This window comes from Eptesicus fuscus, chromosome 4 (assembly GCF_027574615.1).
Source record: "Eptesicus fuscus isolate TK198812 chromosome 4, DD_ASM_mEF_20220401, whole genome shotgun sequence".
NCBI classification, from domain to species: Eukaryota; Metazoa; Chordata; class Mammalia; order Chiroptera; family Vespertilionidae; genus Eptesicus; species Eptesicus fuscus.
This window is the reverse complement of record NC_072476.1, coordinates 49,424,030-49,988,871: the sequence shown is the minus strand read 5'-3', so window position 1 is coordinate 49,988,871 and position 564,842 is coordinate 49,424,030. Positions and strand designations below refer to the sequence as shown.

Below are 564,842 nucleotides of genomic sequence, written 5' to 3'. Positions count from 1 at the left end.
TAATCGAGTGGTAAACTTACAAGCAATGGAAGTTACAAATAATGATGAAGACTTGGCTAAACCGCACCTCGCATTTCATAGGACGCCCAGTAATATTTTTTTTCATTTTAAGGTATTTCACAATTTTTCCTGACAGTCTTCACTCCTGTTAATAATAATAATTTCAAAGATTATTCTTAATAACACACAAAAAAAGGCAGGTTTGGTTAAGTTTGGCCTTGATTGTTTACAGAGGTGAAGCAAGGGGAGGGGCCAATTTTAGCTCCATGCCTGTGTTTTGTACCTCCCGTGAGTAAGAATAGTTTTTACACTTTTACATGGTTAAAAAGCACCCAAAGATGAGTAATTTTTGTATGACACATAAACTCAAATTTCAATCTTCATAATTCAAGGTTTATTGGAATTCAGCTATTCATTAACCTATTGTTTTGGGCTGCTTTGTTACTAGGCAGAGTTGAGGTGTCACAGAGCACGTGGCCCCCAAAACAAAGCCAGGACCAGGGTGAGGCAACTGAAGTACTTGCCTCCACACAAGATTTAAGGGAGAACTAAAAACTGATCAATGAATAACAAGTGACTAATAGTTTGATGCAATGTTTTTGAAAATCAAAAAGGAATGCAAATAAGTGAACAAAATGTCAAAAATTTAAACAAAGACAGGATCAGTATTACTGATTTGTCCTTTTGCTTCAGGCTCCAAAAAGTCTTTTCGTAACACTGCTGCATCTCACTCGCCTCCCCTGGCCCCGATGAAAGCCTTAAACTTTTACTACTGGCTCCTAGAGAGGAGGTTCTGAGCAGCAGTGTTAGCCAGCCTTAGAAGCTTCCTTGAGTTTGCTACTCAAACTTAAGCACTAGGCACTAAGGCCACAAAATCAAGTTCTGATTGGGAGATTTCGTAAGGAAGCTTGGTTGGACATCTTAAAAACTCCTATTATTTGCTATCCTGAGGGTAAGAAATCAAGGAGCAAAACTTCTCTTCACCAGATTTCTTGGTGCGGTACCTATAAATTTAATGATTTCCTTTCTTTTTGAGGCCCTCAAAATTGGCTAAGTTTCCTGGCTTGCCTAAGTGAACTTCCTCTCATCATTTGTTAGCTTGGGATCCTGGAAGCCAATTTTCCTGGGTGGGCTTATTGGTTCCAGATGTAGAGTCAACCTTTGTTTTCGATAAAAATACCTGTCATAGCTTATTAAAAAGCATCATTCTCAAATCACATATTCCAAGCAATTTTGTCCAGTTATATCCTGGTATAAAGGGAGATCGATTCTTATTGAATATGTGTATATAACTATATTGTCATGAACAGCAGTAAGACTTAGTAAAAAGTTTGTGAATTTGGGGCATCAGTGAGAATCAAATGCCATGTAAAAATGTTTTATTTCAGCTTCAAAGGCAGTTACTAAATTATTATGGGTTAGGTTGCTTAAGAAGAAAGAAATAGCTTCCTCATATACCCAAGACATCCTATCTAATAAAAGAGTACTATGCAAATTAATCATCACTCTGCTACACCCACAAGCCACACCCACCAGCCAATCAGGAGCGAGTATGCAAATTAACCTCAACCAAGATGGCTGCAGCCACGGACCAAGCAGGAGGCTTGGGTTTCCCTGGCAATGGAGGAAGCCAAGCTTTCCACACACCCTGGCAGGCCCAGGCCTCCACTCAAGGCTACAAAGTTTCAGTTATAGAAGATAAATAAATTCCAGATACCAGGGCCTCCACTTGGGTTGCCAGGGGACGTGGCTGGCCTGAAAACCACCACAGGCCCCTTGCCCAGGCCGCCCCACACCCCAAGGGAACCCCCACCCTGATCCAGGACACCCTTCAGGGCAAACCAGCTGGCCCCCACCTGTGCACCAGGAACTCTATCCTATCTAATAAAAGAGTAATATGCAAATTGACTGTCACTCCAACACACAAGATGGCTGCCCCCATGTGGACACAAGATGGCTGCCACAAGATGGCCAGCAGGGGAGGGCAGTTGGGAGGGACCAGGTCTGCAAGGGAGGGCAGTTGGGGGCGATCAAGCCTGCAGGGGAGGGCAGTTAGGGGTGACCAGGCTGGCAGAGGAGGGAAGTTGGGGGCGACCGGGCCTGCAGGAAAGGGCAGTTGGAGGGGACCCAGGCCTGCAGGGGAGAGCAGTTGGGGGGGACCAGGCCTGCAGGGAAGGGCAGTTAGGGGGAAACAGGCTGGCAGGGGAGCAGTTAGGCATCAATCAGGCCAGCAGGGGAGCGGTTAGGGGGTGATCAGGCTGGCAGGCATAAGTGGTTAGGGGCAATCAGGAAGGCAGGCAGGCGAGCAGTTGGGAGCCAGCAACTGGCATTAAGGCCACAAAAGGACCCCAGGGGAAAAAAATCACAATGATTTGGTGTTTCATGTTATAAAAAGAGAGATGCTAGAAATAAATAGATTTGTTTTCGATATTCCTATTGTGAGAATTAGATGGGAAGAAGAGATGCTTGCCGTTTCTTAGGATCCTGGAAGTCAATTTTCCTGGTTGGGCTTATTGGTTCCATATGTAGAGTCAACCTCCCAATAGAGAGACTGGTGGAAATTCACAAACTGCCCCAAATTCACAAACTTTTTACTAAGTCTTACTGCTGTTCATGACAATATAGTTATATACACATCCTAGCCTTACTGCTGTTCATGACAATATAGTTATATACACATCCATTATCTTCTATTAGATAGGATGTCTTGGCTAGGATGTCTGGATTGTGAGAGGGATGTCCAACTGCCTGTTTAGGCCCGATCCTGGATCCCTCGAGGGGTCCCAGATTGGAGAGGGTGCAGGCTGGGCTGAGGGACACCCTCTCCCCCGTGCACGAATTTCATGCACCGGGCCTCTAGTACAACAATAACACATCAACAGTATTCCAAACAAGTAACCACAATAAAATTTCCCTCATTTCCCACGCAGTCCTCTCTAAATAACTTTTGCTGTGCTCGAAAATGCTCTTATAAAGACCTGAGTCTCTGGACTGAAAAGAGTTTTGGAAATTGGGACTCAGTTCATTGGTAAGGTCTGAAAGTTACTTAAGTGATATCACCTTGGAAGTCTGAGCAAGATCTGTTGTTTGAAATGCTGATAGTTTGAAATGCCTGGTATAGTTTTTTTCCACCAGTCTTTCAGACTGTCCTTATTTGTTGAAGAAATAAACCCTGGGCTGTAACTTAAGGAGTTACAGAGTCCTGAGGAGGCAAGTATCAGAATAAAAATTAAAAAAATAAATAACCTATCTGTAGATTATAAAGACTCAAAGGCTATGGTTCAATTCTTACTGCAACCAAATATATCACAATGAAAGAAAATAAAATTCTCTATTGGGGTGCAACACATCACTATTTCATGAGTTTGGATCCAATTTCCCATGAAAGTAAAAACATATTGTAGACAGCAAGGGTACTGGCAGACCACTAGGGAGGTCCCATAACACATCCAATCTCTGAAAATTTATCTTGACATTTGTGAATACAAACCCATCCTAAAAAACGGTGAGCATCTCTTCTTCCCATCTAATTCTCACAATAGGAACATTGAAAACAAATCTATTTATTTCTAGCATCTCTCTTTTTATAACATGAAACACCAAATCTTTGTGATTTTTTTCCCCCTGAGGTCCTTTTGAAAATCTTAAGATGTAAAACAGTGATTTAAAACATGCAATACCTGGCTATTTAGTCAGGGACACTGACCTATTTTCCCTTAGGTTATCAAGGAAAAACATGACAACACAACAATAGCCATCCAGTATGGATGAATCAAAATTATACCTTCTTTTTTTCTTTTCTTTGTCAGAGAAATATATATATATATTGGTGTGTTGCCGAATTTTAGTAATTAGTTTATGTGTGCCATGAAATGAAAAAGGTTGAAAATTGCTAGTGTAAAAGATATTTTTAAATTCTTATTTTCTTTTTTCTAAATTTAAGCTTCTGGTATCAGGTAGACAATTTCAAAAGAATTGTCAGACTATATGTGAATATTTAATTAAGGTAGGCTCACAAGTTACTAAGAAACAATACTTGGTTACTTATTTAATCAAAATGTCAATAAAAGACTTTCAAGGTCAACATTGAAGGTAACATGATTGTAAAGAAACCTAGCTCTTTCAAAAAAAAAAGACTTGGTTCTTTAAAAAAAAAGTATATTAAAATCAACATAAAGCACAAACAACACTATTCTGATAAGCCACAGAATCTCTGCTATGCAGGGAGATAATATGAAAGCAAAAGAGACTGAGCTTTCATATTATAAATGAAGGTTATTAATCAGTGAACCAAGCAAGTAAGCTATTAAAACTGAATAATCTTTGGTAAAAATTTAACATATTTTATAGCCTTTTTTCAAACTCAAGTATTACAAAAGCAAAGAAAATATAATTCACTTTTCAAATTTTCTTCACTATCCTATTTTATTTTATTGATTTTTGTTAAATATATTTTTATTGATTTCAGAGAGGAAGGGAGAGAGACAGAAACATCAATGATGAGAGAGAATCATTGATCGGCTGCCTCCCACATGCCCCTCACTGGGGATCCAGCCCACAACCTGGGGATGTGCCCTTGACAGGAATGGAACATGGGACCCTTCAGTCCACAGGCCAACGCTCTATCCACTGAGCCAAACCAGCTAGCGCTTCTCTATTCTATTTTATAATCTAGAATAAACTGACCCTTTTCTTAAGGACTGTCTTAGTTCTTTTGGGCTGCCACAGCTAAATACCATAGTCGGGCAGTTTAAACAAGCATTTGTTTCTCATAGTTCTGCAAGCTAGCAAATCCAAGGTCAAGGCACTGGCAGATTCAGTGTCTGGTGAGGGCCCACTTCCTGGTTCGTGGATAGCTAACTTTAGCTGTGTTTGCACATGCCCTGAAAGGGGTCAGGGAGCAGTGTGAGGTCTACTTTATAAAAGTACTAATCCCGTTTATGAGACCTCTATCCTTATGACCTGATCACCTCCCCAAAGCCCCACCCCCTAATCCCATCACATTGGGAACTAGGTTTCAATCTTTGAATTGGGTGGGACACAAACATTCAGTCTATGGCAAAGATGGAGGGTGGTCTCTGGACCTCTAAGGCTCCTGAAACTCTTTCGGGGGATGCACAAACAGAAAACCATTTGTATAATAGTACCAAGAAGTTATTTGCCCATTTCATTCTAGTTCTCTCACAAGTGTATAGCACAGAGGCTATCACAACCGATTAAATGCAAAAGCAGACATGAGAACCCAGCTATTTGCTAATAAGTCAAACACTTCTAAGATTTTCCAAAATCTAAAACAATGCCATTCTTCTCATATTTTCAGTTTCAGAAAATGTAGTTTATTTATTTTTTATTTATTTATTTATTTTTTAAAAAATATATTTTATTGACTTTTTACAGAGAGGAAGAGAGAGGGATAGAGAGTCAGAAACATCGATGAGAGAGAAACACCGATCAGCTGCCTCTTGCACACCCCCCACTGGGGATGTGCCCGCAACCAAGGTACATGCCCTTGACCGGAATCGAACCTGGGACCCTTGAGTCCGCAGGCCGACGCTCTATCCACTGAGCCAAACCGGTTTCGGCCAGTAGTTTATTTTTTACAAAAATGCTGTTTACCATGTTAATATGCAATGGATTTATATGCTATTGCTCTTTTCTAATAATTCAAAAAATAAGTGTTTTTCACATTTCTCAAACAAACAAAAACTCTTTGGAGTCCTCCCAAATTTTGAAGTGTAAAGGAGTTCAGAGATTTGAATATATATATTTTTTAATTTTAGGGGAAAAATACTACTTGAAAGCACATGCACAATTTATTTCTTTGTCACTCTTGCTCCTATCATAGTCTCAACCACCTCTAATAATTATAAATTGTTAAAATTTAACTTTTTTAAGAGGGAAAATCATAGCAGTCAATCAAATGCAAAACACGTATCAAAGGTGTTTTTTTTAAAACTAATTAATTAATGAGGGCACCAAGAAGGTGTTAAAACCCAGGTCAAAGGAGATATCTAAGAGCAGACAAAGATACAGGCAATCAGATATGCTGACATGAATTTGCTACCAGATGTTAAACTGGTCAATATTCACAGGGCAAGGAGCCATATTTTGGGGTAGTGTGTCCTGAACCCCATCATATTATTGTTTACTGCAGCTAACAGAATGGTAAGATAGCTCGAGATGACAAGGAGAAAATTTTGAGATGTTCTAAATTAAATTATAGCAGGACAGAGGGTGGAAGAGACAAAAAGGGGTCAATTAGTTGGGTAAAAAAGACAATACCTCCACCAGTTGTCCCAGAGTTTTGCAAGTGTTTTTCTACATAAAATATGGGAGAGAAAGAAAAATGTAAGCTGTTCTGAAAAGATTTCCACTAGCAATAGACAAAGGGAGTGGGAGAAGGGGAATGGGGGCTGGTTCTGGGATAGATACAGAGTCCATAAAGCTCTTGTATAAACTTGAATCAGGGGCTCCTGAGGTTCCACACCCTCTGGCTATGCTCTCTCTTTACATCATCTTGAACATAGTCTACTGGAAGTGAAGTAAAAATTCTTTAGACAGTTTGTAGGGAATGGGTTTTGATGTGGGACTAACACTTGGGCAGTCCAACCTGACTCTTCTTGATCTTCAGAATTTCTGACGTCACAGAGCTCATAGCAAAACTCCTAAGAGCTCCAATGGTCAGGGATATATTGAAAGGGCTAGCTGGCTAGCTTAATTAGGAAGGCTTAGGGAATAAAGAGGGTTCACGGGGGAGAAATGCATAGATGGGGACTTGAAGATGCCAGGGTGCTTATCTTACTTGTACAGAGGATAGAGAAATGCCTTAGGAGGGAGGGATTCAGGCAGAGGGAAACATTTCTGGCCTGAGCAATTCAAATAGCCATAAACCAAGGACAGAGGTATCTCTGGCCTGAGCAATTAAAATGACCATAAGTTAAATCAAAAGCAGCCCTGACCAAGCAGCTGGGAGAGCTATAAGATAAAAACATCCCCAGACTAGCACAATTGGGTGAAAGCTCTAAGATAAAATCAAAAATGACTCCAACTTAAACAGATAAGATGACCAAGTGGATGTGGGGGGCAGTGGGAGCTGATTCCAGGGCTAAAGTCCCACAGCAGAGAAGGAGGGTCTCCATCCTATTTAATGCCTCCAGACAAAGAAAGCAGTCTTCACCCTTCTTAGAGGGCCTTCAGTCTTAGGATAAGGAACTTAGAGGACACCTTTCTTAGGTGACCCCTCTGCCCCCCTGTGCCAAGGGGAGCAGAGTCTTAGGCTTAGAATTTAGAAGTGAGGTTTTAGAGGTAGTATTTGCTTGCAATAAAGTTTCTGTACTTTTTACCTACCACCTTTTGTCTATGGCTTCATTCTCGAATCCATCTGGACAAGAACCTGGGAAAGAAATCATCCAGCTCAATAAAACAACCTGAATCAGTATGATCAGGTTTCTCCTTCTCCATCACCCCCTAGAAGGTGTCTGATTGTTGTAGTGTACCCCCATCTTACAAAGGATGCCTCAAGAAGTCGAATTATGGAGTCATTTATTAAAAGCCGGCGGCATACGAGGGAGCAATTCAGTACTCCAAATCTCGCAGCCCTGAATAGCTTGCCACATCTGGCTTATATTGGCAGAATATCACAAAGGTATCGATTACATCTTTGGGTCTGGAATGAGGAACCTGTTTCGTGCAAAGTATTTACAGAAGCAAAATTGAGCAAGTTAGTTATCTAAAGTATCTACAAATCACTGAATCAACAGAAACACATTATCTGGGACCACCGGGGCAATTTAGAATAATTGTGCTGTCTAGATTCTGGGACCACTGAGTCAACAGGAATGCATTATCTGTAACTACTGAGGCAATTTAGGGTCTGTTCAGATTCCGGGACCACTGAGTCAACCAAAACTCGTTATCTGTAGCTGTTGCAGAAGACGGAAGAAAACCAAGGACGCTTCTGAGAAAAAAAGGAGGGACACTGTTTAATACGCCAGCGGACTCAGGGAACAGCCTACCAAATCTGAGTGTTGGAACACGAATGGGGCTTTCCTTTATACCTCCCTCCCTGTGATCTTTGTCCCACAAACATGGATTATGCTTCCAGTCCTTTTCGAGGGCCTTGCAAGAAGGCCCCCAGGTGTTGGGGGTCTCCAGGCCATATCTGATGCGTTAATAACCCTCCCTCCGGGGCAGTGCACTGTTCACAGTAAGAGGTTCTGCAAGACCAGTATCTGGGAAGGAGAGAGGGACTTAATTATAGGTTATCAGGAATGTACACTGAGCTTGCTTGCTTGGATTCAGGTCACTAGCCCCAAATATCAGGGTTACATTGGAATTAGTCCTTTTAGCCTTCTCATAGCTACTGAGACAATTTAGGATAAATTGAGCTGTCCTGGTTCCCAGAAGAATGTGCTTCGATGACCAGTGAGATCACAATCAATGGGATATTCAAACCATCATCAATGGACTATTGGGATAGCATACATAAGTTCAGAAAATCAAAATAACTTTCTATTGTTTTAGCAAACAAATAAATACAGAAGCCAAACAGCAGTTTCTACCTGATTGCTACCATACTTCATGATCACCCTGACCTGTTGGGTTGATTTAGCTAAAATCTCCCTGACCTTGATGTTTCCTCTTAGTAATTTTCCAGTCATTGATATAGCAACGCCCACCTGCCTCTTCCACCTTGGCTATAAATTCCCATTTGTCAATTCTGTATTCCTACTATAAAATGTCTTTGCAGTGGTCTCGATACCTAACCTGATTGATGGTCCCAAGTAAGTCTGCCTTACCCATCTTTAACAAATTCCATAGAATTTTTTTTTCTTTACCAGTGGCTTAGAGAAAAACTGAGGGAAATTATGTAAATGCTTTTCATTAATTAAGGGAATACAAGAAAAGAAGTGATGTGATGACAGAGGAATCTCATTATTCTTATTTTTTTAGAGAAAGCAATCAATAAAAATTTGTATTCCTCTTATCAGCTCTTCTATCCCAACTTTTATGGCAGTATTTTTCAAACAGCTAGAATAGACACTTTTCTTTATCAAAGCTGAATTTTTAAGACTATTTTGAGAAAGTACCGAAGATATATATCAAAGCATAGCATAGTACCTTTTCATCATTTTACAATTATTTTCTTCTTAACAGGAATGAATGACTTACCCTGGTTGTGCCAACAAGTCATAAACATTGTACACCACCACCCAAATCCTTTAAATGTTCCTCGTATCTTGTAAGACACCACTTACAGCTTAGAAAAATATAAATGTGTTTACTCTTTATAAATCTGGTAGAAATCTTAAGAGATACATAACAAATTTTGAAGTTGAATACAAGATTCCCTACCTTGAGGAGCTAACAATGGGGGATGGGATGTGAATAAACAAATAACTGGGAAATGAGGCGGAATTAAGAGTGCTGAGGAAAGCAGTAAGGCTGGAACAAAGCATCAGTGAATCTTCAAGTGGGAGGGTGAAAGGTCTTTTGGGAAGCCTTCACAGAATAGGGCAGATGAGTTGGTTTTTAAAGGATTACGATGACAATGATATTCATTAACATTTGTTAGTTAGATGCACTTCAGTGCTGCAGGTTGGTGGCCTGGAATAAAAGAGGATTTTGGAAAGGCAATTTGAATCCAGGGAAGGTCAAGTATTGAATTACACCCAGGAAACCAGCAACAGATATGCATACTGTTAGGTTTGATCGAGCAATTAAATTGATAGCCCTCCCCCCGGGAACTGGCTTTTCAGGTCATTTCACTATGGATATTGCCTTTGCTGAGGCCACATTTCACTTGCTGCGACTACATTCCATTGTTCCCCCTCCGAGTATGCATACAGAAGTCTCTGCCCAGAAAAAGCCCGCCGAAAGTCCTTTAAAAGCCGCTGGCTCCCATCACTGGGTGCTGGAGCCATCCAGACTCAGCCACCTGGTGTGCGGATGATCGAATGAATTCGTAATCCTTCACCACTCTCGTCTCGTGCGTTCCTCCTTCGGCGACCTAACACACACCTTAGCAGAGATTGACTGGCAAAAATAACAAACAAAAACCAGTGTTCTTACCAATATCCCATATTCCTCAATTCTTCTCAGCCTCGTATTTTCACACTCTCTCAGTTGCTTTAAGCAGCCACATCTTTCCAGTGAGTTTAGTTCTTCAAAAAACTCATTTTCACGAGTAGTAGTAAAAAAATACACAATAGTCTAACTATATCAACCTCACACTTTTACTTACATAAAAGTAGGGAAAGGGTTTTTGTTTTTGAGGTTGTTGTTGGTGGTTGTCTCAATTTCCTAGGGGAGGTTTCAGTTACCTCTGAGAAAAATGTTAATAGTTTTGTTTGTTTTCTGTGTGTGTTTTGTTGTTTGTGTTTTTTTGCCCCAAACTCACCTTCGCTCCGCCTTTTTCTTCAAAAAATTCCTATTTTGATTCCATCTTCAGTCAGTATTTCAGTCATTGGGTACTTCCCCCTCTACCCCAACACACACACACACACACACACACACACACACACACCCTCTTCTGATGGTAACTGTGCATTTAATTGGCCCAAAGTCAGCTATTCAAATCCCTCAGGTGAGTCATTAATGTCTCAATGACTGTCATCTCTTATCTAAACCTTTCCTGCAACACAAGAGGAAAGTCTACTTAGATCCGATAATTCTTTGATAGAGTCTCCTCCCAATCATTTATAAAGATGCTAAGTAAGATGGATTCCACCACTAATTCTTAGGAAATCAACCCTTCACACTTCTCATTAATTTCTTCCATTTGCTTTCTACCTCCAGGACAAGTTTCAGTTTTAGACAAATCCCACCTATTTCATTTTCCTGTCTTATTTCCATAGTGAATTGTTAGGAAGAACTATAATGTCAGCCCTTAGTCCTCTTTGTCCACATTTCCTGTTTCACAGAAATTCAATAAAGTATAATTTCATTTTGCAAATCACCACTAATGTACTATGTTTGGTAATCTAAACACTTCATTAATCCACTAGCTTAGTTGCATATGAAAGTGAGAGAAGGTTAAGGCAAATTACTTCACTGGGAGCCAATTTCCTTGTCTGTACTAAGGCCAGCATTACAAGCCTCTTAAATGGGTAATGAGCAATTATGAGTGAAAGGCCTAGCACACAGCCTGCGGGTTCATAATCACTGCTGTTCTATCTCAGCCCAGCTCGGAAACCCCACCTCTTCCTCACAGGCTTCTGAGTGTCCACAGCTATCACAGGTCAACAGTCTGGCCAATGGTGGTTCAATTTTATCTGCAAATGTGTCCACATTTTTTGTTGTTGAGATTTTCTGGTATTCTTTTTTTTCCCAATTTCTTTATTGATTAAGGTGTTACATGTGTGTCCTTATTCCCCCATTACCCCCGCACCCCCCATCCCCCCACTCATACCCTCACCCCCCTGTTGTCCGAGTCCATTGGTTAGGCTTATATGCATGCATGCAAGTCCTTTGGTTGATCTCTCCTCCTTACCCCCACCCTCCCCTACCTTCCTTCTGAGGTTTGACAGTCTGATCGATGTTTCTCTGTCTCTGGATCTGTTCCTGTTCATCAGTTTATGTTGTTCATTATATTCCACAAATGAATGAGATCATGTGGTATTTATCTTTCTCTGACTGCCTTATTTCACTTAGCATAATGCTCTCCAGTTCCATCCATGCTGTTGCAAATGGTTAGAATCCCTTCTTTTTTACCGCAGCATAGTATTCCATTGTGTAGATGTACCACAGTTTTTTAATCCACTCATCTGCTGATGGGCACTTAGGCTGTTTCCAAATCTTAGCTATGGTAAATTTTGTTGCTATGAACATAGGGGTGCATATATTCTTTCTAATTGGTGTTTCTAGTTTCTTGGGATATATTCCTAGAAGTGGGATCACTGGGTCACATGGGAGTTCTATTTTTAGTTTTTTAAGGAAACTCCATACTGTTCTCCACAGTGGCTGCACCAGTCTGCATTCCCACCAGCAGTGCACAAGGGTTCCTTTTTCTCCACATCCTCGCCAGCACTTGTCGTTTGTTGATTTGTTGATGATAGCCATTCTGACAGGTGTGTCCACATTTTTATTTACTACCCTCCACCTTAAATCTTTTCATTAAACAAAGCAGGATATGTATGTGCATGCATATATTTTATCAACAAAACTTGCAGCATTTTAAACACAAATTTCTCTTTAATAAATTAACTCACATATATCCATTTTTAAGGATTATTTATTCATCTAATCAACAAATACCTTTGAGTATCTACTCTGAACCAAACACTTCTAAAATATAATGTTGAATAAAACTTTCTTTTTTTATAAAAAAAAATATTTTTATTGATTTCAGGGAGGAAGGGAGAGGGAGAGAAAGAAACATCAATGATGAGAGAGAATCATCGATCAGCTGCCTCCTATACATCCCACAGTGAGGATCAAGCCTGCAACCCAGGCATGTGCCTGGACTGGGAATCGAACCATGACCTCCTGGTTCATAGCTTGAGGCTCAACCACTGAACCACACTGGCCGGGCTTATAAAACTTTCGTAAAGTGCTTGAGTCAGGAGGCTTACATTCTAGAAAACAGAATTTGTGTTTTGGAGGCTGGGGACTATTTTACATAAGGTGGTTAAGAAAAACCTCCAGATGAGGTAACATTTGAACAAGAAGGTTATGCTGGTGTGTGTGTGTGTGTGTGTGTGTGTGTGTGTGTGTGTGTGTGTGATGCAGTAAATGCATAAGTCCAGAGGTTGGAGTCCCAGAACAGCAACTGAATCAGAGTGACTGAGGCAGAGCAGAAGTTACAGAAGTAAGAGCAATATCAAGAATGACCTTGGCCCTGGCTGGGTAGCTCAGTTGGTTAGAGCATTATCCCAATATGCCAAGATTTCGGGTTCTATCCCAGTCTGGGTACATATAAAAATCAACCAATGAATAATTGGAACAATAAACTGATGTTTCTCTCTCTCTCTCATCCATAAATTTAAAAATTAAAAAAAAAAAGAAAAGTATGACCTTTTTTTATCATGATAATGACTTCATTCCGGACTTTACTTGGAATGATTTGGAAAACCACTAGCCAGAATTCCATTACAAATTGAGTTTCTCTATGAAGGAGTTCAAAACAAATCTCCCCAGATGTGCTACTTTGGCATGTGGATTATTTTGAACTAAAGACAATTAAGGCCCAAAAGACTCATGAAGAACTTTTTACCACCCTATTGATTGCCTGAAAGAATTTAGATAGAGGGCCATGTTTAGGAAGAAAGGTATCAGCAGAGATAACTGCAAAGAGTCTGGGCTAAGTGTGGTGAGCTGGGCAGAGCCTGTTTGTTCAGTCTTATCTATGTCCCATTGTTTCTTCATGGTGATGCCATTGTAATAAGCTGGTTATTGTTTAACAGGAAATGAGTGAAAGGGGAGACCAGATAACATAGGCATGCCATTTATACAGCTCTGCCAAAAGATGCATTTAACAGTTCCCCGCTCATTGGTGGAGAAAGGGACTGGATAAATGCAGTTTAGACCAATGCCTGGTACAGTTCTTGGTGATGTGGGAAGGTGCTTGCCTGTCAATCACACCTGGAAGCAGGTAATTGGCCAGGATGGACGAGGCCACAGCAAGCTTGAGAAACCTAAATATATAAACTTATTCTAGACAAAGGAGCCACCCTCTCTTGGCTCCAGGGTGCCTGGCTCCTGTGGCTCATGGCCATCTGGGGCTCCACACATCAAGTAATGGACTTTAATTAGCTTGGAAGCTAAAGCACACTTGGCTGCAACATAGAGTGGAAACTCTGGACACTGACCTTGTTTCTGGCTTGCTAAACTCCCAGCTGCCCCTCGCAGGCCCTCGCAGCCCCAGCTTTGTTTGGAAGATCGTCCAGACGGTCGTCTGGAAGGATGTCCAGATGGTCGTTCTGCTGTTTGGTCTAATTAGCATATTAGCCCTTTATTATATAGGACTAAGGCCCAGTGCATAAAAGTCTGAAATTCGTGCAAGGGGTTTGGGGTAGGGGGGCGAGCACGGTTCAGCCCAGCCTGCACCCTCTCGCAATTCAGTACCGCTTGGGAGTTTAGGCCCGATCCCTCAGGGATTCCTGCAGGATCGGGCCTAAACCAGCAGTTGGACATCTCTCTCACAATCTGGGACCACTGGCTCCTAACTGCTCACCTGCCTGCCTGCCTGATCGCCCCTAACCACTCTGCATGCCTGCCTTGATCACCCCTAACCACCTCTGCCTTGGCCACCACCACCGCGGCTTCGTCCAGAAGGATGTCCAGAATGGTGTCTGGAAGGTCGTTTGGCTGTCCAGTCTAATTAGCATATTACACTTTTATTATTATAGAGTATCTGATGCAGAGATTGGCAAACATTTTCTGTAAAGGACCATACAGTAAATATTTTAGACATTTGGGTCTATGTAGTTTCTGGTACAATTACTCAACTCTGCATTGTAGCACATAAGCAGCCATGGGCAAAAGGATATGGCTGTGTTCCAATGAAACATTATTTATGGACAATGAAATTTGAACTTCACGTAATTTTTAAATATCATAAAATATTGTTTAACCCCATTTGAAATTTCTCAAGTAATGTATTCACTTATATATTAAGACAAACATATACACATACATTAAAATGTACTGAAATCTTCTTAAATGAATATAATTTTAAGACCGTAAGACCAAAAAAGAAATATGGTCATGTATAAAATACAGAAAGAAAAAATAGATTTTGCAAGTAATCTGAAAAAGACAGTTATATATTTTTTCCCTTTCCATTTGCATGGAAAAATTTTTCCCATCCTTTCACTCTCATCCTGTGTGTGTCTTTTGTTCTGAGGTAGGTCTCTTGTAGACAGCATATAGTTGGGTCATGTTTTCCTATCCATTTAGCTACCCTATGCCTTTTGATTGGAGCATTTAATCCATTTATGTTTTAAGGTTATTATTGATAGGCACGTATTTATTGCCATTTTAATTCTGTATATCTAGGTTTCTCTCTCTATTTTTTCTTCTCACTACAGCAGCCCTTTTAGCATTTCTTGTAATGCTGGTTTGGTGGTGATGTACTCCTTTAGCCTTTTTTTTTTTTGTCTGGGAAGCTGTTTATTTGACTGTCTATTTTGAATGATAGCCTTGATGGATATAGTAATCTTCGTTTTAGATTCTTGCTTTCTGTTACTTTGAGTACTTCATGCCATTCCCTTCTGGCCTGTAGGGTTTCTGATGAGAAATCAGGTGTCAGCCTTACTGGAAGGACATCTATATTTTAATAGCTCAGAAATAAAATAGAAAGTAAATTTAGAAATAAAGCTTTAAAAATGATTTTCTCAAGAATCTAAAACTACAGTAGACTTTACTTCTACGCAATAGATGACCACTATCACTGAGTAATTCCAGGGCACTGGACAATTCCTAGCACCTCCAAATTCGCTCACCACCAGGTTTATGATACCTAAAGTTTCTTTAAATAGTATGAATCCTTTTAGTCCATAAATACAAAGTTTTAAATAGAGTTAAGATTTAAAAGATTACAATACATATGCACACCCATGGTGACACCTGAAAACTTTCCAACATGAATAGCCACATGAATAGTTTTAAGGGATGTCAACATCCTTATATACCCTTTCCTAAAATTGATCTTCCTGAAATGTCTGAGTCCCCATTGGTATGAGAGAATGGCATACCCATCTCCCACCCCCATCCCAAATCTCCCATAGTGCTAGGCTCTGGAATATAAACACTTCTGAGGAGCCAGAGAAATATCAAAGTTTTTTGTTCAAGGAAACCTCTTGCAATGATAAATTAAAACATACGTACTTTTAGGGGGTTCTTTTGTTTGTTTTTAAATATATTTTTATTGATTTCAGAGAGGAAGGGAGAGGAAGAGAGAGATAGAAATATCAATGCTGAGAGAGAATCATTGATCGGCTGCCTCCTGCATGCCCCCCACTGGGGATCAAGCCCACAACCCAGCCATGTGCCCCCAACTGGAATCAAACCTGGGACCCTTCAGTCAGCAGGCCAACGCTCTATCCACTGAGCCAAATCAGCTAGGCCCTAGCTGCTAGGGCAAGCATACATACTTTGTACAAATTTCTGTTAAGGGTGAAGGCTATCCTGAGAAACAGGGTGTTTGACCCATTTTGGGACACCGAATTCATGAGAGGACACGAAGAATGGATAATGATGCCTGTTCCTTTCAATGCAAATGAAATGTTTTGGTAGGCTACCAAAAACTTGAGGGATATTGGATAAAATCACCAGATATAAATGTAACATCACTTCTTTAGGTGGAATATGTTTATTATTCAAAAAGGTAGTTAGACCTGTTTCATCAAATTCTATCTGGAGACAGTGATTTCAATTATAATCAACTATCCTATTTCATCTTGTAAAATATTATTTTGTACTTTTTATTAAGAAGAAATAGACTTGTTTAAATATGTAATACAATGTTAGTTCACTTAAACATGTGCATGAAGGTGCACAGATTTTTCTATTTATTGTAAGGGATAATTGGGAAAAAGTGTTTAAAGACAATTGCCCTAGAGAAGTGGGTGGGGCACTGGTTCCTGTGGGGAGAATGAGAAGGCAGAGAAGGGGAGAGGCCTTGTGAAATTTGGGGAACAGCACACAAAAAATGTTGGTGGAAAATCCAAACACACATCTACTTTGCGAATTTTCCAAAGAGCAGCCCTAATACTATCTACTAAACCTACCTTCTTCCCCCTCTCCTCCACTTGAGACTGGCCAAGACAAAAAGGAAGAGAAATCAGCTGTACTGAGGTTTCTGCTGTGGGCAGGGTACCAGTTTAGGATGGGCTACTTTGAATAATTTCAGTGGACCTTAAGCTATAGGGTGGTCTCTAGTTGTCTGGTACCTGGCCCTGGGATGAGTTAAGGCATGGGAAATATTGGCTTGATGTGTAAGAATTAGACAAGGAGGTGGTTGGGGCTACAGATTTGGGAGTGATCAGTTTGCATATGAAAGATATGCTCCCAGCCTAGTCTTTGCCATCTCTAGGAACTGGTTAGCCCTGGGAGAGGCAGTCTCTCCACAGCCAGCAAGCTTTGTAAGATGTCAAAACATCAGGAAATGAGGCACTGGGTGGGAGCTCAGTTGGTTAGAGCATTGTCCCAATAAGCCGAGGCTGTGGGTTTGATCCCCCGCTCAGGGCACATACAAGAATCAACCAATGAATACATACATAAGTGGAACAACAAATCGATGTTTCTCTAAAAAGTCAATAAAAAAATCATGAAATGCAGAAATTAACAAAAAAAGATTAAAACAAATTATCTATACATATCTTTTGCCCACTTTTAAAATTGCTTGTCTTATTGTCTTTATAAATTCTGAATAATAACCCTTTATCAGATTTGTGTTTTGCAAGAATTTTCTCCCAGTATGTGGCATGTTTTTTATTTTTTTTGTTAATGATTAGACCATTTTTCTTAAAGTTATTATGATATCTTTTCTTAGTATAAAATTGTTTAGTTCAGAGATTTTCAATCCTTACCTAGACATTAGAACCACCTGAGAAACAAATGTCTTTGCCTGCCCCCCCCCCCCCATTCTGATTTCATTTGTCGCTGTACTGTACCCTCTGCTTTGATACTTTTGTAAAGTTCCCAAGCAATCCGAATGTGTAGCCAGGACCGAAACCCACCTTGTCAAGGAAAGCGCATAACAAGACTGTCGGAGGCCTGGTCTAGGACGGTCAAAGAGTGGGGCTTGTTGGACATTCTGTTCCCACCAACCAATAGTCTAGCCCCATGGCCCACTCTCTTGGATGCCATCACCTGGTTGCTTCTCTTCTGAATGCTTCCTACAGGCCAAGTCCCGTGTTTCACATGTTTATGTACACTATCGAATTTAATTCTCTCAACAACTCTATAGGAGTAGATCTGATTGCCTCTTCGGAGATAAAGGAAATAAGCTAGAGAAAGACCAAGCAAATCACCTACCAAAAACACCCAGGTGGGAGCCCCTTCCATGTCCCATGTGGTTCAGGGTTCCGTGTTCTGGAGAAGGCCGCACACAAATGAAAAGAGACTGGAAAAGAGTTAATTTGGGAAAGACTGGAAAGAGTTAATTTGGGTGTCAGGCGGGAGTCCACCTCTAGGGGGAGGACTTACTACTGCTCTGGCCTTTGCTATCCCTTTTTATTGAGGTTCTGAGATACACCCATATCCTTTAGGCAGGAAATTACAATAATAGACAATCAGCAAGAATTTACATATGATTAACAGGTGGAGGTTGCTTTAACTACCAATGTCTCAACTAAACAATGAGTGATTTTAGTTCAGACCATTCAGAGCAATTAAGGTTGACCAGCCTTCCGGATTCCCTTTTCACATTTCTCTGTTAAGTGACAATGTTCGGTTTCTGGCACACCCCAAAACGTGAACTCTGTATTCTGACTCTAAAACTCATGTTATTTCATCTCCACCTCAATTTCCCAGCCACGAGGCAGCACCAGGTTGAGTCTACATTGGTCATTATATAGCATCCTTCTTCACCAGGGAACAGCATCTCGTGTACAGCTGCAGAGAGAGCACAGGAAACTAAAGTGGAAAGAAAACTACAGCTTCATGCAAACTTCCTCAATAATTAATCCCCCAGTGCCTTTCAGATTTGCTAAAGCAGATGTCCTGCAAGAAGCCAGCAATGCTGAAGGTGAAAGAGAAGAAATGAGTTCCAGAACGTTTTCACGTTTAAGAAATTCACCCTGACTTTTAAAGGAGGGAGGCCTTCATGAAAAATAGCCCTTTCTAGCCGAGAGGGGTGAGAGGAAAACCTCTGTTAAGTAGAAGATATATTCTAACAGCCTCCTGATATATTCTCTGAATCTCATATGAAAGTTTTAGCTTCTGACTTTACACTCAGCCTGTCAAGAAAGAAAATAGAGAGGAAGGGGGGTGGGGGCGGAAATCAAACCACGTTGAAGGCTGTTATTTAGAAAAAGTCACTAAGATATTTAAGAAAGAAAGTTGGTGAAGAAAGAATTATTTTTTTAAATTCTCCTAACTAATTTCCCAGAACTCCTAAAATCTTCACAAAGACACGTTTGGACCGTTAAAGCTCAAACGAAGAAAATGGTACAACTTATTTAAAAGTGCGCAGTCTTAGATCTTTAAGACTGAGGAAATAGAATGTTTCTTGGGGAAAAATAGAGAAGCTCTGTGAAAACTCATTAAGAAGGAAAAAGGAGGCCTGGCTGCAAAATAAACAAAGAAATAAAGACAACACAAAGAGAATACTGTTAATGGGGTAAAATGAGTAAATTTATGTAAAAATCTTAGATACTTGAGGATATGAATTAGACCAACCTGACACTTTTAGATAGGCTGCTGGAAGGGTAAGAGGCACCAGAGTTGGTGTGACAACAGGAAAGCGTTCACAAAAGTAGTTACATAAATTGAAGGAAAGAAAACAAAAGAAAAAAGGGACAAAGAAAAGAAGAAGAAAGCCCTTTGTGCAAGATCTCCTAAATAATGAATTTCCTAGGGCCTTTAATAATTAAGATAAACTGCTTCTGAGAGGGGGCAGGAATGATATTAGGGAAAGAATACATACTGCAGGTTTGTCATTTCAATTACACCTTTGCCAATTCTCTAAATTCCTATGCCCTTTATCTTTCTGCCACGTCTGGCAAAACCCTTACCTGGATAAGCCCACCTGTGTGCTCTGATGATGGCTGCAAAAGCACAGCGGCGTGTGGGTGACAGAAGCCACATGGCAGGGAGGATTGGCCCCACTACAAACCCAGGACCCTCAGACACGCTGGCTTTACCCAGGCAGCTCGCGGTCTTGTCTCCATGAGGCCATTTCCTCCAACTTCCAGCCGTCCCTCAGTATGCCCGAACCTTTGCTCTAAGTAATCACCGCATGCCCTATGACACAAAGGAAATACTAGAAGCAATGGGGACACTCCCTTACCTTCCACTTCCAAATACGCAGACTCACCTCCGAAGTGTGAGCACCCTCCTGTCCCCCAGGCACAGGACTTCAGACCTGGGCAGTGCTCTCCATGCATGATGCTCAAGCAGTTTAGCAATCTAGTGAACTGGGTCTTAGCATTTCCTTTTCTAACTTTTTTTTTTTTTAAATTACAAAAGTAAAACCTAGGCCCTACCTGTGTCATCCTAGAATGAGTGGTCGGCAAACTCATTAGTCAACAGAGCCAAATATCAACAGTACAACGATTGAAATTTCTTTTGAGAGCCAATTTTTTAAAACTTAAACTTCTTCTAACGCCACTTCTTCAAAATAGACTCACCCAGGCCGTGGTATTTTGTGGAAGAGCCACACTCAAGGGGCCAAAGAGCCGCATGTGGCTCGCGAGCTGCAGTTTGCCAACCACGGCCCTAGATGAATTAGGAGTGGTGCTGTGTCAAGGAATAAAGCAATCTGCACTCGGCCACTCATTTATCTCACCCCTGACCCCTAGCCCAGGCCTACTTCTCAGGGAATGGGAGCTGCCTCTCTCTCTCTCTCTTTTTTTTTTTAATTAAGGTATTATGTGTGTACATATCTTACCATTGCCCCACCCCCCCCACACCCATACATGGCCATCAGAATTCTTGGGTATCTGTGAGAGGATAGACATTCAAAAGGGAGATACTTAATTTCCTACTAGTTAAGCATTTGGGACACTGAATAATTAAATTGAATAAAGAAGATATTAAATGTAAGTAAATACACTTATACATGATTTTGTGGAGCAGTTGATTATTATTATTATTTTTAAAATGTTTATTGTATTACACATGTCCCCTTTTTTCCCATTGACCCCATCTTGCCCACCCCCCACCCCCCAGGCCTTCACTACACTATTGTCTGTGTCCATGGGTTGTGCATGTATGCATACAAGTCCTTTGGTTGAGCTCTTTCCCCCACACACCCACTCCTTCCCTCTGAGATTCGACAGTCTGTTGCAGAGCAGTTGATTACTTTTTAAATGTAATACAGTGATCCATTTAAACCTGTAGATTTAGGTATGCCTCCGGTTTTTAAAAGTTTTAAAAATTGTGTTCCCTAAGGCCTATCCTCTTATTCATACCAATTATTTATATTTTGGCTTTCAATTGTCTTTCTTTTTGTATCTATTATCTTTTTTTCTAAATCAGCTTCATCATTTTGTCTTCTTGTTCCTTTTTACTGTAGGGTAAATTTTGTAAATTCTGTAGAGTAAAACAAAAACAGTTGTTTTTACCTAAAACAACTTTTGAAGTTCATAAAATATGAAAGTACTCATTTAAAAAAGTTTTTTTTTAATATATATTTTTATTGATTTCAGAGAGAGAGAGAAACATCAATAATGAGAGAAATTCATTGATTGGCTGCCTCCTGCACGCCCCCTACTGGAGATCGAGCCGCAACCCAGGCATGTGCCCTTGATCGGAATCAAACCCGGGACCCTTCAGTCTGCAGGCCGTCGCTTTATCCGCTGAGCCAACCCAGCTAGGGCAAAAAAGTTTTTTATTTTTATGAAAAGGAGCCTTAAAACACAAATGACCTAATTCCAAGTGCATAGTTGAATGTGATGAACTTGTATGACCACCAGATGTCACTCTTGCTTCATGCTATAAGTACTGTGCTGTTGATTTTCAAGTGGTGAAATATTTTTATCAGCAGGGAAGCATTACATCCTCTGATAAAGCAATAAAACATAAAAGAACGTTAATCTTGATAACAGAAAGATAAAAAAATTAATTGGCTTTAATTACCAAAAGAAAGGTAATTCTTTAAAAACATGTGTCACCAAAAAATGAAGGAATTATCCCATGGAGCTTAGCTTGCTATTATGTACTGGCTTTATTAAAATGACATGCACAACGATCAACTCATAGCTTATTTTATGACAGTACAATTATGATGAAAATTTAAACTACCATTTTCTTCTAAGTTTGGCAGAACTGATGAAGTTTAATATAAGTAGAAAGTAGAAATTATTATATATGTTTTGAATTTTCCTGTTAAAGAAACAGTGTTAACTTTTTTTAAAAAATATTTTATTGATATTTTACAGAGAGGAAGGGAGAGGGATAGAGGGTCAGAAACATCGATGAAAGAGAAACATCGATCAGCTGCCTCCTGCACACACCCCACTGGGGATGTGCCCACAACCAAGGCACATGCCCTTGACCGGAATCGAACCTGGGACCCCCCAGTCCACAGGCCGACGCTCTATCCACTGAGCCAAACCGGTTTCGTCAGTGTTCTTTTTTGAAGGACATTTTGTTCAATGATATGTAAGGTGACTTAATTTCATAAGTATATACAAAAGTTATCTTAAGGATTTTCACATTGAAAAAAATGTAATGTCAATATGTTAAATTGCTTTTCAATTCTCATTCTTAAAACTTACTGTGCACTTACTAGATACCTGGCACTATTCAAAGCACTTTATATGCTTTCACTCATTTAATCTTCTCAATAAGCTTAGAGTTGAACATACTAAGTCTCAGAAGAGTTTAATAAACTACGCAAGACCTGGTTTTCAAACCAATGAAGTCTGGTGCCAGGCCCTACTGCTATGTCATCCAATAAACTTTTATATGCCAATAAACTTAAAAATTTGTAAAAGTTAAACTACCATAGGATATACAGTAGTTAGGTATTTTAGAGTAGTTTTACAAGCGTAAAACTAGACTAGATTATTTTTGTGTCTGTCTTACCTACTCACTTTCAGAGGCTAAGGTTTCCAGCAGGAACAAACTTAAATACTGCTCAGCAGCTAGAAATATATACAAAACAAAACAATGAAGACTTCGAGGTTAAGGTGCTGACTGGCGTATGATGGTGCATCTGATTTTATTCCTTCCCAAACCATACTAAAACTACAGATAGGTTTTTTCTTCTTACAGTTTTATTGATATGTAATTGACATATAACATTGTAGTAGTTCAAGGTGTACAACATAATGATTTGGTATATGTATAGATTGCAAAATGATCATCACAGTAAGTTTTGGAAACATCAATCTCCTTACATGGTTACAAAATTTTTCTCTTGTGATGAGAAATTTTAAGATCTACTTTCTTAGCAACTTTCAAATATTATACAACACACTATTATTAACTGTAGCCACCATGCTGTACATTACATTCCATGACTTATTCATCTTATAACTGGAAGTTTGCACCTTTTGACCAGAGACAAGGTATATTTTAAACATTCAAAAACTCTCAACATGTTGAAAGGAGAAAACAGCAACCAGCTTGGAAGGTTGAAAGCAGAAGGCTGAGAGCAAACGGACTGCAAGAGCAGACCTCAAGCCAACAGCCAGGAACGCTGAGAGGGAACACAGAGCGCAGCTGACTCCAGAGCTGGGAGAAGGCTCAGGCCTGTGGGCTCCATGCCTGTGGAGCTGGTGGTGAAGTGTGTCTGTGTATGGGAGTGTGTGCTGGGGTCATACTATAATAAAGGGTGTGGGGCAAATGTTGTTTGAGAAGTGGTTAGATTGTAAAATTTCCTCCTCTGTCCAGTGTCCATTCAGGCAGAAGGCTGGAAGTTCATCTCTGGAGAAAGTAACACAGAATCTCTGCCTGGGGGCGGAGGCGGGGGTGGGGTGGGGGGAGCGGGTAACAGGGAAAGGAATTCCACCCACAGTTGAGGGAACTTGGGTGCAGTGCCAAGAATGGGGGTGGGGGGTGGTGAATGACCATATATTTAACTGAATGTTGAAGCAGAGATCCCCACCCTTCCTCCTTCATTTAGCTTCTAGAACACAGTCAACCAGACTCTTGCCCTTCAGTCAGTGTCAGAAGACTCTTGGAAATATGATCAGACCGAGAGGAGTACCTAATATATGACTATTATAGCTGTCCCAACAAATGGCCATCTTCTTTTAAGAGAAGCTCTGGGTGGATAAGCCTTCTTCACATGCTTTTTAGTCCCCTACTCTTTACCAAAGGCAGGAAGCTGAGGATTTTCAGGTACGTGAGGAAAGTTCGTAGAAGGGCAAACACAAACAAAACAGAAACTTGGAGGAAACAGAAACTAACCAGATAGAAGAAAACTTAAAAAAAAAACAACCACTGTTTTAAATATCCTCAGAGAGATAAAATGTTACTATGAAGCAAGAAGAGAATGCTAAAAAAAAATTATAAAGAACAAAAAGAAGTTTTAGAAATTAAAAACATGTTAGCATTGGGGGAAAACTCAGTAGAATGTTGGAAGATAAAATTGAAAAACCTCCCTATAAGCAAGGCAAATAGAAATAGATGGAAAGTAGGAATAAAAAGATAAGGAAGTTAGAAAACTAGTTCAGAGAATTCAATGCTCAAATAGGAATGCCAAGAGGAGGAACAGAGAGACCTGAAGTATTCAGCTCTTGAAGGAGGTGAGCTTCCAGACTAGCGGGGCCCAGGAAGTGTCCAGCACCCAATGGCCGCAGATAGACAGAAAGACCTGGAGAGCAATGAGAGGACTGGCTAAAAGGCTCCCACTGTCGGTCCTCTGGGCAATGAGCTGAGACCCAGCTTACTTTCTCTGCCCAGTGGAAAGGCTGCACCCAGGTTCAGCTTCCCATGGGATCAATGACTTCTGCTCCATGGGAGAGAGGGCGCTGTGCCTCCCCACAGACTACGATCTCCGGGTGCGCACAGCTAGTATTCTCATACAATTCCTACGAACGTTGGCACCTCCAAACCAGACTAGGTAGTCCCCTCCCCCTGGATCTAGGCTGGCTTAAGAGACCTGCTTAATTAATGGAATGCAGTAGACACGACATTCGGAGACTCCAAGGCAAAACCCTAAGATGCAGGAGCTTCCACGTAGGTCTTTTGGAGCACTTGTTTTGGAACCCAGCTGGATACTGAAAAGAGGCCCAAGCAGCCCCCTGGAAGGGAACTGAGGTGCCCCTAGAAATTTTGGCTGGGCTTCTAGATAACAGCTAGTATCTATCCACTTGCTTGTAAGTGAGTTTACCTTGGAAGTTGAATTCTCAGCCCCAGTGGAACCACCCCAACAAAACCAGTGCGGAGCAGAGAGGGACTATTTTTACCAAGTCCTGTCCAAATTACAGGTTCATGAGCAAAACAAAGATTTGGTGTTGCTGTGTTTTGCCCTGTTTAACCTGTTAATGTAGCAAATTGCATTAGTAGATTTTATGATGCTGAACTCCATGTGTTCTTGAAATATACCCTTTTCAATCTTGATGTGCTTCCACAATGTGGACCCATATGAGCATAACCATCACCATCTATGAAAAAAGTAAACTTACTAAGCAAATTAATAATGTTAAAAGAATGCATGAAAAAATGTTTCACCTATTTCAGACATATGGGTAGGATATGATTACGTGGTCCAGAAGGACTCCTTGAGCAATGCTGTAAAAAACAGTTTTCTCCCTTCCTTCTTTCCTTCCTTCCTTCCTTCCTTCCTTCCTTCCTTCCTTCCTTTCCTTCCTTCTTTCTTTCTTCCTTTCCTCCTTTCTTCCTTTCTTTTTCTTTCCTTTCCTTTTTAAAAAACATAATTGGACTTTTATTTAATTTGGAAGACTTAATCCAAATAAGCTAATTTTCCCTACATTTTTTTTTTTTGGCTATTTTCAAGGTTGCATTTGAAGTTCAGTTTTGTATTTTTTATGATTCAACTTAAGGACTTGATTAATGGCATCCATTTAAAAAATAACTGAAGCTTCACTAATCTGAAAGAATCAGAGGCGGAATTTTGTCTCTCACTCCTCTCTTTCCCTCTCTGTCTTTCGTATCACAATGAATGTTTCATTTAATGAGTGTAATCAACTGTTTATGTAGAAATGGAGAAACACAATGAGCCTTGAAAAGCTTTTGAAAATGAAAAGTAAGGGGGAAAAAGTAACAAGACAGCCTAGAGGCTTGAGACTGCTCTAGTTTGAAAAATTTATCAAATGAAAAGATGTTTTTCTACTTTTCAGATACAACAATATTTAGGATAGAGAATACACCCCCCCACTCTCCAATGCCCATAACACACACACACACACACACACACACACACACACACACACACACTCCCCTATACCTTCCCATCCTTTTTAAGGTGATATTCTTTTTTTTAAAAAAATATATTTTAATTGATTTCAGGGAGGAAAGGAGAGGGAGAGATAGGAACATCAATTATGAGAGAGAATCATTGATTGGTTGTTTCCTGCATAACCCCTACTAGAGATTGAGCCCACAATCCGGGCATGTGCTCTTGACCGGAATTTAACCTGGGACCCTTCATTCTGCATGCTGACACTCTGTCCATTGAGCCAAACCGGCTAGGACTAAGGTGATATTCTTTGAACAAATTCCGCAATGCGCCCGTTCTTTCTAAGGTGGAACGGATGAACCCTCCCCTTCCTCTACTATCCTACCACCACCACCGTAAGAAACTTACTTTCAAGAAACTTACATTCTAGGAAAAAGTGAAGCGAGAGCAAGAGACCTAGAAGCATCAACAAATTCCTTTTGGGTGCATTTCCATTTCTAAAGTTTTTTAATAATAATTTCCTCCAATAGACTGCCTGATTGGAAACGTTTATTGAAGGCCCAAGCAGTGAGAGCCCAGCATTCATCTCTGAGTGACACTGGCAGACAGGAGAGCTTCCAGCTGGGAGGTTGTCATTATGTAAATGTGCCCCAACGACAGCCCTCCTAGGAGGACAAATGATGCAGTGACTTCTTAATCAGCTTGTCTCTAGCAATAATAATCTAATCAGTGGTCACCTAATGAAAAATGAAAGAGATGAGTGCCTTTTCCAAGCACTGAGCTTCTAGAATCTCAGGTTACAGACTGTCATTAAGCAGGAAGCTGTCCGCTGGTTGCACGTCACTTCTCAAAGAGGCAGACCTTTGGGAGATGCTCCATGCTCAGGTCGATGATTTGATTCCTCCTGCCATTATTCAGTTAATGCATTGGTCTGGATGATTTGCTGCTATGGGGCCCTGGCCAGTTACTCATTCATTCACCATTTCTTCCACAAGCACTTATTGCAGGTCACTGTATGTTAGTCACCTATCCTGGGGATATAAATATGAATAGGACATTTTCCAGTATTTAGAAGCTCTCACTGAGGGGGGTGGGGGGGTGGGGGAATGCAAATATAAAAACATTTAACTATGATACAATTATCCCAAGCTGTAATAGAGATAACAAATATACATGTGTATTGCATATTATTGAAAATGGCGGCCCATTGGTCAAAACCAGTTCACGGAATTTGAAATGCTTTTATTTGGGGTACGTGCTCCTCAGGTTACCAAAGATTTCACCATACCTTATTCTTTTAAACTTAAGTCTGTTTTATTCATTTATGTTACCTTTCTGGTTCTAGTTAAAGCACTTGAGTTTGAGATCCTGGTATACAGACATGTCTAAGGAGCAGACACCTACTATGAGATACCATATTATCATTTGATTTAATTACTGTTCTTTTTATTTAGTTTTATTGAATTGTGTGTGGTGTGTTAAAAATTCTTAATCACACTCCTTTTAGGTATGAAAAAATACCTCACCAGCCACCGGTGCTATATAGCAGGAAAAGTAAACAAATTATAAACTTGCCCATCAATAGTATCTCAATCTGTTTCCATTTTAATTATCTTTTGGGGGATGTTCATAATCTTTGGCCTGAGTATTCAGTCTCTTTGTCTTCATTCTGACCTGCTTCTCTCCAGGGAGTGTTAGGTGTGTGTGTGTGGTGAGACTCTGAGTTGGTGGCCAGAGAAGTGTTCTCTGAGTCATTGCTGGCCCTACAACCCCTGGGCTGGTGACTACACAGGGCAGATATTCTATGGCCTTTTGTGAACTATTTGGCACAGACATCACTGATTAGTCCATGATCAAAGTCATTTGTCCCTCGCTCAGGCATCTGTACTGATTGCAGTCTTTTTCTCCTGACCCTAAGCTTCTGCTCATGTACAGCAGCCCTCTTAGTGTTTGACCAAAACCTGGGATACCATGGCCTCGCCAATTTGTCACAAAAATTAATCATCACAGGAACCATAAAGAGAAGTGAGTTTATTGAATACTTTTAAGTTCAAATAGTACTACTTAGATGACCTCTCCCAGAAAAGTTGCATGTATTATCCAGTGTTGTAGCAGGTAACTATGAAGCCAGAAAAAACTATTCATTATGATAAATGAGAGAGAATGTCCTACAGAAAACAATTAGAAATATAATCAGATGTGATTAGTAACTTCGAATTCATTATTATTGTTTGCACTAGAGGCCAGGTGCATGAAATTCGTGCACGGGTGTGTGTGTGTGTGTGTGGGTGTGTGTGTGTGTGTCCCTCAGCCCAGCTGCACCCTCTCCAATCTGGGACCCCTCGAGGGGTGTCCAACTGCCTGTTTAGGCCCAATCCCGGTGGCATAGGGCCTAAACAGGCAGTTGGACATCCCTCTCACCATCCAGGACTGCTGGCTCCCAACCGCTCGCCTGCCTGCTTGCCTGCCTGATCACCCCCAACCACTCCTCTGCCAGCCTGATCAACACCTAACTGCTCCCCTGCTGGCCTGGTCGCCCCCAACTGCCCTCCCCTGCTGGCCTAGTTACCCCTAACTGCCCTCCCCTGCAGGCCTGATCTCCCCCAACTGCTCTCCTCTGCAGGCCTGGTCCCCCTTCCCCCCAACTGCCCTCCCCTGCAGGCCTGGTCCCCCCAACTGTCCACCCCTGCAGGCCTGATTGCCCCCAACTGCCTCCCTTGCAGGCCTGGTCCCTCCCAACTGCCCTCCCCTGCAGGCCTGATCATCCCTAACTGCCCTCCCCTGCAGGGCTGGTCCCACCCAACTGCCCTCCCCTGCCAGCCATCTTATGGCAGCCATCTTGTGTCCACATGGGGGTGGCCATCTTTGACCACATGGGGGTGGCCATCTTGTGTGTTGGAGTGATGGTCAATTTGCATATTATCTCTTTATTATATAGGATGGTTAAAGAAAGCTCACTCTTGCAAAGAATTTGCTATGTAATAAAATTAAGCCAGATTTATAAGAACCAAGAGCTCTGGGAGGAAAAATAAAAAGAATGTGCACATCAGCAACATTCATTTAAGGTTAAAAGGTTTTGACTATTATTAATCAAGGATTTAAATGCATTACCCCTAAGATATAATACAATTTTGCTCAGGACAAGATAGATGTCCTATTCATAGCCCAGATGAAAAGTACGCATATAAAAAGAAGGAAAGGAGGACGTTGTCGCTAGTATGCATTGATCTGGATTAATGGTTGCTGTGTGCAATGTTGTAAATTCAACTTCTCTTGCGGTTTGTGCATTAAAGGGTACTCAACTGGCCTGAACAAAATTAATGCAACTTCTAAAAGTAGGCCAACTAATTTATAGGCAATATCTTACATTCCAGGAAAACTGGATCAATAAGGAATGCTATATTTATTTCCAAGAAACCTAGCAATATTTTTCTCACTGAAAAGTGAGTACAGATGAAGTCAATTGGAAAATGCTTTTTTTTTCCCCCCTGAAGGTGGGATGAGCATGAGGAAAGAGAAATATAAAACGACAAACAGCCAAGGAGCCGAAGAGGAACAAGAAGAGGAAGAGAAGGAGCATGTGGCAGGAAAAATCTGATGGACCTTCAGCCTGGCAGAAGGAAGATGCAAAATCTAAGAACATGGGTCAAAATTAAGGCCAACACCAGGAAAGGAAAACCAATCTTCTCTGGCATTATCATTTCTAGAACCCTATTCATCCCTGCTTTTACTCATTCATGTCTCAATCCTCTCTTTATTCAATTGTAGTTTATGAAGCACTTACCAGGTGCCAGAGCCTGATCTTGGAACAGATGCTGGGGATCAAGTCCGCAACCCAGGCACGTGCCCTGATGTTCTTGCACAGCCCACGTCCACTTAGTCTTCTCGGGAGGTTGCCTGCACACAGTTCCTACTTGGGGCAATGTCACTCAAGTTTCTCTGCTGATGGTGTTCTCTAGGCCTGGGCCTGTGCTCAGAGCTTCATTAACACCTCTGAAGGGCTCCTTAACCAATGAGGCCCAGGGGATGTTTGATAAATGCCCAGCCTCCTCACCCTTGAAGGGCTGAGGCCCCGTTTGGTCTTAGTGGTGACCTGCTCATTTTATTGGCTTTCCTTCTTTCCCTCTCTCCTCTGCTCCTTCCTTCTCAGTGCTGCCTGGGTTACCAACCTCAAACACCAAATCTTTTTTTTCTTTTTTGGGGGGTAAACCAAGCAAAGACAGCCGGGAACAAGGCAGATAAGTTCCTGTTCTTGTGGAGAGAGAGGCAATAAACGAGTGAAAGAAAGGAATACACAAAATAATTTATTCTGATGATCATCAGAACCCAAAGGCGATAACCACCAGGATTCTAGAGGGGTTCGAGGGGAGGGGGTCTTGTCAAGGTGAGCATGCACGGCCCCAGGGTGGAGGTGACCTATGAGCTGAGGCCTGAGAGGAAGCAGTCAGGTATGTAAAGAGCTAGGGGGGAAATCCCATTCCCACAAGCTCTTTCTTTCCTCCTCCGGATCCCAGGGTTCGTGGGTCCACCTATACCTGGCTGTGGCCGCAGCCTGAAAGCTGGGCTGTATCCACTGAGAAGGAAGGGGTCTTGTAGGACAGGATGGGCCTTGCTGCTCTGGGCTCAGGCGCTATCTGCGTAATCCTGCCCCCCTGAGACCACTGCCTAAATCCCTGGCTCTGTGGTAGGTGGCCTTTGCTGCAGTCTTTCCCTTCCCGCACAGCCAGCAGTCTCACTCCCACCCTTTCCAGTCCTCAGAAGGCTCCAGTGGAGGGGGGGAGACCCAATGTCTGCAACTGCTAGGGTTTCCACTCCTCCTCCTCCTCCTCCTCCCCCCCCTCCTCCTCCTCTCCCTCCCCCTCCCCCAATGTTTCTATTGATGTGAGAGAGAGAGGAAGGGAGGAGGAGGGGAGAGAAACATCCTTGAAAGAGAAACATCAACATCGATTGGCTGCTCCTGAACGCCCCCTGCTGGGGATCAAGTCTGCAACCCAGGCACGTGCCCTGACTCTGAATCGGACCAGCGACCTCTTGGTGCCTGGGTCCACGCTCAACCAGTGAGCCACAGGGGCTGGGCCACTCCTTCGTTAGGCTGCCGCTGTGGGCCGCTCTGGATGAGAAAGAACTTGTGAAGCCAGAGGACAGGGGTTTCCTTAAACCAGGCCTTTCCTCTGTTCTTCTCCCATCGGAGGGGAAAGACTCAGGTTCTCCTCTGTGTAGGATCTGGGCATCTTCCTGCCCTGCCTCCCTGCGGGGAATTGGATTACCTCCTGGTAATAGAGGTTGGGAGGTGGGGGATCAGAACACTCCACCGAATTTGTTAGTAAGGACATCATTTTGTAAGAAAATGCTGTTTGATTCCTTTGATAAAATCACATCTTCGACCTGTAGTGATTGTGGTGAGGACGGCAGACCTGGGAAAGATCTTTCTTCTTCTTTTTTTTTTTTTAAAAATATATTTTATTGATTTTTTACAGAGAGAAAGGAAGAGAGAGTTAGAAGCATCGATGAGAGAGAAACACCAATCAGCTGCCTCCTGCACACCCCCTACTGGGGATGTGCCCGCAACCAAGGTACATGCCCTTGACGGGAATCGAACCCGGGACCCTTCAGTCCGCAGGCCCACGCTCTGTCCACTGAGCCAAACTAGCTAGGGCAAGATCTTTTTTCTTTAAACTCACAGCCTGCCTGCCATCTCTTTCTCCTTCCAGGGGCAGCTCCTGCAACCTAAAACATCCGGGTCCTAAGAGCAAAGCCAGGGCCTAGGCAGCAGGTGTTTGCAGTTTCTTCTGTGCCCGCCCTCCGCCTCCTGCCCCTGCAGAGTTCCGGTTCCTGCCTGGAGGTGGAGGCCTCCCTCTGTCCCAGTGACGAGCAGCCGCTCCCCAGCTCCCAGGACCCTGCGTCTCCGCAGGACCCACAGCACCTCCCTCAGAGCCCAGCACCCGAGCTCAGAGGTCCCCAGGTCGGTACCAGGTTTGGAGCCGGTGCGGGGGTGGGGGGTTGTCCGCTGTCCATGCTCACCTCTGAGAGAAAAATTTCAGCATGGATATTGCCTTGGAAATGAGCTTAGGGTGTGTTAGGAAGAATTGGGCAGAGAGGACATAGAAACAGAATAAAAACAATGTTCTTTGAGATCTTGGGCCATATTTTGAAAAGGGAAAGAAAAAAAAAAGAGAAGAATGGGAACTGGAGGAAACCACAGGGTGAAGGATTTATTTTTAAAAATCAAGATGAGGGGTACTTGGGAATTTAAAAAGGAGAGGTGCTGGAAGAGACGGAGAGAATGTGTGAGGGGGACTTCTCAGTGCCACACACCGGGTCTCATCCACGTTGTACAGCCTCCAACGTTGACAACAGTCTCATCCACTTTCTCCTCCTCTGGGTCCTTCCCTCCTCCTCTTTCTCCCTTTCATTGACTTAATATTTTATGCTGACTCTGTTTAGAGAGAAGAGGATGGTAAAGGGAAAGGTCTCGGACTCTGCTCCCAACCCGGAGATAACTACTGCTGGCAACAGTTTGGTGAATGTGTCTACCATTTTTTTTTTAATGTGCATATAAACACAAATGACTACTTTTGCTATAATTCACTTTTACAAATATTAGGTCATCTTATCACATGTTAGAAATTCACTTTTCCTTCTATAATGACATATTTCCAAATTGTAATATATCTATTACATCTGTGCTAAGAGGCAGTATTGCCTAGTGGAGGAGAGGAAGCGTTCTGGTGTTAGACTGCCTGAGTTGGAATTCTAGCTAAGCCACGGTCCTTTCTTTGCAGGTCCTTAAAATCCTCCAGCAATAAGAGAAAGTAAAACGATATAATACCAATGATTAAAATTAATTTATATAAAAAAATAGGTAGATGAGAGACTAAAACTTTTACAAAAGAATATCATATGCACCTCTATGGCAATGAATTTGACAATCTGGGGAAAGTTGATGTTTCCTAGAAGAATATAATTTATAAAAATTGAATAAACAAAAAACCTGAATAGGTCAATGATCATAAAAGGGATGCAGAAGATTTACCATTTGAAAAGGTACCAGGTCTAGTGTTAGTTGCTATAGAGGGGGGAAATCCCCCCAAACAAAAACCTACCTCTGTTTGTAATGAATTTACACCCCAGTAAAACAGAAAGTTTTCAAAAGCAACTGTAAAAAGTTCCACTTAATAGAGCACAGGTTGGGCAAAACAAAGCAAGGGAGTGAGGTTGGTTAGGCTTACTTCTTGTTTCTGTTACTATAAAGGCATTCTAGAATCAAATACCTTGCATATAGACGTGTCAAACAGACATTGTTTTTTGCCTTAGTTCTGTACTCTGGAAACCTCAAGATGGCAGTATTTTACTTTGGAAGAAGGCCTGCAGTGCCTGCAGTACCCGTTCTACTTTGCTATTCCTAACAGCTCCCAGGAGTCAGGCTGTTGCTAGGGGGAGGGGAGGGGAGACAAGGTGGTAGATGTGTCTCAAAATATTCTGACTTTTTACCAGGACACTCTTCTCTAGTTTACCATCCACAAAGAACTTCTGTAAATTGGCAGTTTGTGTGAGCAATTTCTCTACAGTCATTATAGAAACAGGTATTTTATTCTAGCTGCATCTGTACCACTTCAGCTAAATAGCTTTTTTTTTTTCCTGTTCCCAACACACCACTTGCACAGAAACAGTTTTTCTTTTTCATCTTGGAAATTAGGCAGTGAAGAGTCAATATTATAACCTGAAATGGCTGACTTTTTTCCTATCTCCTTAGCGCCTCTTCTCCACACTGCACATCATGTCACTCTTTATTCCCAGCCACCCACTGGCGTCACTTTGAAACTATAGTAAACCTAAACTCCTTACCGTGACCTGCATGCCCTACAGGTTCAGCCTTCTCCACTTCTACGGCCTCATCTTCTATCATTCTCCCTCTTGACTGCTTACTAGTCTTAGCCACGAGAGTGTTGCTGCTCCTTGAACACAGTGAGCTTATTCTACCTCAGGGCCTTTGCACTTCCTGATCATCTCTGTTTTTGTATGGCTCATTTCCTCATTCAAGTCTCTTCTCAAGTGTCACTTCTTGAGATAGGTCTTGTCTGATCCCCAACCCCCTCTCTCCCACCTTATCCTTACCCTGCTTCATTTTTCATCATTAAGAAAATAAGTCTACGTATTCATTTGTCTGTCTTTCTCAAGCAGAATGTAAGTTCCATGGAGGATTGGGGCTTTGTTTTGTTTACTCCTGTTTTCCAAGAACCTAGAAACCTGCCTGACACATATTAAGTGGTTTTTGAATGAATGAAAGAATGAAGGAAATTTCAGTCAATCTGATGTCTCTATTTATCTCTTTTTGTGTGTGGCAACGTGCCAGATACTTGGAAAGTAGCAGTTCAAACCCTAATGAGGCAGTTTTATTGGCACTAACTCATTGAAGTTTTTTTTTTTTTTTTTTAAAGTATATTTTTAATACTTTTTTTAAAAAATATATTTTATTGACTTTTTACAGAGAGGAAGAGAGAGGGACAGAGAGCTAGAAACGTTGATGAGAGAGAAACATCGACCAGCTGCCTCCCGCACACCCCTCACCGGGGATGTGCCCGCAACCAAGGTACATGCCCCTGACCGGAATCGAACCTGGGACCCTTCAGTCCGCAGGCCGACGCTCTATCCACTGAGCCAAACCGGTTTCGGCTCATTGAAGTTTTTAAACACCCATGATTCTCTACGTTTATTTTTTTAATAGACATTTAATTTTTAAAAGTCTCCCCAAAACTGTCACTAAAGTAAAAGGGGTCAGATAAATGAGATCAGTTAGATATCTTTAGCATTTATATAATTTAAAAAAATCAAAATTAGCATCAGATTATTCTATAATACATATGTGGAGTTAATTCTTAAATAAAGTTAATATTACTGATAAATTATGCAAGTTACCAAAAAGTACTTGTCACCTATGTCAAAAGAGTGTCTGCATTACTAATCCTGGATGATATTTTGTTTGCAAACAGCTCCCAGGAATAGAATATTCAGGTTGCAAAGAGAAAAGTGTAAATAATTAGGATGGAAATTCATTTATGGCTGTGTCTTTTTGGGGGGGGGGTAATAGCAATGTACTATGTTCTCAATTTATAAATGGAATTGCATCTGGATGTAAGCATGTGGAAGGAGAAATTCTGAAAAGTTCTTGGTAAATGAAAAGCAATTCATTAAATATGAGTCTCATGCCTATGGATCTAGTTATATTTACAAAATTTGAGTTTTTCAACTACACAGAATACCAAAATTAAATTACAATGTAACAACTTAAACATATTCTATTCTAAAAATGTATTAAGGTAATTTCCTAAATTCTTTTTTAGTGAAAATAAACAATTTAAGCTGAAATATATTAAATTCAAATTGTTTGAAGTAGAATTAGGAATTAAAACAAACAGGGCTTGTTTTTTTCATAGTAACTTACCGAGTGACCCTGTCAGTCATTTTTCTAAATGCTCATTACCTTAATTCTTATTTGTTATTTTAAAAGTCATTTTTATGATTTTGTTTATGCTTTTATCATATTATAACAAATAGTAATAGCTATAATCTATAAGATTACAATGTGCTAGGCACTTTACCCAGCTCATTCAAATTGCTTGATTAATACTTTGGCTAGCCTTGGAATCCAGTCACTATTTATAATAAATTTTCAATGGGAAAATGGACTCCAACTTTAAAAACACTAACTTACAAATGAAATTTCTTAACGATATATTTACAAGAATAGAATTGCCTGCATTGGGTGACTGCAACTTCAAATGAATGGAAACCTATGTAGCATGACAAATTGAATTAAATTAGAAAAGCTTCTGTGTGTAGGAGAATATTGAGGCTCCATCATGTTTTATTTCCAAGTAGCATTCTTAGCATTTAAAGATATTACTGTGGACAATATTGCTTTCTGCAAATTTGTAAAGCTACAAAGTCTGATGCATACATAACATGCAATTACTTTCATAATAAGCATTAGCTATCTGAATTTGATCTGTTGACTGTGGTGTGGCAAAGTACTTTAGTAGCAATGCCTCTCTAGTCACTAAAGAAAAAGTTGCCTTTGTCCAAATAACCACAACATCTCTGATTGCCACCATCAGCTAAGTTTTCTGCTATTGCTGTATCTGCATTGCCATGATTCAGTGAAATTTTGTTAATATTCTTTGACTCACTTTATTTAAAAAACATTTTTTTTTTTGTTAATCCTCACTGAAGGATATTTTTCCATTGATTTTTTTAAAAACAAAAATAGATCCAAAAACATAGAAGCACTGAACAAGCTGCCAAACCTCAGAGGGAAGGCAGGGGAGGGTGAGTGGGTGGGAAGAGATCAATCAATGAACTTGTATGCGTATATGTATAACCCAGGAACACAGACAATAGGGTGGTGAAGGCCTGGGGTGGAGAGCAGGGGTGGGCTGGGAGAGGTCCATTGACTTTTAGAGAGAGTAGACTGGAGGGGGAGGAGACAGAGAGAGAGAAACATCGATGTGAGAGAGACACATCAGTTGGCTGCCTTCCGCACGCCTGGCCAGGGCCAGGGACTGAGCCCACAACCAGGGTACATGCCCTTGACTGGAATCAAACTTGGGACCTTTCAGTCTGCAGGCTCTATCCACGGAGCCAAACTGGCTAGGGCTTCTTTGACTCACTTTTGTTTTGACTCACCACCGGTTAATTCATTTTGGGAAGTCAGTTTGACAGAGAACCCCAGATCTCCAAGTGATATGACAAGATGGCAATTTATTCCTCTGGCATGATAGATATAAGGGACGATGAGGTTTATCCCTGCTCAGCATCCATTTACCTATATTGAGGGGAAACCATCTTCCTTTGGGGAAACCCTTTCTTCCACTGATTCAGCTGCCTGTGACTCAGCTGCGTTGAACCTCTCTCTGGAGCCGGTGGTTTCTACATGGCAGATGAGAGCATTACATGTCTTGCCACAGAGATTATTAGTTCAGAAGTAGGCCTGTGACTCAAACAGGCTAGTCTCAGCAATAAACTCCAGAGTAGGGCTTTCTGCTGAAATCAGTGGGAAACAGAAACTCTCTTTTGTCTTCTGAGATGGCTAAGCCTGGACCTTCTGATAGCCATTTGCCACCAACTGAGGCCATCCTGAGAATGAAAGCAACACGGGGTAAGCCGTGTTTGCAGACCACATCTAGCTTCACCTGAAACCAATAATAAACCCTTAATTTTACTTTGGCTCAAGTTATATTAGCTTAAATTGCTTGAGTTGGTTTTATCCCTTTGCACATAAAAGAATCCTGAATAACATCCTGGGAATGACTACAAACCAAATCTCAAGAGCAGTTATATTGCGGTATTTGCCTTTCCAAGGAAGTAAACAGTCATATTGAGGACTTCTGTTAATATCAAGAAGGGGGGGGGGGAATCCACAAAATCAACTGTTGACATGTTCCTGGACATCAGCAAGTGCGCTGCAGGTTGCTGTAGCTGTGTTTTAGAATTCTGCTCTGCTGTCCTTTACCCTTTTCATAAAGCTGGAGTGGCAGAGAGCAATAATTAGGGAGATGCTGTATCACCTTGTCAACTCTATAATGTTAAAACAAATCTTGTAGTATTTGTTTGAAAGGTATAGTAATTCATATATAGAAGGGGAAATCCCATTTGAGATACTGAAGAGTTTCCGAGTGATGGACATGCTTTTGAATTTAGGCTCTAATTTACAGCTTTGTGATCATGGTTAAGTTACTTAACCTCTCAGCCATAGCTGCCATATGTTTAGAATAGGAAAAATAATAATCGTGCCTAATAGAGATTCTTGTTTTTTAAAAAACATTTTAAATGAGTTAATTTAGGGGGCAACTTAGTGCCTGGGCATAATGAGTACTCAAAATGTATTGGTTATGATTATTATTATCTTAATTTTAGGTATCATAACATATGGCCCCAGAAAGGAACTCCAGATTCCCACACCATGATACCATTCTCATCTGCTCTTCCAGACACACTTGGACAAGAGTCTGGCAGCCCAAGGTAAAAACACATGACTCCAGGATAAATCTTAGCATGTTTTTAGTTTCTTGTGGGTTAATGATTAATACAGAAAAGCAACGACGTATGACTGCTATATCGGGATTGTATTCAGCCTTGAAGCAATTTCCATTTTTATGTATTCACTTAGACCAGTTTATATGATAAGAAATCAATGAGAAGAAAACTGTGTTGGCAAGAACTCTGTCTAGTAAAAAAAAAAAAAAAAAAGATGTTTTCTTGGACCACATATGCCTTTAAACATTGTTATTTAAAAATTTGTTATTTCCCTGCAAAGATGTGATTACAGCATTACAAGGAGGATATTGTAGTCACACAATAGTCTTCGTTCAGCTCTCTTGAAGCAAATGTTATAGATGTCAAGTGTAAGTACAACCACATGTCATAATGGGAAACTAAATAAAAGATGTAGCATCTGTAATTGGCCAGAAAATGAGAGAAAGTTGGCTTTTTTGCATATTTTAAGCTATTCTTTTTTGGCTTGAATTACACAATATGAGCTTCTGTTACAAGATCAAAGTTACTACAGAGCTTAAAGGAAGCATTAAAATAATTGAATGAAGATATTTTACTGAGGTAATTTGACCTGAGTTTCAAGTAAATAACTACTGAAATCTTTCAACTTATGGCTGATTTTAATACCTTTTCTACCTCCTTCTTCATTGTCAAACTGTCACCTATCAAATATTACAATTGTCAGAATGCCTGAGTCTAGAAGCAACCCATTTTAATTTCTTGCTTCTAATCTGCAATGGAGAGGGGAGTTGGATTTTCTATAAAATAAGAATGAATGGGCTCTGAGCAAGAGTCACTTTTTTAATGGCAAATTGGGTGACCTTGATGTATGAGTTTGTGATCCTCCTCCCCGGGATAGTCAAAGACTTCTGATGCTTACATTTAGTTTTCTCAACCATGTGCAGATGAGGATGCAACCTTGGTTAAGTGAAGTGCTTTTATAACAAATTTAAAACTTCAGGGAATTTTTATATAGCTAAGCTCTGCACTTATGTATAATTTATTTTCCCTTTCCTCTTGACATCCAAATGGGGGCATTTAATCTCAAGAGGAACAAATCCAGATTCTATTATTTTATACCAGTTGTTCTTCCAAATTGACCTTCTCTGCCTTCTCTAGCGAATCCAAACAATCATTGGCCTCATCATTGTTTCCTAATTATACCTTGCTTGCTGTTGCCTATATGCATTATTTAAATTGTTGCTTCGAGTTTAGCCACATCTCCTACCTCTTTTAATCTTCTCATGTTTCTGAAGTCATCTCACCAACTAATGTTTCTATGACTCTAACTCTGGCCCACATGAATCACTCCCCATTCTAATTGCTTATAGCTGCACAGTCTTTCCCATACTTTGGGGAACTGATCAAATGTTATCACTTATTGTTCTCTATTTGGGAGTATATAAGCTTATTATTTCTAAGTAAATATGTGATTATCTGCTCTGAGTATATGTATGTTCTTTTCTTCAGTAGTATCTTTTATATTCTTCCCATCATCTTTTATTATCTTGGGCAGAAAGGAAATGACATCTATTCAGTCAAGGATTACAGAGCAGCACAGGAAGGCTAGTGATTTCAGCAAAATTGTTTGCTCTTCTTAGTACATATCTTTGTTTCTCCCAGCAAAAGCCTTTTTTGGATAAAGTTGTCTGGATGTTGTCATGCTACAATGGAGTGGGTAGGAAAAAGCGATTCTTTGCTTACTCATGTACATCTGTGTAAGGCTTTAAAGAAATCTTGGGCCCTGTCTAGTGTGATTCAATTAGTTGGAGCATCGTCCTGTGCACCAAAAGGTTGAAGGTTTGATTCCCAGTCAAGGCACATGCCTAGGTTGTGGGATTGATCCCCTGGTCAAGATGTGTGTGGGAGGCAACCTATCAATGTTTCTCTCACATCCATATTTCTCTCTCTCTCTCTCTCTGGCTCTCTCTCTCTCTCTCTCTCTCTCTCTCTCTCTCTCTCCTCGTCTCCCTTCCCCTTTCTCTAAAAATCAGTAAACATGTATGTCTTCAGGTGAACATTTTAAAAAAAAAGGCAAAAGAAAAAATGGGCTCAAAGTATCAAGTTACATACACAAAAGGTGAGGTATCACATCCACCTATAGACGTAAGATGGTTTCACGCATTTTTTTCAGATAGAGAATTTTTGTCTCAAGCATATGATCCAGATGTATGACTAACATAGCTTTCTAATCATGGATTCTTCATATTTTCAAATATAGAAGAACATCTCTTTATAATTCTGTCATTCCCATCTTAATCTTTATGTTTTGTCAAAGGGAATCTTTTCCAGTATGTTTCTTCTTTGTTTTGAAACCACTCTAATGGAAAATTTACTCTATTTAATTTTTACAAATTCTGAATGAAGGTTATTTTACTCTTATTCTAACCACTTGTTAATGAGTCACATCAATCCCTTGAGTTTTTCTGACCCAAATTCCAAGTGTTTTTTTTTAAATCGTCACAAGATGGTTAATACTTATAAGAAATGAATAAAATCCTTCTTGAAAATAAAATGTATATCATTAATTGGGCAAGCCATCAGAGTCTCCACTAAATAAATCATGAAACTCAGCAAAGGACTCAAAGGTATCTGGGTTATTTGGTTACAATAGAACACTAATAACAGTGAGGTCAAAAGAGCCTCATTTCAACCCAATTATTTTTATGCTGATGAAATTTCATTTTCTAAATATATCTACTATTCTTTTAGTGTAAGCAGATATCTCAGTGATCTATCTGCTCTGTTAGGAAGGAAGAAAACTGAGTGGCAGCCTCATCCCTGAGGGTGAAGTTTCAAAGTGAAGAGCCCACACATTGTGACCACATATCAATGAAAGCTCTCTTGTGGAAAATGTGTGCTTTGTTAAAAAAAAAAAAAAGATTTATTTGCATAAGATTATTCTGTCAATTTTGGGTGTCCTGTTGATATTAATTATTCCATTTCAAAAATTCAAAACATTTATTTTAAAATGAGCAATACATGCACATACGAAAATTTTTAAGAGTTAAAAAACATATGTACAGTGAAAAGTAAGCCTCCTTCTTTACTTGTTTCTAGCACAACCACTATTATCAACATTTTTGTATCCTTCTAGAGCTATCATATGCATATACATGCACATAAAAAAATCCATCTACTTTTATACAAAATGCCAGCATAATATATTACATTTTTACATTTTGCTCTTTCATATAATAATATATCTTGGTGATATCTTCATATTCAGCTATTTTATTGGCTTTTATGGTAGTATAATATTCCATTACAATTCTTTTTTAAAAAATTATTTATTAATTAATTTTAGAGAGAGGAAGTGGGGAGGGAGAGAGAAAGAGAGAGAAAGAGACATCAGCCCTAACCGGTTTGGCTCAGTGGATGGAACATCAGCCTGCGGACTGAGGGGTCCCAGGTTTGATTCCGGTCAAGGGCATGTACCTCGGTTGCGGGCACATCCCCAGTGGGGTTGTGCAGAAGGCAGCTGATCGATGTTTCTCTCTCATCGATGTTTCCGACTCTCTATCCCTCTCCCTTCCTCTCTGTTAAAAAATCAATAAAATATATATTAAAAAAAAATAAAAAATAAAAAAATAAAAAAAAGAGAAAGAGACATCAATTTGTGGTTCCACTTATTCATGCATCATTGGTAGATTCTTGTATGTGCCCTGAACGGGGATCATACTAGAAACCTTGGCATGTCGGGACAATGCTCTAACCAACAGAGCTACCATTACAATTCTTAAATACACAAAGGGCCTCTGACCTTTTAAGACATATTTAAGATGAAAATACATTTCCTTTCCTGATAATCAGAATACATGGTATTTTATCTTCCTATTCTTATTTAGAAGATTTTTGTGTAAGAAACTCAACATGTTTGTTTATGCAAATATAATATGATTTCTCTTACTGACACTTTCTGGCTAGGTGACTTTGGACATGTTACTTAAACTCTCCCAGTGAATTTTTTCATTTATAAAATGGGGTAGTACAACTCAAAGGATTGTTGGGAAGATTAAATAAACTAGTGAATGTGACACAGTTTAGCTCAATATGTGGCACATAGTGCTATATCTGGTAGGCAAGGGTGACACAATGAGAGTGAGATGCAGTCCCTGTCCCTAAGGAACTCACAGTCTGATAAGGTAGAATGACATGTAAACAAATGTTTTCCAGATAGGGTAGAGGAAGAATACCAAGAGTGTAGCCCAGGGTCACTCTATCGTCTATGTCATGCTGTTTTCTACTTGAAAGCTATATAATTTTATTAACCAATAACACCCCAATAAATTAAGAGTTTTCAGCCATAAAAGAGAATACTTAAAATTTTTCACTATAGGTAGCTTTCTGGAAAGACTAGATGGGGCCGATACCTCTGAACAAAAAAAGATTAGAAGGGAGAGTGTTAGAGAATATGGAGAGGAACCAGGCCAGATTCAGGGAGAGTGGGAAGCCTTGAAGCAAGGTTAGGCCCTGGGATCTTTCTTTGTATTGTAGGACCTGGTCAAATTTGCTTTGTGTGAGGGCTGGAGGACAGATCTACAAATGGTAACTTCAGAAGGTATAAAATCTGGTATCATCAGTTCTGGGGTAGCTAAAGTACTCTAAAGAAATACAGTTTGAATAATGAAATAGGTAAAAATCTGTGGAAGACTCAGGGAGATGAAAACTTACCTGAATCTCAAATTATTCATGCTCCACTGGAGAACAATGAGGCAGAACTTTGGCTTTTATTATTGCTCTGATACAAAATAATTAGTTTTAATTTTAGATGATTTCACATGCTTATGTAACACACTAAATTCTATTTGGATATTAACATTTTTTGTTTTGACCAACGCAATTTGAGATAATTTACTTGAGGTTATGGAATTGTTCCTTTATATATGAATGCATTGAATTTAATATTAAGATATATAGAAGACTTCTTCCCAGTCCTCATAATTAATCAAATAAAGTAATTTTTCTCTCTGATGCAGAAGCAGAGATGAATGGAACTTTGAACTAAAATTAGATTAAACTGATACAGTCATTGAAGAACAGAAATATAATTACCCTTTGTTAATGTTTATTATAGGAGAACATTCTTTTTTCCTGATATTGATCATAGAGGTGCTGGCTACACATGACAGTTAAATTGAACTTAAGTCACAAGTTGAGTCTCTAAAATTGCAAAAGTGGTTCAGTTGTTTCCCTACAACTAAGAATATTGGCTATGTAGTAGTAAATAGAAACAACTTAATATCAGAGTTGTTGACCATATCAATCACATGAGGTTAGCCATAGATAACCTGTTCAATTTTTGCTGATCAATAGTTACCACAGGGGTTTCAAATCCAGAATTTCTTTGGTTATCTTGCATGTTCTGCTTGTTTTCAGGCTACTAGCAGAAGTGATTATGGATCTCTTATAAAGCTCATGGATCTCTTATAAAATTCTTGGCACTTTTATGTATATTTAATAGACTAATTTAATTATTGTTTTACAGCCCTAAAAAAAAAGTTGACTAAAGCAGAGAAAATAACCATTCCTCCTGTGATATCGTAAGTTCTATTGCTATAGGGAGTCAAAAGAATGCCTGTAATAATTTCAAAGACAACTAGGTCATTATTTTTTACTTAACCAAAAGGTATCAATATACTTTTAACATTAAAAACCTTGATTTTAGCATTCAGGTGATGAGAACCAAGACTTTAGGTTCTGAGGCAATTAGAAAATAATAGCTCTAAATGCCTTTAGTCTCCAGTGATCACAGACTATGCAAACCTTCCTCAGAAAGAAATGAGTTTTACGATGTGTTTTTTTCAAGCGTTCTTGTGATAAACAGGATCTGAAGAAAAGTTTTAGCTTCCCCATGAAAAGTGGAAATATTTAAAACATCACAGAAAATTATTTTTTTCACTTTGACATTATACATTTTGAATTAAAATGTATATCTAGGTTGAATAGTGGTAGTAGAAATAATTATATATTCAAACTGTGACCACCTATTAAATAATTATATATCTTGTCTACACTGTGACCACCTATTAAATTGTCTACCTTTTCCCCCCTGAAATAACAGGATACCCAGACTCTAATATTTGGAGATAATTGTCAAGACTTACTTGTATTTTTAATGTGAGTAGAGATAAAATTGATTTAGGATGTCTGAGATATATATTCTCTCCCAAATTGTAAGGATGAAAGTTCATGCTGACAAACTCTATCAAGTGACATTTCTTTAAAAAACCCTTCTTGATATAGGACAAGAGGCAAGAATCTATATTTTCATAGCTGAGAGTGACACAGGACCAGGTTTTAGTTGCCTTCAATCTGGCTGTAGCCATCAATGGCATGCCTTCTGCTGTGTTTTTTTTTTTGTTTGTTTTGTTTTGTTTTTGTGTGTGTGTGTTTTTGTACTTGTTTATCTCACTGTTTCAAGAACATTTTGTCATAGCACTAAGTGGAATGCTGTCCCCTCCTTCCTGTCTCAAGAGTTACTGTGGTAATATCCCTTCCCTGTGCTTCATGAGAAGCAATGGCTTTCCCCAACATAGTGAAAGAGATGAAGATCTACCACTGCTTAGCCCCATCTAAATGAGCTGGCCTTATTCTCACACACTGGAAACCTAAGCCCACCTGAAGATGAATGACTATTAGGCTATTGATTCTAAAAGGTTGATGGCACTTTCTTGAGAGATTTAGATTTGATCAGATCATCCCATGGTTCTTTTCTTTATCTTTGACATATTTTGCTTTCCCTTCTCATTTCTCACTTCCATCAAGTGAGAAGAGATTCACTGGTAACTAACATCTAGTTCCTCTCATAGTCATTTCTAAGAATACTGCTTTTGTTTACTTGCTACTTGAGGATTCCTGAAAGAAAAGTGCTATATGCTTGTAAAAAATATGAAACATATTTTTTTAGTATTTGTAAAGATATTTACCAAATTGAAAGAATCAGAATGAAATTGAACAACTCTTTGCCTGGAGAAGTAAACCAGGAAAATGTCAGAAAGCACTGTATTCCTTTGAAGCTTTAAAAACTCATGTGAATTGCCCAGCCCAGTTGGCTCAGTTGGTTGCAACATCATCCCCTATACCGAAAAGTACAGTTCCATTCCAGGTCAGGACACATACCTAGGTTGTGGGTTCGATCCCTGGTCAGGGTGCACATGGGAGGCAGCTGATTGATGTTTCTCACATCAATATCTCTCTCTCTCTCTCTCTCTCTCTCTCTCTCTCTCTCTCTCTCTCTCTCTCCCTCATCCTCTCTCTCTAAAATCAAGAAAAACATATCCTTAGGTGGGGATTTAAAAACAACAACATTCACTGTGAGTTCAATTTAAGGTTTTAGAGAGAGTAAAAACTAGAGTGAAAAAATGTGGTTGTGTTCAGTGGACTTCACTGAAGTTACTTTTTTTCTAATATCATTTTGGGAGAAATCTTTCTTGCCTAGTTGGAGGAGTTTTCATAGTGACAATAAATCTATAATCTGTGGTGTCTGAAAACATGCAAAGGGCTCATAAGGAATCAAATGGCTTTGATATCTTGAGATGTCTACTAAAAAGAGGCACTAGGAGGATCTGACAATTCATGGAAGTGGTCACACTCTAAGAACTACTTTAGGGAGAAATACCACTAGTATGTCCTCTTCTTACTCTGGAAACAATTCTCAAGTTTGAAATTTGGGATAGCAAATAAAACCACAGGAAGAGGAACACCTATGTCTTATATAGAGTACAGCCTGCTTGTGATGGACACACTTCACTCACTCATTCATTCATTCATTCATTCAGTGAACATTTATTGAACATCTAGTGTTATGTGCCAAACATTGTTAATTCATAAATAATTAAGTCTTTATTTCTCTCAAAGAAAGATTCAGGTGAAGGAAGATGGATATGTAATCAAATAATTATTCTACTAGGTGATAACTGCTTATATGAGCTGTTCAGAGAACAAAGTGACAAATGTTTGATAGATATTGCCATATGCAATTCTATAACAAGTCACACTCTACAGACCTTACTGGTCTATCCTTCCTGTATGCCTAATAGAGATAATACAGTGTACTTCCTGACAAGGCTGTTGCAAAGGACCATAGACTACAGTGAGCATTCTATGCCCTGGAGACAAGCAGTGCACCACCTACATGTGACCCTGCCTAGCACATGCCGGACCCTCCACTTGTGTAAAAGAAGAGGTGAGTGGATGTTCATGTAGAGGGATGGCTTAAAGAGTATACAACTCAGGTAGAAGAAGAAAGAGAGGGAACTATAGAGGTGAGGCAAATTCATTTCAAAGCAAAGTCCTCTACATAATGATAGAGAATACCCCCACTTATAACTGCAGCAAATATTTAAGAATAAAGTGAAGAAATTTCTAAAACCTATACAAGGTAAACCTTGAAACACTCCTGAAAGACACAAAGACTTGAACAAATGCAAAGTATATTCTCTGTTCTTGAAGAGGAAAACTCATGACATTTTCTTTAAGTAAAATTATTAATGTGGTGTCACCCTAATGAAAACACAAACAAGCTTTAATATGGGGTTAGGAAAGTTGCTCATAAAGTTTGCATGGAAAAACAAACATGCAAGAAATATCCGGAAAAACACACACTAAAACAATAACAAAGCCCTTATAATTAAAGCAGTGTGGTAGTAGTATATACATAGACAGACTATTATAAAACTGAACAGACTAGAAAGCCCAAACAGAAACCCACTTCATAGAGAAATCCATTATATGATAAGGGTGGCATCTTGAATCCCTGAGGCAAAGATGGACTTGGATAGCCATTTGGGAAAAGGTTTAAAATTAGATCTCACAATATACACAAGAATAAATTTCAGGTTTATCTGAGATCTAAGGTTAAGATTCTGACAGTTTAAATACCAATGAAAAATGAGTGAAAACCTCTCTAAGCTTAGTGTGGGAAAGGCTTTGTAATTATGGCTCAAAACCCGAGACAAAAAAAAAAAAAAAAAAAAGAGAGAGAGAGTGGTAAATTGGTAAATTTAACCACAAAAATAAAATTTTTCCACCACTTCTGTGATATTCCTGCCAAAGACACTTAATCTGAATCTAAACATAAGGAAATATTAGACAAACCTAAGTTGTGGACAAAGTAACTGGTCTATCGTGTTTTAAAGTGCCAAGATCATGAAAGTCACAGAAGGAATGTCTCCTTCCACACTGAGGGAGACTGAAGGTATGTGATAACTGAATGGAGCACATGACTCTGAACTAGATCTTTTTGCTTGAAAGGACATTATTGATACAAGTGGTGAAACCTAAATAGGGGTTTGATGATTAGATGATAATAATATGTCAATGTTAGTTTCCTGAATTTGATGCTTATATTTTAAATAGAAAGGAGACTTTCCTTATTTGTAGGAAAACGATATTAATGTTTGGGATCATGGTGCATCAAGTCAATACGCCACTCAAAGGTTTTGGCGGGGGGAAACCATTTTTTACTGTATTTTTTCTGTGTTTCAGATTTTATATAAATATGCACACATATGTAATACATAAGATATTGAAAATTACCTCAATAAAAGTAATGCCATAGGAAAAATTAAATTACCAAAATTGATATCAGAAGAGATTTAACAATACAAACAGACATTATCAGAGAAGAAACATGGAATGTGTCAAAATAAAATCCCCAAAACATCATCAGGCCCAGATATTTTCACAGGAGAATTTTATTTAGCTTCTAAAAGACAGTCCTAATGCTATATAAATTGTTACAGTATATAGGAAAAGAACTAAAGCTTCCAAATCCTTTTCATAAAATGAGAAAACATTGATACCAGAGCCCAAATATGGCAGGATAGAGAAAAAGACAGATCAAACTTTCTTATGAATATCCATGTAATAAATCTAAATAAAACATCAGCAAACAAAACTCAGCAACACATTAAAATGATAATAAACCATGACCAAGTGGCATTTTATTAAGGAGTGCAGGAATAATTCAACATCAGAAAAAACTATTAATATAATTTACCATATTAATAAATCAAAGTAGAAAAATTATGGTCATCTTCATAGATGCTGAGAATGAATTTAATAATGCTCAGCATCCATTCTTTATAAATAATCTATAAATAAAACAGGAGTCAATATATATCTTTTATCATGTTAAAGAAGAATCCATCTCTACCCTCAAATGACATTATGCTAATTTAAGGTTATAATCTGGAAGTGGTCCATAAAGTGATGAGCAAGACAGGCTACTTAACATTGTTCCAGAAATTCTGGTCAACACAACTAAATAAAACCAAGAACCCAAATGAATAAACATTACTAAAAAGGAGGTAAAAGTATTGTCATTTCAAGGTTATATGATTATATATATGGAAAACACAAGAGAATTAACTGAATAACAATGTAAACACTGGGAGACTTCAGTAAGGCATCAGGGTATAAAATTATAGGGAAATAAATACCCGATGTAGATAAAGAAACAAACAGTGTTGAGAAGCCCAACTAGTAGTGGGCTTCAGTATTTTCAGTAATACCTTTGGAATTTTTTCTAGAATTATTATGTAGATACACATCAGAGATGAATGACCTGAGCCCATTTTTGTTCTTTTATAGGTAGTATGACTTTTCCCTCGGTAACTTTTAGGATTTTCTCTGTGATTTTGATACTCTCGGTTTCACTCTGATGTGGTTAGATGTGCATTGGTTTTACTTTCTTCAGGACTTGGTGTGTCCCCTTCCACTTCAGCCCTCATGTCTCTTTAAAGATGGAAAATAGAAACCATTTTTATTTAAATATTGCCTCTTCCCATTCTCTCTATTCTTTATATCTGAAATTTCAATTACTTACATGTTGGACCTGATCTTGCTATCCCTCATGTCTCTTAATATCTCTCACATTTTCTGTCTTGCTCAGTGGGTTTTGTACATCTATCTCCCAATTCAGTACTTCATTTTTGGCTGTGCAGAAGTCCCCCCTTATCTGCGGGGGTATACATTTCAAGACCCCCCCCCAGTGGATGCTTGAAACCATAGATAGTAGGGAACTTATATATGTACTGCTTTTTCCCCATACATAAACACTGTGATAAAGTTTAATTTGTAAATTAGGCACAGTAAGAGATTAACAAAATGGAAACGTTATAGCAATATACTGTAGTAAAAATTATCTTATTGTACTGTACTACTCTTCTTCTTGTTGTGATTCATTGGTGGAGCCATTCCATAAACATGGTGGCCACCACCCACACTTTCTGATTATGTTGCCAGAACACTGGCAGATACATTTTTTTTTTTTGCAGATAAATTTTATTTTTATTTTTGAGAGTTATTCACTCTGTACAATACCCTGGCTTTATCATATGCCCTATAGCATTGCCGCATGGCACCAGAGTTAATCTGTTCTTGCATGTTTTATGCCCTGGTGATTCTTTGCACTTTATGAGTGTACATACTATTGGGCATCTTCAAGAAGAGCCCAGTTTCATCACTATTGAAGATTTGCTTTGGATGATATCTTTCTCCTTAATCACCTTCCTCAACTCTGCCAGAAATGTGAAAGCAGCTTCTTCATTGGCAGACACAGCCTCTCCAGGAATTTTTATATTTTTCAGTTCAAACCTGTTCCTGAGTCTGTGTAACCATCCCTTACATGCAGTAAATGGCTTGGTGTCAATTATTTAAGGGGATCCCTTGCTGAAGTCTTTGAGGCTCAATGCTTTCTAGTGCAACACATTGCCATCAATGGGAACACGTTTTCTGGTCATGCCTTCCACCCACAAATCTAATGCTTTTTCCATATTAACTGAGCACTTACCAAGCATTGTGGCTGTAACTTTTGCAGTTTGAGTTGTGACAGCAAAACTAGCACAACTTTCTTTTTCCTTCTTCACAATTCATGGATAGAAGATGCGTTTTTATATCTTGGCAACCTCAGCATAGGATTCTTTTTTCTTATTAAATTGAGAACTTTCACCTTTTCACTTAAAGGGAGCACTTTGGCATATATGAGTTGCTAATATCACTATTCTTGCACTTTGATACAGTAACAGTTGATCTGATAGCCCAGAGGGGCTGCTAAGTGACCACTGTGGGGAGTATACATAGCGTGGAGAGGCTGGACAAAGGGGTGATTCATGTCCTGGGCAGGATGGCGCAAGATTTCATCACCCTATCCAGAATGGCGCACAATTTAAAAATTATAAATTGCTTGTTTGTGGAATTTCCCATGTAATATTTTGGATCATGGAATCACAGGTAGCAAACCTTGGAAAGTGAAACGGAGGGTAAGGGGGGAGACTACTGTATTTTTGGTCTAACTGTTCAACTTATACATTGAGGCTTTAAAAAATATTAAGCTAATTTATAGATTACATTTTTTTCAAATTAGATTTTAATGTATTTGAGGCAGAGGAGGAATATTTCACATAGTTCAAAGTGTCATATTGACCAGATGATTACTGCATTGGTTTCAAATTTTGCTAATGTAAATAATTTTGAAATGAATATCTTTATGCACAAGAAAGGTGTGTGTTTTTTTCCATTTTAGATTACTATCTTTAGAACTATTGACCCCAACGTATGCATGATTTTAACATTCTCAAGCTTATTGTCAAAATGTCCCTTAAAGGTCTGAGCCAATTAAAATGTGATTGGCAGCCTATATTAGCATGATGGACTCTGACACTTCAGCAGCATTAGCTATTTTTATTTTTTTGTTTGTTTGTTTATTTATTTTGTGCTGTTGTAAAGTTTGAAACAATATCTTCTTTTTAAAATTTGCATTTATTGGATTACTGTTAGGACCAAACATTTCTCCACATTTGTTTACTAGCTGCATTTACTCTTTTGAGGATTGTCTCTTATATGCACTTTGTACTTCATTTATTAGAGACTTACTGTTGTTCTTATTGATGTGTATGACTCCTTTCATAATGCTGATATAAACCCGTTGTCATATTTGTGGCAGTTTTCCTCCCAGCCTGTGGTTTAATTAATCTATAAATCGCTGTGAATGCATTTACTCTCCTTGAAGCAAAACCAACCTTCTGTTCATTTTAGTCAGCTTAAAGCCGAGGAACACATTTTCTTCATGGAGATAGAGAAACTGCAGCTCTGTTTTCAGCTTGCTGTGATTCAGAGTGGCCTGAGATGCTGTCCCTCTGAGGAATGGAGATTACAGTGGAGATGGCCCCAAGATAAAGCTGCATTGCTGCAGTGTGGACAAGTGGGGGCTGTCCAACCGAAAGAATTATGGCCAATATATTGTGGAGTTATTACAAGATCAGCACACAAATCTAAGCTAGCTTGAGTAACCCACTTCTGACATATATTCACAAAACCAAGAAAAATTCCCAAAGGAATGATTGGACATGCCAAATAATCTGTCCATAGTTAGGTTTCAAAATGTAAGCGATGGAAACACATATATATTTTAAGGCTGGGTCATTTTCTCTCTTCAAGTAATATGGGCTGAATTATGAACTAAGCAGTTCGTCTGGTTTTATTTTAAGAATGGCTGTGAAGACCTGCAGATATGGGAGATATATTTAAGTAGGCATTATAAAATTTGTGAATATAAATAGTGCAAGAGATTAAACAGGGAACATGATTAGGAGAGCCATATCATATGTAAGAATCAGTATTACTCAATTTGGAGCTAATTGGCTCCCAAAGAGACAAACCTGAATCAGTGCCAAATGGCTTACATTGAAATGGCTGTGCCAACATCGCTAATGTTATTAGTAAAGCCCGAAGCAGAAGAGCCCTCTCCCTGAATGGGATGAAAGGATGAAAGTTACATCTTAAAAGTAGGTTCCACTTCCTCTGCCCCAGTAGAATTGCTTAGGTTTGCCCTCAACAGTAGGATTTTTTTTTTTTGAAACTGTAAATATAGGCTGGAGGGGGTCAATGGGGGAAAGAGGGGAACATACTAGTACATAATACTTCCAACAATAAAGAATTATTTAAAAAAGAAAAGAAACTGTAAATGTAAATCCAATTGTCTTTGGGGCTCTAGTCTTTCTGCCCAGCACAAGGTGACTCAGAACAAGTCTTTGCTGCCCTACAAGAGCCTCCGCTGTCCAAGGTTTCTCCCCTCTGCGCGGTAGTCCCAGTGACCCTCCCCAGGGAAGCACCTCTCAGACCTCACTGTCTCCCTGTCTGCTTGCACAGACAATCGTTATCAAGAGAAACCAGAGCCCCCTCTTCCTCCTTTTTATTTCTGAAAGCTAACTGGAGTGATGAATTTTATTTCCGACTTCCTACACAGAGCCACAAGATTTATCCTCCACTGCTTGGCTTCTACTTCTCGATAAAAGCAGTTATGCTAACCATGGTAATCAGTTCTTTTCACTGGCAATAAAGCACAAATATCACAGGTTTGAGTTCATTTTTATAAGAAGCACAATTTTAAAACCTTTAGAAAGTTGAAGCCTAGAGCTGGGTGGTATAATGACCTTTCCTTTCAAACCAACATTAGACCCAGATTGTATTTCCAAGTGAAAGGGCTGCTGGGCCAGAGAAAGTGACCTTTGGCTGAATGACTACTTGTTACCTTGTCAACTTCGGTGCTGCCTAGACATTAGGAAGAACTACCAAGTAATAAACTATTTACAGTCGGCACTTATCTATTCCCTGCAGGGCACTGTGTGAGGAGGGAAAAAAGGCAATTGATTTTCTCTATTCGATCGTCATCATTTCTATACTTAGTTCATCTAACTGCCTAATGCTGCTTATGATCAATTCTCAGGGTGCCTGATATAACAAGGATGGTGGATTTTTTTTTTTTGGGGGGGGGACAGATTTTAGAAGCATAGTGCTTTTGTACAACATAAAATAATACCTAGAGCCATAAACAAATGAAGTACAGAGACAAGAAAGACCAAAAGGTTTTCCTATTTTATAGGATCTCATCTGAAGCAAGCTATAAGAGGAATGTCTAAATTCTTTTTCCATCCATGTCAAACATTTTTATTCTGACAAATTAAGAATTATCTTGAACTCTGAAAAATTTTTTGAAAAAGTGTTTAAAAATGTTTACTTAATCTCTCCAAATCTTGGTTGTCACCTCTGAGATTGTTTAATTTTAAGAAGTAAACTGAATAACATGTAGCAAGAAACTGATTTTTTTTCTAGTTAGTTTATGTGGTGGAACAGGCTTTTAGACAAGGAAGTCATCAGGATACTTAAAAAAATAGAAATAAAATGCATGTAAGTGTTTCAAACAGGTATTTTTAAAAATAAGTTTTTATTGATTTCAGAGAGAGGAAGGGAGAATGAGAGAGCGATAGAAACATCCATGATGAGTGAGAATTGCACATTGGCTGCCTCTTGCACACCTCCTACCAGGGATCAAGCCCATAACCCGGTATATGCCCTGCCTGGGAATTGAACTGTGACCTCTTGGTTTATGGGTTGATGCTCAACCACTGAAGAACACTGGCCGGGCTCAACAGGTGTGTGTGTGTGTTTTTTTAAGATCTCATGTTCATCAGCAAAAGGACTGTCTGGGCACCATAGATCACAAGAAGCCTAAGACATGGTCCTGTCTTCAGGGATCTTGCCGAAAGCAGCAGCCCCTGCCTTGAGTTTTCCAAACAAGTGTGAGCCCCTGGGACAGTGTTTTACCGGAATCTTTATGTTTAGTCTTTAGACGTCCTTGCTTAAAGGACACTGCAGATGCGCGTGTCTTCTCAAGGATACTTACCCTGCTGATAGTATCTAAAAGTTAATTTTAGTTCAAGCTGTTGCTACAATAAAATTCTAAGGAGGCAAGCGAATGGGGCTGTTTGGTTTCTCAAGCCAAGCAGTCCCTTAGCCCTCTCTTTCACAGAAACATGTGTCAGAGTAATCATTCATCCATCACTCAGGGTCTGCCGGTCAGCCCTGGCAATATGGTACATGTCTTTCTCTGACAGGCTAACATCACTTAGCATAATACTCTCCAAGTTCATCCATGTTGTTGTAAAAGGTAAGATTTCCCTCTTTTTTATGTCTGAGTAGTGTTCCATTGTCATATAATTTTCCAAGTACAGGTCTTTTACATCTTGGTTTTTATCCCCTCATCTACTGATGTGCACTTGGGCTGTGTCCAGATCTTGGCTATTGTAAATAATGCTGCAGTGAACATAGGGGTGCATATGTTCTTTTGAATTAGTGTTTATAGTTTCTTTGGATTTATTTCCACTGGGTCATAAAGCAGTTACATTTTTAATTTTTAAAAAAACCTTTATTGTTGAAAGTATTACATATGTCCTCTCATTTCCCCATTGACCTCTCCCAGCTTTCCTCTGTTCCCCACCCAGGCCTTCGCCACCCTATTGTCTGTGTTCCTGGGTTATGCATATATGAAAGTTCATTGGTTGATCTCTTCCCACCTGCCCACTCTCCCCTACCTTTCCTCTGAGCGTTTGACAGTCTGTTTGATTCTTCTATGTCTTTGGATCTATTTTTGTTCATCAGTTTATATGGTTCATTATATTCCACATATGAGTGAGATCATGTGGTACTTATCTTTCTACGTCTGACTGGTGTAATGCTCTCCAGGTCCATCCATGCTGTTGCAAGTGATAAGAGTTCTTTCTTTTTTACAGTTGTGTAGTATTCCATTGTGTAGATGTACCACAGTTTTTTAATCCACTCATTTGCTGATGGGCACTTAGGCTGTTTCCAAATCCTAGCTACTGTAAATTTCACTGCTTTGAACACAGGGGTGCACATATTCTTTTTAGTTGGTGTTTCTGATTTCTAGGGATATATTCCTAGAAGTGGGATCACTGGGTCAAATGGGAGTTCCATTTTTAATTTTTTGAGGAAACTCCATACTGTTTTCCACAGTGGCTACACCAGTCTGCATTCCCACCAGCAGTGAATGAGGGTTCCTTTTTCTCCACAACCTTGCCAACACTTGTTTGTTTATTTATTACTAATAGCCATTCTGACAGGCATGAGGTAATATCTCATTGTGATTTTAATTTGCATTTATCTGATGATTAGTGATATTGAGCATCTTTTCATAATAGGACAGATAAATGAATTCAGTAAAGAAGCAGGATACAAAATAAATATCAGTTGCATTTTTATACCTGATTATGAGCTATCAGAAAGGGAAACTAAGAAAACAATCCCATTTCCAATTACATAAAATAATAAAATACCTAGGAATAAATTTAACCAAGGATGTAAAAGACCTGTACTTGGAAAATTATACGACACTGAAGAAAGAAATAGAAGAAGATACAAATATGTGGAAGCGTATACTGTGTTCATGGGTAGGAAGAATCAACATAATTAAAATGCCCATACTACCCCAAATAATCTATAGAGTCCATTCAATTCCTATCAAAATACCAGTGATGAATTTCACAAAACTAGAACAAATATTCCAAAAATTATATGGAACCACAAAAGATGCCAAATAGCTACAGCAATTTTGAGAAAGAAGAACAAAGTTGGAAGAATCATGCTACCTGTTATCAAATATACTGAAGGCCATATCAGCAAAATAGCATAGTAGTGGCATAAAACCGGACACCTAGATCAATGGAATAGAATAGAGAGCCCAGAAATAAACCCACATCTATATGGTCAATTAATACTTGACACAGGAGGCAAGAACATACAATGGGGTAAAGATAGTCTATTCAATAAGTGGTATTGGGAAAATTGGACAGATACATGCAAAAAAATGAAACTAGACCATCTTCTTACACCATACACAAGAATGAACTCAAAATGGATTAAAGACTTAAATGTTAGACAAAACCATAAAAATCCTGGAAGAAAACATAGGCAGTAAAATTTCTCCTCCATTGAAATACTATGAGTTTATTCCTTTATTATTGTACTAGAAGCCCGGTGAACGAAATTCGTGCACGGTGGGGGGTTGTCCCTCAGCCCAGCCTGTACCCTCTCCAATCTGGGACTCCTGGAGGGATGTCTGACTGCCCGTTTAGGCCCGATCCTGCTGAGATCGGGCCTAAACGGGCAGTCGGACATCCCTCTCACAATCCAGGACTGCTGGCTCCCAACTGCTTGCCTGCCTGCCTTCCTGATTGCCCCTAACCGCTTCTGCCTGCCAGCCTGATCACCCCCTAACCACTCTGCTGCCAGCCTGGTTGATGCTTAACTGCTCCCCTGCCAGCCTGTTTGCCCCCAACTTCCTTCCTCTGCCAGCCTGGTCACCCCTAACTGTCCTCTCCTGCAGGGTTGATCACCTCCAACTGCCCTCCCTTGCAGGCCTGGTCCCTCACAACTGCCCTCTCCTGCTGGCAATCTTGTAGTGGCCATCTGTGTCCACATGGGGACAGGATCTTTGATCACATGGGGGCAGCTATATTGTGTGTTGCAGTGATGATCAATCTGTATATTACTCTTTTATTAGATAAGATAGAGGCCTGGTGCACAGGTGGGGGCCAGCTGGTTTGCCCTGAAGGGTGTCCTGGATCAGGGTGGGGTTCCCTTGGGGCGTGGGGCGGCCTGAGCGAGGGGCCTGTGGTGGTTTGCAGGCAGGCCACGCCCCCTGGCAATCCAAACAGAGGCCCTGGTATCTGGAATTTATTTTCCTTCTACAATTGAAACTTTGTACCCTGGAGCGGAGCCAAGCCTGCTGCTCTCTCCAGGGCAGCAGCCATTTGTGTTGGGGTTATAATTGAAACTATGTTGCCTTAAGCGGGTGAGCCCGGCCAGGGTGTGAGGAAAGCTTTGCTTCCCCTGTTGCCGGCGGCAACCCTGGCCTGCTCTCTCAAGCTCCATTCTGCCGCCATTTGTTTGAATTTGTTTACCTTCTATAATTGAAACTTTGTAGCTTGAGTGGAGGCTTAGGCCTGCAACGGCTATGGAAAGCTTGGCTTGCTCTGTTACCAGGGAAACCTTGCTCTCTGTGGCTGTAGCCATCTTGGTTTGGGTTAATTTGCATACTCGCCCTGATTGGCTGGTGGGCGTGGCTTATGTAGCAGAGTGATGGTTAATTTGCATATTACCATTTTATTAGAGAGGATTTTTGGGGGTTTGGGAGAGGATTTCTAAATTTGCTACTTGAACCAGAAATCCCAAATTGTATCTTGAAATATATAATAAATGTATCATATTTGCATAGAATGTTAACTGCGTGAATAAGAGATGTTGAATATTTTACTAACTGACATTGTCATGTAGGCTGGGAAATTTTGGCCTAAAATAGAATTTCTTGTACTAAACTCAAGCTGAGAAAATCATATTGTATAACCTTCACTGGCCTAATCTTTTTGGTAAAATTTTAAATATGGCATTCAGATAAATGCCTCCTATAAAATATAAAATGCAGACTAAGCACACAACTGTAAAACACTCATCAAACCCAGTTTCAGATAAAATGCAAAACTTCATAGGGAGCAAAATGATAGAAGGAGAAGATGGAAAAGGGCAACGGATTCATGAATCAGCTAATAGAACTTCCTGTATCAGAAAACTGAACACCACATTTTCCATAAACACTTAACATTTCCATATTTCCATTTGAACATCGTTACTGGGTTTACTATAATTACCTCTTTAGGCAAATGGTTCCACTTTCTGACTGTAATTAGCTCCAGGAATATTTTCCCAATTTCAGTTTGAGTTTGCCCTTTGCTCTTGCTTTACTGTTCTTCAGACCTATTCAATCTAAAGTTGTTTTTCTCTTAAGTCAGACACTATTTCTAAGTTTTGTTCATCTTTTTTTTTTTACCTGAAATGTCATTTTTAAAATAGAAATAAGTCAGATCTCTTGACCTCTACTTGGTAGTTTTCTTTTCATATCGGCATTTTTTTTGTTTCTAGAATTTAAAGTTTCTGTTAACATATTTTCTCTAAAATTCAATTTTCACATACATATAAGTGAATCTTTTATCCAAATACAAAATAGCACCCTAACTATTAGGTGGTGAAAATTCTTGTATCACCTTTTAAATTACAATTGGGTTGACCTTTCTTTAATAAATTCACATACATATTGTATTTAATGTGCTTTTAGATATGTCTCTTGGGATGGACTCCTAAGACAGTCTTCAAAATCATGTGCTACTCACTGTCTTATGTAAACTCTTTTTGTGCTATCTACCCATAGTCTTCAAGTCTTATTTTAGCAACTGATCAGACCCACAGCAATTCATGCAAACTCTGAACCCAATCGTTCTTTCATTGGCCACTATTTATGTGCCACACACTATGCTAAGCACTATGAACCAATAGTGAATTAAATGCAAACTTGGCCCTGCTCTCAAATTTGGAATCTGAAAGGGAGAAAATGGTAAATGCTATGAAGCAACAGAATGGAGTTAACTGTGATGGGATGAGAGGTATTTAGGAAAGCTTGATGGAAATCAGAAATGCAATGTACAAATATACTTATTTCTGTGTATGTATAAGTGATACTTAAGAAGTATCTGAGGGCCCGGCTGGTGTGGTTCAGTGGTTGAGTGTCGACATATGAACCCATACATGCCCTGGTTGCGGGCTCAATTCCCAGTGTAGGGAGTGCAGGAGGCAGCCAATCAATGAGTCTCTCTCATCATTGGTGTTGCTATCTCTCTCTCCCTCTCCCTTCCTCTCTGAACAATAAAATATATAATATATATATATATTTTTTAAAAAGAAGTGTCTGGGGCTTCAACAGCAATAGCTTTTTAAAATAGCAGCTTTATTGAAATATAATTCACATAATACACAATTCACCCATTTAAAGTATACAATTCAATGTTTTTTGTATGTTACTTTATTAATTTTTAAAAATTGTGGTAAAATATATATAACATAACATTTGCCAATTTAACTATAATATTTTTATAAAGAATAGTTTTATTGATCTTTAGAAGGAGAAGGGAAGGGAGAGGGACAGAGAAAGAGAAACATTAATGTGAGAGTGCAACATCGATTGCCTGCCTCCTGCACACCCTCTTCTGGGGATTGGGGATCAAGCCTGTAACCTGGGCATGTGCCCTGACTGGGAATCGAACTAGCAACCTCCTGGTGCATAGCACAATGCCCAACCAACCAAGCCACCTGGGTCAGTGCCATTTTAACTATTTTTAATTGTACAATTCAGTGATATTATTCATAATATTATACAACCATTACCACTATTTCCAAACTTTTCACCACCCCAAATCAAAACTCTGTACGTATTAGTAATAATTTCTAATTCTCCTTCCCCCAACCCCTAGTAATCTTTAATTTACTTTTTGTCTTTATGAATTTGCCTATTTTGGGGTACCTCTTATAGTGGAATCTTTTCAGGTGCGGCTTATTTCACTTAGATGTATTCAAAATTCATCAATATTGAAGCATGTATCAGAACTTCATTTTTATAGCTGTATAATATTCTACTGTGTGTATATATACACACCACATATTATTTATCAGCTCATCTGTTGATGGATACGGGTCATTTCCACCTTTTGGGTATTGTGAATAATACTGCAGTGCATGGTGATATATGAATATCTGTTTAGTCCCTGCTTCCAGCTATTTTGAGTATACCTAGGATTGGAATTGCTGGATCATATATTAATATTATGTCTAATTTTCTGAAGTACCTCAGACTGTTTTCCACAGTGGCTGCACTGTTTTACATTTCTATCTGTGACATATGCGTGGTCCAATTTCTCTACATCCTCACCAACATTTGTTATTATCATCTTTTAAAAATTATAGTCATTGTAGTAGGTATGAAATGGTGTTCTATTTCTAACTTTTGAAGAAAATTCAGACTATTTTCCAAAGTCTGTGAGGGTGATATGGCTGTGACAACTGTCACCCCATTGATCGCCAGGGTTGATTCAGCTGATCTGGCTGGCTAGGCGGGTGTCCCTTCCTCCGTCTCTGATCCATGTGCGTCCCCCCAAAGCTGCCCGTGGGCACTCAGTTGAAGAGGACGACCTTCCCCCCAGAGGAGAGGACTGGTTTTCAGTCAAGTGTATACGAGTAGCTGCGCTCCCCTGCTAGAACCTCCAAACAAGCTCTCCAAGTGGCTATGCCTTTTTACATTCCCCAGCATGCATGAAAGTTTTAAATTCTCCATATTCTCACCAATACTTGTTATTATCTGACTTTTTTATTTTAGCCATCCTAGTGGGTATGAAATGGTATTTCTTTCTTTTTATTAATTTTTTTCTTTATTGATTAAGGTATTACATATGTGTCCTTATCCTCCTATTGCCCCCCACCCTCTCACTCATGCCCTCACCGCACTGGTGTCTGTGTCCTTTGGTTAGGCTTATATGCATGCATACAAGTCCTTTGGTTGAAATGGTATTTCATTGTGATTGGAATCTGCATTTCCTTAGTGACTAAGGGTATTGAGTATATTTTCATGTGCTTATTGGTCATTTGTATATCTTCTTCGGAGAAATGTCTAGCCAAATCCTTTGCCCATTTTTCATTGTCTTACTTGTCTTTTTATTACTGAGTTGTAAGGGTCCTAATAGTTCTAATAGTTTTATTTCCAAGTTACTGGGCATTATAAGAGGGGCACTTTTTTATCCTAATATAAAAGATGCCTGTTTATAACCACTGAGGTGTTTTTATGAATCTTCCAATACTGCAAGAATTTATAGTGTATAGTTATTTCCCTTATTTCATTCCACTCAATTCTAAAAAAGAAGAGAAAATATCTTTAAACCAAAGCAGTGGTCAAATAGTCAAATCTTATTGTTTTCCCTTATAATTTTACTATTTCCCTGTACAACAATTTTTCTTGGCTTTTAAATATTGTCTTGGATTATTGTTTATTTCCAAAATACTTACATCTATTTACATTAGTCATTCCTTCCTATTTGGTTAGAAGCATTGAGTTTATAATTACATCATTTATACCACAAAATTATCATGGGAAATTTTGATTCATGTCAAATGTATTCAGTTATTAATGAGAAATTGTACATGGGATTTATAAAGCAATTCCTACATACAAAGCACTCTTCAGACAGTAACTAATTGTATTTTACAATTTACCTGAAAAATAGATTTATTATTAATAAATTTGTCCTAATGTCAAGCTTCATGCCACAAATGTCTAATGTGATATAAGTTAATTGAAAAGAACCTCTGCTTTTCAACCTGAAGGCAACTGTTTCTCCAGATGTCATATCACTAATCTCTTGGCACATGGTTTTTTCAAAAGCAATACATCAAAATGTTACTAAAACTTGATATATTATACCTTGTCTTAGTAGAAGAAGCATGAATAAAAATCTGTCCTGTAGTATTTGATTTCAAGATAAAAGGAAGATAAAATGATTTTATTTTATTTTTTTTAGTTTGAAAGGTAAATGCTTTGAGAAATGATTAACCAATTTAAAGCAGTTTGAATTTCAAGTGGGTTATTTGAATGCATAAAAGTGGGACAAGTTCAATGATTACTTAGGATGAAAGGAAGATTCAGAACCACAAAAACACACAGTTATTTCACTTATACAGCCATGGGGCCACAATAGTTCAGTTCCACAAATGATAGATAGTCGTCTGAATACAGTCCTAATTACCAATTGTTTGGCCCACAGCATATATACATTTTTTAATTTGAACTAGTTTCCAACATTTAAAAAAATGGCAGATTGCACATACAAATTCAGATTTCTAACTTCTTTGGAAAAAAATCAGTGATCTGGTAAGTGGTCCATGTCCTTGAGTGACATTTGTTTGGAGGTGAGTAGCTGCTTTCCCTGCTAAACAAAGCATGACAGTGTACTTTGCCAGACCTGGCTCAGGTTATTCATGTATGTCACCTCCCCAGCTTCTGTAGTCACTGGAGTGTGTTACAACAACAAAAAAGTAGAATATTTTAGTTTTTCTCTAACATATCTGTGGTGTCTGTAGCAGAATTCTAAGATGGCCCTTAAGATTCTTAGGCCCTTTGTACAACCTCTGTATAATCCCCTCTCTTGAGTGTGTCTGAACCTGTGAATACGATGAAAATCACTCTCATGATTATATTACGGTATATGACAAGAGACATTATAGATGGAATTAAGGTATCTGATGGTTGACTCTAACTTAAAAGGGAGATGGTCTTGGATGGACCAGACCTAATCAGGTTAGCTCAGAAAGAGACAACAAGCAACAGCAAATACTTTTCTGTTAATCTCAAGGAAAAGGAAACCATTATGTTGTAAACTATAATGCTATCCTAATAAAAATTTTAACAATTTGTTAATGGAGCTAAACAGGTTGATTGCAAAGTTCATATGAGAAAATAAAAACAAAAGAATACGTAGGAAGACATTGAAAAGTAACATTTCTGAGAGAGGACAAGCACTGTCAGACATAAGAACATACTATGAAGCTTTTATCATTAAAACAGTGTGGCTCTGATACAGTGATGAACAGACAGATCAATTGAATAAAACAAAGTCTATATATAGAATCAAATATATAAAAATCTAGTATGTGATTAAGGCAGTATTTCAAATCACTGTGAGAGACATCTATAATAATAAAAGCACAATTGCTAATTAGACCGGATGTCCTTCCGGAGGCTTCTGAAAGGCCTGGTGCACCAGTGGACAGGCACCCAGCTCCACCGCGAAAAGCGAAAGCGTGTAGGGGACCCTACACGTGCATGATTCAATCATGCACTGGGCCTCTAGTCTATATATATAAAAGCCTAAGTGACCAAATGACAGGTCGATCGGTTGCTATGGCGTGAACTGACCACCAGGGGGCACACACTCAACACAGGAGCTGTCCTCTGGTAGTCAGTGCACTCCCACAGCCAACCTCCCACGGCCCCTCCCCCTGGTCGGCCAACCTCTTGCAGCCCCTATAGGCCTGATCACCATCCAGGCCAAGGGACCCCACCCATGCATGAATTCGTACACTGGGCCAATAGTCAATATATAAAGAACATTAGAAACTTCTTTTAATAAGAAATCTTCACACCCATCCTGGATTTTAGGAATACTCAATGTTATAGCAGCTTGATGGCCCATAAAAATCACAAACAAGGAACAAATAAGCTCCAAAGTCAGGCATTCTAGGCAAGTGGTAGAAGTATAGCATGTTCCAGCCTAAATTTAATCAGTTCTGATTTTTGGCTTTGGCTGAATGCCTGGGGAATCATAAAGAAAATGTATTAATTCTGCAAATTTCGCGGGGGGGGGGGGGCTGGGGGGCGCGTGTTGGCCTGATTTACATAGCAAACACAACAAAGACTCGTTTCTTGCATTATTTTAAACCGTCATTATGAGTGATGTCCTTTGTGTAGTAAGACTACCCTGAAGGTATCATGAATCAGAAAATCAAGGGTACAGAGATTTAGAGAATAACTAGAAGCCACTACGTCTATGAGAATTTGTACTGATGAGAAAAGAACTTCGCCTGCTGTGGGAGAATTTCACCTCTTTGTAACAAGCAGAAAGTGAAATAGCAGGAGCCAGAAATCCCCTGTTCGACCCCAGGACAAGAATAGCATTGTCCTCACAGTAGATATTCACACAGTATGTGCTCTGTATCTGTGCTCTGAAAAGCTTGGGGCATCTTGCAGACTTCGGAAGGAATGGAGCACACATCAGCTTTTTTGAGGCTAGTTCAGTATTTTGAAAACCCCAACTCATTTCTTTAGGTCAAATTTGATCAAAGCCTAGGTCTCAGCAAAATTCAAAAACAGGCAATGCTTTTTATCCTAATCTTTCTTCTGTGTACTCTTTCCCACATTGTTATCATTCGCAACCCAGCCCAAAGCATTGAGAATCCTTGGCCCACTTCTATCAAAACACCTGCTCTTGACTTCATCAGGAAATAGTAATAGGATGAAGAAACAGTGAATACTTTTTCTTATATCTCCATTTTACAGCCACTACATCATCCAGTTATACAAGCTGGAAACCTGGAAATAATCTTCATTATCTCCTCATCTAACCCATGACAAATACTGATAGTCTCTCTTGGGCAATTGATAAAGTCTCCTAAGTGATCTAATATATTTATTCTGGCTTCCTTACTATTATTTTTTTTATTACAGCCAGAAAAATCTTTTTAAGAAATATATCTGATCATGTTAGATCAATTGTTTCTTTACCTATCTCTTTCGTCTCATCTCACACCAAAATTGAAAAACTCTATCAAAGAGGGTTCTAGCCAGAATTACGTGTTATAATCAAGTTGGATAATTGTAGAATAACTTAATAAGGGCAGTGTTATGGTCTCTGGGCTAATAGTAATGAGGTACCAGGATCACCCAATGCCTGAGGGCAAGAGGGGGAAGAATTATCATAATCAGGGGTTGTAAACTATATGGAAATATTGGCTGACAAGTGCTGTGGCCTTAGGTAGAGCGATGCAGATAATGCATGACTAATTGTCAGGGAAGGTGCTGGGAAATAAGTAAACCAACCCATTCCCAGGACCTCTCATTGTTTGAATTCAACTGAAAGTCAGAGTCTAGGAGAGACCATCCTGACTGTTCATCAGCTTCCAGGGGCCAGAGCAGGGCAGAGAAGGCTAGACAATGGGGGAGGGGCAAAGGGAAGATAGCCAGGATATTTACTTTCTAAATCAGGAAGAATTCCCTTTATTCTTCCTTTTTTCTCCTTTTCATTAAATTTATTAGGCTGACAAGCAAGAATTTTCTAATATAGAAAGAGCACCAAACCAAAATAAAAGTCACCTCATACAACCAATAAAAGATAATCATAATCACAAAACTTGAACATCAGATGAAATAATAGTCTACTTGATCTGCTGTGTGGAGTTTTAGAACAAGACTTCCCAGGTTTATACAGAGCTTCTTTTTTCATTGGCCATAATCAAGAGTTATATTTGTTTATACTGTTATCACTAAAACCTTCTTTACTGGACAATGGGCCCTCGACATATCTGTGTTAGTCAACCCAATTCAGAAATATTCTCTCTCATTAAACCTGGCTTAACCACTATGGAGATTGTTCTCGACTAATTACCTCTGAAAGATTTCACTGTGATTTTATCCTAATGAATGAAACATCTATTAGTTTTTTTCACCTATTTGGCATCTGTTGTTATTCTCTATTTAAAAACTATAAAAACATATGTAAACAGAAATGATTATATAAACACATTAACATTGAAGCAGAGTGAGTTGCTTAGATGAAATTGACATGCCTAAAAAAACACACACAACAGCAACTCTAGCAGGTGTTCTATAAACATCTTTCAGCCATTTAAATTGTGAGGTTTTTCCTATGGGAAATAACTATGTCTGTGCTGACTATAATATATTTAGAATATGTAGGAAATATTTTCAAGACTTTTACTTTTAAACCTTCAGCAGATAAGATATTCTGAAAATCTCTTCTCCTGCCGAAAGGTAAGATACTTGGGAGTGAGACCGAGTGATGGCTTTTCAGGTTCAGAACTAGATGCCATGTACTAGCACATGGTTTGAGGCAATATAGTGCCAGTGATGTTCAATTCACTTAGTGTGGCTCTCCTCACGTACCTTCCCCACCAACCCCTGCCATGTAACCGTTATAGTTGATTTGGTGTTGATCAACCTCATATAGTATTTCTTTATACTTATATGAATATGTATCTTTAAGTACCAATACTATTGTGCTGCATATTTTACGTTGGGGGGCAGCTTGTGTGACCCAGTAAAAGCTAACGGCCAGGTATTCGTGGTGGAGATGGAAACAATAGATGGATTCAGGAGATATTTAGGAGGCAACCTTGACAGGGCTTGGAGATTGATTGTAAGGGATACAGAGGGAAAAGGCCTCAAAGGTGAGTTCTAGGTTTCTGAAAACTGGGACCCACTGTCATTCTCAGCCTGCCTCGTCCCCCAACATCGGACAGAATATTTAGTTCATTATTTTCACTCATCTCAGCTTGCTTTTGAGAATGAGGCTTCTATGTCACCATGTGGCTTCTATAAATGTTACCAGCAGTGAGCCCAGAAATGTTCAAAGACACTAAATATATTTTCAAAGTGCCTTTCAATTCACAATGGGAAAAAAGAGGGGAAGTGCCTTCCTAACCCTTTCCCTGTCAGCAGATTTAGCCTCGCCAAGTAACACAGGCTTTCCCTGTGTGCGTGCCACCGTGTGCCTTTGAACAGTAGCTACCCTGCTGGTGAAAATAAAGTCTAGGGACTCTGGGAGCTCGGTGGGCGAGGCTGACTCGCTCCCCCTGCCTGCCTCAGAAAGAGCTCTGGGTTCCGCACTTCCCGCCACGTGGGCCTTTCCTTCGGATTTGTTTTCCTCAGACGAAGGGACATTGAGTGATAACAGCTCCAGCTTTGTGCCATCATGACCAACCTTAATCAATCACAGCCTCAGACATGGGGCCAAACAAGATGCCAGAAGCAAATCTGAGTGAGAATTATGTTCTAGGCAAACCTTTCCAACTCTTCAGATTGCAGTTTATCACTCCAGTCTGAGTGGAAGGTGAGTTTGGACACCGGAATAAAAAAGTCGTTTATTGCTGTGAGGAGTTGCGGACAGGCATACCCCCGAAGACGGAGCAGTGGAGGGAAATAAATGTGCTCCGTCAGCCAGACGTGGCGGTCTCTGGCAAGGAAACGCGGTAGATTCCAATTTGCAGGCCCTGCTTGGTTTCACTGCTCAGCTGGTTGTTCATCTCTCTTGTGTAAAAAATTCCAGGCTCATGTGAGAAACTTATACAACTAAATCAAAGGATCAGAATAAAATCACGTTGGTATTGAAAACTCTGTGATCCTTACCTCTGACAAATAAATTTTGCTTCAGCTGAACTGCTTCCTTGGCTCTTCACACTCAACGATATGCGATGCTCAAGTTGGAGCAAGGTATTTAGAATTATTTCTAAATCAGTCTTAAATGTGCACGCAGTGCCGTCTGCTCTACCTGTACCAGGCTAATGGTTCTAAGGTCTCAAATGTACAGATTAAAATACCTTCCATTCAGAGCCACTGAGTGGGGCGGCCCCAGCAGACACTGCCCCCCTGGCCTTCCCTTTGAGTCCTGTCCTCTGGGTAGAGGGAAGGGGTGCCCTTCAGATGCCCCTTCAAGTGTGGAATGAGGCCTCCTCTTTGCTGACCTGTGAACCAGCCTCATGAACCCATTAAATGCACCCTTCTCACCTGTAGCACGGTCTGTGGTACCTGGGGTGGTACCGAGGATGGCCTCTAATTTATCAGACTGCAGACCTTTCCCCTTCACCTTGGTTGTGTAAACTGTTTGTAACTTGGATTTTACTTTTGTTTCTTAAAGTATTTTTGTCCTTGTGGTACCAGAACCCCGCCCCAAGCCCTGCCCACTACTTTTCATTCTCTTCTAGGGGACCCAAATCTGTTCCTTGGACCCACCCCTTAGATTCTACACCAACACTTGGCTAACGTCTTGTCCCACCCAGCTAAGTTTGTCTCCTTCTACTCCAGAAATTCTTTCTGGCAAACTTCACCTGCCAGATCCAACTCAGATCAAGCCCAGGTGTGCTTGACCCCCTAAAACATTGTGAGTTGTCCTGCTGTGAAATCATACCCAGCCTGATGCTGGCATGTTGGGCTTATTCCCTTTTTGCAGGATAACTTTTCAGGGTCTAGTGGACAACACAATAGATGACATTATCTACATATATAAAAGGCTAATATGCTAAGTGTCCTTCCCTCCATCCAGGTAATGATGTCACATAGCAACACCCAGCTTCCTCTCCCTAGCGACTACTAGCCTCCTTGCAGTTTCTTCAGCCCAGGAGCACAACTTGCTTTATAGTCAGGTGGAAACACTTTACACTGTAACCAAATATCTGTGAAGCGTTTCCCCATGCCTCATCTCATTTGGTCCTCACAGAAATCCTGGAGTAGGTAGATAGGAGACTTGGTGGAATCCTATTTTCTTTTCATTAGCCGGAAAATGGAGATTTAGAAAGTTTAGAAACTTGACATGACTGAAAAGAAGTAAGAAATGGTGGACCTTGAAAATGACTTTAGGTTTTCTCACTGGGCAGAATATAGTCAAACACTGCTGCAGTTAAATATTTTGCCCTTTGTTCTCCCTGCGTGATCTATAATAATAATCTGCTTTGTGTTGATATTTAAAGCTGTGTTGCTGACAATTACCTGAAAGAGAAGTTGGGGTGCTTCACTGGGCTGGAAAAAGTTTAGCTAAATCAGAAAGCAGGTCTAATTAAGCAAGTTTATTCTATATCTATAAAAGGGTAAGTTGAATCATGCATGCGCGATACATATAAAGCTCTCGCTGGCGCCAATTGCATGCGTGTGTTTCGATCTGTCATTGTCGTTGTGAATTTGGTTGACACTTCTATTATAGAGAAAGGGTGAATAGTGATATTAAAATATTTCTTCTAATTAATTTCCTTTCAATATGCATGAATTCATGCACTGGGCCACTAGTCCTATTATAAGTCCATATGTTTGGATACTTAAGTGTAGGCCAAGTTTTAAATTACTTCAAGAGCCTCTGGCAGCAAAGTTTTAAATTTAATTAGTGAAACATGTTAATAAATACCTCATTCTTTCTATCTTTGTTGTATATGAAAAGATCAAAATGTTTGGAAGATCAATTCCCAAACATTGGACCTTCTTACATTGTGTTGGCTGGTGACATAAACTTTCTCATCCTGCACTGTCATTCTCTCCTTTCTGTCCAAACTCCAGTATCTTTTTGCCCCCAGGGAACCCTGAGGAATTTGGACAAAAGGAGGAAGTTAGATATCTGAGATGCAAGCCATAGGATTCAGTGGTTGTTTTTCTTTGTGGTGGATAGGATGAGATCAGCCCTTACCTTCCTAAAGGGACTCATAAAGCTCTGGATATAATGAATTCTATTCTGGGAAATAAACCAAAAATTCAAATTTGGATTTTTTTTAGTGCTGCACTCCAGTGATCCAAAGAAAATAATGAGTTGAATATTTGCAAATATTATAATGGGGCTGACTCCATTGTAATCTGAACACAGATTTAAGACACATGAAATCCCTGTGCTCCCTGGTGGCCCCCCAGGGGTGACATCACTTGCTATGAGGTTGAGAGGGAGTAGCTTAAAGAATGTAATGGAGAAATCCCAAATGCATATGTAATTGGTTATGAATTTCAAAAAGTTCACTGTGTTTATACCAGGAAGACTGACTGCATCTTTTAGGAATCAGGAGTCTCATTGCCATTACCACAAACCCACAAACTGTCCGTGGAAGATCCTCTTCTTCTTCCTGTGCACCCAGATATTATTGGTTAGGAACCCAGACCTAAACATAAGGACCTTCAGCCACTGCTTTTTTTTGCAGGACTGGGGTATCCAGGGACAGGGGTAAAATATCATTCCTTGTCTCTAAAAATCTCCTCCCATTTTCAGAGTGAGAGGATTTGGGTAAGTGGCCTAAGTGTTACCCCAGTTCTGTGCAGAGGACACATGTCCCAGATGTCACCCAGCACCGTGGAAAGATCCCTGCTTTGGCGTTGGAGTCCCTGGCCTGGGCTTAACACCCTGACTATTCCTAGCTGAGTGGCCCTGGATAAGTGCCATAATCTCCCTGAGTCTGTTTCTTCATATGCCAGAATTTTTGTAAGTATTGAAGATAATATTATTTTCATGTTTCCCACACAGTAGAAATTCATAGGCAATAATAGCTATTGTAATTATTATTATCTTACCATCTTCCTCTCCTATCACTTCCTCCTACTCATTATTTCTTTAAATGGTGGGTCAAATAATATTGATATTTGCAGATTAAAGGTAATTTAGTCACAGTCAGTTTAACATTTAGTCTCTCGGTTAGTTATGTTTAGTTCAGGATTTAGAGTAACACAGTGTAAAGTTCATAGCCTTTCCTTGCATCCCCCAATAATACTGGGGTACAGGGGAATGTAGGGACATTACAGTGTTGGGGCAGCGTTTGTGGTCTGCAGGCTGGCCTCAGCTCTTGGCTGCCCTCCACTGGCTCTTTAGGGATTGGCCTCTGTAGCACTGCATCTGCGGCTGATGTACCTGGCCACACCTGGCTGGCGGCTTGGACAGAAATATGATGCTGATGTTTGTCATTCTGCCAGAGCCTCTGGTGGCCTGCTCCATGTCTTCTGCATCTCCCCTCCCCCCCCCCCAGCCCCCACCGACTGGGATGTCTTTTAGTCCTCTGGCCCTTCTGGTCCTTCTGAGTTGCCGTACAGGGGAGGCATGAACGTATGGATGGCCCCCAAATTGTGCTCAGGTCTCTCTGCCCAAACATACCTCCCATCCTTCCTCCCCTACTCCATCCACCCTGGACAGTTCCAGCACAAGAAGAGGACTCTCCTTTCCCATTTCCAGACAGGAAGTGGGGCAGAAACCTCTCCCACATTCAGCTTACTCCCGAACCACCTGGGGTGTCCCTTAGGTTGAGGCCCAGGGAATGGGGACCTTGCTGGTTGCTGTTCTGAGCGCGCTTCCTCTCCGTAAATGTAGCCCACTTTTGTTCAAAGTACCAATGTCATTAGTATTCACATTCACATTCTTAGACTTCCTTTTGCTAGGGATGGGCAGTAAGATATAAATGGAAGTTACTGGGTAGGCTTCTCAAAAGCTACTGTTCCCATGACTTAAAAACCACAAAACCTGATATGTACCTTTTGCCTTTCTTGCTGATTGGAATGCATATGTGCTGCCAGGAGCTAGAGCAGCCATCTTTTTAAAAAATATATATTTTATTGATTCTTTACAGAGAGGAAAGGAGAGGGACAGAGAGCTAGAAACATTGATGAGAGAGAAACATCGACCAGCTGCCTCCTGCACAACCCCCACCGGGGATGTGCCCGCAACCAATGCACATGCCCTTGACTGGAATCGAACCTGGGACCCTTCAGTCCGCAGACCGATGCTCTATCCACTGAGCCAAACCGGTTTCGGCTAGAGCAGCCATCTTGTAAGAGCAGGCCCTATACCAACGTGGCAGTAGGAAGCTTGGAGTCTGGATCCTTGATAACTTGAGGACAGACCTGAGCTCCTTATCTTTTTGTTAGCAAATAAATTCCTGTTTGCTTATGCCACTGTGATCAGGTCACTTGTACACGCAGCTAAAAGCAATAAAAATGGATTAACTTGGGCACCAGATTTATCCTAGGCTTGCTGCCCTTAAATATATGTAGCTTCCCAACCTCCATCTGTACCCCCAGTGTAGCAGGTATTTTTATTGTCATCCTACATGTCAGGAGACCACTGTTACATTATTTCAGGGAAATAAAACTTCCCCAGACTCCTCGGTGCTCCTGTAAAAAGCCCGAGGACTCCTGAGACACAGAAATGTAAACATCATCAAGATAGAGAATGTTAGCTTTCACTTCCCCTGGACACATTTTCACATACCATAAGGATTAGATCTGTAGCCATTTGTTTCCCTAATGATGTAGCTAACTGCTCTGATCCAAAAGGATAATATAACTTCTGTTATCTCCCCAAAGCCAAACATCCTGCCATAGCTCCTAGGTTAGCTCCTAGGAATTTATATATAAAAAGAGATGAAACCAGACCTCTCTAGGTTGGAACTGTGGGCTATCCGACTCTTGGAGAGATTTTATTTACAATCAAATGGTTAGGGTCCTTCCCATCCCATCTCAAGGCAACAAAAGTTGTGTGTGTGTGTGTGTGTGTGTGTGTGTGTGTTTGCCTTTTCTTCTCTTATTCTGGGAGGGGAATGAAGGCAGCTGCTTCTCTCCTCTGAAGAAATAGAAAAAATCCATTATTCTTCACCTCCCACCACTTGAGTTAAAAGATTCCACATTCTCATCAAGAAGCCTGCGGGACTCGGTGTGGGGGACCCGTGTGCAGCACCACTCCGGTTGTTGACTTGGTTATATCAATAAAGAACTCTCTTCTGGCCCAGACACCTCATGTCTCAGCAGTATCCTATATAATAAAAGAATAATATGCAAATTGACCATCACTCCAACACACAAGATGGCCGCCCCCATGTGGTCAAAGATGGCCGCCCCCAAGTGGACACAAGATAGCCACCACAAGATGGCCGGCAGGGGAGGGCAGTTAGAGGCAACCAGGCTGGCAGGGGAGGGCAGTTAGGGGTTACCTGGCCTGCAGGGGAGGTCAGTTAGGGGCAATCCGGCCGGCATGGGAGCAGTTAGGCGTCGATCAGGCTGGCAGGGGAATGGTTAGGGAGTGATCAGGCTGGCAGGCAGAAGTGGTTAGGGGCAATCAGGCAGGCAGGCAGGCAAACATTTGGGAGCCAGCAGTCCTGGATTGTGAGAGGGATGTCCGACTGCCCATTTAGGCCTGATCCCATCATGGGATGGGATCAGGCCTAAACGAGCAGTCAGACATCTCCTGAGGGGTCCCAGATTGGAGAGCGTGCAAGCTGGGCTGAGGAACACCCCCCTCCCCCCTGCACAAATTTCGTGCACCGGGCCTCTAGTTCACATATAAAAGGTAGATAACTGTTTATGTGACGTAACACATCCCCGTTCTTGACAAAACAATTGTATCTTTATCCTCCCTATCCTGTGTGATACATTTTATAAACTCAGAATTTTTATTACCCTAAATTCTGGCTCATTTGAAACTGCAAGTCCTCCTTGCTCTAAACTCCCTGGCTTTTCCACAGTCTTGCGTGCAATGCTGCGTGAGCTTAACTTGGAAGTCCAAGCGGGAACATTTCATGTCTTGCCTTTGCTATGTTCTTTCCTCACTCTGAAGAGGGCCTTTGGAGGAAGAAACTTACAGGAATAAAATATGCATTGTACAATATTTTAAAATATTAGCTCGTTGTACTTTTTCTGTCTGAGCTAGCATGACATTGTCATGTTACATGATGCTGTAATCTTTGATGATGTAAACTTACCCCCTTGTCAGGCTTCTGCAGTGCTGCATAGCAGTCCCTCTGCTGACCTTGTTCATCTTACACTGTGCATTCCCCTCTGTCTCTTTCCACAGTCTCTTTCCTGTATGGACATGGTACTTTGAATCTTGGGGTGGTACAATGTGTGTCCATCAACCCACTCATCTTCTTTATTTTCTCCAAATCTAGTTGGTGAAATGGCCACAAGTTCTACGATCTTTTTCCCATTGAGCAGTGAGGTCTCTTTTCCTTCCCTCAGAATCTGTGCACCATCTGTGATTAACAGAATACAGGAGAAATGACACTGCACATGTTTTTGAGCCAACACGCTAAGAAACCGACTCCTTCGCTTTATGGGAAACATTCTTGCCATCAAGTAACCAGTCCAGTTACTCTGCAGAAAAGATGAGATGAAGGGACAAGGAGTCCAGCCATGCCTAGGCTCCTAATTCTGTTGTCAAAGCATTGAGCACAGGAAGGGGGTCATCTTGAACCTTCCAGGCCAGGTCATCCTTCAGCTGAATCCCTGAGTGCCTGGTAGATGATGCCTGAAGCAGAAGAATTGCCCAGATAAACCCTACCTGAATTCCTGTCCCCCAAAATGATGAGAAATAATTAAACTGGCTATTGTTTTGAGCTGCTAATTTTGAGGGGAGTTTATTCCACAGCACTTGATAACAGAACATTCTGGCTCATTGTTGTCCTTCCTCTTTGTCACTTCTCTTTGTCGCTAGCATCTGTTTTTCCCCTTCTCCCAAGCAATCTCCTTCATTGGTTTTACCCAAATGCTATCTATTATGATAAGAGTGGTTTAAGATACCATATAGAGAGTTAATTGCCAGGCAAATTGCTTAATAGCCTAGAATGTGAATTGTAATTATTATATTGGATATCTTCAGGATTTAGGTCTGTCCTCTGTGTGGTGAGACAAGGTATTCACTCAGAAGTAGATTTTTAAAAAGCCCTAATCAACATTATCATTACTTATATTGACGGACACATTGCTATTAATAAACCCTAAGCAGCCTCAGGGTTTGAACTCCTTCTCCATTTAGATCTTTCAGGATTCATGAAACACAACTTTGATTAATGCAAAGAAATACATCCATGCAATCATGTAATTAGTGTTCGAATGCTTAGGGGAAAAATAACATTTTAAAAATGCTCAAAGCAGTATCAAAATTAAATTCCTATGCTTCTCAGGGGGATCTAGAAAGATGAAAAAGAAAGGGGTGAAGAGACTGCAATATGTTTGCATAGTCATACCTTTTTGATTTTTCCTCTAAAATTTTAGCACTTTCCTTCCTTCAAAGTTTTTTTTTTCTCACTTGAGCCTATATCCATGTTGCATGGGAGACAAAACTGAGGTCCCTGGCCCCTCCAGCAGTGGGTATGAACACTAGCAAACCCAAGCTCCCCTTTATTCTCTTGAAATGAAATTCTTAGGTAACATAACCCATCTCCACAAATATTTTGAACATAATGGATAATGCCCTCATTTTAATGTAAAATAGAAATAAAAGGAAAGTAATTTATAATACTACTAGAGGCCCGGTGCACGAAATTCGTGCATGGGGGCAGGGGGGTGTCCCTCAGCCCAGTCTGCACCCTCTCCAATCTGGGACCCCTCGAGGGATGTCCGACTGCATGGGATCGGGCCTAAACAGGCAGTCGGACATCCCTCTCACAATCCAGGACTGCTGGCTCCCAACTGCTTGCCTGCCTGCCTTCCTGATTGCCCCTAACCGCTTCTGCCTGCCAGCCTGATCACCCCCTAATCACTCCCATGCCAGCCTGATTGATGTCTAACTACTCCCCTGCCAGCCTGTTTGCCCCCAACTTCCCTCCTCTGCCAGCCTGGTCACCCCTAACTGCCCTCCCCTGCAGGGTTGACGTCTCCAACTGCCCTCCCTTGCAGGCCTGGTGCCTCCCAACTGCCCTCCCCTGCAGGCCATCTTGTGGTGGCCATCTTGTGTCCACATGGGGGCAGGATCTTTGGCCACATGGGGGCAGCTATATTGTGTGTTGGAGTGATGGTCAATCTGCATATTACTCTTTTATTAGATAGGATAGAGGCCTGGTGCATGGGTGGGGGCCAGCTGGTTTGCCCTGAAGGGTGTCCCGGATCAGGGTGGGGGTTCCCTTGGGGCGTGGGGTGGCCTGAGAGAGGGGCCTGTGGTGGTTTGCAGGCCAACCATGCCCCCTGGCGACCCAAGCGGAGGCCCTGGTATCTGGGATTTATTTACCTTCTACAATTGAAACTTTGTATCCTGGAGCGGAGCCAAGCCTCTTGTTCGCTCCATGGCTGGCAGCCATTTCTGTTTGGATTTGTTTACCTTCTATAATTGAAACTTTATAGCCTTGAGTGGAGGCTTAGGCCAGCCAGGGTGTGTGGAAAGCTTTGCTTCTTCTATCGCCTTGGAAACCCAAGCCTCCCTCCTACTTTCTCCGTGGCTGTAGCCATCTTTGTTTGGTTAATTTGCATACTCACTCTGATTGGCTGGTGGGCGTGGCTCGTGGGTGTAGCAGAGTTAGGGTCAATTTGCATATTACTCTTTTATTAGGTAGGATATTTTAATATGAAAGAACTTGGGGTCAAGAATACTACAAGAAAAATGAAGAATCAGGGGCTTGCACACACACAGGAATCACTGTGATGGTGACAGCTACAGATGATTCAGGAGTGGTATACTGGCGACTCATACCACAAGCCTTGTGGCCACAAGTAACATGGTTTTCAGGAATGATGAACAGCTGTTGGTAACATGCTGAACAAAAAAAAAAAGTAAAATCACCCCTTAATTTAAAAAGTTGGTGCATTCTAATTTTTATTATTCCATTGCATATTAAATCATTACACATTAAAACTATCTAACTTTGTCTTTATGAGTGTCCAGTGGGATATGCAAAAGTCATATGGCTATTGGACAATTCCCTATTGTATAAACATGCACAATATAGCACTGTGATGACAAAATTCCCTCCACAAATTATGAAGTGGCTCCCTAGAGTAGGACTGTTAGATTAAATACAGGATGCTTTGTTATATTGAAATTTCAGAGAAACAACAAAATTTTTCAGCATAAATATCTCCTGTGCAGTATTCAGGACATACTTTCACTAAAATTTTTTTTGTTTCTCTGAAATTCATATTTAACTACACATCCTGTATTTTTATTTGCTAAATCTGGCAACCATACCCTAGAAAAGAGGTGGGGAATGTCCTGCCCGTGGGCCGTATAAGGCCTGTGAAATCATTTAGTCTGGCTCTGTCAAGGCAACCACAGGCAGGACTCGAAATTCAATAAATCTAGGAGCTTTTTTCATAGCAACATCAATTTATGTTAAGTGAATAACATTAAGTGAATGATGTTATAAATATCCAAATGGCCCTTGGCAGAAAAAAAAGTTCCCCACCCCTGCCCTAGAGGAAGGTACCAATCTCTTACCACACTGCTCAGTAGGTTCAAGATGTCAAACCGAATTTCCAGCATCTGGAACCATGACCCTGAGGAACACTGGGGCATCATCAAGAGAGACAGGCTCCAGGGTGTGAGGGCACAGCCACTTGCCCTTTGTGTCATCCATTGCCCACAATGTGCAGAAGTTCTCTAATACTAGAAGCTGTTTTTGGGGGGGTTGCATCCAAAGTTGCCTATGAAATTGCATTTTCTTGTCATTCAGTTCTCTATGCTAGTTTTAATTTAAAGGAAGTCACAAAGAGATACCAAGTCCAGATTTTTCTAAGAAACCATTTAAAATATTTCCTTTACAAGGAGAAAGGGACAGTTAACCTCTCATTGATTTTCATGTTGGCTTATCATCTCTCTGGAGATAATGAAGATGAATAGAGAAATAACAGAGCACTTTATTGCATCTTTTGCTGCACATATTTCTTCTGAATACCAAAGCCATACATGGGTAAGATTGAGAGAGAGAAACAAAGATGTGCATGTCTGTGTCCCCTACATGACTGAGAACTCTTCTGAGGAGCGGTGTCATGATTCTTTCTCATATGTCTCCCCAAAGTTGCCTAGAATAGCCCCTCATTTCGTGGAAACTCAGTCTCTCCTTAATGTAACAGAAAGAATCAAAGGCACCGGAGTAAAGTAGATGTCACATTAAATTATATCATGACATTTGTGAGTGAGAAATCAGTAAGTTATTTTTACAAGATCTAAACAAATATTTTGGAGCAAATTTCCTCAATTTTAAAGATGAGGAAGATAATAAGATTCAAAGAGGTTTTAGCTTCTTTGAATAATATGCTGGAGCTGGAAGCCAGGCCTCCTGAAGTGGCTCCAGATTTCATTTATTTTCCAAAATATTTCTTGAGAGGATTGGTTTTAGAAAGTTATCTAGGGGGCAAAAATTTTTTTAATAACGTGAGATAGGAGGATGTTGCATACCACCTTCCCTACCCCAATTTACAATGTACATTATCCTATTAAAATTTTTGAAAAGTCCTACAGCAACTTATTTTACTGTGATTAAGCCAGCATTTCCCAAACATATTTGATCATGGGTCCAGCATGATACTTAGGAACTTTAAGAAATAATGCCCTACATCATGATGCCCCAGGAGGGCTAGAAACATGTAAGGATGATAGAGGACTTGGCAAGCAAAGGCCAAAGGCTCTAGGGAAGTGGCCTACCCTAGCGATCCCAAGTACTGGCCTGTGGGTATAGATGCATCAAAATCACCAAAGAAGCTAATGAACATGCAGCTTTTTAAAGTCCATATCCCGAAAATGCATATTCCCTAGATCTACACAGGCCCCGGAATGTGTGATGGTGAAGTTCTGTAAGTCGGCCAACTACTGCCTTCCAGAACTCAGTCTGGATGACTTCATCAAATACAACTGGTGTCTTAACAAGGGCAAATTTGGACACAGAAAGTCACATAAGGAGAGCGCCATGTGAAGATGAAGGCAGAGCTCCAGGTGATACTTCTACAAGCCAAGGAATGCCAGAGATTGCCAGCCAGCCATGGGCAGCCAGGGGAGAAGCATGGCACTGAATCTTCCTCACAACCTTCAGGAGGAACCAACCCTGCTGACATCTTGAACTCAGACTTCTAAACTCCAGAGCTGTGAGACTACAGAGCTCTATTGGTTAAGCCACTTGATTTGTGGTACTTTATTATTACAGCCCTAGCAAACTAATACATATGGCGTAAGTTACCATAGGTGATAAGGTTGTCTTTCTGTTCTTACGTCTCCACCTCCTCCAAAGCTCCCACCCTCGACCCCTTTGACCCTCCTACCTCCACGGCTTCAGTAGCATCCATCCGTGAGGTTCTGGGTAGTTTTGTTGTAAACATCTTTGCCACAAGCAATTTCACTGCAAACGTTTTTACTATGTAACTGTCAGCAAGGCAATTTCACAGAAAAAGATAAAAGAACAAAAATAAAAGAGAGGGATATTAAAAAGGACATAGTGAATCATGAAAGAATTAATATCAAAATTAAAGGCTTTATTGCAACAAACGAAAATACATTCTTTCTGAACTCTCTTGTTCATAGTATTATAAAATATTTTTTTGGTTGTTGATTCATCTCATTCGGCATCACACTTTTTTTCTTGTTCACTAGTTTCTTCCTACATCAAGAGAAGTATCAATTTCCAACTAAAGAATCAATAATTAATGCTTGAAGACTATTGTGAATCAGTAGCTGTCTCTCTTCTATTTGCCATAGCATGGTAAAGTTTGGGTTTTAACGGTTGGGAAGGTTGGCTGTGCTCACTGACGGATTTGCAAACTGATGTGTTACTTTCTAGTATAGTATGCAATCTAGTTTTATACATAGTTGTTATCATCCACTATTTTTAGACCACCACATTGCTTTGTCACTGTAATGAACATTATGAGAGTTAAGATTTGCATAATATAAAAATGAGAATACTGTGAGAACTTCTTCGTCAATGGAGAAATGAAACTGACAAAATACATTAAGTCTGCCGAGTGTAAACCAAACTGTCAACCACTTATTTTATCTTTTACAGCAGGGGTCCTCAAACTACGGCCCGAGGGCCACATTTATCCGGCCCCCCGGGTGTTTTTGCCGCTGCTGCCTGTCCTGCTTAGCAGCTGACTTAGCAGTGTGCATAGGAATTTGTTCATAGTTTTTTTTTAAACTATAGCCCGGCCCTCCAACAGTCTGAGGGACAGTGAACAGGCCCCCTATTTAAAAAGTTTGAGGACCCCTGTTTTACAGCAAAATTGCCTGACAGCCAATTCGATACACAGCAAAAATGCTTGTGACAAAGATATTTACAAGACACAGCAGATATGTGTCTGTGATGGAAAAGTCAAGAACATTGTTGGTAATGATAATGAACTGCCCACTCTGCTCCAGTCCCCTAGTGCAGTGGTTGGCAAACTGCGGCTCGTGAGCCACATGCGGCTCTTTGGCCCCTTGAGTGTGGCTCTTCCACAAAATACCACGGCCTGGGCGAGTCTATTTTGAAGAAGTGGCGTTAGAAGAAGTTTAAGTTTAAAAAATTTGGCTCTCAAAAGAAATTTCAATCGTTGTACTGTTGATATTTGGCTTTGTTGACTAATGAGTTTGCCAACCACTGGCCTACCCCAACTGCGTTGTAATGCAGTCTTTTGCTCTCCCTGCCTGGCTACCACATGATTGAACAAAGGAAAAATCCAACTACTACAGTCACCTTGAGTTATGCAGAGAACAGAATTTTGCATGGAGCCAAACTTGGTTAAAAAACTAATATTCAGCTATAATAATTTCTGTCTTTCTCTGCTCCTGGTTTTAAAATGTGACCTCATCAAAGACCTATTCAAACATCATCTTTGACATGCAAATATCCTAACACAAAGGTACTGATATTCTGAATAGTCGCCTCAAAATCTAAAACTGCTAGTTGTATCCTTGTTGAAAATAACAACAGCCCAGCATCCCACTCTAGTTCGGTGATTTGCCTTTCTGACATTTTGCGTTTAGCAGGAGGTTAATTAGACACAATTGCTGCTCTGCTGTGCTGCCCTGCGGCACAACACAGAGGGCCAATTTGGAGACAACCGTATCTCAGAAGCGCTAGGAGTCACCAGCTTGATATTTCCAGCAGGTTTAAAACAGAATCTTCTTTACAAATTGAGTAGCTTTTTTGGAACCTTAGGTCTGTGGCATATGTCTTAATTGGACTAAAGTTTCCATTGCAATGCTATGCTCAAGGACATAATGAAAAGTCAACTCTCTGATGTGTTTGTCTACTTCTTGGCTCCTGGGCACAATTGGAAATGCTAATATCCAGATGCCCTTCTACAAAAAGAAATTGAGGGCTTTTAATTTGAATTACAGAATGCAGGTTTTTCTGCCCTCCAAATTAACTCATATAATTAGACCACCAGTGAAACAGAGAGCAAATGCAAACGTGAAAAGTGAGCATGGGAGAGACAACTAACTGCTTAGCTCTTTGCACGTCTTAAGAAAAGGAAAAAAATAATCACCCCCTGGGATTGAGGCTCCCGCCTTCCAGTCCTTCATGCCCTTCAGACCTGACGCAGAAGGCCCTTGTTCTTCCCTTGGCCAAATGCTCTTTTCTCTAAAACTCGGCTCAGTGTAGTCACTTCTCCCACAAAAGCCTAATTGGCCCACTGTGCTCAAGTCCTTGGAGAAGACAGGCCTGGCCTCCGGTCCCAACCCCTCATTTACTAGTTGCATGAATTTAAGCAGATTGCTTTACATCTCTAAGCTTCAGTTTCTCCAAATGGGGAGAATACCTCAGAGGCTGTGGAGAAGATTGGGTGAGACAATACTAGTAAGTGGAAGTCCTTGGCCCAGGGCTGGGTGCTTTAAGAATTTTTACGATTTTTTTAGACCACTCATTCTATTTTTAGCAGCTAACTACATTTGGCCTTGAAATCACTGAAAAAGTCAACACTTTGCATATGTGCATCTTGCTCCTCAGCTACCCTAGGTTTCATAAAAGGACCAATGGGCACTATTCTTCATATTTCAACCAACACCTAATGGGAAGTAACAATTCTTTTTAAGGTGGAGGCATTCACCTTGCCACCTTGACTGGAGGCAATACGTGATTGACGGGATACACCATAGAGTGGCCACAAGTGCTGATGTCACTGCCCTTGCTGGAATATGATAATTTTCATTCACGCGAGTTGTAAATGTGAGCACGGAAAATTAATACCTTGTATTTCTCAAAATTTGTGGGCAAAAAAAAATTGTTTGCAGGGCTTTCTAAAGTAAGAGTCGTTTGATTTATCCCTATATAAGTACTTTTAGGCACATTCCTGTATTAATTAACTATTTTTCAGGTATTTTCAGCAGCCCGTGCCCCATGTCTTCAGCCAAAACAGACAAAATTCTCTTTACACATTCATATACTTGGAGAGGAGACATGAGTGCCTCAGGAGAGGGTAAATTTGTGGCAGGAAGATCTCAGATGCTTGAGGCTAGTTTCTGTTCCAGAAGAAATTCTCACATTGGTCTTTTTTACCAGATTTACAAAGGAATACACACATCTGTGAAACTTCTAAGACCCAGCATAAAGTCTCTAGCGTGTAGCTAAGCAGGACTAGTGAATAAAACAAGTATTCTAATATATTACATAGCTGCATTAAAAGTCCTTGGAAATGGAATTCTTCTGACATACGGAAACCTATAAGACAACTCCACTGTCAGGACTTCCTGTCCGCCTGCAGCTGCCCGCAGTCTCTGCACAGCCAGCCTTCCCTCTGAAGGATAAAAAGGGAGGAGGGGCAGAGAGCAGGCCTGATCCTCAGCAGTCTGAACAGCGGACAGTTTTACCTACAGGCACTGATTGGGTGATGGATGTTACTCCGCTGCCTTTTTGCCCTCTGCGGGTGGTATATTTGCCCTCAGGTTTCACTGACGCTGTTCATTTTAGTTTCAGAATTTATTTTACTACCAGTTACTTAGCAGCAAATGTGTTTCCAAAAGAGATACTACTTGTGGTTCCACACTTGAACCACACCTCTCCTTGCCCTTTTCCCCGTCACACTCTTGTCTTCTCCAAAGGATCTGTAGGCACATCATTTTCTCTCTGATACTCATCTTGGTGGAAGAGATGTGAAGTCTGCACATGCCCAGTACTCAGCACAGAAATGCTACTCAGGATGCATGTGTGCTGTTGTCATTGTAACCTGCACCGTGTATTATACTGCACTTATGCTGTACGTTGTTGTTGTTGATTTTTAATATGGAATCGACAAGAACAGTGCATTGGGGAATACATCAGGTGGTAAAATAGCATTAGGACAATGAAAATGATGATGATTTTGCTGGTTCCTACAGCAGTTAAGATTTTCTGAGTTGTTTCATGAGTGAGGACATAAGCTAAGGTACAGTAACAAAAAGACTCCAGAATACAGTGGTTTACTTTCTTTCCTGTTCACGTAACGATCCAGAAGTAAGCGATCTATGTGAAAGGGTGGCTCTGCTCCATCTGCTCGCACCAAGACCAGGTGCTGGGCTGGCCCAACCATCCTGAGGATGGAGCTTCCACCTCCAGGTCCAAGGCAGCTGCTCTTGTTGTTGTCATTTCCCTGGATGGTGGAGAGGGGGAAGAGGGAGCCAGGTACAGGGGATTCTTTTTATGGACATGACCAGAATGCCCACATCTGTTATGTTCCCATCCCAATGACCTAAATCCCATTTGGCCTCACACAGCTACAAGGCACGTTGAGAAATATAATCTCTAGTTGGTCAGTAATGTGCGAAACTAAAACTTAAGGCACGTTTTCCAGTCAAAGGAGGAAAGGAGAATGAATATGAGTGATAATTAACAGTATCTTCCAAGTTCCTTTCAATGCTAACTGAAATGAAGCAAGGAAAAAAGCAGATCCGCTAGGGAGAGCCAGGTGAGGCCGTTAACCTTTGTTATACAATTCCTTTCTGACACGTACATTCAGAAATGTTTGGTGGTCAAAGTAAGACACATATTTCTGATCTCTGTCTAACCTAATTAGGTTTATGGGATCATTGGCTCCTCCAACTAAAATACCTAGAGCATATGGAAACAAGAGGCCTACTCCACCAAAACAACACTTCCCACTTAAACTTCAGGACTCGCTAGGTTTCCTGCACAATGTGGCAGTCAATATGGCCCAGGGTTTAGACCTGTGAGCCCTATGGTGTGTGGGGCCAATGCTACGTGTCCCATGTTATAGACACCCAACACATGGAGAACAAAAAGGGGGCAACCAATAGACATCAACCTGGAAGGACTAACCCAGAATGCATCAGCAATCATAATAATGACAGATCTTGAATGTGTGTGTGTGTGTTTGTCAGCTACATAGATTTATATTCAATTTCAAATCTTCCTTTGGTTTTGCTAACTGGTAAATGAAAGAGGTCACCCTTTCTAGGGATGAAGCCTTTTCCTATTTTTTTTTTTTAAATATATTTTATTGATTTTTTACAGAGAGGAAGAGAGAGGGATAGAGAGCTAGAAACATCGATGAGAGAGAAATCGATTAGCTGCCTCAACCAAGGTACATGCCCCCGACCGGAATCGAACCTGGGACCCTTGAGTCCGCAGGCCGACGCTTTATCCACTGAGCCAAACCGGCCTCGGCCTTTTCCTATTTTCATGAAGCATAAATAACATCAGGAAATTGATCAGTGTATAAACACACCATTCTTATCATTAGCCTTATTGAAACAGAATTTTATGTGGTTTAAATGCAAAACTCCGAAGTCTGTTTATCTAACTCAGGGTTCTTTGATAACTTCACATAGTAGATGAAGAAAACAATTTTCTGATGGCATTAATTTAATAATTAAAATGTTGGTAAAATTTGTGCAGGAAAGTTTTCAGAAAAAATATTTATTTTTAAAATATAACTACAGCCGGTGTTACTAAGTGATTAGAGCATCAGCCAACACACAGAAGGGTCTCAGGTTTGATTCCAAGTCAAGGGCACATACCTGGGTTGCAGGTTTGATTCTCAGCCCCAGTCAGGGCACTTGGGGAAGGCAACCAATTGATGTTTCTCTCTCATATTAATGTTTCTCTTTTTCTCTCTCTTCCCCTCTGTCCCTCCCTTTGACTTTCTCTAAAAATCAATGGAAAAAATATCCTCAGGTGAGGATTAACAACAACAACAATAAAACTGTAACTACCAAGAAAACGCATTCTAAATACATTTATGATTGTATTTAATACAATTTCTAAAGAATAATGCATATAAATTTGACCTTTTTTTTCTGCTATTGGATCTCTAATCATATTTATATCACTGTACTGAACAAAGCATATTTGCAGTCCAGAACTAGGTAGATATTTTAAAAATACCATGCCACTTGTCATCATACATAATAGACTCCTTGACTAGTCTCTGTATGTATGATAAAACATCCCATGATCTATTTAGTAAACAACTTCAAAACTGGGGGTGGGGTAGAAATTCTTTTTAATTTGATTACAGAACTAACAGAAAAGCCTTCAAAGGAAAAAGAACTTCATGCTTTTGACTCACAAAGTAATAATATGGATATTTATTTATTACAAATGATTGAAAATTAATATTAAACGACTCTTTCCTCTAAAATAAGCATTCTGTTGAATTGAGGTGTATAATGTTGCCAATGAAAATCTAGCCACGTACCGCAAATAGTTAGGAGAAAAGATTATGTGTGATGAAGATAAGAAATTGCCAATTTTCAGATTGCTTTTCGATTTTCTTGCTGTTAAAATAAAATGTGTCACTGAATTTACACTTCTGGTTTCCTCTCATCGTCCTATATAGTTAAGAATTTCAAAGACTTAGAGGTCTGGTTGAGTGAGTTTTATAATAAGACTCTTCAAGTGAAATCCAATTTAGTGTGGCCTTCAAGGACTAACCCAGTTCTATATTCATACTGAAATTCAGCCTCAACTTGTAAATAAACAAACCAAACAAGCATATTGGCCTTGAGGACAAATGGTAAATTCTGATATCTCTCTCTCTCTCTCTCTCTCTCTCTCTCTCTCTCTCTCTCTCTCTCCCCCCCCTCTCTCTCTTTCTCTCTCTCTCAAAGCCACACACAAAAATGATTAAAACCATAAGCCCAGCTGGTGTGACTCAGTTGTTGAGCATCAAACTATGAACCAGGAGGTCATGGTTTAATTCCCAGTTAGGGCTCATGCTCAGGTTGTGGGCTTGATCCCCAGTGTGGGGTATGTAGGAGGCAGCCGATCAATGATTCTCTCTCATCATTGATGTTTCTATCTCTCTCTCCCTTAACAGGGGTTGATTGTATAAACTCTAATATATCCTTAGGAAAAAGAATTATTTTATCTTACTATTAAAAGAGAATTAAGAAGATCAATAGTAACTCATATAAAGTGATCTCCATGATATATTGTCAAGAAAAAAGGAGACTGTAAAACAGGGTGTATATATACTGTATAAGAATAATATATACATATTTGCTAAATATTAGAGAGCTAGCACAAGTCAGAAACTAATAAATCATTTTTAATGGGGGTCTACGGATTGGACAGAATAGAGATAAAAAGGAGATTTCTCTAATATACCTTACTTATTTTGACTTTTGAACCAAATAAATGTTTTATGTATTCAAAAATAAAAATTTAAAAAATTTGAAATAAAGTGAATTGAATGAATTTAACTATATGTCAAATCAGTAACTAACAGAAGAATTACTTAAGTGCTTTAGTACATAAAACGCTTACTATACATACTTACAAACTATAAACCATAGTATATCCATAGGAAAAAGAATTGAAAAGAAATTTTAAACTTCGCTTTTATTTTATTTCATTGTTAGTAATATTGGTCTTGTAACTCTGAACTATTATATATTTATATGTGTGTGTGTGTGTGTGTGTGTGTGTGTATATATATATATATATATATATATATCCATACTAATAAAAGGGTAATATGCTAATTAGACTAGGTGACTGGACATCTTCTGGACATCCAACTTCCTTCCAGACAAAGCCACAGTGGTGGGGGCTGAGGCAGAGGTGGTTAGGGGCAATCAGGTGGGTAGGGGAGGGCAGTTGGGGGCCATCAGGCCAGCAGGGCAGGGCAGTTGGGGGCCATCAGGCCAGCAGGGCAGGACAATTGGGGGCCATCAGGGGAGCAGTTAGATAGCAATTAGGCCAGCAGGCAGGCAAGCATTTAGGAGCCAGCAGTCCCGGATTGCGAGAGGGATGTCTAACTGTTGCTGCCCTGTGAATGGGGCCTAAACTGGTAGTCGGACCTCCCCCAAGGGGTCCTCGATTGGAGAGGGTGCAGGCTGGGCTGAGGGGGATTCCCCCCGCCACCCCGTGCACAGATTTTGTGCACCGGGCCTCTAGTGTAATTATAAACAACGATTTTCAACGTAAAGGAAATCTATAATAATAAAAGCATAATATGCTAATTAGACCAGACAGCTGAACGACCTTCCAGATGTCCTTCTAGACGACCTTCCAGATGAAGCCTGGGCTGGGAGGGCCGAGGCAAGCTGCCATGGCTGCGAGGGCTGAGCCCCTTGCACGAATTTCGTGCATCGGGCCTCTAGTATAAATATAAAAGTCAAAGGAATTAAGGATAAAGTTCTATAATGTTATACTTAAGTTGAAAATTTTAAAGTGAATCCATGATTTTAAAATATGTACAATTTCTAGCTTGGTTCACTGAGAAAAAATGACCAGTATCAATAAGCATATCAATGAATATGTTTAGTACTCAGATCTTGGCTTCTATATTATTTCTCACCAACAGAAATTAGGGCTAATTGGAGAAATAGCTGATTCTAGATTTAGGGCAGGTAAAGTACAAGTTGTCTTGCCAGAAAGAAAATAGTCAAAAATTAATAGAGGTATATTAAAAGAACACAAGAACCAGCTTGAAGGAGCCCTCACTGGTGAAATGTGATCCAATTTTAGCAAAAGAATAATAATTGTAATTTGTGGTTTAAAAAATGTTGACTAAATAAAAATCCATGAGGCCTATTGGGTGCACACAAGAATAGATGCATTTTTGACACTGGCTGCTATGAAAAGGTTGTGTGGTACATGGTAACACCTGCTGGGCTAATCAGGCAATCACTAAGCCAAAGTGAAAATTAGATGGATTAACCAAAATGGAAAGAGAGAAGCCCCAGCAAGGCTCCCACTTTACAGTGTACAAAAAAAAGAAATAAAGAATAGTGTATATGTCAGTAACCTTCCTACCAATGTCACTTGAGTAAACAATATACTTTGAATCTGTTTTCAGAGTGTGATGCAAAGTATATTTAAAAGGTGCATTTTGGAAGAAAATGTTTCACCTTTGTGCTATTTTCAAATTCTGAAGAAGCGGCCCATACCCATCAGAAATATGTCTATAGAATTTATGAAAGCTGAAGGCTGCTTTTGAATATGGTACATGGTTCCCACAGAAATTACCTGCTTGCAAAATGACAGGGTCTGAGGAAGAGAGGACTAGTTATGTGTAAAATCATTTAACTGCAAGTGACATTAATGTGGTGTAACGTCAGAAACAGTCTGAACCCCCAAGCATACCATAAACGTGGACCACCAGAGCCTTCATGTGGGAGGACCTGCTTCAGAAGTAGTGGGAAGCATCCTGAAGATAGAAGTTAATTATCTATAGTCTGACTTATATATATTTTTTGTGTGTCCCCCAGGACCTCCTGCAGGCCATCTCACTGTGAGAACGGCTAGAGGCCTCTAATTTAGGCGAGAGTTTACCTGGTCAGCTGAGTGAACGCAAGGCAGAGACTCCTGTTTATGCCCCCAGAGCATCCTAAGTCTGAAGTACCTAGGACAGATTGAGACTCAGTCTGAATGTATTGAATTAAATAATTTGTATTAAACAAAATTGAATTATTCAAAACAACAGCAAAGCTGCATTGACTCACAGACCACCAGGCTGAAAACATTCTCCTTATGAGTAACAAGCCCAATTAAAAGATCCCTAATCTAAACTGTTTTTCAAACCCTCTCCTCCTCTTGACTTCCCACAAAGCATAGGCTGCATGTCCATTGCGGCGAGCAAAGCCCCTGCTCCAGCAGAGAGCGCCCAGAGATCCTATTTGAGGGGCTATTATTCGCACTGCTAAGCCACAGTGACTCACATCTTTGCATCGCCAATTTGAAATGAAGGCTGAAATTCGAAGCTGAGAAAAGCAATCAGCACAAGTGCAAAAACCATGCAGATGGCAAAAATGCTGATAATAAAATTCGTCATAATAGCAATAGACTTACTAGTACATTCATCTAGGCAGAGAAGTGCTGGCACACAGTGAATGCTAACGCAGCTTCCCTCCCCGTCACAGCGACCTCAACATGGAGGAAGAAAGAATTTCCAACTACAAATCTTTATGATTTATTTTTAATCCTCACAAGGACATGTTTTTATTGATTTTAGAGAAAAAGGAAGGGAGAGGGAAAGAGAGAGAAACATTGATTGCTTGCCTCCTGTACGCGCCCCAATCAGGAATTGAACCCACAACCCGGGAACTGAACCCGTGACTGTTCAGTGCCCGGAAGGATGCTCCAACCAACCGACCCACACCAGCCAGGGCATCTTTATGCATATTTTTAAAAAGACTGGTAAATCTTCCCAGTGAAGCCTAGGATTCTAAGTTGGCTCAATAGTGGGACAAAGAGTTGACTATGAATGAAAATGACTGAGATTCAAAATCAGGGAGTAAGATAATCATAAGAAAGAATCACTATTCCTTGATATTTGAAGTAATGTGTAGGAGCCACAGAAAACTGGATGCCCTTGAGGAGAGTTTTACTTCCACACAAACAATTTACTTTACAAATTCCAAAATACATTCACCATGAGAATCCGAATTAATTCCCTGCTGTAAGCCAGGTTAAAAACAATCCTTTGGGTACGAATAAGGAAATGCATTTTTTTTTCAAAATAATAAATCTATAAACTGAGAATATCTAAATCCATTTTGTAAGTGAGAAGAATTGGGGGTGGGGGAGGTTTGAATTATTTCTCGATAACTGGGTTAAGAAATCTCAGTTTAAGAAGATACCCTTTTATTAGGCTCATCATTCTGTCCTCCTTATAAACCACATGACATTTTCCTCATAAATCAGTTTAACCCTGAAAACCCAGTTTGTTTTGAATATGCAGTTTGGTCAAACATGCTGAGCCATTAGGACATATTATACTTAAAGGTTTAATAATAATTGAGATAACAGAGAAAATAAAAAGTTAAGCAGAAAGGAAAAGTTTTTACAGTTTACCATTTATTTCAGCTATGGAGAGCACTTACATAATAAACCCTGATATTAACCTAATAAAAATGATGATAAATCATATTGGGGGGATGAAATAAAGGAAAGGGAACACATGTATGGTAGTAACAGGGGAAATGAGCTAAACCCCCATCTTTCATAGTGGAGGGTTTTGCTCAGAGGCAATCTATACTAATAAAAGCTTAGGTGGCGTCTCGCCTTCGCGTCATCACAAGATGGCCACCCCCATGTCATCACAAAATCAGGGGAGGGCAGTTGGGGACCATCAGGCCAGCAGGGGAGGGCTGTTGGGGGTGACCAGGCCAGCAGGGGAAGGCAGTTGGGTGCAATCTGGCTGGCAGGGGAGCAGTTAGACATCAATCAGGCTGGCAGGGGAGCGATTAGAGGGCAATCAGGCTGGCAGGCAGAAGTGGTTAGGGGCAATCAGGCAAGCAAGTGGTTAGGAACCAGCAGTCCCGGATTGTGAGAGGAATGTCCAACTGCCGGTTTAGACCCAATCCCTGCAGCAGTCAAACATCCCCCGAGGGGTCCCAGATTGGAGAGGGTGCAGGCTGGGCTGAGGGACAACCCCCCCCCCCCCCCCCAGTGCACAAATTTTATGCACTGGGCCTCTAGTGTCTAAAATAAAAATCAATGGTAGAAATTCAAGCACATTATTTTGAGTCATGGAGGTAAATACCAAAATATTCATCTAAGAGTTGAAATCTGTTGTCTCTTTGGAGAAGTACATGATGGAATAGGGATGGAGGGCTACTCTTTTTTATTACAAACACTGGAGAACTATTTGCTTCTAAAGTATGTACATGTAAGACTTGGGTTTTATTAGTTAAAAATTAAGAAAAGAATCAGAGAGCTGGAAAAGGGTCGAACCCAGAAAAATAGAACCTGTAATAAATGCATAGATGTATAACTTATTTAAGAAGGAAGGTACAGAACTGTTGTAAAGTCAGGAAAACACACACACAAGAAAAATAACTCTTTTCAAAATGTAGTCTGAGAAGGTTATAAAATATGTAATACATCCAAATTGGCCCTGTGCGGGACATACATTCAGGCATATAAGGCCCTAAATGGTGTTAAAGAAATACATCAACAAATTACTGCCAGTGGAGAACTAGGGCACACTGCTGAAACAACGGCAGGAGCTGGATGGGTAAAAAAGTGAAAAAGGAACAAAACAGATATGTAATCAATTTTTAAGAAAAAGGTGTGATTCGGGTCAATGTCATCTATTTGTTCTTACGTCAACATATTAAAAAGTCATGGTGCAGCTATTGAAAGAGAAAGGTTGTAAACAATGGGAGCAGAGAGGAGCTGTGTCTAACATAAAGCTGGATCTGCAGAGGGTACATCCTACCAGAAAAACTCCCAAAGAGGAGGGAGGGAGAACACTACCTAATTGATGAATGTAGGTGTCAACAGATCATTGTATCTGAACCCTCCAAATCTTATTTGCAAAATTAATTTAAAAACGGCTTGAATAAGAATCTAGTTATATTAAAAATGCTTGGGTGATTATAAACAATGGGCAAATGATTAATGATAGCATAATTAACTCTAAGGCAATGTGTACTGGTGTGTTGTAAGGGTCCATGTTGTGTCTGGCCGAGTTTAATACCCTTAATGATCTGGAAAAAGGAGTGAATAAAATTTATAGATGCTACTCAATTTTTCATGAGTCCATGGCCCTAAATAAAACATTTTCTTGGCATGGTATGGATGGCACTCAATTTGGCATAGAGAAGGATGGATTGCAATCTCTAGACCTTCACCCTTGAATGCTTGCCTTGTATATTAGAATTAATATTCTTTTCACCTGGCCCGTTTTGCAAGTCCTGGCTTTCTCTGAAACATTTTTCCTCTAAGCCCCTTTACTATACTTTGTGCTGAAAGAACATGTGAAATGGCTCCCCCCTGTCCTTTATGTCAGTTATTATTACTCTCTCAGGGACCGAATTTATGCTCTGGTCTCTTATATGTGTTTAGCATACAAGTCTACTATGAGTTTAGTTCAAGTCTGACATCTTGTTCTGAATTGCATAGTTAACTTGTGTATATATATTTGTGTGTCTATAAGCTGTATATATTGTTTGACCTAAATACTTGCATGTCCCTTTCAAAATCGGATTCTTTAAAATCTCTCTCTTGAATCATGGGCTCACCTAAGCCATCTTATCTCTTGGCTGGTGTGGCTCAGCTGGTTGACTGTCATCCTAGCCCTGGAAGATCACTAGTTCAATTCCTAGTCAGGGCACATACCCCTGTTGTGGGTTTGGTCCTGACTGATGTTTTTCTCTCACATCAATGTTTCTATCTCTCTCTCCCTCTTCCTGCCTCTCTCTCTAAAATCAATAAAAGCACATTGCAAGTTCTGAAAAACAAAATGACATCTTAAAGTTAAAAGATTAGTGACGTATAACCCAAAACAATGTAAAACATAATATGAATTCTTACAAATCATTAAGAAAAAGACATTCAAACTTTAAAATGCATAAGAAAACAAGCATTACACGAAAAAAAAATACAAGAATGTCTAATTAATATAATTTAAAATTGTCTCCTTCTTTAGACATGAGAGCAGTGCATGTTAAAATAGATACATATAATTTATTTTTTATCTTATTTGCAGAAATTGAGGGCGATATCTGCTGAGGAAAGAGTATAAGAGACAGGTATTCTCCTGCATTCTTGGGTGCAATGATCAAACCTTTATGAGAGGATAGTTTTGTCCTGTAATCTAGTAAAATATTTTTATTTTACTTGTTACCTAGAAAGTCCACTTCCAGATATCTTTCCTAGAAAAATACCCATAAGTTGCACAAGGAGACAAGAACAATAATTTTGTTTGAAGTATTATTTGTCGTAGTGAAAAACTAGAAACAACTAAATATCCATCAAATAGTTCATACTAAATAGATTATATGATGCATTTATTACTATAAAATATTGCATGAGCAAGTTTTTAAAAATGAGGGGAACATGGTTAGGGAAAGTTTAACCAAGATACATCACTAAGTGAAAAAGGCAAATTGAACTATAATCTATTGTTATAAGACTTCAGTATTGTTATACAAAAGCAAAGAAAACAATACCATATTTTGTATGAGTACATACATATATGAACAAAAATGTAAAGGTCTGGCAAGATACACAGAAAACTTTTAAGAGTAGATGGCTGTCTCTGGAGAGTGGGTTGGAATATGGGGGAAGTGGTAAGGATTATGCTCTTTTACTTTATCTTCTGCATTGTATGTGTTTTTATTAAAGAGAACATATTTAAAATTGACTTATAAAATTGATAATAAAAATACTTAAAGAAGAGCACTTCTCTAAACAGGCTCTATTTTCTCTTAGCGGTTAATTTTAATTAAGCCCCTAACATGTACAGAGGAAAACACACCCTACTACACTAATTAATACCCAAGTGAGTGAAATTAAGAAGAAGGGGTTGGCCCTGGCTGGGTAGCTCAGTTGGTTGTAGTGTCATCCCAATATGCCAAGGTTGCGCATTCAATTGCTGGTCAGGGCACACACCAAGAATCTACCAATGAATGTGTAAGTACGTGGGGCAATGAGTAGATGTCTCTCTCTCTCTCTCTCTCTCTCTCTTCTCTCTCTCTCTCTCATCAATAAACATATTCCTGGGTGATGATTAAAATAATAATAAAATGACAGGCTGCAGTATTTCTCTATTACTTTAAAAAATTAATGTACATTTGGATCTGAACGAGCAAATCTTAGACTCAAAAGCAGTTCATATTTACTAGGTGTACGGTTAATAATGGCCGATTTTGTAATCAAAGAAAACATGATAATTTCAAGAGAAACATCAAAAGTGCTTTATTCAAAGTAATGTCCATCGCTAGCTACACATTTCCCCATCTTTCAGGTAACTTGTGGATACCGTCCCAATAGAACTTTCCTTGTTTTGAGGCAAACCATTCAGAGACCCAATTTTCCACTTCTTTGTACATTTTAAGTGCTGCTCAGAAAGTGCGTGTGCCGTCGATCAGAACATGTAGTAATCTGAAGGAGCAAGGTCTGATGAATACAGTGGGTGGGTTAATACTTCCCAGACATCTTTTAAGGTGTCTTTAACTGGTTTTGAAGTGTGTGATGGTGCATCATCATGAAGCAAAATTACTTTGCCATGTCTTCTGGAACATTCTGGTTGTTTCACGATCAATGCGTGGTTCAAATTGATTATTTGTTGTCGGTACCAATTAGTATTAACAGTTTCACCATAATACACCACACCTTCCCTATCCCACCAAACGCAGAGCATTGTCTTCTTTCTGAAGCGATTTGGCCTTGCAGTCGATGTTGATGGTTGACCTGAATCAACCCATGATTTTGTGCATTTGGGATTCTCAAAATAAATCCACTTTTCATCACCACACGATGAAAAAAAGACTTTCGTGCTGTTGAAGCAACATTTTACTGATGACTTTTCAGTTTTCCATTTGTCTTTCGTTCAGTTGATGTGGCACCCATTTCCCTTCCTTTAAAATCTTTCCTATTGCTTGTAAATGATCTGAAATTGTTTGCTGAGCAATGATTAATCTTTCTGCAAGTTGTTTTTTAGTTTGACACGCATCTTCATCCAATAATGCTTGTAATTGTTGATCTTCAAACTTTTTTGGTTGACCTGGACGTTCTTTGTCTTTCACATTAAAATCATCACTTTTAAAGCATTTAAACCAGCGTTCACAAGTATCCTGAGATGGAGCATGTTCACCATAAACTTCCCAAAGTATACGATAATTTTTTCTTTAAAATAAAATAATGAATTAAAACTTCCCACAAATGCTCTTTTTATGGCACAAAATTCGACATTTTAAGCATAAAAATATCTATGATGTTAACACCTTCAGCAAATTTGATATAAGAAGTTTTGAAGCTTGATGTCAATACAACAAAATAGCCTACATATCAAATCACATATATATCAACATAAGTGTAACTCTATCTATTGAAAAAAATCCGCATTATTAACTGGTACACCTAGTATTTATTGAGAACCAACTATGTGGTAGGCCCTGGGCTAAGTGCTTTCACATATATAGCTCATTTATTCCTCAGAACACACAAATTAACAAATGTGAAAATAACTGTGCTTACTGCTGTTAAAACGTGAATCTAATCTGAAGATAAGCAAAGACAGTTTAAAATCTTTATCTTCCCTTCATTGCATTTAGAGATCTGATGATTATCTTAAAGGCTGAATGATTTTAATGCCAAGACATCTGCATTTAGAGCTGATTTTCATCCCCCTCCCTTTTTTAAAGACTAACTTAGTAGTCCTCAAACTTTAGAATTACTATTTAAAGTTACATACACAAACCATTTTAGCAATTTTCAAAGATCGTTTTGACTACAGGGGATTTCTAACTTAAACAAATGACTCAAACCCAATTCTCTGGAAGATGTATTAATCTGAAAGGCATTGGCTTGGTTCCTATATTTTTAAGTTCAACAGAATTGTGGTTATGTGGTGCTTATGATATGTCCTTGTTCTTAGGAGATAATGAAAAATTAAGAAATGAAGTGTAGCAATGTCTAAAACTTACTCGTAACTGCTTTAGACAAAGCACGTGTATGTGGGTGAAGGAAGAAAACAAATGTGGCAAAATTTAACAACTAGGTATAGTGTACATATGTATCCATTGTGTTAATAATCTTTCAACTTTTCTTAAGGTTATAGCACAGAATAAGGACCTGTTAACATTTAATTTCAGGTGTCATTTGATATTTAAAACTTTTTAAAAAAATATATATTTTATTGATTTTTTACAGGGAGGAAGGGAGAGGGATAGAGAGTTAGAAACATCGATGAGAGAGAAACATCCATCAGCTGCCTCCTGCACACCCCCCACTGGGGATGTGCCCGCAACCAAGGTACATGCCCTTGACCGGAATCGAACCCGGGACCCTTGAGTCCGCAGGCCGACGCTCCATTCATTGAGCCAAACCGGTTTCGGCTGATATTTAAAACTTTTTATTGAAATGTAACAGCTATAACAGATGTATAACATTTATACAGAGAAGTGAACAAATCATAAGTGCGCAGTTGGATAAGTTTTTACAAATTGAGCACACCTGTATAATCAGCACTCAATAAGGAGACAGAGTGTTACTAGGACACAAGAAGCCTACATAAAAAAACAAAGTTACATGTACTATGTAGACCCGGCCTCTGAGTTAATAGAGTGGGCAGGAGGAGGAATGGTTACACACGTGAGCCAAGAAGGAGATAGAAGCAACTTTCCTTACCTGTGTACTACTAACATGAGACCTTCCTGTCACAGTTGGCTAATTGGCCATATGTGCTGACAGAGAGACATGGAAGAGAGAACATACAATTACTAAATGTCCCAAAAGATGACAGAATCATACTTTTTTTTACCAGATTATTTAATTCAGTGTGGCATTTTTTTTGTGTGGCCAATGTGGCTGAATATTCTCATATGTTTATTGGCCCTTTGTACATTCATTTTTGTATTGTCTATCTTTTTCTTATTGATTTGTTTTATTTTTTATTTAAGTATAGTTGGCATACAATATTATATTAGTTTCAGGTGTACAATATAGGGATTTATCATTTATATATCTTACGATGTGATCACCAGACTAAATCTAGTAACCATCTGTTACCTTACAAAGTTATTACAATACTAGAGGCCCGGTGCACGGAATTCATGCATGGGGGGGTCCCCTCAGCCCAGCCTGCACCCTCTTCAATCTGGGACATCCCTCTCACAATCCTGGACTGCTGGCTCCTAATCCCTCATCTGCCTGGTTGCCCCTAACTGCCCCTCTGCTGGCCTGGTCGCCCCCAACTGCCCCCCTCTGCCCGCCAGGTCGCCCTCACCTGCCCCCTCCCTGCTGGCCTGGTCACCCCTTACTGCCCCCTCTGCCGGCCTGGTCATCCCTAACTGCCCCCTCTGCCTGCCAGGTCGCCCCCAACTGCCGCCCTCTGCCTGCCTGGTCACCCCCAACTGCCGCCCTCTGCCTGCCAGGTCGCCCCCAACTGCCGCCTGCCCCCCCCCCCCTGCTGGCCTGGTCTCCCCCAACTGCACCCCCCCCCCAACTGGCCTGGCCACCCCTAGCTGCCCCTCCCCCCCGCTGGCCTGATTGCCCCTCACTGCCTCTGCATGCCAGAATGATCACCCCTAACTGCCCCGCCTGCTGACCTGGTTGCCCCTCACTGCCTCCCCCACCAGCCTAATCACCCCCAACTGCACCCCCCCACCGGCCTGGTCATCCCTAACTGCCCCCCCCTCCACTGGCCTTGTCGCCTCTTATTGCCCTCCCTGCCAGCCTGGTTACCCCCAACTGCCCCCTCTGCCAGCCTGGTTGCCCCTAACTGCCCCCCGCCCCACTGGCTTGATGGCCCCTCATGGCCCACCGCCGGCCTGGTCGCTCCACGCAGCCTGCTGTTCAGTCGTTTGGTCGTCCCTCACTAACCTTCCTGCCGACCTAGTTGTAGGCAGCTATCTTGTGAGAGTGTGAGGGTTAATTTGCATATTACCTCTTTATTATATAGGATTACTGACTATATTCCCCTTTACCTTTTTCATCCATCCCTCTACCCCCTCTCCTCTGGCAACTATCAGTTTGATCTTTGTTTCTATAAGTCTGATTTTGCTTTGTTTGTTTGTTTATATATTCCACAGGTAAATGAAATCATATGGTGTTTTTCTTTCTCACTTATTTCACTTAACATAATACCTTCTAGGTCCATCCATGTTGTCACAGATGGCAACATTTTATTCTTTTTTTATTACTGAATAATAGTCCATTGTATATATATCTATATATACATATAGGTAGATAGATACACAAACATATATATATAATTATATATCACATCTTCTTTATCCATTCATCTATAAATGGACACTTAGATTGCTTCCATATCTTGGCTATTGTAAATGCTCCAATAAGACATGAGTGTATGTCTAATTTTGAATTCGTGTTTTTGTTTTTTGTTTGTTTGATTGTTTTCTGGATAAACACTGACAAGTGGAATTGCTGAGTCATATGGTAGTTCTATTTTTACTTTTTTGACAAAACTATTTTCTCCAGTGGCTGTACCAATGTAGACTCTCAACTACAGTGCAGGAGGGTTCCCTTTTCTCCACATCTTCACCAACACTTGTTTGTGGATTTATTGATGTTAGCCATTCTGACAGTGTGAGGTGGTAACTCATTGTGGTTTTTATTTCCATTGCCCTAATGATTAATGATGTTGAGCATTTTTTTTTTTCATATGTCTGTTGGCCATATGTATGTCTTCTTTGGAGAAATGTCTTTTTATGTCCTCTGCCCATTTTTTGATCAGATTGTATATTTTTTGTTATTGAGTTGTATGAGTTCTTATATATTTTGGGTACTAACATATTATCAGACTAGAGGCCTGGTGCACAAAATTTGTGCACGGAGGGGGGTATCCCTCAGCCAAGCCTGCACCCTCTCCAATCTGGGATCCCTCTCACAACCCAGGACTGCTGCCTCCCAACTGCTCACCTGCCTGCCTGCCTGCCTGATTGCCCCTAACTGCTTCTGCCTGCCAGCCTGATCACCCCGTAACCACTCCCCTGCCAACCTGATCGACATCTAACTGCTCCCCTGCTGGCCTGATTGCCCCTAACTGCCCTCCCATGCTGGCCTGGTCACCCTTAACTGTCCTCCCCTGCAGGCCTGGTCCCCCCCAACTGCTCTCCCCTGCTAGCCCGGTCACTCCTAACTGCCCTCCCTTGCCAGCCTGGTTGCCCCAACTGCCCTCCCTTACAGGCCTGGTCACTCCCAACTGCCCTCTCCTGCAGGCCTGGTCACTACCAACTTCCCTCCCCTGCAGGCCTGGGTCCCCCCAACTGTCCTCCCCTGCAGGTCTGGTTGCCCCCAACTGCCCTCCCCTGCAGGCCTGATCGCCCCCAACTGCCCTCCCTTGCAGGCCTGATCCCTCCCAACTGCCCTCCCCTGCTGGTCTGAATGCCCACAACTGCCCTCCCCTGCTGGCCATCTTGTGGTGGCCATCTTGTGTCCACATGGGGGTGGCCATCTTGTGTGTTGGAGTGATGGTCAATTTGCATATTACCTCTTTATTATATAGGATATATCATTTGCAAATATATTTTCCTATTCAGTATGTTGTCTTTTGGTTTTGTTGTTTCCTTGCAGTGCAGAAACATGTTCCCATGTCTTGGTTGGTATCTGTATTACAAATATCTTCTCTCAGACCATGAGCTGTGATACAGTTCTTAATCTTATAGTCCAATTTGTCCTTTTTTTTCTTTCAAAAATAGAAATGTTTGATAGTTAAATGTTTTGTGTGTCTTGTTTAAGAATTTGCCTGTGCCACAGTCATGAAAATATTCTCCTCTGTTCTGTTCTAGAAACTTGAACCTTTCACATTTGAATTTGCAACTCTCTTAGAATTTACTTTTGTATCTGTTTAGGGGAGTGTACAGATTCTTTTTATCTTCATATGGATATCCAATTTACCCAAAACCTATTATTGAAAAGGTCTTTCTTCACCTACTGCACTACAGTATCCCCTTTGTGATAACTGGGTCTGGAGATCTAATGTACTATAGTTAGCAATACTCCATTATATACCTGAAATTTGCTTAAGTGTTCTTGCCACATTAAAGAGAGAGAGAGAGAGAGAGAGAGAGAGAGAGAGAGAGAGAGAGAAGAAATTCTGACTATATGAGATGATGGGTATTTTACTGGCTTGACTATGGTGATCATTTCACAATATATATGTAAATTTTATGTCAATTATACCTCAATAAAAATATTAAAACATATAACTATCCTAGATGATAGATACTATTCAAGTAAAATCCACTGACCCATATTAATCCTACCCTTATCTCTTTACTCTGAATCAGTTATTTTGTATCACAGGGTAGTCGAGGCAATTAATGGTGATTGAGAAAATAGGAAGAAATCAGAATTCAGGGTTCACATGAAACTTGCAATTCCAATCAATATGTTTCACTTCCCTTCATGGTGATCCTTTACACACACGTTGAAAGGAAACCAAAGTGGAGCCATCTTCCAATATTATCTCTTGCTATTCAAGTCATGGCTGCTGTCAACTTCTCTGGGAAACAGCCCCTCATTCCCCAGCTGTTCTATATTATCATGATCTGCATATCTTCACTGTCTTTCCTCCTAATTTTCACATTCCACTTGCTGCTCATGGATTTGCTCGGTATCATTTCAGTGTTGTCTTTGAGTGACAAATGAGTGTTCAACTTCCTTTTCATGAGAGTATTATAGTCTCTAAAATTCAAGAAATGCCTTAATATCTTTGTGACACTAATGTTAATACTGTCAAACCTACAGAACATTTCTTTAGACAAGGGAATAAAGAGAATAAATCTTTGTCAACAGGCTTCTCCGTCCATTAGATTGGGAATTTCATGCCAGCCACATGTAAGGTCTTGTATGATATTAATACTAATCAGTGTTTATTAACATTCAGACATGTTCACAACTGTTGTAGCAGCTGAGTGCCTGTAAGTTAAATTGATTTTAGTCCTTAGATACCCATTAACAGCACTGCTTCCCATTTTGGTAATGGAGTACAGTTGTTTGGAGGTGTTTATGAAATGACATCTATTTGATTTATAAGTAACCTTGACTACGAAGTCTCTGTGTGTGTTAGAATGTAAATGATCACCTTCCCCACTTTGATTGCCACATTGCAGCTGTGCATTCCCATTTCCAAACCAGAAGAGACCAAAAAGATCTGGAAATACAACAATTACGAAGAGTCTCCCAGCCTAGAGCAGATACATTAAGGAGACAGTGCTCAGATTTGCTTTTAACCAGCCCAACCACAAGCCCACTAAGGGGACTGTGTGATAATGTAGTGAAAAGACCTCAGGAGGTTTCTTGAATTCAAAGGAAGAAATTTTAAAATGCTGGCTCAATATGCTAGCAACCTTTCTCAGGCACATTTTAGCTTTAAAAAACCTAAGAGAATGACCTTCCTTGTATTGATTTGAGATAGTTGATCAAAGCAAGTTCCAGAGCTGTAGAGGGAAAACAATATCACCCCCTGGTTTTCTCCCTAAAAGGAAGTAAAGTTGGGTCAGAGATTTGCTGAAACTGACCCGGTGGCACACCCCAGGGTCTTAACACCTCTCTCTGATTCTCTGAAGAAGTATGCAGAGAGGGGATAGAGGGATTTACAGACTGTCCCCCTGCTTCCAGGATATTCCCTTCAGGGTACATTTATTTGAATATTTATTTACTTATTTATTTATTTAACCCTTACCTGAGGATATTTTCTCCATTGATTTCTAGAGAGAGTGGAAGGGAAGTGGAGAGAGAGAGAGAGAGAGAGAGAGAGAGAGAGAGAGAGAGAGAGAGATGAGTGAGAGAGTCACATTGATTGGTTGCCTCCCACAAAGCCCCTAGTGGGCTGGGGAACCTGCAACCAGGTACATGCCCTTGACTGGGAATTGAACCTGAGACCCTTCAGTCAGTTGGTCGAGGCTCTAACCATTGAGAATACTGGCCAAGGCCATGATGAAGTTTAAGACTAAAGATTTCTTTCCATAAGGAGCTCACCAGCCAGCTGAGGACACATAGAATTTTTCAGAGGGGTGTGTGTGTGTTTTTATTTTTTATTTTATTTTTGTATTTGTGTTTTGAAAGGATGCCTTTTTATAAAGGAAGAAATTATATCAAACCTTTTGGACTATTACTTCAGTATTTTTTGGTGGGAATGATCACATTTTTTCCTAGGAAAACTGTCTTACTCTATTACAAATTCCCATGCTTATGCAAATAGGAAAAGGGAAGAGAGAGTTGTGGAAGAGGAAATACAAGGGAGAAATTATTCTCTAGGTATGAGTAATTTGCTCTGGGAAGGCATACTATTCCCATATATTACTTTCTCTAAATGTTGAGGAGGCCCAAGGTGGGAAAGATTTATTGAAATCTACTTTTTTCAAGTCATATATCCCAAATTGAAATATGTAATGCAAAGAGCCTAGAGGCAGACAGATCAAATTCTAGTTCACTCCCTCTCTGTGTGGAAATTTGGGCACTTTAAATATTGTCAGCTTCGATATCCTTACCTGTGCAAATGGAAATAAGAACTCCTACTTAACAGGGCTTTCTAGGCCTATATAAGATGAAGTATATGAAAACCCCTCCCACTGAGTCCTGGCCCCAAATGGACACTCAGTTTCCCTTTTTCACCATCTTTGTGGATGCCGAATGAGGAACCTAATGCACTTTAGTTTATTGCTCCCATTCTTGTGGGAAAAACAGTTATCGAAGCACATTAGGATGAATTTTTTGAAAATCCCCACTGAATTTTTCCTTGGCAGGTGTCTTTAACAATTAGCCCCTTTCCTTCCAATCATGAGTCTGAATAATATGGGTATTCACAAACTAAAATTGCCTTTAAACTGCATCTACTAAAAGAGATGGACCATAAAATCATGTCAGAGAGGAGCAGTAATTCCAGGGAAATACCCAGTGAGCATTCAGTGGTAGAAACCCAGTGGAAGCCAGCTGACATGTCTCCTAGCTCGTGGCCCCTCCCTTTTACGGCTCTCAGACCCTCCATGCCTTAACCTCACAGGGGATGCCACAGTTGGCTGAGGGACTTATTTGTCTCCAGACCACACTGCAAGTCACTGTTTCTATTTGATGTCTCTGGCCTGTACTCTAAGCTTGGTGCACCCAAATGCAGCTCTCTTAGCTGCTCTTAACAATTAACTTTCTCCAGCCTGGAGTGATTTGTGGGCGGGAGGGAGCAGCAGCTTTGGTGTCCTCCGCTGTGATTGGTGGGTGGGCCTTCAGCCTCCATCCGAATGCACAACAGCTGCTGCAGAACATCTCGTGCTAAGTGACGCCACATCGGAAATGGAGAACCAGGCTCCACAGTCATTTGTACAGTCATTTGTATGATTGAATTTTCCATTCTGAGGGAGGCAGATGACATTTTTATCTAAAAACAATTTAGCTTTCTTTGGGGAAGAGGAGCTGGATCTACCAGCAGCATACAAAACAGGTTATGGGAAGAGAGAGGTCTGGATGAGAGGAAACAAGACAAACCAAACAAAGCAATGAGGTGAGGAATTTGCATCCACCTGTTTTTTGTGCACAATGACAATACAATAACTAGTTCTTCCCTTGAATGTTTGTTCCCTTAAGTTGGCTCCACCCCAGTGCTCATAATAAAGAAAGTTTGGGACAGCTAAAAGTGTAATTTGTATTTATCATCTGGTTAAATTGCTGGGCCGTTACACAGCTTGAGAAACAGGATAACTGCCTGGGTGAGAAGCGAGAGCTGTTCTGAGACCCCGGGATACCCTTGCACGGAGCCTTGAGCAAGTTAGACGGGTTGTCCATGTACTGAACTCCCGCTGTATCCAATCCAGCAGGGGCAGTTTAGTGGTTAATCTGCTGTCACAACTGGGGTGCTGTCAGACCGTACCCTGCTTAGTTGTGACATCTAAGTCAAAAAGGGCATTGTGATGGGGAGAGGCTGGGTTTTAAGACATAGCTCCATGGATGGTCCCAAAGAATGGCATCTGGAGGGAGAGTTATGAGCTTGAACCACCAAGTCTAATATTGTTTACTGAGACTTCTGAGTTATTTATGTTTTCTTGTCCAAATTTCCCTCCTTCTGCTCTTTCTCTTTTGGAATTGCCCAGAACTTCTTTTGAGAAGGACTAAAGCATTTTCCCTGATGCCCCCCAGGCCGTCTTCTGTATGCCTCTTCACACTTCACAGACACAGAACCAGAGGCTGGGCCTCTGCCTTGGAAGATTTTTAAGTGCCGCTCTGACTCCATCTTCCCCATAACCCGTTTTAGTTTCTTTTTAGTTGAATATGTGTTTGGGCATTCTAAATTAACCCAGATTTATACATGAACTGCTCTAATACTTGAGTTCATTCTTTTTTAAAAAAATGTTTTGATTGATTTTAGAGAGAGTGGAAGGAGAGAGAGAGAGAGAGAGAGAGAAAGAGAGAGAGGAGAGAGAAACATAGATCGGCTGCTTTCCACATACCCCCTACTTGGGATCCAGCCCACAACCTGGGCATGTGCCCTGACTGGGAATTGAACTGGCAACCTCTCAGTGCATGGAATGATGCTCAATCAACTGAGCCACACTAGCCAGGGATGGAGTTCATTCTCAAGAAAGTGGTTCAAATCCTACGTGAAAACCATAATAGAGTAACAAGAGCTGTGAATCTAAAATGCAACTGTGCCGGGTACAAAGTGGTGCCCAGGGATCCTCTGCAGAGCTGGCCTAGAAGTGAAGAGCAGACAACTAAACTTGCCTTTTTATTCAAGGATTATATTGAAGAGCACAAGGCGTTCTGACCGATTGGTTTCTCTTTCCAGGTTTTCTAGTGCTGTAGCCTCAGTAGGCACATGGTCACAATCTCTGTGTTTAACCAATTATTTTGCCACCACAATGATTGTCAATTTCTCAGCCGAGAATAAAAGTGTGTTCACTGTCTTCTACCTAATTTTCACTCGGCACCTTCCTCACTTTTTAGTCTGTTACTTTCAACACCTTAATCTGAGATCAAATTCCGAGTCCATTGGGCTGTATTTGGTTGGAAGTAACAGAATGTGCAGAGTGGCTTACACATCCAAGGTGTCTTATTGGCTTGTGCAATGAACAGTGTTTTGGTCTCCAGCATGGCTTGAACAGGGCTCTGGCTCCATTTCCCTGCAGCACTGGCTCTGCCTTCCTCCTTGTGTTGCTTTGGCCCTCAGGCTGGCTTCCTTCATGGTAGTGAGATGGCTGCCAGTGGCTAACAAGGCTACATCTTCTTGATCACAAATACTACATTTATCTCTAAACGTCACATTTTTTTCTGTCACATTAGAGACGGAGCTCTAGTTCACAACTAAGTTGTAGTTAATAGTTTCCATGTCCCCAGGTACTAGCTCAACATGCACTCCTGACAAAATGTCAATGCCTCACAAAATAAGATGATAAGAAATCTCAGTCCACTTATCTGCCTTCATAAGCACTTTATTTTAGGAAACTTCATGTTAAGCAGGTTTTCCTCTTACCAAACTCTGAGCCCTGCAAGTAGGACAATTTTCTTATTTCCACATTGATGTCTGAGAGTAAGGAGGATACATGGTTGTTGGTAAAAATGGGAAAAGCTTGGGAAAGGGGCTGTGCCAGGAAAGAACGCACTATTGTGTTACTTCTCTCTTTATGACTCTCTTCCTGCTCTTAGAGGTGTCAGCAGAAAGAGGAACCAGTCATCCTCCAAAGAAGGAACAATTGTTCTAAATTCCCTAACACATCCACCCTGGAGTTTAGAGATCTGGTTGCAATGAGGGTTTCCTGGAAGAAGCATCCCATCAGCCAGGTTTAAGATTTGCTTGAGGTATGGAAACAACAGCAGAAAGTGCAATTGCACACACCGTCTACATTTAGGAACCTTGACTGCCATTCACACAAGGATGCCCGCATTTATTGTAAATCCCTGATGTGTTGTTGGTGACAAGCGTAGAAAGAATACTTCCTGAGCCCTATTTCTAACCAGCTAAAAATGTGGGAAATCCTGAAGCCAGTTTTTGAGGGGCTTCCTCATTGAACTTTCTTGCCAGCTGACCGCCTTATTACAGTGTAAATGTGGAACACAGACAGGAATTCCTGAAGAATGATCTTTAGCTCACTATAAATAACTGGTAGACAAATGTCCACTGGAGGCACAAGGAAGATTAGCTTGGCAACTAATGTGACAGAGAAGAAATAGAAATGGATAATTGGTTCCTTCTTCTTGGTACAAATACAGAGAAATGAAATAATTTTTCAATGCCTTAGAAATAAAACAATACATTCTTCCAAAATACAAGGCAATATAATTATGTATCACTTTGGGAGAAAGTAGGCTCAGAATCACACCATCTTGCAGCATCACTACAAATAAGAAACTCGGATCATTTCAAATAGAAACACACGGTATACAGTATTTCCACTGTGAATCCTGCTGTCTGGGACAGATGCAAGCATCTAAAGTATTGGTTCTGGCAACACTTGTATGACTTTCCATTACAGCAAAGTTACTGAAGCGGAAGCATGGACTGCCACTTTGCAAAAAGGATAATCTCAAAAATATGGCCATCTTGCCTGGCTGCTTTGGCTCCATGGTTAGAGCATCAGCCCGAGGACTGAAAGGTCACGGGTTCAATTCCCAGTCAAAGGCACATCATTCCTGTTTCAGGCTAGATCCCTGGCCCCGGTCGGGGCGCATATGGGAGGCAACCAATCGATGTGTCTCTCTCACATCAAGATCTCTCTTTTTCTCTCTCTCTCTCCTCTCTCCCCTCCACTCTCTCTAACAGAATCAATGGAAAAAAATATCCTCTGTTGAGGATTTAGAAATATATATATATATATATATATATATATATATATATACATACACTAGAGGCCTGGTGCACAAAATTCGTGCATGGGAGGAAGGAGGGTCCCCACAACCTAGGCCTGTGCCCTTGACCAGACTCGAACCCGGGACCCTTCAGTCCGCAGGCTGACGCTCTAACCACTGAGCCACTGCACCCTCTCTAATCAGGGACCTTCAGGGCATGTCCTACTGCCGGTTTAGGCCCGATCCCGGAGATTGGGCCTAAACTGGCAGTCGGACATCCCTCTCACAATCCCGGACTGCTGGCTCCTAACCGCTCACCTGCCTGCCAGCCTAATTGCCCCTAACTGCCCCCTCCTGCTGGCCTGGTTGCCCCTAACTGCCCCCCCTGCCAGCCTGGTCGCCCCTAACTGCCCCCCTCTGCCAGCCTGGTTGTCCCTCACTAACCCCCCTGCTGGCCTGGTCACCCCATGCAGCCTGTTTGGTTGTCTGTCCAGTTGTTTCTATTGTGACATCCCCTGGCTTTTTATATATATGGATGGCCACCTTGAGAGTGAGAACATGGACTCTTTCTTTCTTTTTAAAAAATATATATTTTATTGATTTTTACAGAGAGGAAGGGTGAGGGAGAGAGAGTTAGAAACATCGATGAGAGAGAAACATCGATCAGCTGCCTCCTGCACATCCCCAACTGGGGATGTGCCCGCAACCAAGGCACATGCCCTTGACTGGAATCGAACCTGGGACCCTTCAGTCCACAGGCTGACGCTCTATCCACTGAGCCAAACCGGTTAGGACAACTCTTTATTTCTTGTCTATTATTGCTAGATTTCTCAGAATTCACAAAAACAAAACAAAACAAAACATGCTTAGCATTGGCTAAGATGGAAAAAATAAGAATCTCCTATCTGGTCTGTCAGATTAGTCATTTCAAAGATGCAATTGAAACAGCTTGAGGGGAAAATTTGATCTTCTGTAAATATATCTAGCGAGTCTAAAAAGGAAAGTGCTAGAGCATAAAAGGAAGCTTATAATATTAAGAACAGCTGACATGCCTTGTCCAAAAATATCTATCAGAAACTTGTATGCTGTGAGCTTCATAGCTTATCACTGAAAATGTCATAGCCTTTTATGAATTAAATAATAGGCATTTATAGTTAATTTCAAATACTAAAGTTTTAGTGCTTGTGCTTTTAAAAAATATATATTTATTGATTTCAGAGAGGAAGGGAGAGGGAGAGAGAGATAGAAACATCAATGATGAGAGAGAATCATTGATCGGCTGCCTCCTGCACGTCCCCTCCTGGGGATTGAGCTCGCAACCTAGGCCTGTGCCCTTGACCAGACTCAAACCCGGGACCCTTCAGTCCGCAGGCTGACGCTCTAACCACTGAGCCAAACCTTTTTTAAAACAAAATACATTTCATGATAAAATCATGAAAATTAAAAATCAAGACAATTTCAAAACAAACAACTTACTTAGGAAAGTAAGTAATTTCTTTTAAAGGGTTTTACATTTTAAATATATGCATATGTATTTCTCTTATTGTAAGAGATGGGTGTGAATCCCAAGATTCATGGCTAGAAGATGGCATAAGTGAGCCCTGGCATTTCATCAGATGATTCTCAATCATCTAAAAAAAAACCCCAAAAACCACACCCCTGTAAACAGGGATAAAAGTAAAAAACAAACAAAACAACGAAGAAGAAACAGAAGCAAGTGACTTTGAACTGGCAACAATCAAGGAGAGAGGGTGGATGTGACCAAATCTAGAGCAATAACAGAAAGGCAGTGGAAGAAGTGGCAGCAGGTCATACAGAGCCTTCGGATCCAGTGCCCACCATCTCGGTGGTGTGAAGAGAGATAATGCATTGATTTCAGCAGTAAGGGAAATAAACCGTGGGACGTTTGCCCTAGAAGAGACCTTTAATGAGCTCCTGCCCTTCCACAAGATGGGCTGGGGGATTAGCTCAAGGTCACAGCATATTTCCAGCCCCTTCTGGCTGAAGTCCACTTACAGGTGAGAGCTTCTCAGGCTGTTCTCACACCATTAACACAAAACCTTTGAAGGCCTTGCCCCTGGAAAAGAAGCATAGCTTCAGCTTCATTTTGTAAATCTTCATTTTCTGACTTTTATAAAGCAGCTTCAAATCTGTAATATAGAGAATCTATGCTCTGGGGAAGTCCAAAGTAACAGAGTTTTTTCATCTGACTTATATTTTGGATCAGCCCACAGAACACCTGGTGAAGTTTAGAATCCCAGCCTATTTGCATTTAAAAGGCCTTAGAAGAACACAAGGAAGCATACCCCTGCTTAGAAATGGAAGGGGCTCTTTGTACAGGCTGTCTCAGCTGCCAGAGTGCCACCTGAAGCTCAGTGACTGCAGAGCAGGGCTCCAGCTCTCCTGACCTCCACTCCAATAGCCCTGCCCCATGCACCCTGCTTCCTCTCTTCCTCTCGATTTCTTCCCTAGCAAGAAACAAAAATAGAGAAATCTGAAGTCTTCATAATGACCTACAGAAATATTTGATTTTGCTAGTATATAAAGCCTTTTAATTGTCTGACATTTTTACCAACAATCCGTAGCAACTATTTGGGGAAGTCATCATTCAGGCAGATAAGTCACCATCCAGCCTGCTCATGTGAAAATGATCATTATGCATGGACTGATTTGGAACTGCACTTTAGGAACCACCTATGAAAAATGATTTCCATCCATGCATGCACTCATTCAGCAAATATGCATTGAATACTGACCCTCTGCCAGAAACTGCTAAGTATATGGGCAAAATAGTCAAGACATAGGCCCTTCCCTTGAGCAGCTTACAGTCTAGTGGGAAAGGGAGACATATACCAAACTTAAGTACACATCCATGTTATGGGTGCTATGCCACAACCCTATACGATACAGTAACATAGCACAGTGGTTCAGCGTGTGGATGCTTGACTCGCCCCGCAGGGGAAGCTTCTCACTTTTGGCACTTCTTAAAAATTACCTAATCTTTCTGAGCTTCAATTCCCTCATTTTTAAACTAGAGGCAAATAATAGCTCCTATCACATAGTACGTTACAAGGATTATTCAAGACATAACTTGTAATATTACCAGCATATAGTAAATGCTCAATGCGTTAGTCATTATTATTATTCTCTCTATAATAGAAACACAAAAGAGGCAATGTTTTTCTGTTTGTTTTGATTTTTTACTCGTGAGGGCCTAAAGATGCTGCTTGGAAAGGCTCTCTCTAGCTGAATCTTGAAAATGAAGAAATTTTTGCCAGGTAATTGAGGGGAGGAATATATTCTGGGCAAGAGGAGTTACATGACTAGGGTGCTAAAAGCAAGACACAGCCTGACACACTGGAGAATCCTTCAGCCATAGGGAGAGGCCAGTGCTCACGATGCAGGGTTGCCCTGCCCACAAGACCCAAGCAAGGAGGGGGCTTGGGGAGAGAGAGCCCAGGGAGGATGCTATGAAGGAGGACCTGGTTTTGTCCTACTCTTCTCCCCTGCGCCAGATACTCCTATGCGTTGGCCTTACATTTTTTATTTGGGAATTAAGATGGCAAAACTAGATGACGCCGTGCTGTCCCTCCTGACTCCAAAATTCTATGGTATTAACTTAGGATCTAATCAAGTCAAGCCAGAAGGTTTATCTTGCATTCTGGGCAAAACCAGCGAGTGTCATGTGTCTTTCAAACTTGTGAATTTGTTCAGTTGCTATTGCAATGTGTTCAGATGCTTCTGCTTTGTCATTGTGCAATCTCTCAGGCAACAGATACTAAATGTTCTGCTATTATAATGTGGGGACAAGAAAACATTTTTAACTTGTCAAATAAACACTAAACTAGACATTCTAAATGGCTAGGAATGGACTTTTATCTCAAGGCTAAAAATTAATCTACACAGCCTGAAACTTAAAGTGTGTGTGTGTGTGTGTGTGTGTGTGTGTGTGTGTGTGTGTGTGTTAAATAAAGTAAAATGATGCCAAGGCTGATAAAATGATATTAAGGGAAAGTGAAATGTGCCAAAAATGGAGAAACATCCCCCAAAGAATGAATACAGTCTTTCTTGGAGCTTTGGGGAGCTTTTCTGTGTCAGAAGTCTTATACTGAAGATACTAATGATGTGGGAAGGATTGTGGACTGTCTCCAACCACTCCCTCATCCAAGAGAGTTTGGAAGCTCCCAATAAGACAATTTACATAAAAGACATTTGCTGGCAGAAACGATTACCAGACTCTGGTAGTCCTCATTGGCACTGACTTGGTATGATAGTGAGAGCCTTCCATGTTTGCAAAAGCTCAAATAAGCTTCATGTTTAAAGATAGGATTCATTCATCATGGAAGCTACCCCAGGAAGAGTACCAGGCACTGGTTAAAATCGCCAAGACAATTCTCTACCCTGATTCAGGGCATTATCTCCCCTCCAGAGCACCACCGTTAAAATTTTGCTATATAATTTCAGGTTCAGGAGAGAGGACTTGTTTGGAGTAAAAGTTTGTTGCCCTAGTGACTGGCACATGAAATTTTGTTAAAATTAATTTTGTGTAGTGGTTTTCCAAATACATTTTTAGAAAAACTATTGTTCTGACATTTTGGTGGTTCTTCAGTGGTTCTGGAATGTTTTAAGAATTTCATTCATAAAATAGTTTTTATTTTAATAAAATACATATGTTATATACTAACCCCTAAGAAACCACAAAATATTCATTTAAGTTCTTATTGGTTAATTTTGTAAGTAAATATTACAAATTGGGACTTACAAAAGAAAGGATTTATTAAGGGGAAAAAAACCTTTATTTGTTGTTCTACAGTTGGAATTCTGTAAACCATCCCATTTCTCTGCTTTTCTTTTCAGCAGTATTTATTGCAAGGACAATAAAGCACTTCGTATTCTGTGATTCCATCTCCTAAAACCCCATGCTCTCACTCTCTCTCTTTTTTTTTTAATCCTCGCCCAAGGATATTTTTTCATTGATTTTTAGAGAGAGTGGAGGAGAGAGGGAAAGACAAGAGAGAAATATCTATGTAAGAGAAACACATCAATTGATTGCCTCCTGCACTTACCGTGACCAGGGCTTGGGCCAGGGAGGAGCCTGCAACTAAGGTACATGCCCCTGACTAGAATTGAACCCGGGACCCTTTGGTCTGAAGGCTAACGCTCTATCCACTGAGCCAAACCGGCTAGGTCAAACCCCATGCTCTCTTCAACCCATTCCAATCAGGGTTCAATACCATCCATGTCACCAAAGCTACTCTAGTCTATGATGCTGCTACCTTGGCCAAACTGAGCCAGCCAAATTTGGGGTTGTTTTTTTTCTCTTTTATTTTATGAAACATTCAACATGGATGACAGCTCCATTCTCCAACCTTCTCCCCACATTTCCACCAGGATACCACCTTCGCCTGGCTTCCCTTCTACTTCCTTAACATCTTTCTGAGTGCCCACTGCTGCATCTTCCTCTTCAGTTGGGCCCCTAACTATTGGACAGGTCAGCACTCTGCTCTCTGCTCCTCTTAGCCATCCTTTCTTCTTAGGTGACCTTATCCAGTCCCATGGCCTTAAATGCTGTCTAAATGCTCATAACTAACCCCTACCTTTAGTTTCAGACACATTTTTCAGCCACTCGATACCTACTGGATCTCATATTTAACATGCCGAAAACAAACTCCTGGTCTTTCCCCTCTCACCTGATTCCTTGCCTGTTCTGTCCCATCTTGGTAAATGACCTCACTGTATACCCAGTTGTTCACACTAAAAACACGAGAGTCATCCTTGACTCCTTTTTCATTTACTTCCCATAGCCAACTTATCCACACGTCCTATCAACTTTATCTTCAAAATATAGCTGGAATCGCCCTACCTCTCTCCAACCCTTTTGCTGCCATTCTAGTCCAAATAACCATACTTTCTCCTGGGTCCCTGCCCCAGCTTCCTGTTTCCCCTGCTGGCCAGTTGTCGGAGGCTACCCCTAGCAGTATAGGATGTTTGGCAGCATCCCTGGCCTCTGCCCACTAGATGTCAGTAGCACACCCTAGTTGTGACAACGAATTCCCCAGTCATTGACAAATGTCCTCTGGGCGGCAAAACCACCTCCTGTTCAGAACCACTGCCATAGCCAGAACAATGTTTATTTTAAAGAATGAGCCATAATTAATAATGATAACAAATATTAAAATAAATAATAAAATAAAAAATAAAGTCACTTTTTTACTTTAAATCCCCAGTGACTCCCAAGGTTTTTACCCTGTCCAGGAAGGCTCTGTCAACTTCTCTGACTTTAAGGCCCCCAATGGCCTTATGTCTGTTCCTCAGATTAAGTAAGCTTATTCTCAACTCAGGGCATTGCATTTACTATTCTACCTAGGATGCCTTCCCCCCTAACCCCCAAACTTCTGCATGGCCACTCTCTTCCATGCTGGGCCCAGATTCTCAGCAAGCCTTTTTCTCACCACTCGACTTCACACTGTGAGTCCCCACTTCACATGTTCATGTCTGCTTTCCTCATAGCATCCACAATTACCTGAAGTTGCCTTACACATATGTTTGCTTGTCTGTTTCCCTGACTACAATATAAGCTCTGAAAGGAAGCCCTAGTCTGCTGAATCCCGCCCCCCACCCCTGCATCTCCTGTGCTAAGCACACAGCAGGTGCCTGAGAAATAGCCACTGAGCTTTAGAATTCTTCATCTTGGCCTAACATACTGATGTGGTTATATGTGAAGCTTTGCAGTCTAATGTTTGCAGGTGTATTTGCTAGAACAGAACACCAGTCAGTCACACAGAGCTCAAATGGATTCCTGTATTGTCATCATGTGTTTCGTGGGACAAATGTGGAGTGCCCCTTTTATAAGGAAAAGCTGCTAACCTGATTGGATTAAGCTTGGAGCCCAAATGCCAATAAACAAAGTTTGGCAAAGTTAACAATATCAAACTCATTTTTTTAAGTGACCGAAGCTGTGTTGAAACCCATTCCTAGAGGTGACAGCCTAATGAATCTATCTACTGCGCCATGGAATCTTCTGATTTAAGCTTTGTCAGGGGAATGAGGTATTGACGTTTTAATGTCAGTGGATTATGGTAATGCGCTTAACTATATTGATCTGTTCAGCATTCTGTACTTGCTTTGGCTGCCATCCCAAAAACTCCAAGAGAAGGAAGTGTCCAGATGGTCATAACATGGGCTATGAAAAGGGTTCAAAGAAGTAGCACATCAATTGAATTCACAAAATATTACACATCAAATATGGACACCTCACTTAAGCCGAAAGCCTGATGGGAAGGTGCTTGATGGGCTAAATTGATCCTACCACTGACAAAAATCGTGTGTGTGAGGAGAAGGAGAACTTCCCAGCTGACCCACAGTGAAGGAGGGAAGAGAAGTAACTTTCCTTGGGTGAGGCTTGGGCTCTACCATTCAGGAAAGGACCTCAGAAGTAATGCAGGAGTGAGTCCCACAGGCAGAGAGGCGCAGAGCCCTGGGGTCCCAGTGGGCCTGGCAACAGAACCACGACAAGGAGCAGGGTAATGGGAAGTACTCAGGCTCTGAAGCTGGGCAGGCCTGGGTTAGCACCCCCAGCTCTATCTCTGCCCAGTAACTTCTCATCTGCATGCCTGCCTTTGGGTTATTTCATTTCCCTATCCTTTCTTCTTCTTCCCCCTCTCCTCCTCCCCCTCCTCCTCCCCCTCCTCCTCCCTCTCACCCTCCTCCTTCTCCTTCTCCTCCTCCTCCTCCTCTTTCTTCTCCTCCTCCTCTCCTCTCCCCCTCCTCCTCCTCTAAAGGGAGGAAAGTAATGTTTTTGTTCTCATAGGATGGTAGAAGAATAAAATGTGCTAATGTAAAGTACCTAGACCACAATAGCTATGCTAGTTCTCTTCTTCCCTCTTCTCTGATTCCTACCAGACTCTGTAGTGTCTGCTCTAATTAAAACACCATGTGCATTACCTACCTGACCTTGAAACCAGCAGAGACCTTCAGAGAGGGAGCCCAGAATCACTTCTGTTCTCAGCAGCTTTTGTCAACTGCCTCAGAGGAAAGATTAGCTTGTGCAAGTTGCTGACATTGAGTTACCCTCTGTCCTCTAGAGGGGAACTAAGGCTTGGCAGGAGCTGTTGGGGGATGGGAGGGAGCTCTTGGGGAAGCATCTGTGCCCGCTCCCCCACATTGCTGGCCCACAGAAGAGCGGGGAACAGCAGACCCTGTCCTGCCAGGCTGCTCCTCATCACAGATGCCACAGACACTTCACAGTCATTATAATAAAAGCTGAGGCTGCCAGCCCTGGCTTCATAAGACGAGGGAATAAACAATAGCTAGCAGATTAAATAACACAGGGCATTTTATATTCACGTTTGAGAGTTTAGTAGAAACTGAGAGCATAATAAATAAAAACGACTGTGATGGCCTTTAATAAAGCAAACAGACCAAGGAGTCATTCATTTACCATATGAAGGATTTGTTTTCCAGGGCAATCATGCAAAAAGGCTTAGCCTAGCCCGCAGATGAAAAGCTGGCCTGACCCTATCCTGCCCAGCTGAATGAACTCTGCAAACAGGATTTTCCACGTGCCCTTTTTCAATTAATGTTTTAATATTTTGAGCCTTTTCATGGAAATTATAGCTTTAGCTGTTCAAGATGACTTAGGTGACTGCCTGATTTACAAATGCACCCACGCAGTGCCAATGGCCTTTGCAAATTAGATTTTTAAAATAATTCACATGGTGGCTTTTTAATGTACTCAAGTGCTTTCCCTATGCACCTTCCAGCCTCATTCTGAAGTACAGATTTGCAGAGTCTAGTGCACAGTTCAACTCTTTTTTCATACTTTTCTCCTTCCCTTTCAGACAACTTCAACACTGCTTTAATTTATCAGGATAATGAAGAGAACCATAAGGCTCAAGATGAGATGTCAATCATCAAGGTTTCCTTCACAGTGGGTTTCAGATTACCACCAAATCTCCAGCCCTCTCTCATCTTGCAGCTATATTATTGCCACAGCCTCTCGCTGTTTTGATCCACTGTATAAACTGTGGCCAAGGTATTTTTCTTAGAACATTGCCCATACCACATTATTCCCTGTCCAAGAAACATAAAAGCATCCTGTTGCCTCCAGTCCAGCAATTTTCAATCTGTGTGCTGCAAGAATTTTTTAAACATACCACTACCTGACTATTTAGTCAGGGGCACTGACCTATTTTCCCTTAGATTGTCAAATAAAAAATGGCAACAGCCAACACAACAATAGCCATCCAGTGTGAATGAATCAAAATTATACCTATTTTTTTGTCAGGTTGGCAAAAATTATATTTTTTGGCATGCTGCAGAACTTTGGTAATTAGTTTATGTGTGACATGAGATAAAAAAAAAAAAAGGCTGGCAGAGGGGGGCAGTTAGGGGCGACCAGGCTGGCAGGGCAGGCAGGCAGCGGGGAGCAGTTAGGGGCAACCAGGCCAGCAAGGGGGGCGAGAGAGGCAGTTAGGAGTGATCAGGTTGGCACGCAGAGGCAGTGAGGGGTGATCAGGCCGGCAGGGGGAGGAAGTTAGGGGCGACCAGGCAGGTAGGCTGATGAGTGATTAGGAGCCAGTGGTCCAGGATTGTGAGAGGGATGTCTGACTGCTGGTTTAGGCCCGATTGGAGAGGGTGCAGGCTGGGCTGAAGGGACCCCCCCTCCCCCAGTGCACGAATTTCATGCACCGGGCCTCTAGTTATGAATAAAGCTACTATAAGCAGGTCTTTGTGTGGGCATGAGTTTTCATCTCATTTGGGTAAATCCCAAGGAGCATGATTGCTGGATTGTATGTTGAGAATGTTTTGTTTTCTCTGAAACTGCCAAACTGTCTCCCCAAGTGGCTGTTCTTTTTGTTCACCCTCCAGCAAGGACTTAGAATTCCTACTGCTTCACATCCTTGCCAGAATTTGGTGCTGTCAGTGTTTTGGATTTTTGCCATTTCAATAGGTGTGACATCTGATTTTTAAATCCCAATTTTAACTCACCTTGTCTCTCCAAACATTTGCACTTTTCTCAAATGAGAGCATGCTGCTATTATCCAGCATGTATTTCAACTGAGCTCCCACCAGCCTCAGTTCGAGCCCTTTGCCTTTGCCCAGGCTTTTCCTCACACCCAAGTCTATCCCCTTCCTCTGTGCCCAAAACATCCTACGCCTTTCTTTGTGGAATCTTCTTGATTATGCCAGACATTGTTTCCCTTCCCTTGCTATGAATTTTCCCAATGATATAGCTCTCAATCCTAGAGAGCTTTAAGAGATGCTGATGGCTGTGCCCTATCCCCAGAGATTCTGGTCTCATTGAGTTGGGTGCAAGGACTTTTAACAGTCCTCTAGGTGATGTTGCTGCCAATGTTGAGAACCAAGCTCCAAGACTTACATTCCTCACCAGACAACCAAATACAGTTGACCCTTGAACAACATGGGTTCACTCATGAGCAGATTTTTTAAAATAAATGCATTGAAAAGTATTTTGGAGATGTCCTTACTACCATGAAGCTATTGTATTGATCAGACTAGGCTATCATAAAGCATCATATTGCTGCTTCTTCATTTTCAATGCATGCATTGTTATATCTGTGAATAAATGTTTCTTTTTCACATTATATTTTCATTATTGATGTCTACTATTAGTAATATTGCAACATATACAGTGTTTTGTATCATATAAGACAATATTAATGTAGGTACTGACAGATAATTCATCTTGTAAACAGACGATATAAACTTATGGTATCAAGAAATACAGTACAGTACTATAAATTATTTTATTTTCCTAATGATTTTTAAATAATCTTCTCTATAGCTTACTTTACTGTAAGAATACAGTATATAACACATAAAACATGCAAACTATGGTTAATTGACTGGCTTCCAGTTAATAGTAGGTTATTAGTAGTTGGGTTTTTGTAGAGTAAAAAGTTATGCATGGACTTTTTACTATACATTATTCAAGGGTCAACTGTGCTTTACTACAAATTACATTGTATAACCAGGTCTCTAGAGGTAGGACACAGCGCTGGTATTTTTCGAAGCTCCCAAGTGATTCCAACGTACCGTATTTTCCGGCGTATAAGACGACTTTTTAACCCAGGAAAATCTTCTATACACCCAGTCGTCTTATACGCCGGAAAATACGGTATATTTAGGGCTGAGAACCACCTGCATTCTTTATTAAAATTTGCTTCACATGTATCTTATCTATTTAACTAGATGGTTAGTTATTGAGGATTCTACTTTTTGATTGCTGATGCTACCCCATCCCATCTCTAAAACACTCAAAAATATTGAACATGTGACAGAAGTTAGTAAATATCTAAGTAGGTAAGTACAGGCATAACTTGTTTTATTGCATTTTACTTTATTGTGGCTCACAGATGTTGCTTTTTTTTTTTTTTTTTTTTTACAAATTGAAGGCAAGGCCCTCCACTAGCAAAAGGGTTACCGCTGGCCTCATTGTGAGACTCACTTTAGTGTGATGGTCTGGATCTAAACTTGCAAGCTTTATGAGTAGGTACTTTCTGGTAACTTGTTTGATTTTTTCCCTAAAGAAACTGTGTAGGTCCATGGATTAGAGGCAAGATCATGTATTTAAATCTCAAATGGGTCACTATCTTCCCGCAGATTAAATTCCTGTGCCACAGCTAAAGGCTAAATATTTACCCTCCACTAACTGCCCTGCAAATGTTTGCCATCTGAGAGCAGTGGCCTCTGAGTGGTGTAGATGATTTGCTATAGTCTATCTCACCATGGAGGAAAATAAAAATGTCAATGAGAAATGAGGGGAAGAAGGATTCATATTCATTATTAATTGTTTGTTTTGAGAATTTTGCTGCTGCTTGTCCATGGTTGCATGGTTATGTTATGAAGCCATCATTACCACTTGCTGACTTAAAAAAAAAAAGACACTAAGGTAGTTAACCAGACAAAAAAATGCTACTTGCTGGCCCACCTGAACTGAGCTTCTGGATTTTTCTTACCAATTTCAGCCCATCCTGAAAATATGATTCAACCTTCTAGAAATTGGACTTCTTCATTTCTCTCCCAGGCACAAATCATATCAGGAAAAATCCACTGATGGTCAGTCCCAACGAAGCTTCCAGGGAGTGAGTTCTTCCCCTGGAAGTGAGGCCACAAATTAGTGCAGTGACTCAGTTGTTTGCTGGTTGTTGAACTCTGCCTTTCCTAAAATTCACCTCATTTTTAGATTCCTGCTCATTATGGTGTTGCTATAATACCAGAGCAGCAAGATTTATTTTGTGAAATGTATTGCTTTCAAGGATGCAAATGACATTAAAGTGGACTAAGCCCATCAAAATGCAGAAGCTAGGTGCGGGCCCATTCAGGAAGCTGACCCGTATTTATTTCTCTTCCCCCGTGTCCCATAGAAATGACAGTAAATATATCTGAAGAGGTGTAAATCCACAATAATATGTGACATTCCTCATTCCTCCACCCCTTTTTTTTTCACTTAAAAAAAATCTCCTTCAAAAATTCTTTGCACATATCTCTAAAAACACTAAGTCATTATAATGAATTATTCATTTTGGGAACAAAGTGAAATACACAAGAGAGGAGGTAAGACATGTAAGTCCATGAATGATCAGGACTAATGAGGGGACATAAACAGAAGCCATGCAAAAGAAAAGAAGTGTGGGGAGCGGCTACAGTGTTTGGACTGACAAGAGGGCACAGTCCTCTCGTGGCCATGTGCAAGTCCCAGCCTGGAGGGCAGAGCCTCCCAGCACAATTATAGCCAACAGCTGTAGTTGTAAACCTATGGTCCGAACACGTGGCCCCATGTGCCTAAGTGATACAGGCTGCAAGTAAACAAAGCTTGATCAGCTGCATGTAATTGAGTAGGATCGAAACCCAGGAGAATGTTGTAAACATCTTGACCACGCCCTTACTCTGCCTCGTGGCATCGGCTATAAAATAAAGACACGGCTTGTAGTCCATGGCGCTGTTGGCTCCCCATCAGGAAAGCAGCGTCCCACCGAGTCCCCGCTTTCATTCTCGTGTCTATCTTTTCTCAATCCTTTCATCGTCCCCACTCGGGTTCACCCTTGGCCATGCTGGCCTGCACAAAGAAGGAAAGTGGAGAGAAGTTGGGAAGCAGCAGAAGTAGTAATGACTGAGATAAAAAGCAGATGAATGGCCCTGGCTGGTGTGGCTCAGGTGGTTACAGCATCATCCCATTTGTGGGTACAATTCCTAGTCAGGGCACATACTCAGGTTGAGGATTCGATCCCCAGTCAGGGTGCATACTGGAGGCAATCTATGTTTCTCTCTCACATGGATATCTCTCTCACATTGATGTTTCTCTCTTTCTCTCTCTCGCTCCCCCTCCCTTCTTCTCTCTTTATATATATATATTCATTCATATTCTTAGGTGAGGATTTTTTAAAAGTGAATGAATGGGCTAGTGGAAGATAGATTGGGAATTCAAAGATCAGCGTGCTCCTTTGGCTTTTAGCCTTTCCTGGAAAGTCCCACATGAAAGAATAACAGTGCAGGAAATTGGAAAAAAGCATAGACTATCTAGAGTTCCTTTTCTAAGCTACTTACCAGACAATCATAACCTTCTGATATTTTTTTCTGCTAAACTATTAAGAAGCTCTTCAAGTACATGTAGCTTATGGCAGTGAAGGAAAGAAAAAGGTCTGGATTTCAGTCCTAGGATTCCTTTTGAATTCAATGTCTGATTCCATAGATTATGTTTATGTGACATCAAAGCAACTATTTTAAGGGACGAGACGTGGGCCTTTGGCATCAGACAGACAAGAAACTCAAGGTGTCTGGCTTTTTCTTGTTAACCACTCAGGCCAGCATTTCTAGAAGGCGCCTCTCTTCTGCCAAACTGCAGTGTCCTTACTTTGTTCTTCCACAGAGGAGCTGTAAATCACTCAGAGGATAAACTGGCAGTTGTTATATAAACACTGAATGCAACTGAACATTCCTTTCAAATGGTGTCATAGCAAAACCAACAAGGCTGGAAGAATTCGCAATACTTGGAAGAAGAAAGCCATACAATAGCCTCAGAAATGCTGGCATTGCTAGTGGAATAAATCTACAGTATTGACTTTGAGGGGGAAAAAAATCCAAATATAGAAACAACAACAAAACAGCAAAGTCTCTAGGTAAAAGGAAGCACCAGTATTAACGTAATCAAATGTCTCCCAGTAACCAGAAGTTCTATTGCTTCCCACAAGTTCAAACTAAAGTGCTTTTATGCTGCCAAATTACAGTTTACAGTGGCATGTGTGATTATGGAAGTAGCAGTGACAACGCCTACCTGTCTTCTGGAAGAAACAAAAGCCAGGAAGGATAACAGACTATTTTCTGTTGTTTTTCTCAGGACTTAAAGTCAATTTAATCCAACAAGTGCTGGCTTCATTTCTATGTGTAAAGCCCTTCATTTTCCTTTGCTCAATTCATACTAGTTTATTGAGCATATAATATGGACCACTGGTGAAACATGTTGTATTTAATGGCAAAGAAGACTCCACTGGAAGAGATTCACATGGGGGCAAGACCCTACGTGGTTGAAGGGCAGAAAAGACATCAGATGGGAGGTAACATCTGAAAGATGTTAAAAGATTGGGCTGAAGAGGATGACTACATACTATGTTCCAGATAGAAAAAATATTACAAGCAAAAGCACAAATATGTGAAATCATTACACTGTTGAGACAAGAGCAAATAGTTCAGTATAATTCTAGATGGGTAGGAGATGTGTGAAAAGAGAGACACGGCTGTATTGGTTGGGATTCTTTAGGTTGAAGTGACTGCAGCATAATTAAAACTGGACTAAGCTCAGGAAGGTGTGCATTGGCGCACTTACCTGGAAACTCAAGCGGGTGCTCTGGCTTCAGTCAGAGCTGGATCCAGGGACTCCAACCTTGCTCCTAAACTTTTCTTCTTTTCTCTCTGTTGCTTCTTTATCATGTTATACTTGTTAACTCCTGGCAGCCCAATCTTTTTTCATAGTTACTTATAGAACTCTCTACAGAAAATGAGCTTCTCTTTCTCTAAGGTTTAGACAAAAGCTTTAGAATAGAGACTCGATGTCTTATTTAAGTCATTTCTGTCTGTCCCTTAACTAAATATTGTGTCTAGAAGGATGTGTCAAACCCTGGCTGGTGTGGCTCAGTTGGTTGAAGCATTGTCCTGTACACTAGACGCTGGCAGGTTCGATTCCTGGTCAGGACACATGCCCGGGTTGCAGGTTCAGTCCCAGTTAGGATGAATATGGGAGGCAACTGATCGATGTTTCTCTCTCTCTCTCCCGCTCCGCTCCACTTTTTGTAGAAGGATGTGTCATGTCTTCACTCCTATAGCCAACAAAAAGAATAAAAAGGATCAGTGCCAGCCAAACCATATGGATTAGGGAGGAGGGCATGAGTCCCAATAACGAATCTTAAGGGCACCTACCAAATTCACAAATTCACTAGCTTCTGGGTGGGAAAAACAGCAGGGGCTGTTTTTATGCTGCAGGGGCCATATTTTGAGGGCTCTGAAACCAATCTGAAGAATGTGTGCCTGCTTTAGCAATGGAGAGCCACTGAACATTTTAATGTGGAGAAGCAGCCTAATTAGTGCTGTTCCAGAATGATGTGATCCAAGAATGGAGAACAAGTCAGAGTTGGAAGTGACTGAAAGAGCTGAGAGATGAGCGGATCCAGTGATAATGTCTGACACAGAAAGTAAGGGTCCAAGCTAGAATTGTGGTCCGGATGTTTGAAGGGTGATGGATTGGTATTTGGCTGAGTTCTGTGGAAGAGAAAATGAGATATCAAAATGATTGCTGCTTTCAAACTGGTCAATTGTAAAAACAGGGGAGTCAGGAGAAGTCTTTTGGCCTAGAGCTAGTTTAGCTTACCAGTGGTGAGTCTGAGGATAGGCTGTGCTCCTGGAAGAGATTTTCATTAGGCATCTGGGAAGTCTAGAAGTAGAGCCAAGTTCAAACAGATAACAGTGGGAAACCAAGGTAATCCCAGGGGGCAGTCCCTCTGGTCTCTATGTGCATGCCCGGTGTCTGTGTGTGTATGAGGGGGTGGGGGTGGGGTCCGCACAGGTACTGAAGTGCAGTAGAGGGCCTGGGGTTTTTCCCAGCTGGTCACTGTGATAGGTAGCAGAGATAAAGAGAGGGTACAGGGCAAACTGGGTGACAAGCTGATTCTTTTCTTAATCTCTCCCCTAACAATTGAAAGTTCTCATGTCTTCCTCTCACTTTCTTACTTTTCATTCCGCATGTATATTTCAACCCTCTAAATTTGTTAGCCAGACTGCAGAATCTTCCCATTCCCTAGTCTCTAGTTATTTGTCAAAATATCTCCTCTGTATGGATGATCAACTCCTCCCCAACCACCAACATCTATCACATTCATTCCAGTCGGTCTTGTGAAGGTAGCCATCCCAGACTTGGGACTAAGATCTGTGTTCCAGGTCAGCATTGCTGGGTGACTGTGCCCATGTTATTAGCCTTTGAAACCTCAGTTTCCTCATCTGAAAACGAAGAATTAGTAACCGTACCACCTTGTGAAGCTTGAATAAAATACGTGTGGTGCAGAAGCAATCGTGTTGTTTAACTTGCCTAATTGTGTCTCCTGGTGAAAAATAACTTGTGAGTGAGGAGTGTGAATCTGGAGGAGGATCCAATCTTACTGTTCTTGAGTTGTTTTCATTTCACCCCTCATAGAACCTTTCTTCCTAGGGTCCTAATCTCAGTTGAAATTTGTTGCTGAGATGGCATTCTGATTTACTTGTCAATCTAGTTTCGAGATTACCTATTTTACAAGATACCTCAGACAAAGTGACTTTGAAAGGAAATGAGGAAGAGAGAGGAAAAAAAGAAGTAAAAAAAGAAGGATGGAAAGTGAGGGAGCCAGGAAGAAACCAACCTGGCTCCTGTGGCTCACCCCCTCTTATCAGGAGCAGCAGAAAATGTATAGCTGCCTACTAGGTCAGAAGATAGTCTCCCACCCAAGGCCAACCCGACTCTTTCACCTCCTCCAGGCTACCCTTTCCTCAGAACCTCCAGGTGGTTAATCACTAATCTCTACTACACTAACCTGTTCCATCTACCTAAAACGGTAGTTCTCAGAGTGTAGTCCTGGGACCAACAGCATCAGCAACTCCTGGGAATTATGGAAAATGCAAATTCTCAAGCTCCACCTCAGACCTACTGGACCAACACTTCAAAGGGTGGGGCCAATACTCCATGTTTTAGCAAGCCCGCTCTCTAATTCTGATGCATGCTTAGATTTGAGACCATGGATGTGGGAAGACTTCCCTTAGGGTTGTGGGATGGTTGCTTTGTTCGGGAGGGATGAAATTCTTGCCAGTGGCACTCAGATCCTCCCCCACAGGCAAGCCTCTGGTCTGGCTGCCCATAATGGATACCTGCTGGTGGCCAACGGCAGATTGCTTCAAGCAAATGGCAACCACGGTTGAAGTAAGTTAGAACAAAACCTTACTCCCTGGTCAGCAGGGGCTCCACAGGAGTGAGATTCCTTCGTGCCGGGGCTGACCCGCAGACCCTGAGCAACAGATGAATGATTACTCTGACACACGTTTCTGTGAAAGAGAGGATTAAGGGACTGCTTGGTTTAAGAAACCAAACAGTCCCATTCACCTGCCTCCTCAGGCTTTTATTGTAACAAGAACTTGAACTAAAATTAACTATTAGATACTGTCAGCAGGGTAAGCATCCTTGAGAAGACACATGCGTCTGCAGTGTCCCTTTAAGCAAGAATGCCTGCTTTATGAATAAGCATAAAGATTCCAGTAAACACCCGGGGGCTCAGGCTTGTTTGGAAAAGTCAAGGCAGAGGTAGCCGCCTTCAGCCAACTCCTATCTCATGCCTCCCCACACCTTCTGGTCCACCTGTGGGAACCCTGTGGGGTCCAATACTCATGGTAGAGAATCTGCAGCCAAATGAGGTCCTGCCTTGTGTTTCAGCTCTTACTTTGGGGGAATGTAGGTGTCACCCTGCAAGAATCACTTCGAAAAGTTCATTTGGAGGTTCCTGTGGACAGACTTCTTTCCCACCAGGGCTTCTTTCCCAAGTTCTGGGGTCACAGCACCTGAACAGAGGCAAGAGTGAGGTGACCTCCCTTCACCTTCACTGAGGGCGCAGTGAGGCTGTTGTCATGGCAAGGACCTTCATCAGATTCGGGTGTGCAGAAGCAGAGGAGGATAGAAGGAGCTTTCCAACCCATGTGCTGCTCTCGCCTCCTCTCAACCTTCATGAATAAACCACACTGTTTTAGCATTAGTTCCAACCAAGGTGGGGACATAGACGTGTGGTGTGTGTGTGTGTGGCGGGGGGAGGGTATATTGTCATTAGAGATAATGAAGGAGAAATCCTGGCCATATACTACATGCAGGAGTGGTAATCTTGGGGCAGCCAGGGAGGGGTTATGAGCACAGGCCTGCAGGTGAGTTGGGAAAACAAGTGATAAGAAGGAAATGGTCACCGAAACCGGTTTGGCTCAGTGGATAGAGCGTCGGCCTTCGGACTCAAAGGTCCCAGGTTCGATTCTGGTCAAGGGCATGTACCTGGGTTGCGGGCACATCCCCAGTAGGGGGTGTGCAGGGGGCAGCTGATCGATGTTTCTCTCTCATCAATGTTTCTAACTCTCTATCCCTCCCTCTTCCTCTCTGTAAAAAATCAATAAAATATATTAAAAAAAAAAAAAAAAGAAGGAAATGGTGCCATCTGGGGGAGAGGTGAAAGGCAGGGCAAGGTTGCCAAAGCCAAATGTCATGTGTTTCCCTGTGTATCTGAGGCCATCCTCCTGCTTGGCTATTAATCTTCAGGAGGGTATTCATCTTATGCCTGACAATACAGAGGACAGAAAAAAATAAAAGGGGTTAAGGAAGTCCAGAAATATTTACTTTAGAAAAATCAGCTTTATTGGACTGTTTCATTTATTTCAGATTGGAGTTAAGAGTCTACACTCCCCTTGTCTTTTAAATGTTTCGGTTTCTTGCCAAAAGAAGTGAAGCAGGAGCAGGTAGACAGTCACCGCAGGTGCCTTGGAGGGGAACGAGAGGCCTAGGTGGGCTGCAGTTGGAGACCATGCACAATGACGTGGATTTCTCATCCCCACGGTGGGGCCAGGGCAGCACCAAATGCAGGAGTAGGAGCGACTCTTTAATGAATTTTGGTATTTTGAAAAGGCGTTGATCGGTCAGGCTGACCCAAAATAAGTACATCTGTCACAGTCGGAAACCTTGAAGAAAGCCCTTCTCTTGAGCACTCGGCTTACAGCTGGAGGCCACATTCTACAGAATGAATGTGATGATTTATGCAGCAGGAAGATGACTGGCTGCCGGGCAACAGGGGCATTTTCTTCTGCAAGAATTTCTGTCGTAGCCTTTTCTGACCCTTCACCCTGGTGATTGAAATTTAAAAGTAAAATGAATGCCTGTTTCATGAGTTAGAGTTTTCCTACCCTGCACTTAGCATAACTTGCTATTTGGGAGAAAAAAAGGAATAAAGGGCTGTTCAGTCAAATGTCTGAATTAATGATCTCTCCAAGCATCTTGGATTTTGATGGTGGATTTGAGGGTGTAGAGGATATGGGTGTTTTCTGAGAGATGCAGCTTTATTGGGGCTTGTTATCGAAAGAGAAGCTAATCAGCACATTGGTGAGGAGACTCCGGTGAGGAGGGCGGCCCCCACTGGGAAGTGATTTTAAGCTGTTCCAGTGAACCAGCTGATCTTGGTTTCCAAGCCCTCTCTGCTCCTGTTGACCTACTTTCAGGAAATTGATTCACAGAAGCGCCAGCCCTGACCTTACCAAAGGGGTCAGTAGAGAGAGGACAAATTGAATTTACCTTAGATTTGCCAAAACAAATCTGGTGATTTAATTGAAAAAAGAATGGGTGTTAATTAGATCATGGGGCAGACGAAGCCAAAAGGAGCCATATGGCAGTTTTTGTTTTTTTTTATCTCCATGAAATTGCTTTCGAGATTATTTTTATATTTAAACCAAAAGTTTCCCAGATCTTCTGATGGTAGCCATCTGGCATTGCAAGAAAGTCCCATCGGAAAGTCAGAGAGAATGGATATATATTGTACCACAGTGGACAAAGAGCCTGTGCACTCAGCACCAGCCTGCGGTTGGCATGGCTTTTGTCTAGCTGGAAGTTTCCTCGGCATCCATGGCAAGGCAGCTTAAAGACAGTGAGGCTAGAAATACAGATGTCCACCTTCAACCACCGGGAAAAGCAGTGTAATCCAAGAGAATAGTGTCTGATTGGAACAGGAACACTCTCTGTGGAGAAGGCTGCTTGACAGCCCTCACTGCAGCAGCCATACTGGAAGACAGAGCGTTCTGAAAGGGGCTTCCTAAAATTCCGTCATTCACTGAGTATACCTACTATGTGTCAGATGCCAGGGAGTAAGCCGTAGAAGCAAGGCACTTAGAGTTTGATGAGCCAGGAAATACATGAATAGCCATAATGAAAAGCATACTATGGTAAATATCATAAGCATACAAAACTCTGACAGCTAGCTTTCTGACAATCTCTGAGACTCAGTTGGCCTGGTACTGACCATATGGCAAATCAAGATGTGACTACAGCACCCAGAAAGCTTTTATTTAGCAGTGCCCTTGAGAAAGTGAGCTCCACAGGGCAGGGGGTGCTGTCTGTTTGGTACAGTGTAGTGTTGTATTACTGCCACAGAAAGAACAAGGACAACAACAATAGCAACTACTCCTTATTGAGGTCCTATTATGCCAAGCACTGAGGTACAGAGTTTACATATATTGCCTCGTTTAATCTTTTTAAGAGCTTTATGAAATAGACCTTTTTATCCCCACTTAATGGCTGAGGACATTGTGACTTAGGTTGGAAAATCAACTTGTTTACAGTCACACAGAGCTGAAGCATAGAGAAGCAAAATGGGACCCAAGCCAACCACTGAAGAACAGGTAGGAGGAGGGCATGGAGTTGGCCAAGCAATAAGAAAGTACAAGATTAGTCAGAAGCAAGTCACTTGCAGCCATGGGTTGGCAGCTGGATCAAGGCTGCACAAAGGATAAGAGATAAAAGAGAATGTTCTTGCTGGGAAGCATCCAGTCTAGGGCTCCTCACACTCCAGTGTGCATACGGATCACCTGGGGTCATGTTAAAATGCAGACATGGATTCAGCAGACCTGAGATGCAGCATTTCCAACCAATTTCCAGGGGAGGTGATGCCACTGGTCCAAGGCTTCAGTTTAAATTGTGTCTAGTTCGTGGATCCCAAATGCTGGTGTAAGAACCAGTGCTCAACAGGCTATCCAGACCAGAGCTAAATGAAATTTAAAAGGACAGCAAACTGAGTATTGTGCTGGTCTATACCATCATCATGTTTTTCCCCGACCCAAAATCATACCTTCTAACTAAAAATCTCATGCATTTATTTATGGTAAATGTATTTTTCAATTATAGTTGATATACAATATAGCTTCAAGTCTCACTGGAATCTGTTCTCCACCCAAATTTCTAAATGTTTTTCACATTCTGTCACTAGTTAGCATAAACTCTCTCCAACACTTCCCATTACACTGAGAATAAAATCCAAACTAATACCTAGAATTTCCAAGTCTGATGTTCCACCTCACCTTCTACCACTACACCCATCACTTCAACTTGCCTAGCCTATTCCCACAGTAGGGACTTTTATGTTCCCTGTGCACAGCACTTTTCACTCTCTGATACTTTTCTTGATCATCAATTTACTTAATAGCTATGTTTTATCCATCTACTCCCAGTTCCTGCCTTCAGAATGTGAACTTCATGAGAATAGACATTGACTTATGGCTATATACTCAGTGTCTAATACACCATATGGCATATATGAGGTCCTTTACAAGTAATTCATAAACACATACAAATTAAACATCAGCAAAATACCATTATTTATGTACCCTTGGGGGTATGCATTTTTTAAGAGACAACATTGTGTAAGCAATAAGTAACAGCATATATTACAGTTCGTATGCGATAGTGAAGGACTGGAAGAATCTTGCCCAAGGTAATGACAAACTGAATTTGCACAAAGCCAAGGAAATGATGTTTTCTTGTCACTTCCAATTGTTTTAAAGTGTTCAGTAACCAAGAACTTACTGTAGTATTTTTGCTTTTATATCTAGAAGATCTTCTGATTCTGGTTCCTGAAAGATTTCCTTGTCAGTTTCTTTGAGCAGAGACATCTCAAAGATTGGCATTCCATAGCAATTTGAATCCCTTACAGTTACTTGATTCTCCCAGCATTTAACAAATAAGCTATTCCAAGATATCAGGCAAGTAGTGTGTTCTGAATAGCTATCAAATGAAGAAAAAAATTATCTCTCTATGTATTTATACATATATAGGAATCTCTCTCTCTCTATCTCTTTTATTTCCTCTATTTGTTGTTAGTAGAAAATATGTCAATTTGCTGTTTGATATTTATTTCTTTGAATTCTTTATTCACAAAGCTGGCAAAAACCAGGAGACAAATACATTTGTTCCAATTTAAAGGACACTAGTCTCTTTTAATCAATTATGCACACACACATATATATGCACACACACATGCACACACGCATATATATGTCTATCTATATATATAAAAGGTTAAGTGACTGACCAACTGACCGGCCAGTACATATGACACACACTGGCAATTTAAAAATAAATGTTGACTCGCGCATGCGCCATACATATAAAGCTCTCACTCATGCCAATCGAATGCATGTGTTTCCATCTGTCATTGTCAATCATGAATTTGGTTGTTTTCTTGACATTCTGAAGCTGAAAGAAAGCGGTGGTGTGGACAGAATATGCCTGAAGACCAACCATTGGCACAACATAACATTTGAGTGATGATTCCATCGATTCAACAGATGATGCCGAAAAGGAAAAATTTCCCATTGAATTTCTTAATAGTATCACTCCTTTGGGAATGCCGTGTCATAAATTAAAATTGAAATAGGTGCAATCATCATGCTACTGAGAAATCTTAATAGTAATGGGGTCTTTGTAATGGTACTAGATTTATTATCAAAAGATTGCAACCTAACATAATCAAAGCTGAGGTATTAACAGGATCTGGGGAAGGAGAGGTTGTTCTGATTCCAAGAATTGATTTGTGCCCATCTGACACTGGCCTCCCATTTAAATTAATGTGAAGACAGTTTCCCGTGATGCCAGCATTTGCAATGATTATTAATAAATCACAAGGACAAACTCTAGACAGAGTAGGAGTATTCCTACCTGAACCCATTTTCAGACATGGTCAGTTATATGTTGCTTTCTCTTGAGTTCGAAGAGTGTGTGACGTTAAAGTTAAAGTTGTAAATATTTCATCACAAGGGAAATTAGTCAAGCACTCTGAAGGTGTTTTTATTCTTAATGTGGTATACAGGGAGATATTAAAATAAGTTTAATCAATTTATCAGTCATTGTTTTTTATCAATGTTGTTTTTATATCGTGTTTTTGTTGTTTTTAGAACATGACTTTATTCTTATATCATGTTGTTATTGTTTATTAATCAATTTATATATTATTTTCATATACATTTTACTAATTTTCTTTCATCTCTGATACTTCTATTATAGAGAAAGGGCGAATAGTGATATTAAAATATTTCTTTTAATTAATTTCCATTCAATGTGCATGAATCTGTGCACCAGGCCACTAGTGTGTGTGTGTGTGTGTGTGTATATATATATATGGCTAAGCAACCATTGCATCTGAAACAATCGAATGGATAACTGAACAGGCTATGTGAAGCGACCAGGCCAGTTAGTGAGGGGCGACCAAACGATCGAGCAGCAGGCTGCGTGGGGTGACCAGGCCGGCAGGAGGGTTAGTGAGGGGCGATCAAACAACTGAGTAGCAGGCTGCATGGGGCGACCAGGCCGGCAGAGGGGGACAGTGAGGGGCAACCAGGTTGGCAGGGGAGGTAGTTGGGGGTGACAACGCCTGCAAGGGGGGCAGTTGGGGGTGACCAGGCCAGCAGGGGGGGCAGTTAGGTGCAATCAGGCAGGCAGGAAGGTGAGCAGTTAGGAGCCAGTGGTCCCAGGTTGTGAGAGGGATGTCCGAGGGGTCCCAGATTGACAGGGTGCAGGTTGGGCTGAGGGGACCCCCCCCTTGCATGAATTTTGTGCACCAGGCCTCTAATATATATGTATATATATATATATATATATATATATATATATAGAGAGAGAGAGAGAGAGAGAGAGATCTATCTATATCCTATCTAATAAAAGAGAAACATGCAAATTGACTGTACCTCCATTATGCCCACCAGCCAATCAGAGCAAGTATGCAAATTAACCCAACCAAGATGGCAGCAGCCATGGAGCTGGAGCGAGCAGGAGGCTTGGGTTGCCCCCTGCAATGGAGGAAGCCAAGCTTCCTGCCCTGCCCTGGCCAGCCCTGGCCTCTGCTCAAGGCTACAAAGTTTCAATTATAGAAGATAAATAAATCCCAGATACCTGCTTCCAGCCAGCCCTGGCCTTCGCTCAAGGAGGCACTAAAAAAAAAAAAAGAAGAAAGAAAAAAAAAGAAACAAAGGAGGGGGTGGGAGCTTGGGTTGCCGGGGGCCATGGCCAGCCTGCAAACAGCCATCAGCCCCTCACCCAGGCTGGCCCTCATGGGGTGAGGGTCCCTGCTGGGGCGCTTGGCCAGCCTGAAAACAGCCCACACCCCAGCGGGGCCCCCCACCCTGAAGCGGGTGTGGCCAGCCTGAAAACAGCCCTCAGCCCATCATCCAGGCTGGCCAGGCACCCCAGCGGGACCCCCACCCTGATCTGGGACACCCTTCAGGGCAAACCAGCTAGCCCCCACCCGTGCACCAGGACTCTATCTATACTAATAAAAGGGTAATATGCTAATTAGACTGGGAGACCTTCCAGGAGACCTTCTGGACATTCTTCTGGACAAAGCCATGGTGGCAGGGCCAAGGTAGAGGTGGTTAGAGGCCAAGAGGGGAGGGCAGTTGTGGGTGATCAGGCCAGGATGGGACAGCAGTTGTGGGTGATCAGGCTGGTGGGGAGTGGGGGCCGTTGGGGGTAAGCAGACCAGCAGGGGGGCCAGTTGGGAGCGAGCAGGCCATCAGTGGGGGTCAGTTGGAGGTGATCAGGACAGTGGGGGGGGGGGGGGGGGGAGGGAGTTTGGAGTGAGCAGGCCAGCAGGGGAGCAGTTGGGGGCAAGCAGGCCAGTGAGGAGGGAAGGTGGGGGTGAGCAGGCCAGCAGGGGGGGCAGTTGGGGTGAGCAGGCCGGCAGGGGAGGCAGTTGGGGGTGAGCACACTGGCATGGGGGCAGTTGGGGGTGCTCAGGCTGGGGGGGCAGCTGGGGGCGCACAGGCCAGCAGGCAGAGTGGTTAGGGGCAATCAGGCAGGCAGGCAGGCAGGTGAGCGGTTAGGAGCCAGCAGTCCCAGATTGCGAGAGGGATGTCCAACTGCCGGTTTAGGCCTGATCCCTGTAAACCTGTAGTAGGACATCCTTTGAGGGGTCCCAGATTGGAGAGGGTGCAGGCTGGGCTGAGGACCTCCCCACCCATGCATGAATTTTGTGCACCAGGCCACTAGTGTGTGTGTGTGTATGTGTGTGTATGTGTGTGTGTATATATATATATATATATATATATATATATATATATATATGCCAGCAAATAGTAGTTATTTAAGGAAATACTGGAGAATTTGTAACTTAATTACTGAGAAGGTACAGCAGAAGAAAATGGTCTTCAGACTCTGAGTTAATGTAAAAAGATTCTATTTAATTTATTTCAATAAAAATGTTCATTGAGTAACTACTATTACTCTCCAACTATATGCAGTCAGCAAGTTAGACACCTGAGGTGGGAGAAGAGCCTTGGGAACAGCATATAAAATGTCAAGCACGAGGCGAGGCACACAGAAGGTACTCAGAAAACCCTGGCTTTCCCCCTCAGATTCTTAATTTCTCCAGTGACTTGTTATGTGTCTTCAAACGTGCTGTAACTCAACTAGAGTGCTACACATGGAGGTGGGCAACGGTGCAGGCAGCAACCCAGCTGACAGCCAGCTGTCTCCCCCTCCCCCCCAGGACACTTCCCGTATATGAAGTCTAATTTCCATCCTCACCAGCAGCTGTTTCATTCCCATTTTCAAAAATAAGAAATGGAGGCACTGAGAGATTAAATAAATTGCCCAATAATATGTGGTAGATACAGAATGTAAATTAAGTTTGGGTCATTCATAGCCGTATTCATTTCATCCAGAACACATTTATTGATCGCCTTGAATCTCTGAGGCTGAGGATTCAAACAGATAGGACATGCTCCACATGCTTAAAGAGCTTTCCCTTAATGTGGGACGAAACGTATAAAACAAATTACTTTTTAGAAGTGGAGAGAGAAAACGACTCAGTTTGCCAGGTGAAGTGAGGGTGGAGGGCCAGTGAAGACCTCCCCTGGATGTGATAGCAGATGAGTCTTGAAAATGAAGGGGAGCCCTTAGGGGAGTCTGCTGGAGGAGGAGGTGGAGCTGGGTGCGGTGTGAGGCTGGGGTGAGGAAGACAATCCGGTGTCAGGAATTGCAAATGCAAGGTCTGGGGGACCTTAGGGAACAGCAAGTCATATGGTTGGTCTGGGGTGTGGATGTGTGAGGGGGTAGCAGGAGATGAGCCTGGACAAGGGAAGCTGGGCCACGCAGGAAGGGCTTTGTGTCAGGCTGAGGAATTTAGACTTTACCTTGAAGGTAATAGGGATCTGGTAACAGATTTTAAACAAGAGGATTACATCCTCAGAATGGTATTTTTTTTAAAAAAAATCAATATAATTTTTATTGATTTCAGAGAAGAAGGGAGAGAGAGATAGAAACATCAGTGATGAGAGAGAATCATCAATTGGCTGCCTTCTGCACACCCACTGGGGACATAGCCCGCAACCTGGGAATCGAACTGTGACCTCCTGGTTCATAGGTTAATGCTCAATCACAGAGCCACACTGGTCTGGCAAGAATGGTATCTTCTAACAGTCTCCCATTAGTGGTGTGGGGAAAAAAAGAAGAGAAAGAGACCCTTTGAAGGAGTCAGAGAGACCTGAGGAGAGGACAGGGAGGCTGAGGCTCTGAGTCAAAGCAGTGGCTCAGAAATGCACCCATGAGCCCTCTCTGCAGCCCAGTTCAGCATGGTGTGCTCCTTAAGGCAGCTCTGTTCCCTCATCAACGTGAGCCAACTTCACAGGAGAGCCCTGCTCTCAGCCAGTGTCAGGCACTCACTCCCCTGTTCTGCTCTCTGATTGGATTTTATGTAGGTTGTTGTCCCTGTGATGTTGACCTTGCAAGCATCCTGAAATTAGCCCATTCGTCACTCCTTCCCATCAAGGTAAGGAGACTCCTATTAAAATACAGCAGAGTCCCTAGGAGGAAAGCAGCATTATCAGCCACTAATGCCCTGACCTTAATTGCTTCACCAGATTAATTAGGCAGTTCCCCAGCAAAGCCCTAATCAAAGGTGGGGAGGGGGCAGGCAGAACAGGTAAATGTGAGAGAAGTGAGAGAGTAAATGAGATTCAAAGCATTGGGCACAAGCTGGGGAGAACTGTACTCAGCAATTTGGGCAGAAACGGAGCATTGAATGCACCGAAGATCAGAGTCCAGGAAGAAGGGGGCAAAGAGCTTTAAAGACAAAGGAGGCCAGCTTGGCTCCTCAGGCATGAAGCCCCCTTTTCACCATCTATGACAGGTCCTCTGTCCTAAAGAGAGAGTCTCACCTGAGCCAGGAATGTGAACTAATAATTGTCATTTCAGCATTCCATCCAGTTCTCATAGTGTGCTGAGCAGAATACCAGATGCTTTCTATACATTCTCAGTCAATCCTCACCACCATGCTATGCGCTAGGCTTACTGTTTAGGTTTCCCAGGAGGAAGCTGAGGCTCAGAAAGCTTAAGTAAATTGCCCACAGTCATTCAGCTGAGTAACAGTCAGGATTTGAGTCTAGACCCATCTGACTCTAAAGTCTTAACCACTAGCTCAACTGTTTTACATCTCACCACTCCAGCAATCACTAAGCCAACTCTTCTGACTGGTTTAGGGTTCCATGGCCTGCAGAGACAGTCTGGCCTTTAGGAGTCCTTGGATGCATTTTAAAAGGCCCAAATCCCAGTCCAGCTCTCATTTGCACCCAATCTGGGCACCTTAATTCACCCTTACCATAGCCTGGAGCTGCACTATGGGGCTTCCCAGGAGACTCATTATCTCTGTCCTTTGAGCACCAGCAGAAGAGTTGCATCTAGAGAAAGCTACTGAATTCTCCCAGCAGTGAGTGATACAGCTGGGATTACAACACAAGGCTGACTGGCCTTAAAGCAAAGGAGTGTCTACTTTATGACTCTCTCATGAGCTGATGCTTGACTAAATTTAAATAATGAAGAAAGGTGAAAAAGAGTGAAAGCTGTAGGCAGCAGAAATACCACAGGCACTGAACTCCGTTCCGGGTGAGACTTGGGGGACCCAGACTCATACGGGGTGAATCTAGACTGTCAGGAAAGAGAGAGGCATGCTGGAGCTCAGGGGAGCTGCGGAAGGCAGAGGTCTGGAGGCGCGCACATGTGGAGAGGACTGACTACTGAGTGCGCGGCTGGCTTTCTCAAGCAAGAGGGAGACGGGAGCTCCTGATTGTGCTGAACTCCAGTTCCAGGTGAGACTTTGGGGACCCAGACTCATTCGGGGAGAAACTGAACTGTCTGGCAGTGGGCAAAACCCAAGGGCAGCTTTCTCTCAGAGGTGCCTGTAGAGATTACCAAGGGACACTGAGACCCAGGGGCCTCATAGGGCAGGGCTGATGGGAAACCAAGGCTGTCTGTTCCACCCTGGGACTCCGCCCCATCCAAGCTGAGCACAGAGGCTTTTGCAAGCCTTGTCTCATAAGGGTGTCTCCAGCACAGAAGTTCTCCCAGCATAGACACAGCTGATACTCACAGCCAATTGGCCTGGAGGTCAATCCCTCCCAGTGATAACAACAATCAAGACTTAACTACAACAAGACTGTGCACACAGCCCAGAAAGGGGTGCACCAAGAGTGTCCACCTCAGGTAACTGGGGAGGCTGACCCACTGGGCCCTATAGGACACCTAGCACACAAAGCCACTCTACCAACTCAAGGAAGCAGCAAAAATGTGGAGACAAAGGAACAGATCACAAATGAAAGAAATGGAGGAAAACAAACAACTGGATATAGAGTTCAAAACCACGGTTATAAGGTTTTTCAAGAATTTCCTAGAAAAGGCTGATAAATTTAGCGAGACCCTCGAGGATATGAAAAAGGACCAACTAGAAATTAAGCATACACTAACTGAAATAAAAATATTATACAGAGACCCAACAGCAGACTAGAGGAATGCAAGAATCAAGTCAAAGATTTGAAATACAAAGAAGCAAAAAACACTCAACCAGAAAAACAAAAAGAAAAAAGAATAAAAAAATTTGAAGATAGTGTAAGAAGCCTCTGGGACAACTTCAAGCGTACCAACAACAAAATTATGGGGGGGCCAGAAGAAGAGAGAGAGCAAGACACTGAAAACCTATTTGAAGAAATAATGACTGAAAACTTCCCCCACCTGGTGAAAGAAATAGACTTACAAGTCCAGGAAGCGCACAGAACCCCAAACAAAAGGAATCCAAAGGGGACCACACCAAGACACATCATAATTAAAATGCCAAGGGCAAAAGACAAAGAGAATATTAAAAGCAGCAAGAGAAAAACAGTTAATTACCTACAAGGGAGCACCCATACGATGACTGTCAGCTGATTTCTCAACAGAAACTATGCAGGCCAGAGGGGAGTGGCAAGAAATATTCAAAGTGATGAATAGCAAGAACCTACAACCAAGATTACTCTACCCAGCAAAGCTATCATTCAGAATTGAAGGTCAGATAAAGAGCTTCACAGATAAGAAAAAGCTAAAGGAGTTCATCACCACCAAACCAGTATTATGTGAAATGCTGAAAGGTATTCTTTAAGAAGAGGAAGAAGAAGAAAAAGGTAAAGATAAAAATTATGAACAACAAATACATATCTATCAACAAGTGAATCTAAAAATCAAGTGAATTAAAAATATGATGAACAGAATAAACTGGTGAATATAAAAGAATCAGGGGCATAGAAAGGGAGTGGACTGAAAATTCTCAGGGGGAAAGGGGTGTGGGGGATGCGGGAAGAGACTGGACAAAAATCGTACACCTATGGATGAAGACAGTGTGGGGGGGTGGTAAGGGCAGAGGGTGGGGTGGGAACCAGGTAAGAAAAAAAATGGAGGGGAGTTATGGGGGGGGGAAGAGGAACAATTGTAATAATCTGAACAATAAAGAGTTATTAAATTAAAAAAACACACACTTGGAGAAGCGTGAGGAGATTAAGGTGCTTGTAGGAGAAGACAGATGGCAGATGAGTCTGGAAAGGCAGTTTGGGATGATGCTGGGAAACATCATGGAAGGAGAATGCCCTTGTCCATGGGATGATGCAGGCCCCTGAAAAATATGTGGAGAACATGGCCTACCGTGGAGTTGGCTGGTTATTGCTGAGTTGTACTGTAGCCTCACAAAGGGATAGTTAGGAACTCTAATAAGAGTTGTGAAAGGTTAGATCTGATGGTCGAAATTATCAAACTCCAGTGATAGCTAAATGCTCAAAGGAGGGCTGTATGCTAGGGAAAGGCTGAGGCTGGGGAAGCCTGGGGCCCTGGGAGGAGGGAGAGGATAGTTACCATTGAAGATTGAGATCAACTGTAGCAACTGCGCCTATAGTTTATCCCTACAGGATAACTCCCTCTTCTAGTTTCCCTTCAGGAATAGAGGCACATGCAGACCTTGGAGAACAGACACGGAGAGGTGAATCTGTGCCGCAGATGGCGTAGACTGGGGTGATCATGGAGATGTTCTGTGCACATCTCCAACCTGCTGTAAGGAACATAGTTGATTGATAACTTCTACCTTCTACCCCCGGGCCACACTGAGACCCCACTTTCAGAGTCTTCTTCCAATCACTGAGCACAGCAGGGGTCGAGCCAACCCACTTTTGCTCAACACAGGATTTCTCTAACAGGAAACTTGTTCAGTGACATTCCATTGGCACAGCTAGGATTTTCTTAGACCTGCACTGTGGTCTATGATTTTTTTCCATCCAACCCTTCCTTCTGTCTCTCCTCTCACAGGTATCAGACCTGCAGTGTAATCTAAGACCTCTCCCTGCCTACTTTAGCCCCTTTAACCTGCCCTGGCATTTCCCTCAATACATATCTTGCACATCTAATCTCATCTTGGCAAATGTTTCTCAGAGGTCCCAGACTGACACACACTTATACTTTATGTCCCATGATGACGGGGATGATGTCTGCAATGCACTCATTAGCATGGGACTATAAAGATTTTTTTCTGGGGTGATATTAGTGAATGGAAGTATGTGTCTCGGTCTGCTTAAGGTTCTTAAAATTCATGGCAAATGATGGGACTGAGTATCATTAAGTTTATAGGAAGATCATTGGACTAATCATAGTAGCATCAATAACATGCTAGTGGTAGAACCAGTCTGGATGGAAATGGAGATGAATTCAGGACACTCCTTCAGGAATGCTGGCAGTGAAAGAGAGCGTTACTTCTCCTGAATCTTACTTGATTGATTGTTGAAAGTGGTTAGAGGAGACAGCAGGATTGACAGGAGCTGTTTTTGGATTGGAGAGGCTTGGTCACATTTACAAACTGAGGAAAAGTCAATGAAAAGGGAAAGCTTGAAGGTACACTAGAAATGGGAAAAAATTAAATGAGGAACAGAGTTAGGTTGGGGGCAGGGGAAAAGTGAGAGGTTGAGCACCTGTCTTGGGGTCTCCATTTTTTGAGCGTTATAGGAGGAAAAATCAACTGCTGAGAGAAGGAGGAGTAGAGAGCAAGAAGGACTGTATGAAATAGCCCCTAATGGCAAATGGACACAAGAACACTCTGGGATCTGTATAAGGCTGAGAGAAGGGGCTCTTCTGAGGCTGGAATCACCAATCCATCATCCAGTCACGGGATTTTCTTCAACACTCCTTAGTAGGCCCTGATCAGGACCAGTGATGTTAGGCAATGGCTCTGAGTGGGGCACTGGGCTGGAACAATAGTGAGTAAGAGGAGGGTTTGTGTTACCTGCCGTTTTGTCAGCTTGGGCTTTTGGTGACTCTATGAATGAATGACATCCGCAATGTCCTATCCTCAACAGAAAGGAGGGTGGTGATAACTGATTTTATTTTATTATTTTTTAATTTAATAAATCTTTATTGTTCAGATTATTACAATTGTTTCTCCTTCCCCCCCCATATCCTCCCTCCACCCGGTTCCCACCCCCCCCCTTTGTCCTTACCTCCCCCCCCCCGCTGTACTCATCCATAGGTGTATGATTTTGTCCAGTCTCTTCCTGTACCCCCCACACAGACACCCCTTTCCCCCTGAGAATTATCAATCCACTCCGATTCTATGCCCCTGATTTTATTATGTTCACCAGTTTATTCTGTTCTTCAGATTTTTAATTCACTTGACTCTTAGATTCACTTGTTGATAGGTATGTATTTGTTGTTCATAATTTTTATCTTTACTTTTTTCTTCTTTTCCTCTTTTTAAATAATACCTTTCAGCTTTTCATATAATACTGGTTTGGTGTTGATGAACTCCTTTAGCTTTTTCTTATCTTTGAAGCTCTTTATCTGTCCTTCAATTCTGAATGATAACTTTGCTGGGTAGAGTAGTCTTGGTTGTAGGTTCTTGCTATTCATCACTTTGAATATTTCTTGCCACTCCCCTCTGGCCTGCATAGTTTCTGTTGAGAAATCAGCTGATAATCATATGGGTGCTCCCTTGTAGGTAACTAACTGTTTTTCTCTTGCTGCTTGTAAGATTCTCTCTTTGTCTTTTGCCCTTGGCATTTTAATTATGATGTGTCTTGGTGTGGTCCTCTTTGGATTCCTTTTGTTTGGGGTTCTGTGTGCTTCCTGGACTTGTAAGTCTATTTCTTTCACCAGGTGGGGGAAGTTTTCGGTCATTATTTCTTCAAATTATGTTTTCAGTGTCTTGCTCTCTCTCTCTTCTGGCACCCCCATATTTCTGATGTTGGTACGCTTGAAGTTGTCCCAGAGGCTTCTTACACTATCTTCTACTTTCTGAATTCTCTTCTCTTCTTGTTTTTCTGGAGGCATGTCCTTTTCCTCTTTGTATTCCAAATCTTTGACTTGATTCTTGCGTTCCTTTAGTCTGCTGTTGGGTCTCTGTATAATATTTTTTATTTCAGTCAGTGTATGTTTTATTTCTAGTTGGTCCTTTTTCATATCCTCGAGGGTCTCATTAAATTTATCAGCCTTTTCCATGAAATTCTTGAAAAACCTTATAGCCGTGGTTTTGAACTCTATGTCCATTCATTTGTTCTCCTCCATATCTTTCGTTTGGGATCTGTTTCCTTGTCTCCTCATTTTTGCTGCTTCCCTTAGTTGGTTAGGGTAGCTTTGTGTACTAGGTGTCCTATTGGTTTAATGGCTCAGCCTCCCAGTTACCTGAGGTGGATGCTCTTGGTGCACCCCTTAGTGGACTGTGTGTACAGCCTTGTTGTAGTTAAGTCTTGATTGTTGTTGGTGTCACTGGGAGGAATTGACCTCCAGGCCAATTGGCTGTGAGGACCCGCTGTGTCTATAAAGGAGGAATTGCTGTGCTGGAGACACGTTTATGGGGCGGGACTTGTTCCAGTAGGGCTTTGGCACTCACTGAGTCTGCCTCTTGAATGTGTCCCTTAAGAGAGTGGTTGAAATCTGGTGTCGTTTCACACTGACCACTAGATGCCCTAGTTTCTGGATCTCCAATGGGGTGCAGGTCAGCTACTGTCTGAGGACCCCCAGCAGGAGCTACAGCAAGAACTAGTTTTCTCCTCTTTGCTTGAGTGGTTTTGGAGCAGTCTGACTGGAGCTTCAGTTGATTTGGTTAAGCTGCCACAAGGCAGGCCATTTATATGCAAAAGCCGCTGTGTGGAGCCTGGGCAGGTTTGTTGAATGTGCGGGGCGGGGTCTCAGGGCGTCACTAGGCTAGGGCGTGGCAAACTGGCGATGGCTGCCGTCAGCCGTCTCAGCCTTTCCGCGTTTCCAAGTCCCCGCGTTTCCAAGTCCCCGTGTCCCACGCTCCAGCGCAGCAAACACTGATTGCTGGGCACACCTCTCAGCTTTTCCGTGTTTGTTCTCCTGTCTTTTTTCTTCTTAGTTGTAAATCTACCATTCAGCCAGCTTTCCCGTGGTTCTGGGTGGTATACATTTTGTCTTTTAGTTGTATTTTTTGAAATTGTTGTGCGCAGCAGCAGTTTAGTTGTTTAACTTTGCCGCCATCTTGGTTCCTCCTCGATAACTGATTTTAAACAGTGATTTACCAAGGTCCAGGTTTGGAGGAAGGAGACTACTCCCAGTTGAAGGAATAATAAACTAACCACCTTTACTTTTGCATCTTGTCTAATCACCCCACTTGTGAGTATTTAATGCCCACAATTGAAGTCCCGGGGGCTCAGAGAGGTTCAAGGAACATGCCAAGTATCCTCAACTTTTGTGTATTGAAAGGTCTAGAATTGCTGTTGGGGAGGAGGGAGGAGAAGATGCTTACATTTGATCTAAATATTATTTTGCACTTTTAAAAATGTGTACTTATTAAAGATTTTGTACTCCTTTTAAGGAATATTTAAGAAGGGAGACTATGACTTACATAGTTATAAACCTACGTGATTAAATAAATTAATAGTAACTCATTGACTTTTCAGAAACTGATGAGGAAGTGTTTGAGTTGAATCCCATTTTTTTTCCTTCTCTTAATAAAGCTTTGGCTATTTTATATATAAGTAAAAATTATTTTTATCAAATAGGTAGAGACAGTTTTGTAGGTTGGCATGATGATCTTTGCTATGTGTGGAATGAGACACCATATTTTCATGGTGTGGCTGCCAGTATATGTGAATTTCAGACTTTTAAAATCTGCACTTATTAAGTGAATTTATGGTTTCTCATTACATGTTGACTATAACATATCACAAATATTAGCAAGGTCAATATTTCTTAAAGGGAATAAAGATAATTGCCCTGGCTATATTCAAAATGGGCTCTGACAAGAATTTTAAGAAGTTTTGCAAATGAGATTGCTCCTGGAAACTTGTTCACTCATTATGAGGCCTCTCATTCATTATCTGATGAAGATAATTTCAGTCAAGTAAAGGGTAAAGTTCAAAATGAAAGCCATAAAGGATTTATTTTCACATCTGATGATGACTGTGTTCCCATAAGCATTCTAGTGCATTTAGATTTATAGGCATATGTGACTCTGCACCATGTCTTAAAATTAGAGTGACTCCCTGTGGTGCCATCTTCGACAGCTGGCCCCCTGCAAATGTGAGACTGGACTGCTAACCACACAACATTCCAGATAATATGAGAAGCACAGTTCAGATTGCCATTTTTAAAAATTTTTAATAAATTAGCTATAAGAAATGTGAACAGATGTATTATACGAGGCAACAGAATTGCTTTTCTGGTGTTTTTCTTATTGAAGCTAAAAGAAGTAGTTCACTAAAAAAAATAGTTCACTGAATTATGTGTAATAAATAAGCACTGCTTTGAGGAGGAATTTTATTTAAATAATATTTTAAAAATCCAAAATTAATCTGCAAAAATTTTGTGAACTGTTCAAGAAAACAGTTCAATAGGAGTGCCAGGAAGAATTTGTGTTAAAAGTTGATGCAGAATCACAATGTGGTAAAATCCTCACTTATTACAAGTAATATCCAGTTTAGAGTGGGTTTATGTTTCCATTTATTTTATAAGTTGGTAGTTCAAAGATTAAGATACATCTTTTTAATTTTATCTTTATTGTTGATAGTATTACAGAAGTACCCCCTTTTTCCCCCCATTGTCCCCCTTCACCCGATTCCTACCCTGCCCCAGGCCTTCACCACCCTATTATCTGTGTCCATAGGTAATGCATATATGCATATAAGATCTTTGGTTAATCTCTTCTTGCCCCCCTCCCACCTACTTCCCTCTGGGATTATCAGTCTATTCCATGTTCCATGCCTCTAGTTCTAGTTTATATATCACTTTATTTTGATCATTAGATTCCTTGTCTATTTTTAGGTGATTAATTAAATTGTTAGATAGATATGTATTTATTGCCATTTTATTGTTTATATGCTCCTCCTCATCCTCTTCCTCCTCTTCCTCCTCCTCTTCTTCTTCTCCCTCTTCTTATTAAAGAATACCCTTCAACATTTCATGTATACTGGTTTGATGGTGATGAACTCTTAGCTTTTTCTTTTCTGTGAAGCTCTTTATCTGACCTTCAATTCTAAATGATAGCTTTGCTGGATAGAGCAGTCTTGGTTGTAGGTCACTTTGAATATTTCTGCCACTTCCTTCTGGCTTGCAAAGTTTCCATTGAGAAATCAGTTGACAGTCGTATGGGTGCTCACTTGTAGGTAACTAACTGCTTTTCTCTTGCTGCTTTTAAGATTCTCTCTTTGTTTTAAACCTTTGGCATTTTTATTGTGATGTGTCTTGGAGAAATTCTTTATTTAAAATACATTTTTATTTATTTTAGAGAGGAAGAGAGAGATAGAAACAATAACGATGAGAGAGAAATATCAATTGGCTGCCTCCTGCATGCCCCCTACTAGGGATAAAGCCTGCAACCCAGGCATGTGTCAGGGAATTGAACTGTGACCTCCTGGTTCATAGGTTGATGCCCAATCACTGAGCCACACCAGCCGAGCTCTACCCAATTCTTAGTCACAAAGAAGGAAGTCCAGTGAACTGTTGCCACTTTCATATGCATATCTTCCTTTTTGGCCTTTCTCACTTCAAATTCGGTGCCTCTAACACCTACTCAATCTCTATTCCAGAAAACCAAAGCTATTTCTTGCCCAGGCTGGAACCTGGTTCCCAACAGCCTGCCCAGTGGTAGAAATAGTATTTGCCCATAAGTACACAGAGCTGCAAAGAGTGTTCAGAAACAGAACCCAACCCAGCTTAGTGTAGAGAGAGATCATCAGGATTTGGAACAGTGGTTCCAAAGTCAAGAGCTCTACAAAGGAAGGATGGGAAATGGAAGGCAGATGAATTTCCAATCCAGAGAGTTTGCAGCAGCCTGGTGATCATGGGTGCACATCAGGGAGAAGGATAACCTAATTGAGAAGCAAGTCATTTCTTCTTCTTTTTTTCTTCTAATAGATCTTATGGGTTTTTAAAAACATGACCACAAATTCTTTTGATTTCTTCCCATCACTGGTCAAGTCTGTGGAGCCTCCCCTTGAACCAGAGTGGATCTTTGTGAACAGAATACAGTAGCGGCTTTGGCCACCTTACACCACGTGGAGAGAGCACAGAGAGGGAGACAGATGCCCAAGGAGTATGCACTGTTCTAGTTCCAGCTGTTGGAGTGTTCCCAGTCCAGGCATCAGTTGTGTGAGTGAAAACGCCTTCAGGATGACCCCAGGCCCAGCCACCTTTTCACTGTAACCACATGACAGACCCCAAGCAAAAACTGCCAGAGTCCTGTCAACTTCCATACTTGAATGCAAAGTTGACAAGATCTTTCAAAGCTCCAGGATGGTTTGAGCTTTTAGAGCTCCAAGGGGATTTTTGTTTATTTGTTCTCTCCAGTGCAGATGTCAAATGCAGACGTTTGTATGACACAAAATGTCCAGGTTCACATAGCTGTTGCTATGAATCAGGTTCTTTGAACACCAGGGAAGATATCTCAAAGCATTCCCATGTTATTTCCAAGTGGCTTTAAATTAACCAAGTGAGATTAGTCACTTGGATTTAAAGACCCAGAACCTGATTAAATGCTGGAAACATTTAATCCTTAATGTTGCCTCCTCTTCTTTCCCGGTCTTCCTCACTAAAGTGAACCAGTCATTTGTCTTTGTCCATTAAATAAAATTAGACTGACTAAGGCTTCTTTTCAATAGTTTGTTTTTCCTCTCTCTTAACTATGTACTACAGTTTATCAGAGCAATTAGCAGCAATTCATTTTAGGTAAGAAGGTATTTTCAAAAACCTGACAATTTATCTGAATTTCAACACCATGAAAGAGACTTAGCCAAAATGTTGTCAGTGTGTTCAAATATATGCACTGTTCAAAATCAAAGGGGAAAAATCCAGAGAGTCTGTTAAAGGTGGTCCAGGATGAAAGCACTGAAGCTCCTGTTCCTGAGAACTGCTATTGCGTTCTTTCAGGGTGAGGTCAGCCCCAGCATTCAGACGGGACATAAAGGGATCAAAGGAACAAATAAATAAACAGAATGTGTTTTCAGAACACTTCCACCGATTGTTTCAAAGAAGTAGAAATAGATAAAATCAAAGCACGGTTAGAAGATGCTGAGGTAGCTTTTTGAAGATCAGCACCCTAAATGTCAGATGGCTAATGAAGGTCAGGCAGGCAACATCCATAATTTGTCTTTATAAATGTGCCTTTATTAGGACATGATGGATAACTTCCTACTTAGCAAGTTTTAGGGAGTATTTTTCCTATAATATGTAAAGTTTAAAAACTATGAGTACAAAAGCAAAGCATAAAAGCAATTAAAAATGTTTCTCTGGTAGATCTAAGATGACAAATTTACCTCACAATAGCCATATTAGTGCAGCCAAATGAGATTAATTGCTTTACTTACACCTGGAGGGGTCTTTGTAAATGTGAACCACATTTTTGCTGACTTTTAACTTCAAGGACCAAGGATAAAGCTGAAGTGAATGTTGTTAAAATGGCCTTTGCAGTACAGATTTCAGAGGCTAGAGGGCATAATTGTTTTAGCTGATCTAAAGCAAAGCAATGAAAAGCAAAATCTATTACTCTTGTTTATTACACAGTGACCTAGAGGTTTTCAAATTTGGGTCATGAATGCAAGCTTGTTTCTCATTAAAAATCCAAAACGGTATCTGCTAGAAGGAGCAACAAAATAAAATGTGCATTTTCTGTGGTTGTTGTGGATGATTTTTGCAGAGGCTCTGGGCTTGTTAGAGAATATAGAGCTCACTCCAAGGGCCCTTTGGTTTAGCATATTTCCCTGTCTTAGGTTTATCAAGCTGTCCAATCAGTCTTTACTTGGATTTTCTCCTCCACAAAATAGTAGCCCCTCCTGAAAGAATATGTATGTGTGTGTGTGTGTGTATGCATGTATGTACACAATGTATTTGACAAGGATCTCAATAAGTAGTTGAATGTCATGAAATTGCAGGCTCTCTTCCAGGTAGTGAGATGATGTCTTCTATGAAAATGGTTTCTTTTTAAAATGTACACCTCTCAATAAATTTTCTCCCAAAGAGGTTAGCTAGTTGATGACATTGTGTGGGCCTACGACTGTGCTGTTTCCACCTTTATTTGGCCTTTTCCTAATTAGAACTTCCTGAGACTTTTTTTTTGCCCCTTTATCTTCTTTAATATAATACGCTCTGGTTTCCCTCCTCATATATGTGACCCCAAGGCCCAGATCACCTTCCTCTTCATTCATTGCTTCTGCTCCTGTTCATGCCAGCACACCATATGGAAGAAGACAGTGGAAAAAGTGACTTGGACTCTCAAAAATTTCTGCTTAATTTCATCCTGTCTTTTCCTCACAAACCACAATTCTTATTACCACATTCAAATTTTTCTGAGTGATAGTTGTCTTTCCCCTCTTTCTGCACAATGAAAGCACTCAAGCAGAACAGGGTGGGGCAAAAGTAGGTTTACAGTTGTTCCTATGGAAAATAATGCAATAATTAGTAAATAATACAAGACTAAAGCTCTGTGTTTCACATACTCACTACTGCAAACCTACTTTTGCCCCACCCTGTGTATTTGTAGACTAATGAATGCAAGTCCTAAAGGAAAATGTGATGGCCTTTAATAAGTTTCTGGATAAGAGGTAGATGAAATGTTAAACACGTTTTTGAAACACATCTTTTTTACCTTTACCTCCAAAATATATTCCAAATCCATCCATAATAGGAAGAATTTGGGTCCCCATGACCTTTGCCTTCTGAGTTACTCTTGTGATTATGTTACTTTACATGGCAGAATGGATTTTTCAGAAGTGAGTAATTAAGATTACTAATCAGATGACCTCAAAATAGGAAGACTATCCTGGCTTTTCCAACATAATTACATGTGCTCTTAAAAGCAGAAATATCGCTCCAGCTGGTAAAAGAAGTCAGATATTCAAACCATTGTTTGCTGGCTTGAAGATGAAGAGGGCCATATGAAGGAAACAAGAGCCTAGTCCTGTAACCCTCAAGAAACTGAAGTCTGCCAACATCCTGAATGAGCTTGAAAGCAGAATCTTCCCAACAGCATTCAGATTAAGAGCCCAGTTCAGCTAATACCGATTTTATTCTTGTGAGACCCTGAGTAGAAGACCCAATAGAGAGATGCTATGCCCAGACTTCTGATCCATAGAACTGTTTGTGATAATCATTTACAGCAATAGTAGGGAACTTTTACACCATTCATTCTTGTTATGTGGGATTTAAAAAGTCTTAGCTCTTCAAGCTGTTTTCATTTTAGTTCTTCGGTTCCTTTAAGAGGAACTGCCTGGGAGTCCAGCAGCCCTGTCTCACTCAGCCACAATCCCCCTGGTTTTCACAGCCAGAAGTTATGGCTCTGGAACCCTGGAATGTGGGGCCTGGTGGAGACTTGGGTCCCTCCCTCCTCAGGGGATACCTCTGCAGCCAATATATCCCTCCAAATTTTTATCTGCCACACGTGGGTGTGGGACTAGCCTGTTTCATGTCTTCACCATTCTTACCAATCTCAGTGTGGTTTCTTTACATCCCTAGTTGTAGGACTTCCCTTCAGCCAGATTTCAGGTGGTTCTGAATGCTGGTTGTTCTCTACTTTAGTTGTAATTTTGAAGTGGTTGTGGGAGGAGGTGAATATTGTGTTTTCTTATGCCTCCATCTTAACTGGAAGATCTATATTTCTTTCTTTTTTATTCTTACCTGAGGATATTTTTTTCCACTGATTTTTTAGAGGAAGTGGAAGGGAGGGAAGAGGGAGAAAGAGAGAGAGAGAGAGGAAAACATCAATGTGAGAGAGACACATCAATTGGTTGCCTCCTGCTCTCACCCCTATAGGGGCCTGGGATTGAACCTGCAACTGAGTTACATGCCCTTGACCAGGAATTGAACCCACAACCCTTTGGTTCGAGGGATGACACTCTAACCACTGAGTGAACTGGTGTCTGAGTAGACTATATGGGGTGTTATCAAAGGCATCCCTTGAGATAAACTGAACATTAAGTAGTTGCTAGGGAAGAGACTACTCTATGCAAGCAGGACCGAGAGTAGAAATTATCATCTGATCTTATATTAATACTAGTGGCCCGGTGCACAAAATTCATGCATGGGGGGGGGGTTCCCCTCAGCCCAGCCTGCACCCTCTTCAATCTGGGACCCCATGGGGGATGTCCGACTGCCGGTTTAGGCCCGATCCCAGTTGGACATCCCTCTCACAATCTGGGACTGCTGGCTCCTAATCTCACACTTGCCTGCCTGCCTGATCATCCCTAACTGCCTCTGCCTGCCTGCCTGATTGCCCCTAACTGCTCTCCCCTGCTGTCCTGATCTCACCCCCAACTGCCCTCCCCTGCTGGCCAATTTGGTTCTGATTGGTCAGTTTCTATTCCAGTCAGTGTCAAAGCTCCGCCTCCTAGGCAGCCATTGGCTCCTCACAGTTCACCCAGATTTGGTTCTGATTGATCAGTTTCTATGCCAGTCAGCATCTCCAGGCCTATCTCTGGGCCTGATCAGAGAGGCAGGGCTGATCAGCAGCTCCCACGGAGGCCTGGAGAGAAAGAGAGGATCGGCTGCTGGCGAAGCCCGGAGAGAAAAAGAGAGGCAGGGTCTGATTCATAGCCTCCATGGCAGGTGTTGATCAGCCCTTGCCTCTCTCTCCCCGGGCCTCTCTGCAGGCCTGATCTGCAGCCCCTTGGCAGTCAGTGCTGGGTCTCCACTCCTGCAGCAGCAATCAGTGCTGGGTCGCCATGGCAACCCAGCGCTGACTGCAGGACTGACTTCCGGTTGGTCAAGCCTTCAGTCATTTTGGATGTTATGGACCCTGGGTTTTTATATATTAGGATTGGGATTAGGATTAGGATAGTTAAGACCACAGGAGGAATTACGCCACACAAAAATATGCAGTTGCAAATCACACAGCACACTTTATTACTCACAAGGTTCCTGGTGCTGTGGGCTCAGACTTAACGGGGTCCCCGGGGAAGAGTGGCATCCTCTGAGGGCAGCAGCAGATCTGTCCTTGGGTGGCTGGCAGTCTGGTTGGGTTGAGTCAGTGGGAGGAGGGTGACCGAAGTCTTGTGATGGGAGGTTCGGCTGTTCTTCTGCCGTCTGGCGTGGAGCAAGGCAGCGTGGAGCGTGGACCAAGAGAATGATCGATGTCTGAAGTTGGGGACCCATTTTTAAGCCTGTTCTAACCCACGGCAATCCAGGTGGCTATCAGTAACATACGTCATCATACAAGTGTGTTAATCAGAGTACAAGCTGGTTATCAATCACAGTGTCACTCAGAAGGTTTCTATCAGGTTTACATATGTCATTCCTAAGGGTAGCATTCAGCTATGGTCTTATCTATATGGTGCAGCTAGGACTTGGCCAGAGTGGTCATTCCCTGTGCTCTTTAATATTTCACACAAGTATTTCACACAAAAATAATTTTTCTACATTTCCTATAACACTCTTTAATTATTTTCTATTGCTATAACATTGTAACACTCTCTACTTATTTCTTATGACAACTGGCCAGGGTGATCTATCTTTCTTAATAATTTCATTTTAAAAGGATGCTTTCCATGTCCTTAAGAAGGGCATTCCTGGGTTATAGAAATGTTCAAAGAGGCAGAGAAAGGATTTACAATTCCAAGTTTTCTAAGGTAAATGCTCTAAATAAGGCAGCCAGGAGCCTATGGTCAGGAAGCAGCTTGTCTAAAGTTTAGTCAAGCTGAGGGAATGTTTTTGCTTAGCCTTCAGAAAATTTAAACATAGTCTTTTTGGAGAGTTTTACTTTCTGCCTCAGGACTCATTCCAACTTCTACCTGTCTCCCACCAATTGGAGATGGTTCCAGCCACCAAGGGCCAAAATGGAGCCTTTTCATTAGCAATTGTGCACCCTGCCAGTTTATGGCAGAGTGGTCCATTGTGCTGGTTAGCACAGCTCCTTCAGGACCAGTAGCTTTGTACTGCTTCTATGCCATATTTGGGGCACAGTAACATTTCCTGTCAGTGGACAATGACTGTCTGCCTAAATACCCAGAATAGTTCTCCCTGTCACATTTGTTGTCTTATCAAACCAACACAGCTTGAGCTGAGAGAAAGGGAGTACAAGAAAGAAAAAGGAAGAAAGAATAATATAGGTTAACTTCTCAAACATATTTTCCTGCCACACATCCTAAGAACAGGCTGATTCATTCAACAAACAGAGGAAACAATTCGATGCTAATGGACGTGCATTCACATGCTAATTCAAGAAAACAAAGAAAATGCATCTTATTAGCCTAGAGTCTGACTTTAACTATCCATTCCGTGTAGTTAACTAGATTGGAGCAGGAAATATAAATATTAATTTTTTTTATCAGTAGCATCCAATATTGGAAATTATAGTTGTCAATGTAAGAAATGTCCAAACATGTAGAGAATTTTTATGAGTTTATTTGAGCCAAACTGATGACAATTGCTGGGAAGAAATTCTTAATGGATTGAGAAAATGCTCCAGAGAATGGCAGTTTATTGTATACATTAGAATCAAAGGAGGAGACATAAAGAGGGTTACATGACATCCTTTGGTGGTAGATTAAGGAGGCAGGAGAAAGCAAAGTGGGGAAATCTCTGGAATTAGATAAAAGGTAAAATGTCGAAACAGATCCTTCTTTTACATTGATGGGCTCAGGATCGTTAATAAAGAACATTTACAGCACGTGGAGATGGTATTGGAGAAACAAGAAAACAATGAGGGGTTTGTGGTCTCCTGCTCTGGTGCACTGGGTGTGTCCTGAGCGGTCTAGAAGAGGAAATTACCCTGATATTTCAAACGTATGTTATCTTAGATGCAAAAAAGACAATAGACAGGCTCATTTAAGGTGAAGATGGACCTTTGTCAAGGGAGCTACAGGCCTAGGATGTGACTACCAGCTTTTAGTTAGGGATTTTTATGATCAGATCGTTGTGTGTGGTTGCTTTTGGTCTCTGAGTTTGTAAGGCCCACCATGCAGGCTTCCCCTGAACTTGTCAGTTTTAGTGTTGTCAGTGTTTTCCATCCACCAAGTGATCATTTACTTTTACAATTACCTTTTAACTGTCATATTCTTAAATGATTGTATGCTACTGTGAGCTATATAGGATTTTCACATTTGAAGTTTTTTGCTTGACCTTTCTGATAATCATATTCAGTGGAAAAGAATAGGGCTGTGTACATAAAAAGGAATGAAATGTTACCTTTTCTGACAACATGGGTGGACCCAGAGGGTATTATGCTAAGTGAAATAAGTCAGACAGAGAAAGACAAATACCATATAATTCCACTTATATGTGGAATTTAAAGAGCAAAATAAATGAACAAATAAAACAGAAAGACTCATAGATATAGAGAATAGACTGATGGTTGTCAGAGGGGAGGAGGTTGAGGGATAGGATGAAACAGCTGAAGGAATTAAGAAGTACAAATTGGTAGTTACACAAGAGTTACGGGGATGTGGATGTAAAGTACAGCATGGAGAATATAGTCAATAATATTGTAATATCTATGTATGGTTCCAGGTGTGTACTGGAAATATCAGGGGAACATTTTGTAACGTATATTGTTGTCTAACCACCATGCTGTACCTGAAACTAATTCAAAATAATATTAAAACCTTAGAAAAGACTAGGGCTCTGTCTAACTTACCACAGAGAGTGAATCTATTTGTGCAATTCTGTGAAACCAAAGTATGATTTTGCACTTAATCTGTACATGAATATGAGGCCTGTGTTAAAATGAAATTTGAACTACTTAGTTCATGATGTGGTCATGACAACAGATCTCAAAAACTGAAAGCGAGGATCAAGATGAATAAAAATTTGGGTGGTAAACCTTATCAAAAGATCAAATGCTTCATTTTTTACAAAAGCAGTTTTTCGGTGGATAAGGCTTCTGTAGGAGATCCCTGGGCAATAAGAGCCCCTCCCTATTGAGTTTGACTTTTCTTTTTGCCTCCTAAGGGTTTCCTGATGCTGCTACCCCACCCAGCCTCCTGAGTCTTTTTACTTCCCTTGACTGTTGGCTGAAAAATTGCAAAAAATTCCATTCCTTGTAGCATAACAGAAACAGCTTGGAATGCTTTTAGTTTTTAATAAGAAAACAGAATGAACCCAAAAACAATATGAATATATTTTAGCTCCCCAAGTCATTTTTCAATGACACCCAGGTGTGGCTCTTGGCTCGAGCAGTTTTAGCGTGGAAAAATCCCACATCCGGGGAGATTTCCTTGCCTTGAGCAAGCTGGGATGATTGGTCACCCTACCTGTCTGTCGGGGGTGTTCCCTAAAAGACTTTTTTTCAATCCTTGCACTTTTCCCTAGCCAATTCCTCCAGTGTCCCTTTAAGGAAAGCCACAGATAGATGATAAGAAGGTTGAATGAGTGCATCTCAGCCTGATAATGGAAAGGTTCCACTTATTCAAATATGTTAATGTGGCAATAACAAGTCAGAGGACCATTGAGCCATGCACTTGTAAAGTATTTCATCATAGACCTCAACCAGTACTCTTAGAAGCAGGGATCATCAAAATATTAAAATACCATGCACAGTCAGTAATTAGAAGTAGAGGATTGACTTTTCTAAAATTAGAGCTGCCATTAAACCTCAAATATGAGTAGAATCTTTCTGAATAAAATTACTTTCAGATTTCTCTCTCCCTTTCCCTCTTCCTCTCTCTCTTTTTTCCCTCTTTCTCTCTCTCGAAAGGAAAGGCCACTTAAGAACAACAACAATAAAAATTACTCTTATTCTTTTCTATGTGTACCTGTGTAGAGAAAAATATAGAAGACAATGAAAATCTCAATAATCTTATAGCAGAGATACCCACAGCTAGCACTTCATCATTCTTCCTGATTTCTCTCTGTATATACTAACATATGTGCATATGTATTATATAGATTTCTAATTTCCTTTTTGCTGACATGATATTTGTATGGACTGAATGTTTATGTCCTCAATATCATGATATTTGGAGATAGGGCCTCTTGGAGGTAATTAGGGTTAGATAAGGTAATGAGGGTGGGACCCTCATGGTGAAATTAACTCCCTTATAGGAAGAGATACCAGAGAGCTTGCTCTCCCTCACTGCCATGTGATAACACAACAAGAAGGCAGCTGTCTACAAGTCAGGAGGGGAGCTCTCACCAGGAACTGAATTAGTCAGCACCTTGACCTTGGAATTCACAGCCTCCAGAACTGTGGGAAATAAATTTTTGTTTTTTAACCTACCCAGTCCATGGTATTTTGTTATGGCAGCCCTAGCATACTAAAACCACATTACAGCATGAAAAGTTTTCCATGTTAAGTGTTCTTCAAACACAACATTTATAATGGCCAGTTATCCACTACACAGCATGAATGTGCCATAACTTATTTTACCAAACCGCTAGTTTAATTCATTTAGATGTATAATGTATACTTTTGGTTGCCCTTTATGTTTTCCAAAAAGAACAATGATTTGTGCAAAAATATACTCCTCCTTCATGGAGCCACACACCTCGAAAAGAAATAATTCCATCATGAGCTCCAGTAGTGGAGCTGATTGGTCTAAGAATAATACAATTCTCTTCACCAGTGATTGGTTCAGAAATGGCATATGACCACTTGTAGCCAATAATATGTGAAGGGAAGTTCTAATGGAAAGATGTGGGGAAGTTTCCTCATATCTGAAACACAGCCGTAAGAAGAAATGATCTCTCTTTTCCTTGTAGACATTGTCAATTGGGGATGTACAACCATCTGACTTTTTGTCAGCTCTGAAGACCACTGAAAAAATCAATGAAACCTACTTTCTTTATAATATTGAAGAAGCCTGAAGCCTACCTCTTCCTATATACTTCCTGTTATATAAAATACATTTCCTCTTTATTTAAGTCTGCTAGCATCAGAGTTTCTGGTACTCAGAGCTAAAGTCATTCTGATACAAAATATTTTATAAATTTTGCTGTTATAACCATCTATGTGCATAAATCTTTGCTCATGTCTCAGATTATTTCCCAGAATAGAATCTCTGAAGAGAAAAATCATAGGTCAAAAGTGATGAACTTGTTTAATATTCTTCATACTTATTGGCAAATTTATTCTGAGAAGGGTGCATCAATTTACACTCCCATCAGCAATTTATGAGCAACTATTTCAATGTTTCTTTACTAGCACAAAATATTATCTTTTTAAAAACGGTTTATTGATGTGATGGAGAAATAACAGTACCATGATGCGATATCAGTTTGCATATTTGTTAAAGGAGTAGAACATATTTTCATTAACAGTATTTATTTGTACTTACTCACCTGTGCATTGTCTATTCACATTCTTGGCTGCTTTTTATTACTGTTATTAAATGGAATTTGAGGATAAGTAGTTACTTTTAAAAGTTGGTTATAATGGGGGACCCTTCTCTCCCTCCCCATGTGGGAGTCCATTCTGTGGGACTCTTCCCTCTCCCAACATGGGAGTCTGTACTTGTTCCTCAATAAATCTCCACCAAGAAGACAGGAGGAAGACCAAGAGACACATGAAAACATGCTCAAAGTCACTAATTATCCGAGAGATGCAAATCAAAACGACAATGCAGTACCATCTCACACCGGCCAGAATGGCTATCATCAACAAATCAACAAACAACAAGTGTTGGCGAGGATGCAGAGAAAAAGGAACCCTCGTGCACTGCTGGTGGGAATGTAGACTGGTGCAGCCACTGTGGAGAACAGTATGGAGTTTCCTCAAAAAACTGAAAATGGAAATCCCATTTGACCCAGTAATCCCACTCCTAGGAATATATCCTAAGAATCTGCAAACACCAATAAGAAAGGATATATGCACCCCTATGTTCATAGCAGCACAATTTACAATAGCTAAGATTTGGAAACAGCCTAGGTGCCCATCAGCAGATGACTGGATCAGAAAACTATGGTACATCTACACAATGGAATACTATGCTGCCATAAAAAAGAAGGAATTCTTACCATTTGCAGCAACCTGGATGGAATTGGAGAACATTATGCTGAGTGAAATAAGCTAGTCAATGAAAGAAAAATACCACATGATCTCACTCATTTATGGATAATAAAGAAAATTATAAGCTGTTGAACAAAAAGATAGATACAGAGACAGTAAAGCATCAAACAGAATGTCAAATTACAGCGGGAAGGTTAGGGAGAGGTGGGGGAGATAAGAGATCAACTGAAGGACTTGTATGCATGCATATAAGCATAACCAATGGACGCAAAACTCTGGGGGGTGAGGGCATGTATGGGAGTGGGGTGGGGGTGGGGCAATGGTAAGATATGTACACATATAATACCTTAATAAAAAAATGAAAAAATAAAATAAAATAAAATAAAAAATAAATAAATAAATAAATCTCCACCTTTGCTATACCAAAAAAAAAAAAAAAAGTTGATTATAATGTACCTTTATTTTTAACTAGAGGCCCAGTGCACGAAATTTGTGCATGGGGGGATGGGGTGGGGTGGGGTGTGTGTGTCCCTCAGCCCAACCTGCACCCTCTCCAATCTGGGACCCCTCGAGGGATGTCCGACTGTCCATTAAGGCCTGATCCCACATCCCTCTCACAATCCAGGACTGCTGGCTCCCAACTGCTCGCCTGCCTGCCTTCCTGATTGCCCCTAACCTCTTCTGCCTGCCAGCCTGATCACCCCCTCACCACTCCCCTGCCAGCCTGATTGATGCCTAACTGCTCCCCTGCCAGCCTGATTGCCCCTAACTGCCCTCCCCTGCAGGCCTGGTCACCCCTAACTGCCCTCCCCTGCAGACCTGGTCACCCCCAACTGCTCTCCCTTGCAGGCCTGGGTCCCCCCCAACTTCCCTTCCCTGCAGGCCTGGTTGCCCTCAACTTCCCTCCTCTGCCAGCCTGGTCCCTCCCAACTGCCCTCCCCTGCTGGCTGATCCCTCCCAACTGCCCTTTCCTGCTGGCCATCTTGTGGTGGCCATCTTGTGTCCACATGGGGCAGCCATCTTGTGTGTTGGAGTAATGGTCAATTTGCATATTACTCTTTTATTAGATAGGAGGTTAGAGGCCTGGTGCACGGGTGGGGACCAGCTGGTTTGCCCTGAAGGGTGTCCTGGATCAGGGTGGGGGTTCCCTTGGGGCATGAGGCGGCCTGGGCAAGGGGCCTGTGATGGTTTGCAGGCTGGCCATGCCCCCCAGCAACCCAAGCAGAGGCCCTGGTATCTGGGATTTATTTATCTTCTATAATTGAAACTTTGTAGCCTTGAGCAGAGGCCTGGGCCAAACAGGGTGTGCAGGAAGCTTGGCTTCCTCCATCGCCAGGGAAACCCAAGCCTCTTGCTCACTCTGTGGCCACAGCCATTTTGATTAGGTTAATTTGCATACTCGCTCCTGACTGGCTGGTGGATGTGGCTTGTGGGTGTAGCAGAGGTATGGTCAATTTGCATATTACTCTTTTATTAGATAAGATATATTTCTGGTTTGGATGAAAAGGCATATTGTTGGTACAACTCAAAAATTTATCTTGGCTTTTTAGTTCATAAAATGAAAAACAAAAGCTTGACACAAAAAGCTTCTCTTCTTTAAAAAAAAAAAGTTTGTATCTATTGTGCCTGTGTAAATTTGTGAAAGGGTTTAATGGTTGCAATCCAAATTCACATGGAATCTTCTAACTTTTTATTTCTCTAATCAGTACTCTTAGGCTATCTAATTCCTCATTTTAAGGCTTCATTTATGATCTGTTCAGCAATATTTAGGTTTCTCTCCACTGCTTTAATAACCCACTACAACTTCCCTCATGCACCTTCTTGCTAAAAATTGTTTTATGTCAGGACTTAGCAAATTTATGATCAGCTGGAGAGAAACATGGATGTGTGAAAGAAAAAAAGAGTCCTCATAATAATACATATTCAAGGTATAGGAAGCAATGCTTGTGCATTTTTATTCTGAAAGTGCCAGCTTTCAGTGTGTTTGCAACCCTAGAAAATAGCATCATGCAGTCTTCATTATTAATGTGTTTGATTATGCCTCTTTATATAGGTTGGCATTAGCTAGGCACTCTCTTGAGAGAAAAAAGGAGGCATGATGAATGATACTCATTCCCTCACTGCCAAACTCCTCCCATGACTTTGGCTGGGTTGGAAAGAAGAATATGACAAAGTGTGGCAGCCTGTTTTGCTCCAGAAGTTATGTCAGAAGGAAAATCTATGTCACCTTTAAGTCTGGCCTTTAAAGTAGGAAAAGTGGCAGCCTCTCAGCGTGATTCAATGGATTCATCTCAGGCAGGAGCCAGGAGTCAGGAGCTAGGAGCCAGGAGTCCTAGATGGGTGGTGCTTGAGTCAGATGAGCCTTATGCTAGAGGTCAGTCCACAGACAAGGCAGAAGGCTGTGCTCACTGAGGTTTGGAGGCAGGACTTTAGTGACCCAGGAGAAGCTGGCAAGAGGGAGACAGAGTAGCAGGACCAGAGGGGGAAAAAGCAAATCTTAGAAACTGAAACACACATTGGTAGAAAGAGCATCAGTCAAAGGACAATAAGCTTTCTCCAAATTTGACAGGCAGCAAAGGAAACTCAGAAATGTGGAGTCTCAGTAGTTAGATCTGAGCAACCCAAATTCCAGGTCTGTTGGAGGTAACAAGTCTTTGCAAATTAAGAAATTATAGGAGTACAAAGAGGTATCATAGGAGCTATGGGCAGGAATTCAAGAAGGGATTGGAATCAATAACAGGAAAATCATCAGGAATTCAGCCCATGTTCTGCCGTCGTATATGCTGCCGTCTGTACTTCTCATCGTATATATACTGCATTCTCTATGCACCTGTGGATGACTCACCATGGTCCACACAGAATGTGACTGCTCCCAGCTCCAGTTTACATGTTGTAGTCCAGCCACACAGACTCTGAATCTCTATCAGCATTCCTGTCTTACAATGTAGGTATAGATAGATTCTTTCCCAATTTCTATTCACTGATTGGCCCAGCCCTGGTCCAGTCAGCTTTGTTCATGACAGGTAGGGTCGCAGTAAGCAGACATGACCATGGAAACTCAACCCTAGGCATTGGAGAGATTGAGGGATACTAGAGTGTGCAATTAAGAAGTTACTGTGAGCCCAGTTGGTGTGGCTCAGTGGTTGAGTGTTGACCTATGAACTAGGTCACGGTTCAATTCCCAGTTGGGACATATGACTGGGTTGTGGCTCAGTCCCCAGTGTGGGGTGTGCAGGAGGCAGCTGATGGATGATTCTTTCTCATCATTGATGTTTCTCTCTCTCTCTCCCTCTCCCTTCCTCTCCGAAATCAATAAAAAAATATATTTAAAAAAAGAAATTACTGTGAGCTATCTATTCATATTCTGAATCTCCTTATTTGGAGAGTAAGAGTGAGGCTGTTGATATTCTGCCAGTTCCTTAATTGAGATCAGCCTTTGATTGACAGACCCCCCTATTGCTGAGATAAGAACATAAGACATAGTACTGACATAGTTCCTCTCTTAAGAAATACCTTCTGAGGAGGTGACTATATACGTACATATAATTTGTTCTGTTAAATAAATATGTAAGTTTAAGATATATTTGTTTTATAGTTTAAAAATACTGAAAACTTTTGTCATGATGAAGTAATAGGGTCTGGATTCCACCTCCATCTTCAACAGTTAAAAAAAATCAAATGAAATGTATAAAACACTATTCATCAAACATTAAATAATGGGTAGCGCAGTGCTGTAATTTGCAGGAGAAGCCTATTATTACCCCAGTTTTCTGCCTGGAGTGGCTACAACACAGGTGAGGGAACCCAAACAGAGACCAGCAGTTTCATGACTTGAAAGTCCAGGGAGACCAAAGTGCTAAAATTTTCAGGGGAAGGTAAAGGAAGACAGCTCTGGAGATCTGCAAAAGACTTTCCTTACTCAGTAATGATCTGAGTAAGCAGGCATATGAAGAAACCACCCAGGGAATCAACCAACAGAAAGGAACAAACATAAACATTACTGGAATTAATGCATAACTTGGAGGAAGTCATGTTCACACAGCAGCCCAAATGAAAAGCTTTCCTAATTTGTGAGATCTTGGATAGACCCCCTCAAAGGGCTATTGCCTTAGAGGTGGGGCCAGATTAGCTTTAGATTAAAGACTCTTCTGGTCCAAACTAGACAAATCTTAAAAGCAAGCCTCAAAATAAAACTCACTGCAAGTGACTTAACTATACCTCTAAACAAAGCCCAACCACAATTAAAAGAAAACAACAAAATGTAACACTCAGCAACATAAAATTTAAAATGTCTGGCCTCCAATAAAAAATTTTCAGGCCTACAAAAACAGGACAATATCATCTTCAGCTAAGAGAAAATCAATCATACATATGTTAGAATCAGCAGACAAAGTATTAAAACAGCTATTGTAAATATATTCCATATGTTCAAGAAGGTAGAAGGAAAGATGAACACGATAAGAAAAAAAATGAAGATATTAAGAATGACCGAGCCCTAACCGGTTTGGCTCAGTGGATAGAGCGTCGGCCTTCGGACTGAAGAGTCCCAGGTTCGATTCCGGTCAAGGGCATGTACCTTGGTTGCGGGCACATCCCCAGTGGGGGGTGTGCAAGAGGCAGCTGATCGATGTTTCTCTCTCATCAATGTTTCTAACTTTCTATCCCTCTCTCTTGCACTCTGTAAAAAATCAATAAAAATTAAAAAAAAAAAAGAATGACCGAAATGGAACTGTCTAGAGATAATAATACAATACCTGAAATGACAAATACACTAGATAGAATTAACAGAAGATTAGACAGTAACAGAAAAAGATCACAGAGAGGGGTGGGGGGAGGAAGGAATAGAGCATAAATGACCTGAAGCATATCCAACAGTCTCATACACATGTATTGGGACACAAAAGAAAGGGTAGGTTGCAAAATGGAAAACAAATTTTGAAGAAATATTTCCCCAAGTTTGAGGACAACTATAAGCCCACAGATGCAAGAAAGCTTAACAAACTTCGAGTGAAGGGACATGAAAAACACACAACACTTTGGTGTGGAATCATGATCCCTCGAAAATATCCATGCCCTAATTCTCGGAACTTGTGAATGTTACTTTTCGAGTTAAGGATCTTGAGTGAGAAGATTATCCTTAATTATCTGGGAGGGCCCAATCTAACAACAAGGCTCTCATAAAAGCAAGGCACGAAGAGAGGTGATCCTGAAGCGGAGCTCAGAGTGATCCAGAGGACAGGCCAGGAGCCCAGGAGTGCAAGCAGTCTCTCCCAGGTGAACAAGGTAAGGAAATTCTTCCCTAGCGCCCCTCGAGAAAGGCCCCCTTCCACCACCTTGATTTTAGCTCCAGGGACCCCATTTTTTAACTTCTGACATCTGAAACTGTAAGATGAAGAATTTGTGTTGTTTTAAGCCGCTGGATTTATCAAAATTTGTTACCACAGCAATAGGAAACGGATATGAATACCAAAGCACACCCTAGTGAAATTGACCAAAATAAGTGATAAAGAGGAAAATACTTAAAGCAGTGAGAAAAAAGAAGGGAGCACATTTCATATTGAGTAACAAATCTTAAAAGCATCCAGAGGGAAAAGTGTACATTATATCTAGAGGAACAGCCCCATTCTAACACCGCTGACTTAATGTTGGCGTTCACTCACTATGCCTTCAAAATAAGGTTTGGCTCTCTCATTTTTACACAACTTGGAGTGTAATCCTTCTGTGAGGAATAATTTCTTTTTTTTTATGAGCCCTGCTAGAATCCACACTTTGGGGGTATATTACCCCTGTTTCCAATCCCCCCTTGAAACTAACCAATGAGGTTTTGAACTGGAAAACCGATGATTAGTAAGTGGATGAGTCAGAATTCAAATCCAGATCTACCTGAGAGGACATGCTCATTTCACCATGAGCACATTTCTTCCCTTAGGGAAAACTCACCTAGCCTTCAATGTCTTAAGTTCCCCCTCTTCAGTGAAGTGTCTTCCTCGAAAGTCTTATGTACAATAATCCTTATTGTTACTGGGCTGTGGTAGCTTGTCTTTAAGGATATGCCTCCCCAGGCACCTACTCTTACCCCTGACCCATGAACTGTACTCTTGATATTCAAACTCTTATGTAGCCCTCATCTGGGCTGACCCTGTAACTCACTTTTTGACCAACAGAATGCAATGGAAATGGACCTGCATAACTACCAAGGCTAGGCAATAAAACACCTAGTAGTTTCTTCCTGGGTCTCTGAAATGACTCCTTCTTGGAACACTTGCTCTGAGAGAAGCCCATGTCATGTAAAAAATCTGACTCCCCTGAGACTATAATGTGAGGAAGCCAAGTTGCCACACAAAGGGAAGCAGTGGAGAAAGAAACAAATGTCTAACCAGCCCCTAATGCCTCCAGCCATCCTAATCCCAACTGAGGCAGAAGAAAATGATAGCAGATGGAATTAAGGATGTGAAGAGGAGCAGAAATTGTAAATATATGCATAAATAAAGATAATTATTTTTTCTTAAACTTTATTTATTTATTTTTTAAATATATCTTTATTGATTTCAGAGAGGACGGGAGAGGGATAGAGAGTTAGAAACATCGATGAGAGAGAAACATCGATCAGCTGCCTCCTGCACATCCCCAACTGGGGATGTGCCCACAACCAAGGTACATGCCCTTGACCGGAATCGAACCTGGGACCCTTCAGTCTGCAGGCCGACGCTCTATCCACTGAGCCAAACTGGTCAGGGCAATAATTATTTTTTCTTATTTAAAAAATCTAAAAAAAAAAAAAAAAAGATAGTTGACCTTAAGCAAAACTAATAGCAGTGGATTTTGGAGGTCATAATGTGTAGACGTAAAATTTATGACAATATGACAAAAATAACACAAAGTATGAGAGGAGAGAAATGGAAGTACAATGTTGCATAGTTTTAAAATATATGTGGAAGTGGTATAATATTATTTAAGGATATATGGTGATCAGTTAAAGATGCATATTGTAAACCCTAGGGCAGGAGTTGGCAAACGGCAGCCTGTGAGCCAAATCTGCCCTGCCATTTGTTTGGTAATTAAAGTTCTATTGGAGCACAGCCAAGCTCATTTGTTTTCATATCTCTATGGTCCACAAAGACTAAAACATTTACTCTCCGTACCTCTACAGGAAAATTTTCCATCCCTGCCTTAGAACAACCACTAAAAAACCAAAGAAGTATAATTAATGAGTCAATAGTGGAGATAAAGCAGACACATAAAAAACTCCATTAACCTAGAGAAAAACAGAAAACAAGGAATAGAGACACAATCTCCCTGCTGTATCTTATCCAATTGAGCAATCCAACCTTGATTTTCCTTCTCTTCCTCTGGTTGCTCCTCAGTCTTCCCAGATTTCCCTTCCTCTGCTTACCTCTTAAATGCTGGCCCCCTGTCTACCTTGCTAGCTTGAAGGTGGTCCTGCTACCTTTCTGGACATGCAGAACCAGCTTCATTTTTAATACTCTATGCTGTCTTATACATCTGAGTCTTTGTTCACTATATTCTATCTGCATTGCATGGACCTCCTCACTCCTTCTGTCCCCAGGTCCCTACCCCTGTGCCTTTGCCAATTCTAGTTAACTCTAGCTCAAGTGTGAGGATTCAACTTAGTCATGATTGCATCCATCCCATAAGTCTTTGCTCACACCACACGCTTATCCCCAAGCTTCTTTCTGCTATTAAAGCACTTACTGCACCAAATCATAATTATTTATTTACTTGTTTTCCTTCTCCACGAGACTCTAGTATCCTTGAGATCAAGAATAATGTTTTATTTGATTTTTAAAATTTCCAATACCTATATTAAGTGAGTGTTGAATAAACATTTAAGTAAGTAAATAAAAGGTTAAATGAATATCTACTTATAAAATGAGGATATCTGTACATATAAAAGTCTAAGCAACCATCGCAACCAAACGAACGACCGAACAGGCTGCGTGGGGTGACTTTGCCGTCAGGGGGGTTAGTGAGGGGCAACCAAACTACCAAGCAGCAGGCTGCATGAGGTGACCAGGCCGTCAGGGGGGGTTAGTGAGGGGCAACCAAATGACCAAGCAGCAGGCTGCGTGGGGTGACCAGTCCAGCAGTGGGGGGGCAGTTGGGGGCAACCAGGCCAACAGGGGGGTCAGTGAGGGGCAACCAGGCTGGCAGAGGGGGACAATGAGGGGTGACCAGGCCAGCAGGGCGGCAGTTGGGGGTGACCAGGCTGGCAGGGGGGCAGTAAGGGGTGACCAGGCCGGTGGGCGGGGCAGTTAGGGGCAACCAGGCTGGCGGGAGGTGGGCAGTTGACCAGGCCAGCAGGGGGGTGCAGTTAGGGGAAATCAGGCAGGCATGCAGGTAAGCAGTTAGGAGCCAGTGGTCCTGGATTGTGAGAGGAAAGTCCTGGATTGAAGAGGGTGCAGGCTGGGCTGAGGGGCCCCCCCCATGCATGAATTTCATGCACCGGGCCTCTATCTACACTAATAAAAGAGAAACATGCTAATTGACCATACCTTCACAATGCCCACCAGCCAATCAGGAGTCAGTATGCAAATTAACCCAACAAAAATGGCAGGTTAATTTGCATGCGCAGATGCTGAGCAGCCGGTGGCGGGGTGGGATGATGGTGATGACGCAAGCGTTCCGCCTCACCCCAGCCACTCGGGGCCTCTGGGCAGTGTGGGAAGGCGGAAAGGCAGCTCCGGCCAGAGCAAAGGTGGTGCCAGCAGCCAGGGTAAGGAAGGCCCATTTTTGCAAGAATCTTTGTGCATCGGGCCTCTAGTTATAAAATGATAACAGAAGTTAATATTTATTAAAGGGTACTTATTTGCCAGGCACTGACCAATATGCTTTATGTGCATTGACTTAATTTTTATAGCAGCCCTATTATATAAGTTTTGTTATTATCCTCATTAACAGATAGGTTAAGTAACTTTCTTAAGGCAGATAAAGAAATAACCAGGATTAAAGCCTATGCATTTTGATTCCACAGCCTAAAATCTAGGATGTTAGAGTTGAAAGAAACCTTAGATCTTGTGTGTTCTAACCCCCTCACATTACAGATGAGGAAGATGAGGTTCACAGAGCTAAGGTGTCTTAACTTTCCAAAAGGATAACTGAACATTTAGAAACATTGATATATTCCTTGTCTCATTTAATTCATAAACTTAGTATCTTCAAGCTATAAACACCTCCAGAACATGGCACTGTGTGATTACAGTTGGGTTACAGCAGCAGACACAGGAAGCTACTTTGAACAACTACTGTCTTAATGAAAGAGTGGAAGTGCATAACTTAATAAGCACATCGAAATTTTTGGAAAAGAGAAATGCTGCCAAAGATATATAGGGAGCTCAACTGGTGTAGTTCAGTGGTTGAGTGTCAACCCCTGAACCAAGAGATCACAGTTTGATTCCCAGTGAGGTGTGTGCAGGGTTTCTGGGCTTGATCCCCAGTGGGGTGTATGCAGGAGGTAGCCAATCAATGATTCTCTCTCATTATTTATGTTTCTCTCTCTCCCTTCCTCTTTGAAATCAATAAAAACATTTTTAAAAATATAAAGGGAGAAGGTTAATTCAAAGAGAATGTAAGTATTAAAACACAGTAGCTGTAATGTTTGTGCTGAAAATTGAAAACTAAGAAAGATCTTAAAGGACAGAAACTTTGTTACCTATAAATAATCACTCATAATTGACACTGTAATGAAACTTATTTGTGTTTGTTTTTATGAAAATATAACATTCTAAAAGTCTACATGCTGGAGTTATTTTTCCATTAATATAGACATAGTGTGATAGGAAATGAAGTCCTGCATTCCTACCCATTCCACTGTAGTTAGGTTTTGTTTTTTCAGCTTTGAAAACAAATAGTATAGACTCTGAGATTAGCTGTTTTTACTACCCCCTAAGTAGGATTTATAATTTTCACATCATGTTTTACAAATGGTTGTACTTTATTATCTCTCGTAGGGGTTTTGTTTTGTTTGTTTGTTTTTCACCTCAAATATTTAGCTATGTCTATAAGCAGATATTAATAGCAAAATAACCCTATATAATAATTCTAGTGGTGAGACTGGTGATAACAGTTGCAAAGGATATGTAGAATGTGTTCTGAATTCCAGGTGTCTGAACATAAACAAGTTATTTAAATGAGTGGTGACTGAGACTAAGAAGTTGATGCAGACAATATTGGTGGACAGAGAATTTCTCAAAGTAGCCTCAGAGTCACAGGATACAAACTCTGCAGTTTTTGCCAGATGAACTTGTAGTGAAAAGATTCTCCAAATTGCTAAATAGGCCACTTAGAGTGGTTCAACTATTGAATGTTAAAATAGAAACATGATCTTTGCCTTGGATCATGATGGAAAAATAACAGAGTTTTCTATTATTCACTCTTAATTTGTTATTCACTCTACTTATCCTTTGAGGCACTTTTCTAGATTTAAAGAAAATATCCATGGTGACAACTGCATATTAAATAAGAATTACATCCTAAGCACATTTGAATTTTTTGCCTACTTTTTAAAAAAGTATATTTTATTGATTTTTTACAGAGAGGAAGGGAGAGGAATAGAGAGTTAGAAACATCAATGAGAGAGAAACATGGATGAGAGAGAAACATCGATCAGCTGCCTCCTGCAACCAAGGTACATGCCCTTGACCGGAATTGAACCTGGGACCCTTCAGTCGGCAGACCAATGCTCTATCCACTGAGCCAAACCGGTTAAGCCATTGCCTACTTTAGTTAGAAGGCAAAAAAAAATTTTTTTAAATAAATACTATTTCCCATTAGTGAGTATAGTTTTTAACTTTTCAAACTCTAGGTACTTTTAGTCATCTAAGACCAAGTTCTGGATTAAATATCAATCTCTCTCCTTAAGGAAATAGGTTGTGTGTGCTTTTATTTATTTTTTTATGAGACAATAACTGCAGTCTCTACTAAATAAACTCAATGGCTGAGATATTTATAGAAATATATTCCAGGATAAAAGCTAAATAGGGTTCTTTAGCCTGGGATATGATGACAATTCAGTATTTCCAGGAGTGCACCCTCAGGTTAACTCTATTATATTGAACTGGCATCTTTCTTTACTTTTCCATTTTTCTTCAAGATCTTCTCTCTACATTTATTTGGAAGGTAGCTCTAAAAATTCTGTGATAAACTTCTAATTTTCTCCATAACAAATGCTTTATTTAAAAAATATCTGTTTTTAATGATTTCAGAGAGAGGAAGGGAGAGGGAGAGAGATAGAAACATCAATGATGAGAGAGAATCATTGATTGGCTGCCTCCTGCCCCTACTGGGGATTGAGCGCACAACCCGGGTGCCCTGGGGATTGAACTGGTAACCTCCTGATTCATGGGTTGATGCTCAACCACTGAACCACTCTGGCTGGGCACAAATGCTTTATTTTTAAACTGTCAGTACTTAACCCTCCTGTGAACTCACTAGTTATGAGGTCATCACACAGCATTCAAAGTTCAAAGGAAAGCATTTGGGCCACTTCTTCCTCTGCTCCAAGAAGCATAAGGAAAGCATTGACTAGAACCCATGATTTAAAATCAGTTAAAAAGTTTAGTCATATAATAAGGAAACAAATAAACAATTTAAAAGTAGCCCTAAGCTCTATCTTTTGAGGAAACTGTGATTTGACTGTTTGCTACCTTAGTTTATTTTAGGTCTGAAATCCAGTTTGTTACCTATATAAGGGAAATGGGATCTCTGTAAATAAAATGGAGTCTCTGGCCCTGGCCCATTTTTCTCAGTGGTTAAAGTGTCAGCCTAAGGATAAAGGGTTGCAGGCTTAATCCCCAGCCTGGATCGGAGCATGTTTGAGAGGAAAACAATCAATGTGTCTCTCGCACATTGATGTTTCTCTCTCTCTGTCTCTCCCTCACCCTTTCACATTCTCTAAAAATCAGTGGAAAAAAATATCCTCAGGTGAGGATTAACAGCAACAACCGAAAAATGGAGTCTCTGCTTGCGTCTTGATACACCATGAAAAAAGTAGCTGAATTTGTAGGGTATGTTTGGGATAGTCAGAAGTAAGACACAAAAATTAGTTTACAATGGTGCACACACCATTCATTTTGAAAAGTCATTAGGATGGCACTTCAAAGACAGGAAAAGATCTCCAGATCAAAGGCAGATTTCCGATTTGCAAGGGTCATCCAATCACATGTACACACATGCTCCATGTGTCTCCAGCATGAGTAGGAGTAGCAAGGATCTATTTACAATGGTTAGTGACTGTCCAGAGCAATGCTGGGTTGGCCTGGTTGATGCTGCATATATTTTTAAATATGTTAATCTATAATCAATTCTAGTATGTTCTGAGAAATGTATATAACTTTAGTTTGTTTTTTTAATATTATGAGTTCTTTAAATTGGGAATTTGAAGGTGAAAGCTAATTTATTTTATGATGCAATTTCACTGAAACAGAAATCCATTTATTTATGAAATAAATGATTCTAACACAATATGGAAATTTTCTGGTTATTAGTTATTATAGTTGCAAAAATGCTTCCCAAATAATTGCTATAGAATTGTTCTTGGCGCTACAAATTTAATTGATCTGTATTGTTGATATCCTTTCTTCCATGCTGATAGTTGCCAACTTCCTGGCAACTTTATTTCCTTTCTTGAGTTTTGGAAAGTAAGGATTCTCCTCTGTGAAGTTCAAATGCTTTCTGGGGACTTTAGGGCTATGTCAATGACTCAGAATGTGGTTATCTAATTAGTCTATGAAAACCAGATCTTGAAATCTTTCTATGTTCTTTAGCTATGTAAGCCATTTGGATGAAAAGCTTTAGTTTCATCTTTTATTTTTTTAATAACATAACCATTTAAATAGGGTTACACATTTGTCATTTTTTAAAATTTAATCACTAGAGGCCCGATGCACGAAGATGCATGCAAGAATAGGCCTTCCTTCCCCTGGCTGCCGGCACCGGCTTCCTTCTGGCACCCAGGACCCAGGCTGCTTTGCTCCGGCTGCTGCCAGGCACCAGGGACCCAGGCTGCTTCGTTCCGGCTGCCAACCACCGGGGGCGTGCTCCGAGCCACACCACGGCCGCTGGGAGCAGGCCCACACCCCTGTGTGTGTCCGCTGGGGTGGGGGCATGCTCTGAGCGATGCTCTGAGCGATGCCGGTCGTGACTGTTAAGGCGTCCTGGACAAATTTGCATATTACCTCTTTATATATATAGATAGGCAGCAGGGCCTTCTCCCCCTTCTCCTCCTTCTTCTTGGCATTTATGTAGGAACGTTTTACTAGTATATTCCAACAAAATCATTGTCTTTGGTAGAAAAGTAGAATGAAAAGTGCATGTAATTTTCAGAGAGTTGAAGACTGACCTGAGCATATAATGATGGATTGCTAAAGTTATTCACTGTTAGAGCTCCGTGGAGATTTTTTCCCCTATCATACAACCCACAGTGGTAGGTTAACAAAGTTACAAACCGTATGATAGGAACCAATGATATTTAGAACTATATTTTGAAAAGTGTAAAAGCTTTTACATTTCACAAGGACATTACAAAGATACTGTGCTGTCGGGTACTCTAATTGTTATTCAGATGTTTGGCTTGTATTGTCTGTTCTCTTCTAAGTGACTGTAAATTCCTTGAGAGCTTAAGGGAGGTTGTAGCTTGTATTATTTTCTTAGTCCCCAGAGACCTCCAGTGTTCTGTGAATAAGTAGCCAGTTAATGGATGAATCACTGGCTGGCTGGCCGACTAAATGAATATATACATGCACTATACGTTGCTTTTCCAGTAGTAGATTTGTTTTAAACTGTAGTCACTTTCTTGCTTGTCAGCATAATGGGAACCACTGGCATGAGGTGGAGTCTGTGGCTGTAGAACATGTTGTGAGTTTTCCTGAGGTTGGGTTCTATCCTGTTTGGCTACACCAAATGCTAGTTCCTTTGCCTCAGCCAGATTCATGTTTCATGAATTCCTGCTTAGTCGTGAGAGAGAGAACAAATTCACACTCCAGTCAAGGGCAGCCTGTGACCTTGGGAAAGTTCTTCATCTCACTGAGGGTAACTTTCCTTGTTTGTAAGGGGGGTTTGGAGTGGAGGGTACCTATTCTTCATAGGCTCATCCTAATGATTAAATGAAGGAACATGCCTGGCCTCTGGCAAGCACTGCAAGAATGCTAATCATTGTCATTACTTCTGCCTGTGGGTGGTGTAGGTGGTACGAAAATTGCGCTAGTGAACTCATAGGTTCCAGCCCTGGTGGCCCAGTTAATTTTGCTCTGAATTGTTGACCACGCCTCTTGTGGTGTTGTCCTTAGGGCAGGATTGGTAAACACAATGAAGCCACGGGCAGTAGAGATTTTGGTGAGAGGCTTGAACCTGAAAACCCAGATTTGCTGTATATTTTAGGATAGAAGAATGAAGGTGTTTCTAAAACGTTTCTATATATCACAGCAATAGGAGAGCAAATGGGCATTCTTTTGTATGATTAAAATGTTACATGATTAACATTTTAAATATATTTTTTAATTGATTTCAGAGAGGAAGGGAGAGGGAGAGAGAGATAGAAACATCAATGATGAGAGAGAATCATTGATCAGCTGCCTCCTGCACAGCCCACACTGGGGATCGAGCCCATAACCTGGCCTCGGAATCAAACTGTGACCTTCTGGTTCATAGTTTGATGCTCAACCACTGAGCCACGCCGGCCAGGCTGATAAACATTTTTAAAAAATTTAAATTCCCCAGCCAGTGTTTCTCAATGGTTGGACATTGACCCATGAACCAGGAGTTCAATTCCTGGTCAGGGCACATGCCCAGGTTGCAGGCTCCTTCCCCAGTGTGGGTGTGCAGGAGGCAGCTGATCAATGATTCTCTCTCATAATTGATGTTTCTATCTCCTTCTCCCTTCCTCACAGAAATCAATAAAAACATTTATTAAAAAAAAAAGATTAGTTTCATAAAAAGAAAAATTCAAGATGGTTACATAAGAAAATGAAATCAGCCCTAGCTGGTTTGGCTCAGTGGATAGAGCATCAGCCTGTGGACTGAAAGGGTCCTGGGTTCGATTCCGGTCAAGGGCATATGCCTGGGTTGCATGTTGGGGTATTGTCATCATATATAACTGGCATTTAGGAAGTACTTACTATGTGCCTGGCATGGTGATCAGATTTTCTTGAATCCTATTTTATTGAAACTAAGATATTATTGATTGCAAGATACATCATTATGTTATGCATCATTAAGAAAGAACTTTAAAAAATTACCTACTAGCCTGGCCAGTGTGGCTCAGTGGTTGAGCATCGACCTATGAACTAGGAGGTCAGGGTTCCCTTCCTGGTCAGGGCACATGCCTGGGTTGCGCATTCAATCCCCAGTGGCGGGTGTGCAGGAGGCAGGCAATCAATAATTGTCTCTCATCATTGATTTTTCTATCTCTCTCTCCCTCTCCCTTCCTCTCTGAAATCAATAAAAGTATATATATTTTTAAATGTTCTTTAAAAAGATTACCTACTAAACTCTAACCCAAAAACACACAGGCTCTTTTCCTCACTTGAACCACATGTCTGTGGAAGTTAAGCAACCTCTATCTAAAGGCAACAATGATACCATTGTAATTAGTTAGTTATTAATAGTAGAAAGGGAGCAAAAGGAAGGCCAGACATGGTAAGCATGGCCATCTGGGCAGCTTCACCAGGAAGCTGCAATTTCATACTCCCCAAGGGAACCACCAGCCCATTCCTCCCAGATCAGTGGGGAATGGGGTCCAACAAAGGGGAGTAAAGTTCGGATAATATAAGGAAGATACCTGTCAGTCAAACCTGGGAACAGAGATCATTGGCCAGAGGGGACAGGGCTACTACAAGCCCATGAAAATTTGGGGATACATAATCCCAAGACAAAGGAGTTTGCTCTCTTGGCTCTTGGCACTCTTGGCTTGCAGTTCTCTCAGCTCTCCGGTTCCTTTGGCTTTTCTCCTGCCCGTGTTCCCTCCATAGCCATGGTGGCCATGTGGACTCCACATACAATGGACTAATGGACTGCAGCTGCGAACACGAAATGAGTTAGCTTAATGCTGGACTGGTCACTGCTCCAAATGAAGTGAAAACTCTGGACACTGGCTTTGATCCTAGCTCTGCTAAAGCCACAGCTACACGTCTTCTATGGCAGAACAAAGGGAAATGGGACTTTGGAAACTCAGTGGTGGAATTCCACACAAATATAGTGTTTTGCAATACCTCATCCTCCCGTGGGGGCCTCTGGACATTCTCATTCCCGTGGCACCCCAGAACCCTACTTCCACTGATAACAACAGGACATTCTAACACACTGATGCTTGACCTGTTAATGGTAGTTCTACACAAGGTATGAATTGGTTACATTAGGCTCTCATTACTTTGACGTTTCTGTCACCTATTTAGAGGAATTTCACAGTTCTTGTGCCTTTTGTAACACTGGCTCATGTATGATAGACTTATCTCAGTTACAAAATGTAACACAGCTTCCTCTTCAAGATGCTTTGCATGAAAGTATGGAATTGTGGTAGGCAGTTAAACAGACATGAGCAGAGCAAGGACGATGGGCCAGGTAGAGATGGTCACCAGGGTGGAAATCCTGGGGTGACTTGCAATGGACAACAGTAGAGTGGGACCTCATCCCCAGGGCAACCTTTCCTTCCCCAGCTTATCTCTGGCCATGCAGTTGGACCCCTTGGCTTTTCATATTGCTTGTCCTTTGGTTTAGACTCCCAGACCTTTCTTCCTTAGGGATAACATCTAGGCCTCAGTTGTATTTCAGCTCCAGGCCCAGAAAAGCAACAAAACCAGACATGCAACACCACGGATGACCTCAGGACCAGCTACACTGAATAATGACCCCATGTCCTGGTGCTGACCCATCAGTCAGTGGAGACTCCAACCCTGAAAGAATACACCTGGAAAGCTGCAGAATATTCTACTGAGACCCTCCCCTAAAAATTTTACCCTTAAAACCCATAGGAAAGAGGACCCAGTGTGCTCTGTGCCTCGACTTTCCCCTATCTTCCCCCTCCCGATCCCCCCAGAGGAGTCACCTTTACCTTCCTCACTTCTAAGCTCCAAGGGCCCTTCCTTTGCCTCTGTAACTTGTTTCCTAAGCCCATTTCTTCTAGGAATTATGTCTTCCACTGCTGTGATTTTATAAATAAACTAGAGGCCCAGTGCACGAATTCGTGCACTGGTGGGCCCAGCCAGCCCACTCCGATGGGGGCCATTGGGTGCAGGCCGGCTGGGGCGAGGGGCCGCCGGTGTTCTGGTCATTCTGCCATTCAGTCAATTTGCATATTACCCTTTTATTATATAGGATGTTCTTCTATAGTTTAAGTCTTGGCTCCAAATTCTTTCCTAGCCAGAACTCAAGTACCAAGGTTGCTGAACCCAGGTGTAGTCTGACCCCAATGGTCTAACACCCTGTGCTGTTCCTGCTGCTATGAACAGAATTACAGGCTTTCCTTCAGGGACAAATATTTGCTTTGCTAATATCAAATGTAAGCCTTCCTGCTCTCCTTTTGTACTTTTTTCTATACACAATACTTGATGCTTTAAGAATGGCTTGGAGAGATGGGAGATGAGGATGTGACTGTGTCAAGTTGACGGTTCTGTGCTCTTTGGTTAGACATGTTTGCTTCGGGTCTGTGTCCAAGATTCAGCAAAGTAGAACTGAAAGATTTCCAATGTCTTGGTGAATACCTCATTAATCATGCTGCTTTATGAAGAAACATGATTCAACTATGTTGGTTTTATAAAAACTCCTGACCTCCATATCCAGGTGGTTATTTTGAATGTAGAACCACCATTTCAAGGTTGGAGAGGCAGTGCTATGTGGAGTGAGGAAATGTGAACTCAGGCTGATTTGGATTCAGCAAATGCTGGCTCTGGCTGCTTTATTTTCTGTAACATTGAGCCATTTCACCTACTTTTGAGATTAAATGTCTTCTTTTATAAAATGAGATTGTAAAAATTATTTTAGATAGTCGTGAAGATTAGACATAGTGTGTGTAAAAATATTGCACACACACACACAAAATATTGCACAGCTAAATTATTTTATACAGCAGATTAGCCTTATAAAGAAAAAGGCAGTAGACTGGCCAATTAAGGACCTTGTTCATTAGTCGGTGCCATTAAGCTTTACTAGTAATGTCATGTGCTGCCTTAATGCTAAGGTTAGGTAGTATTTTCTGTTGTGGGATGACATCATTGTTTAGGAAGTTCTTCACGTATAGAACCTATTAAAATAGTTATTTTAACGTACTTGCATTTCTCTCCTATTCCCCTAGCGTTCTCTGTGTGTGATATTGATTCATTAGATAGAAAAAGGAAGCATATTAAACTTATAATTAACCTTTTCTCTTGACATGTAATTAGCTAGAATTTATGAGATGCTAAAGGCTGCAGTGCCTGAGAAAAGGAGCATAAATAGTGTGTTTTTGTTTTACTGAGCTTGGAATAATAGACTCATTTGTTTTCATTGAGACATTATATATCTGATATACTTTTATTTAAAATGGCTAATGATCTATACAACTTATATATATTATTCTGGTCCAATCGTTGAAGAAATTTGATTCTAATTTTTCTTCACCAAAATTGAGGATCAGATCATATTAAGTTCAAGTAAAACATTAAAAAGTGTGAATTCACTTTTTATCTTCATTTTGTTAAGATAATTTGATTATTGTGCTATCATAATTCAAAATTATACTGTCAACAGGGTAGCATTTTATATGAACCACATGAATCTTAAAGGAAAAGATATATTAAAATTTATATTAAACTAGGACATAACTATTTCCAATGTTTTATAATATGTTGCTAGCAAACTTTTACCAAATAATAGTTATTTTGCATAAGATGGAATTAATTTTAAGTTATGTATTTATTTAGGAAGAAATATCTTTTTTCTTAAATTTAGTGGGCTACCTTCAAGAGAAAGAAATGCCCGTGGTAAAGAAATTGTGTACAAAGTATCTGGTAGTTCACTTATTTTTTGGGAAAAAAATCTAATTGATTTGCCAAGGGAAATATGAGAAATTCTTAACCTTTAGAATCTTTCTCTTAATCTTAAAAATGTCTCCTATTCTCTATGTTGTCAAGAATATAGACATCCTACCTCCCCCTGAACTGAAATTACCTTATAGTTCTTGAGCTCCTAAATCTTGTGAAAATCTCCTAACATCACTTAGATCAGCTTTTTCTTCAGATACTGTACTTTATCATGCCATTCAATTATGGAGACTAGCATGAGTATCGAGAACTCTTGCTCAAAGTATCAGCTTTCCTTATCCACACTATGATAAATCACTCTTTTAATATCTTTTTAATTCTAAAGTTTACACCAGAAATAGGAGCTATCCATTCTTTACTGAGGAGTCTTCCTTGGTTTCCTTTTATTTCAATTCTCAAATAGTAGTTTTACCTGTAATTATCATCATCATTATTATTGCTAGTAGTAGTCTTTCATAAGTACAACTTATATCAGTGATGGGCAACCTTTTGAGCTTGGTGTGTCAAACTTCGCCAAAAAACTGAGCATAACTCGGGTAGTGTGTCACTTTGAGGAAAAAACATTATTTCGCGATATTTATAGTTTAAATAACATAAATGTATAATTGTTATATATAATTGTATTTAATAAACCAAAAACTAAATATTTAGTGCTGACACGCGTGTCATAGGTTCGCCATCACTGACTTATATTCTGCGGATCTTCTTCCCTTCTTGCTAGTTAGATGTATGTGAACTTTCACTAGTAGGCTTTTCTTATTGTCTTCACATATTTACTTTCCCCAATCATTTGAATAACATTTATAAACTATTATTGTATTTTATAGTAAAGACTTTTAAAAGAAACACATTTTAATAGCATGAAATATATGAGTTGAAGGAGATAAAAATACAATAAAAACAAGAAAGATAAATGAAAAGAAAGATGCAAAGTTTAGTTAGCTGAACTGTGGTCTCTTATTTAGGAGGTTCCATACCTTTTTAAAAATATGTATTTTTGTTGACTTCAGAGAGGAAGGAAGAGGGAGAGAGAAATAGAAACATCAGTGATGAGAGAGAATCATTAGTCAGCTGCCTTCTGCATGCCCCCCCCCCCACTGGGGATGGAGCCCACAACCTGGGCATGTGCCCTGACCACGGAATTGAACCGTGACCCCCTAGTTCATAGGTCGATGCTCAACCACTGAGCCATGCCTACCCGAGAAGTGAGGATATTTTTTCCATTGATTTTAGAAAAGTGGAAGGAGGGGGAGGGGGAAGAGAGAAGAGAGGGAGAAAGAAACATTTATGTGTCTGGATTGATTGGATTGATTGGTTGCCTCCCACACTCGCCCCCATGCAGGGGAGGGAATTGGACTGGAAACCCTCTGGAAACCCAGGTAAGTGAATTGAACCTACAATCCTCTGGTGCCCAGGCCAACTTCCTAACCACTGAGGCATGCTGCTCAGGGCATCCATACCTTTCTTATCAGGCCTGTCATAAGTCAAAGATGGGATGGTCTAGGTTCTTCTTAATCTTTGCTTATGATGGAGAGGAAAAATGACTTCTAATTAACTATTTCATTACCTACCCACCAAGAATCTGGGTATTAGTTTTCATTCTACATTTTGACTACTATCCTTGGAGAATTTCTTTGTTTCCTATAGTAGCAATGGTTTTTCTATTTTGAGAATTGCTGATTCAAGGTTAAAGCTGATTATTCTCCCAACTGTCTTATAAGTGTTTTATTAAATGGCACCTGTCTATGCTTAAATATTAGGTAGCAGTGCTGTTAGGAAGAAAAAGAAGGAGGATGGCAGACATAAATTTTTTTTCTGTGATGCTAGGACAAGGTGACCTGGAAGACAGCCACTGTATTAATGTTAATGAGGATAAACAAGCCCTGCAGCAAGACTCAGAGAGCAGAGTCCCGTTCCAAGCACACTAGGCTCTGTGGTCAAAATACAGAAATGAATGAGATGCTCTGTCCCCAAAGCACTTGTCTAACGCCTTCATTTCCTGTGAGAGTGGCAAACCCCTGTAAAACTGGGGCATCGTTATTGAAATAATAAAGGCCAGTTGAGCATACCCCCGGATGAGGAAGGTCAGACTTTATGTGACATCGGGTTTTTAGGGAAAATGGGACTTTTAGCAATGAATGCTATTCATTTCCAACGTTTCACTACCGGACATCATGTAGCTGATATGCCACTGCCCTCTTATTTCCTCACCACTTCATTCCTTAACCTCTTGAGATCATCTGGCCTGATTGTGCCTCTGAAACTACATCCTGCTCACTTAACTGAAACCACATTCTAAAAGGTTGTAATTTCCTGATTGTTGTCTTAATGGTGTAAAATACAAAGGAGAGCAAGAATAGAATGGGCTTTAGAATCAGGCTCGCCTGGGTTAAAATTCTGATTCTACTGCTTATTAATGAGCTCCGTGACCTGGAGAAAGTGCAGTAGGCAGCAGGGAAGCACCAGGTGTTAGACCAGTGGGGTCAGATTGGACCTGGGTTCAGCAACCTCAGTACTTGAGTTCTGGCTAAGAAAGAATTCAAAGCCAAGATTCCAACTGTAAGAGAACATCCTATCTAATAAAAGAGTAATATGCAAATTGACCAAACACACAAGATGGCTGCCCCCATGTGGACACAAGATGGCCGCCACAAGATGGCCAGCAGGGGAGGACAGTTGGGAGGGACCAGGCCTGCAAGGGAGGGCATTTGTGGGCAATCAGGCCAGCAGGGGAGGGCAGTTGGGGGGGACCAGGCCTGCAAGGGAGGGCAGTTGGGGGTGATCAAGCCTGCAGGGGAGGGCAGTTAGGGGTGACCAGGCCAGCAGAGGAGGGAAGTTGGGGGCAACCGGGCCTGCAGGGAAGGGTAGTTGGGGGGGACTCAGGCCTGCAGGGGAGAGCAGTTGGGGGTGATCAAGCCTGCAGGGGAGAGCAGTTAGGGGTGACCAGGCCTGCAGGGGAGCAGTTAGGCATCAATCAGGCTGGCAGGGGAGTGGTTATGGGGTGATCAGGCTGGCAGGCAGAAGCGGTTAGGGACAATCAGGAAGGCAGGCAGGCAGGCGAGCAGTTGGGAGCCAGCAGTCCTGGATTGTGAGAGGGATGTCCGACTGCCCGTTTAGGCCCGATCCTAGCTAGGATCGGGCCTAAACGGGCAGTCGGACATCCCTCGAGGGGTCCCAGATTGGAGAGGGTCCAGGCTGGGCTGAGGGACACCTCCCCTCCCCCATGCATGAATTTCGTGCACTGGGCCTCTAGTTTATTTATAAAATCACAGCAGTAGAAGAAGTAATTCCTAGAAGAAATGGGTTAAAGAAATAAGTTATAGAGGTAAAGGAAGGGCCCTAGGAGCTTGGGAGTGAGGAAGCTACTGGTTATGCAAAGGGTGCTGGGAGAGGGAAAGGGGAAGGTGCAGGCATGCTCCTGGGAGGGAGAGCACACTGTGTCCTCCATATTAAGGATTTTAAGGGTGGAGATTTTAGGGGCAATTCCAGGGAAAGATCTCAATAGATTGTTATTCAATGCTGATGGTCCTGAGGTCAGCTATGGGGTTGCTAGCCTGGTTTTGTTACTTTTCTGGGCCTGGAACTGAAATACAATTGAGGCCTAGATGTTATCTCTAGGGAGGAAAGATCAGGGGGTCCAAACCGCATGACCAGTGATTTGCTAGAGGAGGAATGATCACCCTGGGGGCGAGGTCCCACCCCACAGTTGTTCATTGCTAGGCACCTGGGCTTTTCACCCTGTGACCTTTTGTACCTGGCCCATCGTCCTTGCTCTGCTTATATCTGCCTCACTGTCTATTACAAAAGCCTCTTTAAAACCTCTCCTGTGAAATGGGAAAATAAAATCTATCTCATAATATTATCATAAGGATTAAGTGAAATAAAATATGTAAAACATCTAGCACAGAGCAAGGCACATACATAGTTTATGCCCATTAATTTGATGGTTATTTTTTAAAATTTATTTTTCTTTCCTGCTTTTTTTTTTTTTTTTTTTCTTTTTCTTGTTAATCCTCACCTGAGGGTTTGGGGAAGGTTTTAAGGGATTAGGGGGAACAGGTATGTGGAATCACTAGTGGGGTAAGTTTTTTTCCATGTGTTAAATATTTTATGTACTTTCTTTTTTATTGAATTTAGGGGGATTACGTTGGTAAATAAAATGATACAGGTCTGAGGCGTACATCACCATTTATCCCTGCTATGTAACCAGAACCTAAGTTCAGCTGCCTGCCTCCACAAAAGCCAAACTCATTAAAAGAGGTTTTATTCAAGTGCCAGTCACCTGAGGAGATGGGGGACTCTTGTCACAAAGCCCATCTCAACATCTCAGGGCAAGAAGAGGTTTTTAAAAGGCGGGAGAAGGAAAACGGAACAAAGAGATCTATGGGAGGGCGTTGAAAAGTTCTCTACCTGCAGGCCAGCACAGTCCATTCTGATAAGGGCCTCGAAACTGGTCAAGTGATGGTCTGGTGTGGGTCATCCTGGTCTTCGTCATCCTGGTTCTGTGGTTGAAGGTCAGCAAATCTCCGGGAACTTAGATGACCTAAGGTTGGAGTCTGCATCTTCTGAAGTTAGTTCCTAGGATTCTTATATGAACATGCAGTTTATCTACAAGCTACATATTAGTCAGAGTCAGCAATTACAGAAACAATGTCAAAAGAATGTTGGGGTGGGTTACAATTTTCCATTGTTACACCTATACCCTCTCCTACTAGTACTTCTCCCATCCCCGTTTTCCTCTGGCAATCATCATACTGCTATCTGTGTCTATGAGTCTTCTCTCTTTTTCCCCCCTTAATCCCTTTGCCCCCTTCATCCAGCCCCACAACCCCACCCCCTCTGATAGCTGTCAGTCTATTCTCTATCCATGAGTCTGTCTCTATTTTGTTTGCTATTTTACTTTGTTCATTAGATTCCACATATGAGTGCTCCTCTTTCCCTGCTTGGCTCATTTCATTCAGCATAATGTTCTCCAGGTCCATCTGTGCTGTCACAAAGGATAAGATTTCCTTCTTTTTTATGGCTGAGTAGTATTCCGTTGTGTAAATGTATCACAGCTTTTTTATCCACTCACCTACTGATGGTTACTTGGGCTGTTCCAAAAAGTTTTAATTAGAGGACCTTGGAACTTGCCCAATAAGGGGCTTTGGCACTGGATCTTTCTGGACAACAGGCCCTTCAATTTTGAAAGGGTTAGGGTTAGGATTTCCAGCGTTCAAGTTCCAGTTATGTCCTAGTCCTTCCCTTCCTTTGGGGAGGGAAGTGCAAGCAGGATGGGGAGAGTTTTGTTCTGGTTGCAACTAGAGGTCAAAGTTCTCTCTCCTGTGCATTCATCAGCAGCATGAGTTGTGGTTTTGGCCTCTTCATTCTGAAAGGCAACTCACTATCTTGTTGGAAACAGGATAGGATCTGCGGTTACAGTCTCAGAACACCAAATTAATTATATATCATTATTATTTCTATATTTTTATACTTTGGAATAATAATATAGAAAATTAATCAGAATTTTTTACATGGCTCAACTGTGTTTAGTGTTTTGCATATACAATATATGTTACATATCATCCCCTTACTATTTCTGTTTCCCTAACAACCTGAAAGTTAGACATCACTACCCCCGTTTTTTATAAAATATATTTTATTGATTTTTTACAGAGAGGAAAAGAGAGGGACAGAGAGCCAGAAACATCGATGAGAGAGAAACATTTATCAGCTGCCTCTTGCACACCCCCCACCGGGGACGTGCCCGCAACCAAGGCACATGCCCTTGACCGGAATCGAACCCGGGACCTTTCAGTCCGCAGGCCGACGCTCCATCCACTGAGCCAAACCGGCCTCGGCATACCCCCGTTTTTTAAATGAAGATACTGCGAACCTGAGAAGTTAACCAACTACCTGCAAATAATTCAGCCATTTAGGGGTAGAACCAGCTAATTCCAATACAGCCACTTAATTGCTGTCCATCTGACCTGCAAACTGGAACGCTTTCCGTTGTGTTGAAGGAGGGTCCTGTTCCTCCCTCTCTGTAGTCTTTGGGCACACTTCTCTTCTATTTGTTATCTGAGGAAGCTTTAAGACTTCCTAGGAAGAAATTACACCAAAGCTATGGACACTGAAATAAGTCAGTTATTCCAAAATTTAGTTTCTTAATGTCCAAAATGAAGGGTCTAACAATAGTTTGTTTGAATACTAAAAGTCTGTGTTATTTAACCATGAAAACATAAAACAGTCATTTGCTTCTAGACAGTGGCATTCCTTGTCTGGGTAAGAATAAAACACTGGAAACTAGGTTAAAATAAAGAAAATCATGACTACAATGCAAGTTGTCACAGGAGAAGGTCCTTTTTTTCCCTAATATTTGTTTGTTATGATAACATCTCTCTAGATCAAGGTAACTTTGATACATCCAGGATAAATTCATGAAAAGACTAAATTACATATGTTTGACAAGCAAATGTCTTATTTTGAACTCAATTTAGAATTATTTAGTCAAGCTAGTGTACAAGAGCAAAGTGTGCCACCCCAAAATGTGTCTCTTCGGCATGAGGATTATTTTAGACTGATTACTTTTCAGAAACAGAAGACTTGGAAAGTTTTAGTCTTTACCCTCCCCTGTAACGGTCTGAAAGATCATAGGTAGTGAGGCACACTTGCTGCTACCAATGCTCTATCAGAAATGCAAATCTAATCAGTCATTTCTTTACGTAAGACTACACGGTGGTTCCACATAGCTTTCATCATTCCCCTCTTATCTGTTTCTCCAGCTCTTCACTTGTCTTTTCTCAACTCAGACCTTAGGTCCAAGGACATACATTCAGGATTACTGAAAATTATTAAATGTGGATTCTCCTTTATGCCTGTTGTCTAGGCCAGGAATGCTTTTCAGCCCATCTTCAGTGGACCATAGCTTATTTATCCTCCAAGATGCAACTCTGTTGTCACCTCCTCCAGGAATCCTTTTTTTTTTTTCTCCTCATCCCCAAGCGTGGATTAAGAACACCTTCTCTCTGTTCTGAGGCACACTCCCCTTAGCTCAGGCACACCTCCTATCTCACTGTCCTGAAATGGTGCGTCTCTTCCATGAGACATGGGGGCTCCCTAAAGGCAGAGAAAATGTTGTTGCCTTCTGTATTCTGAGGTACCTGGCACAGGGCCTGTAATATATTAAATCCTCAGTTAAGTTTAATGAATATTGACCTAATACAGTGGTCGGCAAACTCATTAGGCAACAGAGCCAAATATCAACGGTACAACGATTGAAATTTCTTTTGAGAGCCAAATTTTTTAAACTTCTTCTAACGCCACTTCTTCAAAATAGACTCACCCAGGCCGTGGTATTTTGTGGAAGAGCCACACTCAAGGGGCCAAAGAGCCGCATGTGGCTCGCGAGCCGCCGTTTGCCGACCACGGACCTAATATTTTCATTTGATCTTTTTAACAACCTTGGGAAGCTAGTATTATTTCCAACAGTGCTGGTGGAAATCAGTGAGTGCATTTAAGACTAAGATTAAGACAACCATGAAAGTTATGGTTACAGCCTAGCATGTAAAGTTTATGAATCCTGACAATGTAGAAATAATATAATTAACAAAAGAAGAGAGGAGAAAGGCATGAAAAGTGGGATGTATGCGAGATGTTGCTTTTCTCCACGTTATAGCCGAGGTTATAAAGTTAGGTTTCAAAGCTGACAGATCAGATAATACATGTATAACCATATTTCAAGATATGAAAGTAAACACTAGAAAAATAGAAAATAATGCAATTAATTAAACTTGAGTTTTAGAAGGTCGGAAATAGAATAAGGAGATTTTACTTATGGTGGGGAGTATATGCTGGGATTGGCAAAATAGGTTCACAGTTGTGAGTACTCAAAACAGAGTTAATAAAGCTATTGTAATAATAATAATCTGCATATTGTTTTCCATACAAACTTTATATAAAAGAAATAGAGAATAAATATATAAAGTTATGGTAACTTTTAACCTTTAAACAACCTAGAATGTATTTAAAAAATATTTTTATTTTAAAAAAAATCTTTATTTTTTAAAGTATTCCATATATCCCCCTTCTTCCTCCATTGACCTCTTCCAGCCTCACCCCAGGCCTTCACCACCATATTATCTGTGTCCATGTGTTCTGCATATATGCATATAAGTTCTTTGGTTGATCTCTTCCCACCCTCCTCCCACCCTCCCCTGCCTTCCCTCTGGGGTTCCACAGTCTGTTCCATGCTTCTATGTCTCTGGATCTATTTTGTTAATCTGTTTATTTTGTTCATCAGATTCCTCATATGAATGAGATCATGTGATACTTATCTTTGTCTGACTGGCTTATTTTAACACTCTCCAGGTCCATCCATGCTGTGGCAAATGGTAAGAGTTCTTTCTTTTTCACAGCTGTGTAGTTTTGAGAGGGTTAACTTGAAACACAGGCAGATAGGGCAGGGGTCCAGCGGGAAACAAAGGCAGGTGAAACATAGGCTGGGGCAGACATGGCAGTTTGAGCCAGCCTAACCACAGGAACCAACCAAGCAGAAATAATCAAATGTTTCTGGACTCAAAGCGGGAGGCATGGGAAACCCAGGAAGGGCCTGCAGTAAATAAGCTGTACGAACACATAGAAACGGATAAAGTTCAGCATAGGGACAGAGGAAGAGCACATAGAGACAGGGAAAGTTTCAGGCCCATTGCTGGGCAAGAACAACTGAGGGAATCAATCAGGTGACGACACAGGTAGCCTGAGAACAGGCTTGTAGCAAATATATACCCCTGGGCTATAAGGCTTTGGGCCCCCTTCCCCTTGCAGGGAATCTGAATCTGCTTGTAATAAATTTTCCACACTTTGCTTAAATCTTCTGGTCCACGTAGCTCATTCTTTGGCATCGCGAGACAAGACCCCAAGAAAACACCTTGGCTCACCGTTCCCGTTATCAGTATTCCATTGTGTAGATGTACCACAGCTTTTTAATCCACTCATCTGCTGATGGGCACTTGGGCTATTTCCACATCTTACCTATTGTAAATTGCACTGCTATGAACATAGGGGTGCATGTATTCTTTTTGACTGGTGTTTCCAAATTCTTAGGATATATTCATAGAAATGGGATCTCTGGATCAAATGGGAGTTCCATTTTTAATTTTTTGAGGAAACTCCATATGTTTTCCACAGAGGCTGCACCAGTCTGCATTTCCACCAGCAGTGTGCTAGGGTTTCCTTAGAAACACACACATCTATAATAATAAAAGTGTAATATGCTAATTAGACTGTACAACTTTCTGGATGAAGCCAGGACTGAGAGGGAAGCCCAAGTCCTTGGTGACTGCAGGCAGCTGGAGGGAAGCCCGGGTCCTGGGTGCCAGAGGGAAGCCGGTGCCGGCAGCTGGGGGAAGGAAGGCCTACTCTTGCATGAATTTAAAATGAAAATATAAAAATATATAGACCACATATAGTAAAAGATAAAATTAGAAACGTAAAAAGGGATAGCTATCATATTAATAAATTTACCTATAGAAACAAAATGGCCCTCAGAAAAAAATAAGAAACAAAATGTAATTCAATGTAATAAACAAGAGATATACCTAATACAAAGTACCTATAATAGTTGAGAATTAAAAATCAAAGAAGTGCCCGATCGGCATGGCTCAGTGGTTGAGCATCTATCTATGATTCTCTCTCATCATCGATGTTTCTATCTTTCTCTCCCTCTCCCTTCCTCTCTGAAATCAATAAAAATATATATTTTTAAAAAGCAAAGAAGCAAGTCACAGAGTGAAACAAAATTACTCAGATTGAGAAAATACTACAAAATATTAAGAAATATGGCCCAGCCAGCATGGCTCAGTGATTGAGTGTGGACCTATGAACCAGGAGGTCAAGGTTTGATTCCCAGTCGTGGCAGTTGCCTGGGTTGTGGGCTCAATCCCCTGTGTGGGGCATGCGGGAGGCAGCCAGTGGATGATTCTTTCTCGACATTGATATTTCTATCTCTCTCCCTCTCCCTTCCTCTCTGAAATCAATAAAAATATATTTAAAAAAAAGAAGAAATAGACTAAATGAGAACAATAGAAAAATAGGCAAGAAACTTGACCAGACACTCTTAAAGGGGCATGTCTTCCTAAAAATACATGGAAAGGTGCTCTATCTCATTATTAATCAGGAAAATATAAATTAAAGCCTCTATAAATCCATCAAAATGGCTAAGTATAGAAATACTAAAAATACCAAGTGTTGGTGAGATGTTGAGAAGTGAGAATTCTTATACACTGTTGGTGGGGGTATACTAGTAAACTGGTAGAACAACTTTGGAAAACAATTTTGTATTATGCCATAAAGTTTAATGTAAATATGCCTCTCCCCTCCCCTTTTTGTTTGTTTGTTTTGTTAATCCTCACCTGAGATATTTTCCCATTGACTTTTAGAGAGAGTGGAAGGGATGGGGAGAGACAGAGAGAAATGATGTGAGAAAAACACATGGGTGGTTGCCTTCCACTCGCACTCAGACCCTGGGAGGGGATCAAGCCTACAGCTGAGCTATGTGCCCTTGACTGAAATCGAACCCTGGAACCTTCCGTGGGCCAAAGTTTTATCCACTGAGCCAAACTGTCTAGGGCAGTGATGGGCAACCTTTTGAGCTTGGTGTGTCAAACTTCACCAAAAAACTGAGCATAACTCGGATAGTGTGTCACTTTGAGGAAAAAACATTATTTTGCAAATGTTTCATCCTCAGGAGCAGCAAATGTTTCATCCTCGGCATGCGGCCACCTCAGCGGCCACGTGTCATCAGAAATGGCTACGCGTCAGTGCTGACACGCGTGTCATAGGTTCGCCATCACTGGTCTAGGGCATACTTGATCCTTTTCTTCAGTTTAGTTTAAATACAACCATACACTCAAACATGCAAGCACACATACACCCCAACTCAATGTTTGAGGGAAAGTATATTTATTTAGAGGGTAAGAAGATAAGGATGTGTGAAGATTCTGAAGAAAATTTACAGGCATTTTCCGACTTTAGAAGTTAGCTTTCCATTTACACCTATTTCCTTAAAAGCTTTGCTTTAACAATGAATTTATTTTTTTATCCATTCAAAATACATTCACTGAATACCTATAACATGGCATTGTGCTAAACAGAAGGAAAACAAACAAACAAACAAAAAGACATAAACAAAAGACTCAATTTCTATTTTCGAGGAAGTCTAATTAAGTGGAGAATAACACGATTAGTTATAATACAGTGTGGTAAAAGCAATCACAGACATATTCACAAGATATTATACAAGCAAAGAGGAGGATCAGTTAGCTGTATTGCTAATATCCTGTAGTACTAGGCTCTTGCTATTTCTTTTTTTGGTTCATAAATAAAACAGATTTGATAAAGTGATTTTCTAATAAATAGGAAAAAAGAAAAAAAGCAATGGATATGAATTCTACTAAAGCAGAATTATAGTGCTGTGAGCAAAGGAAATTAAAGAGTAAGATATGTACACAATCCTTTACGGCAGGAAAGTAGATCCATGGGGTGACGTTACCATCAGATGGTTCTGCAATGCCTGCTGGCATCTGGAATGGAGGGATAGGAGATGACAGGCTCCTAAGTGGGAAGAAAAGGAGTCAGTGCACAACAAACAATTATAGTTGGACTAGGATAGAATTCTTATAAATAAAAAGGGTGCCTATATTCAATAGTTGCACATATTTAAAATAATAGTTCCTTCTTTATCATGTAAGTAGGAAGTGGGTAAGGAATAACCATTTTCTGGAGGTGAGGAGATATTTGGGAACCCTGCAGTCAATTGTGCTAAGAATACAACTGCTTTCTACGTGCATTGCTTGGAACAGCTTGTGGGCTAGAGAATTGAGATGAAGACACACAGTTCCAAAAGAAGTCAACATCAATGGGTATCAGAGCAGAAGTTGGAATTGAATATGGATCCTTGGTTTGACAGAGAACTTCTCAGGCAAGTTAGATGTTTGCATTTTATTTCCAAAGGCAATGAAAAACCATATGAAATTGTTTTCTTCAGATTTTCAAAAGTATCTATTTTGATCAAAGAAGATCTAGGAAGAACCTGAATGGTGCTTATTATGAGGAAAGACTATTAGGGCCAAAATTAGCTTCCAGTTTCACCACCCTACTACGGGGAGGTGCGGGAGACGAGAAGAATGTATTACCTGCGTTATTGGTGCTAGGGAAATATCGTACTCCTTCCAGCTAAGTCCTCACACATGCTATTCCCCAGGCCCGGAACGCTATTGGAGTCTGGCAGATTCATCCTCATCTTTCAGGTTGCAGTTAAAATTGGACTTTCTTAGGGAAGTCTTCTTTTTTTCCCCCCTTCCCCACCTACACCACCTCCCCATAGAAATCTCCCTGTTATAAGCTCTCAACGTTGTAATTAGGGAATGTTTTGTGGTTCACTAGGTACTTGTCTCCCTTCTATACTCCAACCAACCTTTCAACTTCAAATAAGCCTCAGAAGGGCGGGGACCCTGACAATTTTCCTCACCAGGGGTGGGCGTTCATCTCCACCTCCTTGCTTTGTTGACACACAGCCTGCAATCAATGAGCATGGAATGAATGGATGGATGGATGGATGGATGGATGGATGGATGGATGGATGGATGGATGGGCTTCAGTGTTAAGTAGCTAACAATGCCAGGACCTTTGGAAGCACTCGACAAATAAATAATTCACATTATTTTCCTATTAATCGATTCTCACAAACCCGGCATAATGTGGTCTAGAAACGAAGGGAAATTAAGCAGCCCGCCCGAAGTCAGGCGACACCGGCCAGGCCGGACCTGCCCTCTCCCCCGGCGGGTTCCCCGGACGGCGGCCCACAGGCGCCCCTCCGAGGCTGGGTCTCCCCCACCCGCCGGCCCCAGAGGAAGCTCGATTCCCGGGTTGGAAGGCGGCTCCCAGGGGAGGCAGCGCCCAGGGCGGGACAAGGACGCTCCACCGCCCGCGCAGGCGGGCGCGGGAAACGCCCAGGGCCCTGGCAGCCCCGCTCCCCGAAGGGACCCCTCCGCCCGAGGGCCGCGCCCAGCCTGGGAACTCGGGGCCCCGTCCCCAGAACGGGAGCAGCGCCGCCTCCTCGAGGACCCGGAGCGGGCGGCGCAGTCGCGGCTGGCGAGGCTGGTCCCGGGACCCCGGCCGACGCGGACTCCCCGCGGCCGCTCTAGGACGACGGAGGGGCCTCCTCTCTGTGGTTGGGACGGGGCTGCGGGGAGCCCGGGGCCGCCTGGCCTGGGCCTGAGTGGGGCCCGGCGTCCGTCCTGGAGCGCACGAGCTGCGCCGGGGCGGGAGCCGGAGCGAGAGCCGGAGCCGGAGCCGGAGCCGGAGCCGGAGCCGGAGCCGGAGCCGGAGCCGGAGCCGGAGCCAGAGCCGGAGCCGGAGCCGGAGCCGGAGCCGGAGCCGGAGCCGGGAGAAGGCGAGGAGAGGAGGACGCTCGGGCCCGTTCCCCTCCACACACTGGCTGCCTCTGGGAAAGCTCTGATTTCTAAAAATCTCGAGCACAATGTGGTCCATTTTTGCCCCAAATTCCACCCTCCTTTTCTGCGTGGCAAAGAGGAAAAGAAAAACTGTTTCCTGTTTTGTCTTTATTATTTTTAAAGAATGTCTTGTGTGTTTCCTTAATTTTGGTTCTAGTTCTTGCGGTAGAAGCTTTGATGCGGTGGAAGCCCCTGAAAGGAGCTCCGGGCAGCTTCCCAGGCAGAGCAATACAGAGCTAACTAACAGCCTTAATAATTAAAAAAAAAAAAGAAAAAGAAAAAAAGGATAAAATATTTGCTGTTCTCTACACTGTAGCCAGCTCAGTAACTAATTAAGTACACAGTGACCAACGAGATGGGAGAATTTTTACATAATTAGAATCATAAACATAAAAGGTGAGGAGTTCATAAATCCCAAAGCACTGAGATATAAGCGGACATCCCATTTGAAAGTAGTTACTCTATGAGGTTAATGGGAATTAGCAAGGGAAAATGAACTGTGTATGTGTATTTCAAAACAATGTCAGCTAAAAACACAGAAAACTTTCATGACTAGGTTTATGGAGGTGACAAGCAATAATTCTTAAATGTTTTGCAGTTAGAAGAGGCTTTACATTATGAAGTAAATTTAGAGGATTATAGCAAGATGGTGAAGCATGACTCCTTCATATGCTTAATCTTTATTCAAAAGGCTTTTGTCATTTCCTCCGTCTTTAAAAAGAAGCCTAATTCCACTTACTTCTTTTAAAATATATTTTTCTTTATTTCAGAGAGGAAGAGAGAGGGAGGGACGGAGGGAGGGAGAGAGAGATCAATGATGAGAATCATTGATCAGATGCCTCCTGCACGCCCCCTATTGGGGACAGAGCCCACAACCCCAGGCTTGTGGCCGGGCCAGGAGTCCCAACAGTGACCTCCTGGTTCATTGGTCCATGCTGAAACACTGAGCCAGCACCCCCCTCCCGCCCCAGCTTCACCTATTTTCACAAAGTACTCTGATAAATACAATGTTTCTTTGTGTTTAATTAGATATAGGTAGAAACATTTTGGCATGGCTCAGTAAGAGGTATAGAGATACGGATAATTTAACTAAAAAGGAAAAAAATCAAGTGGATGCCCCTGACTAGTGAAGTACCCCAAGGAATTCAGTTTCAGTTGGAAAATCTTAGAGCTATTTCAGAATACTTATTAATTATCTTGTTATATTACCCATTTTAGGAATCTTTTTTGGCAATCTTTTATTCTTAGTGGCTCCCTCTAATAACTTACTCATTTTATTGCTGTGTGCATAATGGTGTTCTTTAGTACATCCAAGAGAGTTTTTTAATGTTGAAATATGCAGTGACTCAAGTTTCACTCCAGCAGCTTGAAGAGTGATAATGAGGTGCTCTCCTTTTTACATTTAAACTCCCCTTCCAGGCGTATAATTTCATTTAAAAGTTGATAGTATTCTTCTACATTTTCTATTCAACAATGTAATGCAAAGCAATGATTGTTCCCCTAAGAACAACTTTAAGTTTTCGGAAAGCTATGATAAGGACTTTGCAGCAAACTCTAAAGGTATCACTTGAGAATTTAGCACAATATGCTTCAAAGCCAGATAAAAGGGAAGGTTCTAAATTAAAATGTGTGGATAAAAATCTGTAATGTGGCAGTAAATCAGCAGAGATATAGTGGGTGGCAAATAGAATTTCAGGAAGAAAGTGAAGATGTCTGGTTGTCTGGGAGTTTTTTAGTAGGGCTCAACTCCAGCTCAAGATGGTAGGAAGAATTACTTAGACCACAAAGACATAAGGAAAAAGGATTTTTGCAGGTGAGAAGCTCATGAAAATAAATACTGCCCTGGCTGGTGTGATTCAGTTGGTTAGAGCACTATTTGGTACACCAGAAAGGTTGTGGGTTTGATACCAAGTCAGGGCACATACCGGGGTTTCAGGTTCAATCCCCAGTTAGGGGGTATGTGTGGGAGGCGGCTGATCAATGCTTCTCTCTCACATTGATGTTTCTCTCTCTCTCTTTCTATCTCTAAAATCAATAAAGAAAAAAAATTTTAAAAGAAAATAATAAAAGTAACAGTACCTAACATTTATGGGGCATGTATTAAATTCCAGGCACGATGATAAATATTTTATGTGCATTATTCAATTTAATCCTCATAATCACCTTATGAGGTTAGTATTCTTATTATCCTCATTTTACAAATGAGAGAATTAAGTAATTAGACCACAAAGACATAAGGAAAAAGTCTTAATGTAAGACTCAGTTAAATAATTTCCCCGAGGCCACATAACTGGGAAATTATAGTGCAGGTTCTCAAACTTAGTTTTGTCTGATTTTTAGAGCTATAAAGAGGTTTTCATATCAGCTATGCTCTTTTTTACTTCAGAAGATTAGGTCTTCCCTACTGTTTAGTCATTTTGCACAGATGCTGGTCATCTTTTTTCCTCTCAAAATCACTCTTCTACTTCTGAATAGACTTAATTGTCAAGGAAGCATAGATAATGGTTAAGTGGGTCTTGAATTAGGTCACCTAAATTCAAATCACAATACGTACAAGCTGTGAGACTATACATCTTGCATTTAACCTCTCTTTGTTTCTTTTTTTCACATCTGTAAATCTTTATAGTGTTAGTCCTACCTCACAGGGTTTTTATAAGACAGTGTGTGTAAAAGTACTTGCTTGGTACATATCTGAACACAGTTTACATTATATTTATTGGAACCCAATAGTGCATTTGAGAACACTCTCTAACAAGAGCCTATGAAGAAGCAGAGGCCCAGCTAGCATTTGCTGTAGGGGAAGGAAGTGATACATGTACTTCTAGCCTTCTTTGAACCTTGAGTAGTTCACTCAGGGTTGGGGAAGAGGAGATGAAGTAAAAGGTAACCAAATGCCATCTAGTACTGCTATAGGAAAAGCAGTATTTTATACCATTGATGATAGACTAAGTACTGATGAATTTTTTCTAACTTTGGACATCGATTAACATTGTTAAATAGGCAGCCAAAACTCAGGCTCACTCTGCAAGAAAATGATTTATAAAGAATGCCTTCTTCCTACCAATCAAACCTTGCTTATTAAAGTTTCTAGTAGGTTTTTCTTACGCAGGTAATATTGACCGTCATTATTGCTACATTGAGGTTTGAAGCCTAGTATGTTAACATCCAGATTCAGAAAACATGATACATCTGGATGTGATTAGTCAGAGCTTATTTTAAAAAGTACTCACGAAAAGATTATTTAAACATGCTGTTTGTAACCTTCTCTGGCATTTGGATTCTACTCTAACTCGACAGTACTATTGAAGTAACAATATCCTCACATGCAAGCAGTTTGACAGTTTGAGTTCAGACCTCTTTCCTAAAGTTTCATTACTTCTTTTAGAAATAGTCTGGGATAAAGTTTTTTTTTTTTACTTTTAATGGGATTTTTGGGTTAAATTTTTGTTGATTTTTAGAGAGAGAGGGAGAGGGAGAGAGAGAAACATCGATAAGAGAGAGGACCATCAATAGCCTGCCTCCTGCATGCTCTCCTGTGGGGATGGAGCCTGCAGCCCGGGCATGTGCCCTGACTGGGAATCAAGCCAGAAACCTTTCAGTGCAGGGGATGACGGCCCAACCAACTGAGCCACGCTGGTCAGGGCAGTCAGCTTTGATCTGTTAACTTTTAAGAATAGTCCTTTATTGTATGTTGTTTCCACAAATAAAACTGTGCTTGTTGAGAACAGAAATACTTTGAGTTAGGATTCATATAACACAAAACCTGGGACACATGTAGTCAAACACTGTTTGATTGAGTTGAGTTATATTTGTAATTTTTTGTTGAAATTATGTTCATTTATATTAGAATCTATTATTTTACAGTAATAACGTCAGCTTGAAGACACCTCTTAATATATCCTGAGTTCCATCCCTCCTCCTCATCCCAATGTACCATGTTAATTCAAACCAATCACCATCATCATTTCCCTTTAGCAGTCTCCTAATTATTTTCCCTCTTGTGCTCCTACAATTTATTGTCCACATAGCAGCATAAATGATCCTTTTTCAAAAAGTAAAATTAATCATATTACTCACCTGTTTAAAACTCTCTGTTGGCTTCTCATTGCAGTTAGAATAAAGTATAGAGTGTTGTTCTTACCCAAAAAGTTGTGGTCTCCTCCATCTTATTTACCTACCCCCTTTCCTCTTGGGTCACTATGCTCCAGTCACGCGGGTTCTCTTTCTGTCCCCGGGACACTCCAAATCATTCCCATGTTGTCTAGAACATTCCGCTTCCAAATCTTCCTGTGAATGGCTCCTTCTCCCCTCCCCTCCTTCAAGTCTTATTTCAAGTGTCATCTTTTTAAGAGAGGCCTTCTAGCCAGGCTGGCATGGCTCAATGGTTGAGCGTTGACCTATGAACCAGGAGGTCACGGTTCGATTCCTAGTCAGGGCACATGCCTGGGTTGTGGGCTTGATCCCCAGTGGGGGGCATGCAGGAGGCAGCTGGTCAATGATTTTCTCTCATCATTGATGTTTCTATCTCTCTTTTCCTCTCTGAAATCCTATATTAAAATATATATATATTTATTTTTTAAAACGGAGGCCTTCTTAGTCTTCTTATCTAAAATTACAAGGACCCTCCCTACACCTAGCAGTGCATATTTTATTTCACATTGCTTTGTTTCCCTTTCTACCTAGAATTTAGCACTGCCTGAAGTGGTCTTATTTACTTAATTGTTTAGTATCATTTTTACCACTGAAATGGAAGGTTACTGCTGGTATATATTAGAAACTAAATAAGGTGCTACATGGTAAATTAAAAAGCATACAATGCAATAGAGGTTTCAAAGTATTTATTTAAAAATGAAAATCCCACAAAGCTACAGTAATTAAAGCAGTATGGTGCTGGCGTAAATATAGACACATAGGCCAATGAAACAGAATAGAGAGCCCAAAAATAAATCCCCACAAAAGATAGTCAACTAATATTTGACAAGGCAGCCAACAATAGTCAATGGGAAAAGGTTGGTCTCTTCAACAAATAGTACTGGGAAAACTGGATTACCACATGCAGAAAAATGAAATTGGACTACTATCTTACATCACTTACAAAAATTAACTCAAAATGGATAAAAGATCCTATATAATAAAAGGCTAATATGCAAATAGACTGAAAGGCGGAACAACCCAACAACCAGTCGCTATGACGGGCACTGACCACCAGAGGGCGCACATGGAACATGGCAGGCATTGGCCATGGTGGGATGGTGGAGCAGGTGAGTGGGGGCACCAGACCAAGGCGGGGCACTGGTCGCTGTCATTGGGGTGAGCCTCTGGTGGTTACTGAAAATTCTTTGCTCCCTTGCACCGAGGTCCTGCCTGGTGCTCGCATCTGCTGCCAGCGTGTGGCGCTGGCCCTGATCGCTCTGTGCTGTCAGTGGGTGCGAGTGGCAGCTGCCGGCCCCAAACACCCCTCAGGGCTTCTCCACCTCCCTCTACTCCTGAGAGGCAATCAGGGCAGCAGCCACCGCTTGTACCCCTGCTGGTGCCAGCCCCAATCGCTCTGCACCATCAGCCGATGTGAGCGGGGCCAGCACAGTCAGCGTGTGGGAGCAGCGGTGGTGGGAGCAGGGCTACCAGCAGACAGGACACTGGAGGCCGCAGCCAAGACCCACCCCTGTGCCCACTGCAGCCTCATGGCCCACAGTTCCTTTCAAGGTGCATGAATTTGTGCACTGGGACCCTAGTTTAAACATAAAACTTAATACCATAAAATTCCTAGAAGGAAACAAAGGGCAAAACTCCTTGACATTGGTTTGGGCAATGATTTTTTTGGATATAACAACAAAAGTATAAGTATAGTTCAATAAGTAGAACTATATAAACTAAAGAGCTTCTGCACAGCAAAAGAAACAATAAAAAAAATGAAAAGGCAACCTACTGATGGGAGACGATATTTGCAAACCATATAGCTGATAAGGGGTTAATATCCAAAATATATAAATAGCTCATACAACTCAATAACAAAAAATTCAATCAATAAATGGACAGAGGAAATAACTAGACATTTTTTTCCAAAGAAGACATCCAAATGGCTAAAAGTTACTTGTAAAGATGCTTAACATCACTCATCATCAGGGAAATGCAAGTCAAAACCACCAGGAGATATCACCTCCTACCTGTTAGAATGGCTATTATCAAGAAAACAGGAGACAACAAGTGTTGGGGAGGATTTGAAGAAAAGGGAATCCTTGTTCACAGTTGGTGGGAATATAAATTGGTTCAGCCACTATGGAAAACATATGGATCTTCCTCGAAAAATTAAAATAAAACTACCATCTGATCCAGTAATTCCACTTCCGGGTATATATTCAAAGGAAAGGAAAACAGGATATCAAAGTGATATATGCACTTCCATGTTTATTGCAGGATTAGTCACAACAGCCAAGGTACAGAAACAACCTAAGTGCTTCTCAATGGATAAATGGATAAAGAAGATGGTGTACACACACACACACACACACACACACACACACACACACACACACACACATTATTCAGACATGAGAAATAAGAAAATCCTCGCATTTGTGATAACATGGCTGGTCCTTGAAGGTACTATGCTAAGTGAGATAAGGCAGACAGAAAAAGACAAATACTGTAGAATATCACTTTAAAATGTCCCTAGAAATAAATAAGGATAGGTATGATTTCCATATTGCATACCTCATCATTATATTTTAGGAGTTAGGTATGAATTGTGAATTAGAGATAGCAGAAAGTCACAAAGCAAAGGACGTGGCAGAAAGGAAAAAAAGAGAAGAAATGTAGATTAAAGAAAAAGGAGGGATAATTATGGTATGAATCAGTGGCACACAGCCAAGATTCTCTTGAAGCCTATTATGAAAAAGGATTAAATAGGAAAATGGGGAGGTGGAGTGATGGAGAGATAGGGTAAAAGAAGGACTTTTAAAATCATTTTTTACTAATTGCCTAAAGTTTGATATCCATATTATTGTATCAACTTGTCCAGGTAAGTAATGTTATTATAGAACAGACAAAAATTGGTATTTGGGAAAATGGAATATATACTAAGGACTTAGTATTTGTCTATAGTTAGGCAGTACTGTGGCATTTCAACAGCTATGATAGTACCTGGTTTAGATCTAAATTTTAATGCTAGAAGATGAATTTCTTAAATCCTATGCTAACAACTTCAACTGAAATAATATCCTTCCAGGTCCTGTGGGAGTAACTAGTATTTTATGAAGCCCATGGATCATCTAGACAGGAAATTATTTTCCTTTATTCTTCCATATTCTCCCTACATTTACAAGATGTAAGGAAATTGCACAGTATATTTGAAATCAGGTGAAAGAAAGTTCTTGTTAAATATGTTGCAATGCAAAGTGATTATAACAGAAGGAAAATTTTATACTGGATTTGCTATAATTTTTTTTATCAGTTTCAAAAATGCAGCATAGATTTTTGCCACATTCATTTACTTCAAGTACATTCAAAACTGAATTTCTTAGCACAGTGCTTGGCATATGCCAGACAGTTTTTAAGTTTCTTGAATGAATAGGTGAGAACTGAGAGAATTGTTTAAGAACTGGAAGGATTCTTACTGTTTTCAGAGATTTGAGTTCCTTAAAACACATACACAATGTACATCAAACAGTTCTATTATTACCTTCAGACATATATTTATTTTAAATATTTTAAAATTGGTTTTTAGGGAGAGGGAAAGAGAAACATCGGCTGTCCCCCTTCTCTCCCCACAAGCACCACTACTGGTAATTGAACCCACAACCTGGGTATGTACCCTGACCGGGAACAGAACGGGAATCAACCAGTGACCTTTCAGTGCACTGGATGACTCTCAGCCAACTGAGCCACACTGGCCAGGGCATCAGACCTTTATTTAAAGCTACTTTCTGGGGCTATGTAAAAACTAATTTATCAAGTACATCTTTTCAGATTTAGAGTTCCTTGTATAAAGGTAATCCTGAGAAATCCTGAGGTTCTTGGAAATGATATGCCTTGGTGAAGCAATCCTCAAAGTTGCATTTTGGCTTTATTTAACCATTTAATACACAAACATTCATTTATTTCATTCATATTGACATGCCATCTACCACAAAATTTAATAGTATCTTTTGACTTGCTTTACCCATTTCAACCCCTACTTCAGGAAACCATCAATCTCTTCTCTGTATCTATGAGTTTTAAAAAAGAAATTCCACATATAGCCATGGCTGGTGATGCTCTCTGTTGAAGCATCATCCTGTACACTGAAAGGTTGTAGGTTTAATTTCTGGTCGAGGCGTATATCTAGGTTGTAGTTTTGGTCCTGGTTGGGGTGAGTAGGAGAGGCAATCAATCGATGTTTCTCTCTCACATCAATGTCTCTCCCTCTCTCTCTCTCTTCTTCCTTTCTCTCTCTTTTAAATCAATGAAGACATAGCCTCGATTGAGGATTAAAAAAAAATCCACATAAAAGTGAGATCATATGGTATTTGTACTTGTATCGCTTAGCATAATGACCTCAAGGTTCATTCATGTTGTCATAATTGGCAAGATTTCCTTCTTTATGGAAGACTTAATAATATTCCATTGTATATGTATACCACCTTTCTTTATCCATTCATGGGCATTACCTCTCTTAATATTTGCATGCATTTCAAAGAGATAGCTCTCAGGCACTTGAGGACCACATTCCTGGGAAGTAAAGCTGACAAAGCACTAGCTGATAGAAGACCTATTTAGTCATCAAAAAGATTTATCTTGTGGCTCACTGGTTGAGGGTCAATCTATGAACCAGGAGGTCATGGTTGGATTCCAGATCAGGGCACATGCCAGGGGTTGCGGATGGATCCCCAGTGGGGTTGTGCAGGAGACAGCTGATCAGTGATTCTCTCATCATTGATGTTTTCTCTCTCTCTCTCTCTCTCTCTCTCGTCCCTTCAGAAATCAATAAAAATATATGTAAAAAAATATTTACTAGTATCTTTACTTCAAAGAGATTAAAAAGTACTCAACAATTACAAGTTTTCTAAGGTAAACGATCTGAGAAGGGAAATCTCTCCATTTTCAATGGGAAAATTAAGTCTCTTATTTTAAAATTTGATTTGTCTTTACATGCTTTGGGTTCTTTGACTTGCAAACGGTAGATAAGAAAAGTCTAATTTAAAATGTATGTTTTTCTATGGATAGGACCTGCACTATGGTCAAATAAACAACCCTGTTTAGAAAAATATAGTCACCCCTCTTCTTTGGCTCCCACGTAAATGTTTTAAAGGGGTGTAGTGTGGAGATGAGGTTTGATTGAAGTTAGATTTGCTCCAGGCAAAGAATGTGGCTCAACCAAAGTACAGGATACAATGCCTTAAAAAGTCGGTTGCAGGAACACACCCTTGAGTAGTGACTAATACCGATCACACTGTTACAGAGCAGCTAGCTATCTTCCTTAGCTCACATTACTCATTTTCTACTCAATTCTTTTGGCGAAGGACGCTTCAGTCTCTCTGGAAGACCAAGCCAATGTGGGCTCTTCACGCACTCTAGTCTCCCAAAGAGGTAAGGACTCTTATTGCCAGGACCGCCCACAGGACGCCCGGAAGCAGCACCTATCCCCATTCCAGCACTGAGGGTGTCGCCTGTCCTAAGAGTCTCAGGCGCGGGAGTTACCGGGGTGAGCAAGAGCCCGTTCCTGCCTTTAAGGAATTGCATCCTTCGAAGGAGCTGAAAACCCATTCTAAAGTTACAACCGATGGCAGCTAAACGTACAGCAAAGAGGGAGCGACTCCGGAGGTGGAGAGTGCGCAGTGAGGGGTCGGGGTCCGCGATCCCAAAGCTGCCCCCGGGGATCGCCAGTACCCCGCGGGCACACGGAGCATTTTAATCACGCGTCCGCCCCCGCCCTCCGCATTCCTCTCCGGCCGCCGCTCCGCGGGGTAGTCCCTCGCAGGCGGCCCCAGCTTATCACTCCCGGCCTGGCCACTTCCCGGCAGCGGCCGGCGAGTCTCCCAAAGTTTCCTGTGACGCCGCCGTCCGCCTCGGGCGCATCCCGCCCTCGCTCCCGCCCGCCCGCCCCTGGACACCCGCTGGAGGAGCGGGGCTGCGGGGACCTCAGGGAGCCGCGCCAACAGGAGGACTTCGGGACCCCACCCGGGCCGGGGAGCGGGCTCCGAGGGCGGCGGCCGCGCCCCACGCCCCCCTCTGGCCGCGCCCGCCGCCCGGGTCCGCGCACGCCCACCGGGCCGGGAGCCCGAGTCCCACCCTCCGGGGCCCGGGCCAATCGGCCGCGCCCCACCTCCTGGGAGGCGGTGGAGGAGGGGGCTGGGGGCCGGCCGGCAGCGCCGCCTTCCGCTCGTGCCCATTGGCTGAGGCCTCGAGGTGCCCCGAGACCGGAGCGCAGCGTGATTGGCCGTGGGGACTCGTGACAGCGGCGCCCATTGGCCGAGGCGGCCCCGTGACGCGGGGTGGTGACTGGCTCCCGGGTCTGAGGGGCTCCTGCTTGTCAGGTTCTAGGTAAGTGAGTTTCGCGCGGCGGGCGGCGGGCGCTGTTGCCCGGGGCAACGCCGGGGGAGGGGGGAAGCGGAGGGAAGGCCGGCTGGGAACGGGGGCTCCGCTCCTGTCCGCAGAAGGGAGCCTGGGACTCTGTCCCGGCTGCGGCGGCTGCGCCGAATGCTCTTCCTACGCCCTCAGCCACCCCCCCCCCCCCGCCCCAAGCTGCGGGGTCTCCCGCTCGGCCGGCGCCCGCGGCGGAGCCTTCCTGCTTCGGGTTTTGGGCCGCGCTGCCCACCCGGCCCCGCGAGGCCCGCCCCTCCCACCCCACCGGGGACGGGAGCCTGAGGGGGCGGGTGCCGGCGCGTACAGGCTGAGGCGGGCGCCACGGCCCCGCCCCGTCGCCGGGTCGGGGGTCTGCGGGGTGTGGGGAGGTGGTGGTGGTGGTGGGGGGGGGACTGTAGGCACCGCCCATCACGCCCGCATCCCCTTTTCTCCGCTAGCTTCTCTGCTGGCGCGGTCCTCCATCTGTGGCGGCCACTCGAACCCCTAGGTGCTCCCCAGTTCCTACCTCTGGGGCCCCGCAGTCTCCCTTGACAACCCCCTCCCCTTCCCCGCCGCAGTCCGACCCCAGCTCTTCTCCCGCAGGCCAGCTTCCTCACCTCCTACCTTTAGCCCTCACCTCCCATCCCGGGTCCTGTCGGGTCCCTGGTCCGTTCTGGGCCCGAGGTGACTCCAAAGAGACAGCCAAGAGATCAACGATTAAGGGTGAAGCGACTGCAGCCGGGGGGGGGGGGGGGGGGGGGGGGAGGGGGGGCACTTTTGCAGCGTCCTCTCCTTGCCATTTGGGGGTGAGGAGGGGTTGAGAGGCACCCTGGGGTCAGCTTTCTGCCATTGGCGTTTCCCTTAGCACCAGCTTTCGTAAACACACTCCTTGGGTTGGTGTTGGTGCCGCCTGGCCGGGGTACATCATGCACCAGTGATGGGGAGTTAACTGTGAAGTTGTCCCTTTTTGCTTCGTAAGTCAGTGACCTTACCTAGTGCTGTGCAATCCCCGCTCTAAAAACGTATGAAGGCTCGTAGCCTTTGATATGCGTTCGCCTTATGGTTAAAAAGGAGGCTCAACCTTTTTTATTTTTTTTTAAAAATATATTTTATTGACCCTCCACAGAGAGGAAGGGAGAGAGACAGAGAGTTAGAAACATCCATGAGAGAGAAACATCGACCAGCTGCCTCCCGCACCCCCCCCCCCCCCCCCCCACTGGGGATGTGCCCGCAACCAAGGTACATGCCCTTGACCGGAATCAAACCCGGGACCCCTCAGTCCAAAGGCCGAAGCTCTATCCACTGAGCCAAACCGGTCTTGGCGGCTCAACCTTCTTAATCGGTAAGAAGCTGCCTATAATCACAGTGGTCTCGCTGTCACTTGGACATCAACGGCTCTGAGGGGGTAGGATACCGTTTTCCTCCAGGTCTTTTAAGATAATAAGTCCCCAAACGGAGTCACTGTGTACAAAAGTATAAAGTAAAAATCAGTAAGAATAGACCCAAACTATTTTTAGCGATTAAAGACTAGAAAATGCTTTTCAACCTATGGAATGGGAATAGGGTTAAAAACAACAAAACATTGCAAAGAATAACCACTGCCTCAGTGTTGTGGCCTTGGTTCATCTGTGTGGTATTAAGAGAGACATTTATGAAGAGCCACAAGTTTGCCAGCTAATGCAAGGGAAGGCTTGAGTATATCTCCTGTAATCCAGGAATAATTTTCTGCTAGTATTCTTGAACCAAGGAGACTGTTGCCAAAGGCATTGGGAATGTATTAAGAGAGGACAGAGGCATATGCGAAAAGGTTTTCTGTTTTCTTCCATGAATGTGGAAACGTTTTCTCTGTCTTCTTCCGTGAAAGGCCTTTGTTGAAGGTCTGTTTCTCTTCCACACGGATGGCTAGCAGCATAAACCATATACCAGGTGCAATTATGTAGGGGCCAGTTAATGCAGCTTCTGTTCTCCTTCAAAGGTGGTTGTCAGTGGTTTGGAAGAAACAGTCTAGGCTTTTGGTAGAAAAATCACTTTCAGATCATCTTCAACTGCTAGGTAACTATAACTCTGGTCTGGGACCGTTTCAAACTTGCCATTTTCTTTCCTCCAGTCGCACAAAACTTGAATTGTTCAGTAACTACCTGCCTACACAGCAATAACATTTTTTAAGACAGTTGTTACATAATGAATATAAGGAACAGAGGAACTGAAGTGATCAAGTTAGAAAACCAGCGTAACTATATATCATTCCAAAATATTGTAGGGTACTTATTTCTATTTGTAGATGGAAGTAGTGTTTATAAAACCTATAGCAGTTTAATTCCATGAGACTGTTATAAAACAAGGTTGTGAGTAAGAAGTCATCATTTTTGTAAATCAAGGCCCAGATGAATAAATTGCATTTTGGTAATCAGAAAAAGTGAGTATCTAGTGAACTTGTTACACAAATAAAGTTTTGTTCTAAAATTGGACTCTCATGTTAATGGATTCTAGTTTTGTACTTGACTTTTAAATAAGCATCTTTTTTTGAAGGGAGGTCCAAGGGGCTATCAGTTATGCAATGCATTGGTAACATACTTAATAAATTGGATCAATCTAAATTAGTGGTTTTGGAATAAGAATGTATTTTTGTAATGGACTCTCTTTTAACAGGACTCTCCTGTTTACTAGTTTTAATTTACCCCAGAATTATTTTTCATACGTCATTTTTATAACTAATTTCTTAACTATTGCAACTAAGAGCTAAAGAATTGAGAGATCTTTGGATTAATTCATTTTTAAAATATCTCACTTGTCTTTGACATATTTATGTGTGATTAATTTACCATATTACTGAGGGATTAAAGGGAACAAGCAGGTCATAGTTTTGGAACTTTGGAAAGAATAAAATACTTAGATATTTTTAAATCAATCTCTAGATTTCCCCCCTCTGCCTTCTGTTTTTCTTTTTCTTCTTACTTTTTAATTTTTTATTATAAAAGTTAAATGCTTTAAAATAAATTTTGTAAAACTATAGAAAAGTCACTGATAATTCCACCATAGTTAATGTGTTGGAAAATAACTGAAATTTTTGTGTTTTTTTGTAATACTACCAATCAATGCAATTTTATGGTTTTCATTGCAGTATATCTGCACTTGCTTCTAAACCTGTAAGACTTCCTGAACTTGAGACTCAGTTACCCTAAATTAGAAGAAGGCTCCAAGATCTGGAAGGAAACTGGAAAGAAATAAATAGAGGACATATTGGAGTCAGAAAAAAAGAATCCGACCCAAGCAATGATCTCCTTATTTCATAAATATAAATATAATCCTAGTTACCCATATGAATTTGTTTTATGGCTGACGCAGCATGGGGCCTCTGGAGTTTTTTCTTTGGAATTCAACATATCTAGGTAAAAAATTAAAAAAAATAGGCAAGATGAAGTCTATTTAGTGCCTTTCTACAAAATTTTTCAGATTCCTTCACTTTTGGGATATTGTATATTCAGCTTTTAAAAATTTAATGTCATGTATGATTTGGAATTATTTCCCAAACATTCATATACACTTATTAAAGCATGACTAATTTTTAGTCTAGACATCATCACCACTTACTATAACCTTGACATTGTCTCCTCCTTTAGGAGATTTTAATTGAAAGACTGACAATTTTAAAGTAGGTGTTTTTTGCTAGGTGACAGCGTACAGTGTGTACAGTGAAAGAATATTCATATATTCATATATTTTTTGTTAATCCTCACCCAATTGATTTTCAGAGAGAGTGGAAGGTAGGGAGGGAGGGAGGAAGGCAAGGAGAGAGCAAGGGGAGAGAGAGAGAGAGAGAGAGAGAGAGAGAGAGAGAGAGAGAGAGAGAAAGAGAGAGAGAGAGAAAAGGAAGGAAGGAAGGAAGGAGAGGGAGAAAGGAGAGGGAGAGAAACATTGACACAGTGGTGAGCCAGGGATTGAACTTGCAACCCAGGTACATGCCCTTGACAGGGAATCGAACCGTGACCCTTCAGTCTCCAGGCAGACAATCTAACCATTGAGCAACACCGGCCAGGGCAAGATTCATTTTTTTGGGAGCCAGATAATCTGGGTTTCAGTCAGAAATCAGGAATTTATTTTGTGGGATTTGGGGGAAGTTATATAATCTCTTTAAACCAGTTTTCTCATCAATAAAACTGGGATGACTAAATTGCCTCACAAAGTTGTTAATGAAGAAATGAGAGTAAAATGCCTGAGTTTAGGAAGTCCCATGTTATGTAGGTTCCATACCTTAATATGGAACCTTATTTTATCTCTCCTAGTATGACTCTGTTTATTCTAGCATCCTAAAAGCCCCTAAATTTAGACTTAGAAAATTAAAATAATTATATTATGTTCACTTAAATTGAATGACATTTACATTTGTACTGAAGAGCAAATAATTAGAAATATCTCTGATTAGCTGTTCTTTTATAGTTCTTTAATTATTTTATTCCAGTAGGGTAGTCAGAAATTTAAATGCTGTTTACCTCAAATATGTCTAGTTTGTCTGAATTCCTGAATTATTTTTCTTTCACCCTAGATTATCATCTATTGTTGGATGGTTTCCCAAAATTTATTTCATTTAAACTACAAATATTTGCTTAAAAGTGGGTACAGAAAAACTAGTACTTTCATAAATCTCTAGTGTTCCCCCACCTTAAACCACATTTACTTAATCTGTTTAAAACTTAAACTGTATTTTCAAATGTAATTACATAAAACTCTTAGTTGAGTGTCTTCTGCCTCATTCTAATGTATGATAATTTTTTAAGGAGCAATCCTATATAATAAAAGGCTAATATGCAAATTGTCCCCTCGACTGGAAGTTCGACCAGGGGGCGGGGCCGGCTGGCCAACTGCTTGTGGCCCCTTCCCCCAGCCAGCCCCACCCCCGATCGGCCCCCCAACATCCTGCGTCACCTCCCCCCGGCTCTCCCTGATCGGCACGATCAGGGTGGGCCGGCCAGACCCTACCTGTGCATAAATTCGTGCACTGGGCCTCTAGTATTTTATAAATATCTCTTTGTCAAAATGTGTTTTCTATGAGCCTAGGGTTTTAATTCTCAAAAACACATACAATTTAAATGCTCAGACCAGCCTGTAGTTATTGGGTGTTGTGAAGCAAGCACTGAACTGAGTGAAGAGTTAGGAGTTGAACCTGATAGTCCTTATTGCCTCATCCAGCAGTAAAACAAAGGTTTTGTCATCTAAGTCAGTGATTGTCAATATTTTTTCCCATCCTGTACAATATATTTACATGTGTGACTTACACTAATGTGCAGTTCCCTGCCATGCTCTGTAATTCCATTTTGTTCTCTTCTGCTCAAGAAAGCATACCAGGATACAAGTGACGGAAAATGATGTCATTGTTGGGATAAACTTGAATCTTCTTTGATTTATTGAGGAAAGTGAGTCATTAAAAAAAGTGTGTAACTATTATTCGTCATACCTTATAGTACTACAGCTGACATCCAAGTTACACATTTTAGTAAATGAATGCTTCTTCACTTTATAAAATCAGTATTGTAATGCTATAGAAGAAAATATTACTAAATTTGTGTTAATTGATAATGAAGAGTCTTACATTTCAAAATCAGAGTAACTGATAACAAACATTTAAACATTTGAGTCACAGCACTATGGTCTTTATTGTAAATAAAATAACACTAGTTTCTGTAGAAAAATTGAAATTAGCTTTCTATATAAATTATTTTATTTGCAGAAAAAGTATTTCCATAGTGGGACAAGTAGTTTTAGGAGAAGGAGAAACTCAATACTATAATACTTATATTCTAGACATTTAGTATGTAAAAATGCTTTTTACATTGGCTCAATCAGAAAAGTCTTCAAAATTACATCACTGTGAAGGAGGTTGCTTAAAAATAGCTCATCCTGTGTGGATGTAGTATGTATAATATTCAGTTAGAAGTGAAGACTTATAAGAACAATGTTCATTAAATGAGATCCTTGACATTAGCATGTGGTATTTCTTGAAAGTTTTATGGATCTCTGATATAACTAGCTTTATAAAATACAGTAAAATTTAATTGAAAATTTAACTGAGGCCTTCAGATCTTTAACAATTTTATAATAGGACTTGAGTCATTAAAGTTGTTAAACCATATTTTGCTTCCAAAATGAAGGCTGATGGCTTAGTATTACATCTTTAGGATACATGGAAAGGTTCTTATTCCTGACTCTTGTGTCCCGGGGTTTGCAGAACAAGAGTATCTCTAGCATAATCTCAAAGCCCAAGAGTTAGTCCTTGATCACTGTAATGCTTGCTGCTGTTTCTTGGGTATGTCGGCTCCTTGGAGATGGAGACTTCTGTAGTTTGTGCCCCTTCTTCTTGCTCTCTGAATGCTTAGCTTGGTGGGATTTCCCAAGTTTTTCTAGTCAGTTGGTGGGGCTCTTTTGTTAATTTCACATTATACAAAGAAAAATTTGAGTCTTCTACCAATATTCAGTTTTGGTAACAATTCAGCTTTCACAAAGGTTTTGCAAATTTTGCTTTGCTTGAATTCAAAGGAAACATTTTCAAGCATTACTGTTTTTGCTTAACTATGGAGTCTGTGTTGTATGGTGGACTTTCTAATGATACAGATCCAGTCACTGTCACATTTTACATCCATTCTGAATTTACTATAAACATATATTCTGGTTAAGTACCATCACTTTGGCAGGCCTCTTTACTTTCTATGTATTGAGTACACTTACAGTAGTAGAATAATTAAAGGGAACTAAGCAGTGCAATTGACTCAGATAATTAATGACAAATAACTAGTTAGATCACTATTTCAATTATTTATAAATAGTTATATTGGAAAACTATATGTATTTTTATCTAGATTTATATATAATAGGAACTTTTTACAAAGCATGAGGCTGATTTTTTTCTTACCAATATATAATGTATTATATTAGATTTGTATAATTATTTGTTGATGTATATTCCTTTTTTCACCCCTCCTCAACATTTTAACCTCCAGACTAGAAATAATTTCTGTCTGTAAAAGTTTTTTAATATATGTTTTTATTGATTTCAGAGAGGAAGGGAGAAGGAGAGAGAGATAGAAACATCAATGATGAGAAAGAATCATTGATTGGCTGCCTCCTGCACTCCCTCCTCTCCCCTGGGGATTGAGCCAGCAACCTGGGCATGTGTCCTGACGAGGAATCCAGCGGTGACCTCCTGGTTCATAGGTTGACCCTCAACCACTAACCACACTTGTCAGGTTGTAAAAGTGTTTTAGTAAATTATGTGGATTCAGATATCGTTGTGGGGGAAGGGCATTAATATTTGTTTAGTGTTTACTAAAACTTCTAGATACTTTTTGTACTTTTTTTTTAACCCTCTAAATGGAATAGCGTGTTGATATTTTCTTTTTATGATCTGGAACCAATTTTAGGTCACATCATTCATCCAAGGAGACCCAGGATTTGTATTTAGGTCTTTCTTATGCTAAACCTGAAATGAATACAAATGGTGTTTAAGTACAGTGAACAATTAGCAGTCCTGGATTTAACATCAGTTTTAATTATTTGGGAGTAACTCTAAAGGTCCATGTTGTAATATTTGCAGTTTTGCTGAAATGAATTCCTATTATTGGAAGTGAGATCCTAAGATGTGCATGATCCTAGCTAACTGCCCAGTGTCCACATCTTGGCTTGTTCTCTGTCTGAGGTTGTCCTATATTATAACTCTGGTTAGTGATAATATATTGTTTCTTTGTAAAATATTTTCATGAAAGGAAAGCCAGCTGTTAGAAGTGAAGAAAAAGTAAAGAGGCCTAAGAAACTGGTGGATCTTAGCCAGAAAATAGATGTTTTTGAGTAAGTTTAAAAAAAGGAACTTTGAATCCAGTGTCTTTAATCTTGATGTGAATCAGTCTACCATACCTTCTAAGGAAACAAGTTGACTTGTGAAACATTGTTATTGAGTGTTCTGACAAAAATACGCATTGTTTTTAGATGGACTTCTTGAAAATGTCTGGGTTGTTATATTCATAAATCCTGTTTTGCTTCCCTTCTCTCTCACCCTCAACAATAATATTTGAAAGAGATTTGACTGTTTATAAATAGCTGATACTTTCTAGAAGTTAATGTAGTAGTTACAAATATCCTAAAATATTAACATAAACAACAATATGTCACTTACAGGATTATGTGGTGTCCTTTTTCAAGTTTTATAATTAATTAAAACAGAATAGTAGCTAGACCTCGCTGATGGCATCTTTCTAAGGTTCTGATTCCCATTTGTATTTTGGATCTTGATTTATCCTGTGACTGGAAATGGCATTCTGTGAAAGAAGATAAGATGGTGAAGAAATAGACATGTCCTTGAGGTAGCCTTCATTATAAAAATAATACAGAAATGCTCTGTGTCACACAAGAGGCTAGTTGTAGGAATGGGACAGAAAGAAGACATATGAATCTTCTTTCCTTTTTGGCCATTCAACAAATGTTAATAGAGTACTCTTTCCATGTAAGGACTTACCTTATGGTTGCAGATAATTATAAAGCATAGAGGAGTGGCAGGATTTTTTCCTAGGAATATGATGTAGTGGAAAGAGCATCGATATTACGACCAGGCCTGGTTATGGTTGAATCTGTGACACCAGTAATTAGTTGTATGAATTTAGGCAAATAATTTAATTCTTATGACTTCAATTTTTCCATTTGAAAACTGATAACAATTTCATCTGGTAACTGGTAACAATATTAGATTTTTAAATTTCATCATTTGTATGAGATCAAAACCCTACTCATACTAGTTCAGGGCACTGGGGTTCACAGGAGTGTACTCCTCAGGTCCAGATGGATTCCGTGGGCTTCGTGGCCTCAGGACATGCCCAGTGGCTTTTTCTTGTGTGAGATATACATTCAGGTAGGCTTTCTCCAGGTAGACCTCTCTCTAGGGGCTCTAGGCTTATACTCTTTCAGTTTAGCAAGCCCAACATAAAAAGAGCTTCTCTTACCTATTTTAGCATTAGTCCTAGGATTATATCTCATTAAATAATTTGGGCCATATTTCATCATTGGTCCTGTGGTTAGGGAGATAGCATACAATGATAGGCCAGATCTGGACCAGGTGCTAACTGTTGGAACAGGGAAGAGGAACTGTGGTCAGCCATATGGTCTGAACCACACAGACTAAGAGTCAGGGTGGGTGGGTCACTGAAAGAAAAAGAAGGTACTGTGACCATGGGAAGGGGCAGTGCATGCTGGACAATATAACCAAAAGATTTTCACTATAAATTTTCCCAATGTGCATACATGTGCTCCATTACATATGTATACATCCTTGAAAAAAAAAATGCCCTCTCTTAACATGGTGCAAATCTTTGACTTACAACTTCTGATGTATTTACCACCTGCCCCCTAACAAAGGAAGACAACTCAAAGACTTGTTTAATTGCTGTATCTAACTTTAAGTCAAGGATCTCTGGGTAGTTCTCTCAGTTTTATTTGAATAGATAGGCTGAGGGCCTATGAACTTATGGTTAAATGATAAATATAACTGATTGTAATAAAGAAAGTGTTCAGTGTTAGAAGGAGAATAGCATAAAGACAGTAAAAACTCTCAATTAGAAAAGAGAAAAAGGAGAAACAACCTACAGAGGTTTTCCAGTCCATGGTATGTACGTATGTCATTGGCCAGGAAGGGCAAGGACTCTGCCCTGGCAGTGTGGTAAGATTTTTGATTAGCCAATATGGCTGCCACTGGTTCTTCCTGGGATTGATTATGTTTATTCTTTTCACCCCTGGTCACAGACAAGATGAGTATTGAGAAAGATTCCCTTAGTGGGGACTGTACTGCTTCATAGTTCATTTAATGTTGATGAGGGCTTGGGGTCCTGGGAATCGTCTTAGGAATTAAGCAGTAACAAACCTTTTTTTGGGAGTTTCTTAGGCACTATAACTTTTGAAAACGAAGTTAAAAAAAAATTTCCTTGCATTTAATCAACTTCTCTCAAGTACCCAAAGCTCAAATGCTAGTTCTTGAATCAAACCATTGCCTGGTTTTTCTCTGAACAACTTTGCCCATCACTCTAATCCAGTGGTTCTCCAACAAAGGCAGTTGATATTTCAGGGACAGTTGGCAGTGTCTGGAGACATTTTTGTTGTCACAATGGGGCTGAGTAGGTAGGGGTTGCTAGCATCTAGTAGGCAGAGCCCAAGGATACTGTTAAGCATCCTACAGGACAGCCCTCCTCCACCCCCCCAACAAAGAGTTTCCCAGTTCAAAATGCCAGTAGTACTGAGGTTGAGAAACCATGCAAATCCTAGTCTTCTCAATTTCCTTCTTGGCTTCTGTCTCTAGGCCACCCAGAGAAACTTCTTGAGGTAACAATGCACAGCTAACTTGTCCCTGTTCCCAGAATGTTTCACAGTGCATGGTTCTTGATAATGGGTAAATATCTTCTTTGCTAGAGTGCTTGGGCAGGAGGAGCCTGGAACATTAGGCTTTTCTCAGTTTTTGTTTTTGTGTAGTTAAGAGCCTAATTTTAGATTAGGGATATTTTATTTTCAACCTTGTAAGTTGCAGTATGAGCCATCTTGGATTTATAAGGAAAGACAGAAAAGGTTTTTGTTTTATTAAGGCCACTCAAAATGTGCTGCTTTTTTGAAGGACTTCTGAAGACTGCTACATAATAGGCAATATACCAGCATCCTAACATTTTTACTGAGTACTCCATAGTCCTATCCTTGGTAGGCACAGAGCCCTATTTACAAGAGTCGGCAGTTTACCAGCTGTTTTTGCTTATTAAGGATTGCTGACTTCACACCCTACAATAGAGGATACCAGATTCCCTCCACTTTCTATTATTGACTCAGTTCTACTTGTATTACATGATTTTGGCATACATTTTTATATTCGTTAGGCTTCCAGTGTTACTGGCCAGACGAGGAGACTTTGGTTCTTGTCTTCTGAGGCAAAGATTTTAATCAAGAGACAAAGGGTAGAAAAGCAAGCAAGAATTTATTGACCTCAGCAAAAACATATTTAGGACAGTGAAACAAGGAAGGGTATAGGTGAAGCAGTAGCAGAGCCTAGGCTGGGCTACGCTGGCTCACTGGGAAGTCAGAGAAAAGGGGGCCTTGGAGATAGGTTCAGGGGTTAGCCTGGGACGAGCTGCTACTGCCCTTTGCTCCCTGGGTTGCAAGTCTCATGGGGTCCCTTAGATGGAAGACGGGCAGAAGCAAATGATGAGGGCGCATGGGGTCTTTATTTCTCTCTTGCAGGTGGAAATCTTAGGGGAGGTCTCAGGGAAGGGTTTCAATAGACTATTCATCAGCTTTCCAGGTATGCTCTTTCAGGGTCATTGTCTCCACTGGTTGTTTGGGGCCAGGGCAGGGGGTCAGTGCTGCTGGTCTTGAGGCAGCCAGGGTCACTTGTCTAGTTTTGCTGCCTTTCTGGGCCTACACTGAGGCCTAGATGTTATCTTTAGGGAGGAAAAGATCGGGGGTCCAAACTGCATGAGCAGCACTATGCTAGTGGAGGAAAGGTTACCCTGGGAGCGAGGTCCTTGTTTTCCCAGTTTTGCCCCGTGCTAGGCATCCGGGGCGCTTTGCCCTGGTGAGTTTCTGTACCCCAGCCATCATCCTTGCTCTGCTCATGTTTGTCCAGCTGCCAATAACACCATTTCTGTAAGTGGCAACACTTTTCTTGTTTCTGTTGAGACTTCAAACCTTGAATTTTTTCTTGACTCTTTTTCTTTCACTTCCCCCACACAATCTTTCAGCATATTCTGTTGGCTTCAAAATATGTCTGAAATCTACCAGCTCTCACCACCTCTATTAGGGTCACTCTAGTTCAATATTGTCCTTTCTCTCCTTGTATGTAACTCCTAACAAGTCTCCCTACTACTGCTGTTGCTCTCAGAATATTAGTGTCATCCTTTTGAAAAGTAAGAGATCACGTCACTGTACTCAGAATGTTTTAGTTGCTTCCCATGTAACTCCGAGTACGAGCTCAGGGTCCTCAAATGAGCTAGTTTTGTGATCCTGCTCTCCCTCCCTCATGCAAGATCTTTCTCTGAACTCAGATTTTTTCTCTTGACTCTACCATTCACTCCCTGCTGGCCTCCTTGCTCTTTCTTAAATGCTTACTGTTCTCCTTGCCTAGAATCTCCCTCCCAGATATCCATATGACTTACTTCCTTATCTACTTAGGTCCTTGCTCAAATATCACTTCATCTGTAAAGTCTTTAATCACCTAACATAAATTTGAAATCTCCTCCCTCCCTCACACTTTTTGTTACCTTTTTCTATGTTTTCTCTCTTTATAATACTTATTACTGTTCAGTACTGTGTATTTTATTTTGTATTTGTTCCCTCTCTCTAGACTATAAACTAATTGAAGGCAGGAATTTTTGTCTATTTCGTTGTGTAGGAAAATCTGTGGCACATAACTATGTAGGTTCTCAGCAAATATTTGTTGACTGAGTTATTTAATAAGAAAAAATAAGTTATTGCTTCATGTAACTGTTAAGTCTGGAAAATGGATGGGAAAAGAATACCTTGCAGAGGGGAGAGATTGCTCATTGAGCAACTCTCTCCAGGGTAGAAAGGCAAAATGTCTTTAGGTTTATTATACTAGAATATAAGTAAATAAAAATAAAAATATAAAGCAGCATAAGTAAACATAAGTTAATAAAAGAATATAAGTAATGTCTTCCAGGGAAGGGAAGGAGAGGGCTTTACTTCTCCAAAGCTCATTGGAGGTCTCTATCTGTAAGGAGACACTGTTTCTAGCTTCCAAGGCTGGCTGTCATGCAGATATCCTTGTAGTACCTTTTGCTCAGAAGGCTCTGTGCAGGAATGTGAGAAATCCAGAGAGAATTGTTTCCCAGGAGTAATTCTAAGGTTGTAGCAGGTATATCTATTAACACCTGAACTCAGGTGCGATTAGATCTAGGGGCAAAATGTTTTCAGAGTGTTCTTCATCTCTTTCCATCTCTTAGCGATTGTTTTTGCTGGTTGGCTCACTGTGAAGTAGATACTTATCATGTTCTTTCAGTTTAGCAACCTCAGCTGAAAGATAACGTCCCCATTAGTTCTTGCAGAATTGCGTGTTATCAGTCCTATTGGGTTCATTCCTGAACTACTGCTTGTGGGAGGGAATATGCTGATTGTCCCCACCTGGGTCATATACTTGTTCTAGGAACTGTGTGCTCATTCCAGAAACTTGAGAGTAGGAATACATAATTAGTGCCACCCAAACTACATGGATTAAGAGTAAGAGAAGGGTAGTTCAACAGAAATAAATTGAGATGGTGCCACCAAAAGAAGGGGAGTAAAACATAGCACAGGTCTGTCACTTACATGCACATGCAACTTGCGCTCATTTGAGGAAAAACAAACAAACAAAAAAAGAAACACACAAGAAAACACACACCAAAATCTTATTGTATATAAACATTCCTGCCTCATCTATTTTTCACCTAACATCACATTGTGAACAAGAGATTTTCTTCGAAAACATGATTTTAAATGGATGAAAAGTTATATTTAAATTCATTGCTTAATTTTAGATATTTGCTTTGTCAGAATTAGATTTTTGTTTGTTACTTATTAGAGAAGTAAGAGGCATGGAGATGCCTAAGACACAAAATAAGACCTATTCACTTCTATGGTCATGCAACCACAGGGTGGCACATGCACAACCCTGAGAATGAATGTCTCCATAAATGTTGCATCTTAGGTATCTCTCTTGCCTCAATCTATTTCTAGTTGTGAGGAGAAGCACAATTAAAGACAACTATATTTGGCTAATGAATGTGAGTTAGAGATGGCAACCTGTGTAAATAGGGAAGTTGGTGGACAAGGTTAGGTGTACCAGAAAGTCATTATTATACATTTTTAATTTGTCTGTAGAAACCTTTGATGAGTTTTGATAAGGAAAATATACCTTTGAAGTAATACAAGGACTATAATTTTTTTTATCGTAGGTTTATAGTAGGTTGAACAAGGAAATGTTCCATTTAGAATTCTACCAAAGAAATTGTTGCTTAGGTTTTTTTTTCGTTTTTTAAAAATATATTTTACTGATTTTTTACAGAGAGGAAGAGAGAGGGATAGAGAGTTAGAAACATCGATGAGAGAGAAACATCGATCAGCTGCCTCTTGCACACCCCCTACTGGGGATGTGCCCGCAACCAAGGTACATGCCCTTGAGCGGAATCGAACCCGGGACCTTTGAGTCCGCAGGCCGATGCTCTATCCACTGAGCCAAACCGGTTTCGGCTGTTGCTTAGTTTTAACCCCAATTATTTCAATATCAAGTGGAAAAATACTGTGTTTTTTTTTTTTTTTCATTTAAAAAAAGTATAGAAAAGACTTGAGTTGGAAAATGATACATAAATAACACATGGGAACTATGACTAGCTTTCTTGAGCAAGACACCTGACAATACTTGGTGGTGGGCAAGGAATCCCAGTTGAATAGCTTGTTTTTAGGTTTTTGAAAATAAATGTTTTTATATATCACAGTCAGAGACCAGAATATGGAAGTAGAGATAACTTTGAACTATCTTTGCTGATAAAGAAGAGAGGCTAAACAATTTCAAATTAAATGGATTGTTCAGTAACTTTGGGGAATTTGTCTTTAGAGTGGAATTAGGTAATATATGTAATGTGTACATTTAGGTACGCACTACATTTTGTTTCCTTTTGTAAGTAATACTGTTTACTGTACTATTTCCAGGGAATTCCAGAAATATTGACAGCAGTATAAAAGGGAAGTGATGATTAAAGTTTTTATCTTTAAATATATGTTTAGGTCATGAATTTTATTATTTAATACAGAAACTCTTGTCAAAACCTTACTTTATGCCAAAGTGTACAGATCAGAGAAAGCTGTAACTCACCTTGGAATTTCATTCATTCAGTAATCACTTGTTTGGTAACTACAGTGTTCCAGGTATTGTGTAGGATGCTGGCTATATTAAGATAACAATCCCTGTCTTCAATCATATCACAGTTTAGTGGAACTAGAGGGATGTAATAACACTTTCATTATATGTAGATTAGATTTTCAACCAATTGTAGCATTGAGAACCTTCTAAAAATCTAGAAGAGAATAAAATGCTTGTCTGGGGGGCAAAAGAGGAACCCTTTGAAAATGGGTCAGGAGACTTGGAAGATATTCCTGTGTTTGGTCAGGATGAAAGGAGTAATCATATTGGTAACATCAATGAAATGTCCTCTGATTCGTATGAAAGCCAAGGAAGTAGGGGAAATGACAGGAAACGGAATAAGTAAACAAAAATGAGGAGCTTGAAAAAAGGGGAGAGCTGAGTATAAACCAAGAAGTTGGGATTAGAAATATGAGATGTGAGGCAAAAAATGAGAAACAGCAACAGGGCTATAAACTGCATATATTGGCATCAGTGATAAGAGACCAATGACCAAGAAACATCTTAGAAATTCTAATTTCAGCCCTGGCTGGATTGCTCAGTTGGTTGGAGCATCATCCGTATACCCAAAAGTTGTGGGTTCCATTACTGGTCAGGGTACATACTTAGGTTTCGGGTTTGATCCCTGGTCAGGGCACCTACGGGAGGCAACCAATTGATGTTCTCCCTCCCTCTCTCCCTTCCATGCTCTCTAAAATCAACAAACATATCCTAGTTGCAAGGGTTGAGAGACTATCCAAGGATCATGTTTTGGCATACTAAAGAATGTTAGACAGAGAAAGTATATATGTCTGGTAGAATCCTTCCCAAACCTTCTCAGCCTTTGGCAAAATTTTTTTCACATAGTTAACTACTTCTTTAGGCTGTAATAATAATTCAACAAGTGTAGTTTCTTCTTTTGATGTGCTTCAAACTTGAAATTAGTATTATACTGTGAAAATGAGAAGAACATGAATTACCTATTCAAAACTCAGGGAATAGGTTAGAAGAGGAGGTAAGTAAGATCCATTATTCACTGGGAAACTTATGGAAAGAAAGGGAGAGAGTAAACAGGGGATAAAGTTAAGTAAGAATAGTATTCTTATTTTTAATATGATGAATGTGAGATATTGCCACAGTTCATTTCCAATAATAGTGTTCTGTACTTCATGTGTACATTTTAACCTTTTTCTCTGCAGTGTACAATTCTGACTCCTTGAATTTATTCTTGCAGCTCATGTTTTCTGGCTAGACCTATGATCATTCCGTGAGACGCCACTGAAAGTTTTATCGTGTCTTCCTCATCCCTAATGTGTAACCCTTCAACATGGACCTGCTAATTTAGCTAAGATATGACCAACAATGAACAGTAGTAAGGTAGGATTACATTACTCCTCTTAGTAAATTACTAAAATAAAAGTAAAAGTTATTTTCATATTACTAAATAATTACCAAAATGATTATTTTTTTCTTTGAAAGTTTTGACTTGTCTTGATTTGTAGTTATTTTGTTAGATTATTCTCCTACCTAAGCAGGCTACAGTCATTTTATATTTGTGTTATCTTTTGCTTGTTATTTATCTTACTGAATTGTGTATCATTTGTGATGTAATTATTATTTTTTTCAACTAACACTTATAATCAGCAGAATCTCAATCTATATATTCTTCTCAGCCTGTGTGCCCACCAGTCCTTTGTTTTCAACTGCCTGTCACTAAACTCTATATATTAGTTTTCTTCTTAAATGTTTGTTCCTTCTTCTGGTTTATCTATTTCTGTTAATAACATTATTAGTCCCATTTTCTAATATAATCATATAATCATTTACTATTTTAGTCATTTATTTGATGTATATTGATAGGTTTCTATTAAGTATTAGACAGTTTGTTGATTGATAATCTTGCTGTGTAGATTATTTTTTGTTTGAAGTTTTTTTATTTTCAGCACTTTGATTATATCATCTTATTTCCTTCTGGCCTGCAAAGTTTCTGCTGAAAAATCTGATGGTATTCTAACTTGAAATATACATTGCAGTTTTTACATTTGGTTGTATTAAGTTAAAGGGAAGAAAACTAGATCATTTATGTTGTTTTTGATACACTGGGACTAGTTAGCTATTGATATTTATTTAAAATAACAGCAGGAGTTCCTTCCCTACCTGCTATTAGGCACCTCCACCTTCTCACCAGTCGGTTTTACCTAGGAATATATACCTAGTGACTGGAGTAGTCTAAGAATTCATCTTTGAAAAATTCACTATTTCACATAGGAGATAGCTTAAAATGCAAATGATAAGCAAGTTAGTAGAGACAACTAGAGGCAGGCCAGTGAGAAATGATTTAAGTACTTGCTCTCTCTGGTACTTGTGTAGAGCTGGCATTCAGTGAGCATTTTTTTTTTTTTTCTTTACTTGCTTGCTCTTGAGTTTCACAGATATGGTTGTTTTCCTTAAGAATTATATGACATTTAAGAGTAAGTGGAGTTTTTTTTTGGAAGGATTAGGAGGTAACTTTTAAGCAGTATTTTCAAAGGGAGAAGAGTCATATTTTGGTTGAGAGGAAAGGAGGAAAGTGTCAGTGAAGGAGTGACTGCTCTAGGTGATTTAGGGATGCCTGTGAAGCCTTTCCCTTCCCTTTGCTCCAGCTGGGCTTGGATTATACTTCACTTTGTACAGGGATTCCTTGTAGCAATTATTGTTATGTGTTAGAACTTCTTCTCCTCTAATAAGCTCCTGGAAGCTGTGACCAGTACTTTTTATCTGTGTGTACTCAGGACCTCACTCAGTGCCAGGTATGTTATAGACATTTAATAAGTAGTTACTGGAAGAATCAATAAATGAATGAATGAAAGACTTTTTTTCCTAAAACATAGAGCAAAAGGACAAAGATTTCTTTGCTGTGCAACCACAGTAATGGTTGGACCTGTGGTTAGACTGATTTATTGTTGAGGCGCTCAATTAGAGCTAGAATGGTTCAGGAGCCTAGGTTATAAAGCAGGGATGAAGTTGTTCAGCAGAAACCAGAGGCATTCTGTGAGTGGAAAATGCAATTCGGAGATTTTTCATAAAAGTAACTATCATAATATAAGTGCCTTTTTCATTTTCTAAATAAATATAAATAAAAATATTTGAAGGAGAAATAATTTTTTAATGTTAAATATTGTATCTGTGAAATTTGATTTTTATCTTCTTAATCCTTGGCTTTAAAAATACTCTTCAAAAAATTATTTGGGGAGTCTTTTCTTTATATCTTTTCTAGAGGCCTGGTGTATGAATTCGTGCACGGGTGGGGTCCGGCCAGCCCCGCCCCTGATCGGGGTGGGGGGGAATCAGGGTTGGGGCTGGCTGGGGGGAGGAGCCACGGGTGGTTGGCCAGCTGGCCCCACCCTGATCAGGGTGTTGGAGGCCAATCGGGCTGGGCTGGTGGGGGGTGGGGAGGGGGGGAGATTGGGGCCCGGATCAGGCTGGTTGGCTGCTGCAGTGTGCATCATAGCCACCGCTTGTTCTGGTCGTTCTGCCATTCTGGTCGCTGGTCGCTGGGCTTTTATATATATAGATACTTGTGATAAAAATGCAAACTAGAGGTACATAAATTAGAAAGTGGCATTCTTCCCACTATTCTGTCTCACTCTTCAGAGGTAGTTAATGATAAAAGTTTGATGTATATCAATTTTTACTTTTTTGTTTGTTTTTTGTTAATCCTTATCTGAGGATATTTTTTTCATTGATTTTTAGAGAGAGTGGAAAGGAGGGGGGAGAGGGTAAGAGAGAGATTGAGAGAGAGAGAGAGACATTGATGTGAGGGAGATACATTGATTGGTTGCCTCCCACATGTGCCTTGACTGGGTCTGGGGATTGAACCTGCAACCCAGGTATATGCCCTTGACCAGGAATCAAACCTATGACCTATAGGTGTGTGGGCCAACACTCTAGCCTCTGAGCAACACTGGCCGGGGCCATTTTTACTTTTAAATTATATATGTTCAAGAACATGCATGTTTATATTTGTATAATTTTCTTTTAAAAATTATTTATTTATTTAAATTTAATAAATCTTTATTGTTCAGATTATTACAATTGTTCCTCTTTTTTCCCCCCATAGTTCACCTCCACCAGGTTCCTATCCCACCCTCTGCCCTTAACCCCCCTCCCCCACTGTCCTCATCCATAGGTGTACGCTTTTTGTTCAGTCTCTTCCCGCACCCCCCACTCCCCTTTTCCCCTGAGAATTGTCAGTCCACTCCCTTTCTATGCCCCTGATTCTATTATATTCACCAGATAATACTGTTCATCAGATTTTTTTCTTCCCTTGGTTTTTAGATTCACTTGTTGATAGATACGTATTTGTTGTTCATAATTTTTATCTTTATCTTTTTCTTCTTCCTCCTCTTCCTAAAGAATACCTTTCAGTATTTCATATAATTCTGGTTTGGCGGTGATGAACTTCTTTAGCTTTTTCTTATCTATGAAGCTCTTTATCTGACCTTCAATTCTGAATGATAGCTTTGCTGGGTAGAGTAATCTTGGTTGTAGTTTCTTGCTATTCATCACTTTGAATATTTCTTGCCATTCCCGTCTGGCCTGCATAGTTTCTGTTGAGAAATCAGCTGGCAATCGTATGGGTGCTCCCTTGTAGGTAACTAACTGTTTTTCTCTTGCTGCTTTTAATATTCTCTCTTTGTCTTTTGCTCTTGGCATTTTAATTATGATGTGTCTTGGTGTGGCCCTCTTTGGATTTCTTTTGTTTGGGGTTCTGTGTGCTTCCTGGACTTGTAAGTCTATTTCTTTCACCAGGTGGGGGAAGTTTTCTGTCACTATTTCTTCAAATAGGTTTTCAGTATCTTGCTTTCTCTCTTCTTCTGGGACCCCCATAATTCGGATGTTGGTATGCTTGAAGTTGTCCCAGAGGCTTCTTATACTATCTTCAACTTTTTGGATTCTTTTTTCTTTTTGCTTTTCCGGTTGAGTGTTTTTTGCTTCTTTGTATTCCAAATCTTTGACTTGATTCTTGTGATCCTCTAGTCTGCTTTTAGGTCTCTGTATAATATTTTTTATTTCAGTCAGTGTATGCTTAATTTCTGGTTGATCCTTTTTCATATCCTCGAGGGTCTCATTAAATTTATCGGCCTTTTCTAGGAAATTCTTGAAAAACCTTATAACCGGGGTTTTGAACTCTATATCCAGTCTTTTGCTTTCATCCATTTCCTTCATTTGTGGTCTGCCTCTTTGTCTCTGCATTTTAGCTGCTTCCCTGAGTTGATGGAGTGGCTTTGTGTGCTAGGTGTCCTATAGGGCCCAGTGGCTCAGCCTCCTCAATCACCTGAAGTGGACACTCTTGGTGCACCTCTTTGTGGACTATGTGTGCAGTCTTGTTGTAGTTAAGCCTTGATTGTTGTTGGTATCCCTGGAAGGATTTGACCTTCAGGCCAATTGGCTGTGAGGATCAGCAGTGTCTCCGCTGGGAGAGTTTCTGTGCTCAGCTTGGGTGGGGCGGAGTCTCAGGGTGGAGCAGACAGCCTTGGTTTCCTGTTAACCCTGCCCTCAGAGGCTCCTGTGTCTCAGTGTCCCGCGGCAATGGTTGCACGCACCTCTGAGAGAAGGCTGCTCTTGAGTTTCGCCCGCTGTCAGACAGTCCAGTTTCTCCCCGAATGAGTCTGGTACCCAAAGTCTCACCCGGAGCTGGATTTCAGTGCAGTTGGGAGGTTTTGTTTCCCTCCCGAACGAGAAAGCTAGCTGTACACTTGCTGCCCGCCCTCTCAGCGCGCTGCAAGTAAGCCAAGCCGCGTATTAAGCCGCCCGCCCTCTCCCCAGGCCTCGAGTAAGTCAGTCGTGTATTCAGCCACCCGCCCTTTCTGCGCTCACGGGTCTCTGCACCTCCACAGTTCCTCTGAGTCTCAGTGTCCTTTTCTCTTTCCTTCTAGTTGTAGAATTTCCACTCAGCCAGCTTTATGGTGGTTCTGGACGATGTCCACTCTGTCTTCCATTTGCAGTTTTGAAATTGTTGTGCGAGGCAGCAGTACAGGTGTTTACCTATGCTGCCATCTTGGTTTCTCCCTATATTTGTATAATTTTCAAAACATGATCATTTGATATATATGTTCCGAAATTTGCTTTTCCTAGTTATCCACTGACTTCTGTGTATCTTCCTGTAATTCTGAAATTTGTTGGATGTATTAAAAGAGAATAACAGTAAGAAACCAGTGCAATAAAATGTATGGGGATGTCAATCAGGGGTTGTTGGAACCAATTCAGTGCCAACAGGAGTCCCCAATTTGGTGTGCGGTAAGGAAGGAAACTTTATTTAGTGCCAACAGCTCAACAGAAAACAGCATCACTGTGGCACAGCTCCATAGTGCTACAGCACATCTGTGAAAAGCACAACCACTGAGGCTGCTCTGGGGTGAGATCCCTCTTCAGCTAGGCAGCTCTGCTCCATGATGGTCTGCTTTGCTCTGCTCCAGTGAGGCATCTTTGGGGAGCCTAGGAAACATAGTCTTCAGTCTTCTGTGGAAAGTGCACTCTCTGAGCCATAGGGGAGCTGGCTTATATAGACAGAATTCCCTGACCCAGGTCCCTGATTGGTCAGAACAGAGTTGCTCTGATTGGTCAGAGCTGCACAGCTCCAATTGGATGGGGAAAGCCTCATCCTATTGTTTGAAATAGGACTCCAGGAATCTCTCTATATAAAAGCCTAATAACATGCATTGACCACCAGGGGGCAGACGTTCAATACAGAAGCTGCCCCCTGGTGGTCAGTGCGCTCCCGGGCTCAGCTGACAGATGGGCGCTAGATGCTGGGCTCATGGTTGGTAAGCACAGCTGCTGCAGCATGAGTCTCTCCCGTGGACACTCCCCCTGCGCATCCGAGCGGTGCATTGGGGCCGGGATGTGTGGGAGTGGCACGGTGCCCAGGTGGGGCTTGGGCTCCTACCCAACCACCTGCCACTTTGCACACTACTTTGTGCTGTGCGGGATCGGTGGCATGGAGGTCCATTGATCCCCAAGGCCAGGCCGAGGGACCCCACTGGTGCACGAATCTGTGCACTGGGCCTCTAGTTTCTTTATAAGTGCTGGCTCAGATGTCAGAGATACAGTGTGGAGGCTTCTCTGTGAGGTGCAATTTTCTTGAGAGGCCCCTGTGCAGAAATGGCTAAAAGCTATGCTTTTTAATTTTTTTAAATTTGAGCCTAGTTAGCACCAGGAGCACTTCTTATTCCTTAGGGTTCATAAGACACAAAGTATAAAAAACTCAGGACAAAAAAACAACAACAAATAACCTGCTAGTTATTATTAGTTTAATTGCTATCTGTTAGTTTAGAAGTAACTCTTTTTGACTTGTTTAATGTACATGAAATTATAACAGTAATAATTTTTCATATAATGCATTTTAGAATAGACACATAAGGGATAATTAGAGTAGAACTTTAAGATTTATTGAGTACACCTATATGCCTGATATGTGAGAAACACATTATATGTGATATAATCATGAATAGGACACTGTCATTACTGAGTTCTCTGATAACAAATTGCAGAGGTAGAGTTGGCTGTCCGGAGGAAGTGATATGAGCACAATATTGAAATACTAGTAAGAATTAGCTAAGCTTTTTTTTTTTTTTTTTTTTTTAAAGGCTGGGGAGTCAGGAGGGATTGAGTCAGAGTTGGAGATTTTTAGTACAAACGTAGAAAGGGAAAGGTCAGGGGAAGTCAATTGATTCAATATGTGCAGGGAAAGAAGTAGGGGTGTTTATGCCCCAGTTTGCCTGGAAAAGTCTAAGCTTACCCTTGTTTTCCTGGCATAATGAAGAATTGCATCTCTTTCACTCTTAAAAGTATCCCAGTTCTGGATGATTAAGTGGCATATTCACCTTAGAAGAGAGAGGATATAGGGGAGCTGATAAATTTTAGGGAATATGGTTTAATCAGTGGGCAGCTAGAGATTTATTTGAGGTCAAAGAGTAGGTATAGAATTGTGGGGAAGCACGGAACTTGGTTGGAAAGTCTATAAGGAGGATTCTCTGAAAGGTCGGGGGCCTCTAGGGGGACCTTGCAGAAGGCAGCAGCCCCTGCCTTGACTTTTCCAAACAAGTCCAAGCCTCTAGGTGTTTTACTGGAATCTCTATGCTTAGTCTTTAGACCCGACCTTGTAGAAGCATGTGCTTTCTCAAGGATACGTACCCTGTTGATTGATTCTAAAAGTTAATTGTAGTTCAAGCTGTCGTTACAATGAAAGCCTAAGGATGCAGGCGAATGGGGCTGCTTGATTCCTATAGCCAAGCAGCCCCTTAGCCCTCTCTTTCACAGAAATGTGTGTCAGAGTAATCCATTCATCCGTTGCTCAGAGTCTGCTGGTCAGTTCCAGCATAGCATCAGTCAAGACTCCAGAGAGATGGAATGTACTAGTTTATGACCTAAAACTAGAATATTAAAATTTACCATTGCAGAGATGGAACAGTTATAGATTCAGGCCATGTGTCATAGCAGGTGTAGTTGAAATGGAGCTGGATCAAATGGGTCTTTGGAGAAGAGAAAGACTAGAGGTTAAAATCTCCCTGGGTGAACATAAGAATTGATTTAGAGAATAACATTTTGGGACAAGTGGATATTGAGAGGAAGATTTAGAGACAAATAACAGCTAGGTAGGATAGGACTTGGTAAAGCTGAATGATGTAAATTACAATGAAGAGATTTTTCAATATGTTTGGAAGAGCGGTGATTCGGAAATGGCACTAAGGAATCAGGATAAAGTTACCACCCATCACACTCCCCTCCCCCAACCTCATGGATATGGGTGGTAGAATGTAGGAAGGTATAGTCACCACCTGAGAGCACTGTGCTTTGGGGGAGCTGGGTTTCAGGTAGGTGGAGGGTAGAGATTTAGGGAAGTTTATTTACAAATTAAATAGAATTCTAGAAGAACAATTAAGGAAGAAAACACATTTGTTAGGGTATGATTATAGAGAAAAGATGGGGTGGGAGTGGGGGTCAGGCCGTGCCTTTTGGGAAAAGAGTGTTACATAAAAAAACACACCCAAGAATGAAACTTACTTTACTCCATGTTCTATCTTGGAGTTGTCTGATCTGGGTTCCCTGAGAGGCTGTCTTATTGCAGGGTGTAGGGACTGGTTTTAACTTACTACTGATGGGACCTTGATGGTTGCCATTCTGCTAGTGCTTGCTTTTAATGAACCTATTTGAAAGTACATATATGGATATTGTAATTATTTTGACACTGTTACTCTCTTTAAAGGAAAAAGATTGTTTGACCTCAATTTGAAAATTGAACTCTTTTATAATAGTTGATCATATAGAAAGTTTCTTCGAATTTAAAAGTAGGTTGTATGCATTGTGGTCATATTTAATCTTTTAAACCTTTTATTCCTGTTTTCTTTCAAATTAGCAATGTTTCACAAACATGTTCCTCATTTTTCTAACTGTATATCCTTGCTCATGCTTAAACTTCCACTTAGGAAGAAATGCCACTCTACCACTTGCTCTTCCACAGTCTCTCTTGTGTGGGTCCTCTCTCTAAGGCTTCATTAGTAATGACTACTTTTTAATAAGTCTCCCCAAAGTCAGACACATTAATACATTATTTCATCTGACCTTTATGACAACCTTGCAAAGTAGGTATTACTATCCCTGTTTTGAAGATAAGAAAACTGAGCTTCCATCCAGGAGTTAATCAACGTGCATTGAGTCCTCTATGTGTCTTTATTTTCTTTGTATCTCTTTCTTTTCTTTGCGTCTCTGTAACACTTTATACCTTATGCTTTTATGTCTCTGAGCCCCTCCCTGATGGCCATTAGAAATGTTAAGCATACTTCCTGTTTTCCCTCTGAACCTGTAACCAATTTGTATTTGTGAACCTGTGGAGTTATATAACATTGGTTTCCAGGTTTGTCACCCCTAATAAGTTGTTAGCTTCTTGAGACTAGGGTCTGTAATCTTACTCGTCTTGGTATTGTTGGCACTCAGAAATATACTTGCCAAATAGATGCTCAGTACATGTTGCTGAATGAATTTGGAATGAATTGTATCATCATTACCTGTGAACTTGTATAGTTAGTCTTCATACACTGTAAATTGCTTAAAGGCAGTAATCAAGATTTTATCTATAATAGTAAAAGGGTAATATGCTAATTAAACCAGACTTCCTACTGGATGTCATTCTGGACATCCTTCCAGGCGAAGCCAGGCCAGAGGGAAGCCTGGGTCCCAGGTGCCTACTGGCCAGCCAGCCTGGGTCCTGGGTGTGAGAGGGAAGCCGGTGCTGGCAGCTGGGGGGAAGGAAGGCCACCTCTTGCACCAGTTTCGTGCATTGGGCCTCTAGTTTATTTATAAACACCTAACATTACCTCTCCCATGGTTACTCAATAAATAGCTGTTGATTTATATTAATATCTTAAAGCAAAGAAAAAAATTGTTAATAATTTTGCTCTCCTTAAATAATTTTAAATATCAGTACTTTCATATACACTTTAAAAACGAAAAAAAAGTTTATTTAAAAGCACACATGTTGTTCATTTGCATATAGACTTGCAGTTAATATTTAGTATTCTCTTGCAGTGGGACATTGTCATTCATTAATGCTGTCCCAATGGGCTGCCCAGTCCAGTGCTGTTTGCTTTGAATTTAATTTCTTTTTAAGGTAAGCTAGGAGCAACATTTTCAAGTAAAGACAACCTAGGAGGAGTTTTAAATACTGTGTCTGTAAGGTGGCCAGGGTCACCATACATTAACTTAATTAATGATGTTGTCTTCAGACTCAAACGTGGTGACTGTTCACACCTGCCTGTGTAAGTGCTTCTGAAACAGCACCTCATTTTATTTCTACATGTGGTCAGGCTTTTGGTTTGTAACTGTGGTTATTACTTGCATGCTCTGGGGAGGCTTTTGACTTTGTTTCTGTCTTGCTGCAGGCAGCTTGATATTTTGTTCAAATAGAATCACTGTTTCTGACTTCTGTCAGTATTAAAGCTTATAAAAGATAAGAAATACCATTAGATAATTATTTTTGTACTTTAATTGGTTAATGATTTTGTAGTTTTAACAATGAATAAACATATTTTGATAAAGTAATTCAAACCATGAAGTCATTTTGATAGGTTTCATTAGTCAAAGTTTATAAATTCAAACTGAAAAAAAAAGAAATAAACTCTATTGAATTTCTTGCTTGCTTATGAGAATATCTGATGGAGAAGAATGAGAGATTTTCTGTTTCTATTACATATTTTTTATTCATGTATTTGCTAATTTTTCTAAATTTAGCATATCTTTAATTGTATGTTTTGTTGTCAATATTAAAGGAAATAATTAAATATAATCTTTCTTATAAGACATTATCTGAATTAAGATAAATCAGCCTTACTTTAAAAAGAATATTCAATACATAGTAAACTTTATTTATGTTATAGAAAAATAATATTTCCATCTGTGTAATTGAAGAATATAAAAGTTGCCAGTTGTTGAGCCGAAAGTTGAAGGACAAGAGGTACTTATAACAAATACTTGCATATACCCTTATACTTACAAGAAATACCATGGGAATTCTATTATTCAACCAATGAAACTAATGTGTTTTATATTTTGCTATTTAATAACTTCCATTTTTGTTTTAGAAGAATGTATTTGTAGATATATTTATACAAAATGAACTTCTAATTTTGAGAATATAGCAATTTGTAATGGCTTTTTAAAGTTTTAAATAATTACTTATGGTTATTGAAAACTCAACATAACTCACTTGACCCTAAAAACCAAACTGAATAACATTAAATAAGATAGCTTTAAATAAATTGAAATAGTAGTTTATTAGAATTTTTACTACTTTCACCTTTTAAAAAATAATGTTTTTTATTGATTTAGAGAGAGAAGGGACGAGGGATAGAGAGATAGAAACATTGATTGGCCCGTGCCCTGACTGGGAATCCAACTGGTGACCTCTTGGTTCACGGGTCAATGCTCAATGCCTGAGCCATACTTGCACCTTTTTAATGATGCTATTTAAAAATAGACATCTTTGCTGATAAACACTAGTACACTTTTGTATAATACTCTGTTTCTGCCTGATTTGTACTTACTATCCACTACATTTTTCCTGGTTCTTGGTATGTCAGGTGATTTTCAATTGAATCCTAGGTATTTTATTTATTACTATAGGCCTGGTGCACACATTTGTGCATGGGTGGGGTGCAGCTGGCCTGCCCCAATAGGGAAGGGGTGATCAGAGATGGGGCCTGCTGGGAGGAAGGGCTGGGGGCAGTTGGCTGGCCGGCCCTGCCCTTGGGTCAAACTCCCGGTGGAGGGGACAATTTGCAAATTAACCTTTTATTATATAGGATGTTAGGAGACTCTGAGTTCTATTTAAGTATTTTATTTTTATAGGCAGTCTCTTTAGATTTAGCTTACAGGTCCTAGCCTATTTATGTGGGCTGTGCTTCTAAGAACAGTTTAATTTTTAATCTTTTAGCTGTTATTTTGGTTGGCTTATTTATCTGTTACCACTATGGCTCGAAGTGGTTCCTGCTCGTGCTGCTTGAGCGAGTAGACGATGTTTTTCTCAGGCTGAGCTATTGGATGTCTATTTGTAGGGAAGAGATGAGATAGGATTTCATTACCTAGCTGTCCTGATGTCTATGGGCAGGAGAGGAGAGTCGTGGGCCATGGAGAACAAAGACTGGTCCTCTTATTAAAGCTAGGTCCCTCTTGCTAGTTTTGCTTGCCTGCTCTGATGTCTCTGGGTAGAGGAGATCCTTGGACGTGTGGGGACAAAGAGGCTTCATGATCTGGCTGCTTGCTGTAGCTAGGTCTCTCTAGCGCTGGTTCTTACTGCCTGGTTCAATTTCTTTTGGAGGAAAAGGGGACTCTCAGGACTAACAGGGAAGGGGAGTACCTCCCTGGCAGGATAGTTACAGGTTTTTCTTTCTTTTCTTTTAAAAATATATTTTATTGATTTTTTTACAGAGAAGAAGGGAGAGGGATAGAGAGTTAGAAACATCGATGAGAGAGAAACATCGATCAGCTGCCTCCTGCACACCTCCTACTGGGGATGTGCCCGCAACCAAGGTATATGCCCTTGACCAGAATCGAATCTGGGACCCTTCAGTCCGCAGGCTGACACTCCATCCACTGAGCCAAACTGGTTAGGGCTTTTTCTTTTCTTTTTTATTTGTTTTGTTATTTTAAACACTACTGAAATGGTCTGATAAATGTCATTTGACATCTTTGGAAAAATCATCTGTGGATACTGTTCTCTTAAGTTATTTATAAGCTCTACCAATTAAAGAGTTAGATATAGTCTTAATTTATTATGGAGTTATTTTTAAAAATTTTACTATTTATTGTACTTTAAACTACATGTTAAATTATTTTCTACTCACTCTGACCTAGAATATTGGTATATATAAATAAGTACCTAGGATGGGCTGGAGTGTTTCTCAGATACCTTCCAAATTCTGTTTCCATTTTATACTTCTGAGCTCCCTTTGAATTTTTGATAACAGAAGAAAAATATATTGTCAAAGCTTAGACCAAAGCTCGATGTAACTAGAAGTAGAAATGATATTTATCCCAAGTGCTGAATAAAATTAACTACAATCTTAGATATGATTTTTTAAAAAGTAAGCTGTTCCACCTTTCCTTAGTCTCAAATAATGTTCCATATTTTTTCATTGAAAACATTGGATGAGATAGAGTGTATATTCAGTGAAACTTAGTTGAGCTGTAGGTAAAATAACAGAAAAATGTTCCTTGTAAATTTTTGTGCTCCATAAAGATATAGTATATCAAAATAAAATATTCAAAACTACTATATACAGAGTGAAAAAATCTGGAATTATCCTATTCTATATTAAGTGAATAAGCCAGTTACTTTACATTGACTTATTTATGTTAAGGTCCATTTAGTATCCTGATTGCTACTTCAGAAACTTCGATGAAGTGCAGTTTTCCACTACTTTTCCCCTCTCCTACTTGTTTGCTAGATCATAAAACTGGACAGTTTTCAGTTGGGGGGAAATTGTAATTTGTTCTTTATTTGGACAACCCACATTTTTACCATCTTTTTAGATGATATCACTGAGGTTAGAGAAATAAACCTCTTCTCATTTTTTCTGTATGGCTTAGAGGATCTCAGCTGAATTAACAAGAAATTGACTTCTGGTATGGATGATCCAGAACTAAATATAAAAGGTGTGTTTCTTCATTTTTTCTAACTGGCCCTGCAAGATTCATTGCCTGAAATTCTAGAAGGCTGGAGAGCAAAATATATTCTGTTATAGTTTTCAGGATTTATAGCAAACAAGCAGAATATTTTGGGGAAGTTTCTGATAACTGAACTTTAGATGATCATATTAAGCTGTAGTGACTTTTTACAACAACTTATTTTTTTAGAAAGCATTTATAACTTTTTAAAAATATATTTTTATTGATTTCAGAGAGAGGAAGGGAGAGGGAGAGATAGAAACATCAATGATGAGAGAGGATCATTGACTGGCTGCCTCCTGCATGCCCCAATTGGGGATCGAGCCCACAACCCGGGTATGTGCCCTTGACTGGAATCAAACCTGGGACCCTTCAGTCCACAGGCCAATGCTCTATCCACTGAGCAAAACTGGCTAGGGCTACAACTTATTGACATATAGGTCACATGCTGAAAAATTCGCCCATGTAAACTGTAAAATTCAATGATTTTTAGTTAGGTCAAAGAGTTGTGCAACCATCATCATATTCAATTTTAGAAAATTTTTATACCTCAAAATGAAATGCAGTATCAGTCATCAGTTACTCCTCACATCTTCCCATGTTTGTCAGCCTTCGGCAACCACTACTCTATTTTCTGTCTCTAAACTTCGGGCATTTCACATTATAGAGTATGTCAGTCTTTTGATTTTGACTTCTTTCACTTAGCATAATGTTTACAAGGTTTATCTATTATGTTGTAGCTTGTATCGATACTTCATTTTTTTCATTGTCAAACAATATTTTATTTGTATGGATATCGTGTTTTATTTATGTATTCATCAATTGATGGACATTGATATTATTCCACTTTGTGGCTGTTATGAATAATTCTGCTTGAACATTCTGTACATGTGTTTGTATGGGCATATGTTTTCATTTCTCCTGGGTTTATACTGAGCAGAGGAATATAATAACTCTATGTTTAACTTTTGAGAAACTGCTCATTTTACATTTCCATCAGCAGTGTAGGAGGGCTTTAATTTCTTCACAGTGTCCAATACTTGATATTATCTGTCTTTTTGATTATAGACATACTGGTGGTGTGAAGTGGAATCTCACTGTGATTTTGATTTGTATTTTCCTCATGACTAATGATATTGAAGATATTTTCATGTGTGTGTTGGACATTTGTAAATCTTTTTGGAGAAATCTTTTTTCAGATCTTTTGTTCACTTTAATTGGTTTGTCTTTTTATTATTGAGTTGTAAGAATTCTTTATACATTCCAGATAGAAGTTCCATGTCAGATAGGATTAGCAAATATTTTCTACCATTTTGTGGGTTGTCTTTTCCCTTTCTTGATGCTGGTGGTGACTTTTAAAGTACAGAATTTTTTAATTTTAATGAAGTCTAATTTATGTATTTTTGTTTTGTTGCTTGTGCTTTTGGTATTGTATCTAAGAAACCATTGCCTAAGTCCAAAGCCATGAAGATTTACTTTGTTTTCTTCGGAGAGTTTTGTAAAGGGATGTAGCTCTAAATATCTGATATTTAGAGCTACATCCCTTTAAAGTTTACTTTTTGTGTATATTTTAAGGAAGGTATTGTGCTTCATTCTCTTATATGTGGAAATCCATTTGTCCCATCAGCATCATTAGTTGAAGAGACCTTTTTACCTATTGAGTAGATTTGGCACCCTTATAGAAAATTTAACCATAAATGTGAGGATGTATATCTGGAACCTCTGTTCTACTTCACTGATGTCTATGTCTACCATATGTCAGTACCACATTATCTTCATTGCTGTAGCTTTTCATTAGGTCTTGAAATCAGGAAGTGTGAATACTCTAACTTTGTTCTTTTTAAATATTTTTTGTTAATTTTTGGTTATTTGAATTTCTGTGTAAATTTTAGCTTGTCAATTTCTGCAAAAAAAGATAGCTTAGATGTCAATATGTATTGAGTTAAATCAAATTGGTGAGTATTGACTTCTTAACAATGTTAAGTCTTTAGGATTCAGGAATATGAATCTTTCCTTTTATTTAGGTCTTCTTGATTTTAGCAGTGTGTTTTAGTTTTAAGAATACAAGTTTTGCATTTATTTTGTAAAATTTATTCCTAAATATTTTATTCTTTTTGATGTTCTTGTAAATAATTTGTTTTAAATTTTGTTTTTGGATTGATCATTGCTAGTGTATAGAAATATAGTTGATCTTTGTTTATATTGCTCTCCTACCCTGTAATCTTATTTATTTATTTTTATAAAAGTTCTAAAACTTTTTATTGTATTGCTTAGGATTTTCTATCTACAATGTCATGTCATCTGCAAATATAGTTTTAGTCTACAATTTTAATAGAAATTATTTCCATTTATTTTATGGTACTTACTAGAACCTCCAGTACAGTGTTGAATAGAAGTGGTGAGGGTGGACATCCTCATCTTGTTTCTGATCTTTGGTGTGAAAGCATTCAGTTGTAGTGATTTTTTTTTTTCAACCCTAAAATGAGCCATAACTTTGTTTTGAAGGCAAACTTGCTTTTGATTTAAGATTTTTTCTTCTGTTTACATACACAGATATGCACTGATTAGAAAGCTCACTTGTGCAGTGTGGAGGATAAGACAGTGCCTTACAAAAATGGGGTTTGGGAGTGACCTGAAGAATTCACATGAAGCTGTATTAAAATTGCAAGACTGGGAATTACGGTTACTGGAAACAGTGAAGAAATTTATGGCCCTGAGGATAAAAAGTGATAAAGAATATGCATCTACTTTACAGAACCTTTGTAATCAAGTTGATAAAGAAAGCACTATTCAAATGAATTATGTCAGCAATGTTTCTAAGGTGAGAGGAATAATTTCATCATTTATTATGTATAGCATCATAATTGTGCTTCAGGCAAATAGGTCATACTACATATGGATAAATCCCACGATACATTATTGTTATTATTAATATTGTGGTAAGTAGTTGATTATCTTTTGAGTACTTTAGATAATAAAAACACAAGTCTTTATGTTTAACCATTGAGTTACAATGTACAGTACTCTTATTTCTTGGTGTATATCTAGATTTGTATCTGGTATCATTTTCTTTCTTCTTGAAGAACTGCCATTAACATTTTTATAATGGAATTCTGCTGATAATTCATTTTTTTACGTTTTATAAGTATGAAAATGTTTATATTGTCTTTATTTTTGAAAAATATTTTTGCTGTTTATTTTTTCTTTCAATACTTCAAAAATACCACTATAGTATTTCCTTGCATTGTTGCTGATGGAATATTTGTTGTTTTTTCCCCCTCTGGCTATGTTTAAAATTTTTTCTTTATTGCTGATTTTATTTATTTATTTATTTATCCTCACTTGAGGATATCTTTCCAATAATTTTTATAGAGTGGAAGGGACGGGAAGAGAAGTGAGAGAGAAACATCGATTGGTTGCCTCCCTCACATGCCCAGGGCTGGGGATTGGGATTGAGTTTGCAACCGAGGTACGTGCTCTTGTTGGGAATTGAAACCTGGACACTTCACGGGCTAATGCTCTATCCACTGAACCAAACTGGCTAGGGCTCTTTATTACTGGTTTTAGTCAACTTGTTATTTGCCTTTGCATAGTTTTCTTCTTGTTTCTTCTGCTAGGGGTTTGTTGACATTCTTAAATCTGGATTTACAGTTTTAATTAACTTTGGAAAAATATCAGCCATTATATAAAAACAATACATTTTTTAGTCCTCTCTCATCCCTTTTACCCGCTTTGGGGAGTTTGATTACATATACATGTGGCTATTTGAAGTTATCCCATAGTTTACTGATACTCTTTATTTATTTTTCTGTCTTTGTGTTTTATTATAGTTAGTTTCTATTATTATGTCTTCCATTTCTCTAATCTTGTTTTTATGCAATGTCAGATCTGTTGTAAATTATATCTATGTATTTTTCATGTCAGACATTGTTCATTTCTGGTGCCCTTTAATAATCCTATCAGTGAGATGAACTCTGACCATTTCCCTGACCACTCCTGTTCCAGCAATGCTACTTCCTCCCTCCTTCTCCTTTCTCTGACAATCTCACTTTGTGTCTTGCCAGTATTTAAATTTAAATATGCCTATGTGTGCTATTTCTTTATTTTCTCACACCTGCTAAAACCCAGCTCTTTTACCCCACATCTGTACTGTAGGTTAGGGAGTTGGAGGGAAGGAAACAGAAATTGAGTAATTGAGTCATTTCCATGTTGAAATGAGTAAATCTTAAAAAAGAAATGATTTATCTGTTAAAGTTCAATTAGAATATTTTTATATCCTTCACATCTCAACTTAATATGCTTATCTTTAGTTTCTTGAACATGTGGAATAGTCATAGTAACTGCTTTATTGTCCCTGTCTTCTAACATCTGTGTTATTTCTGGGTTAGTTTTGATTGACTGATTTTTTTCCTCATTTTGGGTTGTATTTTTCTGCATGGTAATCTTTGATTTAATGCCAGGTAGTGTGAATTTTACCTTTTCAAGGTACTAAATAGTTTTGTATTACTTTAAATGTCCTTGAGTTTTATTTTGGGATATGGTTAAGTTACTTGGACACAGTTTGATCTGTTTGGTTCTTGCCTTTGCATTTGTTAGGTGGCACCAGAGTTACATGTAATCTAGGGTGAATTTTATCTCCTCTAGTGGGGCAAGATCATTCTCAGTGTTCATAGGATGCTCTCCAAATTATTAAGTTTTACACTCTGGCTGTTGGGACCTGGCATGATTCTGTGGCTCTGTGTGAGCTCTGGACAGTGTTTCCTGTAATCCTTATGGGAGACTTATTTCCTTGGCATAGTTTCCTCAACCCTTAGCTAAATAATCAAGGGGGAGTCTTTTGCAGTTCTCCTGAGATTTTTCTTTGTGCAGCTTTCTTCTCTCTAGTACTCTATCCTTGTCTCTTCTCTAGTATTCTGACTACCTTGGTGTCTCTGTGCTCTGAACTTAGTCTCTTGATCTCACAGCGATTCAAGAGTTCTGGTTGGCTCTTTCTACCTTGGCTGTGGCCTGAAAATTTTCTCGATTTGGTAACCTGGGTTCACTGTTCTTCATTGCCCTGTATCCAGTGGCTTGAGTACTGTGTATTAAATATACTTTGTTCAGTTTTTAGTTGTTTTAGGCAGGAAGATAAAGCTATTCCTGTTTCTCTGTCTTGACTGGAAGCAGAAGACTTGCGACTAGTGATTTTTATGTCTTTATTTAACAAAATTAAAATGTATAGCTGAGTTTCAAGAATAGAAAAAAATTCTCCTGTGTCCTCCAGTCTGTTCATTAATTGTTAACATTTTGCCAAATTTGCTCTGTGTCTCCCTTTCACAATGTAATTGTGTAAGTGTGTGTGTGTGTGTGTGTGTGTGTGTGTGTGTGTGTGTATAAATTTGAATGGTTTGCAAGTTAGTTGAAGCATCATGCTGACACCTACTTTGCCTAGCAAACATCGGGTCTTTTTAAGGCAAAGTGCCAAGTTTATTGTACTTATGTATGTCTTAAATCTGTGCAAAGTTTTTATTAGGTTCCCGTCTTTTTTCTAGTATGTCCCTGATGAATTTTTTGAGTGTTGTACCTGTAGCACCGTTTTCCCATAACCTCTGTGATTTTTACTATGTGATTTTGCACAGCCCAGTGATTATTAGGGATACAAATGTTTCATTACAGCAATATTTGTACATTAGAATTACTTGGCAAACAAATACTGATATCTAGACCCCTTCCGAAATGTATTAAATCAGAATCTCTGATTGTGGGGTTCAAGAAATGGTATTTTTTAAAAGCTCCCAGTTGATTCTTATTGCAGACAGAGTTGTGAACCACTGGCCTAAGGAAACTAGACAATGCAGACACACAGGCTCTTCTGAATGGGAAATACCCCAGGTTTCCTTTGCACTTATAATTCAGTCTTTGAAAACCTCAGTTTTAGGGAAACTTAATAATGTCTTGTCTTCTGAATTTCTCTATCTGGTTAGAACTCAGAGATTCCAAAACCTTCTTCTTATGTAATAGGCAAACTCTGCATTAAAACTTTTGTTTCAGAGACCCGTTTATTTTGAGTTATTGTGTGGTACAGAAACATACATTCTTAATGACAATTTCATGTTGTATTTTAAAAGTATTTAAGCAAGAAGAAAGAAAGTGAGTAGTTGGAAGATATAGTCTGCGGAGAAATCTATTTATGACAATTGTTATTTAGGAATTTTTCAAGCTTGCGTCATCTTGTTGATTATTTTCAGTGCTTTACGGTAATTATAGCTCTAGTAGTAGTTCATTCTTTGACATAGTGTCGTAGAAGAAATACTTTTTGGTATAATGAACTCAGAACCCTTAAATTACTACCTGTTTATGGAATACTGATTTACATCACTACACATCTGTTACTTCAAAGGTGAAAACCATGGTATTCTTTCCTAAAAGATACAATGTTTTTCCTATATATAGTTTTCTTTTAAAGAACTGAGTACAGTGTTTTGATTGTATATTCATCCTAGTAAAACTGATACTTTTTAACCTTTATTGGGTCCCTAAAGTAAAATAGGCATTTTAGAATTTATACTAATTATTATAGAAACCTGCAAAGCTATTTAGTGTATGAAACTGATTTTCTTTTTGGCAGGGAGGGGAGAGAGGAGAATAAAATTTCTGTAAATTGCATAATTTTCCCTCTTTTTATTGTGAAATAAGAGGTGCATTTATTTCTAGTAACTATTTTGGGCACAAAACAGCAACATGAAAAATCAGATTCAATTTAGAAATTGGGAAACTCTTGAAATAATAACATCTACACTAATAAAAGAGAAACATGCAAATTTACCATCACTCTGCTATGCCCACCAGCCAATCAGAGCGAGTATGCAAATTAACCTAACTAAGATGGCAGCCACCACAGAGCTGGAGCCAGCAGGAGGCTTGGGTTGCCCCCGGTGATGGAGGAAGCCAAGTTTCCTGGCCTGCCCTGGCCTTTGCTCAAGGCTACAAAGTTTCAATTATAGAAGATAAATAAATCCCAGATACCTGCTTCCAGCCGGCCCTGGCCTATGCTTGGGTTGCTGGGGGGAGTGGTCGGCCTGCAAACCACCACAGGCCCCTTGCCCAGGCCACCCCACGCCCCAAGGGAACTCCCACCCTGATCCAGTACACCCTTCAGGGCAAACCAGCCGTCCCCCACCTGTGCACCAGGCCTCTATCCAGCTAATAAAAGAGTAATATGCAAATTGACTGTCACTCCAACACACAAGTTGGCTGCCCCCATGTGGACACAAGATGGCTGCCACAAGATGGCCAGCAGGGGAGGGCAGTTGGGAGGGACCAGGCCTGCAAGGGAGGGCAGTTGGGGGGGACCTAGGCTTACAGGGGAGAGCAGTTGGGGGGGACCAGGCCTGCAGGGAAGGACAGTTGGGGGGGACTTGGTCAGCAGGGAGGGCAGTTAGGGGTGACCAGGCTGGCAGGGGAGGGCAGTTAGAGGTGATCAGGCAATAGAGGAGGGCAGTTAGGGGCAATTGGGCTGGCAGGGGAGCAGTTAGGCATCAATCAGGCTGTCAGGGGAGTGGTTAGGGGGTGATCAGGCTGGCAGGCAGAAACAGTTAGGGGCAATCAGGCAGGCAAGCAAGCAGTTGGGAGCCAGCAGTCCTGGATTGTGAGAGGGATCCCAGATTGGAGAGAGTGCAGGCTGGGCTGAAGGACACCCGCCCCCCATGCACGAATTTTGTGCACCCGGCCTCTAGTTTAAGATAAAATAGTATTTCATTACACAATATCAATATTACTCAACATGCAATTCAGTGTTCTGAAAAATGTTCTAAAAGTTTTGTCTGAAACCAGTAATTTTGTTTCTCTGGGACCTAAGGAAAAGTGTACTATCTGTTTGTCTATCTTAAAGTGGTGTAATTTCTAATTATCTATATGGTATTGGGATTGATTAGGTAACAAGATGATGATTTATTTCTTAATTGTTCTGCTTAGGGAGATTTGAGGTGTGCATCATTATTCTGGATAGAAACCCAAATAGAGTGACCTTTTTCATTTGCACCTTCATTTCTTGTAACAGAGCATGTCATATCAAGAATGACTCACTTATCTGGGCCTAAGAAGGACTTTTTTTTTCCAATTCCAGTTGACATTCAATATTATTTTATACTAGTTTCAGGGATACAGTGTAGTGGTTAGAAAATGATATAAGTTACGAAGTGATCCCTGTCTTGTTCCTGCTCTTAAGGGAAATGCTTTTAGTTTTTGCTCATTGAGTATGATGTTGGCTGTAGGTTTGTTATATATGGCCTTTATTATGTTGAGATATGATCCCCCTATTCCCACTTTGCAGAGTTTTTATCATCAATGGATGCTGGATTTTGTCAAATGCTTTTTCTGCATCAATTGATATGATCATGTGATTTTTATTTTTCATTTTGTTTACATTACATAACACGTTTTTTGATTTGCGAATATGGAACCAACCTTGCATCTCCAGAATAAATCCTTCTGGGTCATGGTGTATGCTTTTTTTGTTTTTTGTTAATTCTCACCTGAGGATATTTTTTCATTGATTTTTAGAGAGAGTAGAAGGGAAAGGGAGACAGGGAGAGAGAAACATTGATGTGAGAGAGATACATCAACTGTTGCCTCCTGCACGCACCCTGACCAGGGCTGGGATTAAGCTAGCAAACGAGGTACATGCCCTTGACCAATATGGAACCTGGGACCCTTCTGTCCATGGGCTAATGCTCTATCCATTGAGCTAAACCAACTAGGGCATGGTGTATACTCTTTTTAATATATTGCTGGATCTGATTTGCTAATATTTTGTTGAGGATTTTAGCATTTTTGTTCATCAGGGATATTGGCCTGTAATTTTCTTTTTTGTAGTGTCTTTATCTGGTTTTGGAATTAGGATAATGCCGGCCTCATAAAAAGAGGTTGGATGTCTTCGCTTGTCTTGAATTTTTTGGAATAGTTTGAGGGGGATAGATGTTAATTCTTTTTTTTAAAATATATATATTTTAGTGATTTTTTATAGAGAGGAAGGGAGGAGGATAGAGAGTTAGAAACATCGATGAGAGAGAAACATCAATCAGCTGCCTCCTGCACATCTCCTACTGGGGATGTGCCCGCAACCAAGGTACATGCCCTTGACCAGAATCGAACCTGGGACCTTTCAGTCCACAGGCCGACGCTCTATCCAGTGAGCCAAACTGGTTAGGGCTCTTCTTTTAATGTCTGGTAAAACTTACCTGTGAATCCTTGTGGTCCAGGACTTTTGTGTGCTGGGAGTTTTTTTTTTTAATTTTCTTTTTCTTTTTCTTTGATTACTGCTTCAATTGCATTAGTTGTTGTGACTTCTGAGATTGGGCAATGACTGACTAATGCAGTTCGGAATATTTGTTGCCAGTCTTTAGAACCCAACTATTGACTTTGATTATATTAATTCTGTTCTATTTTAAAAAGATTTATTTAATAATTTTTCATCTGCATAGTATTTTTATTCAGGATTCATTTTGGTTATTTTGTTAGTGTTTAATAATATGAGACTTTATAGGACTTGAAATAAAGGTTAAACAGTTCAACCCCTTCATTGTTAGAAAGGCTTTAATTATGGAAGGTGAAATTCTCCAGACATTGAAAGATGACCCCATGTCTCGCTCACTCACCAAATATCCTCATCATTTGGTTCTTTAAAAAGCTACACCAGATGAGAATAGATCTACAGTTTTGGATATTGTGACATGAAGTAAGCAGAGAAGGAGACTAGTCCATTCCCACTGCATTTACAGGGGAAGAATTTTAAATTCTATTACAAAAAATAAGATATCCAGGTACTCATCAAAATGAGTTATAGAATTGATGAACTTTCATATATGTAACTAGTTTATTAAAAATATTATGTGATTTAAATGTCCCAAGACTATTTGACTCAGATATGATACTGAGAGTGTGGTTTTTTTCTGGTTTTTGTGCTTGGGTTCATTGAGTTTCTTGAATCTGTGGGTTTTAGTTTTCAAGTTTTGAATATTTTCATCCATTTTTCTTTAAATAACTTTCTAAACCCTCTCTGTCTCCTTTGTGGTTTCTAATTGCAAGCAAATTTCATTTTATTGTGCATTTCTTTATTGTGGTTTACAGACACTCAGTTGCGTTTTTTACAAAAGAAGTGGGTGGATTTGTGGTAGATGTGGGAGGGATAATCAGAAAGACTTGTTGATGGATTGTTCATGGGGAAGGGTGGCCAGAGCTTCTAAGGACAAGAGACTTTTTAGGAAGAGAGGGAATGTTAACGTATAAGCAGTATTTGGAGGTTGGGAATAAGATAAAGCCAGGTCTCTGCTAACCCTAGGCCTAGAAGATAAATGGAAAGTTCTGGTAATAGGTATAAAGAGTTATCCAAGAACTCCATAGAGCAGGAGTTCTTGAGGATATGGGATTCTATAGATAGTGTCCTGGGTCAGATTGTGAGACATTGAGGACAATATGGGATTGACAGGCAGAGTGATAATATATACCTTGGGAGTCTTAGACTTCCTGCAGTGACTACAGTGAACTGTTAGGTAGCATAAGATGTGCCCTTCTGAGAGCAGGAGGATATTCACTCTAGTTCTGTGGTCTTTAATGCTGGCTTCTAAAAAGACTTTTCCCCTACGCTGCAACAACTACATAGAACCACAAAAATGTATTGTACAAAGCACTTAGAGATTATTTATATTTTGAAGATAGAGAAAGAACTGGTTCCTCTCACTTTCTTTTTTTGTAACCTTAACATTATCCCCATGCTGTAGAATGTTTTTCCAACATTGTTTTTTTTAGGATGAAAATATCAAATGAAAAAGGTAAACCTGCAAGACTTACTAGGGCCATTTAGTTTGTTTTTAGTTAATTTTTGTGTAGTTTTAAAATTTGTTTTCATGTTTGTTATAATTTAGGTGTTTTTTTTTTTTTTAAACTTTGTGGTATAAATATGTGTTCATAGGCCACAAGTCTTGTTCCACGTTCTTAATAACATTTACAAACTAAAAATGCCCTCCTCCCTACATAAGGTTTATTTATTTATTTTGAGAAATGAATATGGAAGTGTATTTAAAACAATATTATCAACTCAGACCATGACAGTTTTGACTTTGACTAAGAATTTGCTTTCTTTAGGTTACAATTTTGATTAGAATATTAACAGAAAAAGAATAAATCTGTTTATTTACAGATTAAAAGTATTAGAGTAGAAAACAACTGTAAGTATCTAAAAGCATATCTTGTCCATCTTTAACATGGATTCTCCCTGACTGTGGTAAATCTCCAATTATTGTTTCTGAAAAGGAGACCTATAATGAAGAGCATTCCTCTGTTACTTTTTTTCAGTATTTATAAATTAGAAAGTCTAATAACAAATGACTTGTCTTTCCCCCATTTTGTGTCTCTGCTATTGAGGCAATATGCTGTGCCGGAAACAATTGAGAACTAATGATATCTATTAACAAAAGAGAATGACTATAGTTAGAAATCCAGAGATTGTCTGTATTTAAGACATAAGCAGCAAAGATGGTCAGGTAGAAAGACTGGGAAAGCATCTTTAGGAAGGGAGGAAGCAAGTTTGTATGTGGGAAGATAAGAACTCATATAAGCCAAAATAGAAGCGTCAGCAAGATCTGATGCCAGACAGAGACAGGTTTTGAATAAAGATGGGAAAATTCTGTTGCATCAGGAAATAGTGACCTTTTTGAGGAATTAGAATGGTGTGAGCAGAAACAGTGTATCAGTGTGCTGAAAAACAAACAGAAGCCCTAGCCGGTTTGGCTCATTGGATAAAGCTTCGGCCTGTGGACTGAAGGGCCCTGGGTTTGATTCCAGTCAAGTGTGTGTACCTTGGTTGCAGGCATCTCCCCAGCCTGGGCCCTGGTTAGGGCGCGTGTAGGAGCAATCAATTGATGTGTTTCTTTCACATTGATATTTCTCTCAATCTTTCCCTCTCTTTTCCACTCTCTCTAAAAATTGATGGAAAAATATCCCTGGGTGAAGATTAAAAAAAAAAAAAAAGAAAAACAGAAGAATGCAAGTGTGGATTCTCCGAGTCCCTTTAGTCCCTTTCCTAGTATTCTGCATAGTCTCTGATTACTTACAGTTGAAGCATTAGGACTTGAAGTTGAAGATGTTAAATATGAACCATTCATAGCTTATTGCACAATTGCTAGAAACCTGCTATTTTTATCTTAATGTAATCATTTGTGTAACACTAAATGTTTAAGCTTCTTGAACAATTAAAGCACAGCTAAATGCAAACTTCTAATATACCCTAATTTTATTTCTTTATGTTTTTAAAAGTCTTGGCTACTTATGATTCAGCAGACGGAACAACTTAGTAGGATAATGAAGACACATGCAGAGGACCTAAATTCTGGACCCTTACACAGGCTCACCATGATGATAAAAGACAAGCAGCAGGTGAAAAAAAGTTATATAGCTGTTCATCAGCAGATAGAGGCAGAAATGATCAAGGTTTGTCTTTCCATTCTCAAATTTTTCTTTAACTGGCTTTTAAATGCACTGAAATATTTTATCCTGTTTGACTTTTAAAATTGTTTTCTTCATATTTCCTGACTAGAAATAAGTTTTGGTGTCTCTATTAAATAATATCTTATTTTTATTGAATATAAGACATTATTGATTATAAGATACTAGAGGCCCGGTGCATGAAATTAATACACTGGGTGGGGGGGTGTCCCTCAGCCCAGCCTGTACCCTCTCCAATCTGGGACCCCTATGGGGATTGGGCCTAAACTGGCAGTGGGACATCCCTCTCACTATCTGGGACTGCTGGCTCCCAACCAATTGCCTGCCTGCCATCCTGATCACACCCTAACCACTCCCCTGCCAGCCTGATTGACGCCTAATTGCTCCCCTGCAGGCCTGATTGCCCCCAACTGTCTGGTTGCCCCTAACTACCCTCCCCTGCCAGCCCGATCACCCACAACTGCCCTCCCCTGCTGGCTTGGTCACCCCCACCTGCCCTACCCTGCAGGCCTGGTCCCCCCCAACTGCCCTCCCCTGCAGGCCTGGTCACCCCCAACAGCTCTCCCCTACCAGCCTGATTGCCCTTAACTGCTCTCCCCTGCCAGCCATCTTGTGGTGGCCATCTTTGACCACATGGGGGCGGCCATCTAGTGTGAGGGTCAATTTGCATATTACCTCTTTATTATATAGGATACAGTTACTTTATGTACTCCTACAAAAGAAAAAATACCACCAGTTAAACTATGATACAATGCTTTTTTATTTTATCACTTAGAACTTTTGTTTTTTACTTGTTGAAATAGCTCTTTTAGGCTTTAAAAAAATTGTATCGTGTAGCACTAATCATAAAAGAAAAATGAAAATATAAGGAAAATAGATTAGGATATTCTAAATTTCTCTACATTCAGAGTGTGTCCTTTCTGGATAACTTTACAGTGTTTTAATTATGAAAATTTCCAAATGTACAAAGGAGGAGAGAATAGTAAAATGAACTCCTATCCACCCTTTCACCCACATAGTAAATTTCTTTTTCATCTATATTCTCACCTACTTTTTCTTCTATATTGGGTCATTTTAAAGAAAATTCCAGATATCATTTAATTCATATTTTAGTATGTATTGCTAAAATACATACTCTTTTTTATAAAACACAATTATATTATTACTAACCTACCTAAAAATTGAACAATAATTCCTAATGTTATTAAATATTCTGTGTTCAAATGATTGTTGTTTAAATGCTTTTTGCGGTTGGTTCATTTAAATTAGGATCCAAACATGCCCATACATTACATTTGAATAATTCTCTTTAATGTAGGTTGTACTCCCCCCTCTTTAAAATGCCATTTATTTGTGGGAGAAACTGGTTAATTTTGCCCTATAGAATTGAATTACCTTTATATTGGATTTTGTTGTTAGCATCTTGTGATGTGATTTCACGCATTCCTTCATCTGCCAATTTTCCTGTAAATTGGAAGTTAGATCTAGAGATTTGATAAGATTTTTGCTGTTTATTTTGGACAAGTACACATAGGTGCTGGTATAGACTTTCTCTTGTTTTATTTCAGAGGTATATAACGTCTCTGCCTATTTATCAATTTGTGTTGTTAAATATGACTAATAGGTTCCAGTTTTGCGAGCCTGATTAATCTGTTAATAAAGTTTCCCTTCCACTTTTCATCTAATAGTTTTAGAAACAATTTATGTTTAGTGATTAATCGATTACTTCAGTGGGGTTTGCATAATGGCAAGCTTTTTCTATCATTCCTGATGCAATTGGTAGCTGGAATTTTTCAATGAAGACTTTCCCTAGATCAGTGGTCAGCAAACTCATTAGTCAACAGAGCCAAATATCAACAGTACAACGATTGAAATTACTTTTGAGAGCCAAATTTTTTAAACTTAAACTTCTTCTAACGCCACTTCAAAATAGATTCGCCCAGGCCGTGGTATTTTGTGGAAGAGCCACAATCAAGGGGCCAAAGAGCCGCATGTGGCTCTCGAGCCGCAGTTTTCTGACCCCGGCCCTAGATCAACTATTTGGTTACCCTGAGGCATAATTTAAAAAGGGAAGGCTTGCTTTTTGCTATTAATTTGCCAGTTTGCAAAATAATGAATTGGTTCTTTACAACTTCAAAAGTTAAGGCTTCCAATTTCTGGTTAGCACATAAGAAGTTTGGAGGTTCATTCAAACTATAAGTAAAAGGTTGAAAAAATTTAGAAAATGAACAATTCTTCTTAGGTGTATAAGAGAAGTGAAGTCACAGGGCAAACGGCTGCTGCCAAAATTAGAGAGACTGATAAGCCAATATAGCGAATCACAACCTATCAGAGCCTCCTTGGGAACCAGTGCTGGGTGCAGAAAAACCTGAATGGTAATTGACAAGTCCTGGAGTTTCAGGGTGGACAACTGTAACAATTAAAAACTTCAGGAGGACCCAGTCGTTGAGTGGCCCCCATACTTTTTTTGAGTTTTACCTCCTGGATCTCTACCAGGTTCTCACAGTGAACATTGGAGAAGAGTCTCATGGTCCTGGCTGGGGGAGGAGAAAAGAAACCATTTTGCCACATGCCAGAGTATTCTGGTCTTCTTAACAAGATCTGCCCTTATGAGAAACTGTTTAACCAGAGCTTAACAAATGGCGGGGGGGGGGGGGGGGGGGGGGGGAGAGGGGGGTGGGTGTAGGGAAATATGCAACTTTGGCCCACTCTAGCCATCATGTCTCATGAAAGGGTGGCTGGGGACTGAGAAACACTTGTAACATTTACAGTCCAGGGGCACAAGCTTAGTAAAAATCTGAGACCTAGTCATGGGACTATAAAATAATTTCCCTCCCTGACAACTTTGTCACCACATTAGTAAAGGCCTTATTTACATCAGTTCCTTTTATCCAAAACATCATGCTTGTCAACCAAGAAAAAAATGGTAAGGACTACCAAAAGGCAAAAAAAAATAACAACAGCAACAAAAAAACATAGTTGGAAGAGACAGAAAAATATGTAGAAATGTAAGCATATATTAGAAAAGAAGAGCCGAAACCGGTTTGGCTCAGTGGATAGAGCGTCAGCCTGCGGACTGAAGGGTCCCGGGTTCGATTCCGGTCAAGGGCACATACCTTGGTTGTGGGCACATCCCCAGTTGGGGGTGTGCAGGAGGCGGCTGATCGTTGTTTCTCTCTCATCGATGTTTCTAGCTCTCTATCCCTCTCCCTTCCTCTCTGTAAAAAGTCAATAAAATATATTAAAACACACACACACACAAAAACCCCCCCACAGCTAACATCATACTTAATGGTGAGAAAAATCAAAGCTTTCTCATTAAAACCAGGAACAAGGCAAGAATGTTCCTTCTTACCACTGTTTCTTAACATTATATTGGAAGTCATAGCTAATGCAGTAAGATGAGAAAAAGAAATAAAAGGTGTACAGATTGGGAACAAAGAAATATAGCTGCCTTTGTTCACAGATGACATGATTGTCTATGCAGGAAATTAAAGAGAATCAACAAAGAAACTCTTAGACCTAAGTATTATAGCAAGGTTGCAGGATACAATGTTAACATACAAAAAATCAATGAACAAGGTGATAGGCAATTAACAACAAAATATATACATTAACATCCCCCAAAATGAAATACTTAGGTATAAATCTAGCAAAGTATGTACAGGACCTGTAGGAGCAAAATGACAGAACTCTGATGAGAGAATCAAAGAAAAAATAATTTGAGAGATATCCAATGGATGGGAAGACTCAGTATGGTAAAGATGTCAGTTATTTCCAACTTGCTCTGTAGATTTAACATGACCCCAATAAAAATCCCAGCAAGTTATTTTATGGATATTGAAAAACTGAATCTTAAGCTTACATAGACCGGTAAAAGACCCAGAGGAGTCCATAGATTACTGAAAGAGAGGAACAAAGTCCGAGGACTTTTTCCTAACTTCAAGACTTACTCTAAAGACAGTAATCAAGATAGCTTGGATTTTACATAAGACAATAGACAAATAGATCAATGGAATAGAATAGAGAGCTCTGAAATAGATCCACATAAATACAGGCAAAAGATCATTGACAAAGTGACAAAGTTAACACAGCAGAAAAAAGATATTTTTAACAAATGTTGCCAGAATAATTGGACATCCATCCATATGCAAAATGAATCTAGACACAGACCTTATGCCCTTTATGAAAATTAACTAAAATGGATCACAGTCCTAAATGTAAAACATAAAACTATAAAATGCCTAGAGGATAACATAGGAAAAAGCCTAGATGACCTTCCTATGGTGATAACTTTTTAGGTACAACACTAAAAGCACAATCCATTAATAAATAATTGATAAGCTCAACTTAATCAAAATTAAAAACTTATGCTTTGTGAAAGACAGTGCCAAGAGAATGAAAAGGTAAGCCATACTGGGAGAAAATATTTGTGAAAGACACATATGATAAAGGACTGTCATCTAACATATACAGAGAACTCTTAAAAGTCTACTAAGAAAACAAACAGCCTGATTAAAAAATGGGCCAAAACCTTAACAGATTAAAAATTGGGCCAAAAGCTACACAGGTGGCAAATAAGCACATGAAAAGATGCTGCACATCATGTCATCAGGGAAATGCAATTGAAACAAGAATGAAATACCACTGCACACTTATGAGAATGACCACACTCAACCCTGACAACTGCTGGTGAATGACCACACTCAACCCTGACAACCCTTCAAATGCTGGTGAAGATTGGGAGTGATAGGAACTCTCATTCATTGTTGGAGGGAATACAGAGGGGCACAACCACTTTGGAAGATTGGCTTTTTCTTATAAAACTAAATATACTCTTGCCAGAGGATCCAGCAATCACACTCCTTGGTATTTGTTCAGAAGAGTTGAAAACTTTGCTGTGAAAGTGAAAACCCCCACACATGGGTGTTTATAGTAGGTTTATTGATAATACCAAAACTTAGGAGCAACCAAAATGTCTTTTATTAGGTGAATGGATGAACAAACTGTGGCACATCTAGACAATGAAATATTATTCATCATTCAAAAGAAATGAGCTAGCAAGCCATAGAAAGACATCGAGGAACCTTAAATGCATATTACTAAGTGAAAGAATATAATCTGAAAAGGCTATGTATTGTTTGATTGTAATACTGTATGATATTCTGGGAAAAGAAAAACTATGATTACAGTAAAAAGATCTGTGGTACTGCCAAGTGGGCACTTGAAATATTGAAGGCTCACTTTGTAATATATATGATTGTCTAACCACTATGCTGTACACCTAAAACTAATACAAAATAATATTGACTGTAAACTGTGATTGGAAAAAAAAGAGTGGTTGCCAGGGATCAGAGGAGAGAGAGGAATGAACACATGGAGCACAGAAGATTTTGACAGTGAACTACTTTGTATGATGCTATAATGGTAGATACATGTTATTCTATGTACAACACCAAGAGTGAAACCTAATGTAAATTGTGTATTTGGGTGATAATGCTCTGTCATTTTAGGTTCATCACTTGTAACAAATGCTCTTTTGGGGGGATGTTGCTAATGGAGGCAAATGTGTGTGTGTGTGTGTGTGTGTGTGTGTGTGTGTGTGTGAGGTATATGGGAAATCTCTGTCCTTTATGCTCAATTTTGTTGTGAAAGTGAAACTGGTCTAAAAAAATAAAGTTCATAAAAAAATGTCAACCAGTGAAATTTTTTAAAAGGGAATGATTTGAACTAATTTATATCTATATTATAGTTATTAATATTTTTATTTATTTGCACAATGTCATTCTTCGTCACATCAGATATGATGGTGATGTAATATTTATTAGAAGTGGGCTCTGAGATTGTCTTCTAAGTTGCTTATGCCCGCTTTGAAAGTTTTTCATACTGCTGATTTCTTAGGCTTCTCGGAAGCTGCACCAGAAGTTTTTCAAACAACATCTAAGATTCTTAATTTTTCTCTCAATTGCTATTTAAATGCCTTTTTGACAATAGAGTCAAGAACATGCATTTGTCTTGTTTTTCTGTAGAAATAATAATCATGTTCTTGCATGCATGTAGTTACTACTTATGATTGTTGCTTGGCTAACAGTGATTGTTAGGTGCACCTTCTTTTCAGAGATGTTACAATATCAAAAATTTTTTTCATTAATAAAGAAATAAAAATATAAACCATGCTAACAAAAAAAATTCATGTTAGAACTGATGAATTGTGGCAACTCAGAGTAACTCTGTACAATTAAAATATTAGCTTTTTTATAAGAGAAAATGTTTCTATACACAGAAAATTAATTTATTGGTCTTTAAATTTTAGATGACTGCAGCACTGTTTCTGGATTTGCTTTCTTTTTAAGAAATTGTATGTTTTTTTATGTGCTGTTGAATTTATCACTGATTTCTAAAGTAATTTTTTCTTTTAATCCTCACCTAAGGGTTGTTTTTATTGATTTTTAGAGAGAGAGAGAGAGAGAGAGAGAGAGAGAGAGAGAGGGAGAGAAAGGGAGAGAAACATCATTGTGAGAGAGAAACATCGTTTGGTTGCCTCCCGTACACACCATGCTCGGGGATTGAACCTACAACCTAGATATATACCCTTACCGGGAATTGAACCTGCAGCCTTTTGGTATACAAGATGACGCTCCAACCAACTGAGTCACCTGGCCAGAGCTAAAGAATTTTTTTTTTAATCCTCACCTGAGGATATTTTTAAAAATTGATTTGAGAGAGAGAGAGAGAGAGAGAGAGAGAGAGAGAGAGAGAGAGAGAGAGAGAAACATCCATCAGTTGCCTCCCGTTCACACCCTCAATGGGGATTGAATCTGAAACCTAGGTGTGTGCCCTCTGTGCTCTGGCTGGGAGTTGAACCTGTAATCTTTTTGGTGTAAGGGATGACTCTCCAACCAACCGAGACATCTGGCCAGGGCCAGGGCTAAAATAATTTTTTAAAATTGTATTACGTGTCTCCTTCTTCCCTGATTCACCCTCCCCCTAGTAATTTTTAATTTATTGTCTGTAATTGTGTATTAAAGAGCAACTCTGACCTATAAGTAGTAAGGTACACATTGGAATTTAAGTTCTTGATCATGTAAATTTATGTTTTAATTTTTTTAATTTCTTTTTTTGACAGGTTACAAAGACGGAATTAGAGAAATTAAAATCCAGCTATAGACAATTAATAAAAGAAATGAATTCTGCCAAAGAGAAATATAAAGAAGCTTTAGCTAAAGGTATGGCAAAATTATGAAAAAATGTTTACTTTAGTGCTTTTTATTCTTATCATTTGAATGTTATCTTTGTAAATAGTGGAATGATTCCACTTAGACCAATTTACATTAAAAAAATACCGAAATATGCCTCACTGGCGTGGCTCAGTCTTTGAGCATCTACCTAAGAATCAGGAGGTTGTGGTTCGATTCCCGGCCTGGGCACATGCCCAGGTTGCGGGCTCGATTCCCAGTGTGGAGCATGCAGGAGGCAGTCGATCAGTGATTCTCTCTCACCATGGATGTTTCTATCTCTCCCTCTCCCTTCCTCTCTGAAATCAATAAAAATATATGTTAAAAAATACCAAAATAAACCAAAATAGACTGATTGTGAAATTATGTAATAATTCTTCCTTTATTAAAAAAATGATGCACAATATTTTTGAATAGTGTATACTAAATGGAATTATGTAGCATTTGTGTAATAGAATGCAAAGTGTTTAAATTGATCTCTAACATCAGACTCAGTTAATTAATGAGTGCTGAATAAGAAAAACAAGGTTGTATTTGTTTAGAAGCCTTTTCAATCCCCTTTTTAACCATGGTACTTAAAAGCCTTTAAAATCACAAGATCATATTATAGTGTTATCTTGCCTTTGTAGCTTAATTTTATATGTGTCTAGTGTCCTACAATTTTCATTGGACGTTTTGGAAGTAAATGGAAAGAGAAACCAATGTTTTTAACAGAGATTTATGGTTATAGTCTTGAATTGTAGCTAAACAGTTTTCATATTTCATTTTTTAAAAAATGATAAAAGTTGGAGTTTTAAAATTTTCTTTCTGGCACTCTAGCCGGTTTGGCTTGGCTCAGTGGAGAGAGCACTGGCCTGGGACTGAAGGGTCACTATCCAGGTTTGATACACATCAAGGGCACATGCCTGGGTTGCAGGCTCAATCTCCAGTAGAGGACATTCAGGAGGCAGCCAATCAATGATTCTCTCTCATCATGGATGTTTCTATCTCTCTGTTCCTCTCCCTTTCTCTCTGAAATCAATAAAAAAAATTTTTTTTCTTTCTGGCTAAATATGTAAGCCTTATTAGAAACTCCCTTTTCTTTTTACTATTGAATTTACCATTCTCTTTTATTAATGTCTTTTTCTTTGTCATTTACCTGTATAGTATATTGTTATTTTTGAAGTAAATAAATAAACAGCTCCTGTATTTGGATATTTCTTGCACAATGAAAACACTGTTTTTTATTATTATTCTCAATATATTAGAAGAGATTCTGATTTAGATGTAGCTCTCCCTTCCTCTCTCTTTTCCTTACTTCCTTCTCCCTTTCAATCTCCCCACCCACCTTGCTCATCCCTGCTTCTTTGCCTCCTTTCCCCTGTTCCTCTTTTTCCTGGTCTCCCTCCCCCTTCCTCCTTCCCATTTTTCCTCCAACACCTAAGCTATGTTTCCCTCACTCCTCCCACATTTAATTCATGTTTCTGCTTCTCACAATGTTTCTATTTGCTTTTGTAGGGAAGATGAATCCCTGCTTGCAGTTTCCTTATCTTTCTTCATCTTACTTATTTTTCATGTATTTCAACCAAAATTTTGAGATTATGACCTCTTTACTAATGTAAACATCTCTTTTAAAATGCTTTTGTAATTTAATTACCTGTTATTTAAGTGAAGAAAAGTAAAAATGGCATCGACTTTGGAGTCATATAGTCTTGCATTAAATTTTAACATTGTGTGAATAGTTTTTAGATTTTCAAACTTCGTGTTAAAATCTAATTACTAGTCCTTTGTTATTTTTAAGAGTGCTTTAGATAATTTAGAAGTACTTACTGAGCACTTTCTGTCTTTAAGTTATTGAGATTAAAGCAGTATTTTCTATGTATTGAAGAAGCTTACCTGTTTCTAGTTGATATTCTAACTTGGGAACTTCAAGTCTTATCATCTTTCAAAATTTAGCATTTATACAAGGGATACTTTGCTAAACCATCAAGAGTAGTTCAGAAATAGTTTTGTACATTTAGCATTGCTACTTAATCTGTCAAAATAGTTAATTTTATAAAGTTCATTACTTAATGCCTGGCTAGCATTCTCAAATTAGTGTTCTATATTATAAATAATCATACTGAAATTCACCCAGAGCAAGTGATGACTTAATCCAACTGTATTATAATCCAACTATGCTAAGTATTTCACACTGCATCTGTATCTGTTAGAGAAAAATTATTTAGGAAAGGAAACACATAATTACTCCCAAGTCTGGATGCCTATTTTTAATGATATTATTTGTTTTTGTTTAAAAATGGAAATCTAATTTTGATGTCATAATAAAGTTTTAAATAGTTCTTATACCTAATGCTTATATTATCAAAGATTATCCACATATTATAATTGTTCTTTATTACTTTGGATCTAGATAAAATACTATTTAGTGTTGTATTAATAGTAGGAAGGCAACCAGAAAAATCTCAAGACTGTAGTTTTTATTGGTATTCTGTGGTGTATTATTTGATTTAATTTCCTGTATTAAAATATGCAAACTTATTTACATTTCTCTTTCTAAAGATATTAGTGATAGTATTTTCCTATTTTCAAGAATTCGATTACTCCCAGTAGATCAACTTATAACCTATAGAATATATATTTTAAAAATAAGTTCTTATGTAATTGTGTTTTATGCATGAGGCATATGTAAATTTCTCTTCCATAATAAAATCAATTGAAACTTTTTTATTCTCATTTTTACATGGAAAAGTATAAAATTATATTTCTGAATATTTTGTTTCTGATTTCAGACTGCATCTGTGCTTAACATGGAAATGGGAGTCCTTTTGTGAAGTTATTTAGTCACTATAAGGATAATGTGATGGCAAATTTTCCAATATTTACAGGCTTATGCCAGAACCTTAGTTCATCTTGATAGGTCAGTCCAGGGCATTCTGGAATGGACACTAGGCACTGCTTGGGTGCTGGCAGCGGATGCCTAAGTTATGGCTCTGGTATCCACAGGTTACTGTAGATTGGTGGAGGTCTTGGAAAAGCTACTTAGAACACCAGTCTGACATATAGCAACCAGCTGGAGAAGAGAAAGGCTTTGAGATAGACAGGGCCTGGAAGTATTTTAAGGGTTAAATTCTGGGTTTGATAGAGAATGGGTTCTGAGTCTAGGGCTCAGTTACTGCAACTGGAGGTTCAGAGTAGCCGCAGATCAGTAGGAAGGCTGGGTTAAAGCTGAAATGCCAAACTCCTGACCCCTGCTGGATGGATTACACAAAATACTTTCAATTTTGAATGTTAGAATTTATATTCCATGGGAATTTAGTTTATGTTCAGTCTAAAATAAAAACTCATTTGCAATATGAATGTAGCATTATTTTAATTAATTTGTTAACATTTTAAATATTAAACTTGTTTTGCTGGGTGCTGTGTTGAGGGAACAGATGTTTGCATTAAATTGATTTGAACTAATTTGGACATTAGTCTATTTTTGGCTATGTATATCTGTTTATTGACTATTTCCTAGACCTTAGTCTATTGATTATTATTTACATGTGCATGGAGAACAACCATAATAAGAGTAGCTGATTGAGCTGAAGTTAATTTAATTGTTTCTTGATAGCAGCACTGAGTTTTAGAATAATAAGTTCTTGAATGCAAAGTACAGAGGTTTTCTATTGTAGATTTAGTTCTGAACATCTTAGTTGGTTTTAAACACATAGTTTTGCCATCAAACAATTTTGTGAATAAATATAGTTTGTATCTGGACTAGCGTTCTGACATAAGCCTGTAAATGTTGGAAAAATTTGCCATCACATCATTCTTATAAAAGTAGATGATTTCACAAAAGAATTACAGGATCATGTTGTCTGTGAATAAAGAGTTTTATTTTTCCTTTTCATTTTGATTTCTTTATTTTTCCTTTTACTTGTTGATTGCCCTAGCTAGAACCTCCAGTATAATGTTGAGTATAAGCAGAAAGAGCAAAGATTTTGCCTTGTTCCTGAACTTGGGGGGAAAAGTCTGCCACCATTAAATATGATGTGAGCTGTAGTATTCAGATATTTTTTTAATTAGGTTGAAGAAATTCCTTTATATTCATTCTTTGTAATGGATGTTGGATTTTTGTATTGATTGAGATGACATTTTTTCTTCTTTTTGATTTAATATGGTGGATTATTTTATTGATTTTCACGTTTCAAATATTGCAACAGCCTCGCATTCCTGGAATGATAGCTCCTCTTGCATATGATGCATTATCATTTTTTATATTGTTGAATATGGTTGGCTAAGTTTTTGTTTATAATTTTAAAAAAATGCTTTTGATGGTTACATTGTTTTTAAAAATATATATATTTTTATTGATTTCAGAGAGGAAGGTAGAGGAATAGAGAAATAGAAACATCAATGATGAGAATCATTGATCAGCTGCCTCCTGCATACCCCCTACTGGGTATGTTAGTCCTATTTTTATTTTGTATTTTTGAGGAGCCTTCATGTTGTTTTTCACTGTGGCTGCACCAATTTATCCCACCAAGAGTACATGAGGGTTCCCTTTTATCCACTTCCTCACCAACACTTATTGCTCCCCTCCCCCTATTTCTTTGCTTTCTATTTAATAGACTTATGCTTTAGTCTTTATTATTTCCTTCTGCGTTGTTTAGGCTTAGTTTGTACCAATTATTCTATTTTCTTGATGTGGAAGCTAAGATCATTGATTTGAGAAATATCTTATTTTCTTTCCTAATGCAGGCATTTAGTACTATGAATATACCTAAGTACTCTTTTGCAACATTATATCCTTTTTATATACAATCGTGTCTTCATATTCATTCAGTTCAAAATACTTTCTTATTTCCTTGTGTTATTCTTTGATCTATAGGTTATTTATAATTGAGTTATTTAATTTTCTAAAGTTATGGCATTTTTCTTGAGATGTTCTATTTTTTATTCATAATTTAATTCCATTTTGGTCTGAAAATATTCTTTTTATGACTTTATTTCTTTATATTTATGTATATGTTATATATCCCATAGTATGGCATATCTTGATTCTTCATGTATATTTGGTAAGACTCTGTGTTCTATTATTGGTTGGAGTGGTCTGTTTGTCAGCTTGGTACAGTTGGTTAATATAGTTATTTAAATATTTAATGTTTTTACTGATTTTCTGTCTACTTGTTCTATCAATTATTGAGATGGGGCAATTGAAATCTCCCACTGTTATTGTGGATTTCTCTGTTTCTTCTTATAGTTCTCTCAGTTTTTTGCTTCATTTATTTTGACACTTTGTTGTTAGGTGTATAACTAGTCAAGATTGTTATATTCTCTTGATGACTCTCTTATCATTATGAAGTGACTTTTATTATCCCTCGCATTATTCTTTGCTGTGTTATCTATTTTATCTGTACAATTTGTTTTCCTTTGGCAGCTTTTAGGATTTGCTTTTCATCATTGGTTTTGAGTAATTTGGTCATGATGTGGTTTTTCTTTTTTACTTGTGTTTGTGGTTTCTGAGCTTCATATAAGAGTTTATAGTTTTAATGAGTGTGGAAAACTTTTTAAGAAAATATATATTTTATTGATTTTTTACAGAGAGGAAGGGAGAGAGATAGAGGGTTAGAAACATTGATGAGAGAGAAACATCAATCAGCTGCCTCCTGCACACCTCCTATTGGGGATGTGTCCGCAACCAAGGTACATGCCCTTGACCAGAATCGAACCTGGGACCTTTCAGTCCATAGTCCGATGCTCATTCCACTGAGCCAAACTGGGTAGGGCGAGTGTGGAAAACGTTTACCATTATATATTCACATATATTTACTGTCACCTCTTCTCTTTCTGCTGTCCTTCAGAGACTCCAGGTACTTGTGTATTAAGCTGCTTGTAACTGTCTCACAGCCTACTGATGCTGTGATCATTTTTTCCCCTTGTCTTTTTTCTCTTCTGTTTTATTTTGGTTAGTTTCTATGGCTATGTCTGTAAATTTACAAATCTTATTTTCTAGTTTACTTAAAGATATACTGAAGTACTAGGAAAGATGTTCAAAATAACTACCTCATACTTATGTATTCTGATGTGACATATTTAATTGATTTTGTATGGATAGAATTACACTAGTGTTTTATATTTACCAAGCCTCAAAATACGGACAATAGCATTTGTCGGAGTTTCTCTTACGTGGGTAGAAGTCTGATTGCTTCTGTTTTATCACACATCATGTTAAGGAAGAAAACAAGACAGGATGAGCCACTTCACAAGACACATGCCCATACGAGTCAGTCTGGAGAAGTTTGAAGGGAGCTCTCCTCACACAATTTTATGACAAGAGAAGGAAACAATCTTTCTTTCAAATTCTTCTTTCTGTATGAGAAATACAAAAGAGTGCTAAGGGATTGGTAAATTCCCTGATTATTTACAATCTCTCACTACGCTATGCAAACGGAATAAGAGGGCACCTATAGCTAGATTGTGGTGAATTAGCTGTTATGTATCATTAAAAAAAAAAAAGTAAAGTTTTCTGTAATTGGCAGTAGATTTTCTTAAATTGTCTCTTCATTAATTATGAATAGTTCTATGATATTTTATAGCCAATTAAATTGATTAGATCCATTGAGTTGTCTCTTTAGAGTACTTTAATTATGAAAACCAGTTTGAAATGAGCTCAGATCTCAGACAGATGGTTAATTTGTGTTTAAATAAATTGAAATTTTAAAAAATGAATAAAACTTTAAAAATCTATGTTAGTTGATTTCCTCATTTTGAGTCAACTAATAATGGTAACTGGCCTTCTTATTCAATAATCTCTAAATCTTAGAGATTTTTAAAAATCAAAATTAGATATGGATGATGAATGGAGGTTCTCTAGAAAAATATTCTGAAATTCAAATTTACCTCTCAGTTCAACATAGAGAAGAAATACATTTGGATACAGGACTTGCTAAAGACCAAAGGAGAGTTTGCTGATTATCAATTCTATTGAAAGTGACCTGAAAGTGAGAGGTTTTCCTTTTTTTTTTTTGGACCTACTTATTAGTACATGATATATTAGCAGCTAACTTAAGGCATGAATGCTTTTCCCTGCATGGAGCTTAATATGATAGGAACTCTACAAGGTCATAAAGAGTAATGTCACTTTTAGTTATTAATCTAAATTTGCATTTGGTTAAAGCTATAGAAATTGAAGTGACAGTTATAATATTCTTATTAGATACTGAAATATGTGGGATGGAATATGCTCCATGATTCACTTATATTCTGGAGGTAACTTCCAAAAAATAAAATGAAAGCATAATTACTTGCTTTGTGCCCTTTTTGCTTAGTTTTATTAAATAAAGCTAAGTTTCACATATAAAGAGGTTAAGAGAAGTTAAATCTTTTTGCTGATTTTCCTCTATATTTTATAGGTGATCTCCTTAACAATATTAGTTTTGGACTTGATTATTAGAACTGATGCAGAAGGTAAAATTGTAATCTTTCTATAACTTTTAACTTTTTAAGAATTTTATTTGTTTAAATTTATTTTTAAAATAAGAACTATAGCAATTCATACATTTTCTTGTTATGTGCCAGGCACTGTTATTTATATTAGGAATATTACAGATAACAAAATATCCAAAAATCCCTGCCTCCATAAGGCTTACATTTTATAGCAGAAGATAGCTAGTTAATTTTAAAAAAGTGAAACATAGTATATTAATTACATGGTAATAATTACAATGGAGAAAACACTATAGGTAGATAGGGTGTTTGGGGGTTGATCAGATTAGTTGTCATAGAGAAAGAGACCTTTAAATAAAGAGTGAAGGAGGTGAGGGAATGAATCATGTGGTTTTATGGGGCAGAGATTACTCCATGACAGAGGGGATAGACAAAGCAAAGTCATTGAAATGGGATCATGTTCAGCATATCTGAGAAGTATTACAGTCATCTGTGTGGCTAGATCTGAAGGATTGATCAGGGAAAGGCATGGAGGTATGAGAATCGGAGGAAGAATGATGGTGGTGGCAAGGGAGACACAGATTATGAAGGGTCTTGGTAGTTCTTTAAAACCCTTTACCATGAGTAAGATGGGAAGCCATTGGTGGGTTTTGAGCAGAGGAATGACATGAACTAACTTACATTTTTACAGGAGAATTCTGGTAGCCTGTTGAAAATAAGAGTCTGAGATTGGGAGAAAGATGGATGTAGAAGACCAGTTGCTTCCAGGCTATTGGAGTAATCCAGGCCCTGGTTTATGCTGCTTTGGACTGGGTGGCAGTAGCAGATGTGATTAGAAGTGGTCAGATTCTGGTTATACAATTGATTCTTGTTATTTTTGGTAGTTATACTCTATAAAATTACTGTGAGAACTAAATTAGCATTACCTGAGTACTGAATCATTGTCTCTAGCAGAGTCACTGTTTTGACAGTTGAGCAATACATCACCAATACACCTAACAATACATTGTTTTGTGTGTGTTTCTTTTTAAAGATACTTTATCCTATCTAATAAAGAGGGGACATGCTAATTGACCATCACTCCATCACAAATATGGCTGCACCCACAGCTGAAGACAAGTTCCCTTAAGGAGCCTTAATGAGCAATCAGCAGGGACCTGAGGCTACCCCCTCCCCTGCCCCCATGGGGCTTGACAGGGGATCTCAGGCCACGCCCCCTACCCGGCAGGGCTTGACGGGGGACCTCAAGGTGTGCTTCCTGTCCTGGTGCTGGGCTAGGGGACCTCAGGCTGCTTCCCCCACCCCAGTGCCAGGCCGGGGGACCTCAGGCCGCACCCCCCACCAGGTGGGGGTTGATAGGGGACTTCAGACCGTGCCCCCCACCCAGGCACCAGGCCAGGGGACCTCAGGCCGCACCTCCAGCCCCAGCACTGGGCCAGGGGACCCGAGGCTGCGCCCCCCTGCCTGGCGGGGCTTGACAGGGATCTCAGGCCGTGCTCCCCATCCAGCGGGGCTTAATGGGGGACCTCAAGGTGTACCCCCAGTGTTGGATCGGGGGAACTCAGGCCTTGCCCCTGGCCCAGTGGGGCTTGACTGGGGACCTGAGGCTGCACCCCCCTCCTGGTGCCAGGCCAGGGGACCTGAGGCTGCGTCCCCCCAGCCCCCTGCCTGGTGGGGCTTGATGGAGGACCTCAAGGCACGCCACCCACCCCATCTGGGGGACCTCAGGCCACGCCCCCCATCCTGGTGCCGGGCCAGGGGTCCTGAGGCTACGCCCCCTGCCCAGCGGGGCGTGACAAGGGTGGGACTGGCCGGGTCTGGATCTAGCCCAATGGGGGGGAGGGCAGGCGGGTCTGGGTCTAATGCGATTTATAGGTGCATGTGGGTGGGTGGGGACTTGACTCTGGGTCCTGTGGTGCACCCCAGACTCTGACAGGAGGAGGTAAAATACATACAGGAGGTAGTAAAATACATTTTACTAATTTTCTTTCATCTCTGACACTTCTATTATAGAGAAAGGGCAAATAGGAATATTAAATTATTTCCTCTAATTAATCCCCTTTTAATGTGCACGAATTTCGTGCACTGGGCCACTAGTTTAATACATATTGTTGAATCATTAACATTGAACCACAGTGTTACAACTCATGATTAAAAGCTTTCTAATGCATCTATTTTCTCCATAAGGCACCTCACACCCACCTTAAACATAAGAATACTAAACTGCACTTCAGCACTATGTTTAGGGACCATTTTAAACAGCAAAATAATGAATAGAAAGCACAAAAAATGTGAAAGTAAATAGATTGTCTTTTGTGAAGGTCAAGCTTACGTAGTTGAGCTTTGTTAGCCTCATAATATTGTTTATAGCATGACATGTATGCACACTCTGTTGTTACAAACATTAAACAGATTTGTTAACAAGTGGTGGCAAAAGAATTATAATTTATGTAGAAGAGAAAAAAGTTGGATGGTTTACTCCCTGCTGATTGATTCTATGCCCTGCTCATTGCCTTTCATTAAAACAAAACAAAGTATACAGCAACAGAGGTACAGTTCTGTATCTGTCAATGAGAATTTATTCACTTTGTATACTTTGTATTAATTTTCAGCTCTAATGTAGTTATTTAAAAGCTAAGCAAGTATAATAGTGATCTGAGATATTTTGAGCCAACAAGCTTTTGTGGCAAGAATCATTAGTTTCTTTGCGATATATTTTGTTAGATGAATAGAATTTTAAAAAATTTACCTGCAATTTTGAATTTTACACAGTATTATTATTTCCTGAATTTATTTACATAGTCTCAATGGGACCCTAAATATTTAAAACAAGTAAGGAAAAAAATATAATAGAATTTCTTTCCAAATCATACCAAACTTTTCATTTTCCTACAATGAAAGGGAGGGAGGGTGCAGGGTAGTATAGACAGAATAATCAGTCAATCATGTGACTGTGCCAAGTACACATTATAACCAATGCACAGGTATATGTGAGCTGTAGAGTACAAAAACAGGTCCCCCAATCTCTATGAAAACATATACCTCCCAAAAAAATTTAGTTTTAAGTCCAAAGCTTTTAAAATAATTTATTACCATTATTTTTATGTACTGGAATCTGCCTTCAATGTTTTCAAAGGCTTAAATTTTTTTTCTTCAAATCGTGTTAAATAATCATGATAATTAGATTTGGCTATAATAGTTTTCTTTAGCTTATTTATCATACACTAAATCTGATAAGGAAAAAAGTATCTGGGAACTTCTTAACTTTTCTAATGTTATTTTGGATTACAAAATCTTAGTGAGGTGAGTATTGCATATTTAGTGAATTCTACACCAGCTAGAAAGACATATGGGAACTATGCAGTTTAAAAATCTGTACAAATAGGACAGACGGGTGGTTTAAATGTTTTAAATGTCTCCATGAAAATGTTTCTGAGAGTGTGACTCTTGAAGTTACATGCTAATAAAACCTAGTAATAATTAGAAATAATAGAGTTCATATAAAAAGTAATATTTAAAAAATAACATCATGTATGGAATTCATTGAATTCACTAGTTATACCTTTTAAACTTATAATAAAATTAAAAAAATATTTAAAAAAAGTTTTAAATATATCTTTATTATTGAAAATACTACAGATTTTCCTTTTCCCTCTCATTGATCTCCTCCACCCTACTCTTGCCCCTTCTCAGGCCTTCACCACACTATTTTCTGTGTCTATGGGTTATGCATATCCTACATAAGAAAGAGGTAATATGCAAATTGACCATCACATCATCACAAGATGGCTGCCTATGATCAGGCTGGCAGGGGGGTTAGTGAGGGACAACCAAACGACTGAACAAGAAGGCTTTGTGGGGTGACCATGCTGGCAAGGTGGTTAGTGAGGGATGACCAAACGACTGAACAAGCAGGTTGTGTGGGGCGACCAGACTGGTGGGGGGGCTGTGAGGGGTGACCAGGCCAGCAGAGGGGGACAGTTGGGGGCAACCAGGCCAGAAGGGGGGGCAGCTGGGGACAACCAGGCCAGCAGGGAGGGGCAATCAGGCCAGCATGCAGAGGCAGTGAGGGGTGATCAGGCCTGCAGTGGGGGCAGTTATGGGCAACCAGGCAGGCAGGCAGGTGAGCGATTAGGAGCCAGTGGCCCAGGATTGTGAGAGGCATTGGGCCTAAACTGGCAGTCAGACATTCCCTGGGGGTCCCGGATTGGAGAGGGGACAGGCTGGGCTGAGGAGACTGCCCCCTCCCCGATGCACATCTTTCATGCACCGGGCCTCTAGTATGTATATAAGTTATAATGAAATTTAATAAATTAGAACACAATACTGAAAAATTCTGTCCTGGTATATGCTTGCTTTATTTTCTTATTATGAACATTTGGACTCTAGAAGACTTTTTTATTATTCGAAATCAATTTATCTGTATACTGGTAAGTGCAATGATCTTTTGAATTGTAGTCAGAATTTGTCGAATTTCAAGTGACAGAAACTTAAAATACTAGTAGCTTAAAAATGATAAACCAAAACAACAACAACAACAAACTGCCACACATAAAAAAAGCCACTTTAAAGAAAAGGATCCTAGAAAGGGCTTTGGCAGCTTCTCGAGTTCAGGGACTTTCACTCTTTTCAGGCATTAATGTGACTTAGCTCCCAGCCAAAGGACTGGTTTCTTTTTGGTCAGGTATGCACTTTGAATCTTGGACGTCAGTTTAAAATAGAAGTCTCCTCCTGACTTGTCTGGATAGGGAGAAAAAGGGGTTGTCATTTTTAAGGAAGGATGTGGGGCTGGCCATAAATGTATCAATGGCATTGACTCTTAGGGACTTTTTTGAAATGTATTTCTGCAGGAAGGATGCTAAGTAGCAATGTTTATAGGTAAATACAGTATTCTATGACAAAACAATTATAGTAACTTAACAGTAGGGGAAGGTGTTCCTGAGGGCATTAAAAGTTATGTGCGATTATTATTATTGAAGTGATTTATTAATTGCTAAATTAAAAAAATATCCCTAGTGTAATATAGAGTGAGTTAAAACTTCTATAGCAATTTATATTAACTGAGACAAAAATTTTTGTTTCTGAATGTACATTAAACAGATTTTAAAATCCTATATAATAAATAGCTAATATGTTAATTAGACCGAACAGCAGAACAACCATACAGATGACCTTCCAGATGAAGCTGGGGCTGTGAGGGCCAAGCCCCTTGCACAAATTTCGTGCATTGGGCGTCTAGTTAAAATATAATAGAATAAAAAAATCGCAGAGCATTCTTCATATAGTAAGGTGATGAATTATTTCATGAATTGTTATCTCAGTTACATATTTAAAACTTTGTATGATTATTTACTGGTTAATGAAATAAAATATATTATCCAAATATATTATCCTGTGGGTCATTCATAACTTGAAAGTGAGAAAACCCACTGCTTTAGTGGCTAATGTTATTTTTTTCTGATTCCCTCAGATAGATCGGAATTAATATGTTTGCTCTTATCCTCCCACTCCAGTGTTAGAACCTCTTTCCAGTCAACAGCGAGAGAGGTCAGGGAGATGCCCTAGTGTTACATTATTTTATAATCGAGAAATTATGTCGTAAAGTTAAACAAGTGTTCTAGGGCAATCTTTTGTGAATAACTTGAACAGTTATTAATATCATCATGTGCATGAACAGCTAAGGGAGCATGGTTAGAGATTTATGCTCTGTAAAAGAATGATGGGCAGCTCCCTAGGAGAAGTGAGTGGTGGTTCTAGTACTTGGAAGCACTGGAATTTGTTGGTAAGAGACATGCTAGTCTGCTAGAAAGGTTTGTTTCCTTTTCCACTACCTGGATGTAGTTTCTGTGCCTCAGAATTAGAGGGATGATAAGAAAATCAAGGGAATTCTTCTGTTGCTCTGCCTGGGCATGGATTAGGGGTCTAAGGTCTCATCTCTGCAAAAACTCTGACTTTTTCTCTGCTTTTGGCTCTGGGCTGGAGATATTCTCCAATAGAGAATGTTTTTCTGATCCCTACCCACCAGGAATACTCAGATAGGTGCTGAACCTAAACAGAGTGGCCGCAGAGGAGAGCCTCTGGTGTCGGAAATTCTCACCATAACATCTGTTTTGGGGAGAGGATTCATTTGGAGGACTCTCCTTGGGAAGAGAGCAAAAACTAATAAATATTTTGAAGAGTTTATTCCATAAATGTATGTAATTGGCAAGAAATACTTATTTGATTTACATAAAAATTAAAGATTTACTTAAAATTTTTATAGTTATTTATTCATATTATCTATCTGTAAATATTTTCTGAATAGTTTTAGTAAAGGAGCCACAAAAAGTTTTAGTTCAAAATATTTTTATTATCTCCTAGACTTGTCCTACATCAAGTCTTAATTTTTGTGCTTTGATTTTCAAGTCTTTCACAACCTAAAATTGCCCTATTTATACAGACATTTTCTTAATTTCCTCAAAATTTACTCTCTTTGAGCTTATTTCTTTGCCTACCTAGGTACCATTGCTTGTTATTTCTATGTTTTCACTCGGTAGTCGAAATCACCAGACCATGGGCTTTAGGTCAAGGACTCTGCTTTGCTGAATACTGAGTTACCAGTGTTTAGCACAATTCTCAGTGATAATCAGTTAATAATATTCATTGAATGAAAGGAAGGAAGAGAGACAGTAGTGGGGTGAAGGCATGTGCTGGGGGGTGGGAGCGGCCAGGGAGATGAAAACGAGACATATATAATACTTGCAACAATGAAGAATTTAAATTAAAAAAGGGAGGAAGGGAGGGGGTAGGGAGGAAAGGAGGGAGGGAGGGAGGGAGGGAAGGAAGGAAGGAAGGAAGGAAGGAAGGAAGGAAGGAAGGAAGGAAGGAAGGAAGGAACTAACTGAAAAAACACATAAGATTTCTCAAGGAGAGAAACCAAGATGGCGGCATAGGTAAACACCTAAACTGCTGCCTCGCACAACAATTTCAAAACTACAACTAAAAGACAAAACGGACCACAGGAAGGCTTGCTGATTGGAAATTCTACAACCAGAAGGAAAGAGAAAAGCACACTGAGACTCAGAGGAACTGCAGAAGGCAGAGGTATGGAGGTGCGCGAGCAACTGAGTACGCAGCTGGCTTTCTCAATCGGGAGGGAGACAAAAGCTCCCGACAGCTCTGAACTCCAGTTCTGGGAGAGACTCTGGGGACCCAGACTCATTCGGGAAGAAACTGGACTGTCTGGCAGCAGGCGAAACTCGACGGCGGCTTTCTCTCAGAGGTGCTTGCAGCGATTACCGCAGGACACTGAGACCCAGGGGCCTCATAGGGCAGGGCTGAAGGGAAGCCGTTGTTGTCTGCTCCACCGTGAGACTCCGCCCCATCCAAGCTGAGCACAGAGGTTTTTGCAAGTCTTGTCTCATAAGGTTGTCTCCAGCACAGAAGCTCTCCTGGCATAGACACATCTGATCCTCACAGCCAATTGGCCTGGAGGTCAAATCCTTCCAGGGATACCAACAACAATCAATGCTTAACTACAACAAGACTGTGCACACAGCCCACAAAGGGGTGCATCAAGAGTGTCCACCTCAGGTAACTGGGGAGGCTGAGCCACTGGGCCCTATAGGACACCTAGCACACAAAGCCACTCTATCAACTCAGGGAAGCAGCCAAAATGCGGAGACAAAGAAACAGGTCACAAATGAAAGAAATGGAGGAAAACAAAAGACTGGATATAGAGTTTAAAACCATGGTTATAAGGTTTTTCAAGAATTTTCTAGAAAAGGCCAATAAATTTAGCGAGACCCTCGAGGATATGAAAAAGGACCAACTAGAAATTAAGCATACACTGACTGAAGTAAAAAATAATATACAGAGATCCAACAGCAGACTAGAGGATCCCAAGAATCAAGTCAAAGATTTGAAATACAAAGAAGCAGAAAACACCCAACTGGAAAAGCAAAAAGAAAAAAGAGCCAAAACCGGTTTGGCTCAGTGGATAGAGCGTCGGTCTGCGGACTGGAAGGTCCCAGGTTCGATTTTGGTCAAGGGAATGTACATTGGTTGCGGGCACATCCCCCGATGGGGGGTGTGCAGGAGGCAGCTGGTCGATGTCTCTCTCTCATCGATGTTTCTAGCTCTCTATCCCTCTCCCTTCCTCTCTGTAAAAAAAAATCAATAAAATATATATTTAAAAAAAAAAGAAAAGAAAAGAAAAAAGAATCCAAAAAGTTGAAGATAGTGTAAGGAGCCTCTAGGACAACTTCAAGTGTACCAATATCCGAATTATGGGGGTGCCAGAAGAAGAGAGAGAGCAAGATACTGAAAACCTATTTGAAGAAATAATGACAGAAAACTTCCCCCACCTGGTGAAAGAAATAGACTTACAAGTCAGGAAGCACAGAGAACCCAAAACAAAAGGAATCCAAAGAGGACCACACTAAGACACATCATAATTAAAATGCCAAGAGCAAAAGACAAAGAGAGAATATTAAAAGCAGTAAGAGAAAAACAGTTAGTTACCTACAAGGAAGCACCCATACGACTGTCAGCTGATTTCTCAACAGAAACTATGCAGGCCAGACAGGAGTGGCAAGAAATATTCAAAGTGATGAATAGCAAGAACCTACAACCAAGATTACTCTACCCAGCAAAGCTATCATTCAGAATTGAAGGTCAGATAAAGAGCTTCACAGATAAGAAAAAGCTAAAGGAGTTCATCACCGGCAAACCAGTATTATATGAAATATATCTACATTATATTTAAGAAGAGGAAGAAGAAGAAAAAGGTAAAGATAAAAATTATGAACAACAAATACATATCTATCAACAGTGAATCTAAAAATCAAGTGAATAAAAAATCTGATGAACAGAATAAACTGGTGAATATAATAGAATGAGGGGCATAGAAAGGGAGTGGACTGACAATTCTCAGGGGAAAGGGGTGTGGGGGGTGCGGGAAGAGACTGGACAAAAATTGTACACATATGGATGAGGACTGGTGGGGGGAGGGGGTAAGGGCAGAGGGTGGGATGGGAACCGGGTGGAGGGGAGCTATGGGGAGAAAAAAGAGGAACAATTGTAATAATCTGAACAATAAAGATTTATTTAAAAAAAAGATTTCTCAAAATTCTTTAAAATGTTAAAGCCTGTTAATTGTGCATTTAAGGCTTCCTTCCTTTCCTCCCTCCCTCCCTCCCTCCCTCCTTCCCTCCTTCCCTCCCTCCCTCCCTCCCTCCCTCCCTCCCTCCCTACATTCTTCCTTGGAAGGAGGGAAGGAAGGAAGGGAGGGAGGGAGGGAGGGAGGGAGGGAAGAAGGAAGGAAGGAAGGAAGGAAGGAAGGAAGGAAGGGAGGGAGGGAGGGAGGGAAGGAAAGGAGGGAAGGAGGGAGGAAGGGAAGGAAGGAAAGGAAGGAAAGGAAAGGAAGGTAGGAGAAAGAGGGAGGAACTATTGTCTATTTTGTCTTTCTTTTACCTTTCCAGACTTGTCTCATCTTTTAAGGTCTGTTTTCTCCACAAAGTGTCCCCCAACTTCCCTTGTCTTTGTTGGTATCTCAAACATAGACCTCAAAATTTAACATTTACAAAATTTCTTGTTTTCTTGGTGATATATACACACTGTTGTTCTAATTTGGTGTAAGCTGCTTGAACATGAGAAAGATCATATATCTGTACAGTTTTACAAATAAATTGTACATTATCCTTCATTCACTAAACAGTTACTGCAGTGCATGCCTCCTTCAGAGCGGCCTCTGTACAAAGTATTGGCAAATAAATAGTACTTTGCATAGAGCTAAAGCACATAGTGTATGTTCAACAAACTTTTGATTAGCCATAAAATGAGTGAAATAACATAAAATAGTGGTGGCTCTGTGTGCACACAGAGAAGATAAAACTTGTTTATTATCTCTCTTATAACTGTCTTCAATGATTTCTTCAGGGAAAGAAACGGAAAAGGCCAAGGAGCGTTACGACAAAGCCACAATGAAACTTCATATGTTGCATAATCAATATGTATTGGCATTGAAAGGGGCACAACTTCATCAGAATCAGTATTATGACACCACCCTTCCTCTGCTTCTGGACTCCTTACAGACAATGCAAGAAGAAATGATAAAAGCACTGTAAGTTACATTTTGTATTTTACATAAAATCCTGTCATAAAATGATTTTAACATTAGTTGCTCTCCTACTTAAGCTTTTGTGTAAAAGTTGTCTATGTTTTGTGAGCTTCATTATTGACCCAGACCCATGGGTGTTTCAGACCTGTTTTACCTCAATTCTTCTTGATTTTCACTTCAGGTATCCCTTTAGTTTATGCTTCTCTCCTAAACCTTCTAGCCAACCCCAAGAATTTCCCTTCTTTTTTATATGTGTTTGTTTTGCTCCAATTAAAAGGAAATTTATATGAAAAAAATTTTAATAGTTGACAAATATTAAGAAGTGGAAATCTGTCTCCACAGGGTTGGGAATTTAAATTTTGAGCAACAGAAAAGCCTGAAAAAAATATTTTTTGAAGGTTTATTTGCTATATTCTTGTTGTATGAGATTAAAATCAACAAATGTTTATTAGACTTCTAATGTCTGCAAAGCACATTGAATATAAAGATGAGTAGGCCACAATGTTTGCCTTCAAGGAGATAACAGTATATGTTGGTTAATGCACACATGTGTACCGAACATATTGATTTAAGACAATAGAAAAATGTAAGCCACCCTTTGGTAGACTTCATCTCCCTTATTAGCTGGGTTAGGTGATCCCTTATTTTCCCAAGAAGATAAAGTGTTTTTAGTCAACTTAAATATGTATACTTTTAAGGTTGTTAATAAAAATAATGAAATTTCTATTTAAAACATTTAATAAATACATTTAGTTACATCTACTTTCAATTACATAGTGTTTATTCAGAAATATTTATTTTCCTACTCTCCATTTAATGAATCAATAGTTTTCAAACTCTTCACATGAATCTTCAATAATATTATTTTCATCATCACTAGGACATCTTTTAAAGACATATGATGGTTTCCCACAGCATATTATCTTTACTTGTTAAGAAATTGGTTTAGACCTAGCATTTAAAAAATCCAACCATGATGCTATCACTGAAATTGAAACCCATGTCACAAGTACTCATTCATATAATGTTAGACTTCATGCCCCCGCTCCATTTGTCTTAAAGGTGAATATTAATGATCTCCACATCATAACGACTTTCTGTATTTCTTTAAAAGGTATTTAGATAGGCTATTTACATTTGTATCATTCAGTACTTTGAATTATTATTAGTTCATATCCTCAGGGATACTTACTAAATTCTTATTAAATTTCTCTGTCTCCCCCCTTTTAAATAATGGTGTCTATCAGGTGATTTTTATAATCATTCCAAACTAGCACTGCTTGAAGCAGTTTAAGTCTAATTTTTCTTTGCCCAAACATTATTTTGTTATTTAAAATAAAATAACTGAGAAAATACTTCATAATAAGACAAATTTGGTAATGATTTTGGAAAAGAAAAACAGAGAATACCTTGTATTTATTTGGGAATATGCAGGATAAACTTGTCTGTCCATACTTGTTACTGAGGCCAGTAATGACCAATGGCATAGCATTCTCAAGTTGGGATCAGGTCTTTGCAACAGAATAGTTTTTCCTTTTGCATTTATTAGGTAATGCTAAAAATTTTTTTGACATTTTTGCTACTGAGTGGAGGCCAGGAGGAGATATCTAGATGTCATTGAAGTTAAGAGAGCAGAGGCCCAGGAGCAAGAGAAGACCCAAGTGGCAGGGCATATGAGGAAGTTGCAGATACTAGAAAGAAACATTAAAGAGACTATTGTGGACCCACAGCTCCATGTTACGGAATCCAACATTTCTATGATAATGTTGAGAAACAGAAAGCGATCAACACTGACATTACATTTAAACACCTCAAATACAGGTTGGAAAAGGTACATAAAACTACCATCTGTAAATATTGATACTATATTTCTTATGTTTGTTATTCTAAATCCTTTCTGGTTCTATGTTTTTTTGATAAACTTTAAAATGTTGTAAAATTTTATTTTTGTTTTCAGAAAAGGCATATTTGATGAATACAGCCAGATAACTAGTCTTGTTACGGAGGAAATAGTGAATGTCCATAAAGAGATTCAAATGTCGGTTGAGCAGATAGACCCTAGCACAGAATACAATGATTTTATAGATGTTCACAGGTATGTATGATATTTTCATTCTTCTTTTAGTGTTAATAGCAATATTATTTTTATAACATATAATATTTAACTAAATTGAAATAAGAGCTATTGATGAGCTTGTTAGGACATTAGATATTTCAGATTAATTTGTCTACTTTTAATTATTTTCAAAGTCTTTTCTCCAAGATTATAACTGTTTATATAGTGATCTTTAAAAATTTTAGGATTGTCACTATATAATTTCTTAAGCCTGTATTTAATCCATCCATGAAAGTGTCTTTTCTTTTTAACATTTCTATAGTAATAGTACTATGACTTTGTGTATTAAATTTTATAATGTATCAATTACTTCTCCAAGCATTCATCATCTTATTTTATATTCATTACCATTATGACAGGAATAAAACCACTTAATATCTGCATTCTATAAATGAGGAAATTAAGGTTGAAATTACATGACTAGATCTTTGCTGCCTGGGGTTTAATATGATTTATTTTATTGATGTTTACTTTGTGAATATAGTTTTTGATGAGAAAATATATTCTGCCTTTGGTGTGTACTAAGATATATCATGATAGGCTATTCATATTAATCAAAATGATTTGGCGTGCTTTACTAGAACATCAGCTGATAAAGAGCAAGAAGTTGAGTTTGATACTTCCTTACTAGAAGAAAATGAAAATCTTCAGGCAAATGAGATTATGTGGAATAATTTAACAGCAGAAAGTTTGCAAGTAACGTAAGTATTTGCAAAACCTGAACGCTTTAAATATTGCTATTTTTATTTATAGTTGTACATTCTGAAATTTAAAATCCCAATTTTTATTTTTTGCAAGTAATGAAAAGTAAATTAAAAATAAACCGTTCGGCCAGTGTTGCTCAGTGGATGAGCGTCAACCTTTGAACCAGAACGTCACTGTTCAATTCCCAGGCAGGGCACATGCCTGGGTAGTGGGCCCAGTCCCCAGTGAGGGGTGTGTAGCAGGCAGCTGATCAATGATACTCTCTCATCATTAATGCTTCTGTCTCTCTCTCCTTTTCCCTTCCTCTCTGAAGTCAATAAAAACATATTTTAAAAACAGAAATAAATAAACTGATTGTTGTTTGGTCAGAATGAAATGTTTTGAGGAATATGTTAACTTTTACTCATTGTTCACTAATTAATTTTGGTAATTCCAAAAATCAAAATTCTGTGCAATATATTCATTCTGTTATTGCTAATATCTTATATTGGAATTATACTTTATTCTTTTCAAAGCTTACTTTTTAAAAATCCATTTCATTCTCAGAACTTACTGGCAGAACCATTTTGGAAATGAAGACATACATGAGTGTTTAGTGATAAGAGACTTGTAGATGTCAGCAGCATTTAGTACAAAACTTTGACTTTTAATTGAGTTCTCCTTAAGCAGGGATGTCTTCTATTATAGGCTAGTAAAAGAGTTCTTTCTTCACTTTGTTGTTGCTATTTCATAAAATTTTAAGGATTTTTGAGAAATCTTAATGTGTTTTTTTAGTCCTTTCCAAATGTTAAAGCCTGTTAATAATACATTTTTGAATTTAGAAAATATAATTAAGCGATTCTACTCTTATATATTTAACCTATCTCTTGATTTTATCAGGAGGAACACAAAGAAACATATCTATTAATAAGCCCTATATGTACTTGTTTCTGTGCCAGAACCACAACTAGAAATGATTATGTACTCAATTGCTTTTTAATATTGGGCATGTTATATCATCTGACCTGTTGGAAGTTTATCTCAAAAGAGTCAGCCAAAGTCTCCATCTAATACAATTAAACAATCTCCTTTCTGTGTTCAGTAACAGTGTTGTAGGTAAGTAACTGAATGGGATTGAAGAAACTAACAATGCTTGTCACTTGTATAAGATGAAGGCTTAGTAATTATGGTGGACTGACTGTTGCTGAGAGGAATGGAGGCATGGGAGTACCTGCCTTAGAAGGTTTTTCCTAGCAGCTATGTTGGGATTCTCGAAGATGTGACCCAAGGTTTGAAGCCCTTCGTAATAGTTTCACTTTGGTTTTAGATACACTGTTACAATGTCAGTTATCTGTAAACCAGTGATTCTCACCCTGGGTGAGTTTTGTCCCGAGGAGAAATTTGACAATAAATATCTGGAGACATTTTTTTTATTAGGTGGGAAAGTGTTACTGTTATCTATCTAGTGGGTAGAAACCATGAATGCTGCTGAACATCCTTCAGTTACAGAACTGCCTCCTACAGCAAAGAATTATCTGGTAAAAATGTCAAAAGTGTCGAGGTTGAGTAACTCTGCTCTAAACAATAGAGTTGAATGACGATAGGATTTCTCAATTTTAGTGACAAATTCCATTTCTTAATTCCTGTGCTGCTTGGTGAAGGAATATGATACAAATTACTCCTGTTTTTTTTTTTTTTTTTTTTTTAACTATTACATTGCTCCCCAGTAATTTATTCATCAAAAATATATTTACTGTGGACATATGCTAGTACAATAGTGTGGTAGGCCTGGGGTGGTGGTGGTAGGCGTGGGGTGGAGTGGGTCAGTGGTGGAAAAAAATGGGACACCTATAATACTTTCAACAATAAAGATGAATTAAGAAATATATTTACTGTATATTTAAGTTTCCAAGGGTTAATCCTTTCAAGGATTTTATACTAAAACTAGAGGCCCGGTGCACAAGATTTGTGCACTGGGGGCGAGGGTGGTTCCTCAGCCTGTCCTGTGTCCTCTCGCAGTCCGGGAGCCCTCGGGGGATGTCCGACTGAAAACTTAGGCCTGGGGGCTGGAGAGGCTCCCACCACCACCGCTGACCTCGCCAGCCTTGAGCCCTGTGGGAGCGCACTGACCACCAGGGGGCAGCTCCTGCATTGAGCGTCTGCCCCTGGTGGTTAGTGCACATCATATCTACCGGACGTTTCGCCATTCAGTCAATTTGCATACTAGGGTTTTATTATATAGGATGAATCAATTTATTTTAATAATCACCAAAAAAGAATGAGCAGATAGATTTTGGAGTGTAACGTGGTAAGATTAAAAATAACTACCTGTTATAAGCTTATGTAAAATAAAAGATTTTTATAGCCAAAGAAGAATTTAGTTTATTGCTTTTCAGGGTATAAGGACAGCAAAACTAGTTATTCTCATAAATCATTATTTCTTAATTATGATGATGAAGCAATGAACAAAAATGTAATAAATTCAAGACTACATCTTTGATAATGTAATAGAAGACATATTTACTGAGGCAAAAAATTAGCTACATTTCACTGAGTAGTTTCTAAATTTAGGAATGAGTTTAAGATTAGGTTTTCCTTAAGAATTTTATTCCAGGAATGAGTTATTTAATGTGTCTGTTGGCACTGTCAAGATATTCTAAGGTAATTTCATTAATTGTATGTAATGCAAGAGGAAAATCTATCTTTTTAACATGATATTAGTGCTTTAAAGTTAAACTAATACAGGGTGGGACTAAAGTAGGTTTACAATTGTTTGTATGGAAAATAATACAATAAATAATAAATAATCATACCCTAGGCCTTTTCTTTCCTGAGGAATTAATTTATTAATTTTGTTATTGATTGTGTTGAAATATTATGTCCAATAGAAATGAATGAAACAAGCAAACAGATAGTTTCTGAAAAATAAATGCAAATGACCAGTAATGCTATGAGAATTAAATATGAGTTTTTTGTGTTTTTCTTAAAAGAAGCTATTTCACCTACCAGATTGGCAAGGATTCAATAATTTGATAATACCCAGTGTTGTGTAGGTTATAGAGGAATAAGCCTTCATGAAGTCTTGGCAGAAATGAAAACTAATGTAACCTATTTGGAGGATAATTTGGCTATATATATAAAAATTCAACTTGCACATACACTTTGATTTAGGAATTCTACTTCTAGAACTTTAGCCTACAAATATGCAAAGATATGTATGTGTATAGCCATAATATGGTCGGTTGCCTAAGTCTGAATCCTGACAGTACAGTTTATTACCTTTGTGAAACTGGTCAGATTACTTAATTCCTTTATGCTTCATTTTCCTTAAATGTAAAATGGTCCAACTCATAGTGTTAACATTCTGTGAATAAATATAGAATGTATGGAATATTCCTTGGCACATGGTACAGTTTATGTATTATTTTTTCTTTTATTACTATTTACATTAAGGACTGTAAGCACAATGCTTAGATTTTTCAGGGGCCTCTAGAAATATTTGATATCCGAATTTTTTTTTTGTTAGTTCAATGATCTGAAAAGAAAACTGCTAGAAGGTATAATATGTCACTTCATTAATTATTAAATTCAGAATACACAAAAATACTTCAAATAATTCGTAGGTTAAATTTTCTCACTTTTAATATCTGCATATGAATGAGGGTTTCTGAGAAATCACTTTTTAATATATACTAGTGGCCCAGCGTATGAAATTCATGCACATTGAAAGGGAATTAATTAGAGGAAATATTTTAATATTGCTATTTGCCCTTTCTCTATAATAAAAGTGTGAGAGATAAAAGGAAATGTGTACAATGTATATGAAAATAATACATAATTTTATTAATAAATAAACAACAAAATGATATAACAACAATAACAAACTCATAATATAAAAACAACATTGATGCAAATAATGACTGATAAAGTGATTAAACTTATTCTAATATCTCCGTGTATACCACATTAAGAGTGAAAACACTTTCAGAGTGCTTGACTAATTTCCCTTGAGATAAAGTATTTACAACTTTAACGTCACATCCTCTTCGAACTCGAGAGAAAGCAACATATAATTGACCATGTGCAAAAACGGGTTCAGGTAGGAATATTATCACTCTGTCTAGAGTTTGTCCTTGTGATTTATTAATAGTCATTGCAAATGCTGGCATCACGGGAAACTGTCGTCAAATTAATTTAAATGAGAGGCCAGTGTCAGATGGGGACAAATCAGTTCTTGGAATCAGAACAACCTCTGCAGATCCTGTTAATACTTCAGCTTCGATAATGTTAGGTAGCAATCTTTTGATAATAAATCTGGTACCATTACAAAGACCCCATTTACTGTTAAGATTTCTCAATAGCATGATGATTGCACCGACTTTCAATTTTAACTTATGACACAGCATTCCCGAAGGAGTAATACTATTAAGAAATTCAATAGGAAAATTTTCCTTTTCATCATCATCTGTTGAGTCAATGGAATCATCACTCAAATAGGTGTGAAAATCTCCATCAAGTATATCCAAAATTTCTTCATTTAATTTTTGAACGTGCTCATTTTTTGGACAAAGAATTGCATGTTTAGATATATTTTTAATATTATCTATAGATATACTATTTCCAAAGGTGGCTTCAATAATAGATCCATTAAAAATCATTTCATGGGGAATTTCAATAATATCCATTCCTAAATGAATACTGCTATCAAGTTTGCCATCTCCAAGTTTTACTAACCATTCACTATAAGTAGAATCCTCTGATCTCATATTTGTTTTAAGAGACAACTGTCTGAAACATCCCCAAACACTACAGTACTTTAAACTCGTTTGTACTATGGCCAATCGTATAGCATGGTGACACAAAAATCTCCTCTGAAAAGAACTTTTCCACCAAATGCAACATTCAAATTAGCGCCATCGAGAGCTTTATATGTATGGCACGTGTGCAAGTCAAAGTTTATTTTTAAATTTCCAGTGTGTGTCATATGTACCGGTTGGTCGGATGGATGGACAAATGTTGGTCACTTAGCCTTTTATCTATACAGATTATGAGCCATGATTTTACCTTTTTAAAAAATTATCCTTTAATACCTCCAAAGCACAATGAGTAAGAATCTGAAGGTTTATTTGGCTTCTGTATGGTTTCTAGGACAAAGTTCTTTCCTTTACCCACCACTCACTTCTCTCCTTTTACTCTTGAATGTTAATTCCAACATAATTTTTGTAACCCCTCTTGAAAAGGATCCCACCAAGTTTTTGATAGTCCATATGATAAAACTCACAGAAAAATACAGCATGAGACTTTCATTCTCTCACTAACCTCTTCATATAACTGTAATTCCTCAGCCTCTAAAGAATGAAAAAGGAAAATAAAAGTGCCTTCTCTCATGTCAAGGCCTTTCTCAGTCAGGCAACCACAAAAAGAAAGAATGAGCCTACAATTCATGCCATGTAATCTCTATCAGGCATAATTCAAATCAAATCCCATCAGGCAAAGTCTGGGATAATTAAAATGTATAAGAGAACAGTGGTGACCTGGGGGAGAACTTATGAAACCTTGCCTCCTGCTTTTGCTGAATATTCTTTTTGTTATGCTAGACTCCAAGCCCCGATCGGGGACCTGGTCAGGTGGCTGCGGGCGCTAACCCATGCTGCCTGCCCCGGTCCATGATCCATGATGGTGGACTTGGGCAGGTGGCTGCGGGCGCTAACCCATGCTGCCTGCCCCGGTCCATGATCCGTGATCAGGGACCTGGTCAGGCGGCTGCGGGTGCTAACCCACGCCACCTGCCCCGGTCTGCAATGGGGACTTGGAGTCAGCCGCCGCTGGTGGCAGCTGACTCCAAGCCCCAAACACGGACCTGGGCAGGTGGCTGTGGGCGCTAACCCACGCCACCTGCCCCCGTCCGTGATGCGTGATCGGGGACCTGGGCAGGCGGCTGCGGGTCCTAACCCACACCACCTGCCCCAGTCTGCAATGGTGGCGGCTGACTCCAAGCCCCAATCACGGACCTGGTCAGGCGGCTGGGGGCGCTAACCCACGCCACCTGCCCCCGTCCGTGATGCGTGATCGGGGACCTGGGCAGGTGGCTGCAGGCGCTAATCCATGCCTCCTGGCCCGGTCCGTGATGCGTGATTGGGCGGCTGCGGGCACTAACCCATGCCACCTGCCCCGGTCCGCCGTCTTGGCTTGGATCTCTTTGGTGGTGGGCGCTGCCCCCTTGCCCTGCCATCTTTGCTGGGTTAATTTGCATAGCCCCCTGATTGGCTGTGGGCATAGCGAAGGTATGGTCAATTAGCATATTACTATTTTATTAGGTAGGATGATATTATTTGAATAGAGGCTAAGGACTATAAAGATCTCAAACAGTCCTTTTATTTGAGCAAAACACTGGAAACACCCTAAATATTCATTAATCAAGATTTGGTTAAATGAATTTTGGCATATCTATAATTTTCCCATTATGCAGGTTTTAAATAAAATAAGATAGGTTAATATGTATGCTTATATGGGAAGATATCTAAAGTATATGATAAAGAGTAAAAACAAGTTATAGAATAATATTTATGGTGTGAGTCTATTAATAAAAAATGGCACATATATGTATGTTTGTATATACATAGACTATATCTTGAAATGGAGGAGACTGGATGGGGTAAGTAGGGCAGCATGTTGGGGCAAACGTTGATAATAATGTTAAATAAATGTGGTTTTATTTCTCATCTCTTTGAATTCTTTTGTTAGCATGACTCTCTCCAGAATATTAGGTATTCATTTTTCCTTTCATTGTGTCAGTTCCTTTTACTAAGCCTTTGTTTCTGAGTCACTGGCTTTAAGTAGTTTTAGAGAAGAACTCTCCCAAAAACTCTATTAGAAAATGCTAATATTTTATAGAATGTGCTTACCTGTATTCTACATTTTTCCTTAGCTCATTTAAGAGCTGTAATGTGTTAATATCAAATAATATTAAGAAAAACTTCAGAAACATTTCCCTTTTTGTTTTGCATTCCTTTATGTTTGTTTAAGAGGTCAGTGACCACCTGTCCATTGTGAAAGGTTATGTTAGTTTGGAAGTGAGGATCATTATTAATATTTGTGACTGCTGGAGAATTTTTCTATAAATAGGAGTCATACTGGCAGTCTCCCAGACTGTTGATTAGTAGTGACTATGAAACAGAGAAAATTGGACCACATTTCTCTTGAACTCTTCACAATTCTTGGCTAGATGTCAGATGCTGTGAATGATTAATTTATATCTTTGTTGAGTGAGTGAGTGAATGAAGACTGTTTTATGGAGAAATTTCAGGGAGTTTCTGAATAATGGATCTTATGTCTGGCTTCATATTAAGATTTCTTAGGGAGCTTTAGAAAATGCTGATACCTGGGACCCAACCCAAAACAACTAAATCATATTTACTGAGGGTAAGATCAGGCACTGGAATTTTTGGTAAGCTTTCCATGTGATTTTAATGTGCATACAGGATTGAAAATCTCTGCCATAAGCCCACTAAAATTGTAGAGGTGTGTGTGTTACTTTCTTGGGGGAAGTCCCTGCAAATTTTTAGAGGGCTTCATGACCCAAAATGACGAAAAACTAATACTTGAATTTCAGTCCATTTCTAATGAACTTAAATTCCTCAAATTTTATAGAATTATTGGGGAAAACTAGCCTTTTTACAATGGACTAACTAGATGACACCTTTTAAATTTTTCTTTTTCTTAGGTTCTTCAATGTAACATACAAATTATTTTCATTATCAGAAACTTACTCATAAATTTAATAATTTATGTTCTTGGTTTTTGTTTAGTGTATCAGAGTTTTCTCAAATAAATGTAAGAGGTTCTGAGATTATTATACAACTAGTATCTTTATCCAAAACAAGATTATACAGTTTTGCTGCCTGCTCTTTTTCAGGCTTGATGAAAATCTAGTGATATGAGAGTAAGTGACAAAGTTATTGCATTTGCCCATCTAAATATGTGCCACCGAGCATTTTACTGTACTTTTATTAATTACCTACCAATTATATATGGCACACACACACACACACACACACACACACACACACACACACACAGACACACACACACACAGTGTCCCCAAAATGTATACATACTTTTAAAAAATATATTTTTATTGATTTCAGAGAGGAAGGGAGAGGGAGAGAGAGTTAGAAACATCAATGATGAGAGAGAATCATTGATCAGCTGCCTCCTGCACGTCCCACACTGGGGATTGAGCTTGCAACCTGGGCATATGCCCTGACCAGGGATCGACCCATGACCTTCTGGTTGATAAGTCGATGCTCAACCACTGAGCCACCCTAGCCGGGCTACACACTTTTTATTGAAACACAGCCATGCTCATTCATTTGCCTGTGGTCCACAGGTAAACTGCTACAATGGCACAGTTGAGCAGTTGTGACAGAGACCATGTGTAGTATTCTCATTGCTTCCCACTGCTACTTGTTACAGTACAGATCATAGTTGACAAAGTTATAAATCAACAGCATTTTGAGTGCCACACATACTGCTGCCCATGATCATTTTATTTACTTTTTAATATTAGTCCATGCCTATTAAGTCAAAACAAGAAAAGAAAATGGATTTTGAATGCCATACTTCTAAGTCACAGTGGAGTGTGGATTATTTTGTTCTTGAATTAGATGGTAAAGCATTGTGTTTATTTTGCAGTGATAGCCTGGCTGTGCTAAAATAATGCAATATATGCTTACATTACCAAATACACATGCGGTTCAATATTACCAGCTCAGAGAACAGTGCTAGTCAGAAAACTTAGAGGACTTAAAATGGAATACCTCATTACAGCAGACTTTCTTTAGAAAAATATAATATGTAAATGAGAATGCAACCAAAATAAGTTTCTGGGTGGCTCATTTGTTAGCCAAGTAAGCAAAGCCATTTACCAATGATGAATTAATTAAGTAGTGCTTCATTGCAGTACTGAAAAAATATGTCCAGTGAAAATAAACGTGTTATAACAATTAGTTTTTCAGTGAGAATATTTGCTTGAAGAGCTGAGACATTGAGAGCTACATCATTAGTTGATTAAAAAAAACAACTCACATAATTTCATGTGCTTTCCCCTGACTCTTGATGAGTCAGCAGGTGTGATCAGAAAGTGCTCAGCTGTTGTTTATTTGAAGTCAATGCCTAGTTTTAAGTGACTGAAGACTTACTCTCTGTGAATAGCCTGACTGGGTCAACTACAGATAAAAATATTTTCAAGGAAGTTAAGACAACACTAATCCAGTACAAACTGAAGTTGAATCTTTCTTTTTAGATGTGTAACAAATGATGGTGTTAAAAATATGTGTGGATCAGAAAGAGGCTTAGTTGAACAAATTTACAAAGCATATGAAAATGTTAAGAGTTTTAATCCTATAGTTATTCATTATATTATTCATCACCGGGTACTTTGTGAAAAATATTTGAATTTAACCATATGTTATTGAATCGATCATGTCACCAATGACCTTCATTTGCTCTGGTGGACTTTACCATAATCTATTACATGATTTTTTGTTAGAAATTAAAACTGAAAATCTTTTGCCCTATCACATAAGACTTTGATGATTTAGAAGTGGAAAGTTTTATTGGTGTTTTTTTTTGTTTGTTTGTTTGTTTGTTTTTAATTCAGAGCCCAGATTGAAATATTTCTAAATAATCAAAATTTCCCTCAACTGTTGTTATTGAAAATTGAATTCTCAAAGTTTTGAATATTAGCTTGTGCTAAAGACTTGATAATTTTCCTATTGAATTCAACCTAAAATTATGAGCTAATATAGTGCTTATATGCATAACTTACACTGCAGTAAAGTCATTTAGATGACAACTAATGTTATTTGAATCCCAGGAAATGTCAGGTTGTTTTATATACTTCCTGTGCAGTCCAACATTTAAACACAAAGCAAGATCACCATTCTTACAAAATTTGTAGCTGATGCATTTTCTGAGTTCAAGCTATGTTTCTAGCAGCATGTTTTGGAACTTGGTGCAGATATTTCGACATTTCAAAATCCACTCACTTGTGCAATTGAGGAGTTCCCACCTAACTTTAGAAGTGATAAATGTTCAGTATAGTGACATGCTAAAAAGCATGTAATATAATTTTATAAATGCCAGCTAAGAAATAAATATACTCAATTGAAATCATATGCTCATGGATTGATAATGGTATTTGGCAACACTTATCTGTGTGAAAAGATATTTTCAAAGATCAAATACATAAAATCTCATTATATATCTGCTTTAACAAGTGAACATTTGTAGCTGATTTTGATGATAAGCACTAGCTTTGAATTTCAATGAAGGTAAACATTATCACCCTAAAAATATTTCTATCCTCATAGTAGACTGTTATTATGATAAATTATACTCAGTTATCATTATTATTATATTTTGAATTTGTCAATAAAATATTTGTGGATACTTTTTCTCCTTTTTCTTATATTAATATCTATATAATATTCCTTGATTTTGTCTCTTGGTGGAAAAGCCTAAAATATTTTACTCTCCAGAGCTTTATAGAAACTGTTTGCTGACTATTGTGGGAATGGAACCGATTTTACCTATTAAACTGTCTGAATCAACTTTCTCAATTGGTGATATGACAAATACTGCAATACTCTCATGTCTTAAGAAGGGCCTTGGTTTTATCAAGTCTGTTTTTGCCTGTTTTCACAGTCTTAGCTCAAGTTTGTTTTTTGGGTGAATTATATGCAATTATATGAGGCTATTTTAGGGAATACTTTTTGAAAGAGTGAGTTGGAAAGATTTGGAAATAGGCAAAATATTAGAAGCAGATGATATGTTAGGAGAGGTTGATTAAGGGAAACAAAGAGGTTACATAGAATGGGCGGATTTGTCAGATTGCTGGTGGCTATCTTTAACAAAAACTTGCATGGTTGATTAGAAGTCACCTTCTGTTTAATTTTGAGAAAAACTAATACATATTTGTGCATTGGTATAGAAGGTTATACATAAATTGCTATGAGATTAATAAAAAAGGTTTATTCCATTTATGTTGCAGTAATAAAGATGTCAGGAAATTACTTCAGGCAACTGTCAACTTATTTCATTTGTTTTTTTTATTAACCCAAATATCACAATGTGACAGTATTGAAAACTTATAATTTATAATTTTTCAAGAAGTTGGGTCTTTGTAAGAGTTATGTAAGATATAGATGATGATATCCAGTGGTTTGGGAATACAAAAGTGTTGTATAAGTACTGAAAACTTGTTATTATCCATAGTAATTATTTTAGGTTTTTTAATCTTTAAATACAGTCAAATCCTTCAAAATTAACTAATGCATCCAGATAATAAAAATCTGCAAAATCTTACAGAAGGGTATACAATGAAAATCAAGGTTCTCCCTCTTTATTTTATAGACCCCATTTCTAGTTTCCAGTGTTAATTCATTTAAAAATGTATGTATCTTTTCAGTATGTATATGTAAGCACTACATGTATATAAATTGTTTACTTAAGTGGGGTTATTCTGTGCATAGTCTTTTGCCTTGTTCTCTTAATACTTATGAACTCTTAATAGGGTACAGTGTTCTACTGCTTTCATGTAACATGATTATTGAATTTAGTTATTTATTGATGGACATTTAAATTATTTCCCAGTTTGTTAATATTGCCAGGGGTGGAATCAGGTTTTGTGGAGACTGAAGCTTACAAATTTTTTTTGGGGGGGTTGACTAGAACAAAACTATACATAAAAACAAATATAAATTAAGTACAGACCCTTGGAAGGTATCTTGCAAGTGAGGTGCCTGAAGGTTATGTGTCATTAGCGTTATAGTAAGTTCACCTTTGCTTATTGCAATTACAAATAGTGCCACAATAAACATGCCTGTGATTACATATTTTTTCACTCATTGAAGCATATTATTTTGGATAAATTTTATGAGGTGGAATTAATAAAATGGACTCCAGACCACAGGCATGTACCTGGATTGCACGTTGGATCCCCCGCCCCAGCTGGGAGGCAACCAATTTATATGTCTCTCTCACAATGGTATCTCTCTCTCTCTCTCTCTCTCTCTCTCTCTCTCTCTCTCTCTCTCTCCTTCCCTTCCTCCTCCCTGCTTCCACTCTATAAAAATCAATGGAAAACACCCTTGGGTGAGGATTAACAAAAAATGACAACAAAATGGTCTGCTCTGTACCATCCAATAAGGTAGCCACTACCCACATGTGTCTGTTCAGCCCTTAAAATGAGGCAAATGCAACCAAGGGACTGAAATTTCACTTTAATTTAAATTAAATTACATTTGGCTACTGTTTTGGACATCACAACCTTAAATGTCTGAGTGTCTGTGTGTGTGTGTGAGTGTGTATGAAGTGAATGTAATTAATGTATGGATTGATAATGAGGAAATTGTCCATTCTAGGTTGAAAACTTTAGCAGAGGAACTTATGCAGACACAGCAAATGCTATTAAACAAAGAGGAGGCTGTCCTGGAGCTGGAGAAAAGAATTGAGGAATCTTCTAAGACCTATGAAAAGAAGTCTGAGTAAGTAAAACAAAAATAACTTGAAGGAAGAAAGTGTAATTGATAAAATTTTACTAAATACTCCTTTTACATGTATTATGGATTTAAAATTTCTAGAAGCTGAAATTTCATTTTTAAGTATAAAACTTAGATACTTTCTAGGACTCTAGAAAAATAGCATGTGTTTGTTAATATAGTGTACAGATTATATATCTTAATATTTTACATTAAACACTTTTCTGAAAAATCCTGTTAAAAGTTATCTTTACTTTCCCTCATCACTGGCCACAAGATTCACTGTGAATTCCTTGTTAAGAAAATGGCAGGCCAGTTATATGTAGAAATTGGCTTCTACTGTGTTAGAAGGAAGCAAACATATTAAAAAATAGCAGTCTGCTTCACCTATAAAAATCTTCTATAAAAAAATAGCAGTCTGCTTCACCATTGTTTTTCTTGCTGATTTCTGGATCTGTAAATGTTTTTCCAAAACCTCTGATTTTACTTGTCTTGTTAAACCCTGCTTTTAATTTTTGTGTTAATTATGTCTTCTACTGTTTTAAGTAAATTTTGAAATAATTTAAAAATTCTAATTCAACTTTGGCAATGATTTGCATCTCCAACAGGGATTAGTTTCTTTCATGTGACTGGCCCAAGTAGAGTTCTTTCTGTTATACTCTCACAAACTCAAGGAAATTGTGATGTGTAGGATTTCTCTCTTTGGTCTATGCTTGCTCTTATTTTCACAACTTTCAAATATTTACTTTTCTCAAATCTCTGATCTCCTTATCTCTCCCACTGAAGTCAAAGAATATCTCTCCTACATTATAGAAAGAGTTAGAATCATCAGGTGGCAATTCTTATTTTCTGGGACTAGATATCCAAATCCATCACATTGGTTCCCATTCTCTTTCCTTACTTCCATAGAGGAACTGCTCCTTACTCTAAGTCTGTTTCTTGTGTCTGTCTTTTGTATCCCATCATCTCTTACTTTCTTAGAAAATTTGCATTATTTTATATATTATGTCCACCTTTTTCTCTCAACAGGATCCTGTATCACTTTTTAAATATGCCTGTCTTTAAAAAAATGTTTTTATTGATTTTAGAGAGAGAGGAAGGGAGAGGGGGAGAAAAATAGAAATATCAGTGAGGAAGAAATATGAATCGGGTGCCTCCTGCACTCCCCATACTGGGGATCGAGCCAGGCTGGGCCCTGACCGAGAATTGAACTGGTGACCTCTGGGTGCATGGGATGATGCTCAACCAACTGAGCCACACTGGTTAGGGCTTTGCTTAGGTCTTGATCCTAAAAATAATCTTCATCACTCTGCCCACTCCAGATAATTCTTTTTAAATTTTCATAGTTCCTCTGTCTTCGCTTTCTGTTTTTTTAGTCAAACTTTTTCTAAGAGTGATTATGCACAAGCATTTTCTCAACTCCCACTTAGTTCTCAACCTTCATATATCTGGCTTCTGCCCATCACTATTGAAATAGATATGTGTAAGATCACTAATGATCTCTACATTACTAAATTTAGCAACTGTTTTACTTGATCTCCTCACGGTATCTGACTTTACTGATTTTATGTTTCTTCTTTTTTAAAAATATATATTTTGATTTCAGAGTGGAAGGGAGAGGGGGAGAGAGAGAGAGAGAGAGAGAGATAGAAACATCAATGATGAGAGAGAATCATTGATCAGCTGCAACCTGGGCATATGCCCTTGACCAGAATCAAATCTGGAACCCTTCATTCCACAGGCTGACGCTCTATCCACTGAGCCAAACCGGCTAGGGCTATGTTTCTTCTTTTCAATTGGCCTTTGGGACCCAATATGCCAGATCTTACTCCTCTCTTTCTGGCCACTCTTTCTTTATAAACCTATTTTCCTCCACTCAGCCAATCCATTTTGGAGTTACTAAAGGCATGGCCCTAGGTTATGCCACTCACCTCCCTGAACTCTATCTCTGGGTGATCACCTAAAGATGATGCACATTTATTACTTCCAGATTTCTCCTCTGAACTCTCTGGTCATGAAGTCATTTGCCTACTTGACAGGCCTCCTTGGATGTCTTAAAAATACTCTAAATTTTCTGTGTCCGAGGCTGAATTAAAAATTTCAATCCAACCCAATTCAATCCAACCTAGTTCACTCTTAGTATTCCTTATTTCAGTGAATGGCAGCACCATCCATCCTATTGTACAACCCAGCATGGTAGGAGCCTGCACCTCTCATTTATAGGATGGTTCTTATTACTGCTTGGTGTTAAATATCATATTGGAGTCACTGAGCCTTTCAGAGGTGAGAATAGAAATTTAAGTTACTCTGGGCATTCCTTTAATCTGAAAAATTTCAGTTTTGTATCACTAAATCTTCTATTTGGATTATAAAAATAAAATCTATCAACCATTGCTAATATTACATTCAAAATAGAATTATCTTTTGCTTTTTTCTATTTGCAAATAAATTTCTTCCCATGTGTACAGAAGACAAAGTAGTTCTACTTTTTACAGCTTGTAAATGAACACATTGTAAATGACTCCTGTTTTAAAATTTAGTGGTTATAAAGAAAGACAATAAGGTAGCTGACCCTCTCACCAGCATGTATGGCCATATATTGTTGGAAGAGGCAATCTTCAAGTGTTATCTTAATCTAGAAGTTGTGGGTTTCTTTGATTTTTTTTGGTATGCTTTTTTTTTTAACTTATTTTATACTACAAACAAATTTTATTTTAAAGTAAATATATATATATATATTTTTATTTATTTTTTATTTAATTTATTAATTTATTTATTTTATTTAAATTACTTTATTGATTAAGGTATCACATATGTCATCAACCCCCTCCCCCCGTTCCCCTCCCAATTCCCCCCACACGCAAGCCCCCCTCCCCCTGTTGTCCGTGATCACTGGTTAGGCTCATATGCAAGCACACAAGTCCCTTGGTTGATCTGTCTCCCTTGTCCCCACCCTCCCCTACTTTCCCTCTGAGGTCCGACAGTCCGATCATTGCTGTTCTTGTTCCTCAGTCTATGCTGTTCATCATTTCCCCTAGATGAGTGAGCTCGTGTGATACTAGGAATACACTTATAGGAACTGAAAATGAGACAAGCAATAATGGTTATGCTGAGAGGCAAATGAATCAGTCTGTAGTGAGCCTCCCTCTGGGCCAAAAGTTCTTTTGAGTCCCGGTTTCCATGTCCAGCAGTTGTTAATGTGTTCATAACAGCAATGATATTGCAGCTCTGGATGGTGGACAAACGGTGGTATTGCAGGTCCGACCCTCTCTGGTTTGGTCCTGGGCAATCTGCAGTGATGCATATCTGCTGACTGCTAGTATGGCAAGGCATCGTCAGCGTCTTCCATCTCTGGACTGTTTCTCTTCTGACTTCATGGCTGGAGCACTCCTGTCAATTCCTCTCTGACGCAGGAATCCACATGTCTCGGAGTTGTTTTCTGAAAATATACAAATATATTCTCGACCAAAAGTTAATAAAGGAATATTTTCTATAAATTTGACTTGCGATCCTTTTTCATTTTTTTGCCCAAATGATTTTCCTTTGGCTTGTTTTGATACCATGTATGTTTTACCTGGGTGACTTGCTGTTAGCATTACAAATGAAAGTTAATTTTCTAAAGTAAAAATTTTCTAGATGTAATTTATTTGCAGGATATTTTTCCTTACATGATATTCTTCTACTATCCCCCCTTTTTTGGTTTAAATATTGGGAGGCTTTTGGAAATTTTATGCTGTAATCTTGATAGCTTTTAAATTTTACTTTTTTGCACTAAAATGTGACTGCTTTAGGTTCATTATATGTTACGCAATTTTACCATGAGATGAACTACCAATAAAAATTTTAGTTAACACTTTAGTAACAGCTTTTTTTGTCCAGTACAATTGATTTTTCTAGAGTATTTGCTTATTTTGATTGGCCAATTTAAATAAGTCTGAAAACTTGACTACTATTTTACTGTCAAATTTAATACTCTAACAACCATCTTGTTTTACCCTATAATTATTAGTGGAGAGGATTATTTGCCTTCTTGAGTAGGCCCTGAGCATTCCTGGTGCTAGGCTGGATTTAGATATTCTAGACCCCAGTTCCCCGGATCGTGGGTGCAAGACATCTCCATCAAGTCTTGTTGCAGTGAGAGGGCATCTGCTGTCGGCCAAGTCTCTGTTACCTGGGTCCCGATTTGAGCTGGGCATGTGAAGCTGAGCAGCCATGGGGGCAGGAGATCTCCTTCAGCAGGGGTGAGGGTTCAGGCCCCTGCAAACTTGGGGGGGGGTGAAGGTCTGTGCCCCACCTCTGTTGACCCCCAAGTTCTCTCCTGATGGCCCCTGTGCGACTGTGCCTGTCTTAGGTTGTTCCTTCCCTGAGGAATCTTACCCGTCTCTGGCTAACCAGCCATCCTCCGGGCCAAGCAGGGTGATGTGAGGTTTAGTTCTGTCTCCTTGGTCGCCTATGCCCCCATGGCCTCCGCGCCCAGCACCTGTCTTGGGATCCCCTCGCCTGCTGGCAGGGTCCCAGCACTGATCACATATCTTGTGGAACCCAGGTTTCTTCTCCAAGGAGGCCCAGTTCACCCCACTGGGCGAGAGACACATCCCTGGTACCAGCCATCATGAGGTTTCACCCTTGGCATGAACAGAAGCTCAGGCAACAGCTGTGGACAATTGGATTGTGAGAAGCAGGTCCCTCTTGGCTAAAAGGGCAAGAGGGGCCAATTTAGAATGCTCAGGTGCCTTCCCAGGGGGCCCTCTACATAGTGGAAGGGATTAAACCCTTTCATGTCCTTTTTAAATTGTTGCCAGACATTCAAAGAATTAGTTTGTAAGTTTGTTTGGGGTAATTATATAATATGCTGTTGTAATTCTAAAATATCTAGAGATGTGCTATGCTTGTCTCCAAACGTAACACATCTCTAGATATTCCCCCCCCCCCCCATGGGTGTGAGGAATTATTATATGTAATGGGGGTGATCCAAGTCTGGGAAAATTTTTAATGACAGTGTAGAATAATATCATGATATTATTAAGGATATTCTTTGTTCTAGTCCATGGCAATACCCTTTCAAACTGGCTGTCTATTTCTTTTTGTATAGACAAGGTCTTGGTTACATTCTCTGCACTTCTACCACGGGCAAGTAGTGATAGTAGTGACACCCTTTCTTTGGTGTCCACACAAGCCAGAAACCTCTCTTTAATTTTACACACAAAGGGGCATTGTTTTGATTTTGTGTTATACAAAAGGGAAGCTGGGTGGAGACCCCTGTGTATTTATACTTTCTGCCCCCCCCCCCCCCCCATGGACCTCCTGGATAACCAAGGTGTTTGGTATTATTGGTGACTACATTAATCAGGGGATCAGCCTATATGAGTGGTCTTACCCATGAAGAGTCAGGAGCATAAGTCCAAAATACTTACCCGCTTGTCCCGGGTAAAATTACCTTACATCTGATGATTGCTAGCATGGCTGGAAAGGCGTTCTCGAGCATTCTTGGGTTTCAGGTTACCTCACAATTTCTTCCCTGAGGTTTGACATTCTGATTGATGTTTCTCTGTTTCTGGATCTATTTTTTCCCCCATCAGTTTATGTTGTTCCTTATATTCCACAAATGAGTGCTTTCTTGACTCAAATCGTTGACTTTGACTCTCTCTTTATCTACATAATCAGTGTGATCCATGTTCCTTCACCTATTTATATTTATCAGGAGATGAGAATGGGAGTAGAGGAGAGGGGGCTTAAATGTAAAGGGTGGTGGATATATGGGAAATAGCATTTCTTGAGTTCTTACTCTGTTCTACACATTCTATTGGATGCTTTATATATAGTAAGCCAATGAATGTTATCTTTATTTTACTTTCTGTATAATTGCTCATATTTTAACTTTAGGAGAATTTAGATAACTTAGAATCACATGCCTATTAAGTGGTAGAAAACACATGAGTCCCTGACTCCAAAGTTTCTATCTTTTTTGATCACAGCATTTGCTTGATCTTATGATTTTAATAGTGCTCTTAGGAGAATAAATTAGAAGGGATAATTATGTCAGGCAATTCAGAGGATGAGTCTTGTTTAACCCAAGTTCTATTAGCCCTTCGTTACCATGGGGGTTTTATTGCTAGCTTCAATAAAAAAATCTTAAAAATGTTAAGAATATTTACATAACGAAATAGTCATTGTGGAATCTCATTAATTTAGATATTAGTAGGGTTGAAGTTTGTCTTTGAATAACATGTTAAAGTATTTTGCTAAACAAATAGTCTTCAGGGATTCTGGGGAAATGTTTGATTTTCAATTTTGTTTCCTTTTTGTGTGTGTATATGTGTATTTAAGTGCACTTAAATAATTAAAATCAATTTTTATTCAGTTTTAAAAGTAGATTTAGAATTATTTTTACTCTGTAACACATTAGCTTCATTACAATGCTACTTGAAAATAACAAAAACAATAAAACTACATTTCCTCACAAATACTATTTACATTCTTAAATTAATGGAATCATACTGAATTTTGTGCTTAATAGAAATACCATTATTGGATCTATCAAAATATAATATAATAAAGGACTAAAGTTAAAACCTGTAAATTTGGATTTAAGTAATTATCTTTAAAACATCTTATAATAATAGTGACAAAATAAATTATATAAGAAATCATTTGATAGTTTTGATTCCTATAATTGAGTAATATAAAGTGAAAAGTGAACTTAGAGAATGATTTTTATATAACATGAAATTCACACAAGAGCAGAATTTTAGCTCATATAAATAAAGTAGCCCTCAGTTGAAATGTTGCAGAATTTTATCTAAAAAAATAAGGTAAAGCCAACCACTAGAAATGGTATGATTTTAATATAACATAAAGCATCACTCTAGTGTACATACCTTTACTCATTACTTTTAGAGTATGTTTACTCAACTGGAAATAATATAAATATTCACTTGATTTATGATCCTTGACTACTGTATTAGAAAATAGTTTATGGGACAATATACCAAGCATATGTCTTTTATGACTCAGTGGCATAAAGAGCTAGAACATTACTATTGGTTTTAGTGCTTGGTTTTAGTTTCAAAAAGAGAATGATTAATCTTGTACCAATATCACCTAGTACTTAAAAATACTTTCTACATCATAAAATCATAACTCCTGGAGCCATGCAGGATCTGAAGAGAGCTTTTGATTCATAATTGTCTTTCAAATTATATGATATCTGTAGCCCAGAAGTTTTAAGAGACTTGCAAAATGCCACATCTAGCCTGTAGGGAAGGTAAGAATTGAACCATCTAAAATATTGTTCTAGTCTGCAAATTCAGGGTACTTTTAACTTGGACTCAGCACTTTAAAATTACCCGTATTACCAAAAAATGTGCTATGTAAATAGGAAATTAATTCAACAATATTTATTGCATGTCTGCTAAGTGGTGTGAATACAATGAAAGGTAAGACATATATGGCTACATGTCTCATGAAGCTTATACTTTTGTGGAATGCGCCAATACAACACAAGAAATTAACAATTGTCATAATTGCTGTGAAATAGGTAGTTCTGATAGAATAGAGGAGCACCTACTTAAGATAGGTGGCCAGGGGTCTCCTGGGAAATGGCATCTTTGCTGAGACCTGAAAGACAGAAGGTGCCATCCACATGAAGAGGAGTTTGAGATAGCGATAAGTAGCACATGCATAGGTTCTGATCCCTTCCGTTTTTTAAATTTACTTTATGGCTTCTTATGCATCTTGTATTATTTAATCATGTATTTACTATAAGTTTCTTCTTATTAAAATATACACAATTGTTTGCTCAGTGGTGTTATATAAAATAATTGTATAGTGTGTTGTATAGTGATTACAGCAATATTTTAAAAAAACTATTGAACAAAAGCAAGATGTTAATGTATGTGAAATTGTCATTATACATAGAGCTTAATAGGATTAATTGGAAGAAGCTAGTATTGCTTATTGACTTCATTATAAGACATGAAAATTGACCACAGCCATATAATAGGGCATATGCTGCCCCTTCAAGTCTCATTGTTTTTAAAAACCACTAAAATAAAAACCAAGGTATTTTTATTTTAACCTAATTCTTGATAGTAGGATAGTATCTCAGAATTTCTAAATACAATGTGGTACAATGTAGTAGATACTTAGAACTTCTGAAGGAGAATAAAAAAGGCCTGTCCCTAAAACAGATTATTTAGGAACCCAGGGCACATGATACGACAAAAGCCTCACCTTACCAGAGGAAGCATGATGACAGCAACAGTGATATATATTTCAATTAAATTTTTAAATATATTTTATTGATTTTTCACAGAGAGGAAGGGAGAGGGATAGAGAGTTAGAAACATCGATGAGATAGAAACATCGATCAGCTGCCTCCTGCACACCCCCTACTGGGGATGTGCCCGCAACCAAGGTACATGCCCTTGACCGGAATCGAACCCAGGACCCTTGAGTCCGCAGGCTGACAATCTATCCACTGAGCCAAACCAGCTAGGGCCCAATTAAATTTTTAATTTGGGGTAATTATAGATTGCTGTCTATGTATATGACTTAATAGAGGTCCCATGTACTTTATAATTACTTTGCCCCAATGGAAGCATTTTGGAAAAGTATAATTTAATATTATAATTGTAGATATTGACTTTGATACAGTCATGACTTAGAACCTTTTCATCACTGCAAGGATTCCTTCATATTGTACTTTTGTAGCTACACTGCTTTCCACCCCCTTCTAAGTCCCCAGTATCCTTTAATCTGTGCTCCATTTCTACAATTTTGTCTTTTCAAGAATCCTACCTAATAATAGACAAATATGCAAATTGACCATACCTCCGACACACCACAAGCCACGCCCACCATCCAATCAGAGCGAGCATGCAAATTAACCCAAACCAAGATGGCTACAGCCACAGAGAGCAAGGTTTCCTAGGTAACAGAGGAAGCCAAGCTTTCCGCCTGCCCTTGCCAGGCCTAAGCCTCCACTCAAGCTACAAAGTTTCAATTATAGAAGGTAAACAAATTCAAACAAATGGCAGCAGAATGGAGCTTGAGAGAGCAGGCCAGGGTTGCCGCCGGCAACAGGGGAGCAAAGCTTTTTGCACACCCTGGCCGGGCCCACCTGCTAAAGGCAACAAAGTTTCAATTATAACCCCAACAGAAATGGCTGCCAGCCTCGGAGGGATCCCCAGGCTTGGCTCCGCTCCAGGCTACAAAATTTCAGTTGTAGAAGGAAAATAAATTCCAGATACCAGGGCCTCTGCTTGGGTTGCCAGGGGGTGTGGCCGGCCTGCAAACCACCACAGGCCCCTCACCCAGGCTGCCTCATGCCCCAAGGGAACCCCCACCTGATCCGGGATACCCTTCAGGGCAAACCAGCTGGCCCCCACTCCTGCACCAGGCCTCTATCCTATCTAATAAAAGAGTAATGTGCAGATTGCTCACCACTGCAACACACAATATAGCTGCCCCCATGTGGTCAAAGATCCTGCCCCCGTGTGGACACAGGATGGCCACCACAATATGGCCAGCAGGAGAGGGCAGTTGAGAAGGGAGGCCTGCAAGGGAGGGCAGTTGAGAAGGACCAGGCCTGCAAGGGAGGGCAGTTGGAGGTGATCAACTCTGCAGGAGAGGGCAGTTAGGGGTGACCAGGCCGGCAGAGGAGGGAAGTTGAGGGCAAACAGGCTGGCAGGGGAGTGGTTAGGGGGTGATCAGGCTGGCAGGCAGAAGTGGTTAGGGGCAATCAGGAAGGCAGGCAGGCAAGCAGTTGGGAGCCAGCAGTCCTGGATTGTGAGAGGGATGTCCAACTGCCCATCCCTTGAGGGGTCCCATATTGGAGAGGGTACAGGCTGGGCTGAGGGACAACCCCCCTCCGTGCACGAATTTCGTGCCACGGGCCTCTAGTGTTATATAAATAAATTTTCACTGAATGTAACCTTTTTACATTAATCAATTCTCTGCCTTTTTGTTGGGCTAATCTCCTGAAATTCATTGCAATATAATTGAGGAGATTTCAGATTTCTTTAGAGCATCACTGAGGTTGCTTCCTACTCAATTTGATTGGAATTGAGTTTCAAAATATCAATCAGCATCATATTTATAAATAAAACTCTCTTACCGTGAGTTCCTTCTGCCTTCGATTACTTACCCAGTTTATGTTGATCCTTTTAAGTTCTATTTGAAGAAGTTAACTTTCTGACCTTATTCTCCAACTTTGAAGCTTCCTCTATTGACAATCTATTGTCTCTTACATATAAATAACTTACTTTTAGTAGTGCATGGCACAGTTCTTTAAGATATTATTATACTATGTATGACAGTGTTTCCAAAGTTGTTCCCCACTACCTGGGTTTTCTTTTGTGTGTGCGGCTTAAATATGGTGAGTTAGTTTGAAATTTCCACTAGAGGCAGCCTCCAAGGGGTAAAAAGTCACAATAAGGCACCATGTGGCTATGTAGTTCTCTAAAGGAGGGATTGGAAAGTCTTTTGTTTTTATAGTGATGACATTGGAAAGATTTGGGGACTTATGCTCATTCCCTTATTAACAGCTCAGCCCTCAGTGTTAGTTAGAACAGCTTTCCCCAACTCTGAACACACAGTTTTCCCAATATACAAACAACATGGTCCCAGGCTGTCATCTTGATTTGATTTATTTTACTCTAGGCACAGATTTGACCCTAGCTATATTCCATGTGAGATATGAAGTACATTTAAGATTCTTCTTCAGTCATGTTAATTCATTTTAGGCCCTACGCTTCTGGACTTAAGTGTCTGTACTCTGTGAGGTAGATGGTTTAGCTATAAAATAAAATGAATGCTATAGACCGTAATATATTTGAAAGTATCTTGAATTTGATTTGGGCTTCCAAACATTTTCTTCCATTTTGTTAATGCTACTTCTGTGATGACTCAAAATCTATTTAGTTTCCTAATTCTTCTGATTCTGTAGGATTCATAAAGATGAAAACAATAGCATATATAAGATTTCTTTATATATAAGGTTTCTTTAAAGTCTGCATTTCTTAAAGAAGTCAATACTTAATGTGTTCTTTTTTAGTATTGTGCTGCTGATAAGCCAAAGACAGACACTTGAAGAGCTGAAACAGTCTGTGCAGCAGCTGAGGTGCACTGAGGCAAAGTTTACAGCACAGAAAGAATTACTAGAGCAAAAAGTGCAAGAAAATGATGGAAAAGAGCCACCTCCGGTAATAAATTATGAAGAAGATGCACGATCAGTTACATCTATGGTAAGCCAAAGAGTAATCAAACAAGAAACCAGAAGAGTGGTATGTAGGTAATAAGTGAATACAAAAGTCAATTCTCATTCTATAACAAATTGTTGCTCTTGTTAATATGCAGGTCCTATTAAACTTGTTTATAAATGCAAAATAGACTTGTCAGTCACCTTCAGGTCACCTGGTGAGCACTTTCAGGAACCACCTGTAGAGTCAAAGGAAAAAGCTCTTCTCTTGCCTTCAGAACTGAAAACAAAGACTGCAATTGTTTTTATTCCTGGGAGACAGCAGGAAGGTAGGGTGTTATTCTTAAGATAGAAGTAAGAAATAAGGAGAAAGCTATTTATTAATTTTTTTCTTAAGAACAGTAGAATATTATTTATCTGAGATGTGTTTATTGTTTTCACAATAAGATTTTTTTCTTACAAATATCCTTAAACTACAATAAACACATTTAAATTCACCAACTAGAAAGTAAACTTATTTTATATAGTTTTATTAACTGTTTAAGAATACCTAGTACAAATACTTTCCCTGTCTCCCTTTATTTCTTCATTCCTTTCTTCTTTCATCTTATGTTGGTGGTTCTCACCAAGGGGCAGTTGTACTCACCCTTCTATCCCCACCCCTGCCCCAGGAGACTTGTCAGTGTTTTTATTTATTTATTTTTTAAATGAATTTGAGTTTCACAGTTAGTAATTGCTATTGTTATCTAGTGTGTAAAGTCTGGTGATGCTGCTAAACATTCTACAGTGCACAGGACAGCCCCTCACTTCACACACCCAACAAAAAATTAACCCAAAATGTCAATAGTGGCAAGGGTGAAAAAGCCTGAGCTATGTCCTTGGCTTTGTCTGTGGATAGTTGGGTGCAGTCCATATAAAGAACCATCATAGATAATGATACTATCTATACTAATAAAAGAGTAATATGCTAATTAGACTGGGGGACCTTCCTGAGACCTTTTAGATGTCCTTCCAGACAAAGCCGGGAGCTTGGCTGGCTTGCAAACCACCCCCAAACGGCCATCAGCCCCTCGCCCTGGCTGGTCATGCCCCCCAGTGGAGACCCCCACCCTAAAGGGGCGTGGCCAGCCTGCCAACGGCCCTTAGCCCCTCCCCTAGGCTGGCCACACCCCCCAGTGGGGACCCTCACCCTGATGGGGGTGTGGCCAGCCTGCAAGCCACCATCAGCCCCTTGTTCAGGCCCATTCTGCCCTCAGCGGGAACCCTCACCCTGATGGAGTTGTGGCCAGCCTGTAAAGGGCCCTTAGCCCCCACCCAGGCTGGCCACACCCCCAGCGGGGACCCCCACCCCCAAGGGTTTGTGGCCAGCCTGAAAAAGGCCCTCAACCCCTCACCCAGGCTAGCCACGCCCCCCAGTGAGGACCCCCACCCTGATGGGGGTGTGGGCAGCCTGCAACCAACCCAGGCCCCTTGCCCAGGCCAGCCCCACCCCCAAGGGGACACCTGCCCTGATCCAGGACCCTCTTCAGGGCAGACCAGCTGGCCCCCACCCGTACACCAGGGCTCTATCTATACTAATAAAAAGGTAATATGCTAATTAGACTGGGAGACCTTCCGGACGTCCTTCTGGACAAAGCCATGTGGCAGGGCTGAGGCAGAGGTGGTTAGGGGTGGTCAGGCCAGGAGGGGAGGGCAGTTGGGGGTGATCAGGCCAGCGGGGGGGGGGGCAGTTGGGGGCAAGCAGGCTGGCAGGAAGGGCAGTTGGAGGTGAGCAGGCCAGCAGGGGAGGGCAGTTGGGGGCAAGTAGGCAGGTAGGGGGGCAATTGGAGGCGAACAGGCCAGCAGGGAGGGACAGTTGGGGGCGAGCAGGCCAGCAGGGGGGGCAGGTGGGGGCTATCAGGCTGGCAAGGGGGGGCAGTTAGGGGCGAGCAGGTTGGCAGGCAGAGTGGTTAGGGGCAATCAGGCAGGCAGGCAGGCAGGTGAGCAGTTAGGAGCCAGCAGTCCCAGATTGCAAGAGGGATGTCCGACTGCGGGCTTAGGCCTGATCCCATGGGCCTAAACTGGCAGTCAGACATCCACTGAGGGGGTCCCAGATTGGAGAGGGTGCAGGCTGGGCTGAGGGACAACCCCCCCCCCCCCCCCGTGCATGAATTTTGTGCACTGGGCCACTAGTAGTTAATATTTTAGTAATTTTTGGTTTATGTGGTTCTGAATAGTATAGTTTGAATGTTAAACAGATTCAAATATCTTACATTGTGAATTATGAGTTATAATGCTTTGTTCTCTTTTACTGTCCCATCAGATCAAAAGGACCTCACTTTATTGCTTATGATTCTTGATAACTATCTGGCATGTGCAATCTTTCAGAGGAACTTCTAAAGATTTTTCTTTTATCAGGTTTTTGAAAACCTTAGCTAGTAAACATTTTGTTTTCTGTGTATGGTTAATAATATTTTCTTGTCTCCATGTGGGTGTAGAATTGGTTACTTAATAGCTTGATTTAGTGGCAGATAGGTTAAAACTGGCCATCTCATTAATTTTAGGTAATTCTGTGTGCATATGACCCCTTTTGGCATTATTATTATGATAGAAAAAGGTAGTTATTCATATCACTAGATGTAGCATATTCTGATTTGATAATTACAACTAAAAACTTCACTTTGACATTTAAAATATATTGATTCATTAATTCTTATTTATTAAGAGCTTACGATCATTTAGACTTTTTTTATCTTTCATAATCATTGAAGAGAAGCCTTTTAAACAAATGAATAAATAATGTTTCAGAGAGAATGTATAATACATTTTAAATTATATATGCTTCCTGGCACTTTCACATTTCTCTTGTAGCCATTTATTCAATAATGATAATACCTTGTAAATTTTTACAAAGTGATGTCACATATTTCACTTTACCCAATTTATTTTAAATAATTAAAATGCTAATTATAAATATATCAGGTATTCATTGAAACAATGACTTTAATAATTTTTAAGGAAATTACAAAGGACTAATGTAATATATGTAGTTCAAAGTAATAAAGTAACATTTTGTAAATTACTCATTCCTTAAATTGATGCCAATTAGTGTGATTTTACAGAGTATTTTATAAAACAAGTAGAAATATTTGCAATGCATAATTCTTAAAACTTAGTAATACTCCCACCTATATAAGTGAACTTTTTGCATAATTAAGCATTATTTTATGAATAATATTTTAAGAAAAGCCTGAAATTAACATAAGCAATTCTATTGGTATTTCTTCCTTATAAATTCCATCTTTATAAGTGGTGTAAAATTTAAACAAGAGAAATTTAGTTGAATGTTGGAAGAATTGAAAGAACTAAAAATTAAACTATGACATCATGGAAAATATTAGGTAAGAGAGACAGTTAATTATTCCATATGATCCTAATTAAAGGCACTGTTAACCAAACACTAACTCTGTGGTGGTGAATGCTTCTATGGAAGAATGCCTTCAGGCCTATACCACTGGAAAGCAATGGGGCCTGGATTGCACATTTTTATAGATACTCCCAGGTGTGTAATCAGGATTAGGATTGTATAGTCAGGTTAATATCGTAAATGTAGTGATTTTTAATATATACATATATATATATTATATATTTTATTGATTTTTTACAGAGAGGAAGGGAGAAGGATAGAAAGTTAGAAACATTGATCAGCTGCCTCCTGCATACCCCCTACTGGGGATGTGCCCGCAACCACCGTACATGCTCTTGACCGGAATCGAATCTGGGACCTTTCAGTCCGCAGGCTGACGCTCTATCCACTGAGCCAAACCGGTTTCGGCTAAAATATATATATTTTTATTGATTTCAGAGAGGAAAGGAGAGGAAGAGAGAGAGAGAAACATCAATGATGAGAGAGAATCATTGATTGGCTGCCTCCTGTAAGCCCCCTACTGGGGATCGAGCCTGCAACCTGGACATGTGCCCTGACCAGGAATCAAACCATAGCTCATAGGTCAATACTCAACTGGCTCATAGTTCAATGCTCAACCACTGAGCCATGCTGGCCGGGTGATGTAGTGATGTTTATTTTGGCAATATAATTTGATGAAAATTAAAACCCGTCTATTAATTTACAGAAATCTTTAAAAAATTGTGGCAGCAGATAATAAAATCATCTCTGTCAGGAAGAGATGCTTTCTAATGCTGTCTTTTTTCACCATGTCTAATTTTGCCCAGAATACAAAGGAGAGAATGATAAATACTAACTATCACACAATAATTCTCTGTGAATAAGTATGTCTCATTTATTTATTCACTTAATGTTTTTTGAGCACCTGTTATATGTGAAGCTCATTTCTAGATGCTGTGGGTACATCAGTGAATAAAACTTATAAGAAATCTCTCTTAGAGATTATATTCTGTAGCGAGTGACTTAGTAAATAAAATAAACTGTGTATTTATAATGAAAGATAATAAGTGCCAAAGGGTAGAAATTGAGCAGGGTAGAGGATTGGGGGTTTAGAGGGTCAAATGTTGGGACATAATTTTAAATGCAAGGTAAGATAAGCATCACTGGGAATGTGACATTTGAACAGACATGAACAGCTAGGATGTTACTTAATTTCTGGGGAAAGAACATTCCAGTCAGAGGGTACATTTTTACAAAGGCAATAAGACAGGAACATGTTTGGACTGTTCAGAGTACAGTGAGGAGGTCTGAGTGGAGCGGAAAGTGAAGTATATAGAGAGTGAGATTAGAGAAATAATGGAGAACAGATCTAAGGGCCTTGCAGACCATGATTAAGGATTATGGCTTTTCTCTGTATGGAATGGGAAGGCATTGGTGTAAGGGGGGTTATAACAAAGGAATGACATGCTCTGACTTTTAATGAAATGGATCATTATAACTGTGTTGAGAATATACTTAAGGGGAGCAGAGATGGAAGAATGCTAACCCAGGGTATAGAAAATGACTGTTTGAGCAAGGATGATAGCACTGAAGTGCCAAGGACTTTTTAGCTCCTAAATGTATTTTGAAGGTTGAGCCCATGGATTAATTGTGGAGTATGAGAGAAAAGAGTCAAGGATGTCTTTAAGATTTTTAGCAGGAACATTAGAAGAACAGAATTTGTTTCAAGCGCATGAATAGACTACACATTGAGCAGCTTTGATAAGGAAGAACAAGATTTCAGTTTGTCCATAAAAACAAGTATTTGGGCCTGAAGTTCAGTCCCTGATTGTAGGCATCTAATGGTATTTAAAATCACTTCACTGTATGAGGTCATCAAGTGAGTGAGGACAGATAGAGGAGAAAAGAGAAACAAAGGCTGAGGCACTCCAAGGTAGGGATCGTGGAGAGAAGGAATCAGTAAGAAACATGTACAAAGGGTCTAAGTGTTCCTTCCTTAGTCCTTAGTTGCCTACCTTATAGGTAACCTTCCAGAAGCATTGAATGCAAATAAAAACAGTACTGATCTGTATCTTACTTTTTTACTTAATTTATTTTACGTATCATTTTATAATAGTGTATATACAGCTACTCTCCTCCCCCCCCCCCATTTATTTATTCAACAAATATATATTTAGTATCCAGTGCCAGGTACCATTTTATTTATTTATTTATTTTTAGGTGCCATTTTATATTCTGGAAATGCAGTAGTGAACAAAATCAAGATAAGTTTTCTGTCCTCATGGGCCTTTCACATATATGTATGTCAGGTGGTGGTGAATTCCTTAGAGAAAAATAAAGCTAGATGGCAGGAAAAGGGTGCTGGGATGTGTTTCTATATATAAGTTTGTCAAGGAAAGCTTCACTGGTAAAATAGCTTTTATGAAGAAATCTGAAAGAACTAAGGGAGCAAGTGATGAAACTCTTTGGCATGAGATTATTCCAGGCAGTGGGAAAAGCAGTTGAAAGGCCTGAGACAGGAGTCAGCTTCATGTTTTTGAGGAACAAGGAAGCCAGTGTGTTGGAACAGAGTGAGAGAGAATAATAGGGGACAAAGCTAGAGAAGTAATAGGCATTTAGGTCGTACAGTCCTGCAGACCAGTGTAAGGCTCTCTCTCTCTCTCTCTCTCTCTCTCTCTCTCTCTCTCTCTCTCTTTTTGCTGCTCTATGTTTGATAAATGTAAATTTATATCTTAAACTCATGCCACATAAAAATAAATTTAAGATTTATTATACAAATATAAAAAAATTGTTGTGCACTGGGCCTCTAGTTTTTTCTGCTACCTCACTGGTTTCAGCCCAGCCTGCACCCTCTCCAATATGGGACCCCTCGGGGGATGTCCGACTGCCGTTTTAGGCCCGATCCCTAAACTGGCAGTCAGACATCCCTCTCACAATCTGGGACTGCTGGCTCCTAACCACTTGCCTGCCTGCCCGCCTGATTGCCTCTAACCACTTCTGCCTGCCATCCTGATCATCCCCTAACCACTCTGCCTGCCTGCCTAATGCCCCTAATTGCTCCTCTGCAGGCCTGGTCACTCCCAACTGTCCTTCCCTGCTGGCCTCATTGCCCCCAACTGCCCTCCCCTGCCAGATTGATCCCGCTCCCAACGGCCCTCCCCTCCTGGCCTAATCTCGCTCCTAACTGCTCTCCCTGCCGGCCTGATCACCCCCAACTGCCCTCCCCTGCCGGCCTGATCTCACCCCCATCTGCCCTTCCCTGCTGGCCTGATCACCCCTAACTGCCTCTGCCTGGCTGATCACCCCTAACTGCCATCCCCTGTCGGCCTGATCTTGCCCCCAACTGCCCTCCTCTGCTGGCCAATTTGGTTCTGATTGGTTGGTTTCTATGCCAGTCAGAGTCAAAAGCTCCACCTCCTAGGCACCCATTGGCTCCTCACAGTTCACCCAGATTTGGTTCTAATTGGTCAGTTTTTATGCCAGTCAGCGTCTCTGGGCCTATCTCTGGGCCTGATCAGAAAGGCGTGGCTGATCAGCAGCCCTGGTGGAGGCCTGGCGAGAAATGGAGGCGCGGCTGCTGGCCAGGCTCAGAGAGAAAGAGAGAGGCAAGTGCTGATCAGCAGCTGCCACAGAGGCTACAGATCAGACCCTGCTTCTCTCTTCAGGCCTCTCTCAAGGCCTGATTTGCAGACCCCTCAGCAGTCAGTGCTGGGTCACTGCGCCTGTAACCACGGCAACCCATCACTGACTGCAGGACTGACTTCTGGTTGGTCGAGCCTCCAGTTGTTGTGGATGTGATGGACCCAGGGTTTTTATATATTAGGATAAAGACACAAAACTACTAAATAAAATATAAGTGAACAATTTTTTATGTTGTAAAACAAATTACAGAATAAAAACTGGGAATATTATGTACTGCAAACATGATAAAGGATTAATGTTTTTCAATATATAAGTGAGTCATCCAAATTAGTTTATAAAAAAGTAATGCACCAATTAAAAGTGGGCAAAGAACATGAATAAGAAATTTGTAATAATTAGAGGGAATATAAACTTCAATAAAAATATGAACATTTTTTCAATCCCAATAGTAATAAAAATAATGACTAAGAAATGCAATTAGGAGATAATGCGTTATTTCACTTATCTATCACCAACTATAGTGGCTTTCTTCCAACCTGTTCTCCATACTCCAGCCAAAGTAATCTTTTAAAATTTTAAATCAGAACAAATCTGGTTATATTTATCTCTACAAGAATGGTTACAATGACCTCTTTTTTAAAAAAAATATATTTTTATTGATTTCAGAGAGGAAGGGAGAGGGAGAGAGAGATAGAAACATCAATGATGAGAGAGAATCATTGATTGGCTGCCTCCTCACGCCCCACACTGGGGATGGAGCCCGCAACCCGGGCACGTGCCCTGACCGGGAGTTGAACCCGGGAGCCTTCAGTCTTGCAGACCGACGCTCTATCCACTGAGCCAAACTGGCCGGGGCACAATGACTTCTTATTACTTTTAGGCTAAATATCAAATTTCTCTAAATGACCTAACTAAAGGCCTTATATTGTCTCATCCCTAACATAATTGCCAGATATTTCCCCATGGAAGAAAGAGGAGTGGGAGAAAGGAAGTATGGCCTCGGAGAATAATCTTGGGTCAGTTTAGGGATGATTATACTAATCTAGTTTAAGAACCAAGTGTAATTGGAGTAAGTAAGAGGTTTATACAAAGCTAACAGGTGTGGTCTAAAATCTTCAAGCGAAGCACTTCTGCCTGGTTAAGTCTCAATTATGAAGGGCAGATATGATGCGGAAGTTGAGCATGAATGAGCGTTGTTGGAGATGAAGACATCCAAGGAATTTGGAGGCCTTGAGTGTAAAAATCAGCCATGATAATGATACAGATTGAGCTGGAAAGAAAATAATCACAACCTACTTGCAAAGCCCTTAATAAATGGACAGTGTCTGAGAGGCCATTAGATGAAAGCATTGAGAATGAAAATGCACCAGCTTCATTTATGCTGTTATTATAAATACCTCATCCCCCCAAATTATTCTTTAACAGACATTTATTTTGATCCATTAATATTTGGCAATGTAAAAGCCTCATATGTTAGGTTGCTCTAATATGTTATTTAAGGAAAATTATTAAAAGAAACTAATTGACAGTATGCTAAGTATGTAAAATATTACTGGCAAACAGTCCTTCAAAATGAAGGAGTTATTCCTGTCTTTCAGATGAGAATATTGAAGGTTGAGGAGATGAAAGAATTTTATCAGAATCAGAGTGGCACATTCACATTCAAAATTTTGTGATATTATATTTTAAGTTCTATCCAAGCAGTGTTTCCTGTTTGCTAAGCGAACAAAATGGTAGCGAAAACTTTGCTCAAAGCCTCTCTATGCTATTAAATATATAACCATAGACCAAGTCAAACAACCTCTCTAAGATAAATTTCCTAATTGGTAAAATGTGGAACAATTTGTAGAAACCTCATAGAATTATTTTGAACACTAATGAGACAATGTTTGTAAATATGTTTAGTGCAGTTTTAGGCATATAGCTAAACTCAATAAATGGTGCTTAAAAAGAAAGAAAAAATTACCATGATGGCTTTTCACTACATTTATGGTGGAAGCTATATTCCACTTTAACATTAATATTTCAATTCCTTTTCATAGTGTAAATCATAGAGATAAGAAATTACCAGCAGGTGGAGCTCAGTGTCAGAGAAACCAAATTTTGGAAATTTGGTTTCTGAGATATTTTTCACCTATGTTTTAAAAATAGAATTAAATGCACACAGTTTTGAAATTTATATATGAAGGTTTTCTATTTTTAACATACCTACTAAAAGTCATCATCCTGTAACATAGTTCTTGAATATGTAAAAATAATGCTGTAGTTATTTCTACCATTTTATATCTGCTATATATAAGGTATGACAGTTCGGTTGTATGAATAAGACACTTAAAGTGAATTTCATTGAAAAGACTGGCTTAGAATTTGATTATTTCATTCAGTAATTGAGCTGATAATCTCAAGTTTAACTTGTCAAATCTGCTGCTCTCACAGTATTCCACTTAGCAAATGGTCTCACCTTTAATTAGTGGCTCAAGTCCACATATTGAGGAACACCCTTGTGTTCACTTTCTCAAATCTCACAACCACTCCGTCAGCAAGTTCTCTTGCTGCTACCTCCAAAATATATCCCAAATCTGACCTCTTGTTAGCATTTCCCCTATGATCATTCTAATAAGACACACCATAAACTGTGACCTAGACTACTTCAGCCAGACTACCTGCTTGTTCCCTTGCCCTTCCTATATTTTATTTTTTATACATTAACTAGAGTGATCTCATTGTGGATGGTCATGTATATCTCCTGCTTATGACCATCCAGTGGCATACCTCTATGTAACTAGATACAATGCTTTATCATAACCTAAGCTACATGACCTTGTGCCTGTCCTCCCATTCCCCCCACCCCTCCCCAGCAGAGCCTACCACTCTTCTCATCTAACACCATCTAGCCTTCTTGATCTTCTTGCCCTTTGAGTATGCCACGCTTCTTCTCATCTCAGGGCCTGTTTCCTGTCTAATACTCTTTCTCCAGTTCTTCATAGGACTTACTACCTTCTTTTATTCATTTCCACTCAAGTGTCACTCCTCTGAGATATCTCTGTAACTACTCTAGCTATAGTGGACTCTCTTAATTATCTCTCTACCCCCACCTGCCCCTTTTCACTTCTTAAATAGCACTTACTTCTAGTATCTTTATTATTACTACTACTACTGTTTTGGTGGCTAACATTTACTATGTGGTAGGTTTCTTTTAAGCATGTATGCATTAAATAGTTTAATATGTGTATTTATATGTATTAACTCATTTAATTATGACATTTGTTTATGTATGTATGTTTTTAGTAAATAATTTTGCACTCTCTTATCACTGCTAGTCCCCAAGACTGTAGCTCCAAGAAGACAGGCACTTTTGCTTACTACTCTTTCCTTGACTTTGAGCCATACTTAGAACATAGAGGAGGTTCAGTAAATTTTTTTTGAATATTGGGAAAGCTCTTAAAATTCATTATAACAAATAGTCATCAAATATTTAAATAAAATAACCTTCTAGGGGAAAGGGGACATTTTCTAAGGAAGAAATCATGCCTCCCTTATTATTTTTAGAGCTTTTCTTATAATAGGGTATACAAAATAATCTAGAGAAGACTTTGACAATGTTCTTTACCAAAGATTATTAAATATGAAGTCACCATTGGATGGGAAATATGCTTTTAGCATGGTCCAAGAAAAGGTTTAAAATCAGAAATCAAAGGGTAGAGGAATAAATATGTATTTATTTAACTGAAAGAGTATAAAGATCAAGGTGCTTCAGTAATTAAAGATCACATCTATTATGGGTTGAAACGTATTTCCCCAAAAGACATGATGAAATTCTAATAACTAGTACCTGTGAATATGAAATAGAGTCTGTAAATGCAATCAAGTTAAGTTGAGGCCATTAGGATAGGCCAGCGATTTTCAACCAGTGTGCCAAAGAATTTTTAAAACATGCAATACCTGACTTTAGTTAGGGGCACTGGCCTCTTTTTTCCTTAGATTGTCTAATAAAAAGACAACAGCCAACTTATAAACATAAGAAATATCCAAACCTGTAGAGAATTTTTGTGAATTTATTTGAGCCACACTGAAGACAATTGCCGGGAAGCAAAATCACAATGGATTGAGAAAATGATCTGGAAATATGGTAGTTTTGCACCTTATTTTACACATTACAATCAAAAGAGAAATCGTAAGTGGATTACATGAAACCCACTGGTGATAGATTAGGGAGGAAGGAGAAAGCAAAGGGGGGGTGTGCGGACCTCTGGGGTTGGATTAAAAGTAAAATGATAGACATACTTCTTTTACATAGGTGTGTAGAGGATAATTAACAGTCAACAATTAACGTGATGACAATAACATTAAGGGGATTTGTGGTTTCCTCTCTGGTGTAGTGCCTGTGCTTTGTGACCTCTGGAAAAAGAAAATTACTTTGACTTTCCAAAAGTATGTTATAATGAATGCAAAAAGACAATAGACAGGCTCAATTAAGATAAAGATTGACTTTTTAAAATAGAATAGTTTATTGATTTTTAGAGAGAGAAACATCAATGTGAGTGTAACATTGAGCCCTGACTGGCAATCAAACCAGCAATCTTTCAGTGCACAGTAAGATGCCCAACCAACTGAGCCACACCTCCTAGCGCAGTAAAGCTTGACTTTTGTCAGGGGAGATTCTAGCCCAGCATATGACTACCTCCTATAAACTGCTTTTAGTTAAAAAGTTTTAATTTCAGGCCATTCCATGTGGTTACTTTAGGTTCTCTGAGTTTGTAAGGCTACCACGCAGGATCTCCTGAGCTTGTCAGGTTTAGTATGTGGCCCCTTTTTGTCTACACAACACAACAATAGCCAAACAGTGTGAATGAATAAAAATTATACTTTTTTTTTTTTATCAGATTGGCAAAGAATATATTTTTTGGTGTGCTGCAGAATTTTAGTAATTAGTTTATGTGTGCCATGAGATAAAAACAGTTGAAAATCGCTGGATAGGCTCTAATCCAATATGACTGGTGTCATTTAAGAAAAGAGAAACTGACTATTGAAGACAGAGGCAGGGACTGGATTTATGCTATTATTAGCAAAGGCTTACTTGGGGCTAGCAGAAGCTATGGGACAAAGAAGGATCCTTCCCTAGAGGGTTTGGAGGGAGCAAGGCCCTGCCAATACCTTAATTTCAGACTTCTGACTTCCAGAACTGTGAGAAAATAAATTTCTGTTGTATTAAGCCACCCAGTTTGTTATAGCAGCCCTGGGACACTAATACAGCATCCACGGTGTTTATTATCTATATAAATGATCTGGAAGACTGCCGAGTGAGGTATCTAGATGACATCACGTTTTCTAGTTGTGAAGAGCAAACCAATGGGTACAGGTGATCATAGGAGAAATACCTGCATTAGCTTTTCTCTGGGCTAGCCTAAGAAGGAAGAAATCTAGATTCTCTTGATTTTGTATTCCTTGACTGTAAACATTAATTTTGATTCATTTTATCTCTAAGATTATTTTCAGATTTATAGTCCTGTGATTTTATGAGCCTGTGAATTTATATGTCAGGTATCTAGTAAATGCTCAGTGAATATTGAAAGAATAAATTAATAAAACCATACAAGAAATAAAATATAAAAATAGGAAAATGTAAATAAATTTATTTAGGTGTAAAATCCAAATTATATGTTTAAAATGATTTAGAGAAAAAATGAGATCAAAGAAAGAGAATTGAGAATTGATATGCATTTTTTAAAATGTATCAACCTATAGCAAAAAGACAAAATTAATACATTGCTAATGCATCCTTTAAGACTCCTTTTTGGCAGGAGGATGCTTTTGGTGAAGTAGAACAGGGACCTAACCCAAGAAGCATAGTATAGTAATTGATTCTGGAACAGGATTGCTTGGATTTGAATCGTGGATTAGCCTCTAATTGACCATGTAAGCTGGGGCAAGTTAGTTAACCTTCCTGTTCCTCAGTTTTGTCATCTGTAAACTAGGGCTTATAATAGAATCTATCTCATAGGGTTATGGTGGGGTATTAAATGAGATAATCTACCTAAAATGTCTACAACAATGCCTGGCTCATAAGAAGCTCCTTGCCCCATGTTGTCTATTAATATTTATTGGATATATCATTTTATAAAATTATTCTCAAAATATAAAATGGGGCTTTTCCCTGATGGGCATGAAAAAAAGATGAATGGTTGTTATGAACAACAAAATAAAAATGTGGATATATTTAAAGTAGAGAAATAGAGGAAATTTTGCAAAGAGGTTGTCTTGATTTTTTTTTAAGTACATTGGATTGGAAAGGGAGGTAAAAGGTTTAAAGTAGGAGATATGTCAGAATTGTAATTCAAGTAAGTTTCACTGAGTAAGACATTTGTATAGTAGATCTCAATTGTTCTTTTTCTATTTTATTTTTATAAAGTTCCTTGAACTTTGGTCTATTTTAAAGAATGTTCTGCACAGTACCGGAATGTATTTGGCATTTAGTGTTTGCATAGTAACTTCTTTAAAAAAAAAAAGAGTGAATAAAATAAGGATTTACATAGCAATAAATAAATTATTATAGAATAGATTATTAATTTAGGAGCCTTATTTTCAGATTAAACATTTATGATTTTAAGTACCCAATCACTCTACTGCTTCTCATTGTATGTTATAAAACTCAACACATTCCTGCTGCAAGGGGATTTTATTTTATTATTATTATTTTTAATCCTCACCTGGGGATATTTTTCCATTGATTTTTATCAGGAGTGGAAGAGAGAGGGAAAGATAGAGAGAAACATCAATGTGAGAGAAACATATCAATTGGTTGCCTCCTGCATGCCGAACCCTGATCAGGGTGGGGCTGAGGAGGAGCCTGCAACTGCTGTAGGCGCCCTTGCCTGGAATTGAACCCAGGACCCTTCGGTCCTTAGGCCAGCACTCTATCCACTGAGTAAAAATGGCGACGGCTGCAAAAGATTTTTAAATTTTATTTCTAATGAGACCTTAAAGATCATTTGTGCATAATTTAGATTATTTTTTTTTAATCTGAAGAATTTCAGGCATAAGGGGAATTATATCCCAGTGAAATTAATTAAAAAGCACTGGATTAAGAAAAGCTTTGTAGCACAGCAGTTTGCAAGGTTTTATTTTAAAAAGCACTTGAAAGTTTGGTCTGTTCTCAGAGATATCAAGATCCAAGTCCTAAAAGCAGAAGACTTCTACAGGTGTGTAGGAAAAAACCCAAATCATTTTATTTTAAAAATCAGTTAGAAAATAGATTTATTTCTTAAATAATGGGTCATAACTTAATTCATGAGGATGTTTTTCTTTATTACTCAGTAAATCCATAAAGTTTGTTGGATATGGCAATTCTTTTTATCCAGAACTGAGTTGTATACTTCCGTGCCAACAGGGGGAGATAGTGTGAAATAGGAGGTCCTGATCTGTGTCCTCTCTAGCTGGCTTTTGGCTCAGAGAGGAAGTCTATGGGCAAATTGACTTCTGTGGGCCTACCATTGGCAGCTTTGGCTGAGATTTGAGATGGAGAAGAAACATAGATGTTCAGCTTGTGAGGGTAGACTGGAGCCTAATTCTGAATCGAGAATCTGTAGAACATGTTCTTTAAAGAAGAGCTCTGATATTACTCCTGCTTCCACATCAGAAATCAGAAGAGAGGTGGTAAGTGGAAAGGCTGTCTTAGGCCTACTTAGTTAGGGCCCAGAAATGACCTGAGTCCAGCAGATCATCTGTTTTATGCTGCTGCTTCCAATGGGAAGAATAATTTTTCTTCTGAATATGATCGTAGACAAAACATGTTTGAAGGAATATTATTACTCAGTTGTTAAGCCAAGCCCATTAAAAGAATGAAAGTGGCTTGTTTTTCATTTCGATTTTATTTTCACTTTATTCACATCTCAGATTTGAGAAAAATACATGCTTTCTACAAGGGAAAAGAGTGCAGTTTTATCAGATATCTGAGGAGAAGCATTGCTCAGTTTAAACTCTGTGATGGTGTTTCAGTTTCCTTACTGGCTGGTGAGCCCAGTATTACCTTGTTTTCAGTTTCTGTCAGCAAAAGGAAATAATGTTTTTCTTGATAATGATCAGTGATAATATCTGATAAAGCTTTTCAATATGATATATAACTATATAGTTCAATATTAAGTTTATAATAAATTCTTATGGTATAATTTAGAACCTATTTTTCAGTTTAAATTAAATCACCTACATCTTCCAGGTCCCTTAATTAATGCCCCTGTATTTTAGGCTGTCATTCATTCAGATTCATTAGGAAAAACAAATTTTGGCCTTCAAATAAGAATGGGGAAAAAGGAGATATATGTAATCCTTTCAACAATAGAGAATTTAAATTTTTTTAAAAAGTTAAGTGATTTTACATCTTCATATGTTTTTTCTTATGTTTAAAGAGAGTTGTAATAGACACATAATTTTGTTTTTTAATGTTACCACATTAAATATTTAAGTTGTGATGTTCTAAATATTAGTGTCTTGTAGTCATTGGATAAGTACTATTCATAGGTTTAAAAATAATTTCTTACATTTATAAGTTTCTTATTATCTTGACTTATAGTCATAAAAATGATAAAGGATGTAGAATCCATTGGTATCATCTTGTCCAGTCTATCATTTTTTATGTAATAATGTCTCTGAAGCCCAAGATAATTATGTTTATTTTGAACTATGTAAGAACACAGGAATACAACATTTGTATTGAGGCATATCATTAGTGCCATGTAGTTACTAATGAGTTATTTTAAAAATTCTGAAATTCTACTCAAATTTTAACCTAATCGTAATCAGCTGTTTGATTTTTTTTTTTTTTGGTACCTTTAAAGCATCAAGAGAGTTTATGGATACATTTTTGAATCTTATGTATAATTCTTAGAGCAGTTAGGCTAATTTTTAAAAATTGCAGATTTTAATCCTTTGGTTCTAGAAATTGTCTTGTTGCTGCCCGTCAGTGTAGGGAAGAGAAGAAATTATTTTATTTCAATTACATTATAGGTTTGAATATAAGAATTAGTATTCTAAGTAAAGTATTGTTCTTGGAAAAAGTTATTGAACCGCTCCACACTTTGTCTTTCTAATCTCTAAAACGAGGATGACAGGACCTGGTATATAGTGTCATAGACGGTTAAATGTGCAGAACAGTGCACGCACAGTGAACATGGTTGTTGGCACATGGTGTTAGAGCCACTTTCTAACCAGGTCAGTATTTTTTTTTCAGTTGTACTTGAAGTGGTGCACTGTGGTGGTTCTCTCTCACATAACTAAAACTTTAGCAATAGTGATGTTACTCTCAGCTTTATTCATGTGTTTGAAAATACTTAACAAAGTAATTCCTTAGTGTCTCACTGAACTACTTTGAGATTTAGTGAATTGGTAATCGGCTGAATAAAGCATGTCTGAAATGTAGATCCAAACTTTCCTATGTCTATATTCAGAGGCCTCTCCCCTATATGACCGTTTTATCTTTAATGAAAAAAAAAAGTGATCATTTTACCTGTTTTAAAAAATATATATAAAAATTATGGCGTGGTTAATATTTTTAGTTTTCAGTCATATTTAACCTTTAAATGCTTCAGGTTCAAAATGTGTATATTTGCTTGTTTATGTGCATTCATGCATTCCTCAGTCTTGTAATTTTCTATTTTTTTCCTATAATATTTTAGAGATGTGGTATTCAGAATAATGCCTCACCTTTATACTTAATGAACCACAGTTTCATACTTAATGTTATAAATTGAATGTAATAATTTTTCTATTATATTATATTATAGTTTTATTATATGACATCTCTGTGAAAAAGAAAATCATAGAATAAAAATTATGGCGTGGTGCCGAAACCGGTTTGGCTCAGTGGATAGAGCGTCGGTCTGCGGACTGGGGGGTCCCAGGTTCGATTCCGGTCAAGGGCATGTACATTGGTTGCGGGCACATCCCAGGTAGGGGGTATGCAAGAGGCAGCTGGTCGATGTTTCTCTCTCATCGATGTTTCTAGCTCTCTATCCCTCTCCCTTCCTCTCTGTAAAAAGTCAATAAAATATATTAAAAAAATATATAAAAATTATGGCGTGGTAATTTATAATAGTGATTTTCAGTGTTAATCTTTTTAATACATGCCCTATTTGTACAAACTTATTTTGGTCAATTTATTTTTGTCTTGGGAGTTGGTTGCCTTTGAAATTCCTTCTTTCTTTGCTGGCATCTTATTATAAGAAACAATATTGGACCCCAAAATATGGAAAGAAACTTCAAACCACATGTGCTAATTAGTGTGAAAATAGATGTTAGCAAAGCAAATGACAAAATTAGCCAGTGCTCCAGCTGCTGCGCTGCAGGTGCATGAAAAGCCAGAGGGAGAAAATCCTACGACCTTGCTCCTGCCCAGCTGTGAGTGCTGCGGTATATTCTCTGGAATCACCTGGGCTCCTGCTGAGGAAAACTGGCTTTGGGATGACAGCTAGACTTCTGACAGTGGGTCTGGGGCACGGTGTTGTTTTAGTGAGAGATACGGTCTAAAAATTGAAGCAGGAAAGGAAAGATTATTTAAAAAGTGCATATATGGACATTTTAATATTTCTCCATAGAATTTATGAGAATAATGCAATTTTCAGCCAGTTTTCTAGATTTTATAGACTTCATATCAGGGTTATTTTTTTGTGTTTTTTTTTTTGTTTTAATGTTTAGGGTAGCTGATGTTTACAAGTTAAAGATTTACTATCTCATCATTATATCCCTCAGTTGTTTTATTTATTTATCCTCTTCAGAGGATATTTTTCCATTACTATTTAGAGAGAGTGGGAGGAAGGGAGAGAGGCAGGAGAGAGAGAAAGAGCGAGAATGAGAGTTAGAGCGAGAGGTGAGAGAGACACATGGATTGGTTGCCTCCTGCCTGGGATTGATCCTGCAACCAAGGTGTGTGTCCTTGACTGGGAATCAAACCTGCAACCCTTTGGTGTATGGGTCGGCACTCTAACAACTGAGCAACTGGCCAGGGAAATCCCTCTGTTTTAAAAGCAAAATCTAAAAAATCTCAGTTTAGATGAGTCTTGATAATTTAACTCATAATAGTGTACTTAAAAAAAACACACACCGAAATGCATCTTTTTTTTTTTACTGAGCGAAGTCTATCAGCTCTTAAATTGTTGAGTCAGTGAGATCCTCATAAGGAAATGTGTGTATATCTTGTACTACTGGATAATTTATAAAAAGAATATCTTTAGCCAGTTTGCTCATACATTTGAGAAAAATCATGATGGAATGTGAATTGTATTTAGATACTGAACAGGAAAGTCCTGATTATCACCTCCTGCTTGGGTCTTGTTACCCCAGAGATGTCATCTTATTTAAGAGATAGAGAGTCAAAAAAGCAAGCCTAATGATCTGACATTTTACAACCTATGGTTCACCAAATTCTATTCTGTTATATTGTAAATTCTTACCATTGTTATTTTAAGACAAAATTTTAATCATTCAAATGTTTCTTTTGCACATCTGGTTTCCAGTTTCATTATTTCAGAATATGAAAATGCTTGACTAAGCAAGGGGGCTTTCTCTTAATAAATTTCCTTAATATTCAAAGAAAAAAGACAGCATGACAAGCCAATTTACTAGGCAGTGAATACTTCTAAAATGATTTGCCTTCAGACAGCCAATTGCTAAGGTAAATTATTTAAAAACGGTTTTAATACTTAAGTTTTATATCCTGATGGTAATAGAAACTATGCCTCCTTCATTCTCCCCAGCAAATCAACATCTCCAAAAGACTAAGTTATTTGTTTATTTATAAACTAGAGGCCTGGTGCACGAAATTTGAGCACTTGGGGGTCCTGCAGGCTAGCCTGTGCCTTCTCACAGTCTAGGAGCCCTCAGGGAATGTCCGATTGCCGGCTTAGGCCCACTCCCTTAGCACTACTGTGGATGCGGGAGAGGTTCCCACCACCACTGCTGCACTCACCAGCTGTGAGCCTGGCTTCTGGCTGAGCGGGGCTCCCCTTGTGGGAGCGCACTGACCACCAGGGGCAGCTCCTGCATTGAGCGTCTGCCCCCCCGGTGGTCAGTGCACATCATAGCGACTGGTCGCTCTGCAGTTTTGTCGATTATTAGCCTTTTATTATATAGGATACATTCCTTATATGAAGGACATATCAATATTTGCAGTATTTCATTTATATTTTGGAGTCGTCAACAGCATAGAATTTTTTTCAGGAGACAATCTTCTCTGGTATTATAATTTCTTGTAGGTATAAAAATCCCTTCAAATTTCATGGTGCTTTGCATAAATAGTTCCAAATATATTTGGCTCTCAGCCTGGAATTTGAGGGTGAATATTGTTATCTTTTTCTTGATTCTTATTGCCTCCTGATTTTAATAAGTATCTAACTCTTCCTATATGGCCAAATGATCACTTTCATTGTTCCTTCCAAGAATGTTATTAGATTGGGTTTATTTTCAGAAGTCTGTGAGAAATAGTATTTGGTTGCTTTAATTACTTATTGTTAACAAAAAAGTGTTCCAGTGGCACCTTGCACTATAGTTCAACTTCCCATTGGGGGTAAGTTCTGAGGGCATCTTGGGTGGGATGACTAAATGCCCTAAGGGAAGTAACTGTGGTGGCCAACCTGTTACTATGGAACTCTTCTTTTTTGTTGTAATTTTTGTTTGTTTTTAAATTACAGTTGACATTCAATATTATATTAGTTTCAGGTGTACAGCATAGTGGTTAGATATTTACATAATTTACAAAGTACTCCCCTCAATAAGTCTAGTACTTACCTGGTACCATATATAATTATTACAGTATTATTGACTATATTCCCTATGTTGTACTTTACCTCCTCATGACTATTTTGAAACTAACTGTTCGTACTTTTTAATCCCTTCACCTTTTTCACCCAGCCCCTCCCTCCCCCCCCGCCACCCCCCCACCATCCCACGCCTCTCCCATCTGGCAATCCTGTTTGTTCTCTGCATCTATGTGTCTGTTTCATTTATTTTGTTCTTTAGATTCCACATAAAAGTGAAATCATATGGTATTTGTCTTTCTCTGTCTGACTTATTTCACTTAGCATAATACTCTCTAGGTTTGTCTATGTTGTCATAAGTGGTAAGATTTTATTCTTTTGCATGGCTGAGTAAAATTCCATTGTATATACTGTATGTACCACATTTTCTTTATCCAGTTGTCTGTTGATGGATACTTAGGTTGCCTCCATCTCTTGGCTACTGTAAATAATGCTGCAATGAACATAAAGGTGCATATATCTTTTCAAATTAGTGTTTTGGATTGTTTCCGGCAGATACACACGAGTGGAATTGCTGGGTCATGTGGTAATTCTATTTGTAACTTTTTGAGGAACCTCTGTACTGTTTTCCATAGTGGCTGCAGCAATTTGCAATCCCAACTACAGTACACAAGGGTTCTCTTTTCTCCTATGGAAGTCTTCTGTGTAAGCTTTTTCAATGAGCAATGCAATGCATTTGATTGGGGAATTGGATAGAGGTTACAGAATTTTTTAAAAAAATATATATCTTATTGATTTTTTACAGAAAGGAAGGGAGAGAGATAGAGAGTTAGAAACATCGATGAGAGAGAAACATCCATCAGCTGCCTCCTGCACACCCCCTACTGGGGATGTGCCCGCAACCAAGGTACATGCCCTTGACCTGAATTGAACCTGGGACCCTTCAGTCCGCAGGCCAATACTGTATCCACTGAGCCAAACCGGTTTTGGCAAGGTTACAGAATTTTTAAGGTGAAGATTTTATCTAGTCCACTGCCCTCCTGTTTACTTATGAGGAAACTGAGAGACAGGGTAGTCAAGTAATTTGCCTAAATTCACACACTTTATCCCATCTGACATCAGAACTGTATTCTTTCTACTTTAGTGCCTCCTTTAAGAGTCACGCTTTGAGAACTGTTATGTGTTTTTTGGTTAAAGTTGTTAATTTGTAACTTAATGCAGCATCTAGATATGCTGTCATTTGGAAGACTTTTAATTTTTTTCCCCCCAAATCACTCCAATCAGCAAAACCCTAATTCTTGCCTTTTATATCTTTGCCTGTGTTTTACTGGGCAGGGGATGGAGATAACCTGAGAGCCTATTTCACTGCACTTTGGGAGTTTTAGTGAATAGTAATTTTAAAACTTGTTAAGTATGGTTTTACTGTAACTGTAAGTAATTTAGGTATTGTTTCTTACAGAGCTTTTAAAACTGATAGGCAAATTTATTTTTATTTTTTTATTTTTTAATATATTTTATTGATTTTTTACAGAGAGGAAGGGAGAGAGATAGAGAGTTAGAAACATCGATGAGAGAGAAACATCGATCAGCTGCCTCCTGCACACCCCTTACTGGGGATGTGCCCGCAACCTAGATACATGCCCTTGACCCGGAATTGAACCTGGGACCTTTCAGTCCGCTGGCTGACGCTCTATCCACTGAACCAAACTGGTTTCGGCTGATAGGCAAACTTTTAATCATTATGAAATAATCTCTTAGTTTTATAGATAGACTAGTGACCTGGTGCACGAAATTCGTGCACATTAAAAGGGGATTAATTAGAGGAAATAATTTAATATTGCTATTTGCTCTTTCTCTATAATAGAAGTGTCAAAGATGAAAGAAAATTAGTAAAATGTATATGAAAACCTCCCTCCTGTCAGAATCTGGGGCTCACCACGGGACCCAGAGTCAAGTCCCCGCCCACCCACTGCACCTCAAAATTTTGTGAGACCCAGACCCAGCCATCCCACCTCATTGGGCTAGATCTAGACCCGGCCAGTCCCACCCTTGTCAAGCCCTGCCAGGTAGGGGGCATAGCCTCAGGTCCCCTGGCCCGGCACCAGGGCAGGGGGCATGGCCTGAGGTCTCCCAGCCCAGACCAGGCAGGGGCCGTGCCTTGAGGTCTTCCATCAAGCCCCACCAGGTGGGGGACAGCGCCTGAGATCCCCTGTCAAGCCCCGCTGGGTTGGGGGCATGGCCTGAGGTCCCCTGTCAAGCCCCGCCAGTTGGGGGGAGGTACAGCCTCAGGTCCCCCATCAAATCTATGGGGTGGGGGCATGGCCTGAGTTCCCCTGACCCAACACTGGGGGTGCACCTTGAGGTCCTTGTCAAGCCCCTCTGGGTGGGGGGTGCAGCCTGAGGCCCCCGGCCTGGCACTGGGGTGGGGGGAGCAGCCTGAAGTTCCCTAGCCCAGCACCAGGACGGGAAGCGCACTTTGAGGTCCCCCATCAAGCCCCGCTGGGCAGGGGCATGGCCTGAGGTCCGCTGTCAAGCCCTGCCGCGTGGGGGTCACGGCCTAAGGTCCCCCAGCCTAGCGCTGGGGTGGGAGGGGAAGCCTGAGGTCCTCTAGCCCAGCACTAAGACGGGAAGTGCACCTTGAGGTCCCCTGTCAAGCCCTGCCAGGAGGGGGAGGGTGTAGCCTCAGGTCCCTGCTGATTGCTCGTTAAGGCTCCTTATGGGAACTTGGCCTCAGCTGTGGGTGCAGCCATCTTTGTGATGGAGTGATGGTTAATTAGCATATTCCCTCTTTATTAGATAGGATATCGTGAATATAATGAGAGACCTTCATTTAATTTTAAAATAATGAAAAATTATTCTTAAATGAGATATGAAACTGATTCTGCATCTAGAAGTTTTCTTTTAAGATAGTTTTGTAGCTCTACTGATAGTATTTTTCTGGGCGTAGCATCCAAATATTATGTCATAACAGAAGGTATTATTTTATAACATTGCTTCTCTTTCCCCCTCCACTGGCCCCCAACTATGTCGACTCTTAAGGGCTGTCCTTTGTCATGATGAATCCCTGTCTCCTTAATCAGGAGAAAGTTCTTTAGTTGAGGAGGGTATAATAAGTGTATCATTACCAGCCCTGGCAGGCCAACGGGCAGAGTTAGACACTGTATTTATGTATTTAAAGGAAGCTTTTAAATATTAACTTAATTTTTTTTCAAGTACCTATTTAATTCATTGATACAAAAATCAGCCTGTCAGTGAATTTAGCTCAGCATGATGTATTATTAGGTAGACTATTATTTAAAGCAGATATGTACTACTCTATATAGTGGAGCTTTGGCCATTGAATCTCATGTCTTATTTGTAGAAATACAAATATCAGGGCACCATGTGAGCTGATACTAGTTAAAATGTTTTATAAACTCTATTTGCCTTTGATTATCTATACTATAAAAGGGTAATATGCTAATTAGACTGGACATCTTCCAGACGTTATTCTGGACAAAGCCACGGTGGCGGGGGCTGAGGCAGAGGCAGTTAGGGACAATCAGGCCAGCAGGGGAGGGCAGTAGAGGGCGATCAGGTTGGCAGGCAGAGGCAGTTAGGGGTGATCAGGCAGGCAGGCAGACGAGTGGTTAGGTGCCAGCAATCCTGGATTGTAAGTTATATAAGTAATATTGATGAAAAAGATATTGAGATCTATTCTGTTAGATTATTATAAGATTATTTTAAATTATTAATATGCATATATTAGTAGAATAATAAGAACTATTAGTATTGTAACTGTTATAATGAAAAGTAAATACAATAAAAGTAGGTAAATGGGGAGACAAAAGTTGAATTTCAGATTTGAGTTTGAGTCTGTTAGGTAGCATATGGCCAAAATGTCTCTGAGACATATACTAGGTATTGGAGACTAGGAAACAAAATATGTTAGTTGTGGCCTGCTGTAGTTATTTTCCACTGACAAGTAACACTGACCATCACTATGGATGAAAGACATGGAAATATAGTAGTTGGCAATAGTATATCTTTTTTTAAAATAATTTTTATTTTATTTTTATTATGGTATCACATAATTGTCCTCATCCCCCATTCCCACCCCAAACCCCTCCCCATGTATGCCCCCACCCCCGGCAATAGTATATCTTGTTCTTTTGTCTGCTGCTGAGAAGCAATTGAAATGCAGTCATTATTTTATTTTATTTTTTTTAAATATATTTTATTGATTTTTTACAGAGAGGAAGGGAGAGGGATAGAGAGTAGAAACATCGATGAGAGAGAAACATCAACGAGCTGCCTCCTGCACATCCCCCACTGGGGATGTGCCCGCAACCAATGTACATGCCCTTGACCGGAATTGAACCTGGGATCTTTCAGTCCGCAGACCGTCGCTCTATCCACTGAGCCAAACCTGTTTCAGCAGAAATGAAGTCATTATTGATGTTTCTGTTATAAATGCTCACACATGCTTTCCATTGTTCTTTTTTTTACCTTTTACTTCTCATTTGTTTATTTTCTTTCTCTTCTCTTCTACTCTTTCACTTACCTCATTCACTTGCATTTGTAAGAATGAGTTTACAGATTTGAAATCTTAAAGAAAAGTTTCCTTCAACTGTCGTGTATGATACTCAGAAATATACATTCTCTGGCAAATAGCAATCTGAATGGACTTGCCTTCTTGGTCGTTCTGCCACTACCTCCTCATTTTTTTTCTCCTCCTCTGTTGTCATCATTGTTGTAGTTGTTGTTGTCATCATCATCATGTAAATCTTTGGGAAACTTTCCAGCTACTTAAGTGGGATTCACTGTCTAAAAATGTGTTCTATGTAATTCTCCTCCTGTTTTTCCCCTACTATTTTTTTCCCTTGAAAATCCCTCACGACTACAGTGGTGTCTGAATGTTGTGTGAGACTGGTTCTTTCTACCTTGTATCTCTCTCAGTTAACATTTGGTTTGCCATCAATTTCCTTTGTATTTCTTAGTTTTGTTCATCTTATGAATGAACAAAAATTCTATTTCCTTTTTATTTTACCCTAATCAACATTTATTGAGGGAACAGGAAAGTAAAATGCTATAGAGTCTATATGCATTTTGTTATTTGTAATCTTTAATGTTAGGAAATTTACATTTTATTTTATTGGAAGACATGGTGGAGGGACATGAACTATGAATAAATACCTTAATATTTAGCATCACTGTGTATGTATATTGGATGTTTACTATTGCTGAAAGCTTCTTTTTTAATCTCTTCAGGAAAGGAAGGAGAGGGTATCCAAACTTGAGTCTTTTCGTCATTCAATTGCTGGAATAATTAGGTCTCCAAAATCTGCATTCGGCTCTTCAACAGTAAGTAGGATGAATTCTATGTGCTACTGAAAATAGACATTGTCTAGTTCTTTCTGATATACCAATGAATATCATATGTATATCTTTCCTTACAAATGGAAAAGTAAGTACATAATTTAACTTTTTGTATGTATCTGAGTCTGTGCATGCATGTATATAATAAAACCCTATGTAACATTGATGTAGGGAGGAAAGAAATAAACTTGTATTATAGATTTCATGTACTACAAATAAATATTACAGGCAATATTTTATGAACTTTTGTACTTGGTTAGAAGAATAGTATAAACAGATCTCTTTTTCAGTGAAACATTTTTATTATACAGATTATTACATATGAACTTTTACATGTATCATTTTATATGTGTGTTCATAATTTTTAGAACATTAATTATAAAATAGAAATCGGTTTGAAATTTGGGTGTGGCATATTACAATGGTGCATAGAACATTAGTTATCTTTAGTAATAGTGGCTATAGCCAAACAAGATAAAAAATATTCTTATCCCCTTTATATAGTAAAACTCCAAAGTATATTTTTCACTTCATTACCTGTAAAACTTAATTTTTCTAGCCGTGTTTTATTAACAATAGAGCCTTACAATTGTATCTTATTGAATGCTTGCCAACACAACAATATTCAATGTAAGTAATTATATGCTTTCCCCATCTCTTTAAGTTTCTACCTAATAATATCTTAATATTATTTCTTACTTTTTAAAATTTATTTTTTAAGACAATGTGACGTAGTTTTATTTAGAAAAAGAAATTATTTCCTAAACATAGATTACTTAAATTTCCATTCATATTTTGGATTTGTTTGCTATAATTCCTTTTGAGTATGTGAAACATGTTCCCGTAAGTATTTACCCCAAGTATAATCTTTTATATGAAAAGTAAGTAAGTTAGGTATTTTAACAAAAAATAATAAAATTATATTTTTATATAAAAGAGATTTTCTACTTATATTTCACCCTTTGATGTTGCCATTGTCACTTCCTGTACACAGAAGTTCTGTGGGAATAGGGAGGGAGCTGTGAACTATTGCAGACCATCTCATATGGCATCACATAGCAAATGAAAATAAAAATAATTATAGGTAAAAGCAACATAATAGAGTAAGTCACTGTCAAGGCCTATTTCCTACCCTTATTTTCTTAAGTAATTGTTCAACAGTTTTACAGACAAGTAGTAGTTCCTAGCACTTGATTTATTATGATTTGACATCAAAATAAGTATAGGAGATTTGATTAAGAATTTATGACAAGTTCTAGAGATAGTTTTTAAAAAAATATGTTTTATTGATTTTTTACGGAGAGGAAGGGAGAGGGAGAGAGAGTTAGAAACATGGATGAGAGAGAAACATCAATCAGCTGCATCCTGCACACCCCTACTGGGGATGTGCCCGCAACCAAGGTACATGCCCTTGACCGGAATCAAACCTGGGGACCGCAGGCCGACGCTTTATCCACTGAGCCAAACCGGTTAGGGCTCTAGATATAGTTTTGCAAAATTTTTTATTTGAGGAAAAAGTTATTGAGATGAAATATTTCAAAAGTTTTAAAGAAGAAAAAAATAGATTTTGAAAAGAAATGTTCCAATAACTGTTAGCTTTTCATAAAATTATTTAACAAGTCCATGAACTAAATGGCATAGTTAAGTTGGCATTAACTCACCTTTATTTCACTTAAATCAGAGGCCTTTGTGCCAGCTGTTTAATGGTGATCTAATTTATAAAAGGTGTCCTCCCGCCCCCAATTTTCCTTTTTATGTGCTGTAAGATCAAGCTTGACTTGAGTAAAATGTTTTAAATAGTTGAAAATCAAGACCCATTATAAACTCAGGGTTTCCTTCTGCTTGATTCTCAATGTAAAGGTAGGAGATTTGAATTTAGAGCTTTAGAAATTTAGCGAGTGACAGAAAAATAAGAATTTATGATTGTGGAAATGGGCCAATACTCCACATGTTTGTTTTCCCTACAACCTAGGATGCTAAGAACCTTGTGCCATCAAGACAGGTGTCTAGGATGCAACAGTAGCTTCTGAGACTTCACATTATGTATATTGCTTTGAAGTTCATAGTTATAGGAACATCAGTTTTTGGCTCTAAATCAGGGTTGAACAGAAGATGAAAGAGGTTTTGTCTTTTAAGATATACTAATTTACATCTAGAAACAGAAAAATTGAGTTAACTCATTATGATGGAGTTATATAGGGATGCTATCTTAAAAGTATGTTGGGTGTATTATGCACAATCTTAATGAATTAATGGTATAAACCATAAGTTTTAAAATATCTGAAGGTATTTACATATTATTTTCTCCATTTACAAAGATCTTTACCTTATTTTCAAGTAAAATTATTAAATTGACAGTGATTGATATTGGTAAACCCTTGGTGTTTACAAACTGCCTTTTCCTGAAATGAATGAAAATGCCTTTCCCACAAAACATGTACTTCATTTAGGCATACATTGTGGTATGGTTTTTAAAATAAACTATCAACATCCTTGAATCCATGAAATCCCCATTGCTTCTAAGAAAGTGTTCCCTCTGAATTTGAGAATTCTTGGGAATGTTCACTTCCTGAAGGCCCTGTGCTCACATTTGATTGAGGCAGCCTGGTTTATGACACTGTGTTACACTAAGAATAAACGTACACAGCTATTTCTCTAAGGCATTAGGTATCCTACTTATTTAGAGAAGGAGATGTTGTCCTCAAATACATAGGTAACAGGTCTTGAGTCTTAATGTGAATGTGAAGGTTTTAGGTGCTAAGCATGATAATCTAAGATGTATAACAATTTAGGCACTACTTAACCATAATTAAAATTTTTTCTGATGTAATATAGTATATTTTAGAATATTCTAATTTGGTAAAAGTAAAATAGAAGGGAAAATTTTAATAACTATATATGTTTTTTCTCTATAAAAACTTTGCAACATTGCATAGTTAACCATATTTAAAATATATTATGCTGATATACTTCACACAATGTAGAATTCACCATTTTAAAGTGTACACTTAATAGTTTTTAGTTTACTCACTGCATTGTGCACCATCATCACTACAGTAGGTCCTCGGGTTGCATCAGAGATCGTTCCTGCAGAACGACGTAACGCAATTTTCCCCGTAAGTCGGAACCCACCTACATAAGCACCTACAACACTCACATGGAGCACATACACAGCAGTGATGAAGCGAAACAGTAAAAAAAATTTAAAAGAAAGATAAAAATTCCTGACATTTACTTGTGGTAAATAAATAATAAAATACTTAAAAGTACCTATGTATATACGTCGAAATGATGGAACTTTTTAAAAAAATATAATAAATCTTTATTGTTCAGATTATTACAATTGTTCCTCCTTTTTCCCCCATAGCTCCCCTCCACCCGGTTCCCACCCCACCCTCTGCGCTTACCTCCCCACACTGTCCTTCTCCATAGGTGTATGATTTTTGTCCAGTCTCTTCCTGCACCCCCCACAACCTCTTTCACCCCGAGAATAGTCAGTCTACTCCCTTTCTATGCCCCTGATTCTATTATATTCACCAGTTTATTCTGTTCATCAGATTTTTTTATTTACTTGATTTTTAGATTCATTTGTTGATAGATATGTATTTGTTGTTCATAATTTTTATCTTTACCTTTTTATTCTTCTTGCTCTTCTTCAAGAATACCTTTCAGCATTTCATATAATACTGGTTTGGCGGTGATGAACTCCTTTAGCTTTTTCTTATCTGTGAAGCTCTTTATCTGACCTTCAATTCTGAATGATAGCTTTGCTGGGTAGAGTAATTTTGGTTGTAGGTTCTTGCTATTCATCACTTTGAATGTTTCTTGCCACTCCCTTCTGGCCTGCATAGTTTCTGTTGAGAAATCCGCTGACAGTCGTATGGGTACATCCTTGTAGGTAACTAACTGTTTTTCTCTTGCTGCTTTTAATATTCTCTCTTTGTCTTTTGCTCTTGGCATTTTAATTATGATGTGTCTTGGTATAGTCCTCTTTGGATTCCTTTTGTTTGGGGTTCTGTGCGCATCCTGAACTTGTAAGTCTATTTCTTTCACCAGGTGGGGGAAGTTTTCTGTCACTATTTCTTCAAATAGGTTTTCAATATCTTACTCTCTCTCTTCTTCTGGCATCCCCATAATTCGGATATTGGTACACTTGAAGTTGTCCTAGAGGCTCCTTACACTATCTTCATATTTTTGGATTTTTTTTTCTTTTTGTTTTTCAGGTTGAGTGTTTTTTGCTTCTTTGTATTTCAAATCTTTGACTTGATTCTTGTGATCCTCTAGTCTGCTGTTAGATCTCTGTATAATATTTTTTATTTCAGTCAGTGTATGCTTAATTTCTAGTTGGTCCTTTTTCATATCCTCGAGGGTCTCACTAAATTTATCAGCCTTTTCTAGAAAATTCTTGAAAAACCTTATAACCATGGTTTTGAACTCTATATCCAGTTGTTTGCTTTACTCCTTTTCTTTCATTTGTGACCTCTTTCTTTGTCTCTGCATTTTGGCTGCTTCTCTGAGTTTATAGAGTGGCTTTGTGTGCTAGGTGTCCTATAGGGCCCAGTGGCTCAGCCTCCCCAGTTACCTGAGGTAGACACTCTTGGTGCACCCCTTTGTGGGCTGTGTGCACAGTCTTGTTGTAGTTAAGTCTTGATTGTTGTTGGTATCACTGGGAGGAATTGACCTCCAGGCCAGTTGGCTGTGAGGATCAGCTTTGTCTATGCTGGGAGAACTTCTGTGCTGGAGACAACCTTATGGGAGGAGACTTGCAAAAGCCTCTGTGCTCAGCTTGAATGGGGTGGAGTCTCAGGGTTGAGCAGACAGCATTGGTTTCTCATCAGCCCTGCCCTAATAGGCCCCAGTGTCTCAGTGTCCCGTGATAATCACTGCAAGCACCTCCGAGAGAAAGCTGCCCTCAAGTTCCGCCCACTGCCAGACAGACCAGTTTCTCCCTGAATGAATCTGGGTCCCCAGAGTCTCGCCCAGAACTGGAGTTCAGTGCTGTCAGAAGCTTTTGTCTCCCTCCCGCTTGAGAAAGTCAGCCCTATACTCAGTTGCCTGCCCTCTCCGCGTGCGCGCCTTGGTACATTTGCCTTCCGCAGTTCCTCTGAGTCTCAGTTTGCTTTTCTCTTTCCTTCTGGTTGTAGAATTTCCACTCAGCCAGCCTTCCTGTGGTTCTGGATGATGTCTGTTTTATCTTTTAGTTGTAGTTTTGAAATTGTTGTTCGAGGCAGCAGTCTAGGTGTTTACCTATACCACCATCTTGGTTTCTCTGTGTGGGTATGATTTTAAAGTCTCAAATCTCAGCCTTTTGCCGCTCCTCTGAGTCTCAATGTGCTTTCCTCTTTCCTTCTAGTATTTCCACTCAGCCAACTTTCCTGTGGTTCTGGATGGTGTCTGTTTTGTCTTTTAGTTGTAGTTTTGAAATTGTTGTGTGAGTCAGCAGTTTAGGTGTTTACCTATGCTGCCATCTTGGTTTCTCTGGAACTTTTAATTTTTATAAATGGAGATGGCGATGTAACCACGAAACGACGTATGTCGAGTCCGATGTAACCTGAGGACTGTCTGTACTTGCAGAATACTTCAATGTGGCCAGTAAGATGCTTCATACCTATTAGTATCAGTTCTCCTCCCCCTTTCCCATTTTCTGGCATTCACTAATCTACTTTTGATCTCCATGGATTTGCCTATTCTGGATATTTCACATAAATAGAATTATATAATATATTACCTTTTTTGTCTATTTTTGTTCAGTTGGTGTAATAGTTTCAAGGTTAATCCTTATTATAACTGAACTAGAGGCCCGATGCATAAAATTCTGTGCCCTCTTGCAGTCTGGGAGCCCTCGAGGGATGTTCGACTGATGGCTTAGCGCTGCTATGGAGGCAGGAGAGGTTTCTGGCTGAGTCCGGCTTCTGGCTGAGTGGCTCTCCCCCTGTGGGAGCGCACTGACCACCAGGGGACAGTCCTGCATTGAGCATCTGCCCCTAGTGGTCAGTGTGTGTCATAAAGAGTGGTTGAGCGGCCTTAGCATATCATTAGCATAATATACTTAATTGGCTGAATGGACAACTGGACACTTAGCATATTAGGCTTTTATTATATAGGATAATGTTCCATTGTACGGATTTATCACATATATTTTATCCACTTACCAGCTGATAGATATTTGGGTTGTTTCCACTTTTTAGCTAATATTATGAATAATGCTGTAGTCATCTTTTACATAAACATATGTTTTTATTTTTCTCAATTGTATCTATATCTAGGTTATATGGCAATTCTCTGTTTAAGTTTTTGAGGAACTGCCAAACTGTTTTTCATAGTGATTGCATCATTTTACGTTCTCACCAGCAATTTCTCCACAATCTCATCAACATTTGCTTCCTATTAAAAAAAAACAAAATTGTAGGCATCCTAGTGGGTAAGAAGTAGTACGTTATTATAGCTTTTATTTGCCTTTTTTCTGAGTACTAATGATGTTGGGCATCTTTTTATATGCTTACTGGCCACTTGTATATATTCTTTGGAGATATGACTATTTTCTTTGCACATTTTTAGATGGGTTACTTATAATTCTATTTATGTGAAAAATCCAGAATAGGCAAATCCATGGAGATCAAAAGTAGATTAGGAGTTATAGGGTTCTTTATATATTTTGCACAGAAGTCCCTTTTCAGATATATAATTTGAAAATGCTTTTTCTCATTTTGTGGATTATCTTTGCACTTACTTGATTTTTACTTTTGACAAAGTTAAATTTATCAATTTTTCTTTACTGGAACATGCTTTTGGTGTCATATTAAACAAACAACAACAACCCCATGCAAATCCAAGATCATGCAGATTTTTACCCTTGTTTCCTTCTGAGAATTTTATAGTTTTAGCCCTTACATGTAGGTTTTTGATCCATTATGTGTTAATTTTTATACATGGTATGAGCCAGAGGTCCAAATGTAATCTTTTGGATGTGGAAGCATATTTAATTTAAAATATTAGAAAAAAGCAACAACAGTTTCTCTACTCAATTGAACATACTTAAATGGAGATGGCGATGTAACATGAAACGACGATTGGAATTTTAAAGTGAAATTTTAGATAAAAATAAAGCAATTACTTGCCTTACATCTAGGAACATGAAAGTAGAATTTGTCATAATAATATTCCCATTAGACTTGTCATCTCTATTTATTTTAGTCTTCTAAACAGTGTGGCTAAAATGTAGAGCTTTGAAGCCAGTCTAACCGATCACTTCAATTAGTAGTTTTGCTGCAAGGAAGATTGTCAGAGAATTAGCTGATAGATGAATTTAGCATTAACTGAATATAGTATCTGATGGTAGATGTTTAATATTTATTGTCATGATCAGAGTAGTATTTTCAATATGTTATATCAGCTCTAGGCATATGGTCAATTTACGAAACATCTTAAATAACCTATGAGTACCTCTGGGCTCTGAGGCCTGTTCCACATGCAGCATCGTCCCAGGCTGTAGGAAGTTATAATTTTGCTCTCAGAACTATTTCTTAGAGTCTGCTTTTGAAGTCAAGGCAAGAGGTGTTAGATAGGGTTAATTGCATAATCTGAAAGCCTACTGGCAATCATAAGAGTCCATTTCCATTGGAAATACTTTTTTTTTTTTAAAATCCTCACCCTGGGATATGTTTTTATTGATTTTAGAGAGAGAGAAAGGGAGAGGGAGAGAGAGAAACATTGACCAGTTGCCTCCTGACTGGGGGTTGAACCTGCAACCTGTGTATGTGCCCTGACATGGAAATGAACCCGTGACCACTTAGTGCATGGGACAATACTCCAATCAACTGAGCCACACTGGTTAAGGCTCTGTTGGAAGTCTTTTAAATCACATTATTTTTAATGAGATCTGTTCTAGTCCTGTCAAGAATATGGTGCTTCTCCAGAGCCATCTTTTTATTGGAGATGTTCTGTAATATGTGGTTGAGCGAACAACTTTGGGCTCCACCTTACAGCCTCTTGTGTGTGCTAGTTATATATTAACACCCTTCTAATAGCAGCACTCTTTGAAAAATGTTCTTTAAAACATTTAAAAAATATTCTAAATATTTTAGAATAAAGCATATTTTGGTCCAAATAATTGTTGTTTTAGACATCAGAAGAATATTTAACTCTTGTCTTCTTAAAATTCATATTTTCTATACTTTATTTGCATATAGGGTTTTTATTTTTGAATTGCTTTGTAAGAGTTTAGGAAGTAAAAATATTGGAAAATAAAGATATGCTTCCATTATATAGAATAATATATTCAATATGATTTGCTTGGTTGCTTCTTTTTTAGAAAATTAGATAATTATAATTCAGCTATGTTTAACTTATACATTTGTTATAATGTTAGCATCATAATGCTTGGCTTTTACCGTTGTCATAGGGCACTGTAATTTTTTATGCATAACATGATAAACTACTTGTATTTTTTAGAGTTCTCCTTCAAGTCTAGCAAAGCAACTTTTTATCCCCTCTAATAAGGCATGCTATTTAATTCAGGTGGAATATTTTATATTTTAAACTTTAGTTGTTTTCTTTTATTCTTAAAGTCTAAAATTACAACCAATCCCTTTTTTTTCTGCCCAGACACTAAGATTTAGAAAAACAACAGACAATACAATTTTTTTGCATCATATTATTGCTATACCCACACTGAATTTTCCTGTACAGTCAGGCATGTTTAGGAAGATGGAATAATCTGCTCAAAATTGCAACTTTTGAATCATTAGCATTATCACTTGTAATTTTGAAGACAGGCTTATCAGGATTTATTTTTTAAAAATTAACTACATAGGGAGCAAATCTATTATTTTATATTTTTGCTCAAATGATTAAAACAAGTGACCCAGATCATGTTAAACTGATACTGAGCATGGCTGATGTGACTCATGGTTGAGCCAGGAGGTCATGTTCGATTCCTGCTCAGGATATATGCCTGGGTTGCAGGCTTCATCCCCAGTAGGCGACGTGCAAGAGGCAGCCGATTGATGATGTTTCTCTCTCATTGATGTTTCTATCTCTCTATCCATCTCCCTTCCTCTCTCTCCAAAAAATTTACTAAAAAAGAATTTTTAAAAAAAGGCTTCCCCTCCACTATATCTCTGGCAAAAAACTTAGGTAACCTATCAAGAGGGAAAAATTATTTTTCCACTGAGGCTTAGAAAGATGTGACATTTCAGGTAATGAGTAATTATGGTAGCTCTTAGGATGTTGGATGTTGTTGCTGATACATCCCACATCATACATTCTATGGAGCCTGCAAAATTACATTGGAATTTTATTAAAGTCACTAGAGGCCCGTTGCACGAAATTCGTGCACGGAGAGGGGGGGTGTCCCTCAGCCCAGCCTGTACCCTCTCCAATCTGGGACCCCTCCAATCTGCCCGTTTAGGGCAGTCGGACATCCCTCTGGACTGCTGGACTCCCAACTGCTCGCCTGCCTGCCTTCCTGATTGCCCCTAACCGCTCTGCCTGCCAGCCTGATCACCCCCTAACCACGCCGCTGCCAGCCTGATTGCCCCCAACTTCCCTCCTCTGCTGGCCTGGTCACCCCTAACTGCCCTCCCCTGCAGGATTGATCACCTCCAACTTCCCTCCCTTGCAGGCCTGGGTCCCTCTCAACTGCCCTCCCTTGCAGGCCTGGTGCCTCCCAACTGCCCTCCCCTGCTGGCCATCTTGTGGTGGCAATCTTGTGTCCACATGGGGGCATCCATATTGTGTGTTGGAGTGATGGTCAATCTGCGTATTACTCTTTTTTTAGATAGCTTAGAGGCCTGGTGCAGGGGTGGGGGCCAGCTGGTTTGCCCTGAAGGGTGTCCCGGATCAGGATGGGGGTTCCCTTGGGGCTTGGGACAGCCTGAGCAAGAGGCCTGTGGTGGTTTTCAGGCCAGCCATGCCCCCTGGAGACCCAAGAGGAGGCCCTGGTATCTGGAATTTATTTACCTTCTACAATTGAAACTTTGTAGCCTGGAGTGGAGCCAAGCCTCCTGCTTGCTCCATGGCCGGCAGCCGTTTCTGTTGGGGTTAATTCACCTTCTATAATTGAAACTTTGTAGCCTTAAGCAGAGGCCTGGGCCTGGCCAGGGTGTGCAGAAAGCTTTGCTTTCTCCGTTGCCAGGGCCAATCCTGGCCTGCTCTCTCCAGCTCCGTGGCTGCTGCCATTTCTGTTAAGGTTTGTTTACCTTCTATAATTGAAACTTTGTAGCTTGAGTGGAGGCTTAGGCCTAGCAAGGGCAGGCAGAAAGCTTGGCTTCCTTTGTTGCCTGGGAAACCTTGCTCTCTGTGGCTGTAGCTATCTTGGTTGGGTTTATTTGCATACTCGCCCTGATTGGCTGGTGGGCGTGGCTGGTGGGTGTGGCTTAGGTGTAGCAAAGGTGCAGTCAATTTGCACATTACCCTTTTATTAGGTAGGATATTAATAAACATTTTCCTTTTAATGCTTCCAGAGAAGTCCCTGAAATATCTGATAGACCCAGACAGGGGACATGTCTGACCTTTCCCTGCATCCACAAATACGCAGTAATTTCCACCTACATTTCTTAATGGTATTATTTAGGGGCTGACAAGTAACAGGTCTCTGAGCTTCCCTTCCTACCCAGAAGCAGCTAATAAACCCAGAGAACAGCAATGAAATAGCGATACAAGTTTCTTCCTATTCATTTGCTTTTAAAAACAGACTTCAATACTCTTTGAGGATGATTTTCCCCCCCAAATATATTTCTTACCTTACAACCTTCAATGAGTTTCTCAGAGGATTAGCTGAACTTTTGTACTTTATTTTTTATTTTTATTTTTAATGACTTTATTGATTAAGGTATTACATATTTGTCCTCATCCCCCCAATTCCCATCCCAAACCCCTCCCCACGTATGCCCCCACCCCCTGTTGTCCGTGATCACTTGTTAGGCTCATATGCAAGCACACAAGTCCTTTGGTTGAGCTTTTGTACTTTAAACGCCCATCTACTTAATAAATAATCTGGGTATTGCTTTCACCCAATTCTAAATAAATCAAATTTGGGAAGATAGGTTGAGTAGGACAAGAAATCTAGCACATGACATCCTTGTTTGTGATATTTTTCTTTTATGTGGACTTTTTGAGAGATAATGATGAAAACAAGTTCTTTGTAAAGAACTGACACTGAATTTATTTTATTGATTTTTTTTCAGAGGTAAAAAGAAAAATCTCAAGTAGACTTCTAAGAAGAGTAAACATTTGAAACACTTTTAACATAGGCAAGACTTGGAAATATTTCAATTATAGTAAAAATTTAGTATTTGCTATGAGATGCACTGTGATAAAATCTTGGAAAAGAAATACCTACTTTAAGAACTATAAACTGTTAATAAACATTTTGTGTAGGTTATACATTTGTTTTTAAAAGCAATCTATCTACATATGTAAATGTACTAGTATATATGTATCTCTTATAGTTGTGGCTTATTCTTTATATAATTTGTGCTTTAAACCCATTTTTGGGTTTAAATAATTTTAATACTTTGGAAAATATCATGATTAGTATGAAAAGGAAAAAGCTTATTTAGTTTACAAAAAATTTCCATGTATAGTTACACCATGTATATATTTAAAGAATAAACTGTCATAAGTGGTTGAAATAGCAACTCAAATGTGTACTCTTCTTGGATGTCTATTTGAGATTTTTCAAGTTTTTTTTTTTTTTTTTTTTTTAATCAATAGGATGAGTTCTGGATGCTATAAAATGAAACTTTGAGCAATAAGGTTTGGCCTCTTCAGTGGTACAAAACTGTGAAGACTGTCTTTAAAGATAGTTTTCATTACCACAAAGATACCATACTTTGTCCCTAGATACAGTTTATAATATTAGCCTGAAAAACCTTATGTGTGAGAATTTGCCTTTCATTTATTATTAATTCGAATTTTCCCAATTTATAAATTAAATAAGACATTATGCATATTGTATTTCAAGAATCCTAAGAGTTGGTGCACATTATTGTTCCTTACCTGTAAAGTATTCTTTTCACATAGGGCCATTTAGTTTTTATGGATGATTAAAAACAAACAACTTTTACTTGTAATCATAAAATGTGGTTCTATCAATCATTCATTAGAACATTTCAAGAAAATATAATCAGCTTAGTTATCTCTGCTATTTGGTCTTAGCATTAGGCTTCCTAAAATAATGGATAATTTGCTTTTCCTGCCATGCTCATGGCTTCTGTTCTTCCCTTGTTTTTGCCACATTTGTAATTGCATGTTGATCATTGGCAGTGATGCTTCTCCTAAAGTTTTATGTACCATCGCTGTACAGGATCAGGACCATCCATCCATGTGGCATAGGTAATGGTTAAGGAAGTGAGGGGAATGCAGATAAGAATGGGAAGGCACAGCAGCAGGGCTGCATCATATGAATCCATAGGTAGCACTTCCCGTCACATATGACATGGACATTCCACAGCCCGTGTAATTGAGAGCTAATTCCATAAAAAGAAATAATTTAAATAAAAATGTTTTGTGATAAATTTCTCTGATAATACCCCCTTTTTCATAATTCTCTGTTTGATATATTTTAAATTATATGGATTTGTTTTATGATACATTGGAGACTATATTATTAACTACAGATGCTGATATTGTGCATAGCTATGTATGATAGGTAGAAAAAACAAATAAACTTAAAATATTGAAGGCTATGTATTTGTGCTAAACTTCAACAGCAGTATTCCATGAGATATTTCTTTAAAAATTATGAAAATTTTAGATTCATTGTATAACTTTTCATTGGTCAATTAAAGGAAGGAAAATATGTAAGAAGTACTTGCAGTTGATTTACATTTTACTGGAAAAAATAGCTATTTTTTCTAATTTAGTGTTCTTTTTCCCCCAATATTTGCTCAAGTTCTCTGAAAGGATGTCCATAGTTGAGAAGCCCCTGACAGAACAGGAGTGGTACCATGGTGCAATTCCCAGAATAGAAGCGCAAGATCTGTTAAAAGAACAAGGAGACTTCTTGGTGCGAGAGAGCCATGGGAAACCTGGTGAATATGTCCTTTCTGTATTTTCTGATGGACAAAGGAGACACTTTATCATACAATATGTTGATGTACGTTTCTAATTTAGTTTATATGTATATTCTGATGTAGTCCATGGTGGTAATAAAATGATGAATAGTTTTTGATAAATGCCTGTTAACAGAGTTTAGCACTTAATTTGATTTTGCTGAATTCCTTAAATATAGTGCTCCAAAACTCACTAAAATGTTAATCTTATTAAAGAAATATATACTTTAAAATATTGTAAATTAAAAAGTTGTTAAAAATTTGAATTAAATTTAAATGCATAAATATTTAAAATATTTGAGTTAAATTTGAACATTAAAAACATTTTAAGTTAAAAGTAGAAATAATGTGATTATCAATTTTTTTTTTCCTGGAGATTTTAAATTATGAATTTTATGCTCTTAAAACAAGCCCATGAATTGCTTTCAAAAGTGGTATTATGAGAGATTTTTAAACAAGTATTGTATTAAATAATGATAATAAAATCCCTTAATTAGTGGGTAATGGTAGTTGAGCAGATTTTCTGATTCATTTAGGATTAAAGTTTTTTCCCCTTTATGTATAAACTATTGCTTGTTGGCATTAATAAACCATAAATAAAATTTGATGAAAATTAAAAGGATGATCTATTAACATTACTTGCTCTAATACTTTTATTAAAATGTATTTAAGCATTGCTGAACTATGTTTTATACATTCTTTATTAAGCTGTAAGCAGATGAAGGGTAATCTCAACATTTTAACTTTATCCACTGAGAAATGTTAATATTTTTGGCATATGAAGAATTGTTGCCTCTGTCATTTTTCACTCCATTATTTCGAATGGCACATGTTTTCAAGCTGCCAGTCTATAGAATTTCAGTGTTTGTCCAGTCACTAGAGTGAAACTAATTACTTGACAATAGATTGAACCTTTATCATTGGATGAACTCAAAGGGGTTCTTAAAATAGATACATTGAGATATTTATACAGGGTGTCCCTTAAAAAACATATACACACTTTAGCAGCCTATATTTCAATTTGAAAATGAATTGTATTTTAATAAACACTGCCTTTATAATTATTCAAAGTGTGTGTATACATTTTTGTTTGTATTATAATTTTTACCTTATTTGTTAATTTTGCCTAGTATTCACACTTCAACTTGATAATCCTATTTGCTTACTTTCATACATTTGACTTTCTGCTTCTAGTAGTATTTTCTTGTCAAATTCTTATAATTTGTATATGCTTTTGTAATGGATGTAGATAAGCTTTCCTATTACAACCAGTGACCATGCTGGCAATATTTATTAAGTGGTACAGGAATTGTAGAGGAATAATCATAGGTAAAGTATTAACTACCTGTAATTTATATAAATGTTTCCTTCTATATTCTAAGCTCTAAAACTTACTATTTTTATATAGGTTATGCATTAAATAAGACTGAAATGTTTTTCTTATGACCACTTCTAGTTTAAATGTAACTTTAGGAATTTAAATTAGTATTCTTAGAAACAAAAAAGGTCTATTTACAAATTATAACTTGTCTTCAGTGCCATTTTTTTAAGTGACTACTAGTAAACTGAACTGCATAATACTATATTCTAAAAATAAGACATTGCTACAAGTTCACATTTGTAAATTTTATTTGGTTTTCTTCTGTCATTGACATTTTCAAAGATCTCTGTTCAAGATGAAAGTGCTTGTATTTCTGTAAATGCCTCAGGGATTTTCCACTGTAATTTTATTTAGTTCCTACTCATTAAATAATATTGAGCTCAGTTGAAAATAGGAGTTTGAAGGTGATGTAGACTGTGGAGTTTTTAATTCTTTTTCATATGCATAAGTAAATCTTCTGTGAGCTTAAATGATCCTGATTCCTTCCTCATATACCTGTTGCCTAGAAGGGGTGGATAAGGGGGGGGGGGGGGAGAGTACATACCAGATAGTTAATGATTGACTGTCATATTCTAATCAAGGAATTTATAATCTAGTAATAAATTATAAAAGCTGTACATAAATGAGGGGATAGGAGTCCTAAGAGAGGAAGACATAAAAATTATGGGATTTTAGAGAATGTAAAAATATCAAATAGTGGATCGGTGAAAAAAGCAGACTTAGAAGACTTGGATTCCAGTCCCAGTTTTTCACTTTATAATCTCTGTCTTTGCTAAATAATGGGGTTAATAGCTTATACAGTGATTATGAGAATCAAATTAGTGAATATATACTTTGCAAGGTGTGGAGTGCTATGCAAATATTAGGTAATTTTTCTAATGTTTGATGACTCTAGTTGAGAAAAAAATACATATATGACTTTGTAAGAAATATTAATGTAATTGGAAATATTAATTAACTATAGGCCCAGTGCACAAAATTCGTGCATGGGGGGGGGGGGCGGTGTCTCTCTGCCCAGCCTGCACCCTCTCCAATCTGGGACATCCCTCTCACTATCCCTCCCAACTGCTCTCCTGCCTGCCTGATTGCCCCTAACCGCTCTGCCTGCCAGCCTGATCACCCCCCTAACCACTCCCCTGCCAGCCTGATCAATGCCTAACTGCTCCCCTGCCTGCCCGATTGCCCCTAACTGCCCTCCCCTGCTGGCCTGGTTGCCCCTAACTGTCCTCCTCTGCAGGCCTGGTCGCCCCCAACTGCCTTCCCTTGCCAGCCTGGTCTCGCCTAACTGCCCTCCCCTGCCGGCCTGATCACCCCCAACTGCCTTCCCCTGCAGGACTGGTCGCCCCCAACTGCCCTCCCTTGCCAGTCTGGTCTCCCCCAACTGCCCTCCCCTGCAGGACTGGTAGTCCCTAACTGTCCTACCCTTCAGGCCTGGTCGCCCCTAACTGTCCTCCCCTGCCAGCCTGGTTGCCCCCAACTGCCCTCCCTTGCAGGCCTGGTCCCTCTCAACTGCCCTCTGCCCTCCCCTGCTGGCCATCTTGTGGCGGCCATCTTGTGTCCACATGGGGGTTGCCATCTTTGACCACATGGGGACGGCCATCTTATGTGTTGGAGTGATGGTCAATTTGCATATTACCACTTTATTATATAGGATTTTTTTGTTTCTATGAGATTTATTTGTGAAATTTAAATAGTAAGAAAGTGTTTTAGAATTTATATATGTACTCACTTTGTGGTGATTTGGAACCAAACCTGCAGTATTTCTGAGGCATGCCTATATTTATATTTGAGGTCTTCATCGATCACAAATAATGTTATTTTTAGTAATATTGCCTCTGTCAACCAAAGTCTAGGCTAGCAATGATTTTAGCTTTGTTTTTAAATGCATATCACAGTTACCTCTCAACATGGTGTGAAACTGCCATTATGATTGAACAAGATGGACATGTATACTTTCCATTTTTACTATGCTAGCACAGATTATCTATTGTTTTAGCTAGTTTAAGCAGGAAGAACTGTACCTTGTAGTGTAACCAAACATATTAATTTCACAAAGCCCAAACATATTAATTTCATAAAGCCAGATATATAAACATATCTAAGAGTATCTGAATTTAAGTGTAATTCTAGTGTTACTGATCTATTCCATAGTTACTAGCCTATTTGTGGTGCTTGATGTAAGATGCTATTTAGAGTTTTTACCTAAAACTGTTTATTTGTGGTCATAAATGTTGATAGATTTTCATAGAGATTCAAATACCTTTGTTCTGTTTGATAAGTAAATATATATTAATCAAATCTTTGCTTTTGTACATTATAAAACAGAAAATAACATGATAAAACAAAAGAATTTTTATGCTATTATAGGAAAGTGCTAATTTTTTTATCTGACACATATTTACTAGACACTCATTTCTGCAAAAAGTAAATGCATGAAATTTATATATGCACTGTAAGGAGATGAAACCAAAAATTGTGTAACTTACTTCTCAGCTTAAAACTGAGTAGGTGAGACATTAGTAGAACTTATTAACTGAGAAATATTAAATATACAAATGAAAAATGATTGAGCCAAAAATTTTGAATTAATATATGGTGATAAATTAAAAATAACAACATAATAAATATTTTAAAATAAAACAGCAACAATTCTGTATGTAATGGTATAACATCTTTTACTCACTAGAGGCCCAGTGCGCAAAATCGTGTACCAGTGGGGTCCCTTGGCTTGGCCTGTGGGATTGGGCTGAAACCAGCTCTTTGACATTCCCTGAGGGGTCCCGGATTGTGAGAGGGCGCAGGCCAGGCAAAGGGATGTATGATTGGGGTGCGGGGAGGGATGCAGGAGGTTGGCCAGCAGGAGGGACCACAGGAAGGTTCCAGGGCATGTCCAACCTGTCTCGCTCAGTCCCTATCGGCTGGAGTGTCTTCCCTCTGGTGGTCAGTGCACATATTAGCAACTGGTGGACAGGTTGACTGTCTGACCCGTGGTGGTCAGTGCAGATCATAGCGAGTGATTGAGTAGCCTTAGCATATCATTAGCATATTATGCTTTGATTGGTTGAATAGACCACTGGAACCTTAGCATATTAGGCTTTTGTTATATAGGATAGGATTCATTTATTCATTCATTCATCCATGCAGGAAATACTATTTGAGCAAGTATTATGTAAGGTGTAGGGATATGGGCCAATAAAATATTAACACAAAAGTGGAGGTTCTAATTACTATGTGAAATTTGGGATAGTTCAGTGTATTAAATCAGCATTCATTCAACAGATATTGGATTTCTGTCATAAGCTACAGTCCCTTTTGAGCTGATAGATTTAGTCTCCAAATGTACTCGTTAGATTTACTTTGTTTTGTTGCCACAATCTCTAGATTCTTTGAACTATCTTTAAATTCATACCAGGGGACTTTTGGAAAACTAAGTGAAAGCAAGTAGGAATCCAAAATTTGTTTGGATAACAGTTAATTCCAAGTGTGTGGCCTTATCACATTGTTACACTTGGGATTATTTAACCATTCTATTATAACCATTTAAGGACTCAAAAGAAGACAAGCAGTACGTTTCAGTAAAAATGACACTGGTTTTCTTTGATACATGACTTAGGAAACTACACACACACACACACACACACACACACTCAGTATATTCCTTTATATATACTAGAGGCCTGGTGCACGAAATCGTGCATGGGTGGGGGTCCCTTGTCCTGGCCAGCAATTGGAGCCAATCAGCTATTGGAGTGAGCCAGCCGGGGGGAGGGGCTGTGGGAGGTTGGCCATCTGCAGGAGGTTGGCTGTGGGAGCGCACTGACCATCAAGGGGCAGCTCCTGCATTGAGTGTTCCCTGGTGGTCAGTGCGTGTCATAGCGACCAGTCGACTATTCGTCCAGTTGCTTAGGCCTTTATATATGTAGATTTATTTCAGAGATGAAGGGAGAGGGAGAGATATAAACATTAATGATGAGAGAGAATCATTGGTCAGCTGCCTCTTGCACAGCCCCTATTGGGGATCAAGCCCACAACCTGGGCATGTGCCCTGACCAGGAGTCGAAATGTGACCTTCTGGTTCATAAGTCAGTGCCCAAAACCTTATCAATGTTAATTTACAGGAAACACTAATTGAGTGAGTATTCTTAAGGCCCAGGGATATAATGGTGGAGCCTACTTACAGTCTGGAGAGGAGGCTTACAGTGCTATGAAAACTTTTAACTGGGAAAGTTAAGGAAGCTAAGTTTGAGACACCACCTGAAAAATTAATAAAAGCTGGGAAAAGCCATACCAAACCTTATTAATATTATTCCCCAAATGCTTCCGTGTATACTGGTTTAATTCGTTATTTGTAACCACTCAGTGTGCTATTTTTATTTGAGGAAGTTAAAGTGTATGCCTTACATTTTTAGGTATTTTACAAAAAAAAGTGTTGTAGTCTTGTTTTTAATCAGCTTATTCATCTCAGCCTTTTTCAGAAATTATTTTTCCTTTCATTTTTTTTCCCCCTTAAGCCTGCTTATCCTTGATTTTGTTTCAGGGGATCTACTCAGGCAACTTATACATCCATTGAATCCCCTTCTCATTTTTGAGTGCTTATTTTATTCTGTTTGACTTCCTTGTTTAAAAACAATTCTCTTGTTATTAGGAAATACATACAGCAACAAAATCTGATTTTTATGTATTTTTCATCTATATGTGTGATTGATTCTTCAGTTGCACAGTGATAACTCAGGAACAATTCTAGCTGTAATAAATGTTTTAAAAACAGAAGTAATATGTACTCTTGATGGAAACTCAGAAATATGTATCATGGAATGTGTGCTTCACAATAACACCCCCATATGGGTTCAATATATATTCTTTGAGATTTAAAAATTATATTTTAATTATATCTATATAATTTTTATTTTATAAAAATTGAGTCATACACTATATATTTATTGGTTAATCCTCACCCAAGGATATTTTTTGCATTGATTTCTTTTTAGAGAGAGTGTAAGGGGGAGGGAGAGAGATAGATAAAAAGACAGGAAAACATCAATGTGAGAGACACATCGATCAGTTGCCTTCCCAACCCACCTCGACTGGGCCTGGGGTGGAATTTGAAATCCAGGTATGTGCCCTTGATCAGGAATTGAACCCACAACTCAATGGTGTGTGGGTCTGACATTTTAACCACTGAGGGACACTGGCCAGGGCCATACTTCTTATTTTTTAATTGACATATTATGTGATATTTAAAACATACACTGACAATAAAATGATCTTTGTAGAAATTTATTATTTTTTATTGCTTCTTTTGGAATTCACATAAGAGATCATTAGTAATAATCTTAAAGAGAAGTCTTATTTAAAAGTTAGTCTGAATTCTCTGAGTCATGTTATTGTTAAAGCATGCAGAAAAACCCATCTGTATGTGAATCCAACCTCAGGTCATTTGAGCTATAAGGAATTTATACACCTCTGCACAAGGTCAATTGCAATATTCAGAATTTTGAGTGTATCAAGAAACAAGTCCTCAAGAGTTTTAATGTCTGTACTGTTCTTGGCCACTTAGTTGCTTAATAAGCACACAGTCTTAACATCATTTTAAAATTAATTATTTTTGTCTTTAAGGAAGTGAATTAATTGGTTTGCACTGTCTTCAGACTCAGAACTTCACTGATTCTGTGATTGCTTTTAAAAATAATTGCTATGGATCACTTTCTTATTTCAGCCCATGAAGGAAGTACTGTTGCTTGCATTACTCACTGTATTGGCCCATCCCAATTACTATGTCAATGGCAGAATACTGCCTTTAAATTGAAAACTAGATACACTCCTAAATTAAGAAAATAAAACTGAAAAGTCCCATTATTCTATTCACTATTTCTCTAGTTATAAGAGATATATTAGAAGTTTATATAAGGCATTATGATGCTACTGTCTGATTTGAAATTTCATTCTGTGTCATTGCTTTCTATTAAACATTGTACTTGATATTGAACTTTTTAGTATTCATTTCTAAGTTGTCTTACTTGTTGCTTTAATTTGACAACCATTTTCTATGCATTTCATTTCATTCAGTCACACATGTTTTTTTACCCAGGCAGTATATACCAGGCACTGTTCTAGACCATGGGGATACTGCAATGAACAAAATAAATGTAAAATCTTATAACCCCATGAGCTCTATTTTTAGAGGAGGAGGAGATAGACAATTAAACAGAATAGGTAAGCAAAATATATATGATATTAGGTAGTGATAAATTTTAAGCAGGAAAATTCAGTGAGAAAAGGGAAAAAATGTAGCTGGGATGAGAAAATAGATATTGAATATTTGTGTAAGGTGGCTAGAGTAGGCCTCACTGAAAAGGTTAACATTTGATGAGAGACTGACATTAAGTACGGGAGCCATTACCCATATGTCCATCTGAGGAACTGGTTCAAGCAGCAAATGTAAATGTCCTGAGAAAGAAATGTATGTAAGTGCATTTATAAAACAAGAAGGAAATGAGTGTGGCTGTGGTGTAATGAGTAGTGTTAATAGATGAGATAAGAGAGATGATAGAGCACAGAATATATAGAGTGTATAGACTGTGGTAAAGATTTTGGCTTTTATTCTAGGACAGTAGTCCACAAACTGTGGCTTGCGAGCCACATGCGTTTCTTTGACCCCTTGAGTGCGGCTCTTCCACAAACTACCATGTGCGGGCACGCACGTAAAGTGTGAAACTTCGTGGCCCATGTGCAGAAGTCGGTTTTCGGCTTGGGCGAGTCTATTTTGAAGAAGTGGTGTTAGAACACTCAAGGGGCCAAAGAGCCGCATGTGGCTCCCGAGCCGCAGTTTGCCGACCACTGTTCTAGGAGATAGAATTTTGAGTAAAGTAATGGAATGATACAACAGGATCCCCTGGCTTCTGTGTTAAGAGTAGACTAAAGGAAGACAAAGGGAGAAACAATATACATATGTATATTTACTTTATAGAAGAATAATTGACAAATATAATCATGTGTTTAGAGGGTACATTGTAGAATGAATACCAAGATCAAGGTAATTAACATCCATTACCTCACATAGTTTACTCTTAACCCCATTGTTAAGTATGTACCTCAGTAGTATTAAGTGTATTAACATTGTACAATAGTTTTTCTTAAATGTAACTTAATTTATTAGTGAATATAGTCATGCTGAAATAATGACTTTACATTTATTCTACTTTATTGTTTTTTCGCCAGAGTTTGTATCGATTTGAAGGCACTGGTTTTTCGAACATTCCTCAACTTATAGATTATCACTTTACAACCAAACAGGTCATCACGAAGAAATCAGGTGTTGTTCTGCTGAATCCTATTGCTAAGGTAGGTGTATATATATGCACATTTGTTTTCTTTTTATAAAGAATGCTTTGTCGGTTAAAATTTTCCACAGTAAATAAAGTTCTTAGACTTTTTAATAGAAGTTTGGATACAAAGGGTTTTGTGATTACTACTCGTGCAAATACAGTTGAAGCAATTTCCTTGGTTTTGTTTCAGATGGTTGCCTCTTTATTCAATGTTTGCTAGGTTACAAATGGTCTTTAGCTCCCCTCCCACCCCACCCTCAGCTTTTCTTGAAAGACTTAAGATTTTTCTTCACTTTATATGGTTCAATCTTTCAAAGGCTTAGTTTATAAAAGATTCTAAGATGTCAAGGAAAATTTCTATAAATCATGAATAAATTAGAATTTTAATTATGGTTGTTATGTTTACAGTATAAGACATTGGAACTTTTAAAAACTGTATTTTGCTCCTCTTAAAGGTAGTCAATGATAACTTCCCTTTCAAGTACAGAGAAATTGGACAACCAATGGGTCCAGGCTGCCTGTCACTCCTTGAGCCAATTAAGCAGAGACAGGGTGGAATTATATACTAGTATGAGCATTATTCCAATATGTTGGCAGTATGGAGAGCAGTACGTCATCCATGAAGATCTGCTCAGCACCCCCACATAAAACAGCTACCTATATTGGGTGGAAGGACGAAGACTGCCTGGGGAAGTAGGCAAAAGAATAAGAATGGTTACAAATTACAGGCCATGTGGGCTGGGGTTTGCATAGGGCAGGGGGCATCCAGGACTCTCTTGTTTCCTTTCAGCCACAAGGTTGTTCATCTTCCCTTATAAGTGGTGGAGTAGGGGGAACCTCTGGGACTGGATACAAAATAAAATGATAGACACTACTTCTTTTAATTAGGTGGATACAGGATAGTTAACAGTCAATGATTAACAGGATAACAGTAACAATGAAGGAATTTATGGTCTCTGTCCCTGGTGCCCAGGTGCATTTGGTTGTGCCCCAAAGGATCTGGAAAAAAGGCAAGTTACAAGTTATCCTGACATTTCAAGGATGTGTTATCATAGATACAAAAAGACAGATAGGCTCAGTTAAGGTAAAGGTTGACCTTGTCAGGGAAGATTCCGGCCTAGGAGGTGACTACCCACCATAACTGCTTTTAGTGAAAGTTTAATTTTAGACCGTTCTTTGTGGTTACTTTAGGTCTTTGAGTTTGCAAGACCACCATGCAGGCCTTCCCTGAGCTTGGCAGGTTAGCATGTGGCCCCTTTCGTCCACACTAGGGAAGGCATAAAAGGTTAATACTTGCTGATTTGATTTTTATATATGTAGGTGTAACTTTTAATATGAACTAAGTGATATTCCCAAGAATGCTAGTGTATAATCCAGATTGAGCTAAGAAAATTTAAAAGACAATTATAGTCCTTTCCTTTGATAGTCTAGACAGGGGTGGGCAATGTCCGGCCCTCGGGCCACATAAGTCAGGCAGAATTATTTGGTCTGGCCCTGCCAAGGATTAGGTATGATTTAATTAAATGTTTGACCAAATAAAGAAGGCTAATTTTTAAGGTGATAAATTTTCTATGGCTTGAGAATGATGTTACAAATATCCAAATGACCCTTGGCAGAAAAAAGGTTCCCCATCCCTGGTCTAGAACATAATGTCCATATTTGTACTTGTTTTTTATTATTCAGTCTTTACTCACAAGCTGAGCTTAAAAAATTCCTCTCACAGAAGGTTTTGATAGTTGCTAAACACTAATTCTGTGACAAAGGCATTGACCTTTCTGAAAATATTTAGAATTATGAGATTGGCTCATTCTTTGGTAGAATTTTTCCATCCCTACCCTTCCCTCCTCTTTTCCATTTTAATTGCAGAAAACCTGACGAAAATTCTTCTTTAGTCTGGAGCAATTAAAAAAAAGTCTATCAGTGTTTTCTCTTCCATCAGCGAATAATAGCTAAGTCTTGTAGCATTTTTTTAAAAAATATATTTTTATTGATTTCAGAGAGGAAGGAAGAGGGAGAGAGAGATAGAAACATCCATGATGAGAGAGAATCATGGATCAGCTGTCTCCTGCAAGTCCTCCACTGGGGATCGAGCCCACAACCTGGGCATGTGCCCTTGACCGGAATCGAACCTGGGACCCTTCAGTTCATAGGCCAACGCTCTATCCGCTGGGCCAAGCTGGCTAGGGCAAACCTTGCAGAATTTTAAGAGCTCTTTAGGTAAGGTGATCTATTCTCATGGTGTAACTTGCAGATTCATATTTCTAGTTCGGATTTATTTATCTCCCAAAACTAATATTTTTCAACTTTTCACCTAAAACTGAGGTTATCACCTTTAACTCCAAAATTAGTTCTTCCTTTCTCGGTAAATGGTACCACCAAATACTCAAACCATATACTTACAGGACAACTTTGACATTTTCAGAACTTAAGTGACAGGAGTTTTGTATACTTAATTGGACATGTGACAGTATGAACTTCAATTCCAGTATACCTTAGTATGAAATAAAATTTAGTGTAAGGAAGATGCTTTTTACCCACGTTAGGTTAATGACATATACAACTGGGTTTTCAGATATACTGATATCTCCTTTTACAAGCCAGCCAAATATTTGCATTGTCTACTTGTTTATCCAGGTCTAATTTGAGAGACCAAGACTATAAAAGAAGTACATAAAAATGCAGATTTGGTTTTAAGTGGGAATATGTAATTTCAAATAAATTTACATCTCTCACTATATGAAATTTTTCATGACAGGAGCCTAGGTAAATGGAGTAGATTCTCTGAACTGTTCCACGGCTGGCTATTCTCTTCCTCCCAAACCCCCAGCACTGGCTGTGGAGCTGATCGTCTTATGCTTTTATAGCACTACCTGTGAAATGATTGTAAACTGAAAGCTATAGAAGATAAAGGGGCTATATACGATTGTTTTATGAGGTGGAAATTTAAAATTTACATAGCTATTAACCTGATCTAAAGTACTGATATTTGAAATACGCAAATCATTATCTCTGTTGTAAATATTGTTATGCACTTGATTTAAAGAATCATGTTGCACTTTAATAAGAAAACCACAAAGCAGAGGTTGTGAAAGTTAGATAATTTTCAATTACGAGCAAAGAACAAAGTGATATGGATTTTGTTATGGTCGCATTATCTGTTAGGTATCTTCCTTTGAGAAGTCATTTGTACTCTTATAATTGGAATCTATTTCTTGATTTAATTTGTATAAAAAGTTAATGTCTTTGACCATATAATGTGCTATAAAACATCTAATTTCCATCTTGCCAGACTTCATTTTTAGCCTACATAAAGAATGCTATTATTGTCTCATTATAATTTCTGTTTATAGCAACTTCTAAGACTTCCCATTTCTCCCTTATCCATAAAAATATGAAATTATCATCATAATGCCTAACTGGAGGACACAATGGCCAAAGTATTCTCTCTTATCTTCAGAAGTATAGGCAACTAGACAATCCAGAGATAGAGAAATAATTTAACTTTCTTATGGTAATAAAGCCAGTGGCACCTAAGACTTTAACCCTAACCCCCCACTGGCTGATTTCTCCTATACTGCCTCCCAAAGTGTGTAAAGATATGGAAGATGAAAGGCATTGTTATAAACAGGGTGATTATCATCATCCTTATATTAGCAACATGTTGCATCTGCACATGGCCTGTTCTTTACTTAGTTCAGTTTCTGTTCAAATGTTACTTTATCAAGAGACCTTTTTCTGACTACCTTATGTGAAATAACACTTCACCTCCTTACTTTCTCCTCTTCCCCTTTATAATTTATCTCTGTTACAGCTATGTTTATCTCACATTATATTATATGATTTATTTTTAGTTGTCTGTCTCCCCCAAGTGAAATGTAAGTTTCATAAAGCCCAGAATTATATTTAACAATTAGTGCAGCTGTATCCCAGTATCTAGAACAGTGCTGACCCATAGTAGATGTTCTGTAGGAATCCCTTTCACGTCCCGCGTGGTTCAGGGTTCCGGTTCAGGGTTCGAGTTCTGGAGAAGGGCCGCACACAAATGAAAAGAGACTTGAAGAAATGCAATTTGGCGATATGGGGGGCCAGGCGGTAGTCCAACTCTAGCGGGAGAACTACCTACTGCTCTGGCCCTGCCATTCCTTTTATTGAGGCTTTGGGGAAAACATCTTAGGCAAGATAAATAGAAATTTACATGTAGCCCTTAGGTAGGAAATAACAGAAACTTACATGTAGCCCTTAGGCAGGAAATAACAGAGCAATTAAGGTTGTTGACCAGCCTTCCTGGCTTCCTGTCAACATCTCTCTTTTAGTGAAACTGATTTGTTTCTGGCAATGTTCAGTAAATATTTGTTCATGAATTGGATTCATTGAGCAATTGCTAGGAGCCAGATGGATACTTGCTGAACTTTTATATACGTTATCTCATTAATCCTTCTACTACTATATACTAGAGGCCTGGTGCACGAAATTCTTACACTTGAAGGGGGGAGTGTGTGCCCTTTCACAGTGCGGGAGCCCCACGATCCATAGCCCCAAAGAGGTAGGCCCTGCCTACCCATCCAGGGCTTCTCAATGGATTGCACCAAAGAGGTAGGCCAGAGCCGGGGGTCCCGCCTCTGTATCACGTGGAGCTGCGGGACCCCCAGGCCTCATTGTGCGGAGGCCTCCACCAGGCCCCACTCGGGGCCTCCAGATCCCTGGAAGAAGCCGTGTGGAGTGGCTGCTGGGGACCCACCCCTACTGTGTGCACGGAGGCCTCTGGACCCCTGGTGGAAGCCGCGGGCAGCCATCTTGTGATGGCGTGAGGGCATCATGTGTGAGGGTGTGACGACTACCTAGCCTTTTATTAGTAAGGATGTCCCCCAAAAATGTATACACACACTTTGAATAATTATAAAGGCAGTGTTTATTAAATTTCATTTTCAAAATTGAGCTATCAGCTGTTAAAGTGTGTATACATTTTTGGGGATACCCTGTATTCCTATGAAATATTGTTATTAATCCCATACAATATTATTAATCCCATACACTATTATGAATGAGGAGCTGAAGCTTAGTATGATAAATGACTTGCATAAGATAACACAACTGATAAGGCTCAGAGCTTAGATTTGAGCCCATGTTCTTAACCACTGTCTGTCTAGATTGTAGTGTCTTAAGTGCCTTGAAAGATATTTGCCTTCTTAAGTTTAATATTTCTTCAAATGCAGCTGTTTTTAAAAAGAAATTTCTTTCTGAATGGAAATTAAAATTCATGATTACATTCAGGGGAGTTGAGCAGCGAGGCATTCAGTCAAATCTTAGACAAATGACTTGCCTGCCAACATAAATCAAGTACCTGTGGCTTTTTATCAGAACTTGGTACAGGTTGCCAGAATAATAGAGGAACATTTTTTGAGAGAAGAGTAAATCTTTCTGTGACTGAAACTACTGACCAGTAATGAGGAGAAAGGTTACTGATAAAAGCATTCATGGTCAAACACAGGTAAACAAAGAATAGTTCATAAGAGAGGAAAAATATACTTTTTATTAGGTACTCTATTCATTTTTTCAATTTAATTATAAGTCTATTTAATTTATACTTAAGGATTGCTTCTCCCAGTATTACTGCTTAATGATTTTCCTTTTTTAGAGGCTTTTGATATAGTTCTTGATATGTTTAAGTCCTTTTCAATATAACACTTTATGCAATTAAAAAGACTTCCTTTTCCATAAATCTACATCCATGTGGCTTGAGTTCTTAACTATTTAATTAAATTATTACAGTAATTAAAAATTTTAATAAAGGGAAGATCAGAGAATATGTGTGATTCAGTATTTTTTCTTTTAGCAAATATTTGCTTGGCACTCACTCTGTGCTGGGCAGTGTTCTGTATTACTGCTGTACTTGTGATGGAAATGAAGCAGGTCAAGGAGATAATAATCTGGGCATGATGATGACGGCAGGGTTGTGTGGTGTGTGTTTAGGGGAGAGCTGCTTTTTTTAAACATTGTGATCAAAGCAGGCCTCCTAATGAAACCTGAGGGGAAATGTGAACCAAACAAAGGAGTGATCTGTAAGGTTATAAGCCACAATTAGTATAACATGAATACTAATTGATAACAACAGGTGCCGACTTTAAAGTGGTGGAACCCTAGTGGTGTTTGTTGACTGAATATCCTCCATGAATGTCTGGGGAGTGTTCCTTGGTGTAACTGAGGAACTACTAGTACAGGGGCCAGTGTGGCTGAAACAGTAGAAGGAGAGAATAAGGGGAGATAAGCACATATTTGGATTAATTTAATAACTAATATATATTGTCTTAAAAGGTCAATTGTTTATAATATAATTTAAGAGATTCACTTCATTTGAGTAGAAAATCAGCATAAATTTTATAAGTTTTTATAATTGGGTCTCTTAAAAACAAAAAGATTTGTGTTTGATACTATTATTGAATTTCAAGGGAGTATTTTTGTAGTAATATGGTCATCTAAATAAGAGTAAAACCTCTGATTTTAATTTTTCAAGAACTTTTCCCCTCAGTCCATTGTTTGTATGTGATGTGTTTTCTCCCATACTATCAAGCAATTAACTCAATTCTGACACAGTCTACCTGGAGATAGAGCATGATCCCACAGCTTAAAGGCTGTTCTATAAGACTGTTCCCCTTCTCCCCACCAACTTCAGATACCAGTCACTTGTCCAGATTATCACCTGTGCTTCTGACAAACTGGTTCATAGATAGGAGGTTCCAATGACCCACTCTTTGGGTTTGATTAACTTGCTAGCGTGGCTCACAGAGCTCAAAGAAACGTTTTACTTATTTAATGATTGTTTTATTATAAAAGGATATAACTCTGAATAGTCACATGGAAGAGATACATAAGGCAAAGTATGTGGGAAGGAGCTTGGCGCTTTCATGCTTTTTCCAGGTAAGCCACCTTCCCTGACCTCCATGCCTGCCTTCACCAACTCGGAAGCTCTCTGAAGCCAGCCCTTTTGGATTTCTATGTAGTTTCTATAAAATATGTAGTTTAATTTCATAGCCACGATTGATCAAATCGTTGGCCACTGGTAACTTAACTCAATCTCCAGCCTCTTTCCCCTCCCCAGAGTTCAGGGGTAGGACTGAAAGCTCTACCTCTCTAGTCACAAAGTTGGCTCCCCGGCACCAGCCTCCATCCTTAGATCACCTATGGGCTTTCCAAAGTCATCTCAGTCACGTGGCAAAAGACACCTTTATAACTCTCAGCACTTGGGAATTTTCAGGGGTTTTAGTAGGTGTGCCAGAAAAAGGGTCTAAAACCAAATATAGTTTCTTACTGTATCGCAATATTGCACTCATTAATATTATTTTTTGAGGCATTTAGCTAGCTGTCCTTTTACAGTTAATCCTCTTATGCTGTCATTTGTATGGGATTTTTAAAAAGTGCTGTATGTTTAAATTTTGTTGCTAAGAGTGATCCTTTTTTAATCTCTTAAAAATGAGATAATTAAATATCATGTCAAATTAGATTTCCAGTAAGGGAAACCAATAATTTGGAAAAAAAGTTTTGATCTAGAATATGTACTCTTTAATTGCCTCTTTTAAATCAATTATCAAGTCTATGGAGAGGGGTAGAACACACAAAATTATGAAATGTTCTTAGGACATTCATCAAGAATATATAAATCTCCATGCTGACCTCCAATTTGAGCAAAGAGAATTCAATTTTAAATGCCAGTTTTCAGCATAATCTGGGACAAGTCAGCCAGCCTCCTAGAGTCATCTTCATTTTATAGTATCCTCACATAGTTGTTGTAAAGATCATGTGAGAAAATCTCTGTGGATATATTTTAGAAACTGCAAAATACTATATACTTTCTTATTTAAAAACTTTTTCACAGGACAGGTAAATCAGAATAGAAGGCAAATTTGCAAGATTTTAAATTGTGAAGGGTGAAAAAAGAACCTTTATTGAGTGTAGTGTGTTAATATCACTCCACCTCTCTGATTTTATTACATCTGTTCAACAACTGTGAGTTGAGTATCAGTATTATTCCCATTATTAGGTGAAGAAACTCAGAGATTATAATATATCCCAAATCACATTTCTTATAAATTTCAGAGTTCTGATTTGAAACTGATTTGGTTCTATTCATCTATTGACTATAATCCCAGCTAGCATAAATTATAATGTATAGTCTCAATAATGTTAGTAGTTCAACAACAACTTTTCCCCAAACTCCAGCATTCTAGCTCTAGGATGTAACAGTGAACTTGATGAGATATGGTCTCACCCCTTATGAAACCTATGAAACTTAGTCTAGGAGAAACTATAAGCATGTTGTGCCATGGGAAATACATGTAATTTTGAATATTTAGCCTTCATTTAGCATAGTCTGGGAAGTTCAAGTAAACTTGGATTTTAGGCTTGATCCATTTAATAAAATAGAAGGACCTTGTCATAATATATATAACATATAGACTGCCTTTCAGTTTTTTATCTCAAACTTTACCAACAGATATTTTGAGGAACAGCAGTTGTTAACTTAAAAGTAAAAGCCAAAAGTGAGAGACAAGAGTTTACTTGAGAGCCAAAACAATTTGGGCAGCACTGATTCAGAAACCCAAGTAGTGTTTCTATTAGGGGGTTGAAGGCAAGAGGTTTTTATGAGGAAGGGAAGGGGAATAATTACATGAAAAGAAAGAAGGAATTTCTATAAGGCATTACTAAGTAAAGGAAGGAATTTCTTTAAAGATGCAAATAAGTTGAATTATGCTTTAGCTATACATGAGGATGATAATTCTAAGGATGTCTTTAATTCTCCGTCCAGTAGTCAGAATGTTTGCTTTCCTGTTGGCTTGGCAAACAGCTGTTTGTAATACAATGTTGGTTTGGCCTAGTCCAAAGGTCATTTTGTGCAGCTTAAATATCCAAAACATTTGAGAAGTAGGATGAACAGGCAGTTCCTCTGCAGTGGTAGCTCTGACTCCACTTACATTATTTTTCAGTCAGTGTTACTCAAAAAATTGATAGACGTTGGAGACCACTAAAATTCCTTAAGTGACCTCTTAAGGGCATTTCATCTATAAGCCTACTTCAAACTTTCTTAAATATCATGACATTTTTAGTCTGAAGAGCCAGGTTTTTTTTTGGTAATGTTTCCCATATATTTCTTATCTACCTTATAAATATTTGAGGAGTAATGGGAATTGGAATTTTAAGACCCAAGAGATTAAAAGAATAATTCATTGAAAATTTTTTAATGCAGGTTAAAGGACAGGATTTGGCATTTATATCACAAGCATTGACTGAAGTATACATGTAATCATTTTAAAGTATTTATAAAACCTTCTATATGCATGGACTCAGGAAGCATGTAGAAATGTACAAGAAAATGTATAAAAATGTACAAGAGGATTTCTGAAATCCTCTATGAAATGTTTCAAAATGGTTTGTAAGTTAGCATCTTTTCCATGTTCTCTGTTGGAAACCATATCAAAGAGAACAACAAAAATTTAAACTTAAATATGTTCATGAAACTAGGAGGCATATGTAATTTGCAGACTTCAAAGTGAAAAGCACCTTATATTGGGTAGAAGTTGTGTAACATAAAGTTAGAGAAGATATGATCAAAGAACCACCTGCAGTAGATCTTACCAAGTTTCAGCAAATATATCTGTCACCCTAAAGTTCAAGGCTATATTCCTTGTTGTATCAATGGATGTGGGAAATGTGTGAGGGAGTAAAAATTTATACACATAACTTAAGTGATACAGCCAAAACTGCGCTTGAAGGAAAACTCAGAGCCTTAAATACTAACATCAGTAAAGCAAAAAGAATGAATAAGTGAGGTAAGTGTTGAACTAAAAAAAAATTAGGAAAAAACAAATCCACAATTAAATAAAAGGAAAGCAGATGAAAGGAATCAACATATATAAAACCCTAATATGCAAATAGACTGAACAACAGAACAACTGGTCACTATGACATGCGCTGACCACCTTGGGGCGCATGGGGAACATGGCGGGAGTCGGCAGCAGGCAACAGAGTGTGGAACATGGCGGGTGTCAGCCACAGCGGGATGGTGGAACAGGTGAGCGGGGAGCTCCAGACCAAGCTGGGCGCTGGTTGCTGTCATCAGGGCGAACCTCTTTTGCTCCTGAAAATCTTTTGCTCCTGTGCACTGTGGTCCCACCTGGCGCCGGCGCCAGCCCCACTCACACCCGCTGACCAGACGAGCGATCAGGACTGGTGCCAGGTGCCTGCAGCAGTTGCCAGCGGGCCAGCACTGGCTGCGGGTGCAAGTGGTGTCTGCCCGCCCAGATAGCTTCTGAGGGCTTCTCCACCTCCCACTACTCCTGAGGGGCAATTGGGGCAGCAGCTGCCACTTGCACTTGCTGACGATGCTGGCCCCGCTCGCACCCGCTGCTGGCGCCGGCCCCAATCGCTCCATGTTGTCAGCAGGTGCGAGCTGGCTGGTGTTTGTCAGCACGTGGGAGCTGCGGCAGCGGGAGCAGGGCTGGCGGCAGACAGGGAACCGGGGGCGTGGAGGGAGGGGCTTGGTTGGGGCCCAGAGGATGGGCCGAGACCCGCCCCTGTGCCCACCGCAGCTTCATGGCTCATAGTTCCTTTCAAGGTGCATGAATTTGTGCACTGGGCCCCTAGTTATAAAGATAAAAGCAAAAAGGAATGAATTAGAAAAAGGGAAAACAATATGTATAACTGCTTTTAAAAAGAACAGTACATAATCAAAATCCCTGCTCATGTAATCAAGAAAAACTCATACCACAAAAGGGAAAATCTCTTTAATATACAAAGAAATTTTAGAAATTAATAAAGATAATAAATAGGAAAATTGGCAATGGACACGAATGGATAATTCAAAAGCTAGAAATACAGATGGCTTTTAAAGAAATGACAGGTGATTACCTCATTCAGTAGAATAAGGAAAATTTTAAAAACTATCAGAATGGTATAAACTCACAGTTTATAATTCACGTTCTTGATATAGATGTGCAGAAAAAGGCCCTTAGATAATTTCATGATGGAAGTATAAATTAGAAAAATCTGTATAGAAGGCAATTTGACAGAATCTATAAAAATTATAAAAATATGTATACCTTTGACTTAGCAATAACTTTCCAATTTATCCTTCAGTTATATTTGTATGTATATGAAATGATGTCAGTACAAGGTGATGGGGCTCAAGGCAGGCCACCCCAAAATATGCACCTTTTGTTATTTTTAATTAAAGTTACTTAAGAAATAGCCTATACACAAAGGGACACTACGACCTTTCTTTTTGTCCCTATAAGCAGAAAATAAATCCTTCATGGGAATGGTGCCTTACCTGCACCAAGAGGTAGAGAGATAGATATCTTTATCTCAGGAAATAGGGAATTCAGGACTGTGAGGGCTATGCAAACAAACTGCTTAGATTCTTTCTTAAGATTCTTTCATAATTAGATTCCTTACTAATTAATTCATTTCTTTTTCATGTCATTTCCTCACACATTTTTGGTTTCTTTCTCTAGAAAATATAAAGCCGTCTGCTTTGGTCATTTCAGGAGGTCCCATACTATGAGAGCTTCATACATATGTATGAAATTAAATTTTATTTAGCTGTTAATCTGTCTCACATCAATTTCATTCTTAAAGCCTCTAAGAACTGAGAAAGGTACAGAGGGAAAAATGTCCCTTCCCTGACAAAGGTTTGTCACTGCAGCATTATTTTTAGTATTAGGAGATTGAAAATATTGAAATGTTCATTGATAGGAATCTAGTTAAATCAATAATGGTTCCTCATTCAAAAGAGAAGCGTGGCCCTAACAGGTTTGGCTCAGTGGATAGAGCGTCGGCCTGCGGATTCAAAGGTCCCAGGTTCGATTCTGGTCAAGGGCATGTACCTTGATTGTGGGCACATCCCCAGTAGGGAGTGTGCAGGAGGCAGCTGATCGATGTTTCTCTCTCATCGATGTTTCTAACTCTCTATCCCTCTCCCTTCCTCTCTGTGAAAAATCAATAAAATAGATTAAAAAAAAAAAAAAGAAAAAAAGAGAAGCGTGAATGAGGAAGTTTTCTATGTACTGATTGGAGAGAGTTCCAAGATATATTGTTACTAAAAGGAAGTAGCTATAAAACATATTTTCTATAATGTTATTTTTATATAACAATATTGGGGAGTATAAGACTGAATTTGCTTTTATATGATAAATAAACTTTTACAGTATACTGGAGATGAATAAGAATGATGATGTGTAACAGAAGTTACATGTTTGGGGTAAGGGTTGAAATTGGCAGCACAAGGAAACTTTAATGTTTGCATTTTATATCTGTCTTTTTAAAAATATATAAATACATTTTAAAATATTAAAACTATGGCACCTGCTCTAAAAGTTTTAATTTTCCAGGGAGATGCTTTATTGAAAAAAATATTGTTAAAATGATAAAATCTTCATGTTATATATTGTTAAAGTAGAAAAAGCAATTTATAAAACAGTATTATAGTACTATCCTATTTTTGAAATATGTAATGTATATGTACATATACATAGAAAAAGTTGAAAGACTATATACTCCAGAATATTATGATTATTTTAGGTTGGAGCAATTATGGGTAAATTTTTCTGAAGTATATTTTAAATTTTTTAATTGAACATGTTATTATCTTTGCAATTTAAAATTTTTCTAAAACCATAGTATCATGTTTAGTAGAACACTATAAAGTGGTATTTAAAATTTTTTTCACAATGCATAAAGAAATCACATATTTTATTGAGACCCAGGACATAAATAATTATGAGTGTTGATATGTATGTGTATGTGAAAGTGAAATAAATTTTACAAGTCAACTTTTTGTTTCCTTTTTAAAAAATTAAGTTTATTGGGTGACATTGGTCAACATGAACATATAGGTTTCAGGTGTGGGTTTCTATGTTACACGATCTATGTATTGTACTGTGTGCCCTCCCCCCAAAGTCAAATCATTGCCTATTACCATATATTTAGGATTTATGTTTCTTACATGTGATGCATTTTATTATATTTTTATAAAGTTTAAATTCAAAAAGTTGACTTTATGAATTTCAGTTTGAAAAATACGTATATAAAATATTTTTAAAAATCAGTAAAGTTGATTTTTTTTAAGAACACCTTTATTCTTGTTTTTATTTTATTGATTGATTGATTGATTGATTGTCTAAAATTTTACATATGTCTCTTTTTCCCCCAATTGACCCCCCCCCCCCCAGTCATAGTCATTCCCACCCCGGGCAAGCCCCCACCGACCCAGTGTCTGTGTCCATTGGTTATGCTAATATGCATGCATACAAGTCCTTTGGTTGCTCTTTAAACTCCTCCCCCCCCCCCCCCCCCCGCCACATACTCCCCTGCCATTTGTCTCTAGATCTATTCTTGTTCATTAAATGATGTTGATCATTATATCCCACATTGAGTGAGATCATGTGATATTTATCTTTCTCCGACTGGCTTATTTCACTTAGCATAATGCTCTCCAGTTCCATCCATGCTGTTGCAAATGGTAAAAGTTCCTTCTTTTTTATAGCGGCATAGTATTCCATTGTGTAGATGTACCACAGTTTTCTAATCCACTTGTCTGCTGATGGGCACTTAGGCTGTTTCCAAATCTTAGCTATTATAAATTGTGCTGCTATGAACATAGGGGTGCATATATCCTTTCTGATTGGTGTTTCTAGTTTCTTGGGATATAGTCCTAGAGGTGGGATCACTGGGTCAAATGGGAGTTCCATTTTTAACTTTTTGAGGAAACTCCATACTGTCTTCCACAGTGGCTACACCAGTCTGCATTCCCACCAGCAGTGCACGAGGGTGCCTTTTTCTCTGCATCCTCTCCAGCACTTGTCGTTTGTTGATCTATTGATGATAGCCATTCTGACAGGTGTGAGATGGTATCTCATTGTTTTGATTTGCATCTCTCAGATGATTAGTGACTTTGAGCATGTTTTCATGTGTCTCTGGGCCTTCTGTATGTCCTCTTTTAAAAAGTGTCTATATAGGTCCTTTGCCCATTTTTTGATTGGACCGTTTATCTTCCTTTTGCTAAGTTGTATGAGTTCTCTGTAAATTTTTGAGATTAAACCCTTATCGGAAATATCATCGGCACATATGTTCTCCCATGCAGTAGGCTTTCTTGTTGTTTTGTTGATGGTTTCTTTTGCTGTGCAGAAGCTTTTTATTTGGATACAGTCCCATTTGTTCATTTTCTCCTTAGTCTCCATTGCCCTAGAAGTTGTTTCTGTAAAGATATTGCTGCTACATATGTCTGCTATTTTGCTGCCTATGGAGTCTTGTAGGATCTTTATGGTTTCCTGTCCTACATTTAAGTCCTTTAGCCATTTTGAGTTTGTTTTTGTGTATGATGTAAGTTGGTGGTCTAGTTTCATTTTTTTGCATGTATCTGTCCAAATTTCCCAGCACCATTTATTCAAGAGACTGTCTTAACTACATTGTATGCTCTTGCCTCCTTTGTCAAATATGAATTGAGTATAATGGCTTGGGTCAATTTCTGGTTCTATGTTCTCTTCCATTGGTCTGTATGTCTATTCTTGTACCAGTAGCAGGCAGTTTTGAGAACTATGGCTTGGTAATATAGCTTGATATCTGGTATTGTGATTCCTCCAACTTTGTCTTCTTTCTCAGGATTGCTGTGGCTATTCGGGGTCTTTTTTTATTCCAGAAGAATTTTTGGAGAGTTTGTTCTAGATCTTTGAAATAAGCCGTTGGTATTTTAATAGGGATTGCATTGAATCTGTACATTGCTTTGGGTAGTATGGACATTTTAATGATGTAGATTCTACCAATCCATGAACATAGTATGTTCTTCCATTTGTTTATCTCTTCCTCTACCTCTTTTTTTTAATGTCTTGTAGTTTTCTGAGTACAGGTCTTTTACCTCCTTAGTTAAGTTTATTCCTAGGTATCTTAATTTTTTTGGTACAATGGTAAATGGGATTTTTGTTTATTTGTTTGTTTCTCTTTCTGTGAGTTCATTATTGGTGTATAAAAAGGCCATAGATTTCTGGGTGTTAATTTTTTATCCTGCTACATTGCCAAATTCATTTATTAGGTCTAGTAGTTTTTTGATGGAGTCTTTGGGGTTTTCTATGTCATCTTCAAATAAGGAAGATGACATACTTCCTTATTCTTTTCCAATTTGGATGCCTTTTATTTCTCCATCTTGTCTGATCACTATGGCTAGCACTTCCAGTACTATATCGAACAGGAGTGGTGAGAGTGGGAATCCCTGTCTTGTTCCTGTTATTAGGGGAAATGAGTTTAGTTTTTGCCCATTGAGTATGATGTTGCCTGTAGGTTTGTCATAAAAGGCTTTTATTATGTTGAGGTATGATCCCTCTATTCCCACTTTGCTGAGAGTTTTTATCAAGAAAGGATGTTGGATTTTGTCAAATGCTTTTTCTGCATTGATTGATATGATTATGTGATTTTTGTCTCTCAGTTTATGTGATATATCACATTTATTGATTTGCAGATATTGTACCATCCTTGCATCCTCGGAATAAATCCCACTTGGTCATGGTGTATGATCTTTCTTAATGTAATGCTGAATCCGATTTGCTAGAAATTTGTTAGGTATAAACCATTATAGAAACAGAGTTAATTTTGTGATTAACATCTATGTTCATCAAGGATATTGGCCTGTAGTTCTCTTTTTTTTGTGGTGTCTTTAGGATTAGGGTTAGGGATTAGGGTAATGCTGGCTTCATAGAAAGAGCTTGGAAGTGTGCCTTCCTTTTGAATTTTTTGGAATAGTCTGAGGAAGATAGGTTTTAGTTCTTTGAATGCTTTGTAGAACTCCCCTGTAAAGCCGTCTGGACCAGGGCTTTTGTTTGCTGGAAGATTTTTAATCGCTGCTTCAATTTTTTCTGTAGTTATCGGCCTACTGTATTCTTGTTTTTAAAATTGATTTCAGCGAGAGGAAGGGAGAGGGAGAGAGAGAAATATCAATGATGACAATCATCGATGAGCTGCCTCCTGATCAAGCTCTCAACCCAGGCATGTTCCCTGACCAGGCATGGAACCATGACCTCCTGGTTCATGGATGGATGCTCAACCACTGAGCCACACCAGCCGGGCAGTTTTTAAAGTAGCAATACAATATGTGTTACAGGAATTTAAAAGAGGAGCAAATGGCCTGGAAATAGTTGAGAGAGGAAGATGGACTTGAAGTAGTTTTTGAGGATAGACAGAAAGAGTAGAGGAATTATTTGGGATTTATGATAAGGGAATAATCTAAAACATGGGGAGTTCTAAGATTTGTTTTAAGGAATATAAGATCAGCTTGACAGAAGCAGATGATTTAGAAAGATGAATAATTTGAAAAATTTAGGTTAAAGTCAGATATTTGAAAACCTTGAATACCAAGATTAGGATTTATCTATGGAAAATGCCATTTCACTGCAAGTTTGTAAGCAAAGGGTAAATATGATCTGAGCACATCTAAAGTGTAGTTGGTGAAACCACATTCCCTACTAAAATACTGAAGCCTATCTAGCCTTCTAGTTGCTTAAAGAAATTTGTTTACTGGGACATTTAAAAAACAAAGAAATCAATTTTCATTTTACTATTTCACAAAGAACTTGTGTAGCTGTAGCCAAATTACATTAAAGTGAAGAAATGCTAGCATAGAAATAGAAACAAATTATCAATACCAGGGAAAAATCAGTAATGGTGGAAATTAAAATACAAAATGCAGGCTCTTAATGACCCGTAATAATTTCTGTATTGAGCTTGAAATTTAGGTATAAACCATTATAGAAAAGAGTTAATTTTGTGATTAGAGAAGAGGAAGGATATTAATTTGTTTAAAGCAAAGTTTTACTGCCAATACATTTCAAGGGAAATTTCTCTCTTGGGATATAACAATGTCTTTAATAACATTTCGGCAAAAGTTTAGGAATATTGTTTGTTGCATTTAGTATCCTTCGATAATTGCCAAGGTCATAATATTAAAATTGAACATAATAAAGAACATTATTAGCATTGTTCTCCATTTTCAATTTTTACTGCATATAGTAGTAAATCCAGATTTATGATAAAAATGTTAATAAAAGTAGCATTTAATACATTAGAAAGTTTAAATAAGTACCAAAATACCAATATACCTATGATATTTACAAAATTTCATCTTAATAATATACCTGAACAATTTAACATTTAGCAAAGTTGGTAGAAGATCCACATATTGAGTAAAAAAAATACCTTAAACATGGAATCCTGTATTGTTGAAGTATTGTTGTTTACATTCACCCTTTGACCTTGTGAAGAAAAATCCACAATATGTTGCCAATATTTTATTTTATTTTATATTGAAATTGTCAGTTCTAAATAATTTAATGGAGGGTCACATCTCTTTTAATGTCTTACTTATCAAATTGTGAAGTCAAGACAAAAATAATGTATTTGATATTCTAAAACCTCAGAGTACAATTGACTAAGATAGTGGAATCTAGAAAGCAAGAAAAGTCTTTATCAAGAAAAAGAGAAAGGCATTCTAACACAGAGTATTCTTAATGTTGGTACTTCTGTAATTCAAGCAGTAGAGAAGTGAGAAGGTGGGGCAGATGAGAGGTGGGAGGGGTAAGTGAGGTGAGTTGATGAGAAGTATGGCTGAGAGAGAAGGTACCTGCTCTGCCTCCAGGCTGAGTTAGTCTCTTCAGTCATATAACCCCTCTTCCCCATGACTGCTCTCCTCCTCTTGCCCCACAGCCTGCAGGCCACAAAAGCTTCCGAGTAGAAAATCTCTGATGCTGATGTGTAATTTCTATCTTCATTATTTGTCAACTTTATTTAACACAGGTATTCATAAAGTATTCCATAAAAGTGTCCTCTTCCTCTAGTCTCACATTGTACTTACTTTATCAGTCTGCAATATTTGTTAGTTTTCTATGTCTGACATTCCCATCTATAATAATAAAAGCATAATATGCAAATGGACTGAATGACCAAACAGCAGAATAACCATCCAGACGACCTTCCGGATGACCACGCTATGACACCCACTGGTGCCAGGCCAGCCAAGGCGGGTGCAATGCGATTGGTCAGGGGCCCGCCATCGCCCCATGATCACCCTGCAGAGGGAAGCCCAGGCCACTGGCCGGTGGGGCAATTGATCAATCGGGGGTCTCCACGATCACACTGCAGAGGGAGGCCCAAGCCACCAACCGGCAGGCTGAGGTGGGTGGGCGGGCCTCCCTCTGCAGGGTGATCCATCAAGGAGCCCCAGCCGGGTGGGTGGGGCCTACCTCTTTGGGGTGATTGATTGTGGGGCTCCGGGACTGTGAAGAGGGCACAAACAGGGCTGAAGGACGAATTTCGTGCACTGAGCCTCTAGTTAGATAATAAGCTCCTTGAGAACAGTAAGGATATTTTTTCTCATTTTTACATATCTCACAATTTCTGATCCATAATTCAGTGAATATTTGGTACTATTTTTTAGAAGATCAGGACATTTATTAAGTACTTCATATATCAGGACATTTATTAAGTGCTTTCATATAAAGACTTTAATATATTTTAGGACAATATACAAATTTTAGGTTTTAATGTTTCTAAAGTGGAACATGGTTTAGATTTATGAATGAGATCCCTTTGGAAGTAAACTATATTTTGTTTCAGTTCCATTTGTACAACATTGCTTTATATTAGAAGTTGCTGGCTCATGTAGTTATGCTCTTCTGAACTTAATAAATATTGTTAAGGACAGAAAAGAAAATATTCTGGTATGCTGTTATTCAGCTTATCTGTATTATATACTACTGGGAACTACATTTGATTGGTTTCATAAAATTCATTTGACACCTTGAGGAGATTGCTCTCTGATATTAACTTTAAAGTGGTGAAGCCATCTTATATAATATTTAATATTCCTTATTTATTTGAAAATTACTGCCCTATATTAAACCACTTAAAGAGTGAAAATGAAATACAAGAACAGAACAGCCATTGCTTGCTTGTTTTCACTTTTTAAAAGAACCGTTTATCTTTCTTGACCAGATTAGCCAAATTAGTGTTCACCTGCTACATTGTCCTTGAAGGGAACAATTTAATTATGCTGCAAAGACTTGTCCCACATCCTGCTGTACTTTTCATAGACTAAATTTGCATGCTAAGAATTTTAATGACATTAAAATTACAGGATTTAAATGAGAACGACCAAGGACATTAAAAAGATATCGTCAAGTGATTTTTTTAAATGGGAAGTCTCATTCATATATAATATAAGCCTTAGAGAAAATGAAACTTTAAGTTCTTTCTTGTTATTTGTGTAACAAATGATATATATTAAAATTAGACCACAGATGAAGTCATATAACAGAAATACCCATACAGAGAAATTAAAATCTTGTGGATACCCTTGAACCTTGATTGGTGACTATTATTTTTTGTTTGTTCGTCTCTTTGTTAATCCTCACCCGAGGATATTTTTCCATTGATGTTTAGAGAAAGTGGAAGGGAGGGGGAGAGACAGAGAGAGAGAAACATTGATGTGAGAGAGACACATTGGTTGCCTCCCTCACATGCCCCAACAAGGGACTGAGCCTGCAACTGAGGTAAGTGTCCTTGACCTGACACATACCCCATTTGCAGGCCGACACTCTGTCCACTGAACCAAACCGACTAGAATTGATTGGTGACTATTTAGTGAGAAATAGAATCAAGATCAGCAGCCATCTGTTAATTGTAACTTGTATGTCTCTTAGTAATAAAGGACCCTCATGTTTTAGTCATGGCCTCACTGTTATGTGGTCTTACCATTCAAGATATTTCCTAATGGTGGACTGAAGAGGTATGATTTTATCAATACTTTTTAGTATTGATAAAATGTTCTCTTTTACATAATTTGTATATATATATTTGTCCCTAGAATCACTTCAGTTGCAGACCTTTTTTAAATGTCCATAATACTGAACTGTGAGTAAATAGAATTTTTGGAGTCTTCTCTAGAAATAACTTTTAAAAGATTCCTCCACTCCTATTGTAATGTTGAATGTCGGGTTTCTAGAAGGTCATTAGTATTCATCTGAAATATATAGGTCAAAATTTTCTAGAAATAGATAGGTTTTAAGCATGTCTCTATTTCTTTAGTTGACATTCAACAAACACATATTGAGTGCCTATTATATAATAGAAAGTGTATTAGGTACTAAAGATACCGTGATAACTATGACAGTCTTTGTCCCCAAAACAAATTAGAGTCTGTTTGGGAAGACAGAACAGTAAGTAGGAATTATGATCAAGGTGATAAACACTATTCTAGAGGAAATTTATGGTATTTTATAGGATTTAAGAAGGACCAGTTACCTTGACAATTCATGGAAGGCTTCCAAGAGTTGTGAAGGATTACTGGGGTGAAATGGTGAAGGGCCTGACAGAGCAGTGTCTCAGAAAAAGAGCTGCATATAATTTTGGGATGAGAAATTCTGTGGCACATTTGAGGGACTGTCAGAATTCCAGCATATACACCTGTAATGGAGAATATACTGAGTAGTCAGGGAGTTGGGGTGAAGAGATGTGATAGGCAAAACAGTGGCATCTCAAATGTGTCTACCTTCTAATCCCCAGAGACTGTGGTGTGTTCTATTACACAGCAGAAGGGATCTTGCAAATGTGTTTGTATTAAGGACCTTGAGATGGAGAGATTATGGTTTAATGCAACCACAAGGGTACTTTTATGGAAAAGAGAGCAGCAGGAGAGTCAGAAACAGAGGAGGAAATGTAACTGTGGATGTATTGACTGAAGTCATGTAGGGGAAAGAGTCAAGGAAGATGAGCAGCCTCTACAAACTGGAAACGGCAAGGAATGGATTCTCCACTAAAGCTTCCAGAAGGAATCCAACTCTGCAAACACCTTGATTTTAGCACCAGGACCTATTTTGAGCACCTATTTTGAAGTTCTGAGCTCCAGAATTGTAAAATAATAAATTCGTGTTGCTTTAAATGACTAAGTTTGTGAGAATTTGTAACCAACAGCAATAGAAAATTGATATAGGAAGTGAAATTGGAGAAGTTAAAAGGTGCCAAGTGGTAGCTACTTCATGCTAAAGGGTTTGACCTTTTCTAGGAGCAATAGGAAGCTTTGACTAGTTTTATCCTGGGAAAAGTCATAGTAAGATCTGTACTTTATAAAGTACATATGGCTTCATTGTGGAAACCAATTAGTGTTCACAGGCGAATTCAGTTTGACATCTTCACTATCTGTATCCTCACTAGATTGTCTCACAAGGCTTAAGACAATATACTTGATAGCTTTGAACCCATTTCCCCTTCTATATGTACTTCACAGTGTTGTTGCGAAGGCAAGATAGGAAAAACATTTTGTAAACTCTCAAATACTTTGAATATGTCACTTATTATCATATTAGAGCCCCAGTGCACAAAATTCATGTACTGCAGGGTGGCTCCCTTAGCCCAGTCTGTGCCCTGTTGCAGTCCGGGAGCCCTCAGGGAATGGGCCTAAGCTGGCAATCAGACGACTGCCACTGCGCTCGCCAGCGTGAGCCCGGCTTCTGACTGAGCGGTGCTCTGCCTGTGGGAGTGCACTGACCACCAGGGGGCAGCTCCTGCATTAAGCATCTGCCCCCTGGTGGTCAGTGTGTGTTATAGCCACCGGTCATTCTGCTGTCCAGTCGATTTGCATATTAGCCTTTTATTATATAGGATAGTACGTAATGAAATTATGGCTCACTGGGTTGGAAAGTGTAACATCCATAGACTTGGGAAAATGTATTATACATTATGCTTTGGAAATTTTAAATATATCAGGAAAAAAAAAGGAGCAAAAAACTAATGGACATGGATGATAGTGGGGTGATAGCCTGGGGATGTGTGTGAAGGGAGGGGAGGTGGACGGAGGAGGGAGTATGGGGGGATAAATGGTGATAGAAGGAGACTTGACTTGGGATGGTGAACACACAATACAATATACAGATGAGATGTGGAATTTTGCATCTGAAACCTGTATAATTTTGTTAATCATTGTCACACGAATACATTCAATAAAAGGAAAAAAATCAAGATAATCTAAATACTAGGTCATCTTTTTCATAATAGCACAAAATTCCTTAATATCCATTAAGTTCCTGTTACAGAAATATAAGTTTGACCTAGATATATGAGACAGATATGCTTGCAATTTGGGACAAAAGACAGGGGAGACACCATGTCATGTGTGCATTACAGATTGAACTAATGAGTTATACTGAATTCACTCTGAAAATAGAAAATAAATTAGGTGTATTTTGATGGTGAGCACTCTCATTTAATAAACTTTAAGAAAACAGTGGAAAAGGATATGAAAGTCTATGTTATTAAAATGGGAAAGTAGAACAATAACTAGAAAATGAAGAGTTTAGAAAGCCAGTGCTTTTAAGTTATGATATGTAACAGATATATTTCACATTTAAATAGTAAGTCAAATCCAAAAGTTCAAGCAATGTTATATAGCATTACTTTGAGTAAAAAGAAAGATGTAATTTTAAAAAATATTGAAATATCCATTTCCAATCTAAGTATGTGTGTGCCGAACCAGCTCAGCCAGATTCGGTGAGCCTGAGAGGGGGTGGTGAAGGATTGAAAAAAGACAGACAAGAGAAAAAAGCTGGGTCTGGGTGGGATGCTGTCCTCTCTGATGGAGAGGCAGCACCACAGTGTGTAAGCTGTCTATTTTATAGCCAGATTCCACGAGGCAAAGTAAGGGTATGGTTACAACATTCTCGTAGGTTTTGAATCTACTCAGTTACATGCACCTGAACTCTATCAAGCCCACATCACTCAGACACGTGGGACCACGTGTTCGGACCATAGGCTCAAGCTTACAACTATAGCTTTTGGCTATAATTGTGTTGGGAGGGCTTTGCCCGCCAAGCTGGGACTTGACTGTGCCCTCTAATTAGTCCGAGGCTTGAACCTGTCCAAACACTGTAGCCGCTCTCCACATATGTGATTAACTGTGGTGTGAAATAATCCTAATTCAGTTAATGCTGGATATTGTACACTATTAGTTCTTTCCATTACTAGTATAAAACAATTCATACGGGCCAATTTTACTATGTTGAGTAAGTGTCCATGAAAGACATTATTCCCTGTTTTGATAAATTCTTATAATTTTTCTGATTTCTCTATCTAATAGAAAACCATCCAAGCTAAAATAACTCAATAATTTTTTCAATGCTGTTTCACCTGAAATATGTAAACATGTGAAACTTTATCCCAAATTCCCTTGTCCAGAACTAATGTATTTGAAATTGTTTTGATATTGGTTGCTTTTTCAGGCCTTTTGTCAATAATATAGGATATATTTAGAAGTCATAGTAAAGAAACCATGTTTTAGGATTTGGACCAATAAAAAAATGTGAGTTTTCAAATACCCTGCAGAAGATTGAATATATGCATTTTTTTCCATGAGATTCCCATATTCCTCAAGCGGTTATAGAATATTTCCAGTGGCTCTAGTATTATTACTGAACTAGAGGCCCGGTGCATGAAATTTGTGCATGTGTAGGGTCCCTAGGCCTGGTCAGTGATCAGGGCCAATTGGGGCCTTCTGGCATCTGCTGCCAGCCAGGCCTCCCTTCCCCAGCTGCCGGCTGCCGGCTGGAGCCTCCCTTCATCATAGCGAGAGATCGAACTCCCAGTCTCCTGGTCAAACTCCCAAGGGGACAATTTGCATATTAGGCATATATATATGAACTCTGGTTCCAGATGTTTTATTTACAGATATGACAAACAACCTAATAAGGTCTCTTGACATTTGCTCAAGTTTTAGTAAAAACTGAATATATGCTCCCCCTTTTCTTGGCCCTGACCACACTATTTTCTGTGTCCATGGGCTATGCATATATGTTTCTTTAGCTAACCCCTTCACCTTCCTTTGTCAAGTTCCTCCCTCTCCCTCACCAGTAGGTGTTATTATTCTGCCAATTTTATAGATTAAAATTGAGGCACAGAGAAGGTCAATAATTTTCTCAAGAATACATAGCTATTAAGTAGCAGAGCTTGGATTCCAACCCAAGCAATTTGCCTTCTGAGAATTTGCTCCTAACACTTCACTCTGCTACTTCTCCAACTGTTATAGAGGAGGTCAGTGTCTGTAATTACATCTTTGTAATAAGTATACTGAGTTTTTGTGACAGTTTCTCATTATGACCATCAGTGGTGCTCATTAAGAACCAGTGAAATTGAGTTAATTTAGGAAATAGTACTTTTCCACTTTTAGTTGTAGGTCTCGCTAAGTTTCATGTCCTAGACCAGTGGTTTTGAAAAGTGGATACGTAGGATCAGTAGCATTAGCATCATCTGTGAACTGTTAGAAACAGATTTTTCTGGCTTCACCCCAGAACTACCAAATCAGAAACTCTGGAAATGGGACCGAGCTCTGTGTTTTAAAAGTCCTCTAGGTAATTCTGATAGTTCCTAAAGATTGAGAACCACTAATCTAGATAGGAAAAAAAAAAAAAAGAGTTATGCTGAACCTATAAATTCTCTTAATTACCTATCTCTGTCATTTAGACAGTGAGAATATAGGAGGAATTTGAAATAAAACTGCATGTATCTATTAATGGATTAAGAGAAGAAATCACATTTATCAGGGAATAGACTGGTAATTATTTGAGGTATAAGCAGTGACCTCTTTAAATTTTAATCATCTCAAAGCATCCTAATGATCAAGAATCAGTGAAGCAGAAATGTCTATTTTATGGCTTTTTGAAGAAGTTGATGTTCCAAAATTGATTTTTGCAGTTTCATCAGAATTCAAAAAGAAAGATATCTAAAAAGATATTCTGCCTGAACACTACTTTATTTTTGGTCTTTTTATGTGCTGTATATGCACTGTAATCATTCTGATGTGATTCTAAAAGAGAAGATGATAAAGTTCATCTATTTAAGGATTATAATTGTTACATTGTGTTTTAGATTGATCAAGAAAGCTAAATGGTAAACATTATTTCTCAAGAGAAATGTCCCTGACTTCAAAGCAAAATCAGATACCTCATTACATACTTCAAATTTCCTTCTCAACATTTTCCATTTTTTTTGGTAATTATATATTTACTAGCCTGAGCCTATTTAAGCCTCATTTCCACACCCTATAAAATGGTGACAATCTTACCTTATCAGTTCTACTATCAAATGAGATAACACATACATGGGAAATTTGTAGTTGTTTCCATAGTTTAATGCTATTAATTGTTTAATACTACTAATATAGTATTACCATGACAAAGTAAGCCTCATGAGGGCAAGGATGGTATGTATTTTGTGCCATTGTGTTCCCTAGGCCTTAGTAGGTACTCAGTAAATTTGTTGAATGGATGAGTTGATGGGTTTAATGATTCTAATCTGTACACTATGGAATACGTACAGGGTCAGAAAAATTTTAGAGATAATTGAGCATCACACTTTGCATTTCTGGAGAAGGAGCCACTAGCACAAAATTACAAGATTGATGGCCTCTCTGACGAAGATTTATACTCAGATAATGATGACATAACATATTTTCCCAGTCTTACCTCTTCCTGCTTCCTCAAAAGCCCTATTCTCTTATTTTACTCTCTGCTTCCTTAAAATGTCTTGGCACTATTGGTCTAAACTAAGTTGAAATCTAATTATATTTTAAAATTGAGCTGATTTTTGGCAGAAATCTGGATAGCTGATTCATTATTCTTCTAGGTATGAAATACTTGCAAAGTAGTAAATTAACTTTTGTCATCTTATGACAGTGGAGTTTTTGACATGACAGTCATTCTTAGCCATTTTATCAACACATCAAGCAGATGACGGCTATTTCTAAGCCAAGTGGAACTCCTGAGATGAGAGCAGAGGGAACAGTGAAGTTACTCATCTGAGTCTGTCAGTAAAATTTGATTTTTGAGACTTCAGAATTTTAATAACAGAATCGAGTTCATAGAGGAGTAAGAGAGTCATTAGAATTCAAGGTCACAGAAGAGCAAGGGATAAATTGTGGTTTAAAAAGTTTCAGGTTAGGTCAGCTAAAGTGTGTTATCCAGGTCCTTCTTCCAAAAAGAGACACCCACAAAACAAAAATAAAAAAGGGTGAGACAACTTAAGAAACCTACACAAGGCATGAAAACACAGATATACACTCACAGTCACACATTTTCATAGTAATTCTATTATAAAAATTGCATGTGGAGTAAGCATGAGAATAAGCATAAATAAGTAAGCATAACTAAGAATATGAAATATTTTAATATGATATAGCGAGGCATTTAATACATTTCTGTTGATTTGAACAAGACCATTTGTACTCTATTCATCAGTATTTGGTTATTTGTAAGCATTTATGTTGTCTCTCTAATCAGTCTAAAGTCAAGAAGTAGATTATAACAATTTTGTATTCCTATAGTGCCTTGAACTTAAGAGATACTCAGTACATTTTTCAAGAATTGATGAGCTGATTTGGGTCATGCCACAGATACAATCCACTTAGATTTTTCCTTTTACAAACATACAAATAAAGCAGCTTCTTAACATTAACACACGTCAATAAAAACCAACTTTTTTTTAGCTTAGGAATGAAATAAAATATTGGTGAATCATAATAGTAATATGATTCTCTTAGTAGTCAGTCAACTTAGGCCATATTAGGAGAAAAACATAAGATTTTGCTAACTTGTTTTAATCTGGTGGTTCTCATTTATATTCCACTCGTGTAGGTAGATATTGTAATCAATTTCAGGTTGATAATTAATGTTTTAAGTTTCAAAATGCCAGATTCAAATTCAGTAAAAAGTATTGTGAATGACATTTTCATTTATAGATAGCCATATTTCAGCTTAGAGCATTATGATGACACTTGCTCTAGTATAGGTGTGTGCAAATACAATCCAATGCAATGCAAACTGAAAGGCAAGAGGATTTGCAAGAAAATTGCAGGCGAAGAGAGAATGAAGGAAAAGGATGAGAGGATAACAGAAAGTGTGCTAATATTTTATAAATATTTTAGAGGTATAAATAGGAATGCCATTTTTGGTAGTTGAAAGAGATGAAATGGGTAATAGCCTCAAGAGAGACTTGGAAAATACATCTTTATAAGGCCCAAGTAAGAGAGAAAATGACAAAAGTTAATTCAGTGAAACAGAGCTGAGTCATCCTCATTAGCATCTGTAAAACAAAGCTCAAATGAAATCAAGCAATACAGAAACCCTCTACCCAAGAATACTGCAGAACTGAAATATGTTTTTAGGTTAATAGTCATGATTTTTCATATGATAATTACTAAAATAGTCTCAGTATTCTACTCTGGGCATTAAAATATGTACTGAACTTACGTGGCATGAAATAAGGCTTTGTTGAAAATTAGAATAAGTATGCATTTACACATTGTCCCTGTGAGTTTGACAAAAATTTTATATTTATACATATGTATGCATGTATGTATGCTACTCTTATTTGTAATGAGACAGAAAGAATATTATTAATAATACAATATATTAGAGAAAATGTCAATATTGAAATTAAATACCCAGGTTACACACACACATGTGCCTTTGTGTGTTTGTGTGTGTGTGTTTCACCTAGCTTTTAGCTTATTACTAAAGAAGTTGATTGAATTATTACATAGTTTACTACAGTTATCAGTAAGGCAAATGAAAAAAGTATAGTTTTTAATCCTGAATAATTACAGACAATAAGTTATCATGTACCCTCTAAATTAAACAAACTTAAAAACATAAAATTAACCAAAACTTATTAGTTCAGTCATCTATATGTAAGGCTTTAAAATTTAAGGAAAATATATAGAATTAATAGAAATAAGAAGCTTTTGAAATAGGCAGACCAACTTCGATCTCTTATATTTTAGTGGTTATATATATGATTTTTTTAAACTTCTGTTTATATCACATTTATGCAAAGTTTGTACTCTCAAAGAAATGAACATTTTTTTTCTGTACTCCAAGACCTCTTCCTTTATTCATTTTTATTCATTCATTCATTAAATGCTGTTCTTTTTTTTAGCACTTGGTATTCTTTTTTAGCTATTTCAAGCCCTCAAGCTATAGCTTAGCCACAGAAATATATTAAATCATCTCAAGGTTTTCTCTTTCGTTGGCTGAATAATTCTAGTTTCTTTTCTCTTCACATCTCTCAAATTCAAGATGAGAAAGTTACTCTGATATTAAATAGTTGAGTGAAATATATTGCCCCCAAATCCAACCCTATCTGCCTTTATATCGAAAGCTTAATGTCAAACTTGAGCTAGTTTTGAAGGTGAATGAAAGGACAGAAACTTTGAGTTTGATATTTGACATTTAAATATCATTTTGTGCCCTATAACATTGTGGGATGCTTGATGAACCCTAAGAAATAGTGATAATACTAGTAAATAAAATGAATGACATGAACTGAGGTAAAGCTAACCAGAAACAGTCTTATTGAGCTGTAGCAGATGCCAAAATTCTTAAGGAGTAAAATCTAGTCTCTATTAAAATAGAAAATAATGAAGAGTTAGTAAAAGGTTAAGATTAAAAAAAATCCAAAGTACAATAAGAGATGCAACTTACTTAAGGGAAATCTCGGCATTTTTTCCTGTTTAACACCTGAAAGAAAAAAAGAATGCCAGGGATAATAGGAATCATTAGCTTCTGGTCTGGAATAAGGAATACCAAGTAATAAGCATATTCTAAATCTGTGAAATTCCTGCATGTGAGTCATTACCAATACTAATTATTATTTCATATTCTATGTTAACTAATCTACGTGGTATATCGTTTTGTAAGTGAATATTTCGGATTTTTAAGTGAATGTGAACTTCCAAATTGCTTTTTGGAATTAAAAAATGTGAATTGCAGCCTGGCCAGGGTGGCTCAATGGTTGAGCGTCAACCTTTGGACCAGGACATCATGGTTCAATTCCTGGTCAGGGCAATCTGCCTCGATCCACAGTATAGGGCATGCATGGGGAGCTCTCTCATCTTTGGTGTTTCTATCTTTCTCTTCCTCTTCCTTCCTCTCTGAAATCAATAAAAATATATTTTAAAAATGTGAATTTCAAATTAATGTTTTCATACATTTACTGTTTTAAAAGTTATATACAGTAAAGTTCACTCATAGTTCTCTGAGTTTTGACAAATTTTTGAGTCATGTGATCACTACCACAATCAAGATTCTGCAGTTTCTTCCATCCACAAAGTTTCCTTATGCTGCCCTTTTGTGGTCAAATTTTCCCTTTAGCCCCTGGCAACCACTGACCTGTTTTTTGTCCATCATTTTGCCTTTTCCAGAATGTCATATAAATGGAATCAAGTGTGTGCAACTTGAGGGTGAGCCTGGCACTTGTGTTTCAAGTGGTCAAGCAGTTCCTAAGAGCAGTGTGTTGGAATATTCCTGTGTTTGTTTGCTACACTTCCATACACTTTATTGGGAAAGGAAGAGCTAGCCCAAATGGATGCAGACAGCCTATTTCTCATGGCATAGTAGTCAGTGTGAACTTCCCACCAGTTTCCATTCCCCATAAGTCATGAGGGGAGGCTCTGTCGCCAGCTTCTAAGGTTGTCTGTTGTATAAACATCCTTAGAAGATAGTCCAAAATTTGTAGTAATGCCATGGACAGAAGCCTTCTAACATTGTGATGTGTCATATACAAAATTATGTAACATCTCCAGTTCTTTCCTCTTCAAGATGTACACAGAACTCTCTATTTACATAACCCCCTTCCCCCGATTTAGTTCAGTAATGTAAGGGGAGGGGTTTCTCCTGGAATTTCAGCCATTCTTGCTACTGAGCAATTCCACCTGACCGGGGTTACAGTTGGGATAAAGAGTGAGAGAAAAGCCAGAGGAAAAACACGAAGATATTCCCCCAGCACTTTTGGGACCGTCAATTGCCTTTTCCTCTTTCATTTTGGGGTTCTCAGTGCCTTCCTCATTGCTGCAGCCCTGCTGATCTGTGACCACAGCCACTTTCAGGAACAGACAGGCTAGGACAGAAGAAGGAGGGAAAAGAGAGGGAGGTGATCTCTCTCCACTCTCTGGTTTATAATCTAGGCACTTTTCTTGGTCTCCTGCCAGGAAGCAGGAGACCAAGAAAATGTACCTAGATTATAGTCTTTCCTTTCCTACCTACCATTGCTTCTGTGAGTTTTCCTTTGGGTCAAAGTCAGGAGACAAATAGAGAAAAAAATCGCCAGGAAACTCACTGTTGCTATGTGTGTTTGTAAGTTTTTCATCTCCTCTCCAGTCTGCCTGCCATTTTTGACTTTTTAGTTTTGTTTGGTAATTGGTTTTTATATTTTGTCCAGAATTTTAATTGTAATCAGCAGGAGAGATTGATGGTAATGGGATTACTTCATCTTGTTTGTTACTGAATCTACCACTCAAATTACTTTTTAAGTGATTTATATATATTTTATTTTGAAAGATTCTAGGGAATTCTTTGTAGGTTCTTTTTTTGTTAGTTTGTTTTATAATGTAAATTATTTCAAACATGAAAAAATACAGAGAATGAAATAATAAATACCCATATCTAAACTCATACCCCGCTCCCAACTCCAACAATTACTCTGCTTGAAGTTTCTTAGAAATAACAATTGAAACAATAGGGATAAACTTGAAGCCCTCCTAGATTCTATTCTTTTTTCCTAGTCCTGGTGTTACCTACTTCTCTGGCTTATTTTCCCTTTTTTGGGGGGGAAGGGAGTATTGTATAACTGTACTATGCTATTTTTATTGGTCACATGCAATATATTTTATATGTTTTGTATTTTTTGCATGTTTTTCAATTTTCATAGAACTTTATCATTCTGCCACTTGATTTTTGTGCTCAACATTTTAAAAAAGTATTTTTGCCTATATTGATAATGTCACTCTGGTTCATTTATTTCAACTGGTTTTACTTTTTAAATAAGTTTAATTTTATGGATCTAACACAGTTCATACATCTTCCTGTTACTGAATATTTTGACTTTTTTTTCCTCTTAATTTTCACTAACACAAATAATGCATAAAGAGCAGCTGTGAGATATGTGTGCGAGTTTCTCCTGTTGTTGTACTGTAAGTGGAGGATGAAAGGGTACGCTCATCGCTAGTTCTGTTAGATGTTGCTGAGTGTTTGTGCTACTTTATATTCCTATCGGTAAGGAAAAGGTGTTTTTATTTCCCTGTATCTTTACCATGCTTACTATTTTTGCCATTCTGACAGTTTCAATTGTATCCCCATGATTACCAGAGAAATTCCATCTTTTCCTGTATGTATTGGCTCTCCTGGTTTTCACTTCTATGAATTGTATTTTTGCTCTTTCAAGCTGGAATCTTGGATCTATTTTTAGCTCCTTTTGCTAAGTAAGAGGAAACTCTTTGCCATCACTTCTGATTCCAGACACATAACACACAGAAGCACAGCAGGTTTGCAGCATCAGCTCTATTTATTGCTTTGTGTCTCTGTTTTTTCAAAGTATTTACATGTTTTGTTTTTGAGTTCAACACAGCCTTTTTGATGATTTCTTTTTATATTTTATCTGTCATTGCTATGTGTTTGAGGCAGAGGTGGTGTCTCAAGGTATTAATTCACTGATCTCAATGCTTTGTTTTCACTAGGATGATTAAAAAAATAAATTATATGTAAGTTGATTTGAGACTTTATCTAAATTGCCTTGGGATAAAAACACAAACATAAGATTAATAAATTTGCATTAAAATGTAAAACATCTGTATATAAAAAAGTCATCATAAACAGAATTTAAAATTATTTGCAATAGATATGACAGGCATTTATTTAATACGTAGAGTGAATTTATTCTAAGAAAAACAAACTCACTCTCTAGTAGAAAAATGGGCAAAGAAAAAATAATCCATGAAAGAAAAGCAGATAGAAACCATGAAATATTTAACCCAAGCACTCAAAAGAAATACAAATTAAAAAACAATTACACTCTGTCTTTTCCTATCAAATTGACAAATAATGGAAAATGCTAAATGCCATTGCTCATGGAGAGATGAAGGAATGAGAACTCTTCTTTTCTGCTGATGAAAATGTAAATGACTACAACTCTTCTGGATGACAGTTGGACATTACGTATCCAGTACTGTGCTGTGCACAGCCTATTTCCATTAAAGACTTCTTCTGTCTCACTCACCACATTATAAGGGCTCAGTAGATACATGGCTAGTGGCTGCATATTGCATACAGCAGATATAGAACATTTCCATAATCACTGAATTTTTTATTGGCTATCACTCATTTCAGAATATTCATATCCTTTTCCCCAATAACTCTACTTCTAGGAATTTGTTCCAAAGACATATTAGAAGTGTGGGAATCTTCACCAAAGCATTGAAAACAATAGTAAAAGTTTGAAAATAATCCAATGTCTACACAAAAGAACAGATAAGTTATTATAAATTCACTTAATAGAATGTTATACAGCCAATTGAAATATGTTTTTGCCTTAGTTAATGTCATGGTAATAGGCTTATAGCATGCTGTCAACTGAATAGTCAGGCCATAAAACATTATTTACAGCATGATTAAAAATTTACTTTAAAATATTTAAAAATTTATATTGCAAAGTATGGTAGTGTTGGCATATTTTTGCAACATTTAATATCAGATACACACATCTTTTATAGTCACAAAAAATGAAAAATCAAAGTTACATTGGTTTGGGATCTGTCTGGTTTTGAAGCTCCTAAAGTAATTAGTATCGCCATTTTTTAGTTTTATTTGAAATTTTATGTATATACTTAAGTATCATCCTATATCATAAAGCCCTAATTAACATGCAAATCGACCAAACGGCTGAACAGCCAGCAGAATGACCAGTCGTTGTGACGTGCACTGACAACCAGGGAGCAGACACTCAACGCAGGAACTGCCCCCTGGTGGTCAGCAGCAGTGGCGGGAGCCTCTCCGGCCTCCGCTGCAGGCGGGCAATAAGGAGCGAGGAGTCCCGGACTGTGAGAGGGATGTCTGACTGCCAGCTTATTAGAACTTAAGCATCTTGTAAATGTGGCTATGCTTGTGAGAATACATACAAATGCTGGAATCTCCCACAAAGAGATGGTAAATGTTCATACGTATATGTATCACACCTCATGTAAATATAATACCAACCATATATATATATATATATATATATATATATATATGTCATATAAGTAGATATGAATGAATACACACACACACACACACACACACAGTTATTCTCCATTTGCCAACCTGCCTCCCCTCCAACCTCTTGTATTCTCTGACCTATTCTGCTCCGCTCTGTGCCTCAGGAAGCTGACTCCTCAGAGGTCACTTTGAGCAGAGTTGATGGACTTCCCATTAGATTCCAGTAAGAGATTCAAGGGTAGAAGCAAAGACATCTGGATGTTCCTTTCCCTCTATAATTGCAACATCTCCTCAGGATTAAAGCTTATGGCTCAGTGAAAACTCTTCACAACTTTCTTCATTTCATTATCTCATTATGGAAGAGTGGAACCTCTACAAGAATCAAAGTTATTTATGAAATGATCTTAATGCCCTACTGTCTGCCTCATAAGGCTCTTATGAAGAGCATGTAAGTAGCTTTGTAAAACTTTATTAAACAGCCCGGCCAGTGTGGCTCAGTGGTTGAGCATTGACCTATGAACCAGGAGATCATGGTTTGATTCCCAGTCAGGGCACATGCCCGGGTTGTGGGCTGGATCCCCAGTGGGGGCTGGAGAGGCATGCAGGAGGCAACCGATCGATGATTCTCTCTTATCATTGATGTTTCTATCTCTCTCTCCTCCCTTCCTTTCTAAAATCAATTAAAAAAAAATTTTTTTAATGATTAAACACCAAACCCTAGCTTGTTTTGTTCAGTGGTTAGAATGTCAACCCATGAACTGAAGGGGTCGGTTCCAGGTTTGACTCTGGTCAAGGGCACATACCTGGGTTGCAGGCTCAATTTTTGGCCCTGGTCGGGTTGCATGCTGGAGGCAATCAATCTCTCTATGTCTCTTCCCCTCGCTTCCACTCTCTGAAAATCAGTGGAAAAAATATCCTTGCGTGAGGATTAACAAAAAACATTATAAAACAAAACCATGAGGTGATCTTAGAGTATATCAGAATGGATACTGGGTAGCATTCCCAGTAAAGCACCAGCACACACTGGGCTCTGGCAACTACTTCTGCCTTCCATCCCTTTATTGCTAGGAACAGTAATGACTGCTCACTGTGCAGTTTCTTGGAAACTAACCACCCCTGGTTTACTCCCTTAATCCTAACCATGCTTCTATTAGCAGTTCCTTTTTTAAAATATATAATTCTATTGACTTCAGAGAGAAAGGGAGAGGGAAAGAGAGATAGCAACATCAATGATGAGAGAGAATCATAGATCAGCTGTCTTCTGCACACACCCCACACTGGGGCTCAAGCCTGCAACCTGGGTACGTACCCTGACTGGGAATCAAACCATGACTTCCTGGTTCATAGGTCGATGCTCAACCACTGAGCCATGCTGGCCAGGCTAGTACACACACACACACACACACACACACACACACACACACACACTCTCATACATATGCAATACTAGAGACCTGGTGCCTTAAAGTCGTGCACTGGGAGAAGATCCCCAGCCTGGCCTGTGCCCTCTTGCAGTCCGGGACTCCTCAGAGGATGTCCGCCTGCCAGCTTCCTTTCTGAAATCAATAAAAAAATAAATTAAACAGTCCTAGCCGCTGCCCCCTCCATGCCCTACACTGTGGATTGAGCCCACAACCCAGGCATATTGCCCTGATGAGGAATTGAACCATGATGTCCTGGTCCATAGGTTGATACTCAACCATTGAGCCACCTTGGCCGGGCTGAAATTCATATTTTTTAATTCCAAAAAGCAATTTGGAAGTTCACATTCATTTAAAGATCTGAAACATTCACTTACAAAACGATATACCACGTAGTTAACATAGAATATGAAATAATAATTAATATTGGTAATGACTCACAAGCAGGAATTTCAGATTTAGAATATGCTTGTTACTTGGCATTCCTGATTCCAGACCAGAAGCTAATGAGGAAAAATTGTAATCTACCTACTTTTATTTTACTTTGCAGTACAAATGTCCCCTGAAATTAGACTAAATAGTTATTTCCAAACTTTACCATTTTTCTCAAGCTCAAAATGTTTTCAGTTTGTTCGATCTTAGCAGTTGATCTTGCTTTTTTCTTCTAAGAGCCTGGAGAGGAAACTCCTGTGCACTCCTACCAACAATTATTTTCACCTGTTCTACCCTCCGACTTTCTCTCTTGTTTCAGCTCTTACTCATTCACCTCACCTGCTCTTAGATTTTTCATTTTCTCTGATTAACTTACTGTTATGCACTGCACGTTTGTGGCCCAAATGACTATTAAGAGGAGGGGCCTTTGGGAGGTAATGTGGTTCAGATGGGGTCATGAGGGTGGAGCTTATATCGCGGGATTTGCGTCCTTATAAAAAGGGAAGGCGCATTCTCTGCCACTCTAGGAAGAGTAAGAAGGCACTTGTCTCCAACTGGGTTCTCACCAGATACCGGCCGTTGAATCAGCAGAACTGTGAGATATACATACTTGTTTTTTAAGTCACTTAGTCTATGGTATATAGTTATAGCAGTTCCAATGAAGTTAAGTACCAACCTTATCCCATCTCTTTTCACCTTCCTTGGGCCTTCGATATGTCAATTTTCTCTAGTTTTAGAAAATACTTTTCTTTTCCCCCTGCAGTCTTTCTTCAGCCACTCCTTCCTAATGGCCAAAGCTTTCATTCACAGTCTTCCCCTTCAGTTTTTAAAATAGCTCATGTCTTTCCTTTTTTAATAAAGTAGCATCATTTATCTATTGTATTGTGTCAATTTTTCTCATCAACTACTCATTTGAAACCCACCAAAAAAGACTGCTATTCTACCCTGAACACCTTACTAAAAATGAACTCTCCAGTGTCTGAGAGGACTTATTACTAGCTTCATGACCTCTTCTTAATCCTCAGCCTATTTGAAACCTCGGCTACTTTTAGAAACTTCGGACCACTTTTTTATAGAAACCACCTTCTCCTTTGCTTTTGGCTTCTTTCAGGGTGCAGTCCTCTGTTGGTTCTGTGTCAGTTAGGTATTCCTGTGCAATACACCACCTAAAAACTTAGCGTCTTACAACAGGGGTCGATTTCTCGTGATTCTGTGGCTCTGCTGATTTGGCGTGGGCTCACGCATGTGTTGGCACTCAGCTGACAAGTTAAGGGGTGGGCTCCAATGAGAGAGCTGAAAGGACTGGTTTTAATCCCAGGCTTCTTCACATCTTCATGCTCTTAGTGTGTCTAAGCTGATGAAGACAGAAACTTCAAGGCCTTGAGGTCTGGACTTTATAACCTGCATTCTACTGCATCTGCCACAATCTGTTGGTCATCCACACTTTGGTAGGAAAAGTGTGGGTATTAAACAGTATACCACAGTTCTTAACGTTGGAAAACATACTCTGTTTTCTTTTTTTTTAAATTGATTTCAGAGAGGAAGGCAGAGGGAGAGATGGAAACATCAAATGATGAAAGAGAATCATTGATTGGCTGCCTCCTGCACACCCTACACTGGGGCTCAAGCCCGTAAACCAAGCATGTACCCTGAATGTGAATGGAACTGTGACCTCCTGGTTCATAGGTCAATGCTCAACCACTGAGCCATGCCGGCCGGGCTGTTTTCTATTTTGACTCTCCACTTCTGTTCCTCTTTAAATGTTTTGTGCTCCCATTTTCTTACCAGTCTCATAAGGTTTTGACCAATAATTATATTTGTCTCCAAGGATCAACATCTGGATTTGGGTGTCCCAAATTAAAAGAATATTTATCTTCATTCTTGACCCCACACTTTCACTTCTCTTCCTGAGTTTGTCCTGATCCATGACATTACATTATCATCTGTGCTGTTATGCAAGCTAAATTTTGGGGGTATATTTTCTCTTCTCCAGGGTCCAGTTGCTCATGTAGTTATGCTGACTATAAATCTTAAACCTTTGCAACACTCATTTATATACCAAGCTCTCTTCTTCAGATTTCTGTATTATCTTTACTTTACTCTCATTGTAATGCTTTTGAATTTTGAACATTTATTTCTCGACACAAATAATATGAATTTATTTTGAAAAATGAGAAGTGTGATTATGCAAAAATACAAAAGAAATGAATCATTCTCTTCTGTATTTTTGATACTTAGTCATAGTGCTCATGTAACACATTCTATATTGTATTTGTCCATTGTGAACGTGTCTGTGACTGTGAGCTTGAATGTAGAGATCATGTGCTAATATATTTGAATCAAGGAATAGCTTGGTAAAACACTTAGCAGATGAGGTTAGTGAAGATAATGATTACATCAAAGATACTAGTAATGTTCACATAGACCAATACAACTCGGCTGGGTTCACAATTAAATGAAAAGAGGATGGTTATGGAGAATTGGGGAATTGCTTATTTAGGTGGCTTTTCATAGCAGGGGTAGGAAACATCATCTTTGTTGACTGATAACTTTGATATGTGCCCATTAAAATGTTGTTTACCTATCTTGAGACTAAATCTGCAACTTTACTACTAATTTAGTCCTTTTCCAATCCCCCCTGCCTTCCTAACTTGTTTCTAAGTAAAAGCTATTATTTTTAAAACAGTCACTTTTCTTCATGTACTATGATGACTAGAAAGTCTTTCCTAACGTCGCTTTCTTTGACACCTGGTGGTGTTGCTTGTGATGACAATGCGATCAGCAGGAGGCCTAGAACTTGATATTGGAGAGGTGTGTTCAATGAGAGACATATTTGTCTTGATAGGAAACTAAATGAATGTAGAGGTGGCAGATGAAAATAAATGCTAACTAATTTCCTTTAAATTATGAGTACTTTTTATCCTTTTCTTTTGCTTTTGCCAAAACGGAAAAAGAATTCAATAAGGATAAATGCTAGAAAAGTCTATGAGAATATGATGAATAATGAAATAAAGAAAAATAAGAAACTCTACAGTCTCACTTAACAGACTTAAAATGGCAAAAGCAGGGCCATTAGAAGTAAAGACTGTCTTTGCATACTTAAATCGCTGATCCTCAGTGCTGAGAACCTGTTATTAGCTTAGCGATGATGGAGTCTGAAGTGCATTTTCCGAATTTAGTGTTATCTTTGTTTTTAAAGGAATCTTTTTAAATACTGATTTTTTTTTAGCTGCTTCGTCAGTAAGTTTATTACTTCTTTATCTGAAAAATATTCATAGAAAATTGTGGCTTGCCCTGGTCTGTGGCTCAGTGTTTAGAGCATTGGCCTGTGCACTGAAGGGTTTCAGGTTTGATCCCCGGCCCAGGTCCGGGTGCATGTGGGAGGCAACCAATCCCTGTATCTCTCTCACATCGATGTTTCTCTTTCCCCCTCTGGTAATCACTATAGTGCTGTCTGTGGCTATGATTTTTTTGTTTTGTTTTGTTTTGCTTAATCCCTTCACCTTTTCTACCCAACTCCCCAACACCCCTCCCCTCTGACAGATGTCGGTCTGTTTCTATATCTATGAGTCTGTTTCTATTTTGTTTTTGTTGTTGTTTTTCATAATCATTTATTCCCTCTATGCCCTCTTCCATCTCCACCCATCCTCCTCCACTCTTGCAATCACCACACTGATGTCCATGTTCATGAGTTCTCTCTCTTTTTTGCTCAATACCTCCACCCCTCCCACCTCAAACCCCCATGCCCAGCTTATTTTGTTCATTAGATCCCCCAGGTAGGTGAAATTATATGGTATTTGTCTTTCTCTTACTGACTTATTTCACTTAGCATATATCCATTCTTGGTGTTGCAAAAGGTAAGTTTCTCTCTCCTCTCTTTCTCTCTTTTTAAACTGCTGAGTAATATTCCATTGTATAAATGTACCCCAGCTTTTTTTATCCACTCATCTACTGATGGGTACTTGGGGTGCTTCCAAATCTTGGCTATTGTAAATAAAGCTACAATAAACATATGGGTATATATAGTCTTTCTAATTAGTGTTATATTCCCAGAAGTGTCGTCATTGGATCATTAGGCAGTTCTATTTTTTAGTTTTTGATGAAACTCCATACTGCTTTCCATAGTGGTTGTACCAATCTGCATTCCCACCAGCAGTGCATAAGGGTTCCCTTTTCTCCACATCCTCAATAACACTTGTTGTTTGTTGATTTATTGATAATAGTCATTCTGACAGATGTGAGATGATATCTCATTGTGGTTTTAAATTTGCATTTCTCTGATGATTATTGATGTTGAGCATCTTTTCATATGTCTGTTGGCCATCTGTATGTCTATTTTAGATCCATTTGTCCATTTTTAATTGGATTGTTATTATGATATTGAGTTGTATGAGTTCTTTATCAATTTTGGATTTAACCCCTTATCAGATGTATCATATGTTCTCCCATTCAGTGGGTTTTCTTTTCATTTTGTTGATGGTTTTCTTGCTGTGCAGAAACTTTTTAGTTTAATGTAGTTCCATTTGTGTCTTTTGTTTGTTTTCTTTGCCAGAGGAGATATATCAGAAAAAATATGAGAGAGAGCCCTTTTCTAGGTGTCCTTTTTCTCTCTGTTTAAGGCCTGAGTTTTAGTAAGTGTGTATAATACCAGGTGGGTACTTGATATGTCAGGCTGATCACTTCATAAGGTATATGAACATCTAATCATCATTGTATACCTGAAACTAATCTAAAATATATTTATGATAGATAATGACATAGCTTGTTATCATCAAGATAATCCTGGAGGAAAAAATTCTAACAATGCAGCAATTTCCTAAAAATATTTAAAAATTTATTTCTTTTGGAATTGGCTGCAAAGTAACTTTTCAAGTAACATAAAATGGCTATTATTTCTGTGCAGTCAAATAATTTTTTACCTAGTTTGACCACTTACCACATGTACCAGATTTCATTATAAATAATTGACTTTATGAAAAATAAATCTACTTATGTAGGCTGACATTGGAAATTATCTTAATTTCTCAAACCATTTTTTAAAATGGATTTCCAAACTTGCTTTGAGCAAGATCAGTATTTGTGGAATAAGTTTACTTTGAAATTGTGCTTTAAAAAATAAGTAATACTAATTGATGGCCATATGTAATATAGCATAAATTTAGTTCAATATTTGTTCTCTACCACAATTGTAGAAATAAGATAAAAATTTCTATGTATAAATATTCCATAGACCAACTTAAAAGAGAAATGAGCCAACATTCTTTTACTCTTACATAATAAAAAGAGAGATAGTCCATCGAATTATTAATTGTTGAGATCAGGGGAGGAAGTAATCGGTAGTTTTATAACGTTCTTTAGATTATAGTTTTCTTCTTAATAACTTGGAGGACTTTTGTGTCACTAAATTTAGCATGCTGGAAATCTTTCCTGGGTAGAGAATTTGATATGTGAGAATATTTATGTTTTGTCCAGCTATTATATCCCTTTGTGAGTTTTTGGCTTATAATTTGTTTCCTCACTCCTCTTTTTGACTTTATGTTTATGTAACCAGGAGTTCAAAGTAAAAATTGCATTCTCACTTTCGTGAGCACTCTGAGAAATCTTGGCTTTCAGCCACTTTGCCAGCAAAAAGCTTTCTTACTGATGAACTAACTCCTTTTGTTTGTTTATCTTACTTGTATAACTGTGGTGAATTAATTGCCTCAAGAGTTTTGACATTTTCTTCCTTTCTTGATTTATTACCAGAATGTGTTAAAATGATTATTTGATTCACTACTGAGTGAAATGAAGTTTTTATTACTCTCAAATCATAAAAACCATCATGTTCTTGCTATACTGGTAACCAGGAATTAAGGAACCATTTTACCTTTATTCCCCTTAAATTCAAATTTTGTTAAGTGTTTTGCTTCACATTGTAAGCAGAAAAATTCTAGTATAGTTACTTTACTCATCTGTTATCACAAGTGCCAAAATATTTCACACCTACCTCATGATTAGATTTAGAGATAAACGACTTACTTTTGCTGCACTCAGTGCTATCCTATTATGATTTTTATTAATAAACTTAGATTTTTTTTTAGCAGGTTTGCAGGAACAGTGTAAAATTTAAATTTTGACTAACTATAGGCCTTTTAAGTTGTCTTTGACTTGCTTAACATGTTAAGCGCCCAGCTTGTTTTGTCTTCTGGACGGAAGGTATAGTGTCAATCACCAGTGTCTGACAGGGCCTTAATGTGTTAAGAGTGATGTCAGGGGCTGTAATGTTAGACTCGGCTGTGGAATCTTCCTAGATCTTTCTTTAATCTTGAAAACAAGGAATTTATAGTCAGATACAATTTATCTGAGGAGATACAGTTTGATACAAAATTCCTAGTATATACTTACATATATTTAAACTAGTGTCCCAGTGCACAGATTCATACACATTGAAAGGAAATTAATTAGAAGAAATATTTTAATATTGCTATTCGCATCTTGCTTATGAAAAGAAAATAGGATTGTACCGAGTCTCCTGGCTACCTACTACAGGACTTCTGTGAGGATCAAATGAGATGAGGCACGGGAAAATGCTTCACAAACATTTAGTTAAACTGTAAAATGATTGCACCTGGCTATTTGTTCCGGGCTGAAGAAATTCCAAGGAGGCTAGTCACTAGGGAGAGGAAGCCAGGCATTGCGTTGCTACTTGACATGATTACCTGGTGCCCACACCCACTGTTTCCAGGCTGGGCTGGGCTGTGGGCCACGTTTTGCGCCATGGGGTGTTGGCAGTGTAGGCTGTTATTTGGTGGGGTGTTGCTCTGGGGTGGTGGCAGGGCCTGTGTCCCATTTGGGGAAAGCCAAGTGTTGGTTTGTCAGCGCCAAGTGCGTGGTGCCGTTTATTTTTAAACTAGGGGCCTAGAGCACGATATTTGTACACAGGTAGGGTCCCTAGGCCTGGCCTGCGGTCAGGGCTGATCTTCCCAGCTTCCAGCAGCTGGCCCTTCTCCCCCTCCCCCCACCACTGCCGCTGGTTGCCCTCTGTGTGTGGGGCGACTGATGGGGCAATCGGATCTCCAGTACCACCCACTTATGCTACCACCCACCCCCCAGGTCCCGGTTCCCCATTGGGTGATTGGAGCCTGCCAGCCTGCTGGCTGGGGGGAGGGACCGAGAGGTTGGCCATTCTACCCCGCTCGCTGGTCCCACCCCTCGCCACCACCAGTCGCCCTCTGTGTGTGGGACAACCTGCAGGGCAATTGGGGCCCTGGCACCGCCCACATCTGCCACCACCCACCCCTGGTTCCCCTTTCCCCATCGGGTGATTGGGGCCTGCGGGCTGGGGCAGCTCCTGTGTTGACCATCTGCCCCCTGGTTGTCAGTGCACGTCATAGCCAACTGGTCATTCTGCTGACCGGTCGTTCTACTGTCTGGTCGATTTGCATATTACACTTGTATATATAGATGGCCAGTGTGCATCATGGCAGCTCCTGTATTGAGCATCTGCCCCCTAGTGGTCAGTGCGCATTGTAGCTACAGGTCAGATGGATGGACACTTAGCCTTTTATATGTATAGATAATTGTCAAGTAATTTAAGAAATTTTAACTCACAACTGGAATTTATTTTTTATTTTTAGTATTCTATCATTTACTAAGTTGTGATGTGCTAAAAATTAGATATTTTTAATATGCTGAATAGAGTGTATATTAGAATATTCACCTAAAAGTAAACTTTCTTATTGGCCAATTTCTCCTTACCTACTAGTTTTTAGTTTATAATTAAAGATTGTCAGTATTTCTCTTGATATATTATCAAATTACCAAGGTTTTAGGATAAATACTATATATCTCATCTTGTAAAGTAGGTAATGTTTACTAAACTATAAGTCTAATACAAATAAGATTGATTGAAATGCAAATGATTAGTTTCCTTTGATTTGGTAGGTATTTGTGAAACATGACCTTGTAAAATATGTGCATTTTTTCTAAATGTTGTCTTTTTGTTATGTCGCTGTAAGAAATATAATCCAACAATTATTTATTTAATACCAAGTATATATGTGTCAGACATTACAATGCAGACAAAGCCCCTAGAAGTGTACAGCTTACCTTTTAGAGGGAGGAGATATAGGAAGGTAAATAAATTAAAGATGATTATAAGTTAATCTAATCTAATAATAGACAAATATGCAAATTGACCATACCTCTGACACACCCACAAGCCACGCCCACCATCCAATCAGAGAGAGTATGCAAATTAACCCAAACCAAGATGGCTACAGCCACAGAGAACAAGGTTTCCTAGGTAACAGAGGAGGCCAAGCTTTCCGCCTGCCATTTCCAGGCCTAAGCCTCCACTCAAGCTACAAAGTTTCAATTATAGAAGGTAAACAAATTCAAACAAATGGCGGCAGAATGGAGCTTGAGAGAGCAGGCCAGGGTTGCCGCCAGCAACAGGGGAAGCAAAGCTTTCCGCACACTCTGGCCGGGCTCACCTGCTTAAGGCAACATAGTTTCAGTTATAACCCCAACACAATGGCTGCGGCCTCGGAGGGAGCCCCAGGCTTGGCTTGGCTCCGCTCCAGGCTACAAAGTTTCAATTGTAGAAGGAAAATAAATTCCAGATACCAGGGCCTCCGCTTGGATTACCAGAGGGTGTGGCCGGCCTGCAAACCACCACAGGCCCCTCACTCAGGCCGCCCCACACCCCAAGGGAAACCCCACCTGATCTGGGACGCCCTTCAGGGCAAATCAGCTGGCCCCCACCCCTGTACCAGGCCTCTATCCTATCTAATAAAAGAATAATATGCAGATTGATCATCACTGCAACACACAATATAGCTGCCCCCTTGTGGTCAAAGATCCTGCCCCCATGTGGACACAAGATGGCCACCACAAGATGGCCAGCAGGAGAGGGCAGTTGGGAGGCACCCGGCTTGCAAGGGAGGGCAGTTGTGAGGGATCAGCCCTGCAAGGGAGGGCAGTTGAGAGGGACCAGGCCTGCAAGAAAGGGCAGTTGGAGGTGATCAACCCTCCAGGAGAGGGCAGTTAGGAGTGACCAGGCTGGCAGAGGAGGGAAGTTGGGGGCAAATAGGCTGGCAGGGGAGCTGTTAGGCATCAATCAGGCTGGCAGCGGAGTGGTTAGGGGGTGATCAGGCTGGCAGGCAGAAGCGGTTAGGGCCAATCAGGAAGGCAGGCAGGCAAGCAGTTGGGAGCCAACAGTCCTGGATTGTGAGAGGGATGTCCGACTGCCCGTTTAGGCCCGATCCCACTGGGTAACAGAGGAGGCCAAGGAATGCAAGGGTCTTAATTACAGATCTTTTAAAGAAGATCACTTACAATTCTCTCCTGGTGCATTCATAATATATATGAGGTGAGGATAGAAGCAAGAACTCTCCACTGGGATCGGGCCTAAACGGGCAGTCGGACATCCCTCAAGGGGTCTCATATTGGAGAGGGTACAGGCTGGGCTGAGGGAGAACCCCCCTCCGTGCACGAATTTCGTGCACCGGGCCTCTAGTATTTCTATAAAGGAAACAAGGGAAGTGATGATGTCCTTGGGCCCAGGAGTTTATGCAGCTTCCCGGTGGCTCCACTTAGGCACTGTGCCTACATGTAGTTTGTAGCAGCCAGAATGTGTGCCCATGTGTAGTTTAGCATCCCCTTCAAGGTCTCCAGGGGTTCAGATTCTCTGTCTAAGCAACCCTAAGTCCACTTCCATTGCCTGCCCAGATCTCTTACTTGTCCTCTCAAGGGTATACCATCTGAAGGGTAGCTAATAGGTGGCTGTTGGTGGGACATGTGGATGCAGTTTGGATGTGCAAGATGGGATATCTACAGGAACATACCTGCTAGGCTTTTGAAGAATAAAATGGAATCAAGAGTGGGAAGGAAAGAGGTCAGGCTTGGAGTGTGAGTCCTAGAGCAGACTTTTCCTATATTGCCATGTTCAAGTGCAAACCTCTTGGGAAATGAATAATGGACTTCCCAGGTTGTTAGGAAGGTACATTTTTGTTCAAGTGATGTGATGGAACATGTTATATTTAATAGTTTGTTGACTTGATATATAACTTTTACATATTTAGACATACGATATTTGGCCCCACAAGTGATAATGACATAATATAGAAATATAGTACTACATTTTGAATTCCATTTTAGTTAGGATGGTCAGATAAAATTGTATCTTTTCTGAGGAGATACAATTTGAGTCAAAGATCTGGAGCATGAAAATTGGCACCTATGCAAGAAATTACAGAGATAAACAAATTCTAGGTAGAGTGACTTTGTAGTACAAATGTACAGAAGTTCAACATCAACAATAACTGAAGCCTTAGTCTGTATTAAGAATGAAAAATTCCTAGGGGAGTGTGGAGCAAGATAAGGAAAGAGATCTGTAGGAACCAGATTATGCCCTAGTATACTATAGAATAGGGTTTGCATTTTATTCCAAAACCTATGTGACACTATTGGAGGGTTTTAATCAAAGGAATGCAAGGGTCTTAATTACAGATCTTTTAAAGAAGATCACTTACAATTCTCTCCTGGTGCATTCATAATATATATGAGGTGAGGATAGAAGCAAGAACTCTCCAATGACTGTTATAGTGGTCTAGGGGTTAAATAATGTCTGCTTGGTTTGAGTGGTGGGATGAGAGATGGAGAGAAAGTAGATGAGTTGTCTTTTGGAAGTAGTTCCAACATTTTCTGATGGCTTATATGTGGGCAATGAGATAGAGAAAAGACTCAAGAATGACTTAAGATTTTTGGTTTGAGAAACTGGATGGATGGTAGTTACACTTGCGGAAATGGAGTACACTGTGAGAGGGACACATTTTTGGTTGAGGCAGGAACAGAGTTCTATTGTGAACATAGTTAATTTTAGACAGACATAGATACTATTAGACACAAATAGAGATGTCAAACATATAATCATATATCCAAGTCTAGAGCTCAAGGGATCAATGTGGACTCTGTTTCTTGAATATACCAACACTCTTCCAATGTCTCAGAGCATTTGTTCCAGCTAAACCTTCTGTCTGGATTATTCTGTTTCTTCTCAGCTTAAAGGCCAATCTATTTAAATTATTCCCTCCACATTTATTCTCAGTCTCGGTATTGTTTGTGTTTTGTATCTTTTTTTTTTGTAATTTACAAACTTCCTTTCACTGTTTTCTCTCCTTAAGAAGAAGGGCTTTGCTTCTCTCACCTTCCAGCCAATGTCTAAGACAATACCTGTCACTTAATAGATATTCAGTAAATACTTGAATGAGTATCTGAGCAGGGTAATGATTTGCTTAAAAGGAAAGATAAGGTGTTTTCGGTAGATGGGAATAAGAGGTGATGGATTCCCCACTCCCGTGAGGCTTGAGGGATCTTGAGTAGGAAGAATAGTTAATATTCAGTAAGCACTTATTGTGCCTTAGGCATTGTGCTAAGCATTTTATAAAAATCTCATTTATATTTAGAACCACTCTGTATAGTAGCTACTGTTTTTCCTCTTCATTTTGCAACTAAGGAAGCTGACTCAAAGAGGCTGAGTTGATGAAAATCACACAGCCATATTTAAAGCCCAGTAGTTTGATTCCACAGCCTGCTCTCTTAACCACTACACAGCACAGAAGGCTCATGCTGCAGTGCCTTCCATTATTTAGTTTCCTTATGGAGCTATGGAAGAGGGTTCTAATAAAGCCCATGGAATTGTCTGCAGTACCACTCAGCAGCCTTTTGTCAGTGTCAGGCTCTAGAAATATCTTCACTAGCCCAACAAAATGACTCCACCATATACTCCTTGAGGAAAGGACAAATGTCCCTCCTTACAGACCTGTTCCTCATGAAGCTGACACCCCTCCAACAGTAGAGTGGAGAGAGGTCCCCAGGAGCCAGGCCCTAACCCACTTTAACTCACAGACACGTCTCCTTTCCAGTTAGCCATGGGTAAGGGAGCCAGACCCACTCAATAGAGACCCCGGGTTCTTAATGGCCAAAGTGTGTGGGGGTAGGGAGGAACAAGGGTAGATGCTAAGACTAAAAGGAAAAAGCTACAAGTCTCATCTTCTTTTGCTCTTTAGGGATAAAGGTACTTTCTGTTCTCCCTTTCTTCTGTTCTTATTGGTCAATAAACTCCTAAAAGCGGAGTCTAGACTTTGTTCTCATTTTAATGAACCCCTTTGCCTTTTACATTCTGTATGTTAAACTGAATCCCATTAGCAAAAGGGATAAATCTAAGACATGGAATTTTCAGATGAATAAGATGTTTTTTGGTAGGAATTTGGTAGACCAAATTGACCCTGAATATTTTCCCAGCTGATTATTTTCAGTCACTCAGTTCCCAGAACCTAGAAAGAGTCTGTATCTGCATTTTTTTTACTTATACCAGCTGCATGTCTGCCTTTGAGTGTGTAACTGCTGGCTCTGACAGTTTTATTTAAGAAAAATGACATTCTAACATTAAGATGAAGGAAAATGAGTTAAAAATATTAATATATGTACAGAGAATTATGCAGCCTTTATTTCAATTAATAGTACACTAATAGAAACAGAATTTCATTATCTAAGTAGGGAAATCGAGTAGACATTAATTTAAAAATACAAATTAAAATTCTCTGTACAAAAACAGGATAAAAATATATCATACACATAAAAACTTCTTTTTTTTGTAACTTGCAAATGTAATGAAATATTTTCTAAGGTGATAATTGGAATTGTCTGCAATACTACTGCAGAAGACCATTTTTGGTGAAAAAGAACTTTGGGATTATTTAAAATTAATTTATAGAGTATTAAAACAAGTATTCAATTACTAAAAACTTCTCAGATGAATGCCAGACGGGCAAGACTACTTTGCATACTTAGCAACAAAGATTTTTACTCTAATAATTTTAATGACAAAGCTGATCAAATCCTGAATAATCCTTGGACTCTAAAAATATGGCATGCCTGAGATTTGAATGGAACAAATGTGCTAAGCAGGCTAAGCCAGGTAATGAAGCAGACTGACTGTGAACTTGTTTATAAAAGAAATGTAGAGATAGCAATTATTTCTCAGTATGAATAGTAGAAAAATTATAGTCCCTGACAATCATTTTATGTTCTGTATTGTGGCATTTTGTTAATTATTCCTACTTAGGATTATATGTTGGGCTTGTGGCTTCAAAATAAAGGCTTTGAAATGTCATATTGTCAATATGCTTAGCAACTCATCTGTTTTAGGTGTTAAATCTTTGTGGTGAGAAATGTTTAAAAGTCTGCATTTAAATTTTTGTCTTTTTTTTTTTTTTTTTTTGCTATTACACTGGATAATCACTCCCATACATTTGACCATGATGTGGATAAAAGCTTATATTTCCACTATTTCTGGAAGCTAAATTCTCAAGTTGGACCTACATGGCATTGGCTCTTGCATCCAAATAGGTTGTATTATTGTTCTGTATTTGTTTGTATTTGTTTAAGGCAGATGTAATAAAGAAAAAAATTCTAAAGTGAAAATGTTGTTCTGTATTTGTTTAAGGCAGATGTAATAAAGAAAAAAATTCTAAAGTGAAAATGTTGCATTAAAATATCTCATTTTTTAGTCCTAGCCGGTTTGGCTCAGTGGATAGAGCGTTGGCCTGCAGGCTGAAGGACCCCAGGTTCCATTCCGGTCAAGGGCACATGCGGACTCCATCCCCAGTAGTGGTCATGCAGGAGGCAGCCAATCAGTGATTTTCTTTCATTGTTGTTTCTATCTCTCCCTCTCTCTTCCTCTCTGAAATAAATACAAATATATATTTTTTAAAATCTCATCTTTAGAGAACTCTTTCTATTTGAATTTTGAACATTGGGAAGACCTATGAGAATCGAATAGATAGTTTTGTAGCCATGTTAGAAGTATTCTTGTAGATGGTCTTTTTCCCTGGAGAACGGAATAGAATCAAAGTGCAGTGTTTATTTACATCATACTCCTAATCACTAACTTACCTGCTTGAGATTCAACTTGAAATACATCCCTGTACCCATGTAAAGCCCTTTGGAGGGATAACTTGAAGATGTGCAGCCATCCCAGAGTGCTTTGGCAGGGATTGATTGGTGTAGTTAGTAACAGCCATCTGCACCCCGTGGCAATCCACCAAGAAGCGTGATTATCCCCCAGCCCGGCGGCCTGGGCTGGTTGTCTTCTGCAGGTGAACAAAGGAGAAGCTGCTGCGTGGCTGTTTTGTTCACTTCATTTAAAATCGCTACCTTTGTGAGGCTCAAGTAATTCTACGTTTTAGCTTTTAATATTTTAAAGCTGTAATTAAGCTTTATTTCCCATTTTTATATCTCAGGCCCACTGTTATACCTATTCACGGATAAACCTGTTTTTACAAGAACATAATGTTTTCATGAAAGTGGAGAATACTCTAATAATGGCTAAATGTTGATTCCTTGTGTTTTGATGATTTCTTTAAATTTTAAAAGAAAAATTGGTAGAGTTACTATGGAAAAAGGGTAACATTGTCATGCATTATCTAGTGACAATAAATGGTCTTGTGATGGAAGTATGAATTATATTTTCAGATTATATATATAAAGTAAATTTTATATTCTGCCAGGTATATAAACCATTTTACTTGATGACAACTTGAAAGTTTTATTTTTTCACCAAAAAGGATTGTTCAAAAGCTTTAAATTAGATTATAATCTAGTAAATCCTGTGAGTGAAGCACAATCTATAATTGATTAACATAGCAATAATTTGCTGAAAACAAAGTATAAAAATATAAACTATATAAAACAAAGTTATAAACAGTAAGAAGTGAGAAATCTTTAGGATTAGAACTGGAAATTTGAAATAGAGTGTTGCACCCATTTCCTTCCAGTTAATTAAAACTGACAGTTGCATGACAGTCAGTCTCTGAACTTGAAAGAGTCATATGCATCACTTTAAATTATTCTATTTTTTAAAAAAATATTTTATTGATTTTTACAGAGAGGAAGGGAGAGGGATAGAGAGTTAGAAACATCGACGAGGGAGAAACATCAATCAGCTGCCTCCTGCACACCTCCTACTGGGGATGTGCCCACAACCAAGGTACATGCTCTTGACCAGAATCGAACCTGGGACCTTTCAGTCCGCAGGCTGACGCTCTATCCACTGAGCCAAACCGGTTAGGGCGACAATTCTTTTAACACTTGAAAAATATTGTGCCACTTTCATCTGCACTCCATAGTTTCAGAGTAAAATCTGTCCTTTAATTGGTGTTCTACTATAGGTGTGTCACTTCTCTCTGGCTGCTGTCAAGACTTTTCTTTGGCTTTAATTTTTCTGATTAACTTTTATATGTTTTAGCTTGGATTTTTGGGTTTACCCTATGTAAGATTATCTCAGGTTTTTGAATTTGTATGTTTGTGTCTTCTACCAAATTTGGGAAGTTTTTAGCCATTATTTCTTTAAATGGTCTTTCAGCATCCCTCTTTTCGCCTCTTCTTCTGGGACCATGATGGTACAAATGTTGCATCTTTTGCTATTATCCCACAGGTTCCTGAGGTTGTTTAATTTTCTGCCCAGTCTAGTTTCTGTTTGTTGTTTAAATTGGGTAAATTATCTTGATTTGTCCTCAAGTTCAAAAGTTCTGTCTTCTGTTATCTTCACTTTACCAGTTCATTTACTGAGGTTTTTTTTACCTTAAAGTTTTATATTTTCCACATGTTTTTTTTTCTTTTTTTTTTTTTAACAATATGTTTTATTGATTTTAAAAGAAGAGGGAGGGAGAGTGAGAAGGAGAGGGAGAGAAAGAAACATCCATTGGCTGCCTCCTGCACACCCCCAGGATCGAGCCTATCACCCTGCCATGTTTCCTGATTTAGAATTGAACCAGCAACTTTTTGGTGCACAGGACAATGCTAGTCCAACTGAGTCACACAGGCCAGGGCTGTTTCTTTTTTATAACTTCTGTTCCTATTGCTTAAACAATCTGTGTTTGCATTTATTTCAAGAGAAATTGATTGTGGAAGCATTTTTATGGCTGCTTTGAAATTCTTGTCAGATAATTCCAACATCTAATCTACCTCAGTATGGATGTCAGTTGACTGGTGTTTCTCACTCAGTTTGAGATTTCTTGGCTTTTGGGATGATGGATGATTTTTTTTGTACCATGGACATTTTATTTGTTTTGTTAGGAGACATTGGTTCTATTTACATCTTTTATTTTTTGCAGGCAGTTACATTTAGCATGCTGGTCCTGGCCTACTTGCATGGGCTGTGGTTTCAATGACAGCTTAAATTTTTTAGAGCGTTTGTGGCATTTCTTTTCTTCTTCTTCTTTTTTTTTTTTTTGTTCAGTCAGTACAGATTCTTTTTTAATTTTTTTATTTTTTAAAGTATGACACATAGTAGTACATATATCTCCTCTCCCCCCCCCCATGACTTTTCCCCAGCCTTCCCTAGCCCCTGCCGCATGCCCTCATCCCACTCCCCCCAGTGTCTTGTGTCCGTTAGTTGTGCTTATATGCATGCATACAAGTCCTTCAGTTGATCTCTTTCCCCCAGCCTTCCCGCTGTAATTTGACAGTATGTTCGATGCTTTACTGCCTCTGTATCTATCTTTTTGTTCATCAGGTTATAATGTTCTTTATTTTCCATAAATGAGTGAGATCATGAGGTATTTTTCTTTCATTGCCTGGCTTATTTCACTTAGCATAATGTTCTCCAGTTCCATCCATGCTGCTGCAAAAGGTAAGAATTCCTTCTTTTTTATAGCAGCGTAGTATTCCATTGTGTAGATGTATCATAGTTTTCTAATCTACTAATCTACTGATGGGCATTTAGGCTGTTTCCAAATCTTAGCTATGGTGAATTGTGCTGCTATGAACATAGGGGTGCATATATCCTTTCTGATTGGTGTTTCTAGTTTCTTGGGATATATTTCTAGAAGTGGGATTACTGGGTCAAATGGGAGTTCTATTTTTAGTTTTTTTGAGGAAACTCCATATTGTTCTCCACAGTTTCTGCACCAGTCTGCATTCCCACCAGCAGTGCACAAGGGTTCCTTTTTCTCTGCATCCTCGCCAGCACTTGTCATTTGTTGATTTGTTGATGATAGCCATTCTGACAAGTGTGAGGTGGTACAGCATTGTTGTTTTGATTTTCATTTCTTGGATGATTAGTGACTTTGAGCATGTTTTCATATGTCTCTTGGCATTCCTTTGTCTTCTTTCGAAAAGTATCTATTAAGGTCCATTGCCCATTTTTTGATTGGGTTGTTGATCTTCCTTTTGTTAAGTTGTATGAGTTCCCTGTAAATGTTGGAGATTAAACCTTTATCGGTGATAACATTGGCAAATATGTTCTACCATTCAGTGGGCTTTCTTGTTGCTTTGTTGATGGTTTCTTTTGTTGTGCAGAAGCTTTTTATTTTGATGTAGTCCCATTTGTTTATTTTCTCTTTAGTGTCCATTGCCCTAAGAGCTGTATCAGTAAAGAAATTGTTTCAGCATATGTCTGAGATTTTGCTGCCTGTGGATTCCTCTAGTATTTTTATGGTTTCCCGTCTTATGTTTAAGTCCTTTATCCATTTTAAGTTTAAATGGTATAAGTTGGTGGTCTAGTTTCATTTTTTTTGCATGTATCTGTCCAATTTTCCCAACACCATTTATTGAAGAGACTGTCTTGACTCCACTGTATGTTCTTGCCTCCTTTGTCAAATATTAATTGAGCATAGTGGTTAGGGTCAATTTCTGGGTTCTCTGTTCTATTCCATTCATCTATATGTCTGTTCTTGTGCCAGTATCAGCCAGTTTTGAGAACAGTAGCTTTGTAATACAGCTTGATATCTGGTATTGAGATCCCATCTACTTTGTTCTTGTTTCTCAGGATTGCTGCAGCTATTTGAGGTCTTTTTTTATTCCAGATGAATTTTTGGAGAGTTCTTTCTAGGTCTGTGAAATATGCCATTGGTATTTTAATGGGAATTCATTGAATCTATAGATTGCTTTGGGTAGTATGGACATTTTAATGATGTTGATTCTACCAATCCATGAACATGGTATGTTCTTCCATCTGTTTGTCTTCCTCTATCTCTTTTTTTCAGTGTCCTGTAGTTTTCCGAGTACAGGTCTTTTACCTCCTTAGTTAAGTTTATTCCTAGGTATCTTAATTTTTTTGGTGCAGCTGTTCTGTGGTTGCCTCAGTTGTAACTTTTCAAGCTTCCAATAAGATCCACTTTCCCCTTCAAGATGGTGCGGTCTCTGCATCCTAGCCGGTTGCTCTGAGAGGGAACCCAGCTGCAGTGGGGGCTGCCCAGTCAGGGGAACCCCATCCAGCAGTCCCCTGCCTTCTCCTGGAGTTTAGCTATCCCTTAACTCGGCCAACAAATACTCCCCGAGCGACCCTCAGCTGTTCTTTCTTTCTGCTCCGGGACAAGGCTCGGGACCCGTCTGTTTATTCCGCCGCCATTTTTTCTTTCTTTCTGAATTAGCTTTCTAGAAACATAGCACTCAGTGTATCATAGAGTAATGTCATAGATTAATATCTAAGAAAAAATGCATGTCCTTGAGTATGCTCCAATTTCAGTTGAAGGACTGGAAATCTTAAAAAATTTTTACAAATTGCATGATATTTATTCAGGTTATAGATGTTGGTTCTATTATTTGATCCTTCTTTTTAGTTACCTGAGATGATTTACTCATATAATTTAGACTCAGAAAATTATTGTACTCAGTTTTATTTTAAATGCAATGTTCTTTGACTGGTCTTTTCAGCACAGTAAAAGCTAAGCACTGTAACAGGAGACAAAAGATTGAGTTTCTTATCCCAACTCTCACATCAGTATTTGTGTGACCATGGAAAAGAGTTTTGCAAGTGCCCTGCTATTGTCTGTATCCCTAGTAAATTGATATTCATTGCTGAATAGTAATTAATTGTCAGAATATAAAAAAATTTGTGTGTCAGTTCTGGTTTTGCTGGACATTGAAATTTTTTTCTAGTTTTTGGCTATTATAAATAGAGCTGCCTCAAACATTTTTTATGTATTTTTGTCGATTTATATTTTCATTTCTCTTGGGTTTATACCTAGGAGTGTAATTTCTGAATCATAAAGTAGATATATATTGTCTTTCAGAATGGCTTGTACCATTTTACATACTAATGGTGTATGAGGACTCCACTTTTTCTATATTCTTGTAATCTTGTGGCATTGTTAATCTTTTTAATTTTAGTATCTAATATGTATGGAATAGCCTCTAATTGTGATTTGTATTTGTATGTCACTGAAGACTAATGATGATGTTAAAAATATTTTTATATGCTTATTATCTATTTTCTTAAAATTTTTTACCCAATTTTTAAAAAATCTTGATTGTTGAAAGTGTTACATAAGTTTCCTTTTTCCCCCATTAACCTATCCCCTGCCGTTCCCACCCCCCAGCACATGCACTCACCTCCCTACTGTCTGTGTCCATGGGTTATACTTATATGCATGCATATAAGTCCTTTGGTTGCTCTCTTACACTCCCTCCCCACCCGTTTCTTAAAATCGGGTTGTTGTCATCTTGTAAGTTCTCTATATGTTGTACATACAAAATCAATGTTCTCTCAGATTATAGTTTACCTTTTCATTTTTAAAAAAGTTATGCCTTTGAAGAACAAGTGTTTCTAATTTTGATGAATTCCAATTATTTGTTTATGTTATAGTTAGTGCTTTTTGTATCTATCAAAATCTTTGCCTATTCATATAGTTGTGAAGATATTCCTCTATGTTTTCTTTCAGGTCCTTTATAGCTTTAATTTTGTATTTAGATTGAAAGACTGTACATGTAAATTGTTGTTTTTTGAAATCAGTTGATGTAACAGAGGGTGGTGTTTGAGTGTTTGTCATATGGTGTTTCTGATGGTAAAGTACTTCAAATGGCTGTCCAGGACATTTTAAGCCATAGTTAGGGTGGCTTTTTACTTCAAGATGTTTATTTACTTATTACAACTCATTCTATAGATCATAACTACATTTCAACATGTGTAATGGGGGGAATACTACATTTTAACATTAATTAAAAACAAATCCTGAATAAAATATATCACTCCGGGATTTTCTTTTCCTTCTCTGACTCTTCCCTGCATAACTCAATTGTTCTGTCCCTCGCTTTCTTCCTCTCTCCCCATTCCTTTCCCTTGCTTCATTTCCTTTTCTTTTTTAAATCTGTATGCCTTTATAACATTATGGCATTATGTGGTTTAATATGAAATTTTTAAGATGGTAAACTGTTCCCTAAGCAGTAATTAGTTCTTGAGATTAGATAATGGGTGGCATCACTGGTCTTATGTACCCAAGTTTTGTTTATTACACTTCAGGAAATTACTTAGGCAAGATATGGGACTACAATGCAGTGTCATTAACAGCTATCACTCATGGCCAGTTTATTGTGGAAAAATTAGCTCTTAGTAATGTGGTTTGGGTACAAGAAGAATTCTCTATGATCAAGAGAGAATTGGAAATTTTGTGTTATCAAATGAAATTCTCTCATGTACTTATGACACAGCTCTTTTGAAATGACAAATAATAACATAGTCTAAACTTTATGGGGAGAGAAAAGTGCATGCTATGTTCTAGTTACAGGGATGTCGTCATTTGAAGATTTCTGATAGAAGTTTGCTATATAATGTAGATTTTTAACATATCTTGTATAGTAACATAACTTAGATCTGCTTTATAGCCTCCTGATGTTACAACTTATTAGTGTGCTGTAGATTTAATGGTTCGGTCTGTTTCCCAATACCTCAAGTGCATCTTAAAGGAAATGTACTCTTACTTGGGCTTAAAAACTGTTGTTGTTTTTTCTTTGCCATAGGATAAGAAATGGGTTCTCAATCATGAAGATGTCACATTGGGTGAATTACTGGGAAAGGTATGTAATCAAGTGAGGTAAATAACTGACAGTCTTTATAGTGATTGCGAACTCTCTAGAGTCTTTATTTTCCTCCAGCCCTTCTTATGTTCCAGCACACAACAAGGCACCTTCCACATTAACTGGAAGAGCACAGTAGCACATCTGGGATGGTCACTGAAATAGATGTGTGAAAACCTTTGAAAGGTTTAAAGATGATCTTTTACTTTTAAAAACTATCATGTGTAATCAGAAAATGTAAAATACTGCTCTTTGGGATTTCAAAACTCTGTATAGAATCACAGTATATAACACCATTGGAAATGTTATTTTATCTAAATATTGTATGAACAAGACACATATTTCAGTATAAAGATTCATTTTGTAGCTAGATCTATTAATGGTTAGAAGTCCCTTTCTTCCAATCTAGTTGGAAGTTTCAATTCATAGGCCATTTGAAAGTATTATATCTAACAATAATGGCAAACATTTGATAATCAAATGGACTACTTGCAAATTTATTGTCCTATCTAATAATAGACAAATATGCAAATTGACCATACCTCCAACACACCCACAAGCCACGCCCACCATCCAATCAGAGCGAGTATGCAAATTAACCCAAACCAAGATGGCTACAGCCACAGAGAGCAAGGTTTCCTAGGTAACAGAGGAAGCCAAGCTTTCTGCCAGCCGTTGCAGGCCTAAGCCTCCACTCAAGCTACAAAGTTTCAATTATAGAAGGTAAACAAATTCAAACAAACAGCGGCAGAATGGAGCTTGAGAGAGCAGACCAGGGTTGCCGCCGGCAACAGGGGAAGCAAAGCTTTCCGCACACCCTGGCCGGGACCACCCGCTTAAAGCAACAAAGTTTCAATTATAACTCCAACAGAAATGGCTGCCGAAACCCCAGGCTTGGCTCCACTCCAGGCTACAAAGTTTCAATTGTAGAAGGAAAATAAATTCCAGATACTAGGGCCTCCGTTTGCGTTGCCAGGGATGCCCCACGCCCCAAGGGAACCCCACCCTGATCAGGGACACCCTTCAGGGCAAACCAGCTGGCCCCCACCTCTGTACCAGGCCTCTATCCTATCTAATAAAAGAGTAATATGCAGATTGATCATCACTGCAACACACAATATAGCTGCCCCCATGTGGTCAAAGATCCTGCCCCATGTGGACACAAGATGGCCCCCACAAGATGGCCAGCAGGAGAGGGCAGTGGGGAGGCACCCGGCCTGCAAGGGAGGGCAGTTGGAGGTGATCAACTCTGCAGGAGAGGGAAGTTAGGGGTGACCAAGCCGGCAGAGGAGGGAAGTTGGGGGCAAACAGGCTGGCAGTAGAGTGGTTAGGGGGTGATCAGGCTGGCAGGCAGAAGCGGTTAGGGGCAATCGGGAAGGCAGGCAGGCAAGCAGTTGGGAGCCAGCAGTCCTGGATTGTGAGAGGGATGTCCGACTGCCCGTTTAGGGATCCGACTGCCCACTGGGATCGGGCCTAAATGGGCAGTCGGACATCCCTCGAGGGGTCCCATATTGAAGAGGGTACAGGCTGGGCTGAGGGACAACCCCGCTCCGTGCACGGATTTCGTGCACCGGGCCTCTAGTTTATTTATAATTGAGTACCAATGGTAAATGTTACCTTCTTTGTCAATGGCTTAATTAGAGATGTTTCCATTAAATATTTTTAATTTATTTTCATAATGCAATGTGAAAAAAAGTAAACTCAAGATATTTTGTGAAAACTATCACTGATACATTTCTGAGTTATCAGTATTAGACTTAAAGCTCAGTATGTTAAGTGAAAAATGATTATTCATTACTTTTTGTTTGAAATGTAAGCATGATGACTTGACAAAATGTTTCCTATTTTTTAACTGTTACATATTTTAAGAAAGTAAATTCCTGTTGAACTGATCTACTTCACAGGGTTCTTATTAGTATTTTAAAATCTCTTTTCAAAATGGAAACATGAAATACTCCTGGCTAGCAGGGTTTGTTGACTGCAATTACTTATTTAGAAAGTAATTTCTAAAGCATTTCAAGCTAAAAGCATTAGGTGATGTGTTTATTTCCTCTGTTATATGCTTGTCATTCTTAAGGAAATATTTCTTCTTTCTATTACTTTGGGTCAATAACTCAGTAGTACTGATTGGACCAAAAATTATTAAAAAGAAATTAAATTAATTTCCATGAAAATATAATTAAAAATAAATTGTCAAATTAAATCACTTACTGAAATATCATGTGTTGAAGGGGACAGATTTTTTTAGTACTTGGGAAAAAACCATAATATTTCAATTACTTTTATGTTTAGTTGAATATGTGAAATAATAGTATATCAGGAGGAATTTTAGCCTCTATTTTCTTAATAAGGGTATTTCAAAGAATAGTTATTTTTCTCAATGATAAGGCAGTAGCATGATGTCAATTTCAAAAATATTTAATCATTTTAATAAAAGACTGCAACTTCAATGATAATGGTATAGCTTCATTTCAGCTAATACTGTAAATAGAAAATGATTTGTTATTTAATATTTTCACTGCCAATTCTGTACAAATACTTATAATGTACTGTATATTAGTGGTAATATACAGTAAGGTTGAGACAAGAATTCTAATTTTTTGAGTACTATACTCTTACTAGACCGTTCTTGATGTGTAATTGGTGTTCAATGAATATTTTACTCAATCCTCAAATCCTCAGTAAACAATGCCCTTTTGGAGCTTTTATTCTATCTAGGAGGGGAAGGCTGATAAACAAAAAACACAGTAAATAGTAAATTTTATAATGTTAAAGGGTGCTGAGTCCTGTGGAAAATACTGGGTTTAGGAGTGTGCTATAAGTATAAGTTGCCATTTTTAAAAGGGAAATTTGGGTAAGCCTGATTAAAATTGTTACTTTCAAATTAAAACTTGGAGAGGAGGGATTTAGCCATGGACATCTAAGGAAGAGGGTTCTAGACAGAGGCAGTAACCAGTGCAAATTTCATTTGAAGAGCAAGGGAGATCATTTGGCTGTAACTGAGTAAACAAGGAGGAATGTGATAGGACAGGAAGCCAGTGAGTTGATGAAGGTATAAGTCATGTAGTGCCTTGTAGGCATACTGGTTTGCAGTTGGGAATGATCTAGTGACAAATTTATGATTTGGGAGGGAGAGATGAGAAGTGGTAGAGTAATGTCATTGAGTAGATAAGAGTAAATTTAATTTACAATGGAGAATTGACTTCAGTAAGAACACAATAGTTCATTTTTATAACAGCAAGGAAGATTGGTAGATGGGTAAATGTAGGGCTGAGAGCCTGAAAGTTCTCTTTACTAGTAGATTGCTTCAGTTTCTCAGTGTACTAACAAGCAAGATTATCAGCTAAGAATAAAGATGGAGGGAGGAAGAGTAGGGGACTTAAGAAGAGAGTAGAAGGGGGAAAGCCATTATTTAGAAGAATGAGAGTGTGAATTTTCTACAGAATTGTAATATGATTATTGAACAGCATAAAGGAGATTTGTGTTCATGCATTTTTAAAAAAATAATTCTTTATTGTTGAAAGAATTGTGTTCATGAATTTAAAGTGAAACCAGTCAGCATGGATGTGGGCTTTCTTCAGTTGCATTTAGCTGCATAAGTGCAGAGTAGAAGTGTAGCATTTAATTTGGGTTGTAGATTTGACAAGGGAGCTCAGCATATTGAGGAACAAAAAAGTTGCCAATGTATGGTAAGTAGTTGTAATTATTATTTTTAAAAAATAAATCTTTATTGTTCAAATTATTATAGTTGTTTTCTTTTTTCCCCCCATAGCTCCCCTCCACCTGGTTCCCACCCCACCCCATGCCCTTAACCCTCCCCCCCACTGTCCTCGTCCATAGGTGTAAGATTTTTGTCCAATCTCTTCCTGCATCCCCTACACCCCTTTCCCCCTGAGAATTGTCAGTCCACTCCCTTTCTATGCCCCTGATTCTATTATATTCACCAGTTTATTCTTTTCATCAGATTTTTTATTCACTTGAATTTTAGATTCACTTGTTGAAAGATATGTATTTGTTGTTCATAATTTTTATCTTTACCTTTTTCTTCTTCTTCCTCTTCTTAAAGAATACTCTTCAGAATTTCATATAATACTTGTTTGGTGGTGATGAACTCCTTTAGCTTTTTCTTGTTTGTGAAGCTCTTTATCTGACCTTCAATTCTAAATTATAGCTTTGCTGGGTAGAGTAATCTTGGTTGTAGGTTCTTGCTATTAATCACTTTGAATGTTTTTTGCCACTCCCTTCTGGCCTGCATAGTTTCTGTTGAGAAATCAGCGGACAGTCATATGGGTACTCCCTTGTAGGTAACTGTTTTTCTCTTGCTGCTTTTAAGATTCTCTCTTTGTCTTTTGCCCTTGGCATTTTAATTATGATGTGTCTTGGTGTGGTCCTCTTTGGATTCCTTTTGTTCGGGGTTCTCTGCACTTCCTGGACTTGTAAGTATATTTCTTTCACCAGGTAGGGGAAGTTTTATGTCATTATCTCTTCTAATAGGTTTTCAGTATCTTGCTCTCTCTCTTCTTCTGGAACCCCCATAATTCGGATGTTGGTACACTTGAGGTTGTCCCAGAGGCTCCTTAGACTATCTCACTATCTTCATATTTTTGGATTCTTTTTTTTTTTTTTTTTGCTTTTCCAATTGGTTTTTTTTTTGCTTCTTCATATTTCAAATCTTTGACTTGATTCTTGGGATCCTCTAGTCTGCTGTTGGATCTCTGTATATTATTCTTTATTTCAGTCAGTATGTGCTTAATTTCTGATTGGTCCTTTTTCATATCCTTGAGGGTTTCACTAAATTTCTCAGAGGTTTCTAGAAGATTCTTGAGTAACCTTATAACCATGGTTTAACTCTATATCCAGTAGTTTGTTTTCCTCCATTTTTTTTCCATTTGTGACATGTTTGTCTCCGCATTTTGGCTGATTCCCTGTGTTGATAGAGTGGCTTTGTGTGCTAGGTGTCCTATAGGACCCAGTGGCTCAGCCTCCCCAATCACCTGAGGTGGACACTCTTGGTGCACCCCTTTGTGGGCTATGTGCACAGTCTTGTTGTAGTTGAGCCTTGATTATTGTTGTTATCACTGGGAGGAATTGACCTCCAGGCCAATTGGCTATGAGGACCAGCTGTGTCTACAATGGGAGAACTGCTGTGCTGGAGACACCCTTTGGTGCTCACTGAGTCTGCCCCCTGAGTGTGGCTCTTATAGATGTGAAGAGTTGTAATCTGGTATGGTCTCACACTGACCACTGGGTACACTGGCTCTTGCATCTCCAAGGAGGTGCAAAGTCAGCCACTGCTTGAGGCCACCCAGCAGGAGCTACAGAGAGAGCTACAGATTCCTCCTCTTTCTTTGGGGTTTGGAAGTGCCCAGATGAGGCCCAGCCATGAAGCAATGCAGGCTGCTGCTGCTGGGCCTTGGGTCTTCTTTTGGAAGCTTTGGAGTTCTCTGTGACCCAGCTGCAGTTTGTTAGGTTTTAGGTTGCAAAAGGACAGACCATTCATATGCAAAAGCTGCTGTGCACAGCTTGGGTGGGGTTGTAAATTGGGTGGGGCGGGGTCTGAGGGAATCACCAGGGCGGAGCAAACAACAATGGCTGTCAGTCAGCCCTGCCCCAGAGAAGTCCCTGGATCTCTGTGTCCCACAGCCCCATGCAGGAACAAAGATCACTGCAAGCACCTCGAGAGAAAGGTGCCCTCGTGTTCTGGCCCGATGCCAGGCAGTCCAGTTTCTCCCCATATGAGTCTGGGTCCCCAGAGTCTCGCCCAGAACTGGAGTTCAGAGCAGTCAGGAGCTTGTATCTCCCTCCTGATTGAAAAAAATAACAGCGCACCCAGTTGCCTAATGTTTCACGCGCATCTTCGCACCTCCACACCTCCTACCAGTCTCAATGTACTTTTTTTCGTTCCTTTTACTCAGAATAGTATGCAGATTGACCATCTGACCTTCCACTCAGCCAGCTTTCCCATGGTTCTGAGTGGTATTTGTTTTGTCTTTTAGTTGTAGTTTTGATGTGGTTGTGAGAAGCAGCAAGTACAGGTGTTTACCTATGCCACCATCTTGGTTGTCTCAGTTGTAATTATTATTGACCATGGAATTTAAGCTGTACAAGGAAGGAAGAAAGGATATTAAGGGGGTGATGGACAATGAGTAATAGAACCTCAAAATCTTTAGATTCTTACAGAGTGAAAGGATTTTTGCAGTCTAGATACTAGAGGAAGTAAGTTAGAAAAATAGAAGCCAGCCAGAAAATGGGATGAATGACATAGATATTATAGAGGAGTGGTATTATTGTCAATGGCAAAGTTTAAGCTATTATCCTAGGAATAGTTCGAAATAGAAGATCATTGAAAGAGAGATGTTAAAAAAAAAACAAAAAAAACAAAATTGAGTTTGAACTGTTGTACGGATTTTTAGGTGTCTGTTGAAATTGCCAAGAATTAAGACAGGAATAACATGGGGTATAGTGATCAGGAGCTCAAATTGTCAATAAATGAAGCAAAATCTTTTCAAATTCAATAGCTTATAGCCATAGTAAGGGACAGTTGTTCAGTTGGTATAAAGCTTCAATGCTTGGTGTGTGTGTGTGTGTGTGTGTGTGTGTGTGTGTGTGTGTGTGTTTTGTGTGTGTGTGTGTGTTTTGTTTTTAGGAATGTAGGAGCAAAATGGTTTGAAAATATTAACAAGGAACTAGTAAATACTTTATCCCATATCTGGGCAGAGGGAGAAGGCTTGGATAGGGGAGTCATCACTTAAGTTTAGAAGACAAAAGGAAAATCATCCACCATTTGAGTATTTTCAAGTGAGAACTAAGTTTCTAATGGAACAAGAAGGTGAAGAGAATGACCAAAAAAATGCATGGAAGATAAAATTTTTATAATGATGAACCATGGATTCCAGAAGGCACAGTAAAAGTTGGGGATAGAAGGGGGAAGTTTTGATATTGAGGGTTGAATAGGAGTCTACAGAATCTAATGAAGACTAAGGAAGGAGGAGATGAGGATTAACCTAGAGCCGAGATCTTCTTATGAGGAATGACATGAAAATAGACGAGAGACGTAATATTTAGCATCATGGACTTAAGGTCAGTAGAAGAGATGAAGTTGTGCCTGTCAAATGAACTTAAAAATTGGTTAGCGTTTTCCTGATTGGGGGTGGGGGATGGTTTCCATGAAGGATAAACATGTGGGGGAGGCATGGCACATACTTGGGGATCACTAAGTGCTTGAGTTTAGGACATGTGTAACAGTTGGAGGCTATATTGTGGAGCTAGACAGAGGCTGAGACAGTGGTGGTAATTGAAGGATGAATTTTGATTAAGGAAGTAAGTTGTCTCTTGGAAAGATTAATCTGGCAGTGCTGTGGCGGATGAATTGAAGGGGTGAGTGACTGACTGATCAGTGTAGGTGAGAAACTTAAGATTTTGAATCAGGGTAGCCTTTCTGAGATGTAAGGAGGAAGACACAAATATTGCAGAGGTAGAATCTGAATACTTGCAGAGAGAATGAATGATGGTCCTAGTAAATGAAAAAGGTAAGTTAGTTAAGAAAAGTCTAATGAGTAAAATGTTAAGTTTTAGACAAGTTAAATTATAAGTGCTTCAGAATCATTCAGATAAGTAGAGGCCCAGCAGTAATTGTGTATATTAATATCTTCTCTCAGCTCTATCTATGATATGTTAATGATCTGATAATGGGGGTGGGGGTGGGGAGATTCTTGAGAATAACAAACATGGAAGGATATAAAAGCTCAAATTTTTCTTTTTCTAATTTATGATAAATGTGTATTATGTTGAATTTATAATCAATCATTGTTTTTAAATAAATATTTAAGAGTTGAATATTAGATTCAGTAACAACTTATTAATATTTAAGTGTATTAAAATTTGAGTAAACTAATTTTAAAATTAAGTAAAATATTAAGTAATACTTAAAATGTTAAAAAATATTTTGTTTTTTAATAATGTTAAATTATTTATTAGTAAGAGTTACATGGACCTTAGAACTCGGAAAACTAAATAAAGTAGATTCCTACTTCATCTAATTCTTGCTCAGCAAGAATAGTATTGGCCGAAACTGGTTTGGCTCAGTGGATAGAGCGTCGGTCTATGGACTGAAAGGTCCCAGGTTCGATTCCGGTCAAGGGCACATACCTTGGTTGTGGGCACATCCCCAGTAGGGGGTGTGCAAGAGGCAGCTGGTCGATGTTTCTCTCTCATCGATGTTCCTAGCTCTCTGTCCCTCTCCTTTCCTCTCTGTAAAAAAATCAATAAAAATAAAAAAATTAAAAAAAAGAATAGTATTGAAGCTTATTATAATACTAGAGGCCCGGTACACGAAATTTGTGCATGGGGGGGTGTCCCTCAGCGCAGCCTACACCCTCTCCAATTTGTGACCCCTAGAGGGATGTCCGACTGCTTTATTTTTTATTTTTTTATATTTTATTGATTTTTTACAGAGAGGAAGAGAGAGGGATAGAGAGTTAGAAACATTGATGAGAGAGAAACATCGATCAGCTGCCTCTTGCACACCCCTCACTGGGGATGTGCCCGCAACCAACGTACATGCCCTTGACCGGAATCGAACCTGGGACCCTTGAGTCCACAGGCCGACGCTCTATCCACTGAGCCAAACTGGTTTTTGGCTCCGACTGCTTTAAACAGGCAGTCAGACATCCCTCTCACAATCCAGGACTGCTGTCTCCCAACTGCTCACCTGCCTGCCTTCCTGATTGCCCCTAACTGCTTCTGCCTGCCAGCCTGATCACCCCCTAACCACTCCCCTGCCAGCCTGATTGATGTCTAACTGCTCCCCTGCCAGCCTGTTTGCCCCCAACTTCCTTCCTCTGCCGGCCTGGTCACCCCTAACTACCCTCCCCTGCAGGCTTGACCGCCCCCAACTGTCCTCCCTTGCAGGCCTGGCCCCTCCCAACTGCCCTCCCCTGCTGGCCATCTTGTGTCCACATGGGGGCAGGATCTTTGACCACATGGGGGCAGCCATCTTGTGTGTTGGAGTGATGGTCAATCTGCATACTACTCTTTTATTAGATATAATAGAGGCCTGGTGCATGGGTGGGGGCCAGCTGGTTTGCCCTGAAGGGTGTCCCGGATCAGGTTGGGGGTTCCCTTGGGGCGTAGGGCGGCCTGGGCGAGGTGCCTGTGGTGGTTTGCAGGCCGGCCATGCCCCCTGGCGACCCAAGTGGAGGCCCTGGTATCTGGGATTTATGTATCTTCTACAATTGAAACTTTATAGCCTGGAGCGGAGCTAAGCCTCCTGCTCACTCCGTGGCAGCAGCCATTTCTGTTGGGGTTAATTCACCTTCTGTAATTGAAACTTTGTAGCCTTAAGTGGAGGCCTGGGCTGGCAAAGGTGTGCGGAAAGCTTGGCTTCCTCTGTTGCCTGGGAAACCCAAGCCTTTCTCATGCTCTCTCCATGGCTGAAGCCATCTTGGTTGGGTTAATTTGCATAATCACTCCTGTAGGCTGGTGGGGCGTGGCTGGTAGGCGTGGCTTGTAGGTGTAGCAGAGTGATGGTTAATTTGCATATTACTCTTTTATTAGATAAAATAATGCTTGCATATTATTATTATTATTATTATTATTATTATAGCTTTGTAAAAACATATAAGCATATATAGAAAAACTTGAAGAGAATACTAAAAAATAATTGTTGTGTTAACCTTATAGGTCTTCTCTGTAATGTTTTATGTTTATAATAAAATAAAAATGACTTCAAACTGGAAATTAGGCCCCTTAAGTCAAAATACGTTTTTGCCATAAAGTAAGGTTAGGAGTTCATACATTTGACAGAAAATGAATTCATCACCAGTGACATGGGCATTTGGATAAGAATCTCCTCTTCCTTGGTACCTTCTAAAGACTGACAGCCTACAATAGTGGCTGACAGTCCTTCATCTTCCTAGTTCTGTTGTCTCTGCCTTAGTCTCTTACTCTCACTCCTCTCCAACTGACAATATGGCTGTGTGGCTCAACACCAACAGTCACCTTGAAGAATCTCTGCTTTATCTTTAATCATTAATAGATAATTTTTTACATTTAATAAATTGCAGATAAAGTAAAATGGATGTAATGAAACTCGGATATTTCTGACAGTGTCAAATTTGAGTTTCTCCGTTTGTCCTATTTTCTTGAATTTTTTCCCTATTTTCATTTTCAATTGTCCCCAAATATTTGGTGTGTTGAGTAGCATATTTAAAGTTGAGAGCATTGGTAAGAGCAACATTCCCAATCTTGATTTCCACTTCAAACTCTGAATAATGCTGAGTGCTTTAACTCAAAATGCATCATACATGCTTTTCTTGTATTTTGTGAAGATTTATGTGGCTGTCTTACATCTCAAACAATGAATGTATTTGTATTTTCAGGGAAATTTTGGTGAAGTATTTAAAGGCATATTAAAGGATAAAACTGCTGTTGCTGTTAAAACATGTAAAGAAGATCTTCCTCAGGAACTGAAAATGAAATTTTTACAAGAAGCCAAGTGAGTTCTTTAAAGTTATGTCAAGTGTGTATTTATAATATAAGTGACTCACTAAAATGTAAGTTTGAAGATACCATAAATTACTATTTGCTTAAGTGGAATAAGCACTTTCAGAGCCCTCATCTAAAAGTAAACACTTATACAATGTGGAATCAGAAGGTTTCTGTTTTTGAGTGAGACTGTAGGTCAGTTGGGTAAGCAGAGTGTTAAGAACCAGGTGCTAATAAACAGTGAGTATTCTTCAAGTCTTTGAAAAAAAATTGCAGTTTTTTTTGCTTTTATCACACATACATATACATACATATGTGTATATGCAAAGTTGTGATTTTCCTTATAATAAAAATATTACTATATTCTATATATAAAATATATAATTTACATACATATTTAGATATATAATTTCATCTCCCCTACCTTACTTAGATATTATCACTTAATTTTTTTTTCCATCTGTTAGTTTTCTAAGAACCTCATATGCCTTCTATAATTTAGTGTCTGGCATTTGTTCCAGAATTTGCATATTGTTTCTTTTCTAATTGATCTTTTTAGATGATTTTCTTTTTCCTATTATTAGCTAAAATTTAATGTTCCAATTTGCTACCTCTTTATTGCAGATAGCTAAAGCCATTCGGTTAATTGTAACATGTAGTTTATACAACGAAGCACAAAACAAATTGAAAGGTGCTTTGGACAGAGTGAGGATAGACTTACGTTTGAGAGATGGATGGGTGAATGGGAGAGGAGGAAAATAGGTGGATCTATAGATTGTTGGTGTGAAGCAGGGGTGGGGAACCTTTTTTCGGCCAACAGCTATTTGAATATTTATAACATCATTCTCGGGCCATACAAAATTATCAACTTAAAAATTAGCCTACTATATTTGATCAAACATTTAATTAACTCATTCCTCATGCCTTGGCAGGACCAGACCAAATGATTGCGAGGGCCTAATGTTCCTCACCCCTGGTCTAAAGGGAGGGAGGGAGAGGTGTGTGTGTTGGGGGTATGTGTGTCTCCATCATGGTCTAGTGTATAAAATTGAAGGTTTTGTAAAGTGTCATGGAGAACAGATGACATGGCAATGAGGGAACATGGTAATGAGCGAACTAAGTCCCATGGCATGGAGCATTTTCATGTACATTTCTCCATTTATCTGAAAATGAGTATTGATAGCAAAGGAGTAAACTGGCATGATGCATTTGTTGAACCACAATTTCATGTGTATTATTGGCAATTCAGAAAAAAATACTCTAATAAATTTAAAGGTTTTAAATTCATACATTTATTATCTTATAGATATTCATAAGTATTCTTATGGTATAAGTTATATCCAACATTTTCAAAAATCTTTATTTTTTTGTTTTTCTAATTTGTGATTGTTTTATTGCAAAATAGAGAGTTTAGCTTGCTTTTCTAAAATGAACTTGTTTTATTTTAAAAATAAAAATTATAGCCGAAACCGGTCTGGCTCAGTGGATAGAGTGTCGGCCTGCGGACTGAAGGGTCCCGGGTTCGATTCCAGTCAAGAGCATGTACCGTGGTTGTGGGCACATCCCCAGTGGCGGTTGTGCAGGAGGCAGCTGATCGATGTTTCTCTCTCATCGATGTTTCTAACTCTCTGTCTCTCTCCCTTCCTCGCTGTAAAAAAATCAATAAAATATATTTAAAATTAGAAAATTAAAAATAAAAATTATAGCTCTGACCGGGTTGGCTCAGTGGATAGAATGTCAGCCTTCGGACTGAAGAGTCCCGGCTTTGATTCTGGTCAAGGGCATGTACCTTGGTTGTAGGCTTGATCCCCAGTAGGGGGCTTGCCGGAGGCAGCTGATCAATGTTTCTCTCATCAATGTTTCTAACTCTCTCTTCTTCTCCCTTCCTCTCTGTGAAATCAATAAAATATATTTAAAAAATAAAAATTTTATCCATGTAAAAACTTTTAAGTGTGCTTTAATAGAAGATAGAGCTCTATATTTAGCTATTTAAATATTATTGGAATTCAGGCTGGCTGTTTTTTGGAATTTCTTTACTAAGCAATTTCCAGCTTCAGAAATGACATTTTGAATTAAAGTCAAACATTTTAAAACTTTCCTTTTAATTCCTTGTAGAAGTTGCAAACTCAAAGTTATTGTCAGAATATTTCCCTTATTTGTAGAATTCTTCCAAGTTTATTTTTTCATTTATAAATCATTCTGTATTTTCAATATAAAAATTTTTTCTTAGAGGTATCCCTGCTTTAGTTGTACATGTACAACTAAATATAAAAAATTTATATAAATTGTTTTATCTTTCTCCAAATGAAGTTATTTTTTCATTCTCTTAGGCAAGAAAAACTGCATCTTTGAAATATAAGTGAGCTTATAACTATGTCAATAGGATAATGTGGAGTAAAATTTGGTAATAGAAATCACCAGGTTACACAGGTCTCTGAGGGAATCTAATCTACTTTTAACTCGAGCTAGGAGTCTGTGCTATTTTATAACCCTCTGAAATTTTGCCTTATCCAAACTAAGTCTTCTCTGCTTCAGCTTAACTGAAACTCTTTTACTCAGTTATTATTTAACCTTTGACAGCTTTCTCAAAACATTTGAGTTCTTACTATTTTGAAATTGATTATGGTCAGCAAGAAAGCTCTGATTATAAAAATTTAATGAAGGGATTACCCAATGGTGTTTTGTATTTTAAATCAAGTGTGTACATAGAGCAAAACAAAAAGATGCTACCCTAGAAGCTTAGTTTTGAGTTCACTCATGCTTTTCAGCTATGCTTTTGTGGTGGTGGCTAAGTCCGGATATTTGGAAGAGAGTTCTAAATGTTTTGGACTAAGTAAGTTATTCCTATTTAGCATGGTTGTTAGTCATTCAGAGTGAATGATAATTTTAAGTGAATATTTAATGGAATTGAGGATAATTGACTGATTTGTACCTATATTTTGCCAAGATTTATAAAAATTTGCATATATCCTATTTATCACAATTTGGGTTCACACTGAAGTTTTGAAAAGTGAGTTATATTGATTAAAGTATATTCTACTTGTGTACATTACTTATGATCGTAGGTTAATGCATAAATATTTAAATAATTATTCTTATTCTTTTCTCGTCCAGAATTCTTAAGCAATATGATCATCCCAATATTGTCAAACTTATAGGAGTTTGCACACAGAGACAGCCGATCTACATCATTATGGAACTGATTGCAGGTAATAGCATTTTAGAGGTTTTCATGATGACATTTTATTTTAAATTATTTTATTTTGTTTTATTTTCCATGACCATTTATCCCCCCTGTACCCTCTTCTACCTCTACCCACCCTCCTCCACTCCCACAATCACTATACTGTTGTCCATGTCCAAGGAGTTCTTTCGCTTTTTTGCTCAATCTTTCCACCCCCCTTGCACCCCCCTCCCCATTAGAGCTGTCTGTGTGCTCTCTACTTTGATTCTGTCTCTATTTTGCTTATTAGTTCAGTTTGTTCATTAAATTCCACATATGAGTGAAATCATATGGTCTTTGTCTTTCTCTGACTGGCTTATTTCACTTAGCATGTTCTCCAATTCTGTCCATGTTGTCACAAAGGGTAAATTTTCTTCCTTTTTATGGCTGAGTAGCATTCCATTGTCTGAATGTACCATAGCTGTTTTATCCACTCATCTCTTGATGGACACTTGGGCTGCTTCCAAATCTTGGCTATCTATAATAATAAAAGCATAATATGCTAATTAGACCGGACAGCCAAATGACCTTCCAGACATCATTTCCGATGTCCTTCCAGACAAGCTGTGACTGTGGGGGCTGAGGCAGAGGCAGTTCTGGGTGATCAGGCAGGCAGGCAAGCAGTTAAGGGCGATCAGGCAGGCAGAGTGGTTAGGGGCGATCAGGTAGGCAGGCAGGTGAGTGGTTAGGAGCCAGCGGTCCTGGATTGTGAGAGGGATCGGGCCTAAACCTTGCATTTTGTGGGAACTGCGCCAGAGATGCCCGACATTCAAGGCCAATTAAAGCACAGAGGCCTATTGTCAATACACCGAGGGTCCGAGGCACTCTGCTCCCTGTGCATGAATTTTGTGCATCAGGCCTCTAGTTGTAAATAATGCTGCAATGAACATAGTGGTGCATATATTCTTTCTCGATTTAGTGTTTTGTGTTTCTTTGGGTAAATTCTCAGAAGTAGAATCACTGGGTCATAAGGCAGTTCCATTTTAATTTTTTGTGGTAACTCCATACTGTTTTCCACAGTGGCTGCACCCATCTGCATTCCTACAAACAGTGAACAAGGGTTTTCTTTTCTCCACATCCTAATACTTGTTTGTTTGTTTATTGATGATAGCTATTCTGACAGGTGTGGGGTGATGTCTCATTGTGGTTTTCAATTGCATTTCTCTGATGATTACTGATGTTGAGCATCTTTTCATATGTCTATTGGCCATCTGTATGTCCTCTTTGGAGAAGTGTCTATTGAGGTCCTTTGAGCATTTTTTAATTGGATTGTTTGCTTTTTTGGTGTTGAGTTTTATAAGTTCTTTATAAAGTTTGAATATTAACCCCTTATCAGATGTATCACTGCCGAATATGTTCTCCCATTCAGTGGGTTGTCTTTCATTTTGTTGATGGTTTCCTTTGCTGTGCAAAAACTTTTCAGTGTGATATAGTCCCATTCAATGACATTTTAATGCCATGTTTTATTACTTCTGTATTTTCAGTCTCTTTGATTTTGTTTAATATTTTCCTGATGACAAAGAGCATGTACACATACTCAATAATATTTTTATAGTCTATAATACTTTGCTATTTTTTAGAAAATGTCAACCAACCTCTTTTAAAAGAGAAAATAAATTATTGCAGTGCAGTTACATATGGAATGTAGCTATGTATAATGTTTATGTTTAGAAAAACAGACTATTTTGTTTCATCTTATAACAGTGAAATAGTAGTATCTTATATATAGTTCATTTATATCATTTTCCAAGTACATTAACACACATACTTTAGTTTGGTTTTTTATAATAATCCCATAGTGCTTTTGGTCACTTATGAACTATGAACTAATTTATATGTGGACAAAAAAAAGTAATCTGTCTTGGAGTCTGTATGTCTTGTGACTTTCAGCACCTCCAGGTTTTTTTTTTTTTGGTTAACAACTTTTGTCAACAAAGATAACTTCAAACTGACACAATACATTTATTTTATTATTTTTTATTTATTTATTTATTTATATATTTTTAATTTCTTTATTGATTAAGGTGTCGCATATTTGTCCTCATCCCCCCGTTCCCATCCCACACCCCTCCCCAAGGATGCCCTCACCCCCCTGTTGTCCTTAACCATTGGTTAGGCTCGTATGCATGCACACAAGTCCTTTGGTTGATCTCACAGTACATTTTTAATTTATTTTCACTCTATATCTTTCTGTTGTGGAATATATAATTATATATTATATAATTTGATCTTTATGAGATTTACTACTATAATATGTAATAACTGCAAAGGATTTGCTTTGTTGCCTTTAATAACAACAAAGAAGAAACTTAAAGGAATATAAAAATATTTTTAATATGTTTTTTATATATGTATACTTTATTGTATTGACATGTGTACACCTTTAAAACCATCTCCATGCCAAAACCGGTTTGGCTCAGTGGATAGAGCGTCGGTCTGCGGACTGAAAGGTCCTGGGTTCGATTCCGGTCAAGGGCATGTACATTGGTTGCGGGCACATCCCCGGTAGGGGGGTGTGCAGGAGGCAGCTGGTCGATGTTTCTCTCTCATCGATGTTTCTAGCTCTCTGTCCCTCTCCTTTCCTCTCTGTAAAAAATCAATAAAATATATTTTAAAAAAAAAACACTTAAAAAAAAAACAAAAACATCTCCACAACCAAAGTAATGAACACTTCAATCATCTCCAAATTTTTCTCATGCCTCTTTTTAGTTCCTTCCTCATGACATTTTTGGTCATCCTCTCCAGTCAACCACTGATTGCTTTCTAAAACTATATATGAGTATTTCTTAGAATTTTACATGAATGGAATCATACATTCTGGTACTTGTTTGTGTTGTAACGTCGTTCTTTTTTATTGCTGAGTAGAATTAGATTACATGAATTTACCAGGGTTTATCCATTCAGCTGTTAATAGACTTTGGGATTGTTTTCTGTTTGGGGCTACTACAAATGAAGCTAATGTGAACATCCATCACAAGTCTTTGAATGGACATGTGCTCTCATATTTCTAGGGAAAGTGCATATTTTATTACTTAGAATATTACATTAAACTTCATTGCTGAGTATTTTAAGACTCTAAAGTAGAATGAATGGATCGTATGGATTGTGCGTTTTTAAGCCATAGCGGTACTAAGCCAGTTATATCTCACTTTCTAATATCATAAAAATTGGGCCAAAATATTAAGTTCAAAAATAATGGACTCATACTAGTAATTTTATGGCATTTTCAAGTTAAGCCTTGGTAACAAATTCTTCCCATTCTCTACTTTTTCTATCAATACAGTCCTATGCACTCTTTTCCTTTCTCATCAATGTGAACACATCAGAATTTGTAAAGCTAAATAATCACAAAAGCATAAAGTTCCTTTTAAAAAATATTTCCACTGCAAGATAAAGAGCTCAAAGTATATGGTTATGAAAAACTCAGGAGGCATTTAACCCAGGTATGCAAGGCTGATTTCAAAATTTAAAAATCTATTAATGTAATCCATCACATTAATAGGTTAAAAAAAGAAACATCACATGATCATATCAATTGGTACAGTAAAAGCATTTGACAAAATCTAACACCCCATTCATCAAAAAAAGTAAATTAAAAAAGGCCCAACGGCCAATCTTGGCTGAAAGCTTGACACTGTCACTTAGTACAAGTTGTGCGATCTTGCTCAACTTCCTTAAACTTTGTGCCTTGTTTCCTTACCTGTAAAGAAAAAATAATTAGGTTGTAAGGATGAATAAACTGTGATTGTATGTAAATACACATTATATCGATAGATAGATATAGATATTTGTATAGACATCTGTCTCTTAGAGTGCTTAATACAAAACCATTTATGTGTTCTCATGATCATCATTTTTATTTTATAATTGGCTAAAAAGTAACTTACTAAAATGCTATAATCTGGCAAGAACTTTAACTCAAACTCTGAACCTGCCCCTGCCACTAACTCTAATCCTACCCCTTTATTAAAACTCTAGCCAAGAATAACCCACAAACTGCCCTAACTGGTTTGGCTCAGTGGATAGAGCGTCAGCCTGCAGACTGAAAGGTCCCAGGTTCGATTCCAGTCAAGGGCATGTACCTTGGTTGTGGGCACATCCCCAGTAGGGAGGTGTGCAGGAGGCAGCTGATCGATGTTTCTCTCTCATTGATGTTTCTAGCTCTCTATCCCTCTCCCTGCCTCTCTGTAAAAAATTAATAAAAAATATATATTTTTTAAAAAAGAATAACCCACAAACAAATTGGGACATTTAAAATTTCTTTAGTTCTTCCCATTCTACCACCATTTGTGACTGTTTTGTCTGTATGTTGTAATATTTAGCCTTCATGGGTCTTTCTTTCCTTATATATAGAACTAAAGTGGCTAGATTAGATTGCCTTTGAATTTTAGCTTTAATCTATAATATTTTAGTTGTTAGGAAAATTTTTCTTAAATTTGAAACCTTTCATAACAAACTCTCAGACCACTCTAAAACAGTATTTCTCTGTCCTTTTCTCTTTTTTATAGTAGGCATGATGGGGAAGTAACCAGCTGTTTTCATTCTTATAAAAGTAACATAATAATATAAAATATTTTACATTTACATAAAATTTTACAGTCGTCACAGCACTTTAACATTCTGTCATTTGTTCTAGTAGGCAGTATTTTTATACCCACTTACAAATAAGCTAAATGGAGTTTAGAGAGTTTAAAGTGACTTGTCAACATCAGTTAAATAGCAAGTGGAAAATCGTGCTCTGTTTTCTACTATGTCATTTAGTTTATAAGTGGGTCAAAATGCATAATCCTTTAATGAATTGAAAATATAAATGAAAATTCAAGCCAATGTCTATGCAAGATACTCTATGGGCAAATACATGAATCCTTGTTTAATAATTTCTAAACCTGGTGCACAGATAAGTAAATAGCTATTGCAGTGAACAGAAAAATTTTTGTTTGAGTTACTTTCTTCTCTATGGGGATCAAGCTGTGGAGAGAAGATTTAGAAAACTGGTAGGTTAAAAGCAAAACTTAATAACTGCTTAGTGACTAATATGCAAGCCATTTCAAGAATGTGTTATGCAAAGATTTAATATGCTGCTGTTCGTGTCAGATAACTGAGCCCATTGGAATGAAATCCGAAATATATTTTAAACACAGTAATGTTTGAAGAAATTATAAGCATTTGAGAATTCACGTTTAGAATGAATACTTCCAAGATAATCCTGTCTTCATTTGAATCATCTCTTGAATTACAAATACCTTACTTATTTACTTGTTTGCTATGAGTTGCTGCATAAGTAAAATCTAACAAAATTCTAAATGGAACTAGGAAATACTAAAACAAAAACAAAAGCCTCTCTAATATGCTGATATATGACCCCATTTTACAAACAAGTTGTGTATTATTTAGAAATTCAAATGACGGAAATGAGTTGTTTGTGACAAACATGACTTAAAAAAGGAATATTTATGGTGCAAGGCATCCATCATTTGTTTTTATATCTGCGGTTAAATTAGGGCTGCCATAAGATACCCTGATGGACAGGAGACTAAGCAATTTAACCTCTACCTACCATGTCTCTGCAGATTCTGGGTATAGAGGTGCTAATTTTAGCAAGCCTTAGAAAATCCCAGTCTTCACTCTTTTCCTTTCACTAGAGACTTGTAAACTGCCTTCTTCTCTCTGACCTGGATGGTCTCTTTGAGTTCAGAACTTCCTGGAAGTAACTGAATGTTATATTATCTGGTACATTCCTCAGCTCACACAGATGTGTGCCCCTGGGCAATCCTCGAACTTAATTTTAGAATGATTTATGGCTTTGGAACTTTTAGAATTATTGAAGAATTTTTACCAGTTTTTAGATATCATCAAAATATATCTCACCTTTATAAGATGCTTTTTAAAAAGGAATTGAGCTCATATAGTTTATATTGTATAGAGATTTTACCTTAGAAATCTGGACATAATAATACTGTTCTCATAAATATCTCTAAACTTTCAGTAGACATCTTTCCATTGTCAGCAATTTTTAATTTTTTTTGTTTCCATTTGTAATTTCTATAGGTAATTTCATGAATTTTTGTCATTGTATTAAATTCTTTTTAAAAATAAACATTTTGCCCTGTCAACTCAGCATGAAATTTTTTATTTTTGTGTGATTTCAACAGAAGCAATTTTCAGTGATGTGACATCATAGCAATAGGGGGTTATTATAGTTAGTAGTCCCTGGAAATGACAGTTCCCATTCCTTTAAAAATGAACTCCCAGCATTTTTGGCTCTGGATACTTGCCTTGCATGTGTTTAAAAATTCCTTTAAAAATGAACTCCCAGCATTTTTGGCTCTGGATACTTGCCTTGCATGTGTTTCTCTCACTAATCATAAATGTAGAAAAGGGCAAATTGTACCAGCAAAACATTCAGGAACATGGCTTCTGGCACTCACTAAAAGAGAGCCCTCAAACTATGATCTGGCTCCTTGCCTTACAGATTTAACCCATTTCCAGTTGTATTAACAGTATCACTTCACAGCAGCAAATTGTGAATTCAAGAGAAAGGATAACAAAGTAATTCTCAGATTAATATTTTTTTACCAAAAAATTATAAGATATGTCAGTTCCATGGCTGGGTATTTTATTTTGCTAATAAATTATTAAAGATGAACCTAATTTTGTGGAGTTTATTACTTCATGTTGTTTGGAGATGTCGATAGAATACTCTTAAGTCAAATTTGATATGAGTCTCAATGAGTATAATTATAAAATAGTGCACAGTAAATTTTATTTTTGGAGAATGGGTAACTTTTTTCTTTTATTATTAACTGATATTAAAATATCTAAACTTAGACATCGGTCTTTCTTTTGTTCAAGTATATTACATTAATGAAAAGCAAAGCAAATGCACTGTTTTGCCAACTTATGTCACAGGTAATAGATTTTGATATAATTAAAATATTTCCAAAACAACTTTCTAAAAGGAATGGCATATTTAAATTTATATTTCTTTATCAGCCAAATGGTATGTTGGACTGTCATAATGTTTCATTTGCTGCCTAATATCCTAAAGCAAATGTAGATGGTATAGTTTAAACTGGCCATTTCTCCAGACACTAAAAACACTAATATCCTTTGAAATTAGTTACTTTATTTGTTTTGCATGAGGTCAGAGTGAGGGAATAGGTTCAAATCATACAAAGCTTTGTAGATCTTAGTGACGCTCTATTTCAATTTAAGGAGTCGTCTTGTAGTGGTTACCCTAAACTGAACATCTAGGTTCTTGCTGTCCTTATCACCTTTCAAGGGTAAATAATGTAAACAGACCTTCACATGTATGACAAATACCATAGAAAATACTGAATACCCTTTAAGCCCTCCAGGCCTAAGAGATTGTTTTTTGTTGTGTCATAAATGTGAATACCCTTTTAAGGATGAAATCAATCTTCTACTTGTTAACTGCTCATTTTATGACAAGCCAAATTAATTACTTCTGAAAATCCATTATGCATTTTTCTTTTCTCATTTCTTCACTAGTTTTCTGGTCATTTTTAATATCTCTCTTCTCATTTAGGTACTCTTTATTTCCCTTTCTTGGTTTTCAGATACTATTTAAACATAAAACATCTTCACAAATTCATCTTGAAGCACTGTGCTTTATATTAAGAATTGTATAGCCTTGTGTCATTGAAAATGTAAACATAATATTAGAACTGTCATTATAACAAGGTTTTGTGTATGTGAAACTTTCCTGTTCTTTATTTGCCTTCATTTGTCCTTCTCTGTAAAGCTGAAGAAGATTGTCATTGGTATCTATTTATGGGCATGAATTTCAATTTCAGGAAGAACATGATACAGCTGTGCCTGAAATTAAGCACCTAATAAATACACCTGGAAAATGTAACCTTTGCTAGAAAATGTAAATTTGCATAAAGTCTTCTGTGTCAAAATTGAGACAACAGTATCACATTTGACAATATCTGCACTTAAAGTGAAAGGCTTTCTATAGGAAACTGAAAGATTAAAGAAATGACTTTATAAAGCATCTTTATCATTTTGTATCTTAAGAGATTATACATATTAAATATTTTCAGGTAGGCAACTGGTGTTTTAAGACTTTTTTTCTTCTCTTACACATTAGTCTGATGGTATTGAGAGCTTTATCAAGATCTTTGACAAAGATTTCCAAATCAATTTATCTTCTAAGAAGATATTTGCTACTAGCAAGTGCTATATCTCTATTTTCTATCTTGGCTACTAAAAGTAATAAAGAAACCCTTTTTATAGTAACATCTATCATTTGTTGAATAGGATAAAATATGCAAATACTTGTATTTTTGCAAATATTTCCATCTTTAAAAGTGCTTTCTAAAAATAAAATAATGCACAATATTATTTGAAGAATTTATAAATATGTCATTGAGATTATTTTAAAGAGTCAGTTTTATATTCTTTCATTCTTTTTAAAGTGGAATTTCTAAATTAATGAGGCTGTAATTTGAAGGAGTTTTATTATTCTTTTAAAAATATTCCAAACTAGTCAGCTTTGATAAAAATAACCCCCCTAAATGATTACTTTTTTTAAATAATATATTTTATTGATTTTTTTACAGAGAGGAAGGGAGAGTTAGAGAGATAGAGAGTTAGAAACATCGATGAGAGAGAAACGTCAATCAGCTGCCTCCTGCACACCCCCCACCTGGGGATGTGCCCACAACCAAGGTACATGCCCTTGACCGGAATCGAACCTGGGACCTTTCAGTCTGCAGGCTGACGCTCTATCCACTGAGCCAAACCAGTTTCGGCTAAATGATTACTTATTGAAAACACATATATCACCCTGTATTTAAGTGACTTTGAAACTTAGAAATATACCTGTTTTTTTCTTTAAGACTTTACATTCTTATCTAATGAACAAAATAAACTGATGAACAAAATAGATCCAGAGACATACCAGTAGCATGGAACAGACTGTCGAATCTCAGAGGGAAGGTGAGGGTGGGTGGGAAGAGATCAACCAAAGAACTTGTAAATATGCATATATTTGCATAACCCATGGACACAGACAATAGTGTGGTGCAGGCCTGGGGTGGGGGGTCTAGAAGGAGTCAATGGGGGGAAAAGGGACATATGTAATATTTTCAGCAATAAAGATTTTTTAAAAACATTGAAAGTATAAAGTAAAAAAAAAAGACTTTTCTTTGTGACATTTGGATTAATTACTTTATTTGATAAACACTTACTGAGTTTCGTCCACCATATACAGTGGAGAAAAGTATATCCATGATGTCTTCCCTCCGTGAATTCAGGGGAGCAGGAGAGACATATATTTAACACTAATCACACATTTATTGCAAACTTCACTCTAGGAAGAGCATTGCTCAGAGTTATGGCAACAGGTGGCACCTAGTTTATTTTAGAGGCCTTAGACAACACCAGGAGGTGACATTTGTGTTATGACCTGAATGATAAAAGCAGTCTACCTTTGCAAAGGGCTAGGAAGAAGCACAGAGAACAGCAGGTGCAAAACTTATGGGTAGGAATTGCTTTTATATTTGAGGAACAGGAGGAAGGGTAGAATGACTGAGGCATACTGAGCCTGGGAGAGAGACTGGCATATAATAAGGTTGCAAAGGTAGGAGAGATGGAGTGATGAAGGGCCTCATAAGTCAGAATAAGCAATTTTTTATTATATTCCCAAAATAATTTTGTTTTAGGCAGTGAATTTTCTTATGTATTACTTTCAAAGAGTATATAGGAAACACGATACAGATCATCCCAGATCCCCATTCCCTTTTCAATTCTTCTTGGCAGCAGCAGCTCTTACTAGTTTGTGGGGTTTTGCTGTCTGATTTTGTTTATTTAATTTTAGTTTTATTCTTTCAGTGCTTTTATTTACAAATTGAAACATATGAATATATATCTTATTAACATAAGTAACTTAACGCTGCTGCTCTCTGTAGTTTTAAAAATATTTTTAAAATTTTAAATTAGTTGATGTATAATATATTAGTTCAGGTGTACAACTAAGGGATTAGACATTTATATAACTTATGAAGTGATCGCTTGCCTTGGAATTTCAATAATATCAGCAAAATCACCACCTTAAAATAAATTAGGTAAATTCAGTCCCCTCCTCCATAATATGAAAAAACTTATTTCCAGAGTAATTTCTATTACTGACATTCTAAGAGTTTGTGAAAGCAGACTCTGGAATCTGTAGTGGCAGTTCACATAATGTCTGGCAAGATATGTGTTATATATATATATATATATATATATATATATATATATATATATATATATGTGTGTGTGTGTGTGTGTGTGTGTGTGTGTGTGTGTGTGTGTGTGTGTATAGTGCCCCTTGAAACCAGCAAGCTAGAAATCCTGTGAGATGTATTTTTATTACATAGAGCTGTTATCATAACTGCTATCAAGTTATGTTCTCAAAGATCATCTGCAAGGGAGAAATGCAGAAGGTCTCCACTATTCTGCAGTGTTAGCATAACATGACTATTAAGGAACCTCATCTGAAAAGACTAATGTCATATGTTAGTCCAAATTGGGAAAACCACACACTCAGCTCTGCTTCTGGCTGGGCTGAATTTCTCTACTTAGATAGCAAGCTGTTCAGCAAGTGCTTCTTTAAAAGAAAAAAGTAGAATCAGGAAAGCTAGTATATTCTTGGAGTTATTTTCAGTTTTTCATCTTCCTCATCTTTCCCCAAAACTGATCCATTTCTAGCTTCTTCTTGAGTATTTTAAAATCTTATTTTTAGTCTTTCTTTGGGTAGTTCTCAGTATAAACCTCATCACCTGTTTGACATCTTGGTTAATTTTTTTTCTGTGCAATTAATCTCTCCTAATTACACATACCCCACATGTAGCAGTCAGTATCATCTGCTTCAGTATTTGCATTGATTCTTTCTTCATCAAGAATTGTTTTGGCCTATATCCTATTATATAAAATCTATTCTGTATTTCATGGAGTACAAATTGAATCAGCTTTCATTGTTTATGATTGTATAGATTTTTCTCCTTATTTTTGATGGGCCAGCTAACAACCACAACTTTCATTAGTACAGATTAAAGAGCAAATGTTTATTTAAAAAAAAAAAGAACCTGCACAGTGGCATAAATGGAGCCTCCAAAGAGCTCTCTACAATTTATTAGTTGCTTTGATTATTATCCTATTTTAAATGTATAAATGAACACAACTAAAGCAAACATCTTAGAAACAAGTTTATATCCTAAAAAACATGGGACATGAATTATACATTTTATATGTCACCAGATACTGGTATCTGTTAATTTAATAAATTTTGAAGTTGTTCAAAGATAAATTAAGATTTCTATATGATTTAATGACAATAAATCATTAGTAGTACGACCCTAATGATCCTTTCTCCAATGACAAGTTGATAAATTAATATTCTTATTTACATAATTTTTCCAAGTTTGTTTAATGAGATTAGTTCCTCAGAGTTCCATTAATACTGAACATCAGGTAAGACCAAATTTTCACAGCGGAGTAGACATCTTCAAGAGCTATTGAGAGTAATAGCTTTTATCCTCTTATGAAAAGTTGCTGCAAACAGTAATAAAGCATTTCTTATTGTTTCCTACTTATTCCAGATGTGTGTGTGTATTTACATTTACATTTCTATTTATAAATTTTTAATTCTCCAAGTAATTTATTGATACAGATTTTTTTTTATCCACTAGGGATCTTTGAGTTGCTAGTACAGAAGCTATATACAATATTATAGAGATTTTATAAGTTCACTTAATTGAAAAATCTAGAGGGAAGTTACTCTTGAGGCCATGTTTGATCCAGTGGCTCCAGCATGTCACCCAAAACTATTCTCTTTCCTTCACTCTGCTCTCCACAGTGGTGGCTCCATTTGAAGGCTGCCAGTCCCTGTGTTATGGCATGCTGTCTATACACTTTCAGTTGCAAAGCATGAGGCTTTCTTGGTAGTTTTCTAATAAAAAAAAATTATTTCCCCTCTTAAATACCTCCTTGTATCTCAGTGGTCTGAATTAAGTCGTGTGCCTGTCCTTGAAACAGTCACTTGCACAAGGAAGTGGACTTCATTGGTTAAGCCAATCCAGAACACCCTTATTATTGGGGTTGAGGTTAATATGTTTCAGAATGGGAGAAGGGCAGTCTCCTAAAATAAATTGAGGTGAATGAAGAATAGATGTATGAGAAGCAATCAGTCCTGGCTGCAGCTCTTTCTCATGCTATGTAAAAAATAACTTCAACAACAATAAGTTGTAATGTTTATTGTGTGCATTATGTGCTTGGCGCATGCTTAGTTCTTTAGATACATTCAGTCTTCAAAACCATCTGGAGCCATAAATGGAATTTTTGTTTTAAAGAAGTTTAGAAAGATTAAACAGCTTATCCAAGGCCACAAAGCTAGCTAATCAGACCAAAGTCAATTGGATTTCAATATCCATGTTCTTTGCACCATGCCATGCTCTCCCTAGTAAGCCAAAGTTGGCTTTGAAAATGTATTCTATTAGAAATTCATCCTGATGAAGAATGCTGGAAAATAATCCACTCTATTTTAGTTTAATATGTAGTCTACCCACAGAAATAAGCCTTGTTAAGACAGTTACAAAAGATAAGTGATCTTGTTTTGTTCTTTTTGTACACCAAGATTCTTAATTGCAGTGGCCAGGTAGGGTACTCTGTGCTATATGTATAGACACACATACACATGCCCATGTGTATATATATGTGTATGCATCCACCAATGCATACACACATATATACACATGGGCTGCATATATAAGTATTATGTATATCACAAGTTCTAAGAGAGGTTCTTTAACTTGATACTTAATGAACATGACAAAGTGAGATCAAAGGGACTCTACAGCAGGGGTGGGGAATACCTGGCACGTGGTCTGGCCCTACCAAGGCATGAGGGGTGAGTTAATTAAATGTTTGACCAAATATAGCAGGCTAATTTTTAAGTTGATAACTTTGTATGGCCCACGAATGATGTTATAAATATCCAAATCGCCCTTGGCAGAAAAAAGGTTCCTCACCCCTGCTCTACAGTAACCTCTCAGTGAATACTTGAGACTTACATGATCTGATGTCAGTCTCCAGTTCTTCCTCACTTAATAAAGTACCAATGAAGTATCATGCCTAAGGGAAGAGTTCTGGCCAGTCTGAATTGTTTTCTGGGTATTCTAGCTGTAATTCCATATTCTAGCCCCGTGGGGCGTTTACTTCCTGTTTCAGGGTACTTAAAGCTTGCACTTGCTCAAGTCTCAGGCTTTCAGTACTGAATCATTATTTAATTTTTACTGGAGGCCTTGCTTTTCTACAGCCATCTGCAAGAAACTGACTAGGGCTGTGGAATGGTGCAGCTCTGCTCCTTTACTTAAGATCACTGTGTCTATGGAATGCATCTATAAATTGGAAATAAGTTTAAATTTTACTTCAACAATTTAATGATTGTAAGCAAGACATTTCTCTAAGGCAAATTTTTGTTGGATTAACTAAGAGACAGTTAGACTCCCCTTTATCTGTATCTTTATGTAGCTGTGTCACATATTTAGAAATAGCTGTATCTAACTCCTCTTTCTCAATACTTTACCTTCACTTTTTAAATTATTTTAAAATGTTTTTATTGATTTTTATAGAGAGAGGGAAGAAGAGAGGGAGGAGAGAGAGAGAAACATCAATGAAAGAGAGAAACATCAATCCCTTGCCTCCTGCACACACCAGGACCAGAGATTGAACCTGCAACCTGGATATGAACAACCTATATATATGAATCTACTTTATAACTGTAAATTTTATAAAATTTTATAAAATTTTATAAAATCTAAATACAGGAATCAAACCGGGGATCTTTCTGTGCACGGGAGGACCCTCAACCAACTAAGCCACACTGGCCAGGCTATACTTTACCTTTATTGACTTGGCATCCTTTTTCAGCCAACTTTTAATGCTATTTAAATGTTGTCTTTTCTTTGTTTACCCATAGATTATGCATTTGTTGTTTTAATTTTATCTACCAAGGGTTGTTTCTTTGCAAATCATTTCTTTTTTAGATGATGTAATTTCTAAGGCAGTAGTGTTACAGAGCTCAGAGTCTTAAATATACTAAGTTTTATTGTTGGAATGTAAAGATTTCAATGGCATCCATCAGGTGCTATTGATAAGAAATGTAATGTCATTTTAACATTTAACAAGCATTTAAAAAGCATAGTTCTGACCATTGGAGAGGGACTAAATGTTGAAATTAATGAAAAATAGTTCTTATGGGTAGCTTATAAGCTGTAAGAAGGAGATATAAATACATTTTTACACATTAATTCAAGAAATGTTTATTGAGATATTATTACGTTCTAAACATCATGTGGTAGATGTCTGTACAATTCTCTTTACCAGGGTTATAATCTGGGGTGAGGGTTGGGAGTACAAGGAGGATTGTAAGAAGGAGAAAAGTGCTGAATATGCGCTAACTAGGGAGAGAAATAATATTAGGATTTGACAGAACATTGGAGTTGTCATAATGCTGCTTTAAATCAAATTCCAGAAAAGATGTTTTTACTTGAAAGTTATTCCACAGTGTAAACAAATTCTGAGGTTTCAAGACCATAGGGTGCATTTTTTCTAAAATAGGCCAATGTACATCTAACAAAGAATTAATGTATATATGGAAATATTGGTCCAAATAATAACTTGAACTAAATATTGATTTTAAGTCCATTTTAATAGACATTTTTGTACGTATTAAAGGTGAGAAGTTGGTTAGTTTTGCTGTTTACTGTGCCATTTTTGTGTTTTGTTCAGAAAATTAAACTTGATAAAAACTATTTCAACAATCTTCCTAGTAATTTAACACATTTGATATTCTCCTTAAAAAGACAAAAACGAAAAACAGAAAGAAGTAAACTGTCTGACACTGTTAAAGTTATTTTTAAGCATAGGTCTTAACTGATTTTGTAAATGGCCCACCTAAATTTGTATAACACTTGATTTGTGAATAAAAGAAGAGGTTCAGGAAAGAATATTATAAGGAGAACTAGAGGCCCGGTGCACGAAATTCATGCATGGAGGGGGGTTGTCCCTCAGCCCAGCCTGTACCCTCTCCAAAATGGGATGTCCGACTGCCCGTTTAGGTACTATTTTACATGATAATCCTGGCCACATATAGCTTCTGAGCTCTTGAGCTTTTGAAATGTGGATAGTGCTTCTTAATAAAAACTGAATTTATAATTGTATTTCATTTTAATTGTTTTAAAAATGGATACATGATTCAATTATTGGAAAATTTTAAGTATGTTTGGAACAACCTATATATATGAATCTACTTTATAACTGTAAATTTTATGAAATCTAAATACAGATAAAATATTTTCAGATGAAAATTTGCATCTAAATTGAGATGTCCCATAAATGTTAAACATATTTTAAAGACTTAGGATGATAAAATGTAAAATATCTCACCTAAAATTTTTATTATGATATATGTTGATAAATAATGTTTTGGATCTATTGGTTAAAGAAAAAATATATTATTAAAGTAAATTTCACCTTTTGTTGTTACTTTTTAAAATGTGACTATAAGTAAATTTAAAATTACTGTGTGGCTTGAATTATATTTCTTTTGAACCATGCTAGTTTAAGGTGCTTCTACAAATTATTGGAATTCATTTGATGCCTAAAAATGCAATCTGGCGCAGCAACTAAATCTTATTAGCAAAATCATACCCATTTCTACCCTCTGTCTGGGTCTACTGACAGTGATGGTATTGTTAATAATCTCAAAATATTTTTAAAGCAATTACTGAGTCTGATAACTAATTCAATATCATTGAGATTTTTGTTTAATTCATAATAATTACAATCTTTGATATTAGAGAGACAGTAAAATTTCTTACAAAATTTTAGTCGGGCAAATTGGTGAGAAATTGCATGTCTTTGTTTAAATATTATCATCCTGTGTTAGGTAATATGCAATGTGAAGCACTTAAAGTACTTAAAGTGTACCTGGGAGAGTTAATGGTGTCTCTTTTCTCATGAGATGTATTCTTTTTATAATTTCTTTCATCCCCACCTCAAACAAAATGGCCAAGAAGCATGGCCAAATGTGTTGTGCTTTTTGTTCTGTGACGTATCTATAATAGGTGATAAATGTGACTGTCATCATGATCTTGTCTGATTGTTCATCTGTCAATTCTTCTAGGAGGTGATTTCCTCTCCTATCTGAGAAAAAAGAAAGATGAAATAAAACTCAAACAATTAGTGAAATTTTCATTAGATGCTGCTTCCGGTATGTCATATCTCGAAAGTAAAAAATGTATACACAGGTAAGGAGAATATTTTAAAAACATTTCCACTTTCATTAATAGAATGCTAGAAAATTATATATTTGTTACAATACAGCAATAAATTTCTTTTACAAAACTTAAATATTTTCATTTTAGTTTTCATATTGTGTGTGAAAGCATTATTTGATAGTTGTTTATACAGGAGTGGGCAAAAGTAGGGCTACAATTTCTATGTAAAAAATACAATAATAAATAATAGTACAAGAATAAACTCTGTTTCATTTACTCACAATTGTAAACCTTTTGCCCATCCCTGTATAATTCACAGAAACATTTCTTTCCATCTTACTTGAGGTAAATACACCTAATTGGCAATGATTTACCTATCAAGTAAAATTTGTTTTGTTATAATTATGAACTAGAGGCCCGGTGCACGAAAATCGTGCACGGAGGGGGGTTCTCCAGCCCAGCCTGTACCCTCTCCAATATGAGACCCCTTGAGGGATGTCCGACTGCCCGTTTAGGTCCGATCCCAGTGGATCACCCCCTAACCACTCCGCTGCCAGCCTGATTGATGCCTAACAGCTCCCCTGCCAGCTTGTTTGCCCCCAACTTCCCTCCTCTGCTGGCCTGGTCACTCCTAACTGACCTCTCCTGGAGAGTTGATCACCTCCAATTGCCCTTTCTTGCAGGCCTGGTCCCTCTCAACTGCCCTCCCTTGCAGGGCTGATCCCTCACAACTGCCCTCCCTTGCAGGCCGGGTGCCTCCCAACTGCCCTCTCCTGCTGGCCATCTTGTGGTGGCCACCTTGTGTCCACATGGGGGCAGGATCTTTGACCACATGGGGGCAGCTATATTGTGTGTTGCAGTGATGATCAATCTGCATATTATTCTTTTATTAGATAGGATAGAGGCCTGGTACAGGGGTGGGGGCCAGCTGGTTTGCCCTGAAGGGCGTCCCAGATCAGGTGGGGGTTCCTTTGGGGTGTGGGGTGGCCTGAGCGAGGGGCCTGTGGTGGTTTGCAGGCCGGCCACGCCCCCTGGCAATGCAAGCTGAGGCTCTGGTATCTGGAATTTATTTTCCTTCTACAATTGAAACTTTGTAGCCTGGAGCGGAGCCAAGCCAAGCCTGGGGCTCCCTCCGAGGCCGCAGCCATTGTGCTGGGGTTATAATTGAAACTTTGTTGCCTTAAGCAGGTGAGCCCGGCCAGGGTGTGCGGAAAGCTTTGCTTCCCCTGTTGCCGGTGGCAACCCTGGCCTGCTCTCTCAAGCTCCATTCTGCCGCCATTTGTTTGAATTTGTTTACCTACTATAATTGAAACTTTGTAGCTTGAGTGGAGGCTTAGGCCTGGAAATGGCAGGCAGAAAGCTTGGCCTCCTCTGTTACCTAGGAAACCTTGCTCTCTGTGGCTGTAGCCATCTTGGTTTGGGTTAATTTGCATGCTCGCTCTGATTGGATGATGGGCGTGGCTTGTGGGCGTGGCTTGTGGGTGTGTCGGAGGTATGGTCAATTTGCATATTTGTCTATTATTAGATTAGATAACATAGTGGTAAGTTATACCACAAGTTAATCATATATGCAGCTACAGTCTCATAGCCAATAATACTGTTTCATGTGTCACCTATTTGCAGTTTTTCAAAGAATTTACTTTAAAAGTCATGGAAAAGCATAACAGTAGAACAACAATTCATGACAGTGAATTTAACCAAGGGTAAAGATTTCAGTGTACTAGTTATTTCAAATAAAATTTTAGAAAACATTCTCTAATTATATTGCAACCAATGACTAGTTCTGAATGCTTTCTGGATTATGGTTAATATTCTTTAATGCTAAATGTTACTACAACTTAAAATCTCTTGCAGAATTCATGTCAGATCATAAATATGGCTAAGTCTATTTTTGTAAAATGCTGTGTGTAATTGATGAAGTTTTTATTCGTTGGAAACAGCACAAAATACTATTTAATGTGCAGTAGGGTTCATTGTCAGATTGAATAATCTAAGCCTGTTTAGTAATTCAGGTATATTTTTCTCTGGTGTGTTTTATTATGCAGACTTTGACTTAACATTCTGGTGGGGTTATATAATATATATAATTAGAGCAGATTAAAGTTAACTTCCCCGATATACACATCAATGGATATTTTTTATACTTAATCCCCCCATTCACATTTTTAAAAATATATTTTTTCAGAGGAAGGAAGAGGGTGAGAGAGATAGAAACATCAATGATGAGAGAGAATCATTGATTCGCTATGTCCTGCATGTCCCACAATGGGGATTGAACCTGCAACCTAGGCATGTACCTTGACCAGGAATCGAACTGTGACCTCCTGGTTCATAGGTCGATGCTCAACCACTGAGCTATGCTGGCTAGTCCCCCCATACACATTTTGCTTAGTGTTCAGTTTTATTCTAAAGCTAAAATTAAGGCTTATGTTTCAAATATGGTTTAATGATTATATATATTTAAAAATATTTCAATAGGGAAATATTGAAAAAATAGGGAACTATTTTTCTGGAATTTAAAACACCTATAATGGTCATTGTATTTATGTTTTACTTTCTATAAATAGAGATCAAATTACATTATAATAGACATTTTTAAAGACTTAAAGTGTTTGATTTTGGACAAATTGTATTATTATTTACTTTATTAGACAAAATACTTTTTGTTCAAAGTAACAAAGGGTTTTGCCTTTTAGAGGAAATCAATAATTTTGATGGCTCAGATGTTAATGCTACTATGGGTATCAGATTCTCTACTTTAGTTATTCATTTTTTTCTCATATTCCTTTTCTATGGCTGTAAATTCTAATGTACATTATTGAAACTGTTTTACTAATTTGTCAGTTACCAGTAACATTTTTTAATTTCTATTGCATTGGAGTTGTTTCAGTTTCTTGCTGCTTTTGTAGTGATTGCTTTTCTTGCAAGTGGAGGACAGTATATATTTTTTTATCTATATCATCAGAATTGAAACCATTCTAAGTCATAGATAGTAGTTAGTTTTAAAAAATGTATTCCACTCACTAAACCACAACATCATCTGCTGTAATGTTATATTTCCATTTTTCTTTTTAAGAAGTTTCATGCATTCACAAATTTTTGAAAGTCAGCCTATGCTTGACCACATTTCCTAGAAAGTTGTGCATAGCATGTACTATCTGCCTGCAGAGAAGGTTCCAAATGGAGTATCTTGAATAACGGCACTGAGAGCAGATATGACAAATAGGTTTCAGTGCCAACTTTCAGTATTGGTAATGGCTCTCAGTGTTGTGTATTGAGAAGGATTCCAGGATTAGCAACAAAGATTCCAGTGACCAATTAGTCAAATCTGTCAGGGTGCTGACAAACATTAGTTAACACATAAGCCCCAATTTTGTCATTTGTGGCATAACACATTTTTTGTCTTTACTTTTATAAATATTTTTGACATTTTTCTTACTAGTTATAGCAACAATACATATTTTTCTATAATCACTTCCATTGATTTCTTCTAAACTATCTGCTATTATTTCCTTTGTTAATCATGATTCCTGAATGAATTTTATGTTACCTCTAGCCAGTGGTCTTTCATTTCTCTTCAAACTTATATAAATGCTCTATTAAGTGAATTCATTTTTTTCCTATTCATTTTAAGTCATTCTTTGGGTTGAATTTTTTATGGGAGTGAATTGTGCTATAAAACCCGGTTTCTATGTGTCATACTGTGGCAATATTTCTGTGTTAGCAGTAGTAATTGCAGTGGAATTTTAATTGATTTATAGTTAAAACTTTCACTCAAGACATGTTTTATGTTTTTTCTCCCAAGAAATATCAAACATTAGTATTCATTACAATGAAAGATGTTTTTTGTCATTGGAAAAATTTCCAATGAGGTATTTCAAAATCGATTAATCTAAAACATGATCAAAAGTTTCATTTTTCAAGTAATGAAAGATATGAAGACTCATTCTTGACATCCCAAAATATTACTAAAACATATGCATGTCTATGAATTATAAAGTCTTTGTCCCACCAATCAAAGCAAAAAAAAATTAAATATGCCTTTTATTTTACATGAAGTTATAAATTTTATCCTGTTCCCTGATTAGAGGTTACTGGACTTCAGTTACCTGAAAATAATTATTTCTCCCCAAAATAGTATCTTACCTATTGGGAAACACATTTTCTTTCTTTAGCTGTGTTTTATTGTTTTGATTACAGGAAGAGCAGAGCAGTGTTTCATTATAGGCAAACAAGTATGACAGCTATAAAATGAAAACAAGTAATTGCATAAAGAAATGGCCTGCTTTTGGGAAGTGCTCTTGCTGTAATTCCCATTTGACTTCTAGGAGAGTTCTCGTGATAGTCTGGGTTTCTAATTGAACTATTCCTATTTATAGCTGAGCAGTACTACATATTTTGCATTTTACTTTAGTTGTATTCAGCTGAATTTTCTTTATTACTTTTCTGTAGGCCAATGTGAAATTATTTCCTACTTGTACTTTATATGGACATTTGAAGTACAGTGATAACTTGGAGGGTGGGGAGGGCAGGGTGAATGTGTTTACTTGCAATGGCCTGCTATTAGATTGTTAGATGCCATTCTAGAAAAAGTTTTAAAACTTCATTAATTGACATTAAGTGGATTGACATTAAGGTTGATGTAATCGATTTAATGGTAACGACAGTTGTGGTTTTATTGATGATGAATCCTGCAAGATTTATTCTTATTTAGGATTATTGCTAAAAGTTGGTTTTGTGACATGTCCTTTGTTTGATGTCCCGGGGAAGTAAAGGGAGAATGAACTCTTGATTGCTATGTATTTGAGTTAAAGATCATAATCTATGGGGAGTTTTGGAAGCAAATCTTAATTTCAAGATATTCTATGTTGTTGTCAATACCTGAAAAAGGTGTTTTTGGAGGAGTGCCGTAGAATATGACTTGCTTTTCTAATTTTAAATCTTGTACTGATTCTTCTTTGGTTTTGGTTGCTCTACCACAATGATTTTGTTGTTGTTGTTTTGGAGTAAGGTTTAACAATTCTACAAAATAAATTATATATAAGAACAAATTTAATTTATGTGAGGTAAGGCTGTTTTTCTGATCCATTGAGAACAATATTTCCGTCATACATTTAACACATGTGAGCACTTGCCTACTCTGGGCCAGGATGATAGCAACATGAAAATCACAGTACCTGCCTTCAGATGGACATAACAAAATAATAATAATTTAAAGAGATAATCAATTTAATGGTAATATGCACAAAATCTCAAGGGAGTTATATCACAAGGGTCTGACCTGTCAGGAAGGGGGCTATGGTGAAAGTCATCAGGACAGGTTTTTCAGACTTGATAGATGGGAGTGTCCTTGAATAGAAACGGAAATATTTCAGCGGAAGGAAACTTGTTTGCAAAGTTACTGTTTTTCACAAGAGAGCAGGACTTAATCATGGAACTACAAAGAGTTCAATATAAGAATGGGAAGTGCAGAAGACATGTGGCTGAGCTGGGTACACAGGGTCCTTCTCACTAAGGGTTACGTACACCATTTAATTTGGCTAACTATGGGAATATCTAGCCATACATTTGGTTAACTTTTAAAAAGCTAAAATGCTGTAGTATTTAACTGGAAAAGAAAAGTAATTTGAGCTGAATTTGTAAAACCCTGAAAAATCTATGTATATAAAACCCTAAGCAACTGGTCAGTCCACGGGCAGCTGGCAACTGGTCAACCCACGGGCAGCTGCGGTGGTGTGAGCCTCTCTGATCTCCAGCAGCTCTACCAAGTGGCCACTGTAGCAGGCACAGCAGGGCCTGGATGAGCAGGGGCAGCATGGCGCCCACCTGGGCTTGGGCTCAGGCTCGGGCTCGGGCTCGGGCTCGGGCTCCTCCCCAAGTGCCTGCTACTACGTGCACTACTACATCCCTCGATGTTGGACTGCCAGTTTTGGCCTGGTCCCCACCAGAGATCGGGCTGAAACCAGCAGTTCGACATCCCCCTGAGGGGTCCTGGATTGCGAGAGAGCACAGGCCAGGCCAAGGGACTCCACTGGTGCACGAATCCATGCACTAGGCCTCTAGTGTATATGTAACTTGTGGAAAAGGTGTGGGTATGGGACCAATTTTATTTTTAAGTTTCATTGGAAAAACTAGTTTAGGAAAACTAAGATTTCTCCCAAAGGGACAATATTACATTTCACTTAAATATGTTATAGAAGGAGATTGTTTCATCTAATAATTTTTGATAAGGTTTATACTTTTTAAGGTAAATAAAAGATACTGCTTCTATCTTATGTTGGTATTTTGTGATTTTATATTTTATGAAGTTAAAGATTTGGTCTGATATTGATCATTTACATTTTTTCACAGTGACTCCTGAGGTTATGTTCTGTTTTTTAGTTGCAATTGATTACCTAGTTTCTGAGCTTTTCCTAAACTTTGAAGGTACTGAAAAAAAAAGTATTTTTCTGTTTAATGTAGCTTGATTCAGTGGTAATATAAAGCCAAAATATGCAAAGGAAAATATTACCTTGAATGTTTTTGACCCCTCATCTTTTCTGTCTCGCATGACTTGCCATATATCCAGTAGAAGGGGCCTTAAGATCACTGTACAGATTAAGTAATTGAGGCCCCGAGAGATTAAGTGAAGGTCTCCTAGACAGTGAGAGGCCACTGCTTGGTCTTAGATCTGCTGACTTCATCCTGATACATTCTTACTCGTTCTAATGCCATCATTTTACTCGGTCTCACTCAAGCTGACATGTATTGATGACTTACTGAGTATCAGGCTTAATTGAGTGCTTTAGATGCAATATCTGAGAATGGAGGCTTTGTGAGGACAATGAGTTTTACCTGTGTTGTTCACTATTGGATTCTAAAAGCTAGAAACAGTGCCCAGTATCTAAAGGTGAATAAATGAATCCTCAAAACAATGTAGGTACTGTTATTAGGCCTATTGTACACATGAGGAAACTTAATGGTTAGGGAGTTTGAGTTATCTTACTCAAGAAAATATTCAAAGAAAAAAGCAGTTATAATATGTGAATGCCGGCACTCTCCCTGGAGCTCACTCTGAATCACCGCACTGGGATCCCACTGCCTTCCACAAGAACTGGTCTGCTGACCAATTAGATTCAGGGCAGCAGGCCAGATAGTATTTGGTATAATGGCTCAGCTTATATTCTACATCTGTACTCTGTATGATCATGAGTAAAACAGAAGAGGGCCCAGAAGCCTGTGGAATGTAATTTTAGAAATATGCCAAGGGTTTTTATTGTTTGTTTTTTTAATGAACAGTTGCTGAAGTGCAGCAGTTTTGTTATTGCTTCTCCACTTAATTAGAGCTTGAAAATTTATTTTTTTTTCATTTTTTTAAACACCATTGTTTAGATACCCCCTTCTGCTTTATCTGTTAATTAAAAACACAGGATTAGCATAGAAATGTGATCATCTCAGTTGGTTGACTAAGCATTGATGACTAATTTTCTTGTTCCAACATTTGATTACAATTTTGAATATATTAAGCTGTACTTTTATTTTTAGCATCTAGATAAATTTTGCAACAATACAGAGTAGACTGTTCAGTAGTTTAAATGTGTCAAAAATATGTAATCCTTCTCTAGTTCAGCCTATTTTTTCTTGTGCAGCTTGGTATTTGCATATGCAGGGTGATTATCATACAAAAGATATCCCAAGAACACCTTTCTAAAAATCATTTGTTCTGCTGCTTTATTCAGTGTTAGAATTTCCCATCACTAGTTTCAGTTTCATTCATTTTAATTAAGAGATTTTCCCCTAAAGTCACATGTATGTTCCAGGAATGAGAAAGGAAGCCTTATATTAGAATCAATTAACATGTTGGCTTGAGTTAATGTACCAGAGGATCTGGCGGCCTTCTTAGGAAACAAAAAAGAAAGATTTGGGGTAAAGGGTCAGGGGACAGATAAGGATTTATTTAGGGTTACTGGTGGGAAAGATGCAGCATATGTGAGACATTGTTTAGGACTTCGGGGCAGCTCAGTCAGCAGGTAGGAAGTCCTTGAGAGTGAAGAAAGGGAAAAAGGAACAAGGAGTAGTTAAAGCTTTTTCATGGTTTGGCTGGGCTAGCCTTGTCTTATGGTACATAGAAATGATAGAGGAAAATTAGCCTATACCTCATTCTCTATGATTTCTGACTTGTATTCAGTTAATTACAGTAAGTACATTTCTGGTTCATAATGTCAAAAGTGATCTTTTACATTAAACAAGTGCAAATGGTTAGGTTACCATTTCCTCTTGAGGCCTAATTTCTGTTGCAAAGAACAGAAACTGCTTATATGAACTTAAGCAATCGGAGATTTTTTTATAAGAAAATTAAATGATCTCACAGAACCCAAGGACAGGAAGTTGAGGTGGACTTGGGTGTCATTGGAATTAGGTCTCTACTCACTCAGTAAACACTGGATATAGAGGAGGATGGGGTGGGATTATGGGTGAAAATGGTGAGTTTATTTGGGGACATGTTGGAACTGAAGTAAATGTGAAATGTCTGTGAAACTATTGAGAGGCAGCTGAGTATTTAGACCTAGAACTCAGGGGAAAGGTCTGACCTGTACATAACAATGTGGAAATGATGAAAGAAAAATGAATGAATGAATAAAATGAGTGGTTCAGTGAAACTGAAGTAATCATGAATCAATACAAAATATTTGAGGATGAGAAAAGAACATGGATAGTGGTGACTTTCTAAACTCTACATATATGTATTTTAAATGCTTTTTAAATTGATTTTAGAGAGAGGAAGGGCGAGAGAGAGAGAGAAAAAAACATCAGTGAGAAACATGGATTGTCTGCCTTCTGCACAGATTGAGCCCAAAACCCAGGCATGTGCCCCGAATGGGAAAAGAACCGTGACCTCCTGGTTCATAGGATGTTGCTCAATACATTGAGCCACACCAGCAGGGCTGCATATATGTTTTTTTAAAAATGTTTGTTTATTTTTAGGTAGAGAGGAAGGGATAGGAATAGAGAGATAGAAACATCGATGAGAAAGAAACATCATCGATTTTCTTTCTCATCGACTACTGGGTCACACCAGCCAGGCTACATATATGTATTTTAAAATGAACAGTTTATTTTGCCTCTGGATTTTGAAAATGAGCCAATATAAAATTATTTCTAATTTATAATGGTAGTCATTTCTAGTATTGTTAATCTAGTGTGACAGAAAAATAACTCTAGAATGATGTTTAACTCATTTACTTAAGTAACCGCTCTGATCATTAAAAACTTCCTTCAAAATCTTAGTAAGTTATATCAGTTTTGATAACTTTGTAGTCCCACAAATAATAATGACAACTGGAAAACAAAAGAGAAAAATATATTTCATTAAATTCAGAAATTTCCCTAACTGTACAAATAAACTAGCAGTAGGAAAAATAAATTTATTTTTAAAAAAGCACAATATATAGAAAGAAATGTTTCCTTTGGAAAGTTTTCTTTTCTGGGAAGAAAAGCAGAAGAGGAACTGATTTTGTCTTCTTGGGACTCTTAGCCAATAGAACTCACTGTAACATGTGAAATTATAACAATGAAATATGTGAATATGTAATACAGCTTTGTACTGTTCTCCAGTGACTATGGTTTAACATTGGCAAAACATGAAAGAAATCTTTTTTCATTTTTGCATCAGAAAGTAGACCTGACTTTTATAAATACATACTTTTTGATATGATATTTGGTGGGAAAAAGTAAATTTCTCTAAGTTTCTTTAAAGAGCACAATATACTTAAAATGTTATGTTATACTTGTAATGTTAAATTACTTAAAATGCAAGGGAAATAATAGATGAAATAAGACATCAAAATAGAAAAATATATAATCAGAGGCATAAGAATGGCTTTTCTAAGAGAGTATTGTCCTTACACTTTCTAAATGCATGTGGTCATGAAGGTTAGTACTGAAGGATGTTCTTAGAAGTGAAAGCTTTGTGCACACATGGCCTAGAGGCCATGTTTATAGGCAGTGATGGGTGCTCATTTCCTCGCCTGCAGCATTAGCCTCACTGTAAGTACACGGACTTGTCATAGGATAGATTCAATTAGCCATGTCCTTTGTAACTTACATGAATGCAAATGGTGAACGTGCCATACCCAGGACTAAGTTTAGTAGCACTAATTTATTTCTTTTAAGGTTTCTAATAGTTAATCATTTATTAGTTTTTCATTTGTCACTTTTTATTTTTACTTTGAAGTACAGTGCTTTAAATCTTCAGATCAATCTCAACATTTAAGCCTTTAATACAATCTTATTTATGTCAATCAAATTGCTAAGGTAGAAACTACTTGATTTTAGTACAATTATAACAGACTAATCAATCAGTATTTCACAATATAGGTTTTTATAATGAGATTATACATGGGTATTGATTTCGGTTTTCTGCTTTTTTAATATATAATTTTTTCTTTATTGATTAAGGTATTACATATGTGTCCTTATCCCCTCACCCTCCCTACCCCCACTCATGCTCTCACCCCCCTGGTGTCTGTGTCCATTGGTTAGGCTTATATGCATGCATACAAGTCCTTTGGTTGATCTCTCCCCCTCACCCCCACCCTCCCCTACATTCCCTCTGAGGTTTGATGGTCTGATTGATGCTTCTCTGTCTCTGGATCTATTTTTGTTCATCAGTTTTATGTTGTTCATTATATTCCACAAATGAGTGAGATCATGTGATATTTTATCTTTCTCTGATTGGCTTATTTCGCTTAGCATAATGCTCTCCAGTTCCATTCATGCTGTTGCAAATGGTAACAATTCCTTCTTTTTTACCGCAGTGTAGTATTCCATTGTGTAGATGTACCACAGTTTTTTAATCCACTCATCTGTGGAAGGGCATTTAGGCTGTTTCCAAATCTTATTCTATGGTGAATTGTGCTGCAATGAACATAGGGGTGCATATATCCTTTCTGATTGATGTTTCTAGTTTCTTGGGATATATTCCTAGAAGTGGGGTCACTGAGTCAAATGTTATCACCAATAAGGTCTTACTTTCCAACATATACAGAGAACTCATACAACTTAACAAAAGGAAGATAAACAACCCAATCAAAAAATGGGCAACAGACCTAAATAGATACTTTTTGAAAGAAGACATAAGGAAGGCCAAAAGACATATGAAAACATACTCAAAGTCACTAATCATCCGAGAGATGCAAATCAAAACTTCAATGCAGTACCATCTCACACCTGTCAGAATAGCTATCATCAACAAATCAGCAAATGACAAGTGCTGGCGAGGATGCGGAGAAAAAGGAACCCTCATGCAGTGCTGGTGGGAATGCAGATTGGTGCAGCCACTGGAAAACAGTATGGCGTTTCCTCAAAAAACTAAAAATGGAATTCCCATTTGACCCAGTGATCCCACTTCTAGGAATATATCTCATTTGTCACTTTTGAATTGTGCAACACTGCAAATGTTTAGAAGTGAATGCTATTTAAGTGATATTTTGTAAATGATACTAGCTTCCTCATTTTTCTTAGGTTGATATCAGTATTTCATGGCATATAAAGATATCTGTAATTATGTATGCAGGATTGGAACTTTCAAGGATAATAAAAGGATTAGACAAAAATGGGTGAATCCTTGCTGTAGAAGTTTTTGTTTAGGGCCAGAGAGTAAATATTTTAGGTTTTCCAAGTCATGGCCTCCATACAACTCAACTCTGCCATTGTAGCACAAAAGCAGCTATAGCAGATATGTAAACAAAAAGGTGTGACTGTGTTCTAATAAAACGTTATAAAAACAGGTATTTGCCCTATAGGCCATGTTTAACTGACTCATGCTCTAGAATAACTAAAGACATTTAAAAGAGGGATACATCCCAGCTCTCAGCCTTTCTGTCTCTGATTTCCCTTTGTCTGTATTTTCTGTTTTATATCTTATTATCTTCCAAATCGAATGCCTTGTTTCTCGAACTACATTGTTAGCTATTTGATTGTTTCTCTCCTTTCATCTGTACCCTTTCCTCCTTTCCATTCTTCCTCCTCCTTAAGAGATGAGCCAGTAGATATTTGTTAGTAATAATGAGTTTATTTTAACTCTTAACTCTTTATCATTATAGGAGATATTATGAAAGTAATTGTGTTATTTTAATGTCTCAGGAACTAACATAGCTATTAAATGTTTGTTATTGCTAATGAAGATCTTAGAATTTTTTCTAACATTCTTTTATGAAAATTTTGAACACTTAAGACCAGGGAGACCAGTTAGGCAAAATATTACAAAAGCCTAAACTATAGTAAAGATGGAAAAGAGTTGTAAAATTAAAGACTATTTAGTAGATAGAATTAACATAATTTATCAAAGTCATTTATCTCTGTTCCAAATTGAAAGCAGATGTTGTTCAGGTAATACTACCACATTTATTAACCCACCTATGTAGTTGTAAATGGAAAAGGACTTGGGCTTAGCAAAGGAAGTGACATAGTAACAAATTATCTCTACATCCAGGAATTTTGTGAAATTCATTTCTAATGTGGTTTGCTTATTTTCAGGTTATTTAACCTAAAATTATGAAAACAATCTAAGTTGTTTTAGACATCTGCATAAGTAAGCTTTATGTAAGTCTACCAGATAGATTTTGTGGCTTTTTTTGCCAGGATTAGAACTTTCAGTTTCCAATGACTTCGTGGTTTGTGATATTTTTTATTCTTACATTTTAGTTATATACTTTCTCTTTCAAAATTATAAATCTTACAAAAATCCACTGTAAATTCCTTCCTTTTCTTCCTCCTCTCCTCCTCTTTCCTTTCTCAAGCTATGTTGGTCTCAGTTCAAGGCATACTCTGTTACTTCTGATTGAGAATTCTGAAACAAATAAGAAACTTCCTCCCAAAGGGTTTTGCATGTAAAATAACACATAAGATATAGATATATGCAACCAGGATATAACATGGGACATATGACCTACAAAAGAAGCCAAATAGAGTACTTTCAGTTGGGGAGACACTACTTTCTTGAGGTCAGATGGATAAGCAAGAGTGTCAGGACCCGTGTGAGTTACCATGTCTGTTATTCCTTGGCTACCTCAGACTAATGGTACTGGTGTCCTGAAGAGGTCGCCACACATCCAGAAATGCTTAACCCGCACCAGAGAGATGGAAACCTGTGAGAGGTGATTTTTGCCAGTTTTCTTTACTGACAGATGTTGACAAACAATGCAATATTGATTCTAGACATCAGTTACATCTAGTTATAATAGACTTATTTTAGCTATATCCTTGTAAAAGCTTTGACTACTCTTTTTTTATTTTTTTTAATAAATCTTTATTGTTCAGATTATTACAATTGTTTCTCCTTTTTCCCCCCAATATCGCCCCACCACCCGGTTCCCACCCCCCCTCTGCCCCTACCTCCCCCCCCCATTGTCCTTATCCATAGGTGTATGATTTTTTGACTACTCTTACTGCTTCAGATTTTTTTTTCTCTTTTCCCTTTTTAAGGAGAATGCTCTGTCAGATGATATAAAAAACTAACAGGTTGGATGGATTACTTTATTTCCGTTTGCTAGTAAAATTTGACAATGTGTTTCATATATAAAATGTTATTAAATGAATCACCCTTTTAATTGTAAAGCATACCCGATAAAGTAAACCAAATCTGCATCAAATTACTTATTTAAAATGTTGCTATTTTGCTTTATTCTGAAGAACAAATGGACAGATACTTTCTGCTTGTGCTGAAGTCCTTGATTGTGGGCTGCCACTGTATTTCAAGGTGGTTATTACTGATGCAGTTTGTCTCCATGCACATAAAGCATTCACACTGCATTTTGCCTCTGGATGTCACTCTTTCTAAGTCAAGACAAACATGTAGTTTGAGTGAAGATAAATGGCATTTTGAGCATAATGTTATTTTCTACTACTTCTTGTATGAGTGAAAATTACTCAGCAGTTCAGAGTGAAGACTAAAGTGAAGTGAATAACAGAAAAGTGAATTTATATGTGATCGTGCTTTTAAAAAATGTTGGAGAATAGAAGATGAATGGAATTTCTAGGTTTATTATAAAAGAGTTAGCTACTTTCTGTCAGTATACATGTCAGAGCTCTTGGGGAGGAACCTGTGGTGAGACACTCTATCCAAGCTTACAGGGTTCCATTTCATCTATCATATGAGATTTTGCCTTATTTTGAGAGAGTTTGTTGACAATACTGATTCTTCCTTAGTTGTAGTGTGTTAATTTTATTGTGCTCATAATGTTACAAGTTCAGAAAGGTTCTCTTCCCTCCAGGTTAACATTCTAGAACAATAAAGGGCATCCACTGAATGTGGAGCCCATTTCTCTATGCATTCGATGAGATCATTGGATGAGATTCTGCGGGTACTGTCACTAACTAAACATAAGATTCATATGTATTTTCAGTCCTGTATAGCTGCAGTTCCACAATTTCATGTCAAACAAGGAAATATCCAATTCATAAATCATATGAGCATTGTGGTGTACCAAGGTGGGGGAAAATGGACATCTACAATCTCGTGAATTTTAAATATTCAATGGTGGTAAACTATGTAAAATGAGGTTTTGAGGAGTAAGATTTTCAGATGTCCAAATTTTTATTATAATTAGCTGTATATTATTATTACCTTCTCCCTCTGCAGTGAAATTTAATGATAATTCTGCCTCTCAGTTCCTTAGTAAGGGACTTTGCATAAAGTAGTAATAACTGATAATGTGATGACATTAATAAAAATAATTTATAAATGGTGAATTATACAAATAGGTAATGTTATTATTTTCATTATATAGTATCATACCTATAAGCTATTTCGTTGAAAGAAAAATGGAAAATCAAAGTATTATGTACACCTTGTGGAGTATATATTATCTTAATATACCCCAGTGTACCTGTCATAGTTCTTATACCCATGAAAAACAACTTTAAGTAGTTTCTCCTTATTTTCTTCACTTAATAGCATTGCATTCACATTTGCTTTTCAAATTAAAAGCTGAGTGATCATTTTGTGGCATATATAAAGATTTAAATTTAATTCTAAGATTAGTGACTGATAGGCAGAAGAAGGTGAATTTACATTTTTGTCACTGTCTCTTTTAAGCTAAAGAACATGTTAACCTATTTTACTGGACATCTCAGTCAACATCTGGTTACATTTGTGGGCTTATGTTAGCAGTGACTGTGACCAGAAACATTTCAAAGGAACAACACTAGGTGCTTGGCAGTTTCCTTTACCTTTGTTACAATAATCAGTTTGAAAGCTTTGAGAAACAGAATGCAGTGAGAAATTATTAGCAGTAATTTCCCATTCAGTGGCTTGTGCTAAGACCAGTGGTTCAGAAAGAGTATGAATACTTTGTGAACTTAGTGAAATGGAAGTTTTTCATTAGATGCCTATGTAAATTCCTAATGGTCATTTTATGGTCCTTCCTCTCTTCCTCGGTATTAAGAAAGGCATCAGTTGGTGTTAGAAACATAACCCTTGTGAGCTAAATTAGACTGCTTTGTTCTTTCTTAGAAGAAAGACTTTTGTTAGTGGTTTTCTTTGCTAGCTTCCCTGATGGGCAGCAGCCTTAAACTGAAATCTCACAACTGTAACTCTGAGCCAATTGCTTAACCTCTTGTGGAAGAAAAACATTTAATAGGAAGAATATGTAAGATTAGAAATATGAGTTATTCTTCTAAGACAGTGGTCGGCAAACTCATTAGTCAACAGAGCCAAATATCAACAGTACAACGATTGAAATTTCTTTCGAGAGCCACATTTTTTAAACTTCTAATGTCACTTCTTCAAAATAGACTCGCCCAGGCCGTGGTATTTTGTGGAAGAGCCACACTCAAGGGGCCAAAGAGCCGCATGTGGCTTGCGAGCCGCAGTTTGCCGACCACTGTTCTAAGACATAAGTTGACCACTAATTAGTAGGGAAAGTCTCCAAAGCTTATTGTTTTCAAGATTCTAACATCCCAGGAGATATTTAGAATTGTTGCCTGTATTTTTGTCTTTTGTATATTAGATCCCTTTACATAAAATAGTGGATTCAGATGATTTGTGAAACATTATTTGGATAATTATATAACCATAAAGTAATAGTCATTGTACATATTGTGATTTAAACATCTTATAAGTTTATGTAATTGATTTTAAATAACTTTACTAAGTTTTTCTTAGAGGTACCTCATATTCAAAGACTGTAAAAACATCTGCATTCAATTTCACTATCATCTCCTACTGCTGTCAAATTTTAAAAAATATATAATTCAGTCTATCCTTCCCCCCTCCGCAAACTGATACATAGCACAGCCTGTGAAATTAGTATGATAATACTTACAGAATTTTGATGAAGATTGTGCTTAATACAGTCCCTGGAATATTTCATAAATGTAAGGTAATATTACTTCTAGTAGTATTGTTTCTGAAATGCTTTAAAAACGTGTGGACAAGAAGAACTGGATTATTTTTATTTCTTCATATGCTTCCAAAAACTTGATATTCCCAAGAGTTTTATATTATAAATCATCTCATGGCAGGCTTTGTTACTTGAGAGATAGGAATCAGACTAACAGCATCCACACCTTGTCCTAATATCCTTGTTCCCAAAATGGAAATTCACCTTAGGCATCACCTGACTCCTGCAGGACTCCCTGTTCCTCTGACTGGTCAGAAAGGATGAACCGGTGAGGACCCAGACTTCTCCATCTGGGGATGGCTCATTCATTTCTCAGTGCTCAGAGCCTCCTATCTACCGGCTGTTTTTCCTTTCCTGATGCAGCCAGTAATTGGCTCCGTTCCAGAAACCATACTTCAGTCTGAGAGGCTCCCTGACCTTTATTGAATTCTCTATGGATAACTGCAGTTATGTGCTTGGAAATAATTGCAGTTGTTACCTTTAAAACACAGGAAAAATACCTCTTAGCATTCACAGTGCAGTCTAGGGCAGCTACTTAAGGCCAAAGGGCACTCCTTTTCCCCTCCCTTGATATTAGTCATCCAGTCCTCTGAGCCTGATTGATGTGCACCTGGCATGGTGGAGAGGACTGTCAGCTTACGCTTTCTGGAAGCTGTTTAGCCTCCTGTTGGAAGGCCTAGCAACAGGAGCAACATTCCCTTGCTTTTATCCTCTACTTGTCCACCTTGTCCATCATGTATGGAGCCACCACACAGAAGGTGCTTGGAAAAAAGAGTTTGAGATCTTGATTTCAGGGCTGTCCCCATCAAACTCCAAGCAGGATACCAGAAACATTTTGTAAGTCAAATTCATGGATAATTTTCATTTTCAGTAAAGAGACAGATTAATGAATAAGAATTTATTGCTAGATCATCTCCCATAGCTATGAAATTACGAATAGAGACCTAGTGAATAGTGAATAGAGACAATAACCTCCTTAAACCTAATCTCTCTACTTTCATTCATTTTGCAGATACTGACTGGGTTTATTTTGTTTCAAGGTGTTGCATTTGTAGTTATATAGCTTATAATTAGGTAGAGGTGGCAGATAAAAAGGTAAAGAAACACATAATTAGTTATTCCCTAGTTGTGATAAATGCTGTGATGGGAGCAAACTGGATTCAATAATGAGAATAAATTGTTTGGAAGTGGAAAGGGAAAATCTACTTAATTAGGGAGATGGGGAAGACTTCTGAAGATTCTACATTTGGGTGAGAATTGGGGAGTTAGTGGTGTGAAGTTTGGGGGGAAGTAGGTGTCCAGGCTCAGTTGGAAATGTCATTAGAGGGTCCAGCAGCCAGCAGAAAAGATTATAATAACCTCTATCTTATCCTTCCAAAAAAATCACATATTTCCAATACACTTGTTAATAACTGCTGCATTCTTTCTTTTGGAAAGTTCTGAGTTATTTTTATGCAATGTTTTAAATACTTACTGGCATTTATTATATGCACTTCCATCTCATCATGGATTACCTTTCAGTATAGTCACTTTTAGGAAAAAAGAAGGTTTTGTCTCACATCTGTATTGAGTGGCAATACAAAAATCCAAACAAATTATTTTAAGATTATCTGCCTTTGGGGATTACCTGTGCTACTTTTTTCATTAGAGCATATAAAGAAGAGGTATGTATTGTGTTTGTCATACCTAAAATAATAAATTATCAGTGCTAATCCATGCAAAGCATGCTTCAACTCTTTAAATTTTTATTTTTAAAGATTACTGTTTTAAGAAAGATACTTCTAATTAACTATATTAGGGGTCATAAAAAGTGAAAATATCCTTTATGTTATACTGAAACTTAATTTTTAGATTTCACTAGGGATCTAGAATCAGCAGTTCTTTCAGAAGTAGACCCCAGAAGTCAGCTCATATGTTCTCTAATAACAATTCTTATCTTTCATAATGGTATTGAAATTCTGATCTGTGTTCTTGCTAATTTTTTCTCTTCTCAGTTTCAGTACTTGATCTTTACCTATAGTATACAGAAAGTAACAGATATCACATTAGTGCCATTCATCATTTGTTGAATAAATAAGTCCCTGCTGTGTATAAAAAACTATGCTACATGCCAAAGGCACAGTACTAAAACAATTCATGCATGATGCCAACCTATTGGGTTTTTTTCTGTACTAGTTTGAATATATACTAGTTTTAAGTGACTATGAAATAAGCAAGTTGTTTGTGAATTCATTGTTGCTATAAATTTTAATTACTTTATAACTTGTATGTGACTATGTTATTATATAGAGTCATTGCCAGCAGGAAGAAATAACACAGTTTATATAGACCGGGTATTTTATCTCCTTTTTTTCCTTATCACTTCATCCATGTTTGGTTTTAATTTTTCTCAGTTCTATTTAAAGTTATAAATTAGAAATTTTATAAGCCTCTGATCTAGAATTTAAATTTATGCACGCAATATAAAAGTGGCCCAGCCAGCTGCATGGCAGCAGTTTTGAAGGTTAAGTTTGTTTTAGGTTGGACCAAGAACGCATACTTTCTCAGCCCCTCGTTCCCTGCCCAAGTATTGATCATGTAATTCTTTGTCATACCTTTGTGAGATATACATGTTTTTCATTAGAGAAATGAAGATGACTATTACTTAATTATGAAGTAATATTCTTTAGGTAGCCATCATCAAAGTACATTTTCTTACATGTAATTATGAATTTTGGCATATTATAAGTACCTATGACCACTCTGTTATTTTTTTAATACTCACCCTAGAATATTTTTTCATTGATTTTTAGAGAGTGGAAGATAGAGGGAAAGATAGAGAGAAATATCTATGTGAGAGAAACACATTAATTGCTTGCCTCCTGCACGAGCCCTGACCAGGGCCTGAGACTGGGACTGGGCCTGGGAGAAGCCTGCAACCAAGGTATGTGCCCTTGACCTGAATAAGCTCGGGAACCTTCAGTCTGCAGACTGACGCTCTATCCACTGAGCCAAACCGGCTAGGGCTATGACCACTCTGAATTGTCAGTTTTATGGGCTTAAAATAAATCAGTCTAAATAATGCATTTACAATAAGCACTTTCAGTATCAATGTGTGATTTAAGACTGTTGTCTTTAGCCTCATTACAAATGTGATGAGATTTCTGATTTGTATTTGGAAGTTAGTTAATGAAAATCAGGAAAATGCTGTTCAGATAATTTGTCATCTTTCTGGTATTTGCTGTTTTGTAGCATGTACTTCATCATGTATTTAACCTCTAATGTAGCACTGCAGAGGGGGATTCTAAGTACTATGAAATCCACATACATAGTAACACCCAGAGATTGATCAACCATCGAGTTCTAGAGTATGTGGGTGGCAGTGTTCTTAAAATAATAAATTCACATATTATGCAAATCAAAGTGGGTGGTAATTTTTATTTTAATATCTGGAACATGTATTTAATATACTTCCTATCAAAAATCCAAATGTAGTTTGGTTAGAAAACTTATAAAATGATTCTAAGTATATATGGAAAAATATATATGCCACAGTAATGAAGAAAATATTGTAAAAGGCATAAATAACTCCATTTATATATTAAAGTATTTTATAAAGCTATAGTAATTAAAACAGCAATGTGTGGGCATTAAATATATGCACAAACATTGGTGAATATAGAATAGTTATGTCAGTAAATAAAGTACAGATGAAGATTTAGAATATAGTAAAAGGGGTATTTTAAATCTGTATGGAAACACTTCTTTTAATAAATTGTATTGGAACAATTAGCTAACTATTCGTGGTAGGACTGGGGTGATAAATCTGGTTAAAGAACCAACCAGACTTTTCAAAGAATCAACTCTTGGTTTTATTGATCTTTTGCGTTTTTTTAGACTCTATTTTATTTACTTCTGCTCTGATCTTTATTATTGTCTTCCTTCTATTCACTTTGGGCTTTGTTTGTTGTTCTTTTTCTAGTTTCTATAAGTACAAAGTTAGATTGTTTATTTGAGATTTTTCTTGTTTCTTGGGGTAGGCCTGTAATGCTATGAATTTCCTCTTAGGATAGGAATGCTTTTACTGTGTCTTACAGATTTGGGGTTTTTGTTGTCTCATTTTCATTTGTTTCAAGCTATCTTTTGATTTCTTCATTGATCTCATTGTTAACCATTAATTATTTATAACATGTTATTTAGTCTCCATGACTTGGTGTGTTTTTCTAATAGAAGAAGTGAGATTGGTATTTACTAAGTTTGTGAGTTATCTTTCCCTAATAATTGATGTTATAAACAACACTAGTTAGTACTTTTAGTCTGTCTGTAGCAGTAACTGAGCAGCCATCATATGCTTAGAGTCCCATTTCATCTATCATGGGAATTTGCCTTATTTTGAGAGAGTTTGTCAACAATACTGATTTTTTTTCTTAGTTGTGGTGTATTAACTTTATTATGCTCATAATGTTACAAATTCAGAAAGGTTCTCTTTTCTTCCAGGTTAATATTCTAGAATGGTAAAGATCATCCACTAAATGTGGAGCCCATTTCCCTAGCATTGGGTGCAGCCAATGTGGTGTTTGTTGTGGGCAAGAAATAATCTATATTTGTTTTCTGATGTGCTCATATCTAATAATTTTATTTTCAGTTGAACCTATTGGCATCATGTATATTGCCCATTATAATAACCAGAAGTGAAAATTAAAATAGCTTTGTTGTCAGACCCCATTCAGCTCCTGGTTTTGCTACTTGTATGGCATCGTTAAATCTCATCTATTCATTACCCATCTCATAAAGTCCTTGCAAGAATTACATGAGATACATGTGTCTGAAGTACTCAGCCATAGTAAATATGCAATAATCAATTGCTATCATTATTAGCATTAACAATATTATTAAGTTTTCTTTGAATAATTAACCAAACATGATGCTATCAATCAACATTGGAAATCAAATGCTTACTGTCTTCAGAAACGTAAAGATTTACCAAAAATCTGAAAGTGAAACAGACAACTGGTATGATGTCCACTGCCACATTTGGAATTTGGACTTTTCCCATAGGAAAGATGCAACAAACTAAGGAAATTCCTGAAAGAGGTAGAACTAGAAAAATATGCAGATAAATGGCTACCTCAGGAAGGCATTCATTTATTCATTCATTTAGTCTATTGAGTGTTTTGTGCTAGGCACTATTCTAGGAGCTTGGGATGTGTTAGTGAATGAAATAAATGCCTGCCTTATAGTCTTTCCAGTGAAACTCATATTTTTAGTCTGAATCATCACCCTGTTGTCCATGTCCATGAGTTCTCTTTTTTTCCCTTTTTTGCTAAATCCTCCCCCACCGCCACTGCCACCCACATCCTCCCCATAACCCCAACAATCTTTTCTGTGAAGCAAGAATGGGAGAAGAGTCAGCTAGAAATAGGTGCAGCCAGGGAAAGGAATTCAGACATAGAGATTTACCATTTTTCTAAGTAAAAAATGGTTACATATTATTAATTTGAAATGATTCAACCTACTGTCATGCAGAGGAGTTTGGATATTATTGCTATAGATGGAAAGCTTAAGGGCTATAAGCAAGGGAAATGAGGTGAGATTTATTTTGGCAAATAAATTATAGGCTTCCTGACTCACCATACACCCTACCGAAAAAGGCACATGATGAGTTATTTTCCTAAATTATCCGGGACTCTTCACTCCAAGTTTGGCTTATTCCCATTTCTTTGTACATTGGCCTGATTCCTTACCCTTGGCCTCACTCTCTTGTGGACTTTGACTGTCAGCTTGCTGTTTGTGGTGATTTCTCCCACTGCAAGGTGGATTCTGACATGCAGCCTCAAAGTGGAAACTCTGTGTAAAGCTCTCCTGTACACAGCCTTGCTTTTTTCTTTGTGGCCTGAGCCATCCCAGGGTCATCTTATACTGATACAAGATTGGATAGGGGATAACTTCAAGCACAGGATGAAAAGAAGTTAAAGTACATATATAAAAAGAGTACTTCTAATTTGGTATTTTCTGGTTCTATGTTTTAGGAATGTCTCCAAGTGTGAATAGCACATACACAATAATTTGGGAATGTTTCTCATAGTTATTCTCCAGGCCATACTCTTTTGAAAGGCAATCTTTAGAATAATGATAGCAATTACATTTATTTAGCTAGTTATAGCTTACCAATTACTTTTCTAAACAGATTCTCATTTGATCCTCATTGTAGCCAAGGGAAGTAATTATCACCACTTTATAGGTGATAGAACAGAGCTTTATTAAAGATACACGTGTTTCCAGAGCTTCCATCCCAGCTACCTACCTTCAGATCTGTCTCCCCCTACAATGCAAAATCTGCCCATATTTATATATTTAATAAGTCAAAATAGTATTTTGTTAGTATTGGATAATACAGGAAACATGTGTCTCTAGTCCAAGCTTTAACTTCCCACGTTTGTATAAATGAAGTAACTTCTCAGCTCTGTGATGATTACCAAAGTGATCTATCGTATTTTTATGTTTATAACAGTAATTTTGATAATGTTGGCATGAAGCAAAGAAGCCTCATAGTAATGTAACATGCACATAATACAGGCTGTCCAACTTGACTGTATAATCTAAAGCTGTAACTAACTTTCCAAAGTCTCTCAGTTTCTTTGAGCAGAAATATTTTTAAATTGTCTTCTTTATACAGTGGCTTCTGTAACCTGATTGGCTGGTCTGTTCAGTTGGCACTTACTGGCTCTGTGAGGGAAGGGGGAGATGCAGAAGGAAGCCTCCAGCGTAGAGCGAGTCCTGCAGGGCTTCAGGGCTTTCCTCGTGGCTTCCCTGAGAAGAGGGTGCAGCAGAGGCTGCTCTAACCCTTCCCGGACACTGCGCCAGTCAGAGCGCCCAGGGGTCACCTAGGGGTCGGATGAATCAGGGAGGTACAGATGAGCCTCAGGTCTTTTCTTTAACAGTGTCCATCAAAATCTCTATTTCCCACGGACTCTTGCTGCCAACCCTACAGAAGATTCCCACCCCCATCCCACACCCATAAAGGGACATGGCCCCTGTCTTTGCTTCTCATTCTTCACGACTTAAAGGGAAAATGCTAAAGGATAGGAAAATTGTTCCTATCGGACATTACCAAGCAAGCAAGGAAATATAGTTTGACTCACTTTATTTTCAGATGCTAGACATGGTTTTTATTTCACTTTTTCCCCATTAAGATTTAGAGATTTTTCTGGTTAAAATAGTATAAAAGCTGTAGTAAGCTAAGTAATTATATGCCTTATCATGAAAGCAACCCTCCCGACCCCTTCCCAACCCCCAGTTTTCTTCTGGTTATGATGTGTTGATATTGGAGCACACATTTTGCTGACATCTTCTTAAGCTTATTATCTTGATGAATTGACCAGAGTATACAGATTGATTGAAAACTCAGTTTTACAATGGCTGAAGTAAGCATAGGTTAGGAAGATGGGCAGCCAATAAGCGGACAGGGTCTACACAGTGCTAGATGGATTGCAGTAAAAAATTGAGTTAAAGAGAGGACATTGCTATCTATTACCAGTTGACTGGAAAGTATGTTATTGAATCATATCAGAAATAAAGGCCAAGCTTTTTTCTCTTACTCCTTCAAAGAGCTCAAATTGCAAATACCTTTACTGCTTAATAAGCAAAACAGTGCTACCTTATATAATGTGAAATATTACTGTAGACAATGAAAGCACTTAGTTTTTTGCTGCTAGCGGCTTAGGCCTGTTTTTATTCTGTGTGCACAAAAACCATATTCATATTCAATGCACTATTTTAGTTGCTCTTAATAGTGATCCATATAAAACTTTAAATGGGAATGAATGGGTTAAAGTAGAACAGTATTTCATCTATACTGAAATAAAATCACATTTTCATTTTCATTATATTGGATAACTACACAGATACAAAGAAATAGTACAGAAACTTATGCTTTCTGAAATGACATTAAAGACATCTTAAACTGAGCAACTTAGCACACCATTAGTCATAAGGTCAGTCCATTTCATGATCAATTGGACAAATTTTTAAATTTATTGGGGTAGTATTGGTTAATGAGATTATATAAATTTCAGGTATAAACTTATAAAACTTATAAATTTTATATTACATCATCTGTATATTCCATAGTGTACTCACTACCCAAAGTCTAGTCTCCATTCATCACCAAATATTTGACCCCCATTACCATCTTCATCCTCCCCCAACCCCCTTACCTCTGGTAACCATCATAATGATATCTGTGTCTACAAGTTTATTTTGTTTGTACATTTGTTGCTTTTTGTTTTATATCCCACATATGAATGAACTCGTATGAGTCTTGTCCTTTTCCTGGTCAGGGTGCTTACAGGAGGCAACCAATCAATGTTTCTCTCTCACATCCATGTTTCTCTCTCTCTCTCTCTCTCTCTCTCTCCCTTCCTCTAGCTCTAAAGGTCAATAAAAACATTTTTTTTTTTTTACAAAATTGTCATCACAAAACTATTGATGATTACTGAGAGAACAAGAAAGAAAACATTTCTGAATATTAGAACCTGTTGAAATGATTTCAGTGTTTGATGCTGCTGCCCCTTATTTTAATTCTTGGACTTAACATGCTTTTTTCTTTGCCCGGCTGGCATGGCTCAGTGGTGAGTGTTGACTTATGAGCCAGGAGGTCATGGTTCGATTCCCATTCAGGGCACATGCCTGAGTTATGGTCTCGGTACCCAGTGTGGGGCATGCAGGAGGCAGCGGAACAATGATTCTGTCTCATCATTGATGTTTCTTTCTCTCTCTTCCCCCTCTCCCTTCCTCTCTGAAATCAATAAAAATATATATTTTTAAAGATGCTTTTTCCTTTAATCCTGCTTTTAAGTATAGAACAATGTTAAAGCCTTCTATCTTATAACTGGAGATATTACAAATACACAGAAAGTGACTTTTGTAATCTAAGTCATCTGATAATAGGGTCGAGTATATTTCAATTATAATGAGTTAGGAGGCAAGAGATTGTTATGTGGTAGACAGAAATTATATTCACAGAGAATTAAAGAGGAGGGCAGTCACCTCATAACTCAGTATTGCTCTTCGGCTCACTAGAGTCCATGGAGAAGTCTTCCAGAGTAGAATCCTGGATCCATGCTCCCTGCCAGCTCTTCCTCTTCCATATCTCTTGAGCACACCGTATTTAAAGAATTGGAAAAGTTGTAGGAACTAGTGGCCACATGTGAGCAACCAGAAGTATAAGACTTAATAGAGGCTTAATTAATAGAGAGAGATAGAAACATCAATGATGAGAGAGCATAGCCAAAAGACATAGAAGTAATAAGATGAATTTTGCATGGCCCTAGAGAGAAAAAAAATACTTAAAGATAACAAGACTTTTTTTTTTTCTTCTGCTCTGGATTTGATTGAAGGTTCACTAAACTGAAAGCCATGGGAGGTACTGCAGACCAACAGTAAATATCACCCATACTCCAGCCATCACATAGAGCAGAAAAGTTTTGCCTTCTGTATCAATTAGGACAAGCTAGATTATGCTGTAGTAACAAACAACATGAGAATCTTAGAAATTTAAAAGACCTAAATTTATTTCTCACTGCAGAATGTCATGGGTCAGAAAAGTTGCTCTGCTCACAATTGTCACTTATGGACACAGGAAGATGGCAAGTCCATTGCTTCCACAATCTCAGAGACAGAGAACTTGCAAAGCCGTGCACTGACTCTTAAAGTTACCTCCTAAGAGGGACTAATCATTTCTGCTTAAATTGCACTGACTAAATCAAGTCACATAGCCATGCCTGAGTTCAATATGGTGGAGCTATATAATCCTACTACATAGAGAGGCATCATATGTTTGTGTCCGATAATACAGCTACCACACTTGCAATTCTACCCACTATGCCAGTGGAGTATAGGGTCCAGTATAGCGTCCCTGGTTTATTGTGATTGTAAAAGCTACCAGCTTACATCCAGTAGGAGAGTCCTCAGACTTCCTGACCCGCTCTTTTCCATATGGCTACCAGAGTCCTTTCCTTCTAGTTTTTTAGCACCTGTGAGTTTTCCATGAAAATCATCACCTCCTAAAAGGATTTCACATAGTAGCTTTGGGCTCAGGGGGAGAAAATCCTCAGAATCTTCTCTGTTAGGAGACTGGAGATAGGAGAAAGCTGTAAGAGACTGCTATATACACCTTTGTCGCTTCTTTTATGTATTTAATGGGATTTTGCTGGGAAGTACTTTTTACATGAGTTACCAAACAAGTTTAAAAATAAATTGTCATTGAACCATCATAACATTGGAGAGCTCAGTGCCACTTCTTCGTTTGCTTGACTCTAATAACATGACCCTCTCTGAAATCAATAAAAATATATTTAAAAAAAACAAAACAAAAAAAAAATATGATTCCCTTCTGCAGTGTTTTTATTCTGTAACTTATACATATACGGATGCACTGTTGGATGGTGAGCCACTGAGCAGGTGTGGGAAATGCACAAACAAGGAGGCTTCAATCTGGGAAGTTTAAGTAGAAGCGGTAGAACTTGAGGGACTACAAAACTTGTTTTAACAATTACTAGTAAAATAACAAGAACTGTACTTAGGGAAATAGAAAGAATGGCATGCCGCATGGGGGATTTATTAGACAATTGCTCTGTAACAGACTGCACAAGGTATCTGGGGCCCAAAGAAAAGTAAGAAGTGATCTCTTGAAGGAACCACAGAGAGCATACCTAGCCTACGGTGTGGTTTGGAGGAAGTTTGGGGCCACCTGCTCAGTGACTCACCAACAAACAGTGCATCAAAGATAAATTCAAGTGACAGAAGTCAAGAGGATGGGATGGAGAATAGGAGATGAAGCATCAGACCTCTCCATGACTAACCCATATATGTTTTAGATCTGCGCTCCATGTACACTTCAGTTTGGCCTCTTCTGTGAAATCTAGTGTTTTGTCTAAAAATGTGAGCTAGCTCTAACTGGTTTGGCTCAGTTAGGCCCGTGGACTGAAGGGTCCCAGGTTCGATTCCAGTCAAGGGCATGTACCTTGGTTGCGGGCACATCCCCAGTGCGGGGCGGGGGGTGTAGGAGGCAGCTGATTGACGTTTCTCATCTGATGTTTCTAACTCTCTATCCTTCCCCCTTCCTCTCTATAAAAAAAATCAATAAAATACGTTAAAAAATAAAATAAAATAAATAAAAATGTGAGATATATAATGTTTCAAAATTTCGGACTATATCCTAGTAGCAGATACTAAGGGAACCTAAACATTTTACCTCTTCAATGTTAGGAAGATTGACAGCCAGGCATTGACAAATGCATCTTTGTTTTTTTTTGTGTTGTTTTTTTTTTGTCCTGTCACTAAAGATGAGATGTGATTACTTTCTGACAAAAGCAGCAACCTTGCATCAGTGCTGGCCACTCTAATTTAGGCAGGAGCCTATCTATGCTGACCGACCTGGTCCCGTTTCATTAAGAAGGAGTTCAGGGTCAATGAAAAGTGCCAGCAGCTCTGTCATCCCATTAAGTAACGGGGCGGTCTGAGTCAGCACTTGGAGCAGGCGTGGGAGCATTAGGAAGAGTTATATCGGGGATCGAGATACAGCGCTGCTCGAGCCAAATCCACTTCAGTGCACAAAGAAAAGAGCTTGTTGTATGCAATAAAGTGCTTGACTGTAGACACATAAATTTAGTTGTCTTCTTGCCAACCTAGAAGATAGATTGTCTCATCAGTCTTGTGAGTATTGACTTAAAGAAAGGACAGGCAAAAACATTTGGGGAAAAACGGAGACCTAACTTGGGTCCAGTGTGAATAAATTTTCTTTAACTTGACCTATTTTTCATCTCAGACCTTTCTACCATCCTATTGGCAACTCACACATCAGTTTCAACAGTCTCCTGCTCTGCTCAAATACCACCTCCTTAGCAGCTTTCTCTGTCAATCCCACAAAAATAGTTCCCACCCTACCTCCCTTATACTCTTTCCCCAACCTGCTCAGTTTTTCCTAACAGCATGTCCAACTGTCAGCAGTTGTATTGCTTCTATACTTGTTTGTTGTTTGTGTGTCCAACTAATTTGTAAGTTCCCGGGGAAAGGAATGTATTCTATTTATTGCACTGTGTCAATAAATAGTTGTTAAATTAATTGTCAAAGCCATTCCTCTCCATGAAAGAATGAGTTAGAAGAGTACATTTTTCCTGGTAAGGCCTTCACATAGCTGAAGCTGAATCTCTTCTTCCCTGCTCTTTTTCCTACTTTTCTTCCTACCCTTGGTAGTCATTGTGTGTGTTTTTGTTGTTGTGGGGTTGTTTTTTTGTTTGTTTTTTTAAATATATTTTTATTGATTTCAGAGAGGAAGGGAGAGGGAGAGAGAGAGAGAGAAACATCAATGATGAGAGAGAATCATTGATTGGCGGCCTCCTGCACACTCCTTACTGGGGATTGAGCCTGCAACCCAGGCACGTGCCCTTGACTGGAATCAAACCCAGGACCCTTCAGTCTGCAGGCCTGATGCTCTATCCACTGAGCCAAACCAGCTAGGGTGCTAATCATTGTTTTTATAGAAGTAAACTTAAAATATGGATAACTTTACATATTGAACCTCTAAGTAGTTTCTTGCATCACAAGGATGTGTGAAGTAGCCAGTGGAAGTCAGAAAACATGCCTCTGACCAGCAAGGCTCAGAGGGAATCCTGGTGGGTCCTTCCACTCCATAGCATTGTTGTGATCTACATCTAGGTAGTCTTTTCTCACCCTACTCATATCCCTAAAGGTGAGACTATCTGAGATATGGAAATTGTTTGTATGTTTCGTTAAGGGTTTTGTTTAGTTTGGTTTGATTTTCCTGCTGAGGTAACCAGAACATGAGAGCCCTTTAAGCACCTAGGCAATTCCCTTCATTCTTAGAGTCACTGAAGGACAGAGAGCTGCCATCAGATGTTGTTTGGACACACCTAGTGTTTCTTTCCAGAGCGTGGGCATCTGTAGAATGAGAAAGGAGGCGTACGGAATGTGAAAACAAATGTGAATACAAAATATCTTTCATGTTCATATGAATTCCAAATTAAGAAAATTGGAGAATATGAGAATAAATGAAGGATTTAATTTGTAACCGTTTCTCTTAATTCTCCTATGAATAATCTTAAAGTTGTGAAGAGATAAGTGCTGCTGCTTTTCTCCATCCAACCTCCTTTTCATGTTGTTGTTTTGTTGTTTCCCAGGGAGCTCAAAAAAATCTAACCAGAATTGTTTCCTTTCTTTATTTTATTTTCTTGATTAAAAACCCAACCACGTTTGTATTGTTCTGTTTCTTTAAGACAAGAGCACCCGTTTGTGCTATCAATGTGTGACAAACTCAGCTATAGAAAGCTTTCTCTAACAATATTATATTTTCTCCTTCATTGTCAACTTTCTAACCGCTCCAGTGTTGGTGCATAAAGTCACTGACTATTCAGTGTGTCCAAGAGAACAAGGTGACCCTCACCAGGCCTGGCTCAGCGACAACAGGGGAAAGAGACTCTCTCCCCTAAGGAAATGCTCTCTGAAATCTCCAAGTGTAAAAAAACAAACCACCAAAAACATTTCTTTGCAGAGCTTTTACTACAATGACTTGAAGGAAACAGGACATTTAAGGAATTTTTTTCATATCATTTTATGAGGTTAAATTTACCTTCAAATTATGTGCTTCAGTACTTTGTGTTTGCATGACAAATGTTTTCTTGCCTAGTTGTAAAGAATTTTCTCCACTCCCCATTCCCCCACCCCGCCCCTGCATGAATCACTCCTCTGTGCTTTGCATTACTTGGCATCAACCAGTGTCTTTCCATGGAGGCAGATGGGCGGGGGGTGGGGGGGTGGGGGCGGTGTGGAATCCTGATTGCTAGCAGCATTCAACATTCAAAAGTGAAAAAAAAAAGTTTTCCAGAGGCTCTTTATTCAAGTGCAGTAGACATTCTTCTGAGATTATTTAGGGTTTACATTTGTGGAAGAGAGGCTGGATACATAGAGAATGTTATTATTGGAACCTTACTGTCACAGTGATGTTGCATTTCTCAGGAAATGCTTGCTATTGTGTTTATTATTATGTTCCCTGTTTTCTGCCTGCTTTTTGGAAGCCTTGAGTCTGAAGGGCTGATATGGCAGTTATTTGGCTACCTAGAAAAAGATGTTACAATTCATAAATGTTATGTTATGTTAAAAAATAATGGTCTCCCAGAACTTTGTATAAATAACAGAGAGGTAGGGAAATTTAGGTAATTTACATATTAGTATTTAGTTTTTAAGATATGTACAGATGACATACCAGGCAAGCAGTAAAGAACTGTGATATAAAGATTCCTCAATGAAATTAAGAGAATTTAAAAAAAAAAAACATGTTTATATTTTTATTATCCAAACTAGAGGCCCGGTGCACAAAATTCGTGCATGGAGGGGGGGGAAGGGGAACACTTCCTCAGCCCAGCCTCCACCCTCTCCAATCTGGGACCCCTTGAGGGATGTCCCACTGCCCTCTCACAATCCAGGACTGCTGGCTCCCAACTGCTTGCCTGCCTGCCTTCCTGATTGCCCCTAACTGCTTCTGCCTGCCAGCCTGATCACCCCCTAACCACTCCACTGCCAGCCTGATTGATGTCTAACTGCTCCCTAGAAAGCCTGTTTACTCCCAACTTCCCTCCTCTGCCAGCCTGGTCACCCCTAACTGTCCTACCCTGCAGGCTTGATCGCCCCCAACTGCCCTCCCTTGCAGGCCTGGTCCCTCCCAACTGCCCTCCCCTGCTGGCCTGATCGCCCACAACTGCCCTCCCTTGCAGGCCTGGTCCCTCCCAACTGCCCTCCCCTGCTGGCCATCTTGTGCCGGCCATCTTGTGTCCTCATGGGGGTAGGATCTTTGACCACATGGAAGCAGCCATCTTGTGTGTTGGAGTGATGGTCAATCTGCATATTACTCTTTTATTAGATAGGATAGAGGCCTGGTGCATGGGTGGGGGCCAGCTGGTTTGCCCTGAAGGGTGTCCCAGATCAGGGTGGGGATTCCCTTGGGGAGTGGGGTGGACTGGGCAAGGGGCCTGTGGTGGTTTGCAGGCCGGCCATGCCCCCCGGCGACCCAAGTGGGGGCCCTGGTATCTGGGATTTATTTATCTTCTACAATTGCAACTTTGTAGCCTGGAGCAGAGCCAAGCCTTCTGCTCGCTCCATGGCGGCAGCCATTTCTGTTGGGATTTATTTATCTCCTATAATTTAAACTTTGTAGCCTTAAGTGGAGGCCAAAGCAGGCCAGGGCTGCAGAAGCTTCGCTTCCTCCATCACCGGGGGTAACCCTAGCCTCCTGCTCTCTCCAGCTCCGTGGCTGCCGCCATTTTTGTTGGGATTTATTTATCTTCTATAATTGAAACTTTGTAGCCTTAAGCGAAGGCCTGGGCTGGCCAGGGTGTGTGGAAAGCTTGGCTTCCTCCATCGCCAGGGAAACCCAAGCCTCCCTCCTGCTCTCTCTGTGGCCGCAGTTATCTTGTTTGGGTTAATTTGCATACTGACTCCTGACTGGCTTGTGGGCGTGGCTTGTGGGTGTGACAGAGTAATGGTTAATTTGCATATTACTCTTTTATTAGATAGGATTTAAATAACAAGAGGAAGACTGACATAATGACAGATATTTGCAGCAAAAATATCTTCAGTTTTCAGCACTTTTCTAGTACTTTTCAGATATTTTTTAGCCATCAAGTAGAGCCTTCCCATGTCAGGAACACAAGTGAAAAACCAGTGATCTAATAAAACTGGCAGTAGAGAGATTAAATATCTATATTCTAATATCTATATCAAATCTACTGATTTGAACAATATTATTGACTACTAATATAGCCATAGTTATCCATCTATTCCATTTCCACTTTCTTTATCATCATTGTTTTATCTGACTTATTCTTACATTTCTAGATGCAGTGACATTTCCTTGTATGTTGGAGTTTTTAACTTATGGTTTTGTGACACATCAGTATTCAACATGTATGGAGTGCTTATGATTATAAGACATTATATTCATCATAGACTCATGTGTGCTTCACAGAAGACGCCTGTTTTAAAGTCTTACACTGAAGTTTAGTCATTGTTGTTCATAATGATGATCCTAGTCATGGGGGACAGTAAGAGGTTCTTTTCAATCTATTTAGGAATAAAAGAAAACATATGCTACATTTGGAAATCTTTTTATTAAAAGTGGTTAAAACTGTTTAAAGGTTTTGCTCAAAGGTTTATTAATCCTTAGTTACTTGGATATTTTCCTTATGTAAAATACCTAAATCCAGTCCAAATGAGGCTTTGTTGTGTGTACATAGTCTCACAAAGCAAGAGTGTCACCTGCAACATGCTTTGATGGTTGGAATCAGAAGTACCAAATTGGCAACAGATGTTCAAGATAGTCTGGCAGATGCTGAAGATTAGAAACATTATAAAATAGTTACTCTGCTCACTTTCAGTTGTTCTCCTATATTTAAAAAGAAATGCAAAATTGGGCTATAAAAATTGTGACATCTTCTCACTATCCAGTCTTATAAGAATGTCTTTATGATCATCTGTGTAACCTCAATTTGAGATCATGAGAAAAGTCAAAGTAGAGACCTTTCTCTGATCTCCCTGGTCACCATGGCCCCAAAGAGTTCATTTGCAAGGGGGATAGGAAGAAAGAGATGGAAGACATTCCTGGGCACCCACCTTTCTGAGAGCCTACAGTCTTATCCCTGAGACAGGATTTTATCTGTCTCTCCAGTAGACTTTTGTGACACTTCTCTAGAATAGAAAATGCCATCATCAATTAACGAGGAGGTAGGAAACCAGCAAACAAATCCGTGGAATAGCCTGGCAGTGTGATAGCTGGCTCTTAAGAGAGGAGCTAGAACAGTAAAATATTCCTTTTCAGGTCCCAGAAGCCAATATATCTCTGTAGTAGTAGTTGTGGTGGCTGTTGCTGTCGTTATCCCTGTCATTAGTATTCTCCTGGCGTATAAGTTTACTGAGAAGTTACTGAAAATGAAGTTCGATGTGTCTTTGCTGTATTACTGTTATTGGAACAATCTGTAACTTATTTTTGACAGTTAAATGTTGGACCTTGAAGTAGAGCTCATTGCAGATTTTGCATACTTAACTCTGAGTCATCCTCACAGAATTAACTCTGAGTCATCCTAACAGAATACATTATGATTTAATTATAACTCAATGATTTCAAGGTGATCAAAATGTCATGTTATAAAAATGTTATTATATTGAAAATAAGTGATGGGCTCTATAAAATAAAATTATAGACAAGTATTTGGAAGAACTTATATCTTCCATTAGTTCTTTTTCCCTTTGAAAGTAGAAAAATAGTCTAAAATGGCCCTGCTGAACAGAAAATTGCTGTAATTCACTGAATGATGCTTTCCTGCTGTTATACTTTTTTGATAGAGGCTACAGTGTTGTTGTTTTTTTTAAAAAAGAACATTTTTATATTTGTTTTCTCTATGTTTTATTATCAGGGATAATAGTTTTCCACAAACCACTGTGAGACACAAGAACTAGAATCATAAGTTAAATTAAGTCAAGTTGAATTGATGGCAAGACTATATATTCAAATTAAAAATCAGGTTTTCTGTTTTACATGCAATATACTGAATTATCACTCCGAAGACCATATCAATGAATTTGCTTAATAAAGAAAATTCAAAGGTTACTAAATTTGCAAAAGGTGCAGCCATACACTTTCTCACAGTAAAAGATGAGTAAAATAGGGAAAGTCAGAAAATGTGTCCAGGATGTGTAATTTGTTGGACATATTTTCCTCCATTGCTAAGTTAGGGCATTGGCTGGAGCCAAAATTACTGGAGAGTTTGACCCCGAAGACATTCCTCCAGCAAAGATACTTTTAGAAGCAGATTGTTGCCATTACTTTGAAAACTGCTCTCTTCTGGAAGATCAGTCATGATGGCTGTGATCAAGCGTAATCTGACATCAGCTCAAAACCTGTTTCATGTTTCTGATGTTTTAGAGACAGTCTAGTGAACATGTTTATGGCCATTTAAAAAGGTTTTCCAATTCCCGTCCCATAATTAATTGGAAAAATCAGAAAGCAAATGACTACACTATGTTTAGCTTCACAAAATGCACCTTCACAGAGGTGCCTCCTGCTCTTAGGGAGGGTCCAGGCAAGACCTGTCTGTGAGTGCACCATTGCTGACCCCTTTGGGGCAACAGTAGTTGAAGCTAATCAAGAACTTTAATTCCAAAAGGTAGATGCCTCTTCCACATGAGTGTAGTTCCAAGAAAATTTTGCATGTACAGGTGACTCTGTACATCACATGAAGAAACAGGGCTGTGTAACCCACATTTCTCATTCTGCCTTAGCCGCACAAAATGTAGACTCAGTTATTGCCCGACAACACTTTTACATCATCAGCTCCTTCCATTTACGAGGGTCTAGCTTGTTTTCAATCCCAAATCTGTGTTTTAACCTACCACACAGCATTACCAATCTAGTAATAGTGAGTTTGTACCCTAAACTAGGAGGGAGAGCGTGGAAACAATGCTGCAGTCGACTTGCCCACCCACAGAGGGCACCCTTTTTAATGTTCACAAAGGCACCATAGGCTAGAGGTACTGCCAGTACCATAAAGTCATTAGAATTAGGCAGGGTGTAAATCATTAATAAATGTAAATATCAGGTTTAGGACTCGGCAGCCCTCTAGAAAAAGGATTAAATTATGATTGCTGTCTGAGGAAGGTCAATACATCTCTGACTTTTGTGTGTATAAAATATTAAGCAAGTAATAATTTAGATGCATATCGAATTCCAAGCACTTATAGGATAATTTTAACATGAAATTATTTTTATATGTATGCCTATATTGTATTCATGACTACATTTTCTATTTAGTTACTATATTTAGGAAAGCAAAACCTTAGAATGGACTTTTAGAAATATCCAAGGAAGGAAGTATGAAACCTGTAACTTACCTGCCTTATCACCACTTTAATAAAATTTGCATTGTAAATTTTAACCATTAAAAATGGAGATTTCATGTTGTAGTATTGAACTTTAAGACTATTTATATTGTCTTTTAAAAACATCTTAACGAATAATAGATTAGGGAATAACAAAAACACAGGAAGAAGGTACCATACATAGCTTTAACTATGTATAAACCAAACTCAAGTGATATATTCTATAGAATTAGGAGAACTGGTTAACTAGTTAGAGTCAAAATGAAGTTGAACATGAAGCCTTTTTATGACATAATGAAGTAAATAAAAATCCATTAGTTGGTACTATTTCCTGAGTGAACTGTTCACCCAGAATTTGTATTAAAAAAAAAAATCAATTCAGACATCCATTATCCTTTTCATTGAAAAGCAGCATTATAATATGACCAAATTACCTATCCATTGATTCAGCTATACTTTCTGGGTGTATAGGGGTGGGCAAAAGTATGTTTTCAGTTGTAATAAAGTAAATCATACAATAATAATTAAATAATACAAGAATAGACTGTTTTGCATACTCATACCTGTAAACCTACTTTTGCCCACCCCTGTATAGACATAGGGAGCTATTCCAAGTGAAAGGATTTGAGGTGATATTTTTTTCTTTGTAGTTTTTTTTTTTTTATTATCATTATTGCTTGAACTCTTTATCAAAAGTGTGTATTGTTTTACAAAAACAAGGAAAACATTGTAAAAGTTTTTCAATTCACTTACAGTCGCATTTTTAGCATGCCACCAAGTCAAATATATCGTATCTAGCTTTGAGGATCCAGAGTGGAGGCAGTGGACAGGAGCACCAGACGCCCTGTAATACTAGCTGTCACTCACTCACTGCATCACACAACGGCCGTGAACAGGTCCATACTGCTTCCCATGTGCCGGGACCTGGTTTAAATCCTGCTCACTCAATCCTCACTGTGAGAAGGGTAATACTGTTTCCCAGTTTCCCAGGCAAGACAATGAACACCACAGATATACATAAAGGTAGGAGCAAGAGGCTGAGTCTAAATTCAAACCCAGATTCCAGGGCCCTTGTTTTCAACCATTGGAAATATTTTGTGTCTCACCTTAGGAAAGTTGCTTCAACTATCAGGGCCTCTGTTTTCTCATCTCAAAGCTTAAAGTATTGGCTCCACAATGAGGACAGTTGGCCTGGAAGCAGCAGAAAGAACCTTGTGGCAGGGGAACCGTGAAGGATCCTATTCTTAGAGATCTTTCTCGCTGACCTCAACAGATGTTTTCTGTAATCACTGCCATATATTCATTTAAGTGTCTCCAGGTTTGCAGAAACTAGCAAAAATACAGTTAATACTGATTCTTTTGTTTGGGGAAAGCACAAAAATCACATACTGCTAGAAGGGTGTGCTCACCTGCGTAAGAATTTAGTGCCGAGATGTCTCCCACTTGGAACCAGAAAACGGGAATAACAGATGTTTTGTCATTATACTTCTCAACAGGTGTCAGGGATATCCGTAACATTTATAAACCTTTACTGGAAGTATGAAAACTGAAGGAATGGGAAACACTTTCAGAGATTGTGCCATGTGTATCTTCCTGCTGGGGAATATTAAATGCTAGGCGATCTTTACTGTGGAGAAGCTAAATGGCTTGATGAATTGATTTCTGTGGTCCAGTTTATTGGGGCAGATTAAATAATTCAGAAATGGAAGTAGGCAAGAAATCTTTTTAGAGCAAGTAAAGAAACAAAACCCACGCCCATAAGATGAAAATGGTAAAATGGGTGGGTTTAAGAATACAGTGAGAAGGCCCTGGCCACGTGGCTCAGTTGGTTGTAGCATCATCCCATATACCAGAAGGTTGTGGGTTTGATTGACAGTCATGGCACATACCGAGGTTGTGGATTTGATCCCCAGTCGGGATGCGTAGGGGAGGCAACCGATCGATATTTCCCTCTCTCCCCCCCCCCCTTCCTTCTTTCCTCTCTCTAAAAGTCAATAAAAACCTATCATCTGATGAGGCTTTAAAAAAAAAAAGAATACAGCGAGAAGAAACTCTTTTCCAATAGCCCTTAACCACTAGCACTTAGATAAAGAAAGGAAAGAGGAATATCGTTTAAGACATAGGTTTTAGATATGTGAACTTTAGACTTTAGAAAAGTCATTTTCAAAATGTTCAGAGAAAGGTAAAGTACTATTTGACATCTGTACTACTTTCCTGTTGCTGCAGTGACAAATTACCACAAACTTAGTGGTTTAACACAACACAGATTTATTTTCTTACAGTTCTGGGAGGTCAGAAGACCAAAATGGGTCTCACGAGGCAGAAATCAAGTTCCTTGGCTCAGAGCCCCTGTCTCCATCTTCAGACTGCTTTACTCCAACTTTTACTTCCATTGACACATTTCCTTTTTCTGACTGAACCTGCTGCCTCCTACTTATAATGATGCTTGTGATTACCTTAGGCCTGCCCAGATGATCCAGGATAACCTCCCCATCTCAAAATCCCGAATCTCTCTTGCCATGTAACATAGATTGCAAGGATTAGGAAGAAGATAGACATCTTTGGGAATAGGAGATGACTAAATAATTCAACCTACTATAGCATCTTAAATCCTAAAAGGGGAGCAGGGGGAATGACTCAATTAGAATAGGAGCCCTTTAAAACTGAAATTTTGAAATAATGGTGAAAGATCCTATATTAGCTAGGAAAGGTTAAGCTATGCTGTAACAACAAATAAATGCTATATCTCAGTGTCTTACTACATAAAACAGTATTCCTGCTAAAGGAAAATCTGCTGAAGGTCCTGTAAGGTTGCAGAGCAACTCCAAGCAGTGATACAGAGATCCAAGGTGTTTTCATCTTATGACCCTATTACCTCAATTCCTGCTCTACAGTTGCCATGGCAATATTTTTACTCCTGTAGGTCAAAAGGGACACACACATCACATTCCTGTCATACAGCCCAGCTAACTAAGGAGGCTACAAAGTGCAGTCTTCCATGTGCTCGGGAAGAAAAGAAGCAGATATTAATGTATCTTAAGTAACTGATACTCTACTGCCTAGGATACTCTTTGGTGAGCATCTCTGTAAACTTAGCACCAACAGGTTAAATATTAAAATGAGCTGACGCTATTGAAACATATGAAGATTAATTAAAATAAAAAAGGAGATGGATTTTTTTTTGGTGGAGAGAAAGGTTCACACTAGGAAGAATAGAGCCAGTACTTGGAAAAGGTGATCATTTTAGCAAGTGACAAGGAAGTAAAAAGGAGAGAATGGAAGAAAAGGAGAAGAGACGTTGCTGAGAGGACTTTGTAGTTCATGGGTGCTGAGGAGAGTGGAACTACTTGGAATGAGTTTTCTGGCTAAGGTGAATGGTAGCCCAGGGTACAGTGAACCTGCTAGTAAGCTCACTAAACTGTTGATCTAAAGACTCATGGAGAATACAAGAGAAGCTAAAACACTAGCGTCTGCAAATACTGTCTTGATTGTTCACAAGAATAAAACATAGATTCTGAAACCTTTATACCAGTGAGCATCATGATACCTCTTACAAAATTCTAAAATGGGTTCTTAAATAGAACGTGTGTCCGTAGACGGGAAAGTGATGGTGAGCAGGAACCACACGAACCCACCAAGAACACTGTTTTCTGTTTGGTTTTTGAGTCCCTCTATGCTGGGTAGATAAGGGACACTGTGGTTATGTCTTGATTTCAACAAGGTGTTTGACAAAATTTCACATATCATTGTGGACCAGAGGAGAAACAGGGTTTTAATAGATAATGTGGTTACATGGGTTTGTAACGAGTGAGAAATAGGAGGATATTTTTAAAAAATAAGTAAGAATGGAAAAATAAACTAGAACCAAATCATGAAAATCCTTATAAGCTATTTTAAGGGACTTAGACTTTTTCTTGCAGGCAGTTTGGATTTATTGCATAAGGCTGTGCAATGATCCAATTTGCGTTATAGAATATCACTCTCTGCAGTGTGGGGAAACAGGCGGGAGGAAGCAGATCCAGGCACAAGCCAGGATGTGAGAGGTGATGGTGGACTGCACTAAGAGAATGGGAGTTGTAGTGGGAGGAGACAGTGGTTGATGAATTTAAAGAACTTAAGTTGGTAAGATTTGTCATTAATAGAATGCAAGGGTAGAAACAGTGGACCATCATACACGACCCCACAAGTATGACTTGAGGAGCTGAGTGGGTGATGGTCCACCCTGTGAGGGAACAGAGACGAAGTACCTGTCAGGGTCATGATACATTTTAGATTGCTGGAGAGCAGTAACATGGAGATGCCCAGAGGCACTGAGGTAAGCTCTGGAACAAAGGAGGGACCTAGAGAGAGGTCATGAGTCCATGGATGGCAGAGCCAAAAGAGGAATGAGGTCACCCCGAGGGAGCCTCATAGAAGAAGAAGAAAAGCACCTGGCACCAAACCTGTGGGAACCTCAGTGTTTACAGATTTCACGGGTAGAAGAGATCAAGAGGGTATAGTTGTAGGTCATCTGCCATCTTAAAGCTAAAGCAAGAGTTTCAAAGGCAGCAGTCAATAGTGTCAAGTGCCACTGAGAGGCCATGAAAAATAGCCCCAGGGACAGGTAAAATAGCCATAAAGTGAAAGGTAGAATCAAATTCTGGTGGGCGCAGAAAGGGGGTGAAATAGTAGGGCCAGAGGAGAAAAATAGGGTGAGAGCGGGTGTGGGGTCAAGGACCAGCTTTCTGTGTTCAGATGCTGATGAGAAGAGGGAGAAACAGACTTGCTAAGGCGGTAAACTAGACTAAACTGAGACCCAGCCATGTGTTTCTCACAGGCTGTTTTAAACAGAACTATCATAGTGCTTTTTTGAAAACTGCTAAGCTATGTGGATTTCACACTGGTTACATTGTGGTGAAACTGGGGCCAATCTCTTACTACCTCCACAAGACTGGCAAGCCGGTGGACTAATTGTTTTTCAATGAATCGAAATCTAAAATATATACAAGAATTAGATTGAATCACATCTTTATTATCTTCTGAGAGACACTGTAGTGTTTTAAAATCTGCCAGCAGTTCAGTGCTACATAGATTTTCATAGTGACTATTTCTAGGAAAACACTTTAAAATGCAAGTTAATGCTGTGATCAGCAATATGGGAAGATTGTAAAATTTTCACTATTCTAAATTCTATTTCCCTTGATCTGTCGTGTCTGGACTGTAATTTTTTAAAACCATTTATCTTCTTGTAAGGTTTTTGTGCTGGAGTGTGCATTGCTGGTGGTTTTATTTGATCACTGGCAACAAGTTCTGATCTTTTTTTCCTGATATTGAGCATTTCAAGCAGTTCCCTAATGATCCTGCCTCTGCGCTCCAGTGCTGTTAACGTTGATAGATTTCCTATTGTGAGAATAAGCTTCCAAAAATAATTGACTTATTTCCCTGAGTGATTCCCCCTTTTTATGGAATCTCATTATTTCCAAAATTGTAGATTTCAGTTTCCCTATCCAGAATGTCTCTGGTGTAAATTTAGCTTCCCAATTCAGGTAACATTTGAAAGATGGGGTCTTGGGAACTTAGGAACTCTCAGGTATTTATTCAGCAAGCATGTATTGAGAACTACCGTATGACATGTACCTGGGCATTAAGGTGCCAAACTCGCATAAGAAGTTCTGCATTTAAGACAGAGTCAGATTAAGTATATCTGTGATGACCATTCAGCAAGATGCATGCAGATTGTGCAATCCTATATAATAAAGAGACAATATGCAAATTGACCATCACTCCAACACACAAGATGGCCACCCCCATGTGGTCAAAGATGGCTGCCCCCGTGTGGAAACAAGATGGCCGCCACAAGATGGCTGGTAGGGGAGGGCAGTTGTGGCGATCAGGCCAGCAGGGGAGGGCAGTTGGGGGGGACCCAGGCCTGCAGGGGAGGGCAGTTGTGGGCGCCCGGGCCTGCAGGGGACGGCAGTTGCGGGGGACCCAGGCCTGCAGGGGAGGGCAGTTATGGGGGACCAGGCCTGCTGGGGAGGGCAGTTGGGGGTGACCAGGCCTGCAGCGGAGGGCAGTTGGGGGTGACCTGGCCTGCAGGGGAGGACAGTTAGGGTTTACCAGGCCAGCAGGGGAGGGTAGTTGGGGAGGGTAGTTAGGGGCAATCGGGCAGGCAGGTGAGCAGTTAGGTGTCGATCAGGCTGGCAGGGGAGCGATTAGGAGCAATCAGGCAGGCAGACGGGTGAGCGGTTGGGAGCCAGCAGGCCTAGATTGTGAGACAGATGTCCAATTGCCAGTTTAGGCCCAATCCTTGGGATCAGGCCTAAACAGGCAGTTGGACAACCCTCAAGGGGTCCCAGATTGGAGAGGGTGCAGGCTGGGCTGAGGGGCACACATTTAGCCAGATGAAGAAGGGAAGGAATATCCAAGTTAGAAGAAAAAGAATGTTTAAAAAATATATATTCTGTGTTTTATGTAAAGCTGGGGTGTCTGTGAAACAAATGAATTGGGGAAAACAAGGGCGTGGAGAATGCTTCACTTAAGAAAACCAGTCTCCTAGAATTATGACCTCTCTTTCTCATTCAATCCCTCATCTACTTTTGCTTTGACAATCCCAAATCTCAAACCTGTTTAGAATACCTCTCTTGAGAAACCTTCAGCGGCTCAACCTTGCCTCTGACAACATTCGAGTCTCAGTCTTCACGGGCTTAGGGGCCACTGATCATCCTTAAAAACCAAAGTACTCCCTGCTTCCTGAACCCGGCACACTTGCCTGTCCACACACCTTTGCTCAGGGTGTGCCCTTCTACTTAGAATGATCCTCTTTTCCTTCTCCCTCCAGTCACTGTCATGTCATACGTTAAAATCCTACCCAACCTTAAAAGCTAAAATATCTGAAATAAATATTGATATATCAATGCAATGATAGGTCTTAAAAATAATTTATTGGGGTGAATATTATGAAAACATGAATAATATATTAATAAGTAAAACAGGATACAATCAGTATGTTTAGTTTAGTAACTTTTTTTAAAATGAGCATGCAGAGCAAACTACTTTGTACATATTCAATATGGAATGAACAGTTATCTCTGTCTGGTTACATAATAGTTGCCTCTCCCCAACCCCCTTTTTAGCCTTTTGGGTATTTTCAAGTTTTTCCTAACACTAAACATGTAGTGCTTTCACAGTAGGAAACAAAATAATAGATGTTATTTTCAATTTTTAAAACCCCTACTATTGCTTCAAGGGGCTCAACTTCTTTCCTTCATAGATTCTTCTGCCATCCACCAGTCAGATCTAGCTTCTACCTTCTCTCTGCTACCATTTCATATTTCTGTTGTTCTTAGGACACTATGCCATATTCTGCCTTAAAATTTAATTATATACTACTGCTCCTACAGTCACCAACTGATGCTTTGAACAGAGACCACTCTATTTGTGAAATGAATGAATGCTTATGGGGATTCAAAGTAAGATAGTTCTTTAAAGATTTAAGTTCTTATTGGGGAGTCAATACATGGAGTCAACAAAAATATAAAAAATAAAAGTTATAAGACAATAGAACAAAAATTGTCAAAAAGTGTAATTTGTAAATGTGGTACAGTAAATGGTAGAGGGGTCCTATAGTGTCAAAAGAATCCTGTTTCCCAAAATGAGATTCAGGGATTACAGCTGAGACAGGTGCCAAAAGAAAGCACTTTCACTTGGAGACATACTTCAGTGACATTTGAAGGTCAAATTATGAATGCAGACTCACAGACTACAGTCTGAATAGTTCCAGCCCAGCCTCCCAAGCTTCTCGGGCTGGCTCCACACAAAAGCAGAATGAGACTGCAGTAATCTGTGTCTACAAAGCAGATCATCTGTGCTGATAACAGGACACTGACTAGTTTTAATTTACCTGCCTATTGAAATTCTATTTTCTTAGTGATAGTTATTAAAGTGACAATGAGAAAAGGACTGCATATATATATATATATTTCTTTGTCCTAACTTGAATCTTATAAGAGCATCTGCTGGGAGGAAAGAAAATGAACCCAAGACACCTTTCTATCTCAAATCAAATAAATATTTTGTGATAAATTGGAATGCCATTCATGCTTACTATTTTTAGATGTAATACACTGGAAATAAGGCATCCTGTATAGATTTCTCCTGCTACATTTAAAAGTTAGCCTGTGGAGCTATACAGGTATCTCTTAAGGATTCAGTCAGATGCCAGACGTGTGATACTGATTGTTTTGTCTTCAGACCACATGGGAAGAAACAGTGATGAATCCAATGACAGGGATGAGGAGAGATTCACAAGGCATCTTGCCCACCAGGAAGCCCTGCTGCCTGCTAAATGCAGAACTGGTTCAGTCAGTTTTCTCTCATCTCCCTTTGGTCTTGGTATCTTAATAACTTTCCTTGAAGGAATATTCATACATAATTATATATATTCTTTGTAAATGTTTCATGAGAAAAATCTTATTCTGGAAGCTTCCAGGCATAACTTGCTATGCAAAATACTAGCCCATCATGTAAAATTTCCTCTCTACTTTAGGTATTCATCTAGAGCTATTAAATTTTGGTTCTCTGGATGAAATTAATCCATCAAAATCCTGGTTCTAGCCAACTCCCTCTTCACATCTCAATATTTTGTTTTCATTTATATTGCCCTTAATTTTACTTCATCTGACTTTAAAATGAAAAGTAGACATAATTTGGCAGCCCTGAGCAGCATCATATCTGCTTTTCTGGGTCAGAGATAAAGGGAGAGACAAACCTTTGTCCCCAGCGATTGTGTGACTATAAACGCACTGAGAGTGTTGCTGTCTAGATTCAGTGTAAGCTAAAAATAGCCCTCTGGCTCTGAACTTCCTCTTGGGATTCTGATAGATTGATGGGTGCGGCATGTGGGGGTTTGGGGGGAACCACGCCTTGATGTGTTATTTTATTTTTTGCCACTGTGAACATTATAACCTTTTTAAATTCTGTCTCTTCACAATGCACTAAAGGCTTTTGGGGATTTTTCATACATAAACACCAAGAGCAAAGGTCACAAGCCAAGTAAATGTGTAAGACTAAAAGTAGTAAAATAGGACCACTTGCTTAATGCAAAGTGTGACACTGAGATTGGTGAATATATTCTGCTTCCAGCTTTATTGTTTCTAAAAAGTTCATTATTTGTTTAATTATCCTTTTCTATAACTTCAATAGAATGCTTTTACAATTAATATTTTAACATTCTTTTTAATTTTAAGGCCATGATAATATTGAAATAATTTACTAAATTATTATACTTGTCTAAAAAAATACTTATTTTTCAGGACTGCCTTGCTCTCAAGTCATTTTTATACTATTAGTTTCTTTTAAAAAAATGAAATAGAAAATATATAAATACTGTTACATAAAATTTAATAGTATAACTCAGTCTTTGTCATAACAGTTCTAGTTCTTGTCCTTCCCCCCTCAGTTTTATTGAAATACAATTAATGGACATCACTGTATAAATTTAAGGTATACAGTGTAATGGTTAGATTTACATATATTGTGTAATAATTACTGCAATAAGTTTAGTTGGCATCCATCATCTTAATGAGATACAATAAAAAGAGAGAAAAAAAAAAAAAATATTTATATTTTTTCATGTGATGAGAACTCTTAGGATCTACTCTTTTAACAACTTTAATATACACTGAGTGGCCAGATTATTATGATCTCTGAATGCATAATAATCTGGCCACTCAGTGTATATCCTACATAATAAAAGGCTAATATGCAAATTGTCCCCTCAACCAGGTGTTCGACCAGCAGGCAGGCTGGCCAACCACCCATGTCCCCTCCCCCTTGCCAGGCTGGCCGGACCCCACCCATGCACGAATTCACACACCGGGCCTCTGATATATAGATAGATAGATAGATAGATATTATACACACACACACACACACACACACACACACACACACACACACTGAGGGCCAGATTATTATGCATTCAGAGATCATAATAATTTGGCCACTCAGTGTATATCATATAGCAGTGTTAAATACATTATGTTTCTTTTGTAAGAATTTGGCATTATAAGCCCTTAAAGGAAAATAAAGGATTTTCTTTAGGTATTAATTCAAGCAACACCTTTCTTATGGGATAATATTTTTAAAATAAAGTAATACAAAGACAGTTTATTGAATTTAAGTTTCACTGTTATAAGTGCCCTATAGCCAGTTAGATATTCAAAATTATAAAAAGTCATTTATTTTTAAAAATTTATCGGGGTGACATTAGTTAATAGGATGTTATAGGTTTCTGATGTATAACTTTATAATACATCATCTGTATATTGCATTGTGTGTTCACCACCCCAAGTCAAGTCTCCTTCTATCACCATATAGTCCCCCTTTATCCTCTTCGACCTCCTCCCACCCTCCTTACTCTCTGGTAATCACCATGCTGTTGTCTGTGTTAGAAAAAGCCATTTAGAGCCACACACTCACCTCCACGACTTTCTCCTTCTAATAAATACTGGTTAGCAGGGGTGCTGGTCCTTTGGAAATGGCTGAACAAAAATCTCACCAAGATAAGCAGAAAATGTATCCTCAGAAACATTTTCATATATTAAAGAGAGGCATTATTTAATGCATTTATTTGCTTGGTTTAAGTTAAATTGATTACTAGAGGCCCGGTGCACAAAAATTTGTGCACTTGGGGGGGGGGGGTCCCTTAGCCCAGCCTGCACCCTCTCACAGTTGGGCCTAAGCTAGAAGTCACATATCCCTCTGGCAGCCCGGGAGCCCTCAGGGGATGTCCGACTGATGGACACCCTTAGCAATGCTGCAGAGGCGGGAGAGGCTCCTACCACCGCTGCTGCACTCACAGCCGTCAGCCCGGCTTATGGCTGAGCAGAGCTCCCCCTGTGGGAGTGCACTGACCACCAGGGGGCAGTTCCTGCATTGAGCGTCTGCTCCCTGATGGTCAGTGCGCATCATAGCGACCAGTTGTTCCACCGTTAGGGTCAATTTGCATATTACCCTTTTATTATATAGGATGTGATCCCTAAGTTTTGAAATTTCATGTGAAGATATCTCATAGTAACATGCTACCTTTAATTCTTTACTTGGTGTGAAAGTTCAGAAAATTTCACTATATTAATTTGATAGCACTGGAAAAGTTAGACTATCCTCTATGTAAGGATAAGCTTGATTTTTTTTCCTCCTAGATCATATCACACACAGTTTCCATGTCTGGATAATTGCCTTAGCAAATACGTAATCAGTTAGCAAGGCTCTACTCAAGCATGCAGCATTTCTGATCATCTTTTCCCTGCCTGCTTCCTCTTTTGTGCCCATCATGTTCACAGTAGGCTTCTATTATCATTCCTATAAGATCGTGTTTACTACCACAGTGTCAAGTCCTTAAGGACAGAAACCTAGTCTTTTCTAACACTGCACAGTGCTTGCTACATAGTAGAAGTCAAGGAAATGTCTGTTGATCATATCCTTCCTTTAACCGTCCCAGAAAAAGAGGCTCTGTTATTTCTCTATGTACTAAAACCCTAAAAATTTCTATGGACTGGAATTCTCTCTCTTCCACTGTATAATTTAGCCCCATTCTGTTCAGCATTGTCTTACATTTCTTACTCATAATCACATTATCAACTAAAATATTTAATTATCCATTGATTGCATGTTGCTAAACCCAATAGCTGCTTTTGAGTTTTTAGGAAATGGTGGTCCTCCTTTGAGTTTCAGTCTGCCATGTATCCTCTGGAAAAGGAAGATTTTTCTTTTTCATGATTCATCTTCCTGTAAATTAATTCAGCATGTGTGGGATTCTTTGTTATTATTGTTCGAAAGGACTTTGATGAGGTGATTTTTAGAGGGGAAAAAATTTGGATATTGGTATGAAAACAAGCATCTGTTATTCCATTACTATCAGAAAAAAAACAGATACAATTACTTTTTGTACAAAGTATTCAGTTTTATTTTGAAGAAAATATTGAACATTCATTTTAAAACATTACTGCCTAGTGTATTCTTTGATAGTCTGATGTAAATATGATCCAGCCTATGAAGAAAATCTTTATAGAATAGTTTGGGTGCCTGATACATTTTTAGACAACTTCATTGTTTAGCACATGGCGATATGATGAAATTTACATGTCATTCATTATATAGCTAATGTAATGGATTATGGAAACATTCAGGAAATAAAACCAATTCCTTATTTGCATTCTGGTTGTTTTGTCTGTTGTTGTAGTAATAGAATCAGTCACCCAGAAAACCTAAACTAGTTAGATTTAAAAATAATGGATCCTGAGATTATATCTAGAAAGCCCAGTAGAAGACTTGCCCATTGTTTTTCAAAGACACATTTGCTCCCAAAAATGTGTTCCCAAAGGCCCCAATCAGCCTTGCTTCACATCAGCCAAGCAGTGAAACAGGCACAACTTCTACACAAAATGGCATCAGTGCCTGTTTAATAATCAGACCACACACTGGTATTGTGTGGGATTCCATAATTACTGTTTCCACATAGATCGAATTTGAATAAACCCTTCCGTTAGTGATGGTGGTATTAACATACCATTTTCCTTGATCAGTGTTCGTTACCTTGCTGTTTGTTTAGAAAGCAGGTCCTCTGGTCCCTGTGTGATATTTGCTTCTGATGCCGTCTAACTCCATCTCTGCTGATATTGCTGACATCGGTCTGTTACACGTTTTAAACATTGCCCCCTTCTGAATCGGTTATGTCTGTGTTAAATTGTGCTGCTTGCCCTTAACTCAGAATATGGCTCAATTCTCTGTTTTCACTGCTTGCTGCATTGTCCATTTAGTATCACTAACATGTATCTTTTTGCTGAGTTCTACTTTTTAGAAATATAGACTAGTTCTTTTTTATCTAATTGATGCCTTTTCCCTAAATTCTACTTTCTGAGGGCATATTGCCATCCCTGCTTTCTGTTTGTCACCATATGCTTCTCATTTCCAGTCTTTTTACAGTCTAAGCCTGTTCTCTTCTATGAGCAGGATGATGGCTATAGCATGTTTTTTATTTTTCCCTCCTTCCTCTACCTCCTCCCTTCTAGGTAGCATGTTGAAGCCATCTAGGCTTTTGAATGAATCAACGATTATTTAGGCAAAACTGTGTCACTCTTTTCTTCTGCTTTTTCTTGTTCCCCATGTCTTCCCCTTTAATGGATTCCTTTTTACATTTCATGGAGTGTGTTCTTAAGTAATTCTTTTAGAAATGTCACACTCGACAATGCATCATTTAACTAGTGCATACCAGAGGAATAGAAGTGCCATGAGGACATGAATTCTTGTCTGTTTTATCACTGCTTTGCCTAGAACAGCACCTGGCAATGAGTAAGTGCTACAAACATATTTTTAAGGCATCAAATCAATTTATCTCTTGGTCTTCTCCCTCTCAATTTTAAATCTTTTTACAGAAGTAATTATAAACTGTCTATCACATTTTTCTGTTTCCTGACACCAAGTATAACTCACAATGGTCAACCTTTATTGATAACTCAGGGTCCACATTATCCATATCACTTACTGTGATTTGTTTTAATCTGATACCAAAATTCCCTCCAAGTACCTCAGGGAAGTTTACCTCCAAAGTAACTAGCTTCCATTTGCCAGGTGTCTCAGATTTATTTTTCTCCTCTTTATATCAGGAGTGCTCCAGGAAAGCAAAAGTGGAAGCTTCGAGTTCTTGAGGCCAATGCCACAGAGCTTCACATTATTACTTCTGCCGCATCCTGTTTGTCAACCTCACCAAGTTAGCCCAGGTGCAGGGGCGGAGAAGTACAAAATATTGTGGCCATATGTTTCGTACCACACCTGTCTTTGAGAGCCTACTCCTAACCTTCAAACTTGTAATTTCCAGTATTGCTCTTTATGTGCTCACATAGCTATCTCTTGAGGGTGGGAATGAGGCTGTCTTTCTCTGCAGCACATTGCAGCGGGCTGGTACCTAGTTAGGCCTCAATAGAGTTGAACCAATGGTGGACTGATTGGTGGATATGTACCTACATATTCACATATAGATACCCTATTTTGTATACTTATAGTAACTAGAATCTGTAATTATACAATTAATGGTAGTACTTTCAAAAAGTACAAAATAAGTGTGTATTTTTGGTGTAAAATAGTAAGGGTTTTTGTGTATGTCAATCAGGAACCATAGAAGGGCGTGTTTTTAGAACATAAAAACCCATCTGTGTAATAGACATGTACTATTGTCTCCTTAATCAGTTCCTGGATCAAATAACCAGACATGACTTCATCTCTTCTCGCATCATTGTTATTAAATGTGTTGGGCCTCAGAGTGAAAGATATATTGACCTGTGGCATGAATTTAATGTCAGATTAATTACCATTGATGCCAAAATAAGATCTTAATATGGAAACTCTGTTTGTAGTTGTAACTCCTAATTGCTTTGCCTTAAAAATACTTTGGATAGCCCTGGCCAGTGTGGCTCAGTTGGTTGGAGCATCTTCCCATACACCAAAAGAACACAGGTTCAATTCCCAGAGGGCATATACCTAGGTTTTACATTTGATCCAGGTCCAGGTCAGGGCATGAGCAGGAGGTAACAGGTCAATGTTTGTCTCTCTCCCTCTCTCCCTTTCCTCCTCTCCCCCTTCTCTCCTTTCCCCTCTTTCTTAAAATCAATGAACATGTCCTCGGGTTGGAATTAAAATACTTTAGATAATCTAAAAGGCCCAACTATTACATAATATCAACTAAAATTCAGTTGATGGCACTAAAATGACAATTTGGTATTTTGTGGAATGTAAAAACCCCGTGTCCAAGTTCAGTTCCCACAGAGGTAGTTATTCCATGTGCAATTTCATCAAAACACTGAGATCCTCCCCTTGATTGGCCTCCATTGCTGTCCACCATTGAGAATGCTGTTAGGCAGCTGTCACAGTTCCCTCTGGTAATTTGGAAATCACTGTAATTTACCAGAATTCTGTGGAACCTTTAGGCATGATAGGCTTTACACTTACATAAATTATTGTATTGTCCTCCTTGAGTCTTTCAGACACTTTTGTTTTATGTAACTGTGGTCTGCCAGTTGGTAAACGCAAATTTCATTAAGAGACCAAAAAGGACACATGTATTTACAAAGTTAATATTTGCTCAGACAAGTAATCCTTCATGAATGCAAAATGCAGATTATGTATGGATTACATCAAAGAATCACAGAATGAATAACAACTAATCATAGAAGGTCATTTGGTGAATATCTTTTAAAACTCTTATCTTGTAGAATTACAAAAAGAGAAAAATAGTTACATGTATGAAATCGAGTCTTAAGACTACTGGTATTTTTGTACTATATTATCAAATATAATACAGCATTAACATTGAACAAAGATAAAGGCAAGCTCTCTTGACTATGGAAAGAAAATATAGAGAGACATAAAGGAAATTGAATTTAAGATCTTTGTTTCAAGATAAAAATGAATTAATTATAAAATAGACCCGTATTCATAACTTAGACTCTCCTCTTTGAATTTCATACAATGAAAGCAATCATAGCACTGAAAGAAAATTTATTACAAAGTCACCTGGGATATCAGTTCATAAACCAAAAATAACAACATTAGAAACTGAAATAGGAATAATGAAAATTTCATTTTAAAAGAACGTAAATGGGAGGCAAGGAAAGAACTGTTGAGATAAATGAAAGAAAGTCATGACTTCTCTTGAATTCTTATAAATACTGAAAAGTGTTTTCCATTAACAGGATACTGGTGCCACAGTAAATATGATTAGATATTTCCCCTCTGTACAGAGGGCTGTTCTTGAGACACTTTCTGTGTTAGTATGCCAGATGAGGCTGTCTTCCGACCTGCCTAAAGGTATGGCCTAAAGAGTTGATTAGGCACCGTCAAACAGAGGCAAAAGTGCAAGTGTCGGGTTGGGAGAATTGGGGCAGGGTGCTTGGGGAATATTGTCCATGACTGACTCTCTCAACAAAGTGCAGTCAGTGGCATCCCTTGCACAGAGAAGTTAATCCTACAAAGAGTTAACCACCTGCAGATTTAGTATCTAAATCTAGGTGCATTCCACCATAATTAGAGTGTGTTTGTTCATTAGTAGCGGAACATTTTGCAGACTATAAAAACTCAAATGATCCTGAGGCTCATTATGGCACCTTGTACATCAGACTACACAGTTGCTCTGCTCCTTTATGTGCCTTTTATATCTTAATTTAGGGCCCAGTGTGAGTATGTCTATCACATCATGAAAGTATAAACCATCACAAATGATTATGGGGGAATTGTTATGTGTCTTTATACAGAATGGAAAAATAGAATAGAAACTAGAATAGAAAAAGTAATGCATATTTTAGTCTTCTCAATATGTTCTTATATTGCAGTGGTTATAGCATAACCTCAGCACTGAGTCAGAGACTCGTTTCATTAAACTTAAATGGGAAAGAGATCAAGTTTCAGGAACAAAATGGCAGTAATCTGTCTACTCAGGGATTGCAAATATGAATAATATCTCAAAAAACACACACAAAAAAAACACTCAGCATTATAGAATATTGAAAAGACTTTGGAGCAAGACAGGTTCCGTACTCGGCCACTTATTAGCTATGTGTTCTTGGGTGAGTTGTTTAGTCTCTGAGTCTGAGTTTCTCTGTATAATAGAGATACTCTACACTTCAAATAGGGATTAGGATAATAGGTAAAGCTCCTGGCATCGTTCCTGACACATACTAGGCACTTAATAATGATTACTATTATTCCGATAGGATTGAGAAGTGTGTTTTCTTGGTCGCAGTCCACAATTATTCAGCAGAAGCTAGAGGATGCTGCACTGTGATAGTTTGGCCCTGAGGTGGTGGGACCCTTGGCCGCATGGAGTGGCTTTCTTGTAACTTACCCTCCCAGCTATTATTCCATTCATTAGCTGCTGACACTCACTGTTGCACTGAAAACATGGAAAACTCTTCATTAGGACCATCTAGCATGACTGTGTGGCTAGATTCATCCAGCCCATTACAGGAAGACAATGCCTTTAACCTAGAATGTACAGAATATTAGAGTTGAAAGGACCATACACTTACTCCCAACTGGTGGACCAAGAATCCTCGCCTCCTCCATATTGTTGCAGGTGTTCCAAGTTGCATCAGGCATCATTTGAGGATAATGACCTGTTACATACCAATATTCAGTACTCTTTTACTGTTGTGATTAATATATAAAATTGTCTCAAAACATTATTCTTAGTAGCTTTTTATCATGTTGCATTTTCTCTGTTGGCCTTTATGAAACATACAACTCTCCCATCAGGGTGCAGTACAAAGGAGTCATAAAACTGCTTGACATTAAACAGGAGCCCTTGTGCTCAGAAAAGTCAAGCATTGGTGCTCTCCTTTCCAAGGCCCCGGAAAATGATGTGTGATGTACTCGCTTGCACAGCTTATTAAGGAAAACACTGGTGAGAACTTTGTTCTCCTAATCCCTAGTCTAAAACTCCCAAGAGTGGAGATGTTTGCATTATTACTTCTGCAAAAACCAGCAATGTACTTAATGTTCCTATTAGTATGCATGAAGCTGAGTATTGACAGAAAATGGGTTACGTGAAAAACATTTAAAACACTACCTGGCACATACGCATAAAGCCCTCAGTAAAGGATAGCTATTATCATGATGGCTGTTACCACAATGGCTATTCAGTAAAGAGAGTTTTGACAGTTTTTTCTCTATTGCTCAGAGTAACTTATCACATCTACGTGTAACATCTTAAGTTATATCATTTGTCACTCAGGCAAATGGCTTCTGTTTTCGCTTCTTGTCCTCTCAGAATGGTAGTGGGTGGATATTTTTGAAATCTCCCTTCCAGAAGTCTGTTAGGATTAGAGGCTCTTGCCATTAGCACTGAGGCTGACTTTGGAGGCAAGTCCTTGTGGTGCATTTTGTTGGAGCCTCCGACATTGGCCTTCAATGTGCACGCTTAAGACAGAGCTCAGTTTTGTTGTTGAATTACCCATTGGGATTTGGTATGTTTCTGTGAACTAAACAGATATATACATTTATTTTTGATCAATGTTCTTTTAATTTGTCCTCTTCTCTGCCTCGTTCTTCTATTTATTGAGAGATTTAACAGTAGATCAATATTTATTTAACATGTATACCCAGAGGTAGTATCTAGAGACTTGGTATATCATTTTAGAATGTGGCCCACAGGTGATAGTAGAAAACAGTGACTGAGAGAGATTTACATCTGACTGTGCAAATAGAGTACCCACTTCATAAAACTGCGCTGCACCCCAATTAATCACAGTAGTTAAATACAAAAATAATTCTCCTTGGGTTTTTCAGGTTAATTTAGGATAGAAGCAAGTGTTTCACAATGGATTTGGTTCTGAATTTTTTCAGTATCCATGTGAGTTCCCTTTCTTTTGCTAGTGATCTAGGAATTTGACGTCTACGCTAAATAAAAGAATACGTGGAATTTGGAGTTGTGCATGTCCAACCAGAATCCTCTACTAGGGAAGTCGCCCAAGGAAAGAATATTAAAGAACCAAAAAGAAGTACTTCTATATGTGCTGAATTTCTGTATGTGTCCATTTAAGTTAAGGCAGATGGCTTGCAGCAGCCTCAGAGAAAATCGCTGAAGACCTGGTTCTCCACAGGATGCAGCCCCGGGGGCAGCCCCGGATGAGGAGATTCAGGGGTGAGGCATCCAGGCTTCATGTGGTGATGCTTCTCTGTTACTTCCCAGAGGAAGGTAACCCGGCTTACACTAGTACACCAGAGCTAGCCCTAGACAAATGTTTTAGACGTTAAATCTGCATTGTTGCCCCCACTCAGTACCCAAATTGACTTGTCTCCTAGAGCTGCTGCAGGCCCCACCCAGGCAGCTCTTCTCAGCCAGTTCCCTTTGCTATTGTTTTCCTTTTCTCCTTTTTTCTCAGTCAGAACATACCTGCTCAGTCACACCATCCATCCCTTTAAGGCTTTGTTTATATGGTGTCTCCTCAATAATCTGTTCAAATCATTTATGCCAAAATGTGAATAAGTGTTCATGTGTGCCCCCTTCTCCACGGGTAACATATTTGCATTTTAGCAGTGGTTCTCAGCAAATAAGGAGTCAGTTACTGAGGATTCTAAGTGTCCTGGCAGGCGTCAGGGGAGACTCTTCAGGAACAGCGATTCCTTTGGTCCTTACCACATATCCCCACAGGGCCTTGGACCAGCCCTGAGGAAAAAAAGCATAAATTCTACTCTAGCGCTCACTCCATACCTGGTCTACTCCTGCATCCACAGAAGTAGTACTTTTGTTTCCAACCTCCCAGAAATCTGCGACACCAAACAGTTTTTCAAAGGAAGAGAAAAAGCAGAGTTTAATAATGGGGCTTCTTTTGAGGTCCGTTCTTTTAGAAATAAGTGCCTCATTAATAATGGGCACAGAATTCAACAAGGGAGAGATCATGAGGGAAGAGAGGCCATGAGGAACACTATGATGAATGGAAAACTGTGTATGAGATCAGGGGCATAATTGAAAATGAGAAAGGTAGGGGGGGTTTTCATAGTTACATGTATTTTATTTGTTTTTTTAAAATTTCCTTTTGATTAAGGTATTAAATGTGTCCTTATCCCCCCATTATCCTCCTAACCCCCCCCCCCACTCATGCCCTCACCCCCCTGTTGTCTGTGTCCATTGGTTAGGCTTATATGCATGCATACAAGTCCTTTGGTAGATCAATCCCCCTTACCCCCACCCCCCCCCCTACCTTTATTTAAAGGAAAGATCAGGTAGATTCTGAAGTGGAAATACGCAACATGTGATTTCCAGGAAAATCTGGCTGATCATCTTTTTGACTGACCCCCCTTTGCCCAGCCTGTTTCCCGGCGCACTCTGTGAGGCGGCCTGTGGTTCTGTTTCTATCAATGCGCACTCCATTTTGCAACAATGAACTGGTAGTCGTACTCTCCTTCCATCACAACTCATGCATATTGTTTTAAAGCAGTTGGTAACATTGGGTTTCTTCAGAAAACATATTTTTCATATTCTTATTATATATACTTTCTGGGTTTTCCCCCTCTTTTGAGGGAGAGGAAGTTTGAAGTGTCACTTTCTAAAGGTAACCAATTTGGGCTCTTCTGTAATTTAAATTCAAAAGTTGTAGCCTTTGGCCATGGATTAAGTGGTGTGTGGTTTGATTACATTCTGGAAGAGAATTACTAGCTGAGAGGCATTATAACAGGTGCTACCATGGCAGGCATGGGGTTGGGCTGATGGGTTCAAGTCCTGCTTTCCCCCACAAAAGTTGTTGTGCAAACTTTGGCAAGTCCTTCAGTTTCAGCATAAAAATATGAAAAACATAAATACCATAATTAGGAAAATTAAGTGACTTAATATATGAAAAGTGCTTAGAATAGTGCCTGACGTAGTAAATGCCACATCAGTTGTTATTAGAACTAAATTGAAAGGCTTTTATATTCATACTAGAGGCCCAGTGCATGAAATTTGTGCGGGGGGGGGGGGGGGGGGAGTCCCTCAGCCCAGCCTGCACCCTCTTGCAATCCGGGACCCCTCGGGGGATATTTGACTGCCAGTTTAGGCCTGTGGGATTGGGCCTAAATTGGCAGTTGGACATCCCTCTTGCAATCCGGGACCACTGGCTCCTAACCACTCGCCTGCCTGCCTGGTCACCCCTAAATGCCTCTGCCTGCCTGCCTAATCACCCCTAACCACTCACCTGCCTGCCTGATTGCCCCTAACCACTCGCCAGCCTGCCTGATTGCCCCTAACTGCCTCTGCCTGCTTGATCCCTAACTGTTCACCTGCCTGCCTCATCACCCCTAACTACTCTGCCTGCCTCTCTGATCGCCCCTAACCACTCTGCCTGCCTACCTGATCACCCCTAACCACTCACTTGCCTGCATGATCACCCCTAACTGCTCTCCTGCCTGCCTGATTGCCCCTAACCACCTCTTCCTTGGCCCCTGCTGAGACGGCTTCGTCCGGAAGGACATCCGGAATGACATCCAGAAGGTCGTTCAGCTGTCTGGTCTAATTAGCATATTACGCTTTTATTATTATAGATAAAGAAAAAACTGTCAAATAGTCCATTCTAATTAGAAGGAGAAAAAAGAGTGATTCTCCAATATATGGTTTCTGTGGCTAAATTGTAAGTTTTGTTGTGATAAATGCGCAGTTTATATTGGTGTGTGGCTAACATTTATTGAGCACCCACTATTTCCCAATTACTGTGCTAAGGAGTTTACATATTTTATTTAATTCTCACAACAACCTAATGAGGCAGATACTATTATCCCCACTTTACAGATGAGAAAACTGAGGTTAAGAGTAAGTGAACTTCTTAAGGTCCAAGAGCTAGTATATGATCTAATACTTCAAGGTTGGTGCCCTCAAAATATGCTTGCAACTCTCACAATGTAGATATTGTTGTATAGCAATAAGATATAAGTCTGCGCTTTTTATCAGAACTTAGTAAGACAAATGAAGTCGGCTTCATTTATTGCCCACCCTCTGGATTGTTGGTTGTATGCCATGTCTTAATCAGAATGAGGATACCTCGGGGCCTTAAGTAGGTTTTCTCCTCCTAAATGTTCACAGCTATTTGTGGCTCAGTATTATCCAGACCTAGTAGGAATAGTTTTTGTACTTCCCCACACCCCCAAAAAGCAACAATTTATCTAATTCCTTTCCTATATAAGGGATAAATCCTGACTTGTGGCACCATAGTTGCAAGTAGTAAAGGATATTTGGAGTAAAGCAGTCTGGCAGAGGGACGCTGGCGTGGCCTCCTGGTTTACCATCATGTTTGTTCTGAGAAGCAACATCGCCACGGAGCAAGATGCCCACTGTTGTGCTTTCCAGAGAGCACAGAAAATTTGCTCATCTCCATTGCCTGTTGGCTTTGGGTTTCCTGCAGCTGCTCTCTGCTCTCATTTTATCCTTAATTAGCCTGTCTCGTATTATATATGACTTGCAAGACACTCCTGCTACACACTCAGAAGTTTGACTTTGAATCTTCGAATAAGATCATTCAGCAGATCTAAGTAGGGCATTTCCATCTCCTTTTGGCAGTCGGCAGCGTTTGCTATTCTGTTCCTCTGCGTGTGGTGAGACAGAGCTGCCTCTGATGCCTCCTGTGAACGCCATGCCGGCCTATTATGACATTTCTCATCTCTGAATCCTGCAGGATCCGCAGTCTGTAATGCACCGGCTCAGACTGGCTTGTTTTGGAGCAGTTTCATGTGTGAAGAGGCGGGAGCACCGGTGTGTCTCCTAGAGAATCTGACTCAGGGTTGGGCAGTGGTGAGCTTAATAAAGAAAGAAACGGAGAGAAACAAGGGAGAAAGGTGTTATGTCTGCCTTACCTCCCAAATTAGATTGCTGGCTTCTCAGCCCAGAGGTCAAATCTGTTTTTCCTATCTCCTTTAATGCTTACTGGAATATTAGGCAAGCAGTGAGTATGCAGTGTAGACTTATTGCCTGAAGGCCTAGGTTTTACTTTAATTAATAGACTATGCCAAAAAAGCTACCATTTCCATTCCTTTGAGCTTAATGCAACCCAAAGGAAGTCCAGTTTTCTGCAGACGTTATCGAAATGTTATTTACATTGAATTGGAGGTTTCTCTGAATTGGTTTTAGATCGGTCACTCGCAGAACTGTAATCCTCATTACAGAGGACAAACCTCCGCTCTGGTGGCGCAGTGGAGATAGTCATGACGACAGAAGTGCACGAATTTGTGAAGCGTAGTGCTATTCTGAGGAAAGGACTCAAGGTGACATCCTGTGAATGCCTAAAATGCTGCAGTGAATAAAAGCTCCTTCTCACCAAGAGGGCTTGCATTTGGCCCCAAGAAGGAGTCAGTGGCCCAGTGACCAGGACTGGGAGGTACGCAGCGCGCACCTTGCACCTCTGTCAGAAATCAGGTGACCGTGTATTTGTAGATCCATTTCCGGACCTTTATTCTGTTCTATCATGCTGTATCTTTTTACCTTTACTGAGCTCTACTGATCACAATAACTTTATAGTACAATTTAAAATCGGGTTAGGTCTTTCAACTTTGTACTTCTTAAAATTATTCTGATTATTCTAGAACCTTAACTTTTTCATACCCATTTTAGAATCAGCTTGTTTAATTTTACAAAAACACCTGCTAGAATAATGATTGGGAGTGCATTAAATCTATAGATTAATTTGGGAAGAATGGGGAATAATGGCATGTAGCATTGAGTCTTCTACTCCATGAGCATGGAATATCTTTTCATTTATTTATATTTTCTCCAGCAACTTTTACAGCTGTAAGTATAAAGAACTTAGTTGTCTTTTACTGTACTTACTTTTAGCCATTTGTTTTATTGGCTTTACTGTAAATGGAATTTATTTTCTTTTCCAATTGTTTGCTGCTATCATACAAGCATACTTTTTTGTATTAACCTTTTATCTTACAAACTTGCTAAATGTATTTATTATTTTTAGTTCTTATTATGTAAATTCCCTATGATTTCCTATGTAAAAAAATATCATTTGCAAATGGAGGTAGTTTTACTTCTTTTTTGATATTTGTGCCTCTGGGTTTTTTTTTTTCTTTTTCTTTTATGTCTTACTAGAGGCCTGGTGCACAAGATTCGTGCACTGGGGAGCGGAGGGATTGGGGGGTGTCCTTCAGCCCGGCCTGCACCCTCTCACAGTCCGGGGCTCTCGCAGTCCAGGACCCCACACTCCTTACCGCCCACCTGCAGCAGAGGCAGGAGAGGCTCCCGCCTTCGCCACTGGGTTCACCAGCCGTGAGCCCGGCTTCTGGCTGAGCAGCACTCCCCCTGTGGGAGCTCACTGACTACCAGGGGGCAGCTCCTGCATTAAGCGTCTACCCCGTGGTGGTCAGTGCATGTCATAGCTACTGGTTGTTCCACCATTCGGTTGATTTGCATATTACCCTTTTATTACATAGGATAGGATAGGATTTCAAGGCCAGGACTATGAGAACAGAGGTCCTTTTGAATAGAAGTGGTGAAAGCAGGCAGCCTTGCTTTGATCTCATGAGAAAACAATTTTGTGTTTCACCATTAAGTATGATGTTAGCAGTTGAATATTTTTTAATTCTCACTTGAGGATATGCTTACTGATTTGAGAGAGAGAGGAAAGGAGGGAGAGAGAGAAACATCAATGTAAGAGAAAACATTGAATGGTTGCCTCCTGTATGCACCCCAGCCAGGGATAGAACCCGCAACCTAGATATGTGCCCTGACCTGGAATCGAACCTGCACCTTAAATCTATTGGTGTATGGAATGACACTCCCATCAACTGAGCCACCCACCTAGGCCAATGGTTGAATTTTTATATAGATGCCCTTTGTCAGGTTGATGAAGTTCCTTAATATTTCTAGTTTGCTTAGCATTTTTCATTAATAGATATTGAATCTTGTAAAATGCCTCTTCTCTATCAATTGTAATGCTCATTGGGTTCCCCCCCCCCCCCCCCGATTCTGTTTATCTGGTGAATGTGAATTACATTGATTAATTTTCAAATGTTAAACCAGGGGTCCTCAAACTTTTTAAAGAGGGGGCCAGTTCACTGTCCCTCAGACCATTGGAGGGTCAGACTATAGTTTAAAAAAAACTAGGAACAAATTCCTATGCACACTACACATATCTTATTTTGAAGTAAAAAAAAAAAAGGCAAAAACACCTGCATGTGGCCCGCGGGCCGTAGTTTGAGGACGCCTGTTTAAACCAACCTGCATTATTAAGATAAACCATACTAGGTCATGATGTGCTATCTTTTTTACATCATTGGATTTTATTTGTTAATATTTTGTTAAAAAATATTTGACTCTGTCTTCATGACGGTATTTTTCTGTAATTTCTTTGATAATTTCTCTGTCAGGTTTTGTATTAGAGTTCTACTGGCCTCATAAAATGAGTTAGGCAATTACCCTCCTCTTTTTAAAATGTCTGGATACTACTGTTGTTATTTCCACTTATTTTAAGTGTGTTTTCCTTTATTTCAGGAAGTATTAATAGCTACTTTATATCTGATATCATAATGTTGGCATTTGTTGATTGTTTTTCTCTTAAGAGTTTCACATTTTTCTTGTTCTTTGTGTGTTTAGCAATTTTGAATTGTGCCCTTGATATTATGAATATTGTTTAGGCTCTAAGTTCCTGTTATATTCCTCTGGATATTGTTGATATTTTTGCGTCAGCTGACAATCAACCTAGTTATGTTCATTTAATTGCTCAAGGTACTGCAGATGTTACAAGACCAGTTATATAAATTAGACTTTAATTTTCTGGATGTTTTTAGTCATGTTTGACAGTTAGAGATGCATTCCAAAGATAAATATGTTAAATCATCTCCATTGAAAGAGAAACTAGTTGTTGATTGTTCCTCAGTTAGGAAAAAAGCATTAAAAGGACAAAGCATAGAATAGACCAGGCCTCCTCAAACTATGGCCCGCGGGCCACATGCGGGTGTTTTTGCCATTTTGTTTTTTTACTTCAAAATAAGATATGTGCAGTGTGCATAGGAATTTGTTCCTAGTTGTTTTTTTTCAACTATAGTCCGGCTCTCCAACTGTCTGAGGGACAGTGAACTGGCCCCCTGTTTAAAAAGTTTGAGGACCCCTGGAATAGACAATCTGTCTTCAGCAGGGATCACTCCTAGAATAAGATGGTATGAATATACTCATTCAGAAAATATTTATTAAACACCTACAATGTGTCAAGTACTATTCTGAGCACTGGGACTACAGCTCTGAAGAGCACCATTGGATCCTATCCCTATCACCTCTTACTTTCTCAAGGGCTTTACACCTGCAATTGTCACCTTTTCCTTCTGAATTAGTTTTGCCTCTGTACAATACTATCACCATCTATATATGCATGCAATAGCCCCCATATTAGGGAGGGAAACTCCTTTGACCTGAAACCCCCTTTTAGTTACTTCTCTATACTCCTTTATAGCAAATTTATTCGAGTATCTAAACTCAGTATTTCCACTTCTTTTTCTCATTCTCTTTGAACACATTCCAATCATGCTTTTGTGTTCACTATTTCACTGAAATTGCTCTTGTCAGTGTCTCATTAAAATCCATGTTGCCAAATCCAGTGGCCAATTCATAGCCCTAATTTTTCTTCTCAGTAGTAATTGATAGAGTTGATTGCTGTTCCTTCTTGAAAAGTTTCTCTCACTTGGCTTCTAGGATCAACCTCTCTCTGGGTTTCCCTTCTGCCTCACTTGCTGCTCCTTCTCAGTCTCCTTTCTTCAATCCTTCTCTAAATGATGGAGTATTCTAGGGCTTAGTCCTTAATAAAAGAATAAGATGCAAATTGACTGTACCTTTGTGATGCCCACCAGCCAATCAGGAGTGAGTATGCAAATTAACCCAACAAAGATGGTGAGTTAATTTGCATATGCAGGGGCTGAGTGGCCAGGAGTGGGGCGGGAGTGTTCTGCACTGCTCCAGGCCTCTGGGCAGTGTGGGAAGGTGGAAAGCGAAGGCAGTGCCAGCAGCCAGGGGAAGGAAGGCCCATTCTTGCACGAATCTTCATGCATGGGGTCCCTAGTATCATATAAAAGCTAACAACTCTTAGACCTCTCTTCTGAACACCAGACTAATATACCCAACTACCTACTTAACTTCTCCACTTGGATATCTAATAGATATCACAAACTCAACAAGTTCAAAACTACCCATTCCCAATATTGGATTTGTGTTTACTGCATATGATAACATACCCCAAAAAAGAAAAAAACAAGCTCAGCAACAAAAATTGCTTGAATGACATAGAAATTTCTTTCATGCACTAACAAAATTAAAAACTCCAGAGATACAGAGGTAGACAATCTAGAATATGTATGGCAGTCATATTCATCAGGCACCCTGGCTCCTCATCGCTTGATGTTTTTCCAACTTTGGTGTGCTTCCTCTTTGTGTTAGCATGAGGGAGAAATGTAAAAGTATTTCCTCTTTCTTTTAAAGAAACTTCCTAGAAATTCTAGACAACTCTTCTGCTTACATCTCATTGGCCAGAACTTAGATTATGGCCACATCTAGTTGTAGGAACTGTAGGAGAGATTGGAAAATATAGCAATTTTTCACTGGATGGCAAAAAAAAATCAAGATTATTTTACTGAAGAGCAGTAAATGGATGCTAAAAGGCAACTGGCTTAGGATGTCTGCTACACTAGGTCCTCCCAATTGGAATAAATGTCAGCTCCATTCTTCCAGTTGTTTAGGCCAAAATATCTTAGGGTCATCATGACTCTTTTTCTCTCCTACTCCACATCTAATCGATCAGCAAATCCTATTGGTTGTATTTTCAAAATATATCCTGAATCTGATGGCTTCTGACCAACTCCACCATTTTCATCTTACTGTCTCCTAACTGAGCTCTGGGGTTCCGCCAGTAGCATTGTGTGTGTGTATGTATGTGAATTTGATTATTGAATGTTTTCCCCACTAGAATTAGAGTAGGGACTTGGTCTGTTTTGTTTATTGTTGTCTTTCCTATCAGATAAGAGTGGTCAGGACTGATATCTCTGAGGAGAGGGTATTTGAGCTAGGAATGAAGGGGAGCCAGCTATGCAAAAGTCTAAGAGTGCACTCCAGGCAAAGGGAAGGGCCCTCCAGTGGAAATAAGCTTGTCATGTTTGGGGGGGGGGGGGGGGGCGTGGCAATAAGAATCTCAGTATGTCTAGAATATAGCAAATTATGGAAAGAGTGGAACAAGATGAAGTGGGAGAGAGACAGGGCCAAATCATCATGTAGTTTTGCCTGACCCAGATGCAACAGAAAAAGTGTTGGGAAGCTCTAGATTACACTGCAGATTACTACTCAGTAACTGTTAGCAGCACTCAGCTACTTAAAATTTAATACACTAAAAGTAAATAAAATAAAACATTCAGTTTCTCAGTCACATTAGCCACATGTGGATAATGGCTACCTACTAAATAGCACAGCACAGATGGAGAACTTTCCATCCTCACAAAAAGTTGTGTTGGATGGTGCTGCTCTAGGAACGCAAAGGAGAAATAATGCCAAGTTTGCTTGGCCTCTCCTTTGTGACTTTCTCTTAACCCTAAAATCAGTTTTTCTATTTAAATTGAAATGGATGTGGTGCCTAAAAAATTAGCATGAGGACTGTTCCATATGCAAATGTTGGCATGGATGATTTTTATCTGTGATAGAAAAGATGGGAGAGACTGTTAAATCACAAACTTTCTTAGCCTCATTATAAATAGATTGCAAATGTAAAAAGTGCAAAGTGCAGAAGTCATAAATGTGAAAGTGGCTTTCAATTTGTTTTAATAAGGGTGTTTTCTGTGTTTGTAACCTAGGGATCTTGCTGCAAGAAACTGCCTGGTAGGTGAAAACAATGTTCTGAAAATCAGTGACTTTGGAATGTCTCGCCAAGAGGATGGTGGAGTGTATTCATCTTCTGGCTTAAAGCAGATTCCCATTAAATGGACAGCACCAGAAGCTCTTAATTACGGTAAGATTGAACTCTTTCCTTTTGGTGGTAAAGAAAAAAAAAAAAAAAAAAGGGCTCCAACAGAACAAAACATTCACAAGCAAAGTTAGAGGAGTACAACAGAGTACAAGTTAGAATGAGGTATAAAATATTCATACTTTGCACTTAAACATGAGCACCAACTTAATTCATTGACCTTTTTGATTAGATTTTTATATGTAAGATTGCTAGTTTTAAAAGATTACTTACAAGCATTTTCAAATCTGAGAATTCCTTTTTATCTGAAAAACTATTTAAAAAAATTTTTAAATTGGGGTGACATTGGTTAACAAGATTATACAAGTTTCAAGTGTACAATTTTATATTACATCATCTGTATATTGCATTGTGTGTTCACTATCCAAAGTTGTCTTCTTCCAATACCACACATTTGACCCCCTTTACCCTCTTCATCCTTCCCCCCCTCGTATTTGCCATACTGTTGTCTGTGTCTATGAATTTGTTTTACTTGTTCACTTATTACTTTCTCTTTTATATCCCACATATGAGTGAAGTCATGTGGTTCTTGTTCTTTTCCATATGACTTTTTGCACTTTAGCATCATACTCTAAAGACCCATTTATATTGTAGCAAAGGCTTTTTATGGTTGAGTAGTATTCCTCTGTATAAATGTACTATATCTTTTATATCTAATCATCCATCAAAGGACATTTAAGTTGTTTCCATGTCTTGGCTACTGTAAACATAGAGGTACATATATCTTTACAAATAAATGTAGATAACCATAAGAGGGATTGTTGGGTCATATGCTAGCTTTATTAATTTTTGAGGAAACTTAATACTGTTTTCCATAGAGGCTGTACCAGTATACACTCCCACAAGTAGTGAATGAGGGTTCCCTTTTCTCTACAACCTCTCCAACATTTGTTATTACTTGTCTTGTTGATAATAGCCATTCTAACAGGTGTGAAGTGGTATCTCATGGTGGCTTTGATTTGCATTTTCCTATAGCTAGTGAATTCAAGCATCTTTATATATATGTTGGCCATTTGTATGTCTTCTTCAGGTCCTCTGCCCATTTATAAATTGAAGTGTTTTGTTGTTGTTGAGTTCTTTATATATTTTGGATATTAGCCCCTTATCAGAGGTAGTGTTTGCAAATATATACTCCTATATATTTGGTTGCCTTTTTGTTTTGTTGATGGTTTTTTTTTTTAGTTGTGCAGAAGAATGTAGTCCCATTCATTTATTTTTACTTTAACTTCCTTTGCCTTTGGGGTCAAGTTGACTAAGATCCATAGTTTAGTTCATACGTTTTCATCTATGTATTTTATTGTTTTAGGTCTTTTATGTAAGTTTTTAATCTATTTTGAGGGGAGAGACCAAGAGATTTTCTCACTCCCAGATTTTCATTTTAAGAGTCAGATTATACACAGAGTAAAAGTGTTGCTGTGGCTTTGGCATTTCTTATAACTTCATCTAAGGTTAGGTTCCTAAAATATTAAGCCAATCAATCTTGTAGTTGCTCACTCTGAAAACTGACATGGTTTCTTAGCATCTCAGTCTCTGGAACTTTTATAAATCTTGTGGAAAGAGATGGGAATTGCATTTTAAAACAGCAGGGATTTTTTTAACTTGAATTTTTTATGTGTCATTGTAATTGGATATAAATACAGCTTGCATTATCTGTGGTTGGGATGAAATGGGCCATAACAAGATGGGTAACAGCTCAAGAATTTTGAAAGAAAAAGATTGTGCTTTGAGTGAAATTAGAAATTGCATTTTTAGTAAGAGAAGCAGCATAAAAGCCATGGGTTGGTGAATGGGTGTAGTATGGTTTGAATTAAAAAAGCATAAAATTATTTTTTGTTGATTTAAAATGAGAAATTACGTCATGAAAAATAAGGCATTTATAAATGTCTTTAATTTAGGCATTAAATTCAGACAAATAAACCTTTTTATAAAATGCATGTAACAAAATTAACCATTTTAAAGTGAATAATTCAGTAGCATTTAGTACAATTCACAATGTTGTGCAACCCCTACCTCCATCTAGTTCCAAAATAAAACCCTTTACCCAATACGAAGTTACTCCCCATTACTGTCTCTCCTCAGCCACTGACAACTACATACCTGCTTTTTCATGCTGTGGATTTACCTATTCTGCTATTTCATGGAAATTGAATCATACAATATGTGGATTTTTTCACTTATCATAATGTTTTCAAGGTTCATCCATGTTGCAGACTATTATTCCTTTTCATGGCTGATTAATATTCCACTTTATGTATTTACCACAGTTTATTCATTCATTGATGTATTTTTCAGCAGTTTTGACATTTGTGAATAGCACCACTATGAACATCTGTGTACATGGATTTGAGTACCTGTTTTCAATTATTCTAAGTAAACACTAGGAAGCATATGGTAATTCTATATTTAACTTTCTGAGGAACCAACAGATGTTTTCCAGATAAAGCTGTGGAATATAATTGGTTTGGGACTTGGGGCAGAAACTAGAATCTCTCTTTATTGTGTATACCAAGGATACTATGGGATAGACACGTGTGGGTAGTTGCCATTATAAGAAGTTGACAAGACTGTTCTATTTGGCAACAATGAAGTTTTCAAAGTGAACGTTCTACAGACAGTAAGCCTCACCCTTAGTTTGTCTTCCCAGATGCTATCAAGAGAAGCTTTTGCGAGCTTCCTAGTGAGCCTAAACTAAATCCACTATTCCTCATATCTAGAGAATATCTAGAGAAAGTAGCAGTTGTTATTTTCCATCAAGATTTTCTCTGGAGTGGTGGTTGTTTTTACTCTAAGGAGATCAATCACAGGTTAAAAGATAGGATTGTAACTCCTGTATTTACACAGAGGTTTTCTTTGGATAACAAGACATCGCTAAGCCCCTTCTTATTCATTCTTATAGCATCCCTATAAGTGAGCTGGACTTGGGATATCCTAAAGGCTTACCAGTAAAATACAGATCTCTAGAATTTGTTCTTATACCTGTTTGCTAGATCTACATTATATTGCCTTTACAACTCCTCTTACTTGTAAGCAATTATGCCAAGTAAAGTTCTGCCTTTCAATAAAAGTGTATTTTAGTTGAATTTCAAGCTGCTGACAGTATTTACAAATCACAATTCTAATTCCACATATCTCTTAACAGCCAGGCTTCAAGCATTATATTTTTAAGTATTTAAAAAATATTAGTTTTATTAGTTTCAGGCATAAAAAATAGTGATTTGACATTTTTATACTTTACAGTGTGATCACATTATTACTGACTATATATATTCCCCTTCACCCTACTCCCTCCCTCCTGATAGCCATCAGTTTGATCTCTATTTCTATATCTGTTTTTGTTTGGTGTATTTTTTTAGATTACACATATAAGTGAAACCATACAGTATTTGTCTTTCTATTTCTGTGACATATTTCACTTATCATACTATCCTCTAGGTCCATCCATGTTTCGAAAATGGCAAGATTTCATTCTTTTTATTGCAGTGTAATATTCCAGTGCATATATATATATTCATTCACGTCTTCTTTACCCATTCATCTGTTGGACATCTTAATTGCTTCCGTATCTTTGATATTATAAGTAATGTTGCAATGAACATAGGGATGCATGTCTTACCATTTCCTCTGCCCATTTTTTATCATATTGGTTATATTTTTTGTTACTGAGTTATATGAGGTTTCTTATATCATTTGCAAATATAACCTTCCATTCAGTAGGTTGTCTTTGTTTTGTTGATGGTTTCCTTTCGCTGTACAGAAGCTTTTTAGTTGAATGAAGTTCTGTTTATTTTTGCTTTTGTTTCCTTGCTCAAGGACTATATCCAAAAAGACATTATACAGACTGACTTCAGAAATTTACTGTTTTCTTCTACAAGTTTTATGATTTCAGGTCTTATACTTTAATACATTGAGTTTATTTTTGTATATGGTGTAAGAGAGTGGTCTGGTGTTTGTAATACCACTTGCTGAATAGGCTATCATTACTCTACTAGAGGCCCGGTGCACGAAATTCGTGCACGGAGGGGGGTTGTCCCTCAGCCCAGCCTGTACCCTCTCCAGTCTGGGATCCCTCTCACAATCCAGGACTGCTGGCTCCCAACTGCTTGCCTGCCTGCCTGCCTTCCCGATTGCCCCCTAACCACTCTGCTGCCAGCCTGTTTGCCCCCAGCTTCCCTCCTCTGCCGGCCTGCTCACCCCTAACTGCCCTCTCCTGCTGGCCATCTTGTGTCCACATGGGGGCAGCTATATTGTGTGTTGCAGTGATGATCAATCTGCATATTACTCTTTTATTAGATAGGATAGAGGCCTGGTGCATGGGTGGGGGCCAGCTGGTTTGCCCTGAAGGGTGTTCCTGATCAGGGTGGGGTTCCCTTGGGGCGTGGGGCTGCCTGAGCGAGGGGCCTGTGGTGGTTTGCAGGCCAGCCATGCCCCCTGGCAACCCAAGCGGAGGCCCTGGTATCTGGAATTTATTTTCCTTCTACAATTGAAACTTTGTAGCCTGGAGCAGAGCCAAGCCTGGGGCTCCCTCCAAGGCCAGCAGCCATTTGTGTTGGGGTTATAATTGAAACTTTGTTGCCTTAAGCGGGTGAGCCCGGCCAGGGTGTGCGGAAAGCTTTGCTTCCCCTGTTGCCGGGGGCAACCCTGACCTGCTCTCTCAAGCTCCATTCTGCCGCCATTTGTTTGAATTTGTTTACCTTCTATAATTGAAACTTTGTAGCTTGAGTGGAGGATTAGGCCTGGCAAGGGCAGGCGAAAAGCTTGGCTTCTTCTGTTAGCTAGGAAACCTTGCTCTCTGTGGCTGTAGCCATCTTGGTTTGGGTTAATTTGCATACTCACTCTGATTGGATGGTGGGCATGGCTTGTGGTGTGTCGGAGGTATGGTCAATTTGCATATTTGTCTATTATTAGATAGGATTATCATAGACTAGTTGGTTATATAATATGGTAATCTACTAAATGAGAGAAAATATTTGCAAATTATATATCTGATAATGAGTTAATATCCAAAAATATATAAAGAACTCATACAACCCAACAGCAAAAACAAAAAAATTGATCAAAAAATGGGCAGAAGATCTGAATTCATATTTTCCTAAAGAAAGTATAGAGGTGATCAACAGGTACATGAAAAGATTCTCAATGTTGCTAATCATCAGGGAAATTAAAGCCACAATTAAATATTACCTCATATCTGTTAGAGTGACTATTATAAAAAAAGACAAGATATAACAAATGTTGGTGAAGATGTGGAGAAAAGAGAACCCTTGTTCACTTTTGGTGGGCTTGTAAATTGGTGCAGCCACAAAGTAAAACAGTATGGAGGTTTGTTGAAAAATTTAAAAAAGAAGTACTATATAATCCAGCTATTCCACTTCTGGGTATATATCTGAAGGAAATAAAATCATTATTTGAAAGAGATATAATTACTCCCCATGTTCATTGTAGCATTATTTACAATAGCCAAGATATTGGAACAACCTTAGTGCTCATCAATACATGAATGAATAAAGACAATATAGTAAAAATATACAATAGGATACTTTTCAGGTATTAAAATGAGTGAAATCTTGCCATTTGTGGCAACATGGATAAATCTTGAGTGCCTAAATCAGATAGAAAAGGACATATACACACCAAAAAACACAAGTACATAGATACAGAGAATAGATGGGTGAAATGGAGAAAGTGGGTCAAGAGGATGTTATGTACAGCATAGTGACTATAGTTAATGTATGTGTTGCATATCTGAAAGTTCCTAAGAGAGTAGATCTACAAAGTTTCATCAAAAGAAAAAAATATAACAGTGTGATGACAGATGTTTACTAGACTTACTGTGTTGATCATTTTGCAAATATTGAATCATTATGCTGTACTCCTGAAACTCTTATAAATCAATTCTACCTCAATAACATAAGTATGTAAATAAATAAATTTTAAAAATTATCCTTCAGAGGTCAAGGTTATAAGATGGAATGTTGGATTATTTAAAATATGGATTATTTAAAATATGCCTTTCTAGATATCTGTCCAGATATTATCTTACAAAAAGAAGGTATTGACTCTCTATTCCTCGTACAATTAGTCTTAACTGTAGCCATTGAATGACTTTCATAAAAGGTATTAAATATTGGATGCCAAACATGAAAAAGAATTGATATGCAGACAAGAAAATGAATCTTCCTGCTAAATATCATAGTGAATGTCCATACTTAGTCTACTAAAAAGGAAGCTAATGTACACAGCTGGAGATGAAAATCAGTAAGCATACTCCAAGCTCTGCCTTTGGAGAAATTACCATAATGTAGGCTTACTCTGGTTCTCATTTTACTTTTTTTCAAGAAAGTGAAAAGGCCATCCTACTTTAAAGAAACTGAATGATTTTAGAGGAGGGGCACTTATAAATCCTGGAATGGAAAGGTTAAGGCAAGTAGCTACAAGGAAGTAGAAATGAAATCATTTCAGAATTCCTGTAACACTGCTGCAAATGAGGATTAGTTAGAATAGTTTATGCTATATATGAAAAAAAAAAGTATGTTGGGAAAATCTAGGAAATTTTTACCTCTTAGATATTGGAAAGAATGTTTCTGCTTTGCCTCCTTGACTTCACATCCATCTCCAGAATGTATTTGGTGTTGGCTTTTATTTCTGCATCTCTGGAAGACTATTAAAAAAAAAAAAGAATCTATGAGCTTAGCAAAACAGGTGCGTCAGGACTTCAACAAAACAAGTCACCATGTACTTTAAAGAATATTTTTTCTATCAGCCAGCTCTGTTAATTTGCACTCTATTCAAAACACACACAAAAATATATTTTCCATAAATGAAAACTGTCAGTGGGGAAAACGAGACCTTTAAGCAAGTATATCTGTAAATAGTGATGAGTAAACAATTTTAAAAACTTTCCTTATTGCTTTAACTTTGTTTGTAATCTTAGTAGAATGAAAATGATGCAGGCAGAAAACAAAATTGCAGAAATCCAACTTACTTAATCTCCTAGGCATTGATATGTACAAACATATCTTTTTTATATAAACCATCCATCTCAGTTAGGTTCCACAGGGAAAGCAAGCTTGCATGCTGGCTGAATATTTGTTCTGGTGGGGGTGGGGGATGTGATTTGGAAGGTGTTCATTTTTTGGAGAATGCAACTCGTGCAGAGAATAGGATCACTGGTTTTTGGTAAGTTTGAATATATTAATATGTGACTGACATAGAAGTGCATACCCAAAAACAGTCACCTGCTTATCCACTCACCTGGTTGTGGTTCTGTGTGCCCTCTAGGGAGGTACAGTTCTGAGAGTGACGTGTGGAGCTTTGGCATCCTCCTCTGGGAGACCTTCAGCTTGGGGGTCTGCCCGTACCCTGGAATGACAAACCAACAAGCACGTGAGCAGGTGGAAAGAGGTGAGCCAAAGACGGGAGTGGGAGTGGCCACATCCAGCCCCAGGGACAGGCTGGGGGGAGGCGGGGCATGCTGTTTTGGGGTGTAGGGGAAGCAGAGGTGTTTGTAAATCTGCTTCTGAATGCCGTGGATCGCGTGGCTCTTGTACAACAAAAAGCAACAAAAACCTTTTTAGCTGTGAAAAGAGAGAGCTCCAGGCTTTTCTCCCACTCCCCTTGCCTGGCCTGACATCTGCAAGGCACACCATTCAGTCTCGTCAAGGGAAATTGGAGAGTGTTCCTCAAGCTCCTGTTTTTTATTCCATGTGAAATAAACACCATTAGTGTCACTGCGAACGAAATGTAATTAGACTTCAGGAGGTTTCTGAGAATGTTGTACCGCTTCTGAAGACGCCCCGTGGTGTTCCCAGATCACCACGGGAACAGGAGGTGGTGATGCCAGGCAGGCCTTAGCTATCAACAGAAAGAACGCGGCCCCAGCCACCTCGGGAGGGGCCTGGTGGTAGAGCTGGAGGAGAGGATGGCTTCCGGCTTCCTTCCTACCTTCTCTGACCTCACAGACCTTCCCCAGGCGCACACAGGCACCCGCCCAGCGCACCGCCGGGATGCGCCCGAAGCTTGGAATGAAAAATAAGATTCTTCTGGGCTGTAAAGGACTCTAACTCATGTTCATTTTTATTTCACTTTTGAATTATTGTTTATCAAATCCCCCTCCTCTCTTCATCTTCAAAAACCTGGGGAGTAGAGGTGATTTTTTTTTTAAACTCTGCCCACAGCATCTTAGAGCAGATGTGCATCCGCCTGTGATGTATCTCACATCAGACTTAGCAACAAACAAAGCGGGTTCTCCGAACTTGAAGGTAATTCTGTGGCTCCGTAATAATGAAATACTTGTTAAAAAAAAATCAGTTTGCCTTATAAAGGGTGTTTTGTTTCTGTTCCATCTACAACATAAGGTACTAAACTTACAAACTGCATAATGCCCTGCACGAACATTCATATCTTATCTCCATTCTTCTTCTGTTGGGTCTTTAGGGTACCGGATGTCAGCCCCTCAGAATTGTCCAGAGGAGATCTTTAAAATTATGATGAGGTGTTGGGATTATAAGCCTGAGAACCGCCCCAGGTTCAGCGAACTCCAGAAAGAGCTCAACTCCATCAAGAGGAAGTTCACATAGTGCCAGGCGGGGCCGGATGCAACCTTCAGGCATTCCGTTCCCTCGTTTGCAATGAGTTTGTACCACGTTACCTGCACCAGTCTGCTAAGGTTATTTTTTTATTAACTGTTTTTTAAAATATGTGCCACTTAAAAAAAAGGGGTGGGGGGGCAAATGCATTTAAGGAACAGACAGTCCTACCAAGGGCTTTGTTAGCTCATCATAGCGATCCTGCCACTCCAGGCCACTGTCATAGAAAAGCACAGGCGCTCACATGAGGGAGAACAGACGTTTTTCACATCAAGACCACTGATGCTCCTCAAAGCTTTGCTACTCCAGGCCCAGGTCACGGGCCGCGTCGGTGCCACAGACCCGGCGCACTCGGTGCTAGAGGCTGCCTAGGTAACGCCCTGTTTGCAGGACACCTTCCAGTGGAAGCTGGCTGTCTGCTCTGCCAAGGCAAATTACATTTGTAAACATCGTTTTCTATCAGGAATTATTTGGCCCTCCTGTGTTTTTTGTTTTAATTGCCAGAAATAGTACACTGCAAGAATTGTCACTCTCCTGTATTAGTAGTGAGGTTGTCAGTTCCCGCCTCTGTTTGGGCATCGGAAAAGCATGCACGAGATGTCCTCAGACAGCACACTCCTAGCATCGAGGCAGCAGCTTTTAAAGGATGTTTTGGAGAGCTGCGACAGCAAGAAGTCAGACGGGAGGGTGGTCTGGAGGAAAAGAGCAGCTAGACAGTGGATCAGAGAAGAGAAGGAAAACATGTCTTCCTATCTAAGCTATGCCTTTACAGACATCAAACACACTCGTGTTATTTCATGGTCTGAAGTCCCAAAACAGATTCTGAGAAATGATTTTCAGGAGTTCATAGATAAAGCCTTCTTAATGGCAACAAAAAACTTTTTAGAGAAACTACAAAGCACAAGCCCACAACACCAACAGCATGCTTTTGGGGAAGTACCTGCACCTCAGAGGAGGCCTCCCAGAATTTAATGCCCTGCATTGGTGCCATTTCCTGAGCTTCATGACCCTAGTTCAGAAACACACTCGTGTGCATACACACACTGCACGAAGCAAGGCAGGTGTGGATGAAGACAAATGGACAATATTGAGGAAGAAAATCCAGGACAGCCCCCTATCTTCACTTTCCCCCTGTGTGACCCCTAGACTGCCACCTGGAAACCCTTCCCTTAGGGGACAGGTGTGCAAGCATAGTGCTGGAGATGCTTCCTAGGAATGTGTAACAGTTACATCTAGGATTCTGTTGAGCTAAACCTTTGCTGCATCCAGGGACCTTACCCCATGTTGTGTATATAGTTACCTCTCAGGATCAGTGTGTGTGGGAGAGATGGTCAGGCTCAGGGGTAAATGGGGCGGAGGAGCTAGATTACGTGCTCAGGTGTGTGTCCAGGCAAAGAGCACCGCAGTGACTGTTGGGTCCTTGTTTATTGAAAGAGCTTATTTATGGGAAGAAAATCCCTCCTGTCCTCTTTGGCTGCCTGTGAATGTCACTGCATGGGACTCAAACCCAGCACTCCAAAAAGTAGGAAGGATAATACTGAAGAGAAAAATGGCTTGTCTATCATTTCAACCTTCTTGCAAGTTTTGTACACATTTAATGATTACTACGTTCAGACTAAAACAAAAGCATAATAAACTTGCCTTCAAAAACATATTGCAATATTCAAAGCAATTTTTTAAAAGTCAGAACTGTTTTCCCTTCTGTCAGATATTGTAAATAAATGGAACCTTCTTTTGATGGCATACACTGTGATAAATCAGGGCCCAGACTTGGGAATTAAAATTAAATGCTATGGTCTTTAGGCCCCGGCCAGCCTTCAATTGTAAGAGTAAGGTGGGGCCATTTGCACCCTTTCCCAGTATTTCTAAGGGAATCTTCCCCTAAATTTCTTATTTATAGAAACTAGCCTCCCATCACTTAGCAGCTTCACTGCTGGGATGGTTTGGGCTGTAATTTTTTGAACAAGACCTGAAGCTTAATCTTTGCATCCTGGTTTGAAGAAGGAACATGGCATTGATATTTCCCTCACCCTGTTAGAATTTACAATTCACGTCGTAACTCTGTGCTTAAATTAAAGCAGCTTCCCAAACACCGTGACAGCTGAGCATTTAAATTCCGCTTTATTCTCCGTCCCAGAGCCGGCGGTGGTATAGTTCAGGATTAATGACTCATGGGGAGTCTTTCAGGATCATATCCGTTGTAAAGAATATTAAATTTAATATAGGTCCATGCACCAAGAAAAACTTATGCAAACCATTTTTTACTGTTAATTTTCCTGCACTTGAAGCATAATTTATTCATCCCTCTGTCACTGATAATTATTGGAATTATGTACTTTTGGTGGCTAATCCATAACCAAAAAAGCACACATAAGTACTGTTCTGAATTTGCAACTTGATGTAGGAAAAGAAAGCTTCAGAAATGCACGAAATCCTGTGACTTGTAAGAAACTAGTTGTAACCAAAATTGCCACCGGTCTGAATGTAATTAAGCCAGGTTGCAAATCTTTGTGTTGTTAATGGATTTTTCAAGAGGTGCATTTATCACTCCCATACAGTTCCTGTCATAATTTCTTAATTTATGAACACGAAGGGGAGGGAGGTGTCAGGCAATCTGAATCTCACCTACATTTTTCTACCTTGAATCACTAAGGAGCCTTTATGAAAAATATTGAGCTAGTTTATCATTTTTCAAGGAAAGAAATCTTTTAATGTCAAATTAACATTTATTACCAACATGTGAAAACAGATTGATTTTGTATTTGATTAATCAGAGTTTACTTCCCAAAGCCAGGGCATTCCTTCTCTTCCAGGAAAATAATAATAAAGGATTAAGAGTTTTTGTTTACACTTTCAAAACCAGAGGCTATATTTCAGCTGTCCTGCCACTAGGTCCTCAGTAAAAGGCCTCATGTAATCCTTTCTCATCTCCCAAATGTAATATAAGCAATAAAGTTCTTCATTCATAATTCACCATTTTTATCACAAATAAGTAGATCAGCACAGACCATGAGCTACTGTTCAGCACGCATTTCACAATTGTTTTTTCACTTGAGGGTTATTTAAAAAGAAAAAAAAACTGTTTAGTCACCGAAATAGTTCTCATTTTCCTCAAACCACAATATGGTTTTCTTGTCTATGTTATATTCATGTTTCAGTGTTGCCATATAATTTTATACAAAGTTTGGTTAACACCACTGAAATAACTATGCTTCACAATACTGGTGTGAGATTACGTCAGAAGAAAGTGTTTAAATTATAATAGATGTCACACACTGAGGACCTTATAGTGGGATAAACATAAAAATTAGAATGCCGCAACAATACATGTGCCACCTTACCCTTCATCCCTGAGGCACCAGATACTCTGAGGGTGTACCGGGAAGACTTGCTCAGTGAGTACTCCTAGTGCACTGTCATGTGGCCTGTGACAGGAGAGTAATTGAAAAGAGGTTGTTCGCCTCTGCCCTCTTTATTTTCCCCCATACACTCCCTTGATCACACGGTATTTAACATGTTTCTTATCAACAAAATTGATTGTCCGTGAGCACTGTTCTGAGTCATGTAGAGACTGACTTGTATTTAGGACGCCAGAGCTCTCACACAAAACAGAGAATAATGCAAAATAAAAAGAGCAGACAACTGAAAGCCACTTTTCCTTATGTATTAATGTTAATTAAATGGAAACCAAGATTTTTATATGAAAATGAGTTTATATTACTTTTCCATTATACTATTAAGTTAGCGTGAAAGTTTACCATTAAAATAAAATGTTACCTCTTTTATTACTAACTTTGATTTGCTTATACATGTCAGAAATTTTTTTATTAAATATTTTAATTTTATTTATTTTTCTCTGTTTTGATGAGTTTATAGCAAGTGTGAATACTATATTATTTGGGAGCAGCCAGAGCTGCATATTCATTTGTGTAAAAAACTAGTCCTGTACCAAGATTACCTACTTGCAAGAGATTAGTACATTCCCATAAAATTCTCCTTTAAAAAATAATACCATAATAGCAAAGATATATAAACTATATGCCTTAGTCATAATTCAATTTAAGGAAATATTTATTACCCCTTGAAAACCATCCTACTGCCTCAGGCCGATTCAGAGATTATATTCTGAACTGTAAGTTTAGACACTAAGACATACTTAGCTGCCTAATAAGGACTGAGATTGTTGGGTAGTAGAAAAATCTGCTGTTCTGAATTCCTAGTCACTTAAACGGCGGTGTAGTAATGAGCTTAGGCTTCAGTGCAGGGAGCTGAGGCCAGCACATCTGAAGGCAAAGAGGAAAGAACCGTTATTCCAACACTGGACGATGCCGCCCTACGGAGAGTGTGGAATAATTAAAGTGGAACAAAGACTTGGACGATGTCCCTAGAGAGCCTATGGAAAACAGTGCCACCAAGCCAGATCCTTCCTACAGGAAACTGAAAAGGTCTTGGGGCCAAAAGGAGGAAAGGTGGTCACCTGCCAGCACGTGGGCCTTCGTCCGAGTGGACCCCACACCTTCTCCCCTGCGTTTGGAGCAGGTTTACGTCCTGGCTCGGAGCTGCTGCTGCGCTGGGCGACATTTGTACTCATTGTCCTGCCCACTACAGGACGGCGTCAGAAGTCTTCAAACTTTTAGACTACTCAAAGTATCCTGACATGTGCATTAGTTATATTTAATACTTCTTAAACCGAGACCACTGATTATTCATACCTTATTGGGAATCTTTGCTTGCAGTGGGGCTTCACCTAGGCCAGTGATGGGCAACCTTTTGAGCTTGGTGTGTCAAACTTCGCCAAAAAACTGAGCATAACTCGGGTAGTGTGTCACTTTGAGGAAAAAACATTATTTCGCAAATGTTTCATCCTCAGGAGCAGCAAATGTTTCATCCTCGGCATGCGGCCGCCTCAGCCTTCGCGTGTCATCAGAAATGGCTCCGCGTGTCATAGGTTCGCCATCACCGACCTGGGCTAATCTGAGGAAAGAATGCTTATCTCAGCCCTCGTTCACCTGTGACTAATGCTAACTAATTGGCTCCTAGAGTTACCCCCCCAGGGACCGCACTGTGATGAGTTCTAGTCTGGGAAAACATGGAATTAAGCAGGGAAGGAGGAAAATGCCAATTAAATAGCAGGGCCCCATGTCTGTATACTAGTAACCCTTGAGGGAAAGGAATCCTAGAAACATCCTAAAGCCAGTCACAGTGCACCCCGCTGGAGGGAGTCACTGAAGGCAGAGAACAGGACACCCAGACAGCAGACTAACGGACATGAAGGGCAGTAACAGTGCCACCCAAAGTGACTCAGAGGCCAACCTCCGACAGGTCACTGCAGCATCAATAAGGGGGAGCCGATCCTCGGGAGAGGGATTTTCAGGCACTCCCTGCTGCATGCTATTAAATATTACAAGCCTCTCAAGTCGCTACAACATTTATTAAAGAGCACGGAATTGGATATTGGTGTTCTTTATGATCCCCATAATCTCAGGAGGCGGGCCCTGTGACATGAGAGTTACCCTCGCTCCGTTTTTCCGTAAGGCCTCAGGCAGGACAATGTTCCGTACGCTCCCTGAGCAGCGGGATGCTGAGCAAAGGCACACGCGCCTGGGTGGGCAGCAGGTGGGAAATTTGCTGTGAGGGCTGCTACTTTTTGTTTTGTGAAAGGAAAAATATCCTGCGGGTGTCTATGCCTGCAGCATGAATACAGACTTAGCTTCCCTGCATGCCCACAAACTAGCAAAGGCCCCAGAACAAGAATATTTAGGGCTCGCTCTAAAGATTCGAATCCTGACTTTCTAAACTATCTCCCCAGACAATACCACTGAGGCCAGCAGATGTGAGTGTTCTACAAAGTGAGGAACTGTCCTAAGTGATGGTCAAGACCTGGAGCAGAGTGTTGTAATGTTCGCCCTCAGCTTCATCCATTCACAGCTTTTCTTAAACATCTGCCCTGTCAGGTGCAAGGAGCCTTTGCTGGGTGCTCATTTTTCTGGGGGGGTTTTGTTGTTTGGTTTTGGTTTTTAGTTTTTTACTTCTGGTTAGTATTTCCTTTTCTCATACTCAGTTTCTTAATCCTTACTTTTCCAAAACAGAAAAGCCTTTTATGGTTGGCTTTTATCAGATGGTCTCATAATTGGCTTAGACCAAAGAGTGTTCTCCTCAGATGCTCAGGAGGCCCCTTCCTTTGAAGGAACTCCCAGGCATCCATTACCAGGCCAACTGCACACCCACTCTGCGAGAGCCCAGGCAGATGCAGCGTAGAAGACAAAGAAAGCCTTGCTGTGGTCCCTGGAGACAGGGGATTAGGCGGCAGATGTGCGTGATGAGTGACACTGTCCACAGAGGAGGGAGACTTTCCCAGGCGGAAAGGTCACGGTGAGCAGCCTGTAGACTTGGCTGAGTAAGCTCATTGGGTGACCTACCTCCCAAGAAATGTTAAAACACTAACAACGATCACTGCACCTTATACCCCTGGGCATATTCGATGTTTCCATTCCACCCTTCTGTGCCATTATTTTTATTTTTTGCACACTCCTCTTGTCAGAAAATATCTGAAATTAGTATTTCAGTTGTGCCACAGTAATGAGTTTTCCCATACCTTCAGGAAAAAAGGGTAGCAAATATGAAGGCCTGAGTTCAAAATAAGCCAGTCAACCTAGATATCAGACTCCACAGCACCGCTGGGCTAAAACATCAGCTCTAAAGTCCCCCAAAGCCGTGCCCTTCTCAGAAAGCCACCTGCTCCTTTTGTCAAGAACATCTTTATCTTTACTCTCGGAATCAGCACGTGCTAGGCCCCACCCACAGCAGATTCTAAAACGACAGCCTAGCAAGCCAGAGTTCGATCCCTGAAGCAGACAACAGAAACACTGCCTTACTCCGGTGTGCTCAGGGGAAGCATCAGTGCAATCACTCTAACCGCCTAGGCAGTCCATCTGCTCACAGGAGATGACACCTTATTTGAAAGCTAGGGAAGCGGTCAGTAGGAAATGTCAACGTTCTGAGCAACACAGGGCAAGTGTAAGATGGCCTTAAAAATAACCCCGGTTCCCGCATTGGAGCAGCAAAACCCTGAGAATGAAAAGTGAGGTAGTGTATGACTCCAGCACCTCATGATTAATCTTTTTTTTTTTTTTTTTTAATGTAGCTCGTTTCAGACGGTACAACCTTAGGGTCTTCTTTTGAGTTGCATGAACAATCTTTATGAAACAAACAAAAAAAGCAAAATTCCTCCCAATGGGGGCTTAAACTTCTAAATGCCCTGCATTCAGACCCTTGGGGACTGAGAGGGAATCTGAGATCCCAGGCGTTCTGGTAGTCTTCGCCAGCTCACTAATCCAATGCTTTTGTTAATTTGAAACACAGAAGGGAGGAAGAAAAATGCCCTATTCTGTAGAAAGTTTCTTTGACAAATAATTTGACGTGGTAGGAATAGACTTGCCTGCCTGCTCTTAAGGAATGCCAGACTGTGGTAAGCAAATGCGTGGGCATGGTGCCCAGAGCCGTGCATGCTTCATAGGACTGTCGTGTCTTCCCCTCACCCACGTACAGCAGTTCCTATGTGTCTTCCCCTCACCCACGTACAGCAGTTCCTATGTGTAGACTGTGGGATGGCATGGAGGCCCCTCCCCTGCCCGTCTGAACTGCTTCACTTCAGCTATAAGCAGAAGTCCAATTCCAACAGCAGTGAACTAATTTGCCCTAATTCCTCCTCAGATGCTAGGCCTTTCACACTGACCATGTACAGAAAATATACATGTTTTAGTAGAGTTCACTATTTTGGGCTTTAGTGTCAAAGACACTGATAGGATTGCCCTGATTCCCCATAACAAGTATATTTTATAATCTTATGATCCTAAATCCAATCCTAGGTGTAGTTTCTGCGCATCAAATCAAAATCAGAGATAAAGAGAAACTGGTAGGGGAGGGGTCTTGGTTATTTCAAATTCATGCCCAAAGCCACGCCTTTCACGTGATGAGCATCTCACTCCACTATGTGCACTCAGTTACGCACTACCATCCTGTGACATAGTCAGACCCTCGCCATGCACCAGTGCCGGGACTTTACATGGGCCACTGCTTCATAAACATTGAGCTTTCTCACTGAAACAGCTTTATAAGTCAGACATCTAGAAAGCTTAAGTTTAAAGGCATTGCATTGGATGGCCTAATTAAGCAACATGAGTGTAGCGGGGGTTGGTGGTGGCGTGGTTCTTGCTGACTTTAACTTCCGGTTTTCTTTGTGTTTTTCCTGGTTTGGTCTGATGAGTACCCTAAGACTGGAATTCTCCAAGGCATCCAAGCCATACAACCACCTAGGGTTAGAAAAAGCCAGGTAAATGCAGGAGAATAAAATCAAGATGCCCAAGTCCTAAGATCAGCACTGACTTCAGGACCCTAAGCAAACTGAAAGCAAAGACCCAGTGTACACGTGATGTGTACACGTGATGTGTACACGTGATGTGTACACGTGATGCCCAGGCCACTTCCCGGGCAGCCCTGGCCTGAGGCCCTGCTACCTTCCTGGCACAGGCCCACGCTAGTAGCCGCAAGAATGTCGTGTTCTGGTTGCTTCCTCTCCCCTTGTTAGAAGACGAGTTTGGTGTGATGGGTGGGAGTGAAGCCTGCCCAACCCCCCACCCCACACCCGGGTACAAATGTTCTGTCTATAAGCAACATTTTGAGAAAGCACTCCTGTGGTTTACACAGTTTCCTTTTAGCACCAATGTTGTCAGGTTAAAGGCACCTTTAGTCTTTTTTGTTATTGCTTTAAAATAATATATTTGTGAAGTGGATAAAAGAAACACTGGAAATCGGGTGCTTCTTATAAAAAGCTCAAGTGTAAAACATACAAGCAAGGCCTTTGGTAAGTTTCTCTGGTTTGTAAGCAGTCTGAAAATGAGTGGGGCTACGTGTATACAGCAGCCCGGTGTCTGTCTTTCACCATTTTTAACTCAGCTCTGTATTTAACACTTATTTATTTGTTAGGTTTTTTACATTCAGAAAAAAATACACTTTGAACTTTGACTAACATTGTAGAATGTTTTTAAATTGTTTTCTACTTTTTTAAAACGTGATTTCATAATTTTTGTAAACATTGATCATTTTGAATAGCTTCTTTTTCTTTTCCAATGGACCAATTACCACTTACAGTTCTGCGGCAACTTTTTTTTTTACTGTATTCTTATATTAAATGTAAAATATTTGTAGCAAACTGTGCCTTGTCTTGTTTAATCTTTGCATCATGTTTATATTTCTCTCCCTTTTCCATGTAAATATACTCTAAGTAGAAGGAATGGAAGAAGAGATTTCCATGGTAACTGGCCTCCTAGGGATGTAATGGTGCATAAAAAATTATTAGCTTTCAGTTTTTCTGTAATTAAGCTTATGAGTTCTGATGATAATGGGTGTGTGTTGCATACAATCACTGCTTCCTCCTTAGAAATCAAAACTGAAATGCTGTTCAAATCTCATTTCTCTGAGTGGATTGGCTGTTTGCCAGGGTCTTGTTTTGTTTCGTAACAGGATTTGTTTAGATATAACAGAGGGATGTGGGGGAGAAAGGTGGCTGCGAGGGGTGCTGGGAGAGAAGCTGAGAGCTGCTCCCATGCTGCAGTCCTGGGCCTGTATCCGGCCGGCTCTCATACAGGGCTGAGCTGGTCACAGAGCCCACACCGGGACATCTCTCTACCCTTCAGCCAGCACATCAGTAACCTCCCTAAAACAGCATGCTGCTATTTACACAGGTTTCCATGCATTAAACCAAGCGCTCTTCTCATCCCCGGTCTTGGGTTAGAGGCGTCACCACCCCCCTCAAAAACAACGTGCTTATTGTTCGTGGGCCGCCCACCAGCTTCTTAGAACAGGCAAAGGGATCCACACGACCCCTGCCTGACCTCCTGTCTGCAGCACCCACTGGCGCTGCTCCCGGGGCCCTTGGTGAATGCCTTTTCTCGGCAGCTTTATCGTCCGCCAGGTGGCGCCCTCATCTCCAGCAGGTTTGATACCTGACAGTGTCCCAGACAACCGTGTTCTTACTGACTTCAGTTCATCAGGGCCAGTGCACCCACCAAGACAGCGGGGCTGTTTAAACTGAAACCTGTGCCCAGGAGGGATGGACAGGATCTCCGAAAGGGATCTGAAGCCCCATTATCTCCCTGTCCACCCGCTCCAGCTAGTGATTTCTTCGGGCAGTGTGCTGATGGATGTTGCCTGCAGAAAACATGGATGTAAAACTAGTTTCTATTAAAAGCATCAATGGTCGCTCCTTCCATTAAAAGCTGACTGAATGAAGTGCTTTCCAAACTCCTTAGATCTGAAGGAACTGGACAGTCAGTCCAACACGCCTCGGCCCAACTTGTGATGAGGGTTGAGCAAGGCAGGCGGTGCTGCTTCCAGAGGCATCGGCTGATGGGACAAGCACGACGCCTGCCGCTGGGAGCCAGGCCCTGCCTGCCCCGCCCCCACAGGACCCTCACTAGATGGTAAACCTGAACAAGCCATATCCTGTCTAGAGTGGTTGCACCTGCAAAATGAGGTTTGACTAAATAATGACCTCAAGTTAACCCTTTTTCTTTCTTCCTCTTACTCCCCCTTACCCCCTCCCCTTTTTTTCTTTTCAGTGGTCACTCCCCCTTCCTAAAAGCATCCTAATTTCCTCCAGGGAAATGTCCTCTTTTTTCTTTAGCGTGGTCCTGATGGAAAGGTAATTCCATGTGCCCTCCCCACTACAGAACCCAAAGAATCCACAGCCTTCTTTATTGACTGAATGGAATCCTTCTGCTGAGCCTGATCTTCAAGGACAGAAGGACCAGCCAGAGGGCATTCCTCTAGGACAGTGGTCGGCAAACCACGGCTCGCGAGCCACATGCAGCTCTTTGGCCCCTTGAGTTTTTAGCAAAGGCCAGCTTAGGAGTACCCTAATTAAGTTAATAACAATGTACCTACCTATATAGTTTAAGTTTAAAAAATTTGGCTCTCAAAAAAGAAATTGTACTGTTGATACTTGGCTCTGTTGACTAATGAGTTTGCCGACCACTGCTCTCGAAGGACGTTGCATTAACGCCTGCCTCCTAGCCCTCCAGAGCACCCTTGGTTTCTTTCCATCCCCCAACCCCATTCACTGTCCTCCCATTGACCTCCGAGTCCCCGGCCAGCCTGCCAGCTAATTCCCTCCTCCCCGACTGATCCACCAGACCCACGGGACCCACCGTCCGGCTGCTGCCCGCAGCCAAAGCCCTGACTGACACACAGGTCTCCCAGGGGAGGTCTCCCAGGGGAGGTCCCCAGCGTTGAGAGTCTGTGATCAGTGTTCTCGGGGTCATTTTGGAGCCCCTGAATGGCAGCACTATTCAGGATGAGTTCTGTTCCTTTGCTTTTTACAGTGTTGCTGTCAGAATTCAGCAAAAAGGAGAACTCCCTCCAGGTTCAATCATCTAATGTGCTGCTGATTATCCAAACTAAGCCTTTTAATACCTCCCAGCTCTGGCCAAGGTAGTTCAGAATTATAAATGTTTCCTTTGCAGTCTCCCTGTGGTAGCAATGGCACCATAGGATAGTTAAATGATAAGGTCAATGGACTAGAACATTGCGAGAGCTAATTGATCTATCGCTGCAATATAAATGCCAGGAATTAATAGAAAAGTAAATGTCACAGAAAGCTGGGGTACTGAGCTCAGAAGCTATTCTCCTTTGGCTCCCCACTCCCACCTTTCAGAAGGGCTTGATCTTATTCCGTATTAAGGAGTGTTCCTTTTCTGAAAACCACACACACACACACACACACACACACACACACACGCATGCACACGCACACGCACACACACGCACACACACTGCCTTTTCCGTCTGGGTAAAAGACAATAATGGAAGCCTGTTGGGTTTTCAGCCCAACCTAATTTTGAAGCAGCTCCTGGAAGCCTTCCCTCTGCTTGCAGTCCTCCCCAGGCCCTCCTGCCAAAGGCCAAGGCCTAGTTAGGATGCGGTGATAGAGCAGAGGAGGGCTCTACGGCCAAGGCCTAGTTAGGACGTGGTGATGGAGCAGAGGAGGGCTCTACCGGACACACTGAGGATGCATGTGCCTGATGAAACGGCGTGAGTGAGGGAATGGGAGGGTTGGGTCACTGGTGTCCCATCAGGCCCACAGTCTTGAGGTTTCTGTCAAAGCCAGCCAAAAACCCAGAAACTGGGCCTTTCTTCTTCCAGAACTGCACCAGGGAATACCCATCAGAGGTGGAAACATGTTGTGGTTGCACCATTACTTTAAATCTCAATCAAATAAGAAGACAGGCAGCCATCTGCCCCAGCCAAATCAACTCCTAAATATCTGTCTCATCAAACTAAATCCAGCCTCTCCCCCTGTAGCTCTGATGAATACAGATGCTCAGAGGAACCAGCAGATTTACAACACCATCCTCCCTTCTTCCCTCATGCTTCTCTCCCATCCTTCCTTCCCTTGTCTCTCATATACACCTTTTCTTGTGGTTTGAAACAAGTCCTATATCAGTATATACCTATGGTTTCTTTTTTACCCCAAAGCAGATGTTTCATGAATATAATTATTGGTGTATTTTAAATGTATATTCATCAGATGTTATTTTGGGAAGACCAGAAGTCATTTACAAGATTAAACATAAGGTAAAAGAGGAAAATTACAAATAAAACCCAATTATAAAGAACAGAGAAAGAAAACCAAATAGCTAAAATTTGTTAATTATAAAAATTAAGCAGTAAATTTCACTGAATTTCCTGCCAACCAAAACAGAAGAAGAAGAAGAAGAAGAAGAAGAAGAAGAAGAAGAAGAAGAAGAAGAAGAGTACTTATAAAATAAAAAAAGGTTGAAAATTCATGAGCTAGGCCAGTGGTCGGCAAACTGTGGCTTGCGAGCCACATGCAGCTCTTTGGCCCCTTGAGTTTTTAGCAAAGGCCAGCTTAGGAGTACCCTAATTAAGTTAATAACAATGTACCTACCTATATAGTTTAAGTTTAAAAAAATTGGCTCTCAAAAGAAATTTCAGTCTTTGTACTGTTGATATTTGGCTCTGTTGACTAATGAGTTTGCCGACCACTGAGCTAGGCAATCAACTTAAAAAGGTTAGGGGAATAAAGTGATTCCAGAACTTTGTTTTCTAAGATTAAACATGGAAGTCATGGCCGTGGCTCTAAACTGGAAGGAATTTTGTCCCCAGACGACACTTAACAATGTTTACAGACATTTTTTATTGTCACACTGGCTTCTAATAGTAGAGGCCAGGGTGCTGCTAAATAAACATCCTGCAATGCACAGGACAGAATGATCTGGCCCAAAATATCAATGATGCCATGGCTGAGAAACCCTGAGTTATGGGCTTGTCTGAATTTCCTTCCAGGAAAAGTGGATGAATTTCTTTAACTAGACAAATTTTAAAGGGACAATGAAAAACATACATACATACATACATACATACATACATAAATAAATAAATTTTTAAAAATGCTCTTTAATTACTTCCCTAGGTTGACATGTTTGACATACTGCTTACATAGAAAAACAATCTACAGGATCAACAAACCACAAGTTGGGTTTTTAAAACCATCCTCTGATGAGATTTACCAAGAAAACAAAATAAACCATTTTAGGAATACAAAAGTAGATATTAATAACTAAAAAAAGAGCAGGGACTGGGAAAGTAACTATGATTTTCATGGTAATACTTTGAAAACAAATGGAATTAAAACAAAATTGACAAATTCCTAGAGAAAATATAACTTACTAAAGCTGAGAAAATACAGATGATTAATATCAGGAATGAAATAGGGACAACCCACTGACTCTGTACACATTAAAAGGAAAATAAGGAAAAATAAAAGTAACTTTATACCAATAAGTTTCCTAACTTAATAAAATAAACAAATTTAAGACAAACTACAAATGTTCAGTCAAGAAGAAATAGATAAACTGAAGAGGAATACGTTTATTAAATAAAGTGAACCTGCAGTTAGAAACCTTCCCACAAAGAAAACTACAGGCCCAGATGGCTTCACTCATGAATTCTACCCAACAATGAGGGACAAAATAGCAATGATATCACATATTTTTCTAGAATATAGGAAGTAGGAAATGCTTCTCAAGACATTTTATGAGACCAGCATTACACTAACCCCAAAACCACATGAGAATATTTTAAGAAAACGACCAATCAATATTACTCAAGAACATAAATACAAAAACTCTTACCATAATATTAGCAACTTGAATTCACCAATATGTAAAAAGGATAATAAATCATGAGCAAATGCGTTCTACCCCAGGACAACAAAGTTGGTTCAACAATAAAAATTTTTAAACAGCAATAAACTATCAAGTGACTAAAAGAAATCCGTATCATCTTCCCATTTAATGCAGAAAAATATTTGACAAAATTCAGTATCTCCTGATCATAAAAACTCTACATACTGGCAAAGAAGGGAATATTCTCAACTGATAAAGGGCATTTATGAAAAATCCATAGCTAACATATTTAATGATTAAACAATAAATATTTTGCTCCTAAAATTGGCAACAAGACAAGAATATCTATCTACTCTCATGATTTTTATTCATCATTGCACTGGAGGTCATAGCCAGAAAATATTGTAAGATAAAGAAATGAAAGTAATAAAATCTAAGAAGAACAAAGTAAAAACATTTTTTATTTGCAACAACATGACCTTCCATGTAAAATACAATGAAGAATTACAAAAAAGCTACTAGATCTCAATAAGTGATCTTAGCAAGGTCACCAGATAAAAGGTCAGCATACAAAAATCAATCTAATTCTATATACTAGCAACAAACAATTGACAGCTGAAATCCCACAAATCCACTTAAGATAGTATAAAAAACTTAGGGATGAATATTAGGGATACATTTAACAAAAGGTATGTAAGACCTTTATACTAAAAAATACAAGTTATCATTTACAAACATTAATGGAGAGAGACATCATACTCATGGATTGAAAGATTCAAGATTAAGATGTTAATTCCCCTCAGATGACCTATAGATTTGATATAATTCCAATCAAAATCCTAGCAGGCCACTTTTAGATATTGCTTACTTGATTCTATAATTTAGATGCAGAATAGCCAAAATGTTGAAAATGAAAAAGAAACAAGACTTACATTACCTAATTTAATATAAAGCTACAGTAATCAAAACAGCATGGTATTTGCATAAACAGAGACATATAATATAGATCAATAAAACTAAATTGTGATTCCAAGACAGATCCACATATAGTATATATGATCAATTGATTTTTGACTGAGTGCCAGAATATTAAATATCTCCATGCAAAATATGAATCTTTGCTATTGCCTCCCCCCATAAAAAAAAATTAACTCCAAATGGGTCATAGACCTAAACATAAAAGGTGAAATTATAAAATTTCCAAAAGAAAATACAGGAGAAAAATCTTTTTGACATTAGGCAAATAATTTTTAAAGTACAAAAAGAATAAACCATTAAAAAATGATAAATTGGACTTTCTCAAAATTAAAAAAATTCCTTGAAAGCCAAGTGGTAGATTGGGAAAAAAAAATTTGAACCAACATTTTACAAAAGAAAAATTATAAATACCCAATAAGCACATAAAAAAGATGCTCAGTGTTATCAAGTAAATGAAAATTAAAACCTCACAGTGAATACCATAGCACAGCCAACAGAATGCCTAAACTTATAAAGTTTGACATTGTCACCACCTGTCAGGATGTTGAACGATTGGAAAACATATTGCTGGCAGGAATGCAAAATGGCATAGAAAACCTTTTGGTCTTTTCTTTTAAATTGAAACATATACCTATCATGTGTCCCAGAAAACCCACTTCTAGATATTTATCCCATAGAAATGAACGTAAAAGGCCACACAAAACCCTGTTTGCAAAAGCCTCATGCTAAGTGGAAAAGGCCAAATACAAAAGACCTTGTATTGAAGGAGGGATGTCACCAAGATGGTGAGATAGGTCATTCATGACTTTGCTCCCCCTCATGAGAACAAGTAACAACTCTTCATGAACAAGACACCACCTAGAGAACCCTAAAACACGGCGTTGAGGCTGAGACACCCCTGCACCACAGAGACCAGACAGACTGCACCACAGAGACCAGACAGACTGCGTTAGGATAAGAAGAGCAGCTACACACTAACTGCGCTGTCCCACCCGCAGGCCAGTGCAGCACCGCGCTAGGAGGTCTCCCCCGAGCATATGATTCCGCCAGTGGAAAAGAGAGTCCAGGTGGACATTTAGCTCCCCCAGCATTGTAGGTTGTATTTTGGGAGCCCCCACTCCGGTCTTGCCCCATGGGGATTGCAGGGGAATCTGCAGGGGTTGGCCACTGGGAAAATGTGAAACACAAGGGGTAGGAGCTTGCAGATACCAGCACTGATCTTGGCAGACGAGGTTCCTACCTGCAGCATCCAAGCGGTAGTCCCAACCAGCAGCTTTGCTCATCTGCAGAGCCAAGACAGGGATGTGGTGTGACCAGGGAACTCAGTGGGGTGCAGGTCTGCCTGGTCTGCTCCGGTCCTGGTAGGAGCTTATCGCTGAGTGTAGCTCCCAGCCCCTCGGTACCAGCGAGCCTGGAAGCTGCATAGCCTGGCAACACTCACACAGACAGTACAGCCAGCAGAGCTGACCATCCCCAGAGCAACACAGCAGGACCATTTAGGCAGGAAACTTGGGGAGGGGGTCAGCTTGAGTCAAGTCCACAAAGAGCCTTACCAGACTTGGAGGGTTCCCTTGCTTCACAGTCAGGAGAGCTCATTTATAGCCTGGCCCACTGCTGAGTGGAATTCTAGGCCTCTCCCCACCGTAAAGCCTGATTGGCAATACCTGGAAAGCTTCTTGGAGCTGGCCCTTCTGACCTTCACAGGCAGGAGACCTAATTCATAGCCCCGCCCACTGCTGGGGGTAGCTCCTGGCCCCTCTTGACCAGAAGGCCTGGCCAGAACACCTGGAAGCTGCATAGCCCTGCAACCCTCAGGCAGCCAGTACAGCCGGCAGAGCTGACCAGGCCCAGAGCAAAACCAGTGGCCCCGTTAGGCCAGGGAACTTGGGGAGTGGGTCGGCCTGAGTGAAGACCACAAGCAGCCTTACCAGGCTTGGAGGGTTCCCTTGCTTCAGGCAGACAGGAGGGATAATTCATAGCCTGGCCCAGTGCTGAGTGTGGAACTCTGGGCCTCTCGTGCCCAGAAAGCCTCATGTGGAACACCTGGGCTTTTTGGATCTGGCTCTCCGGGCAGGAAACTAATTGATAGCCCAGCCCACTGCTGAGCGTAGTGCCTGGTCCCTCCTGACCAGAGAGCTGGCTAGAACACCTGGAAGCTGCATAGTTGAGCAGAAGTACAGTGGGTAGAGCTGACCATCCACAGAGCAAAACAAAGGCACTGTTGACCCAGGGAACTTGGGGCACAGTTTGGTTTGAGTCCAGACCACAAAGAGCTTTACCAGCCTTTCAGCTGTTTGCCCACTCTGTCCTGGCAGGGAAACGAGTTCATAGTCCTGTGCATTGCTGGTGAATTCTACCGAACATTTAAAGAAGTATTAATGTCAATCCTTATCAAATTCTTCCAAAAAGTTGAAGAAAACGTTCCCAACTTATTTCATGAGGCAAGCATTACCCTGATATCAAAGCCAGAAAAAAAAAAAAAACACCAGAAAGGAGAACTAAGGGCCAAAATCCCTCATGAATATAGATGCTAAAATTCTCAAAATACCAGCGAACTAAATTTAGCAGCCAATTAAAAGAATCATTCACCATGATCATGTGGGATTTATTCCTGTAATGCAAAGATGGTTCAACATATGTAAACAATTAATGTAATACAACACATTAATAGAAAAAAATCATATTGATTTTTAAAAAAAGCATTTGACCAAATTCAACATATATAATTAAAAAATCAGCTAATAGACATGAAAAAAATGTTCAACATCACTAATCATCAGAGAAATGCAAATTAAACCCACAATAAGATACCCCCTCACCCTTTCAGAATGGCTGTCATCAATAATAAACAAGTGTTGTAAGTTATTTTGAAATACATTAAAAAATAGATAAACTAATGGAAGAGTAGAGGGATGGGAAAATATAGTTATGTAAGAAAGCAAGTATAGAAGAGCGTTAATTGCAAAATAGAGGTGATGAGCATATGGTTGATCCTCCAGCTGTTAAAAATCTTCCAACTTTACTGTTTGTTTGAAATTGGTCATAATAAATGCCTTTTAAAAAGCAAGATGCAGAACTGTGTATATAGCACGCTTTCATTTAAGAAATAAAATGAATAAAGATATATACTCATCATTTGCTTATTTTTGTCTAGAAAAAAACACAGGGAAGATAAATGGGGATAGATGGGGCATGCCAGTGCATACTTTTAAATGTTGTTTTGCTCTTTGAATCGTGTAAATATAGGACCTCGTCAAAACAATGAAAAATTTTAAAAAAAACCGACAGTTTGCCCTTGGAAGGAATCCAGGCTGAGGGGACCTAGTGACCAGCTCTTCCTTTCTCCTGTCCTCCCGTGTTTGAAATCCTTTCATTCCAAGGGCTTTGGGAGCAAAGAGGAAAGGCAGATGGTTGAGCTTCTTGGAGGTTTGCCATGAAACTCTGAAATGGTGAGATTTCTGTCTCAGCTACACCTTTATCCTCCTACACACACTCACACACTCTCTCTCACACTCAGTCCCATATACCACAACACACACTAACCCACACTCACTTTCACAATGACCCCAAGACAGCATCTTGAGTGTCCCTGTGGCCTCCTTCCCCTCCACACACACCCGTTCCTCTCCCCCTTGGCCTCCTCTCCTTAGAGCAAGACAGCAATAGTGGGGAGCATGTGTCTTCAAGAAACACGCCCCTCCCCCCCCCGAAAAAAACCCACCTCATTCAAATTTTCAGGCAAGAATCCTCCCCGAGAGGAGCTGCTGTGAAACGTTTTGCTCAGAACGGTGACTGAGAGAAGTGGTAACGTGAGTCTGGGGAAGGGGATCACCTGCTTGTACCCGAGGTTTCCTATTTATTCCTAGGGCTCAGCAATCGAAGGTTCACATTTCCCGCCCCCTCAAAAGCCAGGGTGGAGTCCAGCAGCTAAGCCCCAAAATGCCAGAGAAAACTGAACACCCAGAGGACACTGAACTCAAGCACAGTCACGTTCTATGCAGGTGGCTTCCCCGCAGTGCCCTGTGGTCTACCAGATGCCTGTGGAATGCCTGGGTTCCATTCCCACATAAGGCAAGTACAGAAGTCTCCTCCTCAGTGTGGCCCCCAAGTTCCTGTCCAGCCTCTGTTAGAATTTCTCTGTGGCAGATCAGTAAACCAGAGGGGTAAGAAATTCATAAGATGGTAAAATATTTGGAGAGCTGAGAAAGGTGTTTTTCCCAGGGAGATGGAGGGCTTGTTAAGACTGATTACTCTGGGGAAAGGCCGGGGAAGGACAAAGACATTGAGCCCCGCAGCTAAAAATTAGCACCATGAACAGCAGCCAAGAAAACCCAACTGATTATTCGGCCTCTACAGGAGAAGCATCAAAGGAGAGATTAAATTTGAGCTTCGAATTTTAAGTCACGGATGGGCTGTCTGTCTTTATCAGCTCACATCACTAATGAAATCCGAATCTCCTGGAAAGCAGGGAGGAGAATACGGAAATAGAAAGGATGCCAGGAGAAGGCTGGGTTGAGAAACGAGTGTCCGGGGAGAGGGGAGGTGTTGGGTTAACCAGGTGGGCCTGGCCCAGACTATCCGTGACGTTCCGCTTCCCCTCCCAGGAGCTGAGCCTCAGCTCTAGGAGAGCCAGAGCCCCTGCGGGGCAAATCTGGGGAAGAGAAATCACTGGAAGGAAGAAAGGGGATTAAAGAATGCAAACAAAAATAACGAGGGCTGCTCTGGAGATCATTTTGCACACTTCACGGGGGGTGGGGGTGGGGGAGCTTCAGGTGAGGGGGACAAGCTCCCTGCAGTGCCCAGACTGCACACAGGGAGGGGCGGGCACACTGCAGGGCCCGGGTTTGGGTCCTCTCCGGCTGTCAGGCTCGGGTTTGCCTGTAGAGGGCGCGCCATCCTGCCCTATGAGCACTGCCCAGTCTCAGGGACTTCCTGCCCTCCCCACGTTGGGAACTAGGAGTTCTCCTCTGCACCAGAACAGAAGACGCATCTATTCTTGCCTCTGCCAGTGAAGACACTGCTTAGGGAGGCTCAGCAGCCTCATGGCTGCAGGGAGTGGTTATTTGTCCACTTTCGGGGCTTGAGCACAGCCATAGGCTGTCTTTGGTGATGCTACGGGGACCTTTCCTATAGTGCAGTGGTCGGCAAACCGCGGCTTGCGAGCCACATGCGGCTCTTTGGCCCCTTGAGTGTTCTAACGCCACTTCTTCAAAATAGACTCGCCCAGGCCGAAAACTGACTTCTGCGCATGGGCCATGAAGTTTCAATCGCACTGTTAGTGCGCACCTGCACCTGGTATTTTGTGGAAGAGCCACACTCAAGGGGCCAAAGAGCCGCAGTTTGCTGACCACTGCTATAGTGGAACCAGGAAGTAAACCAAAGGAATGGAAGAGTCTGGAACAGTGGTTCTCAACCTTCCTAAGGCCGCGACCCTTTAATACAGTTCCTCATGTTGTGGTGACCCCCAACCATAAAATTATTTTCGTTGCTACTTCATAACTGTAAGTTTGCTACTGTTTTGAATCGTAATGTAAATATCTGTGTTTTCCGATGGTCTTAGGCGACCCTGCTAGCGACCCACAGGTTGAGAACCGCTGCTGTAGAGCCTAAGACCATCGGAAAACACAGGTATTTACATTACGATTCATAACAGTAGCAAACTTACAGTTATGAAGTAGCAACGAAAATAATTTTATGGTTGGGGGTCACCACAACATGAGGAACTGTATTACAGGGTCGCGGCCTTAGGAAGGCTGAGAACCACTGGTCTGGAAGAACCCTACCAGCCTTGCTCTACCGAGCCTCCTTTCTGCCCCCCTCCCCCCCACTGGCCAGCTCTGGGCAAAATTGTTTGGGGGTGTGGGGTGGGGGAGCGCTCGGCAGTCTTTCCCAGCCTTTCACTCCCTTAAACCCTCCCCCTGAGCTCTCGAAGCCTGTCACTCAGATTCTTTCTCCATCTTGGCAATGTCTTCTATTAGGGGCAGTTCTGCTACCAATTATTTTCACCTCAACATAAATGATTTCAGTAAGAACTACATAAGCTTCGGCATCAAACTAATCTGAGTTCAAACCCTGATTGCACCGCCCACCATGAAGCACTGAGAAAATGCCAGTCTCTGTGAGCCTCGGGTCCTCCATCTGCCAAATGAAGACAATAACACCCCCGCCCCTGTCGCTGTGCACTCACTAGTAAATCAGGAGCGATGTCTGTAAAGGAGCCGAACGCAGCAGGGAGCGAAGTGCTTTCCCTCCATAAATGTTCCCATCCCTGGTCCTCCACTTTCTCCTGAGATCTCAGCTTCAAATGCATGTAAATATAATAGTGACTTTCAAACAAAATCCACAGTTGCATTGTATTTCAATTAGGTTTTTAATGTTTTGAGTTTGAGTGGGTTTAGGTAGGCTCTATCCTCTCTAAGTCTCCAGCACTCATTTTATTGAGCTCCTTTACCTGACTAACCTCAGGGCACCTCTCATTTCCTCATCTCAGATCTTGTTCTATGACCACTTCAGCCTGGGTTTCTGTGAGGCCTTGGCCTTTGTGGAAGGCTGAAAATTGTCCTTCAATATATGTTACTAGAGGCCCAGTGCACGAAATTCCTGCACGGCTAGGGTCACTAGGCCAGGCCAGCGATCAGGGCCTATCTATGGGGCAACCGGCAGGGTGATTGGGGGGGGGGGCCTGCTGGCACCTGCCTTGGCCAGCCTGGCGCCACCAGCTCGCCAGCCCCGCCCTCCACCGCTGCTGCCCTTCGCCTCCCTTTGTGAGGCGACCAGTGGAGTGATGTGGGGAGGCCTACTGGCACCTGCCTTGGCTGGCCTGGGGCCTGCAGGCTGGGGCAGCTCCTGTGTTGAGTGTCTGCCCCCTCGTGGTCAGTGCGAGTCATAGCAACTGGTCGTTCCGTTCGGTCAATTTGGGTATTAGGCTTTTATTATATAGGATGAACCTTAGTTACCCTCTGTGGGTTCCATTCCCACATAAGGCAAGTACAGAAGTCTCCTCCTCAGTGTGGCCCCCAAGTTCCTGTCCAGCCTCTGTTAGAATTTCTCTCTCAACACAGAGGCCACCTCTAACATAAGCAGGTGTGGGGACCTCACCAGTAGTCAGCTAGCCCATCCTTGTGTGATCTAAGGTCAGCCTCCTATAATTTTGCTCTCCAGTTCTGGTCCCAGCCTCTAGAGTAAAATGGAATTAGCCCTTCAAGCACTAGAAGGCTGGATTGCCGAACACTGGGGTTCTTAGATGTTTCAGTTCTCAGTGTCCCCGTAATTGTATTCATAGCACCTCTAGGCTAAAAGGAATTCCAGGCAGTTCCATTTAATAAGTAGTAACTGCCAACCAACTTAATAGGTATTTATTTCTCACAGCTTAGTAGCTTGAAAAAAGAATACACATAAATTGAAATAATATTTTGATTTTGTTCTTATATAACCACGATTTCTTACTAATGGACTGTGTGCCTATTGGGTGCTGCACAGATGACCAAACCTTGGAGTCAGTTTGGACTTCACCACTCTCATTTCCTGTTCAACACTGGCTTTTCTTTAGTATTTGCTTGTTATTGCAGCAACCACTGAAAACCCAGCTACACAAAGATAGGATGTCATCAAATAGAATGCAGCATGATCTGGTGTTGAAACTTAAACTACGTGGAGTTAGGAATTCACATGATGTCCTTCAGATGTTTCCTTCAAAGTTTTAAAGTATCCTGAGGGGTGCCTGTGAATTTCTGTGGTACCTTGGGGTGCCTCGGTGCACAGTTTGGGAGCCACAGTCCTGCTGGTCATAAGTATTTAGTTACTGGAAGTCTGCCTGGGTTCAAATCTCATCAGTTTCTACATCTATAAAACTGGTAAAAATATGGTGCCTACTTCATATGGGTCTTGTGAAAATTAATGATATTATACAATTTTAAATGTTGACCCACAGGATCTGACTAAAGAGATGGCCTTTGTGTTAGTTTTCTATTGTTGCAGAACAAATTGCCATAAGCTTAGAGGCTTTAAACAACACACATCTGCCTCAGAATTGCCGTCAGTAGACATGGCTTGGCTGGGTCCTTTGCTCTGGGGGCTTACCAGGCTACAATCCAGGTGCTGGCCTGGGCCACGCTGTCATCAGAGACTCCAATGGAGAAAGACTGTCTTCCAAGATCCCTCAGGTTGGTGGCAGAATTCATCTCCTTTTCACTATAAGACTGAGGCCCTGTTTATTGCTGGCCATTGCCCAGGGCCTGCTTTCCGCAGTCTAGGCCTCCCACCGTTTGTCATGTGGAGCTGCCTGTGCCAGCAGCTTGCTTCCTCAAGGCCAGAGGGAGAATGTCTCTTTCCAGTCTTCAAAGACAGAGTCTTTTACAATGAAACATAATCATAGGAATGGCATTTGCCGTGTAAAGTAAACTAATCAGAGGAGTGATATCCCATCACTTTTTGCCATATTCTGTTGAATAGAAGACAGTCCCACCCATACCCAAGAGAAGGGCCTGACTCATTGGGAGTCACCTTAGGTTATGTTTGCCACAGCCTTGGGAATAGTTATGAGGTCCCCCTTCTCTTCTCTGGGCTAAATATGCCCAAGTGCACACCAGCTGTGACCTGTGTGCCCGGGTTAGGATTCCTGGCTCTACCCTCTGTGCTGATGCCAGAGACCTTTGACCTTGGGAGGAAACCTGGTGGGGAGGAGGGGGCAACACTGTCTTTGTTGTGTACAGCTGGGTCCCCTGAGGAGTGGTGGATGACACAGAGGAGGCGCTTTCAATTTCATTTAATTTACTCATCCTCCCACTCATTTAATAAATTAGTATTAAACAAGTTCTGTGAGCCAGGCCCTGATCTGGCCCTGAACCACCTATATTGGTCACAGACCCTACCACTTGCATCCATGCAAATGGTACTTTCACCACATTCTCTAACCTGTGGCTCCTTCAGGGTCAGGGAAGTGCCACACCCTGGGGAGAGCTGTGGCCATCCATTTCATACAGATGCGGTCAAGAGCCATTGGCCCTGGAGAAAGAGGAAAGTGGCAGAGGCGGGTGACCCAGAGGAAGGAGAACAGGACTAGGCCGGGGTTCTTGAGTGTCAGGCATCTGTCCCATTGTGTGTTTCTAAAGGTCTCCCGAGCTCAGTTTCTTCATCTTCCTAAAGAAGGGGCTGTTTGAAGCCATGAGTAATACTGAGCTTCCCACCACTAAAGACCCACCTTTCTTATCCCAGAACACACACTTGGAAAGATTGTGTCTATCGAAATCAACTGCACGTATTTAAAAAATAGTCATTGTTTTTCTCATGAAATTAATAGCATTATACCAAGTTGAACATCGACAATTCATGCTTTTGGCAGACCCAGAGAGCAGGGGGGTATCCAATTGGGTGCAAGACATTTAGAAACTGAAAAATGCTCACTGCACCCGATACTACTGCTCTGACCTTTCAAGCATGAAGGGGCTCAGCCTACCCAATATTTCCTCAAAGTGGCATGTGAACCACTAGGTAATGCTGGAGATGGTATAGATGGCACATCATTTTTATATGTACGTATTATTTTAATATGCAGTAATAAAAATGATAACTAACCTATCAAACCAGTGAGATAATATTTTTTTAGAATAATCTAAATGAAAAACAAAAATGTTTACAGAGTAAATAAATACTAATCCAGGTGGAATGTGGCTATGGTGACATGGTGAGGGCCATATGCAAATGACCGGCATTTGGGAAACCTTGGCTTCCCTCACCCCGAATGCTGTCTGAATGCATTTCCTTTCTCAGGCCACCCCCACCGACTACCCCAGTTCCTGCAGGCTTCTGCAATGCAGAGGGCTCTTAGACACACCAGGGAAACGGTGCCCGGACAGCCCAACTGGCTACCCCGCACTGTGGTTCCTGCTTTGCACTGCTGATCAGCTATTCCACGAGCCCCAGCTTCCTCATCTCCATAATCTGCTGTCAAGTATCAGACTGCAAACCAAACATGTCCATGGTCAGGGATGTTTTGTCTTGAGATTTTAGAAACAATGATATCCTTCTCACTCATGTTCAACCAAGCGGTTCCACTCCGAAGCACAGCGAGAGCCGCACAGTGTGCTGCCTGGGTGCCACGCCTACCCTCCTCTGGGGGATGCATTAAGATGCCGGCTTTAAAAATCTTTTTCTTTGTATTCCCCAGGATGTTTCCTGGCAAGAAGTTGACAATAAAAAAAAAAAGTGCAAAATCAGCCTAGATCCTTGACACGGGAGATTCCCAGGGGACTGAGTGAGATCTCTGTCTGGGCACGTCCCCAGGCCCCTCGTCAGCTCCGCACCGTGGACCGAGAACCCTGCCAAACGCTCTTGATTTATTTGCGCTCACTATGTTCCTCAGGAGCACATTTCAAAAAGGGAGGAAATTGGTATTTTTATATCTCTTATGGATGGGATACTTTCTCCCTATCTATAATCGTTTGGAAATGCTTTTTTAGGAATCCAGATGATGAGGTGAAGAATAAATCTTTCTCTCAGCCTTGGGGTTTCCGAGAGGCAGAATGAACGAGCCCCTCGGCAAGGCCAGCAGAGCAGCCACACCGCCTCACGCGTCCAGCAGGGCCCGCCGCCCCCCTGTCCTGTGCACCCTCCACCTGGCAAGAGCGGGGGAACAGGGGTGCTCAAGTCTGCTCATCCCAACGTCGCCTCGGGTGGGGAGTAGGGGCTGAGGGGTTCACCTTGTCAAAAGGCAAATACTCTGATAATGGTTTGTAGGATGGTTACAATGGATAAATTATTTATTACCAAACAAAACATACTCCTGGTGTGAGAAACAGAATGGGGAGCAGGAAAGCCACTCGCCTTAGTCCTCTGAAAGAGAGGACAATTGTACCCCTTCCAGTGGTGAAGGTCGTGCTGGAAACTTCCGCACCCGCTTTTCTCTCCGACTCTGCCCTTCTAGGGTCTGCCTTCGCCCTGCAGCCACCCTGGCCTCTCCTGTCTGTCTGTCTGTCTGTCTGTCTCCTAACGTGACTCAGCTCCTGGGCTCACGCTGCTGCTTTGCCTGTGGCCTCCTCACCCTCAGGGGGCTCAGAGCCCGGCTCACAGCGGGAATATTGACAACACCCGGGAAGAGGGAGAAGTGAGGTGTTGGAGGAGGAAGTGATTGACGCGACTTGTCCTTGGGAGCCTGTCCTTTAAGTTCAAATTTTGGGGAACATATTCACCTTATGAATCTATTTAAAACTCTTTTGCGCCAGTCATGACAATAATAGCCACTGGAATGTCTGCCATCATTACAGCCTGAGTTAAATGTCAAAAACCAACCTACCTAGTGCCTCATTCATCCCCAAAGCAATTCTAGCACAGAGCACACTCAAAGACCTGCCACATTTACAGGACAATCTTGACCGTGATAGGGTATGCTCTTTGCAACTAAGCGAGATCATAGGAACACTGCAGGCATGCTGGGAGGTACAGTCACCAGTTCTGACACACAGGGGCCCTGCTGGACTGTGCCTTCCCGCTTGTGTTATTCAGAGCCCTTCTTATGCAACAAATTAATTGTGTGATGTTGAACTTGCACAAATTGAGATTTACTTAGGGGGCATGCAATGCACTGGGGATGGAGAGGGGTAGACTCCTGGAAAATATATCTAATAGGGCATAGAGTTGCCAAAAACAATGCTCACTAGAAATGAACTCTATGGAAAAGCACTGCATTATAATTCTGAGCCAGAAATGTGACTCTGCTGAAATGCAGGAATATGTCACTATAAACTGCTTCCTTTTCATTATCTTTCAGCCCACGGGCAACCACCTTGGGCTACTTTGTTCAGTTGATTTTAAAGGCAGCGGGCTCTTCCTAAGGCTCCATGCGGCTGGCTGGTGGGGATGAGGAATCAGGGGACCAAAGCAGGTGAGGAGGTTGATTGGCCTGGCACGTGGGAAATAAGCTTCCTCAGCTGCAGCCCCGGAGCAAGCAATGACACCCTCTATGGCAGAGGTCACAGCTCAAGACTAAATCACATCTCGGGAGGATTGGGGCATCAGCTCCAGTTTAAACTCCGTCCCTGGAGGAACAGGTTCCACCTGGGGATAACCAGAGGGCCTGTGGGCAGCCCGAGGCTCTAGAGCAGTGGTCGGCAAACTCATTAGTCAGCAGAGCCAAATATCAACAGTACAACGACTGAAATTTCTTTTGAGAGCCAAATTTTTTAAACTTAAACTTCTTCTAACGCCACTTCTTCAGAATAGACTCGCCCAGGCCGTGGTATTTTGTGGAAGAGCCACACTCAAGGGGCCAAAGAGCCGCATGTGGCTCGCGAGCCGCAGTTTGCTGACCACGGCTCTAGTGAGATCAATGATTACAGAGTCATGGTTAGTAGGTGAGAATGAGAGATTTGGGGCACACAGTCTCTCTCAGTGAAATGGTCCTCAACAAATATAGCCCATTCAGTGGGATCAATTTAGATGCCTATATGTATTTCTTTTAGAATACCTACCACAAAGTCAGCATTACCCCGATACCAAAACCAGACAAGCAAAGAAAATTATAGGTGAATATATCTGATGAACATAAATGTTAGAAAACCAAATTCAACAATACAATAAAATACTATTCAAAGCAATATAAAGATTCAATGCAATCCCTATCAAAATTCCATTGGCATTTTTGACAGAAATAGAACAAACAATCCTAAAATTTTTATGAAACCACAGAAGACACTGAATAGCCAAAGCACTCTCATGAAAGAAGAACAAAGCTGGAGGTATCACACTCCCTGATTTCAAACTATAATTCAAAGCTATAGTAATAAAAACAGTATGGTATCTGCATAAAAACAGACACATAGGTCGATGGAACAGAATATAAACACACATATATGACCAATTAGTTTATGAAAAAGGAGCCAATAATATACAATGGGGAAAGGATAGGCTCTCTTCAATAAATGGTATTAAAAAAACTGTTCAGCCACATGCTAAAGAATGACACTAGCTTAACTCACACACAAAAATAACTCAAATGGATTGAAGACTGGAATGTAAGACATGAAACTCCTGGGAGAAAACACAGGCATTAATCTCCTTGACACCAGGGTTGGACATTATTTTTTGTGTGTATTTGACACCAAATGTAAAGGCAAGAACAGCAAAAATAAACAAATGGGGCTATATCAAACTAAAAAACTTCTGCATGGCAAAAGAAACCAAAAAATGAACAGGCAAACTACAGAATAGATGAAAATACATGCAAACCATGTATCTGATAAGGGGTTAATATCCAAAATATGTAACGAACTCATATAACTCAATTAGCAAATAAATAAATGAATGAATAAAATACAATTAAAAATGATCAGAGGATCCGAATAAACATTTTCCAAATTAAGACATACAGATGGCCAGCAGACACATAAAAAGATGCTCAACTTCACTAATCATCATGAAAATGAAATCAAAACCACAATTAGATATTACCTCACATCTGTTAGAATGGCTATTATCAAAAACACAAGACATAACAAATGTTGGTAAGGATATAAAGAAAAGAGAACCTTCATGCACTGTTTTTTTGGTGCAGCCGCTATGGAAAAAAGTAAGGAGGTTCCTTAAAAATATTATTAGAACTACCAGTATTTCCACTTCTGGGTATATATCTAAAGAAGACAAAAACATTAACTTGCAAAGATATATGCACCCCCATTTTTGTTGCAGCATTATTTACAATAGTCAAGATATGGAAACAAGTTACATGTCCATCAGTGAATGAATGGATAAAGAATGTGTCAAACTCTCACACACACACACACACACACACACACACACACACACGAAGTCATTCAGCCATAAAAAGAATAAAATTGTGCCATTTGCAGCAGCATGGATGACCTTGAGTGCATTATGCTCAGTGAAATAAGTCAGAAAAAGACAAATTCTGTATGATCTCACTTACATAGGGAATCTAAAACCAAAACAGATTGGTGATTGTCAGATGCCAGGGTCAGGAGGACTGGTTGAAATGCGTGAATGAGGTCAAAAGGTACAAACTTTCAGTTATAAAATAAATATCTGATAGTTAATAATACCATATTGAATATTTTAAAGTTGCTAAGAGTCCTTCTTAAGAGTTTTCATCACAAGAAAAAAACTTGTAACTGTATGGTGTCAATATTAACTAGACTTCTTGTGGTGATCATTTTTAATATATGCAAATATTGAATCATTATGTTGTACACCTGAAACTAATATAATGTTACATGTCAATTATACCTCAATTTAAAAAAAGTGTATAGCTCACACCAACAGTAGTAGACAGAGTGACAGCTTGCACCTGTTCTGCAAACCCCAATTCCCACAGAGCAACATGACTAGGACCAAGGACTGCCTGCATGTGTAGTGGGGTGCATTATAGGAAAGGAGCCCTGAGGTTAGAAAGTCCCCATATAAGAATTTTTGGAAAACCTGCCCATCGTCCTTTCCAGCGCGGATCCGTTGTTACCCTGGATGTAAGCACACCTGCTCTGGGGATGGGAGGGAGATGTCTGAAACATGAGAGGCATTGCTATCTTCCCAAGGCTGCGTGCCTACTGCAAACGTCCTCCAAAACACAGTCCAAATCAAACTGGCTTCATGGCTAGATGTTCAGAAACTTGAGAGACTTGTGGAGAACTGTCTCCCAATACGTATGCCAACACTGATACACTCGTGACTGGCAGAGGAAGGAGCTACGCAAGTTATTATCGGATGGCCTCAGTTTTTCTTTTCAGCCAAGTACCAAGTAAGATTATTTGCCAAGAGGAAAGGGTGCTGTGGCTGGAGATGGGTTTTTTTTCAAAGGCAACTGAGAACTGGAAAGCACCCAAGGAAAATGTGAGAGGTGTCTTGCTAAGACCCAGAGAAGGCTGTTCCAGCCTCAAGGGCCGGTGACCATGAATGTGGTGCATTGAGCAGGGCTCGGGATGGGGCAGTAGCAAAGACCTCAGACTGGAAGATGGATAAAGGGATGGTGGTTGCAGAGCAAGTACAAGGGAGCCAAGAGAGTTTAGGGCAGTGGTCGGCAAACTGAGGCTCGCGAGCCACATGCGGCTCTTTGGCCCCTTGAGTGTGGCTCTTCCACAAAATACCACGGCCTGGGCGAGTCTATTTTGAAGAAGTGGCATTAGAAGAAGTTTAAGTTTAAAAAACTTGGCTCTCAAAAGAAATTTCAATCGTTGTACTGTTGATAGTTGGCTCTGTTGACTAATGAGTTTGCTGACCACAGGTTTAGGGCAAAAGTTAGAGAAGTGAAGGACCATGAGATCTAGGCGTGTTTCCTAACCCTTTGCACCTGGTGGCACGTGGGGGTGGAGGTGGGGTGGAGAATGCTTGAAAATGGAACTTGCAAGGGGAATAAGGGGATTGCTATTGTTACACATCTGTTGCTCCATCAGAGAAAGTTGGAAGAAATCTCAGATCAAAAGAAGAAAATAAACCAGATGAGAGTTAATACCCTAGGACGCTATCGAGGGTCAACATAAGGCCGACGTGTCTGGATTAGGGGTGAGTGAAGGAGGTAGCTGGAAGGACTCAAGGCTATGGTCAAGGGAATCAATATCTTAACAGCACGAGTCTTCTGAACAATAAACACAGAATACTGTAGATTCATGTAGGATTTCTTACCTGGATATTCCATGATGTTCCTCTCTTTGGGTCTGAAAAGGCGCCTGCAGGCCTAGCGATGCTCTGTACTCTGCCTCTGGACCCCTCTCAGTCTGTTCCTGCCCACCCTGCCCACGCCGCTAGTCCGCTGGGCCACACCAGGCCCCTAGAGCGGCTCTGGGGCCAACAGGTCCTGCGTTCCCACATGCCCCCAGTTTATGCTGCTTTTCTGGTCTCCGCCAGCGTGGACCTCGGGGAGGGGCGGGGATAAAGCTGCAGGGCTCCCACCTGCTCCGCCAGCACCTACCCACCAATCACTTGCCTTCCTGGCTCCCGCTCTCCACGCAGGCTCAGAGGTGGGAAGCTTTGACCTTGCCTTTCACATATTTTTTACATTCCTTGATTAGCTTCAGGGCCAGGTTTTTGAAACTTAGAAGTTTCTTTTCTGCATTTCTGCTGTAATAACCTTTCTCGGAGGAGAAGACTCCCAAGTGGTTCAGCAGCCATCTGGCTGGGGGGAAAGGGGCAGGTGTAACAGGAAATCCAGAGGGAGGTGGGGAGAAGCATCTAGCAATATTGAATTTATTATTTTATTCCACTAAAACATCCAACCACACGGCCCAATGTCTGGCATCTAGCAGCCAGGGTAACTCTAGGCCCTTCTCCCCAGCTCCCTCCCAGCTGAATTTCTTTCCAGAAGTAGCATAATCACTCTCTCCACAGCTGTGCTCCCACCGGTGGCTCTTACAGCTAGTGGCTCCCCTGCCGCCGCCTCTCCCTCCCACGCTGCCTGGGGCTCTGCACAGCCTCGCAGAGGAATACACAGCAGCTGGGAAACGCTTTTCTCTATCAGGTCCCAGTACCGCCACCAGATTTCCTGACTTGACCATCAATCATGTATAATTACCACTAAATTCTGGGCTCAAGGTCTTATGTGGGCCCCCTGAATAAATGTGAACAAAGCCGATCTCAGGATGAATCAAACCCGACTGCCTTTGCTGAGTGCATCGGCTGGCTAACGTCATCAGGCGCCTTTCGGAATGAATGATCCCAGTCAGAATCCAATTGTGAGCTGGGAACAAAGCCCCGTCCGGTCCTGTGGTCTCCCCAGTGGGCAGCCGGGATGCTCTGGCTGGAATAGCACTTCTCGAAGATTTCATTTGTGAATCCAATATTTCCTCTTTAGAATTCTCCGTCAGTTATGAAATGCTGAGATGTAAGTTTATAAATAGCACAGGTTCAAAACTTGAGACTAAGTTAATTTCTTTGAAGATCATTATTATTGCTCTGTATCAGCAAATCTTCTAACTCGACCTTTAAGGCGAGTACGGTTTCCTAGCTGATGAAATAACCCGGCGCCCACACAGCCGGGAAGAGATGGGGGTGGGAGGGAAGCAGAAGTCTGAACATTTACTGCCAGACGAGAAAGCGCACGGTGCCACCACGAGCCACGGACGTGGGGTTAGAAATCAGAGAGCCCGAGGTTTAGATGGAGCTTCAGTTGGCGAAGGGCTTTCCTGAATGTCGTGGCATTTGCTTTGTGGGTTTACTCTGGCATTAGTACGGAGTTTGGGTGGAGAGAGAGAGAGTTGGGCTGGGGCCAGAGCCTGGGTTCCCCTCTCAGCTGGGCCACAAATTAGTTGCTGACAGGCGCAGAGGGCCTGGTGCTGATCCCAGCCCCGCCGAGGAGGGAGAACTGCCCTCTCCCGAGAAGCCAGGGGCAGTGGTGGTAGCTGGGTCCCGCCCCCTTGCTGGCCTCGGAAACTTTTGAGAAGATTTCGTTCTGGCCCCGTTATTCCCCAGAGGAGACTGTGAGGGTCGGGAGCCTGGCCAGAGTGAGCTCCCCTACCTGGCCGCCCTCAGCAAACCACTTGATGCGGCCCTGCCCTCACCACACCGTCTGCCCTGGCTTCTCACCGTGGGTACACAGTTGAAGGTGGAGGGAAGGAAGCAGGATTCCTTCCAACAGCTGCAGGAAGGGTTCCCTCCACATCAGTGCGTTCAGATGGGACCCTCACGGCAGCTTTGGAAAGTCCCAGCCTGTCAGCCAGCTGACAGGGCCCAGGGCCCGAGGCGGCCTGACAGGTGCTCAGAGGCTCTGCGGCCGCAGGCAGAGCACCTGCCGGGCTGGGCTGCTCGGAACAGCCACGTGGGCCTCTTCAGCACACGTGCCTGGGCCTGGGGTTCAGCCTGGCACGCAGTCTCATGCTGTTTCTCCTCTCGGTGGCCGGGAGAGTCAACGCTGCTATTTAGTTTTTGCTTTTGTGAGGTTTTCGGTTTTGTTTCGAAAGCCCCTCCTGATTGTGTCCGGTAAGAAAGGCCCCCCACTGGGGATGGGAGGGTGCCCTGAGGCAGGACTGTGAGACACCGCTCACCGCCCTCGCCCTTGTGGGGTTAACATGTGCTTCCAAGCCCCAGTGCAGCGGCTTGAACAGAAGAGTTTATTTCTCTCCCACACTTGGGCTTGGGATTCATGAGGTGGCCCAGCCCGGAGCTTGCCTGGGCCTCGGCGGGCAGGGCCCGCTCTCTGTCTCACTGCTCAGCTGCGTGGCTTCCGTTCCCCAGGCCACCTCGTGCTCTCAGACTGCTGCCCGGCCCCAGCTGCCAGGTTCACAGCGCAGCCAGAAAGGAGGGAGGAGAGCGAGGATGGGGGCACGCTCTCTTCCCCTAAGGATGCCTCTCGGCGTTGGTGCACACCACTTCCGCCTACGACTTGTGGGCTAGAGCCCTGTCACATGGCCACGCCCGCATCGGGAGGGTGGGGAATATAGTCTTTCATTCTGGGGATCCGATGCCTGGCTCCACAATGGGGGCTTCTATTAATTTTTTTTATTTTTTTAATATATTTTATTGATTTTTTACAGAGAGGAAGGGAGAAGGATAGAGAGCCAGAAACATCGATCAGCTGCCTCCTGCACACCTCCCACTGGGGATGTGCCCACAACCAAGGTACATGCCCTTGACCGGAATTGAACCCGGGACCCTTGAGTCCGCAGGCTGACGCTCTATCCACTGAGCCAAACCGGTCAGGGCAGGGGGGCTTCTATTATTAAAGGAGAAGGAGGAATGGGTACTTTTGAGGACAACCACCAGTGTCTGCCACACAGCCTCTGTTCCCTTCCCCTCCACACACCTATTTTCACATGACACATTAAATTACCTTTCATCTTATTCTGTGCTCAAATCCATCCCAGAGGCTGTCGCCACCAGACTCTAAAACTTCAGATTAATTTGGATCAAAATGTCTTAAAACGTCCCCCAGGGGCTAGCTTTGCATTTCCTACTGAAAACCACTGGCCTTTCTTCATCATGCGATAGTATTAGCATCCGAGTTCCTACCTCCTCGACTCACACAGCAGAAAGACACACACACACACACACACACACACACACACACACACACACACACGGTTCCTGAATGCTTATTTTTCTATTCACCCAGAAAGAAATCATAACCACAGATGTTGCTTGTTGATAGAACCCCTGTGGCTTTCTTTTGCAGCCAGAAGGTGGTAATTTTGCAATCTCCTGTTTAAGAAGAGACAGGTCCCCCTGCCAAACAAGAATCACCAGAGCTGTCTGCCCTGACATCTCTGGGCTCTAAAAACAATGCCTTCTGAGTCTTTTAAAGGGAGAATGCTTAAACTGTAAAAAGTAGCATTATAGATAGAACCTGGGGAGATGGGTCAAAGAAAAATGTATGTATTACATATTATCTATAATCTTATTAGTCTCACACAAGCCCCGCTGTCACTGGGGTAACTGCCTTTCAGCTTTTTTTTCAAATGCGCATAATTTCATAAAATGTGTACCTATATATTTTTTGATATTATTTCCTGATATTCCTTATATTTCTACATTAGTTTTCAATAATCCCATTATTCTAATAACTACATAATGGAGTAGATACATCATAATTTATGTAATAGTCCCCTGTTGTTGGCATGCAGGTTGCACCCAATTCTTTTCCTTTCCCTGAGATAAACAATAGGAACTCTTATAAAGATTCATTGCCTATTCAGAATAATGGGGATTCAGAATGTTATTTTTAATAGATATTTTTAAACTAGTTTGTTTTTATCACACAGATAATACCACATGTCCAAAATGGAAACCATCCCCACATGCCACGATATTTTGAATTTAATTTAAAAAAATCAATTTGCAATGAATATTATAAAAGTAAATATATTACTCACAATTCAGGTGTTCTTGACTATTTTCAGCTGAAAATTCTCACGAAAAATTATTTTAAAGTTGATCAGGGCTGCCACTTTGGGAAAACATTTTTTTTTATAGACGTGCGTGGCGTGTGGGGAAGGTCTCCAGACACTTATGGTGTACAATGGGTTAAAAAACAGAAAGCTACCCAGAGAGCAGGGCATAAAGGGTCCTCTCTCCATGCCTGGCACCAGCCCCGACCCCCAGGGCCATATTTCTGTTTTTACTCCTCTGGTGACCTCCCATAACTTTAAACAATATTTATGTGGCTTTAAATATTTACATCTATGAGCTGGTGACTCCTGAATTTATATTGTCCTCCTGAGTGAGGATTCTATGTGCATCTGAGTCTAATGGATTTGTTTTATTTACTTTCTCTCACTTTTTTTTGCAGCCTCTGGCTCAGTACTCTCTGTCTCTTGTTCCTGATGCTATTAATCTTCTGGACTCCTTACTTGTATTTTTGTGGAATACCAGTTCAAATGAGTTTTTGAAATGAATGTATGGGGATAGTAAACTTTACAAGTGCTTCCAGATTCAAGAAATGCCCCTCAACACACACACACACACACACACACACACACACACACACACACACACACACACATTTGATGGACAGTTTGGCTGAGCACTGAACTCTAGAAATAAAGTCCTTTTCCCTCAGGACTCTGAAGACAGCCTTTAAGGGCACACCTAACATTGGTGTGCTGGGCACTCTGATGTGACACCAGCCCGATTCTTTTTCCTTGGGATCCAGGGGACTAGCTTTACAGCAGGGTTTCTCAGCCTCAGCACTGTGGACGTTTGGGGCCCACTAATTCTTAGTGTGGAGTCTGTCCTGCACGCTGGGGAATGTTTAGCAGCATTCCTGCCCTCAGCCCACTAGATGCAATTATACTTTATTAACTGTGGTAACTGAACCAGCCGTGGTCGCGTTGGAGCACAGAGGAGGGTTCAACCATGGTGGGAGCAGCGAGGGAGGGAGCTGGGTGACACTGAGCTGGATCTCAGAGAAGGAGAAGAGTCAGCCAGAAGGAGACTTGGCTGAGTGAACACAGAGGCCTAAAATCCAACATTATACCCAGGAGACTTCAAGTAGAGCTGTGTGTGGGGGCCGGGTGGAGAGGAGGTAGTGAGATGAGGTGGGAAGGAAGGGAGGCCCATTCCTAGAGAGGGGGCTGTATTCCAGGACAAGAACGTGTTCCCCAGCACTGTTTGGGTGCAGACAACAGCAAAATCATCATGCCCTCCTCTCCTTTTTCTTCCTTCCAGTCCACCTTCTGTTACTCTTTCTATCAAGGGATTTCCTTGACCTCAGTCATTCTCATGTCATTGATCCTCAAGTGATGAATTATTAGAGATTAATGATTCCACAGAGAAGTGGATGCTGCTTTTCTCATAGTCAGCAGGGGTGGGGTAAACTGAGGCAGGCCTGGGGCATGTGCCCATCCTTTAAGCTGGGAAGGGAGTTGGAGATGCCAGTCAAATATTTCCTCCACAGGGAACTACGAAAGGGATTTTGGAGTGATGGGTGGGAGCAACAGTGTAGAAAGTGGATGGGAGGGAGGAAACAGCAGCTAGAAAGATGTGTTGAAAACTCTTGTGAGGTCCAGAAAGGGGCTGACGAGGGCTGTGGGGTTAGGTTTAGGAGAAATGTCACGCTGAAGAGACGTGTAGGAAGAAGAACAAGTACAAGGTGAGGGCAGCTTGAGTGTGGGCATGAAGAGGGGCGTCTAGGTTGACAGGTGGGTTCTGGTTTGGGAGAAGGTGTCCCCTTGCCAAGCCACTGCAGACAGCCCTCTCCTTGCTCCCTGCAGCATTTGGAGCTGAAAAGCACCAGGAGAAAACAAAGAAGGGAGGAAGTCCTTAAGAGTGCCTGGGATTTTTATTCCCTTCCTCACATTTCCTTGCTTTTCTAATATAAATGTAAATTTTTTAGCAAGAAAAGGGTGAGGGGGGTGGAGGGAGCGCTGACTAATTGAATCAGTGTGTATTAATTATGCATTAGTGAAGATTATGCCACAATTTGTTGCAGTCCTCACCATCAGTCTTCAAGCAGAATGCAGGGGTAGAGTATAATTTTTCATGATAATAGTAATATCTATTAAAGAAAAAGACTCCTCAACAACCACTCTTGCTAGAAATCTAATCAGGAGGCAAGTACTTGACAAACAGCCGGCTCTGTGGCCAAACACCGTGCCTGCAGAGGCCAGCTCCAGGCTGGGCTGAGGGAAGTGTCTGCGTGTGCTAGGGCTCCATCACCAAGGACCACAACCAGGGGTTTAACAACAGAAACTCATTCACTCACAGTTCTGAAGGCTAGCAGTCCAAGGTCAAGGCTGCCGGTCCAGTCACCCTGGCTTGTAGACAGCCGCGTTCTCACTATGTCCTCGCACGGTCTTTCATTGATGTGCCTGTGGAGAGAGCGCTCTGCTGTCTTTCCCTCTTTTAAACATACCAGTGCTATTGAGTCAGACCCCACCCTTAGGACCCCACTTAGCCTTTATTATCTCCTTATTGGCCTTAACTCCAAGTACAGTCACACTGGGGGGTGTAGGGCTCCTCCATATGCACTTGGAGGTGGGGGGAGAGACACTACTCAGTCCACAGCAGGAAGCCTACCCCATGTAAGCGTCTATTCTATGGAAAAGTTTTCACGGGGGCTACCTCGTTGCTGACATTCCGGAAATTACTTCAGCAGGAATAGAAGGTGATAGCTAGAGTGGCTAAGACTGGTATGACTTGGTATGCTTGTCCATCCTATTGCAAGGCTCCCTTGGTGTTCCTTGTCCAGCCTCAGGGACAGAGAGAGCAGAAGTGGGGAGCATTTCCTCTGAAGCCCCCCTGTCCCCAAATCCAAACCTAGAGCTTGAACATTTATGATATGGGGAAGTGGAAACGGGGCCACCGTGGACCAGGCAACATCTGCAGGCCAGCAGAGGCCTGGAATGAGAGCCAGAGGTCTTCACAGGAGCACATTCTTTAGCCTGTCTGCATCTCAGGCCTTTCATCTATGAAAGGAACCTCATGGTAGCATTCCCGAAGGGTGGTCATGCACACTAGATAATGCATGTAATCTAGCTGGCCTTCAAGAATTCAAGGCTTTAAGTTTTCTATTTTGGTACAATGGGCACTACTCTGAGGGCTTCTACTCTCCAGGCCTTAAAAAAAAAATAATAATAAACAACCTTGCTCGACAGGACAGAGAGCCAATTTAGAGATTCTGCCAGTTGCTAATTCCATCTTTTCTAACTATCCCCTCAAGATCCTGGGGCATAAGAAGAACTCATCAGGCACATTGTGAGATGGACATAGAACAAAACATGGCCTTGTGCCAAAACACCATTTCCCACTGATCTCACATTCTCACTGGTAGACCACAGTGGCATTTTAGGAGCCAAGACCAATAATTCACTAAATGGCTGGGCATGGCCCTCCTCCAATGCACAATTGCCATGGTGAGTGTCTGCAGGTCCTTTAGAGAAGACAAAGGAGATTTAGAGATTATTTTGTTATTTTATCCTCAGGTTTTTCTTCAAGGTTATGTCCTACCCCTTCACTCAGGGAGCTCCAGGTCTGTGAATCATCTTAGGCTTGAGAATTAGCTAAGGGACCTTGACCATCACTCATGATCATTCTAGCCAGCCTGCTGTTTGTGAGGTACAGAGTATTTTCAGCTGCACAATTTAAGGAATGCTTTAGTGGACTACCTATCCATTTTAGTTCCAGAGACATTGCGACCCATCAGTTTCCAACAAAGCTCCCTGAGGTTGAACCATTCTGATATGCCATCTGACCATTTGCCCATGGCAGAAATCATGTCAACCTTGCCCCTGGCAGATAAGCACTGCTCTTTGGCCTTCCCTACTCCGGAAAAAGGTGAGAGAAGCAGGATAGAGCAGGGAGAGAAAGCTAAGCAAGGAGGTCTTGGCTGGGCACTAGTTTGAGCCTGGTCCCCAGGAACTGCTGAAGCATGAATTGAACCACAGAGTTGGCACCACCTTGAGGCAAAGGGACCTGCCTTAGATTCCTTATGTCAGCCAGTCTTTGGCTCTGGCTGCCTAGGAGAGCAATGGGGGAGGTGTAATCTCCCAGGAACACGGCTTCTGTTTGGTGGAAGGGGATTCTGTGGAGAAGGCGGTAGCCAGCACTCAGCACTTCTGGGTGATAGAGGTTCCAGCCTCATGAAGGGGAGCTTGGTACCGCACCAACAGTATCTGCCATGCAGACATTTGCTTACTCGGGTATTCCTCAATGCTGTGTTGAAGGCGATATCTACTGGACCCTTTTAGGGGACATATGGACAAATGCACCAGTAGCACATGATAAAGTTATTCCAGTATTTCTGCCTATATCCCTAAGTCTTTGGAACCCCTCTATACATCAAGGAATTTCTGACATCTCACATTGCTTACTGTAGACCTAGACCCTACACTAGATGCAGGGAAGGGGAGGCCTGTTCAAAGACGCAGACCCAACATAGAGTTCCAGGAGCTGAAGAAGTTCAGTATGGCCAGCTTGAGAGAGTGAGGGAGAAATGGCCAAAGACAAACAGAGCAGTGCGTGGAGGCCATGCAACTTAGGGGCTGGGGCATAATAAAGGAGTTGGGCTTTATACAGCAGCAGTGGGGGGCATTCAAGCGTTCTCCTGATCATGAGAACAGCATGATCACATGACTTCTTCAGAAAATTTCACTCTGTGTGTTGACACTGGGAGTAGATTGAAGGAGAGCAAGACTTATCAAGGGGCAACCAATGTGGAGGATGTTTTGGTCATCCATGCAGCAGATGGTGGGGGACTGGACTTAGGAGCTAGCAAAAGCCATGGAGAGAAGGGATTAGATCCAAGAGGTTGTTAGGATGGGTCTTGACTGATTAGTGAATATAAATTTAATTACGGAGCCATGACTAGAATTGTTTTAATGAAATAAAAAGCACCCAGAGGACTTTGCATTTAGGAAGGGTAAGTATTGTTTGGGTGCTTTGGTGTGTATGTACATGCTTTATGGTATGCTGAGCTGCCATATAAAATGTACTTCCTGTGGGTCAGGAGAAGGGTCTGGAGCCAACAATGTAGGAGTGAGACCCAAATTGGATGACTGACAGGATGTGGGGACAAAGGGAGGGGCAGTAGCTGGGAGTGACCCCCAGTTTTTAGGCAACCCCAACTGGGGGGTCGAAGTCACTGAGGTAGAAATGGATGAGAAGATGGGATAAATGGTGTTTTGTTTGTTAACCAGTTTAGGCGGACTAGCACAGGTTAGACGCGGCGGGGATGGAGTGTCCCGGGGATGCCCAGTGCTCCCCCCAGAGGCGACTTGACAGGAGCGAGGCTGCTCCTCTGCAGCACTTCCTGCCTTTGGAAAAGGTATCAGCAGCTCCTGGCTCCTCTGAGCAAGGCCTCCAATGGAGAACCTGACCCTGGTCCCCGGCTGGCCAGCCCACAGGCCCACTAACAGCCCTGCAAGGGAGGAGCCGGTGTCAGGGGCCTCATAACTCAGCCTGCTCCTGGGTGATGGATGGCTCTGCGCCGCTTGCCATTGATCCGGCCCCAGCCCAAGAGTAAAACAAGGGCGGCCGCACCATTTGCACCGCGGCTGACACACGCGTCTGCGAGGCGCTGCCAAGGCCCCGTCCCCGGGACAGTGCCGGGCGGCATCTGCGTGGCAGCACACGGCTCAATTCCTCCTCCTGGCGCCCCTTTGTAAATTGCCTTTGTCAGCTTCTTCTAGCGGAAGCTACTCTCTTCATCAATCAGAACCAATGGGCTGTTGGAATGAAAAATCCCTCTTCCCAGCAGCTGAAGAAAAGGGTTTCAGGCCTGGGTGCTTCCTCTTTGCTCTGGGCAGCCACCACTGAGCGCTGGGCTGCCAGCCTTCACCCCATCCCCCCAACACACACACACACACACACACGCACACACGCACACACATGCACACATGCACACACGCACACCCCAGTCCTCCTGGGGCCGGCTGGGGTCAAGCACTCATCTCCCACCTGATAGTTTAGGTGCCTGAGCAGAATTCAGCCTTGGTGCCTCGATTGTAGAGGACACAACTACCCAATTTCTAGTGCTAATGAAGACAATATTCTTAGCACTTCACGTATCCATGAAATCACTCATTTGTTCTATGAAACACATGCTGAATGCCTGCTTTCTGGAGGCCGGTGGTAAGCCGGGCTCACAGGCTGCCTTGGAGAGGGTATGCGCACAGGGAGGCCAGGTGCCTCTGGGCCGGCTGCCCAGGACTCCGCTCCGCTCTGCTGCTCCTGGCCAACTGAGTCACTTCGCCCCGATTTCTTCTGTCAGACAGGATTGTATGGGCACCTGCCTCACAGGAGTGACTGAGGGTTAAGTGAACCTATAGATGTCACGTGCTTAGAACAGTGCCTGGAACATAAGTGCTATGTAAGTGATACCGATTGTTTATTATTATCATCCTTATCAACCACAACATCATTATGTCCATCGACATTTGATTAACCCTGTGAGAGAAGAAGATTAAGCATTATTATGCCCATTGTATAGATGGAGGAACTGAGCCACAAAGGTCTGAGGTCAGCAAGCATCTCCCAACTCCAAGCCTAATGCTCTTTCCACCTCAGGCCCATGCGTCTATAGAGTTGAGAAAGCTCCTTGACCTGCATTATTAAAATTAGAAGAAAGCACCCACAGCTTACCACCCACAATATAGTTTGACCAGCCTCCTCTATGGACCATCTCCACCTTGTAGGCAAAATAAAGCAACCCCCACCCCAAATGAAAACTCCCCCTGGGGGAGGGGGCCACAGAGGAAAGGTCACTGCCCTGAGGGTCACCACTCATTCATTCCTGAAGGCCGCCTGTGAACAAATGTGCCCTGGAGTAGCTGAGTGAGAGGTTTCTTCATACAAAAATGGTTTCTCTTTCCACACATTTGCCTCCAGCAGAGATCATTTCAGAGCAGAACTGGAGCCACAAGTCCAGCACTGCAGCTTCAGTGTGAAACTGTGTTGAATTGTACTGTCTGGCGTCCGAGGATCAGAGACATTTTGCCCGAGACAGAAATTCTGCTGCTTCCCAGCACCAGGTTGTCACAAACCACCACAGGAGCCCCTGATTTCCCTCTCTCCGTCGCCCCTCCCGGGGCTATTTTTGGCCCCTTCCTGAAGAACGGAAGCAAAATTACATTTTAAAGCCAGCCATGAATATATGGACGCTGATAAGGTTTGTTAATCAAGCCAGACGTTTCCCCTTCATGATCAATGCAGATCTGGCGTGTCCTGCTAACAGGCAGTTAGCCAGCTACCTGCTTTCTGACCGCAGCAGCCTCCATGTCCTTTAAAAATCCAGCTTGTTTCATTAATCGGGCAACAGCTCAATTGCCACCCAGTTTCTTGCAGAACAGATTTAATCTGGCTGCCTTTGATTAAAATCCCGCACCAAACCAGGGCCAGTTGCGTTTTATCACTTTTTACAGTGTGGTCAGGATTTATCACAGTCGGCACATAACAGGGCCTAGGTGGGGGAAATGGAAGCTACATGTCCACTCACCAGTCCTTGGAAATTTCCAAACGTGTCCTAGAAACACAGAATTTCTGGTCCTCACCTCCTGGTGATGAATTTCTAGAAGTGGAATTCCTGAGCCAAAGGGGCAGTTTCATTCATTTTTTTTAAGGCTAGTTAATTGATTTTTAGAGAGAGAGGAAGGGGAGGGAGAGAGAGATAGAAACACTGATAAGAGAGAAACATCAATTGTCTGCTTCCTGCATGCCCCCTACCAGGGATCGAGCCTGCAACCCGGGCATGTGCCCTGACCAGAACGGAACTGGTGACCTCCTGGTGCATGCGACAACACCCAAACAACTGGCCAGGGCTTCTTCTTTTTCTTGTTTTTAAAGGGGCAGTTTCTTAACACATGTGATGATTTGTTGGTTGAAAAGAAAAAATCAGAATATAAATATAACCAAAATATACCTATGGGAAAATACAATATTTCCTTTATAAATTGATTTAATAAAAGGTAAATTTTCTGAGAATCACAGTGCAATACAGTAATAATCTTATAGTAACCTTAAGACAATTTTCTATGTCCTCAAGCACATACGTTGTTAAAATTTACTTAACAAATCTCTCATATTGTGAAAAAAAATTTAATTAAAATGGAACTGTAGACTGCAACTCACTCATACAGAGTAATCACCTCCCCTGTCCTTGGGGATTAAATAATAATGCTAAAGGCTTTCTAATTACCAAGGGGGGAACTATCTCCTATCTATGTCATTAGTTTTCATCTCAGCCTTGCAAAAGGAGAAAAGGCAATTAATTCATTTGCAATAACAATTCTGAAATTGTAAGTAGAAAACCAAAATAGCCAATATTTTATACGGTGTAAGTGATAGATGATGTAAATATAAATTATGTATAAATGGATTACATTAAATTTGCAACAGAAGAACAATGAACGTGTCCAGTGTAATGGAAATAAAAAACAAGGTAATTCAACGTAAGATGTCCCGGAACCTACGGCGAAAGTCTCTGTCAGAGTGTCTGCCTCAACGCCACACAGACCATCCAGGCAGCTGTGCAAAGAGCGCTCAAACCGAGCCCGTGCCCACACGCACCGGAGAGGACAGTAAAGCCTGTCGTTTGGAGTCATGTTCTCCAATCTTGTTTAAATGACTTTAGAGTCGGATTCAGATGAATGACCTTAGCTTCCTCATCTGAAATAAGAACAATACTAGTAATACTAGTAATAATAGAAACACTCCTTTAGTAAAGGGTTATTTACCCCCCAGATTAGGTGACAATTTCCTCTCTGTAAAAGTCACTACTATACGATAAAGTGGAAACAGGTACAAAAGTGACAGATGAAAGGAATACATGGAAACAGGAACCTGTGAACGTAGAGATTTTACCTTTCTAATCCGGTCATACTGCTCTAGAAAAACCATCCCTAAACAACCGGCGTTGGTACCTGGGACACCACAGGACAGGGACAGAAGCGGGCGACCTTCAGGTACCAGAAACATGCCCTGTGTTAGCTGGGTTGAGCAGGACCAGCTTGTCGTTTCACAGGACCCCACGGAGCAGGTTCCGGGATGGAATTGCCTTGAACAGAACTGCTCTAGGCGTTCCCAAGACACCCGCCCTTTCCTTCCTCTCCAGGCCTCCCACCACTGCCTTTCCCTGGGACGGAGGACTTGATGTGGATTTAGACCGTGACAGCCAAGCACCTCGGCTTTTCTCAGGGGACAAACTGGCAGGTTCTCCCGTTTTGACTGGCTTTAGCTATTGCGTTCAGAGGGAGCTTTCACCCTTTCCTCCGGGGACATGTCAGAAACTGTCTCTGTTTTGAAATATTAGGTAGCACTATCTTTTTAGCTGGGAGTGGAAACACTGAGTGCTTGCCTAAATTGTGCCCAGAATGGCATATAACCTGGGGCCCTTAAGTGGAAAGAATACTTTTTATAGAGGTGACACTGAGAGGAATAAAGGTGATTATTAAAGTGCTTCCTGCTAAGGAGGAATTGGAGCCAACTTCCCCTGGGTTTATCACAGCACATAGTAGGTGCCTGAGCTGGCACACAGTAGGTGCTCGAAGATTATTGCCGAATACATCTGCTAAGCAGAAGAGTTGGGATTTTATTGCCACTTCTGACAAGAATCCCTTAGTGTCAGACCAGGGCACCTGGGAATCAGGGGTGGCCATGGAAACAGGCTAGTCCAGCAGTCACCAACCTTTCGGACCTCACAGACAACCAGTGGTCCGCGGACCACCGGTTGGCGACCGCTGGGCTAGTCTACTCAAGAACATCTGGAACAGTCTATTCACTACAGACATTACTGCATCCTTACAATGACCTGTGATATAGATACTTGTGATGTGTCAACTTGGCTAGGCTACAGTCACCCGTTATATAATCTAATGCTAACCTAGCTATTGCTATGAAGATATTTTGTAGATTTAATTAAATTTATAATCACTTGACATCCTGAGTAATCTGGATGGGTTTAAAAGCAAAGACTTCCATGACTGTGTCTGTGTACGTGTACGTGTATGTGTATGTGTGTGTGTGTGTGCGCGCGCACATGTGCGCATGTGTGTATAGGGGTGGGGAAGAAATTTCACAGCTTTGAACTATGGCATATGGATGTTGGAATTACTTAGCAAGCTCCCACAATGTGTAAGCTAATTCCATGTAATAAATACATATCTTATTGGTTCTATTTCTCTGGTTGAACCCTGTGACACCATTGTTATCCTGTCCCATTTTACAGACAGGGAAACTGAGGAAGTGGAGAGCTTAATTAATATGTCCAAGGTCTCACAGTTAAATAGTAGAGTCTGGATTCAAAGCTAAGCATCCTGAGTCCAAATCCTAGGTCTTTCCTACAGCCACCTCTCCAGGCCACAAAGTAACGTAAGCATGTTTTCTTGCTCCTAACCAGTAATCATTTTTTCCACGAGAACAGAGTTGATTCAGTATACATTAGCAACATTAAATTGCCAATGATCTGGAGCTGTTAATTTTTTCCTGATTTAAACATTAGGCACTTTATCTATACCACTAATGAGTTCATATTTGTAATTTCTAATAGACTATAAACAATCACTAGCAGAAATATCACTGGGTTGTCTTTCATTCAATTTATTTTAAAATAAAAAGAGTTCTGCTAGTCATAAAGCTTGTGATTATTACAAATTTGATACTTTGGCCAAATATAGATATCAAGTCTAAAAATGAAAAACAACTGTTATCTGTACCTGGAAAGAAAAACCATATAATTATGAATTATGGTTTCCTTATGTTTCTTTTGCCCATGCCAATCATTTGTTAAACTGTGATAACACATAAACATATGTATTAAAATATCTTCAGTTTTCTAAATAGGATTCAAATTTTACAATTTTAGTTGAAAATAAAGAATCACACCCAGTTAGTACTTTCAAAAAAGAAGGTCAAGTATAGAAAAAAAATAAAAGTAAGGCTGCATGAAAGAAGTGAAAATGATGTGAATTTAGCCAGCTGTCATTCCCTGAGGTATGCTCACTGTCTTTTCCTGGTGGATGTTTCCAAAAATTTCAAAGTAGAGGATGATGGGAGTTTAGATGATCCTCACAGCCCTTGCACCCTTTGCTGGTATACAAGGGGGGGACCTGAAGCACTTACTCGATGGCTGGATTTGAAGGAAGCTTTTCACAAGCGTGACCCTCCTCATAATGCAGCACGTGTAAGAACAGTCCCTCCCTGTGGTGGGAGTGGACAGGATGGCTCTTTGAGGGAGGAGGGACGCCAACCAAGACCTGCTTCTGCTTGCTATCTGGAGCCATCCCAGCTCATCCGGCATGGTGGACACCTCCTCCGCCCCTGTTCACCTGAAAGCAAGGGCAGCCACTTTCATCTGAGAGCTTGATACTCTCCCCTTGGGAGGGCCCCAGGGAACTGCACCTGACTCTGGTCTGTAAAATTTAAATGGCAAAACATGAGTGCTCGGCTGGTGGAGGAGGGGTGAGGGGCAGCTACGGAGGAAAGACCTAGACTCCCAGCGCTCAGGAGGGCAGAGGGCCCCATGTCCCACGGGCCAGCTGTGCGTCATGGAGCAGGGGCAGCTGAGGGCCTGTTTAAGAGGACCTCCTGGGGGCGCAAAGGTCAGCTCCGGGGTGTTAGGAAGCTACAGATGAGCCACAAAGGTTCAAGACACATCAAGAGAGTGAATCACCCACATCAAGGGGACTTATGGGACAGTTTCTAGCAAAGGGGTTGAGGAGGGAGGATATCTGCCCCTTGTGTGCGAGAGAGAGTCAGCAATAATACAGGCCAGAACTTTCCTCACCTGTGGGGGCAGGAGGACAGAAGAACTCTTTGAGGAAAGAGAGAAATCAACCATGAACCCCTTCAGCTTCCTACTGGGAGCCCAAGCTTAGTGTGGGGAGATGCCTCAACTTTCAATCATGTTTGCAGTTTTGATTATTACAGGGACTGAGCTTTTACTTTCTAAATAAAGACGGTGCTGAAATGTAGAATAATGGAGGATTTTTTATGACATAACAGTGACCCAGGAACTCATGTGGTGCCCAGCTTTTCCTCCAGGGAAGGACTTGGCCAAATAACTTTAAAAGGAATAACTTTAAAACAGAATAACTACCAAATAACTTTAAACAGAAACCAAAAAATGGTGTTGTTTTACCTTTCTATACAATGAGACACTTGTATGAGGGCCATTCCCATGAGTTGTGCCATTTCCGTAAAGTTCAGCTCCCTCAGTGCCCTAGGATCAGAGGGCGCCTTCTCCAGAGGACAGAGCACTGTTTCATCTGCTTGAGGGTTTGCTGTCTCTTTGAAGTCACTCATCATCCGGTCAGAGACGGTATTGACTGTCAATATGAAAAGAGAAAAATGAAGGCAAACAACTTTTTAAAAATGTATCCCTCTATTTCCAACAAATCATTTGTCTTCACAATGTCTTTAGTTGTCTTAATGCTCAACCATTGCTATAGTTCGAGCCTCTCAATTAAACATCTTTGTGGTCGGAAGTCAGCACTTCTCTACTCTGCAGGAGCTGGCCCCTCGGTGGTCCTAACAGATGCTGCCCTTACTCTGCTCCATGAGGAGATAAGGAAGATGTTTTCTTATCAACTCACACGCAACACACACCCCCACAGTGAGAGGGAGATTTTTATGGATTTGTACTCAGTCATAAAAGAGTCTAACGGAAAAATGCTATTTCCTCAAGCTGTTCCCACAAGGCAAATCTACTCATGGGCCTCTCTAGGATGTTTGGGTCTCATCTCCCTCAAAATGTGTGTTTCCTTTCCTCTCCCCCTCCCTTCCTTCTTCCTCTTTTAGAAGCAGAACTCTGTTGTAATGCCTTTTCCTTCCCTCTGTGGCAAGGACACTTTTGCCCTCTCCTGTACCAATGCACCTCTTTCACTGATAGGAGTTTCCCAGAATCCCTTGCTGAGAAGGAAGCTCTCTCCTTTCTAATCCATGGAGAGAGATCGTTGCCGAGTGTGCAAACACGGCGAACAGGCAGAGCGACCGGTGACCTCGGACCATCCGTGTGCACCATTGTAAAAATCTTGGTGCCCTCACCTTCACGAAAGGCGGAAAGAAAGAGAAAGCAAAACACACCCCAAAACCCACAGAAAGCAAAATAGGTTTCCATTAACTCAAACGGCAAAAGAAAGCAATTGTATAGGGTTATGTATTTGGAAAAGCCACCTACAAATCTAACCAGCAAAACTGAATTGAGGTTTAAGTGGATAAGATGCAGCATCTCACTGAAGACTTACAACACGTGAAAACATGTACTCATTAGGAGATCACGGTTACATTCCCCGCTTGTTGGGGAGAGAGCACAAAGGTGAGGGTGAGAAATGCATTGCCCAGGGCCACGGACTACGTGTTTACTCCCAGTCATCCTTTGAGAATTCCACGAAATTTTCCCAAATTGCCTTCTTTTTGAGGAAATTGCGTTGCTATTTATGTGGGCTGCCTTCTCCTCTTGATATTTCCCTGTTGGCAATCACAGAAGGCGACACTTTCCTCCCTCGATCCAAGTCCAGGTCAGAGCAGGAGTCAAGTGAGTGACACTCATTCAAGACGGAAATTTCTGACAGAGGATGGGGCTGCTGGCCACCCGAGGGGACCTGGGACCCTAAGAAGTGATCTTCTGTCTTGACCAGAGTACCCCATTTTCACTTACTTTTAGTTTTCCCAGGCTTTTTCAGTCCATGACAGGAATGACCTTGAGTAGGTGGAAATCACTGCAAAGAAAACTAAACAAGCTGATCCTCATTTTGTTCACAGCCACCCTGGGATCTCCTTATACAAGACGTAAGCACACTGCGGTGAGGACACGGGGGGTCCGGGGAAAGGGCCTGGCACCGCCGTGGGCAGTGCTGGCGTCAGGACCGGCGGCATGTCCTCTGGGCCCTCCGGGGCCAGCGCAGTCTGACCCGCAGAGGTTTCCTGGACACACCACGGCCTCAGGAATCTCGTGAGAAGTTGGCACACTCATCATGCCCCTGGCAAGGTGGGAAAGGTCTGGAAAGGTGAGAGGAGGGTTTTTGAGGACCCCAGTCAGTGTTCCATGATAGTCTAGAAAGTGGCCTTCCCTTCCCTTCCCTCTGATTCCCAGTGGAGGAAGGACCCGGCCCAGCAACTTCCCTCGCACAGGCCGAGACCTGCCGCTGGCTGGCTGGCTACCAGCCCCCACCCTCCTCACACCTCCTATTAAGGCAAGCGTATTGAGGAATAATTCACACACAGTGAAATTCACTCTTTTTCAATGTGCAGACTGCCAAATGTGTACCGATGAACCACCACCACGCACTCAGGAGGTAGGACATTTCCATCGCCCCCGCCGTGACCTCCGGCCCTGTGGTCAACGCGACCCGCACTCCAGCGCCCGGCAAACTCGGAGCGGCTCTGTTCCTGTACTTTTGCCTTTTTCAGAGCGTCACATAAATAGAATCATACAAGGTGCAGTTAGTGTTCGACTTCTTTCACTTAACAGAATGCTTTTCAGGGCTGTCATGTCAGTACAACGTTGAGAGCTGTCTGGAGGCTAAGATGTCACTATTTTGTTTGTTTCATTGTGTGTCTCTTTCTGTGTTTCATCCTCTAAAACAGTCACGAATGCTCCTCCTGTCAATCTGAGCTTCTCATCCCCCAGTGATGCGCCTCTCCCTCATCTGAATCCCGCTGGCACAATGGGACAGATTCAAATCTATTTTCTCTGTGAGGCCCACCCTGACCTCCCTCCATTCCGCAGCCCACCCTGCAGGCACCTGCTCAGGCCCTGGTGCTCTCGCTGTCCTCTGCAGTCCTGAGAGGGCCCGCGGCTGCCTCCGATAGTTAGAGGACTTGAGATACCTTTCACCTCTTGGGAACCTTGCAAAGTATTTTTTAAAGAAATATTTTGTCCCACCTGTTCAATGGCAAACTCCTTAAAAGAAGGAGGAAGATGCTATTTTATCCATTATTATAACCCCCATAAAGTACCCTGCATAGAGTAAGTGCTTAATAATTAATTTCTATTTCTTCTGTCTAAGCAAATTCTGCGTGTTTAAAGATTCTTTTTCCTTGGTGCTGTGGCATGCAGAGCTCACCTGCAGCTGCATGTGTGTGTGCATGTATGTGTGTGTGTGCATGCGTGCGTGTGCGTGCATGTTTGTGTGTGTGTGTGCGTGTGCGTGTGTGTGTGTGTGTGTGTGTGTGGGGCGGTGGGGGTGAGGGGAGGGGGGAGAAAAGAAGAGGAGGTGGAAGAGGAAGACCCTTAGCTTTTTCCAGGGGAGGCAGTTCCCTTGGGGCCTGCTATGGTCTAAATGTTTATGTCCTCCCTATGTTCACATGTTGAAACCCCAATGCCCATGGCTTAGGGTATGGTAGTAAGAGGTGCGTAGGTCATGAGGGTGGCACCCTCATGAATGGGCTTAGTTCTTTGTAAAGAGACCACCGAGCTCCACAGCCCATTCAACCCCGTGGAGACGCAGCGGGAAGCTGGCGTCTGCAACCTGGAAGAGAGCCCTCACCAGGACCCCGCCATGCTGGCGCCATGATTTTGGACTCATTAGCCTCCAGAACTGTGAGAAATAAATATTTATAAGCCACCCAGCCTATGGTAATTTGATTACAGCAGCCTGAATGGACTAAGACAGGGTCTTTTCTCTCCACTCGGGGACCTGGTTCCCAATCATCTGGTGGTCCACGACGCAGACACAGTCTGTGTCCGCCCCCAGCATGACCTCTGCACACCAAGCTGCCTGCGCCAACACCTGCGCCTCTGCCTGCGCCAACACCTGCGCCTCTGCCTGCGCCAACACCTGCGCCTCTGCCGCGCACCTGCTGCCGGTTGTTGCAGGAGCCTGTGCACCATGGAGCCGCCAGTGCCTGCAAGTTACTGCTCACAGAGGCAGCCCTCCGCCGAGGAAAGAGGGGGTGCTGGTGGATCAAAATCCGGCTTCCTGGCCACCCCTCCCAAGGTGGGGTGACTGTGGTGTGTCCCACACTGTCCCCTGTGGCCCGGAAGGATCGCACCCAGTTCCCCACAGTGGTGCAGGCCTGCTGCACGTCCTGACTTGCTTTCTTCTCTCTGTGTTTCACTTCCCCACTTCCCCACTGGGGCTTCCTAGGGTCAGCCTCCAAGTTACCTACTTGCATTTATACCCTTGTCTCTGGGTCAACTTTTGGAAGAACCCAAATCAAGACAATTTGTTTTGTGTTTTTTTGGACACCTTACCCATATGCCTAAAGCACCAGTCAAATCCTTCTTAGAGAAAGCCCTGGCCAAGGCCAATGGAGGCGGAGGACTGATTTGGGTAGACTGGTATCAAGCTTTTCTGAGTGGTCCAATCAGAGCACTCTGGGCTGCCTCTCACCCAGGAACTTCCAGTAGGTTCTAGGTTCCATTGCGCATGAATTCAGAACCACATATCGTAGCCTAGGATAATCCCCGGGTCTGCTCTGCACACTGTGCTGCACACAAAGCCAGGCAGCCTCCACGTCTCCAACGCGAGGGGCTGTGGACAGACCACATGTGGATAAAATCATCAGTGACCTTCGCCAAATCGTACACCAAAGCAATTATTTACACACACAAGCTTCCCCCACGTACTTTCCTAACCTGAACAGTCAGAAATATTTTATCTGACCGGCAGGATGCTTTCAGAAAATTAGAAAAGAGTCTTGCAATAGGGGTCAGGCTAGTGGCAGATCAGACCGACTCTGAAGTATCCACTTTATGAGCCCAGCCCACTTTGAAGAAACATAACACAATGTCCTTCTTTACTGGCCTGTGGCGGGCGAGAATCCGTAAAGCAGCTTGACCCAGTTTTGACATTATCTGCAGGTATAAAAACATGGTGTTCTGGAAAGCATTATGAATGCTTCACTGAGCTTCAGCAGGAGAGCCTTCTCTTGAAAAATGGAAATCAATGTCGAGTGTAACATGCAGCACTCTGAGCAATAAGGCAGATTCTGTTCACGTGGCAGGATCTCTCCTGAAACCACAGGCTGGCGCGCATTCAACCCGGCCACCACTATTACTAACAACCGCTGAGGCAGGTTCCCGAAGAAGAGAGCGGGAAGGCGGGGTCCACAGTGCAATGAGAACCACGGACAACACGCCGTAGCGTTGGTGTCAACACTTGTACTCACCACCTAGGGGCTCATATTAACGTCTAATGTGTTATCACAAAGGAGTTACTGAGAACACTTGGTCCATTTAAGGACCTGCACCTCCCCTGGTCTAGCTTGGGAGACTCTGTGAATGCTATCAAGTTCTGCTGGTGTTCATGAATGCTCTTCTTATCTGCTGCATTATCAGACTCGGCTCTTTTGCAGAAATTTCAGCTCTGGTGTATGCAGTTCCATGTTCACTTCAGTATGGAAGCTGTACCTCATTGATAAGAGTATCCTGCTGTCCATCCCTGTGCCTGACAACTTGTGGCCATCGGTTACTCACAGCCTGGACTGGCTCTCTCTGCTGCACCGTGGGCCACGTGAGCTGCGTGCACATCCCCAGGCAGCCAGCAGCGCGGCCCCCAGGGCAGGGTTATCGTGAATGCTTGTGTTTGGGTGGGAGGTGAGGAGCATCCGAAGCTCAGAAAATTTTGAAATGGTACTCGAATATGAATTCCAGGACTAAACATAGTCCTAATTTGGATAGGTCAGAGTGATTCTTTCCTACCTGCATTGCTCTCTTTGAAAATGAAACCGTTAATACTGAGACTGCTGAACAGCAATGCTGACCTGTATATCCCTTTGGCTATCTTTGTCCATCAGAGCTCAGCCCTCTTGCAATTACACAGAGCTCTGAGTTTGGGTCTAACTAATTTATGTCTCTGTAAATGTCGTGCATGGAGATGACGTTTGTTTTTTAAAACAATTAAAGGCAGAGCAGATGCAATAGATCTTTAGAGGGGGGAAAAAATCCCCAGAATAATGAAAATCAATTGGATAATGTTAATGTGGAAATGGCTTTCAGAAATGGTTAGAGTGGTTTATCATAACATTAGTCACAGGCCTCGGAGGACATTAAGAAAATGTTACACGTGTATTGGAGTACAGGGAGTCTTTTCTCGATCATACAACTTCAGATGCTGATGACCTGTCATTTGTCTTAGATTTGTTGAATGGCTCCAGCGCTCAGGATCCTGCTTAATGGGGATGCTTAAGCTCCACAAATGTGCCAGGGCAGCCAGAGCCATTCCCCTGAGCTTGTCTTCTGGGTCCCAGCAACAGGTCAAAGGCCAGCCAGAATCATTCACCATCTCAGATTAAAATCCCAGCCCATTCAGGTCCTTGTGCTGTTGATTGTTCCTGCCTCCCCTGTATCACTACCTGTTCCTCACAACTGACTCCTTTCCATTAACATTTAAACTTCATTGAAGCTCTTCTGTCTTAAAATTTCAAAACCTCAAAGCTATCATTTAGAATTGAAGATCAGATAAAGAGCTTCCCAGATAAGCAAAAACTAAACATGTTCATCACCACCAAATCAGTATTACATGAAATATTGAAGGGTATTCTTTGATAAGAGAAAACAATAAGAAAAAAAGATAAAAATATGAATAATAAAATGGCAATACATACATATCTATCAACAATTGAATCTAAAAATCAAAATAAATGAACAAGCAGAACAGAAACAGACTCATAGATACAGAGAACATTTTGACTGTTGCCAGATGGGAGGGAGGTTGCGGGGGGCGGTGGGGGTGAGTGAAAAGGTGAAGGGACTTAGAAGTACAAATTAGTAGTTATAGTGTAGTCATGGGGGTGTAAAGTACAGCATAGGGAATATAGTCAATAATCCTATATAATAAAAGCCCAGCCACCATAACGGCAGAACGACCGGAACGACTGCTAGGCCAGTCACTATGAGGTGCACTGTCCACCTCTCGGTCCCTTTCCCTGGCCAGCAGGCTCCCATCACCCGATGGCGAATGGGGACCCGGGGGTGGGTGGCGATGTGGGCAGCACCAGGTCAAGGCCCCCGCCCTGACAGTCGTCCTCCACACAGAAGTCGACCAGTGGCAGGGGTGGGGCCGGTGACAGGCAGGAATGGCTGACCTCTTGGGCCTTCCCCTCCCTTCCCCTCCCACCCCTGGCCGGCAGGCTCTGATCGCCCAATGGTGAATGAGGAACCAGGGTTGGGGGGCGGGGGGAACAGGACTGGCAAGTGGGTGGAACAGCCAACCTCTCAGTCCCTCCCTCCCACCCCCCCCCCCCCTCCCCCCACCGCCACCCCCATTATCAGGCTCCGATCACCTGATGGCAAACTGGGAACCCGGGTGGGTGGCAGCCAGGGGCAGGGCCGGCTGCCGGCAGCCTGGGAAGATGGCCCTGATGGCAGGCTAGGCCTAGGGACCATACCCGTGCACGAATTTTATGCATTGAGCCTCTAGTATTCTAATAACCATGTAAGGTGTCAGATGGGTATGAGATTTTGGGGATGATTACTTAAGTTTTATAATGTCTAATCACTGGGGTGTACACCTGAAACAACTATAAACACTGTATGTCAACTGTAATTAAAAAATAAAAAAATGATTTAAAAAATTCCGAAGCCTCCCACCATGCCTTTCTTTTCTCAGTTGGATGTCTTACACTTGCTGGCTTCAATTTCTTACCTTTCATTCATCCCTCCACCAGATGCAGCCTGACCTGCCACTCCATGGGCACTGCTCTTGTCCAGTTCAGACGCCTCCTTGTTATGGCATCTGATGGACATCTTTCCATCCAATCTCCCTCGGCCCTCACCACTTCAGTGCTGTTGACCTCCCGAGACTCCACTAGGAGGGAGCAGCGGCTGGCAGGTGGAGGAGGCAGCTCCTTGTGATGTTGAGGGGGATTCCCAGAGGTGGGGTTTGCAAAGGACAAGGGTATTAAGAGGATGTAAGGACTCAGTCACGGGACACACATCACCCTTCAATCTGCCCACACTTGCAAGAATTATGAGCTGGCACCCTGTGCTATCTGTTGCAGCAAGGAGGGACCAAGACTATTTTTTTCTTCTTTCTCTTCCTCCTTAAAATTCACCCATTCAAGTAAGGATAAGATGACAGTTTCCAGGCAACATGCAAAAATAAGGGCAGCCTTCTTTGGATTTCTGGTAAGTTTATCAAGCATATTATGCATTAACCGATGGCACTAGGCAGGTTAACTACCATCCGTGTTTTCCCCTACTTTTACCTTCAGTCATATGTGCTTCCTCCACATCCCCCCACTGCGTCATGAGTTTCTATAAATAACCATACTTCTTGATTTATAGGCTCCACCTTCATCCTTGCCCAAGTATATCTCCACCCCAATACCGTAGCAGTGACTTCTATCCAAGTAGCTTTCTGTGGTGCCCACAGTGGCACTTAACCGTTTGTGTTCTTTGTAGTTTGCTCCTTTTACTTCCTAGACAGCGCTTCGGCACAGAGATATGTGAGGCCATCGATGCGTTCCTTTGGGATCTCCTTCTCAGTTCCTCCCAAGCACTCAGGTGGCCACTTGGTGATGGCACCTTTTTCTGTCTAACGTCTACTGCTGAGCAGCTCTCTCTGCTAGGAAGCCCTCCTTACACAGTGACGCTTACCAAACGCTTTGATTCCCAAACCTTTCCCCGCCTCCAATAACTTTAATTCCTCTTTCCCGAGTCTGCCTGCTGGGGTGACCAGGAACACCTGTGTGCTTGGCTAGAGCACCGTGTGCTTGCAGAATTGAGTGAAGACTGAAGTCGTGTCTTCCATTAGGGCAGGCCACCTCAAAGCACTCCCTCTTTTCTATTCTGGTAAAGAAAAATGCTTTTTTTTATTCTAATTAAACAAAAAGTCTCCAAGACTTACAAGGACTTAAAAGGCAGTATTCCCATTGTCACTCCTCCTCCCTCTCTCTCACTGCTCTCCAGCCATTGGGCCTTCCTGCTGTCTCTCAAACACCCCAGGGACCCTCCCTCCTGAGGACCTGGCTCTCAGCTCCCTCTGCCTGCACCGCTCTTCCTGCCCAGCCCCAATGGGCTCACTCTTTGCCTCCACCAACTTTATTCAATTATCACCCGAGCCCCCACAACCTGCACACTCTGCCTCAGGATTCACGCTGCCCCCAATTCTTGCTCTATTCCTTTGTTCATAGAAAATGATATACTTTACTTACTTACTAAGTTTACTGCTTATAGTTCATCTCCCCCAGGCCTCTCCAGGACAGCAGGGATGTTTGTCTCTTCACACCTCCTCACCACATATCCCAAGTGCTGAGAAAATGTCCAGTACATGGTAGGTGCTCAGTGAATTCATTACTGTATGAACAAGTTAATGAAAGGGAGGTGGATATAAAAAAGTAAAACTGCATTACTTATAAGCAAATTCCAACTGGTTGTCTTTTCCTGATAAAATATTTTCAGCTCTATTTACTCTGGATGCTTTGTCTCAGCTCAGTGAAAATTGGCCATTTGGAAACAGGATTAAAGTTTTAATTGCCAGAAACCCTAATTTTGACAAAGGATCACGTGGTGGGTGGGTTCTGAAAGGAGTTGGTGGAAGCCCAGGTGAAAGAGCGAGGTTGGCTGGGTACAGATGCAGGAGCAGAGGTAGAGGGGAAAGACAGGGTGGCTTTCGGGTCTGCGGATGGCTAGACAAAGGGAGCGATCAATTCCAGGCAGGAGAATGTGCCATTGCTGCTGCTCCGTCTCCCTGGAGGCGGGAAGGACTGCGGTCATGTTAGCAGAGCCAGAGCCAGACGGCCAGGAGACCCTGTACTGTTCTGGCCCAGAGAACACCCAGCCTCAGGGCCGACGAGCCTTTCTTAGCAAACAGCAGGTATGGGTTTGCGTTTGAATCGAGGTGGTGCAGGTGCTGCCACAGTGGTGCCTCCTGGAGGTGAGCATGCGTTACAGCATCGGCAGTGAACGCATCAGCGTGTTTTCCTCTCCTCTTAGCGCTCTCTGGGCTAGACTTCAGTCTTCACTCAATTCTGCAAGCACATGGTCCTCATTCTCAAATTCCCCAAACTGGGAAGAGGCGCTTTGCTCAGCGGAGGACAGAGCCACAGTCCCGAAGCAGCCTCTCTGCGCCTGGCTGTGCGGCGCTGTGAGACGTGAGGGAACAGATGCGACTGCCCTCAAGGTGCTTGCCATCCAGGGAGAAGGCAGGCGTGCACCCTGGTCACTAACACAGCTGCCGTCCGAAGGCTGACACAAAGCCTTTAATCAGAGAGTGGGAGGGAGGGGTTGTTTGACTGGGAAGGATCAGGAACGCGCTTACAGAGGAGGTGACAGTGGGGTTGAAACAGGAGACCAGGTGGACGTGAGAGGGGCTACACGGGAAAAGACATGGAGATGTCAGGAGGCAAACATACAGTGTATTTTCTATCCAATCAAATACATAGCACACTTCAGGAGCAGTGTAAGGGCAGCGAAGAAAGTCATGTTCAAACTGGGGAGGACCCCAAAGTCCGGTCAGGCATGACCTTGGTTCTGGCAGCAATGAGAAGCCGCTGGATGTTTCTAGTGTTTCCCTGGGTCAGTTTTCCCTTCGATGCTGAGAACTGGAAACTGAAAGGAGCCCATTGGGAAGGGGCTGCACAGTCAGACATTACTCTCAGGTGCAGTCACCATCGACTGGTCCTCGGGAGGCAAAATGAACGATCACCGACGCCCGGGAGGTGCTCCCTCTGCTCCAAGCTCCGGGTCCCCATGTGCAGGCCTCTCCCGGAGCTCCCTGAGGCAGGCGGCGTCCAGGCCCGGGAGAAACGGCAGGCGTGTATCTGAAATGTATGCTTCCCGAATAGATTTTGTACTTCAAATTGTTTCTGTCAGCTTGCCAATTTCTCTTTCTGGTTTTACGTTAAGTGGGGAAAAAATGTTAAATACAACCTTTAAAAGGAAACATAATAGACATACCGAGTGAAAAATAAACGGACGGGAGCTGTAAATCATATTTCTAAAAGCTGTAAGATGAAATAATCACATCCATTTGAGAACCGCGGTCACCAAGGCATCACCTAATGTCTGGTTAGAGAGTCCTCTTCAGGAATAAATAGAGATGCTGGCAATTTTGTTGCTCTCCGTGTATGTCATCCTGGGCCTGGCTTCTGCAGAGGTTACAGGGCACGAGGAGAAAAATTGCTTTAAAAGTAATCCTCTGTCATTTTTCAATTTCTAATCAAAACTGGTTACTTGGCTCAGAAAGTACTGCATGAGAGAGAAATCATTTTGAAGAAACATTGAACTGCTATTAAATTTTTGTATTTATATGGTAGACATTTTAAAATAAACATATACTTTACAAATTAAAGTGTATCAGGGGCATTTGTTCTACAGGATCAGATAGGAAAACATGTTTAAAGGAGGGTGCCAGCTGTTTCCCTGCTTTACGTGACATGTCCCTGCTCCTTAGCATGCACCTACATGCCTGAGCATACGTCATGCATTAATCACAGACTGTGTGACAGACGCTCCCATTTCTGCTGCGTTTGGAAGCTGTCACACACTGTAGTTAGTTATCCCATGATTATCTAGTCTCGTGTTGAGCTGCCCCAGGAGACTCATGCTGTCCTGTAAGTAGCCAAAGCTCAGCAGCAGCCGGTTCTGTTTCTATGGCCTGAGGACGCTGGCTGGGGAGCAGCTCGGTAAAACCATGGTGACCTTGGTCTGTTTGGGCTGCTCTAACAGAATACCCTAGACCAGTGGTCGGCAAACTGCGGCTCGCGAGCCACATGCGGCTCTTTGGCCCCTTGAGTGTGGCTCTTCCACAAAATACCACGGCCTGGGCGAGTCTGTTTTGAAGAAGTGGCGTTAGAAGAAGTTTAAGTTTAAAAAATTTGGCTCTCAAAAGGAATTTCAGTCGTTGTACTGTTGATATTTGGCTCTATTGACTAATGAGTTTGCCGACCACTGCCCTAGACCGTGTGGCTTCTACAGAACAGAAATTTATTTCTCGCCGTTCTGGGCACTGGGAGGTGTGAGACCGGGGCACTGGCAGACCCGGAGTCCAGTGGGGGCTGCTGCCTCCTGTTTCGTAGCCCGCTGCCTGGTCCCTGTGTCCTCACGTGGCAGAAGGGGGGAGGGAGCTCTCTGGGGCCTTTTAAAAGGGCAGTGGTTCCATTTAGGAGGGCTCTGCCCGCATGACCTAATTGTCCCCCACAAGCTTTACCTCCAAATACCATCGCATTGGAAATTAGGTTTCAACATATGAGTATTCTGGGGGTGGTAGTAACACAACCACTCAGTCTACAGTGAAGGTACAGCAGCCTCGCCGGCCTCTTCAGACCTCTCTGCTCTCTCTTCTATAACAGGTAGTGCTGGGCTTAACAGGCGTTTTGGTTTTGAACATTTCTGTATGTTTGGACGTGTGCAGAAACACTTCACTCTCGATTAAAAACAAGGCATTGTGTGCATGTGCACACGTGCATGCTCACACACAGGCACACACCAGGGTGTGGAAATGGCATCTGTCCTTGAAGCCCCCAGCGCCATCCCAGTACTTGAGGTAAAACCCGATTCCAGTGCTCCGTCAATCAATCCCCACATTTGTTTCAGTCACTCCACTCAATTCCACTTACACACATCTTTGTCTTTACCTAATACGTCTTTGGAGTGGCTCTACTTAGATAAAAAGCAATGTTAATGGGCTTTATTGTTTTAATACAGTTACCGGATAGAAGCACCGTATGTGTCTGTTGGTGACAATTTATAGACCTGGTTTGACAGCTCGGTCCCTTCACAGAGTGTAGGAGATGTTTTACAGCGTGTTATTGAATCCAGGCTTATCGTGCAGCATGAATGCATTTATTAGCTTACATCGAGGGTTCTCTGTGTACATGCAATCATAGTTTTCTTTTCTTTTCGTATAAACACTTCTGCTGAACACATTGTATCCTGCAGTTAAGTGTGACATTTCCCTGCTTCTCTTTCACCTTGCCTGACCTATGCACATTCGCTGAATACTTCTCTGCTACGGGACTTGGATAGCCCTTCCCATGGCATGATGAATCTAATCAAGCTGTGTCCTGGAGAAGGTGGAAATATTGATGCTGATGTTCAAGGAAAGCTGGAGAGGAGAAGGAGGAGCTAAGGCGCATGGCTGAAGGGGGGATGGGAGCTCTCTGGGCTCTCATAAGTAGGGCCATCCTAAGGTGAGAATGTTACTAGGAATATTACCCAAGTAACCTATGCTACAGTCCCAACCCAGCAAAGACGGCCTCCAGGGGACCATGCTTCAAGCACCTGAACCATTCTGGGTGATGTCCAGAAACTGCCATGTAAAGGATGAGGAAACTGCTGAGGAGCCTTCTAGCCGCCCCCTCACTCCAGCCACAAAAAGGAATAACTTGGGAAAAGGAGGGAGAAAACTGGTCCTATGTCATTCCTGTGAACAGAGTTAGAGTCAGAGTGGGGAGTCCAAAGGGGTTGAGTTAGCATTCTAGTAATGCGATGATAATGTGCCTGGAAATGGCCTTGAGGACTCGGTGGCACTGCTGTTTCTATGGGAACGGCAGCTGTTCCTCTGTACGGAGGATGACGTTGGCCCAGATCAGTGGTTCCTGGAAGTGGCCCCCCTTGAGAACCACTGGAAGGATTTCTTCAAACTGGAGATTCCTAGACCCTACACCAGTAAACCAAATCACGGGACGCTGACCACCACCCGCCAGGAGGCTGGGAAAGAGGAGGGGAAGCATGGGTACAGTGGCTGGTGCACAGTGAGGGTAATGGGCCGCCACATTGTGTGAGTGGGAGGACATTTACGGAGCTGGTGTTGGTGGGAAGGAATCTCAGAAGCCTGTCTTCTCCTTTCACTTGCTCATTTATTTTACTGTCTTCTTCTCTGGACATGACAATGTTGCAAATGAAAAAAAATACGTTACTGCTTTTTCCTATAGAAATTCCAACTCATTGGCCATTTGTAAGGTCGTATTTGACAAAGAATACCCTGTCGTCATAAAATCCGTGGCAAAGTAATCAAGATGGTGGCCTGGGAGCCAGGCAGGAGGTGGTTTGGGGCACGAATCCACAGGCCGCCTGTCCTCCCCGGCGCGGCCACAGGCCCGGACTGTGCCGGCTCAGACTATTTTTGGATCCAACATTCTCCAATTCTCACTTAAACAAGAGACAATGGAGTGACTGTCTTGAATTTCTCCCCCTAGAATTTCTTTTGCCTCCCACCATCTAAACATGACAGACACATTTTCTGGAGAGTTTTCAACACCCACAGCCTGGCATCTCAGAGGAGGGAAAAAACTCATGCACAATATATACTTAAAATAGTTTTAGCTTCTCCCATGAAGTGACATTTTATTTTACTCTTCTTAAAACCATTTAACTGTCAGCAATGGCTCATGTCTGCTAAATTCTGCAATTCCTATGAACAACTTGCTAAATTCTTCAAGACAATCAACAGCTTTATCCTAACCTGTTTGCCCAAGTCATGGCAGGCTCTGAGCAACATGGGGTGGTTGTGAAACAATGAAGTTGCTGAGGGGAGTGGTGGAAGCTGCTCTCTAGAACAAATAAAGAGCCCAAGTCCTAATCTAGAAGACCCAGATCTACCTGACATGGTACTTACGGGATGTATGAGTGCCCTGGGAGGAAAATGTCAGATCCAAACTGGGTAAATTAAGGAGAGTTCTTACAATGATGTGGGCAGGGTGTTGGGAACCAGTAAAGACATCCCCAGGGCTAGCAACAGAAGGGAGCCACTACCCTGGGCCTCCGGTGGAAGGAAGTTATAGAAACCCAGAAAGAGTCGCTGCATAAAGAGAACTTCCTACCCAGACCTCGCTCTCTGCCCACCTTCCAGTCTTCTGCCAGCGAGTCCCATGGGCTGGACCTGTCAGATCCAGATGGCAAGAGAGCCCCTTGATTAGCCTCCTGGACCACAGAGCAGATGGAGAAGGGTGGACAGTGGATTCCAGGGCCAACAAAAAAATATGCAGTAAATGGGCAGGTAGGGAAACAGAGGTGATCAACTGAATGCTCTCCATTTCTTTGTTCATTCTGTCATTCATCAAACATGGACTTGTTAAGCACCTTCTATAAACAAAAGCACCTTGGAAAAAACAGGAGAAGATGATAAGTGATCCCTTCTCTCCAGGAGCTCTGAACAGAAGAAACGAGACATAACCATGTGGAGAGTCATAAGACAAAATCTTGCTGCCCTGGCCAGTGTGGCTCGGTCGGTTAGAGCATCATCTCATGCACCAAGGGTTGCAGGTTCGATTTCCAGCCAGGGCACGTACACAAGTTCCAGGTTCAATCCTCGGTCAGGGCACATGCGGGGAGCAACCAATTAAAGTTTCTCTCTCGCTAAGATCAATTAAAAAATAAGGCTTGCCAAGTGTAGTAGGCGGGTAGGGAGTGTCAGAGGAGGTGACAGTCGGTGTGGGCCCTGAGGGAAAGGGGGCTCAGGGGGAAATGTAAGAGGATTTTAACAGGCCTTTAGTGGGGTGGGGGGCCGGAAGCCTTCAGTCCCTGCCCTCAGCACCTCTGTGGAGTGACTGGACTGTCCTAGTAAATTCTATATGCCTTGATTGAGTACTTACAACATGTCAGGTATTTTACATATAATATCTCACTGAAGCCTCATGAGGACATTGCTGAGATGAATAGTCTTTTCTACATTTTATGGACGAGAATAAGTGAAACAATAGCTGGAGTGTCTTATCTGAGGTCAGACATCTAGTAGCAGAGGAGCTGGAATCAGAGCTAGGTGTTGTTGACACCAAATTCTAAGATCTGACCTCCTTACGTAACAAGGACAATAGAGGGCTTAGAATGGTACCTGCCTTGGGTTGAAACTTTTCCTTGGTAACACCCCCACGTGATCTCCGATGATTGGAAGTGAGAACCTTTCTCCTCTTTTAAGAAGCTGCTTGACTTGCAAGGTAGGTTGTGTTTTCCTATGAGCTGCTTGCACGTAGGTACAGCATTGGCAGCTGAGGACGTGTGTACTGGGTCTAACTTTCTACAATCCCTAAAGCCCTCTAATGACTTCTCATGGTGCTTGGAATTGTTTCCATGAGCGGTATGGACAAGTGATCTGGCCTCTCCTACCTCTGATAAGATTCTGCTCCAGTCACACCGGCTCTTTCTGGTCTTCGACTTAAGTCTCGCTCTTCCCACCATGGTTCTTTGCCCTACGCGGGGTCCCCCCCACCTAGAATCCTCTCCCCAAGAATCTTCGCAAACTCACTCCTTTTGTTTTTCTGTCTCAAAAGAAATGTCAGAGCCCTGGCCAGTGCTCTCGGTGGTTAGAGCATTGGCCTGTGCACTGGAAGGTCACGAGTTCGATTCCTGGTCAAGGGCACATACCTGGGTTGCAGGTTTAATCCCTGCCCCCAGTGGGAGCATGTGTGAGGCAACCAATCAATGTGTCTCTCTCACATCCATGTCCCCTCTCTCTCTCTCCCCCCCGCCCCACCCTGCTTCTCTCTCTCCCTGCCCCTTCCCTTCCACTCTCTCTAAAAATCAGTGGGGAAAAACATCCTCACTCCTTGGATGAGGATAAAAACAAAAGTCAGAGAATTCTTTTCTGACCATGCCCCACACTCAATCTCTAATACATCACCTTGTCTTCTACCTAACCCTGATCACTGTGCAATATTTCTTGTTGGTGCCTGTACCCTCTGTCCCTGAGGCTGGAAGCTTTCAGAACCTTGTGCGCTGCCAGAGATAAGCCCCTGCCGTGGACAGTGCCCACTTCTTCAATGTCTGCCACGTGAAGGAATGGATTCATGGAGATGAACCCTGGTTCAAAAAGGAAAGTACTAACAGCATGGTGTATGTATGTGTTTATCATTTAATAGTCCTTTACCTTTTAGGCATTGTTCCTACTTATATTTCAAAATGAGAAAGGTGAAGTTTAGAGATGCCCAAGGACACGCAAGCAACAGAGCAGAACTATAACGGGCACCTTTTGACTCCAAGTCTATTGAGCTTTCAAATGCACCGTTGCTGGCTGTGTGAGTTATGTCTGTGATTATGCGGCCCCGAGTACAGTGGCTTAAATAAGACAAAGTGGTTTTTCTCTCAGGTGTTAGGACAGAGGGAATGTCTGTGCCAGGTGGAAGGTGTGGCTTCCCTCTCGGGGTCCAGGCTGCTGCTGCAGGCGTTGCCATGTCCCGGACAGGAGAAAGGGGAGGGAGGGAGCGGGGCCACGGCCTCCCTGTGAAGACATTCTCAGGCGGTTGCTCGCCTCACCTTCACCAGCTACAGAGAGACTGGGAGATCTAAAGGCTGCTTTGAAGAACATGTGCCCAATGAAAAGGTGAATTCAATTACTAAAGAAACGGCAGCACTCCATGTGGGGGATAATAAGCAGACCTTTAGGACTTAGATTAGTATCATCTCCATTCAGAGAATCTGGGGTTAAAGACCCACCATTAGTTAGTGAAATGGCAAAACTCATGACAAGATTTCATTGTAGTTCCCCATTTTATCATGTCTCTCTCTCTCTCTCTCTCTCTCTCTCTCTCTCTCTCTCTCTCTCTCACACTCACACACACACACACACACACACACACTCACATGACTCAGTGTTTCAGGCTTGGATGGGACTTACTCCATTTCATCCTTGGAATGTCACTCAGTTTTGACCCCATAAAGAGAATTCAACCAGCAAGGACAAGGAGGGAAGTAGAGTCCCGAGGGCTAGGACCCCGTCTGACCCTCTCACAGCAGAGCTTGCCTCCTCCTGGGGCACAGGGCCCTGGAAAGCTCCTTTGGGGGCAGCAGGTACTGATGAGTCAGGACCTGGGTCTCGGGTGGACCGGTGGAGGGTGCACTGGAGGCTTTGTAAATGCTGAGAGCAGGGTCCCTAACTCCCGAGCAGCAATAACAAGGCCATTAGTAGGTACAGTGGCTACGTGTCTTCTCATTCTGGGGTAAGTCCTGTTTACAGTTGTCCCTGAGTGCCTATTAAAAGTGCCCCAGTCTGGATGATAAACCATATAGTCACCCTACGTTACCACTGGTACTGAGCCTTTACAATGGTGGGGCAAAATCCTAAACGGTTTGGCTCAGTGGATAGAGCATCAGCTTGTGGACTGAAGGGTCCCAGGTTCGATTCCGGTCAAGGGCATGTATCTTGGTTGTGGGCTCAATCCCCAATAGTGTGCGTGTAGGAGGCAGCTGATGGGTATTTCTCTCTCATTGTTTCTAACTCTCTATCCCTCTCCTTTCCTCTATGTAACATTTATTTTTAAAATTTTGGGGCAAAAATGATGGGGGATGTCGAACAGCCAAGCAGGGGAGATGCCTAAATATGAGTCCCTGAATTTCCATTGTAAAGTCTCAATAAGAAATTGATCAATGGTTCAAATTAACAGGAATTCCATTCTGTTGGATAAACCCAAACAATCTAATTATAAAGGTTAACTTTATAGTTCATTCTTAGATTACCAAACAGAATAAAAATGTCTTGAAGGGTGTTTTATGCTATGAATGCATTAAAGATTAAAATGTCTGAGAACAGAAGCATGCTTAGTTACAAATTATTCAAACCACATAAGGCTTTATAAAATTCTGTCTATGAGAGGCATTCAATAAATAACCCAGAATTCATCTAGTTCATGTTCATGCCCTTTGGTTTCAATGACATTCTCATTTTTCAAAACAATATTGAGTTACACCGCACACGGACTTTCAGAAAAGTTCTTCCTAGTTAATCAAAGTTTGCTCCATTTGTATCACAACAATTTCGTCCCCCAGAGGTCATCACTGACACTCCATTTCTATGAACCTGACTCAAAATCCTGGAAGGAGATTGTCAAAATGACAGTCCTCAAGGAACTTTGTGATTTGGAATAAGAAAGATGTAATTAACGATCACATAAAAGAAGTTTCTCCTTCTTCAAGTTAGAATGAAATATAGTACATATTCATTATCTAAGGATGATGGGTAAAAGAAAAACACACATGTTATAGTAAATGATAAAAACTAAAAAAGGCTCCATAGGATTTGATGAAATTTAAAATTGCAGATTTTTGGTGTAACTTTCCAATAAAATTGTACTTTAATGTATACCACATTTCTTGTGATGCTTGATTTTCAGGACATGATGACCATAAAGAGGATCTTTTAACAACAGTGTGTGAGGGCTTCATGGGTCTCCCCAGGGGAGTCTCTTAAACCTTTTCATACCCAAATACCCTCTTTGGGGTACTTAGCCAGTCAGCCTCTCAGTGCCAATCTAGCTCCACCAGCGCCTCACTTGTCAAAGTCTTAGCATGTGTGATTTTGAGCAGTTCCCTACCATCACGTTCATCAACCTCTTCAAATCCTGCATCTTTCACAACCAATAATCCCCGAGTCCGAAAAACAAAGACGCGGAAGGAACTGGTAAGAACCGACAATAATTGGAGCAGTATATGTGAATGGGAAATAATTTATGGCGGTTTGGTCCATTAGGTGATATCTTCCTTTTAAGCTCCCCCAGGCCATCTCTATACCTAACAAGGCTTGCATAACCACCTCTGGACCTCCTTGTACTTCAGGCCTGAATTCAAACTCCATCAGACTGGTCTTGACAAGTCACTTTATCTCAATGACCCTCCGAGCCCAAGGAACTCAGATGCTTTTTCTGGGACCCGAGTTCTGCATATTTGTTTTAATGTAAATGTTCTCAGGGAGTGTGCTCATAAATTTCCTCAAATTCTCAAAAGAATCCAACCCATCAACCGTGAAGAATCCCATATGTTCTCTAAAAGTTGCTTCTAGAACTCACATTCTCCTATTTCTTTTTTTAAAAAAAAATATATTTTATTGATTTTTTTACAGAGAGGAAGGGAGAAGGATAGAGAGTTAGAAACATCGATGAGAGAGAAACATTGATCAGCTGCCTCCTGCACACCCCCCACTGGGGATGTGCCTGCAACCAAGGTACATGCCCTTGACCGGAATTGAACCTGGGACCCTTCAGTCCACAGGCCAACGCTCTATCCACCGAGCCAAACCAGTTTCGGCTCTCCTATTTCTGACTCTCCCTGGATTAGGTTATCGGTGGGGATCGAAGTGGAGGACTGCATTAGGCCAGGGGGAAATATCTGAACTGCTACCTGTAATCGGTGTTGAAATATAGGTAGGTAATCAATCCATTTAGTCTACCTACCAGCAACCCCCTGAAACTTGTTTTGAGAAACTAAATGAAACATTTTCAAGTTTGTTTCAGGGAAGGCAGAATGCCACGTTGATGCAATGACGCATGTGCAGATCTTAGAGAAATACAGGCACTCAGCTGGAGCTGTACCTAAGGATTGGAAACATCACTAAATAACCACCGTCCTGATTTGCAGTTAATTATGAGGAAAATCATTGCAAATATTGGAACCAGAAAGATAGAAAATGATACATAGTATCTGGTGTGGGCAGAGCAAGTAGGTTTTCTGAAAACAGTAGTAGCTGAGCCTTCAATAGTGATTCCAAACCTTGACAGTGTTATGGCTGTAACTTGATTAAATACTAAATGCTAAATTTACATTCTAAACTCGAGAGGCCTCAATATGATAACCTGTAACAGTGAATACAAGGAGAAGAAAGGAAAATTGCTTTGATAACAATAGTTCTACTTTGTAGGCCTCAAAGGATCTGAGTCTCATTTATTTATCTATTCACTAGAAATGGGACTGTGGGTTGGGAAATCTGGTTTGATACTCCTGTGCCAGGGTAGGCCTGAGCTCATGAAATCTTGACTGACAATGTTCAACAGTGGAGTGAATAAAGCCCAGGACTTTAGGAAAATAGTTTATATGTTTTTATTAGGCATTCATAGGCAATAGAGCCTATTCCTCTGACAGCCTGGGGTTTGAGAAAATTACGGAAAAATTTGAAGCAGGTTATAGAAGCGGAGTTAGTTCACATATAACCAGAGGAGAGGACATGGAAAGTGGTTTAAGTGACTTCCTGGTTTTTCTCAGCCATAGAAACTTTTTTTGATTTTCCAAGGGCTCTGAGAAACCAAATTTGTTGCATGCAATGCTCATGTCTCTGAGGACCCCTTTAGTCTGGAACAGTTTCTCAGTTTTCCCTGATTTTCCTGACCTTGAATTTTGTGAAGATGACAGGCCACTTATTTTTGGAATGTTCCTCGAGGTGGGTTTTCTGATGTTTCCTCACAGTGAGATTCAGGTTATGCATCTTTAGTGGAAATATCACAGAAGTTCTTCTAAAGGCCTCATGTTGGGATTTAATTTGTTCTCATTATGGATGATGTTTGTTCACTTTGACAACACAAATAAGATGATATCTGCCAGATGCTTCCAATGCAGTTACCTTTCCACCCTTTGCAATTTTGTGAAGTACTTAAAAATTATGTAAATGTACTTTTTATCAAAGTTTAATTTACTTGTTTATTTATTTATATCTAAACTTGAGGCCCGGTGCATGAAATTCGTGCACAGGGGTGTGTCCCTCAGCCCAGCCTGCACCCTCTTCAGTCTGGGACCCCTCAAGGGGTGTCCGACTGCCCGTTTAGGCCCGATCCTGGTAGGATAAAGCCTAAACGGGCAGTCGGACATCCCTCTCACAATCCAGGACTGCTGGCTCCCAACTGCTCGCCTGCCTGCCTTCCTGATCGCCCCTAACCGCTTCTACCTGCCAACCTGATCACCCCCTAACCACTCCCCTGCCAGCCTGATTGATGCCTAACTGCCCTCCCCTGCAGGCCTGGTCCCCCCCAACTGCTCTCCCCTGCAGGCCTGGGTCCCCCACAACTGCCCTTCCCTGCAGGCCCAGTCATCCCCAACTTCCCTCCTCGGCCAACCTGGTCACCCCTAACTGCCCACCTCTGCAGGCTTGATTGCCCCCAACTGCTCTCCCCTGCTGGCCTGATCACCCACAACTGCCCTCCCTTGCAGGCCTGGTCTCTCCCAACTGTCCTCCCCTGCTGGCCATCTTGTGTCCACATGGGGGCAGGATCTTTGACCACATGGGAGCAGCCATCTTGTGTGTTGGAGTGATGGTCAATTTGCATATTACTCTTTTATTAGATAGGATAGAGGCCTGGTGCACAGGTGGGGGCCAGCTGGTTTGCCCTGAAGGGTGTCCCGGATCAGGGTGGGGGTTCCCTTGGGGCATGGGGTGGCCTGGGTGAGGGGCCTGTGGTGGTTTGTAGGCCGGCCACACCCCCCGGCGACCCAAGCAGAGGCCTGGTACCTGGGATTTATTTATCTTCTATAATAGAAACTTTGTAGCCTTGAGTGGAGCCAAGCCTCCTGCTTGCTCCATGGCTGCAGCCATTTTATTGGGATTTATTTATTTTCTATAATTGACACTTCGTAGCCTCGAGCGGAGGCTAAGGCAGGCCAGGGCTGCAGAAGCTTGGCTTCTTCCATCACCGGGGGCAACTCAAGCCTCCTGCTCTCTCCAGCTCTGTGGCTGCTGCCATTTTTGTTGGGATTTATTTATCTCCTATAATTGAAACTTTCTAGCTTTGAGTGGAGGCCTGGGGCAGCCAGGCTGTGCAGAAAGCTTGGCTTCCTCCATTGTCAGGGAAACCCAAGCCTCCTGCTCTCTCTGTGGCCACAGCCATCTTGGTTGGGTTTAATTTGCATACTTGCTCCTGATTGGCTGGTGGGCATGGCTTGTGGGTGTAGTGGAGTGATGGTTAATTTGCATATTACTCTTTTATTAGATAGGATGAATCCAGTTTCCTATTTTATTTAGTGGATTACAATCTTTCATGATCATTGATTGATATACAAGTTGTTCCTAACTTGGCCAGTGAGAGTCCCTTCTAGCCTGCTGCCTGTCTCCATCATTCTCTGCTCACTACCTTTTCTGGCTCAAGGTCTTACAGGCTCATCTTGTACTTTTCCTGTCCCATCCCTGGGGAATCAGCCATTTTACTGACAAGCCCTTATTCCTCTTAGTGGAAGATGATTTTTGGAGACCAAGGTGTGGGTTTTAGGATTATCATTGCACCTAAGCATCTCAGTGGACAAAGGTAGGGGATGTTTGAATGCACACACATATCACATCTTTATTTCTCTATCTACATAGACTGAAAACCATGAATTCACATGGACATCCCCAATTCCAATCAACACTACAAGGTTCATTCTAGTTTCTTCCTTCTCTACATTTGTAACTTCCTTTGCTGACAGTGACAAATCTGGAACCCGTATCAGCAATATATTTATTTATTTTTATCAACCTCCCTGGATGTAACTATCTCCCTCCTCTGCCACTACCACCCCCACCCTGTGCTCACCTCACTTGGGTCTGGTTCTCTAAGCTG

At 39.8% G+C, this 564,842-nt stretch overlaps 1 protein-coding gene across 6 annotated transcripts; it reads left to right on the top strand.

The window, feature by feature from the left end:
• Positions 1-195,732: 195,732 nt before the first annotated feature.
• Positions 195,733-498,457, top strand: FER (FER tyrosine kinase). Of its 6 annotated transcripts, none has more exons than XM_054715017.1 (20): positions 195,733-195,836; positions 212,833-212,975; positions 228,354-228,621; positions 238,092-238,265; positions 245,407-245,506; positions 262,847-263,030; positions 264,985-265,122; positions 265,725-265,844; positions 278,253-278,375; positions 289,426-289,615; positions 314,590-314,682; positions 327,593-327,796; positions 336,352-336,474; positions 392,191-392,247; positions 402,627-402,742; positions 405,847-405,941; positions 422,151-422,274; positions 485,871-486,025; positions 493,319-493,441; positions 494,474-498,457. In XM_054715017.1, exons 3-20 carry the CDS (start codon positions 228,415-228,417, stop codon positions 494,614-494,616), a joined length of 2,469 nt encoding a protein of 822 aa, XP_054570992.1. In that variant the 5' UTR covers positions 195,733-195,836; positions 212,833-212,975; positions 228,354-228,414; the 3' UTR covers positions 494,617-498,457. The 6 variants fall into 6 exon arrangements, with proteins under 6 accessions (XP_054570992.1, XP_028005569.2, XP_054570993.1 ...); XM_028149768.2 differs by lacking the exon at positions 195,733-195,836 and adding an exon at positions 196,611-196,675; XM_054715018.1 differs by lacking the exons at positions 195,733-195,836; positions 392,191-392,247; positions 402,627-402,742; ... (3 more) ...; positions 493,319-493,441; positions 494,474-498,457 and adding an exon at positions 196,611-196,675 and having other exon boundaries at positions 327,593-327,731; positions 336,352-336,427.
• The last annotated feature ends 66,385 nt before the right edge of the window (positions 498,458-564,842 follow it).

Excerpts from the sequence above, each read along its gene's own strand:
- FER (XM_054715017.1), top strand. The coding sequence starts at position 228,415 with ATGGGGTTTGGGAGTGACCTGAAGAATTCACATGAAGCTGTATTAAAA. Across the intron at positions 245,507-262,846 it reads TAAAGAAGCTTTAGCTAAAG|GGAAAGAAACGGAAAAGGCC; the intron begins GTATGGCAAAAT and ends TGATTTCTTCAG. Across the intron at positions 392,248-402,626 it reads TGGGTGAATTACTGGGAAAG|GGAAATTTTGGTGAAGTATT; the intron begins GTATGTAATCAA and ends TTGTATTTTCAG.